This window comes from Ambystoma mexicanum, chromosome 7q, assembly GCF_040938575.1.
Source record: "Ambystoma mexicanum isolate Mex_15411 chromosome 7q, UKY_AmexF1_1, whole genome shotgun sequence".
In the NCBI taxonomy this organism is placed as follows: domain Eukaryota; kingdom Metazoa; phylum Chordata; class Amphibia; order Caudata; family Ambystomatidae; genus Ambystoma; species Ambystoma mexicanum.
In genome coordinates, this window is record NC_090941.1 from 37825204 (window position 1) to 38401919 (window position 576716).

At 47.0% G+C, this 576716-nt stretch overlaps 1 protein-coding gene across 2 annotated transcripts; it reads right to left on the reverse strand.

The window, feature by feature from the left end:
- Nucleotides 1-11225: 11225 nt before the first annotated feature.
- On the reverse strand, nt 11226-482943 carry MBTPS2 (membrane bound transcription factor peptidase, site 2). Of its 2 annotated transcripts, none has more exons than XM_069640675.1 (11): nt 482791-482943; nt 427003-427151; nt 392631-392769; nt 383413-383516; nt 339697-339824; nt 270242-270360; nt 161834-162014; nt 98284-98378; nt 66078-66273; nt 48780-48855; nt 11226-14523 (listed from the first exon to the last, which is right to left on the reverse strand). In XM_069640675.1, the coding sequence occupies exons 1-11, from the start codon at nt 482863-482865 to the stop codon at nt 14301-14303; spliced, it is 1485 nt and encodes a 494-aa protein (XP_069496776.1). In that variant the 5' UTR covers nt 482866-482943; the 3' UTR covers nt 11226-14300. The 2 variants fall into 2 exon arrangements, with proteins under 2 accessions (XP_069496776.1, XP_069496777.1); XM_069640676.1 differs by lacking the exon at nt 11226-14523 and adding an exon at nt 22177-22311 and having other exon boundaries at nt 48762-48855.
- Nucleotides 482944-576716: the final 93773 nt, after the last annotated feature.

Below are 576716 nucleotides of genomic sequence, written 5' to 3' on the forward strand. Positions count from 1 at the left end.
TGAGATCAGGGGTGGGGGCAAGGGGAGCAGTAGAAGGAGGGGCAGGAGTGTGGATAAAGAAAGGGATGGCAAAGTGGTCGCTCCTGATCAGCGGTTTAGGACAGGATACATAAACCTAGTCATGGGAGCTGGAAATTGCATCAAGGGTGTGCCCACCCGAGTGGGTAGGACAGTGGTGAGTTGGGAGAGGTTGAGAGCCTCAAGAATTGTCTCAGGAGGATAGATCAGCGGCAACGTGCTCGCCTTGGAAGCAAGACAATACGGAGCAGCACAGGTTTGATCCCTGGGTCCGCGCTTAGAAACCTCTGGGTATTAAGCGCGTTATAAATAACCTATCATATAATATCAATCTTTTTTTGATAAAACATTTTTTTATTGTTTTACATCCTCATCAACACAACAACAACATGTGTGGACTAGCATGTCCTTTCAAAATTCGATCATTAGCAGAGTAATTATCAATCACGCATAACATTACCCCGATTCATTAGTGCGGTTAAACCGTATCCCCCTCACTGCATTCATCAGGATCCAACAGGATCTAAGGTCCATCCTCTTCCCATCTCCCCCATATCTTGTCCGCCTTGGCAGGACAGCCTCTGGCGGTATATACTCTGTGTTCTATACTTGCACATATGTTCATGTCCGTTGCCCATTGCTCCATCGTTGGGGGTTCCGGGGCTCCCCATTTTTGCGCTATGTTGCGCTTCATCAGTCCCACTGCCGTGTTCAAGAGCAGTCTGTCCCATTTATTAAGTGCAATCTCATACGGAACACCCAAAATGAGAATCTTTGGGTCCAGTGGTATACGGCATGCCAAGACATTACTAAGTTCATATACAGCATTCGTTCCAGAAGGTACGGATTCGGGGGCATGCCCAAAGGATGTGAAAGAAGGTCCCCTCTTCATCGGAGACAGTTTGGGTTCGAGGCTCTCCCCCATCTATATAGTATCGTCCTGGGGTAATAGACCCTATGCAGGATCTTTAATTGGACCAGCCGAAGCCTGGAAGAGATGGCTACTTCCCTTGGGTGCATTAGTACTTGGATCCAGTCTTCTGGATCTATTACCCCTGCATCCACCTCCCATTTGGCTTTCAGGGTCATGAGTTCGGGCGTAGCAAAGGATGTGATAGCATTATACAGGATGGAGGTGCATTTGGTGGGGATGAAAGCTGGCAGCATATTGCGCTCTATCGGTGTGTAGTCCCGGACGTTGGTGCCTGCAGGTATGTGGTTTCTTAGGGCGTGGGCCAGTTGTACATAGTGGTATCGCTCGGTGCCCGGGAGTTGGAATTTTTGCTGGATGATTTCAAACGAGGCTATATCCCCCTCCTCAAGAATATCCCCGACTCTCAGAATCCCGGCCCTTACCCATCGGGGCCATGGTTGAAGTTTCTTTATCTCGGGCAGGTTGCTATTTCTCCACAGGGGTTGTGCCGTGGTTACGTTATGTTCCCACCCTACGAATCTATGCGCCTGCTTCCAAACAGCAATAATATGAGTCATGGTCGTTGGTGGGAGGGGTCTCGGGAGAGTTTGGTATAGCAGTTGCCATGGGTCGGTACCGTGCATGGCCGCGACCTCGGCCTTGATGTGGGGGAGTTCCCTATCTCTGTAAAGCAGGTCGTTGACCACTGCCAATTGTGCAGCCCAATAATAAGTTTGGAGGCGAGGAGCCCCTATCCCACCCTCCCAGATCGATCTTTGAAGCGTGGTTAGTGCTATCCTCGGCTGGCCTCCCCCCCATATTAGTTCCCGAAAAAGGGTTTCAACCCGTTTAAAGTCGGAGTCTGGGATCTTTAATGGGCGTTCTGTAAGACAGAGAAACCTTGGGAGAGTCATCATCTTAAAGAGTGCGGCTCTTCCCATGGGCGTAAGAGGGAGAAGCCTCCAGTGGTGGACGTCATTGACAAAGCGATCAAGGACCGGTTGAAAATTGTGTATTGAATATTCAGTCAGGTTTGTAGTCAACCAGATCCCTAAGTATCGAAAACCTTGCGGTTCCATTCGGTACGGGCATTCCTGGGGGTCAACCTGCACATTGCCTTTCACCGGGAAGAGAACTGATTTCCCCCAGTTAATTTTAAGCCCACTAAATTCCCCGAAACGGGTAAGCATCTGTGTCACCCTGGGGCAGGATCGAGCTGGGTCCCCCAGGTAGATCAGGAGGTCATCTGCGTACAAGGAGATGCGGTCCTCATGTCCTTCAGGCCATCTGAATCCTGTCCACACAGCATTTTGGCAGAGCCAAAGGGCGAGAGGATCAATTGCCAGGGCAAAGAGAAGGGGAGAAAGGGGACAACCCTGTCTTGTGCCCTTTCCCAGTGGGAAGGTCCGGGACGGCCAACCATTCACCCTGACCTCCGCTTGAATGTTAGTGTAGAGTAATTTCACCCATCCCAAGAAGCTGTCTCCAAACCCCATACGCCTCATGATCTCCCAGAGGCAGTCCCACCTGACCGAGTCGAAGGCCTTTTCGAAATCTATTGCCAATAGAGCGAGAGGGGTATCAATGACCGGGGCCCGCTCTAGCGCCAAGTGGAGCCGACGCAGGTTCATTCGAGTTGATTTGTGTGGCATAAAGCCACATTAATCCGGGTGGATCAGGGTGTGGGCTACTTACTGCAGTCGGTTGGCAAGGAGCTTGGCAAGAACCTTGGCTTCACTATTAATTAATGAGATAGGCCGGTAAGAGGCGCACAATTCCGGGGGTTTATCAAGTTTGGGAATGACCACAATGGTGGCTTTACATAGGTCAGGTGGGAGGGTGCCTTGGTTGCGGGCGCCGAGGAGCATCTTGTAGAGGGGGGTTGCTATTTTATTCCCTCCAAGCTTTTGCCAGGTCTCGGCCGGGAATCCATTAGGGGCCGGTGTTTTCCCTGTTTGAAGTTGCGCTAGGGCTTCGGCTATTTCAGATTCAGAGAGATCTGAGTCCAGTGCCTCACATTGTTGTGCTGACAATGCTGGAAGTGTTACTTCGTCTAGTAGGATCGGGTCGAATGGTGTTATCGGGGCTCGGTAGAGTTCTGCATAGAACTGGGCAAAGGCCTCTGCTATTTCGGCATCCGTCTGGTACCCGACACCATTCGGGGCAACAATTTTCTGGACATGACGTCTCCCCTCCTCCCTCCTCTCAAGCCAGGCCAGCATTTTGCCTGCTTTGTCCCCCAGTTCGTATATCCTCGCTCTGGTGTCCCAATGGGCTTGCTTGGCATTATCCAGCAAAATATTTCTGAGGGTCTCGTGGCTAATTTGAGGGACCTTTGAGTCTGCGGGGTAGGGTCAAGAACATGCGTGTTTTCGGCCTGGATCATTTCACCCTCCGCCTCTACTATTTTTTGGAGTCTCTCCTTCTTTTTATTCGCTACCCAGGAGATTATTTCCCCACGCAGCACCGTTTTATAAGCCTCCCACTCCACTACCGGGTCGTCCACTGCCAGTTAATTTATGTCGAAGTATTCATCGGACACCTCTGTGAGGTGGTCCACCAATTTGGGGAATCCGAGGTGGTGGTAGTTTAGTCTCCATGTTCTAGGGGGGGCTGTGGCATGCGTTCGTATTTCTATTATAAGGAGGGAATGGTCCGAGATTCCACGAGGGAGGAATTCTGCGAATATCGCCCTATGTAGGTCTGTATCGGGACCAGGAGGTAGTCGTGTTTAGAGAGGGAGCCATGGACCCCGGAGTGGAACGAATAACCTCAGCTTTGGGGATGTAATTCCCGCCACACATCTCGGATGCCTAGGGCGGACACAAAGTTAGAGAGTTTCGTGGGAGCATCCGGGTTACGCCCTCTAAGGTGGGTACGATCTAAGGTGTTGCACAGAACGTCATTAAAGTCTCCCCCCAGGATCCATCGATCTGGGTGGTGTTTCCCTAGGAGAGTGGTTATATTATCCAATAAACCCTGGCCCAGTCCGGGCGGGGAGTATATCGAGACAATGGCCAGTGTTTCTCCCCAGAGCGAACCCAGGATGAGTACATATCGACCCAGTGGGTCCAATTCCACGACTTGTGGGGAGAACGGGAGTCTCTTGTGTATAAGGATAAGGGTGCCTCTGGATCCCATTGTGTACCCCGCATGGAATGCGCCCGGTAGTTTGTTCTCTGGAAGAGGGTGCAGTGTGTTCCCGCTCGGTGCGTCTCCGACAAGAGGGCCAGATCGGGAGAGTGTCTATTCAACAATTGCTTAATCAGACGTCTCTTAATCCCAGAGCCCATTCTGTTCACATTCCAGGTGAGCAGCTTGAGGGACCTGGGGCGGTCAGGCGGTGGTGTGCTTGTGATTGTGTCATCTAAAACTTCTTGTTAGAGAGTGTGAAGGATGTTCTGGTCGGGAGAGCTGCCTCCCCCCTTGGTGAGTCTGTCGGGAATAAGGTCCCGATACGTGGTGCAGCAGGGTATAATGTGTAGAGGGTTGCTTTTGGCTCGGTGTTTGGACACGCTATAGATCCGAACTAACAAAACTACATGAAAACTTTCCTCTCCTTCCCCCTCCCTATACTCCACCCCAACTTGAAGTACCTGTCGCCGTGAACATTGCTGATCCTCCAAACCTTGGGGGGTCAGTTCTAACTTTAACTAATGTCACACACAAACAATGGGGAGGAGAAACGGTCTGCCCCATTACCTGCGTCATGTGGTTGGGTTTCTCATGTTGGAGTACTCCAGGTAGCAATGAGCCATTCCGAAGACGGCGTGTCGCTGCATAGGTGTGAACTTTGATGCGTCTTTAGCGTAGGATCACCGTCTGCTCATCCATCATTCTGGTTCGCCTCCTGCTCCGGGGCCTCCTGTTCCACCCTCCCAGGATCCCTTACGGGGGGGGGGGGGGGTGGTCCCGTCCGGGCCGGGGTCTCCCCCTGTGTCTTGCCGGGCTAGCATTCCAGTCGCCTTCGATGTGCGTTTCCGCCCATTTCCATGCCTCCTGCGGATCGGTAAAATGAACTGTGGATCCTTTATAATAAATTTTAATCTGTGCTGGGAAAAGCAGTCCATATTTGACGCTCATGAGGGCTAGCTGTCTCTTTAGTGGTTCAAAGGATTGCCGCGCCCGTTGGACTTCTCAGGTGTAGCCAGGAAAGAATGTGATTCGGGATCCGTTGTGGGTAATTGACTCATTCGAGCGTGACATCTGGAGGAGGGCGTCTCTGTCCCGATAATTCAGTAATTTGGCAATCACTTTACGGGGTGGCGCGCCCGGGATGGGCTTCCCCGAGGGCATTCTATGGGCTCTCTCAACCGAGAAGAATTTAGAGAAAGAGTGGAGTGCATAGATATCTGAAAGCCATTGTTCTAGGAATAGCTCCATGCTGTGCCCTTCCTCTCCTTCCAGTAATCCAAGAATATGCACATTGTTGCAGCGAGACCGTCCCTCTCCTTCGTCAACTCTGGATTCCAGAGTTTTCAGGCGGGTCATGGCTTGTGACAATTGCTGGCTGACTCCCCTAATGCTGTCCTCCGCTTCAGAGATGCGATGTTCCGCTTCCCCCGTCCGGGAGGTGAGTTTTTGGAGGTCGTGACGTAAGAAGGAGGCGTCTGCCACTATACTGTCCATTTTAATATTCATGGAGGAGCGCGAGCTAGCAATAGCGGCCATCACGTCCCTCAGTGAAAGATTATCCTCTCCCGTGGGGGATGTCGGGCGCGTCGCCTGGCCCGTCGGTGCCAGAGCGGTGGCCACCGCATACTGGTCCATACTGCTCTGCGTGGTCGTTTTCCTCTGTCTATCTTTGCCCATAACACCGGCGGCGTGTGCTCCGCGCCCTACTATTGGAAGGGCGTCCCTTGTCGTGGTTGCAGAGGTGGATACAGCAGCGGTTGTATTTTCGGGCCCCGGAGTACTCCCTCACTTCCTGATTCCACTCTTATTTTGCACCTTAATGCCAATGTTCTCATGTGAGTCGTCCCTTGCCACGATTAGGTCGCCCCGGGCTGGTGAAAACGTCCCCCCCGGTGCAGGGCGGATCCCCCGCTTAGTAACAGTCACTGTGGGTCGATAACAGTGGATCCCGCGGGAATCCTCCACATCGGTGGTATCTCAATGCGTTTCCCGGGGGGGGGGGGAGGGAATCACGTGGGAAGAGTCTCTGGTAGGCAGCCGGTTGGTTCTTCCCTGGGCGTATTGAGGTGGGTCCCCGATCGAGGATTGTTTTTTTCTTTTGACCAGGAAAGTTTTTTATCTGCGTGATGCTGCCCTTGGTTGTCGCGGTTCACTGTCCCCTCACCCAACGCAGCCGTGGGCTGGGGGTCGCTGCATCCGTGGGGTGGGATCCCACTCCCTTCCCGTTCCCCTCTGGTGTCTATGGGGGGGGGGGTTTGTGTGTTGTTGCCTCTCCTGCGGGCTTACTTGATGCCGGTGCCTGTCACGGCGTGCGCCCCCCGCCGCCAACCAGATGGATGGCGCTCCAAGACAAAGGGGGGGGGGTCCCCTCCGGGTGTCCCCGCTGTTTCCTCCGCTTGCTTGTGCAGTGCCGCGGCGCTGCAGATCAATGCCCGGGTCCTCCCAAGCAGAGATCCCAGGCAGTCCGACCCAGGAGTCACCCGCCGCAGAGAGGCAGTTCCACCTTGTTTTCCTCTCGTTCGCGCACTGCGCGGCTTCTCGGCCCTTGCGTTCACCTCCTCTCAGGGAGCGGGCGGATGGTCGCTTGGGATGCCCCTCCTCGGCCGGGTCTGTCAGTGTGGCACCACGGAGCCTCCCAGTCAGATCTCCCTGTTGCTCGAGCTCCGAAGCCGCACATGGCGGAGTGGAACGGCTTGTAGCCGGGGCCGTGGGTCTAGTCACGGCGCATCAAGGGAATCACTCTCCCGACCGGGCACCCTGCGGCGGTTCGTTGCGTGGTCTCACCGCAGTTCAGGCTGGTGATCGGTTTGTTTCTGTTTGCTCCGCTGGCTTCCCCAGCCGCACAGCAGCCGTCCCCAGGCTGCGGGTTAATGCGGATGGGGCAGGGTCCCTCCCTGTCCTCGGGTGCCGCCGGCCATCTTGAATCCTTCCACTGGCGGCCACCACCGGGTCTGCCTCGCCGCAGGAGATTTCTCGGGAATTCCGTCGAATTGGTACGCCCAGTTCGGCTTACAGGGGGACCAGGTGATCAGGAGTCGAGTCGGGTCATTTGCGACTTATTTCCATAAGAAAAACCCAGGATAATGCACAGGATCTATTTGGCGCTCGCAGGAGCTTCTCGGGCTCACGTCTCCATTGCTCGCCGGCTGGCCACGCCCCCATATCATATCAATCTTAACCAGCTAATGGGTCATGGAGGTTGTTGGGGATATCGAACCAGATATTGAAGTCTCCCAGGAGTGTAAGAGAAGGGTGATTTAACTGAATGGTAGCTATTGAGTCACAGAGGTTGTTGGCGAAGTGTCTGTCGTATCCAGGGGGTATGTAGATGAGTAGGAAGCTGTGGGTTAAAGTCCATGCTAGTCAGAGTTTTACCAGACGGGATTCACAGGAGGCATTGCATGTCTGGGATTCAATGAGTGAGACAGAAAAAAGGGGTTTGAAGAGGATTGCCACTCTGCCACCTCTGGAGGGTCTATTGTGGGTGATAAGCGAGTAGCCGGGGGCAAGGCTTCGTGTGCTACTGGGGCAAAGTCGTCGGAGAACCAGGTTCCGGTGATAAAAATGAGGTTGGGATTGAGGATAGGAGGTCAAAGATGCTGCGTCTGTTACTTGCTATGGAGCGGGCGTTAAAAAGAATGCATGTGACTTTGTGAGGGGAGGTGGTTTTCATGATGCTCATCGCAGTGGGAGTGTGGTGGACATGGGTTCCCTATGGGCTAGTGGGGGTGGTAGAATCATTCAGGGTGGTTGGGACCGGTTGAGGTGTGGGGGTGGCTTGATGTGTGTGGACTTTGAGTGTCGGTTGAGAGGGTTACTTCGATGGGGGGGCGGGAAGAGTAGGGGGGCGGAGGTAGGTAAGTGAGAGACAAGGGGTGGGTCAAGGGGGGTAGGGAGGCTGGAACAATTGGGGTGTCATTTTTGGATTGCGTATGGAGGGCGCTGGGGGTTTTGGTGTCCTGGGTGAGAAGTTAAGAACAAGGGGGAGGAAACTGGAAGAGGGGAGTTTCTGGGGTTAAGGAAAGGGAGAGGTAGGGGGGTTGGACTGAAGCAGAAGTGGTGAGGTGTGGTGGGTGGAAGTAGACGACTAGTCACTTTTCTGGCATTTTGTGGGTTTTGGTTCCATAGGGGTGTGGGAGATAGTGGGGGGTAAGAGGGTGTGGGAGATAAGGCTACCATTCTAGCAAGGGCGAGTCAAGCTACTTTCAGAGAAGGGAAGTGATATGAAGGGGTGTGGGTCTGTTGGTGGGGGTAGAGTAGAGGTTAAGGGGGAGGGAGAGGGCAGCATGGGAGGTAGGTTGAGAGGGTGGGGAGTTCCTCAATGGGCACCAGGATGGTGTGGTAGTCGAGGTGGATTTGCGCTGTTTGGAGCGCCAGAGGGCTCCTCTGGCTTCGGAATTCGATAAAGGACGTGGTGTGTGGGCAGGGGGTATCGGGATGTTCTCAATAGATGTCAGAGGGAGAGTGGATGATGATGTGTTTGGGTAGAGGAGTGAGGGATGAGCGTTTGAGGTGGCAGGTGTTTTTAGCGCGCCAGAGTGCTCCTCTGATCTTAGAGTTGGATGAGGGATGGTGATAGGAGAGTGAGTGGGTGACGTCCGGGTGTACTGTTGTACGGAGAGGGGTCGTGGTTTGCGGATAGGAGGATAGAGGGGGGTTGTGAAGTTGGGTTCTAGAGTGCGGTTTATGTGTCGTGAGGGGCGAGTTAAGGGGGCGTTGGGTGTCCAGGGATCAGGAAGGGTTGGAGAGGGGTGAAGTTGGGTGCTAGAGTGCGGGTTAAGTGCCTCCAGGGGTGAGCTAAGGGGGGCTTGGTGCAGGGAGGCCAGGGATCAGGCCAGGTTGGAGAGGAGGTCTTTGTTATTGATGCACCCGTAACAATGGATGCAGTGGCCCTAGATGTAGAATCTGCGTCTAGACTCTAGACACCGGGACAGTGGGAGAGGGCCAAAGAGGGCAACAGTAGAATGGAAGTCTAGATGCAGTAGCAGTGCCTAGGTTAGTGACACTTGGATAGAGTGAGAGCGGGCCAAACACATGGGGAATTCCAAAGCGGCACTCTATAGATGGGCTGAATGCAGAATTAACAAAACGTCAAGGCATGCGACACAGGTCTAAAAACACAGTTCTCTTATAGGAGGACGCAGACCAGTATTCAGAGTAGTATCACAAGGTGTGATTTTCTAGGTGTGAGACAGTGCACCACTAACAGATTCTAAGTGTGCGGCGTAGGCTAACAGACCACAGCACTATCACAGCTGGCACCCTCTAGATGTGAATCAATCCAACAGGAACAAACTAAGTGTGTGGCATAGTTAAATAAATCACAGTACCATCTCAGTGGGCACCTTCAAGATGTGAATGAATGTAACAAGAACAATTGCTAAATGTGCGCTTTCTAGATCTTAATGTAACAAGAACAATTTCTAAGTGTGCGATTTCTAGCTCTGAATCAATCTAACAAGAACAGTTCTAAGAGTGCAGGGTAGGCAAATAACTTACAGTACTATCACAGTGGGCACTTTCTAGATGTGAATCGGTGTAACAAGAGCAAATTCTAGATGAGCGACACAGGCAAGTGAATCACAGTAATATCACAGCGTGCACTTTCTAGATGTGAATGGAATCAGCAAGAGCCGTTTCTAAGTGTGTGGCGCTGGTTAATAAATCAGAGTAATATGTCAGTGTGTGGCGCAGGTAAGTGAAACACATTAATAGCTCAGTTTGCGCTTTCTGGATGTGAAACAAACTAACAAGAACAATTTCTAATTGAGTCGCACAGGAAAACACAGTGTGTGGCGCAGGTAAGTGAAACACAGTACAATCTCAGTGGGCACTTTCTTGATGTGAATCAATGTAACAAGAACAAATTCCAAGTGAGCGGCACAGCCAAGTAAATCAATCTCAGTGGGCACTTTCTAGATGTAAATCAATGTAATAAGAACAAATTTGTGAGCGACACAGGCAAGTAAATCACAGTAATATCACACAGATTCCCCTTTCTAGATGTGAATCAACTTAGCAATCTAGGTGTGAATCAAGCTAATCGGAACAATGCTGAGGGTGCAGCACAGGTAAATAAATCACAATACTAAGTGGGCACATCCTAGATGTGAATCAAAGTAACTTTCTAGGTGTGAACCAAGTTAGCAGGAACAATTCTAAGTGTGAAGCACAGGTTAAGTAATTCACAGTAATTTCTCAGTGTGCACTTTCAAGATGTGATTCAATGTTGCAAGAACAGTTTCTAAGTGTGCGGCGAAGGCAGATAAGTTACAGTACTACCTCAGTAAGGACTTTCTAGATGAGCATCAATGTAACTTTCTAGGTGTGAACCAAGTTTAAATAGGAAGAATTTCTACGTCTGTGAGACAGGCAAATAACTTACAGTAGCGTCTATGTCATGGCCTCTGAATGAAATGTAGAGAAGTTCTTCCAAAACCTACAATTCTTGGGTAGGGAGGTTGCAGTCAATGCTGTCATTGGGCCGGATCTTCCCACATATGGGATCCGTCAGAAAATGTCTCCCCCGATCCGGCTCCCCAATCCTGGACACTTTACACGTATTTGTCAATTCTGCAGTGCGTTCCGTGCATTCGTGTTGGGCCAGGATTTGAACTGTGGACGCTAGGGTCAGATGCAAGACACTTCCCCACAAGACCCCTTGACGGTCTGAGCAGAAGTACTCTGAAATCCCATGTTACGTTGCACTGTACAGGAAATCTTGATATGCATTTTTTTGGGGGTATAAAAAGTGTGTGCATTTTGTACTTTACTGACATTATAAGAAATTCAGCTATTTTCAAGGTGTTCCTGATTTATCTTCCGAGGGGCTGAGATGCAAATGTTTATGGGGATGACTAAAATAACCCCCCCGCCCCCCCGACTCCTGCACTAGGGGGGATCCCCCAGCAAAACAAAATAAAAGTCAATTTCCACTTGCAGCCTATGACAAAGCGGAGTGGGATCCATGAGACGCAAACAGTACTTGTTTGAAGAGGTTTTATGTGTACGTAAAAAAAGAAAAGGATGACAGACAAATAACAGGATATATTTTCCTTGAGATTGAAAAATATGGAAAACTAATAACAGAATGGCCTCTCCTCGGATTTGAAACAAGTGAGCAATGTGGTAAGTCAGACAGAGGAGGCAGACACAGAGGCATAATTGAACACTGCTTTATTAAGTAAAGTTAGGAACAAATCTGTTCTAGTCCCTATTTCTAAGAGGAGTTCCATATCCTGTCAAATAAAAAAAAAAGTGCTTTTCAGGATGTCTCAACTAAAATCAGTCCTCCACCCCAAACTAACCTAATCCTAAACTATGGCTTAGTTAAGGGTTACTTCAGGTCCCCTTGCCAGGTAATCCAGGGATGATAAAAATAGCTCAGAGTAAAGTATTTTAAGTGGCCATCACACTTTTTTCACCAGTCCTGTAGTTATTGCCCATTTTATTCTTTACTATGTGGTATTTGTCCAGGGGTAACTGGCTGATGCAGTCCAAATATGCACCACGACTGACAGTATGACGAGGCTAACCATGTACAATCACCACAATTTATGACCGGTCCTTTACAAGTGGGATGGGGTCTTGAGGGCAGGGACTTTGACCTTAGCTCAGGGGCTCGCTGACTACTCCCCAATTCCCAACTCTGGCTGGACCTCTCTCATTCCTTGAGCCCCTTTCTTGTTTCTCTCCTGGTCTTCCCCATCTCCTCCTTCCTTTCTCCGTACTCCTACCGCCTCCTCTAAGCTCTGACATAATTGTACCTCCTTTTGGTCTCACTAGTCTGGAAGATGCAGTGCCCACATGTAGCCCTTTCCCTATATGGTCTTCTCAAACTTTAGTCTGTCTTATGCCTTCCTCTCTTTGAGATCCTCTTTCACTCCTTCCTGTTTATAATCACAAACTCCTTCTGCCCTTTGAATTCTCAGGTGTTGCAGCAGCAAAACTAACTGTAACTAACCACCAACAGGGTAATAATGAACAGGTGCACGTATACTCCAAGGGGAAGAACCATAGACTGAGACGAAAGTTACAAGACACCTGCAAACTAGGTCTCAGATACTGTTACAGACTAGAGATGGGGAGTGAGTTGAAGGGCGAACTGCGGCTGGTGAATAACAATATCACAGCCCGACAGAAATCTTGCATCAGTTTCAAGAAGCAAACAGTGCAAAAAAGTAGACTACTTGGAGACTGGGCCCTCAGAAGAGTTGGAGTGAAGGAAGTGTGGAGATGGGTAACTCAGGTATCCTTGATCCAGACATCAACACAGTGTACACACTTACTCAAAACCCATTTGAATATACCCATAAAGGAAGGAGAATTAATGTTGTTGTCCACATTTCATAAATCACATGAATACCAACAGAGATTTTTTTCCCCCACAGATTACATTACTAAACTTCAAAACTATTAAAACAATGTATAATATTTTGTTTTTACTGCACCTAGAAAAGAACATAAAACAAAACACCTGGGACAGCCCATACGGGACTTCATTCATGAGTATACCTTGTAATTTACAGTCACAAACCACAAAGGGTTTACTCATTAGATCCGAGGGCTCAAGGGTTTTAATTTATAAATGCATGGTTCTGTTAGAAGGTTTTTACTGATAAAATATACGGCACAATTTATTCAATATCACTTAATAAAGACCTATGTCTTTACAGCTACATATGTTGTATATTTCGGATTGATAAAATCAAAGGCTGTTGACTTTTATTCCCCAAAATGTTATTGCTTTCATTATAAATCAGTTGTCCTAACAAACAACTCTTTATGTTAAATGGACAATCCACAGAGAAACCGAATCCAATTGACATATATTTGTTGGCCTCTGCCTGTGCTGCATCACCCCCAATCTCTTGCATCGATGAGAGAATAATTTGAAAGTGACAGCATGACTTTCACTGTTATTCTAGAGACTTCGTTATTCCATTAACACAAAAGGTTTTTTGTTGAAGTGTCTGTATTTTACTTTCAGTTTTGAACTAAATAGTAAATGAGCCTGCACAAGTTTTGTGCTAAGAAGGCGCTTCTTCAGATCATTTGATTACACTGTAGATAATGAATACAAGATGGATGCAAGAGATCTGTGTGAAAATTCTCTGTATGCCAAACGTTTACAAAGGTGCTTAAAAGTTTTCCCGGTTACCTTTGTGCAAAGCTGTATTTCAAGCTTGGTTCACAAAGTGCCACTCTCTTGGAAATTGCCTGATGGGAGACATACCTAACTTCCGTAGTTAGCCTAGATAACTAAAAACAAGGACATACCTTAATTTATACTTTCTGTAAAGTACACAGCACGTAAAAGGCTCCATTAATTCATTTTGAGCGGTCTGTTGCTCAATTTACATTGTTGATTTTTCAAAAATCCCTTGCGTGTCCGTAGATTGCATTGAATGTTAAGTAGCTTTGTTAACTCCCTATAGTCAATAGTTTAAGGTACAGACACACATTATTTGAGAAACTACTACATATCAAATGTCTAGAGTTTCCATCGGGGTGCTTTCGTGAAACACATGTAGACATCTGGTCTACTACAGTCCTACACAATTGGACATAAAATACAGACAATTGTACCAAATGCCTTTCTGTTATGTAATAACTGTTTGAAAAATAACAAAAGACTAGATAATCGTAGTACAGGTCACAAATGCAGTTTCAATAATACTTTACAATGTCTCAAAAAAACAATTTCTCCAAGAGAATGAAGATGATATTTGCCATCAAAATCTACAGCCTACCAATGTCACTTCAGAGTTTCGATTTTCTTATGGCAGTTAGATAAGAAGGCAACATCTGAGCTGACAGTCCATAATTGCACATCCGTAGACAGACTTAATTGAGGAGCTTAAAACAGCCACCTTAAATGGATGTGTAACTTAAATTGCGGTAATTGCTAAATTGACAGGAATCCCTACGTACAGAGATGGACTTAAACTATTATCAAACTTGATTTCCAGGGTCATCCTGTTGATTTATTTTCCAAAAAGGATATGTCCTTAAAACATTTATATCTGGAAGAGCATTAACTGAGCACAAGTGTTTCTTCTCAGTTGTTCTAGTTAGAAACATAACTTGTTCTGCCACTTCCAGACAGAATTTATCCTATTTCCTTTCTCCAATCTCTTCATGCAAAGCCATTCTATAAAGGTGGCGATCGCCAATTCCTGTTGTGGGATTCAACAAAAAATGATGTTCTGTAGGGCAGCCACAAGCTGCTCATCTATCGTGCTGTCACCATCCAAAGGCCCAGGGCCACATTTGCAGCCAGTAGTGAGCTGCCTGCAAGCAGGATAAAGAACCCGATGAGCTCTCTGTTCTGTTTCTCCACAATATGTGTTCTTATGGTGGCTTCCAGAAAAGAACTCAGAATCCATTGTCCATCTAGGGCAAAGCAAGGTACAGCATTGATGACTGCCAGCGCTCCAGAAAGTGAAATGAGGTATCTGTTGAGGTTAGTTAAGGGAGGTAATGAAATAAATATTGAAGTACTTCTCGGGTAAACACATTTGTGAATTGGGGCTAAAACGTTCAATAATATTTAGCATTTATTAGGTACATGAATAAGCAGAACCATGATGCCGAATTTACAACGTAGGTATTCGAAACCTGTTTGAAAAGGAACAGAATTACCAGTCATGTTTTTTAATAGGATTGATGCATATTATGTCTGAGGTATTCACAGTGTTTGTCGGATGATTGGAGTTACAATGTGGATGGATGTTTGATATAATGGTTTTGGTAGGCGGTTTGGCCGTAGAACATCAATTTACCCCGAAGATTTTGTAATTATTGTTTATACCAAATTCTTGTGTTGGTTTGTCTTTATGGGAAATGTATACGTTGAATACATTTTGTATTGATAACTTTCCTTTGCATGTTCTTGCTCTTCTTGATTCTTGTCTAATAGCTTAGGCACGCAAGCCATTACATCACCAGACAATACAGGAAGGTGTGGGACACTTTTGCACTCCGGAAATCTCTTGCAAACGTGGTCTGGTAGGAAAAAGGAGAAGTGTGTGCTGCACGGCTCCACCAGTCAGTTGGGAAATAATTGGAAAAACCCTCAGAGAGCTGTATCTCTGGTTACCCCTATCTTGTTTATATCCACTGAAAAATATAGACCATAAAGTTTGAAAATATGCATTTTTAACAACTTAATACTTTTGTAGACATATATATCGAACAATGGATGACTCCCTTCTTTGTGATATCAATTGAACAGCTAAAACCCTCCAGCTACGAGTTTACTATACATTTGAAAAAAAGAGGAACAAGATTAACACATGATAAAAATTCCATTTACAAAAGAGCTCTGCCTAATTCTCCTCTTCAACTTCACACAGCTCCTTTTTAGGTGTACTTGCTTCAAGCCGTCACATATGACAGAGTTGCATAATGTATTTTTTTGCATTTTTAAATTCAATATTAAATGCACAGATTCGAAAAAAGCTCAAAATCAATGTATGCCATTCACCCTTATTGAGATCATTAAAAAAATCATGATGTGTCAGTAAAACGTTAATACAAAAGATGGAGTAATTATTAGCACTCAAAAGCTCTTGAAACATAGTTCCAACAACCCACTATATCAAGTGAGAGAAAATGAACTAGTTTACTTGACACAGCCTCAGATGAACAGTAAATATTTTTGTTACACTGACCTAAGAAACTATGGGGCTCATTACGAGTTTGGCAGTGCGGGAAAAAAGTGCAGGTAATACTGTTTACCTCAATTTTTCCTGCACCGCCAAACAACCAGCCATTTTTGGAGGTAAACGACAAACACATAATGAGCCCTTATGTTCTCACCTTGGCTTTTGGCTGCACTTAAGTGCAGACATAACATTGTCGGTCCATAATTGGCAAATCTAAAATGCCACAAATTTCTATTAAGAATCTTTTCAATAATCTAGGTTCCCAAGATCTTGCAAGTGATTCCAGCGTCAAATATTATAAACATATTACATGGATTGAAATAAAGATTTGAGGGGGAGGAGATTTAATTGTTATGGCCGAAGGCGTGTCAGAAAACCCAAAGCACAATATATACATTTTCCCTTTTCTTTACTCAGCAAACAAATGAATGAGGTTTTAAACTGAGCTCATTTGTGGGCTCTAAGACATGAACATGTACATCTTTGTTAGGGTTTCCCTTAAACCGTGGCCCTTCCTTATTTGTCCACAACTGCCACCCCACCGCCCAAAACAAATCTGTCTTCTTGGTGGCAAAGTGTCATACACAGACTCTGAAATGTATAGTGTCCTGCACTTCTTTCTTTGCTCTTGTTGGGTCATTCTTGACAGGTGACTTGTCAGTATATTGCGTTGCTCCTCCTGCACTTGTAGTATACCTGGTACCACTACTGCTGCTGCCTTGGGTAATATGGGCTGGATCAGGTATCAGACTCTTTCAGGGCAGTTGGACCCGGAGATGATCAGAGTTCCCCTCTTTCTGCAGTGACAGGCAAATCTGAGTGGTTCCCTTCCTGGCCCCTCAGGTATAATATGAGGCCTTTCAACTACTGTTTAACCTCTGCAAGATGTAGGTATGCTCCTCTAGGCGGTCTCCCCAATGTTACGTGTTATCCTCTCTTTTTCTCCTCTCCAGCTCATCACTGCTCTAACACTCACTCACTCACTCTTCCACCTACTCGTTGATCTGCAAAGTTCTTCCCATCTCTCTTTCGCTTCTCCACTCCACTCCTTTCTCTTTCTCCTACTAATTCTTTTTCTACCACTATTTCAGTTCTCTCTACCCATCTCCCCCATCTTCTTCCCTCTCGACTGATCCTTTTTCCTCTATACCACCCCTTTTTCTTTCTACTTCCATCTCTTGCACTCTTCTCCATCATAAACGCTCTCTCTCCTTCAACCTTCTCAGCTCATTTCTCTCCTACTGCCTTGTTTGCGTTTCTTTCTCGTCTGCCTCTGCTCAGTCCTTCCCACCTCCTCTGTTCTCTCTTCTCTGATCTCTCGCTTTCTCTCTCCTTCCCAGACTCTCAGCTTTCGCTCTACTTCCCACCTTCTCGCCACCAGTCACTCTCCTCCCCACTTCATCTACACTTCTCTCTCATGTCCACCTCCTCTGTTCCTCTCTTTCTTCTCTCCTCCTCCGACCATCCAAACTATCACACCACTAGGCTCGTCACCTCCACCTTTATAGTCCACTGCTGTTGGTAAATGTGATCCTCACTCAAGCATTTGCTTCACCTGTGGGCTTTTTGGTATGAGACTTGATTGGCAGCTGGGTGACTGAACTATCATTTTAATATCTGCAATAGTGCAGGGCAACAGTATGCAGCACCTGCACCAAGACTTTAAATACATGGTTGACTATCTTGGAATTACCATGTGTGCAGCTGGCATTCCTGCAGCACTTGCTTTGAGCTGCTTCTGTTTAATGATCTGCACAAATCGATACTCTTGGTCTCTTTCTGAGACCCATCAATGGCTGTGAGCAGGGACCATGAAGGTGCTTGCGAGCGGTGCTCATGAACTTTGGCATTCTAACCTCTCTGCTTCATTGACTTTGTTGTATGGGTCAAGGAAGCCTGAAATGGCAGCTACACAAGAGGTTTGCCTTCCATCCAAATCGCTGGGTTTATGTTTTTTTAAAAAATGTATTTTATTGTTTAAAGAGCAGACCCAGCTCCAGAGCAGAGGTAATCTATACGGAGTGCAGGTTGCCAGCGTTTGGGCTGGTCTAGTAACAGTAGCACAGAATTGCGATTTGTACCAGAAAATACAGCTGAGTTCCGAGCTTCCTGATTGTCCAGCGCCCCCTTCCAGGGTGCTAAAGTGCTGAAATGATTCATTAAAAATAATAAAGGTGCTTAAATAGACACTCCTACCCAAACCCATCTCAAGTAAAGGCAAAGGAAAGAAAAAAACAAAAAAACATTAAAGAAGCTTTTAACTTGTAAAGGTAATCTAGAAGTGGCTGAAATATGAGGTACCCATCTCTACTTCCTGTGTATTCTGAACATGTGCCGTCTAAGTCACATAACTGAAGGTGCCAATGTTTAACTCATAACTTTATAAAGGCCGTATTGGCTTGAAGATCATGGGTCAAGTCACATTACATGAATGCCTATAAAGAAAACAGTCACTGTCTTAGATAAATACATTCTTCTTACTTGACTATCCCGCAGTTGGATGCTGCAATGATGTATTTAAATGAAACATTTCCTTGGTCGACGATTGTTGAATTATGGCTGCAGATACCAAAAGTGAAGTGTCCAAGCACTAGGTCAAATAGAAGTGCCACGAGTGTTCGCTCAAACTAGAAGACATTAAATCTAAATCATAATCTTACTATTGTGATTACAAGGAGTTATGATACTCAAACCCACGTTCCAGAATACAGATTTACCTATGGTTTAACCCCAGCAGTGTATAGGCACAAAGTTACCTTCAACAAATGCTGTAACTCAGTAAGAGTTCCTGAAACGAAAACGTATTAACAAATCTGTATGTTAAAAGAATGGCATGTCATTGATTAGATAGTCGGCCTAGGTTTACAAATGTTCCAGATAGATGAGCAGCATCATGTGCTGCAGGGTCAAAAGAAAATTCTCTGTAGGTATTGCCATGTTTGGAACAGTAAGGGGATATGAATGAATAATGAGTGGTACAGAGGGTACTACCAGGCAAAACATGAAGAACTGCCCACATCAAAACAAAATAGTACATTCAAAAGGGGCTCATACTTGTGCTAGGCCCTGAAGACCCTTGCGCATGGAAACAAGGCACAATCACCATACACAAACTGATACGACAGACACGAGGTTCAATTCCCAAAATCTAGGGTTTATTGCAAAGCAAATATACTCAGACGGCCGACTGGATCTTAAGTCTTGCAACGTGCGTCACCCAGACCTCGTGAGACGCAAGAGAGTGAGCATTCTACAACAGTATCATACATAGAAAAAGACAATCGTACAATCTATTTGTGACACATCAAAACCGCCCATAATGTATCTTCTTGAGCTAGGGTTCGGTGATTGACAATTATGACGAATATGACACATTATGAAATGTTTCTTAATCCATATTACTTGGTTTAGCAACAGTTGCAATTTGCAGTAAGCAGACATGATTCTTTATTATGGAAAACATAAAGCACTTGTTTAGTGAGCAGACTATGTTCGTAGGAGAGACACATATCAAAGCATGCTATCTTCCAGTTTCTATTCGTGAACTAGATGTCAGCCTGATCTAAGAGGGCCCGAAAGGGGGGCTGTTAGTAAAGTATAATTCATGCCTTTAACGGCCTGTTTCTACAGTTTCAGCGAGACCAGCTGGCACCTGGCTTGGTGATTAAATGCCTCTCTGCTTGCCTTCAAGGACTTATGAGTGAGGAAAACAATGTATTTCTGTACTGCTTTGCATTTCTGTCTGGGTCGGTCTCTCAACATGTAACTTGTGGCCTTGCTTCGTGTAAGAGCAGAACGAAATGAAATACATTTTGCAAAGCGTTTGAACAGAAAGGCAAGGAAAAGCAAATGGCGGATCTTGCGGGTACAAAATGGACGCTCTATGGTCATGCTGACGAGTCTGTATTTGGCGATGTAGGGCATATGGTGCGATTGGTTTTCGGCCAACATAATATACCATCTATGCTTTAGTAGGGTAATTTCTAGACTCCCAAATCCTCCTTTTGGCCGTATGCCAAGAGCATCAACCATACATCGCATCTTCCTCTGACCATTTATCTAGTTCTGAACTATGCATACTACTGTAATTGTCATCAATATTAATCGACATGAACTCTTTCATAGTTTCTGTTTCGTGGTTTGCATTCGTATCTACTTTGGGAGTTCTTTTCACTGTTACCATGTGTATGCATTCATCAGTTATTTCAGAGCCAATAATTGGCAGGCAGTGTATGCAACAACATGTCATGAATCTTCTGAGTACCGTTACTAAAATTGCAATTAGTTTCCATCCCCATGAGCGCAGTAACTCCCAAAACCAGGATCTTATATTCAGTTCCCAACCACCTGTCGGGGCACAAAGGTCAGAGCTCAGAATGTGTAATTTCTTTATTGCCTCAAAAATCGTAGGGGAGGAGTCACTTACAAATACGCAGCATGCTGACACCACAATTTTGAAAACACCTCCACGGTCGGCCAAAATTATATCAAGAGCCATTCTATTTTGAAGTGTCATTAATCTGACTGTCTTTTCTTCTAGTGTCATATTATATAATATATCAGTCGTTCCATTTATCGTTTTTTCTAAAATTCTGGACAATCTCCGTATATTCCATGAGTTTATTGCTTGGCCCCAAAATGGTATAAATGATTTTGCTATGTCTTCTGCATTTAATCCTGCTTCATCATCCCGCCGGGCACTCGATCTAGATAATTTTGATATATCTGATGTTCGGGAAAGGAATACCCCGGGGAAAAGGATCCCTAAATAACACGTTCCACCCCAATTTCTAGGCAACCAGGGAGCTTTTTCTCCACATACAAAATAAACGGGATCACCTACATATATTGGTTATTCTTCTCTCTCAAGTACTGCAATATTCATGCATCTATTGAATGTCCCTACTGAATAGGAACCTTTTTTCCGTAGAAAAATGGGACAGTGCGAGGATTGTAATTTATTGTATACGAGGGGGGCACTACGCCCTTATTCCCTACTGGGTTCATGTGAAACGTGATTACAGATGACTTATAAGGCACAGTCTGTCTACTGGCCTTATCACTCTTGCTCTGTTAAATATGGAACAACCTACAGGTTCCATTACCACTTTCTCAAATTCATCTATGTTTGTCCTATCTAATTGACCTGTGTCACTCTTATTCCACTTTCCATAAAATAGTGCGCTTAGTGATGCATAGCATGCTGTATTAAGGGGTAATGGCTGTACATACCAACCCATTCCTGTCCCGCCATGCTGGGATAAATGGGTGCAGACCCATCAGTTTGTTCTGTTCAGGATGGAGTGAGTCATATTCATAATTAAAAGCAACATGTTATTACCATAACCTTCCCTGTGTCTTTCTTATATTGGAGGGAGAGTATAAGAGTACATGGACTTGGCTATCTGTGACAGGTACTTTGGTGGCAGGCAAAAGAGAACTCAATGGATGCACGCTCTCCAAATACCACAATACTGGGATACATACTACTGGGATAATTGTACACAGAATACACACAAGTGTTGTAATCATAAGCATTGATTTCTTATAGCAACTCCTTCTAGATTTTTTCATGGTCTGTATATCTATTACATCATCAGTATTGGTGCAGGAGGGAACAGAAGCAAGTATGGGCATTGTGTGCAATTCTTTTTCTCCATCAAAGTTCAGCGTGAATAGTTCTTACAGCAGCACCCGTTAAAACACTAAAATGTTTGAAGAGGTCAGCAAAGTGTCTAGGCCAGTTCTCGGCAGCCTGGATTGCTAAACATGTGGCAAGATTATTGTGCCTCTGCACAGTGCTCAAAAGACTCCAGAGCAGACATCAATTGCATTTGTACCATATGCGCCCCTCTTGTTCGCACGAGGTGATCAACAAATGGATTTCTTTTTTCAAAGATTGCACCGGGAAGCCGCGTTCCAGAGCTACCAAATTGATGCAGATTGGTACAGCCCCCACGCACCACTTCCCTAGGCCTCCAATTCCCAATTCATCCGTGATGAGAATAGAGGCGAAAACAAAACACGTAGATCAGATCACTTTTCGATTTTGAGAACGTAGGTTGTACCTTATCGCTCCAGGTACTGTGTGATCAATGAACAGTTCAGATGCACTTCCAGATCAGGCTCAGTGTCAGCCTGTGATGCATTTAGTGATGAAGCAGGCTTTATATCAGCCTGTGATGATGCAGGTTCAGCTGGGCAAAGTTGGGGCACATTCAGCCCCTTCTCCTCTTTGCCAATATTTTCAGGCTTTTTCTCAGGCTCAGGCAGTATTTGTGGCAGAGAACTGGCGATGGAGTCTTTCGAATCAAGGGCAGCTGTTTCTTTCTTATTGTACGGATTAGGCAGTTCTTTCAATGGGAATGGATTTCTTTTCGTGTGGGTGGCATAAATCCACGCCTTACAACCATCCACACGGACTGCAGTCTGCATTGCCAGGAGAATTTGATTGGGGCCCCTCCACCTGGGTGCGAGTGAAGACTTCCTCTCAAAGTTTTTGATCAGCACCCAGTCTCCCGGCTGCAGACAATTCCCCGGGCCTGTGTATCTGACAGGAAGAGCCTCCTGCACCTACTGATAAATCAAACAGAGTTTCTGCGTTAACAGGTTACAATAAGTGCTGAGAAAAGGGTATTCTACTTCACTTATACGCCTAGGCTGTGGTGCACACCAAACATTCGCAGGTCTCCCCATAACAATCTCTTATGGGTAGAGTCCAGTCCTAGCTTGCACAGACGTGCGCATGCACAACAAAGCTAAGGGCAGCGCGTCTGGCCATTTTAATTGACTCCCTGAACAGATCTTACTTATTTTATTTTTTAAGATGCCGTTTTGGCTCTCAACAAGACCGGCACTCATTGGGTGCCTGGCGGAATGGAACCGTTTATCAATCTGATGGCCTGCACAAATCTGTAATATCACAGCGGCAACAAAATGAAGGCCGTTGTCTGACCATATGACCCGTGGCAGGCCACATCTAGAGAAATATTCCTTTAGCATCACTTTTGCTGTGCTCATTGCTGTACAGTCCTTAAGCGGGTATGCTTCCACCCATTTACTGAATGCACAGACTACCACCAGGATGTATTTTAGGTTCTGACATCCTTCCATTTCTATGAAATCAAAATGGATGACTTCAAAGGGCATAGAGGGGGGGCAAAACTACCTATTGGAGGAGTAGTTCCTTTTCCAATATTATGTTGCAAACAAGTCATACAATTCTGGACTAGTCTTTCAGCTGTTTTTCCAATATTTGGGTTCTGCCATACTGTGGCCAGATGCTGAATCATTTTTTTTTTTTAGCACATATGTGTGTGGGGCTGTGGGCCATGATGACCATTGTGGTTACATAGGAGTTGGGCAGCATCCACTTTCTACTTTCTTTGTCCATCCAGCAACCTTCTACGTCTAACTCTGCGGAGCCCTCAGCCCACCCTTTTATTTCATCTGCGGTTGCTTCTGTTTGCATTTCCTTGACTGTGGCAATCCCATTTTCTATCATCCAGGGCACTTCTTCTGACTGTGCTATAAACATTTTTGTACGTGGATCAGTGGCAGTTTGTTTTGCAATTTTGTCTGCAAATGCATTTCCTTTTCCAACGTTACATGTTACTTTCTTATGAGCCTCGCATTTCATTATTGCTAGTCGCTTTGGACGCGTGAGTGCAGACAACAATCTTGCTATCAAAGCACCATGTTGGATCTTGGTTCCATGTGACGTTAGAAAACCCCTCTCAGCCCAGAGTCGACCAAAATTGTGTACCACCCCAAATGCGTACTGACTGTAAGTATATATGTTTACATTCATATTTAAAGAAATTTCACATGCTCTTGTCAATGCTATTATCTCTGCAGCCTGTGCTGAATTGTATGGAATTCTTTTGCTCTCTAAAATACTCTTCAGTGTCGTGATGGCATATGCAGCAGTTGATGTGCCATCGGGCAATTTAAAACAGGAAACGTCACAAAACAGTTCTCCGTCTGGCTCTTTCTGTCAGGTGTCTGTTAGGTCAATTCTCCTTTTCGTTTCTTGTTCAGTAACCATTATACAATCATGGGGTGGTGATTCATTCTCACCCGTTCTTTCATTGGGAGGGGGCATTAACTATGCAGGATTCAAAGCGCAACATCTCTGAATTTGAATATGTGATGCAAAAAGGACAATTTCGTAACTAGTCAGTCTAGCTGATGTAAGATGTTGCGTCTGTGTTCTATTTAAAAGAATGTCTACTGTGTGGGGCACCATCAGAGTTAAGGCGTGACCCAAAACCATTCCCTCGGTCTGTTTTACTGACGCGGCAGCCGCAGCAACACCTTGCAAACAGCGCGGCAAAGCGCATGCAACAGGATCCAGCGCGGAAGAAAAATAACCGCATGGTCCATTTCTTCCTCCTTGTTCCCGAGTCAAAACAGCCAGCGCACAGCCATCATTTTCATGCACAAATAACTTAAAATCCTTTTCATAATTTGGTGTACCCAAAACTAGAGCTGAGCACAACGCAACTTTGAGCAGATCAAATGCATTCTGACATTCCTCACTCCATGGTAAAGGCAAAGCAACATCCTTCTTTGTCAATGCCAGCATAGGTTTCACAATCATAGCGAAATCGGAAATCCACTGCCTGCAATATGAAGCCATGCCTATTATGGCTCTGACTTCTTTCTGTGTCTTTGGAATAGGCATACCAGAGATGCTTTCTATTATTTCTGGTGTCAGTCTCCTTCCCTCTTTCGAAAGGAGGTAGCCCAAATAGGCCACTTCCTTTCAACAATACTGGAATTTTTGTTTTAATGACGCTTTATGTCCATGTGCAGCCAAATGTGTCAACAATTCAACAGTACTCTCCGTGCAAATGTCTTCTGTGTCGGCAGCAATCAACAGGTCATCAATGTACTGCAATAGTACACAACCTGTTGGCAATTCTAACATGTCTAACTGTTCTTTTAATGCTCTGCTATAAATACTCGGGCTCTCAGTGTAACCTTGTGGAATTTGTGTGAATGTGAAAGAACGTGCCCCTAACGTGAAAGCAAATAAATACCTGCTATCTGGATGTACAGAGATGCTAAAAAAATGCATTCTTAAGGTCTACTACACTAAAATATGAAGCAAAGCGGGAATCATTGTCAAAATGGTAGTGACATCTGGGAACAATGGGAATTGGGCATCAACTACTTTATTCAATGCGCGCAAATCAATTATAAAACAAAATGGTATCTCATTTCCTCCTTTTTTATGTACTGGGAGAATCAGACTATTTCAAGTGCTACCAGTAATTTCTTCAATTACGTTTCGTTTTACCAAATCAGAAACAATGCATTTCAATGCTTTCTCACCTTCCACCGAAGTTTTCTACTGTGGGATACGTGGCAATGTGACTCCCTCTTTCAAAACAATTCTCACTGGCTCTATTTTCAAACAACCAACATCGTTGTCATTCATCGCCCAGATTCAAGTCAGTACCTTGCTTAATTCAGTTGGTAATGGTTTAGACAAAAATTGTGATACTGCCATTTTTTGTGGTGCAATTGTCAAAAACACTCCATCAGGAGAACAATGAATAACCGCACTTAATTTTTTCAACAAATTTAAACCGAATAAATTCTCGCCACAATTGTGTCTCAAAAGAAACGGGCAAGACTCAGTGAATGGACCTAATGTTATGGGTACTGGCTGTGACACTGGACTAATTACTGGGGTGCCTGCAAACCCTACTGAAACATTCTTTTGCCCAGATAGTGGTATCTCTGGAACCAAGTGATGGTCTATTGAGCACTTCTGTGCACCTGTGTCCACTAGAAAAGTGTGCTCCTTATTCCCAATTCTCATTTCTACGTAGGGTCCTTTCTGATCAACGGGAATAGACACCGGTTCCAACCCCTGTCTTGGGCTGTCCTATCTGAACAATATTCATCCGATGTGAAGTCACCAGAATAGTATGTATTTGATTGAATATCAAAAACATTCCCTTCTCCTGCACCATTCTGCTGATGTTGGTTTTGGTTCTGATTCGGGTTGTTATTTCCTTGGTTATTCTGATTTTGTGGCATTCTAGTGTTTCTATTTTGTCCTTGTGTTCCCGGGTGATCTCTATTTTGTCTTCTCGGGGCATTCCCATTCCTATTCTGTAAATGTGGGCATTGTGCTCGCCAATGACCTTCTTCCCTGCAATATGCACATTGATTCAGTCCAATTGGACCTCTGTTCATGTTGGAGTAATTCTCTCTCATTTGTGCATTACCTCTGCCCCTATTATTATTCGCTACCTGTTGCAGTAACATGCTTGTTTTTAGATTCACTCTATCTCTCACCTCTTTCTCTGTATTTACTCTATTCTCATAGTACTGTGCCACGTGTAATACTTCACTTTGTGATTTTGCTGCCACGGACTTTCAGACGTCATTATAAAATTTTGAATTTTCGGTAGCAACCCTCTCACATATTTGTCAACAAAGAGTCTCTTTCCAGGTTCAGTGCTCAGATCTTGACCACTAAAATCTGCAAATACTTCTTCAAATCTATTAAAATAGTCAGTAGCCAATTCATCTTTACCTTGCATGCATGCCTTTAATTTGTCCCCGATAATTCTTCTCTCGGGCACCAAAATCTTGAATTTCTGTACTATTCGCGCCGGTAATGCTAACAGAGTTGGCGATGTCTTCTCGCCAGCCTTTCTGTCTGTATCTTCTTTTATCATATTTTCCGAGGTACCACCCAATATTTCATTATCATCTACATTCCTAATTTGCTTCCATATATCTACTGGGAGAATCACAGGAAATAATAGGTCAATATCACTCATTGTAAACATGGACAATTTCAAATAGGACTCAATCCCTTTATAAAATTTTGCCTGATTCTTTCTCAAATCAGGGATTGTTTGTTTTATATTATTCACCTCTTGTCTAGAGAAAGGGACATGTACATACTGTCATGTATAATGCGCTTCTGTTACTAGCGCTAGAGCTCCATCAACACCAGGAGTTTCTACTTTTGGCACAAAAGTGGGAGGGACTTCTCTCATGGGAAATATCGAACTGGCCGTTTCCTCTTTTGTTCTCTTATTAAGCACTATACCTAAATCGAGGGATAGGACAGTCTTTCCATATTCAGGTGAAAGCGCTCTCTTGTATACGGTCATTAATTCAGAGGGACAGCATTCATTTTTCTCAACACATGTATCTTGCAAATACTCAACCATCACTTGCAACACCTTCCTTTGCATTTCTATTGTATATTGTTCAAACGTATCATACACCTCCATTGCAGAAATGCTACCATCGTAATCCATCTAAGCGCCTCGCGTGTGCATATTTTCATTTCTTCACTAACAGGTTTTGACGGCCGAAAGAATCGCTACACAACATATGGGGCCGGCTGTTTCCCTTTTCTTATTTCTTGGTGCCGAAACCCAGGAACAGAAAACATCTCTGCATGCAATTCATCAAGTTCATCTTTAAACTCAAATAGCCTGTCTATGTGCTCTTTTATTTCTGCCTCACTTTCCCTCGTACGTGAAAAGGCATTCAGATCCCGCAACTTCTGCGGTGCTACCCTACCGATTAACTGCCTCCATCTATCCATAAGATACCCTCCTATGCATTCTAACATTACCTGTTTTTCACCGAGCTTCTTATAGTCATACATTGCACTCAGCATGGATCCCTTGTCATTTCCTTCAATATACGTTTCTGCCCATTCCTTCTCTCCTCTTCCTGCTAACCGTACTACAGGTTACTCTGGTGCTTCCTCCCTGTGCAGGCCCCGCCTCTGGAGAGCTGCCTTCTCTGATAGCTGCTAATTCATGCTCTGTCGGTGGAGCGGGAAATGGGATCACATGTTCAGGGGGAGATGGTGCAGTTGGAACAACAGGAAGCGGGGGTGGCAACTGAAGTGGAGCAATGGGTGCTGGTGCAATTATGTCAATCTTGCTTTGAGGGCGTTCTTGTCTTTTTTCATTCAAAATCTTATTTATTAATTCATCTGAGGCATGCAACTCTTGTTGTGGATATATCATTTGTATGCCTAATTGGATGCTCCTATCCCCGCTTCTAATATCCTCATCCCATTTTAGCTCTTCTAGTTCCACTGCTTTCTCTGCTTTTGATTTGTGCCTTCGTGCATGTTTCTCTCTACTTTTTAAACAGAGGTTAGCTTCTTTCCTCCAGTCTCTAATGATGTCAAATGTCGCGGGCGTGCTTTCTTGCGGAGCAGAACTGATTCCAAAGGCTCTATTCGGGGCATCTCAAAAGTACCGTCTTTCGGCCATTGAAAATCTTCTACATGTCTGGTCTGCTTATGTCAAAGTTCATTAAACATTGTTGCTCCTATTCCATATTTCACATAAATCTCGAACGCTGGCGACCCTACGGGTGGCGCAGCCAGGCCTGTTCCAAAGATTGTCTACCGCAGTGGAAAAATCCCACTAGACAGGAAGAAAATTTCCCAGGCATGTTTGATCTTATTTGTACCTTACCCTGGGCGTTTGATCTTGCAAGAGCAACTCTCAACCAATACCAGGGCTGAATCAGGGCATGACTCACCTGATCAATCAGCTCGTCTCTCAAGACGCAATTCGTCTGTATACAGACGCAACCAAGGATCGTCGTGACTGCGTACCTGGCTCAATCTGCCTCGTTTCGGGACCCTCGCCTCGATGCTCCCTCGGCCGGACGCATCGATCAGGGACCGCTTGTTTACAGATCTGCAAAGGAGTCTCATCACTTTCACAGGGGCGCCCCGAACACCTCTTGATCCAGGCTCGACGGCCTTGTCCTCGATTTGTTTTCACCTTCTTCAAATTCAATGTACACGATGGAGCAAATGGGGGAGGGTCCCTATTCGGGCACCATTTTTTGCTAGGCCCTGAAGAACCTTGCGCATGGAAACAAGGCACAATCACCATACACAAACTGATACGACAGACACGAGGTTCAATTTCCAAAATCTAGGGTTTATTGCAAAGCAAATATTGTCAAGGCTGTCTGAGTCCTTTAAGGCTTCCCTCCCTTCCTCCTCACCTGAATTATCCGTAGGGTTATCCTGTGACTCCGACTTCCTTCCTGGACGTCTTCGGGGCTGTTCTTTGCCGGTCTTCTTGGCTTCCTTCTTTTGGCTTAAGTAGGGGTGAGCTCCCTGGGATGCCACACTGTCGGGTGATTGGGGAACCGAACAGCGGGGACTCCCGGGAGCCGGCTCCTGAGCAGGGAAAAAGCCCCAATGGCAGAAAAAACCCTGCGGTGGAAGTACTGGCAATATGGTCTCAGATGATGAAGTGGGCGGAATACAATCCTCGTAAGCTGAGTAGATCCGACAGATGCAGAGGTAGGAACAGTGGAAGCCTACCAGTTGAATGGAGGATAGCCGGAGCAGGCGAGATAGGGGAGCACAAACACCGAGAATGTCAGCAAGAGACTCCCAAGTAAGAAAAAGGCGCGGATGGCTCCAGAGGTAAGGAAACTGAGGCGCCTATGAGGGAAAGAGAGAAGAGAGCAGGGAAGAAGAGAGCAGAGCGGAAGGGCCGGTAAGAGAAATACCGGAAGGTTAGACAAAACAGCAAGGTAACTGGAGAGAAAGAACACAGTGTCCAACGGAGGAAAAACGGACAGGGAAACACAGCGTTACCTTCGGGCCGGGAGAAGCAGTGAAGGTGCAACGCGAGGAACGCTGCACTGAGCCGGCACTAAAGGACGTCGGCGGTCATCTTGGAAAACACTAGAACGGTGATTCCAGACGGCCGTCGAACGTAGTGGAACCTGTCAATGGCTTCTCCACACATCAAAGAAGCGCCGTCTGAAAGGAATCATGACAGTATGTCCCCTTCTACTTGGGGGGCCTCCTGGTTTGCCCGGATACAATCTGTGAAACTTCCTAATGAGTCGAGGAGCATGAATGTGACTCACGGGCTCCCATGTGCGTTCTCCGATGGGATAACCCTTCCAATGAACCAAGTATTGTAGAATTCCATGATGATAACAGGAATCAACTAGACGTGAAACCTTGTATTCTGCTGGTTCAGACTGAAAGTCACTAAGTGGTCTTTCAGATCTTCTTTGGTAAGGATCCGGTAGGTCTGGTTTCAAAAGAGAGGAATGGAACACGGGATGTACATGTTTAAGAGAGGATGGTAACTGGAGGCGAAAAGCAATAGGGTTAATCTTCTTGGTGATCCGAAAGGGTCCGATATATCTAGGTGCGAACTTCCCTATGTGTGTTCAGCGGGGTAAGAATTTTGTGGCCAACCAGACCTTATCACCTTTCGTCCAAGAGGGTGCTGCTTTCCTCTTCTTGTCGGCCCATGTCTTATAGGAATGTCGACTAGCGCTTAAGGTCTCATTGGCTAACACATGGGTGTCCTTGAGTTCTTTCAGATGTTCAATAACGGCAAATGTTTCGGATGGTAGCCAAATGTGCAAAAAAAGGGAGACACATTGATGGCTGTATGTCTGGTGTTATTATAAGTGAACTCAGCCATAGGGAGAAAGGCATTCCAGTCATCTTGCTTATTGCTACAGAAACAACAGAGATATTGTTCTAGCGTGTGATTGAGCCTTTCCGTCTGCCCATTGCTTTGTGGGTGGCACCCAGACGAAAGGGCTCGCTGAATCCCTAATTGTTTGCAAAGAGATCCCCAAAACTGGGAAGTGAATTGAGGGCCTCGATCAGACACCACGGTTTCCGGTAGACCATGAAGTCGCACTTTTTCTTTCAAGAATATTTTGGCCATCTCGGGGGCTTTAGGTAACCCCCTCAGAGGTGTGAAGTGGGCCAATTTGCTTAAAGAATCCACAGTTACCATGATGACTGTGTTCCCTTCAGAGTTAGGCAATTCCACAATAAAATCTGTAGAGACGTGGGTCCACGGTTGTTTGGGAGCTGGTTCCTGCTGCAGTAAGCCTACGGGCTTGGAGAAAGAATACTTATTGGCTGCACAGATGGAACAGGTAGATACATAAGAATGCACATCTTGATTCCAACCCGCCCACCAGAACATTCTGGACAAAAGATCCTTAGTGGCTCGTATGCCCTTATGTCCGGCCATAGGTGAATCATGACACCATGAGAGGGCCAGTCTTTGATGCTTCTTGTCGGGTAGATATAAAGCTCAACCTTTAAAGAGGATCCCCTCTCTTTCTTCTAATTCAGCTCCTAAATCTGTCCCAATCGCCTATGAGGGAAAGAGAGCAGAGAGCAGGGAAGAAGAGAGCAGAGCGGAAGGGCTGGTAACAGCAATACCAGAAGGCTAGACAAAACAGCAAGGTAACTGGAGAGAAAGAACACAGTGTCCAACGGAGGAAAAACGGACAGGGAAACACAGCGTTACCTTCGGGCCGGGAGAAGCAGTGAAGGTGCAACGCGAGGAACGCTGCACTGAGCCGGCACTAAAGGACGCCGGCGGCCATCTTGGAAAACACTAGAATGGTGATTCCAGACGGCCGTCGAACGTAGTGGAACCTGTCAATGGCGTCTCCACACATCAAAGAAGCGCCGTCCGACAGGAATCATGACAAATATACTCAGTCGGCCGACTGGTTCTCACATCTCGCAACGTGCGTCACCCAGACCTCGTGAGACGCAAGAGAGTGAGCATTCTACAACAGTATCATATATAGAAAAAGACAATCGTACAATCTGTTTGTGACACATCAAAACCGCCCATAATGCATCTTCTTGAGCTAGGGTTCGGTGATTGACAATTATGACGAATAGGACACATTATGAAATGTTTCTTTCTTAATCTATATTACTTGGTTTAGCAACAGTTGCAATTTGCAGTAACCAGACATGATTCTTTATTATGGAAAACAAAGCACTTGTTTAGTGAGCAGACTGTGTTCGTAGGAGAGACACATTCCAAAGCATGCCATCTTCCAGTTTCTATTCGTGAACTAGGGGTCAGCCTGATCTAAGAGGGCCCGAAAGCGTGGGCCATTAGGAAAGTATAATTCATGCCTTTAACGGCCTGTTTCTACACTTTCAGCGAGACCAGCTGGCACCTGGCTTGGTGATAAAATGCCTCTCTGCTCGCCTTCAAGGACTTGTGAGTGAGGAAAACAATGAATTTCTGTACTGCTTGGCATTTCTGTCTGGGCCGGCCTCTCAACATGTAACTTGTGGCCTTGCTTCGTGTAAGAGCAGAACGAAATGTAATACATTTTGCAAAGTGTTTGAACAGAAAGGCAAGGAAAAGCAAATGGTGGATCTTGCGGGCACTAAATGGACGCTCTATGGTCATGCTGACGAGTCTGTATTTGGCGATGTAGGGCATATGATGCGATTGGTTTTCGGCCAACATAATATACCATCTGTGCTTTGGTAGGGTAATTTCTAGACTCACACTTGAGTCAGCACATAAAACCATATATGAGCAAAATGTATGAATGCCCCAAACGAAATGGGGGTAAAGTAATGGCTTATGCAATGGTGATAGAATATATCCCATGGGATTAGGGGTTCCCTAATGTGTATCTGCTCTGCCAGAGAGATGGACACCACCCAAGGTGGTTGGAAATATTTTAGGAGGGCCATTCATTTCAGAGGTGGAGACAGCACGGCAACTAAGTTGGCATGGCAACCAAGATGGCATGGAAACCAAGATGGCGCTGACCCACTAACAGCGACGGCTATGAGCAAGGATAAAGATAGAATAGCGACCGCGGCTTCGCAGGAGATCTAGTGGAACATCGATTGGAAGATGTGCAATATAAGGGCAGCTTGACTACCCACGGGGATTGCTGCATTGGTACAGTCTTGACTGTGAAGAGAGATCCTGCGCTGTGCTCAGGATCACCTCAGCAGACCCACCAGTGGTGCAATTATGAAGGCGGGGTAGTGAGGATGGTGCCATCCCACTGACACCGTCGAAGTAGAGAGTGTGGGAGAGGAGCATAGCAAATGCATTAGCAAATAAATGATGCAATTGCCTGATACTTACATTAAGGCTGGTGTCTATAGTTTGCAGTGAGAGTGCTTCTGTGGAACTGCAGCCTGGATTGAAGAAGCAACGACAGACGTATGGGGATGGAATGGGCGACATATATGGATGAAACGGGTGACGTATGTGAATGGAATGTGTGAAAATTATAGATGGCACGAATGAAGTATGTAGATGGTACGGGTGAAATATGTGGATGAAGTGCATAAAACAACCTAGAATACACGTAAAGGATCAGAGTAAATAGAACAGATTTGAATGCATGAAACGGATTGGAGTGCGTGGGGAGGACTGGAGTGCGTGGGGAGGACTGGAGTGCGTGGGGAGGACTGGAGTGCGTGGGGAGGACTGGAGTGCGTGGGGAGGACTGGAGTGCATGGAGCAGACTGGAGTGCATGGAGCAGACTGGAGTGCATAGAATTGCGTGACTTACATGGAAAGTTTTGGAGTGCATGGAACGTTTGAAAGAGCATGTAACACATCAAATCACATCACCACGATTACTCTCTTCTTTACACCACCATTCAACTAGAACACAGAGATACTGTGACACCATTTGGAATAACTGTTATCATACTAACATCTGCCGCATACTCCCTATCACTCTAAGTAGTGTAAACACTGCTGGTTACACCCCTTACACCCCCCCCCCCCGAGCCAGGCATTCTCCTCATTCTCCTCAGGCCTAACGCAGCCACATTCGGTTTGGATAAATCCTGCCAGAATGAACACATACTCCTGATCTCTCAAACACCACACCTACCGCTAAGAAGCAGCTATTCCCACCAGCTGCACACATATCCGGTGCTCACACGCACCTTTGACTCTCTCTACTGACCTGAACTCCGGTTCCCAAGGGCGTTCAACCTACCAGCGCCTTCAGACCATACCAATGGTACATAAGGCGCTATATAAATGCAAAGTAACATAACATAACGTATTCCAGAGGGGATAGAAGAGCAACTTTACAATCACCTCAGTAATTTGACCACTGTCCTGGAAGACTGGAGGGAGGCATAATGTTTCAACCACTTTGCGAGACTCATTCTTGGCCTGCTTCGGGAAAGGAGATGGGAGGTTTATCATGACCATTTGGTCGAATGCAGGGAAATCTTCAAGGACAAGGAATCTGATAACTTGAATACTCCATGCATTCTTGTGGTTAATTATATATGGGTAACTGCTTCTCTGATAATTGCTAGCTACTATGGGAAGCTGTGCCTGCTGATCTTTTTGTTTCACAGTGTACCTGAATTTCTGACCTGACCCGATGCCCCAATAACAGAATCCTACAAGCAAAGTTCCATTGTATCACATGGCAAAAACAGGGAATGAACAGAGAAATGCAATACAATCAGACATTGAAGCAGATACAAGATATTCTTAAGAATGAAACTGCCACTAAAAATATTTGCTTTTGATGCTGCAAGAGCTGAAACACGATAACAAGGAAATCAGAGGGGGCGTGGCTTGGCGGCCATGCATTGAGGAGGAGAATTCTGAGGCTACCACATGATCCGTCTGCAGATATAAGCAGCTGGTGGAACGAGTGAGATTGGCCGTGGGAAAATAACAGGAGAGGTGACGGAACGTGCAGGGAATGACTGGCCGCAGTCCCAAAGAAAATCGGACCGGGACTGGCCGAGGAAGAGGTTTCAAGACAAGACGCCGGCATACAAAATGGCAGGCGCGATCACCTGAGCCAGTGGAGGGGCACCACCGCAGAGATACAGCTAACAGTGACGGAGAGCAAAGGAGGGGGTGAACCTGCTGGCTTCACCCGGCGACCAGGCACGGCACCCAGCAGTAACGGAGGATGGCGGAGAGGAGCAGGCCGGCAATGTATGCAGGATGGCGGACTGCACAGCCAAGTGCGCGTACACACGGAGGGTGACAACAACGAGGAAGGAGGCTGGGGAACAGACCCCCCCCCCAGCGGGAGTGTGCAGAGACCCCCGGTGAGGCGCCAGCGATCCGGAAGGACATTGCAGAGATTGCTGTGGGGCTTCCCCACCCCGCGAGGCGGCGCATTCTGCAGGCAGACAACAGGGGCTAAGAAAGTGCTGGCTCCAGATGACCTGGGCCCCGGGGCCGGACGAGGCGGATCGGGTGGCGGAGCAGCACACCAGGGATAACTGGTGAGGAGAGGCAGTGAGCCCCAGGTGGAAGGAGAGTGGTGCCCACCGCGGCCGGAGAGGACAGTAGCTGTAGTAGGCAATTGAGCACCCCCCACGGGAGCAGAGAGGAGGCGGCAGCGGAGGGGGAGCATGAGTGTTGGACTGGGCCCTGAACAGTTACATTTGCACAAGTAATTGCGCAGGTGGCAGTGAGCCCCCGGGACCCAATAGCACACCCATACCTCACGGGGGAAGAAAGCTGATGAGGACACGAGACATCCAAGAGACCAACGCCTAGGACAGCAGCCAAGACTGCTGCCGGGCGCACCTGTGAACTAGCAAGGATCACTGGGGAGGAGGAGGAGCACCCTGAGCCGAAGCACAACCATGAACTGTAGAGAGACAGTAGGAAGAAGGATGAATGTGGCAGGACAATGCCACGATACGTGGGAGGCCACAGTCCACAGGCCCCCACCTCATAGATAAGAGGCAAGCTCTACATAAGGGAAGAACACGAAGGAGGACAAATGGCTGGGCATTGCCAGCGCGGCTCGTGCAGCCACAGAGAGACACAGCAGAGGCATTCTGGATGCAGCCAGGGGGGCCTTACTAGTGGGAAGGCTCAAGGAGCGCAGTGCACTCACCAACAGGTGGGGTAGGCTACTGCCGCAGGTCTGGCAAACCCAAAGTCCAACAAACCCACAGAGGGGGCCAGGGCCCACCGGCGCACGGTAGCGCTCGGGCAGAGTGGCCACGGCCCATGAAAGCAGACTAACCCAGGCCACTGGGACAACAGCAGCAACGCCAGAAACGGAGCAGAGAGCCTCATGGACAGTGGTACAAAGCATAACAGGCCTAAACAGAGGAACACTGCCTCTGTGCGATGGAGGCTGCAACAGAAACTCGCACTGGCTGAGGGACGGCACCGGGAGGTGAGTCTCTGCCGCACTAGCTTGGAGGTTAGTGGAAAAGCCAGCCAGAGGGGACAACAGAGTGCATACCCTGCTGGGACATAGTACCGCTGGGCGCACGCCGGCGGCTGAGTAGGAAGAGAGGGGCAGAGCTGCAGCAGTGCGGGGGTTCACCCGGCAATCCCAGAGGGGCAAGAACAGCACAACCACCGGTGACACAAGCTGGAGACAGCAGGGGGCGGCACCAAGCTGACATTACGGAGAAGGCCACAGAATGGGCACCCAAGACTAACTACCCACATATAGGGGGTTGGGAACCCTGCAACAGAGGCACGGACAAACATGCAGACGCAAGGTGGCAAGTGGCCCAGTGGTGGCAGGAAGGCGGTGAGACTGGGCCCCCGAAGGCAAGAGAAGAGGCACCTCAAACACAGACATGTCGGAAAAGCAGAAAGGGAGAACAAACAAGCATGGAGGCGTTTGCCCGGAAAACAAACGCCCCAGGCGGAGGCCCTGGGAGCCGGCACCAGCATAACGGAAACAGCACAGACAGAGAAGGGAAAAGAAGAGGGACAGGTCTTAGAGGCCATAGCGGCACTAAAAACGTCATTGGAATTTAAGATGGATGCAGTGACAGTTGACGTGGGCCTCCTGCGGCAGGACGTGCGGAACCTGTCGGAAAGGGTCGGCACGGCAGAACATTGGGACAGACGAATACGGCAAACATAACTGCCACCCAGAGCCAAATGACGGAGATGCTGGACCGAATACGAACTCTAGAACAAAGGGCCGAGGACGCAGAAGGAAGGGCCAGACGTAACAATGTGCGCATAGTGGGACTGCCGGAGGGAGAAGAAGGTAGGGATCCCACAGGATACATAGAGAACCTACTGCTTCATGAGGTGGGCGTGGGGAACCTGTTCCAGGGATTCGTGGTGGAGAGAGCGGACAGAGCCCTGACCTGGAAACCTCACCCAGGGGCGCCCCCAAGACCCATGATAGCAAAGATCATGAACTTTAAGGACAGAGAAAAGATTTTGGCATTCGAGAGAGGGAGGGGTCATAACTAGGAATGATGCCAGAATAACTATGTACCCAGACTATATGGTGCAGGTGCAAAAGTGCAGAGCACAGTTCTGGCCAACAAAGGATCGCCTCAGGGCTGCCAGGATTCGATTTATGTTGCTATACCCAGCCAAATTGAAAGTGCTACATAACGGCAGGACATACTTTTTTGAGACCACGACGGAGGCCCAAGAATGGATGGACCAGCAGGGGATCCCACAGCTGAGAGACAGAGAAGAGCAGGACAACAGGAACCCCCCTGATGATCTGGGGGTATGCGCACCGGACGGCAGAATAACAGTTCAGGGAATTAAACCAGCAGTCAGTTAGATGTGGGGGCCCAAAGCCCCAGGAGCAGGCCGCCAAGTCCTACAGAAGAGACCCTGCAGAAGAACAGAATTTTGGATGCCAGTTGGCAGGGGAGCCAAGGGACAGACTTGAAAGCACCGGACACTGCACGGATAACAGCCCACAAGTGCATGGGAACAGAGGGGGCTACGAATAAAATTAGCACAAGGGCTAGGACACACTAAATAATAATAATAATAATAATAATAATAAATATACTCACATGGAATGTCAGGGGACTAAATGCATACGTAAAAAGATTAAGGGTTTACGCCTGGCTGAATAAGGCAAAAGTTCATATAGCGATGCTGCAGGAGACGCACCTGACAGCAGAGAAACAATCAAAAGTAGCTAAGAAGTGGGGAGGCCAGGTGTACAGTTCAACGTACTCTTATTATGCAAGAGGAGTGTTGACATGGATCACCCAAGGGACCCTGTTCTAGCTTCTAAAACAGGAGAGGGACACAGAGGGCAGAGTCCTGATCATACAGGGAATGCTGGAGAACCGGGAGGTGTGTCTGGTGAACACATATGCCCCTAACCACGATGTAACAGAGTTCTTTAGAACACTCACGCCCCGGATAGCTCCATACAGAGATATCGCGATCATCTGGGCGTGGACTTCAACTGTATGCTGGACCCTCGGCGGCTGGACAGGTCTGACACCAAGCATAAGAAGCTAGCATCGCCAGCCAAAGCGTTCCGAAGGATGTTGGAGCAGCTCGAGCAAGAGGACGTCTGGAGGAAGGTACATGCGGGTAGCCTGGCATATACGCACTACAGCGCCCCACACGGGACATTCACCCTAATAGATTAACTGTTCACAGGCAAGGAGACACTGGGGGAATTTACAGGGGCACATATACACGCACGAACGCTGTCTGACCACGCGCCCCTAGGTGTGACATGGGCACACATATACAGGAGAGCCCCCATACCCACATGGAGACTGAGGGCGGAAGCACTGTTGGATGGGGAGTTTCAGGAGCATATCCAGAACACGATAGATGATTATTTCGTGCCTAACGAGAGGAGCGTGGATAGTACAGGGACTGTCTGGGAGGCATTCAAGGTGGTGGTAAGGGGGGAGGCTATAGGGAAGGCGGGGGGCCTCAAGGGGGAGATTCTGGCCGACCTAGAGGGAACATAAAGGGAGCTAGTGACAGCGGAAACACGCACATGGGAGACGGGAACAGAACCAGGCAATCTCGCTGCCATGAGGTAGAAGTCTATGGTGAGTTGGGAGAGGCTGGGGAAACTGGACTATGGGAAATACATTGAGGCTACATGTTGAGGGGGACAAACCCAGCAGGCTCCTGGCTTGGCTCACTAAGCAGGAGGATAGGCGAGAACCGATTAACGCTATTAAAGACAAGCGGGGAGAGGTGATTAGGACCCTGGAAGGTATTCATATGGTTTTCTCAAGATTCTATGAGAAACAGTATTCCCTGGTCCAGGAGGTAGAAGAGGGAGATATAGCGGACGCCCTAGCAGAAATTGCACTCCCCTAATTAATGGAGGAACAAGCCTGGCTGCTGGACGCGCCCCTCATGGTGGAGGAGCTGTCAGCGGTCATAGCACAGCTCCCGACGGGTTTCCAGGCGAATTTTTTAAGAAATATAAGGACACTCTGGCCCTGAGATTGCTAGAGACACTGGAGGAGGCGAACGAGAGAGCGGGGCTACTGGGTAGTATGTCGGAATCAGTGATGGTACTGATACTAAAACCAGGGAAACCACCTCTGGAGTGTGGGTCCTACAGACCAATCTCCCTGATAAACCAGGACTCCAAGATCCTAACCGAGGCCCTGGCCAACAGGCTTAAACGGGTTATATCCATGCTGGTGCACCCAGACTTAACAAGGTACGTACTGGCAAGGAACACAACGTGGAATCTTCGTAGACTTTACCATGTGATAGACAAGACAAATCAGATTTTGTTTGAAAAACACAGATGTCCCACACTCCCATACCAAAATGGGTTGATATTGAACAGTCCAGACTCCCACTTCCTCTTCGTTTTCTGCTTTTTGTCCCCCATACGACACAAAAATAATGGCAAAACCTGCTCTGCTCTTCAAAAGTCACTTTAAATTTGTGGGATGGGGCACTGAGAGGGAAAAAAAGATTCCTAGAGGCATTGGCCCACTCTCCCCAATCTTTTATAACCCTGCCTTTTCTCCTGACATGCAGCCAGAAGTCTTTAGGAATTGGAGGCGAGGTGGCCTTCAAACTTTGGCTCAGCTGTTTGAAGGGGACCAGCCACGCACATTCAATGACTTATGGGTTGATGTTAACTTGGGCTGGACGGTGGAGAACCAGAAATTGGGCACAGTAACCTGTTGGATATGTTCAATGTCTACAATAGGCCATCGCCCCAAACAGGAATGGAAACCCTTTTTTGCCTGAGAGATGCACTGAGCACCATCCAAGCAGGTAAAAGGGCAAAGTGTATGGTATTTGTAGCAGGTGATTTTAACCTCCAATTAGAACCAGTAGGTGTACTGGGCAGTCTTTGGTTCTGCCGCAGTCCTACATAAACTTCAGCAGTTCATTGTTCCTAAACTTTTAACACTCTCAGCATTCTAGACCACATTAGCAGCACTCATTTTTGAAGTCATGTGGGTGACACAACAGTGCTTTTGTAGTAATGTGGGTGACGAGAAACGGCACATGTCTCTTCAATAGTGTCTGCAATGACGTTGTCCAGCACATTGTGGCAAATCTCTCATGAGAATTACAGAAACTTAATTTCCCATGAAAGTTGATGAATGCATGCCATCTCAACAGTACGAAGCTTACACGCTTCAGCCCTACACGTACAGCATTTATGTTGACGTTGCTGCTGCCGTGGCTGTAGTTCGGGACACCAATAATATCACTGCGCATTCTCAACACTCCAACTCAAAGTAGCTGGAATTGATTTACGGGATTCATGCTTTTCTCATGTTTAGCTTTATGTCGCTTGCTTCAGAGATAGAAACAAAGACAATTGTTCACACTAACTCCTACAAGAAAGACTAGCAATATTGTCTACAAAGAAGCATTGGTTCAGGGATAATAGTATATCAATGACTGCCGTAGGCAAAGGGGGCCGTCCGGCACAAATGAAACTCCCCATAGTTCTGATGAGAACTGGCTGATGAGAAGCATTATGGTCATAGAATTAGGTGTTGCTTAGCACTGGCCGTGTATTATTTAAGTTGAGAACGGCTAGAAATAATTGGAATAGTCCTGTTGTGTTCGGAATGCGTGTATTACATTTACCCGAGATTGTCACAGGCAGGCCAAGTTTAATTGGGTAAATAAGCATGTGTAATGTAAGATATCACCTTGACTTTATTTCATTTATATAAATTCGAATTTTGATTACAAAAAGACTGTGTAGCCTGTGTATTGTCGCAGAATTGTGGAGAGGGGCTGTATACTAGGGATTGGTAATTAGTGATGGCCACTTAGTGAAAAGATGAACATATATCAAAATGATCTCTACAAGATCCACAGCAGGTGCTAATAGTTTTAATGAAGACTATGAACACATGTCAGTGAAGGGGGTAGAAAGTAGTCACTAAAAAAATCTGGCTGAAATTTTGGACACCATGTTTATGTTGCCACTAAAGTTAAATCAGAGTTGAAATATGGGATACATGACTCAACGTAATCGTATTTCTGATGCTTGTATCTGCTTAGATTCACATGCTGTGCATAGGCCGACATCTAGTGGAAGCTGCGGAGTATTACAGTTTGTTTTTCGAAACTCGAAAATGGGCGTCGACACAGGGCGTGCCAGTAATACTATCCCTAGTGTGACACCCACTGTACCCAAGATCCCTCACGCGTCTAGGATCCTCAGATTGTATTTTTTCTGACATGAGGTAGCATGAGGAGTAGCATGAATACAGATAATCCAAGCAGATAGACAGAAAGGTAAGACTACAAGCAATCATGCGCCTTCTCTCAGAGGGGAGGAAGGGTGGGTCGCATGTGAATTTAAGCAGATACAAGCATCAGAAATACGATTACGGTGAGTAATGTATCCCTTCTGAGGCTTGTGGAATCTGCTTAGATCACATGCTGTGCATAGATTAGCGAGCAGTACCTGAAGAAGGAGATGGGATGTGAGAAGGGTCATGAGCAAATAAGTGTCTTAGAACCGCTTGTCCCACTTGTGTATCTGCCTTGGAATGGGTGTCAATGCAGTAATGCTGAGTAAAAGTGTGTAACGCTCACCTGACTCCCACGGGGGCGCTGGCCTGGTTCGCGCTGCTGTGACCTCGTCTAAGGTGATGCGCAGGGTTCGGAAGGCGGACTGGACCGGGCCCCAGATCTGGCTTGTCTGACTCGCAGAAGTATCCTTCTGTAGGTGAGAATAGGGGGTTAACTGTCTGCGGGGTAATGCAATCGGCCTCCCCCTTACCCCTCTCACCCTCCTCAAAACCCTTCTGTGCTTCCCCGTAGCGTCTCACCTTAGGGTCTGGAAGGACGAGCTCTCCATCCTGCTTCTGATGCAGGGGCGCGTTGGTATCCAGTTACGTCACTGGATTTTCGGATGGGTGAGAACCAAACTTGCTTGGCTTCCAGGTAAGTTTTTCTATAAGTGGTTCCCCTTGTGTCCATGCATTAATGTTCTAATGCTAGTGTCTTTTTCCCCATAGGGGCCGGGGTACGGAATGCCGGGGAACAGGCACCGACCCGAGGTGAGCGGTGAAATCCTTGTGGAAATCAGGTAAGTCTTTAATGAGTGTTTTGGTAATGTCTTTTCATTCACTCATTAACGCTGATGTCTTTTTCCCCTTAGGGGCCGGGGTCCGAAAATGCCTGGATGCGGCGCGGACCCGAAATGAAAAGGGAATGACCCAACAGGTAAGTCTTGACATGGAGTTTTAGCTTCCCTTTTCTCTTCTTTCTCTCACCTTTGTTCTTGTCTTTTTCTCCCTAGGCGCGGGGGCGCGACTGCGAATCTGGATGGTCGCTGCTGAACATGGAGGCGCCCTGTAAAGGTGAGTAGAATGCGGCGCTGAAGCGATCGATGCGATGTGCTTTTAAAAATAAATGTCTTCCTTTTCACGATTGTCGGCGAAATGTCTCTGGGATGCAGATTTAGCAGATGAGGCCTTTTCCTTCTTCTGTTCTCTTGTTCCCTTCCTTTGCAGGTGATTCAGGATGCTGGCAGGTGTAGCAGAAGTCAAGATGCAGGAGCAGACCCGGTGAGCGTCCAGCTGCTAGATGCAGAACAACGCAAAGCACGTGTGGCTGATCGGGTGTGGTTTAAATAGCCTTGGAAGAAGTTCCTAGAATGTGTCCTTCCTCCAATCAGGTATGTATCCTTCCCCGACCACGCCTGGGTGGTAAATGAGTCCCACAGGTAAAGTAGTTCCTTTCAGGCCTCAAGGAGGCCAGGGTTCTGCAGCATGGTCTGCATCAGGTAAGTGCACCCAAACACTTTCATAATGAGCCTGGCGCCAGGACTGACGTTTTCTATGAGCCTGGCGCCATAGGCGCCAGGACGCTGTCCAAAGGGCCCCTATAAGGGGTTGCTGGGACCTTCCCCGGGGACTTGATGTCCGCTTTTGGGGACGCAGGGCCTGAGCCGGCTCCCCGGGAGCGGGCATCGTGACAAAGTGTGAATAGAGCTCCAAGTAGTTGCTTTGCAAATGGTGTCAAGGGGTACATTTGCAATCAAAGCCAGAGTGGCCCCAATGCCTCTAGTAGAGTGGGCTCTTGGCGTGAAAGGAAGAGTTCTTTCAGAGAGTGAGTAACACAGCTGGATACAGTTAATAATCCACTTCGAGATGGCACCTTTAGAGACGCGATCCCCCTCTCTGCCTGTAGCTACGAAGACAAACAGTTGATCTGTTTTTCTTAGCGGTCTGGTTTTATTTACATAGTAGAGGACCGCCCTACGCACATCTAGGGTGTGTAGTTTCACCTCAGCCGAGCTTTGCGGGTCCTGGAAGAAAGCCGGAAGCTCGATAGACTGGTTTACATGGAATTTTGATATAAATTTAGGTGCGAACCTAGGGTGTGTGCATAAAACCAGTTTGTCTTTATGGACAGTAAAGAAGGGATCCTGCACCGACAGAGCCTGAATTTCACTGACCCTTCTTATAGAAGTAATAGCTACTAAGAAGGCCGTTTTATAAGTCAGGTGTTTGAGACTGCTTTTATGCATGGGTTCGAGCTTGGCTAGCACCACATTAAGGTCCCACCCTGGAGGTGGGTTTGAAATAGGAGGGTGAAGTCTCTTTACTCCTTCCATGAAGGCTTTAACTACTGGTACTTTCCACCACGAAACCTTGCTATGGGAAGTGGTGTAAGCCGACAGGGCTGCCAGGTGTACTTTTAGTGAGTTAAAAACCAATCCTGCATCTAGCAGGTGGAGCATGTATGTAACAATAGTGGAAGGAGTGCAATCAACCGGGTTGATTTGTTTACTCTGGCACCAGATAACAAACCTCTTCCACTTGTCAAAGTAACAGTGCCTTGTGTTTGGTTTCCTAGATTCCTTTAGGATGTCCATATACCTCTGTGGCAAATTGAGATGTGCAAACTCTATGACCTCAGGAGCCATGCTGCCAGGTTCATTGAGTTGGGTTGCTGGTGCACTGTTTGACCTTTGTGCTGGGACAGTAGGTTGTACCAGGCTGGAAGTTTGATGAGCTCGCACACCGCCATCCTGCGTAGGTGTGGGAACCACGGTTGTCTTGCCCACATGGGAGCAACTAGGACGAGCGTCATCGATTCCCTGTTCATCTTGTTCACCACTTTCCTGATGAGGAGTTGGTGGAAACATCCCTAACCAGTTCATCCACAGGGCGTTCCCCTGGGAGTCTGGTTGGGGGAACCTGGATGCAAATCCTGGGCATTGTCTGTTTTTGCTTGTGGCGAATAAGTCTATAGTGGGGAAACCCCACTAAGAGAAGATATCTTCTACGACCTCTCTGTGTAGAACCCATTCGTGTTCCTCTGGGAGGGAGTCTCTGCTCAGAGCATCCGCTAGGGAATTGAGCTCCCCTGGAACATGTTGTGATGACAGGAAGATGTTCCGTCTGAGTGCCCATATCCAGATTTTCTGGGCAAGCTTGGACAGATTTGGCGAGCGAGTCCCTCCTTGCTTGTTCAGGTAGAACATGTCCGTCCGGATTTGCACTGACAGGTTTAGTAGGTGGGGCTCGAACGCCTGGAGCGCTCTGAATATTGCCAGAAGCTCTAGCAGGTTGATGTGGTTCTTGGCCACTGAGTGAGACCAGAGACCCTGAGCTGTGTGGTGGAGACGGTGAGCTCCCCACCCCGTCAGACATGCATCTGTAGTGACTACTGCCTGTACTTCGGGATCGTAAAAGGGTTTCCCCTGTGCGAGATTCTCTCTTGTCCACCAGTGAAGGCTTTGTACCAGTGTTGGCGAAAAGACCACTGTTTCGCCAACCATTCCTGCATGGGACACATGCGCAGGCGCGCGTGGGGGACCAGGTAAATACATGACGCCATCATGCCCAGTAAACGCATTGCTTTGCGTACCGTTATTTGTTGACCGGACAGATAATGCGGAATTTGCAGTAGTATATTCCGAATTCTTTCTTCTGAAGGAAAGGTCAACCCCTCTTGAGTATCTAGGATTGCTCCTAGGAATTGTTTGGAAGTGCTTGGCACCAGGCTTGACTTTTTCTCGTTGATTGAGAAGCCTAACTCGTAGAGGAGGTCGATCGTCCTTTGAATGTTTGTCCTGCAAATTCCTGGGGTTTCCCCCATTATGAGCCAGTCGTCCAGATAAGGGTACACTGGAATTGCCTCCCTGCGTAGGTGTGCAGCCACCACCGCCAGTACCTTGGTGAATACCCTTGGTGCCGAAGCTATCCTGAAGGGCAGTACCTTGAATTGGTAGTGTCGACTGTCCACCTTGAAGCGCAAAAACTTTCTGTGCGCTGGGAACATGGAAATATGAAAATAAGCATCTTTCATATCCAAGGTTGCCATGTAATCCCCCTTTTTTTTTTTTTTAGGAGGGGGATTACTTCTTGTAGCGTGGTCATACGAAACTTTTGGGGCTTGACATACTTGTTGGCAGGCCGTAAGTCCAATACTGGGCGCATTGTCAAATCTTTCTTTGGCACAAGGGAGTAAGTTGAATAAATACCCTTGTTTACCTGGTGTCCCGGGACGAGTTCTATCGCGTCCTTTTCTAGCAGAATGGCGATCTCCTCGAGGAGAATCTTCTGATGTTCTAAAGAGTGTACTCTTTGTCGTGGAGGATGGTTCCGGGGACGCTGCAGGAGCTCTATACAATATCCCGTGGATACTGTTGACAGCACCCATCTGTCTGATGTGATCCCTTCCCAAGCCTGGGTGAAGCTGGAAATGTGTCCCCCTACTGGGGTTGCGTGAGAAGGGACCCTGAACTGAGCGTCACTGCTTTGGTGGAGGCGTGCCGCCTCCCTTGTTGGGGCTGCCTCTGCCTTTACCACGACCTCTCTTATTACCCCTGCCGTCCCCCTGGGTAGACTGTTGGTTGTTGTTCCACTGTGTACCCTGCCCCTGGGAATAGTTAGATCCTCTCTGGGAATTTTGGCCGCGTGGGCGACGAAAATTACTATTCCCTCTCTGGTTAGGGGGTTTATTGGTTAACTGGCCAAGGGACTTGAGTGTTTCGTATTCGTCCTTGGCATTCTTCAGTGCGTCTTCGACCGCCTTACCAAACAACAGATCGGTTTCCACCGGTTTGTCCAACAATGATGCCTGGGTTTCTGCCTTAAAACCAGACTGCCGTAACCACGCATGTCTTTTGATAACAGTGCCTTCCGCTATCAATCTGCCTGCATTGTCTGCGGCGTCGAAGGTTGCTTTCAAAATGCAACCAGACACGGCTCTACCCTCTGCGGAAATCCGAGCTAACTGGCCCTTTAAAGGTTCAGGAGCAGAGGCTATGAGTGCCGGGACTTCTTCCCACTGATGGCAGTTGTAGCTGGCCAACAGGGTGGTGGAGTTTGCAATCCTTGCTTGATAGGCGGACGTTGAGGCTACTTTCCTGCCGAAACCGTATAGTTTTTTGCTCTCCTTGTCGGGAGGAGCTTCGGAAGATGACAAGGGTGTTCCAGCACTCTTACGAGTGTTGGTGACAACTAGGGAGTCTGACTTCAGATGTCCTCCTATATAGAGGGTCAGACTGGGCCGCCCTGAAAAGTTTTTCAATCCTGGGATTGACTGCTCTGGTGAGGTTCGGGTTCACCAGGGACGGATCTATTCTCCGCTGAATGGACTTAAGGATAGGGATGGTCTGGGCAACAGGCCTCCTTTCTCCCACTAACTCTTCTGCGAAGTCCCTCTCCTCCTGGACACCGTGGGTGTCAATGTGGAAGTGTTCTGCTGCGCGTGCGAGAACCTCGTTTAGGAGGGGTTGGTTATCGACCGGGGAGTCGGTAACCGGGGCTTCGTTCTCTACCGGGGAGTCTACCCTGTATGTTTCCGGGTCCTCCTCTTCCTCTTCCTGGTCCTCATCATCCCCATAGTAGCCCGTCCCGGTTTGCTCTTCTACCATGCCAAATTCTTGGTCGTCACCAAAGGAAGCCTCTCCTTGATACAGTGAGTATGGTCTTGAGTATGGTTGTACCTCGAAGGGGTCTGACCTCATCTGAGGGTGTCGCCCCTTGTGGATCATACGAGAGGAAATGTTCTGGATTTTTATTTTTTTGGATTTTTATCATAAAAGTCAGCTAAAGAAGACATTCTTGACGTGACCCTATCTATGTCTTCACTGGACCATTTTTTGGAACTGGGAATGACTCTCTCAGCAAGTCTATGGGATTTATCTTGCGTAGCTTTGCTGGTTTTAGACATATCAGCAGACCTGGTTTTGTCTGTCTGTTTAGGGGGAGTGGTGTGTTTCACAGGTGTGGAAGAGTGCAAAGGTTGTTTCTTCTGCTGTTCTCCCCCCCCCCACCGTGAGTGGAAAAATGTTTTCCCTGTCCTTTCGTGGCTCCGGAGGTTTTCGACGCCTGGCGTCGAGGATCGGGGGTAGTGTCCTTCGAGCGTGGGGCCTCGCTGATTTTAACTGCGGGCTCCGACTCCTGGAGCGCGGCCTGGGGGTGGAAGTCGTCTTCGTCTTCCGACGATCGAACTTCTGTTAGCCTAGGGAGCGGGGCACTCTTGGCAAGAGTGGATGATTGCCTGGAGTCATGCGGCGATCTTGATCGAGAGCGCCCAGAGGACACCGAATCGGACCGCTCTGTTTGTGCCTCTTTCCGAGAACTCGACGTCGTCGAGTCTCGGTTGGACTTAGTGTGTTTAGTGTGTGTAGTATGTGAAGCGCTTGTGTCGCCGGGGGTCTTCCCCATAGCCGCCCTGCCGGACGACCTTCCGAGGTCGGGGACCTGTGCTCGGCTGTCTTCGACGCCGTAATGCTCTCGCCGTCCGAAAGTACGGCGTCGCTGCCGTCGCCCTCCGCTGCCATGGCCGCCTGCCTGGCGTGGTGGGCCCAACGCTTCGTCGAACGGTCCTTAAGTGTCTTAGGTTTAAACCTACTACACGCTCTGCAGTTCGCTTCGGGGTGGTCCCTCGGCAAGCAGAGATTGCACGTGGCGTGCCTGTCGACCCAAGGGTATTTGCGATTGCACTTGGGGCAGAATTGAAAAGGGGTACCCTCCATACGCACCTTGAGGCAGTGGGCTGTTAAGTGTAGGAAATGTATAAGGTGTACCTATATACCAAGAGTGTAGAGTATGTACCACCCCCCACTCTCCCTACTTGCAGGGCCGAGGCCAGAGGCCTTCCAAGGCCCGGGCCGAGGCCAGAGGCCTTCCGAGGCCCAAATCCGTCGTGCAGCAGCCGACGGTCGATTTCTTCTCCAGCCGGCGTCGAGTGTTGAAGTTCGACGTTGGGGTGGGGAAGGATGTCAATAGATTATTCTTTTAAATTTTTAGCAAAAGTATGGCTAAGGCCAGGGGACTCCGCAAAATGCTTCCGACCAGTATGGCGGAAAAAAACAATCTGAGGATCCTAGACGCGTGAGGGATCTTGGGTACAGTGGACGTCACACTAGGGATATTATTACTGGCACGCCCTGTGTCGACGCCCATTTTCAAGTTTCGAAAAACAAGCTGTAATACTCCGCAGCTTCCACTAGATGTCGGCCTATGCACAGCATGTGATCTAAGCAGATTCCACAAGCCTCAGAAATATATATTTAATGAATCAATTGAGGAAAAATATTTTGCATAATGCAGGGAAAGAGCAAAGGGAAAAATGCACATTCTTATCATACATGGGAAAAAAAACCAAAAAGAACAGAACTGGAGACACCCAGCTCAGAAGGAGGTAAATGAGGGCTATGCATCCGTTAAGTACACTACTGACCTGCAATTGTACCTAATACAAAGTGTTGATATAAATACATGTTTTAATTTACAATAATGGGGATTACCATATTAGGAAGCAAATTCAAGTGAGGGAGCTTGCATACCGTGATAGGATGAAATAAAACATGCTGCAAATTTAAATGAAAACATACAATCTTAGAAAACAGAACCAAAAGACCTGTAAAATGAATTGCAATGAGGCTCACCTTATGTATGTTCAAAACCGCTGAATGGTCTCAAAGCTATGCATTGTTTGTAACATAGATGAAGGCTTCAAGTTTTTTTTTTACCCAATACTCACTTTATTTGTTAAGGATACTTGCAGAATGTCTCGATCATCACTGGCAGATCTATGCTGAGAAATTTGTATCGTGGAATGAAACTGCTAAGACCAACTAGAAGAAAAACAAAATACAAATATGAGCTATGAGCCCTTTGATGAAACAAAGGTCTAACATTTTAGAAGAACAATGATACAATTACAGCTCATCCCAACATGTATTTATGTGTAAAGCAGCATTTTTAAATACCCTCTGGGCCCAAGGAGAATCTGTATCTAGGCCTTTTCACGAAAATCACTTTACATGTTTGCACTTACATTTTCCCCTAGCGTGGGCCTTCGAGTTCCAGAATGCTTAGTGCTGGAGGCTAAAAAAGCCAGTACTAGATATTGGCACTCCTAATGACATTGGGTCACTTAGAAAAAAAAACCTTTTTTTTAGTACCTTTCAAGCATGCTTTCAATTATGGTAGTGCTAAGCGAAAAACTAGATTTTATCCATGCACTGTCTCTGATAACACCAGCTTTTGGAATTTCTGCTAAGTGAAAGGATGAACATTGTTTGCGCCACATTACCTTTAATGGCACACACAGCCACAAGATCTTCATTAAGATTTCTCATATTAAAACAAATGGTCATAAATCTAACCCCATATATTTTTCAACATGGTTTTCAATATTACTGGGTCTGTGAGTCTGCATGAAATGGCGTGCGGATAGTGCACTATTCACAATATAAATTGAGTCTTATATGAATTAGATCTTTGTGCTTGCTTGAGGTTTGCTTACACATCTTGCTGGAATGATGAGTGGGTCCCGATACTATCTGGAAAGTTGTTTGATGGAGTAGGTTTACTGTATGTAAATGTGAAAACGCCAAAAGTACCTTACTCCTAAATTATTTTTAAATCCACTGCCCTACAGAATGATCGAGGAGCTGATTCAAATGGGTGGCCAAGCAAAGGAGCACCAAAGCTATTATTCTTTGGAATCTTCGGGCTGGCAGAATCTGTACTACCACTGGGAGCAAAGGTAACATACTGTTGAAACCAGGAATATGGATTGTTGGGGTGTCGATGGCCTGTTTGGTGGTTTGTGGTGCTGTGGGTGAAATTCATGGGCGATGCCGTCAATGGGATTTGCGTTGTGAAGCTGACCGTAAGGCGTATCATGGGGGTGCAAGAGTCATGTCGGGTGGGCAGGGTGTCAATGAGAGAATTGGGGGTACTGTGTTGACTGGTAATGTAGTGAAGGGCGGCTGGTACTCTACAGATATCAGGTAGCGGATTAAGGGGTGCTTAGCTGCTGGGTGCAAGTCATGTAATGTCTGGGTTGTGGCTGCAAGGTCTTCAGGCTGGGGCTTTTCCTTGTCTATATATTTCAAGTCTATTAATGCCACATGTTAATTTCGCAGTGTACTCAGCAGGCACACTGCCTCTTAAACAGCTACAAATGCTGCTTGATGGTGCACAGAGTAAATGGTCTGTATGCAGGAGTAGAGTGTGTACTCGGTGCTCTGCAGGGGACAGGATTCTTTTTTCAACAGATAACCCAAAAGCCCTTTCAGATATGCTTTGTTAGGGTTTCGTCTCAAAGAGCCCCTGGAACCTCTTTCAGGTATCCAGACTTACCAAAGGCCTTACCTCCATCCCTGGAAGCTTGTAATTGGACCCCAGACTTCATCCGTGCTGTCCGCTATGGGCAGAAGTGCCGCAGAGCGTAACAACGCTAGATGGTCCTTTCTTCTAAACTGCCTATCCTCTACCCACAGCCGATTGCCGGTAATTAAGTGCACGGCATATCCGAGACGGGTGTTCTCACAGTGAAAATGTTTTTGTTTGGACCCCGATTCCCTGAATCATTTCCTAGGTAATTAGGCTATCCATGTGCCAGGCATTTCCTTTTTGTCCTCCATTTTCTAAAGCAATCCACAGAACCCAAGAGGGATCATGTTGAGCCAGGAGCAGCTTGATTCTAGTAAGACGGCGCTGTTTTGTTCTACTGTTTATTACTGTGTCTGCTTCAGTTCCTCACCACCCCTATTTTCTGTCTCCTACTCCTACTCCAGCTCCTGTCTTGTCTCAAGCTCCAGAGAAGGTGTGTTCCATAGCACTCCTACCCCAGGAGATCTACTTTGCTGTGTTGTCATTTCAACCGGCAGGATCTATACTTTTGGGTTAGTGGATACAGCGACCAAAGCTTCCTGAGAGAGTTTCCGTCAACCAAGAAAGCCTGACAGATTGCGAGAACCTATATACTCTCTTGAACCATGGACGGTGTACTAAAAGATCTAGCCTCCATTCAGTGTAGGAACTAAAGTATAGGTAGCCACATCTAGACAAGAAAATGCTGTTCTGTTTCAGTCAATGTCGGCACTGCAATTGTCAGTAGAACACTTAGCCAAGAAACCTGTCCTTCGGGGAAATCACTGGGGAGCAGGGACCGGTTCCAGTACAGGAGTTGGAACGTCCTCATTCGGACACCATACCTATCCTTACACTGGCTATCTTACAGGTGCCAGGTGTCAATCTTAGTGTATCTGCTACTCCCATGCCTCCTAAATGTGGGGGGCTCCTAAAGATTTTAAATCATTCCTGACCCAATGCCGGAAACATTATTTAAACGGGCCCAGACTGTGTGCTTCAGACCAAGCCAAAGTATCCTGAATGCTGTTCAACCTAGAGAAAACCACATTAACCTGGGCCACCCCATATGTTGATGGCAACAGCCCTTTATTGGATGACTTTGAAGGCTTTTCAAAATATTTTTGATAGGCAGTATACTGTCCTGTGCGTAACAAATTGCTTGACCGAGATTTATTAAATTATATTTCCCATTTCATGGGATTAGTCACCTAGACAGTTTGGCCGGAAGACACGCAAGTAACAATCTTTTGTAAAGAAGTCAAACAAGATTTTAAGGATGCCCTTAGTCAAGTGGTTGACCCTCCCCAGACTCTACCAGACTTCATATCCTTGATAATACGAATAGACCAAAGAGTTAGCGAAAGGAGGGATGAACGATGAAGGTCTGAGTTCCGACATACTGTTTTCCCCAGGTGGGAAAAAGATTCATCCTCTTCTCATGAACAAGAACCCATGCACTTAGGGAGTACTACAGGACCTTTTTCATCTGAAGAAGGAGAAAGACAAAGACACCTTAAGTAAAGACTGGAGGGGGGGATCTGTACTTCTGCCCGCTGTAGAGTTGGGGTAGAGGTAAGATTCATCAATAGATTCATCAATAGTTTTTAGGCCATATACATTATCAAGAAAGGAGCGATACCCTCTAGTATTCCAAGAAGACATAACAATACCAGAGTAACTAGGAGGTCGGGGCAGAACAACTGAGGTAGTACTTCAATTTATATTCCCCTTAGTTCTGGTTTGCTCAATACAAGACTTCATCATCTGAAGCAATCTATATTCAAGACCCCTCTGCTCAGCTCAATGATTCAAATTCTTAACTGCTAGCTCGTCAACATCAATGGAAACCCCCTCATTAAACTATTCACACTCAAAACCCATCTTCAGGAAATCTTGCACATGGTTGTCGACAGCTTCCGCAATAAACGAGGAAGTGAAGTACACCAACAACCAATAAGAAGATTCCATCCCATCAGGTATTTCTACTAGCTCAATGTCCTTTGGGGATGCAGAAGTAAGTTGTGGAATACAGTGAATTAATTTCAAAATATTTTTCATATTGAGAAATTGGCTTTGGTCAAAAGGTAAATAATTCAGTAAACAATAGATTTTTGCAAAGCTGGTTATGGTTACAACAATTTGTTCCATTCTCTGTAGATTTAAAGTCACTAAGAGAGCGAGTGTACCATTAAAATTTCCTGTAGTGTCTTCGCCTAAGCCCGTTTTTTTCCCCTTATCAAAGGACAATCACAATCCTTATTTGACTTTATATCAAGGAATGAGACTTGTATAGTTTTAGCTGTTGTATCTAAAATTGTCTCACCCCGTCTCCAAGCTCCATTCCATTATGCCCGAGTCAGAATCCAATGTAAAACTAATGCAATTTACCACAACCTTCTTGGCATTTGTTGCAGGAGCTTTTATCCATTTATCTAGAGGACCACATTTTACATGTGATTTAATAATCTGAATGTAACCATTAATCTTGGTCAGCATAATCAAATTATAACAAGTTGAAGTGGACGCACAATCTATGTCCTTAGTCTTAGCCACTTTACCAGCTTTAACCAATCATTTTAAAACAGGTTTGTTTCCCTGTTGGAGTGTCTTATTTCTTTTATTTTTCCTGTAATTTCTATTTTTAACTGGACTAAAACTCATTAACATTCCCCCATTATGGAATCAAGTAAATGAACAGATTCAGAGACTGAAGGTACAATAGCATCTTTGGCACCATCTGAAACCAGAGGTGCAGCTATTAAAACAGAATAGCCAGGAGAAGACATATTTATACCATTCCTATTATCTGCAATTTCTTGGATGAAGTCCAATACAGATACATCCACAGGAACACTGTTCTCCAAGATGATGTGAACAATTTTTGCCACCGTACTACTCTAGTCCTTTTATTTCTGTGACATCGTCATAGACAATGTAAAACAATGCTTTCACAATCATAAGTGTCTCCCTAATGTCTCCACCAACAGCTGCTGCATCAGATTGGTCAGATAAGTCACCCTCCTCATTCTCATCTTCCAGATCACCAACAATCTTTATTAAGTCAGGTGACTTTGATACATTAGTTCCAATCAAGTTTTTGTCCCTCTCTTCCGAGTAAGCTATATGATTAGAAGTTAAATGTCCAACCAAACATCTTTGCAAACTATAACATAGTTCTAATAAGTTCTTGTCAATTAGATTGGATGGCAAGCAATCAGCTTGTGGTTCATTCAATGAATAGTTCGACTCAGGTATGGATAAAGAAATGAAATCAACAGCCACTTGACAAGTTCCCAAATCGGGCCTATCACCTGAAATTCGATTTTCCACCATTAGGCAGTCTCCAGCTCAAGCACTGAAAGAAAAATCAGAAGGCATGTGTCTGCTGTCATTTGCAGCAGAAATACAAACATCTCCATGTGATGTGGCAAAATAATCTGTAATTTTGCCTCCATTTAGACTTGGTGGTGTTTGCGTAGTAACACACAAAAGTCTACTGACGGGGAAGCTTATTTGAATAATAGAACTGGTTTTCCTGTTATTACCATCTCCTTTCTGGAGCATTTTGATCATTTGGTTGGGATAAGAGTCCGCCTTTACTTCTTAGCGTGTAACCTTTATTTTTTCCAGTCAGCCGAAAAAAATAGGAATGGATAACTCTTACCGCTCAGAGCTCACTGCTTGTCTGCCTGTCTGCACTTGATGAGGCACTTGCTAGATGCGCACGGTGGCCTCCTTAAGTACTGCATTGATTGTGATCAGCTGCAAAGCCGAAAAGAAACTTCCAACGGCAGTGTTGACACACGTCCAACCAGTCTGCCGGTCTGCACTTGAGGAGGCACTTGCTAGGTTTCCAATGTTATCATATGGAGAACAGGGGGAGACAAATGCTTTCAGTTTACTTACGCCCGTACGATTGTCCCAGATGACTTGATGGATCAACTGGGGGTCACTGGAGGATGTATTTCCCACTGTTGATTCTGGTGAGAGGTGCCCAGGAGCTGGGGGTGCAAGGATTCTTTCCGTCAGGTCCAGATGGAAGATGCAACCAGTGACAATGGAGAAATGCAAGATGTACCGATGCATGCCTCTTCACAAAACTTCACAGCATGGGGAAACGCGAGTTCCAGCGATGGCCACCACACACAGACGATGGCAGGCATCCGTCCAGTCACGTTTGAAGAAGCTTCTCCAGGACAGATTCCTTGAAGACATTCACAGGGAAGGCGACTTGTGCCACAAGCTGGCGACCACCAAAGTGCCGGGTGGAACTGCGGACGGTGACACTTCTGGCGAGGTAGCCCATTAGAGAGATGGTCAGGCCACTGGGTGGTCCAGGGACACATATGAAGGCCCAGGACGGCTGGATCCTCAAGAAGGTATCAAGACTAGTTGGTACCACTAGTCCAAGGGCTGAAGCGCCACTCATATCAGGGGCTTCAGCGATCAGGTAGCCCAACAAGGCTTCACCGGGACAAATGCAAGAAGGGATGCCAGGCCTCTTCTTCAGATTTTCAGTCGGCTGCTTGTCTATGAGGGATTCTTGGCTCCAAAGCGATCTGGACTATTCAAATAGCCAATAGTTTTCCAATCAGGAACAACCATTGGTTTCACTCATGCACCATTGATGTGGAATGGGACCAGACAGTCCTTCCCCCTTCCTGACACAGACAGACAGACAGACACGTTTCATAATTGGAGGATGGCTGCCTCCTTACCGAGTAGAACAAGGGGTGGATCCTCTGAATGTGACTTTACTAAAGAAGCTAACCTTGTACTAACGACTGCCATGGCTCACAATCATTCATTGCCTTTCGCAACGCTGTGCGAGCATAAAGCCAAGCCAGTAAAGCAGGCAAAGACTGTTAATTTGAGTGAATTACTGGTGTTCGCGCTTGAACTTCGAGTGCCGAGGGATGAACGGCTTGCTGCAGATGTCATGCCGGCCCCTTTTGGGCCATTACCAGTCTGCTCATTAACACAAAGTTCAACAATAAATCAGCTCTCATCTACATCTAAAGCTGTTAATAACACCACAACGGGGCCAAGACCGGGGCTTCGGTAGATCAAGAACTGCCAGTCATTGGTAACCACAATATTGCTAGTGACTCAACAGTCCTGGATGCTTCTTTTCTAAGACTTTGCAAAGACATGGACAAGCTTATTGACAACAACCTGAATCCACCTCCTTTGTCAGCCCTGGTTTCTGGCTTTACTGTTCCACTGGCCAATTTCTATTGAGAGTGTCTGCGCCCCAGGGGGGTCCCCGCTGAGGGGACAAGTAATGTAAAATATATATATATATATGCATACATACATACATACACACACACAAACACACAACAACCAATATTTTACATAATGTCGAGTCTTTGGGGCCAGCTTCAATTTCAGCATTGCATTTGGTCATGGAATCTATGTTGTGGCTATACAACAATATCAAAGACCTAGCACAAGAAAAACAAAAATATCCAGAGTAGAGAGGAACACTCAAATTATCCTTGGATGGGCGAGAAAAGGGTCTGATAAGCGGGTGTCCCTTCGTGAGCATTTTTCTTCAACATTTCCTTGTTAGTTTGAGATACAAACGTGTGATCCTATTACTATTAGTCAGATTCCTAACAGTCTGACCCCGCTGCTTCAACATGTAGAGTCCGAGTGTTTCCCCTATTCTGTTTGACTGGCCGGGCAAGTTTAGCCCTCAACAAGAGTCGGTAGCTTTAATTACAACTCCACCTACACCTATACGGGAGGTTTTGAGCATTCAAGCAATAACCTCCCAATCTCTCATGACAACTAACAAAGCAATTGTGGAGACCATCATTACTAAAAGGTAAAAAAGCAGAAAAGCTAAGAAGAAAACAAAACATCTTATAGCTTCAAACTTAAACAAATGCAAATCCTCATTGAAGTTCTTGCGCTCTTAACCCGAGATCGGCCAAATCATATACCTGAACACCCAGCTAGTTGAACCTACCAGGTTTCCACTAAGCAGCCACAATGATGTTGACACATATGGTGTACAACAACTTGTTCCAGCTATCAAAACATCCAAGGCTAATCAAACCAAGATCACTGAGTTGTTGTCTTCTGTTAAAGATGTGGTTTGTGATCCATTATGCCTGGAAGAGCAAGAGGAGCCAACCTGTATACCGGGGGGATGTCCAACTGCCTCAATCATGACTACATTTACCACTGACATTTTGCAACCTAAAACTTTGGCACCAGTTACGAATGACATCATCAAAGCAACAATGGCCTCAAACAGTAGCCTCAACATCCACATCTACAACCATCTTACAGGTTACAGCATCAACATCCACATATCAAGTAGCGGTGGAAACTTAAAGCCCGTTATTTGCTGCAACCTCAGCTTTGACTTCTGGAGTTTTATTACCAAAGGTTGTCTCAACTAAGCAGTCATATTTTTGTACGAATACACTACCAGCAGAGGTTAGCTGACCCTTTGGAGGCCACCATTCCAGTTGCTCTTTTGTTATCATTGGACTAGAAAACATTAGTTATGTTAATGGTCCTTTGCGGTTCAACCGAGGCAAACTACTAGATATTTTCTGGCAAATCCCAGCCTTGCATGCTATTCGTTCTGGTGACATAGATCGAGTGGCTCTATTTAAGCATAAGAACGAGTGCTTGGTCTGTCATTTTTCAGTTGAACTCCGACTTCCTCAAGAACACACACTTTATCTTATTCCAGGAGACAATGATTGAATCACACTTTGATCTGGAGGGGTTCACCACGTTCACAAAACCAGCAACTAGAGGAGACAAGAGTCATTCTAGTGGTGGATTGGCAACTGTGTTTGATTTAAACTTAGCAATCAGCCCCGACCTATTGAAACGACCCATGAAGATATATTGGCGGTAGAGTTAACCTTCAGAAAACCTTAATTGAAAATATTAATCAATTTATATTGGAACCCCTCCCGTTCTTCTTTTGATTCAATACATTCAGCAATTTCCAACTTGATGGATGCCTGGATGGTCCATTCATCAACTCATGCAATTATCTTGACCGGTGACTTTAATTCAAACTGTCTGGCAGGCGCTAAAGCCAACATATTGCAGCCTGCGAAGACTAGAGAAAATGTTTCCAGTCGTAGGGCTTGGGACCTCTTTCTGACAAAATAGGACACTTCCCTTGTAATGCCATCTGCAGATGTCGAGGTTTCAACCTGTTTTACCAGGCATTGTGCGCTTGTACAGTCATGGATAGACCATTTTTATGTTTCTAACGAAATAAGAAAGCAGTGTAGTCCGGTTTCTTTTTACGACTTGTTGGTTGTTTATCATATAATTCTCTGTATTACATTGCAAAATGACATCCAACTGTGCGAAAACCAACCCCTTACCTCTTTTGTTGTTAACTGATGGTAATGGTTTGACTCTGAAATGGAACCGGAATTGATCTATTTACTCAGATCTCAAACAGGAAATTTAATGATCTAATCTTTGGTGACAAAGAACTTACTGTCCTGCCTACTCACTTATTTAATGAAATCATTTCCTCTGGTTTCAAAGATATGGCCACCAAGGGGAAATTAATACAAACTAATCCATTCCTGCATATATGTGATCCTAGGATAGCTGCCTCCAAAAAAGTCAAACGAACCAGATTAATGGCCATCACGATCTTGGGTCCTTGTACTGAAGAATATATAAAGGCCAACAAGTATATTAACCAAGTTCACAGGAACTACGTGAAATTTCTTAGACAGGAAATGTTCATTAAAGATATCCAGTCCATTCTGAACCAACTTCTAAGTCACAATACAGCTTGTTTTTGGCCTACCATCAACAAAAAACTAAATACCAGAATTGTACGGACTGATTGTCCAATTGCAGAACAAGTTTGGTTTGATTATTACGAGCTGAAAGTATTCCAAACCAATTTGTTTTGAAAGTGTCTTTGGAGGAATTGCAGGGTCAGATTTTACTGGACCTTCACCTTGGGCTGTGGAGGATATCTTGTGGGCAATCAGTAATGCAAAGGTATCACAAGCACCGGGCCCAATGGTTTCGCTCCAATAGTGATCACAAGTGCTCCTGAGGTATGGTTCTTAATCTTTAAAAACCTCTGATTCCATCTACGAGACTCATAACGTTTCTCCAACATGGAGAGAGTCCGTTATAATTCCCATTTATAAAAAGGGGGACTTCAACAGTCCGGATAACTATAGGCCCATAGCCTTGCTGGATACCTCTAGCAAGATCTTTGCCTCATTACTTTTTAGAGAGCTCAGCCTTTGTCTTGATCGGACGGGTTCTATCATCACACATCAGGTTGGTTTCAGACCACAGATGGGGACTTCACTAAACGCATCGATAATGCCACATTTAAAGGATGTATGTGATTTCCTCGAATATATTTCACCTAATGGAGATTTCACTGAATCCATTTCATCGAAAAATGAAATCTACTTTTCACTTTTTCTACTTTTTTTTATAATGTGGGGGAGACCCCCTGCAGCACCCCTCACCCCTCTCTACCTTAATTTATAACCTTAGCCAACACCCCACCTAATATGCATTACACATATACCATTTCCCCTACCATTTTCGGTGAAATAAATTCAGTGAAATGGTATTAGGTAAAAGAGTATTCGAAGAAATCTACAGTAACACAACCACCTCTATCCTCAATCTCCCTGTACTCCATTACCCCATCTTCCTCTTCCTTGTACCAGTAGACCAAATAGTAATGTTTCATCACCCCGCATCCTTCTTCCTTGTTCCAATACCCCATTTGTGATGTGTTACATTACTGCCACCTCCCTTTTCTTCATCCCAATAACCATTAGTAGTCTGTTGCGTTTCGCGGCCTCCCTCTTCCTTATCCAAGTACCCCATTAAAAATCACAACATTACTGCCACCCCCCATCTTCCTTGTCAACTTACCCTGTTACCTCATCTCTCTCTTCCTCGTCTCACAACTTCATTATCAGCCTCATTTTTCTGCTTCCCAGTACCCCATTAACAATCCATTGTGTTAGTCCACCTCACTCTTCCTTTTCCCAGTGCCTGATTAGTAATCAGTTACATTAACCAGTCTCCTCTTCATTCAAGTATGCCATTAATCTCACCTCCCTCTTCCTGGTCCCAGAATCCCATTCATAATCCAATGCATTATCCCAACCTCCCTCTTCCTAATACTAGTATCCCCACAAGTGGGGTAATGGGGCAAGGAAGAGGAATGTACCCCATTAGTGATCGGTTTCATTCATACCAGTATTCCATTATGCCCGCCTCCCTCCTCGTCCCAGTACCCCATCAGTTATCCCTTACATTACTGCCACCTCATGTCCCAGTAGCCCAATAGTAACCCATTGCCTTAACCCAACCGCCCTCTTCCTTGTCCCTGTAATACAACAGTAAGCGGATGCATTACCCCAACCTCTGTCTTCCTCATCCCAGTAATCCATTACATTACTGCCACCTCCCCCTTACTTGTCCCAGAATCCCATTAGTAATCCGGTACATAACCCCCACCTATCATTTCACATAACACATATGACATTTATCGCATCATCATTGACATCACTGCTAGAGCGGATCACCCATTTAAGAAAGTGAGATGCAACATTTAAATGGCATTTAAGTGTGGATCCGGCAATTGAACGTCAATTAACATAAATATTTTTTTTAAATAAATTTCAAGGGTTTTGTTGCACTGAACTGATTCACCTTAACTGTCTTTATACAAACACATACATACTTGGGTAAAACATTTTTTAGTTAAAATGAACTAACCAATTGCAACAAAACACATGAAAATTCAGCAGGTGTTAAAATTGACTGCAATCTTTACTCAGGTTCACCCCCGTAGATGTGGCCCATGATTTAGTTTTTTATCTCATTGTTGGACCCTGCTGTCATCTCGTGTATTTTCCCATGAGCTGAGCAACGGTGGAGACTCAGATTTAACATTGTCTTCACCTTCCAAACCTGCTGAATTTCCTGTGTTTGTTGCGATAAACTGGTTTATCTTAACTCTCTCTTAGTTAAAGGTTTTCAAAGAATTAGTGGCCCACCCGCACAAGTAAATAGCCTGATCCAATACACCACAGCCTTTGCCGATATCCACTCTCCATGTTGCAACAGTCAACCAGATCCCACCGACCACTGCCCTTGGCAGTGGCCACTCTGCCATTAAAACAATATGGCTAAAGGCCAGTCTATGGCCATGGCCCATATGCCCTTCACTTCTAACTAATTAACGTAGCGGTATACCGTACACACTTGTTTGTAACTTTGTAGAAAAATTCAAATTCAATTATTGGGGCTACACTAGAGGACTCTGAGATAGGGGTCGCCAGAATATGCAAAGGAACAAAAGTTCTACAAAAATCTCTATCGGAACACTGTAGCACTCTCCTTCGGAACCATGTTCCTAATGGCATTAATACAATATTCCTCAAAGTCTCAAAACATACATTTCTTAAGTTGAATTATAATACAGATGTAATGAAATGTATATTTTGTGAAATTTATAAAAAACGAATATTAGACAACTGCCAGTAACTGAAATTAAATACACCTTACATACAAAATGGAACACGTTACTTACCTTTAACTCCTGTTCTCCAGCATGTGTCTTGCATGGATTCACATGTGCATGCATAGTCCTTGTCGTCAGGCTGGGAATCTTCAGTAAAAAGAAAGCAGTTTTGCTCTGCTGGCCACCTCTATAACCAATCACTGTCCTTTGGGTCATACCGTCCCTAGCCAATGACACTCTTCCTCCTAAGCTCCACCCCTTGTGGCCATCTTCAGATTTGGTAGAGCATGTGAAGTGGCAGTATGAACCAAGAATAGCCACAGAGGGGAGGGTTTGCATGTGAATCCATGCAAGACCCATGCTGGAGAACAGGAGTTACAGGTAACTTGTTTCCTCTCCAGCATGGGGTCATGCATGGATTCACATGCTCATGAATACAATTACACAGCAGTACATATACATAACCATGGGAGGTGGCAACGCTCATCAGAAGCAATACACTAACCACTGGAACAGCCTCACCTCAATTAAACATGTTGCATAGCACTGCTTGGCCGACACAGGACTCTTCCCTGGAATCCCTGCTGATGCAGTAGAATCTCTTGAAGGTGTGTGTGGTCCTCCACGTAGCAGCCCTGCAGATGTCGAGCAGGGGAACACCAGAGAGAAACTCTGTTGTCACATCGATTGCTCTGGTAGAGTGAGCTCTCTGCCTTCCTGGAAGAAGTCTGTTGGCCAAACGATGACAGTGCATGATGCAGCCAGAGAGCCAAATGGATATGGTAGCCTTAGACAGAGCCTTCCCATGCCCCACTTGTCCAAAATTGACGAACAGTCGTGATTTGTCTTCGGAAAATCTTTTGTGCGTGCCACACAAAACTTCAAGGCACGAGCAACATCCCGCGAATGCAATGCCCTGCCAGCAAGCGTAGAAGGTTTGGAAAGAAAACCGGCAGAACCAAAGGCTTGTTGAGATGGAATTCCGAAGGACCCTTCCGCATGAAGGTGGGATGGGTCTGCAGCACCACCTTCGTAGCATGGAAAGTCAAGTACGGCTGCTTGCAGGAGAGGGCCTGGATCGCGCCGACCCGCCTGGCCGAGGATTTGGCCACCAGGAAAGCAGTCTTCCACAAAAGAAATTTCAGAGGGGAACGATGCATCAGTTCAAATGGAGCCGCATGAGCTTAGTTAAAACCACATTGAATTCCCAAGCTGAGGCAGGAACCTACACCAGTGGAAAAGCCCTGAATAGGGAACTCATTGATAAGTCTGTGACATATGTTAGAAACCTGAAGGTGTCCCAACCGCCAGTCCCATCTGTCATCCAGGAGGCCTGGACACAGTCGTCACATTTGGATCCAGTTCCTGGGGGTGGACCAGTGCGGGAGGATCACCTGGATGAGGGGTCCTCGGGGAGTGGAAGTGGGACACTGAAGGGTGAGATGCGGCATCCCTTTCCTTGTAACAACTTTTCCTCAGCCTACCAGGTAGGATATCTAGGAACTCAACCTCCCCCCTTTCCCGACACGAACGTTTTCCCACGGACAGCTCACTGTGAAAGAAAGTGGACAAACACCCGAGCCATATACCTGACATGTTGCAACACAAGGGTAAGGCAATTACTGATAATTACACACACCCGACTTCCATCACTCTTCCCCACACGGATAAAAGGAGGCACGAAAGCACACTCTGAGCAAGGCAAAACATACGAGGAAGCAGCAGTTTGGAGATGGCAGTTTAATACGAGGAGAAAGACGTCAAGACCAGAAAGAGCTGCAAGAAGGAAATTGCCCCTGGCCTTTCGGAGGAAATCCGCTACTTTCACGAGCCCTCGAGAACAAGAAACATAAGACCAGGAATTGAATCTAAAGAAAGGTGCATTGTGTGTCGAAGGTACTAGGGGCTCTAACGCATTAATAGTCGAGGTGGGGAGGAGCGATTGCTGCCGTTTTACTGTCCTTGGCTCCCACAACAAAGCAGCGCAAGTAAAGTCAGCACAGCCGTTGAGTGCGAGAGACTGATAGTAGAACAGGCTGTGTTAAGACCAAGGTTGCAAGCAGCAACTTTGTATAAAGAGATCTGTGTGTGAGGTGTTGAGCGAAGCAAGCATAATTGGAACCAAAGAAGTAATTAAACTGTGGGAGACAACCCAAGATACCATATGCACAGTAGTTTGGCACCACGTGGGGGCTCATTCGAAGGTCTCTGTTAGGTATCCAACTGAGAGTGGAAAATTGTGAACTGTAAATTCGAAGTGGTCCTGAAACGGGTCACGCCAAACCGTCTGCACATTCGAAAGATTTTGATAGATATCTGAACTGTAATTGGTCAGAGCCCGGCTGAGGGAGACTAATGGTGAAAAGGGGATCTGAGCCCGACTGAGGGAGATCCGGGGTGAACCGTGAGCCACCCGAGAAAAGATTGTGGTACAAAAGGGATCCGAACTCAGCCGAGGGGATCCAGGGTGAAGAGTGAATCGCTCTACTTGGAAAGGAACATTTTTGTTGGTTTGATACATCAGGCCCTTTGGATCAAGAGACTTGATAACTTAAGAGACTTTGGCAGGGGCGTGGCTGGCAGCCATGAAGTAGGTGAACTCCTGTGACCGCTCCCGCCTGATCTTTCGAGATCTGCATAAGAAAGATGGGCCGCTGCATACATTTTGCCTGCAAACGCAGGGGATCCGAAGTATACCCCTTGCGAGTGTTCTGGGAGAATTGGAGGCAAGTAGCCCTCAGAAAATGCCAGCAAAACAGCTTAGAAAAATCGCGAGTTGCCAGCCAATCCCGAAACAAGATGGCGACTGGGACACTTGGAAGCCATTAGCAGGCATTAGCAGGGCTGGCGCGGCTGGGAGGACTGAAGCAGACAACGGATTTCGAACGGCGCAGCTGGCAGATTGTGGTGGAGGCCGCAACCAAGTCGAGAGGCAGAGAAATGCACACACAGGTAGGAGGGGAGCGCCGGCATTGCCAGATTGAGACAGGAAGGGACGGCTGGGGAAATGCACCTGCAGACTCACGTCTAACAGGCGGTGGAAGCACCCAGGTCCCGGCAAACACTGCAAACAGGAGGCATGTAGGGCGCACAGTCCTTCTTGAGCGCCTGAAACCCCAGCGAAGACCCTCTGGGAAAGCGGCATGGGACAAGGCAGGGATACTTGCGAGTTGGAACCCCCCCTGTGGCAAAGACAAAATGAAGGCTAGCAAAGGATCTGCAACTTGCCTGCCACCATTTGGAGTAACGTCCTGGTGACATAAGAGGGCAGATTCCTGTAAAGGGCCCGATCGGGTGCACAATAAAGGGCTAACGGAACAAATATCTGCTGGAGGGTCCGTTAAGGTAAGAAGCCAATCCTGGGAGGGTGATTTAAGTAAGGCTGTGTGAATGCTTTCGTGTGGGTTAGTTGGGTGAGGAAAGGAGCCGATCGAAGACGTCCAAGAGACCAGAGAAGATGAGAGAAAAAGGAGTGCAGAGGCTATTATAAGGAGTGTTGGAGTGTTTGTGTGTGAGAGTGGAGAGTGTGAGTAGTAAAGGTAGAGTAGAAGTAGTAAAGTGGTAGTAGAGGCAGCGTTAGAAGTGGTAGTTGGGAGTAAAAACAGTAGGCAATGTGAGTAGCGAAGTAGCAAGTAAGACAAATAGGTAGCAGAGGGTGGTAGTACGCACTAGTTGAGTAGAGAGATAACCAGACTGATGGTGGTAGTAGTGGGAGGTGAAGGTATGGCAGAGGCAACAATAATAGACGGAGTGGGAAAAGCGACAGTGAGTGGGAGAATAAGAGTAACTATAAGTGCAGAGTGCAATAGAGATTATAACCAGAAGAACAGCAAGAGGTGAGGAAGGAGGGAAGAGGAGGTAACAGAGGTAGAGCGGTATTTGGAGGTATGAGCACCAGTAAGAACTGGAGTAAGAAAGGAGGTAAGATCAAGGGGTGGTGGTGGAAAGTGGAGGGATAGTGACGGGGGGAGGAGAACATCTTGAGGGACCAGTATAGTGAAGGGTCAGGAAACAGCAGGTGTGAAAGAAGTGAGCATGACACTGGGCGGAAGAAGGTGCCATCCCCAACACCCTGAGACTACTAAGCGGGGTACGAGAGGAAAAGTAGGTAGCTAACAATTTAGGGAAAACACGTGCAGCCAGAAAGTGAAATACATATAGGGGTTACCGATCACAGCGCTACTAACATTCCCATTAGGGACTGCTTGGTTAGAGAGGTGGAGACAAGGGTGGGAGAGACCAGCGAGAGAGGGCCGGCTCTACCCCAAACTTCAAAACCCGCTAAGCCCAGTTACCTTTACCCAGAGAAGACGGCAATCCGATCTGTTATTTTAAATAAACACCCTTGTAACTACTCTGAGAATCAGCATGATTCTTTGAGGCGGGCCGCCCCGTCACAACATATAGAGTCCAGCTGTCTCCGGCTCGGTGTAGCCAAAATAAAGAGTTCCTCCTTTCTGCAATTAAGGGGAGTGTTGTCTGTACTTCACTGAGGTCCCACCCTTCTTTTGATGAAATGCCTGTGATCCTGACTAACTCGTCAGATCAGTGCCGTTCTCATGCAAAGACTTTTTCAAATGCATGAACTCAAATGTCTTATGACCCTTCCAACACCTCAGCACAGAGACAGTAGCAGTCGTCAACGCATTCCGGAATAAAGCAAATGGCATTTATGAAAGCTCTTCTGTCCAGAGCCCACAACCTGAGGCTGTGAGGTCTGAAAAGGTGGGATCTCAGTGGGAGGAACCCTCTGTGGTTGCTTTCCATTGTTGACTAAATGAGATTTAATCTTGAATAAGTCACAAACATATCTTAAGCAAAGTAAGAGCACTCTTAAAAGCCAAAACGTATTAGGACCCATGGTTAGGATTCTGTGAAAAATAAGCACAAGCCATCATTATTATACTTGCTAAAATGCTCTTAAGACCATCATCTCCGGCCGTGTGAAAAGAAAGGCTGGCGCCAAATCTGTCCAGTTCGGCAATGGAGATAGTTACCTACAGTTATGTTGATTGGGCAAGGAAGTGCTCCCGGTTACTCTTGTATTCCTGTCAGAGAACCAGGGGATACTTCAAAATAATGACACATTTTTAGGGAGCCGTCTTTTAGAAATGCGATTTAGCCTTTTTGCACACATAGCATTGAACAAGCGAACCTCTCATATAAGCCACCAACCTGAGTATTGAAGGTGCACAGGGTATCCAATGAAGAGCATGTCCATTTGTGGTGGGTGCTTCACTCGGATAAGGCGAGTTTGGTTTTCTATGGAAGGTATCACGCACAGACTTGGAACAATTTCCTTTTGACAATCTGCAGCGGTGTGGCACACTTGACTGTTCTTGATGGCCTTCCTTGCTGGCAAGCAAGCATACTGAAAATCAAGTTTTGCATTACTCATGGAAAGTTGCAACATCAAAGTGAAAATGTGTACTATTTAAAAGCGTTCTAATAACACCTCTATTTTTTAATCTACAATTAACAAGACACCCTAAATGTATTCTTATAGCTACTTTTCTTAGCTCAGCCCAACAGTGTCAAATGTATTCTTAGTGTGGGAATGTTACATTTAGTTTGTGGAACTTCAGATTGTGATTAGACAATCCTTTCCCATCAAATGTAATCTGATGCGCTGATCCAGGTTTGGAAACTACTCCTAGTATCCTGGATTTGGCATTTTCATCTGAAATGATGGAACTGGTTCATCCAGAACCACAAAGCCTTGCTGACATGCTCAAAGCCCTAGCTTCTGAAGATAATTAATTCTCTGATGTGAAACTTGCCTTTCTAGGCTAGATTCCAAAACATCTCCAGAGCATAGTAAAATGGTACAATTAGTTGTTGGTGGGCTACACGAATAGTGAGTTTCTGAATACATAAATCCCTTGAGTTAGCTTTTGTGGAAAATAATCTCTTCAAATACATAATAGCAATATTTACATGCAGAAATCCCACAATAATTGTACAATAATCCACAATGTTGAAAATGAGCACAACTTTTCCAAACGTAGAAAAACTGTGCCAGAATTTGGGGAATCTCTGGAACAGAAATCATCAAGATCACAGTCAATAATAAGGTGAGTTGGCAGAATTCCCCAACCTTTTATGTATATATGCCAGGAGGAGCAAAGAGTTTAAAAAAAGGTGTTTTGGAACTTCATGATTTCAACCAAGCAAGGTGTAGAACACCAGTTGTGGAAACCCCCACATTACATTAGTCCATCTTAGACACCATTTTCTTAGAAGATCCCTTATTGTCTATAGAGAACCCGGTAGTTCCTAGAGACGTTCAACCCAACCCATTTCTTGTTTACTAACAATGAAGCAACATTTGTGACAATTATACTGTACCTGAACGTGCATAGCGTGCCATTGTTCAGCGTTTGCACAAAGGTATGAATGATTAACAGTCTACTAAGTAAGGAGAATATGCAGGAAAAAACATACTCTGTTGCAGCTTTAGTGAGGAAAAGGTGGGCAGGTTTTGTGTCATCAAGACTGAGATAATTCCAATTGGGATTCCTGCTCCCTCTTTCTTACCCTCACTATGGCCATCCTCTGTGGGCTCTTCCCCCATCACCTTCATCCGAAGCCAGAAACCTTGGAGTCATCTTCGATTCCTCTCTTTCCTTCTTCCCTCACATTCAGGACCTTGCCAAGAAGTCCCACTTTCAACTATTTCTTCTCAAAGGCATTCTCCCCTTTCTCACCTTCCCCCAGAAGCTCAATGTCTCCAGAGCTCTGATTCTATCTAGGCTAGGAAAGGCTACTGCAATGGCCATTTCCAGATTCTACCCTCTTCCTCTCTGCGACCCTCCAGCTAATCCAGAATAGGGCAGCATGACTTATCCTTGGTCTCAAGCCCAGGGACCGCATCTCTCCAGCCCTAAAAACTCTCCACTGGCTCCTGGTTGCTGCAAAGATCAATCCATAAGGCTGTCTGGGGCCGGGGGCCATGCTATCTACAACTTGCTCTTACTAAATACTCTCCTTCTCGATTTTTATGTTCCTCTGTTACCAACTTCCTGTGCGTCAAGCACTTTGCTAAAAAGAGGGCTGGTGGCTGATCTCTCTCCTCAGCTGGCTCCCTCTTATGGAACAGCCTCCCACTTCCTCTTGAGCCAGATCGCCTCAAATTCTGCAAGCACCTCGAGACTTTCATTTTCACCTCCTCCTTCCCTTCCTCCCTCCTCTGCTAATCCCACAGTTGCTGAGATTGATGACCAGGGCCCTTGTGTGTCCTTCTGGGCCCTGCCCTCCCACACCCAATCACCTTCAGCCTATGACAGCTCCAAGCACTTGCCCACCAGTCACCCACTGGCATATGCCACTGTAGGCCTGCACTTACCTATTTATTGGCAGCGGACTTCTCCCTAGTACTTCCTCCACTGGGCACTTACATCTGCTGCTCACTCACAACACTTACCCCCCCCCCCCCACTCCCTCTTCCTCTGCACTTGCACGTTATGAATGCTCACAAGGACTACTAGGTCGGTCTTTATCCTTCAGTGTTTTAATTTGTCTCAATCCCATGTTCCCTCCCTGGTTCCCTGTGGGAGCATTGAAACACAATTTACGCACAGAGTCAAACAGAGTGAAATGTGAAAGATTAACCATGCGCCAGACCTAGCGTAAAATCCATAGATTATGCATGCATCACACTTAGACAGAATTATGAAGTTTAGCCATGCGTCAGGCTTAGATAGAATTGTGAATTTCAACCATGCATCACTTCTATATAGAGCTGTGAAGATTAACCATGCATCACACTTAAGAGAGAATTAGGAAGTTTAGCCATGCATCAGACTTAGATATAATTGTGAAGAATCACCACAAGTCCCATTCCACGACAAGTGCAGAAGGTGGAGAGACTTCAGAGTGGGAGGGAGACCCGGGTTCCCATGGAGGGCACTGCCAGAGGCTAACGAGAGAGATGGGAGCGTCTTAGGTTGAACCACAGACAGAGGGTATAAAAGTTGAAGGGGAAAGAGTGGCGATGGAACAGATAAACCAGAGGGCTTAGGGGGCCCAGGAAGGTGATGGCGTCTGCACACCAGGTTATGCCAGGGGTCAAAGCGGTGCAGACATCCATCAGTCTGAACACGAGGGCATGGTGGGTGGACGAGGTATCACCACTAAATAGCCCTTCACACAACTCACACCCCTGCACAGAATATAGAAGGGAGACCCCCCCAGCACACCACAATACGCAACACTGGCAGGGACGCATACCAGAGGTGGCCAAAACAGAGGAGGTATGATAGAGCGCCACCACTCATCTCTATGCTTACACCTCTCAATTCTAAATAAAACACAAACATACCTATATTGCACAACAAACCGCATGCACTTCACTACACCGCAACAACAAAACAAACCACACATAGCCTTGCATAACAGCACATGACCACGGCCAAACGAAAGAAATCACACAGACGCCAGCGAATGGTGTAAACCAAACTGAAGCTGCCAACAGCACATCACACATCTCTTGCACTTTTTCCTGCTCAGTCCTACTAACTTTCCCTACCCTACCAGTCCGGTGGTGATAGTGTGCGGTATAAATATCCTTTAACATAACATAACACACAGCTCCATGGATATGTTTGGACCAGTAATCAACTAGTACCACAGGAAGAAAATACTATTCTTACTGCCTGTTGTAAGCATGTAACTTTTAATGTGCATGAATAACTAAGTTCAAAGAAATATTATTAATTGCTTATAAAATACTCCTGTTATAAATGGGATTTTCTTTTCGACTCCCTAAAAAATCATTTTACTCCCAACTTTAAAAAATAGGTAGTAAAATACTCCCACTTCAAAATCTTATCTGGAACACTGGTAACAGGTGATCACCTGGTATTTAATAAAGAATTGGTTGACTTCTAATTGACACAATATACTTCGAAACGGGAGGAAAATTATGCAGTGTTTGGTGCGTTACTGGGAGATGTGATGTTGCAGAGGAAATGGATGTGTTCATTTAGAAATCAAACTGACTCGGAAGTCCATAGACGCTAGGCCTCCTCCTCCATACTTGCTTCTCTGTTTTTCTCCTCTAAATCTATTCTTACTTGTATCAGGTTCAACCTTTGTATTGAAGACTCAACTAAACCCAGCAGTGGATAGCTCATCGACATCTGTGAATCTTTAGACTAGCAAAAAACTTTCTAGCCATACTTTTCTGCCCTGATCTGGCCGAATCATTTTCACATTCATTTGAAATACACTAACATCTTTTACATCCAAGGACCATGGACAATCCCTCATAGCTGTCCATTTGAATAGAACATTATTCTCAGTTACTTCTACCAGTGAGGACTGTTGCAAGGTACAAAATGCTTTTGCAAATAAAATTAAGATCGTCTACGCCAAAATAACAAGCTACTTGTAGAGTGAAACCCTAACTGTGAGACAGGGGCGGGGAAAGAGGGAAAGTCCTGGCTTCCTCTTTAAACAGATAACAGAGTATGAGATTAAGAACTTTTTAAAGAGCATGCTTCCCACCTCCTGTCCCAGCAATGTTATCCCCTCTAAATGTATACTGAGTAATCCGAAGATCTTGGCTCCTTTCCTGGCTGGATTTGTTAATGCATCATTTAGTCACAGCATTGTACCAGACTATAGTTACACCACTAGTGAAAAAACCTAGCCTGAACCCAAGGGATCCTGACAACTTGTGACCCATTACGAACACCTTATTCCTCTTAGGGATTGTGGACAACGTGGTGACTTTTCAAATCCAATGACATCTGCAAAGTTCAGGTCTTTTTCATCTTAAACAATGATTTTAGAGCAAATCATGGAATGGAGAGCGCCTTGCTGGACTTGCAGTCTCATATGCTAGACATACTTTTGGATTTATCGGCTGCCTTCGACCTGCTGGATCATAAGCCTGTTGGATGTGTTTGGTACTATCGAAAAATGCTCACTAGAGACGATTGGCTGGATTAGATCCTTCTTGAGCAACAGGCTTGCCCGAGTGTGCCGGGGCGACGCTAATTCAGATGTCGAGCCAATTTGCTGTGGTGTACCTCAGTGAGCCTGCCTGTCTCCAACATGGTTTAATTTATATATTAAACCTCTTTCCGACCTTTAACCAACATGGGAATTCACTTCTCTAATTATGTAGACGACACCCAACTACTGATGGAGTTGAACGAAAGGTATAGTAAGGACTCAGGAAGGTTAGATGACATCTACGGCTGGGTAAAAAATTGGATGTTGTGCAACTCAATGTGTTTAAACAGCACTAAGACCGAAGTGATAATTTTGAGCTCCTCACAGGCCAGAACGAAGCTTCGTCCGGAATACAACTGTCTGAACATTGAGGGGTCCACTTAGAGCTTAGGGCCCACTTGGGGTCCACTTTGAGGCTTCTGTCAGATCTGAGGCACAGGTTGATGGGGTATTTCGCAACGGCAAATACCATCCGAGGGTATTAAAACAAGTCCAACCATTCTTGTCGCCTAAGAAATGGAGAGACCTTGTTCAGGGCAGTTATAATGCTGCTTATTCACTATTGTACTGCCCTCTTAATTGGAGCCAGTAAGAGCTGCCTAGCTGCAAGTCCTTCAGAACGAGGCAGTTAGAATTATCTGTGACATTCCAAAGAGGGAATGTATCACTTGTGCTAGGAAGAAGCAGCACTGGTTACCTGTGCCAGCCAGAATGAGTTTTAAGGCTCTCTCCATGGCTCACAAGTGTATCTATGCGGATGCCCCAATCTACCTTAAAGAAAGAACACAACTGTAGGTCTCTCCTAGGTGCCTTCGTTCTACTGCAAAAGGAGAGATGGATGTCCCAAAATTAAAAAAATCAAGAGGACACAGACGTTCTTTTCGTGTTCTGGCAGCACAGGTTTGGAACAAACTTCCTAAAGAGCTGCAACTGGCAAAGCACTATTCGTACCTCCGAAAACGCTTGAAAACATGTTTTTATTAATACATTGTTCTTTCACCATACCCCCCCCCCCCAGATTGATCTGTTTCATGCCTTAGTTTAAAGGAACAGGGTTTCTCGCTTTTTTCTAGTCCCGTCCTTCTTAGTCCCTCATGTTTTTGTACACCCCGATACTAAAACCGAACCTTTATCACTCTTCAAAGCCCCCTTTGCTTCCTCGCTCCTTTTCACTCTAAAATCCAAAGCAATTTCCATCATTGACTCCCGGGCACCTACACATACTACAGCAAGAGATTTACAGTTCAGCTGATTCCCCCAAGACCTAGCAGCCACAAAAGCTCTTTTTAGGAAGCTAGACAACAGATGGTGTAAAGTATTTCCATCAAAACACCACTATTTACAAGTGAACTATGCCAAAACAAGATTTGCTCCTTAGAGGGATGAGGGATTCACAGTAGACAACACAAAAATCCAGAGCATGAAAAACGTTGGTAACGGTTGCAAGAAAGACGCCTACGCAGTTAATGTATAGATGTTTTTTGACTCATCAATTTTCACTCAGTAGAGGTCTAAATTAATTCATGTGGATGCATGCATGTAATTAAATGGCTATAAGTGGAATGTTTGGGTAGAGGGTGTTCACTGTGTAGCTGAAGCTTTTAAGAAAAAGGAAAGGACAGGGAAGACTAATCCAAATTATTAACATGAAGAGTTCCCCAATATTACAAGGTCTCACACACAGTCATCCATAAAATTAGGCAAATGCGTCCCATTAAAACATGGAGTAACATATGGAGGTCTATGCCCTTTGAGGCCTGCACTGTTTTGTTGGTGTGTTCAGACCGCAGGGATCAGCAGCTTATGCCGCAAAAAGGAGCTCCACTATTGTGTCTATCGCTCTCTTCCCGCTCCACTTTGCTTCCCATTCTCGCTCTCCTTCACCCTAGGTTTTCCTTCCTGCTCTCTAATGCAGCCTTGCATGTAGCGCAATAATTAGCCCCCAATACATGTATACATTTTGTGAGGGTCATAAGATGCACAAACAAAATATTATTTTATTTATTAAATTTACTGGGCACAACAAAAGGGATGTGTTACTAAATATTAACATTGCAAAAAACTAAAATGCCTCTAAAAATAGCTAAGTGTATAATGAGAAATACTTTTTTTAACCCGCTTAAATATACATCTACTCCCAATTTCTAAAAGGAGTAAAAAATAATAAAATATCAAAACCCTTTCAGGGGCCTTATCAATACATTTGAAGTCGTGCATTTAGCATATCCGAACACACACTTCGAAATCAAACAATGAATGATGGAACTAGGAGAGCTAGAGGTCGGTAGGCTAAAACATAGAATGTGTCATTTCTGAAGGTGACACACTTTCATGGTTAATGTAAAAATGCAGGTACAAATGATGCCATTACATACATTATTCAGTGAAAAAACATTATTTTTAACAGTCGCCTAAAGAATCGCTCCTTTATCAACATCTTAGTGAGCATTAGCATAGTAGTAAAAGAAATACTGCGTCATACAAATTTTGTGGTAATAAGATACATTGCTGTTTGACTTCACACGGTTGCATGCTATATTGTTTTTAAAACATCGTCTTGTGGAAATGTCATTTAAAAAAGAAAGAGTGCTTAAATGTGTGCTGATAAAAATAATGGCACATTTAAAAATATCGCTCCTAAAACATCTTCAGGAATCGTTGATGTGCTGGAGATGGGGAAATTTTTTTAAGCCCTTAAATTAAAAGAGAAAAGAAATTCCATACAGTGTTTAACCAAGCAATGCAGCTGAAAACCACGTGGAAATGTGCAACTGCGTGCCCAAGCGAGATAAGAATCACACCATTCAGACTGAGGCAAGTCTTCTCTAGGAAGAGAGCTTTGTGATCACAGAAGCCTGCTGCTTTACAGTCACATTTCATTTCATTTACATTTTAAGAAGTGGTCAGCTTACATGAAATGCAGGTTTTCAGGCCAGTGAAATAAAGTGTGCAGCATCGCGCTTTAAACTGTGAAGTAATTCTTTAACATCGTTTATTGATTTCATGGCATAAGAAACAGAATGTAATACATACACTCACAGAAAGGAAGGAATGCAGTAGGTCTACTAACCCTTTCAGTGAGGCACCCCCTGGAGCCCTGCCCTCCTCACTTAGTCCTTAGCTTAGCCACGATATTCATGTTAACAGAATGTAGAATTACATTATGTGTCGTAGAACAACTTGATGTGCCACTGTTATTAAATTCCTGCATTCTTTTTTTCTCAGTTTCTGTCAACAACGTTTTGGGGAAAGAATATATCACTGGCTCCCCAACATACCAGCACACATTTTTTATAAACAATCGGAAGATGAGCAGTGGGGAAAAACTAATCAGAACCAACATAGTAAAGCATGGGAATCAAACCACACGTGTGGAATTTGAAATGTCCACATCAGTACTATGATAGCAGCAATGCCACAAAAAATAAATGTCACCTTGATTGCCCATGAGGAAAATTGGAAAAGGCATTCATAAACTATAATGTATTGCCAATAACGAGACGAGTTTAAGAAAGCAACTTCCGCAGAAAATAAACCCTAGCTGTGTATAGAGGTTTCAAGATTCCTTTGACATAGTGCACTCTACATCCAAACCTCTACAGCGAGAAAAGAGTGCTGCATACATGGTCAAGAAGTCACGTTGAGAAAAGAATGGATGTAACTGATGAAACAAATGGTGCCAAGGCATAGTCTCAATGGCCACCACTCAAGCCCATATAGAAGGACAATAGGGCACTGTGGCTCAGATTAGGATCTTGGCTTTAAGAGTACAATACTCACTTTTTTACTGTCTGCCCTTTCATGGGCCGGAAAGAATTGACAGAGTCCGGATATTTCGATCAATACTGCATGCTGTAAATAACTCCCGATTAGGCGGTCAAATATGTCATGAAAAGGCCTCAAAAGTTTGGGTTGGAAGTACAAATTTGAAAAACAAGCAGATGTCAAAACTGTGTTCCTGAAGTAAAGGGATCCTTTCAACAACTTGGAAAAAAAAATCTGTATGTTTCCCAGCCCACCCAAAAGGAGTTAAAAAGTGAGCATTTCACATGTACATTTTATCACCCTTTCTACAACGTAGTGCATAGAAGGAGCACTAGAGACCCTTTGCTGCTTAATATTGCATTGTACATAGTAGTGGTGCGAAACATTACCATACACAATGCATTTCATCCTCAAAACGGGGACAGAATTAGATCATAAATAAAAACACTGGATGCAGATTTCTGAGAATCCGCAAGTGGCATTTCAGAAAATGAGCATTCCATTAGCACATAGCTGGCAGGACACTTACGATGATGTAAATTACTGTAAACTGTTACGTTAGTTACCACATGCAATAATTAAGCCAAAAGGTACAACAACAAAAATCAGCCCAACCCAAGGGCTTATGTGTAAGTGTACTTTGCTGACTTAGGCTCATAACGCTCCTTAGGCTCATAAAATAATGGACTTTGGCAACAATACTGACCCGTGGCTGAGAGGAGGTTTTCACACAACCTGCTCCTAAAAAAATGGAGGGATATTTTAACTAATTTTTATGTATGGGGTTGACCATTAGGTGTAATAAGACTATGCAATATATCATAATGTCCATATGTTAAAGCAATAGCCTTCTTTCATCAGTCTCTTACTGATTCTTTCAATTACAAACTATGCAATATAGACTAACAATTACATCGAAGTTACTGAGCAGCATATATGAAAAATTTACAAATACACGTATTTAATTTACCTCGAACAGTGGACCACAAGGAAAATCTCACAAATGGCTTCAGAATAGTGGGCAAAAATGTTATGTGCAAATGTACAGCCAAAATAAATACTGCATTTCTCTCACTTGTGTGAGGCGGATGAAAAAAATCAAAATCGAAAAACTTCCATATACTGCATTATGTTTTGTTAAAGAAATACTTCTGCAAATGTAGTTTTCATTTAGGGCCACCACAATGGGCCTAGCATACATTAATGTGTAAAACTCGATAAAATAATAACTCAATGGCATATTTTATTTTTATTTTATTTTTTAAAGCACTGACCTAGCTTGAGAGCAGCAGAGCGCTTTAGAGAGTGTGGGTAGCCAGCATTGTACTGGCATCTTTTAACAGTTGCGCAGTACTGAGTTGGTATGTGCGTCCACTTGAATTAGTCCTTGAGCAGGTGTGGTTGAAAAAGCCATGTTTTGAGAGATTTGCGAAATTGAAGAATTGTGGGGGCATTCAGAGCAACACTGGGACAAGAGAAGCATTGTTGGAAGGCCTCCTCTTTGCAGATGAGTTGTGATTAAAGCCAGTTGGTAGATTTGCTTGAGAGGACCGTGTGCCACCAGATATGCTGACCTTTACCGCCAGGTACACTGGTGTGCTGCCCGTGACTGTTTTGTGGAGGATACATGCAGTCTTGAACAGTATCCTGGCCTGGAAAGGAAGTCAATGTAGTTTGCGTAGGACTGGTGTTGATTCGGTCAAATTTCTCTGAACCAGTAATAAGATGTGCTGCTGTATGGTGGACTGCGTTTAGGGGAGCCAAGTGAGCAGCTAGGAGCCCCATTGATGTCCATGACCACAAGGGCATGCACTAGGGTCCGAAAGTCCGGCTGCAGAATTAAGGATTTGATTTGCAAAGGATGGAGATACAGAGCTAGGCTGTTTCGGCCTTCTTGGTTATGTGGTTCTGGAAGGACAGGCTGCTGTCAATGGTGAAGCCTAAGAATATTGCCAAGTCAGAGGTGTGGATCAAATCCTTCTATGTGCATATCATTGAACCATTGTTGGACAAGTTGTTGTTTAGTGGGAGGACCAATGAGGACAAATTTAGTCTTAGATGGGTTTAGATTGAGGTAGGCATTCGAGATCCAGGATTAGATGATGGCTAGGTAACCACAGAGACAAATGATGTCCTGTGCGCTATTTACTCTTGTACAACTGAGTATCCTCCACGTATTGGTGGATGGCTATACTGGGATCTTTAAGGAGAGTTCACAAAGGCTCCATGTAAAGGATAAAAAGGATTGGTGCGAGGATGGAGCCTTGGAGACGGTTATAAAGCAACACATTCATCTGGGCAGCCTGGTATCTGCCTAAGAGGTCAAAGGTAAATCAATTCAGGTCAGTGCTAGAGAATCTCATCCTGTCAGCAAGGAGGGAGAAGAGTATGCAGCCGAGAGGTTGAGGAGGCATGAGACCGCTTATCCATGATTTGGACGGCATCACCCATCACCTGGATGGTGGCTGTCTCAATGCTACACTTGGTGCAGAATCCTGACTGATAGTCATTTAGAAGGTGAAGCTGTTCGATTCTGGCGAGTAGTTGTGTGGCAACTACTTTTTCCAAGATTTTTCCAATAAACGGGAGGTACGTAATGGGCCGGTAGTTGGGCAGGTCGTCAGGATCTAGGGTTGGCATTTTCAGAAAAGGCCATATGAGACCTGTCTTTAGGGTATCCGGGAATGACCCTTCTGTGAAGGAGGCATTAATGATGCTGAGGAGCACTTTCAGCACCAGGCCGACAATTGTTTAATGATGGGGGCTGGGATGATATTGTCCGAGTAAAAAGTAGGTTTGAGGGAGCTAATCTTTTTTAGGAGATCCGTGGGGGAGAGAGTTGAGAATTCAGTCAAGAGGGGCAGTGTGCATGCCTGAGTGCGCTAATGCTGTGGGAGGTTGATTTGATTGTCTCTCGGATTGTATCTATTTTTTTTTTTTAATAAAAAAAAATGTATTTATTCTGTTGCATTTTTCCCGAGTTGCTGGTACTTCAGAGTTGGATGAGGGTTTGGTACAATGTTTACTATTTCAAAGAGGGCAATTGTGGCAGGATAGTGAAGAGCTTTGGGCTCTGTAATCAGACTCTGTTAGGTAGGAATTGGTGCAGTCACACTGTGTGAGACTACACAACACGTATCTGTTTGGTATTAGGTAACCCACCTTTTGGTATAGGTCTGTACTACACAAGTTGGTAGTGTGACTGAGCATCCAGGCCTATCTCAAGAGGTGTAAATGTGAGCTGTAGAGCTGTACAAATGAAATCTGTAAATACAAGTATCCAAGTAACACTTACACATAAGGTTTCTGTTATAAATGAACAAGTTACTCTCTTACCTGGTAACGTTCTTTCGATGGGATGGTCCAACGACGTATTCCATATCTATGACATGACAGTAATCACCACAGCTGTGCTGCTTCGGAAAATCTTCGGCGTCTGCGTCCTGCGTCGATGATGTCGATACGCCGCCCTTGAGGACCTCCTCCGACGGCACTGGATGTTATAAGTAGGACGCACAACGCCAGTAGCCTCAGTTGTAGTTTTTTCCCCAGAACGTGTGGCACCAGTCTTCTGCCAGTCTAAAGCCTTGCGGAAACGGAAGCTGCAATCGCATAAGAAATTCTGTAGCGGGGAAGGCAGGAAGGGAGCGATATGGAGAACATTCTTCCCTCGCACAGTCGGCAGAAAAGCCTTCAGGGCTAGCCTGACGGCCCTCAGCTCCAACAGATTGACATGGAGTCTGGACTCCGACGGAGACCAACGACCACTGACTGTCAACTCTTTGGCATGAGCTCCCCATCCCGTGAGGGATGCGTCCGTCACGATCGTCACCTCCAGCCAGGGTAGCCAAAATGGAGCCCCTTCATCAGATTGTCTTCGACGGCCCACCACAGAAGGTTCTGGGCGACTGAGGACGGCACCTGAACAGGGACCGACATCCTGCCGGAGGACTGAGACCACTGGAGCTTGAGTGCCCATTGCAAAGATCTCACGCGCAACCTGGCCTCTTGCACCAGAAGAATGCAGGATGCCATGAGGCCGAGCAATCTCAAGAACTCTAACGCTGGGAGACTCTGGGCAAGCTGAAACTTGTGCACCATCTGCTGAATGTGATGAGCCCTCACCTGGGGAGGAAAACACTGCCCCAGGGACGTGTCAAGCACTGCTCCGCTGTACTGGAGCCTTTGAGTCGGTGTCAAATGGGACTTCTTTAAGTTGAGGGAGAAGCCCAGCTTGTGGAGGGAGTGGCAGGTAACAGACAGATGATCCAGGACTTGCTCGGGAGAGCGCGCCCTGATCAACCAATCGTCCAGGTAGGGGTAGACGTGAATCCCCCCTTTCCTGAGGTGCGCTGCCACCACTACCATGAGCTTGGTGAAGACCCTCGGGGCGGAGGTCAATCTGAACGGCAGGACCCGAAACGGAAAGTGCGAGTCGCCAACCGCGAACATCAGGTACTTCTTGTGCTTTGGATGTATCAGCACATGAAAATAAACGTCCTTGAGTTCGAGAGACATCAACCAGTTCTGAAGTTGAAGGGCCTGGAGGACTTGAGAGAGAGTAACCATCTTGAACTTGTCCTTCCTGAGGAGTTTGTTCAAATCGTGCAAGTCCATGATGGGTCTCAATCCCCCATCTTTCTTGGAAATCAAATAATAAGGGGAATACCATCCCTTGTTCCTCTCCGCTACAGGCATAATTTCTATGGCGCCTTTTTCCAGCAGGGATTGAATTTCTTGCGCAAGGAGCGGATCCGGACTCTTCAAAGAGAGATTCCCCGGAGGATTGTCGTGAGGCCTCTGCCGGAAAGAAGAAAGTAGCCGTGGGTTATGATCTCCAGAACCCACATATCTGAAGTAATGGCGAACCACTCTGCAAGATGCTGCGCCAGCCTTCCCCCAACCGGCGAACCATGGGACATGGCCTCATGACTGAGCTGAAGCGGCTGCGGCATTGCCTGAGGGCAAAGAGGCAACAGCCCGAGCGGCCTTGGCACCTCAAGTACCTTGTTTTCCACCTCTGGCATTCCTACGGTTGGCCCCTTAGACTGGCAGCTCCTCTCGCTTTACCAAAGGATGAGTAATAACGAAAGGAACCTCCCCTCCATTGCTGTCCCTAGTACGAAAACACAGAGGTTGGCGAACTGCAGCGCCCAACGACTTTGGAGGTCTGCAACCTCTCAAGGCTCTCGTCAGCCTTGCTGCCAAAAAGATGTTCCCCGTCAAAGGGCATGTTGAGGAGCCGGGCCTGCACATCAAGAGCAAACCCCGACTTCCGCAACCACGCAAATTTGTATATCACGGTGCTCGCTGCCATGAACCGGCTGAGGCAATCTGCCATGTCCAAACCCGACTGAACGGCCTCACACATGGCATCATTGCCATCCAAAACCATGGCAAGGAAACCATCCAGTTCGTTCCCTTCGGGAATATGTTCACCCGCTAAGGAAACACAGTTCCACAGAGTGTGCGTGAAATGTGACAAGGCACAAACGGCGTTGGCCGCCTGAAGCGTCATACCCCCTGAAGAAAACACTTTCTTCACCCAGCCGTCAAAACGCTTGTCGTCCCTATCAGGAGGGATGGTAGGAAACGACGCCTGCTTTGCCGGGGCCGTAGCCGCCTGCACCACCAAACTCTCCGGAGTGGGGTGCTTGGTCAAGTAGCAGGGGTCGCTACCGGCTGGGCGGTATTTTCGCGGCAAAGACTTGCCCACTGCCGGGAGACTCTCCAGAGCGTTCCAAGCCGCCGTCACCCGCCTCTGTGGAGCCATATGGAACGGCAGTACCGGGTCAGTTGGTGGACCTTCGTCGAGGATATCCGTAAAGTCATCCTGAAGAAAATCCCCTGGGGGAGCAGACCATCCCAAGTACTCGGTGACCCTGGACATAAGGCGCCGGTACGAGGAGTCGGCATGAGTGCCAGGCTCAGGCCTACAAAACTCCACCTCCGGAGAGGTGTCCAGCCCACTGGCATTGTGCAGGGACTGCCGCAGGTCCTCAATTTGGCTATGGTCCGAAAGAATCTCGTTCGGCACCGTTTCCGGAACCATGTCATCATCAGGGCCCTCATCCACCTCTGAAATAAACTCAAGCTGGCGGTAAGAAGGCACAGAATGTGGAACAAAGCCATGCTTGACCTTTGCCAGAACCCCCGTCGAAGCAGCTTCGAGGGCGTCGAGTGAATCAGCGTCGACAGCATTGATGGCGTCGACACAGTCCTCAAGGCCGGAGCCCCGAGCGTGTCCCTCGACAGCCTGGGCGCCGATGGCGTCGACTTCATCGGAGGCGGGGCCTCGAAAGAGTCAGTCGACGAACTCGGCGCCACCGGCGTCGACGTCTTCCTCGAAGACACCACAGGTGCACACGGTCTTGAGCACGTCGAGGAGCGGGACCTGTAACGGGCATGATGAGAACGATTCCCCTTGTCCGAGCGGGACCTCTCCCACGAATCGTGCCGACCACCCGAGCCCGAAGGCGCGAGAGCGGTGTCTCTCGACCGATCGCGACTGACCCCACTCGGAGGCGCTGACGGACCAGTGCCCTGCGATTCGAGAATCACCAACATTTTCTTCCCGAAAGAAGCCCATTCCTCCGACGTCGCATGCTTGGTGGGGTAAGCGACCCACCAACGGGCAAAGTCCTCGGATGAGGACGGGGAAGGCGACCGATGATGGCGCTTACGGGCGTGCCTCGAAGAGGCAGTGGAGTGGCGGGACCGACTCCGGGACAGAGACCCACCGGACTTCCGATGATGACGCGGAGAGTCGCCCCTCGAATCGTCCGTTGAAAGCCCCGCAGACCTCGACTTCCGTGGCTTGGACACCTTACCTACCGATAACAACTTCTTGCACTCCCGCAAAGCTTTGGACGTGAGCGACTGCCAGTCGACACAGTCATCCATGTCATGGGCCTCCCTGAGGCACCAGAGGCACCAGAGTCAGGCGTCGTGCGAGTCCATTACCGACATCTTGGACCCACAGTCCCCGCACTTCTTAAAGCCCGGACGCGGTGTGGAAGACGAGGTAGACATCCTCACGAAGAAAGACTTCACAATACGAACAGGTTCGAAGAACCGAGAAAGAACAGAAACTCCAAAGAGTCGAGGCGCGCCGAGATCTCCGAAGCGAACACGTTTGCGGAAAAAACTGAACTGAGGCTACGGGCGTCGTGCGTCCTACTTATAACATCCAGTGTGTCGGCCGTCGGAGGAGGTCCTCGAGGGCGGCGTATCGACGTCATCGACGCAGGAGCCGAAGATTTTCCAAAGCAGCACAGCTGTGCTGATTACCGTCATAGATATGGAATTGGAGGACTCAATCCCCTCGAAAGTTATTTAATTAACATCAATTTTTAAATAAGCGTTTTTTTAAAAGACAATTCATGTAACAATGTAAATATACTTTAAAAGTACTTTTCAGAATCAGAACAAGTTAGTGGATAATCTTTGTATATGCTTCTTACACAATTACTACTCCCTGAGGTGAATCTAACACAAGGACAGTGATGGCATTTATATATCACACTGGTTATACTTTGCAGATTCTGAGGTTGCAGAAAGGAAAGGTTAGGGAAGGAGAAAGGTTACACAGTTTCTCAGTATATGTGAGGGCATCTAAATATGATGCCTTTCCCAGCAGTAACAGTATACACTAAGCTACCACCCATGAGGGACAAACAGTATCAAAGTCAATGGACCAGAAGAGACTTCAGGGAGCCAGGACAGTCAAAGTCAGTTGGGACACAGTCTATGGATCTGATGCACTCCTAAAATCAAAGTCTTGCACAATGTTAGAGAGTTTGTAGAAAAATCACTTGTAGGGTCACAAGCTGTTAAGCCTGTGAAAAGACACTTTGAATCAAGGTAAGCCACTGCAATTCCCAATTTGAGAAAAGCAGAGCTAAACAGCAATACGGTAAGTACCCCAAGCCTAAACAGTACCTCTGGTTTGATGAAGAGTGGTCCAGCTGGATTCTGTCTTGCTACAGCGGTGCAGACCCTTGTTCCTGAGCCTCTGTCGTGGGGACAAGAGGTTGGACGTCTGGAGGGCTCCTGCGGCAGTACTTGGGAGGTCGTAGGCAGCTACAGGCTCTTTTCGGTTCAGCATCACTTTGCGGTTTCAGCTCTTAGAAAATAGCACCGTTGTGGATCTCAGATACCTGTTGTGCTTCCTTCACTCCTTGGGTCCTGCACTGTGGTGAGGGGGACTCAGGGTATGGTCGTCCTGCTTCTGGGGGGTCTTTAGGAGACTCCTGGAGCTTCTAGCAGGATTTGTTACCGCTTCAGACATTTCACTCCGCTACGGATACTCGAGCCCTGGCACTGGGCTTCCGAAGCAACGGAGAGGCACAGCAAGTCGGGGGTGATGGTCCAGTGGAGTTTGTCTCGGGGTTAGTTGGTCCCACTAACCTGAGGGGAGAAGTTGTTTCGTCCGGAGCTTCTCTGTGGAGGTGAAAAAGGAGTTCAGCACAGCAGCAGGGCTTCCCTGGGCAATTCAAAGGTCCAGGAGGATGCAGCAAGCTTCGTTCACGGTTTCTTCTCTGGATGTTTCTCCCAGTGGTCGATTCTGCCTCTAGTCCCAAAACCCTTGCCTTTTAAGCGGGTTTCTTCCATTCATGCACAGCCTAGTCTGTCAATGACACAGCAGGGTGGCTATCCTGAAAGCACAGCCAGCCAATCAGGATTGGTTGCATTTAGACATTCCTAGAGACAAAGGACAGGGGAGTTTCGGAACCCTCCCTCACATGCTGTCTTTCCAGACACTCTGGAGCCAGAGGCGTGCTCCAGGGCTAAAGCCCACCAAAAGCAAGACAAACAAAGGGCTCAAACCTGTCTCAACGCGCAGAGTAAAACCCAAGAAAGACCTCACAAACAGAAAATGTCGAAAAAAGACGGGCCATTTTTTCAAAATGGTCACACATGGGTGCTTTACTACAGCTGAGGGTTCAGCCTGCAGTAGAAAAGCACAATGGTAGGAAACATTAAACCACTACCACCAGCCCTTTAAAGTAGTGAGGGTAAAGTAAAAATATTACATGAGAGAGTAGGATAAGGGTCTACTAGGTAACCCTGAGCACTCCACATAAGATGGTGTGTGCTGTACCTACAAAGAGAAAAGGTAAGTGTAAGAACACGCTGGACAGGATGTGGCTTTAAAAAGAAAATAGTCTGAGACTTATGAAGAGAAAAATAAACTGGATCAAATCTTCTCCTTCAAAGTAGTCCAATGTAGCTTGTGTCTGGGGCTGTTTAGAGGATAAGGTTGAAATCTGGCTCTACTCCTCGTAAACCCAGCAAACTTCTGCACCTCCCTCCTCGCCTCAGTCTGTTCTGAAACAGAAGGGAGAAGAATCCATTAGTCCCTTCTTGCTGTCTCCTTTATATAGGGGCTGGAGTACTATTGTTCAATCAGTAATCACCATACTGTGAAGCCTTGATAAGCCCTCCCAAGCCTTGCCCCTTTCTCTCCGGAATGAAGGCCACCATAACATTTCCTGAATTGGAGACTCGCGGGGACTGCCAGTTGGATTTTCCTGTCCCTGTGCATCGGGTAAGTCAGCATAAACATTGTCTATTTGTGAGTCGGAGTCTAATGGCCGTAACTCCTCAAATGAAGGGACAGGGTATTCTGAGGATTCACTGTCAATTACAGCATTTGTTGAGCCGCTTTCCACAGTGTTCATGTGTTTGGGTAGACACGTGGCTTTTGCGCATCCGTTCTCGCTCAACCGCTTGTGGTGTGTTTTTTGTTCTCTCCCCCCTGCAGTGGTTGATCTGGGAACAGCCCCATTCCTCACTGCGTATAACTCAGCCTTCGTGTCCGCACACTCTGCCCAACACGTTATTGTGCCGCCTGCATTACTGTCCTCCTCGCTGTTCATTACACCGATAGCGTCTTTGTTTTTAAAGGGTGTCCATGTTACATTGTTTCCCCACAATGTGTTTTCCGAGACGTCTTCCATTTCACTCTCGGTTGTTGTCGGCGGGCCACATTCACTGGGTAGTACTTGCCCTCCTTCAAACGTGAGCCCCTCGGCAAGTCGTTAATGGCTATGAGCTTTACATACACCCCCTGAGGAATCGAGCCAGTCGGCCTGATCCATACTCCTGGATAAATAATCAGGAACAACCTGAAATGATGCCTGTTTATGGACGGTCTTGAAGCAGAACGCCTGTAGGGTGAGAAACCACCTCAACACCCTCTGATTGGAATCCTTGTGAACCGCCAACCATTGTAGTGGAGCGTGGTCGGTGAAAACCGTGAAGGCCCACCCCAATAAATAGTACCTGAGGGTTTCAATGGCATATGTTATGGTTAAACACTTTTTCCAGGGTTGAGTAGGACATCTCGTGTGGTAGGAGTTTTCGACTTATGAACGCCACTGGATACAGATCTTCACCTGCACCTTGCGACAAGACTGCTCCCAAACCTGTGCCAGATGCGTCCGCCTGTACAAAAAATAACTTCTCGAAGTTGGGGCACTGTAGTACTGGAAGAGCTGAGAAGTTGTTTTTAAGCATTTGAAAGGCGGCCAGGCCAGAGGTGTCTTGTAGGATGTCCCCTTTATAAGAAGTTTTGAGGGCTTCGGTGAGAGGACTGGCAATAGTAGAAAACAGAGGTATAAACCTCCTGTACTACTCTATAAACCCTAAAAAGGCTTGTATCGGTTTTTAGTTGCTTGGCATGGGTAAACACATAATCGCCTCCACTTTCTCCAATTGAGGTTTTATGACTCCTCCCCCAACCATGTAACCCAGATATCGAGTCTCCCTTGCGGCCTATATGGTTTTCTTAGGGTTGATGTGTAGGCCGGCTTTTTCAAGAGCGAAAACCACTTGCAGTAGATGTTCTAAGTGTTCCTCCCACGATCGGCGGAAGACAATTATGTCATCTAGATATGCTGAACTGTATTGTTCATGTGGGGCTAGAACTTTGTTCATCAACGCCTGGAAAGTAGCTGGTGCGCCATGTAAACCAAAGGATAGAACGGCAAACTGGTATAGACCTGATGGCGTGGAGAAGGCCGTCTTAACCTTATCCTCCTGGCATAGGGGTATCTGCCAATACCCTTTAGTGAGATCAAACAAACTTAATACGTGGAGATTGCGTTTAACTTCCTGTAGTCCATACAGAACTCGGTTGAGCCGTCTGGTTTAGGTACTAGTGTGATCGGTGACGACCAGTGACTAGTTGAGGGCTCTATAACCACTAGCCGTAACAGCTCTTCCACCTCTGTTTGAATGACGGCCCTTTTAGATTCCGGTCGGTAGTCTATATGGCCATACTGTTACTGTTTGTTTCGGGCACGTGTTGATCTCGTGTTCCACCAAAGTTGTTCTTCGGGGTAAAATGAAAATACATGTCTCATCGGGTGTAGATGGGACTCCAGTTCCTTTCGTTCTCTTGGGCTGAGCTGGGCCCCCCACTGTACTGCACTGAAAGCAGACTCCGGACTGCTCACCTGTACGTGATTTATACTTTTGGAATCTGTCTCGGATTCCTTCCATTCCTTCAAGAGGTTACTATAATAGTTCTGGGTTTTTTCCTTTCAATCTGGTTGTTCCACTAGATAGTTTACTGGACCTAATACGGCTGCAATTTTGTAGGGGCCTCTCCATTGGGCCAGCATCTTATTTTTAGACCTTGGCAATAAGACCAGAACTTTGTCGCCCACCTGAAACATGCGTACTCTCGTGTTCTTGTTGTAATGTTTCTCCTGAGATGTTCGGGCTCTACGCAGGTTTTCCCGTGCCAATTCTCTCAGTCCGGTAAGATGAGTTCTTAGTTCTATTGCGTAGTCTGTGAAGTGGGTTTCTTCTTCTTGATCCTCCCATTTGGTTTTGGCTATGTCAAGGATAGTTTTGGGCCTATGGCCGAACAGCAACTCAAATGGGGAGAACCCAGTGGAGGGCTGTGGGGTGTCCCTCAATACCATTAGCACCCAAGGCAACACTCGGTCCCAGTAGTCCTTACTGGCTGGTACTGTGACCTTCTTCAGCATCAGTTTGATTGTTTTATTTTATCGCTCCACCAACCCATCGGTCTGAGGGTGATAAATGGACGTACGTATTTGTTTGATGCGTAGTTGTTGGCACACCTTGCGCATCACCCCTGAAACAAAATTCCTTCCCATGTCAGTTACGATCTCTGTCGGCAATCCTACACTAGAAAAAAATTGAACCAGTTGGTTACATACTTGGGTGGAGCTTATACCCCTCATGGAAAAGCCTCGGGGTATCTATTGGCAAAGTCCACTATGACCAGTATGTACTGGTGCCCGTGACTGTCAGACTCCAGTGGACCGACGAGGTCCATTCCGATCCTAGGGAAAGGTTCCTTTGTAAGCGGCATAGGATGCAGGGGTGCACTTTGAGGTTTGTTGGGATTGGTCTTCTGACACGTCGGGCACTCTTCACAGTATTTGGCCACTTCACGATATACCCCTGGCCAAAAGAATCGTTTTATCAGTTTGTATTGGGTTTTTTCTTTACCGTGATGCCCCCCTACAACATCATCATGTGCCAATCTGCACACTGTGGGTCTGAAGCTTACTGGGACCAATAATTGTTCAGTTTCCCCTTTGTTTTGGTCTATTGTTATGCGGTATATAAGGCCCCGCTCTGCCTTGAACCATGGGTGTCCGGCTCCCTTACTAGGGCTGGGAATGGCTTGCTCCCTTGCGCTTCTCAATGTGGGATCCGTTAACAGTTCATTTCGGAAAGTTTTCTTCCGGTCTTCTGGTAACCAGTCTACTAGTCCCACATACCGGTTGGCCTCAGCCCTTTTTCTTTTGGCTTCCCGCATCTCTCTCCTGGTTTTCTTCGGGGTGCTGTTATCCCAGGGGTCAATATCGGATTGAAAATATGGGGCGGCTCGAAGCCAATCTGTTTCGTTAACACATTCCTGAAAGAAAGGTAGATCAGTTCCCACTAACATAGGTGCTGGCAAGTGTGGCATCATGGCGACCTTCATTCTGGAATGTACCCCATTGATTTCTAAGTCAACTTCTTTTGACGGGTATGTTTTGGTGTCCCCATGCACGCACTTAATAGGTATGAGATGTTCCCCAACCATTTCATCCCCACTTACTTCTGGTCTTATGGCAGACTGTTCGCTTCCACTGTCGAGAAGACCTGGTCTTAGTGTTCCGTCCACCCAGACTTCCACTAGATATGGCTCCCTCCTTCTTCGGAACTCCCTTGCTTGTGCGTAACCGATTTCCATTGTTTCAGGTTTTGGTTTCCTTGAACAGAATCAGGCTATATGCCCCCACTCCCCACAATTTAAGCAATGTTGTCGTCGATTGAGGGCTGGCCACCCCGCTCCCTTTGGCTCTGGTCGTATGCTTTTGGTCTCCGCCGGGCCTGGTCCTCTAGGTACCACCTTGGTTGAGTCCATAGGGGTTGTACGGGAGGGCCCCGCTTTCTGAAAGGAAGATACTAATTCAATGGCTTCAGCCAACGAAGGTCTGTGGTGTTGGCAGACTGGTAGAGCCTCTACAAACTGTTCTAGTTTGATCTTGTCCATTATTTCCTGCACGGATCCAGAGGCTGGCTTAAGCCACTTGTCACTTAGGTCGGGAATTCTGTAATAAAGTAGTCTTGGCATTTCTCCATTACGGAGTCTGGTTTCTCTAGCTCGATAAGCCTCCTCGTCTACACCCATTCTTTCCAAGGTGGTTTTTTTAATGTCCGCATACGTGGAATCACCTGCTGGATTGGCAGCCTGGTAGGCCCCCTACATGGGACCCGTCAATAAAGGAGCAATGAAGTGCCCCCATTTTTCCACCAGCCATTGGGAATTCCTGGCCACTCTTTCAGAATTAGTGAAGAAGTATCCCGGTTCTTCCCCTTGTTGAAATTTCTGTAATACGTTAGTAGGGGCGATGCTTGCTCCTCTCGAAGTCGTTATAGCTTCGGTAGCCTGTTTTAGGGCGTCTTGGTTGTCCACATGTAGCTGTATGGACTGCTGCAGTGCCGGTCTGTCTGCCTGGGCTTGATGGCTTTGGACCTTCATCAATTGTTGCAGCTGTTGTTGGCCATCATATAGGGCATTGATTATAGCCTCCATGACGTGCTCCTCAATCCCACCGCTGCCACCAAAATATATAAGAACACGCTGGACAGGATGTGGCTTTAAAAAGAAAATAGTCTTTATTGACTCAGAGAAAAATAAACTGGATCAAATCTCCTTCAAAGTAATCCATTGTAGCTTGTGTCTGGGGCTCTTTAGAGGATAAGGTTGAAATCTGGTTCTAATCCTCGTAAGCCCAGCGAAATTCTGCACCTCCCTCCTCGCCTCAGAGTCTGTTCTGAAACAGAAGGGAGAAAAATGTGTTAGTCCCTTCTTGCTGTCTCCTTCATATAGGGGCTGGGGTACTATTGTACAATCAGTAATCACCATACTGTGAAGCCTTGACAAGCCCTCCCAAGCCCCGCACCCTTCTTTCCAGAATGAAGGCCACCATAACATTTCCTGAACTGGAGACTCGCGGGGACTGCCGGTTGGATTTTCCTGTCACTGTGTATCGGGTAAGTCAGCATAAACACTGTCTATTTGTGAGTCGGAGTCTAATGGCTGTAACTCCTCAAATGAAGGGAAAGGGTATTCTAAGGATTCACTGTCAGTTACAGTGTTTGTTGAGCCGATTTCCACTGTGTCTATGTGTTTGGGTAGACACGTGGCTTTTGCACGTCCGTTCTCGCTCAACCGCTTGTGTCGTGTTTTTCGTTCTCTCCCCCCTGCAGTGGTTGATCTGGGAACGGCCCCACTCCTCACTGCGTATAACTCAGCCTTTGTGTCCATGCACTCTGCCCAACGCGTTATCATGCCGCCTGCATTACTGTCCTCCCTGCTGTTGATTACACCGGTAGCGTCTTCGTTTTTCTAAGGGTGTCCATGTTACATTGTTTCCCCACCATGTGTTTTCCGAGGCGTCTTCCATTTCACTCTCGGTTGCTGTTGGTGGGCCACATTCGCTGGGTAGTACTTGCCCTCCTTCATGCGTGAGCCCCTCAGCAAGTCGTTCATGGCTATGAGGTTTACAGTAAGTAAAGTCAATTTACTATTCTTGGGAACTGTAGTTCACACAAGAAAAGGTACTTAAACCATGTGAGAAATCTAAAGGGATTTCTCTGTGACACTGCACTGAAGGTGCTGTGTGTCACCATACAAAAAGTAAATGCCTATTGAGTTTGTCAGACTCCAAAAACAGTGAAAACACAGAATCCAAATCAGGTAAAAACACACGAGTGTCAGAAAAAGGTCTCACTCACTCCAGGGTTAAAATTAAAAGTACTAAGTCCAGCAAAAGAGCTGGGGGTCTCTAAGGATGAAGAGAATTAGCACAGAAATGAGAATTCTTCCTAACAGAATCCTATGGTTGGTGTAGAGAGCTGAGGTTGGTGACGTCTCCAGGGTTACAGTTTTTGTGCCACCATTTCTCCGGTGCTCTGAGTGTTTATCGGAGGCGAGCTCGGGGTGTACCAAGGGGCGAATGGTGTGGTTTTACCCTGACTGGTTCTTAGGGGGGCATGAGTGTCTACCAGTTTCATAGAAGAGTGTTGAATAATTCTAGGAGGCTCAAGGCATTCCCTGTGGTGGGGACATCTGCAATGATTGGTTCTAGCTCTGGGGAGGATTTGAATGAGCGGTGTTGCGTTAGGGGACGTTTCGCCTGACCTTTGTGGGCCATAGTCGAGTGGGTGACCGATAGCGAGATGGCAGTGGGGTCAGACCAGTCGAGCGGGTGATTGGGGGGGGGGTATGATGGAAAGACTAAGTCTAGGGTGTTGCCTTTGTTGTGCGTGGAGGAGAGCACAATTTGCTTAAGGTCCATGGAACTGGCGAGTGTGAAAAGCATGCTCTGAATGTGGTTGTCGGCCTGAACTCAAGAGGACGTTAAAATCTCCAGAGAAAGACATTATCAGAGTTTGCTAATTTTGTAGAGGAGAGTAATTAGGAGATCCAGGCAATAAATGAGTCACTTGTGCGAGGTGGTCTCTAAGTGGAAGGTGATGGATTCCTTGTGCGATAAAGGGAACCGGCAGGCGAGTGATTCAAAAGAGTTTGTTCTGGCAAAGGAGGTGATGGAGCATGGCTAATCACTACTGTAGATGATTGCCATTCTGCATCCCGCACTTCCTGGATGTTTGGCATGTTGAATGCAGTAGGCTTGTGGAGAAGGACGTTGAAAACATGGGGGGAGGGGAGGATGGGGTAAACCATTTTCAGTGATGAACAGGGCATCAAGGTTGTTGTGCCAGATGAGGTCAGGGAACTCTGCAACGTGAGTGACTGCTGAGCGAGCACTGATCAACATGAGAGGGCGTGTATGGTCTGTCGGTGTTGGAAGGGGGCAAGGGCAAGATTGACAAGCTTAACTAGGATAGCTTGCTGGGGCTGCCCAGGGTGCTTGGCCATTCAAACCATAGTGAGCGTGAGAATGGGTAGTGGAGGGAGGAGACACATGGTAATGTCTTTTGGCGAGTAGAAGTAGTAGCGACTGCTTCGTAGTTGAAATGCAGGATAGCGTATCTATCCCTTTGCCACATCGGGCCCAAGCAGGCACCAACATGTGAGGTCCTTGTGTCGTAAATCTCCCCCCATCTCACCTGGGATCGCTTCTTGCTCTGTTCCGCGGGAGGATTCCTCTTGTGGACGGACCGGGTCTTGTATAGGCTTGCTCGAGTTTCGTCCGGCTGCAGAGAGCGTTCAGAGTTCCGGGAAGGTCGCTGTTCCAGTATGTCCAGGAAAATAGGTAGCGGTCGCTAAGAATGGGGATTCCAGGAGCAGATTAGAGGGAAGGGGTGAAGAAAGGAAGAAGGAACCAGGATCTAGGAATAGTGGATTCGCCGAACAGCACACACAAGTCAAGTCACTACCTAATGATAGCGTTGAGACGCGTGGGGCCGCGGGGGCGTGGCCAATTTATAGAACGTGCCGTATGCGACGTGGAAGCTGGTGCGAGGCAAGTCGCTTGTTGCGGCCATGTTGGGAGTAACAAAGAATACAAGCCCCGGCGCGATAAGGACCAGGAGGTCCAGAAGGGGCAAGTTCTATGGGTCATGACAGCATGCCTCCTCCGAAAACCTGTTCCACCAGGTTTGCCCGGGTGTCCGAGATGGAATCTTCTAAGCAGTCGAGGGGTATTTAAGTTAGAAACTGGTTCCCAGGTTCTCTCGCTAGGAGGGTATCCTTTCCATTCAACCAGGTATTGAAGTCGACGCCGTTTATACCTGGAATCGCATATTCTGGACACTTCGTATTCCAGCTGATCGTCCACAACAACAGGACTGCGTCTGCAGGATTTTCGGGTGGATTGGATGTAGGGTTTCAATAGGGAAGTGTGAAAGACTGCGTGTATTTTCTTCCAGGAATCGGGTAGCTTGAGTCGGAATGAGACAGGATTGATGACTTCCTTTATGGAAAATGGTCCATAGTACCGAGGGGCCAATTTGTTTGCCCGTAGATGTCGCGGTAATAGTTTCGAGGACAACCAGACTTGATCACCAACAGAATAAGAGGGCACTGATCTTCTCTTGGAATCCGCATAGAGCTTAGTGCGTGTTTGAGCCTCTTTCAATTGTTCCTTGGCTTCCTTGTGTATGTTGATGAGAGTCTTTACCCATGAGTCGAGAGTAGGTACTGGAGTGGGACGTGGAAGAACAGAAGGTAAAACGGACGGTTGAAAACCTTGACTGCAATAGAAAGGGCTGACCTTGAGTGCTGAGTGATCGGAATTGTAGGCAAACTCAGCCAGGGGTATCAGGAGAGACCAGTCATCCTGAACCTTGGTGGCAAAACAATGAAGATATTGCTCCAGAGTTTGATTTACACGTTCCGTGGCTCCGTTGGTTTGTGGGTGATAACCTGATGAGAGAGCGCGTTGGATCCCTAGAATACGACACAGATGTTTCCAGAATTGTGAGACATATTGAGGTCCTCGGTCCAATATGATCTTGGAAGGAAGTCCATGAAGACGGAAAATATGTTCCAGGGAAATTCCAGCAAGTTCTGAGGAGGATGGTAGTTTATACAAAGGTGTAAAATGAGCTATGTGGGTGAACAAGTCTGTGGTTACCATGATGGTCGTGTACCCTTGGGAAGGTGGTAATTCCACAATGACGTCTGTAGCAATAAACTCCCATGGTCTTGTTGGCAGCGACAGTTGCAGTAGAAGACCCGCCGGTCTCTTGTTATCATGTTTGTTTTGACTGCAGACAGTACAAGCCTTGACGTACTGTTGTACGTCGGTCTTCATTCAAGGCCACCAAAACTGTCTTTGTATAAGACGCAGGGTGTTAGTTATACCACGATGACCGGAGTGCAGGGTATCATGGCAGAGGTTTATTACCCTGTGTTGTAATTTCTGCGTAGGAATGACTAGTGCATTGTCCTTGAATAGATATTCTTCCTTGACTCTTAGATTCCATGGATTCTTCCTTGAAATATCCTTCCAGAGGTCAGAGGACTGGGTTTGCACTCCGATTTCTTCCAGGAGGTTGACTGCTTGAGCTACAAAGATAGTTTGGGGAAACATCTTAGGATAGGCCTTGTCCTCAGTGGCTGCGTAGTTAGGACGTCGAGATAAGGCGTCAGCAATCATGTTTTGTGATCCGGGAACATGAGTGATTTGAAACTGGTACTGGGCAAAGAAGTAGGCCCAACAGGCCTGACGACTGTTCCTGTACTCCAACGACTGTAGGATTTGGAGATTCAGATGATCTGTGCGGACCTGAACTGGATATCTAGCACCCAGAAGTAGGTGTTGCCATTCAGTGAAGGCTTGACGGATGGCCAAGAGTTCCTTCTCCAGGACGGAATAGTGTGTCTCGCTGGGGGTTAGGGTTCCTGAAAGGTAAGCAATGCGGTGTTCCAGTCCATCCTCAAGTTCCTGTTTCAAGACCGCCCCTATGGCGTAGTTAGAGGCATCCGTTTCCACCAGGAATGGGCGAACGGATCAGGATGGGGGCTTGCGTGAACTCTGTCTTCAATCGTTGGAATGCTTTATCTTGCGGTGTAGACCAGATAAAGGGGGTGTCTTTCTTCAATAGAGCAACGATCGGCTGAACGATCTCAGAAAAGGTAGGAATAAACTTCCAGTAGAAGTTGGCGAGCCCCAGGAAGGATTGCACTTGTTTCACAGATGTGGGAGCGGGCCAAGCCAGCATGGCCTTTACCTTTGAAGGGTCCATATCAATTCCTTCTGGGCTAAGGATGAATCCTAGGTAGTGAACAGAAGTAACGTGGAACAAGCATTTTTCGGGTTTGCTAACAGTTTGTGTTCACGAAGTCGTTGTAGTAATGCCTTTACATGTTCTTCATGTTTTAGAGGATCCTTGGAAAAAATCAATATGTCATCCAGATAGACAATGACGAAGAGGAACAACATATCAGAGAACACCCTGTCCATAAAACGCTGAAAGACTGCGGCAGCATTGGCTAGTCCAAAGGCATACCTAGGTATTCATAGTGACCAAAGGGTGTTCTAAAGGCTGTTTTCCATTCGTCCCCTTCCTGGACACGGATTAAATGGTAGGCACCCCGGAGATCCAACTTCGTGAATGTTACGGCTCCTCTTACAGCTTCCAGGTATCCGAGATCAGGGGCAGTGGGTACCGATCCTTGAGGGTGCATTGGTTTAAGCTTTGATAGTCGAGGCAAGGTCTGAGTTCCTTGGTATCCTTCTTGGGAACGAAGAACAACGAAGCACCCGCTGGAGATTTCGAGGGTCTTATGGTGCCGTTTTCAAGATTGGTGTCTAGGTATTCCCGAAGGGCCTTTTTCTCAGGCTCGGAAAGAATGAACACACAGCTGAGGGATCTGCATCTATGGCACAGTCTTCGGGCCTGTGAGGGGGTAAGGCTTGGACTATGGCAGTAGAAAATACATCAGCATATCCCTGATAAGCCTCTGGAACTTGTATGATATTGGAAACCATGAGTGGTGTTTCTTGGTCTCTTGGTGGTTCTTTAGGAGTTATCGAGGAGGGGTCCAGGGATAGACAGTGGGACATACAGAACTCTGAGCCCAGGAATAATGATCCTGCTGTCCAATTGATATACGGATTGTGCTTTTGTAACCAGGGCATACCCAAAACCATGGGGTAATGGGCTGACTTAATGATGTCGAAAGTAATCAGCTCTTGATGATGGTTTATGGAAAGTTGGATCTCTTTAGTCTGCAGGCTTATGGGTCCTGAAGAGAGGGGTCTTCCGTCAATTTCTTCCACCGGCTGCATGGTGTTTCGTGTCTCGTACAGCATATGACTAACAACCCAGTCTTGATCAATGAAAATTCTCATAGCTCTGCAGTCCACCAAGGCCAGAAGGGGGTAGGTCTTGTCTTTGGAGGGCAGAGGAAGGCCTGTAGTATCACCAAACTGTTTTGTCCAGGAGAGTTCAAGGATGGAATTGATGTGGAGCAAACATCTTTCTCCCGACACCTCGCTCCATCTAGGATCGGGAGCTGGCGTTTCCCGAACGCCGTGGAGGGGCTAGAGGGCATTCTCTAATAAGGGGTTTATCCGAGGCACAATACATGCACAGGCCTGTGTGGATCCTTATCCTTTCTTGCGGGGAAATAGGGCCACGGAAGGCTCCGATTTGCATGGGTCCCGGATCTATGTCAGGGGTTGGGGCAGAATCGGTTTTAACAGAGGTCTCAAGGGAATTCTTTTGAAAGGGTGTCTTGGTCTTTCTTCTTTCAGCCTTTCTTTCCTGGATTCGGAAATCTATTTGTATGGCTAGATCCATAAGAGCCTGGAATGAACTAGGACGAGCCACCCGGGCTAATTCATCCTTAATGTCCTTGTTTAGACCCCTGCGAAATCGAGTGAAACTTGCTTCTGAGGACCAATCCGCTTCCTTGGCCAGTTGTTTGAATCTAGTAACGTACGTTAGCATATCCGGAGTATCCTGTTGGAAATCAAGTAAGCGTTCCTGAGCACTAAAAACCTGTTCTGGGCGGTCGAACATAGTCTTGAGTGCCTGAATGAATCCATCATAATCATCCAGGAGGGCATCCCCTGAGTTGACTAAGGGAATGGCCCAGGTCAACGCGTTCCCTGTGAGGTGCGAGATTATGAAGCCCACCTTTGCCCTAGAAGTTGAAAAATAATAGGGCTTAATAGTAAAATGCACCTAGCAGGAATCCAGGAATCCAAGTAAGGATTTTGCCGATCCATCATATTTGTCTACCACTCCACCCAGTAACACACTGTCCTTGTTAGCGGGGTCGCGAGACAAAACAAGCTGCTTTAACGCAGCATTCTCAGCCTTTAAGTTCTGTACTTCAGTTGAAAGCTCTTGCATGCCACGCATAAGGTCCTGGACTGTTTCCTCCATAGCAGTATCAGTGTCGGTCGTTGGGCGTCTCAAACGGTCGTAAATCTCCCCCCGTCTCACCTGGGATCGCTTCTTGCTCTGTTCCGCGGGAGGATTCCTCTTGTGGACGGACCGGGTCTTGTATAGGCTCGCTCGAGTCTCGTCCGGCTGCAGAGCGCGTTCAGAGTTCCGGGAAGGTTGCTGTTCCAGTATGTCCAGGAAAATGGGTAGCGGTCGCTAAGAATGGGGATTCCAGGAGCAGATTAGAGGGAAGGGGTGAAGGAAGGAAGAAGGAACCAGGATCTAGGAATAGTGGATTTGCCGAACAGCACACACACGTCAAGTCACTACCTAATGATAGCGTTGAGACTTGCGGGGCCGTGGCCAATTTATAGAACGTGCCGTGTGCGACGTGGAAGCTGGTGCGAGGCAAGTCGCTTGTTGCGGCCATGATGGGAGTAACAAAGAATACAAGCCCCGGCGCGATAAGGACCAGGAAGTCCAGAAGGGGCAAGTTCTATGGGTCATGACACCTTGTCTTTGTCCGCCCTTTCCTGAGGACGCCGGCAATGAGGATGCCTATGGAGGACTTGTGAAATAGGTGGTGGGCGGCGCAACTCAGTGACAGAGACTGGTCACTTGACCAGCAGCCTATTCAAGGCTGTATACCTAGTGCTGGCCTAGAGTACTTAAGTAGAGGCCTGGAAAGCGGGACAACTGCTGGTGGGCGGAGCAACCAAGTGGCAGGGCCTAGCCACGTGACCAGCAGCCTACTCATGCTAACTCAATTGCGTTAGCATGAACTTTTCCTTCCCCGAGGTCACAGTCTTTTAGAGTATAGAAATGGTCCATAAAATGACATGATTGGAAGGAGCAGCGGGTCCAGCTAAATAAATATTCAAATGACCTATTACTTAATTGCCAACTCGGAAGTATGTGGGTCTTTGAACAGCCAATTTACACCAGGATGCCATTCTGTATACCAGCAATTCGTTAGGATGCCAGTTTCAGGGTCTGACTTCACTTACCAATGCACCTATTCCCTCTGATAAGATTTAGATCTGGGCCCATTGATACTTTTGTGGATGGGGAAGTGGGCAGAGGCCAGCAGACACACTAATTCTGTTTTCCAAGGGATTTATAAAAGTAGGTTTTATATCTGCCATTGCGGCCTTTGGAGTATAGAAGTGGGAATTTGGACAAAGCCCTTTATTCCTGTTCCCAGTGCACTGCAGATGGAAAGTGGGCCAACTGGTAATGTAGAGTAGGTCTCTCTGGCCATGGAACCTGATGGAAACAGATTAGTGAAAATGGCACTGAGATGTGTTAACTCGCGCAACACTGACTCGACATGGGAACTCTGTTGTGTGGTGGGGCAAGCAGAGCCTAGCAACATTTAGTTTGATGTGTTTTGGCAAGCTCTACTAGCCAGAGGAAACATTGCTCCCCCTCTACAAAAGTTAATCAGAACTCTACAGTGGTGGCCTGCCTCAAATGCATGCCACAACCAGTTTAGGTCCTATGGAGGTCCAGTAGGTGTGCATCACTAATGCAAGGCTTTTTTTAAAGGCAGGGTTACAAGATAATCCAGTATTTTTCATGTCATTTTGCGGCCCTCATGATTGCTATCGACACCAAAGCATGTTGCCATGATGGACTGTGGCATTCCTTAGCCAGATAGTAAGTGGTATACACCCTCTGATTCACCATTTTTGTGCTTCATCAAAATAAACAATGAGCGCAAAAGTGTTGCATTGAATGCCAACTTACTTTCTCAGCATATCATACTCCGCTAACCTGGCTCCTCTGTTGCTAATCAACGTCACAACCACAAACTGATAGAAGAACAAGAGAGGAATTCACTGATTTTATATTTTTGTACAGACAACTTTTTATATGGGTAGAAAAGCACGTTTTTAGATCTCATGAGGCTTATTTCACAGAATTTACAATGCTCAAAAGAGGAAGGGCGTTTCCCCTGATCCGGCACCCCACTGTATAAGCGCATGCCATCATTCACCTTCATTATTGCCTTCAACAACCCATCTATAAGCTATCCAAAGGCCTATTGCACCGGAGCAGTTCCTTAAAAAAGGCATCACAATCTTAGCCAAAGCAACCAGCCCTTGGGCACTGTGTCACAATGGTTAGTCTACTACACAATTCTGAATTGATCTTTCAGGAATCTTGTTTGGATCTGGTGTATTCAAAAGTCGTTATATCTGCGTTTTTGAATGCTTTATTCTTGAGTATAAACTTAAATAATACACAGACTTTGTGCCCACAGATATACTCCCCATTCGATTCAAGAATAGGGTGATTAACTTACCATCTGACCATGTGCATTACTGCTGTATGAGAAGCAAACATCTGTTAAGCTGTTGTTACTGCAACATTCAATAGAGCCATCTAGTCTTCTATACACTAAAAAGGAAGACAAACAAATAGCATCATAGTTGGAAGACATATAGATGCATTGTAATACCACACAGTAGGATGTAAAATCAGCGACAGGTTCTGCATTCAATAATACACAAGAAAATAATATCAATGAAAAAACGGATCCATTTTACAACGTGTGCTTGTTCTGATGATTTGGTTTTCTCATCTTTATTGGCTCATCCCTTCCCCGGTTCCATGTTAGCCGCCAGTCACCTCCAGGGACATAGAAGAAGGTGAGGTCACTGCACCAACTGGCCCCTCCCTTATTATTTGGTTCCATCCCTTTCCTTGCTTCACTTCCACCTGCAAGCAATACCCTGGTAGTGGATTCTGCAATCTGTATCCATATTCAAATTAAATCTGAAATACCAAACACTGGTTTGGCAGTTGCTTGACAGCAGGTTCGGGCAACGAGCTGGGAGAGACCTATCGCCTATTGGCCTGCAGGATGGCATTCTCACCACTACAGCCATCTGCCTGCCCTCATAAACCATTGCCCTAACCATGGTGCATGAACTCTCCCCATTAGAAGTATGCACCTTCAAAAACAACTTCTGGCACAGTAGTGCATTTAAAAATGTCCATCTACTGACCCAACACATATCACTGCATCCAAACTGAAAGATAACCGATCTGCCATTGCTCACACACCAACTCCTGTGATGGTTCAGCACCAGACATCCACTGTATGTGTGACGCAATCATGAAGAAGGACACAGACAACAGATTCCAAATTCAAAACAATCAGTTTTATTAACTTAAATGTCAGGTATGAAAAAGGCCTTGCTTGCCCTATGCTAAGGTGGGATTTCACTATCTAAATTAAATTAAGGGATGTCTGAGTCAAAGAGTTCAACTTAGGAATCTGTCTGTGTCCAAACCCTATACTTTCCCTCACAACTATAACTATACAATGTGTAAGGATGTCAGCAACCAAGAAGAAAACAGTGTTTAACACAAAGCCTTGAGCTTCTTCCAGCTCACAGCTTCCTTTCATTCCCCTTTCCCAAGTATAAAACCGTTCCAAAAAGCAAAGTCTCATAAATCCCTTTCTTAGAGTTAAGATGAAATAGTTCTATTCGGGTCTCGGTGTTACTCCCGGCCGTCCCCCCCATGACCCAAAGTAAGGACTTGGGGTGTCCTTCCCCAAGTTTTAAGTGGCACAGTTCAAAATAAAACACAAAATATATTTGTCTCCAAGTAATGTTGATGTGAATATTTGTTCAGATAATTTGCAGCTTGCATAGGAGTTGAAAACTCCACTGCAAATCAGGCTTCAGTATCTCTTGTTTGTATCATCTGTAAAGTCACATTAGATTTCAGCATACTGTGGTTTGTTTAATATAATGGTTAATATAATGGTTGGCTTGTAATATTCATTCAACAGTTCAGCATATAATGGTGTGCTTGTATTTAAAGTGTCTTTTTCCCTCTTTGGGTTCCAAAGGTGTTAATTTTGTAATGGTTACAAAGTTTTACTTCAGTTTGGCATTCAGTAATTATATCTCTTGCTTAGGGTTCATTTTCCCTCCATTTACAATTCAAGAGCTATTCGTCTTGCTTTAATTAAATGGTTAATTGGTCATAGACTTTCCAGCACGTGCTTCTTGCCACATGCAACCAGTCTGATACAAGATATTCCCCTTTGTTTGATAATTGACAAATAGTTGTTAGTTTCACTTTAATTGAATAGCACGTTGTTCAGATACCTTTGAAAATGTGTTTCTCGCCACATGCAAACCACTCTGATACAAAGTATTCAGGTCAGGTAAATTCTCAAGTACACACACACGCACACGCACCAGGTTTCTCAATCCCCAGAAATTCACTTGTTGCTTTAAAAATGTGTGCTGCAGTGCAGTGCTTAATTTAAGACGTGCCGTCTTCATGACATTATTTAATACAATACAGCAATTTGACTTTCACATCTGATGGCATACTTTCTGGGGCAAGTCAGAGATCTGTCATATCCAACTCTTCAAAGCCTCCGCGTACAAATCTCAACCAAGGCAAGGAACTTGAGCCAGGGACATTTAGCAGAAGCTCCCTGTCTCCAGAGTGCTGGTTCTCACTAGGCTGGACTATTACAACAGCCTCTTTCTAAATCTGCCTGCTTATACTCTCCACCCTATGCAACTTATCCAGAACAGGACTGCAAGACTTGTCTTTGGCCTCAAGCCAAGGTATCGTATCTCTCCAGCACTGAAATCTCTGAACTGGCTCCCAGTGGCTGCAAGGATTAAGTTCAAAACCCTCTGCATCGTCCAAAGGGCCTTCTGGGGCCTCAATACCTTCAACTCTCTCTTCCTAAATATCTTCCTTCTCGAGCTCTTCGCTCATCCGCCTCCAACTCCCTCAGGGTCAGTCGCTTCTCCAAGCAACGAGTTGGTGGTAGATCTCTTTCTTCGGCTGGTGCCTCCCTCTGGAACAGCCTCCCTGCCTCCCTTAAACTTGAGGAGAACCATCTTCGGTTCCAGAAGCACCTCAAAACCTTTCTCTTTGCTTCTGCTTTTTCTCCTCCTCTCCTCTGCTGACTTCCTGGCTGTTTGCAGAACTGGACTGGCTACCTGGACACCCTCTGATCTTGGACCCAGTTCCCTCCCCCACCAGCATCACACACCTGCACTGCCCACCTGGCAACCCCCGCACCTGGGGACTGTTTCTGTATCCCTACAGTCCCCCTACCATCCCTGACACCTGATGTCTGCACTTACCCATGCACTTACCACATGCTGGCCATTACTTATTGTTATGATCTATTCCCATGTACTGCACTGTCCCTGCCCCCTTCCCACGCACTTGCGCGATCTGAATGATACCTGGCCTAGTAGGATCGTTGTCTGTCCTCCCTTTGTTTCCCTCCCTTGCCTCGTTGCGCCTTGAAACACTTGTGTATAGGCGTGTTATAAATGCCATATCATATGATATCGGACCTCTAAGTGCATTTCTATAATACTCAAGTTCCGGTGTACTCCTAATCTACACCAATACAATAATGGTTTTAATCGCCAGCACTTAAGATACAGATTTTAGATCACACTCCAAGCGAAGGCTGGCCATGGATGCACTTTTGGGTTGCTGCAAGAGTGCTCTAAGAAAATTGTCATCAGCCTTTTTTAGTGCTGGGGCTTTGGTTACTGCCCACAGCTCAGCGCCATACATTGTGGCTGTTAGTCCTTGGGTTTTATAAATTTGAATTGCCGGGGAAATAGATCCTCCACCCTGGCTGTGATGGAAACGGCAGAGCCCCCCACTGTATTTTTCAAGTGTAGCCACTGCCTTTGTGACTTGGGCCCCCAACCCAGATATTATGAGAACCTTCTCCCCAGATAGTTATATGAGCTTACTTGCTCCAGCACACCCGCCATACTTCTATTACCAAAGCACAAGGGTGAATCGAGGTGTGCCGGGTATTGGGAGCGCTTGAGCAAATGAAAGGTCTACTGAGTAGCGCATGATTAGATTGAGTATACTAGCTGCTGCGCCCTTGTGGAACTAGTAGGAACCTCAACCCTACTAAAACATGCAATGAGGAAAAAGTGAAAGTTTTTTGGTTATTGCTTATACAGTTTTGCCTTGAGAAAGACCCGGCGAGGGTCGAAACACATGTCGGCAGATCTGATACAATATATTAAAATCTCCTTTTTTTCTACCTCTTGCTTGGTTGCTACTCATCTATTTTGGTCTTTGTTCACACATGGTTCCATTCTTTTTTTCATCTCAATTCTTTGCACTAGCACCGCTTCTCCTATGTGGATTCACTTTTTACTTCTATTACCAGTTTGCACTTTTTAGAGGATTTATGGGCAAACACCATAACTTTGGTCTTCTCAGTATTGAGCTTCAGAGAGAGTTCTTTGTACTTCTCCAAGAAGAGCTTCAAATTACGTTTCAAGCCCATTGGGGAGGTTGATAGGATCACTGCATCATCAGCATAAAATAATGCCTGGAACCTATCAGAGCCTAATTTGGGGACATCAAGGCAGTTAGCCACAAGCCCCTCAATAATCTCATTTATATACAGAGAGAATAAGAGGGGGGCCAGCACACAGCCCTGGCGGACCCCCGCTCAACCTCAAACAGTTCAGTGGTCTCCCCACCAAGACCCCATCTAACAGCAGCCTGGTTATCACAATATAAAGCCTACATGTTATCCAATAGATGCCCCAGGACCCCCTTGTTCTTTAGGAGCGACCAAAGCTTTGGTCGGGATATGCAATCAAACGCAGTGCATAAGTCGACAAAAATTGCATACATATTTTGATGTTTAACTAACATATTTGGCCAGGATTGCGCCTAACCTTAAGCACTGATCCACATTGCTTACACCTGTCCGGACCCCAGCCTGGAGATTTACCAGCCTGGAGAGTTACCCAGTGTTGAAGACGTGTTTCCAATACTTTTGTGTATACCCGGCCCACAGCATCGTGTAAAGAAATGGGCCTATAGTTCCCCGGTTGTTTGTCACCTGTGTTATGGATAGGTAAAATTATAGCCTCACGCCAGGTTGGGGGGGGACACTCTTAAACCTGGCGACAAAGTTGAATACTTTCGTTAGCAAAGGAGTCCAGATTCCCAATACATCTTTGAGAAAATCGATGGGGATTCCATCCGGGGCCAGGGCGTTCTCTGCACACAGATTGTAAAGGGCCTCCCCCACCTCAGCTAGTTGGAAAGGCAGAAAGACTTCCCCCACTTGCGCAGCTCCAGTGCAGGGTATGTTCTCATGCATGGCCCCAGGCCCTGTTTGGTATAGGAGACTAAAATGCTAATGCTACACACTCAGGGGACTATGGCACAAACCCAGCCCCACCTTATCCGAGCCTATGCCTTCCTTTAGTGTCGGGGCTCCAGTTCCTGCCCCTCAGACACTCCTAGGGTGGTCCTCCACCACAGGGAAACAAGCACATTGAGTAGAAAGGGAATGGGCAGCCTTCCAGCATGGCTCCCTTCGCAGGTGCCAGTCTGCTCCAGGGAGTCCCAGCTCCCTCACCACGCCGTAAGGTTCTCTGCTGCATGCACCGTCCTCCTGGTCCTTCTCCTGTTGTTCCCCTTTGCCACTGGGTTGGGTTACATGTATACACCTGAGCCCTTTAACAGGCTGCAGGTGTGGATGATCAATCAGCCTTGCCTGACCACCATTAAGAGGACATGCCTGACCTTCATTGCTCTTTGCAGGCATATTTCACGTCCCAGTAATAGCGTTAGTGGTTAAAGAGCATAGTCTTCATTGCGCTTAGTGGCCTCTTCTTTGTCCCAGTACTATCAAGTGTCAATGGTGGGAAAATCAGAGTGACTGGCTTACAATAGCCCATAAAAGTTGGGGAAGGGTTTGGTTGGTCGTTAGCAGGCAAAGGGGCACCCCACTCTCAGTCCCCAAGGACCCTCCACCCAGGTGATCCTCTCTCACTTCATCGCCCCCAGGGTCGGGATCCAACAGCGATGGCCTTTTCCTAGCCACATGCGCAGAGGATCGAAGGGGTTGAGGAGTGAGAATACCCTCAGGTGTCTCACAATGGATGCACTTGAAGTTATAAAACATTATGAAGAGACCCTATGCAAATGCCAAACTATCAAGGAATGTCTACAGCAACGGGACCATCAAAGTAAAAGCCAATATCTACAACCTACTCTTTCTTTGTGAGTCAGTTCCATAACCTCAAAAGAAGCAGAATCATCCCACAAGAAGTCAATAAGTAATGTTTTCCAACCCATTTAGCCGTGTGGCAGGCCGAGCAAAGGACACTTGATATCAAATTAGGCTTGTTACAAAGATGTTCTTGTTAAGTTTCACACAAGGAATGGGTTGGTTGAACGGTTGTAGAATCCATCAAGGGTTCTCTAGAAATGATAAAAGGGTTTCTGTGTAAGGCTGCTACGCTAAATCATAAAATGCAAACACTAATCTTAACATCGTTGCCCCTCCTGCGAAATCCTAGTGTACAAATAATGTCCAAGCAAATTGACCAACAGAAAAGTAAAATATACTCTTATCTTCCTGGCTACCCAATGCTAACACAAACATCCATTGTTTTTTCTTTAAATCTGTTCATTAATGTTTGCACAGAGAAATTAAGCACAATAGGATAAATGCAGCTATTATGACAGTAAAATCTCAGAGTATAAACTATATTAATATTAAGTGTATATAATACAGCTGGTTCTTTCTGAAAATTCTCAGAGGGAAATGCAGTCATGTGTAAATATAACCAGCAAAAAGTCATTTAAAAAAATGTAGTAATTGAGATTTGAAAATGGCGGCTGGCAGAGGAAGACGTGCATGAGTGTGTCTCCCCAACAGGCCGCATTAATGAGCTAATAAATAAAGCAACGTGGTAAACTGCAACAAACTCCCCTCAGTATCGGAACAAAGAGGTGGACAGGGGCTAAACTAGGTACTCGGCACGAGCAAGTGCAGCAGGCCTGCAGGGCAGGAGCGCAAGACTGGGGGGCCAGCGGACACAGAGCGGATCCCCGCCCCACAACAGCAGAGGCTCGGCATGCAAGAAAAGGCCCACTGACTAGAGGAAAGGACAAGGAGTGTGTGGCCCCAGAGCAAGGAACGAGGCCACAAGGGAAATCCTGGCCCTTACTATTTTAATAGTATTAATTGCCACATGCCAAGCTTGTTACCATGTCCCACCATCCATTAGTAGCTCCTCCATTGGTACATTCAAAGTACTTTGCTCACAGAGGTGTTATCTATAGAAACAGCCACTATGCTGCAAACTGGAGTTGTGCCATGAACCATTACAAATCCAGATCTGCGAGTCCCAGTCCTCCCTCATCTAGCAGTAGTTTCATCCACTGAAGGCGAGGTCTGTGCCTACCTCGACTCCAATCCTGTGATGATGATAATTCCCCAATTCCCTAAATAAATGCTGAGGTGTTGGAATGGTCAAGATTTGAAATGTATGCAGTGACCTGGGCCAAATTATCAATGACCACATTACCTCGCGGGTCCGATAGCACAGCGAGTAGAGCGCTTGCTTTGACATCTGTGCAGAGCCTGCCGACGCAGGTTCAAATCCCGGCAGGGCCAAACTCAGCCTTTCATCCTTCCGAGGTTGATAAATGAGCACCACACACCGTGGGTAATAATAAGCAGCGCTCAGATGCCCGAGGGTTCGTAGCGCTATATAAATGCTAAATTATTATTATTATTATTATTCCCATTGTCACTATCCGTAATCTGTCCCAGGACATCACTGATCTTCTAATCCTATCAACAGTACATCGGATATTCATCTCCAATAATATTCCCCTATCCTTTGAAATCTGAATACCAGTGTGGAGAAAACAACCCTCACGGCCACCTAACATGCCCCCCTCAGGAACAATTCCATGCTTATGCAGGCCACCCAGTGCAACGATACACATTTTTGCCAAATTAATGCAGAGACTTGATAAAAGGCCAAAATTCTACACCTCTTCCCTATATTGGGGATAAGATTATATGGGTCTCACATAAACAACAATACGTCATCTGCATACAACAATACTACATATGAGGTAGCATCAACCACAATGTTCCTACCTATGAATTGGCACCTCAGGTGGCAGGCCAAAGGGTCCATCACCAACAAAAATGTAGTGGTGATGGGGAACATCCTTGCTGCGTGTCCCCAACTATCCAATATTTTCCCCTAGTTCTGATCCTATCTGTGGGTTTAGTAACCGTTTCCACCTCCGGATGTTTGTGCTAACATTAATTTGCTGTAGAACAGCCTGCAAATACCTCCACTTTGCCAAATTAAAGGGCTTCTTTGCACCCAGGGGGGCCACTGAATCTTCACCTGTCCCACTATTTAAATTAACTTTACCAATGATAGCTGGCTATACAATGTGCAGTAAACGTGATCTTGGCTTGGCTTTAGTAGTCTGGCCTTGGACCAATTGTGATGTACATTAAACTATCGATTTAGTTTAGCTTGGCCCATTGCAAGACCACTTCGATCTCAATATTTCTTTCTCTCACACTCAGCATCAGTTGGCTACCTAACAGAGACTTTCGAATGAGCTCCCACGTGGCGCTGGACCACTCTGTGTAAGGTATCTTTTCTTGGCTACCAATTGTATTTGCGTCGCTCATCACAAACACTTCACACATTGTTCTCTTTATACAATGTTGTCACTTGCAACCTTGGTTAAAAACAGAAGCTCGTTTGGTATTAGTCTCTCTGACTCACCGGCAGAGCTGTCTTTTCTGACACTGCTTGGTTGTAGGAGCCAAGGACAGTACCTCAGCGGCAATCGCTCCTCCCCTCCTTGGTTATCGACACAAGAGAGCCCCGGGTACCTCCGATACAATGTGCAGGTTTGATCAGCCTTAGTTACTGGTTTTTGGTTTCTTACTTTCCAAGGCTCACAAAAGTAAGTCTTTACAGGTCAAGGTTACTTCACTCTGTGTAACCCTCTCTGGTCTGGACATCTTTCTCCTTCTATTAAACTGCCATCTTGGAACTGCTGTTCCCTCATGTGTTTTGCCTCGGCCAGAGTGTGCTTTTGTGCTCCGCCTTTTATCCGTGTGGGGAAGTGTGATGGAAGTCAGGTGTGTTTAATGATCCGTAATTACCTGACCTCTGTGGTGGGACATGTCAGGTATATAGCTCTGGGGTTAGTCCATTGTCACTCACGGTGAGCTGTCCGTGAGAAAGTGTTTGTGTCGGGAAATGGGGGGATGGGGGAGTGAGTTCCTAGGTATCCTACCTGTTAGGATGGGGAAAAGGTGTTACAAAGAAGGGGATGCTGCGTCTCATCCTCTGGTGTCTCACTTCCACTCCCCAAAGAGCCCTCATCCAGGTGATCCTCCCGCACTGGTCCACCCCCAGGGACTGGATCCAAAAGCAATGGCTGTGTCCTGGCCACCTGGATGAGATCCCCGGGGACTAGCGTGTGAGACACCTTCAGATTTCTCACAGAACATACCCCTGGAAAGCCATTGAGGCAGCCTTTGCATGCACAAAAATCGACATGGAGACTTTTTTGAAGGGTTTAACTTAAATATATAACATTCAACCATGCAGGAAACAACTCTGGCAGCTTGAAAAAACATGCGACAGGATAAATTGTTCAACAATGTATTTCTTTTTAGGTTCAATATGGGAAAAAAAAACCTATGGGAATTCAGGTTTATCTACAGCAACAACAACAAAAACATTTTTATTAGCGCAATATTCAGTCAATTAAAACTTTACACACCGATTAACATTATTTACATCTCCTTTACAAGAGACGTACAAAGAATATACATATTTAATAACCCAATTCATATATATTACAACCTAAAATACACCTTTCGAATACAACTCATTGCCTAAAAAAAAAGAAAACTCAATCGCTATTAATATTACATAATTAAAACTATAGCGTTGCTTACTATGATCTATATCCTATAACTATATGCCCAGGGATGGGGATGACAATCTTGCTTCTGTTGCTAAAGAAATGTATATATATTTTGCAACTATCTAAGCAAAAGGTTTCAGGAAGGATGACTTTATAGGATGCAATGTTTTTCTCTCAAATAGGGATACAGGTCTTGCTTTGGATACCCACCAAATACACAGTTTCTTGGATATAGCACCAAGCTTGCTTCTTTGCCCAACTCACAAGGCTATAGCACCCAGCGTGCTTTTTTGCTCAAATCACTGTCACAGTCACAGGGATATAGAGTCAAGCTTGTTCCTGGGCCCAAATCACAGTTACAGGCATATAGTACACAACTGACCCTTTGTAATACAAGCAGGATCATAGTTCTGTGTTCCATTCCTGAAGTTCCAAGGAATATGGGGCCCCATTCATCTTTCAAGGGTATGTTGCTAGCTCATTCAGGGATATAGTTCTCCGCTCACTCTCCGGCAGTCCCAGCTCTCCTTCAGGAACCCTAGACTTTCCACCAGTGCAAGCTGCTCAGTGGGTTTAAGGTCACAGTTTGTTCAAGGTTCCAACATTCCTTACGCCTTTCTGCTCCTTCAGTGCTCTCAAAGCTCTCGCAGGACAAGGCCGCAGTGTTGTGTGACGCAGGACCGCAGGAGATACAGACGGTTGTTACGTAGCATGCTGCAGTACGTCGACGCTTCTGAACCTTTAAGATCTGAGGATCGTACCCTCCGCGGGACAGCCCTCGCAGGACAAGGCTGCAGTGTTGTGCTACGCAGGTGCTTGGAGACGAATGGGTCGGAACGAGTGCGAGCATACAGCTTTGCTGTCGTCCAGCAGCAACGGCAAGGTAAGAGAGGTGCAGGTGGGGGGCGCAGCCATTACTGGGTCCCACTAAACTGCCCTACCTTGGGCTTACTTCCATTTCAATGTGAATCTCACCCTGCACTGTCTCTACGTATCTATTAGGCTGCCCCTCTCCCGGGTAGCCGTACCTTGCTTTCTATGTCTCTGCAACTGTTCTTCAGCATTTCTCTTACATCTTCCACTTTGTTCCCTCTAGGCAAGTGCTTTTGGCCTTCATCACTGTTTCCTGTTAGGGGAATCTATTGGCCTCTATCACTGTTCTTTCATTTCTCCTGCATTCTCTGCATTTCTCCTCTAGGCAAGTGTTCCTGGGTGTGCTTTCACATGGCTTGTTGTGTCCAATAGGCCTTTCTCCTCTTCTCTAGGTTCCCTCTTCTCTAGGTTCCCTCTTACTCAGTGATCATTACTTTTGCCCTCCAGGCCTTTTACTCTCTAGGTTGAGCTGAGCCTGGTCGGCTCCCATCGTTGTCTCCACTCACTGCCTGTTGATGCCATTGTCACTTGTCTCTGCCTGCGCTCTGTTGTTGCCCGCTGTTCCCTCTGTTTAGGACCCCCCCCCTCCTTTTTTCCCATATCCCCTCCTTGCGCACCCTGTGTGGCGTAGCTCTGTGCAGTGTTTCCTTCTCTTGTCCTCCTCTCGCTTGCCCTTTTTCTTTCCTCCATCACACCCACTATGGTGCTCTCAATTTCCCCCATCTTCTCTAACTGCTTTTCTATCTCTTATCCTACTCTTCTCAATAAGACTGGAAGGAAGAAACTCAAGAAGGACACCCTCTCCAATCCAGGCCTTCCCATTGCAGACACCCATGTCAGTGCTTCCTCCAGACGTGATTCTCACCGAAATCCTTTTTGTCGTTCCTTCTCCCGACATGGATCCTTCATATGGTCGCACTTCTCTCTACTTCCTCCTCTTCTCCCATTAATGGTGGCACCCTGTGGGAGGTCATCTTGGCCTCCTTGCAGTCCTCCAGCGTCCTCATTAAACGGCACTGTCATGGTCCAGGGCCCTCAGCCCAATCCCCTACTATTTCATAGGCACCTCCCTCGCCTCATCAACATTCCTTCCTTCTCCTGTGATTCCTGCTACCACTTCTCTGCCTCCTCTGACACCTTCTTCTACTGCTCTGGCTCCCATGCCATATACTACCTCTCTGGCTCCTCGGCCACCTCCATCCTCCACCTCTCTAGCTCCTCTGCCGCCTCTTCCTTCGACCTCTCTTGCTCCTCAACCACTTCTGTAACCCTCCCCGGAAGTCTTTCAAAAGTGGCAACCTGCTCCACGTGGCTACTCTCAACTCTCGCTGTGCTGTCAAACACGCCTTTGACATCTACCACCTCCTTGAACTCCTGGACGTGGATCTTCTCGCTCTTACCGAGACATGGGTCAAGGCCAACTCTGTCACAAGTTTTGACATACTCCTCCCTGAGAGCTACAAGATCCTCTCCAAGCCCTGGCCCAATAGGCCCTGAGGTGGAGTGGCCCTGATCATTCCTGAGTGGATTCCTGCTTACATCATCCCCACTCAGACCTATTCCTCTTTTGAATGCCTGGTCTGCAGGCTCTCTATTTCTCCTGGCCTCTCTCTGACCTTGGCCACCATCTACAGGCCACCTGGCCAGGTCACCCTCTTCTCTGAATGGGTTGACCTCACTTCCTCTCTCCTTTCCTCTACCTCCCAGTTTCTCCTCCTTGGCGATCCCAACATCCACCTTAACTCCCCAGACTCCTCTGGGCTTTTCCGTAGCCTATGCAACTCTCTTTCCCTCTCCATTCTAGCCTCAGGTCTAACTCACTCTGCCGGACAAACCTTGGATGCTCTCATCTCTTCAGACATCCCCCTCTCTAATACTCTAACTACTCCTCTCTCCTGGACTAACGACTTTCTTCTTGAAGCTTCCTCTCCCCTTGGCAAAGGCCCACCCAGCACTGCCACATTCTGCCTCCACTTTCTCTCCCCCACCTACTCCTGCAGCTGACTCCATCCTGACACAGCCCTTCCCAACCTTCACCTTTCCATTTCTAAGACTCTGAATATCCTTGCCCCAGTCATGGGGACCCGCCTAAAGCCTGGCACCAAGTGCAACTCTTGGTATGACTCTGCTCTGGCCGCTCTGAAAGGCAAGTGCAGAGTAGCTGAAAGGAAGTGGGGAGCTTCGGGTACACCCTCTGACAAACTGGCCTGCTGCCGGCTCCAAAGCAATACAGGCTCTGCATCTTGCCAAAGAAGAGTGTCTATATACAAGCCTGCATCTCTGCGGCCTCCGACAACATGGCCAAACTTTTCAAAATCTGCTGGCCAATCCTACTGCAGTATCTAGCTCCTATACACCTACCCAGGCCCTCTGCACGGCTCTGGCTTCTCATTTCACCACTAAATCCCAGGACATCCTGTCTGCACTCTCATCCTCTCCTCATCTCTCTCCTTTACCCCTCTCAGGCCCTCCTTGGCCATTCCCCCTCCTCTCCTTCTCTCCTCCCTCTCGCCTGTAACACCTGATGATGTTTCCAGTCCGTCTTTGAAAGTCTCATCCAAACAGGTGACCCCCTGCTCCTCCAGAGCCCTTAAGGACCACATTGGTTCTCTCGCTCCAGTCTTGGCCGATTTCTGTAATCACTCCTTTGCCACTGGATCTTTCCCCTCTCTTCTCAAGTAGTCCCTTGTGCACCCCCTACTAAAAAACACCTTCTGCCCTCCCCTCCATTCTGGCAAAGTATCGCCCAATCTCCATCACTCCTTTCCTGGGCAAACTCCTGTAGAAGATTGCATCTCCCAGCTAACCCTCCACACTGAATCTGTTGGTTGTCTCCATGACCAATCAGTCTGGCTTCAGAGCAGCCAGAGGCAAGGAAACTGCACTCCTGAACACCGGTGAAGATCTGCTCTCTAATCTTGGCTCTAGCTCTCCCTCTGTCCTCATTCTCCTCGACCTTTCCTCTGCATTTGACATGGTCAACCATCAAATACTGATTACTCGTATGCGCGAGACCCTGGGCATCACGGATCTGGCGTAGCCGACCTCCTTTCTCCTGGACCGACCTTCCCAGGTTCAGCTTGGGTCGTTTCTCTCCACCACCTCTCTCTCTCTCCACATGTGGTGATCCCGAGGACTCTATCCTCTTCCCCTGGCACTTCAGTTCAGTGTCTATCTGGCCACCTTGGCCCTCCTGATCTCTCACTTTTCCTCTAACTTTCAGTGTTATGCGGATGACACACAGCTCTCTTTCAGCCTCCTCCTCCTCTTCGCTCATCCCGGACTATCTATCTGCTATCCAGGCATGGTACTGCCTTAACGCCAGTAAGACTGAGATCCTTCTCATTGGGACCCCAGCTCCCGCCTTTCCTCTCTCACTCCGACCACCCTCCTTGGGACCTCTGCCCTCACCCTCTTGTGAGGCAAAAAACCTTGGGGTCATCTTTGACTCCACACTCTCCTTGTCTCTGCACATACCAGACCTTGCCAAGAAGGCCACTTTCCAGCTGTACCTCCTCAGAAGTATTCCCCCTTGTCTCACCTTCCCCCAGAAGCTTACTGTCTCCACAGCCCTGGTTCACTCTAGGCTGGACTACTGCAACAACCTTTTTCTCAATATGCCTAACTCTACCCTTCGCCCTCTTCAACTCATCCAGAACAGGACCACAAGACTTATCCCTAGCCTCAAGCCCAGGGACTGCATCTCTCCGGGCCTGAAATCCCTCCACTGGCTCACGGTGGCTTTAAGTATCAAGCTTAAGACCCTCTGCATCGTCTACAAGGCTTTCTGGGGCGATGGCCCTCACTACCTTCAACTCTCTCTCTTCCGAAGTACCTTCTTTCTAGAGCCCTCCGCTTGTCTACTTGAATACTCTGCAGGTGAGTCGCTTCTCCAAGCAGAGAATGGGGGATAGATCTCTCTCCTCTGCAGGTGCCTCCCCCTGGAATGGCCTACCTGCCTCTTTGCGCCTTGAGCTGGATCTCCTTAAGTTCTGGAAGCTCCTCAAGGCCTTCAGTTTCTCCTCCTCTTTCTCACTCCCTCTCCCCTGATAACCTTCCATTGCTCCTGCTCTGTATGCAGACTGGCTGCTCAGTGTCCTCTGAGTCTTAAAGGACACCATGTTCCCCCTGACCAGCCCCCTGCAATTGCTACCTGGCCCACCTTGCGCTGCCTCCTGGCTAACCTTGCACTACCAGGCTGGGATTACCCCCTGTAGTCCCACCCTTCCTTGCACTTAACTCAGGGTCCTGCTGCTCTGGGTGCACTTTGCACTGTACCCTCGCCCCTGCACTTCTTGTTGCACACTTGCACGAATAAAACACTAGGCCTAGTAAGATGGTCTGTCTTGTCCTTCCTTTGTTGCCCATCCGTTGCCTGGTTGCGCCTAGAAACACTTGTGTATAGGCGCATAATAAATAATAAATCAATCAATCAATACCTTTAAGCTTGGTCAGGCCTCGCAGCTCGCTTAAACTTCTCAGCTTGCCTGGAGCAGTTTGGTGTTCACCATCCTTTGTGCTTTCTTGCTCCATTCTAACTGCTTTTCTATCCCTACTAATCTGCCGTGCTTTAAAAAGGCTGCACTCCTCGTAGCCAAATCTACCAAGGCCTCTGACTGGATGGGCTCGTGGTCGGTATCTCTTGAGCCTCTGTTTCATGGTTGTTCTATTTGACCCAGCTTTTGTGGGTCTGTGGTGTCTGGAGGCTTCAAAAAACCATATGAACATCTTTTCTCATAGCTGTGAGACCTGCCTACTGGGTGCAGCTTTTCTCCATCAGACTGTGGTCCTTCACAGCTCGGGTCTGGCCACTCTGCTGCCTTCCCTTCATGTCTTGTGTTCACATCCTGCTGCATGGTGTCCTGCAAAGTGGCTCTGCATGTGGCATCAGCTCTCATTCTCTACTTTCAGTTTGCTGGTCAGGTCTTCCTTTTCCCCACAAGGGACTCCCCGTGGGTCCCCACAGCATGCTAGCATGCAACACATGGTCTCTAACTCACTTTCCAAATTGATGGGAAAGCTGCATCTGCAGGAGGGGTCCCGAATGACAAATGGGATCCCACAGGGAGGGGATCACATATACTGGACACTGATCCCCCCCTAGAGCTTCTCAGAGAGCCACCGACAATGGTCCATTAGAACGGAGGCTCCTTCAGAGGAAGGGGCCTCATCTATAAGTAGGGTAACTATATGTCCCTCAAGTCTGAAACTGGCTGATCAGGTAAGGTGCAGGTATTCAGAGGGGCATCTTCAGCTATCGCCCTGTACCGTACTGAGATAACTCATTGCTCTGACCCCGGTAGCCCAGAACCCCTGGGCTGCAGAGTACACTTTCTGTTTTGCACTGGGCCAGGAACCTATGACTTAGTGACCTTATGATTTTCATCAAACTCACCTGGGCTTGACATCCCCAAGCCCTCAAAGTCATCATTCAAGGAACAAATATACCAGAATACCCCTCAGTATCAGTAAGAAAACCTGGACTGAATCCATGAGAGTCATCTGTTGATCCAGGAGGAAGATGACTAGGAAGCACCTGCTCTGCTCCAGAAGGTCAGGGAGGATACTGGAGAACATGATCTGACCCCAAGGTGTCCCAACCAGGCTTACAAACGGCTCTGAGAAGAACTACAACTCCCACAGACCCACTCTTTTGACAAACAGAAAACAAGGACCAGATTAGGAAAAAGCACTTACAGGTTTTGGGGCAGGTAAATAATGGGGAGGACCTGAGAAAACCAGATCGTACTTCTCACCCCCTAAAGAAGAGACACTGGGGGAACTTGCACCTTTGACCACCAGTATAGCAAAAGGGGGTGCAGCTCGTCCCCACTCTAAAATAAACGAAGAACACACAGCCATCAAACTTCATTTGAAGGAAACAGTGTGGTTAAATAGAGTCAGTACAGAAGAACACCTAAAGAATCTGGGATTAAAGCTCAAAATAATAACGGACAGCTCACAAAAACTGCAAGGGTCAGGATAACATTAACCGTGGGCTTTGGTGGGTGTTGTCCACACACACACAGGTCCATGGTTTTAACACAAACAAAACTCAAAGACTTCAAGATTGTAATGCAACACACAAGTCAAAAGGTAAACAACCAAAAGAGTTAACCTAAACTTGGCAAGTGTTTTAGCTACCAAGTTAACTATTATAAACCAACACAATGTCCATAATCCTTGGTCAATCGAAATATTCTGAACCTACTCTCTAAAGTCCAGCTCTATTCTAGAACCCACATACAAAATATGGTCCTTCAAATATCCAGGTAACTTAGAATTCCAGAAAATGTCTCTTCTTTTGCCAATGGGTTCTCACCCCCTTGTTTTAGTTTCTTGCACCTCCCTTAATCTCTTATGTGGGTTCCACACGAGGAATCAGAGACTGTTCAAGTTTTTTTTCATCAACCCACACAAGGCGTGATAGCATATACTGCTGTTCTCGCATCAGCAGTTGTACACAGCCTAGCCCATTTATTCTCATCACAGTGTTCTGTCTTCTCCTTTTTCTCTTGAAGTCACGTGACTGAGTTTTACGAGACTGCTTACCTTTGATGTTACACAAACCCTGGACCCCTGTTGCCCCGAGGAGATTTATCAAGCTTTGAGTACCATTATATACCATTACCTAGAATCTAGAGAAATTATGTGACTAACACTATGTTTACTTTGGTTTATAGTGAAAAGAGCGAAAAAAAATATGGAAAAAAAAAGGTCGACCCAAAAAATCTCGAAAAAAAAAAATACGTTTTTTTTTTCGAAATGGGGGGGGGTTCCCCTCAACCCCCCTTTTTAAATGTTTTTATTTTACCCCTTTTTTTACTTACCTGACCCCAAAAATACATATAAATAAATAAAAAATTTGATATTTTTTTTCCGGCCTTTTGACTGACCACCGTTTACTTTTTGTGGTATTGCAGTTATACATTATTAATTTGTACCCCCGATGAAGAGCTTATTTGCTCGAAACGTGTTGGGCATCCAATTAAAAGAACTTGAGAAAACCACAGCACCCCGTGGATACACACTTTTTTCAACATACGTTGTGATATGACTTAACATGTTCTATTTCGTTATAACAGTGATGGAACTGCTGCTTCTTATACTTATTTCTACTCTCATGTACTACTATTGAATTAGTTCATACTTGTTCCCACAATACTTGGCTGTCCTCAGCCATTGATAATGTGCAGGGGGTGGGAGTTCCCCTATTGTGGGAACTTTTCCTCCTTGCTTTGCATATCTTGACGATCCATGTGCCAGGATCTTTTTTCCCCCCTGCACCTCAAGACTTTTTACTTTTTGACTTTTAGATTGAAACCTCCCTTAATCCTTGAGTTTAACTACCATCCACAAATGTGTGCGGTGTACACCATCTACTTCCTTGTCTCTGGATCTCCCAACTTCTTCTGCAGTTTCTTTCTCTTTTGTCAGGGTCCCATACCCTTAATATAAGCTTGGGATATTCCAGACTTACTCTGGGTCCCAGCTCCTCGATTGTATGCTTTGTTATACTTGGGTGGGTCATTGACCCATGTTTTGCTTTCGTGGAAATCTTTCTGCTTCATCTGGGCCCCACACCCTTGTGTGCTGCTTTTGTGGGCCCTCTGCCCCTGCTTCATTCAAAGTCTGATTGAACAGACTTGGTGTACTCTCCTGCTAGGTACTGTTCCACATAGGATACTTCGTAAAGTTCATTTCAGCTTTTACAGTTCTTTTACTACCCCTTTCTGCTTCTCAGGATATTGCTACGTGTCTCTTTAATCTATTTGATGCCTTCCAGGTCCCAATCAGGCTGCCTGACCCTTTCCCTACCTTCGGGAAATGTTGTTGCGGTCTCCGTTCTGTCCTGCGAGTGGGGCTTCTGCACTGTTTCTGTGTTCGGGGTCCTGTTTTCAGCAGCTCTGCAGCAGTAGGCTCTCTCGCGTCCTCGACGGTGCGCCTTTTCCTTGCTTTGGTTTCACCGGTCTGGTTTCCTCTTTCCCAGTCACCGGAGAGGCCCCTGCTCCATGGCACTACTGGAGATACTTGTCCCTCCTCGACAGCGTCTTGTTGTCCTTCTCTCCTCAGGTCTCTCGTCACAGAACCAGCATTGGGTCCTCACCGCGTATGTTGGTTCCGCTGTGGGCTTTTGCCTCCTTGCCTGATATTCTTCGTCCCAGTTATTGTACGCACTCCACCTAGGTAAGCCTTACTCTTCCTCCTCCCAGTATGACCTGAATGAAGGAACTTCTCTACTGTACAGATACATAGAGCTATGGGGGACCACAGAGGACCGAATGGGGGGACATGAATGGAGGGGACAGGAATGGAGGGGGTGAATGCCACTTTCTCCCAAGGCTATCGTCACTGGTTCCATGCAGGGTTTCACTCCCAATGAGATCCCCCCACTGAGTACCACCCCCAGGAGAACTATCGGTTAGCACCCTAACCTCCCCGGCCTCATGGGAAGGGGATTCCCTTATGAGCGCAGTGACAATACCCTGGGATTCGTCACAGAAGTTTGCACCTTTTCAGGACCCTTTAAACAGCCAATCTAATCTCTTTCCATGGAATGCTGGTGAAGAGCCTTGGCCTCGGCTCTCAAATTCCATTTAGATTTTGGTTGGCTTGTTTTCAAACAGGCAATTTTATCTACTCTTCTGATGGAGACTAAATGTCTCTCCCACCCTCTGAAAAATCTCTTCCAGTAGGGTCTGCAGACATCCATTACTTTCTCCAGATCTTTCCTTCTTCATGGAGCTCAAAGGGGCCTTTTTGACTCTTCATGTCTGTGACACTAAGTGATTTTCCGCAGCCCCGTTTATACACCAGGATCCGTGGTGTTAGTTGTACTTTACTTGTGATTGTTTTTTTCTGAGAGCGACCCGTGCCCAGAATGGCCAGGACAACTGGGAATTTCACAACAACCATCCCCGGGGGGGCTTTTAGAGTAATGGCCGGGCTGTCCAAGTACCCTGTAGCCTCACCGCTCACACAAATGGATAACACAACTCACCACAATACGGTGACAATGTTCCCTGGTTGACCTTTGGGGTTTGTGTGAGGGTGACTTCGGTGTCCATTATCAGCTACATGATGTGGGGTCGGGAGCCAATATGCGGAGGATACCCTGATGCCAAGAAAGCAATGGAGAGTAGGGTTTCCAGACTGTCACATTATTCATGCTACCACTTCTGCCCCTTTAACAGATCATATACAGAACACGATGTGGAGATCTGCAGGCCCTTATACATCAGTCCCATGGTGTTTGTACTGTTTTAACGACATTAGAAGGTTTACCAACCTCAATGTAGAACAGACTCACCCCTGCAGCAATGTGGTGCCAGTCCTGCTAGCTCCATTGACAGGGATCAGTGAATGCGTTCCAAATAACATGCATGGAATTAACAAATGGAAGATGGACAGCCAGCCTTTTAGAGGCTTCCAACACCTTTTATAACATGTGGACACTACTGAGTTGAACACAGCTGAACCCACACGACCCATGGGGACCATGCCAACCCACGTTGAAAGAAAAATATAAAGCCCAGTTGCAGGTTTGCCCCAGAGGGAGGGAATGAACCACTACAAATGCCCTGGCAGGGAGATGGGCAGGGAAGGCGTTTGGAGTAGTGAGGTGATGTGGAGTAATCAGAGGTGCAGAAGGAGGTAAAGAAGTAATAGAGGTTGTGAAGGAGCTGGATGAGGTTCTGAAGCAGGAGAGGCTGGAGGAGAAAGTGATAGTGGAGAAGAAGCAGGAGAGGCTGGAGAAGACAAAAGGCAGGAAGAAGAGGGGGAGCACTGGAGAAGTAAGAAAAACCAACATAAGAGGAGGAGATTGCATTGACTAGAACGTTTACTATCTAATCATATATTGGCCTTTTTAAAACATTGTGTCATTCTTCTCCATTCCTGTCCCTGGAATATATTCCTCCTGTTACCAGTTCACCACCCGGTATAGGCCATAAAATCCAATAATAACATTAGGTAAAGGCATTTTACTATAGGAATGCCTGTGCGCTCAGTCTTGCCTAAATTGCAAGTAATTTCTGTTTGAAAGAACACCCTGTTATAAATAACACAAATAGTAGGCCTAGTAGGAAGGAGAAGGAGGTGGGGGGTGGGGGGGGAGGGGAAGGAAGACGAGAGCAGCTTACAAATGTCTTACAGGCGTAGGGAGAGAGAGTCAGCGAGTAAGAAACACAGACCTGCAATTTTTCGCGAAACATGGGGTGAAGAATTGAGCAAACGGTAGAACAGGGAGATATTTCGCGGGGCAGGATTAGTGACAGACCCAAAGGTTTTGAGTGAGTTTTGTCTGATCGAGGAAGAGGCCAGAGTGAAAGGGCCCTGCAGTAGGTCGAGGTAACTCAAAGATGAGAGGCAGAGCGGACCTCCAAGCCCACTTCCTTTGTGCTCGAGGCACATCCGCTTGGTTACCCACCACTGTTCTAACAAACGTCAGACTCCCCTTCGGTACTTGGTCAGTGGGCAAACCAATTGCCAAAGACTGAGTGACGCCAGTGAGAGCCCTGCAATGATTGGTTGAACAAGAGTCGTCAATGTTCTTAATTACCAAGAACCAATGAACCTGGAAAGTTGACTTAACACACACAATGAAAAGAGATCCTAGGGAGAGTCCCCGAGAGAGAGAGCAAGAGACATTGGCCTTCATAAAGGTGTGGCTGTGTGGTAAAGAAGTGGCAGTAACTCCATTACCGCCACTATTTTTGGCAGTAACGGAATTAATGTTAATTTTAGCACACTGCTAAATTCTGAGTTTGACCTTGGAGTGTAGGATATAACTCAAGCATCATGCTGGAGATAAATCCTCCACATTAAGGTCAGAATTGGTATAATTGCCACGATAGAATTACTGCTTGTGGTAATTCTGCCAAAATCCCCATAGAGTTTTATAGACTCCAAAAATGGGGATTAACACCGCCCTACATCCACTTGTAATCACATGGTAAACCCTGGGACTTAGTGGTGGTAACTGTAAACTAGTTTGGTGGATTTACCAATCTATTGCCACCAAACTTTTAATGATACCCACTGACCAAGAAAAGTCAGGGGGAGGGGAGATGTACTACAACACTGGCATATGTACTAGGGTGTCGTGGCATTGTTCATTTAGATACACATTGGGGAATAACTTGCAAGGGCAAGTACCCCTCTGACCTTCATAGTTTTATTTGGGATTTCAATGTCTTGTAAATTCCTAATGAAGACTCTATCCTTCAACCTTATTACAGCGGTTAAACTTCAAACAAGCCCTATTCCAATTATTCTGAAAAATGTTACTGGCCACAAAATTAAGGAACATATAAGATTGTGCTCTGGTAACTTCCGAAAAGTAAACATTCAAGCGAAGGGAGGTTATAGACCCTTTTAGCAGGCTAGAGGTCTCCCTACCCTTAGGATTATGGATTGGTAGTATATTTGGTCTTATTCAGTCTATGGGAAATCTAAATAGTATTTGACATCTGCCCAAAAACATAAGGACTCCAGCTATTACATTGCTTGCATCTCTAGAAAAATGTGCAATAGTTGCCAGATCCTTTTTAAATATGATGCACAGGCTCCATTCCTGCTATTGACTGCTCAATGTCAAAATCCTCCATCAGTTCTGTGTTCTGGAAACCATTTACTAAAGATCATAGGCGCCACATCTTTCCAACTGCATTGAATTTGCATCCCAACCAAAATGAGAACCCAGAGCAGGGGGAGCAAACAATCAGGTTGCTCAGATCACAGGCTGAATCTACTGATCCAAACCCGTGTTCCGTGCAACCTGATGGCTGCTTTGTCCTGCCCTGCCATCTTACCCCACCCTCCCTTCCCTTCTTATTTTTCACCCCCCCCCAGACCCACTTACCCAATTAGTGTGGGGGCCTTTAACCTGGGCCCCGGGCCGTTACCATCTGTTCCAGCCCATGGAACGGGAGATTATTACTATATTCATGCATTAGAAATAAATACTCGATATGGAATTGCTATAGGGCTTTTGTGTCATAGTCTGAGTGAGTTCACCTTTTAAAAGAAGCTTGCCTCTGCATAGTTCTGCCCCTGGATGGGTGGCTGGCGCAACTTTCTCACCACAGGAGGGGGCAACACCTTCACAGAGAAATAATAAAAGATGCCTGTGCCTTATCTGTGATACGTTTGTGAGACGCCTTTAGACCATTTGCATTCCTCCGGCTTATGTGTGTGTTGCAGAGGCTATATATGACAAATATTACATACCTGAAATCGTCTTTCTGATGCCGTTACGCTCACCTGGTCTCTGCGGGGATGTTGGGGCACGGTTGGAGCCCTCCCTGGACTTGCCACCATTGTTTACATTCAGGAACACTGACAGAACGGCCCCCAGCAGTGGACCACGATGTCTGCTTCCTCCTTATCCTCTCAATCCCTCACTCTTGGAATCTGGAACCTTTCTGAATCATTACAGCAAGGATTCCTTTGTAGCTAGGTTACAATACAGGGAATGACTATTATGATATAACTAGACACCTCCTAACACTGCACCACTTTGAAGGTAAGTGTTCTTAACAATGATTATTGTCCGTATCCGTTTGCAATGTCTTTTTCCTTTGATTATTGTTTCTCTCCCCAATAGGTGTGAAGATGGCCACGCGGAGTCGCAGTGTTGGAAGCGAGTCCAAATGGTGCCAGAGGGGGTTGCGATGTTCCCAATTAGAAGGCAAGTTTGTTTCCAAGGTCGAACGCAAGGCTTATGTGTTGCGCGACCAAGCCTAAGATATTTATGCAGTCTCTAAACTTGTGTCCTTTTCTCTTGCAGAGATGGCCTGGCGGCATCAGACGGAGAGCGGCTATCCGAAGGCCTGCCAGCAATTACTGGATGGATGGATCCGTGAGGATGCTGGACGAGGAGAAGACCTCCCGCGTATCTAGATGCCTGGAACAGGTGAGGATGCGCCCTACTCCAATGACAATGGGAATCAGGCAAGATGCAATGAGCTGCAGGCGATGGGATTGCAGGAGACAGGCAAGATGCGCGTCTAGCGATGGTGTTGCTGGAGTCAGGTAAACTGCGCGTCGAGCGATGGTATTAATGGAAGCAGGTAAGGTGAGCGCTGAAGATGAAGTGTTGGAGTCAGGTAAGCTGCGCGCTGAAGATGATGTACTGTAACATGGCGAGATGCGCGCTGTGATGATGAGCTGGAAACAGGTAAGAGCGCTTCATGTGGCGGTAAGCGTTACTCTGCAGAAAGCAGACTAACGCAAAGCGCTTGCATGCGGGTGGGACTGGCTTAAATAGCCTGGTCCCAGCCACTCCCTTTAGCCCTGCCTTGTGGCCCCACCTTGCCACTCCCAGAGACTGCTGCACGTGCTCCCCAATGTTTCCTAATGGCCACGCCAGACCTAGACGCACGTGCCCCAGACACAAAGGCGCCAGGACTGGGTCCATTTGGACCCAGTAGATGATAAAGATAGTGGCCTTTGTCCTGTGGCCATAACAGATGATTGTATCTGCTTACATTCACATACTTTGCATAGGCCAACATCTAGTGGTTAGTGCAGGTGATTACATGATTTATTTTCAAATTCAACAAGGGACGTCAAGTGGGCGTGTTTGTAATACTATCTCAACTGTGACATGTGCAGCACCCATGATCCTTCACCCGTCGAGGTCCGCAGATTGTTTTATTTCTGACCTGAGGTTGCATGACGTGTTTACAGAGTTTTAGCCAATGGCGTGTTTGGTGAAAAGTGTACATTGTCTATGCACCTTATACTCTGAAGGAGGGGAGGACGGGTGGGCACATCTGAATCAAAGCAGATACAAGCATCAGAAAGACAATTACAGGTATGCAATATTTGTCTTCTGAGGATTGTGGATCTTCTTAGAATGACATGCTTTGCATAGATTAGCAAGCAGTACCAGGAGAAGGAAGTGGGTAGTTGGGAGGAACAGAGGCAAACATATTTCGTAACATCACCTGTCCAACTTGAGAGCCTTGTCTTGCGAGTTTGGTAACACAGTAAAGCTGAGTGAATGTTTGAAGTGAACTCCATGTTGCTGTTCTACAGATTGCCTCAAAACGTACATTTGCAATGAAGGCCAATGTAGCACCTGTACCCCGTGTAGAATGTGCTATAGGTGTAAATGGTAGTTCCTTGTTGGATAACTTGTAACATTGCTGTATAAAATGTACTATCCATTTAGAAATGGCCACCTTTCAGACAGTGTCTCCTTCCCTTCTGGTAGCTATGGAAACAAAAAATTGTTCCGTTTTTCTGATTAGCTTTATTTTATTGAGGTAGTACATACCAGCTCTTTCCACATATAATGTATGAAGAGCCGTTTTCTCAGAGTTTTGCAGGTTTTGGAAAAAGCTGGAATTTCAATGGATGGAATTTTGAAATTAACTTTGGTGTGAAACGTGGACAAGTCCTTAAGACCACCTTGTTCTTATGAATGGTGCCAAAAGGTTCCATATAGCTATCACTTAGCCTTTTAATGGAAGTGATAGCTATATGGAAAACGGCGTTGTAAGTGAGATCTTTGAGGTTGCCTTATGCATAAGCTCAAAGGGTGGACCCATGAGCGTGCTTAGGACGACGTTCAAATACCATCCAGGTGATGGGTTTGTAATAAGAGGATAGTTACAACTTTGCGTGTGCAACATTAAGGTGCCGATATTACCGTATCCCGACACATTTCTGCACCAGCAAAATACAAGAGGTAATTATGACACCCTACTGGCAAAAAATAGCCGGTATCCCTTTGGAATGGGGATTGACCACCCTTACCGGCACTCACAATCTAGCAGGCATTCCGCCAGACTGAGTGCCGGTAATGGTATTACCATTTGCCGGTATCCTGGCAGCTTTACCGCCAGGATACCAGCAAAGTTGTAATGACTCTCATAGTCTTTTAACAAGGCTTTTGACCACTGGAATCTTCCACCATGAAACCTTGCTTTGTGATGTTGTGTATGCAGTCAGTGCTGCTAAAATGCACTTAACGAATTAAAGACTAGTCCTGAGTCTAACAAGTGAAGTAGATAGTGTACTATATGAGACGGTGAACAGTCAATTGGGATTACATTTGACTTTGAACATCATACAACAAATCTTTTCCATTTGTTAAAAGTAGCAGCGTCCAGTGTAAGGTTTAGGAGTATCTTTTAATATTCCAATTCACCTGCTAGGTAAATTAAGATGGCCCAACTCTATGACCTCGGGAGCCAAGCTGTTAAATTGGTTGTCTGAGGAAGTGGATGAAGAATTGCCCCTTGATTCTGTGACAGCATGTGTGTACGTGTTAACCTCATTGGAGGGCAAATGGACATCCTGTGGTGGGAATAATATGTTTGATGTGCTAACATTGGAGCAACTAGGATCATTGTTAGATGTTACTGATGCATCTTGTGGATTAACTTTTTCAAGAGCGGTGTTGGGGGAGAAGTTTATGCAAATGTCCCTGACCAGCTGATCCACAGTGCGTTGCCTTTGGATCCCCCCTGTGGGAACTGGGAGCCGGACGTGTGGCATTTTGCATTTTCTCTTGTTACAAAGAGATCTTTGTCTGGATGCATCCAGGGTGAAACGATGTTCTGTACCCATGTCTGAATGTAACTCCCATTCATGATCCTAGGATTTGTTGCGTCTCTGCTTATCATATCTGCTAGGCAGTTGTGTTGTTCCCCTGGAAAGTTTTTGAGACTACAGGAAAATTCCCCTCTGGATGCTTCATTTCCAAAGCTTCTGTGCTAGTGTGGACAGAATTAAGGAGTGTCTCCTGCCCTGTTTGTTGATGTAGAACATGGTGGTTGTGCTGTCTGTGATAACTAATCGATTCCTTCCGGCTAGATGATGCTAGAAAGTCCGTAGGGCCTTGAACACTGCTAGAAATACAAGAACATTGATATGCCTATTTGCTAGTGTTTGTGTCCACCTCCTGTGCATGGTTTGGTGGATGGAATGCATTCCCCACTTTGAGAGTGATGTGTCTGTTGCGATTGTGAGGTGTGTTGAGAAAGGGCTTTCTGTGATGAATCTAGTGGAGTCATCACTGATACCCCAGCAGTGACCTCATCCCATGTGAACAGGGGGCGGCAGCCGCTACCTGATCCTGACACAAGGACAGTTTTGATTTTGGCATCCTGACACTGACAGATCTTTAGTTTTGGTTTAGGTAGGGAAAGTCCTCTTAGAACAGGATCAGAGAGGCCTTTTCCCAACCCTTTTATTTCCAATAAAAGTCTTTAACCAAAAACATGTCTAACTTGTGTTGGAGTTGCATTCCTGACTTCACATTTCCCTTTGTCAAGTTCTCCTTTGTCCACCATTGAAGCGCTGATACTACTGTTTGCAAATCCTAAAACCTCCACTACATCGTCCCAATTGCCCTTCAACCATTGTTTCACTAATCATTCCTGTACTGGACACATGTGTAGCCTTGCATGTAGCACAGTGAAGATGCACAATGCCATCATTGCAAGAAGGTGCATGACCCTTCCGACTGTTATCTAGCGACTGACTACATAACACAGAATTTGATGCAGAATGTTTTGGACCCCCTCGTTGGAGGACCCCCTCGTTGGAGTCTTCTGTTTGAATGACTGTTCATAGAAACTGTTTTACTTGGCTGGGAACTAAGCTTGACTTTTTCTTGGAATGCTGTCATTCTGAACTTTTGAGGCTTGACATATGTGTTTGCGGTCTTAAATCGTGTACCAGGGCGCCTTGTTATGTCTTTCTTTGGAACAAGGAAGTGCACATAATAAATACCCTTGTTTAACTCAGACCGAAGGACAAGCTCTATGGCTCCCTTTTGCAGCAGAGCTTCTATTTCTGCCTGGTTGGTGTTCCAGAGACATCTTTCTGTATGTTGGAAGACAATTGTGCAGTAGTTCTACAAATTGAACACAGTATCCTTCTTTGACAGTTGACAGTAGACACTTATCCAATGTGATCCCCTCCCATGTGTGGGTAAATAGTGAAATGGGACCCCCTTGACCGGGGTGACATCGCAGGGGAGGTCAAGCAGAGAGTCGTTGTTTGGAGGGGGTATGCAAACCTCTAATGGTTTGACCTCTACCCTGGCTTCACCCCCGTCTGAACTGCCTCTGAAAGGATGCCTGTGAAATTGGTGATTGCCCCTGCTTGTTGTACAAGAGCTGGAGCCTGCTCCTGATGTATAGGTTGACTTTCCAGAGAATCTTGCATATCCTTGGCCACAAGAAGACCACATGTTTCCATATGACCCCCTTTGTACTTGTACTGTAGTTTACTTGCATTTAGCGTCTTCGGTTTGAAGAGATTACGCACTCAACATTTGGTCTTCGGGTGGTATCTTGGAAGACAATGATTACACATGTTGTGTGTGTCCTTCCATGGACATTTCCTATTGTAAGATGGCCAGAATTTAAAAAGGAGCTTTCTCCATTGTAAGCGATGGGGGACAGGGAGGCAAAGTGTATTATGGGGGAAAACTGTGGAGACATTCTCTAAACATGTGTTAAGTGTTTTCCCCCACTCTCCCTACTATGTAGGCCAAAGCCTGAAGAGTTGTAGGCCGTTGGCGAGGCTTCAAAATCCTGGACGTTGTGAAGACACTGTCGAGGTTGGCCGGATACGTCTGGCGGGAATATCGATCGTGGTTGCTGAAAACGTTAATGTAAATACTACTAATATATATATATATAAATATATATATAATGTATATAAATATTTATCTACGTGAAAGGCCATTTCTAAATGGATAGTAAAGTGTATACTGTGAGAAACCTGAAGGTGTCCCACCCACTGGTCCCGGAGATCTGTCATCCAGGTGGCCAGGACACGGCCATCGCTATTGGATCCAATTCCTGGGGGTGGACCAGTGGGGGAGGATCACCTGGGTGAGGGGTTTTCGGCGAGTGGAAGTGTGACACCATTTCCCCCATCCTACCATGTAGCATATTTAAATTGCAAATAGCAAAATGTTGAACGCAAGGAATTTGCAAGAGGAAGAACTTGTGTGTGTGTGTTTGAACTTTAAAGAAAGCCCAGTTGAGGTCCATGTGCAGAGGGGTCCGGCGCCACGTGGGCACTCATGCGAAAGACTCTGACCAGGACCTGCTTTTAAACTAGAAGAACCAGAAGGCCCTAGGAAAGGGTGGCGCAAGGCGTCAGAGTGGTCCTACAAGGGTTACGTCAAATCCCTTGTACAATCGAAAGTCTCTGAACCATTGCCAGATGAAAGCTAGAGGAAGAGAACCCTGCTTTCCGATAAGATTGTGAACTGTGAAATAAGGCAGGTGTGAACCCGACAGAGGGATGCAAAAAGAAACCCTGCTTTCTGATGAGAATGAGCAATACATGAACTGTATTAGAAATACATGAACTGTGTTAAAGAAAGGCCATAGTGAACCTGACAGTGGGAGGCCTAACTGTGAGGAGGATCCGAGCCCTGCGGAGGGAAATCCTGGGGGGCGAAGAACAATCGCCCAAGGTGCTAGATCACAGAGAGAACATTTGTTTGCTTGTCATTGTGAAACAGCAGGCCTTCTAAGGCAAGAGACTTTTGCAGGAAAGAGACTTGGCCTCTGTAGGTTTCTGATATTGTTGAATTGGAACTGTGAACCTCATGCTGTTGAGGCCCAGGAGTGTGTTGTGCTCAGAAGTCCCGCCTTGTCCGGTGCTAAACACGTGGGGAAAGGGAGACCCAGCCTTACCATCCTGGCTTATTTTGTGAACACTTCTTTCTTTTCTGGTGAACATTTTCACACACTCTTTTTGTAATTTAGTAGTAAGGATTGGCAATAGGTTTTTTAGCATATGCCCTTTTTATTTGACAAGATGCCACTAGGACTGCCTTATTATTATTTGATGGTCGTAGCTTGCTCTCATCTTAGATTGAGGTTTAGATTAGGTGTTTACCTCACCCATTATAAAGTTCAATAAACATCCTTGAACTGTGATCACTTGTGTCTGTCATTACTGTTGCCACTGAGTTCCTTGCAATACAGCAATGTCTACATGGGGTTCAGGTTCTACATTGGCCTTCATTGCACATGTACCTTTGGAGGCAGTCTGTAGAGCAGCTATATGGAGTTCAGTTCACACCTTCACTCAGCATTACTGTATTGCCACACAGGCAACCCAAGACTCTCCGTATCACGTCATTATTGCGAACTGAAAATTGCTGAAAATGTTGAATTCACACTTCAATTAAATGCGGGCGGGGGTAGGGTTATAAGGGGCGTATGGGGGAAGGGGGCTGCAGTGTGTCTCCCCCCACATATTATTGCAGGGAAAAGTTCAGGAAAATTAATAGACATTTTAAAAGATTTGCCATTAAAACTTTGCAGTGATCACATAGATCCAGAGTTGGACAGGCAGTGTTAAGAAACTTGTTCACCTCTGTTCCTTCTAACAACCCAGCTTCTCCTGGTACTGCTCGCTAGTCTATGAAAAGCATGAGATTCTAAGCAGATCCACAAGCCTCAGAAGACAAACATCACATACCTGTAATAGTCTTTCTGATGCTCGTATCTTCTTAGATTCACATGCGCCTGTCACGATCCATGCCCCTGACCCCAGCCCCCTGGCAGCAGTGGGGCTAAAGCCCTTCACACTGGCCCCAAGGGCCTTAAAACACCATCAGAAACATTCATGGAGTCAGTCCTGGCGCCTTTGGCACCAGGCACATTATCAGGAATAAAGCAATACCAGTTTTGGACCTTAATCCAACATGGAGGCCTATTACACAGCTCCGTTCTTTAGAACCAAGCCATGTGGTCTAGTGTTTTAGGTGTGGCTGGGCCTGGAACTACTTGGCCTGGAACTACTTTACCTGGGCTATGTAAACTACACCCAAATAGCAGAACACTCTTTGCGTTATTCTGCACTCCTGCAGCGCAACGCTCACCGTGTCCCGCTCCTGCTCATCTGCTTCTCCGGCGGCCCGATCCTGAAGCCCTAGATCTGGATTCCATTAATAACCTGGAAGAAGAAGAACAGCATTAGCGAGCAAGAACACTTACATGTGAAGTAACTGGTCTGAATCCATCCTGCGCTTCGCTTACCTCGCCCATCTCCGGAGTTCGCCGCAACCTGCAAAGGTAAATAAACAAGGACGGCATTAATAATAATTCTTACCTGGGCAAGCAGCGAGTCCTGGCAGCACCCTGCGCTTCGCCTACCTTGCCCATTTCTGGGTTTCACCGCAACATGCAAGGGAGAAGGAACAAGGTCTGTCTGTTAGGACTTGGACTGACTGGTTTGTTATGTGTTCTTCGAAAGTCTTGAAGACTGCTAATAGTTCCAGTAGGTTGATATGGTTCTGTGCTGTGTCTTATGTCCACAGACCGTGTGCTGTGTGGTGAAGATAATGGGCCCCCCCCCATCCGGAAAGTGACGCGTCTGTTGTGAGGATCGCTAGCGCTTCTGGTTCGTGGAAGGGCTTCCCCTTCATTCAATTTTCTCTTGATCACCAGCATAGGTTCTGGATTAGAGTAGGCTAAACGACCACTAGATCGTCCCACTGACCACCTGCCTGAGACCATTGTTTCACAACCACTCCTGCATTGGTCGCAGGCGTGCGTGTAGGACCAGATAAATGCACAATGCCATCATGCCTAGTAAGCAGATAGCTTTGTGTACGCTTATCTGGAGACTGGCTTGATATTGGGATATTTGCTGAAGCATGTTTTGTACCGTCTCCATGGATGGGAAGGCTAAGCCGGTCTTTGTATCTAGAACAGCTCTTAGGAACTGTTTTGATGTATTTGGTACCAGACTTGACTTTTTCTCGTTTATCGAAATGCCCAATTGGAAAAGAAGGTTTATGGCTTTTTGCGTGTTTACCTTGCAGAGCTGTTAAGTTTCTCCCGTGATCAGCCAGTCGTCCAGGTAGGGGTACACTGGAATCGCCTCCCTGCGTAGGTGCGCTGCCACCACCGCCAGTACCTTGGTGAATACCCTTGGAGCTTGAACTGGTAGTGCTGGTCTACTATCTTGAAACGCAAGAACCTTCTGTGCGTTGGGAATACTGAAATATGAAAATCGGCATATTTCATGTCCAATGTTGCTGTGTAATCCCCGTTTTAAGAGGGGGGGATTACCTCTTGTAGTGTTGTCATACGGAATTTTTGTGGCTTGACATATTTGTTTGCAGGGCGCAAATCTAATACTGGGCGCATGGTTAGATCTTTTTCTTTGGAACAAGGAAGTACGTTGAATAGATATCCTTGTTTACCTCGTAGATCGGCACGACCTCAATGGCGCCTTTCAGGAGTAGTGCTGCAATTTCTTCCATCAAGATGAGCTGTTCTTCTCTTGATGACCTTTTCTGGCGCAGGGGTAGATTTGATGGAATCCCCACGAGGGACTTGAGCGTCTCGTAGTCTTCCTTGGCTGACTTTAGTGCATCTTCTACCGCTTTGCCAAAGAAAACATTGGGCTCTATAGGCATATTGAGCAGGGTAGCCTGTGTTTCTAACTTAAAACCAGACTGACGCAGCAAGGCATGGCACTTTAGGATGGTGCCTTCTGCGATAATGTGTCTGGCGTCAAATTATTCTTAGGTAGATTACTTGCAGTAGCTCTGCCTTCAGCCGCTACCAAGGCGAGTTTTGATTTAAGGGGTTCTGGCGCTGAATCCACCAGGGCTGTAACCTCGTTCCATTTTGTGCAATCGTAACTTGCTAACAGAGTGGAATTGTTAGCGATTCTGGCTTGATAGGCTGCAGAAGAAGCTATCTTCCTCCCCATTGTGTAGAGCTTTTTGCTCTCTTTGTCTGGGTAAGCTTCAAAAGAGGCCAATTGAGTGCCCGCTCTCTTTCGGGTGGTAGTGACTACCAGTAAATCGGGCTTGAGTTGCCCCCTTATGTATAGGGGGTCAGAGAGTTCCGGCCGGAAAAGCTTTTCTATTCTCGGATTCACTGCCCTAGTTTGGTTGGGCAACTCTAAGTAAGGTTGAATCCTTCTTTGCACAGATTTTAGCATGGGTATAAACTGTGTGGCCGCTTTCTTGTCACCCAGGATGTTCTCTACAAAATCCTTGTCCTGTTGGGATTCTTGAGTGTCAATGCCAAAATGTTGAGCAGCCTTGAGTAGGATATCGTTAAACAAGGGCTGGTTTTCCACTAAGGAATCAGGTAAGGGAGGGTCTTGCGGGACTGGAGAGTCCATAGCAAAGACCACTGATTCGTTGTCATCGTCATTATTATAGTCCTGATCCCTGTCCTCATCCCAAACGTCATCCTCATCATAATATGCATCATGGTCTAGATACCCTTCCTCCTTTGCGTGTATGTCATAAAGACCAGTGGAGATGCATGTCCTTTTAGTGGATGGTGCACAAGATCTTTTCCCTGACGGTTGGGAAGACGTGCTGGGTTGAGAAGTTACAGGCATGGCCTTGGAACTGGATGCCTGAGTGGTAGGAGGTGTATCCAATAAACTTTGAAGAGACTGGGGGTGTGCGTCGAAGGTATTCGCAAAGAAAGACATCCTGCTCATAACTCTGTCTATGTCTTTGGCTGACCAGCTGCCAGAGGTTGGGATGATCCCAGGAGAAGAGATGGCAGGAGTGGAGGATGTAGGTAAACTACTGTCTCCTTCCTCTTCTTCCATCTGGATTTGATCCAGAGCCGCCGGCCTGTCTACTAGGGTCGGTGGCTAGCACTGGGGAACGAGGATGTTCCCCGTCACTCTCGCTGTCCGAACGGACGGCGTTGCTGCCGGTGTTGTACTCTTCCTCCACCTCCATGGCGGCCTCGGCCTGCATGGCGTGGTGGGCCCAACGCTTTGTCCTGTGGTCTTTTAGAGTCTCTGGTCGAAGCAATTTACATGCTCGTCAGTGAGTTTCGTCGTGGTCTCTATTGAGGCATAGATTGCACACTCTGTGCTTATCTACCCACGTGCATTTCTTATTACAGGACGGGCAGAACTTAAACAGAGTTCTCTCCATGTTTGGGGTAGGAAGCAGGGCGACCACGGAAAGGGGTGGAAATATACATTTTGTAAGGACCGCCCTCCACTCACCCTACTGTAGGGCCTACGCCCGGTGGGCCTTCCAAGGCCGATTGAAATCCGTTGAAGATCTTCGTCTTTGTCCGACGGTCTGCCCTCTCTTTGTCGAGTTCTTCATTGCGTCGAGACGCATCGGTCGAGAAAGGACAGAAAGAGTAACTACTAATATCACTTTATAAAGTCAATGGCGTACGCTGAAATTGCACTCTGCGATAAGCGACTGCTAACGATGGCGGAAAAAAGCAATCTGAGGGACCTCAATGCGTGAGGGATCATGGGTACATTGGACGTCACCCTAGGGATAGTATTACCAGCACTCCCTGTCGACGTCCCTTTTCGAATTTCGAAAACAACAACTGCAATACTCGCAGCTTCCACTAGATGTCGGCCTATGCATAGAATGTGATCTAAGCAGATTACAAAAGCCTCAGAAATATATATATGTATAAATATTTTACACAGCCCACGGTAGCGGCCGTTTAGTTATGGTTAAGTTGCTAAACCCATAGGAAGACCGCTTTTTCGCAAGCTTATAACTTTGCTCCCCGTGGACAAATTCGGATAAAACTTTGCCAAAAAAGTAGAAAAAGTATATGGGGCCCGCTGAATTTTTTTGGAAAGTTGGGTGAGGTTTCGTGGAGGGGGGGGCAAAGTTATAGGGGGGTTCCCAAAAAATAATATTTTCTCCATAGACTGAATGGGAAAAAGCATTGCGCACGGCTACAGCCCAAATGGCTGGATGGATTTTAACCAAATTTGCAGCATGAGGGGGGGCTTCGTTGCGAAAGCATGCTTTTGTGTGTTTGGTGGAAATCCGACCAGTACTTTTGTTGCAAAGAAGTGAAATGTACGTCACAAAAAATGAGTGATATCAGGCTCCGTTCCGCTGACCCATTTCCCTGTTCGCTCCACGGACAAAAGTCTCATTGGCTTGCAGTACGCCGTGATGTCAGCGAACATTGGACGCCGTCGGTGGTTGGCTGGAGGGAAGCGTGCTGTGCGTAAAAAAAAAAAGGGAAACGCCGCCATGGTGCATCGGAGGAGAGTGCTGTGCCGAAAGGGCCTGGCAAACATACTTTACGCCTTGTGGTGGTGGGAAGAAAGGATGGAAAGGGTGGGGGAGTGAGAAGTGGTACATCCGAGATATGTTAATAGGTGGAAGAAGACTGGTGTGCCTGCAGTATCCGTACATACTGCGCCAATTCGCAGGTCACTGCACAGGTGACTACCATGTGTGGGGAATGCAGACAGCCTTCATTATGGCACAATAGCACGTGCTGCAACCTATTAGCGTGGTGACTGGTGGCAGCTCAATTGCAGAAGGGGGGTGCATTGCACATGACAAACATTGTAAAATAGCGTGTGCTATGTTGTGTTGCGTGTGGTAAGCCCACAGCCCCTTCCATGCATGGCTGGAGACCTTGCACTGACAACTATGGGCCCTGGTTCCAAGTAGGTTTGACATTGTTGCCTTGTGTGTGTGGTTTGTCACCAGTGCATACATTGTTGGTTCGATGGGAGCACCAGAAGTGAGCGGACATGCGTAAATGTTGGTTCCATGGGTGTGTTCATTGTTAGAACATCCTACAGTTTTCGGTGTATGGCTGGAGATGGTGCAGTGAGAAGTCCTGCAGTGTGGCCACTTGGTGCAGTGTTGGAATACTGTCAGTACAGAAGAGGGTAGGGTTGAAGTGGATCTCCTATGTGCTTGGATACTCTGCTTTGTGCAGATTGGTGAGAGTAGGGCCAATTTTGTGATGATTTAGTGGTTTGGTTGGCAGTGACAATACTTTGTGAATGGAAGTGGGTAGGGGTGCCGGAGGCTGTGGTTTGTTTGTGGATTCTGCGAACTGTTACATGTTTCCATGCATCGCTGTGTTGTGGTGCGGGGGTTGGGTAGAAGTGCCACTCGAAACAATTGTGTATAGGCACGTTACAAATGCCATATCATATCATATCACTGGGTATGTTATGTTTGTGGATTGTGGTACCTGGCCACATGTGCGCATGCATGGCTCCATTATGTTGTGCTCGGTGTGGGCAAGGCCTAGACTCTTGTGTGCATGGGCAAAGTCGTGATGGGTGCCGCTCTGGATGATTTTGGATGCTGAAATCGTGGATTATTTTGCAGAACTTTTTACTGGAGGTGGTTTGGAAGCACACGCGATGGGCACTCATGGAGTGCTGTACAGAAATGATAGTGTTGGATGTAGAGGTCTTGGATGTCATTGGTGCATGCGTGTGTGAAGTTTTCACAGTACCCAATGAGTGGGTGCTGGAAAAAGAGTACTGTCCTTGCTTTATTGGGGTGCGGCCCTCGCTGTAGCTGGGAAAGCGCACATGCCACATCCTGCCATTCTGAGCATGGTGGGCATGGAAATGGAACTGTGGGGATTATCCAATCAGGTGTTCAGGGTGTGGTTGACAGGAAGGGAAGGTACTATTTTTTTTCCAATACTCTGTGTAGTGAGGTTGGTAGAGATAGAGAGACGCACAGTGCTGATCGTGGGTGATACCTTTGTGCAACATCTGCACAGGTGTGTCGTGCAAAGAGGCGTTGCTGCTAATTTCGGGTTGGAAGGTGTCGACGCTTTGTGGGGCAGTCTCTATGAGTGCAGTTTCCACAGGAGGGTTTGCCTTTACAGATATTGGGCTTCTGTGGCTACCGTTAATGTTGTTGTGGTGCATTATGGAAGTCTATATTTGGGTTACATGTCATGTGGACGTTTGCTCCGTCACTTGGAGAAGTTGTTGAATGCAGTGATGCAGATCTTTCCCACCGAAAAAGGTTGTTTTCTCATGCATAACACCAAGAGGAGTATTGGACCATGCCGGTGTAATTTGTCCCCAGGCAGAGCTCGGAAGGGGTCTTATAAACAGAAGCATGTGTGAATGTATGCGCACTGCTGTGATGTTCTCCACCCACCATGAGATCATGAGGTCGCAAAATATACAGTGGTTCCATAGAAATGTCATTTATTTGACCGCCATTGGCAATGCTATTTTACACTGTGCAAGAAGCGTTGACCAGAATTTGGTAAAAATGTAAGGAGCAGAAGCAAACAGAAACTTATATAAAGAGAGAAAAAACAGGTTATTTGCAAGCACGTAAAAAACAAAAACGAAAAAAACGAAAGTTCTTTTCAGAGCCTCCACTACAGACCCAATCCCGTAGCCCGTTTCACATTTCTTTGCCTCCCTCCCCTTCCTAGCACGATAACTCAGCGGATTCAGCGGTAGTTTCAGGATTACACGTGCCACATCTGGGCCTTTTCAGGATGGCAGGCATGGAAATGGGACTGTGGAGGCTACCCCATTGCTCAATAAGTTTTCTGGTTGTGGAGTGAATGCAAAAACTGTGGCAGAAGGTCGATTTGTACAGAGAACTGCAGAAGGCTATGGTTGAAGTGTGCAAGGTAAGGGGAAGGCATCCTGTTTGTATGCATGCACTGCGTGTACTTGTTTAAACTTGCTAAAATACATTCAGTGCTGCTTTTGTGTGATATTTTAGCGAATTTTGTAGGAAATGGGTTACTGTGGAAAAATATTCTGTGAATGCGCTTCTTTAGTAAGGAGATCCACCACAACTAAAATAGTTGTACAACCCTTATTCAGGGGAAGATCAACAATGAAATCCATGGAAATCGTGTGCCAAGGACGAGGAGGAACAGGTAATGGCTCCAATAAACCATGCGGCTTCCCAACTTTACTTTTTGTTTGTGCACAAATTGCACATGTCTTGACAAAATTTAATGTGTCTTGACAAATTCTTTCCCACCAAAAGTTCCGTCAAAACTAACTCTAGAGTTTTTCTAAAGCCAGGATGTCCTGATAAGATGGATTCATGACAGTTCCTCAAAACCTCTTCTCTCAACTCCTCAGTAGGCAAATAAAGTCTGTTATCAAAAAACGGTAGACCACTCTTTAAACTCCTTGCTGGATCCAACTTCACCCACTCCTCCATCTTCTGCAAGGACATAGACTGGCGAACTTCATTCATTACATCCATACCTTTGATAACACCAGCTAACATAAAACGCTCGGGAGCGATAAGAGGTTGTGGCTCCTGAACTTCACTCGCCTCACATCCTGGGAATTGACGGGATAAGGCATCTGCCTTTTTGTTACAACTTCCAGATTTGAAGGTTACTAAGAAATCATAGTCCGCAAAGAATAAGGACCAACGAAGTTGTCGTGGAGACAATGTTTTTGCAGATTTTAAAAACAATAAATTTCGATGATCAGTAAGTACTGTAACCGTGTGCCTGGCCCCTTTAAGAAAATGCCTCCATTCTTCAAAAGCGGTCTTGATAGCTAGCAGCTCACGATCTGAAATTGTATAATTCACTTCTGCCGCAGAAAACTTTCTAGAAAAGAATGCTATCGGATGTAACTGACCAGTAGATTCATGTCGTTGTGAAAGTACCGCCCCCCCATTGCTAAGTTTGAAGCGTCCGCTTCCACAAAAAATGGTTTAGAAAGATCTGGATGAATTAAAATCGGACTGGTGGTAAACCTTTCCTTCAACTCACAAAAAGCTTTTTCTGCTTCAAGGTCCCAATCGAACTTCACTCCTTTTTTCAGCAGTCTAGTTATAGGAGCAACCAGCCGAGAAAATCCTTTGATAAATCTCCTATAAAAATTTGCAAACCCTAAAAAACTCTGTATTTCCTTAACCTTAGAAGGAATAGGCCATTCTCGAACTGCTTGAACCTTCTTGGGATTCATTTCTAAACCCTTGGGTGAAATAATAAAACCTAAAAATTCCACTGAATTTGTATGAAATTGGCTTTTTTCCAATTTGACGAACAAATGGTTTTCACGCAATTTTTGCAATACCAGACGAACACGTTTCTGATGTTGTTCTAAGTCTGAAGAGAAAATCAAAATGTCATCTATATACACAACAGCAAAAATATCAAAAAATTCTCTAAAAACGTTGTCAATAAAAAATTGGAAAGCCGCCAGAGCATTACATAAACCGAATGACATCACTTGATATTCGTACAGTCCAAACCTGGTTTTAAAAGCTGTCTTCCATTCATCTCCTTCCTGCACATGCACTAGATGATAAGCTCCCCTCAAATCTAATTTAGAAAAAATGGTGGCTCCTTGTATTTGATTAAGCATTTATGAGATGAGAGGAAGAGGTTACCGGTTCTTAACTGTGACTCTGTTGACTGTTCGATAATCAATGCAAGTTTGGAGGGTTCCATCCGGTTTATGTACAAAAAATAGAGGAGAGGCCGCCAGTGACTTAGAGTGGCGAATAAAACCTTTGGCCAAGTTCTCATTTAAATATTCTTTTAAGTAGTAATTTTCTTTCTCTGTAAGAGCATATACTCTACTACTAGGCAAAATTGCTCCAGGTTCTAATTCAATCTTACTATCAAAGGGCTGATGAGGCGGTAATTCACCCGCCACTTTCTCATCAAAAACATCTCCAAAGTCTTGAGAACACTGAGGTAGTTGTCCAACAACAGCTCCCACATCATGACCTCCAATTCCAAACTCAGCCAGATAACTAGACACTGAATTACTCTGTTTGAAATCTTCCTCACAAACTCCTCCAGAAAAACAATTCCCTTGACAGAAATCAGACTGCATGTTAATTGTCCTAGTACTCCAATCGATCAATGGATTATGAAGAGTAAGCCAAGGAATTTCTAAAATTATCTTTAACAAAGGGGCATCTATCAATTCAAAAGATATTTTCTCACTATGACCCCCCTGTTAACTTCAAAATCAAGAAACCAGTCTGGTGTGTGATAGGACCTGAAGAAAGGGAAGTTCCATCCACTGCCCTAAGTTGCTCTACAGCCTCCTTCCGAATTATAGGGATCCCCAACGATTTTTCAAGACCCCAATCCATGAAGTTCCCAGTATCTCCCGAATCAACCATAGCTGGGCCATTACCCTTACACTCCATCTCAAAAAACAAGGATACATTCACTGTAATATGAGGAACGACAGCCTGCACGGTGTTGGCGATCTGCTGTATCTTGGTCGTAGAAAAGGGAGTCTTTCTAGGAGTGTAAGGACAATTCTCTGAAAAGTGTCCTCCTCTCCCACAATATAAACATAAGTGATTTTCTCTCCTTCTAGCTCTCTCTTCCTTAGTTAAAGGACCCCAGACCCTGGGAGATGGATCATTCCCTTTAGTCTTAATCTCTACTTTAGGGCTTTCAACTTTAACTAAGGACTTAAAATCATTCTGGCTATGTCGCTTCTCTGCTTTTCTTTCACTCAAACGAAAATCTAATTGGATAACCAAATCAATTAAAGCATCACAAGAAGAGGGGCGTTCAACTACACCTGATAAGGCATCCTTTAAATCATCCCTAAGGCCCCTATAGAACAAAGGGGCCTGTTTATCCTCGGGCCACCTGCTTTCTAAAACTAGGGACTTAAATTGCGTAATATAAGCAACTAAATCTCGACTTGTTTCAGTTCTAGAAGCTCCCCATCTACCTCCAGAGATATCTGCCTTCTGTCAAACATCTTTCCAAAATCCTCTAAAAAACTGGTATAATTTCCCAGAACTGCACTCCTTTGGCTCACCAACAACCCGGCCCAAGCAGAAGCCTCCCCCGATAGATACGATAACATAAAAGTTACTTTGGATGCATCTGTGGGAAAGATCTCTGGTCCGCTCATAAAATGTAACTCACATTGAGTCAAAAACACCCTAAACCTCTTTGAGTCCCCTTGATAACGTTCAGGTGGCGCCAAAGGAACCGGCATAACTAAACTTCTAACTCCTTCAATAGCTTGTGAAGTCTGTTGCATTTGAGACAACCGGTCACCTCCCACCCTTTCTAACTTAGTTGGAGAACCAGTTCCCCTAGAAACCTCATCCTCACTCCTTTCTCCCATCTGTTGAATTTGAGTCACTTTGACACTCAAGTAAAGTAAAGCGTTCTCATCCTGGGATATTCTCAACTCCTCCCGTAAATCCCTGATCAAAGTTCCTAAAGTCTCCATGGCAATCTCACAGGGGTTCATGACAGCTCAGGCGGACAAGGTTATAGGCCTTTAATTCTGTCAGGCTGAGAGAATTCCTGTGTCCGCGGAAGCTGCTGAGCCCCCAACAATCCCCCTGAAATGTAATTCTCACAGCTAAATTAAACTCAGATCTGCTAACTACACCCCTAAGGGAAAGGGGGAAGTGGATAACATAAAAACACCAGGCAGATGGCGTCAGGACTAGCCGGTACTGAACCTGCAGTAAATACATAAACAACACAAGGCCTCACATTACTTACTAGTCATGTGGTGAAATAAGACTTTAAAGCCATAACTAAAGTGTTAAGAATCATACCTGGTTCTTCTCTTATAATTTCCTAGAGAAGACTGTTGAAGTGACTGAAAATCTTTCTACCTCCTTACTTGAGTCTCTTGAAATTCAGCAGCTACTTCTTAACTTGGGCAACTAGAAGGCCTTGAACTTAAACTGAATATTGTTCCATTTAAAATTGTCTTTAATGAATTCTGTTCTTCCTTCTTTTCTTAAAAGTTCAGTCAGAGACAGATTGCGTTGAAAATTGAAGATCGCGCGCATAAAGTACACACGTGCATGGAAAAAACTCAAGTGCAGAAAATTCACGCGCGTAAAAAAACCACACGTGCTAAAGACTTCATGCGCTGAAAAGCCATGCACTAACTTACACGCACGCTGAAAAAGGCACACGCGCTGTAAATTTAACGTGCCAAAGAATTCATGCGCAAACGAACACTCGCGTTGCAAAAACCACGCACTAACGAACTCACGCTTGGAAGAACCCGCGCGTTAAAAACTCACACGCTGAAATTCTCCCGTGCTGACGTATACGCGTGCTGAGGAAAACACGCGCTATAAAATTTCACGCGCTAATGAATTCACGCGCAACCAAACACTCGCGTAGGAAACTCTCGCGCTGACGAACACACTTGCATAAAACTCACGCGCTGATGAATACACGCGCTGAAGATTCCACACGCTGAAAACCCATGCGCTGATGAACACACGCGCCACACGCTACGAACGAAACATTCCCAAGCTGGTCTCGCGCATACGTTAATAACGAATGTCCAACATTCGTGCTCACAAACGTACAGATTAAAGTTACTTTTCAAATTATAAACTTTACGTTCTCTCACTTGAAATGTCTCTGAGCAAAAACCAAGCAACAGTTTTTAAAATCCAAACGAAAGTCACTTATCTCATGAACAAATCTTCAAAGAACTTCAAGTTTTCCAGTCTCAATCCTATTCCAGACAAACAAGATTCTTCTCCTGAAACCCCATATGAGTAGCCGCTCGACTGCTAGGGCCAGAAAGCTAGAATTCAAAAAGGCCCAAGTCCAAAGCAGGAGCAGCTACAACACACAACCTCTCAGCTGGGGCATCGACGATGAAAGGCAGAGAGTGACAGTTTAGAATGTTCTTTGTTGTCCTGTTTCGCTTTCTAGCCAATCAGAGCAGTTATTGAGAAACTCCATCTTGCCTTGGGCTAGAACCTGTATTCTGTAATAAGTAGTTAAGGCCAAACCAACACAATAGAAAACTTCCTGCCCACCCAAACTAACCTACCTAATAAAGGAATAAAGGAAACCTGACTTTAGAGTTAGTGTAGAGAAAGAGACCAATGAAGGAAGAGGAGACCTGACAAGTGTGCAAGGTAAGTGGCAGGCATCCTGTTATGCATGCAATGTGTGTATGATATGGCATTTATAACGCACCTACACACAAGTGTTTCAAGGCGCGACGAGGCAAGGGAGGGGGAACAAAGGGGAGACAGAGACAACTATCCTACTAGGTCAGGTGTCACTCAAATCGCGCAAGTGCATGTGTAGGGGGAGTGGAAGTGTACTACATTGGAAGAAGAATAAATAAAAATAAGTAAAAATACGGCCCGCTTGTGGCAAATGCAAGGGTAAGTGCAGACATTAGGTCGTGGTGGGACTGCTAGGGATACAGAAAACAGTCCCCAGGTGCGGGGGTTGCCAGAAAGGCAGTGCAGGGGTGCGACTGGTGGGGGGAGGTGGCCTGTGCCCGAGATTAGAGGGTGGCCAGGTAACCAGTGCAGAACCAGTGTGTTAGCACAGAGCTCAATATTCTTTGCCAAAAAGCGTAGTTCCATCTTGGCAGTTGAACCCGTCGTGTAGTAGACGAGTTCTTTCTGCCAATATACCTGTCAGAAGAGTCAAGAAATACCCCCTGACAGATCTATTAACCAAAAGATGGATGGATGCCACAGGAACCGCCAGCCTGCAAAGGAAGTCACAATTAATACCAGCAAAACGTCAATAACAACCAATTTAGGAAGCAAGAGTAGAAGGCAATACCTGAATGACTAGCAGTAAGTTGCTACATGAATACAGGTACTTGAGACGTCTAACCATATGCAGTATTACTTGAAGGTCCGTGAAGAAAGGTGAAGCCAGGAGACCACAGGTAAGTCCAGGAGACCACCTATCAACCATGGGCACAAGGACGCCTAATTAGGCCCAATTCACAGTTCCCATTGATGAAAAAGAGTTCAGGGATCCACCTACCAACCGCCGGCACGAGGACGCCCAAGTAGCAACACAAAGCGTCTCTAGTTCATACGCTGGGTGGGATGGCCGTACTTTAGTCCGCAAAAGGAAAAAACTCAGAGCTCTGTCAGTGATTGAATCACAGATCCAAGGCGATTCGAGGAAGCGGTCTGGGTCAGCAACGATGCAGGTAAGACAGAGACGAGGGGCTTGAGCAGTAGCAGGTCAGGGACAATTCCAAGGGTCAAAAACAGCGTGAGCAAACAGGTGCCAAATCGCAAAGCAGGGAAAGGTAGAGTAACTTTCAGAAGTCGTAGGAATCCGGAAAACAAGTAGACAAAGAATGGCAAACCAAGAGTTCCAAGAAAACTGGCCGGGGTCAAGATATCCAAGGGGTCAGGAACGTCACAATCAGCACTAGGCTGTAGAATACAAATTCAGAAGCAAAGTGCCAAGTTCAAACGGGGCATAACTACAAAGAACGCCGGTCATGTGATCCGAAAAACTGAGCTCAGCGTGAGAAGACAGGTGACCTTAGAAACACAGAGCATCCGCGTTTCCAGGGAAACCCCCAGCGCTGTCAGAAGGAATAGCAGCGTACCGAATGATTACGGGTACGATCGCTGTGGGAATGTGACGGTATTCCATGAGGTAAACAAAGGCTTTGTGTGGGAATAGAGGGTGGAATAGGCGCCGTTTCTGGACACTGAACTCTGGATCTAACAGAATATCTGAGACCCCTTCGCTTCCTGACACAGTGTTAGTCAGGAAGTCAGCAGGGGAGAGGAGGAGAAAACGCAGAAGCAAAGAAAGGTTTTGAGGTGCTTCCAGAACCGGAGAAAGTTCTCATCAAGTTTCAGGGAGGTAGGGAGGCTGTTCCAGAGGGAGGCTTCACCCGGAGAAAGAGATCTACCACCAACTGGTTGCTTGGTGAACAGACTGACCCTGGGGTATGTAGGAGATGGGTTAGTGCGGATAAGAAATTTGTAGCATTGTCGGAAGGAAAGAAGAGAGTTCCTGTTTCGATATTACAATGGGTGATATGGGTAAATGAAAACATTGAAAGCATATACCAGCGAAGTGCCACTTGATGGTAGGTGATGGGAGAAAAAAAACGTATGTTTTTGTAAGTATGTAATGTACGTTCAGTGGCAGATACCGTGCTCAAAAGCACTTATAACAGAGTTGTAAACATATTGCAGAAATATTATTCATACCTCTACTTTGTGGTGATGGGTGGCCATGTGGATGTATGTAGATGTAGAAATCTTGCACAGTTTGAATACACTTTCTACTGGACGTGCTTTCGAATGACACGACACTTGCAGTCTGAATGTGCAAACGGTACATATGAAGTGTTGTACAAAACTGACAGTGTTAGATGCTGACGTCTTGGATGAGATTGGTGGATGCGTGTGTGACTATTTAACAGTACCCAATGAGGTAGTGGTGGACGAAAAATAGTGGACATGGAAGAAGGACTGCTCCTGCTTTACTGGGGCGCGCCCCTCACGGTACTTGGGGAAGCGCACGCTCCACATTCTGCGCTTCTCACCTTGCTTGCGTATGGAAATGGGACTGTGGGGATTGTCCAATCAGATACTACGAGAGTGGTTCACAGGAAGGGGCGGTAACACTGTTTTTCATTACTCTGTGGAGTGAGGTGGGTCGACATGGAGAAACTCATTGTGTCGGTTTGGGTGATGCCTTTGTGATAGATCTGCACAAGTATGCCCAGGAAAGATACTTTGATGGCGATTTCGGTTTGGAAGGAGTGGACGCATTGTGGTGCCCTGTCCATGTCCGCAGTTTCGGCAATATGATTGCACTTTGCAGAGAAGTGGCCAGTTTCGCTAACGTTCATGTAGTCGTTGTGCATTACGGGGGCATGCATTTGGGGTACATGGCTTGTTCACGTTTGTTCCATCAACTGAAGAGGTTGATGGATGCAGTGAAGAGGCTTTTTCCTACTGCCCAGGTGGTTTTCTCAGCCATACCACCAAGAAGAGTATGGGACTATCCTAATGTATGTTGTTCCCAGCCAGAGGCGGGAAGGGGTCTCATCAACAGAAGCATGTGTGATTTTTTTCTCCGCTCGTGGGGTGTTCTTCTGCAACAATGACATCAATAATTCTCGAAATGCTGAGTTTTTCCATGCAAATGTCATTTCTTTGTCCAGCACTGGTGATGCTCTTTTGTTTGCTCATCTACAGGAGGCGTTGAAAAGTTTAATGTAACAATGTGAGAAGGAGGAGAAGAAAACAGAAAACTTTAAAAATAAAGGTGTTTCTCTAGAAGCACCTAAAAAGAAAACCCAAAATAAGGCTCTTTTCAGAGCCACCACTAAAGACGAAATCCCCTACCCTGGTTGCTCTGTATTCCCCACGCCCGCACTCAGCACGAAAGCCTCATCCAGGGCTTTTGAGGATGGCGGGCAAGGAAATGGCTCTGTGGAGGCTAAGAGATTGCACAATAACGTTTCTGGGTGTGGTGTGTACGCAGAGGACTGTTGTACAGAACTGATAGTGTTACATGGACAGCACTTCAATGTCATTGGTGGATGCGTGTGTGACAATTTAACCAATGAGGGCGTGCTGGAAAGAATATCATGCAAAGGGAACAAGGACTAATTCTGCTTTAGTGGGGCACGGCCCTTGCAGTACTTGGGGAATCGCACGTGCCATATACTACCGTTTTCAGCATGCTGCCCATGGGAATGGGACATTGGGATTATCGGTACTGAAGGTGTGGGTCAGAGGGAGGGTCATTAATACTTTTCTCCATTACTGTGCGTAGTGAGCTGGGCTGACATGGTTGCCATTACTTGCAAAGGTAATGTAGCACAGCAGATTTGGCCCAACATGAAATACAGCGCAAAGCTAATGTGGCCAGCTACTCTGTTCTGAAAAGCTTCAAACAGATTGGGGTGCAGCTCTGGGCTGTGGCCTTTTGTAGGGCTGCTGTGGAGACTTTGCTCCCGCAAAACAGGCCTACATCGTTCAAACAAATACATACATGTGCTGTAAGCGACTTCAATTCAACACTACAGCTAAGTCAATGCCTAGTCTGGGATGCTGATGGAAGCCCTTATTGATGTATTTTTATGTCCTGTTCGTTTACTCTGGATGACAACCCTTATATAACACCCCTCTCTCAGAATCCCCCTGACCCCGCTGAGCCAAGAAGTAGGTTTGTTTTGCAAATTTAAAAGGTTTATTTGAAATTAAACAATATATATCTATCACACTTTTATAGTAAATTAATATTTGATAGCACACTTGTGAGGATAGTGATCAACAATGGATAATGTTACAGTGGTACACTCTTTTTGATAGCATAGAAGTGATAGAGAGGATAAAGTAGCTAAGAATGCTTTTATGGCTTCAAGGACAATGCAATGATGAATGAAAATGCGGTACAGAAAATAAACTTGATATGACTTCAACAAAAGACAATGTAATCACTTTTCTTTGACAATTCCCCCCCACCCCCCTTTATGCAAGGTAAAGAGATGGAAGGAAAGCACACAGTTCTCAGGAATGCAATCAAATATAATTCAGTTCCCCCCTAGCAAGTTTAGATGAAAACCGGTAGGAGTTTGAAACACAGGCAATATACTTTGATGTGGTAGGCAAAGAAGTGAAAAATATACTCAAATTGCTTTTAATTCCCTATAGGAGGTTCAGGATGAGTGAGAGATACTTAAATTAATTCAGAATCACTTTAGCAATGCTCTATGAATGATTGTCAGGTTGCAAACGAATTTCAGCAAGGACAAATATTTTTACACGTGGCTGAAATTAAGCAAAATGTCAAATCGCGGCAAATTTAGTCGCGTGCGTCGAGCGCAATTACGGAGGACAGTGCTTTGTTTAGTTTCCTGTAGTCCCCAGGTGCCACTCCCCTAATCCAATCAGAGGTATCATCTCCTTTTGGCAGGGGCAGCAGGATGCAGCCAGGCCTGGGAAGAGTTGTTGAGCCAGTTCAACTCCTGTCGGGGGTAGTTGTCAGGCAGAATCCACTCTCTTTAAGCCAAGCTTCAGCGAATTGTCATGTTAGTTCCCAGTTTTCTACATTCAAATCAAACAGACAATTTTTGCACATGCAGCTAGAATGCTGATTCTAAGTTCAAAACTATGACATTTAACAGTTGCAACCTATGTTACACTCAAAAGTAGGTCACTCATTTATTTTAAACATTTCGATTTTAGTGGCTTTCTGTCCATTTAACTTAAGCTGCTGACATCCACAGCTCAGCCAGTTTTGTTATAAACATTGTTTTGGGCTCTTCATCTTTGCAGATTTTGTATGCACACAAGAAAACATTCTGCCAAATGTCTGCTGGTGTTCATTGAGATTTTTGAATATCTTGTGATGTTTAAAATAGGCATTTTTAGCTTGCATTCAGGGAAACAAAGGTGATTTTAAAGTGCTTTTAAGCTATCAGGCACTGCTGTTTTTCCTTGGGCACACATTCCACTCATGGCACCCCTGGCCCATCATGCTTGCACTGGTGGGTGGCAGGTCAGGGGACCATTTTGGTACGCGCACAACTGCACGGTTCTCTAGGATTCTGGCGCACATGTGGGCTTTTCCACCCTCTTGGATTTCCTGAGCCCACAGCACCAAATATTGCAGCATAATAACTTGAACGTGGGCCAAGACACCCAACAAGCCCCCCCGCCCGCCTGCACTTTGATTTCTAGTCGAGGGGGAGTCGGGTGCAAAGGATGTTTTGATCCACGCGCTGGGATGTCCGCATCATCTTCTTCCAATTCCGTAGATGGCACAGTTCAGCATCTTTTCCTCCATCCGGTTGAATCGATCGGTTCTCCTCGCCTGTCCTGATGGGAATATTGGGCGGTACCCCGGGCCCCTCGGATCTTTGCTACCGGTCTCCGGGTCGTTCTCCTTGGTAAGTCTCCATGGTTTCATCTCTCCTAGGATGATAAAGCAAAAGCGGCAATACCTATTCGTAGACATTTCTCCACCACTATTAATGGTGTGGCGAACACATACATTTTATACATCTGGTTACATTTTTCAGTCTTGTTTTAAAAACAAGATATAAAAGGAAACATTTTCCTACCCAGAATCATCATATTTTAGCGACTATATGTGGGATATTTTAGGGTTGGAACTGAATTACTCTGGAGCGGCCCCCTCTGGGATTCCAGAGGATTCTTCCAGTTGTTGCAGAGTGTGCCGGGGATGGCAACACTTTAGCTGATTAATATGGACCCACTTGTCTTCCCCTTCCGCCAGACTACCTTTGGGGATGCGGATTTTATAGGCTATAGGGGAGATTTTGTCTATAATTTCAAACGGTCCCTTCCACGTAGGCAAACATTTTCGCTGTTTGGCCTGGTTTCTTTGGAAATTGTATAGATAGACCCGGTCCCCCACCTCATATACTTCCCTGGTGGTTTTCAGGTCGTAGTGGGTCTTCATACTATCAGCTGATCTTTCTAGATTCCGCTGAGCATAGGCAAAAGCATGCTGAAGGTGTTTCCTTAAATTCTTCACATACTCATGAGTTGTGGAGGCATTTATCAGTGTGTGCTCTTGAGTCCTGTAGAGCAAATGCTGGGGAAGCACCATCTTGCGTCCGGTCATCAACTCAAATGGTGACATTTTAGTTGCAGATGAAGGGGTAGATCTGATGGCCATTAGGACCAGAGGTAATCGGATATCCCAACTTGGCCCAGAATCTGCCACAAACTTTTTTAAGAAGCTAACTATGGTTCGGTTGCATCTCTCTACTGCTCCAGAAGAAGCTGGCCTGTAAGCAATGTGTAGCTTCCTTTTAACCCAGTATCTCCCACATCTTTGTCATTACCTCGCTGGTGAAATGGCTACCTCTGTCTGACTCAATCCTTTGAGGTACACCAAAACGGGAAAAGATGTGGTTAATTATCAGAGCAGCTGCTGTTTCTGCCTTGCAATTTGGGGCCGGGAGACATTCCACCCACTTGGTAAACAAGCATGTGACGGTCAACATGTATTTGTTTCCTCTAGACGAGCGAATTACAGGGCCTACGGGGCCTACGAAGTCGATTTGTAAATCTGACAATGGCAGTGTCATTTCCCTCTTTTGGAGAGGCGCCCGTTGTGTGAGGGATGATGGCTGAAAATGTGCACACACAAGACACCCCTTCCAGTATTGGTTGAGGTCCTGGCCCATATGTGGCCAGTATGCAATCTCTCTTAAGATCTCACTGATCATGGCCAGCTTGGGATTTCCTTACCAACAAACTGTCTTGGATTCAGAACCTTTTTGGAAATTTCATCAACACTCTTAGGTCCTCTTTCCCGATGTAATTGGTATCCGTCAGGGGAAAGTTCTCAGGGTCCTCAATGTGTTGGTAAAACTTACCAATTATTGGATCCCCCTTCTGAGCTGTAATCAAATCAGCATCAGGTGTCTCCTTACTCCATTGTGCAGTTGAAAGATCATTGTGAGCATTTGTCTGGGACCTAGTGATAGCAGTGACCTGGATTTCCCCCAACAGGGACTCAATCTCTATTAGATCCCCTTGGATGGCCCCGGTTTTGTCCAGCTGATCAGCTAAGTCATTTCCAGTTTTGTCTGGTCCCTCTACTTTGGAATGACCCTTGATCTTTTTCCAGTAGATGGTCATCCCATTCGATGTGACCAGATCATCAATATTTTGGATTAACTTCCCATGTTTCTGGGGTTTGTTATTAGCACATAACATGCCTCTGGTTTTCCAATTAACCAGGTGTTAGGGAGAATTCTCCGTTTAGGCTGAATTTCCTAACCTAGTGAGTCCCCCAGCAGCCTTGCTGGATTTCTGGAGTTTGTTTTTTTCCATCCTGCCAAGAGTGGGGCTCTTTTCTCCCGCTCTTGGACATGTATGTGTGTAATTCCTTTGAAATGTCAATGTGTTCTATGGGCTATGGGGTCTTTTACTCCATAGGGTCTCATATGTTTTTCTATGTGTGTTACACCGCACCCTACGTGCCGTAACACGGGGATGTCCTAGCGGACCTCCACCATAGACTCCATACCCGGGGACTGACTACTGTCTCCCCGGGCATGTAAAGTCACCATTGGCTTTACTAGACCTAAATTTACTAACAGAACTAGTACAAACCATCTTATTGTGGACGTGCTAGTAGGGGTAATTCGATTACTCCTGGATATGTTACTCGAGGGGGCACTGTCCCGTCCCCCCTCGTCGAGTTTTGGCTGGTGGCAGTGGAAACTACTTGTTATGTTCGACCCCGAACCTAACCCTATGGGATTCGTCCCATTGTTGGAGATTGATACTTTTTCTCGTTAATCTCTAACGTACCACCGATCTACTTATCTTAAATAAGTTTATCGGATGGTATTTTCTGACAGAACTCGGTTTGTAAAATGGCATCTGTGTTTGTCTCTGTAACTCCTAAACCAAAGGTCGAGCCCTTTGCTCCACTTTTGGCGGGCTCTGTACAGAGACCCTCCAAAGTGGTGCCATTCTGTCTGGGTTACCACAGGGGTGTCGGAGGGGGTTTAGGCACCCTGGACCGAGTTGCCTTACCAACTCCGGTCACACTCTGGAGTGATTGGCCCAAGTGGTGAGCCTCCCCGCTCACCACTTAGCATGTGTTGATTGACAGCTAGGCTGAATGAATGGGGGTTGTCTGCATAAAAGCAGGGCTTTTGGGACTGGATCTTCAGAAGTCGCCACAGGACCTAAGAATCCGACGAGGGTAACGCTGAGCCGACCTGCAACGACCACACCTCCGGTGGAGCCCTGGTGAGCCGACTCACTACTTCCCGACGACACAGGAGATCTCCCTGTCCCCTTTGCTTTTTATTCACCTCAGGACGCAGTGGTCGAATTGCCCGTGCAGCGCACCTCGGCAACCGGATAGCCACCACCCCTGTACCGCGACCAAAAGGTGGTGCCTTGTGACAGAGCACTCCGCGGCTGGTCTCTTCCCTGGCGGTGCACCGGACTTCATTTTTCTTCGACGACGAGATCATCTCTACTCTTGGCAAAGACTCGACGTGCATCCACCACCAGGAACAACTGCCCCCGCCGGAGCTGCCCTCCACAACAAGGTACCGTGTCCGCCTGGCTTCCCTTTCGATCGGTTCGAGTGAGGTGTCTTAATCCTCTCCTTTCCGTTGGGTCGCCTCCAAGCGTGTCTCATTTATGGTTCTGAAACTGGTTCAATCTGCCGATAACAATTTGCTACAAAGACTGGAATGTATCTTCACTAGAGACTTTTTGGGACATATCGCCTTGCCTCTCTCCGAGTGGGCCTGGCCGCTGAACTTTATGATCTATTGTGGTTCTTGCCTTCCTGCCTTGCATTTTACCCGTGAAGTATTGAACTGTGTTGATTTCGTAACCTGCCTATCTTTTTCTCTCCTGTCCTAACTAATATTAGAGTGCCATCTAGGTTGAGGTATACACTTCTGTCTGTAAATAAGTGGTGCCGTTAGAACCTAGACTTGTCGAAATATTGCTAGGGGGATTGATCGTTTCTTCTTCGTAGAGTAATTGTGTTTGATTTGTTTGCTGTGAAAAGGCCATCGTGTTTTTGATAGATGTTTCGTTATAAATAAATACCTTAATATCTTTACACTAAGCCTTGTTGCGTGTCTGCTTGTCTTGCTGTGAAGAATTGCCGTATTTTGTATACTCCACATACTGCTCAACTCTTCCTGAGGGAAGTCTGACTGCTCAGCCACAGCTACCAAGTGAATCTGTGTGGTACAGACTGCTACCAAGTGGATTCACCGCCAAACACCTGTAGTCCTAAATCTTTTGCAGTGGTCCCAGAGGGAAATGCACAGGTTTCCGCCTAACACCAGGTGCTCCACGAACCCGTTCCGTACATAATCTGAATCTGTGATTATGACCAGTTCGTGGAGTTGATGTTGGACAGCAGTGAGGATGGCTTGATGCACAGCCATCAATTCTGCCACCTGACTACTTCGGGGACCAATTTTGTATCCAGTGGAGGGTTCTGGGGACTCATTCACCGATGTGTTCCCTACGCCGGCCACGAGTTCTTTTTCCTCGTTGTTGTCAACATGGTAAGAGCATCCATCCACATAGACAGTGGGCATTCCCTCACACTTGTCTTCTTCAAAGACTTTGTATGGGGAATTAAGGTACGCCTCCATGTTGTCCTTGATTTTTAGACTTTCGTCCTCGAGACAGTATTCTCTGGCACAATCATGCAAGTCAGCCAAACCTTGCGCGAGGGGACTCTTCTTGTTTTGGCCATATCTGACCTCCACAGGAAAGCCTTGCATTGACAGAATCCAGGAAGTAATTCAGGAATTACTCACATTTCCGGCCCAGATTATGTCACTTTGGAGATATTGCAGAGGCTGGTGTGGAGTCTCCACTATGATGTGTTCCCCCTGGATAATCGGGCGGTAATTCTTCAATGCCCACACCATTGACAGGAGTGCCTTCTCACAATCGTTGAATTTTTCCTCCACAGAGGATAAAGTTTTGCTCGCATAGGAGATTACTTTATTGACCTTGTCATGCTTTTGGTGTAATACTGCCATCAAGCACGTATTAGAAAACCCTGTCTCCAGGAAGAACTCCTTGTTTCTAACAGGGTAAGCTAGGCAAGGCGCGTGAGAGGCTTCTCTTGAGTTGTCTTACTGCCTCGGATTGTTCTGGACCCCATTTCCACTTGACCCCCCCCTTCAAGAGATGAATCAGGGGTCTGGTGATCTCTGCGTAGCCCTCAATGAACTTTCTGCTGTAATTAGTCAGTCCAAGGAGGCTCCTTAGTTCCCACAGAGTTGTGGGATCCTTCAGTTTCTGGAGTGCTTCCACTTTCTTTTCTTGGGGACAGAGACCCTGAAGAGTAATCTCATGCCCCAAGAAATTAACACGGGTTCTACAGCACTGTGCCTTCTGAAAGGAAAGTTTTGCTCTGGCGGCCCTCAACTGCGTCAGAACATAACGGATCTCCGCTATGTGTTCCTCCACAGATGAACTTTTGATGAGGACATCATCTACATAAGCCAGGTTACCCCCTCACACCCAGGTCGGGCATGGCCTTATGTAGGAAAATGTTGAATTCATTGCCGGAGTTGAGGTATCCGAAGGGAGTTCGGGTCCATGTGTACTGCTGGCCCCAAAAGGTAAAAGCCAGTTTGTATTGGTCCTCCCTACTGACAGGCATGGTCCAGTATCCATTGGTCAGGTCTATTGCTATGGATACCTGTGACCCCTGAATCTGGGCCAGCCCTTGGTCAATGTAGGGCAGAGGCCATCGGGAAGTATGGACCCGTTTGTTGAGCTCCCTAAGGTCGGCACAGAGTCTCCACTGGCCGTTTGGCTTCAATATTCCCAGCACCGGATTATTGAAGGTGCTGTGTACTGGACGGATTATTCCGCGGGACTCAAGGTTCTTAATTATTTCAGTCAGGGACTCCATGGATTCGAGAGGCAAACGATATTGCTTCACAAACACTGGAGTCATTCCAAGGTCTGTGGGAATTGTTGTTGTGTGGATGTCGGTGCGACCACAGTCGTATGAGTCTACCGCAAAGAGATCTTGGAAATCCAAGAAAACTTGTTTCAACTTTTGCTTCTGTTCCAGAGTCACACAGGCATCAGCTAGGTTGACTCTCTCTTCCACCATCTGCCTGAAGCCTGGAAAGACTTCTGGTTTGGCTATCTCAGAGGCCTCCTCCAGCTGAGTGGAGAAGTCCCTGGTCAGAGTGCTGATTTGGACTGGAGGCTTCAGGTGGGAAAGGCAGCCCTCATGGACCTGGAAAATCACCTCATCCCTTCTAATGTCACAAGTCACGTCTTCCTTACCATAAGGGCAAGATGTGTACACCAGGAAGTACCCCCCATGCCGGGTAAAGATCCTGTCTTGTGTTGTATTGTCATCACTGTCACTGTCAAAACTGTCCTTGGGGATTGGTCCTAACAGTTCATTTCCTAAATCAATGGAGAAATGTCGGTCATCAACCGCCATTCCAATAATGGTGCCTGCGGCTAGAGTAATACTCTTTAAGTCGCTGTTATCCACCTCTATTGGAATGGTGTCATGTTCTATGTTGACTAATGGTGTTGGGTTTACCCCTAACCCTTGCTGTTGGAGAGAAGCATTTAGATGAATATAAGCATCAGGGTTTTTCAATTTTTGTCCTCTTTTAACTTTCACTTCCAGGGAGAATTGTCGGGTCCTTTCTGGGATGGTGACTTCCTCTTTAACCTGAATTTCAACTGCATAAGGTAGCAATTGAGCTGACCTAAATGCTTTCTCTTGATCATCAAAGCCCATGGGATTATCCGCTAATCGGGACCAAGCTTTGAAGTTTATTAGGTCCAAACTAATGGCAAAGCGATTGAGAATGTCACTGCCTAAGTAAAAGGCGGCAGTGACGTCTCGCACGACCCAACAATTATGGACTATTATTGTTGCCAATGGAGATTTTGAGCATACACCTGCTTGGCAGGAGATGTTTGGAATTGGGTGCTTCCAGGTCCACTTCCCATTTGTCTATCAGTTTGAATGTTTGAATGGCTGGATCTTTTGGGAGTTGGCGGAACATGGCTTCGCTGATGAAGCTCTTACCGTTGTTCACACACACTCGAGCGAGAACAGAGTCCTTCCCATCATTTAACTGAACAGGGATGAACAACTGCTCTCCAATTTGCTGAATATCAGCCAGGCTCTGAGCTGATTTCACATCTTTCTGGACTATAGGAGTGGGAGTGTCTGATTGTGGATTGGTAAAGAATTTCAGGGTGTTTCCTTCCAGTGTGGAATACCACCTTAAACTGGAAGGAAGGTTGATTTTCAGAAATAGAGAGGACCCCGCCATCACCAGTCTGTTGTCCTACTGATATTACTGTCACGTCTGGAATCTGGTTGTTCTGGAAGTGAAATTGTACTTGGTCAGATTTTTGTTCAACCATGTGGCACGTGCCGTTTAAACTAACATGGTTGACACTCTGTTTTAATTTTATTGGTCGGCTAGTCTGGGTCCAGAAGACCTTGTTTACGAAATCTATTAAGGGTGACAACCTTCTCAGGAGGTCATTCCCTAGTAAACAAGGGGTGCCCTCTGGAGTCACTACTATGACCGGGTGTTTCACCTTGTGTCGCCCAATTTTAATGTCCAAGTCTGCAGTTCCCTCGACAGGAATTTCCTTCCCGTCAAAGTTCTGCAGTTGTCCAGGAAGAGAGGTGAGAGGAATACAGTAATTCTCCCCCCTTCCTGCATTTAGTTCATCAAAGGCCCTTTTGGACAGAAGGGCAGCTTGGGATCCAGTGTACACCAGTGCCAAAATTGTACCCTGCCCCTGTACTTGTACCGGGGCATAGTATCTTCCCTCCTTCTCCTCAAGGGGCCACAGATAATGCACATTTTTGGACATCTGGTGGGCTAATTTTCTGGTTTTGGACATGGCGAGAGAAGAGATTTGGGCAGAATTCTGTGGAGAGCCTGGGGAATCTGAAAGAAAAAGTTGGCAACTGGAAATGGTTTCGGGTTCTGGACTGCCCCCCCCCCTTTTTGGAGGCAGTCATCAGGATAGGTTTGACCCAAGGGATTTTGGTATTGTTGGTTCTGGGATAGAATGATGGGCGGCGACAGCTCAATCCCCACATCTACTCACTCTGGATTGGAATCTCTTGGGACCCATTTTTCCTTGGGAGGAGTTCCCCCATCTCTGATGGAGAAGATCCTATTCCCAGTATCTTCCGAGGATCCCTCTCCCTCAAATTGGAAGACCTTTACCTCCTCCACAAAGTGGGTCTGTTTGGGTCCTTTGTTTCTCCTACCTCCTCTCTGCTCCTTGGGGGGCAGACTTTCAGGGGTAGGAGATTTTGTTTCCGGTTCCTGGTTTTCCAGGGGCTGTTTACAAGTTGGGAAGGAAGCTTCCTCCAAGGCTTTAGACCCCTCTTCCCCTTGTGCCTCCTCCCTGGGAACCGGTAGGTTATCGGGGTGCTGCCGCCGTCATTGTTCTGGAGCACCAGGTCCAGAGTTTGGGGCATTCTGCGGTGGCATGCTCATCTGAGGGTTCAGTTGAGCCCTCAGTATGTGACCCAGATCCCGTGCCATATTTTGGACCTGGCGCTCAAGTTGGGAAACCCGCTCAGGTTGATACGGGGTTCTATTTTCTCCCCTTGGCTGACCCTGGGAAGGGTAGCTATCCCTTCTCTGGTAATAACCCGGGTTGGGAAGATTTGGGTACCCCACCACCCTTGGCCTCCTCTCTCCCGGATTAAGTGGTCTGGGCCCAGGGAATTGGGGAAAGAAGGATGGATGAGTTTGGGGCTGGAAACCTTGTGGATACCTGGGGAAAAAGTTCGGCCCAGGGTTTGGTGAATTTCTGCCCTCCTGTGGGAAGTTTGGAGGGAAGTTCTCTGGGTTAGGTTCTTGATGGGACCCCCCCCCTTAGGCTGGAGGAGTCCACACATAACCCAGGATGGGTCGGTTTCCCTTGTAGCGGGGACTTACATAATCAGGGGAGCGAGGGACCCCATTTGTGGGACTACCTCCTTGACTCCCTGTCTGTGACTGGCCCGAGGGCCTTCTGGTGTTAGAGTTATTCTGCGCAGGCAGGTTTTTAGGCCCCCCCATCTCCAAATCTAAAACGGGGGCAACCTTTACCCCTGCCACCTTGGCAGCAGCAAGGGTGCTGTTGGTTTTGGTGTTTTTCTGCGCATTACTTTTATTTTCTATGGGCTTCTGCACCTCATAGATCCGGGTGGCTTGCTCAATGACCCAGTCTAAAGATCTTTTCTCGTGAAAATCTCTCACGAGCTGGGTCATTATGTACTTGGGAAGAGCATGGAAAAATGTGTTGATGAATTCTCTGCTGTCCGTGCGCACCCTTCTGGTGGTCTGCGCAAAGGCACGCTTCAATTCTTGCACGAACTCTTGTGGGGCCTGATCCTCCCCACATTGCAAATTGTAGGCTGCCTTGCGAGCCTCTTGGGGAGTTCTATGTACAGAAAAATGTTTCAAGATGGCCGCCCTATATGTGTAACATCTTGAATGGTTTTGGTCCTCCAGCCCCGCAAAGAAACTGGAGTATTCAGGGGAGAATGTCCATTTGACGTACTGGATGCAGCTACTGCTGTCCTTCAAACGGAAAGTCTCCATCATTTGCTCATAGAGCTCCAAGTGTTCCCAAACAGAATACTTGGCGTTCTTATGATAAGGCGTGATGACACTCCTGATTGCCTTAATGTGTTTTAAGGGGTCCTTAAGCAAGGCCCTTTTCACCTTATTGGCCTTTTTGGTTTGGGTAACCCTGGTCCATTCATCCTCTGATTCAGAAGCACTGCTCCCAGAGGTGCCCGTCTGATCTTCCAGGTTTTCCCGGATTCTGCGAGCCTGGGAATAGCTGGCAGAATGGGGGGACCTGGTCTCCTGTGACGCTCAGAGGAGTCTTCAGATCCCTCCTTGCTACCAGGATTTGATGGGTACCCCCCCACTGACCTAACTGGGCAGAGGTTTTCAGGATGCCCTTAGCGGGCCTACTCTCCTGGGGCTCCCCACTAAATTGCACTGTACTTAGGTGCCCATACCCGGGTGCCCGCCCATCCATTCCTGGGTGGTACTGGCCTATGAGCCCCATACTTTTGGCTGGATAGTAATCTGCCATTCCTGTGGCCCTGTGCTCATGCGCGCCAGGGGACATGGGGGTGGCAGAGAGAGATTAAGGCCTCTGGTACTAGGGCTTCTGAGGTTATGCTCAGGTGTTTCCCTTTCCCAGCGAACTTCATCTCTGTCAGCCCCTGCTCCCTGTTGCAATGCAAGAGCCTGCGCTTTCAGTTCCTCAGTTAAGGCCTTACTAGACTATCAGTCTCTCCTGCATGGCTACCTGTTGCTGGAGCCTATCATTGTGCTGACAGAGAGCCTAATTTTCTCTCTGTGCCTCCTGATTGGTCCTGGAGTACTGGGCCAGTCTCTGCTGCAGGAGGGTTACCTCCTGGGTCCCATCCCTACTGGCCTGCTCCTTTCTTGCCAGAGCCTCCTCCACCCTCCTGGTGTGACCTAACAAGCCCTGATGCTCTTTTTGGAGGTCACCCAGCCCCTGGAAGGCCAAGTGATTTTCTTCAATTTTTCTTTTTAAATGGCAGACTTCCTGGCCTAAGGTATCCCTTTCCTGACAAGAGCCTGCATTTGTGATGCCAGGTCGTCCCTCTGCCTTTGAAAGACACCAGCTTTCTGGCGTTCTTCATCAAACTCTGCCTGGGTATCCAGGTCTTTCAAAATCAATGTATTGCTTTCCTCTTTCTCTCTGTCTAGTTGGATTTGCAGGGTGGCTACCTGCTCTGTGCATGCCCTGTTGAAATTGATCAGTTGCTCCAGCTTTTTCTGGCTCTCCAGTAAGGAGTCCAAACTGTCTTGGTGATCCTTCTGCAAAGCCAGAATTCTGGTATCCTGTTGTGTCTTTTCCTGTTGCAGTATACTGCCTACTATCATTTTCTGACTCCTGGCTCCTCTGCAGCCTCTGCTCAGAAGAGACCAGGTCAGATTGGGCCTTCTCTAATGCCAACAGTTCCCTATTTGCCAGATCTTGGCCTTCAGCACATTTGTCCTGCATGGCTCCCATATATAGATACAAATATGCCGCTATCCTAACCATCTTGTTGTGTTCATCTTTAGCTTTAGGAGCTATGTATAGTTCGCTCAGGGCCACTTGCAAGGGACCCTGATCTCTCCAGATATCTAACCCAGTTGCCGTGACCTGTTGTGTGATTGCCTGCAACCACGCATCCTGGCCCTGCTCAGTCCATTCACCTCTCACAAATAGCTTATGTAAGAAGTGCTCTCTGGCTATTTTGATGTCTACCAGTGTCGTCATTCTGGAATTTGAGTTCCTTCCTGACTTACAGAAGTTTGTATTTTATTTTGCAAAACAGACCGTTTCCTTAGAGCGTTCCTTTGAGTAGTGCTTTCACAGTGTAAAACAGCGTGGTGATCTAACCGGATATGTGTACCCGGTCAGTTGGCACACTGTATTAAGCTGCACAAGTGGTAAACCTAATCCAGAATCTCCGGCTACGAGCCCCCACTTTGTAAGCGACTTCAATTCAACACTACAGCTAAGTCAAAGCCTAGTCTGGGATGCTGATGGAAGCCCTTATTGATGTATTTTTATGTCCTTTTCGTTTACTCTGGATGACAACCCTTATATAACACCACTCTCTCAGAATGCCCCTGATCCCGCTGAGCCAAGAAGTAGGTTTGTTTTGCAAATTTAAAAGGTTTATTTGAAATTAAACAATATATATCTATCACACTTTTATAGTAAATTAATATTTGATAGCACACTTGTGAGGATGATAGTGATCAACAATGGATAATGTTACAGTGGTACACTCTTTTTGATGTCTTAGAAGTGATATAGAGAGAGGATAAAGTAGCTGAGAATGCTTTTATGGCTTCAAGGACAATGCAATGATGAATGAAAATGCGGTACAGAAAATAAACTTGATATGACTTCAACAAAAGACAATGTAATCACTTTTCTTTGACAATTCACCCACCCCCCCCCCTTTATGCAAGGTAAAGAGATGGAAGGAAAGCACACAGTTCTCAGGAATGCAATCAAATATAATTCAGTTCCCCCCTAGCAAGCTTAGATGAAAACCGGTAGGAGTTTGAAACACAGGCAATATACTTTGATGTGGTAGGCAAAGAAGTGAAAAATATACTCAAATTGCTTTTAATTCCCTATAGGAGGTTCAGGGTGAGTGAGAGATACTTAAATTAATTCAGGATCACTTTAGCAATAATGAATGATTGTCAGGTTGCACACGAATTTCAGCAAGGACAAATATTTTTACACGTGGCTGAAATTAAGCAAAATGTCAAATCGCGGCAAATTTAGTCACGTGCGTCGAGCGCAATTACGGAGGCACTATAAGGAGTAGGAAGTCGGTTCTAGGCTCGTTGGAAAGCTTAGAATCTTAGCTTTAAGATGACAGTTAAAACTCGCTCCTAGCGGAGATACGGCCGATTTAGTAAAGGTAGTTTTTCGGATTTGAAATTTTAAAGCTTGAGGGATTTAAAGTCTGGATCTCTGGATGTGAAGTCTGAAGTCTCCCGGCAAAGCGTCCCACAAGAAAGTGGAAAGTGAATGTCTCTACCTGGGTTTCAATGTTCCTTTTATGTGTTTTGAAAATGGGTGTGTGCCTGGGCCTAGCTAAACCTGCCCCTCTCACTTATCGTTGGCCAAGCTTTCCTCTCTCCCTTGATTGGGGGAAAGAAATGGAGTGTCAGAGTGATGCTGTAGATTTTATGGTCAGAGGAACCTCCCCTTGTCAAATTGCACACAAATCTATTTCTGACCCAAATACATATTTATCTATGCACCATTTTTCTAATATTATAGGTCCAGTTAACATATTTTCTGTAGCACCAAACCATCCGATCCCTGTCTTTGTTCGATGTCGTGTCCACTTATGACAGAATTCTCCCCTTTTCATCCAGATGCCGACCTCTAAACCTTTCCAGATTTTACACAAATGTGCACCAGGGATATGGGTTTCAGATGATAAAGTGTCAGATTTTTAACATGCATGCATTTGGAGTAACAACCCTTTTTCCCGCTAATATCCCCAAGAACATACCACAGGGTCCTAACACCTCTTAAAATGTGCGCAGAAAAATCCCAAGAATTATGTTATTTATATAATTTTTACAAGTCCGCACTATGAATTATCCATCTTTTTAAAATCATGCTCTGGCCCCAAAGGGGTGTGGTTTTCCAAAGCACATGGTGGAATTTCTGGTTTATCCACTTCCCCCAAGCTCAGTTTGCTCTCACAGGCACTGCCCCTCCCCGTTTCTCCCAAGAGGAAGCCATTTTACGACCCCCCCCCCAATATAACATTTGCCTGAGCCAGGGACATTGCTTTGTTTAGTTTCCTGTAGTCCCCAGGTGTAACTCCCCTAATCCAATCAGAGAGGTGTCATCTCCTTTTGGCAGGGGCAGCAGGATGCAGCCAGGCCTCCGAAGAGTTGTTGAGCCAGTTCAACTCCTGTCGGGGGTAGTTGTCAGGCAGAATCCACTCTTTAAGCCAAGCTTCAGCTAATTGTCATGTTAGTTCCCAGTTTTCTACATTCAAATCAAACAGACAATGTTTGCACATGCAGCTAGAATGCTGATTCTAAGTTCAAAACTATGACATTTAACAGTTGCAACCTATGTTACACTCAGAAGTAGGTCACTCATTTATTTTAAACATTTCGATTTTAGTGGCTTTCTGTCCATTTAACTTAAGCTGCTGAAATCCACAGCTCAGCCAGTTTTGTTATAAACATTGTTTTGGGCTCTTCATCTTTCCAGATTTTGTATGCACACAAGAATGCATTCTGCCAAATGTCTGCTGGTGTTCATTGAGATTTTTGAATATCTTGTGATGTTTAAAATAGGCATTTTTAGCTTGCATTCAGGGAAACAAAGGTGATTTTAAAGTGCTTTTAAGCTAACAGGCACTGCTGTTTTTCCTTGGGCACACATTCCACTCATGGCACCCCTGGCCCATCATGCTTGCACTGGTGGGTGGAAGGTCAGGGGCCATTTTGGTGTGCGCACAACTGCACAGTTCTCTAGGATTCTGGCACACATGTGGGCTTTTCCGCTCTGGATTTCCTGAGCCCACAGCACCAAATGTTGCAGCATAATAACTTGAACGTGGGCCAAGACACCCAACAGTGCAATGGCACATTGTGTGGTGTTTATAAGTGTGTACTTTTCAAATAACACTCCATCGATTGCAGAACACTGTACTTTTCCACTGTTCGAGGGTTCGGATCGTGTCTGTGAAATAAGGGCCCACGCGGAGCGTGGGTACGGTCACATGGTGACATTGCAAATGTTCTCGATTGGCACGGCTGTCCGCAGGATGCGTTTTGGGCAGAATAGTTTGTGTGCATGTGCACAGGTGTCCTATGCACACCGTTGGGATCTCCGGACTTATTTGTAGTGCGACACACGTGCGCCGACCATTTTGATACAAGCTGGTGGTTTATACGGTATATCCGGTGGGATGTTTATGTGTAGAGCTACGTGTAGGACGTGTGTGGGTGGCTTGAACTAATTAAACTTCGTCACAAGTTTGTTCGCATTTGCTGGACAGGGGCGGTGTCAGCAGGAGACAGAGGAAGAGATAAGCATGCGCGTACTTGTGCAACAGCAAACGTCTGCTCCCACAACTAATTATAGGTAGTTCACAAGATGCAGACATGCGGGTCATAATGGCGTCGTATGGATGCCTCCATTGTGATTGCGGATAGGCCGGGCAGGTGCGGTGTCCGTAGGACACCTCCCTTTTGCTTAATTGCAGTCATTCCCACCAGTATTGTGCGCCTCTGAGTCATAACAGCATTTTACAAACAAAGGAAAAGCCACATGTACACGCAACAACAATTTAAATATCAATGTATACTTGCACACATTCATACATACTATTAGGAAAGGGAAGGGGTAGCAGAAGTGGATATTTATTGTGGGGAAATGGGGATTTATACAAGTTGGTGGTTAGGGGAGGAAGGGATTGAGGTATGATCGTAACGGCTCCGATAAAACTGATTTTGAGGGTATGGCGGGCTGTGAAATAGGGTAGGGGGTACACTTGCAGGTCAGGCAGTGCTTTTTTATTTTCTCCACAATATGTCCTTGTACGTAATCTTTTAAGGCAGCAACATTTTTCACCCATTCTTCCATTTTGGCTTCCAGGCTATCCAGTTTGCTATTTACAGTTTCTTTCCTTTCCTGTGCCCGTATGCTGTTGTGGAAGGGGTGCTGCTTGTGCTGCCTTGCTTTCCTTTCCAATATGTTCTCTTACAGGAAAAATAATCTGTGAGGTGTATATGAAGCAATAGATATTAAATATTTCACGTTTCAGACTGAGGTGCGTACGAATGGGGTTACTATCGTAAGTCGTTGCGTTATGAGGGAAATTCTCTTTTAGCCACTCTAAGGTGCTTGCCATTGCTGCATAAAAAAAGAAATGTTATGCTCATCTACAATTGTATACTGCACCACCTGTGCAATTATAAGACAAACTCAGTTTATTACGTTGTAGTGACGTTCTGGTCTTAGTACTTTGCAGTCCTTACTCTGGCCGTTCGTTCTTTGTTCCCATGTAAAGTAGCTGTGCAGTATGATTGTTGAAGGCAGACGTGACTTCTCTTGTTGGTGCATTATGTTATGCATTTGTGCCGTTTGTTTCATAAGTGAACAGTTTGCAGACCTACTCTATTTTCCCTTGCAATTTATGTACATGGTGATGTTTGTATATGTTACTTGTGTTTGCTGAATGGTACCACTATGTAAGGGAGTCCCTGCCTTTCTGAGCAGGTTGGATGCCACCCGATGTCCGTGACCAGACGCATAGTCCGCGACTGCTGTGCGCATTAACATAGTGCCAGCGGGTTCAGTATGTTATACAGTACATCTTTACAAACTAAGGGTATCCTGGTAAAAAGCTATGAAATTCAGTGAAAAAACGTTCTGGTTCAGTGAAAAGGGACGTTCTGGTTAAGTTGCACTAGTAAAAACCTACGAAATTCAAGGGAAAAACGTTGTTACAGGGACGTTATGGTTACAGGTAAAACCGAAAAAAACACAGAAATTCGACAGTTATGGTGCCCTAAGCAACCATAGCTCGCGCTTCCACTGTGCACTGCAAGGACTAACACCCATGCCACTTATCTTTACAAACACACTATCAATATTTTACCTCTGCTTGGGAAGCTGAGCTGTAGAAGTGTTGCTGAATTTACACAATAACCGGTCTGCGGCCTCTGCGAAATCTCTACTATACAGGAATGCCAGTCTTCCACATTATGCACTGGGCAGTCCTGTGCATGAGTGACAATGTCCCCAACAAACAGACCACGGGTTCCACTGGCAGGTGAATCCTAAAAGGTAAAACTAAAATGTTATTAAAAAATCCACCCATTTAGTGGAAAAAAATCTCTATTTATTCACACCTTCTGTATTTTATTCATACCTATTTCTTACATAGTGCTAATTTCACAGAACAAAATATTTCAATAACGAAGCAAAAACTAATGATTATATTACATCTGCATGATTTTTGAAACAAGAGGGAACACAGCTTTGAATACAAAATGTTACCAACTTGTAGAAATAGCTTTGCGGCTACCCCTCATGGCTTTATACATAGATGAATACAACTTAACATCAGCAGAGGAGCCTGCAACACGTCCCAAACATAGTAGCGCTAGCATATTCTCAAATTCATTATGGCTTGAACTTTCCAATGCCTTGTTGACTACACAGATGCAAAAGATATCCAAATCTGTCTCCCTATCCACTCATGTAACCATCTGAGATTCCTAGCAAGCTGATTTGGAAGACTGAACACTTGTAAACTATTTAAGACAGATATAATGTATAGCCACCTTAACTTGCAGTAACCTTTTCTTATTCAGAACTAGATCTTGCCATCGATTGAAATGTACCATGGCTACATTACCAATGGGCGAGAGGTTTAGGAGAAGGTTATCATGGAATGAAGAATTAAAGAGTTGTTAAGAATTACTGTATCTAGTTCGGATCCAGCCCAAAAACATCTGATTCAAGGCAGAAAACACTGTACAATATATGAAATGACAGTGCAAACACTCAGACCTCTACAATTTGGATGTTTCCCAAGAGTGGCCCTGTGATAGCTTTCCCTTTTTCTGAATGTGTGGCTAGTGATAGCATGAACAGCTTTCTGAAAATGGCACCCAATTTAATTAAAAAAATGATTTTGCTCTGGCTTGCATCGCAACAGCATTCATACTTGCACCAGGGCCAAAAGCTACCGTTGCCTGTTTTTCTAAAGTAGTTTTTCATGTTAATATAAGATGCAAGTCCTAGAGCCAGGAGTATGCAGACACTAATCTGCTAAAACAGAAGGGTTTAAGATGTGAACTGTTTTATTGTGATCAACTAAAACTCTCATAAGAAGGAATCCTCGATGAACCCAGAGCGCAACCGTGCCCCCACACAAAACCATGTATGTTACTCAGGCAGAGCCTGAAAGTCATTTGTTTTCCCAGGAGATATGACGGCTCCTAAATGCAGAATTACAAGAAAACTATTATAACTCAGAATAGTGCCTGGCGACAAAGTAATGTCTATGAATTTATTTCGCTAAAAAAGAGGGGGACATTTACATCCAAGTCTATTCCAGGTAAGATTGTCATTTACAATCAGTCGACCCTGACAAAATTAATATAAAAACGTGTTGGTCCAATTTGGGAAATAACTAATTGCAATGAGAACAGGCATATTTTGAAGATGAAAATACTAACACAGATGCAGAAGTGCCTTTATGGTTTCTCTTACACTTCTCCATTTAAGGCTCACGCAATCATATTGAAGACAAAAATGGATACATGATAAGATCTTAGGAACCAAACCAGTACGCTCCATTATGTGGGTGTTAAGATGGATTTCTGAACTCTGACCTGGTGGGCAGAGGTTCAGACCAATCAAGGTAGCATTGGTGGCGGTCAATACTAGGTCTCAGGAGGGGTGAGGGTGACTGAAAGACCTCAATGAGCACACAGAGTAAAGGACACTAACAACTCACTACCAGTCAGGTGTATATATATTAAAAATACAAATACATGTATTCAAGGCCTTTGAAGTTCAACACACAGTAGTTATCAACAGCAATACTTTTAAACTAGCACAATCCTACGAAAATACATATATACAAGACCAAGTGGCCTAAAGGGTTAATGCACGAAATGGGCCCCCAACCTAAGGGGGAAGGAAGCAGGCAGAGCAAAGAGTCTTTAGGCAATCATGCAGTAATCACAATCCTAACTTAAAGGCAGTTCAATCCCTAAGAAGAGGGGAGCCTATTGCTCAAATACACTTGCGTGCGGTAGTGTAGATGGGCGAAACGGGGTCTCTTGTAGGGTCTGTAGCAGCTCAAGAAGGTGGGTGAGGTGATGCAGAATAAGTTCCCACGATTCGTGGGGGGTCACCCCAAGAGGGCAGAACAGGTTCCAGGAGTTGTGAATAGTTCAATAGCTCAGGCTATCTGAACAAAGGAGAGGAGCCCTCAGGAGTCACTCATGAGTAAAACCGGCTGATGTGCTAGGGGCCACCGGTAAAGGTCACAAGTACTCACTGACCCCTGGCACACTCCGGACCAAACTTCGGCAGTTGAGTCCAATCCGGTTGCAGGTTCAAATCCAGCAATTTCTATGGCTCTGCGGCTTCCAGCAACTAAGTTACAGTTCTGATCCCCAAACGGGACAGTGGCGATTTCTCCGCTCCTGCTGGATGGGTCAGGCCAGTTTCACTGTAGTATGCTTCAGGGCAGAGGGCCACAGCAGCAAGACCTCTGCAAATTTTGTCACCACGGCTGGGCGACACGGTAACTGTGTTCACTCCGGATCAGACTGTGTCTCTTTTCTCCAGAACTGGGAATGCCAATTGTACGAAATTCGGTGTGAGAGTGCTGTGAACACAGAGCTGGCAATGTACCAAGTTTCAAGGGTCTCCTCGAAACGGCAGCGGTATCAGGGCAAAGGTCCTGCGCAAGCTGGTCAGCCCACTGGTTAGCCTTGGGACACCTCCGAGAAGGCTTACTTGCAGGGTTTGATGAAGGTGCCGACAATAGTTGATCCCACTATTCCAATGGGTCGAAGCGTCTTTGCAGACCTTCTAGTTCGATCAGATGCAGAGGGGTCCAGAGAGACAACAGCGGGCTCAGGGTGCCAAACCTTCCAGCGGGTCACCAGCGGTTCCTCGACTCAGCTTCTTAGTTTCAGGATACTTGGATCCTATCCTTTGTTCAGTGAGAACTCAAGAGATCAACATGGCATGGGTGTTTGGAGCCTTCTCTTATCCAGAATCTCCTTCGCGCCAAAACGAAGAGGACCCAATGGGAGATCTGGTCACATACAGGCACACCATACGTGGACCAATCATGGACCACGGTGGTCCCAGGCATTCACAGCACACCAGAATCTCTGGCACCCGGGATGTGTATTAGAACCAGACAGTCCAGACCACATCCTGGAAGCACACACACAAGGCATGCAGAAGCCTGCGAAAGCTTGGCGTTTTGCGGGAGTATTCATGCCCAAATTAGGACGGACCCGGGTCGGCTCGACCTGGGAAGGCAAAGGAGCAAGATGGCCAAAGGACAGGACAAAGAACCTTGTGACATGGCCATTTTGGAGCCAGGCCACCTATTCGTGCCAAATGTGGTAAACGCGGTTTACCTGGCAGGAAAGGGTTAAAAATACATGAAAGGCATCTAGGGTCTTTGGAACTTGCAACAGGTTGCAGAAAAGTTGCAACATTAACAAGGACTAAGGGAAACAAAGTCTCCCAATACTGACTGTCTTTAAGGGCATGTCAGTTTCCCGAAGACAAAGTGAGCAAAAAGCCCATGGCAGTGCAGCAGAAGGCTGTGCTCCTATGGCAAAGTCAGACTAAGGTGTTAACAAGCAGCAAAAAGTTGGGGGGTTACACAACTGGAGGCAAAATTTCCCATAAATGGGAATCTTTCCTAACAGTGGGTCATGATACAACATTCTGCTTCTGATCTGAGAAAGAAATATCAGTCTTGATGGGTTAATGTTTGAACCTCAGGTAAATGGATTGTTTCATAGCACCAAAATGGTCTTTCATAAATTGATGCTAGGAGTAATAAGGTTGAGATGGATTCCTTCCATTTTTGGAACCCCATGAGAATAATGGAAGTCATTTTGTAAAAGAGATCAACCTATCCTATACTGATAGTATCTAGTAATAATGGTTACACATTCACCTCTCCGAGTTGGGCAGAAGCTAGATTACTACCGTGACAAGGTCAGCAATCTAACCTTGTCACAAGGGGATAGGAACCTGCTCTCTGCCTGGGGTGGGAGGTCTAGCAGAGTAGAAGCCACAGCCAGTCCTACCCTAGAGAAAGGGGGTTTCAGTTAACAGAGCCCAAATTACTGTCCCTTCTCCCAAGTGCAGTACCAACTTGAATTACCCAATACCTCTTGAAGAAATTGCTGGCTAAGCTTCCTCTTTCTCTTGTAGAAGCAGACGTGAGGCGGCTGTTTTTTGTCTTGATAGAAGCAATCTCCTTATGTACCAGAGATAATTCAGTTTCCAATCATCCAGTGTCAGTTTCACTTTCATTAAACCATTGCTCTGCTTCACCCCCTCACACAGTTGATAAAGCTTGTTAGAGACATCCATTTCTGCAGTCAATGCATCCAATTTTTTATCAATTCTGTCTGTGCTTAGTTGTAGCTGTACCATAATAGTTGTTAGAGGTTCAGGTGAATCCTCCTTCACTACTTCTAACATTACCTCTATTGTTGCAAAATTTTGGACCGCTTTGTTTTTTGTTTTGTTTTTAGGAAGCCCTCTAATTTAGCTTGCTTCTTGGAGAGGTGTTGCTTTTCCACCACGGCACACACTACAGCTCAAGCAATTAGAAGATTAGCCTGCAAGATAAGAGCACCAATTAGAGGCACATTCAATATCAGGTCCTGACCACAATAGTCAGATTGCGTAAGGTAGTAATGAACAGCTTGTCGCCCAATTGCATATATATGCTAAGGACAGTTGCAAACCATCTCACAACCATGTATGGAGAGATTGTGAGCTCTTACCACACTGTTGTATCAATGTATATCTGTATCTCAACTGCCACAGTTCTTCCTAAATTGAACAGTTGTGCATGCTATCGCTGCTTCCCTGCAGGATGAGGGTCTTAGACCCCTCACTGGGTAAAATAGATTAATGGAGGAGTGTGCGTAGTCAAGGTTAGAGTGGGAGAGTAGGTTCAACTGGTCGGTCATGAGAAAGACCGGCATCCACCTTTCCGCAGGTGATCGTCAAGCCTGCATTGGCAATCCGATAAGCTTACAGGGGTTCTGGAGCGGAATACTTGGCAGATGATTATTTTTATTTATTTATTCTTTTATATGCAGGAGGAACAATGCTCTTTTGATCACAAAAGAACATACAATAGGTAAGAAATAAGATTTGACGTGAAGCAGTGAGCTTCTTATAATGGGGTGAATTTTAGGGACATTCTGACCAGGTTGTGGAGGGGAGTAAATGGAACAGTCACCGGGAACAATATATAACTGGACACACATATATGAAGGACAACCAACATTGGACATTAATTAAAAAAAAGTCTGCTTTATAAAATTTTCAAGTAAAACACAGTTTACTTCACATACAAAGGATCCACTAAACACGGATAAGCACCATTTCCACAAAAACAAGGCAAAATGTGTCATTCTACCTAGCCCCCCAATCCTGCCACCCTAAAGTCGACCCTCCCTGAGCCCCACCTTGCTGTCATAACAACATTGGGATGGAACTCACGTGTTCATTCTCACTTGTCTAGCTTTTTGTGGGTTCATTGTTCTCTAAAACAAGTCCCGTCTTAAGTTTGAGTATCGTAACATCGTTTCATAACAAAGTACTCAGATCGTCGTGGCTCCCCCATCTGCCAAAAGTCGGATTGGGTTCTCTTCATCCCTGGTGAATATATTTACAACAAAAGTCTGTCCATTCCATTTCAACAGATCTGGGGTCTCTGTGGATTGCCACTGTTAAGCATTCCATTAGATATGCATTTTGAGGTGTGTTAATCCATTCTTTCTTCCCGGGCGGCAACTCTCTTTTCCAGTGTGCCTCCAAGCATGCCCTTCCCGCCACTACCATTTTCGGTAGTCTAATATATTCTCCCTCAAGTTCTTGTAAACCAACAAAACCAAAATCAGAGTTTTCCCTTGTGATCCTGTCCAGGTCCCTAATACAATTTAAGACCTCATTCCAGTAGGATTTAACCAGAACACAGCCCCACCACATATGCCAATAGTCGGCCCTTGGTCCGCACTCACGGCAGCACATTGGACTCACACTTTCATACATTCTGGAGACATATTGTCATCTGTGCAACCATTTAATATCATGTAGTTTGTACTGGCTGGATATTGATGTCTGGAAGGCCCCCACGACACATTCTTTGCCACGTTTGAGGGTCAAGCTCCATCCTCAAGTTTTCCCTCCCAGCGCTGCCTTAGCCTATCAGAGGAACCCCTTCTCGTCTCCCATAGGGCCCTGTATAATGCACCAAGCAATCCCTTGGAATCAGACGCGGTATCTAAGATCCTCTTGAAGGGTGGGAGCTCCCTTTGTATTTTTTCTCTCCAAGCCTCAATCGTTAGTACCCCTTCAACTGCAAGTACAAAAAGACGGAAAACATACCTATTCAAAAGGCCTCTTCTAGCCCAGTTATTGTGATGAACCTACCTTCTCTCCACATTTGTCCAACCCTTTCTAGCCCTGCTTCAAACCATGTTTGGAACCTATCTGGATTCGGAATAGCATCCCTAACTCCCAGTACCCAGAGATGTCCAAATGGTGAAGGCCACGATGTAATGCCACCCAACCCTGCTGCTTGTCGCCAGATACTCCAGATGGTTCCCAGAATGCGGGGGGGGGGGGTTTCCATATCCTACGCGGTAACTTTGCTCGAGGAACCCACAACCATTCTCCTACTGTAGCAGGCCGTAGATGATAGTTGTCCAATCCCATCCATTGTATGTCTCCCTGCAATCTAAGGTGTGGAATCAGAATCCTAAACTGAGAGGCCTTATAATACAAATGTATTTCTGGCAATCCCACTTCAATTGGGAAGACTCAGGACCTCACTAGAAACCGTGGCTTTCTTCCCCTGCCACAGAAATCGTAGAAGAGTTGCCTTAGTTTCTTTGAAGCAGAGGTCGGGAATCTGAATGGGCAGCATCTGGAACAAGTAAAAAATCTTAGGGAGAAGCACCATTTTAAGCACATTCAAGTGCCCCAACCAAGAGATCGTCAGCTTGTTCCATTTTTCTAGTTCTTTCTCCAATTCGGACATCAGGGGGTGGGGGGAACTTGCTTTATACAGTCCCTTAGGTTCTCTTGAGACGTTAAAACCCAAGTAATGTAGTGTTCCCAAGTAAACTTTCATACCTAGAGCTGAGAAGCGCCCTATAACGTCATCTCTATTTCTGTCCAAGGGGAAAAGGACTGATTTGCCTGTGTTAATTTTAAACCCTGCCATGTGACCATATTGTTCAATCAAACTAACCACAACTGGTATAGAGGTCAGCGGTTTTACCACGTGCAGGAGCATGGCGTCCGCATACAGTCCAATTTTGTACATCGTCCCTCCCACCGCAAATCCTTCAACTCGACGATCCTCTCTCAACCTTTGGGCCAGGGGTTCCAAGGAGAGCACAAAGAGAGCCGGAGAAAGCGGGCAACATTGCCTTGTGTTACGCTCACCTGGTCTCTGCAGGGATGTTGGGGCACGGTTGGAGCCCTCCCTGGCCTTGGCTCCCCTGGATCAGCCTTTGCCCCCAACTGCTATAGTGTGGACTGCTCTGGATACTGGCAATGCCTTTGGGAGAAAGTAAGAGGCAGTGAGAATGCTGCGGTTGAATTGCGATCCCCCTCGAACCCTTCGTTCCAGAGTGAGATGAGCATGCGTTTTCGCATATGGTCTCATTTGTTGTTTTGTAAGGATGAGCTCTCCGTCCTGCTCATCATCAACAGGGGCACCGTGGAGGACCTAGTTGCTTCACTGGTCCGTGTGTGTGGCGGCCCAGTCCGGCTGTGACCAATCCGCTTTGTAGATAAGCGTTCGTAACTATGATTATTGTCCGTATCCTTTGCAATGTCTTTTCCCAATGATTATTGTCCGTAATTCTTATAATGTCTTTCTCTCCCGCAACAGGTGTTAAGATGGCCACGCAGTATCGGAGTGTTGGAAGCGGGTCCAAACGGTGCCAAAGGGGAATCGAGCGGACCCCACTCGAAGTTAAGTAGGGTTTTATGGTTGCACACAAGGCTTATGTGTTGCGCGGCCAAGCGTAAGATGTTTATGCAGTTTCTAACCTGAACTTTCCTCTTCTCTTGCAGGGATGAACTGGCGGCGACTGATGGAGAGCGGCGATCCGAGGACCTGTTAGCGGGTGTCAGATGGATGGATCCGTGAGGATGCTGGAACAGGTGAGGATGCGGCCCGACTCCGATGGTTCTGGGAATCGGGTTAGAAGCTACACGCTTCAGGCAATGGGTTTGCAGAGTCAGGTAAGATGCGCGCTGAAGATGCAGAGTTTGAGTCAGGTAAGCTGCGCTTCGAGCGATGGTATGGCTGGAGCCAGGTAAGATGTGCGCTGAAGATTATGTTCCAGAACCTGATGAGGAGCGTTCTGAGCTGGAAACAGGTAAGAGCTTCAGACGGCGGTAAGCGTTACGCTGCACACAGCAGACTAACGCGAAGTGCCTGCATGCGGGTGGGGCTGGCTTAAATAGCCTGGTACCAGCCACTCCCCTTTAGCCCCGCCTTGTGGCTCCACCTTGCCACTCCCATAGACTTCTTTACGTGCCTTCCAATGCTTTCCAATGGCCACGCCCGGCCTGGAAGCACGTGCCTGAACCATAAAATGTGCAGAACACTCTTTCTTATGAGCCTGGCGCCATAGGCGCCAGGACTGGGTCCATTTGGACCCTTTGGAGTATATTGGTAGTGGCCCTTGACCAGTGGCCAGGACACCTTGTCCCTCTGCCCAGATCAAACCAATGCGAGTATCCTCGGTTCACTGCCACGCCGGCCCTCGGGGAGGAATAGATCACCATTATACCACATGAGTCTCTTGCCCATCCCAAATTTGGTAAGCACTGCCTCTAGAAAGTCCCACTCTACTCTATCAAAGGCCTTCTCAGTATCAACGGAGAGGAGATTGGGATCGCCCAGCCAACCTTGAGCCTAATTTATCACATGCAATGCCTTCCTCATAGTGTCTGCTCCCTGTCGCCCTCTGACAAATCCCACCTGGTCAGAGTGAACCAGTCTCGATAAGTATCCCTCCAACCTGACATATATCTTAGCATCTATATTTATGAGAGAAATTGGGTGGTAAGAACCACAGGACTGAAGGTCCCTGCCCTCCTTTGGTATTACTGTAATGAGGGTCTGGACAAATTACTCTGGAGCTCTACCTGTCTCCATAATATCATTGAACAATATTGTCAATTGTCAGGAAGGGGAGCAGGACAGACTAGAAGGATTTATAAAATCCAAAGGTGAAACCATCTTCCCCTGTTGCTTTCCCCAGCTGGAGATGGCCTATAGCATTCTTAATTTCTTCTCCAGTGATTGGAGCATCCAAGGCAGCAGATTCCTCTTTGGTTAGCAATGGGAGGCGTAACTCTTCTAAGTAATTCTTAATCTCTTCCATATCGGCAGTCCCTTCGCTCCTATATAAAATCTCATTAAACGAGTTGAATGCCTCCTGGATCCCTTCTAATGAAATCTCTGTTGTCTCCTCCCTTACCTCCATCTCCGAGACCCATCTCTCTGCACGTTGTCCCCTTAACCTTGCGGCAAGAAGAGTGCCTGCCTTATTCCCCTTTTCATAAAATGTCTGTTTCAGAAACTGCAAGTTGCAAACTATCTTCCCTTCTTGCAACAGTCTCAATTCCTCTCTCGCGCCCCTAGCTTCCATAATGTGGTCTTCCCTGACACTAGTGGGTGACTGTGCAAGCCTTTCCAGAGCTCCTATGCTATTCTGCAGTACATTCTCTCTTTTTACGGGCCCCCTGTCTGATCAACATGCCTCTCTACGTGGCTTTCACAGCATCCCATACAATTCCCTTTTGCACATCCCCTGTGTCCTTAATTAATTATTTGATTCCATTCTCCATTTCTTCTTTGAACACAAGGTCTTTCCACAGGGACTAATTGCACCACCATTTAGAGTTCCTAGGGCACAGACCACTCCATCCAATGTCAACTGACACCTTGTCATGGTCCTACCAACTAACTGGGTGAATCCCTGAACCCAGTGCCAAGTCCCACAGGTCCCTTGGAATTTAAAGATGGCAATGCATTACTTACCGTAAAAGCATTTATGATGGTTGCATCTGCTTAGATTCACATGCTGTGCATAGGTCCGACATCCAGTGGTCACTGCGGAGTATTGCATTTTGTTTTTCGTAGTCGAAAAAGGGGACGTCGACAAGGCATGTCTGTAACACTATCCCTATAGTGACGTGCGTTGTACCCACAATCCCTCACGCGTCGAGGTCCCTCTGTATTTTTTCTGCCCTGAGGGAGCCTTCTATATGTGAGTGAGTACAGAAAAGAGAGAGATGTAGAAGATGTCTATGTTCCTTCCATCCGAGCGGGGAGGGAGGGTGGGCGCATGTGAATCTAAGCAGATACAACCATCAGAAATGCATTGTCTTCTGATGTTTGTTAATCTGCTTAGAATCACATGCTGTGCATAGACTAGCGAGCAGTACCCGGAGTTGGCGGTGGGTTATGAGAAGGAACAGTAGAGAAAAGATGTCTTAATACTGCCTGTCCCACCTAGGAGTCAGATCTAGAGTGTGCATCTAGACAGTAGTGTTTTGTAAAGGTGTACACAGAACTCCAGGTAGCCACTTTGCAGATGGACTCAAGGGGAACATTTGCAATGAACGCTATGGAAGCCCCAGTGCCTCGAGTGGAATGTGCTCTTGGCTTGAAGGGTAGTTCTCTATTAGCAAGTGTAACAGAGAGTGATGCATTGAACAATCCATCTAGATATAGTGGACTTTGAGACTGCATCTCCTTCTCTTCCTGCTGCCACCGAGACAAAGAACTGATTAGTCTTTCTCAGTGGTCTGGTTCTTTCCATGTAGAACATGACAGCTCTGCGTACATCTAGTGTATGCAGACTTTTTTCTCCCAAGCTGGAAGGGATTTGAAAGAACGTTGGTAGTTCTATTGCCTGGTTTACATGAAATTTCGAGATGAATTTTGGTGCAAACTTTGGGTGTGTGCGTAGAACCACCTTATCCTTGTGAACTGTTACGAAGGGGTCTAGAACAGAAAGAGCCTGTAGTTCACTTACTCTCCTAATGGAGGTGATAGCTAGTAGGAAAGCAGTCTTAAGAGTGAGGTCCTTAAGGGTTGCTTTGTGCATGGGTTCAAAGGGAGGGCCCATGAGTCTAGAAAGTACCACATTTAAGTCCCATCCGGGAGCTGGGTTAGCTATCGGAGGGTGTATTCTCTTTACCCCCTCCATGAATGCTTTGATAACTGGTATCTTCCACCACGACACTTTAAGTTGGGAAGTGGTGTATGCAGAAAGTGCCGCTAGGTGGACTTTAATGGAATTGAACACTAGACCTGAATCCAGTAAATGGGTCAGGTACAGAACAATGTTCGTGGGAGAGCAGTCAACCGGGTTGATGCTCTTACCTCTACACCAGATGACAAATCTTTTCCACTTGCTAGAATAGCAGTGGCGAGTATTAGGTTTTCTGGCTTCCCTGAGGATGTCCATACATCTCTGCGGGAGTTGTAGATGTCCGAATTCTATGATCTCAGGAGCCAGGCTGCTAAGTTCATGGTCTGAGGGCATGGATGCAGTGTCCTGCCCTTGTCCTGTGACAGCATGTTGTACGGGCAGGGAAGTCTCACTGGGGGAGATAGGGACATCTCCATCAAGTGAGCGAACCATGGCTGCCGGGCCCACATTGGGGCCACTAGTATCATGGTACCCTGTTCCTGGTGCATCTTGTGCACCACCTTGTTGAGGAGGGGAGTCGGGGGAAAGGCGTAAACAAATTTCCCTGACCATTGAATCGACAGACCGTTCCCCTTGGACTGGTTTTGGGGGTACCTGGAGGCGTAACTTTGGCATTGTGAGTTCTCCAGTGTTGCGAACAGGTCTATTTCCGGGAATCCCCATTGCGTGAAGACGTCTAAGACGATGTCTTCGTGCAATTGCCATTCGTACTCTTCGGGCAGGGGGAAGTCTCTGCTGAATTTGTCTGCTAGCAGATTGAGTTCCCCTGGTACGTGTTGTGACAGTAGGAACATGTTGTGTTTGAGAGCCCACTTCCATATATTCTGGGACAGCTTGGACAGTTCTGGAGAGTGAGTTCCCCCCTGCTTGTTGATGTAGTACATGGCTGTGGTGCTGTCTGTAAGGACCAACACTGTCTTCCCTTGAAGGTGTTCCTGGAAGGCTTTTAGTGCTTTGAACACCGCTAGTAGCTCCAGAAGGTTTATATGCTTGGATGCTACGTTCGGAGTTCAGACTCCGTGAGCAGTCTGATGGGATAGGTGAGCCCCCCATCCTGTGAGGGATGCGTCCGTGGTTAAAGTGGCCTCCACCGTGGGTGTGGCAAAGGGTTTCCCTATTATCAGGTTTTCCTTTGTCCACCACCGTAGCGAGAGAACCAAGGCCTGCGAGACCACCACTAGATCGTCCCATTATCCGCTGGCCTGACACCACTGGCTGTTGAGCCACTCTTGCATTGGGCGCATGCGCAGGCGCGTGTGAGGTACCAAATAAATACACAACGCCATCATACCTAGCAAACGCATCGGTTTGCGCACCGTCACCTCTCGACCTGCCACATATTGGGGGATCTGAAACAGCATGTTTTGGACCCTCTCGTTGGAAGGGAAGACGAGGCCGTCCTTTGTTCGAATTAGAGCCCCTAGGAATTGTTTGACTTGGCTGGGGTCTAAGCTGGACTTCTTCTCGTTGATGGAGAAGCCCAGTTGGAACAAAAGGTCTACAGTATTTTGGGTGTTTGAGAAGCATGTCTCGTAAGAATCCCCTTTTATGAGCCAGTCGTCGAGGTAAGGGTATACTGGGATGGATAACCTGCGCAGGTGGGCCGCTGCCACTGCCAGTACTTTCGTGAATACCCTTGGTGCAGATGCTATGCCGAAGGGTAGCACTCTGAACTGGTAGTGTTTGTCCTCTATCATGAACCTGAGGTATTTTCTGTGCGCTGGCAACATTAAAATATGAAAGTATGCATCTTTCATGTCTAGTGTTGTCATGTAATCTCCCTGTGATAGCAGTGGGATTACTTCCTGTAAGGTCACCATACGAAACTTCTGGGGTTTGACAAACTTGTTCGCTGGGCGCAGATCTAATACAGGGCGCATAGTTAGATCCTTTTTGGGTACAAGGAAGTACACTGAATAAATACCTTCCATTACCTGAGATAGAGGCACAACCTATATGGCTCCTTTTTCCAGCAGTTGATCCACTTCTTGGAGAAGGATGGCGAGGTGTTCTGGTGTCATGCGGCGTCCCCTCGGGGGTCTGTATGTTGGGGAACTGTTGAACTCTATACAGTAGCCGCGGGCTACGGTGGAAAGTACCCAGCGGTCTGATGTTATTCCCTCCCATGCTGGAAGAAAGGATGTTAACCGGCCCCCGACCGGCGTTGCATGGGAGGGGACGCGAATCTTCGCGTCACTTGGTGGTGTTGTTGGCTTGGGAGCCTCTGGGGGTGGAACCCCGGCCTCTTCCCTTGCCACGACGTTGACCCCTCTGTTTGTACTGGCCGCTATTACTCTGGTAGTTGCTGGCAGAGTACTGTTGTTGTTGATTTTATTGCTGGCGTTGTCCACGAAAAAAACGCTTATTACCAAATCCCCACCTATTAGGGGGTTTAGAAATTTGGTCTAAGGTCTTTATAGTATAAAATTCTTTCTTTGCGTTCTCCAGCGCGTCATCCACTGCTCTCCCAAAGAGGTTGGATTCCTCTATGGGTTTATTAATAAGGGATGCTTGTGTTTCTACCTTAAATCCGGAATTGCGAAGCCAGACGTGACGCTTCAGTAAAATTCCTTGTACCAAAGTGCAGCCAGCCGTCTCTGCTGCATCGAGGGTATTCTTGACGATGCTTTGATTGACCAGAGAACCCTCGTTAACTGTAGCCAGTAAACGAGTCCTTAGGGGTTCGGGAGCTTCTTCGATTTCCTGTCTGAGCTTAGCCCATTGAGCATCGGCGTAGCTTGCCAATAGGATATTATTATTGGCGATTCTGGTAGAGAATGCTGCAGAGGTGGTGATTCTCTTGGCTAGGGCATACAGCTTCTTCCCCTCTTTATCTGGGGGTGCCTCGCTAGTAGATAGTGGGACTCCTGCCCTTTTTCTGGTGTTGGTCACTACCAGGGAGTCCGGGATTGAGTGACCCTTAATATATGATGGGTCTGATTGAGAGGGAGAGAACAGTTTCTCAATCCTCGGATTGACCCCTCTCACCAATGCAGCAGTGGAAAGAGAAGGTGTAATACGTCTCTTAACTGAGGCGAGGATAGGTATAACCTGGCTAGTGGGGGGGTTTTCTTTGATAATCCTCTCCACAAAATCGGTGTCTGGGGTAACGTCTCCAGTTTCGATTTCGAAATGCGCTGCTGCCTTCTTCAGCAGTGCATTGAAGGTGGGTTGATCATCGACAGGCGAAGGGTTCCTGACTGGTGTAGTTTCAGTAGACCTGATGACTATACTGCTACTGCCTGTGTCAGTTGACCTAGCCGGTGACTGCCAGGGATTTTGGTCGCCCTCGTCTGTGTCTTCCTGGAATCCTTCCTCACATAGGTTAGTTTCCTCGTGAAAACCTTCCTCTTCTTGTTGGTCCTCAACATAGGTGAACTCATCTTCCTCTTGGAAGAAGGTATCTTCCTCAGTGGGATTGTAAGAGTTTATGTCCTCCTGTATGGGGTTATAAAACTTCTGGTATTTAGCCCTTGGACTCTCAAGGGGTGCCTCCCTTGGTCTCTTGGGCGCCCTGTCTTCTGGGATGGACATGAACCCATCTAGTTTGTCCATACAGGTCTCGAACCTTTCAAAGGTCCACTGAGGTCGGCCAGGACGGTCTGGGAAAGAAAAGGGGGTTTCTTCCTCCTGTAATTGTCTGGTTCTGTCCCTTAACGTCGAAGAAAGAGAGCCTTTGCCTTCTGAGTACCCTTCTTGCTGGCTAGGGCCTTCCGACGGCGTCGGGAACTGACCTGATCTGTTTTCCGGGCCTTCGGCGTCTCTTTAGCCTTGTGCGCGGTTTTCGGCGTTTCGCCCGCCGTACGTCTTTGGCCGTCCTTAGATGCTATGCGCGCGAGGCTTTCGGCGATCATTCTCTCTTCCGAGGGATCGGTCGCCATCGCGCTATGGAGCATCGAGTCTTTGCTCGTCGAGTCATTGGTCGTCGAGTCCTTGTTGGCAACGTGAGCGCTCTTGAGATGCGTGTCGCCGGAAATTTTGGTGTTAGCGCCCTTATTTTTAGAGTGCCCAGTCGCCTGTCGCGGAAGCGGTGGCGGGGAGGGCTGACGACCCTTGCCGTCGTTGGAAGACGTCGGTGGGCCCGGCGTCCCCGTTGGCGCTATGGCTGTCTTCATCTTCGACGAATGTGTGCCTGGGGGTATGTGCTTTGGTGTTCTTCTGTGTGCGTCCTTGTCGCCGGAGTGTTCATCCCCATAAACTGGGCGTGAGCCGGGCTTGTCGGGCCGGGGACGGACGACGAGGAGCGTGAACGCTCCTTTGAGAGGTCTAAAGCCTCCGTTACGGGGGCCGTGTAGTCACTATCCTCATCACACTCGGCGGCGGCAGCGGGTGAGGAGTCAGGCCTAGACATAGCGTAGGCCGTCCACCTTTTGACCCTGCGGTCCTTTAGAGTTTTGGGCAATAGTAATTTGCAGGCTGCATAGCCGTCCTCCTGGTGATCGAGGGGTAAGCAACGGGTGCACCGTTTATGCTTATCCTTCCAGGTATATTTACCCTTGCAAAGCGGGCAAAACCTAAATGGCGTCCTCTCCATAGCTGATGGTAATAGGTGTGACTACGACCTCGAAAGAGAGGGAGGGGAAAGAGAAAGGCATTCTTAAAGAAAAGAAAGAAAGACCACAAAGCCCCACTCTCCCTACTGTGTATGGCCGGCGAGGCCAGGCCACGTGTTCGGCAGCGCCGAAGGATCTCCTCCGCTCGTCCTTCCGTCGAAGATCTTGCTCGGCGGAGAAACGGCTCTGCGTCGAGGGAGGGATCTATTGTTATTGGTATTAATAACAAACGACCAAAGGTCGAAGAAACTATTTGGCAATGTCTCTCGAGGAGCTCTGCATAAAGGCGACCAGTAGCTGGGCGGAAAAAAACAATCTGAGAGAACTCGACGCGCGAGGGATTGTGGGTACAACGCACGTCACTATAGGGATAGTGTTACAGACACATCTTGTCGACGTCCCCTTTTTCGACTACGAAAAACAAAATGCAATACTCCGCAGTGACCACTGGATGTCGGACCTATGCACAGCATGTGATTCTAAGCAGATTAACAAACATCAGAAAGTCTATTCTCGTTGAGGTTCCATGTTGGGCAGAATAGAAGGTAAACCCCCTTTCTTGTGGGTGGAAGTAAACACCATATGTCCCTCAGCCCATATAGCTCAATAGCTGTACTAAACTCCATGCCACCCTGTTTCTGCCATTCCTGTTGCCGGGAATGCTTAGTCTGCCTGTTCAAACGGACATTCATCCACACATTAAGATCTCTACCCACTAAAAGATGTCCCAGTCCCTCATTCATTATTTTCTCTAGGGTCCTCTTTAGGAATCTCTTTCGACCCCAATTCAGGGCGTAAATTGTGGCAAATGTGAACCTTATTTTTTTGTAATCGAACCTGAGATCAACACAGCCCTTCCCTCCGAGTCTGACCGCACATTAGTAACTTCCATCCTGAGGCCTCTCCGGACCGAAATCCTGACTCCTGCCTTTCTCGTTATCCCGGATCCCCAAAATTCCCAACCAATAAGGCCACAGCCAATATTACGTTCCTCGCCCCTCAGATACTTGGTCTCCTGAAGAAATAAAACACCAATCTCAGACCTTCTGAATTCCCTTGTGACCAAAGACCTCTTTGTATGGGAGTTGAGCCCCTTTACATTCAATGTACATACCCGCAAATCGTCTCCCCTCGTCCCCTCTCCCGAGTCAGCCATAACAAAATCTTTTACCCAAACCAAATCTCTGAATCAAAGTAAACACCCACACAATGTGTTGAATAAGTCCACCAGTGAACATTGCAAGAGCCATATCATAGGTTCTAAGTCCCCTTCTCCCCCCTCCCTCCGCTACCCTCTCCCCAAGGTACCCAGCCCCTCCCAGTTACCATCACTAGGCGAGTACCGAACCACCAGAAAAGCCTGAGACCCAGGTCCCAGCTCCTATAACCTCAATCTCTGATGTCCCCACACGAGCCCCCACAAATTCAACCAATACAATAGCGCAGAACGCTTTCGGACATCTCAAAACCCACCTGAATCAACCCTAGTAATCAATTCTACCCCCTCAACCAAAGGCACAGCCCACCTCCCATACCAATCCTGCTAGTGATCTCAACCATACAGAAAACTTGCATTGTCATCTTCATGTCCTCCTCTGGGAGTGTGTTCAGGATGTGTTGGCCGGGGACATGTTCAGCTTCCTAAATTTCCTTGAGCCTGGGATTCTTCTCCTATTCAGGCCCTTAATACGCCATTTTATATCTCCTTCGCTGTCCCCTTGTAGACCCGAGGTCGATTCCTCACCCCAAAGTAGCTCTCCTGTGACTGTTAATTTCTTCTTCTGAAACCAGCCTGTACTTATGTCCTTCCAGCTCAAAGGAGATAGAGAATGGTAAAACCCATCTATATTGTACACAACTGCCTCTTTGGGAGGGTGATGGAGGACAGGTTCTGGAAGACTAATTCTCGCAGTACCCAGCATCACCGGTCCATTAGCCTTTGCCTTCTCCAAAATCTTGAGCCTGTCTGGGCAGTTGTGGAAACGCGCAAAAACCGGCCTCAGGCCCCTGGCCGGACCTTCGGCCCTGTGGACTCTCAATTTTTGTTTCATCAATCGAGTCGTCATCAAAGAGGAGTTTTGTGACTTCATGTATGATTCTCCTCAGATCCTGTTCCATCTCCCCATCCTTCTCTGGTATCCCAAAGAATCAGAAGTTGTTCCTCCTTTCGCAATGTTCAAAGTCATCCATTTTCAGCACAATCTCTGCTTCTATCCTCTCCATTTTGCCCATCCTCACAACTATTCGGGGGTCTCCAAAGTGTCCAGGCAGCATTGGTTCTATTCCACCTCCTGTTGTCTCTCCTCCATTTTATCAAGCCTAGTATTGATCTCATCAACTTTACCACCAATATCAGCCCTCATGCCCCGGATTTCTTCAAGTAATGAGGAAACATCCTTCTTAGTTGCCATCAAGTCCTCCCCAACTGCCCAATTGTCCTCCCTGTGTTATTGTCTGCAACTTCAGGCCTGCCCGGTTATGCAAATTCAGCCAGCCTAGATCTAGGGCCAAAGTGGAACATCCAAGTGGAACAGTTCACATCAAGCACCACCTTCCCTCTTGGGGGGGAAGCCAGGTATGGCTCTCGTGGCTCGGCTGAAAGATCCCAGGAGTAACCACAAGGCAGTTTTCCCCCTTTACCACTTGTATGGCGAAGACAACCCTCACGACTTGTGCTTGGGGAGGGTAAGCCCCAGCTTTACTCAAACTCGGGCTTCCGTGGGTTACTTCTGGTTTACAGGGGTGAGCTATTCTCCCCAACTGTGTCTTCTTTTGGGCGCTCTTCAAGTCTCCCTCTGTGCTACTCCCTTCACATGAACATCAAGATAATTCGATTGAGATATAGGTGAGGCGGGCACACGCCCGGGTTCGGCGGCCCACACATCCACTCCAGCCCCTCCGTATAGCGGGCCTAGCGTGGCGTCACCTGCATATTTACGAGGGTTCCTGGAGACCCACTTTCCACCACACCCCTACTAATCCCCAATTTGTAGCTCCAGGACCCTCTGGAATTAAAAGGTCGGCCAGCGTAGTGTTCCAAAGGCCCAATCCTTCACCTCCTTCTCTCCAACTTGGGTCCTACCAGCTCACACAGCTAGCCAAGTCTCCTGAGCTCAAACAACGGTGAGGCGGTCACGTGCCCCAATTCTGGGAGACCACACCTCCCGGTTAGTTCCTCTTTGGTGCCTTCAATTCAGCCTTCCCACATAGAGCGAGGCCATCTCCACCCTTTTCGACCTGGGCTCTCAGATCAGGGAAACACTGTACTCTGCAACTATAACCCCTCACCACTTAGAGAGTCCGGCGTGCCTGCCTGTGGATTTCCTCCAGCAGGGGCCGTGCTCAGACTGGGGATTCTCCCTGGAGCCTCTTCGCTTTAACCCCCACAGCAGGGGCTGGGCCTCACCAGTGCCGAATGCGCCGCAGGGGACAGATCTCCGCTCCGTAGCCAGTGTGTGGAAAGAACACGGGCCTCCCTGGCAGCCTCTCCAAACCTCATTCGGAAGGGGGATCTGATCTTCTGTGCATCATGAAGTCACTCCAATGCTTCCCCTGTAGCCATTACACCGATGACCATTGAGTCATTCTGTGGGTCCGCACAGAGTGAGAATTACTTTTGTTTTCTTGCGTAGTGTTCAGTGGGCTGGTTCTCTGCTTATATGGGTCCACATTTTTTGGGATTTTCGAGCCAGATGCACTCTGTTGGGTCCTAACTCCACCTGTATCAGAGGTGAGGATTTTTTTTAGCTAGCAGGCAGATGAGACGTAGGTTACGAGGGTAACTCAGAGACGAGTCAAAAGCCTGCAATGTGATTTATAGCATCTAGAGACAAATGATGCACTCGTGCCCCAACTCAGGCCACATGAACTTTTCTCTCAGTTGAGGTCGAGGGATTACTGTTAAACAAAGAGCAGTGTGTGCATTCAGGCCAGATGGGCTGTGTGCATGTGCTTCAGAAAATAAGAAAATTGAAATTCGGCTGTAGCCGATGTCTCATAGGCCCTGGACTACTGGTAGCCTCCAGTCTCCTGCAGATTGGGGGAAATAATGTGTGCTTAGTATTCTAATTTTTATTTTGTCATTCATGCCAGATTCCTCTTGATTCTAAGTGCTGGAATAACAGGCATTATTACCTGGTGTTGTGTCGTACTTAATTTGACATTGAAAGTATGAATGGCTGGGCTATTACTGCTGGATTCCAACTCTTGTACTCATTCATACTCCAGGAGTCGAAACATCGTCATCCTCGTAAAACTAACATATGCACACAGAGCACCATAACACTTAAGTGACCTCTTTGGATGGGCCAACTTTACTTTTTACCTTTACCTAGCAAATAAATGACGTTGCTTTTACTGTTTGACTCTAAAATATTCTCCTATTTCCATACATACCTGACAAGCAGGTACATGTTAGAGGACCTTGTTGCAGCTTTAAACATATATATATCCCATGCCTTATTTTCCTTCACACGTGCCACTGTGAATACCTTTGCACTCCGAAGAGTTGAGTGGGTTTGTTTAAATAATTCTAAACCCATTATTAAAATAAAAAAGTACCAGATTGATGTTAATTCTTAAATATGCCTGCAAATTCACTTCTCTGCATGTGCCACACTAAAACGATGTTACAAACGCAAGTGTGTTTTCTAAGTGTAATATTGGTCCAAATTAGGCACTGCCAGCATGTAAGTGTTCTTCAGTGGCATGCTGTCATATATTGGGAACAAACAGAACAAAAGTGGGTTCTTATGGTGGCATTTATTAATTTTTTTACATTTATAAAGCGCCTAAACCCGGGGGCATCAGGGCGCTGGTAGGCCAGTTACACAAAGCTTACAACAGAGACATTTCTGTTTGAGAGTGTTTAGTTGAAGAGGTGCGTTTTTTGTGCTTTGAAGAATGGCCAGTAAGACACTTTCGCTCATAGGGAGGGGGGCAGCTCATTCCAAAGTTTTGCTGCCACAGCTGGGAAGCAGGAGCCTCCTGCTCTGAGTTTCTTTGTGGTAGGTGGAACGAGGCGTTGGGTGTGGTAGGACCTCGTAGGTCTGGTGGATTTGCATCTCACAATAGTTTGTGCAAGGTATTCCGGGGCAGCGTTGGTGAGGCATCTGTGAGTGATGGAGTGTTTTGACAATCGATGATTCCATGTTCGATAGGGAGCCAATGTGCTTCCTTTCTTGCTGCAGATGTGTTCTTTCTTTGGAATGTTGATGGATTCGTGCAAGGCATTCGTTTGAATTTTCTTGCATTCTGCTGATGTTCTGTTTGGAGGTTCCTGTGAATAGAGCGTTGCAGTAGTCTAGTCATGCTCCTATGATTGCTCTGGCGATGGTGAGGCAAATGGCTGGTGCTAGGAATTGTCTGGCAGCAGTAATGAGTTTAGCTGTGTATGTGGCAGAGGATGCAATAGCACTCACTTGTCTGGTGAGGGTGAGGAAGGCATCCAGGTAGACGCCCAAGATTTTCACTGATGCAGGTAGAGCGATGCAAATGCCATTTATGGTGATGGCTGAGTATTGTGGGTCGAGTTTCTTGAATGTAGCAGGTTATCCTATCAGTAAGATCTCAGTTTTGTCATTGTAAAGACAAAGGTGATTCGTTGCCATCCAGGATGGTGGCATATGTTTTGTTGATGATGCGTGTGGTCTGTGTTATAGATGCCTGATAGGGGGAGGAGGATTTGGGTGTCATCAGCATAATTTGTGTAGGCTATGTCAAGGGGATCTAGGAGGTTGAAGAGGGGTTTGGTAAAAATGTTGTACAGTGAAGAGGAGATGCAGGAGCCTTGTAGGACACCACATGGTATGGGGGCGCAGGCTGAGAAGACTATCATGGTCCTTTCTTCTAGGAAGGAGGCTATACACGTTATTTATTTACTACATTTGTATAGCGCACAGCAGCCCATGGGCATCGAGGCGCTGTTACTTGCAGGGAGCTTAGTTACATGGTAGGTACAGCAGGAAAATGCATTTATACATACGTTTGTATATTGATGCATTAAAGTACATAATCGATTTATAAGTACATTTGATCTTATCCGGCTGAGCAGGTGCTTATGGTGTGCATCAGGCAAAGAGAGCCGTTTTTATGGATTTTCGGAAATCCACGAAATCCACGTTGTGGCCTCCTGGGGTAGGGGCTTGTAGCGAGGGGCTTGGCAGGCAGTGTAGAGTGACATACGAAGGGCGTGGGGCACCGTAGCCATTTGTATGCGCATACATAATGGTCTGACCTTAGCATTTATTGAGCAAACCCAGCATGAAAATGTTGCGCCGTGGCTATACTGACATTTACTGGGCACGGCCAGCATGGGAAAGTTATACAGCGGTTATATTGGTATTTATCAGGTACAACAGCATGAAAATCTTTAACAGTAGGTAGACTGTCATATTTGGGAGCGTGTTCTTACCGTGGCATGTTGGTATCTTGAGTTTATCGCCTCATAAAAAAAATGCTTACTCTGGTAACGCTAGCATGTTATGTGATCACAGCCATCAATGTGTTGTACAATGTTACTGCATATTGTTGCTGGCAGGCCTCTACTGGATTTTTATAACGTGTTATCCTATAGAACAATTGGAAATCGCATGGCTTTTAACCCATTTGTCTACAATTGTTCCCTAAAATGCACTATCTTGAAACATTTAAAAACCATTTCTCAGGGTTGGGGCGGGTTAGGTCTTTCGCATGAATTCGGTGGATCTATTAATGCACGTGCATGGCGAGAGAAAACAAATCACAAGCCACTGCTAACCTTTATGCACATGGGGGTGCCTCTTCAGGAGCCACTCGTCCCCTTGGCACCCCAAATGCTGCCCCTGCCACTGATCACATCTATAGCATTTGGGCCTGTTGATGGGTCCGGAACTATCAATAGCTGCCTGAGAATTAGCCAGGAATATGTTCAGTTGACCTCTATGCCCCACAAAGTTATTAGGCAAAAATACGTTTCCATCACTGTATACGGAGGGTCGCGTTTGCTTGTTTACTTTACAACAACACTAAAATAATCAACCTGGAGAACATTGCCTGTGTTGATAAAATTAATGGGAGGGTGTCACTTCTTCCATAAGGGGAGCACAACGCTGTTTGTGGACAAAACAAAAGGCCAGTTATGGCCAAACCTCTGCGTTGCTTAGTTCTTCAAATTTAGTATTGTTTTGTATCAATACAGAAAGCAGTGTGTGCTGACGGGGCCAGAAAAGCTGTCAAGTGGCTGAACGCAGCAAGTTTATTTAGCACCAAAAACATGTCAGCAGTTTGACTGAAAAGCTTATTAGTTGGGGATGGGCCTAACACTCTGAATGGGAGACAGGTGTAGGCGGGCACATCCATATACTTTTCGGACACTTTATCGCTTACCCATCTCCAGCAACCCCAGCTTGGCCGAGTTCGAGATCACCTTGGTGCACCTCTGTGGGAAGTGGACGTTGGATGAAAAGGCAAAGGTTAGGATTCCCCAAACTCCCCCCCCCCCCAAGAAGGAAACAGTCGTTTATTAACTTCAACACACTAAAGTCAGTCAAGAAACTGTACACCAGCATTTCTTTTAGTTGATAGACATTCCTTTCACCCAGTACACCACCAGTTTTTAACTTGTGTTCTAAAACAGGGGAAGCACAAGACACTATATACCCAAGCAGCTGTGCAACAATAAAAAGCTAAATAAAAACAAATTTAAGAAAGTCCTTATGCAGTGACTAACTATTTTATAAAAACCTTACTTTGGAGACAACCTGGACAGGGCTGTCTGTCTCAAAGTCCTTTCTTTCTGGCTACTGGTCTTCACTTTTCGTCCACTAAATGACAGATGGCAGGAAGGGCAGCAGCAGTGTCTGTGTGGGCCAAAGTCGTTGTAGGCTGGGCTTAGTATACAAGACGTAGCAAAGCAACTCCGCAGCAGTGTCGGGGGTTCACTTTATCTTGGTATGGCTGAATTGCACCCAATGTTGATTGCAGCGTGCCGCCCCCCTGCCCCTCCTCCCCAACCCCGCAAGACATTTGCTCCACTCGGGCTACCTAGGCCAGCAGAGGGCCGCAGAGTCCATGAGGCCCGCCTTGGCAGGAGGCAGTGCTCAACTAATCAGTGCTATGCTGTCTGAGAGGAGACTACAGCTAGAGAAGGAGCAGTCCTGGTGGGGCCGCAGTGAATGTTGGCTGCTCCACACTCAGGGAGTGCCGGTGAGCCAGGCCATGGCAGTGAAGGAAGGCACCGGCAGGCAACTGTGTCCCCCTCCCTCTCATGGGGAGCACCACACTTCATTCCCGGGCAGTAGCACTGATAGGAGCAGCAGGTGAATCCTCTGAGGTGAGGGTTGAGCTCAAGGGTCCTAATGGTGCACTGCTTGTGTGATTACAAGCATTATTTTGTTTTGTTATGAAGGGACCCCCGCTCGGCTTCACACCCAGGGCTCCTTCCTTTTCTGGTTTATTTTCCTTTTTTCCCTTCCCTGCAGGGTGTTTCATGTTCTCCATCCGTTCTGAACTATCAGGACAGCCCTGGCCTGATCTATGGCTCTGCCCAGCAATGATTTTGATTCAAAGGCCACCAGTTGCATCCAGTACCCTGAATCTCAGGCATCTCCCACAGTACCACTGACCTCCCAAAAGCCTGCTCTAGAGTAAGAGGAACTGAAAACTGAGGACCAGGCAATGTTAACCTCACACTGGACCACTGCTAAATTTGATGTCATTTCATCACAGACCTGCTGTCCCTAGTGGAATGACAGAGCAGCCAGAGCCTCTTCTAGGGTTTCCCTCTCACCAGGCACTGCGCACTGTACAGAGCCCTGGTCCCCATCTTCCAATGAAGGAAAGGGCAAGTGTTCCTCTGCCATGTGCAGCGTAGCAGGGCGATGGGATCAGGATTAGTCTCAGAAGGAACACTTTCAGGTTGTAGGTGGATCAGGTTCTACAGCAATGGGATCTGGACCCGTGGTGTAGGAACCCACACTAGTGTCTAATCTAACAAAGGGTCCTGGTAGATGCCAAACTAATCTCCTTCTGTGTCATCACTGGATTCTGGTGTTTTACAGTCTTGGTGAGAAGGTTCTGGGGGATTGAACGATTGACCCCTATTTGGGCTGGTCAGCGAGGAGTTGCTGCTGTCTAGTCATCGGCCCCCTCGATAGTGCCTTTTCTGTCTCTGCCAGTATCCACCTCAACCTCATCCAAGACTGGAAGCAGATGATTCTGGTGCAAGGTCCTGATGTTATTGTTATTGTTATTTTGCATTTATATAGCGCCTTATATACCATTGGTATGGTCTGAAGGCGCTGGTAGGTTGAACGCCCTTGGGAACCGAAGTTCATATCAGTAGAGGGAGTAGAGATAGTCAAAAAAGGGTGCATGTGACCACCGGGTATGTGTGCAGCTCGTGCGGGATCCGTGTGATAGCTGCTTTCTAGCGATAGGTGTGCCGGTGGAGAGGTCAGGAATATGTGTTCCTTCTGGCAGGATTTATCCAGATCAGATGTTGCTGCGTTAGGCCTGAGGAGAACGCCTGGCTGGGGGGTGTGTAACCAGCAGTGATTACTTAGAATGATGTGGAGTGAGCGGCGAGTGTTGGTATGAGAACAGTTATACCGAATGCTGTCATAGTATCTCTGTGTTCTAGTTGAGTGGTGATGTAAGGAGAGAGTAAGCGTGGTGGTGAGATAAGATGAGTTATATGCCCTTTCAGACATTCTCTGCAATCTCTGCAGTCATACTATATTCGTCACATGCTCCTCTGCGCACTCTCCTCCTCTAAGCAATAATTAGTTTTATGCACTCGCCCCCTCTACGTACTCACCCCCTCTACGCACTCACCCCACGACGCACTCACCCCACGACGCACTCAGCCCCACGACGCACGATGTTCCTTGGCCATCCTTCCTCTCGCAGTCGGTAGACACCAAGATCTCCCACCACCCAGGAAGAAGAGAAAGGTCTGTGGGAGCGGCAGCGAGTGAGTGTGGCAGGCCCCCACTCAGGCATTGGGTCCGCCTAATGACCGTTTACTGTCGCAGGGCAGGTTTGAGTGGCCCCAGGTGGCAGATGGGGCCACCCAGAAGGAAACACTGATCATCATGAGCCAGATGATCCCCAGCACCAAGAGGATGCGGGTTGGGAGGATTTCTCTTCAGGGCATGCCTCGTCTGGCCACGGACCAACAGGGAGCACAGCCAATTTGAAGTGCCTTCTCTGTCCCGGCCACCTCACTCACATGGCCTGGGGTTTATTGAGAATTGTGCCTGCCCAGTTTGTTGTGGTGCCTGGGCTGCCCCAGCTTCCATTCCGGGCCTACGGATGAAGCTGTGTCCCCCAGCACATGAGGCCCAGCGTTTTTAAAGTTGTTTACAAACCTCGGGGACGCCCACAGCGAGCTCCCAATAGCTGCTGCTTCCTTCTTCCTCCTCTTCAACCATTTTATTTTTCATGTCAATGGTTCTCTTTCAGAATGTTCACTCTCCCATGCCCAGCCCACTTCTGAGCCGGGTAGGCTTTCTTTTTTCTCTTCTTCCACATTCCATTCAGACCCATAGTGGATCGGATGGTTCAGTCCAGTTAGGTAAACACACTACACAAACACTAAACAAAGTATTTTATTTATGCACGCTGGTGCCTGTGTCTTTATTTCAATAATTCCTCTTAGGGGACAAGTATGTAGCCCTGCCTAGCAGGGCCCAATTTGGGCCACGGGCTAGACTTAAAACGCCCAATACATACATTTGTATCAAGTTTGATCTTTTACTCAAAAGACATGTTAACTTTTTAACTCTGATCAATGGCTCATCTTTTGACAACAGGGAACAAATATTGGATCGACAATAGGCCAAAGGGAAAGAGTAACTGATTATTTTGTTCTTTTAAAAGTATCCTGAAAAGGAGTGGTTGGAGGTTTAATTCCAAAGAAAGCTGTGAAGCCATTAGATATTTTAATATCGAATTAACGTTTGCAGTGATCAACATCTGATATTGTTGGATCTATAAAACCCAAAAATAAGCAACAGATTATAATATTTACATAGAGAATTCTAACCATTCGCACTGGTGACCTAACCAATGTTGTCTAAATAGCAAGTGCTTTAATCTGGTTTTCAAAAGTCATAACCAATGCTGTTGTAAAAGATCCACGTTTTATCACAAAAGACCCCACAATGTCAGAGAAAAAAATATTAGAACTTTAATTTCGCTGATGGATAGATTAGATCATCCAGGTAGGTAAATATTAGACAGAAAGAACTAAAGACTAGCATTTCAGGAGGACACCGGCAATCCTAAAATTGTGAACTGCAACTGCTCTACAAAAGCTGTCCCTTTAGACATTGGCTGGTCAATTTTGCTGACCGCTTCCGTTTGCACTGAAGTGCAAAATGTCCCCTCTGTGCAATTTTCCACTATTCCCCAACAAAGTAGAAAAGTAAAGAGTAAAGGTATGATTAAGAGTTTAGCGGTAAAGGTAAAAGATGCACCATTTAGAAATACTGCATGTTTTACTGCCCAACCAATTTCTGAGTTTCAAAGCATAAACTCTTGCATTCTTTGACTCCTGTGCCGAAATAGCAATAAACATTGCTAATCAAAAGAGCAAGAGGCCCACGTGGTATGAGCAATATGCAATTGCGGGATGGGGTGATGACCAGAGAGCGTAGCCTTGCAGAACAACATGCAATGATTTACCAACATTCATGAATGTTGAAAATAAGTACATCTATTGAGTGTAATTTGATTTAGCTTTCTGCACGATTTTTAACATTCAATTGGTGAAAAAAAAAACAAAGTAGCATTTTCATTGTGATTTTCAAAGATTTTGTAGACCTCCCTCGCAGATATTGTTTATGCAGACATATGAAAAATATTTGTTAATTTTCAATTACTTTTCAGCATATTTGGAGTGCCTCTAGCCTTGTACGATCGATGTTGGTGAAGCAGTGCTAAAGCATGAGGGAGGTGTGCTGAACTCTCTATAAATTGGGTTAGAAGCAGTGAAACAACACGTGGGGAGGTCCCCAAGAAGCAAACAATCCAAGCTGAAGTGCGCAAAATACATTTTGTAGAAAGGGTGCTGAGAAGTAATAAAAAGCAATCTGTGAAATGGGGTAACTAAATGGAACAATCTTTTAGGAAATGTTAAGAAACCTGTGAGGAGAATTGACAAGCTATTTATAAAACAAAACAACCCATGGGGCTGTAAGGAAGGCATGGTATCAACCAGTAAGACAGACACAAGTGATAACAGTTCAAGGGTGTTTATTGAACTTATTGGAAAAACGCCTGTCTAAACCTAAATATAAGGATGGGAGCAAGCTACGACCATCAAAATAAAGATAACGCAGTCCTAGTAGTGTCTTCGACAAAATAAAAGGGCCGCAAGAAAACGATGCCAATCCCAACTTCTAAACACTAAACAGTGTGGGAAATGATGTAGATAACAAAAAGTGTGTCATGAAACAATATGTCAGGAAGACTGGATAGTTGGTTCCCCTGCCCCAGGGGACAAGGCAGCACACTTGGGCTTTTCACCCCTCAGTAAAACTAACACAATCATCTCTCTCTGCTCTCCCTTCTTCTACACACTCACATTTATCACTCTTAACAATACAACACCAGCAACCAAAACCACCAACACACCTAGGAGCTCATAAGAGAGGAAAACATCCACTTTTCTTAATTACCATAAACATTTGGCTTTTAGGTGACGTAGCCCCAGTATCATATGAGGCAAATCCAGCTGAAAATAAAGATCCCATAAGGTCCACAAACCAGAGGCCCTTCTATCTCCTTCGATACTCCGCAAAATCAAACCCTTTTAGCAGGGCTCGCAGTTGCTCTGCTCTCCTCAGAGTGCCAACAATACTCAAGCCTGCCTCGTCATCGGCTCTAGAAAATTAGACTACTTCATCCCTAATCTTGCACAAATTAAACTGGCTCCTCATCCTGACACCTACAATGCAACCACTGACCGAATGCTGGCCTACCTCATGACCATACTGGAAACCATATGAGTGAGGGGTCCGGTACTCAGCCCTGACTTCTCAGGATCCAGAAGACAAATAAACTATGTTTATCATAGGCTGGGAAATTTCAAGACACCGCAATGGACTTTAAAACAGTTATGGTGAGTAAATCCCAAGCTATGTCATTGATTGGCTTATTCATTAGGGCATGCACATGTTCATCCTACCACCAATGTTCATTCATGTACAGAAATTATAAAAATACCTTTTATGACAATAATACAGACATTGGGATAGAATACAGCACAAGATCTGGTTAGCAAAGTACTCTTTTCATAATAGTTATGCAATTTGTTCATCACAGTTATACCACAATCATTCCTGTGATCTAATCATCATCACTAATTTTTCTGTACAATCATTAATGTGATCAATGGGAGCATCCGATTACCAGGATGCACTATCATCACCTGACTGCTTCTGTAGCCCCAGCAAGTGTTGCCACCAGCCCATTCGAGATGGCACTGTATCCAAGGTCCCTGGACTTTGGAGACTCCCCAATCTCGGAAAGGGACAAGGAACACCTGAGTAACAGCTCGCCAAGGCTTTCTCCACCAGCTTCATGGACATCAGCAAGGCCCTCCGAGTGGGACACCAGATCTGTGTGAGTGATGACACATCATTCAGGGAGCAATCAGGATGCCTGGCCCCAGGAGAAGTGAAGGATGTATGCCACTACCTGTAAGCAGGGATCATCCAGGAGTCCGTGCAATACACCCATAGTTGTCACCCGGAAGAAGAACGGGGATGTTCGATGTGCATCGATTATCATTGACTTAACACCCGTACTATTCCGGACCAATACACCATGCCCTGAGTGGACAAGGGATTGGACTGTCTGATAAGGAGTATGTGGTTTTCGGTCTTGGACTTGCATAGTGGGTACTACCAGTTTCCAGTGCTTTTGGTGGATTTTGAGAAGATGACTTTCATCTGCCACTGGGCTTCCATGAGTTAGTCAGGATGCCACAGGGGAGTTCCAGTGCGCCAGCGACTTTCCAGTGCCTCACGGAAAATATCATTGAGACATGAACCTCCTGGAGGGACTGAGGTACCTCTTCATTGTGTTTGGGAGGACCCTGGATGAACACAACAGGAGGCTGATGAAGGTGCTGGATCACCTATGTGAGCAAGGGCTAAAGATCAGAGGGGACAAGTGCCAGTTTTGCTGGAAGAGCATCAAATACATCCGACACATCGTCTCTGCAGATGGCATCGACGTGGATCCAGCAAAGATGGACACCATCCTCCCCTAGCCAAGATGTCAGACCCTGGAGGAGTTTGAGTTCCGTGGGATTCTGTAACTACTACCAGATGTTTGTCACAGTATAGCTAACATCACTCGACCACTTGTGGACCTCACCAAAGGATAACCGACTATCCAGAGAACTACCGCCAGCTCTGCAAACCATTTATACCATCCACAGCAGGTAGACTGATCGATGCCAGCAGGTCTTCGAGGTGCTCAAAAGGACCTCACCATAGCACCAGTCCTGCATTACATGGATCCTCGCTTGCCTTACAAATTGCATGTGGACATGAATCTGTAGGGATTGGGAGCTGTATTTTACCAGGAGGGCAATGATGAGACCAGTTGCCTTCACCAACCAAGGCCTGCACATGGCAGAGAAGTACCCAGTCCACAAACAGACATTTTTGGTATTGGAGTGGGCCATTACAAAGAAGTTCAAGGATTACCTCTATGGTGCCACTTTCAGGGTGAAGATGGATAACAACTCCCCAACGTATAAACTGAAGTCAGTGAAGCTGGATACCGTACACCGATGGGTGACTGCATTGTTGACATACAATTTCCATTTACAATACCGACCTCGACACACTTACATTGATGTTGATGGCCTATCTCGTTGGCCTCATGCCCCACCAGATGATACAGCTGGATCTACCTTGTGGAAGGAGTTTTCTTCAGCAGTCATTGGCGCTATCTGCCAGGCCGCAAGTCAGCAGGAGCCAGACAGAGCCAGGGGCATGGATTGCTTAGGATACCCAGCTGAGGCTGTACTGGCCTTTTACTACAATACCGCTAGCCTGGAGCTTTGTGGGCTAGTGTTTGACCATAGATGAAATCTGTTTGCCCCAACTAGCAGAGACTGACATTTCTCCATTCCTTAAAGCCACGACATGATGTCCCCAGAGATGTCTCTCGTGAACCAGAAAAGGCTGCAATGCAGAAGGAATGTAAGACGCTCGAGCAGGAGGATGAAATCCTGTATAAGGATGGCAAAGTTGGAGACTGGCTATTACAATGTAAGGTGTTACCACAGAGATTCTACCAAGCTGTATTATTATGCTGTATTATTATGCACTCCACAGCCAACATGGACATTTTGGCAGCGACAGAACCTTTGGGTCGGTCCGCTCAAGGTTTCTCTGGCCTAGACTAGCAGCAGACCTGGAGTATTATTGCCATCACTGCGCCAAATGCGTCGCCAGGAAGATTGAGGCTCGTCCTGTAGCATATCACCTGCAAAGTCCCGGCCAATGGACCTTGTCTGCATAGACTTCCGCAAGATGGAGATAAACAGGCGAGGTGTACAGAACATCTTGATGACGGACTACTTTATTATGTACGCACACAGTTGTTACCCACCAAAGGTCAGCATGCCACCAACAATGACTGCGTGCTGTGGGAGAAATACTTCGTGCATTACGGATGGCTGGCCAGGATTCATTCCCATCAGGGATACTCATGAAGGAGATGCTGGAGTTGGTTGGCATCATAAGACCCATCCAACTACATGTCACCCTCCAGGGGATGCCCAAGTGGAGAGGTTCAACTGCACCCTGTTGGTGATGCTGGGCACCGTGAGGCCGGAGAAGAAAAGGTGGAGTCAACATGTGGTTACCGTGACCCATGCTTACAATTTTACCAAGAAATATGCCACTGGGTTTACCACTTACTACTTGATGTACGGGAAGTCCAGCTGCTTGAAAACTTGTGTTTTGGAGTGTCTGTGTTTTGAACCTGGCAGTGAGAATTATGCCAGTTATGTGAAGTAGCTCAAGCGTCAAATAAAGCAAGTCCATCAGCTGGCCCAGGCTGCTGTGGAGACGACAGTGGAGGGAAACAAATACTGCTATAATTCCATGGTCACATTTCATGCTGAGCCTGGAAAAGAGAGGACAGAACAAGTTGGGCGACAAGTGGGAGTCTCAAGCATTCCTCATTGAGCATCAGTTAGGCGAGCTCTCATTCTACCGACTGCAAGAGGAAAGATGGCAAAGGAATTTCAAGACCTTGCATCAGTGCCACCTGCTCCCAGTTGGGGATGAGGTTGAGCTGAGCCAGCAGTGACAGAAGAGGAATTGGCCAAGGGGACGACGACTAGATAGCAGCGACTGACAGGCCAGAAGAGAAAGACCCTTTTGATGGCTCAATCTCTGGAAGCTTGTTAAGCTTCCCAGACTCAAGAGGCCAGCGGAAGCCCAGTTGGAAGCCAGTGATGATGCAGACACTGAGGGCGATCAGTTTAGCCTCTATCAAGAACCTTTTCCAGATCAGACACTAGTGTGAATACCTACACCCAAGGGTACAGATTCCACTCCTAGGGAACCTGATCCACAACCTAAGAGTGTTCCTTCGGAGTCTAATCCTGATCCTGCTCCCACCACCTATGGTATGGTGGACGTGCAGAAGAGCCCTTAACTGTTTCTCCAAAGTTAGACAGGGACCCTGACTCAGTACAGGGTGGAACTCTACTTGAGGAGGTAATCCTAGACGAGGCACTTTCTGCTCTCTTTCATTCCACCGGGGGGAGCAGGCCTTTAATTTAATCGGCATCGGCCGAAATGACCAAATCCAATTTACCTACCCCACCAAAAGACCTAAAATACATACCACCAAAAGTTCAAACTACAAATGTTTTAACCTTTTGTGGTATGTATATTTTGGTGGGGTAGGTAAAAAAAAAAAGAAGAAAAACAAAGGCTGCAGGGGTGTCATCTGCAACACCCCGCTCACTATAGTATACAGTATAGTGAGCGGGAGTTGCAGGGCACACCCCCACAGCTGCCGGACAACAAAAACAAGGAAAGAAGAAAAGGACCCTGCAGCGCCAATTCCCGAACACGGAAGAGATAGGGAAACAGCGTCGCAGGGACACAGCGCATCGAGGTGAAAGGTAAGTAGAAATTTGGGTGGGGTGGGGGTGTGGGCAGGGGTTAGGTTTTGGGGTTGTTTTACAAGGAATGTCCGCATGAGAAATGTACGAACATTTATGCATAAAGTACATTTCTCATGCGGTCATTTCCTTCGCGACCTTTCGCCACGGTAAAACAACCCCAATTCATGATAATTACAAATAATTCACAGGGTCCAATTTGAAGTTCACATTGCCTGGTACTCACAATTATGTGTTCCTCCTTCTTTAGATCAGATTCCTAGGACTTATAGGGTACTGTGGGAGGTGCCTGAGATTCAGGGTACTGGGTGGCAACAGGTGGCCTGTAGATCGAAATCATGGCTCGACAGATTTTTAGATCAGGCCAAACCTATCCTCAAAGAAGATGATTATTTAATGGAAAGTGGGAGAGGGAGTAAGGGAAAACCTGTAACCCCCTGCAGGAGAAAAAATAAACAAAAGAAAAAAAATGAAGGACCAGAGCGCACTAAGCCACGTGGGGGAACCTTCACAACAAAAGAACAGAATGTTTGAAGTGGCATGAGTGCAGCACCATTATTTCAGTTGATCCCAGCAATTGCGTCAGAGGGTGGCGAACAGGCGCTCCACTCAGCATTGGGAGGAAAGCAAACACTGCTTATGTTGCAGGGCCAATGTCTCTTTAAGAGAGACAGAGTCACATGGGCCTGACCACGTGACTCGTGACGTGAGGGAGAAAGGAAAAGAAAGTTCACTTCCTTCCTGTATATTGAATAAAGCAGACATATTGATTGAGTATTGCAGATACGAAAGCGCTTGGAGGAGTACAACAGAACAAGAAGGGAATCAACCCTGTAAACTATTGGGCAGCAAATTGGGATTTAACCCTAGGAATTTTTTGGACACTTGGAGGAGCACAACAGTCCAAAAAGGGAATCAACCCTGTGATTGGGATTTAACCCTGTGATTGTTTTTGGACACGTGATCAGGTAATATATTGGCCAGGAATTGGAGTGCGCGTTTCGCCCCTGCTTTTTTGAAAATTTAACTTGTGGAGATCCGGACTCCGGAGGCTGCAGCACCAGGGTTATTTTGCCCTACACTGGAGAGCCATAATCTTGGCTTTCCCCCCTCCCCCTGCTAAGGCTATGATGTGTGTGTTGGAGGGGAGTCGTTCACTGGTCACCTGAATTGTTTAAATGGGTTCACTACATTGATCATAATTCCTAGAGATTGCATCTGCATTTATATTGGTTTCACCTGAATTGAATGGCAACTCAGCCACCCTGTGATTGGGATTTAGCCCTGTGATTGTTTTTGGACACATGTTCAGGTAATATATTGGCCAGGAATTGGAGTGCGCGCCTCGCCCCTGCTTTTTTGAACATCAGACTTATTGATTTACACTCGCTGTGTCCCTCTTTATTGTATGAGGCCTAACAACTGGCGACGAGGATCCTCCTGGGCCGCCGAGTTCCTCCTCCTTTCGCACGAGCGATCCCGCTCCAGTGCGTCCTGCCAGTCAATCCTGGCCGGCTACGACAAGAGCTCGATCCAGGCCCTGCCTTCCTCCTCCTCCTTCTGCTGCGTAGCATCCACGCGTGCCGGCAGGACTCTCAGGTGGGTGGTGCCCCTTTCCCCCACTGCTGCTCAGCAACTGCAACCAAAGGGAATAAACCAACAAAGACCCCACAAGAGTGTGCAACAGCACTACCGCATACTATCCTACCCTGACCACCTCATGTGACAAGCCAGAGAAAACCACAAAGTGACCTGTCCAGCGCCACAGGACACAGGCACTAGCAAGACCATCCTACCACAGCCTGCAGAAGTGACAACAGCTGTCCTCAGCACCAGGGCGACCACCACCTCCACCACCATGAGCTCTCCGCCAGTGCAACAAGCCCCAACTCCTCCGGGCCCCACCGGGAACACAGCTGCCACTGTTTGGCGCATGCATGCCACCCCCCTTCTCCATGACGACAAAGGCCGACAAAGGTCTGAGGTGGGTGGAATGGCTAGAAGACTTCAACACCTTCATTGCAGCTGCAGGTGAAGCGAACTCACCGAGATTACACAGCATGTTCCTCAATCTAGCTGGGAATCAAGTCAAAATAGTTATTAAGACCATCCCAACTGCTGAACAAAATGACTTTTCAGCGCTAATCACAGCCCTGAACAAGAGGCTGGTGATTGAGCCCAACAGGGATTACGAAAGGTACATGTTTAACCAATGTACCCAAAGAATTGATGAAACAGTCGATGAATTCATCACTCGCCTATGAATAAAAGGTGCACACTGTCAATACCATGTCTTCTCGCTAGACGAGGCCATCCGCCTACGAGTTATTGAGGGCTGCGTGCCTCAAACCCTGAATAGGTCAGTGCGATGGCCAGAATCCTAGAAAGGGTCGACAAGCAGGTAACGCAGAAAGCGGGCAGCACCTCAGCTAAACAGGACACGAATGAGACAAAAGCAGCAATACAACCAAGCAACACAAGAACAGAGAGACCCTCCAACACCAGCTACATGACTACTCCAAGAACACAACAACAGTGTTACCGTTGTGGGATGGCTTTTCCACATGCAGGAACCTGTCCCGCACTCTCCCAAAGATGTGGAAACTGCAGCAGGGAAGGCCATTTTCAGTCAGTCTGCAGAGAAGGCAGACCTTTTCCAACACCACGAATGCCTATGACCCCACAATACAAGACATTCAACAGAAACCCACAGGCGCAGTCCTATCAAATGCGCCCATACCAGCAAAGCCCAAGAAGATACGTCAGAGTGTTCAAAGACATCTACCAGGATGCTCAAACACATGACAACGAGACACACGACCAGGTCTCACGCATAAGAGACAAATATGACGGACCCCCATCACACCAGAACTACTACAGCATAGAGCAACAGGGATTCGACTACGAAGTTGAGCAATATACTCAGGACGAATACGTCAATCTCATCATGGATGAAAGAGAAGCATGAGAAGCACCCAAGATACCCGTGGAAATAGGTGGCAAACAAAACATTTCTGCTTCCTAGTCGACTCTGGAGCGACCGTAAACATAATGGGTGAAAAGGAGTTCCGCCGAAAACACTCAGGGAAAAATTTAGTTATACTTAATAGTTTGACCTGAAGTGTTATTATGGACATATTTTTAACACACATGAACACTTCGTGGGGTCCACTTTTTTCAGCGTGGAGACTGTTACCGTTATTCAGGTACCATATAATGTGTGGCATCAAATATTATTTCTTCTGGGGTAGCCCTCGTAACATATGCAGGCTTGTGTCCTTAGGAGTGGGGTGCTCGGATCTTCTTCCCATTTAAGCGTAAGGCTGGAAGTTAGTGTCTCAGAGGCTCTTGGGGCCACATTTTAGAGAGGAACTGTTTCACAGTGTCATGCGACAGAGCAAGTGGCATATCTGGGACTGCTGGAAGAATGACCGCCATTAGATGTTCGCAACGCGCCTTGCCGGTCTAGTCGTTGTAGACGCGTCAACCCCCGGAAGTATTTACCCTTGCACTTCCGTCCTTCTGACGCGTTGCAACGTTGGGCTTTCCTGTGTTGGTAACGCTCCCTTGTGATTTCCCTTGCGGTTACGACCGCCATTCTTTCCGCTACCTTCTAGTTTTCTCTCTCTCTCTTCATTCTACCGTTTCGCTGGCTTTCCCTCGCTCTTCTAGTCTTTTCGCCTTTCTACTGTGTTTTCGCTGTTGCCCTTTTCATTGTTTACACTTACGTCCAGTTCGCCCTTCTACTTACCGTGGAACTCTGTTCGCTCTCTGTCTTCTTGCTGAGCGGTCCACTTCTGGATTTCCTCCATCGGACGTATTCCTGATTTCGGAGTCTACATTCAACTGCATCTCATTGGAACGGTCTACGATTACATCCGATCCTGTGTAGGGTTTTTTTATGCCTCCGGCTTTTCCCCCTTAACAGACGTGCACGGGGATCTGTCCACAGCCCACTATTCTTGTGGCACTGTGGCATCCTTCCGTGCCCGTCCTTATCTTCTATAAAAAAAAGAGAAGCCATCCTTTTTTTTTTTTTACAAAATATTTTTTATTGCTTTGTAGGTACAAACAAACACAACAACGTAAGGTAGTTGACATTCGGTCACTACACTTAAATATTCAAACATTCAAACATCTAAACACACAGGTATACACTTCTTCCTGGCATCTGATTTATGTTTGCATATATTGTGAGGTTGTAACATCTGATATTTCTTGAGTTCGTTTCGATGGCTTGTATCAGTTCACTGCTTGGCGCTCAGTGTCCCCATGGCTCATCCTTGTTTGCCTTCAGTTGTCCTCCCTTCTTTGCTATATCTTGGCTTCTTTCTCTGGGCATCCCCTTGTAGTGTACACTCTCGCTTCCTTTGGGACACATATGTCCACGTCCTTTACCCATTTGGCATATTGCGGCTGTGTGGCTGAGCCCCATAATTGAGCTATATTTCTTTTTGCGAGACTAGTGGTCGTTGCAAACATGAGTTTTTCAAATCTGGATAGCTCTATATCCGCATCTATTCCCAGTATCAGGAGTTTTGGGTCCATCGGTATTTTGCGGCCAAGTACTGTTGACAGTCTATCGCAGCATTGTTGCCAAAAGTCCTGTATCCGCGGGCAATCCCATAAAATGTGGAAGAAGGTTCCTCTCAGGTGGTGACATCTTAGGCAGTTGGGGTGCGTCGCCCTTCCCCATTGGTACAAGGCCTCTCTGGGATAGTAAATCATGAGTAGGATTTTAAGCTGGACCAGCCTGATTCTGGCTGAGATTGCTGATTCCCGGGGGTACATAAGTGCCACTGTCCAATCCTCTGCTTGTATTTGACCCATGTCTCTTTCCCATTTCTCTTTAAGTTCTATGAGCTCCTTTGTGGCAAATGAATTGATGGCATTGTACATTGTGGATGTTACTTTGTGCTCAATTCGTTCCATCACTATGTTCCTCTCAATCGGGGTGCATTCTGGTACATTCGGTAGGTCTATTTCGCTTGCAGTGAGTGCATGTCTTCTGTATGTAGTGGAAGTGCTCCGTGATGGGAAGATTGAATTCGTCTTTCAGGACTTGGAATGTCTTGATTTCTCCATCCTGTACCAAATCTTCTAGTGTCTGTATCCCCGCCTCCTCCCAGGCTACCCATTTGGGAATTTCTTTTAGTTCCGGGAGGTGTTTATTACACCACAGGGGTTGTTTCAATGTGATCTTCCCCTCCCATCCCAGGTATTTATGCGCATCTATCCAAATCTGCGTTCTCTGAGCCACCATTGTGGGTGTGGCTTGTCGGGTTTTCTTTTGATAGAGGCTTTCTAGCGGGGCGATTCCATGGTCCGTCTGGGTGCCTGCTCTGTTGAGTGGTATCATTGGATCGGCATGCAGGATATCATTCACCACTGACATTTGGGCTGCCCAGTAATACGTCTGTAGGTGTGGAAGTCCGATTCCTCCCTCCCATATTGAGCGCTGTAGGGTTTTAAGAGCAATTCGTGGATGCCCCCCTCCCCATAGCAGTTTCCTGAGTGATTCATCTATTTTTTGGAATTCTATTTTGGGTATGTATAGCGGCGCATTCTGGAGAACGTATAGAAATCGGGGGAGGGCCAACATCTTGAATAGGGCGGCTCTTCCCAGTAGGGTGAGCGGAAGGGTCATCCAGTGCTTCATGTCATTTACGAATCTATCCCTTACTGGGTGCAGGTTTTCCCCTATATACTGTGTTAGGTCTGTTGAGATTTGTATCCCTAGATATCGGAACTGTTCTTTCTCGGTCTTAAATGGGCTGTTATCTAGAGTTGCTGCATCGAGACCCTTTATTGGAAAAATCAGGGATTTATCATAGTTTACCCTTAACCCGCTAAAGGTTCCATATGTGTTTAGTATATTTGTTACAATGGGACAGGAGACTGCTGGGTCACTGAGGTAGATTAGGAGATCATCTGCATATAAGGACACCTTGTCCTCCCAGTTCTGTGCCCATTGGAACCCTTTCCAGTCCAGGGACTCTCTTAGCATTATCGCTAGTGGTTCAATTGCGAGTGCAGATAGCATTGCGGAGAGGGGACATCCCTGTCTGGTGCCCTTCCCAAGTTCTATGGTTCGTGAGGACCAACCGTTGACTCTAATTTCAGCTATCGGGGCATTGTATAGGAGTTTGACCCAGTTTGTGAATTGCTCCCCAAATCCCATTCTGCCCATGAGCCACAGGGCCTCCCAATGGACTGAATCGAAGGCCTTCTCGAAGTCGATATTTAGCAGGGCTAATGGGTCCTGTAGAGTGGGTGATCTTTCAATGGCAGAGTGTAGTCTGTGGATATTCATTTGCGTGGCTCTTTGTGGCATGAAGCCGCATTGGTCCGGGTGGACCAGGGAGGGTATCACTGTTTGCAATCTGTTGGCCAGTATTTTTGCCAGTATTTTGGCTTCGGTGTTAATAAGAGAGATTGGGCGGTATGAGCTGCACGAGTCTGGAGGTTTGCCTTCTTTGTGTATCACTACTATGTTGGCTTTCCTTAGGTCCAGTGGTAAGATGCCCTTTTCCTTTGCCTGTAAGAACATTTTAAGCATATGTGGCGCCACTTCTCCGGTGCCAATTTTCTTCCATATTTCTACTGGAAGGCCATTGGGCCCTGGGGTTTTCCCATTCTGAAGCTGGGAGATGGCCGTCGTCCATTCCTCCTCCGTTATTGCGGCTTCAAGATTCAGCCTCTGGGTTTCGTTCAGTGCTGGGATGGTCACTGTGTCCATGGTGGGATCCAACGGAATCGTCGGTGGGGCGTATAGACTTTCATAGTAGGACGCAAAGGCCTCCGCTATGCCGGAGTCCGTTGAGACCCATTCAGTGTTTGTGATGCCTATCCGACGCACCTGGAGGTGGCTTTCCCCTCTCCTTTCCAGCCATGCCAGCATTTTGCTGGCTTTGTCTCCTGTTTCATATATCCTTGCACGTGTAGTTCTGTGCGCCTGTTTGGCACATGTCAGCGCCACGTTGTATAGTTTTTTTTGTGCCACTTCTAGAGATGTATTGTCATCTGCCGCTCTTGAGCGTATGAGGTTTTCCTCAGCACGTCTCACGTCTGCTTCTTCCACTTCTCGCCGGTGTGCTTTTTGTGTGCTGAAGTCCAGCTCAGGATTTCACCCCTTCGAGTTGCCTTATATGCTTCCCATACTATTCCAGCATCGTCCACAGAGTCCTGATTTAGTTCAAAGTACGTTGCGGTTGCTTCTTGGATTTTCTCCGTCAGTTCTGGAAATCCTAGGTAGTATGCATTCAATCGCCACCTCAGTGGGGGTTGTGGTCTTTCTGTCTCGAGCAGCATCGTGAGTGGGGAGTGGTCCGATATCCCTCGGGGTTGCAGAGTTGCCTCAACTACTTTGTGCACATTTACACCAGGGAGGAAGAAATAGTCTATCCTGGACATCGACCCGTGTGCACCCGAGTGGAAATAAAATGGTTTCTCGTCTGGCTGAAGGTCCCTCCATGCGTCTTTCAGGCCCAGTGCTGATGCAAAGCTGGCCAGCTTGGTCGGTCTTGACGGATTCCTTCCTCTTTGATGTGTGCGAAACTCAGTGTTGCTCATCACCTCATTGAAGTCCCCGCCCACCACCAATGTATCCGCTGGGTTGTTCACTATTATCGGCGTGATTTCTTCAATTAGGGGGGCCATTAGTGTTGGGGGTGAATAGATCGCCATTGTAGCTATGGTTTGGTTCCATAATGTGCCGTGCATAAACACAAATCTGCCTCCGGGTCTTGAATTACCTTTGTTATGTCTTCAGGGTTCTTTTGTTTATCAGTATCAACACACTTCTCGAGCCCATGGAGAAGCCTGCATGGATTGCTGTTCTGTACTTGGTTCTCTTGAAGAATTGGCAGTTTGTGCCCGCTAGGTGTGTTTCGGTAAGCATCACTATATCCGGATCATGTCGATTGATGTATTGTGTTACTAGTCTTCTCTTTATGCTATTTCCCAGGCCATTCACGTTCCATGTCAGGAAGGCAAGCATTTTTTCCCTATGTCCAGCTGTAGCCATTGCTCACTGCGTTCCTTGCCATATGGAGGTGATTGAGTCTTGCCATCTTCAAGTATGTCATGTTCGAAGTGGTCCTGATGGACGAGGTGTCATCTGGATACCTGTGTAACTCCCGGTTCCCCCTCCCCATACTCCTTCCCCAACTGAAGCATCTGTCGCCCATTAAACAAAACATTTGTCTAGTCTCACTAATTTTGAGTGCTTAGGTCTCTTTGGTCTGAGTTTACTTCCGTATGCACTTGCTGCTGTGGTGGATCGTGTCGTCCTGGTCCGTGGGCCGCCAGCATTTAATTTCCGGATACTGTTTTTGCTGGGCAAGTTACGTTTCATCTATTGTTGTAGTTATTCATCTTTTCTCTGGGGTATCCCTCCCTGTTCTTGGTGGTCTGGTCCATCTAGTGGTTCATTTCGGCGCGACCTGTTCCTTCTTCTTTCATGCCGTCTGTGTGGATTCCATTCCCCCTTCAGATTTCTTTCAGTCCAGGTCCATGCCTCTCTGGGATCAGTAAAGTGTATTGTGGTGCCGTTGTGGTATATCTTCAATTGCGCTGGGAATAGGAGGCCATATTTTACGTTTAGTCTCTGTAGATGCTTTTTTAGGGGGTCAAAGGACTGCCTCATCTTCTGCACTTCCCTGGTGAAGTCTGGAAAGAAACCAATCCTGGAGCCGTTGTATGTTATCTCTCCTTTTGATCTGGCCATCTGCAGCACTGCATCCCAATCTCTGTAGTTAAGAATCTTTGCTACTATAGTTCTTGGTTGTTTTCCAGGTATTGGGATGCCTGTTGGAACTCGGTGTGCTCTTTCTATTGAGAATAGTGATGACAGGGTCTTGGGGGCAAACAAGTCGACAATCCATTGTTCCAGGAAGAGTTCCATGCTGTCTCCTTCAGCTTTTTCCAGCAGCCCAAGAATGCAGATGTTATTTCTTCTTGACCTGCCTTCTCCTTCCTCCACCCTGCTTTCCAGTACTTTAATACGTTCTAGAGCTCTGTTCATTTGCTGGCCCATACCTCTCAACTCGTCTTCCGCGACCGATATGGGGGTCTCAGCCTCTCCGGTGCGGGATGAGAGCTTCTGAAGGTTATGCCTCAATAGGGAAACTTCTGTCGATATGCTGTCCATTTTGAGGTCCGTGAATTGGCAATGGCGGTCATCACGTCTCTCAGGGAGAGAGTTTCTTCAGGGTTTTGTATGTCTTCCGGTATATCTGGTTCCGTTGGCGGAGGCAGGGTGGCAGTTGTGAATTGCTCCATAGTGCTCTGGTTGCCCACTTTCTTTGTTGTTGTCTTGTCTTTGCCCATTTTGAGAGCTGTTATTGTGTGGGAATCAGACTTTGATGTTCCGTTTCGTCTTATGTGGTGGTCCATTCGGTATTAATTGTATTTGCAGGGAGGTTGCTATCTCAGACGCGTGTTGTACTGTGTGGCTCCCTGTTCAGTATGTATCACACTGCAGTGGGTGTCTTTGCTTGCTGGGCTGGTTATGGGATCTCAGCTTCCTTCTCCCCCCGTGTTGGAGTCACACGTGTTGCCTGGGGGGTATCTCAGTCGATCACTCTGGGTGTGGGGCCCATCTCTTCCGCATTTGGTCAGTTCCAGAGTCTATTCAACCTCTCTCATCTCACCCTGGAGTCAGGGTCCGCCCTTTCACCCACTTCACTGTTTTGGGGGTCCCAGTGTGTTCACTGTGCCTTCAGTGTTAAGTCGCGCCCCCCTCCTTCCCTTCTCCTTACCTACGTGAGCTGTAGGATGTGAGCGGGCGCTCAACGATAAACGGAGCACCCGCAATTGATCGTTTCAGTTCGGGAGGCGGTGGTGCCGTGACACCGCTAGTCTGCGCTCGAGGCTGCGATCTCCCGGTTCCGCTCCGCTCCCCATGTCTTGGTGCAGTCGCTGAGCAGGGAGACGAGGGCTCATCCGCTCGTATCCGTGGCGGGGCTGCTGGATCTGCGGGCATGGACCCGCTATTCTCGTGTGGCCTCGACCGCCTCTGCTGCCGTCTTCTTGGATGTTGACGAGGCAAGCGGCTGGCAGGGGCTCACGCACGTCTCGTTGGGCTCCGATGCCCCGCTTTATCCACCTCTGGGGTAATCAGTCCGTGTTGAGCGTTTGTTTCACTTATCACGCGGCGGCCATCTTGGGTTCTTGTCGGCGCTGGCGCCCATATTTTTGCTCGTAGATTTTCTCCGGATCTGATTCATGCACTGTTTTGAAACTACAGGAGGTCGTAGCTGCAGTTGTCAGCTCTCATTTAATGCGTCTGGATGGCGTTTCTGTTTCAGCTATCCGCAGGATTTTGAAGGATTCTGCTGGCGGCCCGGGAGCTCAAAAGGATTACGACTCCATTTCGAGCCCGTTGGCCACGCCCCCCCGAAAAGCCATCCTTGAGGAGCAAGAAGAAGAGGGATTCCAAACCAAAGTTTAAAGGTTAGGAGGAAGGGTAAGGAGGGGAGACGGAGCTTACTTCAGAGGAAGAGGATATTACTGAACAGTGTGATAGATCCGATCCTGTGTAGGGTTTTTTTATGCCTCCGGCTTTTTCCCCTTAACAGACGTCACAGGGATCCGTCCACAGCCCACTATTCTAGTGGCACTGTGGCGTCCTTCCGTGCCCGTTCTTATCTTCTAAAAACAAGAGAGAAGCCATCCTTGAGTAGCAAGAAGAAGAGGGATTCCAAACCGAAGTTTAAAGGTGAAGAGGAAGGGGAAGGAGGGGAGACGGAGCTTACTTCAGAGGAAGAGGACATTACTGAACAGTGTGATAGTACTATTCTCTGAACAGCATACTGCCTTGATGGTTTCAGAATTAGGCTCAGGAAGACATGTCTCTTTGCAATAAGTGGATTGAAAGCTTAGAAAGTTTTTGGTCCAATTGATAGTTGGGTTATGTCTACGTAAACAGCCGATGCCTAGCATATGAGGGAAATGGGCTGCGCAAATTATGTCGAACACAATCTTTTCAGAATGTTGGTGGACATTCATGATGAGTTCTTCAGTAGTATGAGTGATTAGACCGGAACTAAGGGGTTCGCCATCAACCCCTTCGAACTTTTGATCTTCTGGCTTGGCTACACGGGGTAATTGCATCTTCTCAGCCCACTGTGTGTCCATGAAATTCCGAGCGGCTCGACAATCCAATAAAGCTTGGGTCTGGATGTCGGAGTCGCCTATTCTCAGGGACACAATTACCATGAGACGGGAGTCTTCAGATGTTAGGGAAGACGTCACTGAAAGAGTGGCATAAGGACTTGATTGTGCCCCTCGGAAGTTAGTCCCGACACTTACCGAGGGTGATCGTTTCCCGATCGCCTAAGAGGAACTTCTGGACAGTCTCTTAGCAAATGAGTGGAGGACCCACAGTACATGCACAAACTGCCTTTGCTTCGTCTCTTCCGTTCTTCTGGGGTAAAAAAGGGGCTTGAGTTGTGACACCAGAAGAACGCCACTTTCCTTCGAGATGGCGTGGGTAAGTACAGTTTACCGTCTACGGTGTAGAGACCACTCTTGACATCGTAATTCAGGTTCTTGGGGTGTCTTTCGATTTCAAAAGCTCCTCCTGAGGCATCTCTGACTTGTTGCAAAAAGGTGGAGACTATACAAATCCTCTTAGATCGGGGAAACATGAGTTCCTTTGTGGATTTGGTGCCCATCATGTAGTCGCTGCGTCTAGAAAGAGCGTCGGCCAAAAGATTCTGAGGACCTGGTATGTAAGAGATATTGAATTCAAACTGCAGAATAAAATGGGCCCACCTGGCCTGATGGGCGTTGCAAACTATCACATTGTTCAGTAATATCCTCTTCCTCGGAAGTAAGCTCCGTCTCCCCTCCTTCCCCTTCACCTTTAAACTTAGATTTGGAATCCCTCTTCGTCTTGCTCCTCAAGGATGGCTTCTCTCTTTTTTTTTAGAAGATAAGGACGGGCACGGAAGGATGCCACAGTGCCACTAGAATAGTGGGCTGTGGACAGAGCCCCGTGCACATCTGTTAAGGGGAAAAAGCCGGAGGCATAAAAAAACCCCTACACAGGATCGGATGTAATCGTAGACAGTTCCAATGAGATGCAGTTGAATGTAGACTCCGAAATCAGGAAGGGTACGTCTGATGGAGGAAATCCGGAAGTGGACCGCTCAGCAAGAAGACAGAGAGCGAACAGAATTCCACGGTAAGTAGAAGGGCGAACTGGACGTAAGTGTAAACAATGAAAAGGCCAACAGCGAAAACACAGTAGAAAGGCGAAAAGACAAGAAGAGCAAGGGAAAGCCAGCGAAACGGTAGAATGAAGAGAGAGAGAGAAAACTAGAAGGTAGCAGAAAGAATGGCGGTAGTAACCGCAAGGGCAATCACAAGGGAGCGTTACCAACACAGGAAAGCCTAACGTTGCAACGCGTCAGAAGGACGGAAGTACAAGGCTAAATACTTCCGGGGGTTGATGCGACTACAACGACTAGACCAGCAAGGCGCATTGCGAAAACAACGTGCCGGAACATCTAATGGCGGCCATTCTTCCAGCGGTTCCAGATACGCCACTTGCTCCGTCGCATGACACATAGGTCATGGGACCTTTGTTCTTTTATTGACCTTCACAAGAAGTGTGTGGTCCCCAAGTCATGGATCACTCTGCGATTAAAAAGGATTTCATAAAACCAGTCCGTTGTTCTGGTCTCCCTTTAGGTGATATTTTTTGGATGGATCTGGCTTATTTCCAGTATTATCTTTGTGGTCCATTTTACTTAATGCTTTACAACTCCAAATAAATTCTGGTATGGGAGTCCATAAAACAGCGGTTTTTGGGAGGATCCTTCCTCCACAACTAGATGTCGTTTGGTCTTTTTTATGAGGGGTATCCCAACTGGTTTCTTGGGATATCCTTGGTTAAAAAGAGGTCGACCGGTTTCGATGATTGTAATTCATCATCTTCTTCAGGACTGCGATTTTTCGCCTGTCTTGGTGAGATCAGGAAATGGATGGGGTTGGGGAAGCCGTCATCCCATCTACCTGAGGAGAGAAAAACAATGTGGGTCTTATATTTGTGAGGTAATGCTTCTTTAGTGTGGGTAATTGCATTATTAGTATACTAGTGGTTTAACTATAATTAAATTACATTAAAAATAAGTGTAGACAGTCTTGTCAAAATTGGTGAATGAGGACTCTTTTCTATTTTGCACCCAATTCAGGATATTACCTTCCGTGCAGCTCTGCTGGTCAGATGCTGTCAGCCTTTATCCTTTGTATGTGGCTGGAAGGGTACATCTGTGGTATCCTGTAAGATACAATGCAAGGGTGTGTCAGGACATACGCTCAAAAGCTGCCAACTGAATTCACATTTGTATTGGGTTATTGTCAGGGCGCTGGGTTGCAAGCGCTCGTGGCCAGGAGGTACCTCTAATTCATGCGTGACTGTGGCCGTGTAACGGTTGGGAATGGCCCATAGTCTGCATATGTGCCCCAGTGGTGGTTCTGCAAAAGGGGAGGGGGTGCCTTATAACGCAGCATGGGCCATGCAGCGTATGAGAGCACCCCGGCTATAAATGCATAGTTTGGTGGCTTTTCACTTCATTTAGACATGGAGCAATGACATGCTTTATTGTGAGCGCGGTTCTGTCTAAAGCCGGCCGCTGTTCACGATCGCGGGTGTTTGTTATGCAGGTTTGGAGCGGGTTGGGCTACTGGGAATTGCTGCCCATGCAGTTGAAAGTGGCTGCTGAGTGGAGTCACAAAATCTCTCGATCGTGAGCGCAGTGGCTTTCAATGCTGGTCCGCAGCTCACGATCGTGAGTGTTATTGCGTGAGGTGTTTTCTTTCACATACAGGTTTGCTTAGGGATGCGCTGTATGTCAGAATGCTAGGAATGTGGGACCCTGCAACTTACCAGATTTCTCGGATGGCCTCCGCTCTCGTCGGACCTTAGGATGCCAGGGCTCTCGCTCTGTGTGTCAACCAATGGTTGCCCAGCAACAAGGACAAAAATAAATAGTCCGTCTTCGCTGCTGGTGTCCCTGGTCTTATGGGGCAGCCATCTTGGAGTGTACAATCTTCTGTGTGATGCTGTATATGCCAGGCCCTGTACTTGGTGGGGTCGATCATTCTAGTGCTTCCACATTTACTATTTTACACATAAATTCGTGCTCTTTTTGTAACATTTTAACGACCTTTTGAAATCGTGCCATGAGGCCACCTCAAATCATTCATTCCAGTGTGTGATCGTTCTCCCCTCGCAATTGGTGCTGTGCAGGTGTCAGTTTGGTGGGGGTGCCGAATTATTTAGAATATACATAAGGAACAAGTTACTTACCTGTAACTGTTGTTCTCCAGCATGGGTCTGGCATGGATTCACATGCTCATGAATATTCCCCGTCGTCAGGCTGGGAATCCTCGGTAAAGAAAAAACCAGTATCAGTTTCGTTTCTGATCTGTCTTTCGTAGTAATAACCAATCACTGGTCTCTGCGTCATACTGACCACAGCCAATGACTGCCCTCTACCTAAGCACCGCCTCTGGCAGCCATCTTCAGATTTGGAAGCACGTGAAGTGGCAGTATGACCAAGTGAAGAGCCGCAGAGGGGTAGGCGGGAGGGTTCGCATGTGAATCCATGCCAGACCCATGCTGGAGAACAACAGTTACAGGTAAGTAACTTGTTCCTTCTCCAGCATGGGGTCTGGCATGGATTCACATGCTCATGAATAAAGAATACATAGCAGTATACACATGCACAACCACGGGAGGTGGCAAAGGCTCAACATTAAGCATAGCATCAAACTCAACATTAAGCATCTTACCTCCTCACCAGGCTCACCTCAGGCGAACAGGTTGCGCAGCACTGCTTGGCCGACCCTGGACTCCTCCCTGGAATCCCGATCGACGCAGTAGAACTTCGTGAAGGTGTGCGTCGACCTCCACGTAGCAGCCCTGCATATGTCCAGCAGGGGCACACCAGAAAGGAACGCCGTGGTAGCTGCGATCGCTCTGGTGGAATGGGCTCTCGGACGGCCGGGCAGAGGTCGGTTTGCCAACCAATGACAGTACATGATACAGCCGGAGAGCCATCTGGAAATGGAAGCCTTCGAGAGAGCCTTCCCCTGATTGACAGGTCCAAAGTTCACAAAGAGTTGTGACGTCTTCCGAAAACACTTCGTGCGGTCCACGTAGAACTTCAGCGCTCTAGCTACATCCAGCGAGTGCAAAGTCCTCTCAGCCGGCGACGAAGGCGACGGAAAGAATACAGGCAACACCAAGGGTTCGTTGAGATGGAAGTCCGACGGTACCTTGGGCATGAAGGAGGGGTGCGTCCTGAGCACTACCCTCGTGTCGTGGAAAGTCAAGTACGGGGCCTTGCAGGAAAGGGCCTGGATCTCTCCCACTCGTCGTGCGGAGGTGATGGCCACAAGAAAAGCAGTTTTCCACGATAGAAACTTCAACGGAGCCGAGTGCAGAGGCTCGAACGGAGGTCCCATGAGCTTGGTCAGCACTACGTTGAGCTCCCACGCCGGGGCCGGAGCCTTCACCGGCGGGAACGATCTGAACAGTCCCTTCATGAACTCTTTCACCAGGCGATGAGACCACAAGGACGTCCGTCCCGTGGTTCTGGTGTATCGGGAGATCGCAGCAAGATGAATCTTGATGGACGCGTGTGCCAGGCCAGCTTTGGCCAGCGTCAGCAGGTACGGCAGTACTTGGGGAGCCGTAATCCGTAAAGGGTTAATCTTCTGTGCGTGGCACCAGACAGAGAACCTCTTCCATTTGTGTCCGTAGCATTTAAGAGTCGAGGACGCCCTGGCCTTTGCAAGAATCTCTCTGCAGTCGGCCGGTATGTCGTATCCTCCAAACTCTAGCGCTGCAGGAGCCAGGCCTGCAAGTTCAGCGACTTCGGGTCGTGGTGGAGAATGGCGCCTCCTTCCCTGGAGAGTAGATCCGCGTCCGCCGGCAGTTTGATCGGCGGGGACGCTGACAAGTCCAGAAGGTCCGGGAACCATATCTGCCTCGGCCACGAGGGTGCGACGAGGATCATCCTGCACCGTGACCTCTTGAGCAGGTTGACTAGCTGGATTAGCAGAGGCAAGGGAGGGAACGCGTAGAGGAACAGGCCCTCCCAGGGGAACGAGAAAGCATCGCCCATGCTCCTCGTCTGGGGAAACCTGCTGGCGAACCTCCGGCACTTGGTGTTCGTCGCCGTCGCGAACAAGTCGATCTGGGGTGTGCCCCACCGTCGGAAGAGACGATCCACCAGATCCTGCCGTAGTTCCCACTCGTGGCACGAGCGCAGCTCCCTGCTGAGTGAGTCGGCGATGGTGTTTTTTATCCCTGCCAGATGAAACGGCACCAGAAAAATCCTTTGGGCGACGGCCCAATGCCACAGGTCCTGCGCCTCCTTGGACAGCGCTGGGGACCTGGTTCCGCCCTGTTTCCTGATGTAAAACATGGTGGTGGTGTTGTCGGTGAAGATCCTCACCACCTTGCCCTTGAGGGACGGAAGGAAAGACCTGAGAGCCCAAAACACTGCACGGAGCTCCAGGACGTTGATATGCAGGGACTTCTCCGTCGGGAGCCAGAGTCCCTTTGCGTGCAGATTTTCGGTGTGCGCTCCCCACCCTTCCAGGGAGGCATCCGTAGTCACCGTCTCCTGGTGGGCTGGGGTCTGGAAGTCCATGCCCGCCGTCAGATGCGCGCGGGTGCCCCACCACCGTATCGCTCGTCGGAAGTTCTCGTCGAGCTTGATCCTTTCCTCGAAGCTGCCCGTCGTCTGGATCCAGCGCGCATCCAGGAATTCTTGCAACGGGCGCATCCGGAGCCTGCACATGGGAATGAGGTAAATGCAGGAAGACATCATCCTGAGGAGGGACTTGATGGACCTCACTTTGGCCGCGTCGGCCACCAACATCCGTTGCACCTTGCCCAAGATGGTCCTGGTCCTCTCCTCCGACGGGGAGGCCAGAAGGGACACTGTGTCGAGCCTCGCTCCGAGAAACAGTGCGACTTGCGCGGGCACCAGGTGGGATTTGGCGTAGTTCACGAAGAATCCCAGGTCCGTGAGGAGTTGGACAGTCCTTGCCGTGTGAACCACGGCGAGTTCCCTCGTCTTGGCGCGGATGAGCCAGTCGTCCAGGTAGGGGTAGACGTGGATCCCCTCGCGGCGCAGCTGCGCCGCCACCGGTGCGAGGCACTTGGTGAATACCCTGGGTGCCGACCGTAGTCCGAAGGGGAGGGCTCTGAACTGGTAATGACGCCCTTGGACCACAAACCTGAGGAATTTTCGGTGCCCCTTTAGGATGGGAATGTGGAAGTAGGCATCCTCCAAATCCAACGACGATAGGAAATCCCCTTCCTCCAGCTGGCCCAGGACGTGCTGGAGGGTGACCATCCGGAACTTCTGCGCCTTGATGAACTTGTTCAGACGTCGGAGGTCTAGGATGGGGCGCCATCCTCCCGTCTTCTTCTTCACGAGGAAGTATCTCGAGTAAACTCCGGAGCCCCGAAGCCTCTTTGGGACGATTTCGATGGCGCCCTTTCTGAGCATCGCCTTTACCTCCAGGAGAAGTTGAGGGACGTGAAGTTCTTTCCTGCTTGGACGCGGCCTTGCCGCCTTGACCTCCTGGGCGACGACGGCGGGGTCCGCTAGACTTGCCTCGTCCTCTGTAGGCCTCTTGCGACGACGAGCGGGCCGCTTGACGGTAGGAAGCGAAACCGCCGCCGGAACCTCTGGAGGCGCCCTTGCCTCCGCTGCTCCGAAAGGGCGTCCGACGTTGCTGCAGAACTCCGAGGGCCCGGGCCGTCTCAGTATCCGCCTTGATGGCCTGAAGGGAATCGTCCACTGTCTTCCCAAACAGGTTGTTCCCGTCGAAGGGCATGTCCAGGACTCTGGTCTGGACGTCCTGCCGGAAATCCGTAGCTTTGAGCCATCCACGACGTCGAAGGCAAACGCCGTTGCCCAGCTGGCGGAACCCAGTGTCGGCGATGTCCGTCGCCACGGTGATGGCGTGGTCAGAGGCCACCTCACCTTCCTGCAGGATCTCCAGGGCCTCCGCCCTCCTGTCGTCCGGCAGAAAATCCAGCAGGGGAGCTATCTTGTACCAGAGCTCCCTGTCGTAGCGAGCCACGATAGCCAAGGCATTGGCCGCTTTAATCGTCGTCGCTGCCGACGAGATGACTCTACGTCCCATAGCATCCAATTTCTTTCCCTCGCCGTCCGGCGGGGAAGTCGATGTGGAGGCCGCACCCCCCCCCGCTTTCTTCCTGGCTGCCGCGGAGACGACGGAATCCGGGGTAGGCTGTGCCCGGAGGCACAGGGGGGCCGTGTCCGGGACCCGGTACTTCTTCTCGTACCGGTCTCTTCTAGCTGGCGTCGTGGAAGGGTTCTTGAGGAGGGAAAGGCCCTCATCCCAAATGTCGTCCAACAGAGGCACTGCGAGGACCGTCTTCCTCTTGGCCTCGCGCCGCTGATAAAGGAAGCCTTCCTTTTTCTTCTCCTCAGGGCAGAGTTGGAAAAGCTCGGAAGCCCTGGAGATCATGGAGTGGAAAGATCCGATCTCGTCGGGCGGAGAAGCCCTGGCGGGAGGCGACGACGGAATATCCTCGTCGTATGCCTCGTCGTCCGTACCCGTCGCTGCCGAGTCAGTCCCCGTATCATCCCCTCGGGTGGACGGGGGAGAGGGCTGGACGGGGCGCGACGGTTGAAAAGGAGGTGGTGGATGGATCCTTCTTTTCTTGGTAGGGGGAACACCAGAAGGTCCCGGTTCTGGGTCCCCCGACGGGAAAGGTTCTTCCGTCGGTAACGGTAGTCTCGTCCTTATCTCGGAGCATAAGGACTGTATGGCCAACAAAATGGCCGCCGAGTTGTCTTGCGGCGCTGGCAGAGGGGAATCCGACGGGCGAGCAGGGGCCCCGTCGGTATCCTCGACGTCACCTGCGTCAGGGTCCATTCCGACGGGCTGGCCTTCTTCCACGCCTAGGCCGTGGCTTAAGACCTCGATCAGCTCCTCTTCTGAGGTTGAGGCCGAATCTACGACGACGCCCTGCCCCCCCTTCTTCTTCCCCACGGGGGGTTTCACGGGGGTCCTATCGATGGGCACAAAAGAAGACTCCCTCCGAGGAGGCAGGGAGATTCTGGGCCCCGAGGTCGCCACCACTGGCGCAGCCTCCACAGGCTGAGCCAGGGCCGCCGCGACCGTTTCGATAGAGGGCTTGGTCGGATGGATCAAGGCCTTCACCACCTTAGGTGCGCTCACCGCCTTATCCTTGAGGGAGGGGGCACTGCCACGCTCCTCCTCTGCCTTAGAGCTCGACCGGGGCCTCTCCAGGAGTTTCGCCGGGTGCTCGGCCTTCCTCTTACCCGACCCAGAGCGTTGGCTCGTGGTTGATGGTGCCGGGGAGGGATCGCCCTGCCTGGCGCCCGTAGAGCCCGACCGTTCGGCGCTCCCGGTGCCAGCGGACTCGCGGTGCTTAGCCTTATGTTGGGCCCCCGTCGCCGGGGCGCCCTCAAAGGTCTTAGAAGACCGCTCGGGTTTCTTCTTCTTCTCGCCAGACGGGCTCTTACCCTCCAGCCAGTTGGCGAGACGTTGATGGCGGTCCTTCATGGTCCGTTCCGACATGTTGCCGCAAAACGCACAGTCCTTCTCCACGTGCGTCTTGTCCTCATGAAGGCAGTAAAGGCAGAAAGAGTGATCGTCCTCCTTAAAGACGTTCTGCAGCTGGCATCCAGGGCAGACCCTGAACAGCTTTCCGGGCGTCGAGCTTCCCTTCTCGTGGGCCATCTCCGAGACCGGGCCTGAGAAGCTTCTGGAGTCCTCCGAAGTGTAGCTCGACGAAATCTTCACCCTTGAGGGGCGCAGACGAATCCGACACGGGTCCCCGTTGATCCGATGTAGGAGAGGTGGAGCTTGAGGCTCTTTTGACCGAAAGAAATCGAGTGCAATAGCACGAGGATCCCAACACATGAACGTGCGGTAAAAATCTGAAGATGGCTGCCAGAGGCGGTGCTTAGGTAGAGGGCAGTCATTGGCTGTGGTCAGTATGACGCAGAGACCAGTGATTGGTTATTACTACGAAAGACAGATCAGAAACGAAACTGATACTGGTTTTTTCTTTACCGAGGATTCCCAGCCTGACGACGGGGAATATTCATGAGCATGTGAATCCATGCCAGACCCCATGCTGGAGAATCTATATAATCAAGGAGCTTAATTTTTTGCAATGCTGTATGGCCACTATAGCACTGGCACTGCTCGGCGGGGGGGGACAAAGGTTCCAAAAAAATACAGGTACATTATTCATATTGGGATGTCATATTCCTCCAGACTTCGTTGTTTCGACGTTTTTGTTGCTCTCTGTGCTGTGGTATGTTCCTCATATGGTATCTTTTGTCATCTGCTATGGATGCTTATTTCATTAAAGCAAGATTGTTCCACTGCATTTCTTTGTTTAGCCCGTTTCTTACTGTGTCGAGTCTGAAAATCCAGAGTTGTTCTCGTTTGAGGAGCTTTTCTCCAAAATCCCTGCCCCTTCTTGGCGGTGTTAATTTTTCAGAGATTGTCCAGATGAAATCATCCTGTGTATGCCCTTTTTGGACAAAGTGACTGACAAGGGGAGTCGTTAGTTCTTTTGTGCGAATGCATGATTTGTGCTCAATAAGTCTCTTCTTCACCTCCCTCATTGTCATACCCACATACCGGAGGGTACAGGGGCATGCAATGAGATAGATCACACCTTTGGATTTGCAGTTGGGTAGGTGTCTTTGTTGCCATGGTGTGTGCCATCCTATTTCGATGGTCTTGCTCCTTGAGGTTTGTGCACTCATGGAGCAGCCCCCACATGGTGTATGTCCCATTGTTTTTTTAGCTCCCCAGATTGTGTTCTCTTTGTGGTTGTCTCGTGCCTTTAGGGTACATACCTTTAGGGTATGTACAAGGCCATCTCTTAAGTTTCTGCGTCTTTTGATGGCAAATGATGGTTGGGCCAAGAAGCTTGAGACTGTGTTCAGGATTGGCCAGAGTTTCTTAATTTCTGGGCAGAAGATCCGAGCACCCCACTCCTAAGGACAGAAGCCTGCATATGTTACGAGGGCTACCCCAGAAGAAATGATACTTGAGGCCACACATTAAATGGTACCTGAATAACCAACAGTCTCCAAACTGAAAAAAGTGGACCCCACGAAGTGTTCATGTGTGAAAAGGAGTTCCACCAGATCCCTGAGAAACCAGCTTTAACACCATCAGCCTCCAAGATATTCCAGTGGGGTGCAGCTGTCCCCCTACAAGCTATTGGCTCGTTTAGATGTCGACTCATCCATGGTGATCACTCCACGACGACCATCTTCCATGTCATTCGAAGTCCGACCAAAGGGAGATGTCTGCTGACCTATCTGACTGCCTCCTGCCTAGGACTCATAGACACACATGTCCAGGAAGGTGACACTATCCGCTCAACGGCACCAGCATCCGACACAAGGGACCACATATACAGCATTCAGAACTGGTTTTCGCATGTAAGTGCCATGACAAAGGAGAACATAATGAGCGAATTTCCACTCATATGCAAGGATCTAGGAAAGATGAAGGGCATGCCCATGAAACTACATATTGATCCAGAAGTCCGAACCGTTCCACAACATCCAAGAAGGGTTGGATTTCATCTGCAAGCAGCGGTGTCGGGACGCATTCAACATCATCAAACAGTCCCTAGCCGAAGCCAGGAAACTCGCCTACTTCGACCCAGAATGGCATATCAAAATTGTAGTGGATGCAAGTCCAGTGGGACTAGGAGCCATACTAGCTCAAACCAATGGGGTTGACGACCACCCGAGACATGTGGTGGCATACGCTAGCAGGGCGCTGGCACCCCCCGAGTCTGCATATTCCCAAGCCGAAAAAAAGAGTTTGGCAGCTGTATTGGCGTGTGAACATTTCCATAACTTTGTAATAGGCCAAAAGTTCACCCTCATCACCGATCACCAGGCCCTACTTGTCATGATCTCTGCTTCCAAAAGGTCAGGGTTTTCCCAACTCCCTTGGAAGCAGATCCATAACCCAGGTTCCGAGTGCCAACCAGTCCCAATTGGGACCTTTTGGACCCAGTCCTGGCGCCAGTAGCACCAGGCTCATAAATATGCCCAGTCCCAGCGCTGGAAGCGCCGGGCTCATAATGCTTGGGTGGACTTACCTGCAGCAGACCATGCTGCTTACTTGCCTGCCAGTTGAGCCTCTGATCCTCTTCTGTTTGGAACTACTTTTCCTGTTGGGTGGGGCTGGAGCCACTCCCTAGATTTAGAACACTGGAACTCTTCTGGAAGGCAGGAACTCTTTTCTTACCAGGAACTCTTTTCTTACTTAGGCGTGGCTGTGGAAGGAGACACCTAAGCACTACAGGAGGCTATTTAAACCACACCCGGTGGATGAATCTTGCTTTGCGTTATTCTGCACCCTCTGCAGCAGGACGCTCATCGTGTCTTCTGCATCCAGTCCTGGGCCTAAGGAAAAAGGCTTACCATCCTGAATCCAGTCTTCAGCAACACCTATAAAGACAAGAAAGAACAGGTTAGCATTCCGGCATCTGAAAGGCAAAGGCTTACCATCCTGAATCCAGTCTTCAGCAACACCTATAAAGACAAGAAAGAACAGGTTAGCATTCCGGCATCTGAAAGACAAAGGCTTACCTACTCTTCGTGCGCTCCGGAGGTCTTCATACTGCATTCCGGCATCTGAAAGACAAAAGCTTACCAACTCTTCGCACGCTCCGGAGGCCTTCGGCACTGCATCCGCATCTGAAAGACAAAACAAGGTGCGTTTAAAGACATTGGGGAACTTTAATACTCACGTGCCATTACTCCTTTCCACATCTAATCCAGTGGGTATTCCGGCACCCTGCAGCCGCTCCGAACTCGTACCTGCAAAATAAAAAGACAGTTAGAGCGCATCGTGAAGCAGGCAACAAGCGCTTACTCACGTGCTTCCAGGCGCTTCTATTCATCTATTCATCACACGGGCTCCATCTTCAACTCACTTCAGCCCGTCATCCGCCATCGCCGGAACCCTGCAAAACAAGAGACATCATTACTAAAGACTTTAAAAAGACATTTGAATGACTCGAAACTTACCGTTCGTGCAGTAAACGACGGACAGCAGTCCTCTGAAGTCAAGAGGCCTGCGCTACCTATCCAGTGAAGAAACTGGCTACAGCACCCTGCCCCGAGGCAGATGGAGAGCTCGGCATTCACTTACCTAAGGTGAGAGCGTTAACCTTTGGGGTCTACAGGAGAGGAGAAGAGGAAAGAGATAGGGACACCCCAATAACCCCAGTTCATTAACCCCATATTTTCTATCTGCAGACATCTTACTCTACACGTCAGGCATACAGTGCACAGAGGTCCAGCCCAAAGAGCCAACCGGGTGCTACACATCACCTTTGAAGATACAGTAGTCGCCCAGTCAAGACCGGCGCCTCTGCGAGAATCAGGTGAGCGTTACACTACTATCACTATTTGGGAACCCCAGAACAAAGATGCCCCACAGAATAGAACGATGGGGCATTCGACTACAAGAATATGACTACCAGATCATCCATCGTCCAGGGGGTGAAAACAACCCAGCTCACTTTTTATCCAGACACCCTGAAGGCAAGCCAGTGCCACGACCTGGAGATGTTGAGTACATCAGCTACATCACCATGAATGCGCTTCCCCCAGCAATCTCACTGGAAGCCATTGCTTCAGCCTCTGCTGCAGACCCGTCCATGGCTCTGGCGATCAGTCTCACTGAAAACAACAGGTGGAAAGACTATCGGCGGGCACTACTAACACATCCAGGAGTATGCAGAGACGAACTAGAGAGGTTGGCAAAAGTGCATGCAGAATTGGCCGTAATAGATAAATCCATACTCCTATGGGGATACAGATTGGTGGTCCCAGCCACCTTATGTTCAGAAGTCATCAAGACAGCTCACGAGGGGCACCGCGGCGCAGACAACACCAAACGACAGCTACAGTGCCACAATGGTTCCCCTTCCTGGATGCCATGGTGGTCCGGTGGGTACAAAACTGTGTAGCGTGCCAATGTTCGGCCAGAGCAGAAGCCCCCATACCACTGCAGCCAACACAAATTCCGGAACATCCGTGGGAAAAGGTTGCAGTAGACTTTTATGGACCACTCCAATCAGGTGAATACCTACTGTTATTCATCGATGAACACTCCAGGTTCCCAATCGTAAAGCGGTCCACTTCTATGGCATTCGCTCAAGTAGCAGCCGTCTTTGATGAGGTAGTGAGCGAATGGGGAATACCAGAAGTCATCAAATCAGACAACAGGCTGCCGTTCTGCGGGCATGAATTTGCAACATTTGCCAAACACCTAGGGTTCAGACACCAAAAAGTCACACCTCGCTGGCCCCAGGCCAACGGGATGGCCGAAAGGTTCATGGCCTCCATTAAGAAGACCCTGCAGAGAGCTTGAATTGAGAATCTTGATCCCCATCAAGCACTATGCTGCATGCTTCGAGACTACCGCAACACGCCACAAGAAGCCACAAACAAGACCCCAGCAGAACTCATGGTGAAATACCAAGTTCGCACAAGAATCATACGACATTCAGTAAGCTAGCCAGAAGTAGATCCTGAGATCTTAAGAAGAGATGCAGATCGAAAGGAACAAGCTCGTATAGAGAGAGATAAAAGAAAAGGGGCACTGTCATGATGCCTACCCCGGGCATCAGGATCAAGCCCATCAGCTCCGGGAGCAGGCATCCAGATACTTATTAAAACCCCAACAGCCCTGGCTGGGGGCTGTTTGGGTTCAGTCCTGGCGCCTTAGGCGCCAGGCTCATTATAGAAACCAGTCCTGGCGCCATAGGCGCCAGGCTCCTAGACTTCACTTACCTGATGCAGACCATGCTGCTAGTGAGTCCAAGCCAACGTGAGGCCTGGATGGGACTATTTTATTACAGGGACTATTTTTTACTCAGGCGTGGTTCTAGGGACTTCTTACCTGGGACTACTTTGGGGGCTATTTAAACCACGCCCGAACAACAGCACACGCTTCGCGTTATTCTGCATCCAGCAGCGTAACGGTCACCGTGCCTGCAGTCTGCATCCAGTCTTCTGCCACGCCCGCCTCAAATTTGGAGCTCCTAAAACAAAGAGGAAAGAAAAGGACAAGATTAGAAAACAAACTCTCTCAAATTCCTCACCTGATTTCGGATCCATCTCGCCTCCGGACCTGGAAAGAACATAATTTCTGTACACGTTGCATCTCCAGCTGCAGCGCCGCGCCATACTCACCAGTCCTCGCAGCATCTTTCGATTCGGCGCTGCTTCCATCATTTCTTCGCCGAACTCTGGCACCTGAGGGACAAAAGAAAACAACAAGGTGAGCCGAGAAAACCAACAAATAAAACACTTTTCACCATAGACTTACCTGATTACCACCGGAGGCATTATTCTATAACTCTCCACATCTTCATGTGCCGCAACTGCAAAGGGAGAGAAAACAACACGCAAACACCTGCAACATTTACCGGACGGCGTCGGGTAATACAGACTCTTACCTGAGCGCCACCAACTGCCACAAGGGTATCTTCTCACGATCTTAGCTGCAAGACAAGGAAGGAATGGGGGACAAGAGTGAATCATCGGACATATTGAACTCTATGAACTTGATACTTACTGAACCTTGCCAGGAACCTCAGAGTCAATACTCTCCGGAACTCTCCCACGCCTTAAAACCAGTGAAGTAAGTGGCATCTACGCGCCCCTGCAATCCACGCAGGATGGAGAGCTCATCATTTAAAAACATAAGGTGAGGTTCCTAAAAGGGGATATCGGAGGTGACAAGAAGGGAGAACGAGAACAGTGGGAGGGTGCTATAACTCAAATCCATGGGTGGCTAAATCCCTTTCTCCACTTGCAGGAGAATACTTCTAGGGATCAAGCAGACGAGATTAGGCGGGCCAGTCCAGACAGTCATCTCGGCACTATGCATCACGTTGGTAGAGACCGCAGCTGTCCAGGTCCGATCGACGCCCCTGTGGGAACCAGGTGAGCGTAACAGGCACGACCAAAAGAATTTCAGATCGGAGATGAAGTGCTAGTACAACAAACAATGGTCAGGAAAACCGACTCTCTGTTCGCCCCAAACCCCCTTCAAGTTACTGCAGTAAAAGGAACCATGGTGACAGCTGTGAATGAAGAGAAGGAAATAACTCGAAACAGCTTGTTATTCAAACACACAGCGACAATTGAAAGTGAGAAAATCCCAGATCCGGATCCAGAACCAAATGATGTTAGAGACAGACTATTGACTCCCCCAAGGTTCTCACCCCTGACACGGAGGGGAGCGCTCAAAGACACTGCTGCACCGCACGCTGCCTTTGTCTGGCCTACCGCTGCCTTTCGGACTGTAGCTGGCATGCGCATGCGCAAAGCTCCACTTGAGAGGGAGGGGATTGCTGCACCAATTGTAAAAGGCCGGCCCCCTGCCAGGTGGCCAACATGGACTCCCCAGGCTGCTGCTAGCAGATGTGGTCCAGGTTGAGTGATAACTTTGGGCTCAAAATGCTGCAATTAATGCCAGGCTGCAACTGACAAGCACAGTCCAGTCATACAGAACAGGAACCCACACTGCGCTTCTGCCTACTGCCAGGCTGCACCTAGAATACGCAGGCCAGCCTATATGGACTTTGGAGGTCCCCACACACTGCTGCTGCCCTGCCTGCCAAAAAAATACCCCGAAGCAGAAGAAAGCAAGAACAGCAGCAATGAAGGATCGTTTTTTTGTATGTATAGTTTACATTTCACTGTATAAAGACTATCTTGTATATCTCTTTAAGGGCTACATTTTATGTTTTTAAAGAACTTTTAAACATTTTTAAAATTACTTATTCTATCTCTTCTTGTTTTTGTAATGCAGCTGCTTGGTTATAGTAATAGTATATTGTGTCTTGTGATTCTTATTTTTTGTAATAAAACATTGAAAAAATGCTGGTGTACTGAAAGAAAATAACTAATCTACCCGCTAATAACACCATACAACAGCACATCATTGGCTGCCTTTCCTTTTGTATATTAACAGTTTTTATAATCCCTACGGGATTGGGGAACCTAGACCTTTGCTTTTCATCCCATGACCCCTTCCCACAGAGGTGCGCAAAGGTGATCCAGAACTCAGGTAAGTGGGGGTTGGAGACAGATTAAGAGACGGGTCAAGAATTTATAAAAAAAAGTGTATTAGAGTGTGATAAAAAGTATACTGCTGTCCCTGCCTACACCGGTCTCCCAATAAGCGTGTTGGAACAATCCTCTGCTACATGTAGGCACAGGATACACATTTCATAGGGACTCCGACTGCTATAATGGTACTATGTGGTCATAGGCAGCTGGGGAGCAGGTGTCGGTGAATCTAGGTCCCCTGGCCTAAGCCCCACCCACCTTGTGCCTTCCTAGTTGCCTCTCCTTTTCACCACTTAGCAAGCCCCACCCAGCTGGTGCCTTCCTGCTTGCCGCTCCTTTTCACCACTTAGCAAGCCCCGCCCACCTGGTGCCTTCTTGCTTGCCGCTCTTTTCCCTACTTAAGGAGCCCTCAAGCCTCTTTTCCTTTGCACCTGGGGAGCCGGTGTAAGTGGATCTAGGTCACCTGGCCTAAGCCCCGGCCACCTGGTGCCTTCCTGGTTGCCGCTCCTTTTCACCACTTAGCAAGCCCTGCCGACCTGGTACCTTCCTGCTTGCTGCTCTTTTCCCTACTTAAGGAGCCCTCCAGCCTCTTTTCCTTTGCACCTGGGGAGCAGGTGTAAGTGGATCTAGTTCACCTGACCTAAGCCCCGCCCACCTGGTGCCTTCCTAGTTGCCTCTCCTTTTCATCACTTAGCAAGCCCCACCCACCTGGTACCTTCCTGCTTGCTGCTCCTTTTCACCACGTAGCAAGCCCCGCCGACCTGGTACCTTCCTGCTTGCTGCTCTTTTCCCTACTTAAGGAGCCCTCCAGCCTCTCTTCCTTTGCAGCTGGGGAGCAGGTGTAAGTGGATCTAGGTCACCTGACCTAAGCCCCGCCCACCTGGTGCCTTGCTGGTTGCCTCTCCTTTTCACCACTTAGCAAGCCCCGCCCTCCTGGTGCCTTCCTGCTTGCTGCTCTTTTCCCTACTGAAGGAGCCCTCCAACCGCTTTTCCTTTGCAGCTGGGGAGCAGTGTAAGTGGATCAAGGCCACCTGGCCTAAACCCCGCCCACCTGGTTTATTTATTTTATTTATTTATTTATTTATATAGCGCTAAAGGCCCGCGGGCATCAGAGCGCTTACGAGAAGACAAGACAACAGAGATTTAAGACGGGACAAGATGTGTGAAGGTCAGTGTTACATTATAATTCAGTAAGGAATGCTTCCAGGATTCATTTAAAAAGTAGTGTTTTCAGTTTTTTCCTGAAGAGGAGGTAGTTAGGTTCAAGTTTCAGTGAAGTGGGAAGTTCAATCCATTTTTCAATACTCAGGGTCGGGAAGGCTTTGCCAAGGCTGTGCTGCTTTTGCGTTTTGGTGGTTTGCAGTTTACCTGTGTTAGAAGATCTAAGCTGTCTGGGTGGCTCGTACCACTTGAATTGTTTTTTGAGGTAGACCGGAGCTTTGCCATATAAACAACAATGAACCATGGTGAGAGACTTGAAGGAGATTCTCTCCTTCATAGCCAACCAATGGAGAGCCTTCCTTTCTCCGGTGATGTGTTCTCTCCAAGTTCTTCCTGTGATCGTTCTGACGCATTGTTTTGGATTGTTTGGCATCTTTTCAAACATTTACTGTTGGCTCCTAAAAGAAGGGAGTTACCATAATCCAGTCTAGACAGTATAGCGGCTCTAGCGATGATCGTGCTGTTTTTTTGATCTAGTAATGGTCTGATTTTATTTTAGAAGAATTTGGTGGTACTGACAGTTTTTCTTAAGGTAGGCTGTGTGAGCTTCAGCACCTAGTGAAGCTTGAATATACACTCCTAGGGTCTTCACCTTTACTGATATAGGAATTTGGATGTTCTTGATAGAGAACGAGGAGTAAGATGGACTCAATTTATTTCTGGCCTGTGTAGAGCCGAATATCATAAGCTCGGTTTTGGAGCCGTTTAAGCACATCCAGTTTTCTTTCATCCAGCACTCAATGGTGTTGTATAGGGACGAGAGTCTGTCGTTGTCCAATTTGTAGTCCCCCCTGAGTTCAAACACCAGTTGGGTATCATCGGCAAAATTGGTAAGGAAAATACCCATCTGAGATAACATGGTGCAAAGGCAGCGCATGTAGAGATGAAAGAGCAAAGGGGAAAAACTGGCCCCTTGAGGGACACCGCAGTCAACCAGTTTAGTGTTTGATGCTTTGTCTCCCCAGACAATCCTGGATTGCCTGTTTTGCAAGAATGAAGCAATCCATTCAATTGCCCCTGATGAACAATTGCCTGAGTTTTCAAGGGCCTCTCGGAGCTTTGTGTGGTCTAGCAGATCAAATGCTGCCGAGAGGTCCAATAATATTAATAGTCCTGATTTGCCTTTGTCCAAGATAGACAGCATTTCAGTCTGGAGGTCTAATAGCGCGGACTCTGTACTATGGCCGGATATAAATCCGGACTTCTGTTGGTGTAGTAAGTTGTTTTCATCTACATAGCTTTGGAGTTGTTCAGTAGCTTTTTTATCCATAATCTTTAATAGAAAGTTGCAGTTCGTGATAGGTCTGAGATTGGCTGGGTCCTGTTGGTTTAGGTCAGGTTTTTTTGGTAAAGGAGTGACCGTGACCGTTTTAATGATGTTAGGTACAGTTCGATCCCTGAATGATACATTTACCATTCTTGTGAAGAAAGGGGCAAAGATGTCAGGGTTTTCTAGAATAAATTTAGGTGGTAAGACATTTTCCGAACATGAAGTGCACCTCATAGAAGAGAGTGTTTTCTTCATTACATCAAATGTGATGGACCTGAATTGAAATTCTGGGATTTCTGTCTCGTTTTTGTTTTCTTTAAGGTGGGTTTTAAATGAAGTGTTTGTGGTCAGGCAGTTAATGATGGTTTCTCTGGCTTTAGCAATTTTGTTTTGGAATGCAGTCTGAACATTCTCGCAATCTATTTCAGTTGGTTGGAAGGGTGGGGTGAGTGTTATGGGTTTGTCTATGGATTTGAGGATCTGGAAAAGCTTTCCGGTGGAGTTTGCCGCAGTGCTAATGATGTCGTTATAGTAGTTTTTCTTCAAATCTATGAGCTTAGATTTGTATGTGTGGTCTGCCGTCTTCCAATTTGTTTTATTAATTTCGGTGGGATCTTTTAGCCATTTCCTTTCAAGGTTCCTTTTATCCTTTTTAAGCTTAATCGCTTCAGCGGTAAACCATTTTTGGTGATTGGAATTGGGCCTGACTTTCTTTTCTTTTAGAGGGGCATGGAGTTCTAATAGTTTTAACATGCCTTGGTTGCAAGTTGATATTATTTGTTCACTATGGTCTTCGTCGTTAGTGGTGGTCATGATTCTCTGCATTTCCTCTGCAAACATACTGCTCGTGATTTTTTTCAGATTCCTAGCAAGAACTGGTTTTGGTAGGTTAGCTGGTTTTTCCTTTTTAAAGTTCAACGATAGTGAGATTTCAATTTTGAAATGGTCCGACCATATGCAAGGGTAAGAGACAAGCATGGTAATTTTATTGCTATTTGTGACAATCCAATCAAGCTGGTTTCCTGTGGTTGCCGTAGGGCCATTGTTAATGATAGAGAAGTCGCTTTCTGGTTGCTGCTGCTTTTCACCACTTAACAAGCCCCACCCACCTGGTGCCTTCCTGCTTGTCGCTCTTTTCCCTACTTAAGGAGCCCTCCAGCCTCTTTTCCTTTGCAGCTGGGGAGCAGGTGTAAGTGGATCTAGGTCACCTGGCCTAAGCACCACCCACGTTCTTAGCCCTGCCTCTTCCTTCCTGCTCTTAACTCTTAGATGAAGGGCGTCTCTCGCTCGGGCGTCTGAAGTGAAGGGCAGTAAAAGAAAAGGGCTATTGCTATTTGGACCTGTGTGGACCAGGAGGGTCCGACCCCCTGCTAAGACAGCAGGTAAGCATGTACTAACATGTGTTTACACCCTCTGTCCCCACAGGCCATCCCCACCCTCTCTGGTCCCCTCGTGCTGTTCCCTTGTGCACCCCCCCCTTCCTGCACACAGGAGTCTGTCCGGATACATTCTGGTTTCACCATCCCCGTCTTGTGGCCAATGCTGGATTTTACTTTTATGGACTTCATTGATTCACGGTGCTTCACCATTTCTCAACTCTCATGCTGGACTTCCTTTGCATTTTGTACTCATGGTGGCCCTGAATCATGATGTTCCATCTTCATCTTGTATCCTGGCTTGCAACATTATGTGTTACTGACTTCTGCAATTGTATTCACTCTCCTCTCTTGCTTCTCCACTCTTTTTGACTGCTTACTCTCTGTTCTCTCCTCCCAACCCCTCTCCCAGGTCCAAGGTTGCATAAATGTTGTTTATTTAATGTGCATTGGTGCTTAACTGTACTTTACTTACCAGTTGACTGTACCAATGAGCTCCTCCTAGGGGATCCCTATTGTGTTGCAGAGCAAGAAACAATGGACAGTCACCCCCAGGTGACAGGACAATGGACTGGCCTGTGTGGGCGCTTGAATATAGGACTATGAAAATATAACATAATGGTTAAAAGGCGTTTGGAGGGGTGAGAAGAAAGTGGCAGCAACGATTAAACAGTACGGGGGGCCGCAGCCTCAAACATCTTCCTGCAGCAAATAGGAACCTCCAAGCACTGGGTCGCATCCTTCAGGTGCAGTTTGAGGAGAGCAGCGGCCAGGGCTGTATCAGCAATGCGGTCTGGTGAAAATATGGAAATGCAGGCAGTGTTAGCAGTGTGGCCCTGTTGGAGAGAAAGCACCGGGATGCGTGTTCGGAGTAGCTGGGCAGGGCCATGGCCTACGGGAGAAGCCAGCCTGCCCTAGGCCAAACGGCTTATGCAATGAAGACCGATAAGCTCCTTGCTGTGTCAGTGGTGTGGGCGGATGAAGTCCAGACACGTTCTGGGTAGGGAGGTGGAAGTGGCCTGTGTGGCATGTCGGTCTGCCCCGGGGTAAAATGGGACAGTCAAGATTTAAGTACCAGGCGGTGCTGCCTGGGTGAAGAGGTAGCAGCTGGAGGAGGTGTCTGCCCACATTGGGACCAGCAGGGGCCGACTTGCTGCTGTGCCTCAATCCTCCTGCCCAGGTATGTCTGGGGCTGGGTGGGATGACAGAGGGCACCAGAGTGGAAGCCTTGGACTAAGCCAGCGGTGCGGCCCAAGCAAAGGGAAGACAGCACTGGGAATCCTGGCAGATACAGGGAGTGCACCTGAAGATGGGGTGGTTATAGCCACCCTAGAAAAGCTTCCATGATGGTCCATGGGACTTCTGCGTTGTGGGCTGACATTGGTCTGCAGCAATCATGAAAGGAGGACTGCTAAAGGCCATCTTGGTAGTGGGGTCACCCGAGAAGCTATCTCCTTGTTCTATATATATATATGGGTGGCAATTGCAAACGGAGAAGGAAGGGGGACTGCTCAAAATGCCATCACCCGGGGTCCTCCCGTGAACCCTTTGAGAGTGGGCTGGGTGGGCTGAGCAGGACCCCAAGATGCGGATTATGCCTGGATTAAGGATTTTAAAAAACATGTTCAGGTGTCACTTGTCTCATTAGCATGGCGTGGTAATATTAAAGAATCTCAGGTGGGTGCCCATCTCCTGATCTACATGTTCTAATAATGCAGGTTGCTCAATGCCCTTCTTCCATCTGGACTGATGGCAAGAAAAGGTCCCTCTCTGGCCTGTGGTTAGCTGTGCATAGTCCTCCAGGCCAAGTCGAAAATACGAAGGCTAAATATCCACAATGCAAAAATGTTTCCTTTCTAACTGGTTGTTTCGTCACTTGTGAGAAGTCTCAAGAGCTTGCATGGGCATTGCAAGAAATTAGAGATTATGTAGATCCTGTCACATCGAGATTGGAGAATTTGTTAGAAGTAGTAGTAGTATGTGAAAATCTGTCATCGCTAAGAAATCAACTGTTTATTAGGTTTTTTTTAATATGATGTGCTGCTATCTCAAGATCATGTATGGAATCGAATGATGAACTCAAATGAAATATCCTTATGTATACATGTTTTAAATTGTATTGATTTAATTTTAAATTAAGTGTAATTGTATGTTCTGTATTCATTATTGTATGGTGTTTCCAACGTATGTGTTAAACTAATTGTGATACGATGTACTGAGGTATTTTGCCAAAGGTTTATCTGTTAACCTTAAGGCAAATAAAATAAAAAGAAGTTGTCAGACGTTCAGTACGAGGAAGATATGGGTGGACACATGCTGCTTGTACATCAAGTGGCTGTGGGTAGACTTGTTCAAGACATTATTATACCAATAGCACTTTTGCAGCTGCAATTAAGCCATTACATCTCAGAAGACTGCTTTAAAAAACACTGGACGGCCCGATGCATAAAGGCTGATGTTACTGCTTGAGGAAGCTGTCTCAAAGAGATCTCTGAACGATGCGTTTTGGGCAGGAGTGAAGGTAAAGGGTGGAAATGGCCATAGGGATTAGCATGGCATTGCAATGTGAGGGTAAATAACAAAATACCCAGCTGGGACCCTATCTTTCTTAAATCTATATTTCAATGCTTAAGTGCCACCTAATAGCCAAAACTAAAAAAGCATAATTTATAGCCCACCCACTAGCAAACAATACAAACAGTTAGAGGATTAGCTGTGCTTTCCCTATTACTTCACTATATTGGCTGTGGGAGAAGTGAGGAAAGGGGCATGAGGTTTAAGCCTGGGAACGTAAGTGTGCCACGAGGGATAAAACGGAAGAAGGGATTTATTGTCACGCATCTGAAGAGAGCAGAAGCAGGGTCTCTACCTGGAAGAAGTGAGCATCAAGTGGTATTTTGCAGTTAGTGATCACTGGTTTAAGGTTAAGGAGCGTGTTTTGCTTGTATCTACAAAGACTGGGTAAGAACACTAGAATATCCTAGTGTTACCCAGGGTTCCCTTTGAATTTTTGAAGTGCATTATGGTCACCACCTGAACTGGTCTGGTAACTTCCACCAAGATGTTACATTTTAATCAGTCAGTTTCAAAACATGAAACGGCCCTTTTATATTTCTGTTCATGCTCCAACACTTGCTTTCAATTGCAAGACCAATGTATCTTAAAACGTGGTTAAAGCGTATGGAGTGAATTATTAGTTTTTAATAAATAAATAAAATAAATGAGTTTTATAAAAATGAAAAAAGAAAAAACATTAATTTAGAAATACCACTTGGAGACCGCTCTGAGACTGGTTGATAGCCCAGCATTAACAAGTAGGAAGGAGGATGTTTAAGGGCAAGGAAGGAATTGGAAGAGGTTCAGCGGGGATCCTGGAGGAGGTTGAAGAAGCGGCGTGTGAGAACAGAGCAGTTGAAGGGGCAGGAAGGTGTGGCAGGAGGGCAAGATCAAGAGAGAAGAGGAACGGGACAGTGAAGGGGCAGGAATGCATTGGAGAAGGGAAAGAAGAGAACAATGAGGAAAAATATGGAGGAGAGCGAAGGACGAATTTGCCAGAAGCAAAGAAGAAAACAGAATCAAGACATGTGGTGTCAGCGGACAAGTTGATCAGAGACTGGTTACAGCAAAAACTACAGAACTAAAGAAAGCTGATAACTAGGAACAGGGCAAAGTTGAAGGGGCTCTCAGGGAAGCCTAGTCGAAAGAGTCTAGTGAACCCCTGGCACCATCACCCTTGCTAGAGGTATCACTAGGACTGCAGCGTGAAAATCCACCCAGGACAGATGGGTAAGAAACCAACTGTCAAAGAGCCAAGCAACTAATACTCAGGGGGCTCAACACTCTTTATTAACAACTAAGAGAGGTCTCCAGGAGGCATAACTAAAGGGAACTGTCAGTGATTTTGTGCAATCTCTTCTACAGAGATCAATCCTGACCAGGAACTGTTGGAAAGGGGAATTTTCAGACTTATGACCAAACTACTCTAGTAGGTACAATTGTGTGCTTCCCTTTCACCTTTTTTGAGTTGCCTTTACACCACTGTTTAAACTAGTATTTAAAATATTGTTTATGAATATTGTTTGCGTTTTAGGCTCCACTCCCTTCCCTAGTATTGTGCACAATAAAAGCCCCCACAAACACTTATACCATGCAAGAACTTTGTTTTGCCGCGTGATCTATCACACCTCTCATCACTCCATCCTTGCCTTTCGCCAAACTCCGTAACTCAACCACCCTCTACTCTCACCCCCTCATTTATTAAACCAACTGGCATCACCACTGACCTTTCTACACTCTTCAACCCCGCTGGCCTTTGGGATCCAACAAGCCTTCTGTAAGCTTAACAAAAACTAAAAACCTATGGCGGATACCAACAACCCTTCTAAATACCAACCTGTTTTCCGTGCTCCATCACTATCCAAGAGAAGGTGGAGATGAACCAAATTACTACCTACCTGGGAGCACACGGACTCAATGAGCTCATCCATTCTGGGTAATGCAGCCATTCCATGCAAACAACAAAGGCCCGGTCTATACATTCTGCACTACTACTCATCACCCCTATTTATTCTCCCATCTGTAGCCCCCAGTTTCCCGGCCCTGGTCCGTGCAAGCATGTACTCTTCCCTTCCCCGGAGCAGAGACAGTTCCCATGAATACCACCCCCATCCTGCTGGATATGGAAGAGTGCTCCACATGCTAAATAAAATTGCTGTAAACAGGAGATGGGCTACACCCGGAGTTCTTTGATGATTAACAGGCACAGACACCAGAGTTAACTTTTATAGGGATCCCAATGAGGACCTCTCTTTATTAAACATACCAATTCTTAAACTCTAGACCCTAGGATTTCCCTGGTGTGAGCTCCATTTAAGCGGCAACCAGCTACATCAGCTCACCCTTCCTTGGAGGGGTCTCAGGGACCCTAAGGATGAGTCTGCCGTAACCAATCCCCTTCCTAAACTCAGATACCACCCACATGAGGATTGAGGCCAGAGGATGGCCTCTGTTGGTGGTCCCATTGCAAGGCGGCCTTTGGCAGGGCGCCAACCTATTCAACCACCTCACGCCAGGGTGCCTCCCCTCTGCATCGAATTAAACTAATGGCCATCTCATCTATTCCGACTTAACTATTACCGGTTCCATGTAATAATGTCGCCCACAAAAATATCGCCATACAAAAATATCACAGAAAAATGGTCATTTTTGTGGCGACATTATTGCATGGAACATGCGGGGGACACCCCCGCAACCCCCAATTTTTTTTATTTTTTAAAAAAAAAACATTTTTTTTGCCCCTGTTGCCATATATATGGTCACCCAAATAATATCGCCACAACATTTTCACAGGGATATTATTTACGGCGACCATATATGTGGCGATATTATTACCTGATACCCAATTACCCTACTTAACATTCCCTCTAATTATTACCCCAACTCCCTAACCTCCCCTACTTAACATTTACCCTACTTAACGGTACAGAATTATGCACATAACATACATATATATCTATGGGATACATTACTTACCGTAATTGTATTTCTGATCCTTGTATCTGCTTAGATTCACATGCTGTGCATAGGCTGTGCATAGGCTGACATCTAATGGAATCTATGCACAGCATGTGAATCTAAGCAGATACAAGCATCAGAAATACGATTACGGTGAGTAATGTATCCCTTCTGAGGCTTGTGGAATCTGCTTAGACCACATGCTGTGCATAGATTAGCGAGCCGTGTTAGAAGAAGGAGGTGGGATGTGAGAAGGTTCATGAGCGAATAAATGTCTAAGAACCGCTTGTCCCACTTGTGTATCGGTCTTGGAATGAGTGTCAATGCAGTAGTGCTGAGTGAAAGTATGTATTGAGCTCCATGTAGCTGCTTTGCAAATAATTTCTAAAGGGACATTTGCAGTGAAAGCCAGGGTGGCTCCTGTGCCTCTTGAGGAATAAGCCCTGGGTGTAAAAGGCAGTGTCATATTTGACAGGAAATAGCACAGTTGTATACATCGGACTATCCACCTAGAGATGGCATTTTTTGAAATGCGGTCACCTTCTCTGCCTGGTGCTATGGAGTCAAATAGTTGATCTGTTTTTCTAAGCGGTCTGGTCTGGTCTACATAGTAGAGGACCGCCCTCCTCACATCCAGTGTGTGGAGTTTAACCTCAGCTGAGCTGTTGGGTTCCTGAATGAAAGCCGGTAGCTCAATTGAGTTGTTTACATGAAATTTGGAGATTCATTTAGGGGAGAAACTAGGGCGAGTACTTAAAACCAGCTTTATCTTTTTGTACAACAAAGAAAGGATCTTGCACTGACAATGCTTGTATTTCACTAACTCTTCTTATGGAAGTTAAAGCCACTAAGAAGGCTGTCTTGTAAGTCAGGTGTTTGAGACTAGACTTGTGCATAGGCTCGAAAGGGGGTCCCATGAGCTTTGTGAGTACAACATTGAGATCCCATCCTGGCGACGGGTTTGGAATTGGAGGGTGGAGTCTCTTTACTCCTTCCATGAATGCTTTGATGACAGGTACTTTCCACCATGAGACCTTATTATGGAAAGTGGTGTAGGCTGACAAAGCCGCCAGGTATACCTGTACATTTAGGGAGTTGAATACTAACCCTGCATCTAGCAAATGGAGCATATAAATTAGAATGTGGGAAGGAGTACATTCTATTGGGTTAATTTGTTTAAACTGGCACCAAATTACGAATCTCCTCCATTTGTCAAAGTAACAGTGCCTAGTGTTTGGTTTTCTTGATTCTTTTAAGATATCCATGCATCTCTGTGGCAGGTTAAGATGTCCGAACTCTATGACCTCAGGAGCCAGGCTGCCCAGTTCATTGTGTGAGGCTGCGGGTGCACGGTTAGTCCCTCGTGCTGAGTGAGTAGATTGTACGGGCACGGGAGTTAGTTTGATGGGATCGCACATTGCCAGTTTGCGCAGATGTGGATACCATGGTTGTCTTGCCCACATAGGAGCAACTAAGATGAGCGTCCTTGGTTCCTTGTGGATCTTGTTCACTACTTTCCTCATGAGAGGTGCTGGGGGGAAAAGCGTAAGCAATTTTCCCTGACCAGTTCATCCATAGGGCGTTCCCCTTGGAGCATGGCTGGGGGAACCTAGACGCAAAGTCTGGGCATTGGTTGTTTTTGCTTGTAGCAAACAAGTCTATTGTGGGGAAACCCCAGTGAGAGAAGAGGTGTTCTACAACTTTTTCGTTTAGACACCACTCGTGTTCTTCTGGTAGGGGATCTCTGCTTAATGAGTCTGCTAGAGAGTGGAGTTCCCCTAGAACATTCTGCGACGATAGGAACATCTTCCATCTGAGTGCCCATTTCCAAATTTGCTGCGCAAGTCTAGACAGATTTGGAGAACGTGTGCCCCCTGTTTGTTGATATAAAACATGCTGTAGTGCTGTCTGTCAGGATTTGCACAGATTGGTTTGTTAAATGTGATTCAAATGCCCGAAGGGCTTTGAATACTGCCAGACGTTCTAGTAGATTGATGTGGTTCTGAACTGCTGTGCAAGACCACAGACACTGAGCTGTGTGGATGAAGTTAGTGAGCCCCCTACCCCAACAGAGAGGCGTCCGTCGTGACAATTGCCTGTATCTCTGGATCGTAGAAGGGTTTCCCCTTCAGTAGATTTTCCCTTGTCCACCAGCGAAGAGTTTGTACAAGTGTTGGCGAAACGACCACTAGATTGTCCCACTGACGACTTGTCTGAGACCACTGTTTTGTCAACCACTCCTGCATGGGTCGCATGCGCAGGCACGCGTGAGGCACCAGGTAAATGCAGGATGCCATCATGCCAAGCAAACGCATAGCTTTGCGCACCCTTATCTGGCGGCCGGCCTGATAATGCACTATTTGCAGTAGTAACATATTTTGGACTCTTTCCTCTGACAGAAAGACCAACCCCTCCTGTGTGTTTAAGAAAGCTCCTAGGAACTGTTTGGAAGTGAATACCCTTGGAGCAGAAGCTATTCCGAAGGGTACCCTCTGAATTGGTAGTGCTGGTTCGCTATCTTGAAACGCAAGAATCTTCTGTGTGCTGGGAACATTGAAATATGAAAATAGGCATCTTTCATAACCAGTGTTGCCATGTAATCCCCCTTTTTTAGTAGAGGGATTACCTCTTGTAGCGTAGTCATGTGGATCTTTTGTGGCTTGACATACTTGTTTGCGTGGCGCAAATCTAATACTGGGCGCATTGTTAGATCTTTCTTTGGCACAAGGAAGTAAGTTGAATAAATACCCTTGTTTACCTGTTTGGCTGGGACGATTTCGATGGCATCCTTTTGTAGAAGCGTGCCCATCTCCTCGAGGAGGATGCGCTGGTTTTCCTTTGAATGTATCTTTTGTCGAGGGGGTGGTCGTGGGGTCGTTGGGGGAGCTCTATACAGTATCCACCTGCTACTGTGGACAGCATCCATCTGTCTCAGGTGATTCCCTCCCAATGCGTGGGTAAAGCTGGAAATGCGGCCTCCTGCTGGAGAGGCATGGGAGGGCACCTGAAGCGGAATGTCACTGTTTCTGAGGTGGGTTGCCCCTCCCACGACCACAACCTCTGCGCTATCCTCTAGGATATCCCTGGGAGGACTGACTCAGATTATTTCCCCAAGAAGAGCCTTGATTTTGACTGTTATTGGACCCCCGTTGAGAACCTTGGCCGCGAAAACGGCGAAAATTGCTATTTCCCCTTTGGCCGGGTGGCTTGTTGGTGAGTTGCCCCAAAGATTTAAGTGCGTCATACTCGTCTTTGGATTTCTTGAGGGCGTCTTCGGCCGAAGAGCACATTGGGTTCAATAGGCATGTTAATTAGGGTGGCCTGCGTTTCTGGTCTGAAACCTGATTACAGCAGCCACCCATGATGTTTAAGACCTCTTAGAAGGCGGTTGAGAAGGTTGAGCAGAGACCTGAGACCCAGATGGAGCTGTGGTGGGGGAGTGGAAACTTTGGAAGTATGAACCGTCCTTTTCGTAGAAATTGGCCATAAAGGACATTCTCCTCATGACACTGTCTATGTCATGTGACTATTCTGCTGAATTTGGGATTACCAAGGGTTAGGAAGGAAGTCCTAAATCTTCATCTGTGGGAGAAATTACCCCAGATTTTTTTAGGGATGGGTCTAGTTTCTTTCGGTTTTTCTTCATGAGGGTTTTTTTTTCCCTATGAGGGGTCTTAGAGGACTTCTTCCTGTGCTCTCCCCTCCCACCCCCTTGGCACCCAGAGATGTGTTTATCTGACTTTTTGGGGCCTACTGTTACGCTCACCTGGTATCCACAGGGACGCCACCCAGCCGGGTTACTCGCTGGTATGCTTCTCAGCTTTGCCCGGATATGGTCTGCGGGGAAGGTTCTGCCTGAAAATACAGGAGGACTGTGTTCAAGACTGACCGATTGGGGTAAGTATCCTCCCTCCACCCCTGTATAATTTCAGTCCCTCTGGCGCCCTCTCCTCACCTTGTGGTAGAATTAGTCGTGCTCTCCGTCCTGCCTTCTTTGCAGGGGCGCATTGTCTTTCATCGGCGAGTGCTGTCCAGTTACTTCACCGACGCCGGCCCGTTTGATATTGTTCAGATAGGTCTTATTGCTGTTCTTTAGTTTTGTTGCTATCCTGCAGGCCTTTCTTTGTTTAAAATGTCTCTTTTTTCTCCCTTAGGTATGCAGAGCTTCACCGCGGCGAACTGGCTTGGTTGAGCCCCGCTGGTAAATGATGGTGCATTAAGAGCGCTATGATGCGGTAAGTAAGCGCTATGCGCAGCGCTGTCAAGTCTTGGCTTTGCAAACCTGTGTTTTCCTCCCTTGTAGGTTACGGTGTTCTTCAGTGCGAGTGGAATGTCCAGAGTGGTGCCAGCCGAGAGGCGACCAGCCAGGTAAGCCTTTTGAGCAGTTCGTAATTTGTAAATGTCTCTATTGCTTTCTTTAATGTTGCCTCTATCTTCCTCTTTCAGGTCGTTCTGTCCGGGAGGCGTGCAGATTTGAGGAAGCTGTTCTCAGTAGCTGCGAGTGTTTAAAGATGAAGACTGCAGGTAAGATGCTGCTGCTAATGATGTTTCTTTTGTCTCCTTGCAGGTTCTGCTTCTCCGAGGTTCGAGGGAATAGCTGGACACGGTGAACGTCACGTTGCAAGCTGCAAAGTAACGCAAAGCGCGTTGTCTTGCTCGGGTGAGGTTTAAATAGCCCCAACAAAATAGTCCAGGTAAAGTAGTCCCTAGGCTACCACACCCAAAACACTAGACTGCATAGCTTGGTTCTTGGGAACCAAGCTATGTGGATGCCTCCATGTTGGCTGACAATACAATAAAGTAGTTCCCAAGCACATTGTTTTTCATGGTGTATGAGCCTGGCGCCATAGGCGCCAGGACTGGTCCCATGAGGGCTTTTGAAGAGGATGCCAGGCTCTAGAGGGCCGAGTCCTGACTCCACCTGGCCAATGGGTTTGCCAGAGGGGGTTTTGGGTGAGGGTCGTGACAGCACTTCCCTCTAAGGCCCCTCCCATGGTGTTCCTTCGGTCTGCCCCAGGTTTGGTGGTAGTTCCGTTGGAATTTCCTGATTAGACATGGTGTGTGGATATTCTCACTGGGCTCCCAGGATCTATCTTGTGGTCCAAATCCTTTCCAATCGACGATATAATATAGCTTGGTCCTAGAGTATTTAGAGTCCAAGATATCTTTGACTTCGAATTCTGGTTCTCCGTCAACAAGTATGGGTTTAGGTGGTGTCCCAATCCGTGTGCCGGGTTGCATTGGTTTCAGAAGGAACACATGGAATAACGGGTGGATGTGTAGATTAGGTGGTAAATCCAGTTTCACGGCTGCTCGGTTGATAATTGCCTTAATGGTATAGGGTCCTAAGAATCTACGATGAAAGGTCCGGGTTCCCTTGATGGGTATGAATTTAGCAGCTAACCAAACTTTGTCTCCTACTCGATAATCAGGGGCCTTTTTCCGGTGTTGGTCGGCGAATCTCTTTTGTTTTTCTTTGGCATGAATAAGGTGTTCTTTTGCCCTTTTGAAAGCCTGAGTAATGGTTGTGTGTAGAGTCTTTACTGCTGGCATTTCCAAGCTGGCTGGAAGGTCTAGTTCAGAGGTACGTGGATGTCTGCCATAAAGGGGATAGAAGGGCATTTGTCCTGTGCTTGAATGCAAAGAATTGTTATATGCATGTTCGGCTATCCGTAGTAGGTCTTTCCAATTCCTTTGTTCGTGGTGCAGCATGCACCATAAATATTGCTCGAGTGTCTGATTGGTTCTCTCGGTTTGGCCGTCCGTCTGGGGATGGTGACTGGCAGATAGCCGAACGTCGATCTGCACCATTGCACAACATTTTTTCCAGAGGTTTGAAACAAACTGGCTGCCTCGATCAGAGACCAGAACCGAAGGGAAGCCATGTAGCTTAACCACGCCCTCCAGGAACACTTTTGCTAAAGTGGCTGGCTGCGTCTGGGAGGCCTTTGAGAGGAATAAAATGGGCCATCTTCGAGAATAAGTCCCCACTACAAGGATGGTGTTGAGCCCTTGGCTTGGAGGTAGATTAGTGATGAAGTCAAGGGAAAGAGTGTGCCATGGAACTGGAGGAATGTCCAATGGTTGTAGGAGACCAGATGGTTTTTGTTTCTGTGATTTATTTTATGCGCAGGCACCGCAGGACTGAATATACTGAATGATGTCCTTACGCCAGGTAGGCCACCAAATGTTTGCTTTCACCTTAGCTAGGGTTTTGGCGATCCGAGGATGCCCTTCGATCAGTGAATCGTGATAGTTTGAAATAACATGGTGTTGTAATTCCTTCTAGGGTACATATAGGCGATCCCTAAAAAAGGGTAGATGGTCCTTGATGGTATATGTTCTCCTTAAGTTTGCCATGCGAGGTAGGCATCAGGATTCATTGTCCGTTGGATTTCTGTTCGTAGTTCTGCTTGTGTTAAGGCTGTCGTGATACCCAAGAGTTTGTCTTCAGGTATAATAGGTACTGGGTCTAGAGTTGTATATACTATTTCATCTATGCCCATGCGAGATAAGGCATCCGCCTTTCAGTTTCTGACTCCTGGTCAAAATGTGATTACATAATCATATTCGGCGAAGAAAAGGGCCCACCGTAATTGGCGCGAGGACTGGGCCTTGGCTGTTTTGAGATATTGCAGGTTTCGGTGATCTGTGATGACTGTAATGGTGTGTCTGGCCCCCAGAAGGTAGTGCCTCCAGGCTTTAAAGGTGGATTTGATAGCCAGGAGTTCCTTGTCCGTGATGGCATAATTAATCTCTGGAGGTGAGAACCTTTTCGACCAGAAGGCCACAGGATGTAGCTGGCCGATTTCCGGGTCTCTCTGTGAAAGGACAGCCCCCATTGCGAGACTGGACGCATCAGTTTCAACAACATAAGGGAGATCTGGACGAGGATGTCGCAGGATTGGAGCGGAGGTAAGTTCCTGAAAGGCTTCTTCTGCTTCTTCGGTCCAAGCAAACTTTTTATTGTTTTTTTTATAATAGTACTGTGATTGGGTTCACAACCTGAGAGAAGTCTGGGATGAACCGGCGGTAGAAGTTCGCAAAGCCCAGCATGCTTTGTACCCCTTTCAGAGACGTCGGTGAAGGCCATTTCAGAATGGCATCTACCTTGTGCACGTCCATTCTGATGCCTCCTGGAGTAAGGATAAAACCAATAAATTCTACTTTGGTGACGTGAAAAAAGCATTTTTCAAGCTTTACAAACAAGCAATGTTGACGGAGCTTGGTGAGGACTGAATGAACGTGCCTGACATGATCTTGTTCCGAGGTTGAGTATACCAAGATGTCGTCTATGTACACTAAGGCGCACACATCAATTAACTCCCTTAAGACGTCATTCATGAAATACTGGAATGCCGCAGGAGCGTTGCATAACCCGAAGGGCATGACTTGATATTCAAACAAGCCGTACTTAGTACGGAAGGCGGTTTTCCATTCATCTCCTTTTCTGACTCGGACCTGGTGGTACGCTCCTCGAAGGTCCAATTTGGTATAAATCTGGGCATCTTTAACTTGGTCTAGCATCTCAGGGATAAGTGGCAAGGGGTAGCGGTTCTTCACAGTGATCTGGTTCAATGCGCGGTAGTCAATACAGGTTCTCAAGTCTCCTTACTTTTTCGGTACGAAGAACAAAGGACTGGCTGCGGGGGACTTCGAAGTACGGATAAATCTGCAAGGTACTGGTCTAAATAGGATTTCAAATGAAGGTTTTCTGGTTCTGTGAGAGCGTAGATCCTGCCGCAAGGGATTTGTGCACCAGGAACAAGGTCGATCTGGCAGTCATAGGGCCTGTGCGGCGGCAATGTATTGGCTTGGTCCTTTCGGAAAACATCCTGGAAATCATGGTATTCACTTGGCAAGGTATTAGTTGCTCCCAGGGTTGATACTGTCGCTCCGGGAGTCTTGGGGATACAGACGTTGGGTTTCTCCTCTTGGTAATAGCAGGCAGGGGAGCAGTCACCAGGGAAGGTTAATTTTCGTGCCTGCCAGTCTATCAAAGGGTTGTGAGCAACTAACCATGGCATCCCTAGTATTAGCCTGAACTGAGGTACCTTGATAAGATCGAATGAAATAGACTCCCAATGTCCGTCCTGGCACACCAAGGTTACCCTGGCTGTGCACTGGGTTACTGGTCCGGAAGCGATTTCTGTCCCATCCACGGTGGTTACCTTGTCCATAGTTTGGCTTAGAACACAAAGGAAGCCCCACCTCTGCTGCCAGTTCTTGATCAATATAATTTCCAACTGCACCGCTATCGATGTATGCTTCAACGGCATGCATTCTTGATGACTGTTGGTGGTTAATTAATATCACTGATAATTAATATCACTGATATTGCAAAGTGCGAGGTCAGCAACTCTTTCTTCTCACTCGACAAGCTGACCTCTACGTTTGTGAGCTTGGTAGTTTTCCGATTCCTTCGCTTCATCCTTCTCTGTGGCCCCGACTGTTCTTCTTGGGGGCTTTACTGGACAGTCCTTCAGGAAATGTCCTGGTTTCCCACAATACAAACAAAGCTGTTGTTGTCTTCTTTTGTCCCGCTCTTGTTTTGTTAATGGAGGCAGTATCCCTCCAATCTGCATGGGTTCTACAGCATTTTCAGGTGCACGGGGTGTGTTTTCCCTTGGTTGAACATACAAGGTCCGAGGGTCCGTTTTAGACCGGTCTGACTTTCGGTCCTGCAACCAGTGGTCTAGCTGCACGACCAGATTTATGAATTCTGCACAGTCTCTGGGTGGATCAAACACCTGGGCTAAGACGTCCTTTAATTTGCCTCGTAAGCCTTGATGGAATAACGTGGTTCTTTTGTTTTCTGGCCACCTAGCTTCAGCAACCAGTCTGTTGAAGGTAGCAATGTACGTTAACAAGTCCTGATTCCCCTGTCGGAGGGACAAGAGTTCATTGTCTACTGCTTGTTCCTGGGTATGGCGAGCAAAAAGTTTTTCCATTTCTCTCTGGAACCCCCCCAAAGTCATGTAATAGAGGATCGTCATGGGTCACCAACGGCACCGACCAATCTGCTGCACTACCACTCAGGCATGATAAGACAAAAGCTACCCGAGCTTGGTCATTGGAAATGCTCCAGGCCTACAAAGAAAATGAAGGTGGCACCGATTGATGAATGCCGCATACTTCCGTGGGTCGCCTGAGAACCTTTCTCGTGGTGCCAGGGGCGCTGTTCCAGGTAATGTGATCTATACCGCAGTGGGTGGTATGGTGGGGTTTTGCATCGTTGGATTGCTTCCAGGTAGCGGCGTCTGTCCTGCCTGTGATTGCAAGTATTGCCTGCTAATCTCTTCAGTGCGTTCTTTGGTCACTATTAGGTCTCTCCGGAGGGCATTAGTCTCTTGTCGGGCAGAATGAACCTCAGCACGAAGCTCTCCTAGTAATTGGGCCAATTGGTCCATTTCTGATGTCTCCATGGCGCCCAGGTGGATTTGTTATGGTAGGCTTTATGTTCTGTTACGCTCACCTGGTATCCACAGGGACGCCACCCATCCGGGTTACTCGCTGGTATGCTTCTCAGCTTTGCCCCGATATGGTATGCGGGGAAGGTTCTGCCTGAAAATACAGGAGGACTGTGTTCAAGACTGACCGACCGACTGGGGTAAGTATCCTCCCTCCACCCCCGTATGATTTCAGTCCCTCTGGCGCCCTCTCCTCACCTTGTGGTAGAATTAGGCATGCTCTCGTCCTGCTTCTTTGCAGGGGCGCGTTGTCTTTCATGGGCGAGTGCGGTCCAGTTACTTCACTGACGCCGGCCCGTTTGATATTGTTCAGGTAGGTCTTATTGCTGTTCTTTAGTTTTGTTGCTATCTTGCATGCCTTTCTTTGTTTAACATGTCCCTTTTTTCTCCCTTAGGTATGCAGTGCTTCAGCACTGCGAACTGGCTTGGTTGAGCCCCGCTGGTAAATGATGGCGCATTAAGAGCGCTATGCGCAGCGCTGCAAAGTCTTTATTTTTTTTTAAAAAATGTTTTACCTGGACTTGTAAAGCGCACGGTCGCCCAAGGGCATCATGGCGCTGGTGAGGAAGCTACCGAGCAGGAAGAACAGTGGTAGCCAGCAAGCTAAAATAGAGTTGTTTTCAGGGCTTTCCTGAAAGCCAAATGGTTAGAGGTAGACTTGAGTAGCAGTGGGAGGGTGTTCCACAGCCTGGCCGCAGCAATGGAAAAAGCTCTGCCACCGAGTCTTTCCCGGTTGTACCTAGGGACCACCAAGAGGTTGGTGGTCGAGGAGTGAAGATTGCGTTCCGTGATATATCGGACAAATTTGGTTTGAAGAAACTCAGCTCCTAGGCCCTGGATTGCCCGGTGTACAATACACAGTGACTTGAACTTAACTCGCTGAGCCACTGGAAGCCAGTGAAGTTGGCGAAGCACTGACGAGATATGTGCTCCATAAGGAGAGCCTGTGGCCAGTCTAGCTGCCAGGTTCTGGAGACGCTGGAGAAGGCCCACCGGCTGAGAGAGGTACAGGGAGTTGCAATAGTCCAACCGTGAGAGGACTAATGCAGCCACCACAGGAGGGCGCATAGCTTCTGGAATCATAGGGAGGACCCTCTTAAGTACCCTAATCTGGTGGTGGGCGGATTGGCAGACCGCTGAAACCTGATTTGACATGGACCGAGAGGTGGAAAGAATAACCCCTAAGTTCTTTACTTTGTCCACTGGACAGGGCAGGGGGCCCAATGAAGTAGGCCAAAAAGCGGGGGTCCATAGTGATGGGCTGGGAGGACAACCCACCAACATCACCTCCGTTTTATCGCCATTGAGCTTGAGCCAATTTTGGTCCATCCAGACACCGATTGCTTTTAGACAGTCATGAAGACAAGCTGAGACCTCGGTATGATCCTGATGCAAACGGATCAGGATTTGAGTATCATCCGCGTAGGAATAACAATTGAGTCCATACGAGCGGATAAGGCAGACGAGAGCCCAGATATAAATATTGAATAGGATAGGGGAAAGAGACGATCCCTGGGGGACACCACAAGTGAGGACACAAGGGGAAGAGAGGAAAGGGGGCATAGTAAGGGTCTGAGTGCGGTCTGTAAGAAAAGAGGTGAACCAGGCCAGGACTGAGCCAGAGATCCTGATTTGTGCTAAACGTGAGAGGAGGATAGGATGGTCCACCGTATCAAATGCGGCGGACAGATCCAGCAGAATCAGAGCTCCAACTCCACCTGCGTCAGCAAGTCTGGACATATCGTCTTGCACTGAGACAAGCACACTCTCCGTCCCTCTTCCTGGCCTAAAGCCTGCCTGGGCAGGATTAAAGATCTTAGAGGATTCCAGAAAGGAGGACAGAAGGGGCGTGACCAGAGATTCCAAGAGTTTAAACAGGAACGGGAGCAGGGATATGGGGCGAAAATTAGAAGGGATAGTACGATCAAGTGACGGCTTCTTAAGCAGGTCTTGCCTTTGCTAACCTGTGTTTTCCTCCCTTGTAGGTCGCAGTGTTCTTCAGTGCGAGTGGAATGTCCGGAGTGGTGCCAGCCGAGAGGCGACCAGCCAGGTAAGCCTTTTGAGCAGTTCGTAATTTGTAAATGTCTCTACTGCTTTCTTTAATGTTGTCTCTATCTTCATCTTTCAGGTCGTTCTGTCTGGGAGGTGTGCAGATTCAAGGAAGCTGTTCTCAGTAGCTGCGAGTGTTTAAAGATGAAGACTGCAGGTAAGATGCTGCTGCTAATGATGTTTCTTTTGTCTCCTTGCAGGTTCTGCTTCTCCGAGGTTCGAGGGAATAGCGGGACACGGTGAGCGTCACGTTGCAAGCTACAAAGTAACACAAAGTGTGTTGTCTTGCTTGGGTGTGGTTTAAATAGCCCCAACAAAATAGTCCAGGTAAAGTAGTCCCTAGACTACCACACCCAAAACACTAGACTGCATAGCTTGGTGTAACGCTCACCTCGTTTCCACAGGGACGTCTCACGACAAGCCGGTGAGCTCTTCGGGACCTCTCCACCCTTCTTGGAGTTCAGGCTGTCAAGGATTGGCTCTGGAAGATAGGAGGTGAAGTTTAACTGCTGTTCTCTACGTGGCAACCCATCTCCTAAGTTCCCTTGCAGTTTCCCCAGGAGACGTTTCTCACCTTGAGATCTATAAGGGTGCGCTCTCCCTCGTGCCGCGCTGGGCAGGGGCGCGTCGTTAATGGCTCTGTACCGCCGAGTTTCTTCACTGGCGAGGGCCGGAGACCAGACCGGCTGCGACTCTTCCTTTTCAGGTAAGTCTTATTTGGAGAAAACAATGTCTTAGTTTGGCTTTGCACTAGTAACCTTCTCGCTTCTTCTTGCAGGTGCTCAGAGATGCGATGGAAGCCGGAGCCGCGTTCGAGAAGGTAAGATGGAACGCCAAGCGGCACTGATAGCGTCCTTGCAAATGACTAACCTGTACTATTGTTCTCCTACAGCTCGAGAAGATCCGAAGGTGAATGGTTCCCAGGAATCCTGAGACGAAAGATGTCTTGAAGATGATGGAAAAGGACAACGAGCGTTGGGCGACTCAATCGCCGAAGGATGCTGCAGAGCAGGTAAGGATGGCAATGGTTCTTGCCTGGGGCGACTTCGAGTGCCAGAGATGCTGCAGAGCAGGTAAGGATGGCGATGGTTCTTGCCTTGGACAACTTCGATTCCCTGAGGATGCTGCCGAGCAGGTAAGGTTGGCGATGATGCTTGCCTTGGGCGACTTCGAGTGCCAGAGATGCTGCAGAGCAGGTAAGGATGGCGATGGTTCTTGCCTTGGACAACTTCGATTCCCTGAGGATGCTGCCGAGCAGGTAAGGATGGCAATGGCACTTGAGGTCTGGATGCAGAGCAGGACCCAGTGACCGTCACGCTGCAAAAGCAGAATAAAGCGAAGCGCGTGCTCCTGATCGGGCGTGGTTTAAATAGCCAGGTGGTATCCCAGGTGCCTTTGGGCGGGCCCCGCCCTGGATGCTAGACCGCTGAATGCAGTTCCCCAGTATTCCACATGGGGGCGGCCATACTTGCCCATTGCCCATTGAAACCCCATCCCAGCATGTGTCTCCGATGCCAACAGCGCCAGGACTGACTCGAAGGACTCAGAGGAGGGCCGAATAAGGTCCTCAGGGCCCCGTGATCCCTTGGTGGGAATGAGATTGTGACAGCACTCCCCCCTAAGGCCCCTCTCAAAGTGGTTCTCCGGCCTGGTCCTGGTTTGGAGGGAAACATTCTGTGGAAACGCTGGAGTAAACGCAGAGCATGGACGTATTCACTGGGTTCCCACGTTCTATCCTGGGGTCCGTAACCTTTCCAGTCTACTAGGTAGTAGAGTCTAGACTTCACATACTTAGAATCCAGGATATCTTTCACCTCGTATTCCGGTTCCCCCTGGATGATGATCGGTTCAGGTGGAGTAGTTACAAGGGTACCTGGCTTGACTGGTTTCAGGAGAGATACATGGAATACTGGATGTATTTGCATGTGGGCTGGCAACGTCAGCTTCACAGCTGCTGGGTTAATGACGGTTTCCACTGGCTATGGTCCCAGGAACCGTGGGCGAAACGTTCGCGTTCCTTTAATTGGTACATGTTTGGAGGCCAGCCACACCAAATCTCCCACCTGGTAGACCGGGGCTTCGGAGCGAAGCTGATCCGCGCATCTTTTCTGGCGTGTCTTAGCTTGTTGTAGGTGTTCTTGAGCTTTAGTAAAGGCCTGGGTGATGGTTGTGTGCAAGGTCTCGACTGCCGCCATTTCCAGGGTCGTCTAAGTTAGAAGTACAAGGGTGTCTTCCATACACCGTAAAGAATGGGGTTTGTCCCGTGCTGCTATGTAGTGAATTATTATAGGCATACTCGGCGATCCATAAGAGTTCTTTCCAATCCCCTTCACCCTGGTGCAGAATGCAGCGTAGATATTGCTCGAGAGTCTGATTCGTTCTCTCCGTTTGGCCGTCGGTCTGGGGGTGGTGACTAGTGGACAGACGGATGTCAATCTGGGCCAATGAGCAGCATTTCCTCCAGAAACTAGATACAAACTGTGTCCCACGGTCAGATATTCGAACCGAAGGGAATCCATGCAGGCGCACTACATGTTCCAGGAAGAGTTTGGCGAGGGCGGATGCAGATGGTAGACCCTTAAAAGGGAAGAAATGAGCCATTTTTGAGAATAGGTCCACGATCACCAGGATGGTATTGTAGCCCTGACATGGAGGAAGATCGGTGATGAAATCTAGTGACAGGGTGTGCCATGGAGCTGGAGGAATGTACAACGGTTGTAAGAGCCCGGCGAGTCTCTGCTTGACAGACTTATTTTGGGCACAGATACCACAAGATGACACGAACTCGACTACATCCTTGCGCCAAGTTGGCCACCAGTAGTTTCTTTTTATTTTGGCCAGGGTCTTAGCGATTCCTGGATGGCCTTCCATGAGGGAGTCAGGGTACTCGGAGATGACTTGTCCTTGTAATTCCTTCACCGGTACGAACAGCCGGTTTCGGTAATACGGCAGTTGATCCTTGACACAGTACTTCTCCCCCCTAGACCCACATTCTTGTAGCTGCTCCTGTGTGAACACCTGTCGAATTTCATATAGGAGTTTGATGTTGGTCATGGTAGATGTGATACCTAGAATTCTATTCTCTGGAATAATGGCCACCGGATTCGGCAGCGTGTGAGCCATCTCGTCTGTGCCCATGCGAGAGAGTGCGTCAGTTTTGCCGTTCCTCACTCCGGGTCAGTACATAATTACAAAGTCATATTCTGTGAAAAAAAGGGCCCAGCACAGCTGCCGTGACGATTGAGCCTTCGCTCCCTTCAGATATTGGAGATTTCTGTGATCCGTTATCACGATGACGGTGTGCCTGGCCCCCAGCAAGTAGTGTCGCCAGGCCTTGCAGGCAGCTATAATGGCCAGTAACTCTTTGTCAGTGATGGCGTAATTGAGTTCTGCTGGCGTGAACTTTCGTGACAAAAAGGCCACCGGGTGCAATTGGCCTGTTAGTGGGTCCTTTTGGGACAAAACCACCCCCATTGCCAGACTGGACGCATCAGTTTCTACAATGTAAGTTAGGTCTGGCCGTGGGTGTCGCAAAATATGGGCGGAGGTGAACCTTGTCTTGAGTTCCTGAAACGCCTTTTCTGCTTCCTCAGTCCATTTAAAAGTCCTGTTGCATTTTCTGAGCAGTGAGGTAATCGGTTGTACAACTTGGGAAAATCCAGGGAAGAAGCAACGGTAGAAATTCGCAAATCCCAACATGCTCTGGACTCCTTTGATTGAAGTGGGGGCTGGCCAATTGAGGACTGCGTCCACCTTATGAGCGTCCATTCGTATGCCTTTGGGAGAAAGGATGAAGCCCAGAAACTCCACTTCTCTAACGTGGAACAAGCACTTTTCCAGTTTCGCGTAAAGGTGGTGTTCACGAAGTTTGGTCAGGACTGCCCGTACGTGCCCAATGTGCTCCTGCTCAGATGTTGAATACACCAGGATATCGTCGATGTATACAAGAGCGCAGACATCGCTGAGTTCTCGGAGGACGTCATTCATAAAATACTGGAACGCAGCGGGGGCGTTGCATAGGCCGAACTGCATTACTTGGTACTCGAACAGGCCGTACTTGGTGGGGAATACCGTCTTCCACTCATCCCCTTCCTTGATGCGCACCAGATGATAGGCCCCGCTCAGATCCAGTTTTGTATAGACCTGGGCTTCTTTAACCTGGTCCAGCAACTCCGGGATCAAAGGAAGTGGATAGCGGTTGTTGATGGTAATTTGGTTTAATGCACGATAGTCTATGCACGTTCTCAAATCACCTTCCATTTTTGGTACGAAGAATAACGGCGCCGCGGCCGATGACTTCGACGGGCGAATGAAACCATTGGCCAGGTACTGCTTCAGATAAGTTTTCAGGTGCCGATTCTCGGCTTCAGTGAGTGCATAGATTTGCCCACATTGAATCTGGGCTCCGGGCTGCAGATCGATTTGGCAATTGTAAGGTCTGTGGGGGGGGGGGGGTGGACAAGGTGTTCGCTTGCTCCTTCTGGAAAACATCTTGGAAATCCTGGTACTGGACCGGCAGGGTCACGATTCCTCAGAGGGCATGCGCTCTTCCCTCCTGGACCGGGGAACTCGCAAATTTTGCTTTTCGCCCCTTCGGGTAACAGGTGTGCGTACAGCTCTGGGCGAAGACCAACTTGCATGCTCGCCAATTAATTCGTGGGTTATGAGCGACCAGCCACGGCATTCCCAGGATGAGCCGAAACTGAGGGGCTTTAATCAGGTCAAAGGCTATGATTTCACGGTGCCCATCTTCGCACAGGAGGGTGAGTTTGGTGGTGCACTCCGATACAGGGCCCGAAGCAATTTCAGTACCATCAACAGTGGTTACTGTCTCTGCGGTTGGCTTGGGACAAAGGTCTAGCCCCATCTTTGCTGCAAGATCTTGATCGATGTAATTCCCCACTGCTCCGCTGTTGATGTAAGCTTCCAATGAATGCATGTTGGACGGCTGTTGATGGGGAATTAAGATCACCGGTAGCGCAAAATGGGAGGGCTGAAGCTGGATTTCTTCACTCGACAATTGGACCCCTACAATTGTCGACGTTGGTCGTTTCCCCCGATTCCTCTTCAGGGGTTTCTTTATCCGTGGCTCCGACGGTCCGTCTGAGTGGTTTAACCGGGCATTCCTTTAGGAAATGGCCAGCTTTTCCACAATATAGGCACAAGTGTAACTCCCTCCTTTTATCTCGTTCAGCTTTGGTTAGAGGGGGCCTGACTCCTCCAATCTGCATGGGTTCGTTGGACCCGTCAGAGACCCGCAGAGTTTGATCTTTGGGTCGTACGAATAAGGGGCGTGAATCCGATTTCCCTCAGTCGTTCTTCCTATCTTGCAGTCGGCGATCCAACTGGACCACCAAGTTAATGAACTCGGCGCAATCCCGGGGTGGGTCCACGACTTGGGCCAGAACGTCCTTTAGCTCCCCACGAAGACCCCGGTGAAACAATGTAGTCCGTTTGTCCTCCGGCCAGTCTGCCTCGACCACCAGTCTATTGAAGGTTGCAATATAAGTCAGCAGATCCTGGCTCCCCTGGAGAAGGGACAAAAGTTTGTTGTCTAGAGCCTGCCCGTGATGGCATTGGGCGAGGAGTTTTTCCAGCTCTCTAACCCATCAAAATCTTGTAACAGAGGATGATTTCGACTAATGAATGGTATCGACCAGTCTGCAGCACTCCCACTAAGGTAGGATAACATGAAGGCTACACGTGATTGGCCTGTGGGAAACGCCCCGGGCCTACACAAAAAGTGGAGGCGACACTGATTCATGAAGGTAGCGTATCGCCGGGGGTCTCCCGCAAACTGTTCTGGAGGAGCCAGTGGCACTCCCCCAGGGAGGTTGATCTCAACCGGATTGCTTGCGGTGGCTGAGGTGGGCTGACTAATTCCGGGTAACAGGGCTTGTCCTGCTTGTGACTGGGGAAGTTGTCTCCCCAAGGTCATCCGTCCTCTCCTTGGCCACTATTAGCTCCCTTCGCAACGCATTAGTTTCCTGCCGCACAGAATGGACCTCCGTGCGCAACTGCCCCAACAGCTGGGCTAACTGGTCTGTTTCCGAAGTTTCCATACTAGGCGCCCAGGTGAATATTTTAGTTATGGGCTTTGCGTTCTGTAACGCTCACCTCGTTTTCACGGGGACGCCTCACGACAAGCCGGTGAGCTCCTCGGGACCTCTCCACCCTTCTTGGAGTTCAGGCTGTCGAGGATTGGCTCTGGAAGATAGGAGGTGAAGATTAACTGCTGTTCTCTCCGTAGCAACCCACCTCCCGAGTTCCCTTGCAGTTTCCCCAGGAGACGTTTCTCACTGTGCGTTCTATAAGGGTGCGCTCTCCGTCCTGCCGTGCTGGGCAGGGGCGCGTCGTTAATGGCTCCATACCGCCGAGTTTCTTCACTGGCGAGGGCCGGAGACCAGACCGGCTGCGACTCCTTTTCAGGTAAGTCTTATTTGGAGAAAACAATGTCTTAGTTTGGCCCTGCACTAGTAACCTTCTCGCTTCTTCTTGCAGGTGCTCAGAGATTCGATGGAAGCCGGAGCCGAGTTCGAGAAGGTAAGATGGAACGCCAAGCGGCGATGATAGCATCCTTGCAAATGGCTAACCTGTACTATTGTTTGTCCTAAAGGTCGAGAAGATATGAAGGTGAATGCTTCCCAGGAATCCTGAGACGAAAGATGTCTTGAAGATGGTGGAAAAGGACAACGAGCGTTGGGCGACTCAATCGCCGAAGGATGCTGAAGAGCAGGTAAGGATGCGATGGTTCTTTCCTTGGGCGACTTCGATTCCCAGAGGATGCCGCCGAGCAGGTAAGGATGGCGATGGCACTTGAGGTCTGGATGTAGAGCAGGACCCGGTGAACGTCACGATGCAAAAGCAGAATAACACGAAGCGCGTGCTCCTGATCGGGCGTGGTTTAAATAGCCAGGTGGTATCCCAGGTGTCTTTGGGGCGGGCCCCGCCCTGGATGCTAGACCGCTGAATGCAGTTCCCCTGTATTCCACATGGGGGCGGCCATATTTGCCCATTGCCCATTGAAACCCCGTCCTAGCATGTGTCTCCGATGCCAACAGCGCCAGGGCTGACTCCAAGGAATCGGAGGAGGGCCGAATAAGGTCCTCAGGGCCCCGTGAGCCCTCGGTGGGGATGAGATTGTGACACTTGGTTCTTAGGAACCGAGCTATGTGGATGCCTCCATGTTGGCTGACAATACAATAAAGTAGTTCCCAAGCACATTGTTTTTCATGGTGTATGAGCCTGGCGCCATAGGCGCCAGGACTGGCCCCATGAGGGCTTTTGAAGAGGATTCCAGGCTCTAGAGGCCCGAGTCCTGACTCCACCTGGCCAATGGGTCTGCTAGAGGGGGTTTTGGGCGAGGGTCGTGACACCTACTACCTGATCTGAAGCAGAGCGTCAACTTTTGGATGCGGGTAGGGCCGAGGCCTCGTCTGTGGATGATCGGCCCTCAGAGGGAGTTTTACGGGTATCTAGACTTTTCATCGAAAATGTATTCATGTATTCATCTAATGCATTTCCATCAAATTTTATTCATTGAAAATACTTTCCATCGAAATGCATTTTCATTTAAATAAATCTGATGGATTTCAATGGATTTTAGGCTTAGGGTTAAGGTTAGGGCAAATACTTAAGTTTTCAGCACTGGCCAGCTCCATGTAAGGTTTTAAAGTGTGAAATAAATGCATGGGAATGCTATGTTTTACATTTAAAAGTAAATATCCATCGAAACTTGTCCATTCATATATTCGATGGACAAGTTTCGGTGGATATGTACTTTTACATGTAAAACATAGCAATTTGTTGCATTTAAATTCGATGCATTTCATTCGATGCGTTTTCGATACAATGTTTTCGTTGCAAAGACCATAAACCGTTTTATGCGTGACACCCTCGCCGTCTTTCAATGGTTGGGTCCTGCCTTGCGGCCATCTCGAGCGAGAATGCCCAGAGGACAGGGGCTCAACAACCCTTTCCCTGGGTGCCGTGTGCTGTAGACCGGCAACCCATGTGTCGAGTCTCGACTTGGGATTATGTGTTTAGTGGTGGATGGTTTTGTTGCGCTTCCGCCGCCGGGTGTAGTCCCCACAACAGGGCCGCCGGCCTGTCCTCCAGGGGCCTGCTGGGGTACCCGAAGCTACCCTGTCGCCCTCGCCGTCCTAAACGGCGGCGTCGCAGCCATCGCTGAAAGTACCCTCTACCTCCATGGCCTCGAGTTGCCTGGCATAGTGGGCCCAGTGTTTTGTGGATCAGTCTTTAAAAGTCTTCGGCTTGAAGAGCCTACACGCTCGACAAGAAGCCTCGACGTGGACTCTTGGGAGACACAAGTTACAGACTAAATGCTCATCAACCCACGGACATTTTCTATTGCACTTGGGGCAGAATTTAAAGGGGGTCTCGTCCATAACTACAAACTATGGCAGCTGGGCGAAAGTAGTGTAAGAAAATGGGAATATACATCCTAATATGACCGCCACCCTCTCTCCCTACTGTCTGGGCCGAGGCCTGGGGCAGCCTTCCAAGGCCGAACGGTCTGTCGCAGTAGTCTTTCGACGGGCAGTCTTTGTCTTCAACAGCGTGATGTTTTGATGGTTGGTGAAGTAAAGGATAGAAAGAGTCAACTATCGGTAATTGAAATAAGTAAATGGTTTTACGCCGAAAGAGGAGCTCCACTATACGCGTCTTTCTAGAATGGCGGAAAAAAACAATCTGAGGTACCTCGACGCGTGAGGGATCATGGGTACAGTGGACGTCACACTTAGGATAGTATTCGAGTTTCGAAAACAACAACTGTAATACACTACAGCTTCCACTAGATGTCGGCCTGTGCACAGCATATGATCTAAGCAGATTCCACAAACCTCAGAAATATATATATATATATATATATATATACTACACAAACACAAAGCCCAATGTCACAATGAGGCGACTGCTGCAGACAGCAACCCCTTCACAGTACCTTTAGGTCTGTCCAAGGTTCAGGGATGCTCCTGATGGCACTGGCTGATAAACTGGGCTCTGCCTCACAGATGACGGGTGAGGCCTAGTCCCCTTCTCTTCTTCCAGGGTGGCACGTCCACCATTTGTGCGCCACCGCAAAACCTGCATCCTTTATACTTTCCTGGGTGGCCCCCCTATGCACCTGGGGGACGCCCACACTCACCACCGCAACCCACAGTATATGTATATTATCTTAGGGTGGGCCCCATTGGCAGGGGGGCCCACCCGACATCACTGCCGCGTTGGCTGGAGGGCACAACCAACATCACCGCCACGACCCGCGGCATCCATGGGTGGGCCCTGTTGGCTGAGGGGACCACCTAAAGTCACTGCACGGCCCGTGCACAATTTTTGCTATGGGAACCACTGCTGTGTGCCAAGGGCCTCCTCCAGGCCCGTTCCCTCAGCAATGCGTTGTTGCAACGTAGGGAGCGGGCCACGTCTTCACCCGGACTGCTCTGCTGGGCAGCCCGGGGCTTCCTTCACCCGGGCTGCTCAACGGAGCGACCCAGGACTTCCTCACTGTGTCCTCTTCGCCCAGATGGAGCGGACTTCTCTGTATTCTCGCCCGGGCTGCTCCCGACATACGCAGCCCAGGAGACTTTTCTTCTGATGACAGGCCCGCCTCGCTGGCCAAAAGGTGGCCTGGCCCGTTGGGGACATGGCGGGCAGCCCGGTTGGGCCCGCCCCCACAATTCCACCCCACATGCGGTCCTAGCCGAGCTGTTCTTAACGGGCCCGGGCTGCCACTGCCACGCTGTCCGAGCCTTAAATGTCTCTGGGGCCCATCTGGTCTGGCCACCGGGAGGGCCGACAGGCACCACAGCCAGGGGCGGCTGAGCTGCCCATTGCATAGCAGCCTTTCTGCCCCTGCACAGTTCTGTGGGGGCTCCCTGTAGCGCCGCCTGGAGCTTTTCAAAGGATTGCAACCCTGGGGGGGCTTCTCGAGGCAGCGAACCCACAGGTAAGTGTCTCTCTTTCCTCTCTCCTTTTTTCAACTGTCTTTCCTTTTTAAATACCTCTGATTTGTTTTTCTTTTTCTATTGTTCTTTATTGCAACCATGGGGCTGGATGGATTCTTCGGACGGACACCCCCCCCCCCCACATTTAATGAAATCTTTATTACTACACTGGTGTCTGTTTCTTTTGTTTCCTTGTGTGTTCCCTGAGAAGGCCAGCATGTAGCCCAACTAGTCGGGCCCCTAGTCCCCTCCTAATCACTCACTGCTCGTCATCTCTTGTCAAACTATCTCCAGCTTTGGCTTATCTTATCTTGCTGGTGACACATTCTTTTTCTCCATCCTCTACTTCACCATATAGCTATCTTTTAGCATCACAAACAGCCTTGCTGCATACTTCACTGAGTGGAATTAGGGTTCCTGAATCTTAACACCTCCACAACTGAGGCGATCTACCTCTCACTTCTAGCGCCCCAACCTCCTTTGCTCACCTTTATCCTTACTCTCCGTCACCTACAATATTATTTATGGCTTGCAGACTGGGTTTCAGTTTTAGAGTGATTTGGAACTTCAACAGGATATAACTACAACTCTACAGCTCGCAGGTTAAACCTCCTGAACAACTACAAAATCTGCCCCATCTCTCCTTCCACTCAACTAAAACATTGTCTACCTTTGTTCTCAGCAAGCTGAACTACTACTCTAGTCTTCTTAAGGGACACACTCTCTACTTCCTAACAAGATACTTCAGCACCCTTTTACCCTCCTGAGATCCCAGGTTCTCCTCAACCTTCTTCCCTATGCTACCTCTCGATCAGCTCCTATACCGAAAGTTCTACCCCTCTGACATTCAGTCTATCACAGCGTATAAGGCTTCAGGACTGCTGTGAATAAATACCTCAGTTTTCTTGAACAATTACCACCACAATATGCTGAAAACTCCCCACTCCCCCTCCCTGTGATCTGCCATTCAACCCCTACCATTGTACAATGATGTAAATACCACAAATGGATAATCTGCAATGTGTGCAAATACACCAAATGTTCATTTTGTAATGTGTGTTTGTTTTCATGGTTTGTCGGTGCCGTCCTTCTTGCTGTCTTATCACCTCCCCACTACACCTGGATAGTGTGTCAAAGGTCACACCTCATTTATCATTAGACGGCACCAGATCTTGGCAATGCCCAGCCAGCCATATGTGTACAAGATTTATTTTCTCCTTATCCTAATAAATACAACATACCTATCTGAAAACCAAAACTTAGCTGGCCAGTAAGAAATTAGCAGGAATGTCCTGAGTATCAGGAAAATTACAATGAGTTACAGAAAACTGATGCCTTCCTTGAAGTCTCGAGCATCCCAAAGGCTGTGAATGGAACAATCAGGTTTAGGGTGATTTGCTCGAATACATTTCATCAAAGGAGAATTAATATATATATATATATATATATATATATATATATATAGGGAGACCCCACGCAGCCCCCCCCCTTGAATCCCTTTTATTAATTACTTCCCTAATCCCACCACATATATGCAGCAAAATCTGTTGTAAAAAATGCAACAAATTCTCCTTTGACAAAATGTATTGCAGCAAAACCTCCCATTGCCGAACAATCATAGGTGAATCCACAGTACAGTCAGTCAAACAAAGGAGTGTGTGGTCATTTTTTCTATGGGAAGGTGATCGTAAAAGGAGTCTGCTGAACGAAGGTGAAATTACTGAGACAGTCAAAGGTCTGTCCCATACCTTTCTTGATGAACCAGAGCCTGTAGAGGGCATAGGACCCTTGCTTGGGGGCTTGGCCACCATTATTGCAACCTGACCATCTAACTAACCTATGGATGAGCCCGAGGCATAAGCAGTTGTGGTGTCGAGTGTGGGTCACTGTTCTTCAAGCCTAGGAATTATTGCAACCTGACCATCTAACTAACCTATGGATGAGCCCGAGGCATAAGCAGTTGTGGTGCCTAGTGTGGGTCACTGTTCCTCAAGCCTAGGAGGGCTGACCCTTATCTAAGGCTATAGAAAAATAATGGTTGGCCATCTGACCCTTTGCCCCAGCTCCCTTTAATGAGTGGCTGGCTGCTCTTTGGCAAGCCTAATTTCTGCAGTGGCCCTGCTTCTTCTGGAATTTGTGAGGTGCGAAGCCTGCCAACCTGCTTGAAGACGGTTTCCTCTGCTTTTTGCCATTTTTAAAACCGTCATTTAGCAAAACCTGTGGAGTGCCGTGGCTTGAGCATATCGCGGTTTGGGTTTTTCACCCATCGAAGTCCAGCCCGGGCTTCCTGAAGGCTCTGTCTGGCTCCCAACATGTACTGGATCTATCCCTCCTTGCCTGAACACTTTTCTGGGCAATTTACAGCTGCATCCTGCCATTTCCCACCAGGACCTACCACTTGACTGTGGATCACTGCAGATATCCAAAAGGGCCATGAGACTTCACTACCCCACCAATTCTTTAGCTTGCACATTCTCAGGGTGCCTCCATTTGTTGACCCCATCCTGAGAACATTTGCTGCTGTGCTGCTTCTTCATTTGTCCACCGAGCTGCTGGGAGCTGGTTTCCATTCTTCTTGGCAGAGTTTAACACTTCAGGCTTGAAGACAGAAGACCCTTTGCTTCTTTCCTTGGTCATCTGAATCATCACTGGCTCAAGGTGCAAGGGCCAGGGAACCAAATCCTGGAAACTGCACCCAGGGAATTAAACCCTATACTAGTTTTGTGTTGCTGGAGCGGTTTTCACTGAGACTGCCGACTTGAGCACATTCCGTTGGGGCGTGGGGTGGGAGATTATTCATTAACTGAATTACCTCCACTAAAGCGGATAGCCTACTGACTCTCTTCCCATTATCTCCTAAGGCACTTTGTACCTGCTCTGGAAATTTTTAAAAGTGACTCTGGGGTAGTTACCTACACCATGACATGATTCCTGGATCCACATGGAGTTCAGTGTGCTCTGGACCAAGCAGTATGATTTTGTTGCTCACCTTTGACTGGAAATTCATTTTTAAAATCATGCTCTGCATTTCTCCAGTGGGAATTTCTTTTTTTTACATTATAGTGAATGTAGGTGACACTGTAAATATTTTTGCACTGAAATGCATGACTAAAGCAAATGTTTCAAAAACGTTATGCCCATTTGTGTAATTCTTTGGTTTGAAATGGTTTCCTACACTTTATCAGCCTGATTCACAGAACATTTTTCTATGGGATTGAGCCATAAAAAAACACTTCCATGAATCAGGCCCTTTGTCTTTGATGTATTATCATGTGTGCATCTGTGTATTGTATATGTGTATTCACTCCTAAGGGGACCAACTTAATGAGGAGTACTGTTGTAGGCCATAGGATTTTTTTTACAACTTTTCTGGTGGGTAATGTGACGAAGTGCAAGCTAACGTCACCCAGTTCAAGAAAGGAGAATCCCCCACCCCCTGTGTTGAAGAAAAAATATATACTTTGAGATTAGCAAAGGCTGCCCGGATTACCGCAATACACCACCTCCCCTAACAGATTGCACCAACGTTTGCTCCTCCCGTTTACCTCTCTCCTCTTGCCAACTTTAAGAAATATTATGAAGTTGAGACCACTGGCACCAAGAAGATCATCAAGAGTACCAGACTTGCAGGTACTGGAACAAGGAAGCTCTTCAGAGGAAGAGATGATCACACTGAGTCAGGAACAGTGAAGAGGGACTCAGTGTGAACGGCTAGCCACGGCTTGCCATCCACAACCAAAAGAGAGAAAGGACTACAAAAGAGAAGTGAAGACAGAGAAAGAGAGAGAGTCGCTTCGGGCTGCTGGGACGGTCGAAGGGGACACGACTGAAATGCGTCCTGAGAAAACAGGAGCAGAAATCATGGGAGGTTGGCCAGAAACTAAAGGCAGTGAGGAACGTTACGCCAACAGGCGGGCCGAAAGAAACATTGGACACAGAGCACAGGGACAAGCCGGTGCGAGTCCAGAATATGAGGCCTTCATTGCCCGCTACCCGGGCAACATCTGGACATCCTGGGGAATGAAGGAAGATCCCTGGGAGAACACAAGGGATTGTCAACTGCCAGACAAGAGGAGCCGGCAGAAGGCAACTGCAAGAACCACAGAAAAGCATCCCTGAGCTCGGGATCCACATACCGCAAGAAGAAGAATTTCTTTTGACTGGATGTTCCTCCCACGTATTCCTCATCTTTGACACTTGTCCAGCTACGGCAGCTTCAGGAAAAAAAATGGTCCGAGGGCGCTGTGTGTCGATGGCGTCAAGTCGATGTCCCTCAAAGGCCTACGTCGAGGAAGATGTCATCAAAGGCATATTTATCACACGCAGCGCCCGTAGGCCTCAGTTCTGTTTTTCTAACTTTAACAGCAGAGATACCAGCAAACACGGTAGAGACCGTACTCAGCCTTGATGGAACGGAAGCTGTAATAGCACAGGAAATTCTACTGACGGGTAGGATGGGAGGGTGATGAGGAATACGTGGGAGGAACATCCAGTCGGAAGAACGTTACCTGGGGTAAGTAACTTTGTTCTTCGAATTAATTGTCTTCCCACGTATTCCTCATCTTTGACAGACTCCCACAGCAGTATTTGGTTTGGAGGAGGAAGTAGAATTAGAATTCATATATTTTCATGGACGTAGTGAAGGACTGCCTTGCCAAAAGAAACATCCTGACCCAGGGAAGATTCTAGGCAATAATGCTTAGTGAATGTGTGGATGGAAGACCACGTTTCCGCTTCACAAATGTTTTTGATTGGAACACCCCTTTGCAGGGCTGCAGAAGTAACCATGCCCCTGGTGGAATGGGCCCTTAAACCTTCAGGAGAGTCTTTTCCTGCCAGCCTGTAACATTCTGAGATTGCCAGAATTATCCACCTGGATAAGGTCTGGTTAACAAAAGCCTGACACAGTTTATGCTCTGTGTATCCAATGAAAAGTTGGTCAGCAATACGTATCTTACACATTCTTGATATATAAAAGCTTAACGCTCTCCAGGGGTCTAACCGCTAAGCAATCTTCAATTCTCATCCTCCTTGATCTTTCTGCAGCTTTTGATACCGTAGATCACCCCTTACTTCTTAGCACTCTGTCCTCCTTCGGCTTCAAAGACTCTGTTCTCTCCTAGCTCACCTCTTACCTCTCCAATCAATCCTTCACTGTCTCCTGGGGTGGCCGCACCTCCTCCAGCCTCCCCCTCAACTATGGAATCCCTCAGGGTTCCGTGTTGGGACCCTTTCTTTTCTCTCTCTATACCTCCCTTCTCTCTCCAGTCATTTCTTCTTTCAGCATTTCCCCCCACTTCTAAGCTGACGATACCCAACTCTTTCTTTCCTTCTCTTCCTTCACATCTGACCTCCACCTCACTCTTTCTTCCTGCCTCACGGCCATAAAAGATTGGATGTCATCCCACTTTCTTTCCCTCAACACTGACAAGACTGAGGTGCTTTTCCTCCCTCCTAATACTCTCTCCCCTTCTCCCCCTCCCTTCATCCACTTTCCACCTTCCAACATCCTCATATCTTGCGATGCCTGCAATCTCGGCCTAACCTCTCGAGCTTGTCGGTACCACCTGTATAACATCCGCAAGATCCGTACCTCTCTCACATTCCATGCTTCCAAACTCCTAATCTCCTCCCTCATTTTCTCCCGCATCTTCTACTGCTCCGCTCTCCTCTTTGCACTCCCCGTCTCTCACCCAACTCCACTAAAATCCATCTACCACTCCTCTATCCGTACTCTATGCCTCCTCGGCCCTCGAGTCTCTATTTCCTCCTCTCTCTCTCAACTTGGCTGGCTTCCCCCTTCCTCTCACAACTGAAATTTCAATTCCTCTGTCTTGTCTTTAAATCTCTCCATGACCTGGCGCCCCCCTACCTTTCCTCCCTCCTCCCATTTTACTCCGCCTCCCGCTCTCTCCGCTCAGCAAACCTCTACCTCCTCACTGTACCCCCAGGTCCCATGTGCCTCCTCACGCTTCCGCTCCTTCCAACTCTTGCCCCCCCCTACACTGGAACTCCCTCCCGCTCTCCATCCGCTCCACCCCTACCTACTCATCCTTCCGCCACTCCCTGAAAGCTCATCTTCTACACCCCCCCCCCGACTACCCTTCCCTACCCCTCCTCTCCTACCCTTGTCCCCCTCTTCCCCTCAAACCTTAAATTAGTAACAAATACTACTTAAAGGCAACAAGGACACCAGATCACTCCCACCTCCCTTCCCCTCCACTCCTCACTCCCCCCCACTCTATCTCAAATCCTACACCGTTCACTCCCTTCACCTACCCCCCTCCTCTACCCTATCCCCCCCTTGTAAATAGTTCTACTTATTGTTCTATGACCTGTTCATGTTTGTAAATATGCTCTCTCACTTTGTATCTGTTATATTGTAAAGCGCTTTGGCTTAAAGCGCTACATAAATTCAATAAACATAAACATAACCTATGTAGTCTTTCCTCCTCCTTGCCAGGATGAGCTGCGGGGATAGAAAAATGGTAGAACAATTTTCTGACCTATATGAAAATGCAAAATGATTATGGGCAAAAATGAAGGTTTGAACCTTAAAACAACCCTATCCTTGTGGCAGATAGTAAAGGGTGGCTTGGACGAAAGTGCCTGCAACTCGCTCAAGTTAGAGCAACCAATAGAATGGTTTTAAAGGTTAACAACCTTAAAAGGACATGAGTGTAGAGGTTCAAAGGACACACACATCAGGAATTTTAGAACCAGATTAAGGTCCTAAACTGGAACCTGGAAAGGAGATGGAGGGAACACATTAGTGAGCCTGTCACCAGTGGAATTTTGAAATAGGAACATTTCTCTGACGAGCGCTTGAAGATGGAGAGCGCTGCCAAGTAGCCTTTATTTTTATTTTGTTATCGATTCAGCTGAAATGAATCAACTTTTTAATACTTTTTAAATAAAATGACATCATACAAAAGAAAGAATAGAAAACAGAGCATATAGCATTCCCAGAAGAAGAATCACATATATCTAATACATACATACAAAAGTCTTCTTTAGCTGACAGTTTTCAAATGACAAACTTATCAAATTAATATAATCTTAATGCATTTAAAAAATGGATATTAGCAATTTGAATAGAAACAGATGATGCGCCTAATATGGTTGACCATCGCTTCTGTGGACTCAAAGAACCAAGGTATGAGCAATGTCTTGTGAAATGAACGGCTCATAACGCAATGAGAGCAGGGCAAAGCAAAATCAAACGTTCAAGCGTTTCATTACATGTAGAACCTTGACAAAATTGACAAAAGTTCTGCTCCACTGGAATTAACTTTTGTATAGTTGCTAGATCTCTGGTAGGCCACAAATTAAGACACATACGTAATACAGAAGAGTGAAGACGGTGACTTACAAAGATATTTTTCCAATGTTCGTATTTTCTTGTCTCAATATACATGACTTGGAAAATTTTTATATTTCAAACATCTGTTTCTGGTCTCTAACCAGTCAGTTTGATAAATATGTCTCTTAGCTCTATCAGGATTCGAGACCAACATTTCGATAGTCACATCTGCTTCTGCAAGAATACGATAGGTACCTGCAATTCATTTCTGAATGAAAATTTGCTGAGTTGAAAACAGATAGGTCGCAAGGACCTTTAAGATAACATTCAAGTCAGTGGATACCAGACACTTTCTAAAGAGCGCACAGATTCGCCAGTGATAAAGAGCGTTCAGCAAAACAAGACCCAGCTCATAACGCAACCAAGATCCAGGGATGCACTGTGGAAGATTTAGAATGGTTCACCAATATTTAGCTTCCAATTTATCAAAAAAACTGATCCGGCAGAATTGCTCGCGTTTCCATTCCATATAAAAGACAAGGTGTCGCTTTCATTTGCCATTTCTATGTAAAATTATTTTTGTTTGAGAGATAGCTGTGTCTAATTTCGGTTCAACTTTCTCCATCGGACGTTTCGCTTGTACTGAGTCTTCAAACACCATACCAAGATACATGTAGCTAGGGACCACTTCTAGCTTAACCTTGTTGATCGACCAAAACATGTGTCCTCTATATGATTTTTTTGGTGACTAAGCTACAATTTGAGTCTTAGTGATGTTGATCTTTAGTTCATTTTGTTTTATATACAAGTCGAAAGCCGATAGCAATTTTTGGAGGCCAATGGGGGTTTTAGAACTAAGTACCAGATCGTCTGTGACTCCGGGCACTTATCTCGGCTAAGCTTTGACAAAAGTAATACTCTAGAAATTGAGTCAAAAGCCGAGTTCAAATCTACGAATGCAAAGAAGATAGGTTGTTTCTTGGATTGGCGTTGTGCTTTTAATCCATTTAAACAAAATACATTTTCTGTAGTGGCCATACCAGCAACAAAGCCAGACTTATTCGGCTCACGTCTATAATGCAAGAGCGTCCAGGCATTAAAATCTCGCAAGATTAACCGGGGAAAGATTTTGCCAGGCGCGTCCAACAACACAATCGGATATAATTTTGCGGCAGTGTCCGATCCCCCTTTCCAAATATGGGGACAATCAATGATGATGTTCGCCATGAGTGGGGATGACACCGAGTTGACAATATTTGTGTAAAGATCTTGCACAAAATTATTGTCTATGGACGAGAATAGGCTTTTAGCATGGCGTTGTGAAGCCCATCAGGGCCCACCGCTCGAGATGAGCTAGATTTCTTGATCAGGTCCTCAATGATGGTTACTGAGCATTCTACTGACCAAGAGGGGCTTGCTTGCTGGACATAGAAGAAATTGTCAAAATGCTCATCTGTGTAAAGTTCAGCTTAATGCTTTACCCAGTGATTTTCTTTTACCGCATTTGATTGTGCCCCTGCTTGGGCTTCATGACTACGATTGTTAATAAGAGCCCAAATTTCACAGGAGTTTTTATTAGTCATGGCTTTTAGCAAGGCCTCATTATCATTCTGGAATAGAAGTGCTTTCCTCCCCTGGATCCAATTACAGTATTTACATTTCACTGTTCTCAGTGCTTCAGGTTGAGCAGATTTAGGAAGAATACGAATACATTTTCTCTCCCTTCGATAGTTCGCTCGTCTATTCCTGACTTCATGATGATAAAGATGGTTGTGTTTGAAGGCTCTCGGGCCTGTCACTGTAATGAAGTCTTTATATGGTGTCAATACATGTGTGTATTGCACCAACGAAGGCGGCTTCAAATTAACATCAATTGAATGACTTAAGGCAATTAACTTCGGTTTTGACCATCAAAATCGAGTATTGGCGTTGTTCGCTACCAGATGTTGTTTGGTCCACTGCCTCTCAATCTTATACACAGTAGATAGCCAGGCCCATGTAAGTGATAACAAGTTATGATCGCTAGATTGTTGGTTGATAACCTCGAATCGTTGCAGCCACGTGAAAAGTTTTGGGTCTACATATACGTAGTCAATGATACTGGAGGACGAATCTCTCTTCCATGTAGCATTTGCAAGAAGGTCTCCTGCTACAGCACCATTGACCATCCAAAAATTCCTTTCAGAGATAAATGAGGACCATCTCAGAATCTCCTGTAGTTTATATCTCGTTTTCTTATTTATACAATCTAAATGTAGGTCTCCCACTAAAATACTTACCGCGATATCAGATGTCATGAGTATCATGTCGAAAAGTTTGGTTAGCCCTTCATAGAAGGCATCATCTGCTAATCCAAATGGGTTGCGATAGATGTTTACTAATGCAATAATTTGCTGCTGATAGGAAATTCTAACTAGCTGTATATAGGAGCTATATGTGGCCCACGATTTAACTGAAAGACCAGCACTTATTTTTACCGCCACCAACAGACCAGAAGATGGTCTTCCTCTGCCTGTTGCCAGTGCACGCAACATGCATATTTCATGATTATCCCAAATAGGTGTGGTGGTAAGCCACATTTCCTGTAATTGCAGGATATCAAATGCATTAATTGGATTACCTACAGAAGATTGAAGATGAGTGTCCTCGTGCATTCCAACTGCCTAAAGAGAGAGTTGTCAAAATATCTATTTTTGATGGTTATGCTCTCATGGGATGAGGAATAGTAGATGAAGATATAGCTTCGTTATCAGGATGCACCCAAGGGGTGCTGACAGAGGTAAAACTTACCGGGCAAGTTCTACCCGAGACTCGTTCTGGATCTTGTGCTATCAAAAACCCCCCTATTAAACAAAGTCATTTTGGCTTTCCAGATTGTATTTAGCACCACACCAGAGGGAATCCATAGTCTTACTATTCACCAATAAAAATCGGAAATGAATTCCACCTGATTTATGTCGCAAGAAGCAATATCCTCTAGCTCTGCCACATCAGAAAATTTGTTTAACACGCTTCTATTAAGGTCATAGGTCTTAAAAGGGCCTTGACGGCACTTCATGATCAAAGTGTGACGGGCGAGAATTTGGTGCAATGAGCTCCGAGGATCTTTTGGTTTTGTTGAAACTTGGTCAGCATAATGAACTTGATGTTTCGAGGAATCAATAGCTTGAGTACATACAGGTATATGACCCACTGGTGTGTTAAACTGGCAACATGGATGGACATTGTTCCCGACACCAGATCAGACTTGTTTGTGTCGGTATGTCAGATTGAGATGTGGGTTTCCTAGCTTGAGACAGTGTATTAGGTATAAGAGTCTAAAGACGGCTTTCCAAATATACATCCACAGCTTTTTTTATGCTTTCAAATGAATATGCAGTGGCAACATCTATAGTTGTCATCGGCTTTGTATTAGGAAATTACACTAGGTTCAGTAAGCATGGCTAAAGCTTCATGACTGACTCTTTCATCTAATTGTTCAATCACCTCCACTAAATCATTCAATGGTGAGTAAGAAAGCGAATACTTTATAACAGAGATATGATTCACTGACACTTGTGAAGTTGCTTTAGTTGGGCAAGCATCTTCTAAGCCTGTCACAACTTTCATGTTGGTATTCGTAGTTAATTTGTTGGTTACGGGCTTGGCAAGTGGATCTGACCGACTTGTCGTTTTAGTAGAGGTAATTGCCTGAAAAAAAGTGCTCATGGTGTTCTTAGCATTTTTAGGGATAACTTTGATATTTTTTGTTTTCTTAGTACGTGCAACCTGGTGTTTTGGCCTATTCTTCTTGTGAGTAATGTCCTGTAACGTAGATGAAACCCGAAGAGGTATCTCATCTCTAGAGGTTCCTCGCCGAGTACGGATCTCAGCCTGTTCCATACTAGTCCAGGACTAATTTGCAACATCATTCATCAAACCGTCCACAGGAGTGCCTACAGGCCGGATAATTTGATTGAATGTGGCAATGCTGGCAGAGGATCAGCCAAAACAACAACACTCGATTCCATAGTTAAGATGTTATTATTTGCAGTTACATCTAATTTTAATGTTGGGTTTATGGTCATGGGTGCATTTTTAAGTCCAGTAGCTATCCATTGCGAAATGTGTTCAATTTGCTTGGATTGTAGCGACGCCTTTGCGTCAAGAGATTCAAATAATTTATATAAGCTCAAAATGGTGGTGTTGATCGCTGTTAGCGTGAGCTCAATCATTGAAGAGTTAGATGTAAGGTTATCCCTAATTACAGACCTGGATCGTTGGTGCAGGACTGGTTGCGGATATGATAAGGAGACTGAATGTATAAAAGAGTCCGTAGAACATCTTTCGTGATAATTAGTTTGTTCACTATAGATCGATATTGGCGATTAGCATTGACTTGCGAAAACCGATATGTCAGAGCCGTCTCTACTAGTATTCAAATGTGACAGAGGGGGAAAAGTATACATATCAGTTTGCAGAGGTTGTTTTGACATACCAACTCCTAATGAATGAGGAGTGGTGTGGTCTGATAGTATGTGGGAGTTGCTCAATGACAAATCGGATGTCAATGTTTTCCCCGCTCTATTAATCAACCTATATGTGATACCTGAGGCAGTGTATGACATTATTTGTCGTATGGCAACAGGCCGTGTGCCCTTGTGCGAGATAATTGGTGTCAAAGTAATTGTTTTATGCAACATGCGAGTAACACTTGTGGCGCCACTGGAGGCCATTTTCGTAAGATTACGTGAATAAAAGGGTATACACGATTTCAATGAGTAAAAACTGTTAGACATGTAGTTGTTCACTTAAAATAAAGGCAGTAGTCGTTGGAAAGTAAACTACACAACTCACCACCCCCCTCGATGGATACGCCCTCAGTTAACTATGTAATAAGTTCCAATTGAAAAATGTAGAGAAAGTAAGACCCCGCTGTACAGCGTCTCTGCGGCTAAACAGTACTTCTGCAAGGTACTTAGCCCGCAGGTGCACGAGCATTCTAATTTTGTAGGCGGTGCAATGGGCGGCACAAGCATAGGCGTGACTTCAATTACATGAAAACCTACTTCTAAAACACTTTGAAAAACGTAATATCCAAATCCAGGAGTCAGCACGCCACAGCAGCCAAGCGGTACTTCTCCAAGGTACTTAGCCCACAGGTAGCCTTTAATGGTACCAATCTGGAGCCCCAGATTTGCTAAAGATCAAAGAAAGGATCAAACATCCAGTGTTTTACATAGGAAAAGGATCTACATTTTTCTCCCTGCACCAGTTGCAGAATGTATTCTAATGGCAACGGTACAAAGACTTTGTTGCTGGCTTTCTGGCCAAAAGCAAAACCTCCATTTCGTTATACGGGAAGTCCCAATCCTTATACCTCAGCCTTTCAGAAACCAAGCGTGAAGGCTGAGTGTCTTCACCTCTGGATGGAGAACCCGACCCTCCTCTCGCGAGAGAAGGTCCTCTCTTTGTGGAAGACGCATCGGAGGACAGATGGAAATGTCCAGAAGGTCTGGGTACCATGCCCTCCTGGCACAATCCGGGGCAATTAGGATCATGTGTTTCCCGAACCTTCTCAACCTCCTGATCACATGAGAAATGACGGGGACGGGAGGAAACGCGTGCAGGAGTGGAAACTCCCAGTTCACTTCGAAAGCATCTCCTAGAGCTCCTCTTGGGGGAAATTCCCTGGAGCAATACCGTTCGCACTTCTGGTTGACCTCAATCGTGAACAGATCGACTTGAGGGGTTCCCCAAACGGAAGGACTTCCTGAGCTAGTTCCCAATCGTGTGAGACTGTTCTCTGCCTGCTCAGAGCGTCTTCTGCCGTGTTCTCTTCTCCAGCTAGGTAACTGCCGATTGAGAGATTCCTTCTTGAATTGCCCAGTACCAGAGCTGCATTGCCTCTCTGCACAGTGGTAGTGACCCTACACCTCCTCTCTTGTTGAGGTAGTACATGGCTACTGTGTTGTCCATCATTATCAGGACATTATTAACCCACACAGAGTGCAGGAAGGCCTTCAGCGCTAGTCTTACTGCCCTCAGCTCCAAAAGGTTGATATGTAGTTTGGACTCCGATGGAGACCAACGACCCCTGACTGTCAGATCGTTGGCATGGGCTCCCCACCCCGTGAGTGAGGTGTCCGTCACTACTGTTATCTCCGGCCATAGTTGCCAAAAAGGTTCTCCCTTCAGAATACTGTCCTTGCAGGCCCACCACAGCAGATTCTGTGAGAACCCGGTTGGAATCGGAAGTAGGTCCGACATTTTTCCTGAGAACTGGGACCATTGAGTTCTGAGAGCCCACTGAAGGGACCTCATTGTCAGGCGGGCCTCAGGCACCAGAAAAATGCAGATGCCATGAGGCATTTTCAGATGACTGCAGCAACGTGAGGGTAGCAGAGTCCCCCAAGGCTCCCGAGTGCCCCATGCAGTGCAATGCCACCTTGGACTGGAGGTAAGCTCCCTTCTGGGCTGCAATCTCACCGCGCTCGCTGGTGCACCTTTACTCTGGTTTTCCTTTAAACTACCTGTGTTATTGCTGCGCATGCCGCCTGACTGAAAATGAGGTTTCTGGTCAGCTGTTTGTACGTGCTTATCTCCCGATCGATAGCAGCAACATGTAACTTCAATTTCTTCACCTACGCGAGCCGGCCATTCTAAGATGGCGGCCTGCATCCACTGTTTGAGGAGTGCCCGCGCTGGTGGCCCGTGATCGGTTGCTACCACTCACACAATCAGCCATCCACAAGCCGGCAGGCTTGGCCGGCCCTCCTCCAAAGGCCCGATCCTAAGGCCCCTGTCTACTCCCTGTCCACTACCGGACCATGGACGAAACAGCTTGATTCTTGTACTTGCCTGTGCCACCTCCCTGCAACATGGGGCAGGTGCCATGCTCGTAAACCACCTATTTTGACTCTTGTACTTGTCTGTGCCGCCTCCCTGCAACATGGGGCAGGCGCCATGCTGGTAAACCACCCATTTTGACTTAATATGCATTTGTTATAGCTTTCCTACAAGAGGTAAAGTTTCCATATTGCATACGTCAAATACCCTGATATCAACTTAATTTGCACTTATTCTCATGTGTTGGATGTACCTTACCTAGGTCCCAGTTCTCTGGTACCTGCTTTGTATGTATTGCCCATGTATGTATTCTTCTACACCCTCTTTTCTCATCTATGCCACTGTATGTAACCTTTCGTTTGCACCTATTGTAACTATGTTCTTAAGCCAAGTGTCAAGATGGCAGAGGGCAGTGCGCGCTATACAAATAATAATAAACTAAACTAAGCCAAGAAACCTAAAAAAAAAAACAAAAAAAACAAAGAATAATAAATAAAACAAAACAAAAAAAGAATAATCGAAGGCCGGGAGATGCTGGGCACTTGGAAATCTGGTGACCATCTGCAGAATGTCTTGAGCCCTCACCTCGGGTGGCGAGCTCTTTCCCAAGGATGTTGTGGGTGTCAGACACAGGGCAAAGGTTCATCAGTAGATTTGGGTCAGCCCCTTGTTTTTTTAGGAGAGGGATGACTGTGGCCGTTTTTAAGGTTATATGTGATTTTACAGAAAACAATGAGTGGTAAATGTAATCGCGGACAAAATACTGATGGGGGTGGTCCCCTTCCCAAGCCCACCGGTTTGTTACCCTTATAATGCCACCCCAACCCGACCTATTTTAACCCCTTTACCCTACTACCCTTTATTTATTTAATTATTGTTTGGGGTGGGGTTTTTTCTCTGTATTATGGTCCACTCTATAATGTTTTAGATACATTGACTGGGTACCGTTTTGAAAATAAGAGGGAAAGCAAGATCAAAGACAGGTTGAATAGCCGTGGAGCAAGAGGGTCTGATAGGGCACAAGAGGGGTTAGCCTTCATCAGTAGTGATAATACTTCTTCAGTATTAGTGTGACATAAGTGGGAGATAAGAGGCAGAGGATGATGGTTGAGTAGGCTGAGTGTAGAGTGTAGGAGTTGTGAGTGTGAGGAAGGTCAGGTGAGAGTCTCTAATTTTGTAAATGTTTACAGCAAAGTATTCAGCTAAGTCATTAGCTGAGAGTGTGGACCTGATAGTCATAGGTTTAGGGGGAGTGAGTGAATAATTTATGTTGGCTGCTAGCCTGTGGTAGTGTGTCAACATATAGACAGTGGGGTCAAGAGAGTCATGTTTAGGCACTTAACTTCTTTTGACCAGATAGATTTCTATGTGTGACCTGATAAAGTATGTTTTTGGTATATCACTACACTGCATTTTCTAGATGTGTGTGGACGAATTGTACCTTTGGGTCTGCCTGCTACCTCTACCTGAGTGTTAAGCCTTGCTGCCCTGTCCACCTTAAGTGACGCTTGGCTTCCCTTTTTTGCCAAGTGTGTTAGCTTCCCAATATGGTTAGCCGTCGTAGTGCCTGCTAAAAGGGTGTTACAAAGAACTGCCTGAACACTAGTTCTAAAAGGACCCTCTGGCAGAAATGTAAGGTACCGAGTACCCTGTGTTTGAGAAGGGAGTTGTGACACCATCATTTGTGGAGCAACCTTTGGTTGGCAAGGGATCAAAGGTTCTGTGGTAATCAGTAGCAGTTGTCCGTTAGAAGAGGCTTTTCCAGATGGTTTATCTGGAAGCCCAGCAGCAGCATTTACTTTGTTGATCAGGTCAGAAAGTAGCACTTTCATTGCCGGGGAGCTCATAAACTTTGCAAGTGTTTCAAATACATAATCCTCCACCCCAGGTTGCGAAGGAGGGAGCCTGACTTAGTGCCATGAAAAAGGGACTGCCGAGAATGACTGGTTGCTGCTATGGGGCCGATTATGTAAAGGCATGAGATACAATATAAAGATCTCAACAATCCTCGTTGTGGCCAAAGATGATCCTTCTACCCTAAGGGAAAAAAGATTCCAAGCCCGCTCCATGAAAGGAAGTTGTACAAACCCTAAATCTGGCCATTAGAAAATGTTCCTCCCAAAACCTGAGGTAGGGACGGTGCAATTGACAAATCCCCCAGCCTCATATGGGGCTTTACGTTTAGCTGCATAACGTGTTGCAGTATCATCTCTAAGAGCATCCAAAATGATGTCAGAACCATTGTCCCAGCATTAGTCACTATTTTGTGTATGGATGACAAGAGTTGCAAGCTTTCTTTAATGCGGCTTTGAAGATGTGTTGTGGCAAAAAAACATGTCTTTTTAGGCTCAGTAGAACCATTAGGAACTGCACAGTAGACACTGAGTGGGCCCCTGATGCCACAACCTGTTTTTAGAAGAATCAGCCTCAGGAGGAACAGCCCCGGTAGTAGCATGTTTGGATAAGAGCGAGTCAGCAGGTGTCTGTCTGGTACTAGGCCCTGAAAGGCCCCCATTAGTGCGGCTGTTAGTCCTCCTTGAGGAAATCTTCAGAGCTGCTTTTGGTGGCCTTTGAACGTCCTCGGACAGATGACTCAGAAAAGCATTACTGGGATGGAGTGCTACGGAGGAAAGAAGATTTAATCTCCCTTACACTATTTCTTCTTCTGACAAAGAAATTCTCTGATGGGCGTAGGAAGACAATGTTTGAGGATTTTCTACCAGCGAGTGAGTTTAAAGTCTGTAAAAATGTTGGCGGGAGTGGAAGGAGAAGGTAAGTAAGTGGACTTATGTCAACTTGCATTGTTCAGGAAGGAGGTGAGGGATCTTATGAACTGCATTTAGCTGGGAAGGAGGAGATGGAAGGCTAAGCAGCATTTCTTAAGAAGAGTGCATCCTGCCTTTGAAAGTCAGAACAGCCAGACGGAGCCATACCATTGCATGGGGTGGGCAAGGAGATGGAGTAGAGTGGATGGGAGGTGATGAAGACACCTTTGAATATTGCATTGGACCAGAATAAATTAGTGCTCAACATTTTAGAATATTAATAATTATTTCTGCTGTTTGTATGAAGAACGCAATGTACTGCCAGCAGAAAATGGTTCACATAAGATCACAATTTGTTCTTTAAAACAATAGTATAATTTTACCTCTATAACTTCAGTGATAAGGGCACCAACTCCAGTGTAGTAGAGCGGGAAAAGAAGGGCAGGAAGTGGAAACAGAACCAGAAGACCTGCCAGTCCAAGAACAAAATTGTGCCAGACTCCTGCGAAATAGAGGGAACATTTATTACTTGATAGTATTCAATGAACGTCAGCTGTAAAAGTTGATGTGCTCTATAAAAAAAGACGTAGTGCTATTGAATATTAAAAAGATATTATAGTCTGCCATGGAGTTACACAATCACATAAAGCTACAGGTGCAAATGCAGAATTCCTTTACAAAGTTACTGAACTTTGAGGTGATTTGCAATATTCTTTTGACAGAAGGTAGTTTGTTATTATTGTCCCTACAATACATAATAATATGTTCTTACTAGCATTAACTACCCGGCGTTGCCCGGGTCTGTAGCTGACATGCATGTGGGGGTCTGCTATAGCCTTGTGTATGTTATATTGTGTCTTAACTTCCCATTTTTGAAAAATTACAAAAACGTCAAACTCCTGAAATCGCCTATACTGATCGCACAGGGGCCAACCCCACTCCACCGCTGTGCAGGGCGCATGGGTGAGGTTGGTCAAATTTCACCATCGCCAGTACACCCCAGAGTAGTATCCTGAACTCGGGCCAAAACTTCAGCCCACCAATTGTTATGGGGCTGGACCCAACAATTGCAAAATCGGCAATCTCCCGAAACCGCCCATACTAATAGCAAAGGGCTGACCCCACCCTATGGAGAGCGAATGGGTGAGGTTGGTCACAATTTCACTATTGCCAGTAGACCCCAGACTGGTATGCCGGCCTTTGGCCAAGATGTCAACTCACCAATTGTTATGGGGCTGGAGCCAACCCAGAACATACAAACAAACCTTTAATTGCTGAACCGGACTCAAGGTTCTTAATTATTTCAGTAAGGGACTCCATTGATGCGAGAGGCAAGCGATATTGCTTCACAAACACTGGAGTCATGCCAGGGTCTGTGGGAATTGTTGTTGTGTGGATATCGGTGCGACCACAGTCATATGAGTCCACCGCAAAGAGATCTTGAAAATCCAACAAAACTTGTTTCAACTTTTGCTTCTGCTCCACGGTCTCACAGGCATCAGCTAGGTTGCCTTTCTCTTCAACCATCTGCCTAAAGCCTGGAAAGACTTCTCGTTTCGCTATCTCAGCGGCCTCCTCCAGCTGGGTGGAGAAGTCCCTGGTCAGAGACTGATTTGGACTGGTGGCTTCAGGTGGGGAAGGCAGCCCTCATGGACCTGGAAAATCACCTCATCCCTCCTCACAAGCCACATCTTTCTTACCATAAGGGCAGGAAGTGTAGACCAGGAAGTCCCCCCCCCATGCCGGGTAAAGGTCCCGTCTGGTGTTGTGTTGTCATCACTGTCACTGTCAAAACAGTCCTTGCGGATTGGTCCTAACAGTTCATTTCCTAAATCAATGGAAAAATGACGGTCATCAACCGCCATTCCAATAATGGTGCCTGCGGCTACAGTGATACTCTTTAAGTCGCTGTTATCCACCTCTATAGGAATGGTGTCATGTTCTATGTTGACTAATGGTGTTGGGTTTAGCCCCAACCCTTGCTGTTGAAGAGAAGCATTTAGATGAATATAGGCATCAGGGTTTTTCAATTTCTGTCCTCTTTTAACTTTCACTTCGAGGGAGAATTGTCGGGTCCTTTCTGGGATGGCGACTTCCTCTCCAATCTGAAATTCAACTGCATAAGGCAGCAATTGAGCTGACCTAAATGCTTTCTCTGGGTCATCAACACCCCTGGGATTATCCGCTAATCAGGACCAAGCTTTGAAGTTTATTAGGTCCAAACTAATGGCAAAGCGATTGAGAATGTCACTGCCTAAGTAAAAGGCGGCAGCGACGTCTCGCACGACCCAACAATTATGGACTATGCTCTTGCTGCCTATGGAGATTTTGAGCATACACCTGCTTGGCAGGAGATGTTTCGAGTTGGGTGTTTCCAGATCCATTTCCCATTTGTTTATCAGTCTAAATGTGAGAATGGCTAGATCTTTTGGGAGTTGGCGGAACAAGGCTTCGCTGATGAAGCTCTTACTGTTGTTCACACACACTCGGGCGAGAACAGAGTCCTTCCCTTCATTTAACTGAACAGAGATGAACAACTGCTCTCCAATTTGCTGAATATCAGCCAGGCTCTGAGCCATGCTCGTCTCCGAGCCACCCACAGGTTCAGGCTCTGAGCCACCCACAGGAGTGGGAATGTCCGATTGTGGATTGGTAAAGAATTTCAGCGTGTTTCCTTCCAGTGTGGAATGCCACCTTAGACTGGAAGAAAGGTTAATTTTCAGAAATAGAGAGGACCCCCCATCACCAGTCTGTTGTCCTACTGCTATTATGGTCACGTCTGGAATTTGGTTGTTCTGGAAGTGAAATTCTACTTGGTCAGATTTTTGTTCAACCACGTGGCATGTGCCGTTTAAACTAAGATGGTTGACGCTCTGTTTCAATTTTATTGGTCGGCTAGTCTGGGTCCAGAGGACCTTGTTTACACAATCTATTAGGTGTGACAACCTTCTCAGGAGATCATTCCCTAGTAAACAAGGGTGCCCTCTGGAGTCACAACTATGACCGGGTGCCTCACCTTGTGTCGCCCAATTTTAATGTCCAAATCCGCAGTCCCCTCGACGGGAATTTCCTTCCCGTCAAAGTTCTGAAGTTGTCCAGGAAGAGAGGTGAGAGGAATTTGATAATTCTCCCCCCTTCCTGAATTCAGTCAATCAAAGGCCTTTTTGGACAGAAGGGTAGTTTGGGATCCAGTGTCCACCAGTGCCAAAATTGTACCCTGCCCCTGTATTTGTACCGGGGCATAGTATCTTCCCTCCTTCTCCGCAAGGGGGCAGAGATAATGTACATTTTTGGACAACTGGTGGGTTACTTTTTTAGTTTTGGACACTGAAAGAGAAGAGATTCGGACAGAATTCTGTGGGGAGCCTAGAGAATCTGAAAGAAAAAGGTGGCAACTAGAGATGGGAGAGGTTTTGAGTTCCCCTGGTTCTAGGCCGCCCCCCACTTTTTGGAGGCAGTCACCAGGATGGGTTTGAACCAGAGGATTTTCATGTTGTTGGTTCTGGGATTGGATGATGGGCGGCGCTAGCTCAGTCCCCACATCTACCCAGTCTGGATTTGAATCCTTTGAGAACCATTTCTCTTTGGGAGGAGTTCCCCCATCTCTGAAGGAAAAGATCCTTTTCCCAGGATCCTCTGAGGACCCCTCTCCTTCAAATTGGAAGATCTGTACCTCCTCCACCAAATGGGTCCATTTGGATCCTTTGTTTCTCCTACCCCCCTCTGCTCCTGGGGTGGCAGGCTTTCAGGGGCAGGAGATTTTGTTTCCAGTTCCTGGGTTTCCAGGGGCTTTTTACAAGTGGGGAAGGAAGCTTCCTCCAAGGCTTTACACCCCTCTTCCCCTTGTGCCACCTCCCTGGGAACCAGTGGGTTGTCGGGGTGCTGCCCCCGTCATTGTTCTGGAGCACCAGGTCCAGAGTTGGAGGCATTCTGTGCCGGTATGCCCATCTGAGGGTTCTGTTGAGCCCTCAGCATGCGACCCAGCTCCTGTGCCATGTTTTGGACCTGGCGCTCTAGCTTTGAAACCCGCTAAGGCTGATACAGGGTTCTCATTTCTCCCCTGGGCTGATCCCGGGAAGGGTAGCTATCCCTTCTTTGGTAATACCCCGGATTGGGAAGATTTGGGTACCCCTCCACCCTTGGCCTCCCCTCTCCTGGATTAGGTGGTCTGGATTCAGGGAATTGGGAAAGAGGGATGGATGATTTTGGGGTTGAAAGTTTTGTGGATACCTGGGGAAGAAGTTCTGTCCAGGATTTGGGGAGTTTCTGCCCTCCTGGGGGAAATTAGGAGGGAAGTTCCTTGGGTTAGGTGCCTGGTTGGATTCCCCCCCCTTGGGCTGGAGGAGTCCACACATAACCCAGGATGGGTCTGTTCCCCTTGTAGCGGGGACTTACATAGTCAAGGGAGTGAGGGATCCCATTTGTGGGACTACCTCCTTGGCTCCCTTACTGTGACTGGCCCGAGGGCCTTCTGGGCTTGGGATTATTCTGTTGTGCAGGCAAGTTTTTAGGCCTCCCCCATCTAAAATGGGGGCAACCTTAACCTCTGCCACCTTAGCAGCAGCAGGGGGGTTGGTTGTTTTGGGGCTTTTTTGAGTATTCTTGTTGTCTATGGGCTTTTGCACCTCATAGATCCGGGTGGCCTGTTCAATGACCCAGTCTACTGATATTTTCTCATGAAAATCTCTCACTATCTGGATCATGATGTACTTTGGTAGAGCGTGGAAAAAAGTATTAACAAATTCTCTGCTGTCCATGCGCACCCTTATGGTAGTCTGCGCAAAGGCACGCTTTAGCTCCTGCACAAATTCTTGTGGGGCCTGATCCTCCCCACATTGCAAGTTGTAGGCTGCCTTGCGAGCCTCTTGGGGATTTCTATGAACAGAAAAATGCTTCAAGATGGCCGCCCTATAGGTGGACCATCTGGAATGATTTTGGTCCTCCAGCCCCGCAAAGAAACTGGAGTATTCTGGGGAGAATGTCCATTTCACATACTGAATGCAGCTACTACTGTCTTTCAAATGGAAAGTTTCCATCATCTGCTCAAAGAGCTCTAAGTGCTCCCAAACAGAACACTAAGAGTTCTTATGATAAGGCGTGATGACACTCCTTATTGCCTTGATCTGTTTAAGGGGTCCTTAAGCAAGGCCCTTTTTGCCTTATTGGCCTTCTTGGTTCAGGTAACCCTGGTCCATTCATCATCTGACTCAGAGGCACTGCTCCCAGAGGTGCCTTTCTGGTCTTCTAGGTTCTCCCGGACTCTGCGAGCCTGGGAATGGCTGGCAGAATGTGGGGACCTAGTCTCCTGTGTCTTGGGGCGCTCAGAGGAGTCTTCTGATTCCTCCTTGCTCCCAGGATTTGATGGGTTCCCCCCCCCCCACTGTCCTAGCTGGGCAGAGGTTTTTAGGATGCCCTTAGTGGGCCTACTCTCCTGGAGTTCCGCACTAAACTTCACAGTACTTGAGTACCCATACCCAGGTGCCCGCCCATTCATTCCTGGGAGGTACTGTCCTATGAGCCCCATACTTCTGACTGGATAGTAATCTGGGCTCATGTGCGCCAGTGGACATGGGGGTGGCAGAGTCCAGGGACTGGAAGAGATGAAGGCCTCTGGTACTAGGGTTCCTGAGGTTATGCTCCGGTGTTTCCCTTTCCCAGCGAACCTCATCTCTATCAGCCTCTGCTCCCTGTTACCATGCAAGAGCCTGTGCTTTCAGTTCCTCAATCAAGGCCTTTTAAGTGACAGACTTCCTGGCCTAAGGTGTCCCCTTCCTGAGCAAGAGCCTGCCTCTGAGCCGCCAGGTCGTCCCTCTGTCTTTGTAGGGCACCAGCTTTCTGGTATTAAACTGCACAAGTGGTAGATCTAATCCAGAAACCCTGGCCACGAGCCCCCAATCTGTAAGTGATTTCAATCCAGCAAACATATTATTAATTCCAGTCTTTTTCAACATGAAAATCAAATGTGTGGCACTGTATTTGGCATTTTGATGGAAATCCCTTCTTTGACATGTTTAGCTTTGAAAAGTTTCTCCTGTCAGATTTAGAGATCGCCAGCGCCTGTCGGAGGCGAGTAACGGTACTGCACCCATTTTTGACAGATTTCTTTCCATCAAGTACCTTTAAAAGTGGATTTTGTAAGTTTCCAAGATGGCCGTGGTGCTTTGAACACCACAGCTGCCGAGCTCTGGTCCCTGAGACCCTGTCTGTAGCCTGTCTTCTTGGCGCTGCCCCCCCCGGGTGATGGATTACGGCTGTGGAGACCCCCGGCAGTGGAGGAGCTGCACTCTGACCTCCCTTGGAGCTGGTTCCTGTGGTGCTTCGGAGGGCGGACACCGGTCACTTGTCTGCGGCCGTGAAGTGGCCCCACCAGGATTTGGCGATCTCTGACGGCGGCGGCGGCACTGGAGCCGAGAACAGCCTGCACCCCGCGGGCACTCGAGGACGCGAAGTGAATCGCACCTCGGGAGTTTGGTGGATGCGGTCCGCGAGCCTTCTCCCTTGGCTTGTGGCGACCTGCAGCGCTGGCGGGAGGCTCACCAGCTGGCACGGGAGGGGGCGCTCAGAGGAGGCCTCGGAGGAGAGAGGCTGGCCCTGCAGTGAGCTGTCCCCTTCCGTGTCAATTTCAGCGGCGGCGTCTGCCTGGACCTGCACCGGCCTGCAGCGTAGGAGCTGGGGACACAGCCGGACCTCCCCCTGGATCTGTCCAGCAGGTACGAGCGCTGCCTTGGTGGGGGTCAGAGGAGGGCAGGCCCTCCATCCCTCGGGTAGCATTATCACCCATATCCACGGAGGTCTTTGCTGTGGCATTTGGCAGCTCGCCCTTCACTCTCTTAATAACTGGTCCGCAGACTTCTGTGCCCCTCTCTTAGGGCCCTCACCATCCCCCGGCGTTGAACTGGTTGGCACAGGTGGGCCTGTGGTCTCTTTTCAGCCTCTGGGCACTTTGGGACGCCCCATTAGCTCTCTCCATACTAGCTTACTCAGCGGATCCCCCTCCCAGTTGGCTCTCGCCGGCACCTGTGGGGGGGCGGAGGGGGCGCTGGGGACTGTGGTGACCTTCGGACCCCTGCTCCCTCAGACCCGCACCCAGTCATATCTACCTGGTCCTGCAGAACCTCCGGTCTTCAGGTTTTGCACTGCGCCATCCTGGGCACCCGACACAATGTCTAAGAATAAACCCAAGGATTCCCAGGCCCCTCAAAGAGCCCCGAGGAGGCCACAGGAGACGGTTCTCACCAAGCTGTGGGCCAAAGACTTGGAGGACTCCCAATCAGCATGCTCTAGGGGAGTGCCCCTCCGGGGACTCTCCGGCAGACACGAACGCGCCGCAACTACCGGTCAACCAATCTGCGCTTAAACTCCTGTTGGCCGACATAGTGGAGAAGATCACCACGGCGGGGAAAAAGCAAATGGATGCCCTCAAGGAAGATTTGGTGGAAGGTCTTCAGGAGATTAAAAGGGACATTAGCAAGATAGAGGAAAGGGTTGACACAAACGAAAGGGCGGTTCAGGACATCGCCGAAGATGCAAGGAAAACCGAGACTCTCCTGGATACGCTGGCTACCGCCACTCACAATCTGGAGCTCCAGGTCGAGGACCTGGAAAACAGGTCTAGGCGCTCGAACATTCGAATAAAGGCCCTTCCAGAGGCCATCACAGATCAAGACCTCCCCCAAGCAGTGAAGGGAATTTTTGCGAATATCCTGGAGGAGCCGGAGTATATTGTTTTCGACAGGATTCACAGAGTAGGCCCCAAACGGTCCGACCCGGGTGCCAGGCCCTGGGACGTCCTGGTGGCGATGCATAGCTTTACTGTGAAGGAGCGGACCCTAGCAGCTGCACGGAAGGCTGGTTGTATCACTTACAATGGCACAGAGATTGCGCTATACCAGGACTTGGCACAAACAACTTTAAACAAACGTCGGAAGATGGGCCCAGTCCTTTTTCATCTAAGAGCACAAGGTGTGCGCTACAGGTGGCTATACCCCTTCGGGTTGGCCTTTGAGTGGCAAGGATCTGCGCAGAAGATCACCACATGTGACCAGGGCTTAGCCTTGCTGGGCCTTGAAGACGAAGCACCATCAACATCAGCTTCGCCGTCATCTAGGAGGGCTCCCTGGAGGGAACGGGAGTGGTCGACGGCCCGCTCCAAGATGTCGAAGAAAGGTGTCAACCAACCATCCCAGAAGAGTCCATAAATGGGGAGTGGTCTGGGGTGCGGAATTGATTCTTTAGTATGTCCTAGTGCCAGAGAGGCAGAATTATGATGCCTGGGGGGGGCATGACAGCGGAGGAAGGTGAAGTGTCTAGCGCAGCTTTAGGCGCCTACGTTAGCTAGGGTCTTGGGGGTAGGGAGGGACGGGGTTTCACTTCTTGGATTGGGATATCCCGCGTTGTAACTCTTGGGGGGCACACGATGGGTCGACTCTCGAGGTTTTGATTCGAGGGGGGCTGAGGCCAGTGTCCCAGTCTGCTTAGGGGAAAGTGGGGAAGAGGTGAGGGGGGGGGGGGTCTGGGAGAAGCATGGTTCAGAATGCATGTTGGGGTTCTGCTGTGCATTAGTTTACGGAAGCCCATCTTGGGAGTGCAGTGGGGGGGGGAATAGCCCTTCTTTCTATTGAACAGCTATGTCTGCCCACTGTGTATTGAGGATCCTCTCTCTTAATGTCAACGGCCTAAACTTGCTGATGAAGCGTAACAAAGTGGAGTGTTTCATCAGGCGAGAAAGGCCGGACATTGTTACGCTTCAAGAGACCCATATCAGATCGGTGGACAGGGGAAGAGTCAAGTTTTGGGGCTACATTAGGACGCTACAGGCGACGCAATCGGTAAAGAAAGCAGGAGTCTTATTGGCCCACAGGGACGGGTTGGACCTACGAATAACTGGAAAAGCGGCAGATGAGCACGGGAGGTTCCTAGCGGTTTCTCTTGAGGACAATGAATCCCCTATTACGGTGGCAACCTTATACGCTCCCAATTCCGCACAGGACAGCTTCCTACAGGAAGCCATGGTGAAGCTCAAGAGGTTTGCCAGGTCCCCTGTCATTTTAACGGGTGACTTCAATATCGCATGGGATCCAGCGCGGGATCGCACTCCGGCAGGGTTGGGACCACAGGGGAGACCATCGCTGGCCCTGAAGGAGAAATTCACCAATCTGGCTCTAGTCAATGCGTGGCGGGAGGTTCGGGGAGAAACGGCGGGGCACACCTTTTACTCGCACGTCTATCGGTCCGATTCAAGAATTGATTATATCTGGCTATCAGCCAATCTCCTTGGGAGGGTGTTGGACATCTCGTTGGGTTCTTCAACATTGTCAGACCACAATCCCCTGTCCATATCTTTGAAGACAGGGGTCAGACCGGCAGGGTTGTGAAGGTGGTGGTACCCTATCTCCCTCATCAAAGACCCCGTACTGGTCCGTGAAATTGAGGAGGAAATAGCACGCTTCTTTCTTGAGAATCCCAAAGGGGACACAACGCCACAACTTAGGTGGGACACTTTTAAGGCTACCCTGATGGGTTCTATTATAGCAATCAAGGCGAGACGCGACAGGGAACTGAGGCTGGAGGAGGCGCGGCTAGAGGAAGTACACAGGGGGATAATGGCCAAAATGGGACCAAATCAGACTACCAAAAGGGAGTATAGAGCGGTACAGGGCCAACTAGACTTGATCCAGACTCGGGCAGTGGAGCGGAGCCTACTGTACCTCTGCCAGAAATATTACATCAAAGCCAATAAGGCCGACCGTCTGCTCTCGAGAATGCTTCGGAAGGAGCAGGCAGGGAAGATAACTAAGATCAGGGTGGGCAGGGAGGCTATTACTACCAATACGGAAGCCATCTTGAGCAAATGTTCACGTTTCTACTCAGCCCTGTACTCGTCCAAGGACCCGGCGCTGACGGAGCAACTAAAGTACCTGGACAGGGTGCATTTACCCTCCTTAACGCAGGAGGAGACTGAGTCTCCGGAAAGGGACATCTCAGAGGACGAGGTAAGGGAGGCAATAGGAGATCTGCCCACTCTTAAGTCCCCGGGCCCGGATGGTTACGTGGCGGAATTTTATAAGCGCCATAGGGAAGTTCTGGCCCCTATACTAACTAACCTATTGTGGGATGTTTCAACCCACGCATCAAGTCCTGCAACATCATTGTGGATTACTGATAGCGGAAACATCATAATGGCCGCCGGAAAGCATGCTGCTGGCCAGAAATCACCAGAAAGTGCACAGCGAAAACCTGACAGATAGGCCACCATCCACTTTTGCCTCTGTCAATGTTAATACAGGAGACCATTGCCAGCCCCATCCTTTGGCTGCCCACAGAGCAAAAGCAGACAAAGGAATATAGTGCTGTTCAAAATCTGTTTTAATTGATGTCAAAAATTGCTAAAATCATGGCTCACAGAACCACTAAAAAGTTCCCACCTCCTTGTTGGGGGTTCAACATCATTCTCCCGCAAGAATCTACACGAATCTGAGGTCCACAGAAGTGCATCTATATTTGAACAAAGTATATTTTGAGGATTGCTTACTGGTAAGGCAGCTGTCAAAAAGGTGCAGTACCGTGACTCACCACTACCAGAAAGCCGGCGTTTTAAAACCACCAGTGTCTCTGTAAAGTTGAACATGCAGCCCAAACTATGCCAAAGTAAGACTTGCTAAGAGGTGGATACAATTTAAAACTATATTCTGAAATGACTTGAAGGAAGCAATTGTTTAATGTATGTATTGAAAATGTGGGTTATATTGCAAGAAAAGACAATTTGTAGATATTGGTTGCAGAGTTAAAAAAGTGTTCCCACACTGAGATCAAACAAATTCAACACCTCATCTCTAGACAAAGAAGCTTCCTTCTGCCCTTGGCCAAGAGATTAACGGATTAGTGTGAACAGGAATTGACCAAGGCACCCTGGTCTGCTGACCTCAGTCAAGACAATAGACTCTTTCAATTGAACAGAATATGCAGATTTGGGTGTGCCTGAACAACTGCTCTTGGGGAAGGCAAGACATCTGATCTCTCTGAGTCCGAGCCAAGTTTCTAGGGGCAGGGACAAACCAATGGTTGTACTGCAGTGGAGGCAAATGTATGTTTTATTAAATTGCTTATAAAATATTGTATCAAGCTGACAGAAATGTACAATTTGGGGATTCTTAATATGAAAAATGCACCGACAATTTGAGACTAAGCTGGATGTTGTGGGATGTTCTGAGACCAAGCCCCATAATTATTAATATTGTGGATGCATTGTTTATGCTAGAAACCTAAGAACTTCCAGTAATATGCTCAGAGAGGGTGTGCACCTCCGTGTAAGATTTAGTGAAAAACCAATATGGCAAAACCCATCAAAAGCGCAAAATGTTGTCATTTCTGAACACAAGCTCGTAGAAACATGTGACTTGAACCGAACTGTACCTTAAGCAATCTGTCATACAATTTAGGTAATATTAACAAGTGGTGTATATTGTAATTATGTGTTTTATGAAAAAGAAGATATGCTGGACGGAAACAAAGGAGAGTGTCCTTTTCTTGAGCCATAAACATGACCCCTGATGACTCATTCTGACTCACAACTCTGTTCTCCAGTCAGAGGACAGAAAATCCTTTAACCTATCAGGATCCTCAGTGGGTTGGGCATAGAAAGTCAGCCTTCCCACCCACTTTCAAAAGACATAAAAAGAACCACTGAGACCCAGATACGAACATTCATTTTCCACTCTTCAATCGATTTCTGCGCAGCACATTGCCGGACGACTTCAAACCCAGATAGATCCAGAGACCAGACTCTAGAACCCAACTCTAGAACCTTAAGCAGGGGCCAAACCCAAAAGCTGAACTCTTTTCAGGGGCCCCAGAATCCATCAACCTAACCAAACTATTCAACAGCCGGGCGAGCTGTTTGATTCTGGCTAGAACCCGGTGCCAGAACCATATCCAGAACCAGAAAGCAGAGCTGTATCCAGAACCAGACCGCTGTGCAGTGCCGATAGCAGACCCAGACAAGACCGCTGTGAGCAGAACTAGTGCCAGAGACCGTCCCATGGCGAGAGAACCACAGCCCAAACCTGACCAGATCTGTGACGAGGTCCATTCCCTTCCAAAACTAGGAGTGAGTATCTAGAACTGTCCAGAACCCATCTCTTAGTTTAAAGTAATCTTATTCAAAGCATTTCAACCTGTCCAGAACTGCATAGAAATCGTGTGTCCATTCTGTGATTTCAAAGCTGCAAAAGTGTCATCTGTCATTCTGAAATCTTGACATCATTTCTGAAAATCTACCTCCACAAAAACATCTATCTTTTGAACCGTATGTCCTAAAAAGCGAGATTTAACTGCCATTTTAAAGCTAAGATCCTCAGCTTTCCAACAACCCTAAAATGACCTTCCTTATAGTTTTTCCGTAATCGCGCTTTACGCACTCGGAAAAAGTGCCACGAATTGCAAGTTGGCTCAATTTCACCACTTGTAAAATTAGCTGCTACTTGCTTTCCCCTGCTGAAATTTGTTTTCAACCTGATACTCACTCCTGAATCATTGCTTGTGTTGACCTGAACTAATTCCAAGTAGCTATCACCTACCCTGAATCTCCAATAGGGAATTAAAATCATTTTTAGCATATTTTTCACTTCATTGCAATCACATTTAAAAGTATTTGGCCTGTGTTTTAAAATCATCACTGATTCTCTAAGCTTGCTGGGGGGAACGGGAACTGAACTGCTTTTGATTGTATTCCTGAAAACCTGTGTGCCCTCATTTCCATCTCTTAATATTGCATAGGGGGGGAGTGAGTAGTCACAGGGGAAAAAGTGATCATATTATCTCTTGTTGAAACCACATCAAGTTTATTTCTGAGTTGCATTCTTCCCATCATTGCTTTTCCTTGAAACCAAAGTATTCTCTGCTACCTTATCCTTTCTATACCAACCCCTAAGTAATTAAAGAATTGTGCTACTGTAATATTATCCATTGTTGATCACTGTCATATTCATAGGCGTGCTATCAAATATTAATTTATTCATAAAAGTGTGATATATATATATTGTTTAATTTTTCCAATAAACCTTTTAATTTGCAAAACAAACCTACTTCTTGGCTCAGTGAGGTCAGGGGGATTCAAAGAGAGGGGCCTTATATAAGGGTTTATCATCCAGATTTAAGAACTGGACATAAAACTATATGAATAAGGGCTTCCATTGGGCATCCAGACTAGGCATTGACTTAGTTGGAGTGCTTGATTGAAGTCATTTACACTATTCAACCAAAAGGGTAGGGACTGTACAATTGCGCGTTCTATGGAAGAGGCAAAGGTGGTCTTGATCCACAAAAAGGGCAAGGACACAACTGAATGTGCGTCCTATCGTCCCATTGCCTTGATTAATGTTGACTCCAAAATGTATGCCAAAATCTTAGCTAAGAGGCTAGATCATCTCATTCCGAAGCTGGTCCACCCGGAGACGACAAACCAGTGACAACGTTAGGAGGCTGGCCCATCTGGTAGAGAAGGGTCATAAACGAGGAATCCCTGCTCTCCTCATGGCAATAGATGCAGAGAAAGCATTTGATCGGGTGGAGTGGGGATTCCTTTTCACGGCCATGCTGAAGATGGGCTTCGGCCCTAAATTCATGGACAGGATAAGAGCCAATTATAGAAGTCCGACCCTCCGACTGGTGATGAATGGACAACTTTTGGCCCGATACGTGTTGAAAGGGGTACTACACAGGGATGCCCGCTTTCCCCAATCTTGTACGCTCTCCACTTGGAACCGTTCCTTGAAGCGGTCCGCTCTAACCCTCTAATAACAGGAATCCCCTTTGCGGGGGAATCACATAAGATCGCAGCCTTCGCTGATGATTTGATACTCTCTCTGACTTCACCAGCCACGGCCATACCGGCACTTGAAGCGGAACTGACTCATTTTGGTACAGTGGCGGAGCCGAGAGTCAATCCCTCCAAAACTGAAATCCTTAATCTTACTGTATCGACCTCAGCACTCGCCGACTTGAAGGCCATCTCCCCCTATAGATGGGTGGACCACTCCATTACCTACTTGGGGATAAAACTGACTTCAAAATTGGAACATCTCTACCATGCATATTATCCGCCCTTACTGGAGAAACTCAAGAATAAGTTAATAGACTGGGGCCCCCTGGCGGTTTCATGGTTAGGACGTATTAACGTCTTAAAAATGGCAGTCCTCCCAAAGCTCTTGTATAATTTTGCTGTCCTGCCGGTTAATGTTCCCCCATCGTTCTTTAGGTCTCTGAACAAAATCGCGACTAGGTTTGTCTGGGCTAACAAACCCCCAAGGATAGCGCTCAAAGTGATGCGAATGCCTACTGACAAGGGGGGTTTGGGCCTACCTGACTTCAGGGTATATTGCAGGGTGGCCCAGCTGAAGGTACTCAGGGACTGGCAGAAGGACAATCGGGGTAAAATATGGAGGGCTATGGATAGGGCAGTTTTGGGGGAGGATTTGGAGGAGGTCCTGTGGAAGCCGAGGCAAGACAGGCCGATCCGGATGTACTGCAGCGCAGTCCTGGCCCTGGTGGGTCGTGCTTGGGACGAGGGGGTCCAGCAGGCCCATCTAACGACGCACCCATCTCCCTTCACACCTCTTTTCTCCAACCCACAGTTTACCCCGGCCCACAACACAACAGTGTTTCAGGCCTGGCACCAGGGTGGATGTAGAATGGTAAGGGATATGTTTGGGGACGGCCAGGTTAAGCCCTTCGATCAGTGTAAATTAGACTTCACCTTGGGGGAGGGGGAAAGATTCCGTTACTGCCAACTAAGGCACTGGCTTAGTCATCCCTCGATGAAGCATGCAGTGACCCGACAACTTACACCTTTTGAAAAGTTTCTCAGTTGGGACTCGGGGCACAAGCACCTGATCACAGCTTTATATAGGCTTATGAAGGCCGGTGAGGATTCACTAGTACGTGCCTACATGAAGGCATGGGAGTCCACGACCGGAACCGCCCTAGAGGACGAGGACTGGGCTTGGTTGTGGAGACAGATCCCTAGGCTTACTAGGCATCTCCAAATAAGGGAGATGTGGCTGAAGCTCCTCACTCAGTGGCATTTGACTCCTTCGAAACTTCATAGAATCTACCCCGGGGTTTCTCCCCTATGCTGGAGAGAATGTGGTGGAGAGCGCTCTTGTGAGGATATATGGTGGGAGTGCCCGATTATTGAAAGGTACTGGACTGGGATTCGAGCAGCGCTTACCCAGGTCTTGGGGCTTGAACTTGGGGGCAACAGAGGTTTGGCGATGCTGGGGTTGAGGGGTCGTTAGCAGCGATTAAGAGTAAGCTCTACGGAATAATGATGATGGCTGCAGCAACGGTATTGGCCCGCAGATGGGAAACGAAGGACCCTCCCTACGATCATGAATGGGTGGCAAAGCTTTGGAACTTAGTGGCTCTGGAGTGGCTAACGTATTCAATTCAAGGCCAGCATCACAGGTTCAGGGCGACTGGGCAGCCTTGTTGGAATACCTGCTGGATGGACCAAGGCAGCGCTGGTGCCCTCGGAGCATGAGACTCTTGGGTATAGTAGTGGACACACTTGGAGAACTGGACTTGTGAGGGGGATTACCTATTAGTCCTACTCTGCAATACTGTTTCTCGCTGGGCTGGGGCGGGCGGAACCGCATTGCAGAACTAATGCAGAGACTTTGGACTACTCTCAGACCCGGAGTTGGGCGGGTTAGGGGGGGCTGTTGGGGTTCATTGTTATATGTTTGCTTGTTTAATATCAAAATGCCAATAAAAACTAAAGTAAAAAAAAAAAATTGTGGATTTTGTCCTGATAACATATGATTCCTGCTGACATTGTATTTATGTGGATTCTTGCAGTAGAATGATGTGGAACACCCAACAAGGAGGTTGGATCTTTTAGGTGGTTTGTGAGCCATGATTTTTGCAATTTTGATAACCAGGGAAAAACGGATTTTTAAAATAGCTCTGTGTTTCTTTTGCAATGATTTTGGTCTGTGGACAGCCAAATAATGGGTTTTGGCAGTGGTCTCCGGTGTTACCACCGACATAGGCAAAAGTGGATGGCGGCCTATTGTTCAGATTTTTACTGCGCACTTTCTGGTGATTTTTAGCGAGCAGCATGCTTTCCGGCAGCCATTCTGATGTTTCTGCTGCAAGCAATGCACAGTAATGTTGCAGGGCTTGGACTAGTGGGTTGAAACATTCCACAACCCAGCCCCCTTATCCATGTTTGCCTAAACATATCCATATATGTAAACGCAGAACAGGCTTCCCAAACAGTGGGCTTTTGTCAAGGTTTGCTTAAAATAGGCGCAAACCAGCAGAAAGACGTCTGCTCTCTTGTCCCATTGCTAGCTGTGCACTAAAGAGGTCGACAAACGGTTCATCATTAGCAAACGTCTGACAAAAGAAAGAACATAAACAGGCCCATTCTGAACACTGAGGAAGCAATCTGTTTAAATTGTGGTTGCCATTAAATGGGCCGACTTTTAAACACGCCGAGCAGGCTCGGACGTCAGAACTCAAATGGAATATTCTGCAACAGTAGAATAGCAACATAAATGTCTTCTTAAAGGTGACTAGAAGTAGTGATGGCAGCTAATTTGTTAAATGTTATACACAGTACTCCCATCTGTATGAGTAAGAATGCTGAAAGTCATGATAGAATTTTTATAAAGTCACAGAACACTGAGGCGACTGCTCTTTTTTCGTAGCTCGGTTGTTACGCGGGCATTTACCCATTTATTAACTCTCATCCTCGTACCTTTTTTCTTTCCACCTTCTGTTGATCTATTAAGTCCCTTACCCATTCCCTGCCTGAAGCGTGGACCCAATTTTATGGAAAGAGGTCTCAGGCTTTACAAACAAATACTTTTGAGGGGTACTCAGAGTTTCACCCTTTTCCCTTTATTGTTTGATAGTTACCCGGTAAGACACCATCCTCATTAATTGTTATCCCTTTGACGACATCTGTTACAACTCCGTCCCATTATTTTATTTGAATTTCTGTTCACCGCCGGCCGTGCTCAAAGGGCCTCTGAGTGACTTACTAGGTTCAAAAGTTGAAAAGGGGGAGGTTAAACTGAAGTTACAAAATGCTTTCAGGATAGAATAGGAAGATTAGGATAGACAAGTGGTTGCAGGGTAAGAGGATGGGCAGGCTTATGTGTGGGTAAACAGCTGAGTTTGAGGATGCAGTGTGGATGTGAAGAGGTAAGGTGTTCCATGCTCTGGCTGCCCACTGGGCAAATGCTTGTTTTTGATGGCAAGTTAGTTTGCAGAGTGAAATGTCTAGAAGATGCTGGCTCGCTTGTCTGGTGTTTGTGGGAGTGATGGGTTTTAGTTTGGTGTAAGGTAGGATGGGCTTTTGTGGTGGATGGCTTTGAAAACAATGCAGATTCCTTTGAAAGCAATCCTCTATGGAACAAGGAATCAGTGGAGCTGGACCCATCCTCGTCGCCAGTGTTAAAAGGATACTGTGTGACATTTCAGGGTAAGTTACTTCAAGGTAAGTTACTTCATAAATTCCTTTATTGTCATTACATCAAGTGTCCTTAAGTTGCTGAAGAGGAACCCACTGGCTCCCACCACACAGGCTACATCTTCCAACTGCCTGGGTTGGAACCTCCAGCACACCAGCATCCACTCAATCTCTCCACTGACAACAAAATCCAGCTAAAAAGGATTTGCCTGACCCACAAAGCTCATAATAATGCTGCCCCTAGCTACCTGACGGATAAAATAAAGAGAAAGATATCCATCAGACAGACAAGAACGGCCAATTCCAATTGCCTGGTAGTACCAAGATTCAAACTCACCAAGATTGGTGGCAATAGCTTTCCTGTGAAAGCTGCTAAACTCTGAAACTCTTTGCCACACAACCCGAGAGTAGGCCAACCCTACCTACACTCCAGAAGGAACTTCATCAAACACATTAACTCCAATAACCTGTAGACACCCTCCATTTAGATACTTTGCACCTTAGCCCCAACCGTATTGTATATAACCTTGTATTCTCAGAACTTTGCCAACAAGTGTATACGACATTTAACACTATATGTAAATTATATTGCACCTATGTACATTAATCCGACCTCTATTACCTGCATACATTTGTAATCATGTAAACTGTATATTTCTGTAACATTGTGAGCTTTGCATATTCTTATTGCTGTGCCCTGCTACCTCTGGGCTTGGCACCATTATAAATTAATAAACAAACAAACATCAACGCTCTCACCTCACAACATTCTTCCTGACCTCGTGCATGCCAGGCTTCCATCAAAGCACTTCACAACATACCTACCTTCCTAAGCACTTCACAACAAAGAGTTCGGGTGCTATGTGAATTTTTGAGTAGGTGTAGGATGAGTCTTGCTGATGATTTTTGTATGGCTTGCAAGGGGGCAGCGAGGTGGAATCCAGTGAGGAAAGCAGTACCGTAGTCCAGCTTGGACAGATCTATTGCTTGGACTGCAGTGTGGACGTTGACAAGGATGCATCTGATCTTTTGTAGAAGGTGTAGTAGTAGGTTGTAAATTTTGATGACAGAAGCTATGTGGTGTGTGAAGAAAGGGTGGGGGTTGATGATCGATTTGACAGGCGTCCATGCTTAATTTGTGTTGGTGTTTGCCAGTGCTGAACACTGGCACTCTTTATGGCACTGGCACTCTTTGGAGTCTGCGGTTGCAGAGTACTTGGTCACACTGGTCCGCACGTACCTCGTTGTTGGCATTTTTTGGGGGGGGGAGATCTGACTGCTCTGCTGTGGAGCAGAGAGTCAGATCTTCAAAATAAAAACGCTACCAACAGGGCGGGCGCACAGCGCACCAAGGTGTCTGCAGATGGACTGCTATTAGCACTCCACAGCGTTTAATAGCAGGCCAGCGACAGAGGCCTTAGTGTGCGCCTCATTGGCATTTTAGTTTTTTGGGGAGCCCAGAGATCAGATGATCACAGTGACCTGGAGCACTGCTGCACTATGGTAGTGGCAGTGCACTTCACTGCGCGCACAAGCACCGCATGGGCATGGCCCAGCAATTAAATACCAATTTAGCCAGCAATGTAATGCAGCATAAACTGCATAACCTGCTGTCCGGGCTCAGGGACGCTGCGGCAGCGCCGGGTACTCCAGGCCAGTTGACTAAGTTGTGAGTTAGTCAACTGGCCTGGAGGACCCGTCTGTTGCAGTTTGGTCCTTCCTTGTCCTTGGAGCAGTCGGGAACGCCGGATCCCAGTACTAGTAGTGCACCACCACCAGTCCAGCTCCCAGCAAGCTCAAGGTGAATCCAACCGGTCTCTTTCCAAGGCACATTTCAACCACATACAAGGGGTCTTGCCATGCCAGGGCCCTAACTCGACCACTTCGGATCGCTGTTACCATAGAGTTCAGTGCAAAGAGGCCACATTACTGGCATTCAGGCACTGTATAAACATAGCATCTGCCATCCACCAAGAAGCACCCTTTGATTGTGAGTGTATTAATGCAAACTTGATCCTATGGATTTATAAGCATGTTCATCGGACCAGCTTTATGCAACCTGCTTTGGCACGGTTTCACTGGTATGATGCTATCTGACCACTTGTGATTGGTCGTGCCATCCATACGGTGGACACCAGTGGACTCACACAACCATCCTGTCAAATACTATGACTGTGGTCTCTTTGTTGCCGAACAGTCACAACAGTTGGTGCATTGATCTTCTGAGCTATCTGCTAGTCACTGTGTTTGCCGTAGTGCCAATATGCCCGCCTTTCCACTTGAGAAAACTTTGAAAAAATACAGTTTCAAACTAGTACACAGATAGAAAAAATGTGTAGTTTAAAGAAATCTATAGATTTTGGTGTGCCAAAAACAGGTCCAGTGTGCTCCCAGACAGGCAGTCCACTATGCTAGGCTGCCCTTCAAAAAATGCTGAGACCCGGAAAGAGTCATGTTCCATCATTGTTGGAAATATCCCTGCCTACTCCTAGCACAGGCCGTTCTTGGTCTTCAGCTTTACACTTACTTTGACACTGCGCTTGTCCTGTGCCTGCACCCATTTTCAGTTATCCATTTTGTTTGTTCACCCTCGTGTTGGAGCATTTGGACCGGCCAATAGTCATGGGGTGGCCTGGGCCAGAGAATACCATGGAGTGAAACAGTGCCACTTCTGGGAGATTTTAGAAGTTGTGTTCGGAGTAATTTCATTGTTGGCTCCTACCAGGGTATTCCTTAGGTTTGTCCTTGTGCCACAGTACTGCACTTCATAGGAGTGTTCTATAAACGTGAGAGCTTTGGTAGCTCTGTGTGTTGAGTGCCTGCTGCACATCAGAGGTTTGGATTCCATTGGGGCTGACTCTGCCTTTCATCCTCCCAAGGTCAAATAATTGCGTGCAATGACAATTGGTAATAATAATTTTAATCATTTAAAATTCAGTCGCTGAATATGACATGGAGCAGCAGCAGTGTGATGGGCTGGTGGTGGCCCAATCTAGCACTGAGTCGGACCACCAGTGCCACCCAGGCTGGCATTAGTGAGCCAAGATTATTTCGCCCATGGCACTTCTTTTTTTTACAAATTAAGCACTGACAGGTGTGGAAGGGCATATGTGTGGGTTGTCGGTGAGGAGTTCTTTGATCCAGGCGGATGAGGTCAGGGTTGTGGCTGGGGTCTGGGCGAGAGGGCAGAGAAGGGAGTAGTTTCTTACCTGTAACTCCATTTCTCCAGCATTGGTATCTTTCATGGATTCACATGCTTAGAATATTCCCCGTCGTCAGACTGGGAACCCTCGGTACACATATATATAGTCATTTCCAATAGGAAAAACTTCTGCCCTATCCCCGTCTGCGTCCTCTACGGGGCCGCCCACGTACGCCCCGTTGGACGTGATGGTATATAAGCCCCGCCCCCGCGGGTCCCTTCAGATTTCGACCCCTCCAAGATAACGGGGGGAAAACTTGCTTACATACCAATCTTCCACATTGCAGTCCGGGGAGGCCGGAGGGCGCATGTGAATCCATGAAAGATACCAATGCTGGAGAAATGGAGTTACAGGTAAGAAACTACTCCCTTCTCCAGCATTGGATCTTTCATGGATTCACATGCTTAGAATAGATTGTAAAGCAGTAACATCAAGAAGGAGGTGAGAGTGCAATGTAACTTACATTCGTAGAGACACCCCCAAACACTACCGTTTACACCATGTATGTAAGCAACAACTTATTATACTGATACGAAACGGATTTCCGCCATACAATGCTATGTCATATGACTCAGTATGCACCCCTTGCGCACATATCTACCCAACCACTTATGTTTAGGTCAATAAACTATGCACATTCATGTATACACTCTGAAAAACCAGCTGAGGCCAAATAATAATAATAATAGGCAGCATTCTTCTTGAAACTTTGGCTTACCTCATTGAAAAAGGTGGCGAAGCACTGCCCTTCCCATTTGTACCTCATCCGCGTGCTGCTTTTCCAGGCAGTAGTGGCGCGTAAACGTGTGCGGAACAGACCATGCCGCCGCCTGGCAGATGTCCGTCAGCGGAATTCCTGCCCATAGAGCCACGGAGGAAGATGTCGATCTCGTGGAATGGGCTCTGGGACGATGTAGTAGAGGTCTCCCGGCCTTGGAATGACACAGGGTAATCGCCGAGGAGACCCAGCGAGCCAGACCTTGTTTGGAGATAGCCTTACCCCTAGCCGAGGGGCCGTAGGCGACGAATAGCTGTCTGGTGGCTCTGATATCTTGCGTTTTTTGCAGGTAAAATTTTAGCGCCCTTTTGACGTCCAGAGTGTGAAGAGCCTTCTCCGCCGTCGACGAAGGAGATGCAAAGAAAGTAGGGAGTACCAGGGTCGAGTGCTTATGATAGACCGACGGTACTTTTGGGATGAATGAAGGGTTAGTTGATAAAATAACTTTGTCCTTAAAGAACCTCAGATATGGAGGGTCTATGACCAGTGCCTGTAGTTCCGACATTCTTCTAGCCGAAGTGATGGCAACTAGGAACGCGAGTTTCCAAGATAGAAATTGTAGAGATGAAGAGGACATTGGCTCAAAGGGAGGCTTCATTAAGGCAGCTAGAACCGTGTTCAGACTCCACGACGGTGGGAACCGCTTTTCCGGAGGGAAGGTTCTAAACAGACCCTTCATGAAATGCTTCACTAGCCTGTCACTGAATAGTGGAGGGGACTGTCTTCTTCTGGTAAATCTCGAAACAGCCGCCAGGTGTACTTTGATTGACGATGATGACAGTCCGCTCTCCGCAAGATGAAGAAGATACGGGAGGATTTGCTCCGGAGTTACTTCCAAAGGTTGTATATTTTGTTGTGTTTGACACCATATGCAGAACCTTTTCCATTTGCTTACATATGATTTGTTAGTGGACGGGGCTCTGGCCGCCTGCAGAATCCTTCGGCAATCAGTCGAGACTTTTAGGTTCCCGAACTCCGAGAAGTCAGGAGCCATGCAGTTAAGTTCAGGCTGTCCGGATTGTGGTGCCACACGGTCCCCTCGTCCCTGGACAGGAGGTTCGGTACTTTCCTGAATGGTATCGGCTGATCCAGCGACAGATGAAGGAGGTCTGAGAACCATGGTTGCCTCGGCCAGCGCGGGGCCACTAGGATGACCCGGCAATTGTACCTGTGGATCCCCTGGATCGTCCTCCGTATGAGGGGAAATGGAGGGAAGGCGTAGAGGAACTTGCCTGTCCACGGAAACGAGAACGCTTCCCCCAGGGAGCCTGTTTGGGGCCATCTGCTCGCGAACTGAGCACATTTTCGGTTTCTTTCCGTGGCGAAGAGATCGATCGACGGGGTCCCCCATCTTTCGAAGATTTCCCCGAGTTGAGTGGAGTCCAGCTCCCACTCGTGTATTTGTGACATAGTCCTGCTCAGGGAATCCGCCTGTAAGTTCTTCGCTCCCGGTAGGTGGTATGCCACTAGGGAGATGTGGTGTTTTAAAGCCCAATGCCAGATCTTTTGAGCTTCCTTCGAGAGGGTCCTGGATCTGGTGCCACCCTGTTTTATCAGGTAGAACATAGCTGTCGTATTGTCCGTGAGCACTCTTACTTTTGACCCCTTGATGTGTGGGAGGAAAGATTTCAGGGCCCATCTCACCGCCCTTAGCTCCAGGACGTTGATATGTAGGCGAGATTCGGTCGACGACCACCTGCCTTGGGTTTGGTGACGTGACATGTGTGCTCCCCAGCCCGACAGAGAGGCGTCTGTAATGATGGTGTTCTGAAATTCCGGCTCCTGCAGGGGGACCCCTCTGTCCAGGTTGCGCGCCACTTTCCACCATCGGATGGCTTTGATAACTCGTTCGTCGTCGACTATTATCTTGTCCGACCAGCGGCCTGTGGCCTGCTTCCATCTGTCTGATAGGAACTCCTGTAGAGGTCTCATGAACAACCGGCAGTTCGCGACTAGGTGGATGCACGATGCCATGGAGCCGAGGAGAGCCGCATATTTTCTTACTGACAACCTTCTCTGTAAACGAAGTTGGCTTGTCAGGTGTTTGATCTTCAACAACCTTTCCAGGGATGGTTTCACTAGTCCCGTGTGGGTGTCGAATTGAGCACCTAGGAACTTCAAGCTCTTCGAGGGCTTTAGTGAAGACTTTTCGTAGTTCACTGCAAATCCCAGACGCTGTAGCAGTCGCAAGGTGGTCAATAGGCTGTCGTTGGTCGACGCTGGGGAGGATCCCCTCACGAGCCAGTCGTCGAGGTACGGGTAAACGTGATGCCCTTCCTTCCGCAGCCAGGCTGCTACGGGTGCTAGGCACTTTGTAAAGGTTCTTGGGGAGGACTTCAGGCCGAAAGGGAGCACAGTAAATTGGTAGTGTGTTTGGCCGACTAGGAACCTCAGGAACCTCCTGTGGTGAGTGCGTACCGGAATGTGAAAATACGCATCTCGGAGGTCCAGAGACGCCAGGAAATCGTTCTTTTGGACCGATCTGATTACCTCCTGTAGAGTAAGCATCTTGAACTTTTGACTCAGCAGGGTTTTGTTGAGGTCCCGTAGGTCGAGGATGGGGCGCCACTTCCCGTTTGGTTTCTTTACTACGAAGCAGCGTGAGTAAACCCCTAAGCCTCTCTGTGAAGCAGGGACTAACTCGATGGCGCCTTTTTTTTAGCATGAGCGCAACCTCTCGACGCAAGACGCTTAGGTGTGGTTGAGACAGGCGTATCGGTGGACGTCTTGGAGGTCTGGATTTGAATCTTAGGGAATGTCCCAGTCTCACCGTGTCCAGAACCCACCGATCTGTCGTAATTGACTCCCATTCCTCGACGCAACTTGACACTCTCCCTCCTAGAACGTCATTGTTGATCTTTTTGTTTTCCCGTCGACGACGAGTAAGTGGGACGTCTCTTAGAGGCCTGGAAATTTCTGCGTCGGGTCGAGGACTGTGAGGCGCGTCTATAGCCTTGGGACGGATATGAAGACCTCCCGAATGCTCTATCCCTGGATCCCGCAAATCGTGCGTTTCCCGTAGCTCCTCTAAAGGGGCGAAAGGAACGAAAGGGCTTACCGCTTTGGAGAGAGCCCAGCGAGCGCGCCGTCTCAGAGTCCTCCTTCATTCCTTTCAAGGCCTCATCCACCTTTTCGCCAAACAGGTGGTCACCTTCGAACGGCATGTCGACGACCTTATATTGCACCTCGGGTCTAAAGTTGGTGCACTTGAGCCAGGCCTGGCGTCGTAGAACCACTCCGTTGTTAATTTGTTTGAACCCCGAGTCTGCCAGGTCCACCGCTATATTGATAGCATGGTTCGAGGCTTCTTCTCCTTCACGAACCAGGGACATAGCTGATTTTCTGTGTTCTTCTGGGAGGTGGTCCAAAATGGGTGCCAGTCTGTGCCACATCTCCCTGTCATACCTGGCCATGATTGCCAGGGAGTTCGCTGCTTTCACTGTTGACGCTCCCACTGACAGGATCTTCTTACCGAAAGCGTCTTGGCGTCTAGCTTCGGAGTCCGGCGGGGTAGAGCACTTATGCTGGGCCTTTGCCTTTCTCGTCGCCGCCGCCGATACCACCGAGTCAGGCGTGGGTTGCGCAGAGAGGCATTTTGGCGTCGAATCTGGAACTTTAAATTTTTTCTCTACGCGGCCTTTGACCGCAGGTTCCGAGAATGGATGCCGCATGGTTTGGACGCCCTCTTTCCATACGTGGTCCAGTATCGGTATCGAAAAAACGGAACGCCTGTTCTTGCCCATGTGGTCAAAGAGGAAGCAGTCCTTCTTTTCTTCTTGTTGGGTCAAACCGAACTCCTTGCAGGCCTTTTCCATCATGGAATGGAAGGCCCCTATGTCATCCGGTGGAGATGGGTGAATGGGACTTTTCGGAGGATCCACCTCCACATCCGAAACCCATGACGGGTCTCTCGACGGCGAGAGGGAGATATCAGAAGCTGACCCCTGTTCAGAGAGGGAGTCCGAGAGCTCACCTTCTTCCTGGACTGTTGGAGCAGTTGGGCCCACGACCGATCTAGTCGGGCGGTGTGAAGGTCCGGGCTCGTCGACGAGGGGAGTCGTCGGAACAGGTGGGAGCCTTTCGTCCAGGGACTTCAAGAGCGAGTGTAAGGAGGAAAGTACCTCCATGGAGAGAGTAGCCTGGGCGTTTGGAGGCTGGGTGAAAACTTGAGAGCAGGTTGCACCAGAAGGAAATCTGGGCCGTAGCCCCAGGTCTTCCGGGCTCACTATTCTGAAGCCGTCGTCTTCTTTGGAGGCGATCGAAACTGCCTGTTCTTGTAGCAGTGTGTCGGGTAGCCCCATGTCGAACGCTTCTGGCCTCCAGGCCTGGAACTCCGTCGACGAGGGAATCGTCGTCGACGATGAGCCCGTTTGAAAGGGGGGGGACTGTGACGGAGTGGGCACTTGGATCGTCGCCGTCGTCGTCGTCGACGGAGGGCCTGCAGGTGGCTTAGGCGGTCCCGCCTTCGCGGAGCTCTCCCTGCGTTTATCCGCCTCTCTACTCGTAGCTGATCTTTTCTGATCGCTCGAGGAGGATTTTGGCCTGTCCTTATCTTTCTTCGACGAAGAAGAAGAGGAAGATGATTTCTTCGTCGATTCTTTCGATGAGGCCTTAGAGGAATGACTTCGAGGCACGTCCTTCTCCGTAGGTCGTGATTTTTTGGCCGGAGGTTCCGACGGATGTGAGCGTCGGGAGGCTTCTGATGTTTTCGCTGAGGCGATACTGCGCACCGATCCTACCTCCGACTGCGGGTACGCCCCAGCGCCGTCGTTCAGCCACGAGACCAGTCGCCGATTCCGGTCCTTCAGGGTTTTTTGGGAAAACCCCTTGCAGATGTCACATTGGTCCGCCGAGTGGTGGGGGTGAAGGCAGTAGATGCAGTCAAGATGGCCATCCCCTTCATAAACCTTCTTTAGACCGCACGTGGCACACGGGCGGAAAAGAGGCTTACCCGACATTATTGCCAGACCAACTAACAAAACTCGTAGGAGTTAGAAGCGGACCGAACAGACAAACTCGCAGGAGTTAGAAACAATCGATAAGTATTTGAAGAAAATACACGAGGAGATCCCACTATCTTTGGAGACGGTTGAAATCTGAAGGGACCCGCGGGGGCGGGGCTTATATACCATCACGTCCAACGGGGCGTACGTGGGCGGCCCCGTAGAGGACACAGACGGGGATAGGGCAGAAGTTTTTCCTATTGGAAATGACTATATATATGTGTACCGAGGGTTCCCAGTCTGACGACTGGGAATATTCTAAGCATGTGAATCCATGAAAGATCCAATGCTGGAGAAGTATCCGGTTTTGGAAGGGTTGAGCTTGAGGAATTGGGTGGGCCATCCACGTGGTGATGGTGGAGAGATAGCTTTTGAAGGTGTGGAGCTGTGAAGAGGATGACATTTGGAAGTATATTTGTGTCATCTCGTCTTTGTATTGGTGGAAATGGACGTAGTGTTTGCTAATGGTCCCTCCAAGGGATTCAACGTATAGGTTGAAGAGGGGAGGAAGGGGACTTGTGGGACCCTGTACTTGACTGGGGTGAGGTCTGATCAATAAGGGGCAATGTGGGAAAGTGTGTTCTGTCAGTGAGGAAGGAGTTAAACTAGTCGAGGGCAGTGCCTGAGAGCTGTGATCCTGTGGAATAGGATGTTGCATAGAATGGCAGTGTGTAGGTTTTATTTTGGCAGCAAGGGTGTCTCGTCAATGAGGTAGAAGGTGTCCCATGTGTTGGAATGTTTGGGAGTGAGGGTTAGGAGTGGGAGACCAGAGGGGAGGGCTTGCCTGATGTGAATTTTAGAATTGAAGTAGTCCATGAGGGAGATGTATACTGAAGTGAATCGGGGAAATGGGGGTGAAAGGTGTGGATGGTGGTTTGGAGAGGGATTTGCTGATGTCGAATACTCTTGGTGTGCCATTGGTGGTGGATTGGAGTTCTTGGAGGTAGTGGGTTGCGTATGGCTGTTTTACATTTGATGTGGCAGTGTTTCAGGGTACTGGTGTTCTGGGTGCCAGGCATCGGTCCTTTAGCCAGGCTTTCCAGGTGTCTTGCTCCCTGCTTGATAGAGAGGAGGGAAATGTTAAACCATGGTTTATGGTGGTAGTTGCAGGATTGTTGGGTTTTGAGGGTGCAATTTTGTCTGGTGTCTGTGTGACTATGTAGTTGTAGTGGTTGAGGAGAATGGAGGGGGGTGAGTGTGTGTGTGTGAGGGGGGGTGGCATGAGTGGTGCTAAGGCTGTGTCTGTAATGTGTTTAGTTTGTCTAGCTGGGAGAGAGGGGGATGCTTGGCAGGTGGGGGGCTCTTGTGTGGTAAAGTAAGCGTGAAAGGGATTGCAAAGTGGTCAGACCAGGACACCTCCAATCAATTTTCCAGGGAAACACGAGTTTTGTGCAAAAAGTGCAGGGTGTTGCCAGCTACATCTGTGGTCTAGGTGATTAGTTGTATAGGTCATCTGGGGCGAGAGGCGGGAGGATACTCTTTAGTATGGGATTGCTGTCTGAATGGGAACTAGTAGAGTGAAAGTTGATGCAGGGGGGGCTATGGTTGTTAATTATGAAGTCAGTCCAGTAAGTGTGGATGTCGGGCTTGGATGTTTGGGGGCAGCAGATGAGGTAGATAAAGGTGGGGTGTGAGTGTGATTAATAACAATTATGCCAACAATAATCTGCTTCTAGTTATACAGGATCCTCCATCGCCTGTCTCTTGGGTCAAGTTTTCCTGCTGTTTCCTAGTTGAAACCACTTGTATAGCAAACAGCGTGCTTATAATAAATGCCCCAAACACAGAGATGGTAGTGGTGTGACACATAATTAAAACTGGATCTCCAGAGAACGCTGCAGGCTATGGGTCATTGCCCTGGCAGTGTCCTCATTATGAAATATCTTTGAAACGTATCTTTGCCATGACAGATATACAGATACAAGTGAGCGGTGGAGTCGTTTAGGTGCTTTAACCGTCTGCATTGACAGCAATGGATACAGAAGTCCTTCCCATCAAGGCAAGTCTCCATGCACTGCCTTTCACTGTGCATCAAGCCTACTCAAGTGACAAAGAAAGAAAGGTCAAACAACCCCCACCCAATCTGCCGAAAATGCTAACAAAAGGGTGTATGTACCAAGTGTCATGATGGAAACTGGACTGGGATCGCAAGCGCAACAGGCACAGGCTAAAACATCGCGAGATTACAGTGAGACTCCACCCGCACACTGCAGGTTAAAAACTCTACAGTATGGGTCTGAAACCTGCAGTTCCCCACATATTTTGAACTTTAACTATGCTGATAGGGAGAGTGGGAGCTGTAGTCCAAAACATCTGGAGTGTCCAGGCATGCAGACCCGTGCTCTAGAGCATTGTGCTTTGAGCACCAATGCCCTGGAAGCATCCAAGGAGCTGTGGGTAGAGAGCGAATAGGCAAGAGTGCTTTCAGATTAGCATGGAAAGGAGCAAAGCAATTTCAGACCATTTTTTATTATGCATTTGTAAGGCGCTTATACATCGCAGCAGGGATGGAACATGGGAATGAAAGCAGGTGGGGGGAGAGAGAGAGAAAGAGAGAGAAGAAAAAAAAAGCTGGTAAGTGGTATGTGATGGATGGGCAGGAAGCTGCACACTGACAAGGCTGACGCTTGATGCACGTGCACAGATTAATGTAATTATGCAGTACAGCAACGAAAGGCTTGCAATAGGGCAGGTTTGAGGCGCAGTTAGGTAACCACTATATCCAAAAAGGAATGTAGCAAATCCAGCCTTGACGCTGGAGGAGGAAACGCACAGAAACCGGCCCTGAATAATTGCAGATTACACGAGCGTTTAGTAGCACTTTAAAACTGTAGAGGGCAGCACAAATATTCTGTGCCGTTGCTGCAGGGTCATAACATGCAAGAGTGAACAAAACTATGAGCAAACATTCATGGAAGGTGGTTAAAAGCATTTAAAAGCCCACAGGCCCAAATTAGAACAATTATTATGATGGACTATGTAATTTTAATATTGGTCATTTCCACTTCCGAAAAAACGTCCGCATCGGGGAGTTCCCAATGCACTCGTTAATGTTTCCGTTTCTATAGGGCTTTTCAGCCACTCATGGGGCTCGATCAATGGTTTCTACTACTAAACTAGCATTTTTTTTACAGTTGGCTGTTGGCAAAATCAAGTGCTGAATACTTTCAAGAGGTCTGGGTGCTGGATGAAGGAAGGTCCTTTGGCATAAAATGCTCGATGTGCTGTACAGTGTGCCTTGAATTCAATTAAGGAGGATACCAAGTGCCAGTACACATGGAGTAGGGTTGGCATTATGAGGTATCTTCATTTGAGGTGCAGAATCCATCTAGATGCAGCATTCTGGAGATGTTGGAAGAGATACACAGGGAGTACAAAGGTATTGGCTGTTTGAGTAATTGGTTCTCGAAAGAGCTTGCTGTGACAGCATGCCACCTGTGAAGGTTAAAGGCATGGTCTAGTAAAACATTTTATTTAAAAAATAGGCAACATAAAGGCAACATAAAAAAAAATACTAGCATTCTCTTTTTCAAAACTTCCTATGTAAAATTCTGAGCTATTCAAGCTCAAAATTCGCAAAAGCAAGCACATGGGCGCATCCATTTTGTGAAATGGATGCCCTCCTGTGCTGGCTTTTGCTTTTACAGCACTAATGAAGGAAAAGCCAGCCAGCTGTAGTAAACAAAAGCTACCGCTGGGTGGCTTTCCCTTCATTAGTGCTGTACGCGGAGGAAGGGGACCGGAGACCAGCGCAGGAAAGCTGCAGCTGAATCTCAGTAAGTGCTATTTATTTAAAGAAAATAAAATAAGCACTAGCTGGGGGTTTTTTTCTAAGTTTTCCGGGCTGGAGGAGCCCGGAAAACTTAGAAATAAAACCGCAGCTTTAAAAAAGTTGCATTTATGTTTGCGGTCGCCTCGGAGGAGCCTGAGAAACTCGGAAAGAAAAACCGCAGCGTTTTCCAACACAACCGCGTTGTGTTTCTGCCTGCCTTGGCTTTCACTTTGGGTCTCTGGTGCTCCCCCAGGAGAGCACCGGAGACCCAAAGTGAAAGCCACAGCAGGCAGAAACACAACGCGGTTGTGTTTACATGCGGCGTAGTGTTTCTGCCTACAGCTGATTTCCCATTTGGGGCTCTCGGGCTCCCCGTGGGGAGCCCGAGAGCCCCAAATGGGAAAGCAGATTCAGGCAGAAACAACGTGGTTGTTTTCCGCAATGCCGCGTTGTTTCTGCCTGAATCTGCTTTCCCATTTGGGGTAGCCCGAGAGCCCCAAATGGAAAAAACCGCAGCATTTTCCAACACAATAACGTTGTATTTATGTTTCGGTCGCTTCAAAAGCGACCGCAAACATAAATACAACGTTTTTAAAGCTGCGGTTTTATTTCTCCAGCCCGGAAAACATAGAAAAAAAACCACAGCTAGTGCTTATTTTTTTTTTATAAATAAATAGCACTTACCAAGATTCAGCTGCAGCTTTCCTGCTCTGGTCTCCGGTCCCCGTTCTCCGCGTACAGCACTAATGAAGGGAAAGCCACCCAGCGGTAGCTTTTGTTTACTACAGCTGGCTGGCTTTTCCTTCATTAGTGCCGCAAAAGCAAAAGCCAGCACAGGAGGGCATCCATTTCACAAAATGGATGCGCCCATGTGCTTGCTTTTGCGAATTTTGAGCTTGAATAGCTCAAAAGTTTACATAGGAAGTTTTAAAAAAGAGAATGCTAGTATTTTTTTTTATGTTGCCTATCTATTTTTTAAATAAAATGTTTTACTAGACCATGCCTTTAAATAGCCTGAGCAGTTTTGATTTTTAATGCAGAAATTATGCTGGTAATTCTACTTCTGAAAGTGGGACCTGCTAATTAGCCCCCACTTTCATAATGCAGCATGCCAAAAGACATAATGCACACATATACCTTGATATGACAGACATCCAACATCCTCAGCAGCTGCCCTGCAGTGGCAGCAGATCAGGTTCCTCAACACACATGATGGAACACAAAGTTCCAACAGACCGACATAGTGTTTTAACTGTCTCCACACCTCTGGTTCAAAACATCACAATTGTGTAACCCAGACATCCTAGTGGCATTAATGTCTAAATATAGGCAATGTGTGTTATGACATGGTGGCTACTGAGATCACACAATTTTACAGCCACAAGCATTGGATGCCATAGTACTCTCAGCTTGGTGAGCAGTGGCTCATGCATGACAGGACCTGTCGTGCATTTGCAGTCTGGCCTAGGTATACACACAACAACCATGCTGAGTCTAGCCCAACAATCTTCTCTTTGATCATCCCACCCGCCCCCTGAGGAGGGTCAACACCTTCCTCCAGGAAACACGAACCATACCCTGCAGGTCCCCTAGGTACCATTGCTACAAAGACATATCTATCATAACAACCATCTCAAAACATGGTGCCGATTACTGGAGAACCTTTGATGAGGCAGACAGAGGAAGTGGGCATTGTAGGAGTAGAACATGGGAGATATTCAAACCACAGAGAGGTATCACCATCTTTGTTATTGCTAACTCCAAAGTCCTCCTCCCAATCTTTGTAGACAAGATACTCTGGGTTTCACATCAGCAGGCAAAGAACACAAGGTGCAGCAGCCTGGATTTGATGCATGACAAAAAGCTTACTCTGGCCTAATTCGCTGCAGCATTTTGCATACATAAGATAGTATTTTGCCTATATAAAAGGTAGTTAGTGGATTCATCTTTGGAAAACTTGTGAAGGAGGATTCACTAGAACCTGATTGGGGGTACAGTCTACTCCAAACTCCTCTGCCAGAAAGGTAAGCTAGGGAGCTCCACAGTAGAGGAAAGCTCCTCTCCCACCCATGCCAAGAGCACTTTTGGGGTGAAACTCCTGAGAGGACAAGACATACTGCAACTGAGGCACTGATAACAAGTCCCTGCCATTTGTATAGGACACTGTATGTGTCCTATAGAAATCTTACTGGATGGGAAGGGCAGGAGAAAGAACGGACCTTATCCCGGAAATCCTGTACTGGATCTCTTAGCAACTACAAAGCACAGAAAGCAGCCCAAAGCTTACCTACTGCATTGAGATGATGTTCAACCCAACTCGATGATCTTCGACTCACTTCAAGTCGCTATAGGACCTGCGATGCTGCCTTTGGCACTGCAAGTACATTTCGATCAGCTTACCTGCTCTTCAAGCTATCCAGACGCTAACTCGACACACTGAAGGTGGTTGCCTCATCTCGATTGCAAGTTCAACTCTGTGGAAGCAAAGGCATCACCGACGACTCGATCCAACAGGTGCATCATCTCGACCCAGCTTGACCTGCTGGAAGCCATCGAATTTCCCATCTCAAATGCTGACTCGACCCAGAAGAACCATTGTCTTGGCGCTGACTTGACAGCGGAAACTACCCGCTGAGAGACACCGACTCGACCTGTCTCAAGCGCCGACTTGATCCACTAGCAGCCCTTTCCTTGAACCGGCACAGACACCGACTCGATACGACTCAACCATCTCGTATGCAGTAAAGTGCTTAGAAGTCTAGCTTGACACTGTTGTGCCCCAAACACAATAACCAAAGGTATTTGAATTGGCCCTGTTGCCCTGGCGCGGCATAAAGAACGCTAGTGACTGCTACAGTCTACACATTGACATTTTGTTGCTAAAATATTTGCCTGAGCACCCTTGTCTATGCACCCAGAATGCCCACATAATCTACCACAGGTGGGCCAATAGTGTTTGTATTATTTGTGTGCATTTTTTTTGTTTAGTTAAGGATCATAGTTTCATAGTCCCTTGATTGGACATTTATTTTTTTAGTATGCCCTTATTATTATTGGGTTGCTTCTGTACAAGTTGACACCCCTCCCTCGGCCCAATTAATTAATGTGAGGCTCCTGTTTATGTGAACTCAGTATTAACACTGTTCAAAGCAATTGATTCGTGCCCTGATTGCGACCTAGGCGTCTTCGATTTGAAAAAGGTATTTGAGCAGAAAGTGGTGCAATAGGATTGGATAAACAACAGCACATAAAACAAGACAAGGACGGGGAGTCAGGAATCGTGGGGGGAGTTGGGGGGGGGGGCAAAAAGCAGCCTATGTTCAGCCTGGAATGAGGTTGAACAAGTGGGTTTTTATTTCCTTTTTAAAATGTATCAGTCACTCATGTCAAAACTCACCCTAGGCCGTGTCTCAGTGCTAAAAGACAGGTATGCCTAGGTTCATGTGCTCATCAACATGATTAAACATAGACAGTCAGATATTGTGAAGTTCTTAGACTCAGAGATACCATTCTGACGGGTTGCTCCGAATGATACACTTGACACAGGAGTGATCATGTTAATGCATTTAACATGACCCCCTATCTTCTGAGGGTTCTTATTCTCATTAAACAAGCTATAGTGAAAGCAGATATAACATAACATCACATCACATCACACCTATGAAAAAGATTGCCATGTCGGTAAAGAGTATGTTGAATGTGTAGTAATAGAACAAGTGTAGTAATAGAAAAAGTGGAGGTTTAGTTTATACGCATGGGTAACGTTTATCTCTTATTAAGCTACGCTACACTATCCGCCATCAGTCTCCATGCACACACAGCAAGAGTCCACCTGTCACTCACATTTAGAGCAGAGTGTGCTTCAAATGAAACAGCTCCTTCTGGGGTTGACGAGTTCTGCTGAGATGGCACTGGCTGTCTCACTTGTAGGCTGCTGCTGCTCTGCACTCCTCACAAGCTCCTCCGGCTTGAAAATGGACTAGCAAGTCTGCTGCTCTCCCTTCTCCTCTTCTTGTGCCGGGCTATATATCTAACAAGAAACATGGCGGTCCTGCACATGTGGGTTCATCGTATCTGCGGTTTCGAACAGTGAGAGTGCTAGAGCTAGCATGTCACTTTGTTAGTTCGAGGTAGAACTCCTATGTGAAACAACGTTAGATCTATTTTGCATCTCAAAGTAAGATCTCTTTACCCAAAAATGCCATCACTGTACTCTATGGCATTTGTGAAGTTCTGCAACATCACAGCATCGTATGCTTCTGCAGGCTATCTTAACTGGCTGTCTGTTAGGTTAAAAGGCTGCTAGCAGATAACACCTAAGGGTGTGAAGTCAAACAAGCTGCTAGCTGACAGCGTTGTGGTCGGCCGACCTGCCAGAGCAGGAAATGCACCATTTCCTGGTCATTGGCTGATCTACAGGACTTACAAACACTTGTCCCTCAAGTGTCGCACACTTTGTATGCATCATTCAATTTTATGTTAAAGTGTCGTGTCTGTGTAAAGAACACCTTTAATGGCTACAGTCCTATGAGATATGAAAAATAGTCTCAAATTAGTCTGAGTTCATGTCAAGCACAAAGTACCTTCCAAGCTGTACCCACCGGTTCCATTGGTAAAACTGGCTGTAAGTGCTGCAAATTGGGCCAACTTACTTTTGCACAAGGCAATACATTCTATGAATCCCTGTCAAGGCTCAAACGCCCAAATACCTGTAACAATCTGCATATTCTATCTTGGTTCCCCTGATTAGTAGGCTAGGTCTCATTACTTTCCCATGCTTAAAGAGAACGATCTGCGTTTTCTTTCTATTTATGATTACTACATTTTCAACAGCATAGTTCCAAAGTTCATTAGCCAAATTCATCAGGCCAGTAAAGGTATGACCTAGGATCACTAGATCGTTCCGCATAAGCGAGACACCAAATGTGGACTTTTAGCACGATATTAACTTAATTATCTGATGCTCAAGGTAATATGTAAGGGATAGGAGTTGGGGGTAGTCAAAAATGTTAACCTACATGTGGCAATTTAGAGGGTGGGAGCACTACAGTGTGTTTGTTGCGTGTTCTGTGGATATAGTGGATTGAATAGGGTTATGGAGGAGCGAAAGTATCTGCTTGGATTGGAGTGATGGTAGTTTATATTGGAAAATCAGAGAGGTTGGAATGGAGCATATGGAAATGTGAAACACAATAGCACTTTGTGTTGTTCGTTGTGTGCGCCATGCATGGTGTGGACAGAATGTGATTATAGAGTATTGGAGTAATGGTAGTGTGTAGTAGACATTGCAGTATGTGTGCGAAATGCATGGATAGGGTGGAAATTGTTTATTGAGCAACGCAGGTGTGTCTCATATGGTGTGGAGTCGATGGTGTTACAAAGGTACTGTCGTCGCAGATGTTATGGTGCGTGAGGTTTCTAGTATTAGTGATGACTACACATGGAGGTGGGTGAAATGTATTGATTGTTGTATGTGTTGTGAAGGAGGAGCAAGGGAGAGTAAGGAGTTATGCAACACGGGTAGGTGGGGCTGAAGGCATTTTAGCCACGGCAGTTGTTAATTTCGTGAAACGGATTATAATGGTGGCTACATGTGGAGGTGGGTCCATCGTAGGTTTTACTTATTGAACATTTGTAAGGTGCCTATACATCAGAAAGTGTTTGCAAGCGCCACACATCAAGGGGGGGGGCAGAGGAGGATAAACAACAATAAAACAGTCCTACTAGGCCTTGTGATATTCGGATCGTGCATGTGCAGCAAACAGGAAGTGCATGGTGGTGGGTAATGGGTTAGGGAGAGGGAGGTAGGGATGGGGCATAAAGGAGGGGGTTGCAGGGGCTGGATAAGTGCAGGAGAGAAGCCTGGGGGCAAGTGTGCAGGGGACGGGTAACTAGTGCGAGGAAAGGGGGGTGGACTAGACTCAGTAGTCCAGTCAGGGAGGGTGCCCGAAGGCAAGTGCTGGATGGGGCAGACTGGTCGTGGGAGGGCTTGGGCATATATGACTCAAAAGGGACCAGGCAGTCAGTCGCAGCAGCAGGGGGGGCATTAGCAAGGAAGGGGAGAGGGAAGGAGGAGGAGAAAAGGTAGGTCTTGAGAAGCTTCTGGAACTTAAGGAGATCCGGCTCAAGTCTGAAAGGGGTAGGGAGGCCATTCCAGAGGGAAGGTCCTGCCGAAAAAAGATCTACCCCCCATTCTGTGCATGGAGAAATGTCTGACCTGCAGAAGAGCTAGATGGCCGAAGGACTCTAGCGCTGGGGTATTTAGGGAGAGAAAGTTGGATGTAGCGAGGTCCCAGGCCCCGTAAAGCTTTGTGCTATTCTGTATTAGTTGAAGAGGGCAGAGGCAAGTGGTGAATGAGGATGAGCAGCAGTGTATGTGTGTGTGTTTTGAAGTTGTGCGTTATGGGTTTTCCTTGTGGGGGTGTGTGTTGTAGTTTGTGTTTTGAGTTCTTTTCTAGTGTAGGGCATTGGAGGCGTGTCTGGATGCGTGTGTGGCATCTTCAGACCAGTGTGTGTGGTTGAGAGCATATGGCTTCCACTTGTCCTTGATTTCTGTAGTGGTGTTAGTTCTGGACAACTCTTATTCACTAATCAAATTGCTCTATCTAATAGGTAGTTTGAAGTGGTAAGTTTGAATGTGTGCATATGGATGATTTATTTATTTATATTTATTTTAATTCTTGTAACGCGCCAACATGCCCGTAGGCCTCAGGGCATGATGGTGTGTTTAGCAAGGAAGGGAGGTGTGTAATGATATGCTTTGCTTCAGGGATGTATGCATGCTTGTCTGGAATGTATGAGGTCAGAGTGAATGATGGAATGTTAGAATGTGTATAGATAAGTGTGAAAATGTGCTGGCGTTCCTCCAGAGGCAGTTGGAAGGATGAAGCCTGGGTGGTGGAAGCCAGGGGATTACTGTTTTACATCTTAAAGGATTTACGTACTGTATAGGGGATGCCAACCCCTCCCCCCTCAACTGAGTATAGATAACATGATAGGCAGATCAAATGGTTTAATTATTGCAGAAATTAAGATTTTTCATTGTGCTGCTTCCCCTCCATCACCATCAACAGGACACCCGACCTTTTGCTACTGTGTGGAATCTTTCCTGACTTTTAGAGATAGTGAAGCCTTTTTGCTCCACTTACCTTGCTTAGCGCATCTGTTTTGGGGGCATTGATCAGTCTCTATGGCTATCCGTGCACGAGAGTATACATAGTAAAATTATCTGCTTACTTTTCCTGCGCACATCACCTTATGTGAAGTGTGGTAGGTACACTCGGTGTTCCTATAACTTAGTTTTTGGTAACTTTGTGGTTGCTTGCATGATGTGTCTAGGATGGTTTGCCAGCTTGATACATTTGTAGTATTTTCTTTTTTATAGTCTTGTGCACTTTTGTATTTTACAGCTCAATGCCAATTAGAGTATCAATGGCCTGTGGTAAATCCACCGGAATACCGTCAAATGGATTTACTGTTACGGCCACTTGGTCTGGCAGAATTGCTGCTGGATCATATGTGGTGGTATGGTGGTGGTGTTAGACGCCATTTAAGGGGTACATAGGACTCCATGGGGATTTTCGGCAATTTCACGAATTTGGCCCATTTTTAGCGGTAAGGCAGCGGAATTATCTTCAGCATTTTTCTGGAGGTTTTTCATCCACCTCAGCGCCAAACCTATAGTACGGCAGTTCGGCAATGCAGCAGTAACTGAGTTGCCTCCATTTTACTGCCGTTTTTACTGCACCGTCGTACTTGTAATGAAGCCCGATATCCTCAACAATGGCCGTGCCATGAGATATTTACCACGCCTTTCCCATTTTATAGTCTGGCATTCTTCCTGCCCTGGAGTAGACAGATTTTCCACATATGGTAATTCCTTTCCAGGGGAAAGCTCGGCTTTCGCAGGCAAAGTAGGGGTCTGTGTATGTGGCCTGATGTTGGATGGTGGGTCTGTCTGGACCCAGCCCACATCCAAGTCAGGTGTGTCTTTTGCTGAGCAGATTCAGGGGCCAAAGGATGTCTAGGATTAGACAGCCCCTGCCATATTGAATGGTGCATATGCTTGCCATTGGTGGGCAGGGGGCAACTCCAGCCTGGAACCCAAATAAAAGGGGGACTCCAGCAGACATCATTGTGGAAGCCAAGACCCCTACGAAGGAGCGCAAGCCCGCTAAAGACCTGAAACTCATTATTAGAAGTTTGCCAGCAGTCTTTTCTTCCCATGCCTGTGCAAAGCCCTGCCGCTCTGAAGGGCACCTGAAGACCTACATCTGTGCATTGACCCTTGGTCCATTTGGAACAACCAGTCCTGACCCCTGCACAAAGAAGGAAAGGCTCGGAACAGTCCCAGAAACATCCTGTGGGCTAGTCAGACGTCCCCATGGGCTACTTTGCTGCAACAGTCGCAGCCCCGAGTTAAGCCCTGGGCCTCAGCTTATGGAACAAGAAGAATGTCCCTGACGTTGCAGCTCTACACCTTGAAGAGTGGCCTTTGAGGAACAATTTCTTTATTTCTGCCATGAGGGTTGCTGTAGCATCTTATATGCAAGCATTGCAGAGGGCTAGGTATGGAATACAGAATGTGTAGGGAGAATGTGGAATCTGGAAGGTTGAGAGTTATGTTATGAGCAGTTGGAAGGAGGAAGTGTAGCAGACTGGTGGGGCATGAATAGATCTGGAGATATATGTAATAAAATATTTTACAACTACAATCAACGTGTTGGAGAATCTTTCAATGGCGACGAGGATAAAAGAATTCAGTAGATACCACAGCAGCCCCCACCGAGTAGCTGTGGTGCCAGAGCCCTCAGTTCACTGCAGAACACAGAGGGCTCATCAGAAAACAAAAGGTAACCGGCACTTATCTTCTGCAACTGTGTCAATTTAAGAAAGGAGCACTGTACAATACGGACCACAAGGTGCTGAGAAATCCGCAGGCTGAGCTCAACTGTAAGAAGGTGAGAGTGGTAGCAGTAATTGACTGCACTACCAGGTTAAAGGCATTGCTATTTTAAATGCTCATTGGGACAGAGAGCACATTTAGCATTAAAGCGGCACTCAAAAGTAAAGAAAGCGGCTTTGATAATTTAAATGTGAATTGGGACAGAAAAGACATTTAGCATTAAGGCTGCACTCAAAAGTAAAAGCCCAGCTTTGATCAAGTAGCATACGCATGTTTAAATAATTCAAATAGCACTGCATGTTCAGACAAGGCACTCTTCAGCAATAACAAGTGTACTGCAGCAAGTACTGTGAGAGGTCCAACTGAACTGTTATTTAGCAGCAAGTGACAGTGTGTATACTTCAAAAACAAACAGAACAGCCTCTAGTAATGGCAAGTGTTTTTGTTTGAACGGTTTCCTGGTAAAGACACAATCAAAGCGATAGAATGTGTTCCAAGTCAAAGTAGAACTTGCTTTCATCACAAAGGCTAATGTCAAGCTATTTCATGAAAGGAAGTGTTGATTTATCTGCCAACACACGTAGCTTTAAACAATATTGTTTATTCAGAATACACGACGGCGGCAGGCTCCGCCACGGAGAACCAAAACAAAACCAACCGCCTGTCAGAACCTTTCCTCCCCACACTCCATGCTGGAATGTCATGAAATCACAATGGTGACTTGCATATGCACTTCGCCTGAACTAATGAATGAATAACTTGAACTATGTACATACAGCATATGAGAACTGGTTGCATTACTATAGTGAAACAAATACATTGTCTTCATCATTACACTATTATAGCTTAACATCTTAACACATCTCCCTCCTTCAAACACAAAGTTTTATTCAACATAATCTCTTAACCATGAAGGTTTGCTCCTTGTTCTCCTCGTACCTTCATCACTATTCTCTGGCTCAACACTGCTGTTCCCAGAATCCTGTGTTCTGTTTACGATACAATCTTGACTCTCACACTCTGGAAAATCTTCACTGAAATTACCCTTTACTAAACTTGACATTGACCAACATTCTCCTCCTTCTAATATCACCACATTGTTTCTTACCTTAGCTATTCTCTTTGGCCCTAAGAACTTGCTAACAGTGCACTTAGGTGACAATCTGGGATTCCTTACATACACCCACTCACCTTCCTTCACGTCCAACCTCTTACATTTCTTGTCAGAATTGAACCAGTTTTCATAACCATTTTGAGCCTCCTTGATTAATGTCACAATCTTACTTCTATCAATGTTGACTGACTTATCCAAATTCAACCACCCTGGACACAATTGAGAGCCAGGTTGCCTCCCTTTAAGAGACATAAAGGGAGAAATCTTGGTTACAGTATGCGGCGTGATACAATAACCCCAAATCATTTCTCTTAGAATTTTCTTCCAATCTAACCTCGCAGCCATGGCCAATTGTAACCCTCCCTTTATAAACCTGTTCGCTCTTTCCACAAGACCATTAGCCCTAGGGTGATAAAGGGCCGTTCTATAATGTCTTATACCATACTTCCTGAAAAACTCCATCATTTTACATGAAGTGAATTGGACACCATTGTCCGATATCAATTCTGTCGGAAAGCCCTCCTTGTAAAAGATGTCTTCAAAGAATGCAATCATCTGTTCAGTTGTAGCTTCTCTAATGGCCCTGTACTCAATCCACTTGGTGTGATAATCTACCATAACTATTAGGTATTTGAGGTCCTCCCCCAAGTCTTGCAAAGGGCCTATTAAGTCTACCGCCACCTTCTTCCAAGGCTCAGTGGGAACACTTACTGGTTTCAAGGGTGCTACTCTTACAACCTTGGTTTTATCACTCCTTATACAATCATAACAATCTCTCACACACCTGTCAACTTCCCCATCCATTCCCGGCCACCAATAGGACTCTCTAATCTGTCTCTTTGTGCCAGCCATACCTAAATGTCCTTGATGAGCTAAATTTACCAGTGTAGGCCTGATACTACCAGGTGGTATGACTTTCAAACCTTTTCTAAGATGAATCCCATCTTCTGATATGCTGAGTTCATCCTTTATATTATAATAGCATTCAAAACTTTTTTCCACCTCTGTCTTGCTAGGCCACCCTGCCTTAGTCCAACACTTGACTTGTTGCAATACCTTGTCTTCTTTGCTAGCAGACTCCCACTCTTCCTTGCTTATGGCATTATTTTCCACTTCAGCAATTACCACCCTTTGCTCATAATGCACACCCTCAACCTCTTTCTCCTCAGCTGGTAGTCTAGATAAGCAATCCGCAACTACATTGTTTTTGCCTGCCACATGCACAATCTTAAAGTCATAGCCTAACAAGTCCACCATCCACCTTGACACTCTGGGCGAGCTTTTAGACCATTCAACACCACCTAGTAATTGAACTAAGGGCTTATGATCAGTTTTGACCAAAAATGTTTGCCCCCACAAGAAGAATTTAAAATGAGCCACAGCCCAAAACACCGCCAATGCCTCCCTCTCAATCACTGAGTAATTGATCTCTGCTCCCCTCAGTGGTCTTGATGCAAATGCTATTATGTGTTCTACTTTATCAGAGTCATATTGTGTCAACACCGCCCCCAAACCTTGGTTGCTTGCATCCACTTCTAATATTGTCTTCCTTCCCACTACAAATCCTCCTAGAGAAGGAGCTCCAATGATACTCTCCTTGATTTTCTCAAAAGCTGCCTTACAATCACTTGACCATTCAAATCTTACATTCTTCTTAAGTAAGTCTCTCAACGGTGTGGAAATTGTGGCAAAGTTGTTAACAAACTTATGATAGTATTCTGCTAATCCCATAAACGACCTTAGCTGATCTTTGTCACAAGGTTGGGGCGCTTTACTTATACTATCTACCAGCGATTTCTTAGGAGAAATACCATCTTTTGATATTCTATGACCCAAGTAGTCTACTTCCTGAACAGCAATCCTACATTTACTCCTCTGTACAGTTAGGCCAGCTCTCTTGAGTCTATTCAACACAGCTCTGAGATGATCATCATGTTCTGCCTCCGTGTCCGCAAACACCAAGATATCATCCTGGAAAACTGTCACACTTTTTAAACCCCTAAGTACCTCTTCCATAATCCTTTGAAACACAGAAGCCGCAGAAGCTAATCCAAATGGCATTCTTTTGAATTGGAAAATGCCATCTGGTGTGATGAATGCCGTAAGATGCTGCGAACTCTCTGATAGCGGAACTTGATGATACGCTGCTGATAGGTCTATAATGGAAAAAAACTTTGGTTCACCTAATGTGGACAATGTCTCAGGAATGTTAGGAAGAGGATGCTTTTCAACTACAATGTTTTGGTTGAGACTGCGCAGGTCGACACACAGCCTTAAATTTCCATTCGACTTGGCCACTAACACAATAGGTGATAACCACTCCGTGGCAACTACTGGTTCTATCACTCCTTTTCTCATCAAGTCCTTGAGTTCTCCAGTTAACTGACTCTTCATTCTCAATGGGACTTGCCTCACCTTGTGTTGAATGGGTTGTGCCCCTTTTTTGAGTTTGATGTGGTGTTCAAAGTTTTTTAATTTCCCAAGTTCCTCCGAAAATACTTCAGGAAAATTCCTTGACCAAATGTCTCCTACTTCCGCTATGGATATAGGATTTGATGCACTAGCTTGAATCCTCACACCAAGATTCTTTTGCTCCTCCCATCCTAATAAGGACGAACCTCTTCTGGACACAATTATGTTGGCTTGACAAACTTTTCCTTTGTAGGCGATTTTGGCTGGAAACTCCCCCATGATGTCAATGGCCGATTCTGCATATCCACATGCTTTGACATTCGTGGATCTAATCAATTTTTCTTCTTTCTTTAATACGTTTACTAGAGTGTCTCTAGATACTATTGTCCAAGGAGAACATGTGTCAACCTTCATCTCTACGTCACATCCATCCACTTGGAATATATCACTTGGACCATTTCCATCACCTTGAATGGTGGAAATCTCAAATACAAACTTTGTTTTTGGTTCCTGATTAGCCGAGACCTCCTGAATATTATAATTTCTCTTGACTTCCTCTTCATGGTTGGATCTTGCGTCCACCGTTGACTCTATCAGGTTTACTGAGCCAGCTTTGCAAAAATTGGCGAAATGTCCTTTTCCTTTGCACCTGAAACATTCTGCATATCTAGCCGGACATGATGGAAAGTTTGCACTATGTCTAAAATTTCCACATCTAAAACAGGAACCCTTCGCACTCCAGTTCCCTCTTCTTGGATTAAGGGAGTTACTTCTCTTCCTCTGGTCAACTGAGCAAACTGACATGGCCGTGGTAATTTGTTTATCATCTTTAAGTTCTTTCACGTAATGAGATGTTCGCTCTATACTTCTTGCCATATCCAGTGCCTCCTCCAACTTCATGTCCCTTGCTAGGAGTTTTTCTTGAATTTTCGGGTTATTGGTGCATCTAAGTAGTTGATCCCTTATTAAAGAATCTGCCAACTGTTCGAATTCGCACGAATAACTCAATGACCTGAGACACGCTACATATGACTCCACTGACTCATTCTGTTCTTGCGTTCTTTGGAAAAACTTGTGCCTTTCAAAGCTTATGTTTTTTCGCGGTTCAAAATGATCCCGTAACTTCTTCACTGTTTGGTCATAAATGTCAGCATCATTATCATCCAATGTTTGACTGCCAGCTAATCCATCCAGAATTCTGCGTCCCTCAACACCCAGGTTGTGTATTAACAGAGCTTTCTTACGTGCTGGGGAAAACCTGTCACCTCCTATAGCCACTAAATAATTTTCAAAAGCGTCTTTCCATTTGTCCCATGTGAGGAAGGGCCTACCAGGCTCCTCCAAAAATGATCTGGGAGGTGGAATTGATGTGGTCATGATGGTCTTACTGCTAGCTGTCCGAAATAGCAGTCAAATGCAAGTTGCAACAAGTCAATATTTGCTTAGAATCCCAAGTTGCTGCAGGCGATCTGTTAACTGAGCTGCCGTGGCTTTAATTGCCTGTATAGATGTATCTTGAGCAGCCGCAACAATGTAATGTATTGAACACACTAACAATGGCCAGTACTTCTCTTCAGAGATGCAGCGCGATGAGTTCTGTTAGTTTACTTTATTTTCCTGAGGCAGCCGAGTGCTGGTTGCTAGGAAAAACACGTCACAATGGCCTGTTTACTTTAGGATTAGGCCTTGCTGACGCTCCCAGCTCATCTTTCATGAATGCACGATAATTAAACAAACATTTTAAAGGCCTGCAGGGATCGCTGTATAATTCACTTGCCTTTGTTCTGCTGTGTGCGCACCAGAGATCGCTGCGTGAATCACTTGCCTTTGCTCTGAATTTTCCTTCCACTTTACATCCAAGCCTGCCACCGCCGCGGAAAGAAAAGCCCATAAATTCACAGATTTACAGCTTAGTCCACAGCAATCGACGTGCGCGGGGCCCATGAATCATCCTCATCGCCAATGTTGATTTATCTGCCAACACACGTAGCTTTAAACAATATTGTTTATTCAGAATACACGACGGCGGCAGGCTCCGCCACGGAGAACCAAAACAAAACCAACCGCCTGTCAGAACCTTTCCTCCCCACACTCCATGCTGGAATGTCATGAAATCACAATGGTGACTTGCATATGCACTTCGCCTGAACTAATGAATGAATAACTTGAACTATGTACATACAGCATATGAGAACTGGTTGCATTACTATAGTGAAACAAATACATTGTCTTCATCATTACACTATTATAGCTTAACATCTTAACAGGAAGGACTGATGACAAGTCAATCTTTATGATGCAGGCTGCAGGGGAAGTTAAAATATTGCCTATGTCAGTAGGCTGCAGAGGAAGTTAGAATCTTGCCTATGTCACAAAGTGTTGTGTATACATCAAGTCAATCTTCAGACTGCAGAAGGAATTAGAATATTGGCATGTCACAAAGGCTTGTGCAAAGAACATCTCAACAATCCAAATGAGATGAAGCAGCCTTAAAAAGAATTTGAATTTTGCTGACCAAGGAAAAGAAATATATCTGTAACATGGAAAAGGGAACAGGCACAAATAGTTAGTCTTGGTAACTGAAGAATTAAAGCAATTAAAACAATAAAGTGTAACAAGAACATCTAAGACAATCCAAACATTACTATGGCTGCACAAGGAGTACCTCATCCCAACTATTTTTTGGAAACACAAGGCAAACCTAATATACCATGGAGAGGATGGAATAAGAGTTTTGACCATTATGTGTTCGCAGTGCATGGTGTGAACATCTCTGGTGAAAGGAAAAATGGCCAAGAACAATTCGAAAATCTACCTCCATTGTCTGATGAGGAGTCCACAAATCTATCAGATTACGAAAAATGCATAAAAATGTTAGATAAACATTATGAAAAATGTGTAAGCATTGTCTTGGAAAGGTACCATTTTGGAAAGAGAAGGCAAAGAAAAGAAGAGTCTGTAGAACAATTTATCACAGCAGGCCTATCATCATCTTGTGACTTTGGAAATACATTAAAGGAAAGGCTAAGAGACAAATTCATGTTCGAATGCAGTAAAGAGAAAGTAAGAAGCGCTTTGGACTAAAGGTAATCCCACAATTGATGAAGTAATAAGAGTAGCGAAGGAAGTTGAACACACACAAAAGTGTGTCAAGGAATTGGAAAAAGGAGATGTACTTAATGAAAAGAAGATAGAAGAAACACAGATAATGGAAATATCAGCAGTACAAGGTAGGAAAGTTGGAAAAAACAAACTTTCAGAAGAGAAAGCGGAAAAAAAGAATTTCAAGTACAAGGAGAAAAAGGAAGAAAGTGAAAGAAAAAAAAAAGTTATTTCGATGTGGCAGTCCCACTCATTTAGCGAGCAGCGACAATTGTCCTGCTCTCAAAGCAAAATGCAAAAGATGCAATAGAAAAGGACATTTCATATCATATTATAGAACAAGAAGTGAAAACATTGTGTGTTTCGTGGAACTATGTGAAGGAATGGAGGACTGCACGTGTCCCATTGACAAATTCAGATGATATTCTGGCGGTTCAAGATGAAGATGCAGACACAGAAAAGCCTACAGCTGTTATTGAAATGGAAGGGCTAGAAACTGGGATGGTAATTGATTCAGGAGCCAAATATACCTTGTTGCAAAAACATATTTTTGTGACCAAAATAAGAATGTGTTTCTCAATCCTGTAGACATCAGACCAGTAGCTTATGGGGGAAAGAAAACGGATATCGAAGGTTGGTTTTGGTCGAATTTAAAGTTTAAGGATAAATCAGCCAGAGGGAAAGTATATGTGTCAAAGAAGTGTAGCAATCCCCTTTTGAGCTGGTCACACCAAAAAAGGATTTAGATAAATATTGACCCCAATGCAGAAGAAAGTGTGTATGCAATAGGAGATGGCAATGATTTATCACAGCAAGAAGTTTTTCATGAGGAACTGGGAACCCTTAAAGGTTTTATGCATAAGATCAGAATTAAATATGGTTCAGAGGGGTGCTGTTGAGCAGCCGACTAGAATGGCTGCTTAGCCTGAGTGTGCCGTACCTCGGCCGCAAATCTACCAAGTTGGTGGCGGCATTATCGGCTGAAGTTGGCTATAATTACTGAAAGGACAGTAGGAAGCCCTGGTGCAGCCAGCGTCCCACACACGGGAGCCGTGGAGCCCTGGGAGCTGTGATCAGCGACCCGATCGTATCAGCGCTGAGCAGGAGGGCCAAAGCCGCAGAGAAGATACGTACTGACGGGACCTGGCTGTGTGAAGCTGAGCGGGAAATCCTGCATTCATCACTGCCCCTAACTCTGTTGTCCGACACCCGTGGAGGCACCCTCTACGGTCATTACGACAAATAACGGAGTGTGACAGCCAAGTATTAAAGGCTCTTTGTGGGCTCTGCTGGAGAACCCCCCACCGCACGGACTGACTCGCAGCCAGCCCACCGTCTTCGTAGGCAGCACCTTTGCCTCATATGCTGCACCAAACGGAATCCGGTTCGTCAACGACCACCGAGAGACGGATGCTGCGCTACACCCTGGAGTTGTGCGGCACCCGTAAGAGGGTAGAATTCCAGCCAGTCAAGTCCAATCAGCTGCATACATGGGCGCGAGATGGGGAGCACGAGGCCCCCTGTGCACACTCACTTCAACCCTCTATGCGGCGGGGTGTCGCTGAGCTGCTTGCGGGGTGGTGGACTCTGCATTGCGCCCAACCGGGGTAGCCGATTGACCTCATATCGCATCCCATGACTGGAAGGCCCCAGCCCAGGATTGCCTGGGGCCTGCTGGAGCTTTCTGACTCTGGCATAAAGAGTGGGAATCAGCGTGGGCCCGGGGAAGTCTGCAACCCCTCTCCATAGCCCGCTGAGATCACTAACGGGCACCACTAGTCCCGAATATTTCTCCTGGTCGAAGCCTGCCCTTTGCACCAGCACAATGATGCCCTCGGCTGGGTGCATTCACTGGGGTCTCTACGCCTGTGACGCCGGGCCGGGAGGTGGTAGGTCCACAGGTGTTACTGATGCAAATCAATCTCATAAGCATAATCCTGCCTACGAACTGGTAGCAAATTGATCCCCAACCCCGCGATATTCGTTCTCCTCTACCACCTGACCGAGTGTGCTGGCCTCTCCCTAATAATTAAACGGTGTGTGCACGCATATGTAATAGAGTGCCAGACCACCCAGAGACCAGATACAAACACGCTCCAACACACAAGGAGGAGGCTGATCCAGCGCTCTAGATGTGGTAGACGCAGAGGGATTGGGCAACTTTCAATCAAATCCCTCGGAGGGGATTGAGAAGCAACTATCGATCTACGTCACAAGCCAAATCTCCACGCCCAAAGCCTTGTCTGACGGCAGCCCTGTGGCCCAGTCTGACACTCCTGACTAAGCTGAATATTCTGGTCTACACCAGACAGCGCATGCATTATTCTTTCTCTAGCGGCAGATTCACTGGACAGATCCATACTAATTGAGTCCTCCGGGTCAAGTCTATCCGCGTACTGCCTCCTTGTGTGCGCTCCACCAATAACAGCTATGACCAAGAGCTCTGGCAGCGGAAAGAGAACCATCGGAATGGATACATTTGCGAAGACTATTCTGCGCAACTAGCAAAACCAATCCCTACCAGGACCATCCATCGGCATCCCCGAGCCCCCCCCCCCTCGCCAAACTTGTCGGGCATCATGGAGGCTATGGCAAAGGGTTTTGTAGCCGTCCATGAGAAACTGGACGACACCAATGCGACGGTTGCCTCGATCAAAACCCAGCTAGCCCACGAAGGTGCCCGCATAACGGAAGCAGAAAATAGAATAAGCACCAATATGAGGATAATATCCGTACGCTTGAAGACACAGTAGCTTCACTCTCCAAAGAAATGAAGCTAGCAAATAACAAATGTGATGATCCGCGGCAAACTTTACTTTTTTACCGTCCCGAGAGAGGCCATCAAATCCGTTGAGGCACAAATCGCAGAAGCCAACCCAGCGGAAGATCCATTGGATGGGGACGACTGACTCTTTGCTAAACGAACTTCGTGCTGATCCAGTGATATAATTTGTGACATGTGCAGATGGTATTTTCAGACGGCCACCCACCTTGATTCTAGTTTCAGAAAAGGGGCGCACACCCCTCTTATCGGCAAAAGCCATACGGTAACAGCGCTCCCCACTAGCAATTGTTTACTATGTTCAAGTTATGGTGCCCTATGCCGGTGGGCGCAATGAGGTAGTTATGGAAGGGAATGGAGTGGGTTTTACACTGCTGGGTTGAGGGTGGCAGTGGAGGAGGGCAGACGGTTATCAGATCTCCTTCTGCTCTGGGATGCAACAGGAGCACCAGTTGCGCTATACAGAGGAGAAGTTGGGCACAATCTATCAAAACACTGACAGGCATAGGCAGGTACGTAATTCACAAAACTGAGAAATTGGCAGACATTGCAGGATACTACCCCACACTTAAGGGATGCCACACCAGGTGAAAGTTCTAAGCTGCAACATCCGAGTATTAGGGAACTTCACTAAATCCCAGAAAATAATTGACTATGTGCAAAGACGAAAGCCAACATCCTATTACTACAGAAGACACATGCAAGGGAGAACACATGTCGTAACATAGCACCCATGTGGGGGGCAAACAGATACTCCACATCTTACTCCACTCAATCAAGAGGCATAGTTGTACTTATACATAAATCCCTGAAACTAAAAGTGAAACGTTCCCATATCGACCCCGAAGGGTGTTATATAATAATACACAGTGTCCTCGAAGGTTTAGAGACCATACAATAAACACATACTGCCCGAACACAGATACCCCCGAATTTTTCATGAACCTAAAAAATATCTTGGCAGGATATTACGGGATACCCCAAATCTGGGGAGAGGATATGATCCTAATACTGGATCGTACTCTAGATGGGACCAATAAAGCCCCCGTCCCCAAACCTGTGTGGCCCGCCAACTACTCTCCGTCATGCAGACGTTTGATGTAAACAACATGGCTTCCCGAATAGACCTCTTCTTAGGCTCCAGCTCACTAATGGGTAAAGTACTGAAAGTGGAACTAAAACCCTGCACACTATCTGATCGCTCCCTGATACTATTAACCCTGAAATACAAGGCTGGTCCTGAAAGGCACACGTGGAGATTTAAATCTGAAGCGCTACGCGACAAAGTGTTCCGGACGGACATCAAAAACAATATAGACACTTTCTTCGCTGTTAATATGCCAGAGGCCACGTCCCAGGAAACTAGATGGCAGGCCTTCAAGGTGTATATCCGTGGAATGTCAATATCAAGGGAGGCTGGGGTGTTAAGGGTATCAGGAGAGATCTCGACCAGTCGGAAAGTAAACATAAAAACCTACAACAGGAGCACTCCCGGAACCCAGATCCAACATTATTGGCCCAGATCCACACTGAGCTAGAGAGATTTGAAGCCCACGCCGCTAGAGAAACCCAATACTTTGCCCGTCCCACAGCCGCTAGGCGATACAGTGAAGGAGATAGGCCAGAAAGAACCTGGTCAAGAGTAGTTCGATCTGAACAGGACACTGACCAGGTAGACTGTATACTCAACACACAGGGCAACAACAGATGGGCGTACTCAGAGGTGGTGGCAGTGTTCATGGACTTCTACCACAAGCTGTGTACAGCCCTGCTGCCCAAAGGTGACACAGCCATATGAGCCCTACTCCAGAAAGTCACATTGCCATCCTTGAACGCTCGTGCCAGGGAAGAGCTTGAACTTCCCTTCACATTGGAGGAGATATTGGATGAAATCTCCGCACTTCCTAAAAGTAAGGCACCAGGCCCTGACGGCCTAACAGCTGTTTTTTACCAGGAGTATGCCACTGTGCTATCTCCGATTCTCCTACAAGTGTGGGAAGAGTCCCTGCAGCACCACATCCTTCCAGGATTCTTAAGAGAAGCCCTAATCACTGTACTGCTGAAGCCAGATAAACCTAATAATGAATGCGGCTCATATAGGCCCCACTACCTCATAAATTGTGATACTAAAATTTATGAAAAGATCCTGGCCAATATACTCCTCCCATTAATTCCCCATCTGGTTCACCCAGATCAGGCGGGTTTCATACCCGGTAGATCCACCGCAGTGAACATTAGATGATTAACATAATTGCCCGACTAGACCCGGACGCTCTTGCAGTTGCAGTCACGATTGATGCCCAAAAGGCCTTTGATATGGTTGCCTGGGACTACAGGTTCCTAACACTGGATGCGATGGGTATAAGACCCAACATGCGACATTACATCAAATTATTATGCACACAACCACTAGCCAGGGTCCGGTCCAACTCGCATACTTTCTCCCAATTCCAGTTAGAAAGAGAAACCCGACAGGGCTGCCCCTTCTCCCCTATCCTCTTCGCCCTGGCCATAGAGCCTATTGCGGAGTACATTAGGGAACATCATGGCCACTGTGGTATCCGCCTATCGGGAGACCCTGAAATCATCTCTTTACATGCTGACAACGTTATGCTCTTCGTCAGCGACCCTCTGACCAACCTTACCTCGATAATACAGGACATCACCCGCATCGGGGAACGGTCAGGCTTCATGATCAACGCCTCGAAATCAGAGATATTCCCCCTTACCAATAGCACACCCAACTCCTACTACTGCTGGATCTCTCCGCTGCATTCGACCTAGTGGATCACAAGGTCCTCTGTAATCACCTGGGCTCAGCAGCGTACTTTTCTACAGAGGCCATCAGATGGATAGAACCATTCTTGAGTGACAGAACTACGAGGGTCTTCTCCCCATCGGCTGCTGCGGACCCCGTCCCGATCACATGTGTTGTACCTCAGGGCTCCTGTGTCTCCGCCACATTATACAATATATTCACTAAGACTTTGTTCGATGATCTGGACCATCTGGATATCACCTACACTAACTATGCAGATGATACTCAGATTCTCCTCCCACTTTCGGGAGATTATGGCAAGGATTTAGCATTGGTGAATAGAGCGCATCTCATTATCCAGGCATGAATGGCCACCCATGGTCTATGCCTAAATGATGATAAAACAGAACTCATCATTCTGGGTACTCACCATAACCTCAAGAAATTAGGCCAGGAATACTCAGCATTCACAATCGATGGAAACACCATCAGGGTAGCCAAGGAGGTGAAAACCCTCTGCTTTCATCTTGACGCTACTATGAACCCTTGCTAAACAGATGAAATCCCTGGCCTCTACCACTTCTTACACCTGTAAGCTCATCAGGGTAGGCAGACCTTTCCTCTCTAATGACAGCTGTATGATCCTGGCCAGAGCACTAATACTCTCCAGGTTAGATTACTGTAATGCTCTTTACAGTGGCGCCAATAAGGCCATTATCCAGAGGCTACAAACACTCCAAAACAACGCCTTAAGAGCTGCACTAGGCGTGAATAAAAGAACATAACTCTGCAACTAGATGCCAATACAAGTAGCTCTCCACCCACAATAAAATTCTAAAAATGGTCTCCCTTACCCACAAAGCATTAAACAATGCTGCCCCTAGTTATCTTGCAGACAGACTACACAGAAAAACGCCCATCAGACCCACTAGAGCCAGTAACACAAACTGCCTTATTGTACCAAGATACCGACTCACTAAGATTGGCGGCAATAGCTTTCCGGTGAAATCATCCAAACTATGGAACTCCTTGCCTCACCAGCTCAGAGTAGATCAACCGTACTTACTTCTTAGAAGTAATTACATTAACATGCTCAATTCAACTGACTACTAATATGTGCCATTGTACTAGCCCTACTCAGAATGTCCTACTTGTGACTTCCATCACACTGTAACTAGGATTTTGTACCTACCTACCCTTCCTGCCCATAACCTGTTCTAACCTTTATATCTGTATATATGTCTTACTGTGAATATAGCTGTTATTATATATGCCACAATGTAACCATACCTGTAGCTATGTAAGCTTTGCATCTCCTTACTGCTGCGCCCTGTTACCTTTGGGTTTGGTGCGCATTAGAAATCAATAAACAAAATAACAAACATACTGTCAAGGGTTGTTCTCCCTTCGCTGGTCACCCGACCGTATCAAATATCTGGGGGTAACAGTCTCGAGGTCTCATGACTCGCTACAGCGGGACAATTACAACACTCTTAGGACATACGCAGAGACCAAAATTAATGTATGGAAAGCACGCCCATTGTCCCCAGCTGCCAAATTATCACTAACCACAACGATACTGCTCCCCATGATGCTATACGTATACGCCAACGTCGCGATCTGGCCCAGGAAAAACTATTTTACACAAATGCACGGACAGTTCGCCCAATTCCTCTGGCATTCAGGTGCGGTCTGCAAGAAATGGTTGGACATGACAGTCATATGAGAAAGGGGGAATCACAGCGCCTAATCTGGAATTATACTGGGTAGCAGCCCAAGCCCAGTTCGCAACATACTGGTACTCCAGGACTCCCCCCGTTCCCCCACGCACATCAAACTCGAAGCACTAGCTGCAGGTGAATCAGACCTTAAAACCTTAATATTAAACCAACACTATCGAGATAACCGTCCATTCAACCCAATCATGCCCATGCTACGAGCATGGAAGATGGTATTCTCTCTCACGGGTACTGTAAAACCTTACTATCGATGGCTCACACTTTGGAAATTCCCTGAGCTTAAACCGATAGGGGACAAGACAATACAGATAAAATGGGAACACCTAGAGTACAGGAACCTCACAGATATCTTCCTGGAGGCAAATTCATCACTCCTTGGAAACCGGGATACAGTAGCACAAGTGAGGACGGCCTGCAGTGCTATAGACTGCGCGCGTCCGTCTCTACTAGATGCTCATCCTATCCAAACGAACCTCCAGAACCCCACACCTTAGCATACATCACCAATTCTGGAGACTGCAGGCACACCCATTCTGTACTTTACAAGATGGTGCAGACCTCCTCCCAGACACCCAACACAAGACTAGGCTGGGCCCAAGAACTCGGTTTTGAACTATCAGATGAGCAAGGGACCCAAATGTGTACCCAAATCAGGCATGTCTCCATTCAGTTCAGATTTAAGTTTATGCAATTCAAAATCTTAAACAGGCTCTACTACTAACCAGCCAGACTTGCCAAAATGGCCGATTCACAGGCCCGTGTTTGCCCTAAATGGATGCTGACTTGGCAGGACACCTGCACATGCTCTGGAGATTCCCCATACTGGGGAACTACTGGTCCCGAGTCAGATACAATAGCGGAAATTATAGAGCAAAGGGTACACTTTGGCCCAGTCCACACCCGACTGAAATCCTGGGAGCGGCGGACTAAAACTCACAGAGATATTGGCTTTGGCGGGGTGAGCGGGGCGGGGTGAGCGGGAGAAGGACCGGGAGTGTGCCCCGAGGGACGTCCGGCTGACCTGGGCCCCACGCCGCTGACGCTCTGGCCAGAGAGGCATAGAGAGGAGGAGCTGCTGTGCTGAGGTCGCGGAGCTGGACCCGTGGGCACTGCGGATCGGCTGAGGTGGCCCCCTTGGTCCCGTGCGCGTGGGCTGAGCGGGCTAGTGCTGCTGGCTCGTGGGCCCTGCTGCGGACCGGCGGCGAGGTGTGACCGGGGGAGCCCGGTGGGGCCCTGCCTTCGCAGTTATAGAGGCGATCCTGTTGGGCGAGAGCTGGCGCTCCCTGCTGCGACGCAGCGGGTGCTGAGAAGCGGGCCGTCGTCGGACGGCGTGATATCCTTCCCCCCGACCCAGAACGTGACCGAAGGAGCTGCGCTGTAAGGGGAAGGGAAGACTCCATTTCCTGGCCTGTAGCCGGGGCACGCCGTGCGTGCTATATTTCCTGCAAGTTGGCGGTGGAGACGGTGAGTTGTATGGCATTCAGCGGTTGGGGGCGAAGTACCCGAGGCCTTCCCCCGTGCCCACTGTGCGCCATAGGGCCGGACTGGATCTGGGAGTGCCACGCCAGGGCCCGGATTCGGATTTGAATTCGAATATTACCTGGGATAATCAGCTCCTTTCTATGTGGGAGGACACAGTCCATTGCAAGTGGGCGAATTAACAAGTATACCAGCTCAACTGTGGCCACGGGCGCCTGGACACTGATGGCCCCATAAAACTTTTGTGGTGGCCAGGCCTGAACAAGCCCACTCGACAGATAGTATCCTACACGGCACGGGCGGCCTACCCCTACGGATATCTAGTATAGTCCCACAGGATCCATAACCCCCGTCGGGTCGTGGTGGTGGGCCGGCTGGTGTGGCGGACAAGGGTAACACGAGGAAACGGGAAAGAGCGGCAGAGGGGGCGACCGGGAAAAAGAAGTGCCTGATGGACTCATTCACCAGCAGCCAGGCAGTCGGCCATGAACCAGATCCGCCGACATCATCAACAGCTGAACCTGGCGTGCACAGCGGCGACAGGGTTGATCTCCTTACCACGATAGTACAGAATGGCTTCCTATCCCTTAATGTGAAGCTAGATGACATTGTCAACACTATTGGAGCACTGAAAACTACAGTCGACAAGGAGAGCCTCAGAATCACTGAAGCTGAAGACAGAATTGGCACAAATGAAGACACCATTGCGCGGCACGATCGTGACATAGCGCAGCTTAAGGCAGGCATGAACGTGTTGCAAAGTAAATGCGAGGACCTAGAATCCAGATCCCAAAGAAACAACATTCGGATTGTGGGGGTTTCTGAAAAGTTCGGGAAAGGCGCAATGGAACAACAAGTGGAAAACCTTCTAAAGACTCTTTTTGGGACAGAATCCTTTTCGAGCCAGTTCCTGGTTGAGCGAGCGTATCATACTCTGGCCCCCGTGCCGAAACTCGGAGCCCCGGCGCACACTATCATTGCTAGACTGTTGAACTACAGAGACAGAGATACAATACTTAGAAAGGCAAGAGAAATTGGGACACTACAATATGAGGAGAACCACATACATGTTTATCCGGACTTTGCTGCGGGTGTACAGGCTAGCAGGCGATCATATGAGCCGGTCAAGCAGCTTGAGGGCACGCCAGGTCCTATATGCGCTGATATTCCCGGCCAAGATGCAAATTCAGTATGGAGGAACGGCGCACTTTTTCGAGACCCCGGCCGCTGCTCTGGCGTATGTGGAAGCAACTATACCCCTATCATCTGGAGGCCGTGGGCCGGACCAGAACGGAAGATCACCTCCGGGGGGGGGTAGGGAGACCGGGGCCCTGTTGACTGAACCTGGTTGTGCACATGTCCTCTGTTGCTGCTTTGTTGATGTGTAACGGAATTCTGCTCCCGCTGGGGGGCTCTAAGTAACGTCCGAAGCGGGTCGTGAGCCCGCTCTGGTGGCCTCGTGACGACAACGTGGCACCCACAGGAAGTTTTAAGGTTACATCGTCAAGTTGGGGCGGATGATGTGGGTAGAGGGTGGGGTTGGAGAAACCGGGAAGTTACAGAATGTTACTGCTACCAGGGCATGTTAGGGACCTGGGGGGTGGATTGGTTTAATTTAAGTTCCAGGTTGGTTGAAACCAGGTCTGGCGGGTGCACAATGCGCCCACATCAGGTAACCTTAAGTTATGGTGGAAACAATGGCACGGCACGGATTCTATGTATGGGGGAACGGGTGACGGGGTGAAAATAACCTTATTGTCCTGGAATGTCCGGGGGCTAAACAACCCGATGAAAGCCAGGAAGGTAGGGAGCTATGTCGCCATGCACGGTCCTCAGATCCCAATGCTCCGGGAGACGCACGCTCAGGGAGCGGTTAACAAAAGTATAATGGCTAAATGGGGTAAGCTATGTTGTTATACAGAATATTCCTCACAATCCAGGGGGGTCATAACACTCATACATCCTGCATTGGGATTCCGTACCAAGGGACACGAGGCAGATCCAATGGGAAGATTTGTGTTGGTGTGGGGGGAAATGGCCGGTAGACAAATAACCCTGGTTAACACCTAAGGCCCTAATATAGACGACCCAGATTTCTATCTGAAAATACTCAACATTCTTAACAAGCACGACACAACAACTATTATATGAGGCGGCGATTTTAATGTTGCACTCAACCCCATGCTGGATATGTCAACTAATGTGGTGAGGGCACCCACGAAAACGGCGGTAACCCTAAACCAACTCCTTCCGCAGTTGTCACTGATAGACGCTTGGCGGGTGTTGCACCCGGATTATAGGCAATAGACATGTTATTCATCCGTGCATGACGGTGAATCGCATATAGACTACTGGTTTATATACTCGGACATCTCGAGCACGCTGCAGCTCTGCACGATCCTCCCCCGCACGCTGTCCGATCACTTCCCGGTGTTACTGAGCCTCGTGTTCCAGGATGTTCCCAGACCGGCGAGAAGGTGGAGAATGCCGGGAGGATTGCTGGGAGATACAAACGTGGCCGAGACACTACATGAGGAGATAACCAACTTCTTTGTAGACAACCTGGGGACGGTAGATCGGGTATCCACGGTTTGGGAAATATTCAAGGTTTGGGTTAGAGGGATCCTTATGTCCAAACCAACGGGACTCTTGAAGGGGGAGCAACGGGAACTTGAGGTGGTGGAGCGGGAACTGAAAGAACTGGAAGAGGTATATAGCCGCACTCATGATAGGGACACCCTCGCTGAAATTCATAAACTCCTTAGAAACTTCGACACTTTACCCACGAGGGAGGTACGATACATCGCGGCCCTAATGCGGGCACATCGTTACGGAGAGGGGAATAAGGCGGGAAAGATGCTGGCCAACTTGGTCAGGAATGAAAGAAATAACACCCCGATAGCCGCCATTTAAACAGCTCCAAATGTAATGGTCACAAGCGACAAGGGTATTAATGATGAATTTGTCGAATTCTATAAATCACTGTATGCGAATAGAGACCGGAAAACCCCCACTGAGATAAAAGAATACTTGGCCTCACTGGAAAACCCCCACTGAGATAAAAGAATACTTGGCCTCACTGGGTCTTCCGACGCTCCCAGACGAAAATAAATTGGCTTTGGAGCTGCCTGTCACGATAGAAGAAATCGCTGAAGCGATCAAGGATCTCACGTCGGTAAAGCCCCGGGTTCGGATGGGCTGGAGGCTGAATTCTATAAGGAGTTCCATGAGGAACTAGCCCCTATTCTACTCAGAACATGGGAGGAGGCCCTCGAACAGCATATATTTCCCATGACAATGAGGGAAGCTATTATTACAGTGCTCCCCAAGCCCAGACGCCCACCCCAGGACATGTTCTCTTACAGACCCCTCTCGCTCATAAATACCGACGCAAACATTTTTGCGAAGGTCATGGCCAATCGTATGCTACCCATAGTTCCAGCACCGGACCAAAACGGGTTTATTCCTCAGAGGTCTACTGCGTGGAACCTCCGCAGACTGTTTGGGATCATGGCACAAATTGACCCGGGCAGACAGGCGGTCGCTGTCTCCCTCGACACCAAGAAGGCATTTGACTCGGCCCCATGGGAGTACCTCTTTTCGGTGTTGGAGGCGTTCGGGGTGGGACCCAATTTTATTGGATATGTCTGTCTACTCTATACAAAACCCGGGGCTAGAATCTGTACCAACAGAACCATGTCCGACATGTTCGAACTGGGAAGGGGCACTAGACAGGGGTGCCCGTTCTCACCAATTCCATTTGCCCTAACGATAGAGCCCATGGCTGCTGCAGTTAGATTACGACACAAAGATAAGGGTATAGTTATGAAAGGCTCTAATCAGCTGATCTCACTTTATGCGGATGACACGCTGTTATATATCCGTGAACCCGACAAAAACATCGCACCCATAATGGCAGATATACGCAAATTTGCTGATTACTCCGGTTACACTGTGAACAATACTAAATCAGAAATTTTCCCACTCACCCCTTGCACTAAATGCCTGGAAATAACAGATGGCCTTAAATGGTCGGAGGGATATATTAGATATTTAGGTGTGCTGGTCTCCAGGAGCAGACAATCTTTGTTCACTGACAACTACGAAGGGGCGCTACAGTCAATTAATGCGAAACAAGTGATATGGATACACCTCCCCATCTCATTGCATGGCAGGATAGCAGTACTAAAAATGACCGTCCTTCCTAAGATACTATATCTGTTTGTGAATATCCCGATATGGCCAGGCAGGAAATTCTTCTCCAGGCTGCGATCAATGGTGACCACATTCCTCTGGAATGGGAAGACTGCTAGAATGGGGTGGGAGAAAATGGTGGAACCATATAGCTCCGGAGGCATAGCTGCCCCGGAATTTGAGCTTTATTATCTAGTTGCACAAGCGCAATTCGCGAGATATTGGTATGAGAAGGTAGAAGATGCACCTCACGCATGGAAAGAAAGACACACAGTTGCACCCTCTGATGTAAGATCAATTATTTCCGACCCACGGCATAGAGACATGTGTGAATATGATCCGGCGAGCTGCACTGTCCGGGCTTGGGGGGCAATATGTCGGAGACTTAAAATTGAAAAACCTTATAACCCGCAAATTCCCTTGTGGAATTTTCCCGGCATTCCTCCCACGTTTGATACGGACATGCAGGAAGCATGGGACCCTAATGGGGAAATGGTGGTGGGGGACATGTTCATAGAGGGGAAATTCATAAGCTTAACAGATATTTTAAGGGCCTTGGGGAGAGGACCGCTTCGGACACTCCAATATTACCGAATGAGATCAGCCCCTCTTTCCTGATGAGCCACTGTCACACCCGTGTTTACAACTGATCACAACTCAAGGGGGTCTGGGAGTCTCCAAATTATATGCATCGGTGCAGGCCCACACCCCCACAATCAACAATGTCAAAGAAAAATGGGAAACAGATTTGCAGATGCCCATTCCTGACGAGAAATGGGTGAGGTACTGTTCACTCACTAAAAAAGTCTTGCTCAATGCAGGACTACGCCAGATACAATTTAAAATTCTTAATAAACTGCCCTATACGCCGGCCACAGTGGCGAGGTTTTTACCGGACTCCTCGAGCGAATGCCCTAAATGCGGCACCCCACAAGCAGGGTCCTTCCACATGTATTGGGACTGCCCTGAGCTGCAGCGGTTCTGGGGGAGGGTAGCTGAATTGCTGGCGGAAATCACAGAAATATCCCCATTCCTGTCTCCACAAAAATATCTGTTTGGCGGTATAGGGAAGTGCTCTGAGAAGACTAGAAGACTCTTTAATGTTTCTTGCGCAGTTGCTAAAAAGTGTATCCTCCAGGCTTGGAAAAGCCCTAGACTTCCGAGCATGAACACCTTTCTACGAGAATTGACATATGTAAACGAGAATGAGGAACAATATGTACTGACTCAGTTGAGAATGAGCCGACCGAAGGACATCTGGGGCCCGTTCCGGTCATACTTATGTGAACTGCCGTCAGACAATGAAAATTCTATGTGAATATGTATCGCTGTGAAAATGCAAAATGTGCCACTGTATGATATTCTTGTTGTGTTGTTGGAGCGAGTCATGTACCTGCCACGACCTTAATAAAAAGATGTTTAAAAAAAAAAAAAGATGAACTACTGTCTATGGAAAAACAAGGTGTCGTTGAGAGGATAGAGGCTTCTTAGTGGGTGTCTCCATTAGTGGTAGTTCACAAACCGAAAGGCAAATTCAGATTATGCATAGATCGTAGATCAGCCACCAGATGTGTAATAAGTGATAGACACCCATTGCCTAATATTAATCAGATGTTAAGTACCAATAAGAATGCCAGGGTTATGAGATCATTAGATTTAAAATCTGCATATCATCAAATTGAGCTTCACCCTTTCTCTAGGACTGTAACCACATTTATCACTCCAGAAGGTACATTTCCATGTAAAAGAATGCCATTTGGACTGATATCGGCAGCTGCTGTATTCCGAAGGATTATGTATCAACTGTTTCAAGACATCGATGGAGTTTTGTATTTTCAGCAAAGAGCATGATGAGAGATTGAGGAAAACATTTTTATGAAAGCAGGTCTGACATTGAGCAGAGATAAATGCAAAATCAATTAAATGAGCATCCAGTATTTAGGACACATAATTTCTGAGGCAGGCATTCAACCAAAATCAACAATATTATTAATTTTCCAAGTCTGTCGGATAAAGAGAAAGGAATAGCTTTTTTGGGAATGGCAGAGTATTATGCTAAGTTTGTGCTTAGGTTAGCAGAGAATCATTCCACGTGAAAAGTCTGGTATAAAAGTGAGCAATGTGAGAGGGAATTCCAAAAAATCAAAAATGCGTTAACAAAGGCCCCCACATGGAGTAATTTGAATCCCAGCAAAGACAGTGTTTTAACTACGGATGCCAGTAACCATGGATTAGGAGCTGTTTTTTCTCAAAAGGATGGTAGTAAAGAAGTTACCATAGTGTTTGAGTCTAGAGTGTTAGAAACGGCTGAAAGGAATTACTCTACCATAGAAAAAGAATTGCTGGCAATAAAGTGGTCGATAGAAAAATGTCAGCCTTTCTTATGGGGTGTTAAGTTCACCATCAGATCTGATCACAAACCTTTGAGGGAGGTTCTAAACACAAAGTGTCTAGACAAAGCCTCATCAAGGATTAGGAAATGGGTAGCCAATTTACAGGACGACTATAATTGGAATGTTGAGTATTTGACAGGCATTAAAAATAAGGCAGCAGATTGATTTTTGTCCAGACTGACCAATGTTGTAGAGAATGAGGATGATGGAGATAAAGATGAAAAAGTCCTCAATGTTAGTCAGGAGGTTGTGTCTGAAAAAAAGAGTGGTGTGATGCAATATTAGTTGACCATGACTTGAGCGATGTAAAAGAAAGGTGAGAGGCAGTTATGAAGAGTTCTGAAATCAGGAGAGGAACCATACCTGATCCATTTAAGAATGTAATAGATGAGCTCCTCACGAGGGATGGGATGATTTTAAGAGGAGGCAAAATTCCTCCTCCAGCAGGAGTAAGACAGAACATTTTAGAAGTGGCGCATAAAGGTCATCACGGGATGACCAAGACCAAACTGTTAATTAGACAAGATTACTGGTGGTCAGCAATGGATATACAAGTGGAGCGGCTGATCAGGGAGTGTGCTTTTTGTGAGGATGCAGCTAAAGGATGCGTAGCTAGAGTTGAGCCGATGAATCATGTCCATCCCTTGGGAGAGAGTGGGATTGGATAGTCTAGGCCCCGTCACATGTCAAGGAGTTTGTCGGTATGGCATAGTTCTAGTCAACATGTTATCCCATTGGGTAGAACTTACTTGGGTGAAAAATGTGTATGCAAAGATGTGATTGAATTTCTTGATAACATTTTTAGAAGAGAGGGATATCCCACTTCCATTTTAACGGACAATGGTGTGCAATTTGTGGCTGAGGAGATGAAAGATGTTCTAAAAGCCAATGGTATTGAGCACAAAACCAGTTCTACCATCCAGAGACAAACAGAATAGTGGAGAGATTTAACCGAGTTATCATAAATAGCATTAAGGTAGCTTTGTCAGAAAGATCTGATTGGAGAAAGGCTGCAGCGGATACTGTGGTTGCCTATAGATTTACCCCTCATGGTACCACAGGCGTTTCTCCTTTTGAGATGTTATGTGGGAGAAAGCCCAATCCTAGAGTGTGCCCAGGTTGGCTGGGCAGAGCTTGTCAGAAAAAATTGACATGAACCTTGTGAAGGAAAAGATTCAAGATAAACACATTCTCAACAAAGAAATCTTTGACATTAGGAAGGCAGCAAAACAAATACCTATTAAAGAAGGAGAGCGGGTATGTATTAAGTGGACAATAAATAAAAGCAGTGGAGGTTCTAGGTGGTCAAAACCTATTAGAGTAGTGGAATAAATGCATGCTGGAAGACTTACAGATGGGAACATTTGGAATGCAAATCGGATATGTAGATATGCTGAAATGAATGAGGATCTTCAAGAAAGAAAGAGAGAGAAGGTTCAGAGGAAGGGAGATAGCAAATTAATTACTCATAAAGAAAATTGTAGACTAAAGAGTCGTAGAGTGTGTGGAGAGGATCAAAACGGTGTTCAAAATAAAGTGTTACCTATCAGGAAATGTGGAAGGCCTTCATTTCTAAGAGACTGTGAATTAGTAATATACCTTCTCAAAAAGCAAACAGATAGTTATCCCCACATACAACTCTTACCTGAATTGTGTTATGTATGTAAAATATTAATTAGTTAAACATATGTCCAAAATTTGACCTACTATTTTATTATATATTGTTGTTTATAAATGTGCCATTAGTTAACAAAACATGTCAACTAGTAAACCCATCATGTTGTCTACTTTATATTGTAATATTCATTTCTCGTGCATATGTCTGGTTGAATTTCTTAGTTCAATAGATACAGTGTTAGAATTAATATAGTTGCAAATGTCATTGTTCAAATAGTAAAGAAGGGAGATGTGTACCATCTTATATGCAAGCATTGCAGAGGATTAAGTATGGAATACAGAATGTGTAGGGAGAATGAGGAATCTGGAAGGATGAGGTTGAGAGTTATGTTATGAGCAGTTGGAAGGAGGAAGTGTAGCAGACCGGTGGGGCATGAATAGATCTGGAGATATGTGTAATCAAATATACTACAACTACAATCAACGTGTTGGAGAATCTTTCAGTTGCCTTCCGCCACTTTCTTCAAGTGGCCATTGATGTTTGCTGCCTCCATCGTGGCTTCTAGTCTTCTGACGTCATTGCCAGAGTGGTGGTCCACAAGTCAGTGTTTCCTGGGTATCCAGCTGTCTAGAATCCAGATCTGAAGTGACCCCTGGGTTTCCTCCAACTGAATCAAGGTAAGCATCCAGAAGGCCCAGCAATTTCAGGAACTCCTACAGTGGTCTGAGTGAATCGGAGTACAGGGGGTTAATAAACATACCCGTTTTGTCACACCCCCACCCATTAGGCATAAAGTCCTAGTGCTATCCCTCCCTTGCCTAGCCCTCAACAGTGGTGTTCTAGGCTGGTATTGTCCCCTTGGTCTCCCCTGAGGTGGTCAGATTGGAAGAGGGTCTTCTAAAGACTTTCCTCTTGTTTTTACTAAACTTAACAACACTTACAACTACTTGTTAGTTTGTTTGAGCTAACAATTGTTCAACTAAAGAGATGCCTAGCCTCCTGAAAAGGCTTTTATTGGGACTTGTAATACTAAGGGCACTAGGCCTCTTTTTCTCATAACTAAGGAGTACTTCTTAAGTTTAGAACCTTAATTATAAGCTTTTATACAGTGTTTGCTAACGCCTTTATTTTCAATCTATTTGTTCTCAAAGTGTTTAATACGTATCTGGTTTTATTATTTATACACCTGCTTTGTTATAGTTACAGTTTATTGAAAAGTGATTCTAACTGTATTCACAAGTGAAGTGTTAGTGCTCTTAGCAGAGCACACAAAGGTGAATGTGAATATATTAGTAGTAAATGTTTTAGTGTGTTATTTACCTGTAGATTTCATGATAAGCGTTTGTCTAAGGCCTAAATAACTATTTCATATACATTCTTCCTAACTTTTATTATTAAGAGTGGTCTGTGTGTGCATAACTGAACCCTTCACCACTTTCACACTCTTCTAAGTCTAAGCCTTGCTGTTCTGTCACACTACTGTGATAGAGTTCGGCTAGACATAAGTGTTTGTCTCTGTTCATCAGAATACGATGGCCTTTCAGAATTTGTAGAAGGAGTTGGGTGGTCAGATCTTTATGTCCGCCCCACTCTCAGGTAATATCATTGTATGATCAAATAAATGTAAAGAGCAGCTACGCTCCAGAAGCCCCAGCACACAACCCCATGCAGTATAAAAAGTTGTAGGGAGTGTATGTGGGTTCTAGTGCAAGCACTCCTTAATAAAGTTTTGTGAGCTCATAATTAGGTGTAAAAACACTGAACGAGTATATGTTGTTGTTTCACAAATAATCTCTGTTACAGACATACAATGACTTGATCATCACTATACTGTAATACCCTTATTGTAAGCAATGATATAATAAGGTGCATATACATCCAATTGCGAACCAGGTACGCATTCCACGTAAAATACACTGTTGGGTGTGTTCTAAAGACCAAGTTCCTGTTACACAAATATGGTAAATAACTACATTGTTGTGTGCGTTTTAGAAGGCCCTACCATTTATCTGCTAGATCAATATCTGGTGTGTTGTCAAAATCTGGTAGTATACATATTCTTAGGCCTCTAACACTGTCAGAGAGCTGTTCCAGCTCCAAAGAAAGACCCAAATATCTAGTGTATGAAATGAAGCCTCCCCCTTTGATTTGATAGGTTATTTATAGCACACTTAATACCCAGAGGTTTCTAAACGTGGACCCGGGGATCGAACCTGTGTTGCTCTGTGTCGTCTTGCTTCCAAGGCGAGCATGTTGCAGCAGACTATCCTCCTGAGAGAAAGGAAGAATGTTGCAACAAGTTACTGATGAGTGGAGAAATCAATTTCTTCTCTCTGCAACTATGCCACAGGAAACACTTATGACTCACCTGAGCGCAGCCCACAAGGTCTCACAGATTAAGTCATGCTGAAACTCTAGGGAAGTGATTGGCACAGACAGTTCAGAGATGTACACAAACAAGCAATAGTCTCCTGGCCTCGACAGTGCTTTAGGGATGACAAAGTTGCACATTTTCAGTGACAATGGTAGTGTTAATTTAACCCATTCTTACCAGAGGATTTTCTAACTGCAGATTCACACGTTGAAGGATCCAAGTGTCCCAGACTAAGGAGAGGAGGGGCAGCACGGAGGGCGAGAATCAGTATCTGGTCTTTCCATCTAATACCCATCCATCGAATTCCTATCCATCGAAATGTATTAATTGAATTGCTTTTCAATCGAAAAACATATTCATTGAATGAATTTCGATGGATAATTTCAATGGATAATTAGGGTAAGGTTTAGATTAGGGGTTAGAGTTAGAGTTGGGGTTAGAGTTGGGGTTAGGCTTAGAGTTGGGGTTAGGGTTAGGCTTACAGTTGGAGTTAAGGTTAGAGTTAGGGTTAAGGGGAGGTGGGTGTGGGAGTTGGGGCAGGGCGGACCCCTCTTCCCCCAATATACAATAAACATTAAAATGTTACAATTAGCTGGCCAGTGCCGAAATTTCAGCACTGGACAGCACCATGTAATGTTTTAACATAGAAAATAAAAGCATCGAAATGCTATCTTTTACATTTAAAAGTACATATCCATTCGATGGAAAAGTTTCGATGGATATGTACTTTTAATGTAAAACAGACTTTTGATGCATTTATTTTTGTTGGATATTTTACGATGCATTGTCTTTTCGATGCATTTTTTTCGATGCAAAGACCATAAACCATGAGAAAACACACACCTCAATGGTCTTTCTAAAATCAAGATGGTGGCAGGCTCCATTGTAACCATAGGTCACCCCCTTCCAAACCAAAATTAACACCAACACATGGCACAATCAAAAAGCAGCCCAGTCCTCAGTACGCAGGTGTTCCCCATATCATTATGGACCACCTGTTAAGATGGATTTCTGAACTCTGTCCTGGAGGGGCAGAGGTTCAGAAGGCCAGCCTAGTTTCTTGGAACAGGGTAACCTCTGGACAAGCCAGACCAATCAAGGTAGCGATCGCTGCGGTCAAGACTAGGTCTCAAGAAGGGTGAGGGTGACTGAAAGCCTGCAATGAGCACACAAAGCAAGGACATTTACAAATTACTCCAAGCAGGTGTTCTATTAAAAATATAGACACATTTATTACAAGGCCTCTGTAACATCGACCATACTAAAGAATCACGGTAAAACTCAAGTAAACCAACACATCACAATCAAATACAATATATATACAATTACCAAAGGGTCTAAAGAGTTAGAAGCACGAAATATGCAGACCACCTAGATGGGGAGGAAAACAGGCAGTGCAAGTAATCGTTTAGACCCAGTTCGCCTTCAGAGGCCACCTAACTAGAAGGAAGTCCAAGCCCTACGAAGAGTAGAGCCTTGTGCTCAAAAGTACCTGCACACGCTGGTGCCAACGGGCCAAGGGGAGTCTCTTCAAGGAAATCAGGCAGTTCAGAGCGGTGAAAAAACGAGGACGAACAGATCTCCGCTACTCAAGCACAGCTTCCACTTGTGGGCAGAAGCAGAGCGCAAGTGCGAAAAAGGCGTGCTGTTTAACACAGCGAGGAAAAGCTACAGGCTACTGCAGGAGAGCGACCAGTTCCTAGCCTTGCTAGTCACCGGTCCCCGATGCAGGCAGACCCAGGCTTCTACGCGCCAGTTTCAGGGCTGGCAGGTTCGGGTATGAGCAGGGGACGTCTCAGCGTTGTGTAGATTCCGCGGCGGCAGAAGTTAGAGTTGAGGATGTCCCAAACACAGTGAACCCGCACAGATTGTTACCACAGCAGGGCAACGAAGCGGCTGTGTATATTTTAGCCCAATGTACACTTCTCACTTCAGACCTGGGAATGCCAAGTGTACGAATCGTGTGAGTGTGTCAAGGACTCGGAATACAGCAGCAACCGGACGGCGATGACATAGCAAGACTCCTGGGTAGGCTGGTCAGCCCACTGGATGGCCCAGAGACGCTTCCGAAGGCTTACGTGCAGGAGATGATGAAGATGCCGAGAATAGTTGTTCCCACTATTCCAAAGGGTCGAAGTACCAGTACAGGCCTTCTCGTTCGATCAGAGGCAGAATGGTTTCGCAGAGCGACAGCAGTGCAGAGGAGCAGTCCTTCAGCGGGTCACCAGCGATTCCTCGGTTCAGCCCTTTGGTTGCAGGATACTTGGCTCCTGTATCCGTTGTTCGTGAGAACTCAGGAGATCGACATGGTAGCAGTGTTTCCAGCCTCCTCTTATCCAGAGTACCCTTTGCGCCAAAACGGAGAGGACCCAATGGGAGATCTGCTCACAAAACACTCACACCATACGTGGACCTATCATGGACCACTGTGGTCCCAGGCATTCAAGACACACTAGACTCTCTGGCACCCAGGATGTGTATTGGGAACAGACATCCCAGCCCACATCCTGGAGGCGCACAAAAGGCCTGTAGAAGCCCGCAAAAACATCTGTGTTTTGTGGGAAAGTACATGCCCAAATAAGGAAGGCCCTCGGTCGGCTCGACCTGGGGAAGGTGAAGGGGGCAATACGGTCAGCGGGCAGGACAAAGAGCCTCGTGCCCTGGCCATTTTGGGAGCCAGGCCACCATTTTGGGCTAAGCGCGAGAAACGCGCTTAAACAGACAAAAGGAACTCAAAACACAAAGAAACGATCGCTGCCACCAGTCCCGTCCGTGATTCACTTGCACCGTTCGTTAACAATCCAAAGAGAGTGTCTAGGGCCTGTAGAGTGACTAGAGACCCAAGAGAGCAGTAGCTTAGCTTACAGTGCCCTCTTGTGCCATGTTGCGCCATGTTGCGCGAAAGCTGAAACATGATAAAAGAACTACGGAAAACAACGTTTCCCGGTACGGACTGTCTTAAGGGCATGTCAGTTTCCCCTTAAGAATGGAGCGAAAGCCCAGAGGAGTGTGGCGGAAGGCTGCGCTTCTCTGGCAAAATCTAGATCAGGGTGAAAGCAACAGCAAAAAGTTTAGGGGTTGCCACATGGAAGGAAAATTACCTACAATTAAGAAATCTTTCCTAACACCACCAAATGATAAAAAGCTGCCAGTTCAGTCTGGCAGGGTGTGTAGTTCGAGTAAAAGTTGAAGGAAGGAGGTGGCAGAGTGGCAGGAGAGAGAGGAGTACTGAGGGGCATGCATGAGGACAGAATTGGGGGTTCAGAGAGAGTGGGTGGAGATTGGTGGAAGAGGGAGTGTCATCTAGGAGAGATTTGGAGATTCGAGGGGAGAGTCTGTAGGAGATTGGAGGAACATTGGTGCGCATCTGGAAAGAAAGTGGGGAGGTTGTCAGAGAGACACCATCAAGAGTAATGTACAAAGAAGAGGAAAGGAGATGTTTGTCCTTAACAAGGGCAGTGAAGAGAAATAGCAGGAGGGGAAGATACAGCCGATACACCAGAGTAAGGGGGAGAAGAACATGCCCCCTTCTAGAGAGAAACCGCAGGGAGGTTCTAGTAGACCAGGTTGATCCCAGGAGGAACATGGAGGTGGTGAGAGGAGATCCAAGACAGCGCAATCTCCCTCGGGAGATTATAAGTGTTGTCATCCTACAATTCCTTTGTGGCCAATGTCAGAACAAAACTCTTTTCTTTTTCCTGTCACAATTCAATAATGTCACTAATTGTGAATGTTTCTCCAAGCACACTACATGTAGGCCATTGATCTTAAGTCACATGAAAGCAACCCTTATACCTAATTTAACCTTGTTCACGTAAAGGTGAAATGGTATGAATCAACATCACACTCACACAAACTCTGTGTACTCATTTAATCTTGATTAAAAGCCCACTTAATCATACGTGTCTAGTTAAGAAGTACACACAAATTTTGAAGCAGCACAATTAGTTATTTTAATTCCTTGTTTTTGTAAGATTTCTTGCATTTGGCTCCACTAATGCTACTATCCAACAATATTTAGTTAGGGACGGGCTGCAACTGAAGAGATGCCAAGTTTCTGCAGTGAATCCATTCATCATTAAACTGTCAATGCTCCGTTTGTAGATTCAGTCATTCCTTAATTATTTCCATTTTATTTCAAGCAATTGCTTCTGACATTTCCCACATTTCCCAATGAATCCCTGATGCAAATATTATGCCCATTAACTCCATCTGACATATATCCTATGATCCCATTCTTCACTTTCGGTCTTAAAAGCAACCCTGCCACTGCTTTCGAGCAGTATGCTTTACATCGCCTGCAACACATTGGCCCCATAAATGCTGTTCACAAAACCTCCACGACACAGCCCACAAAATATGATAAAGGCCACATTCAGGGAGACTGGTTTAAATGCTTACAGCATGTTAGCAGCTCTTAAGACTTAGTACAGGAACATTAAGGAAGGTCGCTGTTCAGTTCTTTCCAGAAAACTGTCTCTAAAGTAGCATTGTTTAAAAAAACAAAAAACAATTTGTACTGTTTTCTTGAACACACAACATACACAACTGATGACCTTCCAGTTCACTGTCTTTTCACTGTTACAATCGCAAATACTACACACAAATTGTTCCAGACAATAAGAACGGAAATCAGTAGTAGCATTGTACTTTATTTACAACCCTGGATCAGTACAAAGTATTTTAGATTTACAGTACCCAACACCCCTCTTTTTTACTTCACAGTTCCATACCTGCACAGAATATGCGTAGCTGCTGAACTGGAGAAACAAGTTGCAAGTGTGTTGTGAAGAGATCCACAAACGCTCCAGGGTAGACTACAAAGATAAAAATCCCAAAGCCATTGAGACGAACTTGTTCTCTAAAAAAAAAAAAGTAAACAAGGTAACATTTGAGAAAATCTTTCATCAGGAATTAGATACATACAGTAAATAGTCTGTGCGTGTATTCAGCTGCAAAGAGATGGCTATTTTAGAATGAGTCCACTGGCCACTCCTCCAACAGAAAACAGAAGCAGTGTTCAGAGAAACTCTTCTCATTGTATGGCTTAAATGTTATTGATGTTTTTAGTAAATTATATGTATTTATTAACGGGACAGGCATGTACTTTAATCATAGCATAAAAAATCTAGTGCATCCATAAAGCGCATGTTGGTAAAAAGGTTAAAGCAGTTTAAAATAAAAATGAATACCGATTCATCCCAGAACTAACTAATTTTCATAGTACGTATTCATCACTAGTGGAATTAGTGTGTATACTATAACATGCAGATTTCCTTCATTAGTGCCGCAAAAGCAAAAGCCAGCACAGGCGGGCATCCATTTCACAAAATGGATGCGGCGCACATGTGCTTGCTTTTGCGAATTTTGAGCTTGGAATAGCTCAGAATTTTACATAGGAAGTTTAAAAGAAAAAGTGCTAGTATTTTAAGTCGGATGGATTGTCCACAACAACTTAGAGTCCAACACTGAGGAAAATCTCCATCTGAACAATTTACCTTGGTATTGTCGAACTCATTATACACAAGGGAGAACAAGGCTCTTTTGATCACAAAAGAACATACAATAGATATCAGATTTGACAGGAAGTACTGAGCTACTTACAATGGGGTGAGTTTGGGTGACATTCTGGCCAGGTTGCGGAGGGTGAGGGGGGTTGGGGTAAATGGCACAGTCACCAGGGACAATACATGGGTGGACATACATAAATTAAGGGCAATCGACATTTGACATTTTTAAATGCAGGTAGGCTGTATGGCCAGCTGTGTTAGGGATGCAACCATGACGGATGAAGGACTAGAGTGGAGTCAGAGAAAGTGAGGGACAGAGGCAGGTTAGAGGAGAGAAGCAAAATATAGCTTGAAGGCAGATGATAGGTTAAGAGGGTAACTCAGGCGAGGAGGTAAGCTTTCAGTTTGGTTTTTAACAAATCGGTGTGGACTGTTTCTCCGATGTCTGGGGGAAGAGAATTCCATGCAAGTGGAGCAGGAAGAGAGAAAGAGCAGAAGCAAGAGGAAGCACAGGGTGAGCGAGGTGCCACAAGGGTAGTCAAAGAGGCAGAGTGGTGTCTATGAGAAGGCTTGTAGAGTTGGACAGAGGAGGATAGATACGGTGGTGCCTTAACGTGGATAGTTTTGTGTATCAGGAGAAGGAATTTAATCTGGCCCTGTTTTGCACTGCCAGTCCTCCAGTCTAATGATGGTAAGAGGCAGTGAGGGATTTAAAGAGAGTCTTGGTTGTGAAGTTAATGATCTTGGCGAGAGGACAGAAAGCATAGTTGGGGAGGTCAAAGAGGATGCTGGCACAGTAGTCCAGTTTGAGAAAACAAGAGTGGTTAAGAGATGCTAGGCAGTGTTGAAAAGGAAGGAGGTGCCCGATTTTCCTAATATTTAGGTGGTTGCGGCGAACAGCCATTGCAGTTTTGGAGGTGAAAGTAGAGTAGGTGTGAGAAGGGTCATAGATGACGCCAAGGTTTCTAACTGAAGAGTAACAGGGGAAGAGTGTGAGGTGGGAACTGGATAGGAAGGGGAAGAGATGAGAGAGAGTATTTGGCAGGGAAGAAGAGCACCTTGTTCTCTGCAGTCACCCATGTGGTCTTAATGCCCATGGCTGGCGCCCTTCTATTCTTTAATTCCATAAAGATCACCCTTTTTATCAATAAAAGACACAGCAATATTAATTTTGTGAGGATGCCCTTGTGTTTTGTTCTGGAGGTACTTCACTGAACAAACACAACTAGGGAAAGGCACAAGACGCCAATAAGTAACGTCCACTAGATACTCAACGGCCTTTGCCCACATTGCAAACACTAGAGCACAATTCCAAAACATATGAAACAAAACAGCTGGAAATGCACGACACCTGGATATTCAGAACTTATATCAATAGTACATTGTTTGAAGCACGTGTTTCTATCACTTTAGGAAGGCTCAGGGAAAACTGCCCACTCCATGATGCTGGCCTTGGAGGTGGAATAAGGGGGGGGATCTCCACATCCTCACCTCATCCCTAGCTCCATAGTCATATGCAACATTCCTGTGGTCCCCGAGCATAAGCTGTAGTATGCTGGTAGAAGAGGGTGCAAAGTCTGGTCTAGTAAGCTCGGAGTTCAAGTCACATATTGCATCAAACAGAAAATAAAGGCCCTCAAAAGACAGGTGCTGTAACATAGTTTGCCGAGCACACTGAAAAGCCTGCCACACTGGCAAAGGGGAGCATAAGATTTGAAAAGTGAAAGGGGCAGCATATCCAACGAGAGGTCCATAGCTGTTCACAGTGGCTGTGCCACCATTTGATCTGGCGACCATAGAGCAGAAGAAGGGCTGCCTGACCCCTACTTATTAAGAATTTTGTTCAGCGCCTTGTAAGGTGGGTGGTGGAAGACTTGCATTACTTACCGTAATAGCATTTCTGATGTTTGTATCTGCTTAGATTCACATAATGTGCATGTAGTCCGACATCTAGTGGTAATCGCAGAGTATTGCATCTTTCTTTTGAAGAACGAAAGGGGACATCGACATGGGTGCGACTGTAACACTATCCCTAACGTGACGTATAGTATACCCAAAATCCCTCACGCGTCGAGATTCCTCTGGTTGTGTTTTTTTCTGTCGTGAGGGAGCTTTGTAGTCAGCGTGAGCGAATACCGAAGAGAATAGGTGTAAGATGTCTATGTTCTTTCTACTCCACGAGGGGAGGAAGGGTGGGCGCATGTGAATCTAAGCAGATACAATCATCAGAAATGCGATTACAGTAAGAAATGCATGTCTTCTGATGCTTGTGAATCTGCTTAGAATCACATGCTGTGCATAGACTACCGAGCAGTACCCAGAGATGGTGTTGGAATGTGTGAAGGAACAGTAGCAAAGAGCCTTAGCCCTGCTTGTCCCACCTGAGAATCAGACCGAGAATGTGTATCTAGGCAGTAGTGTTGTGTAAAGGTGTGTACAGAACTCCAGGTTGCTGCTTTGCAAATGGACTCAAGAGGAACATTTGCAATGAATGCTAGTGTAGCCCCATAGCCCGAAGTAGAGTGTGCTTGAGGCGTGAAGGGCAGATCTCTCTTGGCAAGAGTGTCACAGTGTGATGCAGTTCACGGTTCACTTTGAGACAGCTGATTTAGAGGCATGGCCCCCTTCTCTACCAGCTGCCACTGACACGAGGAACTGGTTTGTTTTTCTTAGTGGCTTTGTCTTTTCCAGATAATAGATACCCGCTCTCCTCACATCTAATGCATGCAGTCTTCTTTCTGCCATGTTAGTGGGGTTTTGGAAAACGGTGTGTAGTTCTATGGACTGGTTTACATGGAACGTTGATATAAATTTAGGCGCAAATCTTTGTTGAGTGCGCAGGACCACCTTATTTATGTGAATTGTGACGAATGGGTCCTGAACTGAAAGGGCCTGCAGTTCACTAACTCTCCTTATTGAGGTGATCGCCACCAGGAAGGCAGACTTGTGGGCGAGTGCTTTAAGGCTAGCCTTGTGCATTGGTTCAACGGGAGGCCCCATTAATCTGGTAAGTACAAAGTTCAGGTCCCATCCGGGAGCTGGGTTTGAAATAGGGGGATGGATTCTCTTTACCCCCTCCATAAATGCTTTAATCAGTGGAATTTTCCACAACAAAACCTTGTTTTGGGATGTGGTGTACGCTGAAAGTGCAGCTAAGTGGACCTTTAGGGAATTGAAAACCAGACCTGAATCTGACAGGTAGGTCAGGTACAGGATAATATGTTTTGGTGTGCAATCAACAGGATTGACACCAGATGACAAAGCGTCTCCATTTACTGGAGTAGCGGTGTCTGTGTTAGGTTTCCGTGCTTCCCCGAGTATGTCCATACATGTTTGAGGGAGTTGGAGGTGCCCAAACTCTATGACCTCAGGAGCCAGGCTGCTAAATTGAGAGTTTGAGGGCATGGATGTAGCGTCCCTCCCTTGTCTTGAGATAGCATGTTGTAAGGGCATGGCAGCTTCCTGGGAGGGGTGACTGACATTGCCATGAGATGGGAGACCCAAGGTTGGCAGGCCCACATTGGGGCCACCAGAATCATCCTGACTGGCTCTTGGTGCATCTTGTGTACTATTCTGTTGAGCAGGGGAATCGAAGGGGAAAAGCGTAGACAAATTTCCCTGACCTTGTTATCCAGGGACCGTTCCCCTTGGAGCGGTTCTGATGGTACCTGGAGGCGTAATCTGGGCATTGCGAGTTCTCCAGCGTTGCGATTGTCGATCTCTTTGAAACCCCAGTCTGCGAAGACATTGAGTACAATGTCTTTGTGTAGTTGCCATTTGTACTCTACGGGTCTCTGCGGAGTACATCCGCCAGAAGATTAAGTTCCCCTGGAACGTGTTGCGACAGGATCATCATCTTGTGTCTGAGAGCCTATTTCCATATGATCTGTGACAGTTTGGACAGCCCTAGAGAGCGAGTGCCCCCCTGTTTGTTCAGGTAATATATGGACGTAGTACTGTCCGTGAGGACTAGGACTATCTTTGCCTGGAGGCGTGTTTGAAAAGCCTTCAGGGCCTTGAACACTGCTAGTAATTCCAACAAGCTTATTAAATTGGATGCTACCGCTGGGGACCACACGCTGTACGCCATCTGTTGAAGAAGGGTGAGCCCCCCACCCCTTCAGAGATGTGTCTGTGGCAAGTGTGGCTTCTACTGCAGAGGTGGTGAAGGTTTTCCCCTGCAGAAGGTTTTCCCTTGACCACCACTGCAGAGACTGAACAAAGGCTACTGAGACAACCACTAGATTGTCCCATTATCCGCTGGCCTGACACCATTGGCTCGAGAACAACTCTTGCATGGGGTGCATGTGCAAGCGAGTGTGTGGAACTATGTAGATGCAGGAGGCCATCATTCCTAACAGTCGCATGGCTTTGCGTACAGTCACCTTGTGAATGGCTGCATAGTGAGGGATTTGGAAGAGCATGTTTTGAACCCTCTTGTTGGAAGGAAAGACAAGGTCGTCTTTGGTCCGAATTAGAGCACCCAAACACTGTTTTACTTGGCTGGGGTCTAAACTGGTCTTTTTCTCATTGACCGAGAAGCCTAGGCTGAAGAGGAGATCTACCGTCTTCTGGGTATTTGTTAGGCCTGTTCCGTATGAATTCCCTGTTATGAGCCAGTCGTCGAGGTAAGGATAGACTGGAATGGACTGCCTGCGCAGGTGAGCAGCTACTACCGCCAGGGCCTTCGTGAACACCCTTGGAGCTGAGGCGATGCCGAAGGAAAGAACCTTGAACTGATAGTGTGTGTCCTCTATCATGAATCTTAAGTACTTTCTGCGTGCTGCCAACATTGAAATATGAAAGTATGCATCTTTCATATCCAATGTGGCCATGTAATCCCCCTGCACCAGTACCAGCAGTGGGATTACCTCCTGCAATTTTGTCATTCGGAATTTTCGCGGTTTGAGGGCGCATGGTGAGATCCTTTTTGGGTACAAGGAAGTATACTGAATAAATACCCTGGTTTACCTGGTGAATGGGGACGACTTCTATAGCGCCCTTTTACAGCAGGATCTGCACCTCTTCCAGCAGGATTTGCAGGTGTCTGCTCTTTGGTGGGTGGTATTGAGGTGGCCGATAGAACCCGATGCAATAACCGTGGTTGACGGGCTTCAGTACCCACTGGTCTGAAATGATCCCCCTCCCATGCGTGAATGAATGATGGCAAACGTCCCCCGACCAGGGAGGCATTGGAGGGGACCCTGACTGGCGAGTCACTTTGACACAGAGGCCGGGGAGACCCTTGGGGTAGAGTTCCTGCCTCCGCGCTGTCCTCTCTGCTGATATTGGTTGTGTCAGATGAGCCTTGCCCGGAAGACCATGGGGTGCCTCCAGCGCCATATTGACAATGGGGAGATCGGGAGAAGTACTGGCCTCGAAATTAACGACTAGAGTTTGAACCTCCTCGCTGTTGGAAAGGCTTGGCCTTAATTTGGTTGAGCAATTTCAGCGTCTCATGTACTTTTTTAGCCGCTTCCAAGGTGTCATCGACCACCTTACCAAATAGGTTTGACTCCTCTACAGGTTTATTTATCAGGAAGGCCTGAGTCTCCAGCTTGTAGCCTGAATTTTTCAGCCAGGTGTGTCTCTTGAGAAGAGTCCCTTGTGCCAGAGTGCGTTCCGCAGTTTCAGCAGCATCTAGTGTGGGCTTTAAAATATTACGGGTCACCCGTCTACCCTCAGTGACGACCACCAGCAAGCGTGATCGTGTGGGTTCAGGGACCTCTTGGAGGCCTTCTTGGAGCAGGCCCCATTGTACGTCGCTGTAACTAGCAAGAAGGGTCGTATTATTCGCGATCCTGGTTGAATAGGTTGCAGATGTGGTAATACGTTTGCCAAGAGTATAGAGTTTTTTGCAGTCCTTATCCGGAGAAGCCTCCGCCTTGGACAGTGGCACCCCTGTCCTTTTTCAGGTGGTTGTAACAACCAGAGGCCGGTGTGGCATGACCTTGAATATATATAGGGTCAGATGGAGAGGAGCAAAACAGTTTCTCAACCCGAGGGTCGACAGCCCTTGTGATGGAAGGAGCAAGGTGTTTCTTTATGGAGTTGAGCAGAGGAATAGCATGACTAGTGGGAGGTTTTTCTTTGTGAATGTCAACAAAGTCAAAGTCCTGGACAGCATCCTGTCTAGGATTCTGAAAATGATCTGCAACTCTCTTTAGGATGGCATTAAATACCATTTGGTCATTTATTGGTGATGACTGACTTTGTTGAGGTGAAGAAGGCGGGTCTAGACAAATAATGTCAGGTGTATGAGTGGGTGACAGCCAAAGACCCTGATCTGTTGGCTGATCTTGCTCCCAGTATGGGTCCTGGTCAGCTGTGTCCTGTTCAAAAGGATTGTCCTCATATGTTTCTTCTTGTTCTGAATACTCAAATACCTCCTCTTGATGGATCTGTGACTGAAGTGGAAGCTTGTACAGCTTTGGTGGAACGGAGCAGGAGTACTCCTCCCTAGGTCTCTTGAGAGTAATATATTTCTCTGAGAAGTCTATGAATTTGGGGTTTATAGTCATTCCATCGACAGCCAAAGTATCTAATGCCATATCATCTAAAAAAAGCATCTAAAAAAAAAAAAAAGATGAATTTGTTTCAATTTTTTTTTTTTAATGGGGGGGTCCCACCCCAGCCCCCCTTTTTTAAACCTTAAAAAACTATTTTTACTAAACTAAATCCTTTACCATCTAAATAAAATGCATTAGATGCTTTTTTTTTTTAGATGGTTTGGCTGTCGATACTTTGGCTGTCAATAATAACCGGATACCTGAATTGGGACATCTTATCCATATAATTCTCAAATCTCTGCCTAGTCCACAGGGGTGAAGCAGAGGGGTCTTGAGGAGGAAATGGCTGTTCAGAATAGAGAGATTTACCTGATAAAGCCCTTGAGAGATGCTGGGGGGATTCAGAGTACTCCTCTCGATAAGAGGGGGTGCCCCTGTGCTCTTCCGCTGCCGAAATAATAGCTGCAAGACTCACGCAATTTCGGCGGCTGAATGCTGGTTTTCGACATACCTGTAGGCGTTGTTGCGGTTGGCAACTCTGCCGGAGCCTTAGGTGCTGTCGTGCCCTTGGACGATGTGTTGGCACTCGTGTGCTTTTTTGTGGGAACGCCCTAATGGGAAGAAAGCCCAGAGAAGACGGTTGCGGGGAGGGTGCCGGACCGCGAGGTTCGGCAGAGGTGAGAGAGAGAGAGAAATCTCTGGGGCATGGCGAGTCAGTAGAGCTGGGCGATGCCGAGGTAACGTGTGAATGTTTGACTAGGTGGAGGATGAGATGCACTGCTGTGTTTTGTATGGCTTGCAGGGGGGCAATGTGCTGTTGGGGAGTCCAGTAAGGAGAGCATTGCTGCAGACCAGCTCAGTTAGAACCAGTGCTTGGACTGCAGTGCTGAAGTCGCCAAGGGAGAAAGACGAGTCATCTCAAGTAGGAGGTGTAGCTGTAGATTGCATATTTAACTAACAGCAGCAATGTGGTGTGTTAAGGAATGGTGGGGTTGGGGGGTTGATGATGAAGCCAAGAGATGTGATAGGCGTGGAAAGGGATATGTGTTAGTTGTTCGTGGAGAGTTTTTTGATCCAGGCAGTCAGGTGGGGTTTGTACCTGGGGTGCAGATGAGGAGGTATTCTGTATAGAAGGGTTGAACTTGAGGAAGTAGGTCGCCATCAATGTGGTAATGGTAGGAGAGACAGCTTTTGATGGTGTGGAGTTGTAATAGGGATGGGATTTGGAATTATTTTTGTGTGCGTTTCTGCATATTGGTGGAAATGGACATTGTGTTTGCTAAGGATCTGTCCAAGGTATTGTGCATATAGGATGAAAAGGAACAGACACACAGAGGAACAGTGAGAAACCAGAAGATGTCTCACCCACTTTTTCCTGGGGACCTGTCATCCAGGTGGACAGGACACCTCCATCGCTTTTGGATCCAGTTCCTGGGGGTGTACCAGTGCGGGAGGATCACCTGGGCGAGGGATCGCAGGAGAGTGGGAGGCTGGATGGTGAGACGTGGTATCCCCCTCCCTATAACACATTTACCCCATATTTAGGAACTCTACCCCCACACCCCCTTTTAAAACACCAACACTTTCTCACGGACACTCTGCAATGGGAGAAAACAGACTAACACCCGAGCTGTATACCTGACGTGTCCCAATAAATGGTCCGGCAAGGTCAGGCAATTAATGACACTGACACACTGACACACACACACACTTCCATCAAGCTTCGCCACACAGTTAAAAGGGGGAGCACAAGAGCACACAGCAGTTCCAAGATGGCAGTTTAACGAGAGAAAATAAATGGCAAAACAGAAGGTGTTCGCAAGGAGGGAAGTTTCCTTGACCTTTTCGACAAGGAACCGTTACTTTCATGAACACTCGAGATTGGAAAGCAGAAGACCAGGAAAATTGGCTGAAGAATCCTGCATTGTGTGTCGGAGATACTCGGGGCATTCCTGCATCAATAATCAAGGCGGGGAGAATCACCAGCCGCTGTGGTACTGTCCTCGCTCCACAAACAAAGCAGCATCAGTGAAATCAACATAGCCGGTGAGTTGGGCAGACCGATACCAGACCGGTCTGTGTTGAAGCCAAGGTTGCAAGATGCAACATTGTATGGCGAGCGGTGGAATTAACATGGTTTGAAATACGTATAATAAAAGACGCAACTAAAGTTGAACTGCTGATCAGTGAGTGAACTTTGAAACCAAGATACAATACCTTTGACAGAGTGGTCCAGCACCACGTGTGTGCTCAATCGAAAGGTCTCTAAGGTATCCAGCTGAAAAGTCAAAGAGTTGTACAGAATTGTGAATCGAAGTAGTCCTGCGATGGGTCAAGCTAAATCCTGCGCACGGTCGAAAGTCTTTGATATTGATAAAGTAAAGAAAGTTTGTGGCAAAGTAGATAAAGTTGGTCCGAGCCAGGCAGAGGGAGATCAATTGAAAGTTTTGTGTTAAAGTGGGTCTGAGCCCGGCAGAGGGGGTCCCTGGTTGAACAGAACATGACCCGAGAATTTGTACATGTGAAATCCTAAGAAGAAAGGAACTTTGATGTTTGTTTTGTTGCATCAGGCCCTCTGAAAAAGAGACTTTGAATGGCAAAGAGACTTTGGCACAGAAGGCCATAATGATGACATTTTGAACTGCACCCTCGTACTAGGGAAGCCAGAGACTGTTCTAAGCTTGAGTGTGCCACCTCGTCCCATGCTAAAAACGTGCGTAAGGGAAGCCAACGGTTTGAATATCCTGACCCATCATTTCTTGAACAATTTTCTTTTGCTTAACATGGTTTCCCACACTATTTGTATTTAGAAGTAAGGATTGCCGGTGGGCGCTGCTGAGCAGCCACAAAATGGCTGCAGCTTGCTGATCCTCAGCGCAGACCGCCGGATGATATTTCACTGAACCTGCTTTCCCAGATCACGGACACGCTGTGAGTCCATCTGTGGACAGGGGAACGGCTTCCCTACCAGTTGTTAAAGATTGGGTACAAAACACCCAAAACGCCAGAGGCCCTGCGACGTGGAGACAGCAGATGTAAGTCTGAACACCAGGGGGTAAAAACCTTGCGGGAGCTGTGTGACCCGCCAACTCTATCCTGGGAATCCTACGGCTGTAACCAGTGGGCAGGAATTGCATGGTAGCAAGGAGAGCCGACTGGGGCGACCAACGGCTAGAAAATATGCGGCAGCAGGGAGAGTCGACTGGGACTGTGGCGGATCGGTGCGCATGCCACAGTAAGGTATGCTGGGTCTGAATCATCCGGAGGCGCAGCTACCCCTGGTAACCACGAGTACACTGCATCAGGTTGTGAGCCCCGTGGTGAGGAGGAAAGACTGGGTGCATCGGCCTCTCCAACTGCGGTGCGGAATGATGGAGGGAGCGCTGCAGCAAGCAGAAACCCGCGCTGCAGCGTATCTGCCGAGCCCCTGATCTAGAGGCAGGCTCCAACACACTGTAGCCGCGCTGCAATATCAGGTTCCCAGGGAGGCCAGCTCATATTGATACCATGATGCTGAAAAATTGTACCTTACCTCTGTCTCGTGGTAACCTGCCTACGTTACCTTGTGCACCATTGGGGTCACCAGAATCTGCTGGAGGAACAGGCAAACATATCTGCGCCACCGGGCTGCATACTATGGGGTAAATGCTGCATCCTCAACGAAAACGTGGCATGCCAAACCCAACAAGAAACCCTCAAATTGGTTCTTGGTGGAGATGTGTTAATATGTGCTTGTTGGCCCAGCTGCACACTCTAGTGAACACTGCCCCCACAAGCCTCTGTGCCACTGTTAGGCCGAATAACAAATTGGTGAGGGCAGGAAGCGGGCACAGTATCGGCGAGCTGGAGATGCCAGGCTGGACCAACTAGGGTGTCATTCATACTCCTTTGCTGGGACACCGGTGACAACATACTATACGAAAAACCACTGGCGTACCGGGACACACTGGCGAACACTTGTTACTCTTTTGGGCTGTAATAGGAGGACTGCAGGGATTGGGAGGCAGCTCCATCAATTCGATAATAATAAAACCTGTGGTTGCTCACACTATATGTCCCTTGCTCACACCAATACCCTGTGCCCCCCACGCCCCTGGAGTGAGCGCGGCGGTGGGAGGCAGCTGGCTACCCCACCAATACTACAGCCAACAATGCCCAAGGGAGGAGGTCAACAAAGGAAGCAGAATCCCTTGGATGCCTTCACTAGGCAATCTAACCCCCCTCACGTCAACAAAGCTAACATGCCGCAGACAGAAATGGCCATCAGTGAGGCATCCGCTGAGCAGATGAGCCTTAAACAAGTACTGGACAGCATGCAAGCCGTCTTTACCTCTATGAATGACAAGCTGGACGGAATCACGTCCAACATCAGCACCTTAAATGGCAAAATGGAAAGTGTGTGTACCAGAACGACGGAGGCAGATGCACAGATTGGAACAGCAGAAAATGATATAAATACTTTAAAGATTCAAATGTTGAGAGTCACCACTGACTTGAAAAAGGCGTTGACAAAATGTGATGATCTCGAGTCAAGGTCATGGAGGAGTAATATCCGTATAATACGGCAACCAGAGGACTTTGGCAGAGGACCAATGGAGGTGAACAATGAAAATGTGTTGACCGATTTACTTGGCAAACACAACTTTTCCACAATGTTTATGGTGGAGAGGGCCCATAGAACACCGCCGGCTCGCCTCGCCCAAACCTGGTTCCCCCCCACAGTGCAATAATAGCCAAACTGCTCAATTACAGGGACAGCGACACAGCATTGCATTTTGCCAGTGAGAAGGGCACACTGCGCTTCGATAATACCACTGTTCATCTTTACTGGGATTTCTCCTTGGCAGTACAACAGGACTGCAGAACCTTTGTTGCTGTGAAATGTGAGGAATGTGCGGTATCCTATGCCATGCTATACCCAGCACACCTGTGGATTATACACCAGGGGAAAGCTATTTTCTTTACTCTTCCGGAAGAAGCAGTGAATTTTATTGAAGCCAATATACTGAAGGCCCCCAACAATGAAGAGACGGGAGAGTGAGGGGCGGCGATCTCCAACAAGATTTTGGCTGGAGAACACTGATCTTACTCATTGTGGTGGGAACGGTCCTATTGTCTACTCTGATTTAATGGCCCGACTTAGGTTTAAAGATTACTTGTTACTAGCTACATGTTGAAGTGATACGGGTGACGGGTTACTATTATTTATGGTTTTTAGATGTATTGTTCTGGATACCAGCACAACAGACCACCGGCGGCTGCCCGGTGGGGCTATGAGTTAAACAGAAGCCCCCACGCAAGGTATTGGTTATATTAGTGGGATGATACACAAGTTGGGGATGTGTGCAGAAGTTAAGGGGGTAGGGACAGTGGGTGGGGGGATTCATGGCCATGACTGGGAGAGCAGTGTGGTTTGAGGGTTGACGGTTTGTGGGAGAAAAAGGGGAAAACTGTTCAGCGACATATATACAAAAACCTGCAGATACACTTGCGATAACGGATACAGGAAAATTCATGCACAGATGCATGTTGTACATTAATGTTCTGAATCAACCTGGAGACGGTGAAGATCAAGAGCTTGATTGCAGCCTATGTGAGTCGACACAAGTTAGAGATCCTGTGTCTTCATGAGACACATGCTGCGGGCACATGGAATACTAGATTAGCAATTAACTGGGGCCCAAATAGGAATTACACCATGTATTCTACACAGTCCAGAGGGGTACTGATTCTGGTTCATAACAAAACGGCCTTTACCCAGTTACACACACATACTGACCCGGAAGGGAAATATGTCATTGTACACAGCAAACTTCTCAACAGCGAGAAAAAAATACAATAACGGTCCTACTAGGCCTAGTGACATTCCAATTGTGCAAGTGCAGTAAAGAGAAGTGCCAAAGAGGAGGGGGGAGAGGAGGGGCGGTGGAACGGCATACTGTGCAGAGGTGGGAGTCAGGGGGCACCCGGGGGCAAAGAAGTGCTGAGGGGGAGAAGGTGGGTAAGTGCCAGGGAGTGCCGGAGGTGTGGCTCTCTGACTAAGTGCACAGACGGGGAGGACCATATTCAGGAGGGATGCTGGTCATGGAGGGAGTCCTGGGATGGCTGTGCTGAAGAGGGAATGCTGGTAAAGACTGGGCAAGGAGGGCCTGGTAGCTTGTAAGACTCATAAGGGACCAGGTCGCCAGTCGTAACGGCAGAAGTTGAATTAGCAGGGGTGGGGTGAAAGAGGTAGAGAAAAGCAGGGTCTTGAGAAGTTTCTGGAACGTGAGGCAGTCCGGCTCAAGTCTGAGAGGGACAGGGAGGCTATTCAAAGAGAGGCTCCTGCCGAAGAGAGAGATTAAACCCCCACTCTCTGCTTAGAAAAACATCTGACCTGCAGAGAATTGGAGCTAGAGGACAAAAGGGAGGTATTTAGGGAGAGACAGTTGGATATAGCAGGGTCCCAGACCCCAGAAGGTCTTGTGGATGATGCAGAGGGTCTTGAATTTAATCCTTGCAGCCACTGGAGAGATTTTAGGGCTTGAGAGATGCGGTCCCTGGGCTTCAGGCCAAGGATAAGTCTTGCAGTCTGATCCTGGATTAGTTGAAGGGGGCGAAGAGAGGAAAGAGGCTTGTTGAGGAAGAGGCTGTTTCAGTAGTCCAGCCTAGAGAGGACCAGAGCTCTAGAGACAGTGAGTTTCTGGGGAAGGTGAGGAAGGGAAGAATGCCTCTAAGGAGGTGAAGCTGAAAGTGGGCCTTCTTGCCGAGGTCCATGATGTGAGGGGAGAAGGAGAGGAGTCGAAGACGACCCCAAGGTTTTTGGTCTCACAGGATGGTGAGGGGAGAGGAGCCAGGGAGGGCGGCCAAACAGTAGGAAGGAAGCAGGGTGCAGGGGTCCCAATGAGAAGGATCTCAGTATTACAAGTATCATTAGCAGTGCACCATGCCTGAACAAAACGTGCAGTCAGACAATCAGGAATGAGAAAGGGAGAAGCGGTGGAAGTGGAGGGAGGCTTGAAGGAAAGCAGTGTGTCATCAGCATAACAATGGAAGTGAGGAGAGAAGGAGGAGTTGGGAGAGGAGCAAGATGGATGTTGAAGAGACACAAGGATAGGATAGAGCCCCGAAGAACGCTGCAGGTTGAGAGTGAGGTTGAGCAGAGGAAAGGGCCATGTTGCAACTGGGAAGGACGATTTGATAGGAAGGAAGTCAGCCAGTCCAGTAAAGATGGAAGATGGAATTATTCTATTCATCTTAGAAAGCCCGGAACACTTAAAAATGGTAACTGTGGCGTTCAAAAACTGAGAATGGGAGAGTACAGCAGAGGAGAAGACGGGCACCTGGCTGCAGCCGTTCGCAAACATGAGCTTCAGACACAGGCTTGGCAGGAGAGAAGGAGAGGTGCCACCAGCTTACCTGAAGGACCACAGGAGCACCGAGAAGCATAGTGGAGCTCCTGGTGGTGCAGTCGAATCGGGAATCAGCTCTCTCCGGTCCTGGATACAGGGGGAGGCCGGCGAGTAGACACGGAGCCGCAGGGAACGCCAAAGAGATGCCCAGAGTGCATGGGAAGCCAATCTAGGAGGGAAGCTTAACAGCAGAGGCATGCTGTGAACTGGGGACGCCCGCCACACACCACTGGTGAGTCGACCCAGAGCCATTGAGGACCCCAGGGCGTACCAACAAACCAAAAACCAATTGAACGAAATAGATTGGCAATTTGGACAATATTCAAAACTGATTCAAAACACTGGCAACACCTAACATTAGATTAAAGTTTAAGAACAAGAAGATTTGAATACAGACAAGAAAAAGTTCAACAACGAAATCTGAATAATTACATATGTGGAAAATGTCTAGGTGGGGGAGAGCTGAAGCAAGTGTTATCCCAAGCAAATATATCGGACAACACAAGCAGACGCTAATGTAACATATTGAAAGTAATAGTAAATATAACATAGAAGTCCTGGTAAAGAGAAGATGACAGACAATTGACATTTGGGGTCATGATACCTGGCAGGGGAGTATACCAGGGGATCTGTAATACCTCCTGTAAAAAGACTTGGATGTTGTGGCAAGGATTCCTGGCAGGACAGTATACCAAGCAATCTATTGGAAGTTGTAAAAGACTGATATTGTGGTAAGGATTCCTGGTAGGGGAATACACCCAGCAATCCATCAAAGTGGTACCAAGTTCACAGAACTTTGTGAATTTAATATAAAGACGTTTATTTTGTTCAAGAAAGACACTTTCTGCTACAAAAGTGTTAATGGATGTTTGAAAGATATTGTGTGAACAAGATCTTTCTGAATCCAGGATAAAAAGCCTTAAGGAATTATTGTTTACAGAGAGAGACTTTTGGTGACCTTAAGGAACTGCTGTGTAGGAGACACTTTGGCCATCCTACTACAAATCCATGGGAAGGGAACTATCCTCTGGTTTTCAAGGATTTGTCTTTGAAAAATACTTTTGGATTGATTCTTTGTTTTGATTATGAATACTTTTCCGCTAATTTTTAGTTTCATATGTAGAGAACCTCATTTCTTAGGATAGGGCTAGAGAGGCGTTTTTCCAACCCATTTTCTTTAAATACAAATATCTGACAATGAGAATACTACCTCTTTGTGTCCGCCTCTCATTTCTGATCCCTCACAGGGGGTTCTCAGGGATGCCAAATAAGCGAACATTATTCCGGTGTGATCTGGACTCCAGATCATCACATTTTTGTGGAATGCACCTGTTTCGTAAGGGAAGATCGGTCAGATGGGAGCACAGACACATCTTCTTCCACTAAATCCACATCCATTTCGGATTCTGTGAGTCTCTTGTCCGCTTTCTCAAGTTTGGTCATAAGGGAATTAATATTAATCATTAGGTCATCCAGTTCCATGTTAACAGCGGTGAATCCGTCCTGCATGCATGACATACATTTTGTATCTCTGAGCTGTCCTCTAGAGGGGAGGATTGAGCAATGCTCGTCAAAGCTGCAGCCCATGTCATTGGGTATCTTTACCCTGGTAAAATTATCTATGCAGCCTTTTTTCTTAGTCGCTCCTTTCGTCATCCTGATGTTGTGCTGTATACAAACAGGATAGAGCGGGTCAAAACTTGTCAACGGCGTGAGAGGAGCTCCAAAATATGAATGGGGACCCCAGCTCTCCTGGGCAGTATATAAAACAGCACAACAATGGAGGATCAAAAGAACCTCCAGATGGCTACCACTCCAAGCATGCCCAGGACATGAGCAGCTAGCAAGGAACCACCCAGCAAGTAAACTTAGGAGAGGCAGATCAGTGGTCCAGCAGCACAAGCAAGGGTTGGATTAGCAAAAAGTATAATGTATCCGAGGAGGGTCGGATCAGCCGAATGCTGCAGCTTCTCCTTGTTTCTCCGCTCCCATCAACAATGGTGAGGGGAGTGGCAATATATCTGGTGGGCGCTCAACACAGCACTGGCACCTTGCTGGCTTACTGCGTATTTGGTGCACTGTGGCTCGCTGTAAAAGGTTGCGATCTTCTGGTGCTGCATTAGGCGGCCGCTCATCCGCCTGTATCTCGCAACACTCCCGAATGAACTCCAGAGGCTCGGAATCCAGGGCTGCGACATCAGTTATGGGCAGGCTGACACAGCCATGGGATGCACTCCACTCTTTAGCACCAAGCAATCCTAATGGGCAGACAATAAAAGTCACCAGCAAAGGCATATGGTAGTAAACAAGGGACCTGGGTCACAGATCTCTAGACAGAGGCGGCCATCTTAGTCGCTGCTCTACAGCACCCCATGGTATTGTAATTTCAACTGGTAGAGCGAGTGTGAAGTGGATCGCAAAGTGGTCAGACCACAACACCCAGATTTCATTTTCCAGAGACATGGTTTTTGGTTAAAAACAAAAGGTCATGGGTGTTGTCAGCTACGTTTGTGGGGTAGGTGATGAGTTCTGTCAAGTCATAGGGTCTGAGTGGAGTGAGGATAGGGATATTGTTTAGTATGGGGTTGCTGTCTGAATAGGAACAACCAGAGTTGAAATCACCAAGGTAGGTATTGGTGCAGGGGGATCTGTGGTTGTTTGTTTTGAAGTCAGTCCAATCAGTGTGAAATTTGGGATTATGTTTTGGGGAGCGGTAAAAGTGGTGGTTAACGGTGGGGTGTAAATGTAGTGCAGTGGAGCAATTGAGAGAGAGCATCAAAAGTAGAGCATGGGAACTGTGGAGATTGGACATTAATCAGTGTACCGTTGGCCAAAAATGTTTTTGGTAGTTCTATGGAGTACAATGTTGGCTGCTGCATGCGTCTGGGAAACTGTAGTTGCAACGCACTGCCAACACACTTCAACACCAAATCTCAGAACATCCCAATCACCCTTGCTACACACCCTCACAACCCATCACCCCCTCTTACCTCCCTTGGGCCCCCCCCCCCCATCTTCCTCCTTCCTCCTTCCTCCTCCTCCTCCCCTGTCACACCTGATGTTACCAGAGTTGTCCCATCCATGAAGCTCTCTTCTAAACAGGTTTCCCCCTTGCTCATCCAGGAATATCAAGGATACCATTGTCTGTCTTGCCCCTGCAATCACTCTTTTGATACTGGATCTTTCCCCTCCTCCCTTAAGCACTCCCTTGTGCACCCACTCCTGAAAAAATATTCAGCAGACCCTACCTGCCCTGCCAACTACCGCCCTATTTCCATCACCCCCTTCCGGGGGAACCTGCTGGAGAGCTGGCATCGCCCCAACTCAACTCACACACCAAACTTGTTGCTGGTCTCCGCGACCATCAATCTGGATTCGAGCATCCAGAGGCATGGAAACTGCTCTTCTGAACATCCGTGAAGAACTGCTTGAATCTCTGGACTCCAACTCCACAGCTGTCCTCATCCTTCTCAATCTCTCCTCTGCCTTTGACAGTGAACCATTCCATCCTTGTACAAAGGCTCCACAATACCCTTGGTATCTCAGAACGGGCAATGGACTGGATGACATCCTTCCTTACTGACCGCTCTTCCCAAGTCATCCTGGGCATCTTTTCTTCTCCTACTTCCATCTCCACCTGTGGTGTCCCCCAGGGTTCTATCCTCTCCCCATGGCTCTTTAACATCTACCTTGCTCTGTTTGCATGCCTCATTTCCTCCTTCTCCACCAACTTCAAGTGTTACGCAGACGACACACAGCTCTTTTTCAAACTTCCTGCTGACCCTCTTGCACCCTCTATCATCCCCGACTGCTTATCTGCCATCCAATCCTGGTGCACCTCCAACGATCTCTACCTCAACGCCTATAAAACTGAGATCCTTCCCAACGGGACCCCTGCTCCCTCCTTCTTCCCTTCACTCTGACCCTCCTCCTTGGGCTCTCGCCCTGCTCCTTATTCTGAAGCCAAAAACCTTCGAGTCATCTTCGACTCCTCTCTCTCCTTCCTCCCTCACACTCAGGACATTGCCAAGAGGGCCCACTTTCATCTCTTCCTCAAAGGAATTCTCCCTTTTCTCACTTTCCCCCAGAGGATCAATGTTACCCGAGCCCTCGTTCTCTCTAGGCTTGACTATTGCAATAGCCTCCTCTTGAATCTACCATCTTCCACTCTGCGACCCCTCCTGCTAACCCAGAAAAGAGCACCAAGACTTATCCTTGGCCTTAAGCCCAGAGACTATATCTCTCCTACCCTAAAAAGTCTTCACTGGCTCCCGGTTGCAGCACGGATTAAATTCAAATCCCTCTGCATCATCCAAAAGGCTGTCTGGGCCCGGGGACCACACCATCCTCAACTTTATCTTACTAAATACTCTCCATCTAGACCACTACGTTCTTCTGCCACCAACTCTGTATGTAAAGCGTTTTGATAAACAGAGGGTAGGTGATTGTTTGCTTTGCTCAGCTGGCTCCCTCCTATGGAACAGCCTCCCCCTCCCTCTGCACCTTGAGCAGGACTTTCTTAAATTCCGGAAGCTCCTTAAGACTTTCCTCTTTACTTCCACTTTCCTTTCCTCTCTCCTCTGCTAATGCCACAGTTGCTGTGATTGGTGTCCGGGGCCCTTATGCATCCTCGGGGCCCTTGACTTCCCACGCCCAATCGGGCCAGCTCCTGTCTATCCTCTGCACTTGTACTTACCCCCTCTGCTCTGGAGGCTCGCACTGACACCCCTCGCGGCTCCAGGCCGTGTAGCACTCAACATTCCTTGCACTTCATCTGTGGCTCACCCATGAGCTAGGACTCCCCAGCACGAACCCCCTCTGCCCTCTTCCTTGCTGCACTTGCATGTTCTGATTACTCACAAAGCATAGAAGGTTCGTACTTTTTCTCTTTTCCCTCCCACTGCTCTTAAATATTGTGTTTTGTAACGTGTTTCACTCCCTTGTTCCCTCCCATCAACCTGTGGGCACTTTGAAAAAGTATTTTATTTGCTGTATAAGCACCTAACAAGCAAACTATTAATAAATAAATGTACTAAACCAAATGAAGTCAATAATTTGGTTAGTTCCAGTGAATCATGCGCAGCTCAGTTATCCTTATTTGTTGTGCATTTAAATAAACGCGTTGACTCTCATGACCGCTTATATAAAGATTTTTCTGTAGTCCGAAAAAAACAATTATTCCCAATGGTCTTTGTTACTCAGTACTCATAATGAAGTTGGTTATTATGTATATTCCATAGTTTTATTGAGCATGGTCCATAGCCAACCTGTGTTTCGACCCTGAAGGTCTTTATCAAGGCTATCACAGATTTTAAATTGTTGTTGAGACGTTATTCAGTTCACAAATGATATGATATGATATAGCATTTATAAGGCGCCTATACACAAGTGTTTCAAGGCCCAGAATAATCAAGTACCAGCAAATATGAAAAATAAACAGGTATATATGTTATACAGATATTGAAGACAAATCATCAATGCATGTCAGAATGGAGGAAAGAGGAGAAAGAAGAAAATCATTCCGTATTAGTAGTTGCCACTGAGAAATGATTAGTTTGTATGTTTTTCTAATAAAGGAAATTCTAATCTTACCACTTGATTGTTCATGTAGGTCCAGATCACTTGTCATATAAACGTTGGTAAGTCTGATCAATTTAATCAAATGTTGTTTCTCGCAACGAATAAGGAGAGTGTTCATTTTGTTGTAAGTCCAACATTGATATTATTAGGCTATAAAGCATTTTTGTTCATTTGCATATAATTGGGTTAGCTTACCCTTTCAAACTGCTTGACTGTACATACGGTTTGCAGTGTGTGTTTCCCATAAGTCTGAATTATTTAATGAAGACCTTTGTTGGGGATCGCCACCTTCAAAACTATTACATAATAGAACATCAAAATAATTATTTTGTCACTATTCGTATACTTATTGCTCTACTTCAAGATAATGTCAAATCCGTTTGTGAAGAGAACTTACCTAAAATCTATAATGGTGATATCCATTAACGCTGTACTTTGGCGTGAGCATATCGTGTTAACGGCCGCAATTGAGTTACTGTATTTATATAATGACGTCACACAAGTGCATGTGATGTCATACGTTACATTTATATGCATATTTGGCATAATTCTCATATGTCGTTTCCTGTTGGATCCATGTTATTGCTATCATCATCTCTGCACATAAGATTCATACATCCCTCCTATATTCAACATTATGCCTTGGAAGAGTCCAAATTAAATATTAGGTAAGTCGGACCTGCATTCCCAAAACCAGCCACTGTTTCAGTACCAAATCTTTTTTTTTTTAAACATGTTTATTTTAAACCAAGACAGGACGATTAACATACAGCATAGCAAAACATATAACACCTTTTTCAACAATCCCCTTCAACTTGCACCCTCTCGCCCCCTCAACCCTGGTCCAAGACCCCTTCTCCCCAGGCCCCTCGCTATGTGGGCCCGCCCACCGTGCTCCCTTCCTCAGGATTCCTCTCGATCCCTCAGGGCCCACCGGGTACTAATGGGCTTATAGGTCAGGGCGGGGAATCGCTGATCATACTCCAGTACTGGATCCCAGATATTCTGAAAGCGGTGAAGGACTACTGCCCTTGCTGCGGTTACCTTTTCCGCGATCAGTAAGTCCCACAACTTCCCCCACCATTGGGACATAAAAAGGCCGTCCGGGGATTTCTAGAAGCGGGCGAGAACAGTTTTACCTGCCAGGAGACATTGGGTCAGCAGTTTCGCTTTGTTCCCGGAGCGTGGGTAGACCCCGGGGATCGGGACCCCCAATAGGATGGGTTCGGGCTCCAGCGGGAGCGCCGTCCCGGTGATCTGTCCGATAGTTGACAAGCACAGTTTCCAAAATTGCTGGATCTTTGGGCATGTCCACCACATATGGAAGAAGGAGCCCAGTTGGGCACACCCTCTCCAGCAAGCATAGTCCACCCGGGGGTTCATATGGTGAAGCCTAAAAGGGGGGGGGGGGTTAGTAAAAACGCAACATGATCTTGTATGCACATTCCTCGTTAGTGACACAGGTGGACAAGGAGTGGGCTCGAGCAAAAATATCCACCCAGGTCTGGTCTTCAACCGGGTGTCCCAGGTCAGCCTCCCATTGGGCCATGCATCGGGTTTTTGAAGCTGGAAAGTCTCCCAAGAAGCGTCTATATAGGGTAGAAATCCTGCCTCTGGATGGAAGGTCCTTAAGTGTTAGTTCGAGGGGGGTAAGAGGGCGCGTGGCCACCTGGAGGGTTTGGGGGTGCAAGCACCAATGACGCAGCTGGATATATGTAAATCTGTCTCTTTCCTGGCGTTGGAACATTTCCTTGCATTGTTCGACCGTGCGGGGTAGGTTCCCGGCATATAGCTGTTCAAGGGTCTCAAGGCCTCCTTTTATCCAGTTCTGGAAGTTACGAGGGTTCGCCCTGGGCGAAATGGTTGGGTTGTGCAAAATTGGTGATGGGGGGGCTCAATCCTCTCGGGATTCCCTTTTGTTTCAGTGCACAGTCCCAGGAATTCAGAGTGTGTTTGGTCGTCAGCAGAAGTCCCTTCCAGCGCTCTCTGAGGGGTGGTGGAATATGTGGGAGAAACCGCAGGGGGAGCGGGAGTTGTGCTTGCTCCAGTTCCACCCATCTGGGGCGGTCCGTGATTATCTGCCAAGCGTGGGTTTGTGCCAGTTGCGCTGCCGTCCTATAAGCTTGTAGATTGGGGACCCCCAAACCACCCAGCTTGGAGCTGCCTACCAATGTCTTATATGGGAATCTGGCCTTTTTGCCCCTCCAGATAAACTTTAGCATTTTCCTCTGCAAGTCTTGAAGGGCTAGTGCTGGAATAGCTACTGAGAGGGAGGAGCAGGCATAGAGGAATCGCGGGAGCAAGTTCATTTTGCAGGCTGTTATGCGTCCCATCAATGAGATTTACTGGGTTGTCCAGCGCTTCAGATCCCCTTCCAGTTCCCTAAACAGTCTAGAGAAGTTGGCCTGGTATGTGTCTTTCGGGTTCGCAGGAATGTGAACTCCCAGGTAAGGGATGGTTTGTCTCTTCAATGTGATTGGGCACATCCTGGTTAGCGCCTCCTGTTCGTCCCGAGGGAGGCCGATGCCCAAGGCTACCGATTTGGAGAAGTTGACTGAGAAGCCGGTGACCTTCCCATAGCTGGCTATTTCCGCCAGGGCATGTTTTAGTGAGGAGCGGGCCTCCGAGAGCATAAGCAGAACATCGTCAGCGTATAGAGCAATTTTGTGCTGGGATGGGCCGACCTGGGGGCCCTTGATGTGATTGTTCAGCCTGACTATCTGTGCAAAGGGTTCCATAGTAAGTGCGAAGAGTAAGGGCGACAGTGGGCAGCCTTGTCTAGTTCTACAGGTCAAGGGGATCGGGGCTGAAAGGGACCCGTTAATCCTCAGGAAAGTCTTAGGGGTTCCGTAGTTAGCCAGTACCATTGTCTGGAACGTTGGGCAAAATCCGAAGGCCTCCAAGGTGAGTCTCAAACGACCAATCCACCCTGTCAAATGCTTTAATGGCGTCTAGGGCCATTAGTGTGAGTCCTTGGGATTTTCGGGAGGCGAGGTTCACTAAGTTCAGTGTTCTACGGATATTGTCTCCTGCTGCTCTGTTCAAAACGAAGCCTGTTTGATCGGGGTGAATTATGTCAGGGAGTATGCGAGATAGACAGTTAGCAAGGATCTTGGAATATAGGTTAGCGTCTATATTCAACAGGGCTATTGGCCTGTATGAGGCTGGGTCTCTCGGGTCTTTCCCTGGCTTGGGTAAAAGGATCGTAATGGACTCCTGCATTGAAGGGGTCACTGACCCTGTTTCTCTAAAGGAGTTGAAGAGTGCCACCAAAGGGGGGGGGGGGGTCAGCTGGGGTTTGAATGTTTTATAGAATCTTGAGGAGAACCCGTCCGGGCCCGGGGCCCGAGCTTTAAGAGATTTAATGGCTTCCCCAACCTCATCAACAGTGATCGGCGCCTCCAGGCTCTCTCTCGCCGTGTCAGGCAGGCGCGGCAAAGCTGCTGCCCGCAGGTATTCCTCCTGTTTGTATTGATCCCGTGATGGTGCGGTCATAAATTGGGTTAGGTGGTGCACAGCCAGCTGTTTCTTCTACTCTGCATATTGGATCACTCCCTGTGGATCGCGCAGCCCAGTGATAGTATTGGTACGTCTTGCTTTGGCCAGCTTAGCTACAAGTAGCTTGCTTGCCTTGTTGTTCTTTGCATAGTAGAATTGCTTGGCCTGGGCCATCAGTTGTGCGGGTTGTTCGGCGTAGTGGGCCTCTAGCTTCTTTCTGGCGGTGCGGATGGCTCGTTGTGTCCTAGGGGACCAGCCTTTTTTCTTATGAGTTTCCTCCGCTATTCGTAGCTCCTCCTCAAGGGCCAGCCGGGACTGTTACCTGTTACGGTGAAAAACCACCCCTTGTGCAATCAGCGCTCCCCCGATTACCCCCTTCATGGCGTCCCAATTATTTGCGGGGGAAGTGTCTATAACTGTATTTTCGTTGAGAAAGTTCTTAATCGCGGTTGCGATCTTGTCCCTTATTGAGAATTGGGTCGTAAAGAGACCATCTACGTGGGGAGTTGGCTTTAGGGTTGTGGGTTCGGAGCTCCATGATTATTGGGGCGTGATGGATAGGATCCTTGAGCCAATGGTTACCTCATTGGCATAGGCGAGAGTTTGAGGGGATGTTAAGAGGAGGTCAATCCTTGAGACGGTTCGATGAACATAGGAGTAAAAGGAATAATCTTTCTCGGAAGGGTGAAGCACCCGCCATGAGTCCACTACCTCCAGGGCTCTGAATAGGTGTAAGAGGCTGAGTGCCTGAGTAAAATCTCCAGTGGGGGGGGGGGGGGCGGTGGGATTTGTCTCTGCTGGGGTCTGGTACACCATTGAAATCACCCCCAATTATCGTCTGGCCTTCTATAAAGCCTGAGAGGGAGGAGCTCAGCGAGTCGTAAAAAGATTGCTTGCCCCGAATTGGGGGCGTATACTGAGACAAAGGTGTAGAGGTCTCCCAGCAAAAGGCATTTAATTGCTACAAACCGGCCCTCCGGGCATGTTTTCGAGTCTAGGACATGGGGATTTAGGTCTTTCCTAAAGAGGATCGCAGTGCCCCCTTTCTTAGAGCCTCCCGAGGCGAAGAACTGAAGTGGGTATAGTCGGGAGCGGAGTCGCCCAAAGTCCGCCGGTAGTAAGTGAGTTTCTTGGAGCATAGCCATCCCCGCCTCTTCATCATGGAGTTTTTGCAGAATCGACATGCGTTTGGCGGGGGAATTCAGCCCACTGATGTTGAGCGAGAGAAGTTGTAGGTTCTGATGTTCCTGGGCTAAAGTTCCTCCTGCCCTAGTGTATGCGTGGGGGGGGGGGGGTCGAAGGGGAGAAGGCTAGCCGCCATCTTGAGTGAGGGTTAAATATCTGTCATCCTGCTCTTGGGGTTTTAACACGGGTCCCCAACGGGAGGCCGTGACTTTAACTAGCAGGGTGGTCGACATTGTGATTGCAGCCAAACCCCTGGCCAACCGGGCCAATCAAGTCAATAGAAGTAGTATGGAATTCCAAGGACACAGTGATGGAACGTACCTTGGAATGGGCATGGCCCGTGGGTGTAGCCCGCCGCCGTGATCAGTGATGTTCGTGGGCTGAGTCGGAGATGACGGTTCCCTGCAGGGAAGAACTGAGCGGCAAGTTGGAATATGAGGCGGAGGTCCATATAGCGCGGCCCTGTCCCCGACTATCTCCTCCTGTTGTTCCGCGGTGCCTTAGACCACGAGGAAGGCCTGGGTTTCGGTGGGGGAGCATCCTCCAAGTCTCCCGCAGCCTCCGGGCTTAGCGAAACGGTCTCTTTGGGTGAGGATGGATGCATGATTTTACTGGCATCTTCAAGGTGGCTAATTCTCTGTAGCGTGCCATTATATGAGAATTGTAGGACCGTTGGAAACAGCCATCTGTACTGCACCTGGTGTTCTTGGAGGAAGAGGGCCAGGGGCCAGGGTGCTTTTCTCCTCTGGAGAGTAAGAAGTGAGAGGTCTTAATATATCTGGAGAGGCGAGCCCTAAAAGGAGAGTTCATCTCAAGAGCGGCTAATTGCTGAAATGGCCTCTTTTGTGGTAAAGAAATGGATCCTGGTGATGACATCTGGGGGGGAGGTCCGAGTCCACTTCCGACGTGGGCGCAGCCTGTGGGTGCGATCCAGCAGCAGTTGGGATTTGTCCAGTGTGGGAGCAGGGACTGGAAAAATCCCCCACATATTATGGCAGGGTTTTGTCTAGGACAGAGGACGGGATCCCTCGGATCTGGAGGTTAATGTGGCGGGCCCAATTTTCGAGATCTTCTTCCTTAAATTCAAGAATTTCGCACTGATCTTGAAGGGCTCTGATTGAGTGTTGGATTTCCACCAGTGTGGTCGTATGGTCTTGAGAGCGGTCCTCGATCTCCCCCAGCCTCTGCTCCACCTCCGTCACCCTTTGATTGGTATGTTCTAGTTTGGTGGCGAGTTCTGTCAAGCAGGATCTAAATTCGGACTTAATATCTGCCATGAAGGCTAGTATGTCTCCCTTGGTAGCGAGGGCTTCTCCCTCCTCCTGTGGCTTCTGTTGGGTAAGCTTGGCGGGTCGGGTTTCCTTCCTCTGTCCGTCGCCGTGAACATGGTGGCAATGTCCGAATCCTTGCCAGCTTTTGCTTGTTTGGCCATAATGCCGGTTCGGGGGGAAGGGGAGGTGCTGAAGATTTCTATTTGGGTCCAGTCCAGGGAGCGCTAGCCGAAGCCGGGGTGCAGCGATCCTGTGATTTGTTGGAGTGGAGACCCCGAAGATAGAGGTCCAGACCTGACAGTACCAATGTTTAAGTAGATTGTGGCCTCCCAATGTCGGGTGAGGAAGAGAGGGAGGTTATAGTTCCTTCAGCGAAGAGAAGGGTGTAGTAGTATCCCTTGTTCCTTGGGTTGGGGGGGGAGGAGTTAAGCGAGGACGTGGGCCGGGGCGATCCAGGAAGTGAGCGGGGGGTATTTGCACTGCCTTAGGAGTATGCGGGTTCAATGCCACCTCTCCGGGGGAGGGGGCGAGGGCCCAGGTTGCGTCCGGTGCAGGCCTTGATGATCACACCGCCGCTGTAGAGACCTTACGGTAGCCTGGATGGTCTGCCACGAGCAGGGGGGCTGAGTGGTACGTTTCGCTGCCTGCCAAGTCTACTTGCCTCTATTACGGAGATGTTGCAGGTTCCAGTCACTGTGGGGGCCCAGGCCAGGTGCAGCTGCACCCCGTCTCCACCATCAGGATATCGCTGCCCTTGTAGAGCCTCTCCCCCAGGGAGTGCGGCACCTCATGAGGGCCCCCGTGCCACCCCGGGGCCCAATCAAAGCACCCCCCCAAGGGCCTGTCACGCTCGGGTGCCGTGGTCCCCCCCTCAGAGAACCTGCAAGAGTGTTGTTCCTCCAAGTGGAGGAAAGGCTGAGACTTCCGTTGCGGCCTCTCGCCTCCTCCCCACCGGCACAAGCGCTGTCACTCAGCAGCGGGGCGCGAGGCCTCACGGAGCCACCGCGCTACTCAGGGAGCCGATCCAGGCAACGTGCTCAGTCCTCGAGGGGGGGGGGCTGCGAGCCCCAACCACCTGTCATGCAGGTTACTGAGGTCTGTTCATGCCGTGCTGAGGGAGCGTGGGCGCCTGCCATCTGGTCCACTGCTCCCGTTAGGTTGTGCTCCCCACAAGCGGCCCCATCCGCTGACTGCGCCCGATGCCAGGGTCCTCTCGTAAAGACCCGCAGAGCGGAGGGAGGCCGCCACCCAGCCCACCGCTCCTAGTGGTCTGCCGTCACAAGGGTCCAGGCCGTCCTCCAAGCCTCGGAGTTCGCCGCCAGTGTTCTGAGCACAGCGCGCCTGCGCTCTCACTCGTAGTACGTGACCGCCATTTTGGACTGTCGGGCTCTGTCGGGTGCGAAAGAGCCCCGTCTGGATTCGGGCATAACGAAGCTGGAATAAAAGTTCATCACTGAGCTAGCGATGCTGCAACAGTTCCAATTACCGTGGGTCAAATCAGCAGCTCAGTAGACACCCAGGAACTGCATAATTTTCGGCTTGACGGCGAGCTTCCCACGGATGGCTTCAAGGGAGCAGCCACATCGATGGTGCTCCAAGCCACTCCCCCCAGTAACAACTCTTAGTTTCTCTCATAAGCAAACTCCTCCAAGCGCTCATTCCTCATCCTTAACCATTGTGATACAAAGAATAAAAGAATCAAGAGAACTCCGAATTAGTGGAGAGTGGTCTGTTGATTCCTCGGCTGCTATATTAAGTATCCTGCCTTTTATGTGGTATCTTCCTGAGTCATGTCTATATTCGCCTCCCACTCCCCGGCTAGCCACCTTTGAGCCAAAACTTAAAAATGGAGCCCTCGAACGTATTCTGATCACGACCAAGGATATATTATTGTAGCCTAATTGAAAACGGTGAAGTACTAATGCAGCTCTATAGAGATGGCAGGAGAAGTGAAAAGCACCAGTGTGAAAGAAAAAATGAATATTATTTTGCACAAAGGGGAACGGAGGAGGGCACACAGATGTTCTACGTGTGGGTCGGCAGTAAGAGATCCAGAACCCAGCAGTGGGAGTGAAGTGGACGTCATCTTGGCTAATTAGGGAAAACCGCAGCACGAAGCTCCCAATTGTACGTGATACACTGCAAAACGACAACATGTAATGCAATGAAATATAATGTAATGGGCATTTGTATTGCACCACCTACCATTGTAGTTTTCCTCCATTATCGAGGCATGCCCGAACGAAAAGTATGCATTAGTCCCACGCCTAGATTTCCACACCTGTCAGGAAGATGAGGGAGTTGCAGCCTGTGTTTTTCAGTTGCCAATGCCAACTATCTCGTTGTGCACTAAATTACCCTTGCACAATGAGATTGGGAGGTAACAGAAAAAGTGTTGTACTATAGCGCATGCATGGCGCCATTTAAAAAAAAAAAGTCCGTGCAGATATTTGCCTTATCTAAGCAGCCCAAAGGGCAGAACATTGGAGGTTTATGTATTGCTTCATACAGATTCGGCTACTGCAACAGAAACACATGAATCATAGGAAAACACTACAGAACACCCAAGTGTTTGCCACATCACAAAGAGAATGCGGCCCACAACCTGCACTGCTAATTAAAAGGTACTAGGAATTATATGCAGGTTTCAGATGGTTATCACCTAGTTTTACAATCTCCAGTCTACCTTGATATTCCAGAACAACAAGACTTCCAAAGGCTGGTTTTAACTTTTTGTGCAGTATTTTTCGTTGCCCTACGGCCAATGTCACATAAACACAGCAAGTTAGTATCTGAACTAGTTTTTCAACATTCACCAAATTATGCATAGGTTTTTTTTTCCCGTAAAGAGTCTTAAATATGGGAGGAACGCTTATGTGGCATGTGAATATCTATGGTAAATGTAAAAGGGAGAGAGAAAGAGAGAAAGAGAAAGAGGGAGAGAGAGAGAGAGAGAGAGAGAAAGAGAGAGAGAGAGATTTAGCTTGGACACGTGACTGAATTGGCTCCAAATAAACTGCATGGTGTCGGTATGTTAGAAACGGAACAAACGATTGCCCCATCAAGTGCACAGTAGGGATGCAAGAAGTTCCAAGTACTGTTTTACATTAGATACTGGCATTACAGTGACTCCCAATGCTATTCTAGGGTGCTGAAATGTACTCAAAAATGATCACCAGTTTGGAACTTATGTTAGGCGAGACATTTGGGAAACAGGAGCCAGTACTCCTTTAATGTTGATTTTTGTGGTTTATTTGTTATTTCATTCATAAAAGTGAAACAATGTACAGATAATGAAAGGGTTAACAAAGTCACTCCATTGCCACACTTACCGCAAAAAAATAAACTCTAATACAACCTGTTTCTCCTGCCTGTAAGAGAAATATGATGTGTGGAAGGTTTTCAATTAATCTTAACCACTGTCCGTGCTGTGGGCATCCTTCTACACCACCAATTCATTTGGTAGCCTAAGAGGGACAGACATGCCCAGACCTGGTACCCGAGCCAGCAGTGTCTAGAGACCCAAGCTGCACCTCACGGACTATGCCCAATGAGGCTGACGCATGCCTGTGCTTGCTTGTTGTCTTGGACATAAGGGATGTGACTAAGCCGGATTTGCATATGGTCTTTCCCCTTCTGTAACGGCATGGCAAGCCGAAAAGGAATGGTGTGGAAGGCTGTCCACAGCAATGCCTGTGGTTGTGTTTTATTCAAAGTCTTACAGTCAACACTCTTCAGAGTTGCCCCTGCCTGTAACCCTCTGCAATCACTCTTTTCATGCCCCTTGTGATGCTGGAAATGCATCTGGGGGACAGGGCCTCTGAATCCTTGTCCTTTTTCTGTTTCTACCGTGTGTTCTGTCATGTTTTCTGCCCAGGAGTCCATGTGGGACTCCTGGCAGTGCAGCTCTCTCTTTTGGTTTGGGGAACAGACCCATGGGATACCCTTATGGCACCCATGGGTAGGGGTACAACCCTGTGCCCCTAGTGTATGTTTTTGGGCACCTGTGGGTGGCCCACAGAGCAGGGTATGGGCTGGTGGCAGCTCCATGCTGAATCTGCCAGGTGCCCTGAGTGTCCTCCATTTTGGGACACCCAGGCCCTGCCATTGGGATCAGTTGATTCCTGATAGAAACAAGATGGCCCCTGTGGCCTCTTGCTTTCTATTGCCTGTTGTCTTGTTTTTCCCAAAGTCCTGGGAAGCCCTGACTCTGTCCCTTCCCCCTGACTGGCTGTTGGGTGGAAGTTCCATGTATGGTATTGTTGTGAAGGCCCAGCTAGACAGACTGGAGCCTTCCCATTGACTGTATGTTGTGGGTACCTCCTGTGGGTGGGACCTGGGTGAATGGAGTGTGTGACCAATATACACTCCTTGTTGTGGTTGTCTGGTTTCTGGCATGTGAGACAAAGACTGAGACAGCCCTGCCCGAAACTGGCCTGAATGCAGTGTGTAGTGTTGAATGGCTGGGTACTTGTCCCAATCCACATTCCTTGTTGTGAGTGTCTGGAAGGGAGGAGTGTGGCCTGAATGCACGGTGTTCCTGATTGGCTGACTGACTGCATGAATGCCCTGCAGTACGATTGGCTGCTGAGTGTGTGCCAGCAGCGTGGATGAGAGAGAGGATAGTATATCTGGGGACCTCTCACCACTGGAAAAGTGTTCAGAAGCGTTCAGAAGCTGAGTCTCCACTCAAGAGTAACTGGAACTGCTGATCCTCGGCGTCCAGCTGGAAGAAGAAGACTTGCTGTGGCATTTGCTTCGACCGATCCGAAGGCTGTCGAATTCGTCGAGGACTGACCCGAGAGAGGACCTGGTAAGGCGCCCTCTTCCCGTGCTCCGAGGGACCATCGAGCACCGCTCCATCTTCGCCGAAGCGCCCTGGAAGACAGATCCTCGAAAGGCTGTCGACCCGAGACGGGACCGCCGAGGAGATCGAAGTGAAGCACCCGGACATCAACGCCGTCGAAGTCCATTGCCGTCGACCAGGGTTCGCAGGTTTGTGGAACCGCTGGAGGCCCGTCGAAGTTGTGTTGCCCAGCCGTGGGAACCACTTGACGCCGTGCCGCCGACGACCGGAGCCGTCCGCTCCTTTCCCTAAGAACATTCAATCGAAGGACTCTCTCGACCGCATCGTCGACCGCTTATCCTGCCGGAGAAAGTCGAGGCCGACCAACGCGCCGAGGAGAAACCTGCCGGTGGGTTTCCCGCCACCCGACGACCTCAAAGACTCGGACGACTCGACGCCCACACTGGGCTTCCGTCTCTACAATCTTTGCGGTCCAGAACTATTGTCATCGAGGTGCCCCGCACACCTCCGCCTTGCAGGACGCCGACGCCGACGAGCACCGCTCGGACGAAGCTGCTGCCTCCTCGACATCGTTCTGCCTCGTTTGTCGACGGATGTTCGACGCCCCGTGCCTCCCGCTTGAAAGGGAAGGCATTCAAGAAGGGCCGTCGATTCCCCGTCGCCGAACAGCGAGTCCCTCGACGTTTGTCGACGCCTTTTCGAGGAACTCGACTCCACCAGGTACATTGGGGGGGTAAAAACATTATAGGGGAAAATAAGACTTGCAGAGCAATATATGGACTGGGCTTGTGCTATATCTTTCTTTACAGGTTGCCCAGGTGGGGGGATCTCCACACAGAACTGTGCCTAGTGGTAGGGGTCAGTATTCTGCCTATTGCTCAACCATCTTATTTTCTCTCCTCCCTCTATTGCTGGTTTCACTCTATTGGTCTGTGTGACATTGTACAGTATTGTTCATGCACTTCAATGAGATCTAGGGTGGTACCACTTTAGGATTGTAAATATTTGTCATTGTAGATTTTGCCAGAGTACAAAGTGAGTTATCATGATGAATGTACATAACCTTAACTATTGATTATATAAAGACTGTGTTCTAACCAATACAGAGTGTGGATATTCCTTTGTGGGGGCTTGGGGATACACTGTACTTAAGAACCAGCCTGCATCACCTCCTGAGAAGCTAGGCCTTGATTGCTCGACCATTGCTACCGAATAGAGAATCTTGGCTGGGGTCTCCTGTGCCTCTCCTCCACCATATAGGGAGTGGGAGTACAGACACCCCCCACCGGTCGTTGAGATCCGTTCTCTCACACCCCTCCAAAAGTATTCAATGTCTATCCTTAGAAGTGTATCCAATATTACCACACAGAGAGCGTTAATGACTTATCAGCCAATCAGAATGTTCAGAGTGCAGTCAATTACTGGTATTGACTGGATTCGGAACATACTGGGCCTCATTATGAGTGTGCCGGTGCGGTAAGAACAGGTTGGTATTACCGCATACCGGCACGTTGCCACACCAGCACACTCCAAGTTTGGTGGTGGGGTGGCCGGATTTACCTGCAGTTTCGAGCTGCCGGTAATTCTGGCACCCCACCACCAAAATAAATGGCTGTATTACCGGCACCAGTACTTACCACCACTTGTAATCTGCCGGTATTTCCAGCAGACAAAGTGGCAGTAACAGTATTATAGTTTGGTGGTATCCGTCAGATTTATCAGTGGGATACCACCAAACCTGCAATAAGGCCCACTGTCTTTAAAGCAAACAAGGAACCAACAATGCAATTAAGATTTCTTTCATCAAGACACTTAATCTCTGGCAGGAGCATTTTCTTTGCTGCAACATTCCTATTTGACAAAACAAAGGCAAACCCAAAACATTGGAAAAGGCGTTCATTTTTGTGTAGAGAAAATCATCGAATGCTTGCTCACGTTGAACCCGTTCCATTATAACCAAGTTTGCAATTTATATCCCTAATTTATGAAGAAAACCTTATTTAAATACGACAAAATAAAAACACATTTAATTTACTAACTGAATTTGACAATTTGCTTTAATCACTATTAAAGTAAGGTTTTTACTTCACCACAAAAACTCCAAAACATGTATTTCTATCACCGCTATGTGCTAATAGCCATATGACCTCGGGAATTGGCATTATCGCTTGGGATGAGGAACATTCCCCAATTTATGGCCCTCAGGGAGGATATATTATTGTAGCCCAATGCTATATCCCTTGTTGTACATCACTCTGTTGCTTTACAGCTAGGTTTGTGTTATAGAAAAAAACAGCACATAAAGCACATACAGACATTGCAATGCACAAAATACATAAAATGCTGCTATAGATTATCCAAAGCCCAAATACACAATAGTGATAGATTGGGGTGGCCCAATATTCATTACATATATAACAGAAGCGCATAGATTCACAAAATACACAATACGTCTGGTACAAAACTACAGTATAATATGCAAATTAATGAACACCAAAAATTAGCTTGCTCAACCTTTGCGTAACCACGTAACTTGTAAGCACTCGAAATAGCCCAAAACATAAGTCAATTGTAGAAGTGTATTCTACACTGCTCAGGGCAAACATTAGGTGAGATGGGAAAGAGGAAAAGGGGCAGTGAGGGCAAAGGAGATTAAGAACAATAATGAGCTAACACCTCATCAAACCTCATCAAAAGCAAATTTAGGATCACCACAGGTCCAGCCCACCTCACGGTTTGCATACTTTGTATGCCTTATGCATCCCACGTTTCACATACTAAGTTTTAATAGAAGATGAGTTGCAGAATTAAGGCCCTCATGTGTTTCCACATGTTACAACTGCTTAGCTACTCCCCAGCCTAAAGCAAATTTCAGTTACACCACTTTGAATGCCTCGCTTGACTATGTTAACTGTTATAGTGCCTCAAATTCTCCCAGTAGTGTCGTGCGTCACTTATTTATACCAATATATGCCTCCATGGTTACACTGACAACTAAACAAACAACTCTACACCGGAACTATCTTAAACATCGGTATTGCCTAAAGTCTCCAATATTACTGTCCTAGTCTTTATTAACATTACATTCATCAGTCATCACAAAAGGGAGACCTGCCAATACAATTTGACCTATGGAGTCATTGCCAAGTTATTTAGGGTACGTCTCTGTGGCAGATATATTTATTGCGTCACTTAGAACTACCATATAGCCATAACCTTTTGCTGGTGTTGCAAGCCAAATGTTTTACTCTGGCCACACATACTTGTAACAGGGGTTTCCAGCGTTCATGGCCACTTCCTATCTCCTTACAAGGCATCACCACTACTATTGTGGAAGGAAACATCCGTTGCCATACAGACCTCTTGAGAAACAATGGTATACTGGCATATATATCTGGGGTGTGTTTTGCTGTACTTCTACCTCATTTGTGGAATCGGTGGGTAGCCTCAGCCAAAGACTCAGCAGAAACGGACACCACCACATGTGTATCTCGAAAAGACATCTATAGAAAATATAAAAGGAAATGGGCGACACTGCCGCCTCCTAACTCCCGATTTTAGGAATCAGTAGCGCACTGGTCAGGAGAGTAAACACACCTGAGAAACAAATGTCTCCACCCAGTAACATCATCGTCTAATCTGCCAAGTGTCAGAGCAGCTTTAACTCTCCAGGGCGTGTATTTTTAGGTTGCGCCATCTCTTTCCCTCAGGGGCCATTTCGAGACAATCCAGATCCATCCTTTCCAGCATCGAATGCATGTCTAGGGTCCCATCTCTGTGCTGGCAAAGAGGGGCGCTTGAGCCATCGCCAATGGTAAGCGCTTTGGCTTAGAGCGCTATATAAATTCAATAAACATAACATAAACATAACATAACAATGGTCAGGCCCCAGCCACAGGCTAATCACGGGTTGCTTACCTACTTCCGCTATTCAGAAACTCTTCCTTTTTCTCAACTACAACCGATGCTCTGGGTCTCATCTCCACTCTCCCAAGCGGCCTCCACAGGGGGGATCAGATACACTCCCAGTTTCCCAGTTACAGCAGCCCTTGTATGTACTAATCTGCCTGGTTATTGACAGAAAATAATTATCTAGTCTTACAACTGAAAGCAGGAAAACACAAGGGACGCAGGCTACATTTCTGCCTAGCAATCTGCTCTGACCCTCACTTCTTTCCCTGGGCTTGACAGAAAAACAAATGTTCACCTTATATTTGTAATGTTCTGCCCACCATGCTAGTAACTCACAATTGGGATGATGGGGCTTAGAGGAAATCCACAAATGACATCATATCTGATCACACACATTGGGGTACACCAGGGATGCCTAAAATCGATCTCAAAAACCTATTTATTTGTATGCTTGTAGAGCGTCGGTAGCCCGCAGGCATCAGGCCGCTTCAATGTGAAAAAAATACACCATTGACAAAACAGTAGCAGCAGGTATTAGAAAGTTATTATTGGCCTTATAGTAGACTCATTTAAACAAGTAATTTTTCAAATGTTTCCTGAATTTCAAGAGGTTGTCCTCAAGGCGAAGGGAGAGGGGAAGCCTGTTCCAATGGTGTGCTGCCTGCACTGGGAAGGCTCGACCCGAGCGCGTTGCTCTGCTAAAAGGGGGCACTTTAAGCCTGCCTTGTGTTTCTGATCTCAACAACCAAGTTGGAATGTATCTCACAAACTGTTTCTTCAAATACATCAGTGCAACGCCATGTAGGCACCTGTGCACTAGGGTCATGGATTTGAAAAAAGATCCCGTCTTCAATCCTTAAACAATGCAGAGCTTTTCTTCCCTCAAATACAGGCTCTTTTTTCTTGATCCCTTTAACAATGCGCACAGCATTGTTCTCCATGACCTGGAATCGCTCTATCACCTTCTTAATGGCCCCAAGCAACAGAGCATTGCCATAATCCAGACGAGATAGGATAATGGCCCTGGCAATGGTGGCCGTATTTTCCTCATTTAGAAATTGACAAATAGCTCGCAACAGGCGTATGTAGTAGGCATTATTTTTAGGCAGATAATTCACCTGTGCCTCTACCCCTACAGAAGCCTGGATCATCATCCCGAGGGTTTTAACCTGATCCATAACTGGGATCAGAGTATCTTTGATGGCAAAGGCTTCATAATCAGTCCCCAACTTTTCTCGTGCTTGTCGAGTGCCAGAAATCAGCAGCTCCGTTTTTTGCTATTTAGGCACATCCAATTGTGCTCTATCCATTTATTTATGATGCAATAAACTCCTGTGATTTTGGCACTGTCGGTAGAGTAGTCTCCAACCAGCTCAAGCACCAGCTGGGTGTAACCGAATGCCCCCAGATTTCAAATCCATAGCTAGCTTCCGTGGCCATCTTTGCCTTTAAAAGGTCAATACATTTTAGAAGCACCTGTGCTCTATATCTAAAATAAAATCTAAGAAGTCTGCCAATTGTTAAGTTTAGTAATTGTTTAGTTCTTAGCTTATGTGACGACCAAGAGCCCTTTCTGCACATATAGTCCCTAAAAATTATAATGACTCACTTTGTCGACCTGAGAGTCCTCCAAGTTAGAATTGGAATTTTGTCAAACAAAGAAAAACACACATTTTCCCCAGCTTCCTTTCCATCATATAGGTGTTACATACCACATTCCACTTGAATCTTTTAGTGGAGATTAGTATTTTCCATTGCAATAGAAATCACGTTCAATCCCTGAGGAGATGTCACACTATACAGGGCTATAGACATGGAATAATCTCAATGCCACTCCTTCAGAACGTAGGGGGAGATTGAAAAGAAAGAATCTTGCAGTTTGTGCTAGAACCCATCAGACTCAGGAAATAGAGCAGCTCGCTGTCAGAGGTGGCAGTGCTCCTTTCAAGCCTGTGGGCCCAGCAAAGAAATCTGGGCCCCCACCAGACAAACTGCATAATCCTCGGGCAGGACACATATGTGACTGGGTTGTGCACTGAGACTTGTGCGAAGTATAGGTATCAGGACAACCAGAAAGATTCCCGAGGAGTGCCCTAGAGATAACCGTGATGTCGGGTTAGGTTTGGGAGTGGATTGGAAAAATCAACCACAGAACAAAGTCAGCAAACACAGGACAAACAGCAACGACGACAGAACGAGACTTGGTGCAGCAACCTCCCTCAGTGCTGAAATCGGAGGGTGTTTTCACTGGTAGACCACGAGGATCCTTTGTTCAGGAGGCCAGGTGAGGGCCATCGTGCTTATATCCAAAACCTGGGGGCAGACAAGCGAGAGAAGATCACCTGGGCAAGGGTCCCTTGGGGCCCGCGGAAGAAACGGCCTTGGGGCGAGATGCAGTATCTTCTTTTTACGATAAACCCCTACCCGACGTCCCCTCAATCTGTATGGGATGTTACCACCACAGTCCCATCCTACCCCGGTACTTTCCTTTAAGAAGAGGCAGGAGAAAACACATTAGTCCCCAACGATGCACCTGTTCTCACCTTTCTGACAATAACCTGCCTTCCTCTTAGGTGAAGCACTACAAGCCCCATAATCCCTGTTTTTTTATGACAAACCTTTTCATAATTATTCAACCGACTTTCTCCCAAGATCTACAACTCACTAGATTCAATCTGTCCTCCAAATACTGTGAAGAAGAAGAAGCAACAAGGAGGAATGAGAATTACCCATGGGATTGACTCCTATGGACGACCTCCATTTTGTTACACGAACAAGGCCGGGCAGAGTCAGGCAAGCCCAACCCTAACCACACACCTGCAGCCTGTTAATATCACATAGGTGCTTAAATGGGGCCTGCAAAGAGAGACAAGGAAGATTATCTTGGGAGCAGAGGAGGGAGGCTGCAAGGCTGAGTCCGGCATAGGATCCCTACCACAGATCCAAGCACATCAAGAAGCAGAAGGGGACAGAGGAAGCCGTGGGGAGTGCCCAGTGGAGGAGGAAGGGAGAGGTGCTGAGCCAGTACCTGTGTGGGGCGATAGCACAGCTAAGGAGCCTTACCTCGCTAGGGTGAAAGAAGGCTGCAGCCTGCTGGTCGTACTTACTGCAAAGCTTGCTTCCCCTGGGCATGTGAAAGGAAGTCTAGGTGCGGGAGGGGCAGGTGGCGAAACCATAACCTCCTACCAGAAATCTTCCCCTCACCATCCCCACCTCCAGGGAGCTACCCACCAGCGCCATGCTAGCCAATTAAGTCTCACAACAGATGAAGAGAGAGGAACCAGGTAAACATATGGGTGGCTGGACCGGGGGAGTGAAGCAGAGAAAAGGAAATCCTGAGAAAATATAAAGCAACTACAAGTCCCAAGAAGCATTGGGGCGAACGTGAAAACCAGTAAAGTTCGAGCCCAGGTGAGGGACGCGTACAAAAGGAATGATGAGAGTAGAATAACGGTCAGAGTGGTCAGGCTGCGGTTCCTGTAAAAGTCCTCACCCATGCAAAAGTCTCCGACCCAACAAATAGTGGAAGGCCAAGCGGCTCGAGCCCGACAGAGGCACGCCAAGGCGTAAGAGCCACTGAGAAAGGTTTGAGCCTGACAGAGGGGAACCTTATGTGATAATAGAACTGTGTGAAGCATGACTGGGAGCTTAAGAGAAAGCCTACCTGACGGTTTAAGGGAAAGCCTGACTGAGGGTTTAAGGGAAAGCCTGACTGGGGCCGAGACCCGGACTTGGGCAAGGGAAGAACCTAAGGGGTCTAGAACGACTTTCTTTTTGAACTGTGTTAAAATGACAATGTGAACCCGATTGAGGGATGTCGGGGGGGGGAAAGCTATGGGAAGTGAATCCCGCCTTGTGAGAAAACTAAGTGAACAGTGTTATTTTGGCAAATGTGAAACCAGGTGAGGGATGCCTGCGAATTAAGGTGAAGAGTAATACACCTGTGAACATCTTGACGACAAACGTGAACCTGACTGAGGGATGTCCACAGCGAGTGGTAGGTCTGAGCTCGACTGAGGGAGGCTAACATTAAGAGAAGGATCGGAACCCGGCTGAGGGTAATCCAAGGGTGAACAGTAATCACCCGACTTGACGATTAGCAGAAGGAAATTTTGTTTTGTTGTTAATGGCATATCAGGCACACTGAAGCAAGAGACTTTGCATGAAAGAGACTTGGGCACAGAAGATCCTGATATTGAGAATAAGGAACTGTAACCTCGTGCCGGAGAAACCCAGGAGTGCGCTGTGCTGAAAAGTCCCACCTGCTAAAAACGTGGGGAAGGGAGACCCTGGCCATAACATCATGACTTATTTTGTGAACACTTGTTTCTTTTCTTGTGAACATTACCACACACTATTTTATAACATAGCGGTAAAGATTGGCAGTAGTCTTTTTTAGGATAGGGACTTTTTATTTGACTAGACTCCACTTGGATATTATAATTATGATTTGATGGACGTAGCTTCCTCCCATTTAGATTTAGGATTAGATTAGGCGTTCATCTCACCCATTTTACAGTTTAATAAACACCCTTGAACCGTGATCACTTGTGTCTGTCTTGCGTTGATACCATGCCTTCCTTACAGTGCACAACCCCACAGAAGAGCACACATGCATTTCAATGGAAGGGGTGGCTCAGACATTGCATGATAGCAATGGGCAACAAGGTTTCTGCATGATGTTCAAGGTTCTCAGCATTGAGTCTGCATTAACCACGTTCTTACGCCTCAGAGACTACAATCATGATAATAGCAAAAGAGATGATGTGATATTTTTGTACAGTTTCTGCTGTGCATGCTACTTCCACAGTTCAGAGTGAGAAGGTCTGCCTAATGTTGCTACTTCTACCTACTGAAGCCGCTTTGCCTTGTAAGGCGGTTCTCCAAAACACGCTTCAATATGCCAAACGGGAAATACGTCAGAGGAGTGTAGAAGCAGGAAATCCTATGCATTGAGAATGCGAAGTGTATCTGCAGTGAAGACATGCACACTACAACATAGGACAAGTGTGGTTATAATATGGCACTATTAAACATGGCAGTCAGTGAGTGAGTGACTAAACCTAGTTAGCAGAGTAACTGGGGGTTACACGAAGAGTTTGCCAAATTTTACATTTCTCATTTTCCCCCACAACCCCCGGCTGCAACGTATCAGAAAATTAGAACCTAGTCAGTTAGATATGGCAGGGAGGAAGACACGTTAAGAGAAGTAGGCCCATGGTTTCTCGTAAAAGGATCAGAGTGGTTTACCATGAATTATAGTTGTATTTGGCTCAACACTACCTCCTCTCGATTGTATACAGTTTATTAAGACCCGTGCAAGGTCACGCAATGTTCTGGCATGCATAGAGGGGGTGAGGGGTTAGGAGGGAGCATTCTCAAAAATGAAATGCCATTTAATTGGTCTCCTTTGTTACACCATAGCTTCTTGACTTTTAAAGATTCTTCCCCAAGTTCGGCAAGTAACTGATGTGGGGATTAAACACATCTTGGAAGCCATATCTGAGGAGAAGCAATGTATGAGGTTAATGAAGCTCTGGCATTCGCCCGATCCCCAGGAAAACTATGGAAACGTAACAGGGTGAGGGATGTGGGATTATAAAGTGCAAAAGGGGAGACTGGCGTGGCAGGTTTTCTGTCATTCGTTGCAATGTCTTATGTTATGGAATAGGTTTTTCTGCAATTTCTCTCAGAGCAAACCTGTGAGCAATAGAGACAAATAACACATTATCAATTCATTTAGAAAACAGGTCTAGTTGAAATAATAGTAGGGCACATGAGAGCTTGGTTTTAGACCCAGCAGTATATTATTCTAGTGGTCAGCACAGCATTACGCTGATTGGCATTCAAATTGCTGACATTGCTTCCTTTTCGTGACCTAGGTACCTAGCAGTGTCACTTAATCAGGACAAACGAAAAATGAGGGGTCATGGGTATGTCTGAGCTGATGGAAAAGAACCAGCATGTGTAGAAGGGGACGGATGACCACTTGTGACTGGTATTACACTGGAATTTATGGAAGGTTCCAGATAAGGTGATGGGTGACAGGAATACACCTACTTTGGTAGGGAATCGTGATGGAAATCAAAGAGAGACAGGTCTGACCGAACAATACCCCCTACTGACTTGTCTTTCTAAGTATCAGTTTTAATTTGTCACAGCCTGGTTGGTCTATAAATGTGAGGGTCTCTGGGACGAAAGTTAGATTGCTGCCTGAGGGTTTAAGGGAAAATTCTGAATGATTGGATTGTATAGCAATGCAATAAAACAGTCTCTTTCTATGGAACTTGTCCAATTAGATCATGGGAGACTGGTTTCTTCGACACCACATTCATGTTGGGTTACAGCCGTGGTGTGTAGGTTGAAGTATTAGAATAGCAATGGGCTCCACAGGACATGAATGGTTTGCATTGTTAACCTGTACCTAGTTGCTTACTATTAGAAAACTGAGGTGTATGGACAAGGTCCTTTTTTGAGATCATACAGTTTATTCAAATTTGAAAGCCAGGATTAGCAAAAGTCTTCGGGGTTCACGTTCAACAGATGACATGCATGACAGCATCAGGGGTTGAAAGGGTAGGAAGGCCACTCACTCCAGCACGTCCAGAAAGAGGCGGTGTCCGTTGTTAATATGGTGCTTACCACATGCATTTAACCCATTTACAAGGGACATGAATTATAGCTGAAAAGGGAAGCGAGACCACAGGGATACACATTTTGTTTAGAAGCAACATATAATCTGTTCAAGTTTAAAAGGGGCACGACAACTGTATCACATATGATGGGTTGGACAGGCAGATTGGAGATGAGGTTTTCGTGTTATTAAGCATGTACTACTAGCATTATACTGGTTTCAAAGCGTATCCACTCTTTTCAGATAAGGCATATTGCAGAAAAGGAAATAGAGGTTCAGCGAGATAAGGATTTTCACAAGACCACAAACTTTTTCCAACCACGAATCGAAGATTAGAAGTATGGGCATCGGACTACGAAATCTGCACATAGTACACAAGGCTGACTTCGCATGGGAATCACCATTGGGCAGAGACAGATGTCAACTGGAATATATCCCTCTGGCATAAACCCGCATAGTTTTGCCCATGCTTATTTCACATGTGCTCTCTATATTGTTACGAGTACAAGGGGTGGTGCTCTCCACGATCTGTATGCAAACTGCTCACGTTATCTGTACTCACGCTTTGGCGGAAAAAAAGCCAAAGTGTCTAATACTGACCTCGTAGACACACTTCCCACTGTTTCACTTTTCCTAACAGCTGTCTCAAATTCCTCACTCCGTGACGCTCACGTTATTAATGTTCACATAGTTTCATGCCCTATGGGATACATGTACACTGAAAACAGGTCTGCCGATTCTCCACGTCATGCATGACACGAGCAACAAAAAAAACCAATGTCTGCATTCTTGCACAGTTTGGCATTTGTCACATGATGGTGTGTGATGTGACCATGAGAACTGATAGAGCCATGCCAACAGTGCAGTGCCCGTGAGAGCAGGTGGAGTCTTGGGCATGTGGACCTCCTCGGGAGGGGTTTATATCACCCACCATCCAATTAAGACGACTGTAGCAGGCAGCACCGATCCTGGCCCATGCTCTGGACGTGGTAGTGAAGCCCGCATAGTCAGGACTGGGTGCAGGCAGGTCAGGTGTTTTTCTAGAACAACTCGTGCCATGTCTCATGTACAGAGTCTTAAACAGAAGCGTGCAGTGTCTGTCCAGTTAACGTTTTTAGTTTGAGATATTAGGTGGCACACCTATAAGCTGAAACTATTGCATTAGAGTAAACATCGGGAGAAATGGCATATGAGGAGAGAGACACAGCTTCTAGTTGTTGTTTGGTTATTTGCCTACCCATGGCCCTGCCATTCCCACCCATTTCCCGCCAGTGCCCGCCCAAAACACCTTCCTCATGGGAACTCCTTGAGCTCGCTTTATTCAAGCCTTACCATCAAACGTTGCACTCAAAGTGCCTGCCAGTGTTTTTCAAAGGAGTCTTAGGAGATTTAATGGCTTAATTGCTATTGTAAACGCGCTACTGGTGTAATAAAAAATGTCTTAACAAGATCTGCCTTCAGCTACTCGATTTCTAAGCACTATGCTTATGCTTCAGTGAAGTCCTCCCAAAAACAAGCTATGGCAAAGCCAACAGTGTTGGCATTATGCACACGTATTTACCAGATGCCCTGATACTCGCACCATTTTGCACCTGCGCCAGTTAATACCACTAAGGCAGTGCCTGGCAAGTGCCTTTCCCATGCCTACACCAAAGCCCAAACAGTTAGCATTGCCAAAACTTGCTTTTTATTGGGATTGGAGCCCAGGAGCAGTATGTCATAGGCTAGCCCTGACAATCCTAAGATACTACTGACAATTTGTTCGTGTCTTTTAGAAAATGGCCTACTGCTGAGCCATGCCCAAAGGTAAATTGGAACTCCGGGCCAGCACGACCCAGTGACAGGGCATGGTTGTGGTGTCCCGAGCCTACCTCTGGCTCAGCCAGGGAAGCCGCTGCAACATAAACCGAAAAGGTTGGGGGGTGGGGTGGAAGGAATTCCATCTGCTGCAGTCCATAGAGGGTCCGATACAGAAATGCCAACAACTGGACCAATAAAAACATATGTGGTGTACTGCTATCAAATGCAAAATCTTTTAAAAACAAAACCGGCGCGGTTATAGAAGAGGAAAACATCCACAACGCATTTTTAAAAAAGCAAATTCGACAGACATACAACTACTTCAAAACAAAAGATGAGAGATTTCTGGTACCTTATCGCTGCCACCCCGTGGCCAATTTCATGTATGACACCACTGATGAGAATTGCAGAAAAGAAATAAGTCAACTGGCTGATGGGCAGATTGACACCAGGCACCTGTTCACAAGGTTTAGCAAGAAGAAAAAAACAATAAGATAACAGGGGTAAGTAAAGAGGCAGACTTCATAAGCGGACGTATGCTACTCTACAAGAACCAAAGCAAACATCCCGATTGGTGTAAGAGTATTCATGCAGACATCAGATTAACATTTTGGAACTACCAAGATCTAAGCAGTCTATAACCATCACACACCTATTAGACTTTTCACAGATATGCATCAATGTGCGGTTTTATGAACAACAATTCGAATGAGTTTACATTTGTTTACTGCGTTATGAGATGGAATTTGTAGCAATCATAAGTAAGACATGATGGGATCAAGTCAAAATTACGTCACGAGGGTCGGGCATAGCCCCGTAAGCAGGAGCTACATCTGTGGAACGAACGAGGAGCTAGTTAGACAGCGTGGACCTGCAGTTATATACAACAGTTTAAAGTGGACTGCTTGGTCGTGGTAATTTGATAGCCACAGCCAAACAGATATATAGACAGGAGGAATGGAGAGGCAAGAGAAAGGGGATGAGGGGTCTGGGCGAGGGGGAAGGGTGATATGGGAGGGATCTCTCATTAAATGAAAGGGTAAAGATTTACTGACCAAGATCAAAACGCCACAATCAAACCGTCCCCTTTGCAAAGGCTTTTACTACAAATACAACTTGCACATGAGATGTGAACTAGAGCTTTTGTCCAAATATAAACGCCACATCATGCTTTAAATGTCTTCTAGAAGTGTCCTTACACTTATGACAGTCACCTGGTTGTTGCTTTCAGACGGAGGCTAACAAGCTCCGGGGCCCGTGGGGGCCACCTGCTATGTGATGCAACCCCTAGAGGTGGTGTGTGGGAAGCCAACAGAGCTTTCTTAATCCCCACAATAAGCAAAGAGACCCAACATTGTTCATGGCAACATGTATCTTTTGAGGGCTCAGTGCCAGGAAGAGGGCCTGAGAGAAGGCAATTCCTGATTGACCAATAACAGAAGGGTGGAACAATATCGACTGCCTGAAAAGTACCCTAATTAGGGGGCTGGGAGGGATGGAAGAACACCTTTTCAACCCAAGGTCTGGGAGAGTCCCATTGAACTTCATGTTGAAGAAACCCACAGTATGAGAGAGATCTGCTGTGTACACTGAAGAAATCCAAAGTGTAAGAGACCTACTTTGAACGTTCAGAAATCCACGGTCTGGGAGTGACTGGCTGGGAATTCTATGCCACCCTAACGTCCTGAAAGAGAGACCTGCTGACTTAATCACGGTCTTGGAACGACCGAGTTTGAAGGCGGTGTGGGCCAATGTCTAGGAGAGAGCGGTTGGGTATACTGAAGAAACCCAAAGTCTGGATAGACCTGTTTCAAATATCGAGAATCCTAGGATCTGGGAGAGACCTACTGTCCATAGGGGAATAACAGGGCTGCAAGAGAGCTTACGAATAGAAAACCCGATAAAAGGAACTTCAGAACCCAACCGCTGAGAGACTACTTCAGAGCAATGGCGAAAGCAGGAAAACTACAACGTCCAGACTGTGCAGGAACCCTGGAAGAGCATTCCCAGATCTAGATGGAATGGTTTGTTTTCTTAGACAGGGCTTGGCAGTTAAGGCTAGATGTTGAAGTCTTTCTGTTGGCCAAAAGTGGGACATTTTGTATTGAAGCTTAGGATAGTCTGGAGGCTTAAGACTCATTAAGGTTAGGTATGAAGACTGGGTTGGCCACATCATTTGAACATTGTGGTGAGTTGAAGGAACGCCCCACCCTTCCTTATTGTGGGTGCAGGGGGGCAGAGAGTTAAAAGGGACAGAGTTGGTCCAGCTGCTATCGATATGCCTCCTTGACCATGGTTAGAATGTATGTGTATATATTGAAACTTGTATAGCACTTTTACCGAAGTACTTTGGCATACAAAAGACTAAAGAAGGTACAAAACAATGATGTGGTAATGGAATACAATGCAGTTCAGTTATTGGGAGTCAGAGAGAAGAGACAGAAGCTGGGCTTTAAGGCAAGTTGGAAGATATGGTAAAATGCAGAGGATCAAATGGCAACAGGCAGAGATTTCCAGTGGTAGGGAGCAAATAGGGAAAAGGAACGAAAGCGAGAAGGAACGTCGGGTGTTTAGGAATGAAAAGGCAGAACGCAGATTGGGAACTAAGAGACTGAGTGGGGGAATAGAAAGAAATTAGAGAAGAAAGATAGGAGGCAGCAAGATCGAGAAGACATTCAAAGATAATACACAAAGTGAAAGAGGAGCCGAGACTCAAATAGCAAAATAGAAGGTGATAAGGGAGACATCGACACACGTGGAGAGAGAGGGAAGACGAAAAGCAGAATTGTAGATAAATTGTAAGACGAGAAGCAGGGAGCCCAATCAAGAGGTCAGAACAGTAGTCAATCCTAGAGAAAATTAAAGCAAAAACAGAAAGGTACGAGCCCGACAAAGGTTGAAAAGGAGGAAGCGAAAGTTGCGCACAGTGAGTGATATGTGGGAGGAAAAGAAGAGGGAATAGTCAAAGAGTACACCGAGATTACGAGCGAAAGAAGAGAAAGAAAGCTGGGAAGGAGGAAAAGAAGGGGGAAAGAAAAGAACCTCCATTTACAGGGGTTGAAGTAAAAATAGTGGGCAGGCATCCAGGATTGGATGGCTGGAAGACACAGGGGGGGGAGGGTGAAGCGTTTTTAAGGGTCCTAAACAGGGGGTTGAGGGTGAACCCCCCCCCCAGAGAAATAAAAATGCATTCGATGAAACAGTTTTCATTAGAAAATATTCGATGGAAAAATACGTAGATGAAACTTTTTCGATGGAAAGACATGTAACCGAGAGAGGAATGGTATAAATGGAGGGCCAACAACTAACACTTGGGGGATGCCATAGAGAAGGGACGAAGACTGATTGTCAGCCCAAGACACTGAGTAAGAACGACCGGAGAGACAGGATTTAAACGAGGTGAGAACAGATCCAGAAATACTAAGAGACGAGAGAGAAGAGAAGGGTGGTCAACAGTGTCAAAGGCAGCTGAGAGACCTAGAAGAATTAGGATAGAGGAAAGTTTGATGTGTCCTGTGCAGTGAAAAGAGTTTAAATACATGTAGGACAGTTTCAATGGAATGTGCAGGCCAGAGGCCAGACTGGAGCGGTGGGGAAGAGAGTGAAAATGCAGCAAGGAAGATACTTGGGCATAGACAATACATTCTAAGAGTTTGCATAGAAAAAGGTAGAAGAGAGATAGGACTGAAATTAAAGGAAAGGGATAAAGAGAAGGACTTCTCGGCATAGGAGAATAATAGCATGATTAAATGTAGAAGGGAATACAGGGGAGGGGAGGGGAGGTGGAGGGAGAGGGAGAGAGAGAGAGAGAGCGCGCAATTGTGGTGAGAGAAGGGAGGATTTGAGGGTAGAAAAATAAATGAGTAGAAGGAATGGGATCAGTAGAAGAGGCAGTAGGATGGGCACGAGAAAGAAAATGTGAAGTATCATGATCAGTGAAAGGAGAAAAGGCTAGGGTAAAGGGGGAAGAACAGGTAGGGAGTGGGATGCAAAGGAAGAGAAGGAAGGGGTTGCGAAGGACAAACTGAGAGTAGCAACCTTAGTTGTGAAGTAGTTTGCGAAATCAGAGGCTGATAGGGAAGAGGAGAGGGATGGGTTGGGGGGCATGGTGAGATGATGTTAAAGGAACTGGAAGAGATGAGGCGGATAATGAGATGCAAAAAGACTAAGAGGAGAAATATTGTTTTCTGGCAGCGAGAAGAAGCAAGTTGTACGAAGAGTGAAGAGAAGAGAGTAGCCTGCCAGCAATACTGCTACCCTTACCTGCACTCTGCGCCACCTCCTAAACAGACTGCATAACCTGTTAGCTCGTACGTGCTCCCAGGCTAAACCCAAGCCAGTGCCCCCACAAATGGGCTACAAACACCAACCTCAGGCGTAGTAGCACCTACCACTATTCGTCTAGCGGCAAAATTAGACCACATACTCAAGGCAACACTGACACTACCAAAGTCAACAGCGTACCAGCACCAACCCTCAAGTGCCTCAGCTTTAATGACGCAGCTGACACAAAAAGCCTTATCCCCGACCAGATCCACTGCTGCCTAGGATGTGCCCGGTGTATCTTCCACCCAAATCATGCCCTTGGTCGTATTCTCTACTGGCTGTTGGACCACGGCAGTAACACAACCATCCACTCCATTGTCACCTGCCCATGGTCTGACCACCACATAATCACATACTTTCTCTCTATCCCAAACAAACTGCTGACAACGACATGAACACTGCCTTACCTAGCATCTCTACCCTTGCAAGAAGCACCCGTAACCATACCAGTGCTCACCTCTTCCCTTTGCTTAACTAAGGGAGGAGACTTAACCGCTGCCCACTGTACAGAACATCACAGCCCTCATTGATCACTCGAATACCGTTTTAGTCAATGCTGTAGATGCCCTCGCCCAGCTCATGACCTGAAAAGCCAAAAAGGCGAGACACTACAACACATGGTTCACCCTCTACCTCTGCGTCTTACGCACACAAAAAAGGGTAGCTGAAGCTGCCTGGCAGAAGGACCAGACCACGTCAAATAAAACTGCATTCGCAGTCACCGGCAGGAATTACAAACAAAACCTACACCTAGCTAAAGCCACTACTACTTCTGCGCGTGAATTATTCTCCATCTTTCGTGAGCTAGAGCGCTGATTGCACCTCCTTCCTTAGTGGTAAAAGATAACACCTGGTATGGCACCGTCCATGACGCGTTCAAGGAGGAAATCATGCAATTCCAAGCTAGAATCGCCACCAAACGCTCTTTAACAGCTTCTCTGCCACCGCCCCCCTCGTCCCAACATGCCCCCTAACATCCCTCCTTTCCAATTCCACCTATTTCAGTCACTGACCTAGCCATTATCATCAAAGGCCTTAAACCTTCCAGTTGCATGGGGGACATCTGCCCAGCATCACTTGTCAAAGACTGCGGTGAACCATTGCTTCCCCTCATCGCTGCCATCACCAATTAGTCCTTTGCATCCTGTCCTGTCCCCACCACCCTCAAGAAGTCTGGGATCTACCCACTGCTCAAAAATCCCATCTCTAGACCCTATTACCCCACCAACTACCGTCCCATAACTCCAGTCCTTTTCCTCCTGAAAGTTATAGACAGTGGCACACCTCCAAATTTGAGACTACCTAGAATCCTACCACATACTAGGCACCAGGCAAACAGGCTTCCACCCCAGACATGGAACCGACACAGCCCTTTTGGATCTGAAAAACCAATTTGACGAAGCAATCGACACTGGTAAACTCTCCCTCCTTCTCGACCTCTTGGTGGACTTTGACCTGGTCAACCACAATTGTGCCACCACTATGACCTCTGCGCAATGCTCTCCCGACACAGCTAAAAACTTTGCTGGTCTTTGCAGGCAACCCCATGGCTGACCCCACACCCATCTCCTGCGGTATCCCCCAAGGTTCTTGTGTCTCGCGTACCCTTTATGACATTTACACAAAGCCACTTTTCGACCTCCTTGACTCCCTCGGCACATCATACACAAACTATGCTGCTGACAAGCAAATTCTCATCCTATTGTCCGGGGACTACCCCCAAGACACCATCAGGTTAAACTCCATGTATGAGAACATTCAAACATGGATGGCCGCACACAGCTTATGCCTAAACGATGAAAAAACAGAGCTACCGCTTATCAGCTCCCCTGCTCACCTAGCTAAACTAGACACCACTTTCAAATCTTTCACCACTCACGGTCAGAAAATTCCAGTGGCCTCCTCAGTGAAAGCTTTGGGCGTCTACCTGGATGCCAGCCTGAACATTACATGGCAGAGTAACCACATCACCTCCACCTCAGCCTATGCCACCAAGCAGATCTACGCGAGCAAACCGTTCCTCTCTACAGAAAACCACCTCATTGTCGCCCGGACACTTATTGGCTCAAAATTGGACTATTGAAACGCACTACTCTCTGGTACCTCCGAAAAAAACTTGAACAAATTACAAATCACACAGAACAATGCCCTTCGTGCGGCAATGGACTTGGGTAAACATGCGCTCATCTCAGAAGCTAGATCTGCTCACTGGCTCCCTATGAGAGAAAATTATGTTTGAAACTCTCTCCATCACCCACCGCTGTTTATCCATTCATGCACCGTCCTACCTCTCCGAGAAACTCAAGAGACAAGCGCCTACTAGGCCACAGCGTGCGGCTTACACACATTGCTTATCCATACCCAGATACAACCACAAAATAGCAAGAGAATCCAGCTTCCCCGTGCAGGCCACCAGCCTCTGGAACACTACTCCCCCAACCCCCATGCGGAGATCTGAGCCATCATAACGGTCATTCAGAAAGAAGCTGAAAACTCACCTCTTCAATGAACAATCTACCGGCTTTCTCTGCCTGTACTTTGTACCTGTGTCTAACTAGCGCCTAGGTGCCCCCGGGCTCTGCCCCTGCAATGAATGAATAAATAAATGCAAATAAAATAAATGAATAAGTCAAGATAGTGCTCCATTTTCCAAGAACAAAGAGATAAGAGAGATGGGGTGAGCCATGGTTGAGGAGGTTTGCGCGAGGGATAAAGCGGCAAGCAGGGTAACGGGAGTCAAGAGTGGAGGTAAGAGAAGACTGCAAAGTAGTGGATGCCGTGTTGGCAGAGAGATGTGAAAATGACTGAAGAGAGGGGAGAGAGAGAATACAAGAAGAAAGGTAGAGATGTCAAAAGACAGAACATCACGACGCAGAAAAGAGTGTGGGGAGGAGTCAAGGGGGCGATGAGATGAAAAAGGAGAAAGCTAAAAGACAATTATCAGAAGAGTAGATAAGGTGTAACTAGGGTGTCACAAGGAACAGGAAGAGAAGATAAGATCTAAAGAGGATCCAGGTACATGGGAATGGGCATTTTAGAGGGCAAAGGTAATAAGAGGAAGGAATACGGGGAACATTGTCCCACGGGCAGCCAAGAACTTGTAAGACTATGTCTTGAACCTTTTATGTTGGGACTATTGATACCTCAAGGTGTTGGACACCTGGAGCAAACAATGATTGCATTGTCACAATCAAATACACCCTTTTCATTTGTTGTGTATATCATGGTACCTTTGGCATTTCAACCAACCCATTCCTTAAAAGAACCAGAATAAGATTTGTTGAAACATACTATTAAAACAGGATTTCATCTTCAGGAATTCCTTAGCTTTTGTTTAGGGTCCTAATCATTTATTTTTTTCCCTTTCTCTTTTGGGATCGCTGACCTATTTTGGTGGTCAGTGACTTTCCTACTGAAGTCCTCCTACCACAGCGTCCCTTTTTTTGAATCATTGAGAGTACACCGTCCTCGGTTGCCCCCAAGGATCTTAAGCACCCTATTTGCGCACTAGGGTGATTTCACCCGACATTGGTTTCAGTGGTTAGGCTGGAGGCATCTACAATTTAGTTTTGGCTTCACCAGAGGTGCTACCTGATTTACTGCATCTATAGCCAAATGTACCTTTTTGATATTCATTGGGGTACCCATGTATTTTTATTTAAGTCCTACTCTCAGTCATTTAGTGTTCAGGGCTTCCTTTGTTCAGAGGAACTACAAGGTAGGCCTAGTATGGTCAGTGTATACATGTGGGCTCTTTGTGAGCACAGCCATGCATCCTCTACTGTGCTTTGAAATGATGTATATAAGTTCCTGGCCCTGGGCAGGCCACATCACAACCTGTTGGGGTGGTCTGGGTTGGGTGGCAGATTTAAGGGCCAACCGGAATGCATGGCAGGTTAGTATTTTTCCATTGACCCCAGACAATGTAGACATAAGAATGGAAGTTATAAAAACACTACATTCCTTATATTTATAAGACCTGCCCTGGTGACTGAAAAAGTCTCTGCGACACCGATCACAGAGTTGAAAACCTAAAAGCCTGTTTTCTTTCTCCACTAATCCACTCTGTGACCGAAACCAATGGCAGAACAATCGTTCTGAGGAGAGCGTCAACTCAAAGCATTGTGGGTAGCAGGAACACATCATAAATGGATCCTATCACTGATCTGCCCCTGCCAACAACCAGATACAACTTCAGAAAACAACCCTTAGAGGAATGATTATGCAGTTTGAAGGAGCTCATTTGTTGAATTGGCAGCCAGTGAAGTTGTCTATGGTACATAGATTGTCTGTGGTACATAGACACAGAAGGACATTTAGAAAGATTCAACCGCACAGCAGCATTTTGCATCAGTTGAAGTTTAAACAACAACATTTCAGAAATGCAAGCATAATCTGCATTGGCACAGTCCAAATGGGAGTTTAATAATGTGCCCACTACAAAAGAGTGTATTTCATTACGAACAAAATTGGAGAGTCTTTCTAAGCAGCCGAAGCCAGAAGAAAGAGGCTCTGGAAAGTTCATTGACTTGGTCTGTCTGAGACAAGCCGAGGTCCAAATGACCCCAAAATTCTTCACTTTGCTGGTTAAAGAGGTGGGAAACCCAAAGACAATTGGCAAACCATATTAAGGCAATCTTCTAGGTCGAAAGCATTCTGAGGGGACAAGCTTCTTTAACTTAGATTTGCGTATCATCAGCATAATAATGGAATTTGACCTGAAAAGTATGACGGGTGATCACAAGCGTTGAAGATAAATGTTATACAACAGAGGGCATAAGGGATATCCCTGCGGGACACCACAATTGACATATGCTGGGTCAGATGTGTATGGTCCCATCTCAGTGAGCAAAGTTTTGAACCAGTCCAACGAGAAGCCAGTCACCCGTGTTAACGTCTTGAAGCGATACAGTAAAATGGTATGATCCACAGTGTGCAAAGCTGCAGATTGTTCTTGCTGGTCCTTCTTGATCTAATGTCCAGCATCAGCCGTAGCTAAAATGTAATCCAATACCACGCCTAACGCAGACTCAGTACTATGTTTAGAGTTAAAACCGGACTGACACAAAGATGTTGTGTTGAGCTTCCTTTACAAGGAATGTTATTTTGTGGCCCCTTAACATCGACTATTCCCTTTGCAGCTCCTTTCATTTTAAAATGCATATCCTTTTCGACTGGAGACTTTGCTGGTTGAGAACAGTTGCAGGTATTTTTCAAAAGTATCAACAGGAGGTAAATACCTACCACAACTTGCAGCATGCGATCGTTCTGGTCAATTGGGATTTCAGTCATCATTTGCTTCAGGGTCTGCATCAATGTCTTCCCAAGAAGAATCATGGAGCCAAACATGGCAAGTATTCCAAACACCATCCCCAAATTGAACCTGGTGTAACAGGAGCACAATTAGTGTGAAATCTTTCTAATGTCATGATTGATCAGCAGAAATGTGCAATGCTTATTTGCGTGATAAACATCACAGAGTTCCATTATCTCAGACGTCTATGTGGCCCTAGACCATATTACTGAAAAACACATTCAGATGCATTAATTGGAGCTCATGTTCCAAGGCTTTTCCATATGACATATTTCTAGCTTTTTTCTACAAGATGACACCAAGCAGAGCCTTGGCTCTGCTTTCCCACTGGTTACATATTACCTACCTAGCAACGTATTGCCTTCTTAGCCATGACAAATGTAAGGAACACATGGTGGCAATAGTAAGACAGACACAAGTGACCTCAGTTCAAGGTTGTTTATTGAATGTTTGCAAGGGTGTGATCAGTTTCTTGCACCATGGACACCGAACCAAACCTTAAGCTTTCTCAATTAAAATGAATGCATCTGAACTTGAAGGAAAGGTTACTTAACTCTAACAAGAAAGTTATACAATTGATTATCTCCCCATTAGTACATTCTAGAATGTTCTCGCCTCATTCCAGAACACAAAGGGAACATTGCATTCATGAGTACTAAACATTTCTTTAAATTTAAAAACTGATGTACAGGGGCTCTCAGAATGCTCACCACCAGTTTATTCATTTCAGCTCACATGTACAATTCTATCCTCCCATATTAGGTGAAGAAGGAACAGATGCTTATGAATCTGGGAAAGATACTGGTGTACTTGAGCTAGAGAACTAAAACTTCATGTTATTAGCTTTTCCTCCTCTAGCAAAGGTTCCTTCAAAAACCAGCAAAACATTTGAATAATGCCTATCCCTCTTGCCCATCAGCCCATGCAAATAAGTCAAACAAGGGTTTATAAAAAAAAGTTGCAAATGGGTGTTCATTTTTCTGCCCTTCAGATCTGTATCAAGGCAACTATAAAAGCAAATCTGGTGTATCCACCTTACAACACGTGAAGAGAGCCTTAGGGCATGCCAGCAAGTCTCAGTTTGCTATCTGGTACTATACGCAATGCAAGGCACAATCCTTCATGACTAGTTTTAGAAATGGTTATTCTTCACCTTTGAACAACAGTTTGGGGGAACAAGGAAACTCTCTGGGCTATGGGGAAGATACCTTCTCCATAAAGTTACCCCCTCAAGGTAGTACAGGGCACATGCCGTGCAGGCTCTCTACCTTACCCAGCTGTTTGTGTAGAGGGACCTCAGTTTATATGATGATTCAGTTGTGGAGACACACGAAGGGTGTTCCTGGGGAAATACAGTATTTTGGAAACCACAGCAGCATAGAAACATTTGACAATATAAGTTTGTTCCCGAGTGAGCAGGCAACTCAGAATCTGGCGTGCATGGATAGTGCAGTGCAAAGCTGACAAGTGTCTCAAGAACCAGCTTACACTTCACCCCCTATGCTGACTGAATCCTGGAGAGAAGCAGGCCTACGGTCCTCACCGGCACAGTAACATGGAAAGACAATCGACAATAGAGGTGCAGAGAAGCAGACCGGGGAGCTGCAGAGCCAGGATGTTTTTTCAGCCCGACCCATAAATGGTGGTTGCAGGCAGCGCGTCCCCTTACCATCAGACAATTAGTGAAAACAGGAGCAATGGAAAAAAGTGTTCCCATGATTAGGAAAGGTGAAACATACAGGAGGAGGTGAAACCAGGGAGCCCTGACCAATCCTGTACCCAGGGACTAACGAGAGGATGACTAACCCAGTTTCAGGCATAACTAGGGTGACTAAATATGCTGAGACAATATGAAAAAAGAGCCAGAAGGGGGGAGAGGAGGAGGGAGTTAGGACAAAGAGCTGGAGACATGTGGCAGCAGGAAGATAGAGAAAGATATAGCTAAAGGGGCAGTCTTCTTGACTGTACAGCTGAGTCCGAGTCGAGACTTTGATAGGAAGAAAATCACACTGCCAAAAGCCTGCTGGGGACATAGCCTAGATTCTCGAAAGAGCTAGAGAAAGCTGAATGTGAAGGGAATTGCGTGCAGGCCTTCCGAGGGCTATAGCCCAGAGTCTGTCTGGAGCCAGAGGGCTACAAGGAGAATAGCATATTCAGAGTCTGTTACAGGTTCAAGCCAAGGAGGGTGACTCTTGGCTGTTGGATGAGAATAGCTCTGAAAAGTACTCGGGTATGGGGTTTGAATTACTACCAGTAATCATTGTGGATAGCCCACATGGAATAGGGGAGTCATAAGTACTTGTTGGTAGATATACGCCTGGTCAACAATACAGCAGCCTAGAAAGGAGACACGTAGCCAGAGGGTCATAGGTAGGTGGGTGCAATGGTTTTTTCCACCGTTGTAATTGTGGGAAGTTAAAGGCTTGGGCGCATTGAGCTGTTGTATTCCCTCACCAGCTCCTGGGACCCTCATCAATTTGGAGGCAAACAACCCACTAATCGTTATAAAGCAGGTTGCCCACAAAATGTCACTGTCTCAGAAGAAGCTTAAGAGGTCGTGGAACCAACTCCGGGAACATGGAAAGGTCGACCCCAGCTCATGGAAAAAGGCAGCCCAGAAGACGTAGGCTGAAATAGACGGCCTCACAATGGATGGACAGAGGCTTAGCCCTGCAGCACTGATCTCTGTAGGGTTGCAGAGGCAGTTCTGACATCACAGGGATTTCTGCCTGCTATGGAGAAGTGAGAAGAGAAGGGTTACCTGCATTGGGAACCCAACAGTGATGTTGTTGGAAGCGAGGGAATGCAGAGTGTACAGTGGCATGAGAGCAACGCAGGGCACTGGAGTGTTGGACTGGAGGTGCCACGTACAGGCGTGCAAGCAGTGCTAAGAAACGGCTGCATAGCCCTTTTTAAGGACGCTGCAACCAGGTGCCTGGAAGTTGGCATGGCAACGCTGGCGCCCTCTCAGCGTTTCCTACGGCCGGCGCCGGAATCCGCGGAACGCTGTCATTTGACCTTTCCTTTTTAGGCACCGCCTTCACTTCGTATCGGTGCTTCTGATTGAGAATTGGTGGCGCTTCGTACCTTGTGCTTTGTATCCTGTTCCCTTGAACCCCTATTGCAGTGCCCTTCCTCCTCCCCATTCCCTCCTGTGTTCCCGATTGCCTAGTTTCCTCGACCCAGACCGTTACCTGGCTTTGATTCTGGACTGCCTTGTTCTTGTATGCTGCCTGTATCGTGCTTCGACCTCGGACTGCTCACGGACCTCTTTGCCTTCGCCCCATTTGTTTTGGTTGCTCTTCGTTTGTCTTCTGGATCCTCACTCACCTGGATTGCGTCTGGGTAAATTTTGGGATTGTTGAACTTTGGAACTTTTGGATTGTTGAAACTTGGGAACTTTTCGAACTTTTGGATTGTTCAAACTTGAAACTTGGATTTCCTTGCTACGTACACTAACTCAAAACTGCCAAGTGTGTATTAGGCGTCCTCGTGCCGGCAGGATAGGTGGTTGGGCTTTTCTTGGATTCTGGATTGTGGATTTCGGAGTTGGATTGGCTTCTCTGCCTTTTTCCACCTGACTCTCCCCGGCGTTGATCAGGACTAAAACACGGTAAGCCATAGTCTCGCATTGGGAAGGGGGGTTGTTATTGGAATTTGACAAACACGTATTGCATTCTTAATCTGTTGTGTTCTAGAAGGGCGGTTGATTATACATTCTGTGTTGTGTTAACCCCTCACCTACAGAACCAACGCTTGTCCTCGGCCACTCGTACCACTCTGGCTTCACCGATAACAACTCCTGCAGCACGTGTCTTCATCTGGGTCGTCTGGGTCTCATCTGGCATCCTTTCTTTCCTCCGATTGATCGCTCTGGCTGTCTATTTCTGGAGCCAGAGGGTTCCATCAGGAGGAAGAACTCATCGGCTACACGACGTGGGCAACTTGCATCTGACATAATCAGAAGACCTAATATGGATGCCAATGAGACGTTGACCAATATTTTACAATTGGTGGCCGACTTACGCAATGACATGACTGCGGCTCATTCAGCCACGCAGCGACGCATTGATGAGTTGCAAGCAGGGTTTCAACCTCTTGCGGCAGTTGCCCCTCCTTTGGCTAGTGTCTCTGGGGCAGGTGCTGGTCCTCCCCAACAGGGTTCTGGACCAGTTTATATGACTGCCCAGTTCCCTTTGGCTCCGCCGGAACGGTTCAATGGAGACCACAAGACCTATAGGACCTTTTTGAACCAATGTAGACTGCATTTTCTGTGCCGTCCTGACTCTTTTCCGGATTCCACTACCAAGGCGGCGTCTCTGTTCTCCCATTTAGGGGGTACTGCGGCTGCTTGGGCCAATCCGTTGTTGGAAGATGGCAGCCATCTTCTTTAAAATAGTGATGCCCTAATTGAGGCTATGAGTCGTGTGTTCGACACACGTTACGCCACACAAGCTACTGATTTGGAACTGCTCGGTCTCCAACAAAGCAGTTCGCCTCTCTTGTCTTATCTAGCCAAGTTCAATCAGCTGGTGGCGGAAACCGGTTGGCCCGAAGAAAAGAAGCCCTCTCTCTTCTATAAGGGGCTTTCCGACTCCCTAAAGGATACACTGGCCACTGTCCCGGTAATCCCTACAGCTTTTTCGGAATTATTGGATTTGGTTCTCCAAATCGATTCCCGACAAGCAGCACGGAGAGGTGAAAAGAGAACGCCTCCTCCTGTTTCTCTCTCCGTTCCCTTACCTGCCGCTGGGTCCACGGAACCCATGAAGATCGGGGCACTTAGAACTCCGTTGTCGGCAGAAGTTAGGGAACACCGGAAGAAGAACGGCTTATGTTTCTACTGCGGAGGATCAGACCACTTACTATGAGAATGTACCAAGAAACCCACTAAGAAACAGGGAAACGCCAAAACCCGGTGACTGAAGGGGTCCAGATGCCGGGTGGTTCTTCGATAGATCCCACAGTTTACAGCCCTTATTGTCTGTCTGTTTCCCTGTCGTTCCCCGGTTCTGAGAAATGGGCCGTGATGATGGTCTTGGACTCAGGAGCCACGGGGAACTACGTGGATGCCGCTTATGCCCGGGATTTGGGTCTGCCGGTTGTGCATAAGACATGTCCTGAAGTGGTGAATTCAGTGGATGGCTCTTCCTTGGTCTCTGGGTTAGTGACGGTGCGGACCAGTGATCTCACCATGATCACAGACTGCGGTCAACAGGAGAGCATATATTTTGACCTCATTGCGGCACCGCAGTTCAAATTCATTCTTGGCTTACCATGGTTAAAATTGCATAATCCCTCTGTGGATTGGTATTCTGGGGAGGTATGTTTTCTCTCGGAATACTGTGAAAATAAGTGCCTAACTATCAGTTCAGAGACCACCAGTCCAAGTCATGCTCTCGCGGAAACTACCCATACTGTGGGTGCAGTAGTCAACACTGTCCTTCCTATGGTGTACAGGGAATATCAGGACGTATTCGACGCACGTGGGGCAGAGGTACTGCCGCCACACAGGCCCTATGACTGCCCCATTGAACTGATTCCTGGAGCCAAGATCCCGTCTGGGCGTATATATTCACTGACCCCTAAGGAGGACGTGATTTTGAAGGAATATATTGAGAAATCCTTGAGTACTGGCTTTATTCGTCCTTCCCGTTCACCTGCTGCCTCCCCCATGTTCTTTGTCCCTAAGAAGGAGGGGGACCTGCGTCCCTGCATCAATTACCGTGCATTGAATGCCGTCACGATCAGGAATCAATATCCGATACCTCTGATTTCAGTCTTATTGGACCAATTGGGTGCAGCTAAGGTGTTCACTAAACTGGATTTGAGGGGGGCCTACAATCTTGTACGGATTCGCGAAGGTGACGAGTGGAAGACTGCCTTCAAAACCAAATATGGCCTCTTCGAATACTGCGTTATCCCCTTTGGCCTGTGTAACGCTCCAGCGACCTTCCAATACTTTATCAATGACGTATTTCATGACATGCTAGACCAATATGTAGTCGTTTATCTAGACGACATCTTGATCTACTCTCCTTCAGTTGACACTCATATCGTCCATGTCTCTAACGTTTTGCAACGTTTAAGGGAGAACCACTTGTATGCCAAGTTGGACAAATGCAGGTTCCATGAAACTGAGGTGGAGTTCCTAGGCTATGATATTACTAGCCGGGGAGTGCAGATGAGCCAGTCTAAGGTTACCGCGATATTGGAGTGGCCTTGTCCCAGTACCTTGAAGGCCCTGCAATCCTTTCTAGGCTTTGCAAATTTCTACAGGCGCTTTATCCAAGACTTCTCGGCCATTGCCTCTCCACTTACCAAACTAACCAGCATCAAATGCTTGTTTAAATGGAACGAGTAGCTCACCGGGCTTTTGATTGAGACCATAAAGTCTGCTTTTACCACTGCTCCCGTCCTTCAACATCCGGATCCGTCTTTGCCTTTCATTGTAGAAGCAGATGCATCAGATGTTGCACTGGGAGCCATCTTGTCCCAACATTGCCCAGAGTCCACTGGATTACATCCTGTTGCGTATCACTCCAGAAAACTCACCTCTTATGAGAGGAACTATACGATCACAGAACGGGAATTGTTAGCAGTGAAGGACGCCTTTATGGTATGGAGACATCATCTTTTGAGGTCCTCCGAACCGGTTCAAGTGTTCACTGATCACCGAAATCTCTTGGCGTTGCAATCAGTGAAGTGTACCACGGCACGCCATGCCAGGTGGCATGAATTCTTTGCCATGTTCAACTTCACCATTACCTATCGCCCTGGATCTCTGAACTCGAAGGCGGATGCTCTCTCCCGTATCCATGGGGTTCCTGAACCATCTGAGCTCAAGGGCGCCATTCTATTACCTAATCAAGTGGTGTGTGGGTGTACCTTGCGCCCCTCTCTGAAGACAAGGATCCAAGAGTGGGTGAGAACCACTCCCTTCGAGATTGATAGCCTGGGATTGGAGATCATCCATTCATTGCCTTATAAAAAGGGTAAAATATATGTACATGACTCCGACACAAGACACATAGCCATACAATGGTGTCACGATTCAGCAGTAGCTGCCCATCCAGGTACTGGGAAAACTATCGACCTTTTGAGAAGGTGGTGCTGGTGGCCCTCCATGTCACACGACGTTAGGGAATACATAGTCTCTTGTGCCACTTGTGCGCAGTGCAAACATCAACCGGGCAAACCGGTGGGCCTACTACAACCCATGCCTATACCAGATAGACCTTGGCTTATGGTTTCTATGGACTTCGTAGTAGAGCTTCCAGTAGTCGACGGCTACGACACTATATGAGTGGTCGTGGACTACTTCACAAAATCAGCCTTGTTTGTATCCTGCCAGGGGATTCCTTCTGCTCCTGTTAGAAGAAGAGTTGTTCTTGACAAACGTCTACCGAAGATTTGGTCTGCCCTCCATTCTCGTTACTGACCGGGGACCACAGTTCGCTTCTCGCTTTTGGAGAGCGTTGACAATGACGCTGGATATAGACGGCAGGTACTCCAGTGCATACCATCCACAAACCGATGGGCAAACTGAGAGGCTAAATGCCACTATGGAGCAGTATCTACGATGTCTTACCCTCCAACGCCAAAATACATGGGTTTCCGTTCTACCACTAGCGGAGTTCGCCTACAACAACTCTATGCACACGGCGACAGGTGTATCTCCATTCTTTGCCTTGTATGGCCAACACCCCCGTTCTTTGCCCAGTATTGCTGATTGGCCGTTACACAATCCGGCTGCTTCTGGTTGTCTTAGGAATCTATCAGATACCCACGCTATGGTCAAGAACCAGTTACTACAGGCCCAGACACGCACTAAGTCTTCTGCAGATGTACATCGCTCCCCGGCTCATAACTACCGACCGGGGTTGAAGGTCTGGCTGTCCACAAAGAACCTACACTTGCCTGGTCGACGAGCCTTGTTACCTCGCTTTGTGGGTCCCTCCAGCATTCTGCAGGTAATTAACCCTGCTGCCGTTCGATTGGCCCTTCCTACTAAATGGAAGGTACATCCGGTATTCCATGTCTCTCTAGTGAAACCATGCCACCCATCTACCAGGCTACCTGTTCGTCCTCCGCCGATTAAGGTGCACGGGTTTGATGAATTCGAGGTGGGTGCAATCTTGGATACCAAAGTTCAAAGGGGCAGGCGTCTCTATCTGGTCGATTGGAAGGGCTATGGACCCAAAGACCGTACGCGGGAACCTGTGGTGAACATCCATGCTCCGGTCCTTTTGTTTCGTTTCTGGTCTGCTCGGGGGGTGAGACCCCCTTTGAGGGAGGATACTGTCATGTACAGGTGTGCAAGCAGTGCTAAGAAACGGCTGCATAGCCCTTTAAGGACGCTGCAACCAGGTGCCTGGAAGTTGGCATGGCAACGCTGGCGTCCTCTCAGCGTTTCCTACGGCCGGCGCCGGAATCCGCGGAACGCTGTCATGTGACCTTTCCTTTTTAGGCACCGCCTTCACTTCGTATCGGTGCTTCTGATTGAGAATTGGTGGCGCTTCGTACCTTGTGCTTTGTATCCTGTTCCCTTGAACCCCTATTGCAGTGCCCTTCCTCCTCCCCATTCCCTCCTGTGTTCCTGATTGCCCCGTTTCCTCGACCCGGACCGTTACCTGGCTTTGATTCTGGACTGCCTTGTTCTTGTATGCTGCCTGTATCGTGCTTCGACCTCGGTCTGCTCACGGACCTCTTTGCCTTCGCCCCATTTGTTTTGGTTGCTCTTCGTTTGTCTTCTGGATCCTCACTCACCTGGATTGCGTCTGGGTAAATTTTGGGATTGTTGAACTTTGGAACTTTTCAATCTTTTGGATTGTTCAAACTTGAAACTTGGATTTCCTTGCTACGTACACTAACTCAAAACTGCCAAGTGTGTATTAGGCGTCCTCGTGCCGGCGGCATAGGTGGTTGGGCTTTTCTTGGATTCTGGATTTCAGAGTTGGATTGGATTCCCTGCCTTTTTCCACCTGACTCTCAGGATCAGGACTAAAACACGGTAAGCCATAGTCTCGCATGGGAATGGGGGTGTTATTGGAATTTGACAAGCACGTATTGCATTCTTAATCTGTTGTGTTCGGGTTTGGTCAGAAGGGCGGTTGGTTATACATTCTGTGTTGTGTTAACCCCTCACCTACAGATCCAACGCTTGTCCTCGGCCACTCGTACCACTCTGGCTTCACCGATAACTCCTGCGGCATGTGTCTTCATCTGGGTCGTCTGGGTCTCATCTGGCATCCTTTCTTTCCTCCGATTGATCGCTCTGGCTGTCTATTTCTGGAGCCAGAGGGTTCCATCAGGAGGAAGAACTCATCGGCTACACGACGTGGGCAACTTGCATCTGACAGGAGGGACTGCAGAGCAGCAATGTGAGAGGAGTGGAGTTTCCTTTGTGGAAAAGCATTCAAGGGATGCCCTGATCTCCTCTGTTCCATTTTTGGGGTTCTGCAGTCTCATTTTATGGGACTTCCTACACTTTTTTGCCTTTTTCCTCTTTATCTGTTAGGGTATTTAAATTATTTTGTTGGTCAGAGGGACTACTGCTGAAGTCACCTTGCCAACACATCCCTTTTTACTTAAGGTATAGAATATTTGGCTGCTCATAAGCTGCTCAGTCACAGGGGTGTCTCGCAGGGCCCATTCCTGCCATGGGGTGATTTTATCACACTACATTGGTTTAAGGGGGTGCGCTGGTGGCAGCTAATATTTAGTTCTGGCTTCACTAGTGGTGCAAGCAAATTTACTGCATTAGTATCCCAATGTACCTTTATGGTAGCCACTGGGGTACCAATACGTTTTTTAAAGTCCCTCTTCTGGCCATTCTGTTTTAGGGGCATCCTTTGTTCAGGGAGACTATGAGATAGGCCTTAAAATTGTCATTTTGCCAACGTGGGCTCTGTGAGCCCAAGATGGCAGCCTCGATAGTGGTTTAGATCAATTCCAGGCCCTTGGCAGGCTACTACCGTTTCTGTCTGGGTGGGCCTGCGTGTTTGGCGATTTTTACTGTCAACTTTATTGGATGGCCGGAAAAACCTTTGTTTTAAATCTGCCAAAGGGATTGGTGGGCTAGCAGAAGCCAGCCCTTGTGAGTGAAGTGATACAGAGGGGGAACCCTGTTGATGAGCTTAGTGCTGCTGGATTTACGGAAGATGGGCTGGTCTCCTTAACTGGTCAAGGATTTGTGGCAGTTGATGCATTTTTAGGCTCTCTTCTGGCCATAATGCTGCATGCAGTGGTTTGGGTATAGCTCCGGTTTGGATTTTTGGCTGTTGGGTGTCCTTCCTGAGACTCCCTCATCCTGCTACTGGTGCTCCTCATCTGCGGGAGACAGGCCTTCCATCATGCTGCTGTTTTCTGAGTCACTTAACCACTGTTTGCCAAAAGGATGTTCAGTATTGATTTTGGAAGCCTCGGCCACCTGGAAGCTTGCTAAGAGCCAAACAACCTGCCAAATCAGCCTTCCTGGGCTGCCTTTGTCCGCGTACCATGTTTTCGTGCAGAGCGCTGGCGTCTGCTATGTGCATGTTCCTCCGTCCTCCTAGATCCATCTCAAATGTTGATTTCACTTTTGGATGGTGGGTCTAACTCCTCTGAAGGGCGAATGTTCTTCTTTTCAGCCATTGGCTTGGGTAACTCGAACAATCATCCGGCCCTTGAAAAAGAAACCGCTACTTAATGGGTTGTTTTCCTTCTGGGACCCGACTTTCTGGAAGACAAAGTATTTACCTCTGGGCCTTGGGTTAGCTGGTTACTCTTGATACTCTCAGGGGCCTCAGGCCTGGCCTGCGGGTTCTACAGGTCGCTTTAAAAAAAAAAAGTGATATGGATTACTTTTTCATAACTCGTCATCTGTTCCTTTTCCATAGTGTTTGTTTTCTCAAAATGTATTTAAATGCCTTTGTTGCTTACAGAATTCACTGAATTAATTCTTAAATAAGGAACTATGAACAGTTTGAGCTAACTTTAAGTAACTTTCCAATACACCCACCCTTGCCCTCTGACCTAGAAAAGAACAGCCCTACAAATCCTTTTCTCTGTGTATGTCATTCGTTCCCTTTGCATCATCACCTGGGGTATTTTCTGAATTTGCTTTACCCGTGTACATGTCCCTGTTGCCCTCCTTGATCATCTTTGCAGAGGTCTTTTGTTATAAATGAGAGCCACTCTTCCTCTATGTTGTGTCTAGATTCTTTAAGCAAGTATGTGAAGCATTCCATAGCCTTTTCACAAGCTTTGATCAGATTTACTCTCGCCGCTAACAATGAAGTGTGTACCATATGGCTGAGTATCTGATATTCACAATCTATTTCCTGTATACCGAAAAGAATCAATAGTGGGTACATTTTCCTAGCTTGACTATCTTGTTCGTGAATCCATAATCTTCCTTCAATAGGTCTGGGCATGTTCACAGGACCACCGAATAAGTCAACAAGTTCCAGCTTTTCTACAGCCCCTCGAACAACTAGTGCTTAATATTTGTGTAAGTCTGGGAGAGTCTATGCGGTAGGGCCACCTGTGGAGCCATTTTCAAGCATGCAACTTATATTGGGAAGCAATGGGACTCTGAACACTGAGCAACACATCCTATTCAATATCTTATTGTCCCCTTCATTTTCCAAGTCCTCTTCCCGCTATCTTCTAACCCTCAATATCTCTTGTGTTTCCGCTACCAAAACGGCTTTATACAACTTCACTATTACTCCCTTTCCCTTGCATCGAGACATCAATATACTTTCAAAGGATGTAATTTCTCTTCGTACGTTTTCTCCTAATCTATTTTTTGTAAGGAACCCCTTAATTTGTAGCTATAGAAATGGTGAAAGCCTTCTCACACCAAGCAGCTCCTGTAACTTGTGGTGTGCTATGTATATATTCCATTACTCCACATCTGACCTGCTTTTTCCAACCCGGCTTCATACCAATGTTGGAACCGGTTTGGTTCTGTTATCAAATATCTGATCGGAGGAGGCCCATATACAGCTGTACCGTGAAAACGTATTGAAAGACATCTTGTATCGCTTTTTTGTTCCAAATATCTCAAATGACTTGGTGAACTCAGTGTCGAAGGACTTTTTTAGGTATTTTGTATCTAGGAACCCAGAGCCAATCTCCTACAGATACTGGCACCAACATCACTTTTTCTAATGCTATACATTGCTTACTAGTAAGATGAATGTCCAAGTTATCTATCAATCCTCTAAGCTTGGATGCCCATGGATAAGTGTCCAAGTCTGGGTATCCTACCCATGCCCTTTCTTTTGGCAAGATTAACACTTTAAAAATCCTAGGTATTGCTTCACCGCACACAGAAAGGCATCAAATGTGTCTTCATCTGCACCAAAAAACTAGAGGGTAAAGAGATTGGAAGCATGTAAAATAATAAGAGGGGTCTGGGCAGAATATTCATTTTAAAATCACATTGAGCAGTGCTATCCACAAAATGTTTTCTCTAGACCATCTTCCGATGTCCTTGCTTATGGTGGTAAGTAGTCCAGGTCATTTGCAGCATTTAGCTCAGTCAGCAATCGTGTATGGTGAATTGCCCGGTACTTAATCACCCTCTCTGCTTTGATAAAGGGGAGTCCATCAAGGAATTCCTCCATTTGCGGGTTGGTGGGGGGGTTAGCCAATCAGTAAGATTACGGTCTTTGTTAGGTTGATTTGATTTTAAATCCCAAATTATATCCATATAGTTTAATTATTTCCACAATCATTGGTATTGTATTTACAGGATCTTTCACATACATTACAATATCTGCAAAAAGCTCTAGTTTGTATTCAGTACCTTGGACCTTTAACCCTCTTGCACTGGTATTGTAACTACTTTTTTCTGCCATTAGCTTCATTCCTATGGCATATAGTATTGGGGAGTGTGGGCATCCCTGTTGGCCCCCCTGTGCAGCATTAGATCTTCTGATTGCACACCATTCACTACCACCCTAGCCGAAGGATACTTGCAAATTGATTAATGAGGTCACCCATTTTTGGCAGAAGTAGACTTTGGTCAATACCTCCTTAAAAAATGTCCCACTTACTCTAACAAACTTTTGTTCTGCGTCTAAACTCAAAATCAACGAATCCTCCAGATCAACTAATGACAAAGAAATTAAATTCAGAGTTTTTCTCGGGTTATCTGCCTCCTGTAGATGCGAGGCAAAGCCGACCTGATCTGTATGTGTTAGGGACGGTAGATGTTCGAGGACAAAATCTTCACAAATAACTTAACATAAGCAGTGATATTAATCTGCACGATGAACACAACTCAAAATCTTTTCCCTCCTTTGGTATGACTGTGATTAGTGCTTTATTAAAAGAATCAGAACATTTTCCTATGTTAGCATGTCATTAAAGACCTTCACTAGGACAGGACCTGTGTACTTCCAATAGGTTTTATAGAAAGTCACAGTATACCCATCCTCACCTGGCACTTTCCCTACTCTGAACTGGTGCTCGATTCGGGTAAATTCACAAGTTCAAGGTATGTGGAGTGTTAGGGAGAATTTTCATTTCTGTGCTAAATGCCTCCCAATTTAGAGACCCCCAGCTATTTTGCTGGACGTAGGACTTTTTAATTTTTTTTTGTTTTTTACTTTTATTTATTTAGCTTGGCAGTACAAGAAACAAGCGAACAACATTCAAAGTAAGTACAGATCCAGAGCAATGCAGGCTTAACAGGTACATAGAGCTAGTGTACAACTTAATTGAGAACAGAGTGGGGCACATGAAGAGTGGGTGCGGGGCTGAAGATACACCGGTTCAGGAGGTAGGGCAGGGGGGGCGGTGCCAGAGATTCAGAGTCTGAAGCTGCATCTGTGGAGGCCATATAGAACCAAAACTTTGACCAAATGTCTCTGGGCCTAGAGTGGGTTGGCTGTTGTACAGCCCAGGATTCTTCAGTATTGGAGGCCCATGTGACCGCCTTGAGCCACTGCGCATGGGTGGGTGGTGTATGCCGAAGCCAGCAGAGTAGGATGGAGCGTACTGCGAGTAGCATGCAAAGGCCAGCTAGTTTTTTGGAGTCCTGGCGAAGCTCGGGAAAGTCATGGAAGAGACACGTCAGTGGAGATGGAGTGATGGGGTGTTCAAGGATAGATGACATGGTGGAACATACCGCACTCCAAAACTGGGCGAGGCGGGGGCAGGACCAGATCATGTGGATAAAGACAGCGTTATCGTGGCCACATCTGGGGCATCTCGGGGAGGGGTCAGTCGACATATGATATAGTCTGTTCGGCGTATAGTGATATCTGTAGAGCACCTTAAGCTGAATCATCTTAAAGCGGGAATTGAAGGATACCCCATGAATGCGTCCGCACATATGGGCCCAACGCTTATCAGTCACTTCCACCCCGAGAACCTCCTTCCATGTGTGTCTCAATTTAGTGAATGCAGTGCAGATCCGGCTTGGACCAGGGCATAGAGTCTGGATACTTTACCCCTCGAGGGAGTGGGAGCTGCCAGTTCCGCAACTACCGGATCATCTGGCGGTATCGCAGGGAAAGTAGGGTATTTGCGTTTCAGGATTTTTCAGAGAGATGAGTGTTGGAGCCATACGGATGGTTTCCGTGTCAGGGACGGCGGGAGGTCTGGCCATTCTACAAAGTTACCCTGTTCAAAGATATCCCGAATCAGTTCATATCCTGCCTCAGCCCATCGCCGATTGGTGTGTGGTGGTACGTGCAGGACCTCCGGGAAGAAGTTCCAAAGTGGTAGGTTACTATGAAAGGGGTGGGCAACACCTAGTAAATTCCAAGTCTTAGATAGAGCCAGGGACGTGCAAGCTACCGGGTCCAGTGAGTCAAGGACAATTGGCATGGGTGTAGTGACTAGGGAGCGGATATCACGGTCGCTAACCGCCAGCCCCTGGAGCCTGACATGGAGGGTCCGATGTGTTGTATCAATGCAAAGCGAATTGGGTTTGCACCATGAGCCAGTAACTGAGAAAATCAGGAGCGCCAAAGCCACCACGTTCCATTGGGGTGGCCAAGGTTCCGAGTTTAAGTCCGACCGCGCCCGAGTGCCACAGGAAAGTGTTAAGGGTGCGTTTTAACGCTTGGAAAAAACCCTCACCGGGCCACAGGGGGATGTTAGTAAACCTATACAGAAGCTGGGGCAATACCACCATCTTTAGAATCCCTATCTTGCTCGCAAGGGAGACCGGAGCCTACTCCAGCCCAGTGCTTTCATTGCAAGGGTCCTGAGGTATTTTTAATAATTTTCTTCGAAAACCAGTTGGAACTGACGAGCCACTTCCTTACCAAGATAGGTAAACTTTGACTGGGCCCAATTGAATCCAATGGTGTCGGGGGGGGGGGGGGGGAGGGCGTGTACAGTCAGTAAGCAGGAAGAGGGTGGATTTGGAACAGTTCACCTTGAGACCAGAAATGCGCCCGAAATGGACCACATCCTCCAGTATCGGAGCTAGGTTGGTGGCGGGGGAGCGAATGAAGGAGGGCATTGTCAGCATATAGGGACACTATATCCGACTGGCCGGCAGTACACAAGCCTCTATGTGCATGAGATTGGCGCAACATGTTGGTAAATGGTTCTATCGCTATTGCGAAAACCAGAGGGGAGAAGGGGCAGCCCTGTCTCGTCCCTCTAGAAATTCGGAACAGGGGAGAGCATCTGTCCTCAAAGCGGACCCTGGCAACAGGGTCAGCGTATAACAGCCTGACCCAAGAGAGGAAACGGGGGCCGAACTTGCATTTTTCCAGGACCCGCCAGAGATTTTTCCATGATACAGAGTCGAATGCTTTATGCATATCAAGTGTGGCAGCTACTGTGTGAACATTTGGGCTGATCCTGCTTATTATTTTGAATAGCCGCCTCAGTCAGCGCAACAGCGCCCCCGACTTTTTAATTTTGACTTTTGAGTGAGTGGGACCTTTTTCACACTCTCTCATGTGTTTTTCCCTGATTAGGATTTAATTTTTTCACTGTTTTTGGAGTCTGACAAACTCCATAGGCATCTGCTTTTTGTATAGGGACACAGAGCACTCTTGGTGTAGTGTCACTGGGAAATCCTTTGGATTTCTCTTAAGGTTTAAATACCTTTTCCTGGGTGAAGTACTGTTCCCAAGCATGCTAAGGTGAAATTGATCTTCCTTGCCTTTATACTTTGTAGGTCCAGCACACACCATTTTATGTGGAGTGCTGGGGGATTACCTAGTAGCCCCTTATTCTTCTTTCTCATGTAACATTTGTTGTTACCCTCACTATTTTAAATGGCTGGTGGCAGAGGTTTACTTTTTATTACCAGTGTGCCTTTCTACCAGAAAAGTACAGCACCCGTGGGTGTCTATTTTTTCAAAATGGCCCCCCCGTCTTCTTTTTTCGCCATTTTCTGTTTGTGAGGTCTCTCTTGGCTTTTACTCTGTGCGTTGAGACAGATTTGAGCCCTTGGTGTGTTTTGTCTTAGGCAGGTTTCACTCAGGAAGCTTGCCCCTGTCTCCAGTGTGTCTGACAGGGCAGGAAGTGAGGGAGGATCCCGAAGCACCCCGGTCCTTTGTCTCTAGGTATGCATGAAGGAAACCAGTCCCGATTGGCCGGCCGGCTGGCTGTCCGGGAAGGACAGCCACCCTGCTCTGTGATTGACATCTTAGGCTGTGAATGAATGGGAAACTTGCTCAAAAGGTGGGGGTTTTGGGACTAGAGGCAGAGTCGACCACTGGTAGAAACATTTGTAGAAGAAATAGTGAAGAGAAGCGAGCTGCAACCTCCTGGACCTCGATTTTCCTGGTGAAGCCCTGCTGCTGTGCTGACCTCCTTTTTCGCATTGACAGAGAAGCTCCGGACGGGACGACTTCTTCCCTTGGGTTAGTGGGACCAACTAACCCCGAGACGAACTCCACTCTAGCCTAATCCATAACCGAGTGCAACGTCTGCCGCAAAACAAATCCCGCCAAAAGCTCCAGGAGCCTCCTCAGGACACTGCAGAAGCAGGAAATCCCGATACAGAGTCCCCTCACCAGAGCGCAGGACTGAGGGAGCAACGAAAGTCCACCCGGAGTTGACTATTCTGCATCAGTGCTGTTTGCGAAGCACTGAAGTCACAAAATGCTGCTGAATCGAAGGCCCGTAGCTGCCGAAGACTTTCTAGAGTACTGCCGCAGGAGCCCACCAGACGTCCTTGCTCTTGTCCCCAGGACTGAGACTCAGGAACCAGGGTCTGCTTGGCTGTAGCAAGGCGGAATCCAGCTGGACCACTTTCTTATAACCAAAGGTACTTTTTGGGTTTGGGGGTACTTACCTTCTTGCCTTGAGTCATGCTTTCTCACTTGAGAATTGGATTTGCTTAATTTTCTGAGTTGATTTCAACTCCCCATTTGCTTGTGTTCCTACGGTGGTTTTCTGAACTGTGAAAGATTTTTATCCAAGAAGTGCATCAGAACTTTAGCCGTTGTCCAAATGACGTTGGCTGTCCTGGCTCCCTGAAGGCACTCTTCTAAACCCATTGACTTTGGCATTGCTCGTCCTTCTATAGGTTGTAATTTGTTGAACATTTTTACTGCTGGGAAAAGCTTACCTAGATTTCATTGGAGGATTCCAACTGTCCTCATGACAAGGAAGTATGTTCTAACCTTTCTATTTTTCCTCAAGCCTTCCTTTCGGAAACTGAAGAGTCTGAGAAGTATATTAGTGTTATATATAAATGCAATATTATCCTTGTTATTGAAGTCACTTCAGGGTGTAAGAGAAATGTATTAGCATATCCAAAGAGTATTCACAAACTTTATCAATTCTGAAAAGTGATTCCAAAGTTTACTTCAACTGTTACAAACAATTGCCTTTTTAAAGAATGCTTTACTAAAACGTATGTGTAAATAAATGAATAATTATTTATAACTGAAACCTTGAGTGCATGCGTTACTTGGTTACTTGTATTGACTGATTTCATCTGTACAGCTCTACAACTCGCATCTAGCCCTCTTGAGATAGGCCTGGCTGCTCAGTCACACTACCAACTTGTGTAATATAGACCTATACCAAAAGTGGGTTACCTAATACCAAGCAGATAAGTCTTGTGTAGCCTCACACAGTGTGACTACAACAATTCTTACCTAACATGGAGACACTTTCTATTGTCTCTTCTCCATCTAACTGGTATATTTTTTGGTATTATTGGGCAAAGCTACATCTTTAAGGCGATCCCAAATGATACCCTGAATGATCCGAATACTTCCAACTCTTCTGTCAACCCCTTTCGTTTTCAGTCTGTTTGCATTTTCAGTCTGTTTGCGAGAGAGGTTCCTGCATTACACAGTGTCTTGTAGTACTTTTGATTAGTCATTGTCGATTGTTGATATTTATTTGCCATGTTTAAGTCCCGGAGTGCTGATCGCTCGTCTCGGATGTCTTTCATCAGCTCTGCATCACTACCTTCCTTCTCTTTTAGTTAGTTAGCTTAGTGAAATTTGCAATGTTTTTGTGATAAACTTCAAGAAGTGTGCAAAGGCTCTATCCCACACATTCACACAACCCTAATAAATGAACCAGAACAAATCAAGTAGAAGACGAGAAACCATGAAGAGGACGTATCCCTGGAGCTGTGTTTTTGTTGATTACAGCTTGGAATTGGAGTAAGTCATTATGTCTTCTTAAACTGGGATTGGCACCCATTTTGCTGAACCTCCATTCTTACACTTGTAGATACTATTTTACTCTTGAGTTTAGTTCCACGCTACACCCTTCGGGTATTCTTTCAAACCTTCTGCAAGAACAATAAATGTGTTGAACCATATTTTTTGTATCAATTGCTCTACTGTTTCCCAAACACAAGACTTGTTACGGGCATAGGGGACAAAAACAGTCTCAAAAGCCTGTATCATTAAGTATTTTACTTCTGTGCAGTCTTATGATATGTGCCTACACCATAATGAGTGCAGGGCTTACTCGCCAGAAGATGAAGGATTTTCACCAAAACAGGGATAAGATAATAGTCAGCTTTGAGTGGACTTCAGACACTTCCTTATAAAGGATGAGATCTCAAAATTACATGTCTCATTGGAACACTCTTTAAGGCTTGTGAATCTATAAAGCACAAATCCAACTAATAATTCTGGAGAAACTAATGACTAAGACAAAAACACCCTTAAGGCTTAAAAACTTGCCACTGCCCATTTGCACGCTTTCCAAAGGGATTTCCAAAGTCGCAAAAAACAATCATAATTTATCAAATTGGGGTAAAGGTCTTTTTTGAAAACTTCCAAGAATCTATGAGTAACAGGCCCACCAAGAAACACTTATGATGAAGATTTTCTGTAAACTATGATGGTCGACAATCTTAACAGACAAATCATTCTTGAAAAGGTGAAAAAGAGGGGTACTTTAATCTCTTCCCATCAGCTAAGTGGCAATCCTCTTTTCTAGCACATCAACCATTGAAACAGCACTGGTATTTACTACAAAGTGGATCCTGCAGTGTCCACCACTCGGAATCAGTTTAACTATGTAAACAGCTGGTTTTACAGTCCTAACAGCCCTTTCAGAAGTAAATATTTTATCCAGCCAAAATACTATTTTGTTTTCTGGTTGGAGCCTTTAATCTCAATCTCTCATCAACCACTTGTCTTCTGACCATACATCACCGTGACCTTGCAGAGAAGTTTCTTCTGTAAACACCTTTTTTCTCCCACTTACTGCAAAGCCACAAATCACACTCAAGAACCATTTGCCAAATTTGAAAAAATGTAATTGAAAATAAACAATATATAACCAGCTATCCACCTCAAGCCAAGGTGCTCCATTGGGCTACACAACACCCACCTAATTATAGATTCAGATTAGCTGCAAAGAGCTCATGGGACGGTTAGCCATGCTAATGTGACATCAGGGAAGCATCAGTGTTAGGAAAGATTTCATAATTGTAGGTAATTTTCCTTCCATGTGGCAACCCCTAAACTTTTTGCTGTTGTTTTTCACCTTGTTCTTGACTTTGCCAGAGAAGTGCAGCCTTCTGCTGCACTCCTCTGGGCTTTCGCTCCTTTTCTTATGGGGAAACTGACATGCCCTTAAGACAGTCAGTACCGGGGAACGCTGTTTCCCGTAGTTTCTTTTATCATGTTGCGGCTTTAGTGCAACATGACACAAGAGGGCACTGTAAGCTAAGTTACAGCTCTCTTGGGTCTCTAGCCTTCTACAGGCCTTAGATACTCGTTTAGGATTGTATTTGATCGGTGCAAGTCATTCAGGGACTGGAATGGTGGCAGCGATCGATTTGTGTATTTTGAGCTCCTTTTGGCGTTCTGATCGCGTTTTTCGCACTGAACCCAAAATGGTGGCCTGGCTCCCAAAATGGCCAGACCACGAGGCTCCTTTGTCTTGTCCACTGACCGTCTTGCTCCCTTCACCTTCCCCAGGTCAAGCGACCCGGGGCCTTCCTTATTTGGGCATGTACTTTCCCGTGAAACGTGGTTGCTTTCGCGGGCTTCTACATGTCCTTTGTGTGCCTCCAGGGTGTGGGCTGGGATGTCTGGTCCCAATACACATCCTGGGTGCCAGAGAGTCTAGGGTGGTGTGAATGCCTGGGACCACCGTGGTCCGTGATTGGTCCACGTATGGTATGTGTGTTGATGAGCGGATCTCCCATTGGCTCCCCTCCGTTTTGGCGCGAAGGGAACCGTGGATAAGAGGGGGCTGGAAACACCACTACCATGTCGATCTCCTGAGTTCTCACGAACGAAGGAATACAGGAGCCAAGTATCCTGCAACCAAGAGGCTGGACCGAGGAATCGCTGGTGACTCGCTGAAGGAATCCTCCTTTGCACTGCTGTCGTCCTGTGAAACCCTTTCCTCCTTTGATCGAACCAGAAGGCCTGTACTGGTGCTTCGACCTTTGGAATAGCAGGAACAGCTATTCCCGGCGACTTCATCATCTCCTGCCAAGTAAGCCTTCGGAAGTGTCTCTGGGCCATCCAGTTGACTGACCAGCTTACAAGGGAGTCCTGCTCTGTAACCCCCGCCAGGTTGTGTTGTATTTTGAGTCCTTGTCACTCTCCCACGCTTCGTACACTTGGCGTTCCCAAGTCTGAAGGGAGGAGTGTACATTTGGCTCGGATACACACGGCCGCTCCGTTGCCCTGCGGTGGTGACAAAACTGTGCAGGTTTCTTCGATTGGGACGTCTTTTTGCTCTACACAACGACGAGGCATTTCCCGACTCTTCTGAACCTGCCAGCTGCTGAAACTAACGTGGAGAAGCCTGGGTCTGCTTGCATCGGGGACCGGTGAGTAGTATAGCTAGGATCTGGTCGCCCTCCTGCAGTAGCCCATTGCTTTTCCCCGCTGTGTAAAAACAGCACCCTTTTGTCCGTACTCGCGCTCTGCTTCTGCTCGCTGTGGAGGCTGCGCTTGAGTCGCGGAACCTGTTCTTCTTCTGTTGTGCACTAACCCGAACTGCCTGACTTCCTCCGAAGAGCTTCTCCTTTTGCCCGTTGGCACCAGCGTGTGCAGGTACTTTGAGCACAAGGCTCCACTCTTCGCAGGGCTCGGACTTCCATCTAGTTAGGTGCCTCTGAAGGCGAACTGAGTCTAAAGCATTATCGCACTGCCTGTTTTCCTTCCCTTGCAGGTGGACTACACATTTCGTGCCTCTAATGCTTGAGACTGTCGTATTTGTATATATATTGTGTTGATATGGTATGTGTTGGCTTAATATTGTGATATTGTGATTTTCTCGCTACGGTCATTATTTTAAAGGCCTTAAAATAAATGTGTATATATTTTTGATATAACAACTGTTTGGAGTAGTTTGTAAGCGCTCTTGCTTTGTGTGCTCATTGCGGGCTTTCAGTCACCCTCACCCCTCTTGAGACCTAGGCTTGACCGCCGCGATCGCTACCTTGATTGGTCTGGCTCGTCCAGAGGTTACCCTGTTCCAAGTAATTAGGTTGGCCTTCTGAACTTCTGCGCCACCAGGACAGAGTTCAGAAATCCGTCTTAACAAATTGGTGTACAGCGGTGGGATACGACTGAAGGTATCCAGTGTTGCGCTCGAACTAAGGCATTTCAGGTTATTCCAACCAGTACACGTAGTGAATTGTTGTAGTATAACTTTAAAAAGGCCATAGTCCTATCTAGCAGTATGGAAACAAATACCTTGTTAACTTTAAATGCTTCCAAATCAGAAACATTGAAGAAGATGTGTGCGGAGAGAGGTGTTTCCTCTCAAGGCACGAAATTGGAAATGATCCAAAGAATCGTGGCGTGGCAAGAAGCGCAGCTTGACGCTATAACTTCTGAGGACAGTGCAGAAGGTGGTGGGGCTGCTCTCACTGGTAGAACCGACGGTTCTGCCGCTGCACTGATCCATCGCGACCACGAGGACAGGGAGGACGAGATGTCTAATGTTTCCTCTGCCAGTGTTGATGGGGATGCTATGCTTGAATTCAAGAAGCAAGAGCTGCGGTTTAGGCAGCAGGAGCTTGAATTCAGCATAGCCAAACTAAAAATCGAACAGGCAGAAAAACAGAAAGACAGGGATCACCAGTTGGAACTGGCCAAGCTTCAGGTTGCAAATGGGTCCAAGGGTCCTGGACATGGGTCTGGGGCTTCCTCTCATCCACGGTTTCCGAAAGATCTGCTCAGTGTGTATGAAGAAAGGAATGACATTATGGACTGGCTGAATGCGTTTGAGTATGCATGCGAAGTTCAAGAAGTTGACAATGCTGATAAGATTGCGTGGTTGCTCAGTAGACTGCCCCATTCTGGCTGTAGTGCCATTATGGAAATGTCGAAGGCTGAGCGAGCTGATTTCGCAATGTTAAAGCAAACTCTCATTTTAAAGTTTGGGAAGACTCCGGCCCAATATTTAAAGCGTTTTCGAGAGTATAAGAAAAAGGAAGGTGGTACTTGGGTATCTTATGTCGCTGAATCTTTGGGTCGAAGGTTATAAGGTTTCTGCCTTCGAAGGCATGTTAAATCTTGTCATGCTGGAACACATTTTTGCTTCTTCTTCCCAGGAGCTTAAGCAGCATTTGGCCGATTCAAAGGAGATAGATCCTAAGAAGCTGGCCATTGCAGCAGACTTATGGGTGTCACATCGAGTGTCCCATAAGGACAAAACTCATCCTGGTAAGCAGGAGGAAGGGAAAAAGTCCAAAGATATGGAGGGTGGGGAATCTGCTAAATCTTCTTCCCATAAGGGCCACAAAAAGAAAAACAAGGGTAAGACACAAGAGAACTCACAGGGTAGTGGAGGTCAGCCTCCGAAACAGAACTCGGGTTACAATAAGCCTCCCTACGTAAACAGACCCACTGGGGCTTGTTTTTCTTGTGGAGCAACTGACCACATGAAGGGGGATCCCCGTTGTAAGGTTAGACCTTTGGGGGTCCACTCCGCTAATCTGGCCTTCTCCTCCTACGAGGAAGAAGAGATTACAGGAGCATCCTTCTCCTCAGACTCATTTCCCAGCGGGATAGAGGCTGAGGTAGTTTTAGTGTCCCTGGGTTCCTGGGAGCCTAAAGTCGCAGAGGCTTACGCTAGGATTCCGGATAATACCAAGCACTACTTTAAAGACAGTGTGCTGATCAATGGAGTGGATACTCCAGCTCTTAGGGATAGTGGGTGCAGTCGCACTGTAGTGGATTCTACCTTGGTAGACTCAGAGGAAGTTGCCAGAGCTACTCTGATGCCCACTAAGTTGGCTGACGGCCCCCTCCGTATGTTTCCCGTAATATCTGTAAATCTTACTTTAAATGGTACAGCAGTCAGGATTCCAGTGAGCATTCAGAGAAACGTCCCGGGAAAGGTCTTGTTGGGTAATGATCTCAGAGCTTTAGGGCTCGTAGGAGACACTGCCGAAAGACCCTACACACGGTCTCAAGCACGGGCAGCATTGGCCAAGTCCAATACGCCGCCCCAGCCAAAGGGGAAACCCAAGGCGAAAGGAGTCTACAAGTCAAAACGAGGGAAAGAGAATATTCCCCCGAGCTCGCCTACCACTGCGGTGGAGGAAGTTGGTCAATCGCCCGGGCCTGACGAGGAGGTGGCGATGCCTGAAGTATTTGACCCCAACGATCATCCTGAACTAAAAGACTTGTTAGTTGAAGGAGGTCCTGATAGGGACGAATTCAGTAAAGGCCAACGTGAGTGCCCATCACTGGAAGGCCTAAGGAGACAGGCCTGCTCCCAGCTTGAGGGTGAACCTCCTGGGATGCATAGGATTTACCAGGAAGGTGGACTCCTGTATAGTGAGCCCACAGAGTCTACAGAAGGAGACCATAGGAGGTTGGTGGTTCCCCTTGCTGTTAGGCCCTTCCTCCTGCAGTCGGCGCATGAAGTTCCCCTAGCTGGTCACCTCGGTATGAGGAAGACCAAGCAAAGTTTATCCATGCACTTCTACTGGCCCAAGATGGGGGAGCAAGTAGAAAGTCACTGCAGGAGTTGTGCCGCCTGCCAGTTGTCTGGTAAGGTTGGGGCGACAATCCAAGCTCCGTTGGTACCGCTCCCAGTTGTGGGGGTACCATTTGAAAGGGTAGGGATCGACATCGTTGGTCCCCTTGACCCACAAACATCCTCAGGCAATAGGTTTATCCTGGTGCTGGTCGACCATGCAACCCGGTATCCTGAGGCCGTCCCATTTACAACTGTAACTGCCAAGCCAGTTGCAGAAGCTTTACTCGGCATGTTTACTAGGGTTGGCTTCCCTAAAGAAGTTGTGCCGGATGATGGCAGCAACTTTATGTCGAAGTATAGGCAGGCTATGTGGATAGAATGTAGGGTCACCTACAGGTTCTCTTCTGCATACCACCCCCAGACCAATGGTCTGGGGGGGCGTTTTAACAGGACGTTAAAGAGCATGATTGCGCTCTGGAGGAGCCTCAGAGAAGAAAATGGGATCTTCTTGTTTCATGCTTACTGTTTGCCTACCGAGAGGTACCACAGGAGGGTGTTGGCTTCAGCCCCTTCGAACTTCTGTTTGGTCATCTCGTACGGGGACCCTTAGCCATCGTCAAAGAGGGATGGGAGATGCCCACTCCCCCTGTTACTACCAACGTAGTTGATTATGTGCTAGGGCTCAGAAAACGGATGGTACTCCTGATGGGCTTGGCTAGTGATATATTGAAGGCAGGGCAAGCGCTGGTGAAACATTGGTACGACCAGAAAGCTTCCCTCATCAACTTTACACTTGGTCAGCAAGTCCTGATCATGAATCCCTTAAGGCCTCGAGCTTTACAGGACAACTGGTCAGGCCCTTACCCAGTGGTGGAGCCCCTGGGTGAGGTTAACTATTCAGTGGACCTTGGAAGGCCTGGACAGGCTCTAAAAGTGTTTCACGTGAATAGGCTTAAGGCTTTCGGCCCAAGCGTCGAAATCGCAGCACTGCTACTGGCTTCAGACGTTGCGGGAGAGGAGTCTGAACCTCTCCCTGACCTGTTCCCAAGCAGTCCTTCAGATAGCTCTTTTGAGGGTGTCCGAGTGGCCCCTCACCAAAATGGACAAGGCTCAGTGGTTTACCTTGGACATGAAGTAGGTGGAGGGAGGAGACAGCCTCTACTCAGTCAGGTACAAGCAGTACAAGACTGGCCTACCCCCACTACGCAAACCCAAGTGAGAGCCTTCTTAGGACTCACGGGGTATTACCGCAATTTTGTGGCAGACTATGGCACCATAGCTGCCCCTCTGACTGCCCTCACAACTCCGAAGAAACCCAAGAAGGTAACTTGGACCGACGAGTGTGAGAAGGCCTTCAATGGCTTAAAAGACTCCTTGTGCCAGGCCCCTGTCCTTAGGGCCCCTGATTATCAAAAGACCTTTTATCGTGCAGACGGACGCCTCTGACACTGGGATAGGAGCTGTACTATCACAAGTAGATGAGAAGGGTAAGGAACACCCTATCGGTTTTATTAGTCGCCAGCTTAAGGACAGAGAGCTCAGATGGTCCACGGTAGAGAAAGAATGTTTCTCTGTTGTGTGGGCCCTAAGGAAGCTGAGGCCCTACCTCTATGGGACCCACTTCACTGTGCAAACTGACCATAAGCCGTTAAAGTGGCTAATGAACATGAAGGGGGAGAATCCAAAGTTGCTTAGGTGGTCCATAAGTCTACAAGGCTTCGACTTCACTATTGAGCATAGGCCAGGTGTCCAACATAGCAATGCTGATGGGTTGTCCAGAATGTTTAACCGACCTGAACAAGAGACTCATCCAGGGGTGGATTAGTTCCCCCTGTCCATAGTTTGGGAGGGGCGAGTGTTAGGAAAGATTTCATAATTGTAGGTAATTTTCCTTCCATGTGGCAACCCCTAAACTTTTTGCTGTTGTTTTTCACCTTGTTCTTGACTTTGCCAGAGAAGTGCAGCCTTCTGCTGCACTCCTCTGGGCTTTCGCTCCTTTTCTTATGGGGAAACTGACATGCCCTTAAGACAGTCAGTACTGGGGAACGCTGTTTCCCGTAGTTTCTTTTATCATGTTGCGGCTTTAGTGCAACATGACACAAGAGGGCACTGTAAGCTAAGTTACAGCTCTCTTGGGTCTCTAGCCTTCTACAGGCCCTAGATACTTGTTTAGGATTGTATTTGATCGGTGCAAGTCATTCAGGGACTGGAATGGTGGCAGCGATCGATTTGTGTATTTTGAGCTCCTTTTGGCGTTCTGAGCGCGTTTTTCGCACTGAACCCAAAATGGTGGCCTGGCTCCCAAAATGGCCAGACCACGAGGCTCCTTTGTCTTGTCCACTGACCGTCTTGCTCCCTTCACCTTCCCCAGGTCAAGCGACCCGGGGCCTTCCTTATTTGGGCATGTACTTTCCCGCGAAACGTGGTTGCTTTCGCGGGCTTCTACATGTCCTTTGTGTGCCTCCAGGGTGTGGGCTGGGATGTCTGGTCCCAATACACATCCTGGGTGCCAGAGAGTCTAGGGTGGTGTGAATGCCTGGGACCACCGTGGTCCGTGATTGGTCCACGTATGGTATGTGTGTTGATGAGCGGATCTCCCATTGGCTCCCCTCCGTTTTGGCGCGAAGGGAACCGTGGATAAGAGGGGGCTGGAAACACCACTACCATGTCGATCTCCTGAGTTCTCACGAACGAAGGAATACAGGAGCCAAGTATCCTGCAACCAAGAGGCTGGACCGAGGAATCGCTGGTGACTCGCTGAAGGAATCCTCCTTTGCACTGCTGTCATCCTGTGAAACCCTTTCCTCCTTTGATCGAACCAGAAGGCCTGTACTGGTGCTTCGACCTTTGGAATAGCAGGAACAGCTATTCCCGGCGACTTCATCATCTCCTGCCAAGTAAGCCTTCGGAAGTGTCTCTGGGCCATCCAGTTGACTGACCAGCTTACAAGGGAGTCCTGCTCTGTAACCGCCACCAGGTTGTGTTGTATTTTGAGTCCTTGTCACTCTCCCACGCTTCGTACACTTGGCGTTCCCAAGTCTGAAGGGAGGAGTGTACATTTGGCTCGGATACACACGGCCGCTCCGTTGCCCTGCGGTGGTGACAAAACTGTGCAGGTTTCTTCGATTGGGACATCTTTTTGCTCTACACGACGACGAGGCATTTCCCGACTCTTCTGAACCTGCCAGCTGCTGAAACTAACGTGGAGAAGCCTGGGTCTGCTTGCATCGGGGACCGGTGAGTAGTATAGCTAGGATCTGGTCGCCCTCCTGCAGTAGCCCATTGCTTTTCCTCGCTGTGTAAAAACAGCACCCTTTTGTCCGTACTCGCGCTCTGCTTCTGCTCGCTGTGGAGGCTGCGCTTGAGTCGCGGAACCTGTTCTTCTGTTGTGCACTAACCCGAACTGCCTGACTTCCTCCGAAGAGCTTCTCCTTTTGCCCGTTGGCACCAGCGTGTGCAGGTACTTTGAGCACAAGGCTCCACTCTTCGCAGGGCTCGGACTTCCATCTAGTTAGGTGCCTCTGAAGGCGAACTGAGTCTAAAGCATTATCGCACTGCCTGTTTTCCTTCCCTTGCAGGTGGACTACACATTTCGTGCCTCTAATGCTTGAGACTGTCGTATTTGTATATATATTGTGTTGATATGGTATGTGTTGGCTTAATATTGTGATATTGTGATTTTCTCGCTACGGTCATTATTTTAAAGGCCTTAAAATAAATGTGTATATATTTTTGATATAACAACTGTTTGGAGTAGTTTGTAAGCGCTCTTGCTTTGTGTGCTCATTGCGGGCTTTCAGTCACCCTCACCCCTCTTGAGACCTAGTCTTGACCGCCGCGATCGCTACCTTGATTGGTCTGGCTCGTCCAGAGGTTACCCTGTACCAAGTAATTAGGTTGGCCTTCTGAACTTCTGCGCCACCAGGACAGAGTTCAGAAATCCGTCTTAACAATCAGCCCCTGCTGCTCAACTCTCCTGCACACCATCTGAATAGAGCTTTGGTGACTGAGGCCCGTGCCACTCTAATCGGGGGACTATGTGAGGCTGTCCTTGAAAGCCAATTCATACTTCAAATTTCTGAGATTACACCAGTGTACAGTGCGGATACTCTGAAATCACTGTCATCATTTCCAGCCTCACCAGCATCAAAGAGCTACAGGATGAACATCTACTCTTTTGACTGACCCCACCTAAACATACACCAGTCATTCACAAACAAAAAGAAAAACTGATACTCGCACCTCCTCAGTTGCCAACCAATACACGAACATAAGAGCTAAAACCAACCAAAACAAGGTGAGCCCAACAAAAGCCTGATCATACACCATCATGGGAAATGGACTTGTGCTTGTTAAAATGCCTCATCAACTGCAGGTTCATAACCAACAAATCACACTTAGTCTCAGACCTTGTCAAGGACCTATCCCTTAACATTGCCTGCACCACTGAAATGAAGTTCTAAAATTGCAATCTAGTATCCCTCGATGATCACACCAGAGTTGAATCAAACATCTTCTGCAACAAGTAACACAAACACAGATTAAATCCCATAAATGTATGTCTTGACCAAATCACTGCCAAATGAACTTTAGAGCATTCCATCGCCTTTATCAACAACCTGGTTTATAGAATTCTCAAAAAAGTATTCAACTACACTTTTTCACTAACTTTTCTGCTCAATTTGACAAAATATCTCGCATCAAAACTCCTCAATCTAGGAGACTCATTTGAGATGGAAACTCTAGCAACACCTTTGCAGGGGACATATTATCCATACTCGACAACCACCACATATGCCAACATGCACTATGCCCAACTGAAGAGCTACACCTTCTACCTCAATTGCGCACATTGTTCCAAAATGCTGTCTCCTATCCCATCTCATGCCCGTTCACAAGCCCGTTCCACCACCAAAAAATTAAATCCCTCAAACTATATCATTAGAAATCCAGTGCAACATCTCCCGTTTAACTTTCACGAACGGGTTCAAAACTGCTACCTCCCTCGTAAAAAACCTCACATCCACCCAAATACTCAAGGACCTCAAGGACGTATGCCCCAAAGAGTTCAAAATCCTTGCACCCACTCTTAAACCAAAAGATAGCAAGGCCCAAAGGTCATCGACTTTTCACTTATTTTTGTGATTTACCTCACTAGGTTTCCCCAGCGAGTTCCATTCAAACATCAAGGGAGCATGAATCTTAATGCATGTGGCCTTTTGGGAACCCTAAAGTTTGAAGTGCCTCCAAAGTTTCTCTCAGTCTCTACGGGGTAGTAACCTGGTTCTGCTTAGTGGCAGTGTACCTCTGCACTAGTTGTAACCAAAAAAGAATGGTGCACAAGTGTGAATGGATTTCATCCTGAAGCATCGAGAGACAACTGACCAAAGGACAGATTTCCTCCAGCATCTTCTGCAGTCCAGGAAACCAGTCATTGAATGTCTGTCTCTCTGTTTGTTTACTTGTTTTTTTCTGACCCCAAGGACATGCACTAAAGTCTCCCCCCATCAGTGCAACCCTTGTTCTGAGGTGCTGTCTTACTAATCCGTACAGCTAGAGGGGTTGGCACGTTTTCTGGGTGCTGCACCTGATATTGCACCCTATTTTAGTGGGCTATGGCTTCCACTGTGTCCCCGTGGCTCTAAGAGCTTATCTCTGCTCGTGCCGGGGGGGGGGATTGCACCTTGGTGAGTGTGGGGCGTCGTTATATGCCCACAGGTGTTGTCTGTGTGCTGGGCTCATCCATGTTCCATTAGTTAGCCCACCCTTGTAGTGCTGTGCCGGCTGATGCCTTAGGCCTCTGGGGTGGTTGGAGGGGAGGAGGTGGAGTGGGGTCTATTTTGGGGCCTGCACTATGTTCGCGGGTCGGGGTTCTCTGGCTCTCTGCTGGCGTTGCCTTAGGCTGCTAATCCTCCCCAACCTGGTTGCTGGTCGCCCCCCGCTGCCTCGCATTTACTTGAGTTACTTCCCTTCTGGACGTCTTTTTACTTCTTGTGCTCCGACGTGAAGGATGTCTCACCCGCGGAGACTGGGCGTCCCGGTTGGTGCCCTGTGTAAATGCGCTCACCTCTGCAGGGCACCGTTCTTGAGGTGCAGTGTCTCCCTCCTGTCCTGCGGAGCTTGGCTGGCTGTTGCGGGTAGCTGCCACGCTGCCGGATTTGCTGCCGGCGTGCCGTCCGGGCTGGTGCCAGCTGGGGTGCTGGTACTCTTCTCCGCTCCTGCCCCGACTTGGTGCAATGGGGTGGTCCCTGATCTGCTTCTTCCCATGCCGTTTCTGTGTTTGGGTGGTGGTTTCTCTCCCTCGGCTAAGGTCAAGTGCTCTGGTGTCGGCAGCTCATGCAGAGATCTTGCTGTCCACCCCATGGTGACTGCGGATTTGGCGGGCTTCATTCTATTTCTGGCTGGGGATCTGCGGTGGGCCGCCTACAGATATCTTCGGCTCCTGTGTGTGGTTTTCGGCATGCCTTATATCTTTTTTATCCTAGTCATTGCGGGCTACATATGTCTCCATATACAAGCGTTTAGTTCATTTTTGCAGTTTTTCTTTCATTTCTCTTCACCATAGTTGGCAGGAGCTCCGTCAGCCCACAACCATCTTGTTCGGGCTCTCTAGCGCCCCCCTGGGGTTGGCACGTTTTGATCCCAAGGGGATCCCATCATCCAGAGTCTATTGCTGAGTAGGCTGGTGCCAACTGTAATGGCTACACCATACTTTCATTTTTCCTGAATCAGTATCCACATGCACCTACATGATTGGGTACCAATACACTGTTCTAGGGCCTACCGCCAGACATTTTCTTTTGTAGCCTACCAATAAACTGCTCTAAGACCTGCCACCTGCCATTTTATTTTGTGGCCCTTATGTGGACCACAGGAGTGGCCTAAAATATCAGTTTGTCTGGTGTAGGTTCATCCTCAACCAATACAAGCACCCTCTGTTTTGGTTTAAGCTGGTGTACACTGGTTTAATGTCCTACAGTCGTCCCAATTTACATCCTGTGTGAGTGCCAGTATGTTCGGTGGTTTTTTAGGGCAGCCTAATTGGCTGGCCTCTAAACCCTGGTGTGCTACCTCGATTGTCATTGGTGGACTTGCTTTGCTTTGATTGTTGAGGAGATCAGCAGCTGCAAAGAGGCTGGTGTGGATTTAGTTGATGTGCCTGCGGTCCATTATTGTTGCATCCCTGCATCTACCTGTTGGTTGTATTCCTCGCTGGGCTATTGCTTGGCTTCATCTAGCCATTCTTGCTGGGCTGTCTCTGCTGTACTTCTCCTTGCCTGCAGCTGCTAATCTCCTGTGAAATCCGTTTGGCCAAGTGCCTAAAGGTAGCAGTCCTCTCTGCTGTGCCTGGCATAGAAAACAAGTGGCTTGGGGGACAGCAGGGAAGCCTCCAGCCTATGTCTCCTTTGTTGGACCATCCCACTGACTGGCTTGACCCAGATTCACCTTGGGCAAACCTGGCCATTTTTGCATGCTCCTCCGGCTGTCATTGCTTCTGCAGTGTCCTGGACTGGTGGGCTACCGCTCAATTCTTCACTGTTGGGATTGCCTCTTCTGTGCACTGACTGCAACATGCGTTCAAATCTTAGTTACATGAGACCCCAATCAAACACAAACAAGGTCTAATCCCAATATAGAAACTCAACTATGAACCCACCACTCCCTGGTCATTTTCGTCGGAACCAGTACTGTAGGTACTGGTTCCAAAGTCCCTAGATACGGAAGGTGGCTGCCTCCTGTAGGCTCTACTAGCCAGAGGGGCAGTGGTGTTTTTCGGCTGCCCACCCGCGTCTCCCAACCGCTACAAGACAGCACAATTACAAGCCTGTGCTCAATCTGTATCCCACTTTTTCTGGCCTGCTGGTTCTCAGTTCATAGGCTGGATCTCTTCTGGGGGCGGGGTGATCCCCTCAGCATCTGGTTTCTCCCTCTGCTGCACCTAGATGCTGAAAGTTATTCTAGCTTGGTTTAGTCCAGAACCATAGCATGCCTATTTGGTTTGTCCGGAGAGAAAACGTTCTGAAAATGTAAAAAGTCCCTATATAGAACATTGTGGTTAGTGCACAGTTAACAATGTCAAGCTAGCTACAAGCCAGGAATTAAAAGTCACTCAACCCCGCAATTCCCCACATCACAACCCGGAACGCCATTTTATACTTGACAAGAGTCAATTATAATTAGCCAGGCTAGTGGTAGTGCACCTTTTGAGGCCTGGTTTACTACACTATGAAATTCTCCATTTGATGACTGTTTCCCCCCCCCCCCGGGTATGTTGGAATTCTGAAAACTTCTAAAATTTCAAAGTACTCCAGTGATTTACTGTGCATATTTAAGTGTGCATCTCGGAATTTCACAGTTTGAATTTTGCAATGTGGCTAGAGAGCTATGCAACAGTATCCTTTTAGCTGTGCAGGTATTTAGGTGGTTGAGTTGGTCCTGATCAGACTCATTGTTGCATTGTGAAGTCTTTGAAACTTGCTTGCAATTCTCAGGTCTGTTGGTTTAGTAATTCACCTGTACTTACACCTTGGGACATTCAAGTGTGTTGATACTACTGTTGAGTACCTGGCAATCACTTATTTCAGGAGTGAGTAAAGTCTCTTAAAGGGCACGGTTGTGTAATTACTTAACTGTTAATTCTTCTTCTCCCATTAACTTAAAGCATTACATTGTGTATGTAAGTGTTACTTTTGGATTACTAGTGATTGCACTGGCTTTAGGGGTGGGCAGGGGCTCTTTTGAGACAATTTACAATTGCCACTTATGCAGTCTTTGTACAATCAATTCATAATAAAAATGTATACAATTTTCAGTATACCAGTGATACATCTTCAGAGGAGGAGAGTGAGGATGACTGGCCAGGGGTTGACGAGGAATGGAAGAGGAAAAAGAAAGCACTATTGAAAAAGAATTGAGACTTTATCAAGGTATTGAAAACAGAGGCAGAGGGCCGGAAGGAGGTTACTCAACTAGAGGTAGGAGGTACCAGAGGGCCAGGTCAGGGTGAAAGGCAGACTAACACATGGGGGAAGGATCCAGGGGCTGGGGGTCAGGCTTGGCGATAGCTTAGAGAGGAGGTGGGGAAAACCGAGTCAGCAAGGAAGAGTACTAGGGATTGGTCTTCTGCCTCTCTCCTGGCTGAACCCCAACAACATATGTAAGAGAACCCAGAGGGTCCTGCAGAAAATCAAGGACTGGCTTCGTCTGGTGGTTTTGGATCTCGGAAAGCTCACACGTAGTCTCAAAGTAGCAGAAGAAAGCCTCAGGACATTCTGGAGCCTGTATCAATAGAGAGTCAATAGTCTCCTCTGGTACTTTGGAATGTGATGGCTGGGACTCGAAAGCCTGGGCACTCACCCGAGAACGAGACTGACTGCATAAGAGACACTTGTGAAAGAAGGCCATTTATGTGTTCTCTCTTTGGCAATATTCTGCTTATAGATAAGGTGGCCCAACCCTGCTAACAGTCCATAATAAAAATCTTGAACTTTGAGCACCAGCCTTGGCATACTTCTTGGTTCCAAATGTTCAATCCGTGACATAGGCTAGCTCAGCCCACAACATGCGGACACGATGAAGAACTGGTGTTTGTGCCAAGGGGCAGGGGACTTCTATCCCTGGTTGCTACTTGAGATTTTTCCTCTCTGAGGAGGTCATGTGCTGGTGACACAAGACTAGTAGTTGCGCAATAGACGTGTGCTTGGCTAATTTGCAATAAAATGGGCATTTGCGTATGGAAGACGTTGAACATCATTGTATTGGTTCAGGGATGCAAAACACTTACAAGGCTCAGAGGCATCTTGTACTGTAAATACCCAAAATTGCAGGACTTCCACAGACATATTGCTTTCACTTACCGGATGTCAAGTCATACCCAGAGAGTGCTTTGCTTTTAAGAATATATAGTTATTAGATTATATTCACTGTCAAAAATAAATTATGAATTCATACCATAGGTAAAGTAATTGTGGTTTCCATCGTCCCCACTTGTACAACAAGCGGTTGAACAGAGTTGTCTGCCATCGAATATGAAAAGGACAGATGCTCAACCCACGCAACACCAGCCAGTCTTCATAGGATACCTTCAGGGATGTGGAAGACTAAAAAACATGAAACATACAAAAGGCAATGAGTGCATGACATTAGTCACAGATTTGCAGCAGCACAAAGGAAAAGACAAAAGCTTCTTGTTGGTAACCTACCATAACTGGAAGATTAGTACCACTCACACATGAAACAAGGCAATGCTGAAAATATTTCTTGACAAAGCCAAAAGATCTGCGTTTTTAACTTTTATGTGGATCATGATGTGTAGATGCTTCTATTGGTGGAAAGTGGATGGGTGCATTGTTTGGGGTGCGTTGTGTGTTTCATTGAATGTTTGAGGTTTTGGATGGTATATATGTTTATGAATGGCTGCTGGGGAAGATGCATTTAGTGAACTTCTACGGCCAAATATTATGCTGAGCATAATATTTGGCCGTAGAATTTCACTAAATGCATTTGTAAGACATGTAGATAATAAACCCATGCCCTCCAGGCACTCCCAAATGTCTTGAATCGCCATTGTGTGTCCATGCACTCTCATCATGTGCCAAGCATTGCCATCGTGGCTACAGAGATTTCATTCATATACCTGGTTTTGGTAATGGCATCGTATGCCTAGGTGGTGCTATACTATGTCAAGTACTCCTATCATATTTAGTACTGGCATGATATGTTCAATTACTCGCAATATACTCCATATGCCCCTATTAAATGACCAGGTGTAAAATGCCTATGACAGGTGCTAACATCATATCGCCAAGTACTCTAACCATATACCTATGCACTTTCGTATGCCATGACCTTCTGCTCATGTGTCCGATATTGCCATTTTGCCAGCCAGTCACATCATATGCCCAATTATTCTCCTCTTTTGTATTATGGTGCATAATATGCACATTTCTTTTTAGCTCTTTTTGTTAGGAAGCATGGGCATGGGCCATTTGCATTGGCACGTGTGACATTGGTAGCCGAGTTATGCTTGCTTTACCAACCAACCATAAGTGGCCAAACTGTTTTTGATATTTTGTGCTCCAACCGTAATGCCCCTTTGGCCATGCCACAGACACCTGCTCAGCAGTGGTCGAAGTGAGCGGGAGCGGTGCTCCTATACTTTTTTAAATTATCTTGTACAGCTCCTATACTTTTATTTTAAAAAGAAACCGTTCCGAAATTGTTTGGTTTTAAAATAAAAGTGTAGGAAGAAGTTGAAACCTTCACTTTCAGTGCACTGCACTGACGTTCCCTTAAACAGCAGGTGCAAGTGTTTGGGGGTTGTATTGTGTGTGGGAGAGGTTGTGGCAATGAGGTTTGTGGGGAACAGGGGCAGGCCAGCAGGGAACATAGTTCCACAACTTCTTTTCGTACACTTCGACCACTGCTGCTCAGCTAGACACACACTGTGCCCAGCCACCACTTCGCCAGAACAAGTCCTTCCGACTTCGCAACACCACCTGCCTCTAGGCAAGTGCCCATGAGAAGGTCCACAGCCCCCCTGGCAGCTCCCAGGCATGGTCCGCAGGTTCGAGATGGGCGCAAGAGAGGTCAGAGAAAGGGTGAACAAGGGAGTGGAGCACAGAGAAAAGGAGCAGGGGTGGGAAGGCGACTGGTAGGGAAGAACATAGGAGGAGCACAGAAACAAAGGGCGTGCATTAAACTAGCAATTATTTAACTTATAAAACATAAAAATGAAGAAAAAAAACATGAATTAAAGTATGCCCTAATAAAGGAAAACGGAAAGATGGAAACAATTGTTAGAACAGAACAGTCGTTTGCCAAAGAAACCGGTAAAAGAAACTTTCTAGGAAATGCCATTCTAAAGAAGTAGGTTTTGTGGACATTATTAAAAGTGTAATAGATCGAAGAATGGACGTATAAAAAACATGAGTTTCAGAAATGTGGCTTGATTAGAAGATTTGGATAATCTGCGATTGGCAAGCGAAAAACGGAAGCACTAGGGTTGACACAAGAACCACTTGAAATGTGCAGTTTCTCGACCAGTGACCCGTTTCGTTTCATGGCAAGCATCTCAGGGCTCAAAATGTGCACTCGCCACTAGTCATTGGCTAGTTATAATGGACTCCTGGTGAATAAAAAAAGGTGTCCTGTTTCTAGGTTTAAAATTGAGGTGGCGAGTGAATATTTATGGCTGCTTAGTAACTTGCCATTTTACAGGTTGACTTTATCTTACACATTATGTAGCATAATGTAAAATCAATGTAAAAGAAAATAGTGTTGCTTTATTAAAATGGGTAACGTGCACAAGTTTAAGTACCTGAAAAAACATGCTCCAGAGAAAACACTAGCTTTCAGAGCTGAGAGGGAGGAAGCAGGAAAGTCACATAGAACCGTGTTGATTCGGTCCTGTCTAGGTAAAGCCCTGGTTTTGGCTGCAGCACAGAATATAGCACAATGAAGATTGCCCACAGCGCAGGAAGTCTTGATTCTATTAAAGACGCAGAGGTGAGCATTATGCTTATTCTCATTTATTACTGCTTAACAACAGTTTTTTAAATCTTAACTTATCTTTCTTTTTTTTTTTTTTAAACAGTTGAAAGTGCCCAACTGGCATCAAAAACTAAACTTCAAAAAAACACATGATGAAACAAGGGGAGTGCACACTACAGCTCCCATGAGTCCCGGCAGGCCAGTAGTCCCTAGCCTCAATCCGGTCATTCAATGAGGGCTCCTCAGCTGGTATAAGTTTCTGTTGCCCTAGGTGCCTTCCTCTTCTTTTTTATCAAGCCGCTTTAACTCCTGCAACAGTCTAAGTAACGGTCTTAGAAAACTTGCTCTGCCTCTGCTATTCTGTGCGGTCCCGCATTCTCTCAGCTGAACTGCTAGAAATCACTCTTGAGAGCTCTTCTGCTCGTCTCCTAGGTAAAAAGAGAGACTGAGATTGTCGGGGAAGGGAATTCGCTGCGATCCACTTTAATACATCATATACAAACTACACCTTGTTCAAACAGCAGAATTCCCAATGGAAGGGATAATGCTCACCTCCGTGTCTTTAATAGAATCAATACTTCCTGGGCTGTGCGTTTGGGCAATCTTCATTCTATGACAAGTCCGTAGGCGAGCATTATGCTTGTTCAAAGCTTTGCACTACTGATGATGCAATGTTAGAAACTGGCTTGAAACAGAAGGTTCTGAAAACCGAGTCACTGCACCAGTCTGCTGCCTTCATGATCTCCTGCAGCGGAACTCCTGCTGCAAAAGCTCCGGAAGCCATAGCTCCTCTGGCAAAGTGGGCTCTAAAGACAGAAATGTCTATTCCCGCTAGCTCCATCACCTCTTTCACCCATCTTGCTATAATAGCCGAGGCCACTGCTTTATATGGCTTTCTGCGTGCTATTAAATAGCTGAGTCACGTCTTGTGGCCTTATCACTGCGGTCGCTGCCTCGTAGCATTTTATGCACTGTGCTATGCAGAGCTTGCTGTTATCAGGGAAACAAGAGTATGTAATGACTTTAGAGTTGGTCTTAGTATGCTGCGCAATGTTAAACGCCACGCCCTCTCGATAAAAGATTTTCCTGTCAATCTCTAGGGCTTTAACGTCCGACACTCTTCTACACGACACTAAACAGAGTAAAGAGGCTAACTTCCCAGACAGCCGTCTCCCTGACAAAAGGTTGTTTCTTGGCCACTGCTCGATCAACTGCAGGATCTTGTTAACATCCCAAAGGACCGAGTACCTAGGTAGCGGGGGCTTGCTCACTTTAATTCCTTTCAGGAGCCTTGCTACTGCAGGGTGTTCTCCTACCGGTACTCCGTCGACTAGTTCGTGTCCGGCAGAGATGGCCGATCTGTATACCCCCGCCATCCTGAAGGCTTTTCCTCCAGTAGTAAGGGACGCTATAACATTTTATAACGTGCAAAATGGGAGAAATACTCCTCTCTCTGCACCATAGCTCCCAGGCCTGCCAAGCGGAATTATAGCTCTGAATTGTGGACGGCGCCCACAATACTTTTAGGAGTTCTGTAACTTCCTCTGAAAGTCCTAGCAAGCACCATCTGCGCCTGAAATTCTAAAGGCTAAGAGGATCAGCGTCTGGTCTTGAATGTTGTGTAGCCACCAGCGGAGCTCTGTCTTGCTGTCCTCGTCTAGAGGTACTTGGTGGTGGTATCTCCACCCCTTCTGCAAGTATCTGATCTTGAGCCTCTGAAGGGCTCGATAATGCAACGGCCCGGGAAAAGAATATCGCCTGGTTAGAGGCTGCAAGGAGTCCAACTATCCTGGCTAGATTCCAAAGCGATATATCCGGTCTCTTCAAAGCTGTCCTCAGATCCCTCTTTATGGATCTTATCTTGGGCGCCCGGAATTTGAGCACGGCTTTCTTCGTATCTATGGTGTAGCCTAGAAACTATATCCTTTTGCATGGCGTCAGTACCAATTTCTCTGCGCTGTTCAGACATCCTAGTCCAGAGATCAAGGATGTTGCGGGCAACCTCTCCTTGTCTTCTGCCATAAACAGGATGTCATCCAAATAGATGGTCATCTGAATTCCCTGGTCTAGCAGAGTGGTTGCTAGGGGCCTCAAAAGCCTATGGTGCTGAGGCTAGGCCTAATGGCAGGGTCTTCAATTGCCATATCCCCCCCTTCCACAGAAATTGGAGGAAGCGACATTACTGCGGTGCTATGGGTACCGTCAGATATGCATCTTTTAGATCTAGGCGCACTAGCCAATCGTCCTTGCTGAGAAGATCTGCTAGCAGATGGATTCCTTCCATCTTGAAATGTCTGTATACTAACCAGCCGTTTAGCTCTTTTAAATTGATGACTGGTCGTATCTTGCCTTTGCGATGGACCAGAAACATGTTGCTCAAGAACCCCGCTGTGGGTTTGCGCTTTCTCTATGGCTTGCTTGCGTGCTCGCATCTCTGCGTCTAGTAACATAGTCTCTGCTTGGGAGCTGTGCATGCGCGGCGGTGTCTTTGCTGCCCTGGAGTCTGTAAGAAGTCTAGAGGGAAACCCTGCGCTGTCTGTAACACCCACACGTCTACTGATAGCTCGCGCCAATTGTGCATGAAAAGCAAGGTTCTCCCTCCTACTGGGGGGTACAACGCTGTGCGCTCTCTCACCTGTGGTGTTGTTCTGGTGTCGGAAGTATCCTCTGCGGTCTACTTCTATTCGGGAAGAAGGTGTACTGCTGATGCGATTCCCAGTATTGGGCCCTCAGGCCTTGGGGCCTCCCGTTTGAATTGAATCGGCCAGTTGAGCGGCCTCTATATCGACCGGCCCCTGCAAAAACACGTCTGGGGAAAAATGTCCTTATCAAAGCCTGTGCTTTTTTGAGTGCTGTATAAGTTCCCACAAACTTGTTAATTTCCTTAACAAACGTGACCAGCTTCGTAGGAGGCCAGATCTCCAAGTTTATTGTCTATCTTTAACAGCATTGACCTCCTTCTCTCAGCTGAGATTGCGGTGTTCGCGTTCCCAAGCAAGCACACAGCTCGCTGGGCCCAGCCTGCCAAAATAAACGGATCTACCGGTTCCCCCGTGTCCTTAGACCTCTCCACCAGGTCCATGATTTTTGCAATGTGTCCTGTGAGGTCCAGGATCTTGTCCTGGCAAGACAGCCATGCGTGGTCCATACCCTTCCTGGCGTCTTTACCGGCCTTAGTGACAAAGTTGAGCATTTTAGGGTCCAGCTCCGGGGTACCTATTACTTTACAAGTAAGCTCTGGTCTGGGGCATTCGGCTCCGAGATGAAATCTGGTTTCCTTTTCTAATGGCTTTCAAATTTTCTGGGACATATAAATAGCTACTCTTGGGGATGGGGTCCACTCTGTGGACCTAGGGTGCCTATAGTATCAGGCTCAAACATATTGGATATGTCCTCCTCCTCCTCCTCAGGGTACTCTCCACTATGCTGGCTTTATTGTCACAGGTTATCCTCTTCTCCTGAGCTCTTATGCTCTCTTTACTCTGAGTTATGTCATCCTCCTCCTGCTCCTCTTCCTGGTCGAACTCCTCAGAGGATGAAAGCTTCCCCAATGTTTATTGCCCCTGGGGTAGACGGTACGAGGCTGGGCACTGCTGATTTTGCTAGGAAAGCATCCTTAAGCCTGTTAAAGGCATCAGCTGCCGCCTGGGGAGTTTCTCCATATCTGACCACGGGGGGGGCCAGGGTATAGGGGTAGAAGAGTGTTTTCTCTTCCGGCGACCTTACTCCCCTATAGGTGTCTTTCAGAGGCTTAATAGTGGAAGTCCCCTCACCCGGGTCATCTTGTAAGCCAGCTCTGGTGCCAATATGTTCTCCAGGACCTGCAGCCTGTCCTGAATTGGTTGCACTCCCTGGTCCACAGCTCTCACCAGGGAATCTCCCCAAACTCTTTTGAAGCTCTGAAAGAGGTCCATCTCCTCCTCATGACGCTCATGCTCCTGGTCGCTGTATTCCTCCCAATATTCTTTCCCTGTCACAGGCCATAACTGTGATCTATATATGCAGGGAAGTGCGACTGTAGACTCAAAAGGTCTGTAAAAACTGACCTGGTTGACGTATCAACAGTTTGGTCGAGTGTTTCAGAAATCTGTACATTTTTGGGTTTTTTTTGTTTTTTTGTTTTGTTAGCTGTTTAATATACCTCTGTTTGTTTGCTGAAACGCTGTATTGCCGTGTTAATTGAGGGCCTGTGGGCTGCGGAGCGCTGCTAATGGTCTCCCATTCGACACTGGAACACTGTAGGAGGAAAAAGGCCTACCGCGCATGCGCAGACTGTCGTCACAATTCGTCACTGTTCCAGTCAGGTGAGCGAGTGGCCAAGGCCAAACGGAATACCTAAGCCTCTATGCCACACGGAATATGACCGGGCCCTAATGCGAGAGAGGTCGCTTGCGGGCCGTCCATATCCGTAACCTTGTAAAATAAATCCGAAATCGATTCCGGACGAACGATCGGTCGGAATAATCACTATCACAACGACACAGCTTTGCTAGATACACTGCGCGCTTGAAACAAACAGAAGCAGAAACAATTAATGGCTTGAATTATGTTGTTCTTTGCGGCCCCCCTTCCCTGAGCCCTGTAGAGCCCTAGAGAGCGAGTTGACCCCTAGTACACAAATAGAAACTAGAAGATAGCTAGGCCTGGATAGTGTCTCTCCCCTGCATGCAGCTTGCTTGCAAGAACAGGAGCAATGTGTTCTCTAAAACAAAGAATTGTGTCTGCACGCACGCGAAATTGCAAACTGTTGCTAAATAAACGCCTAAAGGTGTCATATTCGTCACAATTGTCAATCATCGAACCCAATTCAAAGCAAATAGATTAATGTGCGGTATTGAATATGTCACCACTGATTGTAAAATGCCCGTTTTGTACATATGTATCTGTTGTACAACGCTCGCTCTCTTGCGTCCCTCGTGGTCTGGAGACACACGTCGCAGGGCGTGAGACCCAGTTGGCCAACTGAGACTATTTGCTTTGCAATAAACCCTAGCTTTTGGGAATACAACCTTGTGTCTGGCGTATCAGTTCGTGTGTGGTGATTGTGCCTCATTTCCATACGCGAGGGTCCTCTAGGGGCCACATCAAAATGGTGCCCGAATAGGGACCCTCCCCCACTTGTTCCATCGTGTACATTGTAATAGAAGGAAGGCGAGTGAAACGGCGAGGACGAGATGGTCGAGCCGGGATCAAGAGGTGATCGGGGCGCCCCTGTGAAAGTGATGAGACTCCTTTGCAGATCTGTATACAGCTGATCCCTGATCGACGTGTCTGGCCAGAGAACAAGGAGGTGAGGGTCCCGTAACGAGGCAGAGTGAGCCAAGATATGCAGACACGACAATTATTGGTTGCGTCAGTATACGGACGATTTGCGTCTTGAAAAGGCGAATTGATTGATCAGGTGAGTCGTGCCCGATTCGAAGTAACCCTGATATTGGTTGAGAGTTGATTTTGCAAAATCAAACGCCCAGCGTAAGGTTGATTAGCCAAGGGTAAGGTTACCTGGAGTATTGTCCACCTTAGTGGGATTTTTCCACTGCGGTAGACAATCTTTGGATACTGGCCAGGTCGGGCCACCCGTGGGGTCGCCGGCGTATAAGATGTATGTGAAGTATGGTGTGGGGGGCGATAATGTTTTGTGAAATTTGGCATAGGTAAACCAGAAAAGAAGAGATTTACAATGGCCGAATCACGGGAGTTTTGAGATTTTGAGGACAGATTACTTAGAAAAAATGCTGTTGAAAAAGAACGTCCTGCAGCATTTGATGTCCTTTGAGAATGGAGGAAGGAAGCTATGCTTCGCTGGAAAAGCAGAGAGAAAAATGCACGCAAGCATAAGTCTAAAACAGAAAGAGTGAAAGAAAGGCAGGAGGAGGAGTGGGATGAGAATTTGAGAAAAACAGACAGATGTGGTCAGTTGAGTATAGACAAGATATATCCACAACAAGAGCTGCATTCATCAGATGAGTTAATAAGCAAAATATTAACTGAAACAAGGCAAGAGCGCCCAACAAAAGAGATTAAAAAGACTGCACCAGTGTCTATTGCACAGCCCCCTTCAGTAGCTCAGCCCCTCCCTATTGTTCAGATCCCAGCACAGCCACAGATCATACCACCAGCACCTCCCACTAGCCAGCCAGCAGCCATTGAACTTGAACTCACTGAAAGAAGAGAAGATAATGTGAGGGCAGAAGGGACGGGACAAAGAGAAAACGGGAGTTGCAAGAACAGGCAGCGATGTATCTAGACGGGAATGATGAAACATAGACGCTGGCTTCAAAGTATGATTTCAGGAGGAGCAATGAAAGACCGGTATTGTTAGAATGCATGGGGGAATATTTAATAGGGAGATGGAAGCAGTTAATTGGGATGGTACCGCCGCAGCCGTTGTTGGATTTGAATGCTTTGGCACGATGTAGAGAGAGAGGTGAAGAAATAAAGGAACATGTAGACAAATGAACTTGATGATGCATATGCTGAAATGTTTACCATGCAAGGGTATAGGTATAGAGATGTAAGGAGGGATAGAAAGGAGGCAGTACCATATGTGCAGTGGCAATTTCTTCTGCCGTCAAGACAGGCGAGTGAAAAACTAAAAATATGTATACGAGAGGCGTTAACATGGATTACAAATCCTAGTATTCCCACAATGGAAATACATGAAATATTTGATGAATACCCCTGCCAATGAAAAGAAAAGCACTGCAGTCAATGGTTGAGTATTTACAGGACAAGGATATAGATGATAAGAAAGCTAGCCCCCCAGAATTGATGGCGATATACAAAAGAACATTAGAACGTGGAACAGTAGAAACAGCCTTATCACTTGATTTGGGAATAGTACTGCATATGAGAGTGGGGGGAGGAAAAGTAAGTGTGGCATTTCCCATGAGAGAAGTCCCACCTACTTTTGTACCAAAAGTAGAGATTTCTGCCGCAGATGGGCAACCAGCGCAGGTAACGGAAGTACATTATACAGCACAATATGTGCACGTCCCCTTCTCCAGACAGCAGGTGAATAATATAAAACAGACGGTTCCTGATTTAAGGAAGAATCCGGCGGGATTCTAAAAGGAAATAGAGTCCTATTTGAGATCGTCCATGTTCACTATGAATGATATTGACTTAATATTCCCAGTAGTTGTGCCAGCAAATATATGGAAGCAAATAAGGAAAGTAGATGATGAGGCGGATTATGGTGCCACTTGGGAAGAGTTAGTAGCAGAGGATAAGAATAGACAAGCAGGAGAAAATCCATTGCCAAATATGGCAGCGTTACCAGCACGGATAATACAAAAATTGAAGGAAATAGTTCCAGAAAAAAGAATTGTATGGGACAAATTAACTGCATGTGTTCAGGGCAAGGATGAGTTATCCACAGATTATTTTAATAGATTTGAGGAAGTATTTAGGGATTTTAGTGGACAGGATGTAAGCACAGAAGCAGGTAAAAGACTATTTGTTGATAAGTATGTGAGAGGGTTAATACCTCCAATTCAAAACTTAATAATGACATCAGAAAGTGCATGGCAAGCAAAAACGTTGAGCGAAGTATTGCATATGGCCCAATATTATGAGAATAGAGTGAATACAGAGAAAGGGAAAGAGGTACAGGATAGGGTGAATTTGAAAACAAGGGTGCTACTTCAGCAAGTGATGGGACACAATAGAGGGAGAAGAAACGCGCAAGGAAGAAGTAATTCGAACATGCATCAAAAGTTTGCGTATTGTAGAGAACAGGGTCATTGGAGAGCGCAATGTCCACATTTACAAAATAGGAATGGGTATGGTCAGAGAAGACATCATAGGGGACACCCTTGAGGAAATGGACAGAATAGAAACCATATGCAGCAGCAGCACCAGAATAATCAAGGAAATGGTACTCAGAATCAAAACCAAGTTCAAAATCGGACTGCTTTTAGCCAAAGTCAAAATGAGCGAAACAAAGGAAAAGGTGGGAATATTTTCGATACGCAATCAAATGCATATTATAGTAATGACTAGACATCGGATGATGTATTGTATCCTCAATAGGACAGCCCAAGACAGGGATCAGAACTAGTGTCTATTCCCGTGAATCAAAAAGGACCCTACGTAGAAATGAAAGTCGGGAATAGTGAGCACAGCTTTCTTGTAGACACCGGGGCGCAAAAGTGCTCGATAGACTATCACTTGGTTCCGGAAATACCACTGTCAGGGCAAAGAAATATCTCAGTAGGGTTTGCAGGTACCCCAGTAATCAATCCAGTGTCCCAATCAGTACCAGTAACTTTAGGTCCATTCACTGAATAGTGTCCATTTCTCTTAACAGAAAATTGTGGGGAAAATATTTTGGGATTAAATTTATTGAAAAAAACTGAGACCCGTTATCCATTGCAGTCCTATGGAGTGTTCTTCACAATTTCGCCACAGAATATACCAGTGTCAGAATTTTTGTCCAAACCTTTGACGGGAGAATTGAGCAAAGTGCCAACTTGTATATGGGCGATGAATGACAATGATGGGGGATGCTTGAAAATAGAGCCAGTAAAAATTGTTCTAAAAGAGGGAGTAACATTGCCACGTATTCCACAGTATAAAATTTCAGCGGAGGGAGAAAAAGGATTGAAAAGTATTGTTTCAGATTTGGTAAAACTAGAGGTGATTGAAGAAATTACAGGCAGCATATGCAACAGCCCAATTCTCCCAGTATATAAGAAAGGAGGTAATGATGTACCATATCATTTCATAATTGATCTGCGCGCATTAAACAAAGTGGTTGACCCACAATTCCCATTGGTCCCAGACGTCAGCACGATTTTGACAATGATTCCCGCCTTGGCAGAATATTTTAGTGTTATAGACTTGAAGAATGCATTCTTCAGCATTCCAGTACACAAGGAAAGTAGATACTTCTTTGCCTTTACATTAGGAGGACGATCATTCACATTCACGCGCATTCCACACGGCTACACAGAGAGTCCGAGTATTTACAGCAGGGCATTGAAAGAACAGCTAGATATGCTAGAATTACCGGCAGGTTGTGTATTGTTACAATATATAGACGATCTATTGATTGCTGCTGATACAGAGGAGATTTGTAAAAAAAAAGTACTGTTTTATTGTTGTCACACTTAGCAGCACATGGCCATAAGGCAAGCTTAAAGAAATTTCAATATTGTCGAAAGGAGGTGGCTTATTTGGGCTACCTACTTTCGTGAGAAGGGAGAAGACTGACGCCAGAAAGGATGGAGAGTATCTCTGGTATGCCTATTCCAAAAACACAGAAAGGAGTCAGAGCTATAATGGACATGGCTTCCTATTGTAGGCAGTGGATTGTGAATTTTGCGTCGATTGTGAAGCCGATGGTGGCATTGACAAAAAAGGATGCTGTGATGCCTTTGCAATGGAATGAAGAATGCCAGAGAGCATTTGATCTGCTCAAAACTGCATTGTGTTCCGCTCCAGTTTTGGGCACACCAATCTATAAAAACATTTTCAGATTGTTTGTACATGAGAGTGAAGGTTGCGCGTTGGCTGTCTTGACACAGGAACAAGGTTGAAGAAATAGGCCATGCAGCTATTTTTCTTCCGCGCTGGACCCTGTAGCGCGTGCACTACCACGTCGTTAGCGAGCTGTTGCAGCGGCTGCTGCATCGGTGAAACAAACCGAAGGAATGGTGTTGGGGCACACCTTCATTCTGATGGTGCCATATGCCATAGACGTTCTATTAAATAGAACGCAGACGCAACACCTCACATCTGCTAGATTGACTACATAGGAAATTGTCCTATTTGCGCCACACATCCAAATTATGTGATGTAGCACTTTGAATCCTGCAGAATTAATGCCACTGCCCATGGAAGAATTAGGTGAGAATGAATCACCTCCCCATGATTGTTTAATGGTCACGGAGGAAGAAACGAAAGGAAGAATTGATTTAACAGATACCCCACATAAAGAGCCAGATAGAGAATTGTTTTGTGACGGCTCCTGTTTTAAATTACCTGATGGCACATCAACTGCTGCCTATGCTATTACCACACTGAAAACTATTGTAGAAAGCAAAAGAATCCCTTACAACTCCGCACAAGCCGCAGAGATAATAGCATTAACCAGAGCTTGCGAAATATCTGAAAATCTGAGTGTAAACATATATACTGACAGCAAATACGCCTTTGGCGTGGTACATAACTTTGGCCGACTCTGGGCTGAGAGGGGTTTCTTGACATCGCATGGAGCCAGAATTCAACATGGCCCTTTGATTGTGCGATTACTGTCTGCACTCACGTGTCCAAAGCACCTAGCGATAGTGAAATGCGAAGCGCATAAAAAAGTAACAAGTAAAGTAGGAGAGGGAAACGCATTTGCAGACAGGATTGAAAAGCTAACTGCCACTGATTTGAATACCAAGATGTTAACAGTATAGTCAGAGGAAGTGCCTTGCATGATAGAAAATGGAATTGCTACTGTCAAAGAGATGCAGGCAGAAGCCCAACTCCTTTGTAACCGCAATGGTCACAATGGCCCACAGTCCTACACACATTTTTGCTAAAAAGATAGTCCAGCATTTAGCCACAGTATGGCAGAACACACACAAAGAAAAATGCAGAAAGGCTGGTACAAAATTGTATTACGTGCTTGCAACACAATGTGGGGAAGGGAACGGTGACTCCAACAGGCAGTTTCGGCCCTCCCTTTATGCCATTTGAGGTAATCCATTTTGATTTCATAGAGATGGAGAGGTGCTAAAACTTGAAGTACGTTTTAGTGGTTGTGTGTGCATTCAGTAAGTGGGTGGAAGCATATCCATTGAAAGACTGCACCGCCATGAGCGCTGCAAAAGTAATGTTGAAGGAATATTTTTCACGGTTCGGTCTGTCCCGGGTCATATGGCATTTTGTCGGCGCAGTAGTATTACAGATTTGCACAGGTCTCCAGATTGATAAGAGATTCCATTGCGCCAGACACCCCATGAGTGACGGTCATATTGAACGTCAGAACGACATATTAAAGGCCAAAATAAGTAAAATTTGTGCAGGAAACAAGTTGCGTTGGGTAGACGCATTACCGCTACTGTGCATGCGCACATCTGTACAGGCAAGAACTGGGCTCTCCCCGTAAGAAATCGTAATGGGGAGGCCGGCGAATGTTTGGTGTGCACCACAGCCAGAGCGGCTAAAAGAGGTAGAATATCCTGTGCTTGGTACTTATTGTAACCTTTTAATGCAGAAATTGCGTTTGATTCATCAGCAGGTGCAGGAGGCTCTACCCGTCAGATACACTGATCCGGGGCATTCACTGGAACCCGGAGAGTGGGTTCTAGTGAAGAATTTCAAAAGAAAGTCATCACTTGCACCTAGATGGCGTGGACCCTACCAGATACTTTTGGCAACACAGACTGCAATCCGTGTGGATGGGAGGAAGGTGTGGATACATGCAACGCATGCTAAGAAGGTCCCATCGCCATTGGAAAAACTGCCTGATCGAGACGACCAAAAAGAGACAGCGGCCCCAGAAACGAAAAATTGTTGGCAGTTCTTTGTCACAAAATCTGTCTGATCCTGAAGTAAAGCCTGAAATGAAGCCTGGAAGACTTGCTATAAAGAAGACAGGGCAAAGAGTGCCCCAACGTTGTCCAGCAGAGCCTGCATCACTGCTGGCTGACACGAAGCCTGCATCATCACTCTGGCGCCCATCATCTGTCATTGCGCCGTAGGCTGACTCTGAGCCTGAGTCTGGAAGTGCACCCGCACTATTCATCAATCACACGACACCAGGAGCGAGGCAATATAATTTACGGCCTCGGAAGAAGGAGTGATCAAATCTGCATTTCTTTTGCTCTTTGTTGCCTTCGTTTCCCATCACGGATGAAGTGGGAACTGGAGGCCGAGGGGAGAGCGGCGTGAGGGTTGTGCAAATTGGACAGCTCAAGAACGCGGCTCCCCAGTGCTAAAAAAATCCATGTGTAGATCACCCCTCACAGACAAGAGGGGCTCATATGGTATGAAGGCAATTGATAACTGCTCTGGAGTTCTTTGAGCAATGTGCAGATGCACAGAAATCTTGCCCAACGTATAGCAATTCAGGCTGCTGAGAACTGGCAGAACAAACTGTTGACATTTCCGAACTTATTGACATTCGAACGAGTGCAACGATAAGAGATATTCACGACGAACATTGTTGGAGAAGAAGGACCGTGAGAAAAATGCCGGAACCAGCTTTTGCCCCCTCCTGCACCACAGCTGATAATGAGTTAAATATAGAGACTGGAAGGTTACAAAAAAAGATTGCCGAAAAAATTGTATGCTGATCTTAACAATAGTCATGTGTGTGATGAGTATATTAGCCCCAATAACAACAGTACTGGTATTATGGTATTTAGAAGAAATACACCCATTAGAAGTGCTCTTGCCTATTAGAAACATCTCCACTACTGAAAGCCCGGTTCATGTGATTACATACACTTTGTCCCCAATGGAAGAAAGACACAGGGAAAGATATGGAAATAACACATTATTGTTAATCATGAATATGACTCCCTCAATATTGAGAAAAAACAATTGTTGGGTGTGTGCCCATTTGCCACAGCATGGTGGTAAGGGAATAGGTTGGTATGTGCAGCCACTGCCATTGAGTTCTGCATGCTACTCGTCCTTGAGTGCACTATATTATGGGAAATGGAACAAAAGTGAAACGGGTCAATTAGACAGAACAAACATGAATGAATTTGAGGAGATTATGATGAAATCTGTAGGTTGTTCTATATTTCATAAAGCACGGCTGATCACACCAGTAGTGATGCCACAAGATTATTTGTGCTATATAAATCATCTGTAATCACGTTTCATATGAACCCAGAGGGGAATAAAGATACAGTGCTCCCCTCCTATACAGTAAAGTACAGTCCACGCTCTGTCCCCTTTTGCCTGAGGAAAAAGGGCTCCTATTCAGTGGGGACATTCACTAGATGTATGAATATAGCATCCCTTGATAGAGAGGTAGAACCAGTTTATGTAGGTGACCCTGTATATTTCATATGTGGAGAAAAAGCATATCCCTGGTTACCTAGAAATTGGGGAGGTACTTGTTACTTGGGACTTCTGTTCCCGGGAGTATTCCTTTCAAGAACAGCAGATATAGCCAAATTGTCCAGGTCAAGACCACGGCGAAATGAGGAAGGAGGTTTGATCGAAGAAGACATTGCAAAATAATTTATACCATTTTGGGGCCAAGCAATAAACTCTTACAATATAAAATGGTTGTATACAAATTGTTCGTTTTACAACTGTTCGAATTACAATTGACCTTTTCACAATTGACCGAATTGTGAAGGTAGATTGTAACGTATATGTGGGGGGAAACCCCCCACAACCCCACACCAACGCCAAACCCCCCAAAACCCTTAATATATATATGGTCAATTGTGAAAAGGTCAATTGTGACCCTTTAAATTCGGTCAATTGTTCATTCGAACAATTGTAAACGAACAATTTGGGTAATACCTATAAGACAACTGTCCAGAATATTAAATAAAACAATAAATGGTACGACGGATATATTATATAACATGACATTAGAGGAAAAAGGAATTAGATTAATGACACTCCAAAATAGGATGGCTCTTGATGTAATTGTGGTTGATCGTGGGGGAGTTTGTAAAATGGTGGGGTCAGCATGTTGCATATTTGTAAGCGACTCCTCCCCTACGATTTTCGAAGAGATAAGAAAGTTGCACGATCTGAGCTCGGACCTCCACCCCCCAGAAGGAAGTTGGGAATTGAACAGAAGCTACTGGTTCTGGGAACTATTACGCTCATGGGGATGGAAATTAGTTGCGATCCTAGTAGCAGTGCTAGGAATATTTATGACATGTTGTTGTTGTTGTAGTATACACTGCATACCTGTAATTTGCACTAAAATAAGTGAGGAGTGTGCACAAATAGTAACAAAAAAGAACACCACTAAATTAGAAACTCAAATGAATCATGAAATGAAGACAGTAAAGGAATTCATGTCAATCAATATTGATGATAACGAGGAGGAAACTAGTAGTATGCAAGATTCAGAATCAGACACTTGGTCGGAAGAGGATGCAGTGTATGGATGAGGCGTTTGGCATACAGCCAAAAGGAGGGTTTGTCAGTCCAGAAAAAGTAGATACCCCTCAACAACGGAGGCAATGTATTTTGTTGGCCGAAGACCAACCGCCTCATGTGTTTGGTATTAGAAATACAGATCCATAAACTTAAATAAAGTGCAGCCATTTTGATGTAATTGAAATCGCCATTTTGTTTTTAACTTTCGCCTCTTGCCTTCTATTGAGACTGCTTTTCTGAAAGCTTATTCTGCTCCACTATTACATTATTGTTCATGCATAGAGCAAGGCCACGAGATACTTGTTTGAAACATAATGCTGGCGACCCAGACAGCAATGCCCGGTCTCCTCTCTCACAAGTCTTTGGAAGTAAGCAACAAGGCATTTAATCATTACACAGGTGCCAGCTAGTCTCGCTCATGTGGTAGAAATGGTAGAAACAAACAATTAATGGCTTGAATTATGTTCTTCTTTGTGGCCCCCCCTTCCCTGAGCCCTGTAGAGTCCTGGAGAGCGAGTTGACCCCTAGCACACAAATAGAAACTAGAAGGTAGCGAGGCCTGGTTGTGTCTCTCCCCTGCACGCAGCTTGCTTGCAAGAACAGGAGCAATGTGTTCTCTAAAACAAAGAATTGTGTCTGCAGGCTTGCAAAATTGCAAACTGTTGCTAAATAAATGTCTGAAGGTGTCATATTCATCAGATTAATGGGCGATATTGAATATGTCACCACTGATTGTAAAATGCCTGTTTTGTATATATGTAACTGTTGTACAATGCTCGCTCTCTTGCGTTCCTCGGGGTCTGGAGACACACGTTGCGGGGCGTGAGACCCAGTTGGCCAACTGAGACTATTTGCTTTACAATAAACCCTAGCTTTTGGGAATACAACCTCGTGTCTGGCGTATCAGTTTGTGTGTGGTGATTTGCCTTGTTTCCATACGCGAGGGTGCCCTAGGGGCCACATCACCCCTTTCAAACTCCATGCATAACTCAAGGAGACCAAGCGGGAATGCTTTGCAACTTTCGTAAACTACATAGCTTTTAATGTCATCGCTGGTTGGACCATAGGCAAAAAGTGTTCCTTAGTAACAACTAATGCTTTTACCAAAAGTAAAAATCAAACATTCCTACTTTTACAGGATGAAAGGATCCCACCTTGATCTCCACGTGCCTATTCTATGGTCCCTGAAAATGCTGCTCCCTTTCCCACTAATTGACTAACAACCGGCCAACTCGATCCCCGGAATCCAGCAAATCGTGACCATTCCATGCTTCTCTTGATGTGTAAACATTGGGAAGGTTCATAAAAATTGGTTGCCACCAATTACCTTGTGCCACTCCATGTAACCAGCCATGGGTAACTGACTATGCAGCCACACTCCTCCTCCCTCATCTTGTATCTATGCGTTTGTTGACCGAGATATTTTTTTCCACAGGCTCTGTCACACGATTTGTTTCCCATTCGCCAGTCGATAATTAGAGATATTTATTGAATCCTTTAAGATTCCACTGCTGCAACCACAAACACCAAGCCCCGTGGCCACCTCGCAGCCTAGAGTGCCCTGAAACAAAAACTCATTACATAAAGATATTTTTACAGTGTCGTTATAATTTTGTGCTTTATTTTTTCTTTTTTAACTCTCACCAGTCGCAAAATCACTTGCTCTTTCACCCGGTACATATCAGTTTGGGGCTCTTCACCGCTATGCGTTTTCCCATCTTCCATCCGATTCAAACTACAGGACACAACACACACCCACGCCTTTATAGTTTTATTTTTTTCACCATTATAGTGATTCTTTATTGTGCAGTTGGCTGCAGATGCGCTACTCTTGTTTTTGTTGTCCGCTCCTCACTGAACAGCATGCATGTGCCTTCGATTGAAAATAAAGTCCTTGCAGTTATGATTGAAACAAAAATCCTAATCCTAATTTTGCATCTCAAAGGGTTTTATATAGATTTCGTTACAAGGGCAGTCACTGGGTGTTTTTCATGAATGCTGCCTTTTCATCATGATAGGTAGTTTAACAAGCATCGGCAAAGCCAATAATTTTGGATTTTGCATTTATTGGTTACCTTTTACATTTACAAGCATACATTTATTTAGCCTCAAAGAACGGACCCTGCTCAAAAAACGTGCAAGCTGAAGTGTTGGTCATCACAGTACTATTATTAGGTGATGGATGTTTAAATACTTCTAAAATGTTAAAACAGCGGAGGACCATAATATTCTTTATACCCATGTACCATCCAGCATGGCAGTGTCAATGTTACAACACATGTTTAAGTCCAAATTACATGGGTAATATACAAGACCATGCGCAGGAAGGAATGTACTGCTTGAAATGTATTGTTTGCAGCAAGATTGGAGTGTTGTGCTGTACCAAGACCCGACACCAGTTCACCAGTCATACTCATGCAAGGAGGGCATCAATTCTTGTAAAAACTCTATTTATAACTGATGTAGGAAGGCCTGAAAGCATGAAGGCCATAGTCCCATCTCCACCTGCGAAACGTAGGAGCAGCATTTATGCCTTACCACAAATGAAGCAGCTGCTTTGCTATGCTCATACCTTGCCTTCAAGTTTCACACTTTATAACCAAATTCAACATTTGTGCATATGTCAAAGAGGGCACAGAATACTTTCAAGGGTTTTTATTGAGCGATTTGTGGGGCCTATGGCAATCTTTCACTCAACTTGCCACAACCCTTGTCTTCTTGTCCCAGTTGTCCTTAACCCAGTTAGTGCTACAAATTGTTGTCCCCCCGACTGTCTAATCTCTGACTTCGAATAGTGATGGCTACCTAAATGTAGTCTCACTGAATCCCTTCGGGACTTCCCAACTTAACCTACTCTCACCAATTGTTAGTATTCCGATAGGAATGGGGTAGTGCTTTGTAATTGCTTTGTAGGATTCAACACTTTCCATTCATGCCCACTTCACCGTACCCTTCTACTCCACCTACTTCATCTTCCTAAACTCCTACCCACGAGCCTAGTTCCTCAAAGGATGCTTAGCTCCTTTTAACGCCTGCATCCACTCTATGATCTGAACTCTCCTCCAAATTCCATTCCTTCTCCATTATTACTATTCCTCCCCTGCTCCTACTTCTCATCCCCCACTACACCCCTACCACACTACTAGTCCACACCCTCGCACACTGCTGCTCTGCACCCTCCTATGCAGCCCACCATATTGCTGCTCCGCAGCCTCCCATACTGCCACTCCGCACCCTCCCAACACGGCTATGCACCCTTCCACACTACTACTCCTCCACACTACCACTGTTGCTCCTCTCACACTACTCCTCCTCCTACACCACTACTTAGTCACCCTCCTTTCATCCTGCATCAGCCTTTAACACTCACACCTTACACTGCCCTTTCTACATACTTGTCTCGCACGCACAATCACACTGTAGAACTACTATAACTCGTAAGCCTTGCCTTACCTGCTCCTACACTCATCTCCACAAGCCACTGATCCCTCCTTTGTAATTGTACATTTGCAAAGCACTCAAGAAGGAGAGTATTTAGGGAGAGAAAGCTGTAGATAGTGTGATGCCCAGCCCCAGAAAGCCTTGTAGTCTCTGCAGAAGGTCTTGAATTTGATCCTTGCAGCCACGGAGAGCCAGTGGAGGGATTTCAGTACCAGAGAGATGCAGTCCCTGGGCTTGAGGCCAAGGATACGTTTTGCGGTTCTGTTTTGTATGAGTTGTAGAGGTCGGAGAGTAGAAGTAGGCAGCTTGAGAAAGAGACTGTTGCAGTAGTCCAGTCTAAAGAAGACCAGGGCTCTGGAGACGGTAAGCCTCTGGGGGAAGAGTGAGAAAAGGTAGTATACCTCTGAGGAGGTCAGCTGGTAGTGGTACTTTTTAGAGATGTGAGAGGAGAAGGAGAGAGTGGAGACGAAGATGACCCCCAGATTTCATGCCTCACTAGTGGGTGAGGGCAGCAGGGCAAAGGGAGGTCGACCAGAGTGGGAAGGAGGGAGTAGGGGTCCCAATCAGTACGTTCTGTGTCTCGGGTCTGCTCTGGACGATCCTTCCTCCTGCTGATGCATTGGTCCCCATCCACCTCTGACCTCACCCGATACGCCTATACTTCCTGTTTCCTGTCTGCTGCTTTAGTAGCCCTCCCTATGTACTGGTTGCCCATTCACCCCAAACTGACCTGCTTCTTTCTTTTTCTTCTCAGGCCATGTATGCACAGAGAAAAGCTTTAAAATGGTACTTAGATCCACCCACTTTCTTTGTACCGGCTTGCCGCTTGGTAGATATGGCAACTTTGGAAACTCCTTTGCACAGTTTGTGGTTTCGACCCCGCTAGTGGGACTTCCTCGGTAAATTCGGGGAACTTTCCCCATTTAAGACTGTGGCGGTCTAGTGGGTTGTCTCTTTCAACTGCCAGTTACCGTACAGCTTTGCTGGTGGCACTCTGTGGTTTTCTGCTCTGTAGTTTGTTTGTTTGTTTATTTATAGCGCGCGCCAGGCCCAAGGGTATCCGGGCACGTGTTCAAGGATACTTTAAGCTTACATGTTACAGTTAAACATTTCAGGAAGGTTACAGGGTGCATTAACAGTAAATGATGACAGTATACGTGTTACAGTTACACATTTCAGGAAGTTTACAGGGTGTATCAACAGTGAGTGATGTTAGTATTCGTGGTTACATGCGCAGGCGAGTGTGCACAGGGGTGTGTGCACAGTATGCATTAAGTTTCGGGAGCAAGGTGGATTAAACGGGTGATGAGCGAGGTATGCGTTCGGCTGCAGATTAACAGGTGGGTCAGACGTGAGTAGTCCTAGTCTAGTCGGTTATAGGTAATTTTCTTTGAGCCATTTAATGCAATTAAGTCTGAAGCGTGGATAAGATTGGTCAGACCTTAAGGATGATGGGAGGGAGTTCCATAGCTGGGCCGCTTTGACGGGGAAGCTGGTGCCTCCGGCTGTGCTCAGCTTAAATGGGGGCACGGCTAGTTGGTTGGTGTATGCTTCTCTGGTAGGTCTGTTAGAAGTTCTCCTTTTGAATCTTTCTGTTATGTATTTGGGGGCTAGGTCATTAATACTTTTGAAAGTCAGTGATGCCGTTTTGAGTTTAATTTTGTCAGCTGTGGATAGCCAGTTAGATTGTCTTCTGACGTCTGAGATGTGCTCTCTTCTTGGGATTCCTAGGGCGGCTAGAAGGGCATTGTTCTGCAGGGTTTGGATTTTTTGCAGTATGTGTTTATTGGACCCTATGTATAGTGCATTGCAGTAGTCCAATTTGGTAGTGAAAATAACTGCTGACCTCTTTCTCTCTTTAGCTCTGATGCATCAGCGATCAGGTCTCTGCAGCTCTGAAGCAGAGTTTGGAGTTTCATTCATGCATTCTTGGGTTCTTCCTTTCTCACATCTGGGGTAGTATCTTCAATTGAGTGAAAACTATGGTGCGTATATGTACCCATAGTTCTGCGTTCACAAGAAGCTGGTCATTAACGAGAACAAAACAAAAGCAATGGTGTTGGACTAAATGCACCAGTAGAGGTTTTTGGGTTAATTGTAAATGTTTACCTATTTTATTTATTTAAATCAGTTTTTTAAGGCACCGTCTGTGAACAGATCACTTTGTAGTGACCCAAGTGCAAAGAGGGGTGAGGGAAATATTCTCTTCAACCCATTGTAGCAGTCAGACAAAGTTAAAGCAGGGATAGGCATTACAAGTAAACACTGAATAGCAAGTGCACACATTACAGACAGAACCAGCGCGTTCTGGGTCAAATAAACACAGAAGAAACCAGTACAAATGTTCAGAGTTGAATGAGGGGATCCATAGCCAGGGCTCTATGTACTGTGAATGCAGAGTATTTGTATTTTGTATTTGTATTTATTGAGTTTTATATAGTGCTTTTAACCAAAGCGCTTTACAGAGAACAATATGCAATACATAACATAAGCAATGTGAGTTAATTTTTAAAAACATGTGGCAGAGAACAATATGTAGAACAATTTACAAAGAAACAGTTAGCAATACAAATTAAATCAAATGGTAGACGAGGAAGGGCCCGAGTCACCACACTAGGCCAATCCTGGAAAGACTTGGCACAGGATCTATAGTTCAAAGGCATTTCTAAAGAGGAAAGTCTTGGGGGAGTTTCTAAAATGGAGGATAGTTCTCTTCCAATCGGAGATAGGTAGGGTGCTCGTTACAGAGGCTGCCCCACATACCACCCAGAGTCCTGCCACCGACCTTCCTCCTTTTTAGCTGTGAGACAATCAGAGATCTAGAGGAAGCATATCTTGAAAGTAGGCACCATGAATAAAGCGGAGGATTTTGCATGTGATCCTAGCTTCTTCTGGGAACCAATGAAGACCTTCACAGCTGGAATTATGTGTTCTTTATGTTTTAGCACGAGCAGCACCAGCCACCTTACTCTGCAGGAGAAACATGGAGATACCTAAAGAAAAGCTGTTGCACTAATCGATCCGAGAGGACCCAATACCTAGTTACTTCAGCTTTCTGGGAACAATTTAGGAAAGGCAGTATTACTTTGAGTAGATGTAAACAGTAGTGGGGTTTCTTAGCCAGTTCTAGGACCTGTTGGGTGAAGGAACAATCTGTCATAAATGACCACAAGGTTCCTAGGCTGTGGGGACAATGGAGGGGTAGCCTGAATGGCAGAGAGGGCAGGACAATTGACCCCATGCAGGAGATGACGTTTTTTCCCACATTGAGACAAAGGTTGTTCGCAGACATCCAATTCTGGATGCAAGAGAGGCAAGATGGAGCAGGACTTCAGCTCAATTGCAGGCAATGTTTGTATCATCTGCTTAGGTCTGGAAGATGCAAGAAAAAGAAGCCATCAACATGGCCAAGAGTTGCAGGTAACTGTTGAAGAGCCAAAGAGGAGAGTATCAACCCTGGGGGACACTGCAATTATATCCTTGGATGTCGTCCCTTCTCCCCTAGGGGGAGGCCCTTGCCACGAGGCCAGGAAGGTAATCCCCCTACCCGAAATTGCTCCTGGGGGTGATACTCAGCGGGTGGATCTCATGGGAAGGGATCCCCTCTATGGGACTAGGGACGACTATCATGGCAGAACCAGGTATACCCAAAACATGTCCTCACCTTATTCCTCCTCCTCCTACCGTGTGCTGGCTTCCGTAATCCCACATACTTCCATGTACTACTGCAGGCAAGATAATTTGACCTACGTAAAAAGTACTGGGACAAGGAAAAGTATGGTCTTCCTATGTGAGTCAAATGCAGAAATTGGGATGAAGAAGAGCACATGTGGCACAATAGAGGATGAGAACATCCATATTGAAACAAGGAAGAGGCGCAGAACAATAGAGTGCGCCCCGCGGAGCCAACATGAACTGTCTAGTTACCTTAAACAAGGTATTCGACTACAGGAAATAAAAAGGGAAGAAGGATAATTCAAACGGTAAGTCCCTCCTTGGAAACACTGCAAGAGGAAGAATTTTCCCGCATCCTAAGAAGCCGAGTCTGCATCTGATGATCGGAATGTGACGGGAAAGTCACATCATCCCTACCTGCTCCTGAGAGGACCAAAGAGCCAAGGTCTGAAGAGGCTGAGGACCCGGCGTGGCAGAGCGCCACGACAAATGGCCAAGGAGGGACACACACACAGCCTGGCTCCAAGGAAGTGCTGGGAAGCGGCGTAAGGCAGCTTGCCAACAAGAAGCAACAGCGAGGAAACATCGGAAGATGCAGAGAAGCCCGAGGGGTGAAGCCGGGAGTCAACACAGAAGGTGCAGGATCTGCCCAGGGACCTCAAGGGAGCAAAGGAAAGCTTTGTAAAGGGGTCTGGGACCTGCATCAGAGAATGAGAACCAAAGGGGTCTGGAATCCAGTCAAAGGGTCTGGGACCCCAACAAGAGAAGCCAAATAAAAGGGGTCTGGGAACCGAGAAAGAATCCTAAGGGGTCTGGGAGCCCAACGAGAGTAACCAAGTAAAAGGGGTCTACGAACCAGATATAAGAGAAAACCTTCAAGGGGTCTGGGACCCAAGACAGTCCCTGGCAGGAGAATACACCAGGGCTGCCTATTGAACTGCCGCCAGAATAGCCAGGGGAAGACAGACATTCCCCCACCTTTATTTAACTAACAAGAAAGGCCCAAGAAGGGCCAGGGGAAGGGGTCCATTCCACCACCATTGTGTTTAGTACCATTGTGATAAAAGTCAAGGGAAGGGAGTCATTCCCTTGGCATTCTGAGAAACCTGAGAAAGACAATGGAAGGTGAACATTGCAAGAAGCCTGAGAAAGGTCAAGGCGAGGGAGTAGGGGGTGGAGTCATCCTCTTGGCATCAAGGTTTTGAGCAGGAACTTTGCTTTATTTGTGAACTAATAATTTTCAATCAGGAACTTTGTGTGGTGTTTTTTCAAGCGCACCGCAACCTGGGGAAGGGAATAATTCCCTCAGAAAATAGTCCCTCCAGACTACTGGCATGGTAGCCCGCTTTGAAGAAGAAGGTACAATATCCTTAGTATTAAGTTGAGGTAGGGAAACCCCTCTTAAGAGTTAGGGATAGCTAGGGTTTTTCCTCCTTTATTTTGCTGAACAAAAGTCTTTAGCAACAGCCATGCCACAGGTGTGTGTCAGTCTCCTCCTTCCACACCCTTACAGCTCTGAGAGGAAAGGGCCAGATTAGGTCCGACCTCTCTGTCATCGAGGAATTAGGTCTTCTTGATGCAAAAGAAGTTTAAGGGGGAATCGAGAAGAACAACATTGCCAACATTATCACAAACTAAAGACAGGTCCAAAAGAATGAGGCCAGCTGGGCAGTCACTGTCTAGAGACTGGAGGAGTTAATCCATTATGAAAACGAGGGCAGATTTGGTGCCTCTGGTTTCCGGAAACCGATTGATGGTCGTGGTGGGGGTAATTCGATTTAAAGAAGCTCTGGAGTGGAGTGTTGGACAGCAGTTCAAGAGGAGAAGAAAGACGGCACATACAGAGAAGGTGACAAGGAGAGAAAGGACCTTGCCCTTTTCCAACCAAGCCCTGGGAACACCCTGCAGAAAGAATCGTACAACCGTGAACAATAGCCAGCATGTGTTGCAGCAGATGTCAACGGTACTCAAGACTCTCCTCTGCTGATGACCAAGCTGGGGAGAGACGGTTGTCTCCGTGGTACCAACCTTGACTCCAACAGGGAAGAAAGCCGAGCGGTTCATCACAGCCTGTGAGTCGAGGGGAGAGTCGATAAGAAACTGAACTGTGCTGAATGAAAAGTAGCAAACGGCTAATTGAACTGTTCAAATAACTATTGATGAGAAAAGGGGGAAAACCAGCAACAGAGGAGTCCGGCACCACGTGGGTGCTCACTTAGGAAACTATGGGCAATTACAAAGAAAACATTCTCTGTGACCTTGCACCTTGGCCGATCGTTCTTCGCCCCACGATCTCCCTCCGTCGGTCTCGGATCCTCCTCACAGTTTAGGTCTCCCTCCATTAGGTTCACCACAGCCTTTCTTTAACACAGTTCATGTATTTCTAATACAGTTCATGTATTGCTCATGCTCATGAGAAAGCTGGTGTTCTTTCTCCTAGCTTTCTTTTGGCATACCTACGTCGGGTTCAAACTTGCCTTGTTTCACAGTTCACAATCTTATCGGAAAGCAGGGTTCCCTTTCCCAATCTTTCCTCTGGCAACGGGTCAAAAACTTTTGATTGTACAAGGGATTCAATTTAACTCTTGTAGGACAACTTGGACTCACGCCACTCTTTTCGATGGCCTTCTGGTTCTTGTAGTTTCAAAACAGGTCCAGCTCATAGTCTTTCAAATGAGCGCCCACATGGCGCTAGACCCCTCTACACCTGGACCTCAACTGGGCTTTTTTTAAAGTTCAAACACACACACAAGTTCTTTCTCTTGCAAATTATTATATCTTCACTTTTACTTGCGTCAAAATGTTGCTACTTACAACCTTGGGCTCAACAAAGTTAAGTTTTCTATCGGTTTCCTCCAACTAACTGGCTGTGCTGAACCCGTGGGCTTCTTTGTTCTCTGGAGTCAGGGATAGTACCAGGGTAGCCGGATTGCCTCTCCATCTGTGTAATTGATGCGGGAGGCCCCCATGTACCATTGACATCTGCTGCTCCGCATGCCAGCTTTAACTCCCGGTCTTATGAGTTCCATTTCGGAGGCTTTGCGGGTCTGAGTTGGCAAGGGCAATTCCCCCTTCGTCGTCCTTCCAGGTCTCATGCCTTTCTCCTGTTTGAACTGCCAGTTTGGTGTAGCTGTCTCCTCATGCGTTCGGCCTTGCTCGTAGTGTGCTTTCGTGCTCCGCCTTTTATCCCTGTGGTTAAGGTAAAGGGTTGTCAGGTGTGCGTGGTTATTGTCAATTGCCTGACTTTGCATGACCTGTGTATTGATACACGTCAGGTAAACAGCTCTGGTGTTAGTATGTTGGCTGTTACCGTGTAAGAAAGTATTTGTGCGGGAAAAGGGGGTTATGGGTAGAGCTTCTAAATATCCTACAGGGTAGGATGGGGGAAAAGGTGTTACAGGAAGGGTGCTATCTCGTCTCAACCCTCGGTGCCCCACTCACCAAAGATCCCTCGCCCAGGTGATCCTTCCCCACTGGTCCACCCCCAGGAACTGGATCCCATAGTGATGGCTATGTCCTGGCCACCTGGACAACAGATCTCCGGGGACCAGCGGGTGAGACACCTTCAGGTTTCTCACATACCCCTCCTCCATGTGATGTAGCCGCATCTACTACAGAGGAACCGGGACAGGAAATGTACATTCGCTGGTCTTTTCCTTTCCGGTGTTACACCATGAAGCAGTACGGCTGCAGGTCTAAAAACCATTGAATGACACGTGGGTTTGAGTCTTTGCATTGGCTAATCCAAACTAGGTGAGAATGATCGCTGACTCATTTAAACTTTCTTCCTAAGAGGTAGTATCTCAGGGTGGATAATGGCACACTTGATGGCCAGGGCCTCTAATTCCAGCATGGAGTCGTTTTATTCACGTGGGAAGAGTTTGCGCTCGTAAAGAGAATGGGATATTCTAATCCGTTGCAGACTTGACATAGGACTTCTCCTAACACAGTAAGGGAGGCGTCTGTCTCTGATATATAAAATCTTTGCAGAAGTCTACTACCGTCAGGATTCGGTTTAGGCACAGAGTTTTCTTTAATGTGTTATAACATATCATCCTCTTCAGACCAATGAAGTTTCTGTGGTTCAGCGTTCTTAAGTTTATTGGTCAGCCTTGGTATTTTGTCTAAAAAATTAGGGATGAACCTACGATAATATCCTATTAACCCTAGGAAGGCTCTCAAAACCCTTTTAGTTTTGGGTGCAGGTGTATCTAGGACAGCTCTCACGTTCTCATGTTGGGGCTGTACGCTCCCATTCCCTACAAAAACCTCCAGATATTTTACAGCCGATTGTGCCAATCTGCATTTAGTTGGATTAGCAGTTAGGCCGGATTGTCTGAGGACTCTCAGAATACTATGGAGGTGGAATATGTGGTCTTCCCAGCTTTTACTATAGATGACGATATCGTCAATGTAAGTTCCAAAGAAGTCGGAATAGGGGCTGTTGAGAAGGATTTCTGAACTCTGACCTAGAGGGACAGAGGTTCAGAAGGCCAACCTAGTTTCTTGGAACAGGGTAACCTCTGGATAAGCCAGACCAATCAAGGTAGCTATGGCAGGCGGTCAAAGCTAACTCTCAAGAGGGGTGAGGGTGACTGAAAGACCTCAATGAGCACACAAAGCAAGGACACTTACACATTACTCCAGACAGGTGTTATGTTAAAAATATAGACACATTTATTACAAGACCTTTGTAACAGACCATAGCAAAGAATCGCAGTAACACTAGATTAAACCAACACATCACAATCAATACAATATATATATATATACAAGACCAAGGGGGTCTAAAGGGTTAAAAGCACGAAATATGTAGCCCACCTAGATGGGGAGGAAAACAGGCAGTGCAAGTAATCCTTAGACCCAGTTCGACATCAAGAATACACCTAACTAAGAGGCAGTCCAAGCCCCACGAAGTGAGGAGCCTTATGCTCAATAGTACATGCACGCGCTTGTGCCAATGGAAAAAATAGGGTCTCTTCAAGGGTCTCAAGCAGCTCAGGAAGGTGGATGAGGCAATGAAGAACAAGTTACCACTATTCAAGCAGGACTTCCACTTGAGGGCAGAGATAGTTTGAGAGTGTGGGATGGAGTCGCTATTTTGCAATAGCTGCGGAAAGGAAAGGACCCCCGGGGGCCACTTCATGCGTAAAAATGGGCTCCTGCGTTAGTGGCCACCGGTTGGGGTAAGGACTACTCACTGGTCCCTGACGCAGGCAGACCCACACTTCGCCGGTACAGTCCACTTCGCTGGCAGGTTCAAATGCGACAATCGGGACGTCTCGACACTGTGTAGTTTCCGAGATACAGCAAGGAGTCCCAAACGGGACAGTGGCGATTTCTCCGCTCCAAGTGGAGGAATCAGCCCAATTCCACTGCAGCAGGCTTCAGGGTCAAGGGGGTCACAAATGGAGCGAACTTGCACAGGTTGTTGCCGTAGCAGGGCAACACGGTAACCACGTTTACTCCGGTCCGGGCGCACTCGTCTCACTTCAAACCTGAGAATGCCAAGTGTACGACATTCGGTGTGAGGGTGCCGTGGACACAGAGCAAGCAGTATACCAAGTTTCATGGGCTTCCTCGAAACAGCGGCGGTAACAGACCAAACGTCCCGTGTAAGCTGGTCAGCCCACTGGTTGGCCCATGGACACTTCCGAAGAGGCTTACTTGCAGTGTTTGATGAAGGTGCCGAGAATAGTTGATCCCACTATTCCAATGGCTCGAAGGGTCTTCGCAGACCTTGGACGATCAGAGGCAGAGGGGTCCCACAGGACAACAGCGGGCTGAACTCTGTCCTGCAGTGAGGTCAAACGTGCTGAGGTACTTGGAGGCACCCAAAGTATCCACCAGCTCATCTGTTCTAGGCAAGGGGTGTGCATCTGTCTTGGTGATAGCATTCAGAGCCCTGTAATCCACACAGAACTTCAATTCAGAAGTACCTGCTTTTGGAACCAAAACCACAGGGCTGGACCAAGGACTACTAGAGGGTTCAATCACCCCAAGCCTGTTGATCAGAAGGTCAGGTGAGGGGCCACTCGGACACCCTCAATGGAGCTATCTGAAGGACTGCTCAGGAATAGGTCAGGGAGAGGTTTAGACTCCTCTTCCTCAATATCTGAAGCCAATAACAGTGCTGCGATTTCAACTCTTAGGATGAAAGCCTTCAGCCTATTTACATGGAACACTTTTGGAGCCTGTCCAGGCCTTCCAAGGTCCACTAATAGTTGACCTCACCCAGTGACTCCACTACTGTGTAAGGGCCTGACCATTTATCCTGTAAAGCTCTAGGCCTTATGGGATTCATGATCAGGACTTTCTGACCAGGTGTGAAGTTGATGAGGCAAGCCTTCTGGCCATACCAATGTTTCACCAAAGCCTGTCCTGCCTTCAACTTGTCGCTAGCCAGACCCATCAGGAGTACCATCCTCTTTCTGAGCCCAAGCACATAGTCTACTACGTTGGTAGTGATGGGGGGAGTGGGCATCTCCCATCCCTCCTTGACTATGGTAAGGGTCCCCTGAAAGGGTGACCAAACAGAAGTTCAAAGGGGCTGAAGCCAACACCCTCTTGTGGTACCTCTCTGTAGGCAAACAGTAAGCATGGTAAAAGAAGATCCAATTTTCTTCTTTGACGTTCTTCCAGAGCCCCATTCATACTTTTCAAGGTCCTGTTAAACCTTTCCACCAGACCATTGGTCTGGGGGTGGTATGCGGAAGAACACTTATAGGTGACCCCACATTCATTCCACATAGCTTGCATATACTTTGACATAAAGTTGCTGCCTCTGTCATACACAACTTCTTTAGGGAAGCCAACCCTAGTAAAGATGCCAAGTAAGGCTTTTGCAACTGACTTAGCAGTCACAGTTTTTAATGGGATGGCCTCAGGTTACCTGGCGGCATGGTCGACCAGCACCAGGATAAACCTATTGCCTGAGGATGTTTGGGGGTCAAGGGGACCAACAATGTCGATCCCTACCCTCTCAAATGGTACCCCCACAACTGGGAGTGGTACCAATGGAGCCTGGATTGTTGAGCCACTCTTACCTAATAACTGGCGGAAGGCACAACTCCTGCAGTGACTTTCTACTTGCACTCCCATCTTGGGCGAGTAGAAGTGCATGGATAACCTTTGCTTGCAAGGGGCACTTCATGCGCCAGCTGCAGGAGGAAGGGTCATACAACAAGGGGAACCACCAACCTCCTATGGTCTCCTTCTGTAGACTCTGTAGGCTCACTGTACAGGAGCCCACCTTCCCAATAAATCCGATGCTTCCCAGGAGGTTCACCCTCAAGCTGGGAGCAGGCCTGTCTCCTTAGGCCTTGCAGAGATGAGCACTCACGTTGGCCTTTACTGAATTCTTCCCTGCCAGGAACACCTTCCACTAACAAATATTTTAGTTCAGGATGGTCATTGGGGTCCATTACTTCAGGCATCGCCGCCTCCTCATCAGGTCCTGGTGATTGACCAACTACCTCCACCTCATTGGTAGGCGAGTTAGGGGGAATATTTTCTTTCCCTCTTTTTGATTTTCTGACTCCTTTAGCCTTCGGTTTTCCCTTTGGCTGGGGCAGGGCATTGGTCTTGGCCAGTGCTGCCCTTGTTTGAGACCTTGTGCAGGGTCTGTCAGCAGTGTCTCCCACAAGCCCTAAAGCTCCGAGATCATTTCCCAACAAGACCTTTCCTGGGACACTCCTCTGTATGCTCACTGGAATCCTGACTACTGTACCATTGATAGTAAGATTTACAGGTATTACTGGGAACATGAGAGGTGGGCCATCAGCCAATTTAAGGGGCATCAGAGTAGCTCTGGCAACTTCCTCTGGGTCTACCAATGTAGAATCCACTACAGTTCGACTGCGCCCAATATCCCTAAGAGCTGGAGTATCTACTCCATTGATCAGCAAACTGTCTTTAAAGTAGTGCTTGGTGTTATCTGGAATCCTAGCATAAGCCTCTGAGACTTTAGGCTCCCGGGAACCCAGGGAACTAAAACTAACTCAGCTTCTATCCCACTGGGGAAGGAGTCTGAGGAGGAGGATGCTCCGGTAATCTCTTCTTCCTCATAGGAGGAGAAGGCCAGATTAGCAGAGTGGACCCCCAAGGTTTTGACCTTACATCTGGGATTCCCCCTTCACGTGGTCAGTTGCTCCACAAGCAAAACAAGATCCATTGGGTCCGTTTACATAGGGAGGCTTACTATAACCAGAGTTCTGTTTTGGAGGCTGACCTCCACTACCCTGCAAGTTCTCTTGTGCCTTCCCCTTATTTTTCTTTTTGTGGCCCTTTTGGGAGGAAGATTTAAAAGTTTCCCCACCCTCCTCATCTTTGAACTTCTTCCTTTCCTCCTGCTTACCAGGATGAGTCTTGTCCTTATAGGACACTCGAGGGGACAAGAACAAATCTGCTGCAATGGCTAGCTTCTTAGGATCTATCTCCTTTGAATCTGCCAAATGCTGCTTAAGCTCAGGGGAAGAAGATGCAAAAATATGTTCCAGCATAACAAGACTTATCATGCCTTCAAAAGGTAGAAACCTTATAACCTTCAACCCAGCCAGTCAAGTTTTTTAAGGATTCAGTTACATAAAATACCCAAGTACCACCTTCTTTCTTCTTGTACTCTCTGAATCTTTTTAAGTATTGGGCAGGAGTCTTTCCAAACTTTAAGATGAGAGTCTGCTTCAACATTGCAAAATCTGCTCCCTCAGCTTTTGACATTTCCATAATGGCACTGCAGCCAGAATGGGGCAGTCTTCTAAGTAACCAGGCAGTTTTATCAGCATTGTCAACTTGTTGAACTTCACATGCATACTCAAATGTACTCAGCCAATCCATAGTGTCATTCTTTTCCTCATACACACTGAGCAGATCTTTTGGAAACCTTGGATGGGGAGGAGGCCCCAGAACCAAGTCCAGAACCCATGGTTCCATTGGCAATTTGAAGCTTGGCCAGTTCCAACTGGTGATCCCTGTCTTTCCTTTTTTACTGCCTGCTCTATCTTTAGTTTGGCCATATTGAACTCAAGCTCCTTCTGCCTAAACAGCAGTTCTTGTTTCTTGAATTCAAGTGCTCCCCATCAGCACTGGCAGAGGAAACATTCGACATTACATCCTCCATGTCCTCATGGTTGCTGTGGATCAGTGCAGCAGCAGAACCATCAGTTGTACCAGTGAGAGCAGCCCCACCTCCTTCTGGACTGTCCTCGGAAGCTATAGCTATAAGCTGAGCTTCTTGCCAGTCCATGATTCTCTGGATCATTTCTACTTTTGTGCCTTGAGAGGAGACACTTCTCTCAGAACGCATCTTTCTTAATGTGTCGGATTTAGAAGCATTTAAAGTTAACAAGGTACTTGTTTCCATACTGTTAGATAGGATTATGGCCTTTTAAAAGTTATACTACAACAATTCACTGTGTGTCCTGGTAGAAATAACTTGAAATGCCTTCACTAGTGTGCAACACTGGATACCTTCAGCCCTATCCCACCGCTGCCACCAATTTGTTAAGAAGGATTTCTGAACTCTGACCTGGAGGGGCAGAGATTCAGAAGGCCAACCTAGTTTCTTGGAACAGGGTAAACTCTGGACAAGCCAGACCAATCAGGGTAGCTATGGCAGGCAGTCAAGACTAAGTCTCAAGAGGGGTCAGGGTGACTGAAAGACCTCAATGAGCACACAAAGCAAGGACACTTACAAATTACTCCAGACATTATATTAAAAATATAGACACATTTATTACAAGACCTTTGTAACATATACCATAGCAAAGGATCACAGTAACACTAGATTAAACCAACACATCACAATCAACACAACATATATATACAAGACCAAGAGGATCTAAAGGGTTAAAAGCACGAAATATGTAGACCATCTAAATGGGGAGGAAAACAGGCAGTGCAAATAATCTTTAGACCCAGTTCGACATCAAGAATACACCTAACTAAGAGGCAGTCCAAGCCTTACGAAGAGAGGGGCATTATGCTCAATAGTACATGCACACGCTTGTGCCAATGTACAAAATAGGGTCTCTTCAAGGGTCTCTAGCATCTCAAGAAGGTGGATGAGGCGATGAAGAACAAGTTCCCACTATTCAAGCAGGACCTCCACTTGAGGGCAGAGACAGTTTGAGAGTGCAGGAAGGAGTCGCTATTTTGCAATAGCTGTGGAAAGGAAAGGGGCCCTCAAGGGCCACTTCATGCGTAAAAATGGGCTCCTGCGCTAAGGCCACCGGTTGGGGTAAGGACTACTCACTGGTCCCCGACGCAGGCAGACCCACACTTCGCCAATACAGTCCACTTCGCTGGCAGGTTCGAAATGCGACAATCAGGACGTCTCAACACTGTGTAGTTTCTGAGATACAGCAAGGATTTCCAAACGGTACAGTGGCGATTTCTATGCTCCGAGTGGAGGAATCAGCCCAATTCCACTGCAGCAGGCTTCACGGTCAAGGGGGTCACAAATGCAGCAAACTTGCACAGGTCGTTTACCGTGTTTACTCCGGTCCGGGCGCACTCGTCTCACTTCAAACCTGGGAATGCCAAGTGTACGACATTCGGTGTGAGGGTGCCGTGGACACAGAGCAAGCAGAATACCAAGTTTCGAGGGCTTCCTCGAAACAGCGGCAGTAACAGAGCAAACGTCCCGTGTAAGCTGGTCAGCCCACTGGTTGGCCCAGGGACACTTCCGAAGAGGCTTACTTGCAGGGTTTGATGAAGGTGCCGAGAATAGTTGATCCCACTATTCCAATGGGTCGAAGCATCTTTGCAGACCTTCTAGGTCGATCAGAGGCAGAGGGGTGTCACAGGACAACAGCGGGGTCAGGGTGCCAAACCTTCCAGCGGGTCACCAGCGGTTCCTCAACTCAGCTTTTTGTTGCAGTATACTTGGCTGCTTAGCCTTTGTTCGTGTGAACTCAGGAGATCGACATGGTTGTGGTCTTTTCAGCCTCTTCTTATCCGAAATTCCCTTTGCGCTAAAACGGAGAGGACCCAATGGGATATCTGCTCACAAACACTCACTCCATACGTGGACCAATCACGGACCACAGTGGTCCCAGGCATTCAGGACACTCCAGACTCTCTGGCACCCAGGATGTGTATTGGAAACAGACATCCCAGCCCACATTCTGGAGGGACACACACACATGGCATGCAGAAGCCTGCAAAAGCATTGGGTTTCACGGGAAAGTGCATGACCAAATAAGGACTGACCTGGGTCGACTTGACCTGGGGAAGGTGAAGGGGCAAGATGGCCAAAGGACAGGACAAAACCTTGTGGCATGGCCATTTTGGAGCCAGGCCACCTATTCGTGCCAAACGCGGTAAGTGCGGTTAACATGGCAAGAAAGGGTTAAAAATATAAGAAAACGATAGCTGCCAGCAGTCCTGTCCCTGACACATCTGCACAGTTCATAAAAAGTCCAGCGAGAGTTTCTAGGGCCTTTGGAAAGACTAGAGACCCAAGTGTACTGTAAGGTAATTTACATTGTACACTTGTTACATGTTGCTCAAAAAGCTACAAAATGAGGAAAGGACTAAGGGAAACAAAGTCTCCCAGTACTGACTGTCTTAAGGGCATGCCAGTTTCCCCATCAAAAGTGAGCGAACGCCCAGAGGAGTGCAGCTGAGGGCTGTGTTTCTCTGGCAAAGTTGGGTTCAGGGTGTAAAACAGCAGCAAAAAGTTTGGGGGTTGACACATGGAGGGAAATACATTCAAATATGAAATCTTTCCTAACAGGGGCGTAGGATTTTATCCATTAGACGTTGGAAAGTGGCTGATGCGCTGTGTAAGCCAAAAGGGAGGACTTTAAATTGAAATAGTTCTAAGGGTGTTGAAAATGCTGTCTTTTCTTTATCTGGCCCATACACTGGTACCTGCCAGTACCCTTTTGTTAAGTCTAGGGTGGATAGAAAGGCGGCTGCTCCAAGTTTATCAATTAGGTGCATGGCATGTGATAGGCATCGAAATCTCATACTGCGTTCACTTGATGGAAATCTATACAGAACCTGCAGGTACGGTCAGGTTTATTGACCAACACAATAGGGGAGGACCATGGACTCGACAAGGGTTTGACGATATTAGCGTGTAGTATTTGGTTTACTTCTTCAACCACCTATCTTTGGATGTATTATGAATATACAAGCCTGACCTCCTTGTAGATATATGTAAGTAACAGTTGTAAATACCTGTAACTTATTGTAAATATTGGCCTTTGTTTTTTTGCTGTCTTCTCGCCATGTAACCTAGGTAACTATGTAATGCGCCCAGATACCTCTGGGTTCAGTGCGCTCGGTAAATAAAACAAACAAAATCTGTTTACGGGCCTCTGGGAGTATCTTCTGGAACCAAACAAAATAGTACTTTGGCATGGGTGGTTTAAGAAACCTGAGGGTATTCTCCCAAGCAGACCTCGAGAATCCCTTATTCAGTTGAGCAGGGAAGGGCTGGAGCTCTCAGATCCCAACCCTAGGGGTGGACGAGCGAGGGAGTATCACATGGGTAGGGGAGCCTGTGGTTATGTTCGGGGGAATGCCCCAGGTGAGACACAGTATTGCACTGGGGAGGAAGACGAAATATCGGAGTTATGGGCTACTCCAAATCAACCTCCCTTCCTCGTGAAATATCTCCTTTATCAAAATCTACCAACTCCTCCGCATCTGGTAAATCCGTAGGAGCACAACCCCCATTAGATTAGAAAACAACATCTCCCAGAATCCCGGTTTTCCCTTTTTTCACCTGAATACCCCTAAACATTCTTCTTCACATGCATCCGATTATTCTTTCCCGAAACCTCAGTATACTGTATTAACAACACACTACCATTCCCACAATCGCCCCTGTTCAAGTCACGCTAAAAACTCTGGTCATGTTTGTTCATTTCACAACCCAAACCAATCTCAGTCTTCCAAATTTACCCAAAGCCCTGGAATGAGGGCTAGAATTCCGTACAACACCTTTCCTCCATCCTACCCCGTAGCATACTCAGAAATTCTACCAGCCTTCTTTTCCAACACAAACACTTCCTTACGCTGTGAAAGACAACAGCCTTATAAAACTGTTTACCTGACACGTACCAAACCAAGGGTCAGGCAAAGTGAGGCAATTGACCAAAACTGCACACACCTGACGGCCCTTTTCCCTACCCCACAGGGATAAAAGGTGGAGCACAGGAGCACAAGATGAGCAAGGCAGACCGCACGTCCAGGAAGCTAACTCAGCACATCAGTTCAAGAGGAGATGAAAGATGGCACATACAGAGAGGGTGACGAGGACAGAAGTGACCTTGCCCTTTTCCGACCAAGGCCTTTGAAGCCCCCGCAGAAAGAATCGTACGACTGAACAATAGCCAGCATGAGTTGCAGCAGATGTCAATGGTACTTGAGACTCTCCTCCGCTGATAACCAAGCCGGGGAGAGACGCTCGTCTCTGTGGTACCAACCTTGACTTCAACAGGAAAGAAAGCCGAGCGGTTCATAACAGCCAGTGAGTCACGGGGAGAGTCGATAAGAAACCAAACTGTTTTAAAAGAAAAGTAGAAAACTGCTAATTGAACTGTTCAAAGAACTATTGATGAGGAAAGGGGGAAACCAGCAACAGAGGAGTCCAGCACCACATGGGTGCTCACTTAGGAAACTCTGGACAATTACAAACCAAACGTTCTCTGTGATCTTGCACCGTGGCCGATTGTTCTTCGCCTCAAGATCTACCTCCGTCGGTCTCCGATCCTCCTCACAGTTCAGCCCTCCCTCCGTCGGTTCACTACGGCCTTTCTTTAACACAGTTCATACATTTCTAATCCAGTTCATGTATTGCTCATGATCCTAAGAAAGCTGGGTTTTCTTTCTCTTAGCTTACTTTTGGCATCCCTATGTCGGGTTCACACTTGCCTTGTTTCACAATTCACAATCTTATCGGAAAGCGGGGTTCCCTTCCCCTAGATTTCCTCTGGCAACACGTCAGAGAATCGATTGTACAAGAGATTTGACGTAACCCTTGTAGGACCACTCGGACGCCCCATGCCACTCTTTCCTAGGGCCTTCTGGTTCTTGTAGTTTCTTTAAAGTTCAAACACACACACACACAATAATTTGCAAGAAAAATAATTTGTATCTTCACTTTTCCTTGGTTCAAAATGTTGCTACTTGTAACCTTGGCTCAGAGTTCAGTTCGCTATCAGTTTCCTCCGACCCACCGGATGTGCTGAACCGTTTGGTTTCTTTGAGCTCTGGAGTCAAGGATAGTACCACGGTAGCCAGCTTTCCTCTCTGCCTGTGTTATCGATGCGGGAGGCCCCCGTGTACCATTTACATCTGCTGCTCCGCACGCCAGCTGTAACTCCCGGTCTTATGAGTTCCCTTTCAGAGGCTTTGTGGGTCTGAGTTAAAAAGGGCAAAGGCAATTCACCCATCGTCGTCATTCCAGGTCTCACTGCCTTTCTCCTCAGTTTGAGCTGCAAGTTTGGTGAGTTGTCTCCTTGTGCATTTGGCCTTGCTCGTAGTGTGTTTTCGTGCTCTGCCTTTTATCCCTGTCGGGAAGGAAAAAGGGCGTCAGGTGTGCGTGGTTATTGTCAATTGCCTGGCTCTGCCTGACCCGTGTATTGTGACATGTCAGGTAAACAGCTCTGGTGTTAGTCCGTTGTCTGTTACCTTGTAAGAAAGTGTTTGTGCGGGAAAAGGGTGGGGGGGTAGAACTTCTAAATATCCTACCATGTAGGTTAGGGCAAAGCTATTACAGGAAAGGGGATACTGTGTCTCAAACCTCAGTGTCCCGCTTCCACTCTCTAAAGATCCCTTGCCCAGGTGATTCTTCCCCACTGGTCCACCCCCAGGAACTGGACCCAATTACGATGGCACTGTCCTGGCCACCTGGACGGCAGATGACCAGGGACCAGCGGATGAGACACCTTCAGGTTTCTCACAACATCATGAAGTTGCCCTGGCAAATGGGACAAGGCCATTGTGGCAATAGTAATATCAATGATATTGTACAATCAAACCAGAGTATTTTTTGCTGACAACACAATTAGGTCATCCGTAGGGGGAGGCATTCAAATGGTCATGGGGAAGTTACTGACCAATGGGTTTGTGTTTTGATTTTGTATAGCGGCTAGCCAATGGGGGATGTGGGATTAATATGTACTTGATATTTGTAACAAATGTTTTGTAGTTTTAGTCTATAGAAACTGTAAACTGAGAGGGGCTTGCCAAGGGCATTTTCAGTTCTATGGAGCAGACTGACTCTTCCCGGCTGTATTTGCATGTAATAAATCCGGTTTGTCTTGCACTCCTTATGGATTCCTTGACATCCTAAGAGTTTCTCTTGACTGCCTGGCTACAGTTACCACTCAGTGATCCAGAGAATCCTTGTGGGAAACCATGCTGCTGTGGGTCAGTTTCCCACATCCCCTGAACGTAAGAAAAATAGAAACCGGACAAACAGGGGGGCGCCCGGCCCGCCATATGACCTCCTGCATGTCTATTTTACTCCCTAAAATTATGTAAATAATACCGAACAACCAACAAGGACTAACAGAAAAGCTGTCTGAAACCTGTTGCCACCTGTACTGCTGTGCTGCTGTGGTCAGCCAAGAAGCATCAGCAGTAAATGCCCCAAAGAGAGGTTCCACTATTCTGCCATCGAATTTCATGACGGCCCATTTGATATAGAAGTCTGCTTATTTATACTAAATACTGGAATGGAAAATGTATTGCAACAATATCTATGTTTTACAAATTTTAAAAAAATATATGTTTACATGCCTGAACACGCCTTTGACTAAATAACTTCTGCTCTGCAGAAGCACAGGAATGGGAAGTGGCTAAATCTGCCTACTCAGTCCCACACTACTACTACAATATTCAGCAGTAATCCCAGTCATAATGTTGGAACAGGCACAGCCCCAAGATATACCTCCTTTGCCTTTTGTAATAGAGCAGGTCAAGGACAGGGCATGAGAGGTGGGAGCTGATAACCGTGGCAAACAGTAGCAATCCAAACAACTTAAATACAATTGTTCCAACAATGCCTAATCAAGGTTTTATAACATGTACACTTTTAATTGAATCATAAAACGCAACCAACTAACTGAAAAACACTAGAAATATAAAAAATATCACAGAAAATGCAGACTGCTGTAAAATTGTTCTCCAGGTGGGTGATAAGGGGTGTTTAGGCACTTAAAGGCACAATGTTAATGTTCAAGCATGTCTAAGCAAAACAAAAAGGCAGAGAAGGGGGCCTTAAAAGCCACTATGGTCCCAAAGTGGACTAGGGGGACAGGGCCTCTTCACAGTACCTTATTTATTTGTCTTTAGGGCTCAACAGCATCAAGCCAGTCTTCTATGTGCTTTCCTGTAATCGAGCCGGTGTCGAGACGCAGAACGTCACATTGATCCAGTGGTACGTTGTGGCTCTGTGTGGACAGAATCGCTTCGAGTCGATGGGTTCTAACAGGTTTGAGTTGACAGTCGGGTCAAAATGCTTCGCTCGTCAAGCCGACGTGTCACACAATGGCTTCCACATGGTCCAGTCAGGTCTGGGCATGGTTCTAATGGGTCAATGGGCTGCTGGGGAAGTGGCGAGTCGAATGCTCCTACAGTGGTGAGGCAGCCCCTGGAGTCGAGGCAGCAGTGAATTGCACTGTTGCGAGATGGCTTTAAGTTGCAGGTAAGCAGATCAAAGTTTGTGTAGAGCTAAAAGCAGCCAAAAGCAGCAACACAGGTCAGGTGTTGGCTTGAAAGGCATCAAGCACAATCAAAGTGATGAAAAGACGGCTCAAGGTGGTGAAACAGAACTCCAACTGTAAGGTTTGAAAACGGAGGGTTTGAGTCTTCACAACTGAACTGTATTTTCATTATCCATTTTAACAGTGATTTTATACATTTTATTAATTTTGTATCACATTTTATGGAATTGTATTTTGCTTCTTGCTTAGAACTCCAGCAGCTTTTGGACCTCCGTTTGCTGAGAGTTCCAATCCAAGGGATCTATTACAAGAGGAGTTCTTCTACTGCACGCCCACTCTGTAGAGCTTGGCTGGCACCTACAGGAGTTGCATCACCTTTAGCGACAGAGTTCTGGACCCAGTGCAGCAACAGTGAGACCTTGGTTCAACAGCAGTCACCTCCACTGTTCCCTAGGGAAGGTGGGGGGTGCGCAGAGCTCACCTCTGCCTTGGAGGCCTTCTGTCTTCACCTCTATGTCAGAGAAGTTTGGAATTGACTGCACTAAGCAGAGGTCAAAGTGTATTCTTATTCAGGTGGTCCAAAGACGAGTCAAACAGTAAGGGGCTGTTTCTCTCCTTTTAAAGGCAAACTGCCAAAGGGTATTGGTCCAGAGCAAGCGTGCTGTGAGGAATCAAATCCATGTGTTGTACAAGTACCCTTTGCGTTATGACATCACAGCCAGAGTACCTTGCTTGCAGCAAATGGAGGGAACAGGAAAGGGAAGAGAACCCTAACAGAAAGCAAGATGGTTGAACCCTTCTCCATTCCTTCCTTCTCGACTACTCTAACCCTGTTCCCTTCCTATGACTCATAACTTGAAAGGCGTTTCTGTGATCAGCACCCTCGTGTGATTCTGTTTTATTTGTATGCTAGTGCTGCCTCTCAAGCAAAGTTCCCAAAATAACTCATGGGGGGCGTTTCTATGCCCTGGGCAGGGATGTGACCCTTCTTGCTGAAGAAACACAGGGGCAGCATCCTGGATGTTGTTCCACAGGGAAGCTGTGGAGACAAACTAGACACCAATAAATATCAGTCTTGTCATAGTTCAAAGATTTCACACTGGTGTTTTATCACTTATGTGGCTTCACAGTTGTGTTTCCTTAACAGCCATCATGCAACAACCAAGCATGGCTTGTATTTAAATATGTTTGTGCCACCAGACTGTGTAAAGCAAGCAATAATCACAGGTGAAGAAAGTTAAAATGCCACCTCTGCATGGAGGGACTTTGGTGCCCCACCGCCATCATAGATGCGCAGGGGAGGTATGAATGTGCTGGGAGCCACTACATAGCTCGTGCTGTAAATTTCAGCAGATGTAGTTTGGGGCTTGAGGGAGACCGCAGGGGGAAAAATTATTAGGGCTTCGGGCACCAAACTACCAATACCTGACAAATTCCTTCTTGTCCTGCTCAAGACAGGCCTTGCAATGACGAGCAGAATTCCCAGTAGGCCATTGAGCACTGCACCAGAGCATAGTAGAATGAGCTTTGAGGCATCTCTCAACCTGACGACCAACATGCTAAGCAAGTCAAAATGGGTAACTGCGACCTCCAATTTCAAGTAGCTCTTTCTCTGAACCATATGCTCTTTGCTGTAGTCTGTGGAAATTGAAAGGAGTTTACAGAGTGCCCCTTATCTGCCAACTCGAACATGCTTATTTAGTTGCACATGGGATACAATGTATCAATAAGAGAGAGAAAAGAGAAAGAGAGAAGGGGAGAGAAAGAGAAAGGGACAGGGGCAGAGTGAGCTAATGTAATGGGACCTGTATGCAAGCGGACAGTGGTGGGAGTGCAGGGTTTCAGGTTGTTTTACCTTGTAAGACCTACTCCCCAGTTCCCCGGTCTAATCGCTTACACTCTAAGATCAACCAAAAGCTACACACACACAAACTCCAAACAGAAGGCCAGCACAGGCCTAGCTGTTAGCGCATCAACACTAACTGAGCCATGATTTAGCACTCCTCTTTTGCCCTGTTGGGACTCTCCTACATAAGAGACTATCAGATCGAAAGCCTTGTAGTCTTTAGATCTTGGACTCTTCCCTGTGGATAACATACTCCCATGTTTTCTCCGCCAAACACAAAGAAAGCAGATTGGTACCCAGGAACCGAATACTTCCAAGGCGCACCCATCAACACCACAGGCTTTGCATATACCTTTGCCACTGTCCCACTAATGATCCCCAATCCCCTATTTTCTTAAAGAGCCAAACGCGGCAATGCCAACAATAGTGGTAGACAGTGCTATAAAAGACCACTACAAGGGAGGGGCATGAATTGGGGCCATGTCTGCTTCCACCGCAGGGGTTTGACTAGTTCTGGATAGCTCCCTGGTAGGCCACCCACCCCCCAGCTGAGAGTGGTCCCCGCTGCCCCCCACCTTGACAAAGCAAGGCCAACTTATAAAGTTGTTTTGTCAGTGGACTGACCCATTCCAAGCATTCAATTCCAAGGGTTCAATTTGGCTGCTGTGACAAGATTCTTTGCCAGCTGGTGTCAGTCCCACAGTGCTTCATCTGCAGGAAGTGGGCACGGGCTACAGGAAGGTAAGGAAATGTACCTTCTGGAATACTACTTGTCTCTCTACCCGGTCTGCCTTACATCTAAGAGACTACTGTGATTATCACACTTTTTATCTCTATATTGTCCTGGCAAGAATTTCCATTGAAGCACTAGTGCCCTCCATAACCCACAGGGGTACATCCTGTCCTCTTGGGGAGTTGAAAAGCTTAAATCCTTCCCACAGAGAACAAAGGGTCTTGTAGGGCTGAACTCAAAGGATTTGTTTTTACTGAAACTCAGTCCGAGACATCAGTACACAAAACTCAGTACATTGAGGCATTAGAAGCCATGCTAAAAACGTGCAATCAAAAGCCACTGGCTCTTAGAACTTTGGGATCCAGCAGGCTTTTTAGAGGAATGTTACTCTGAAAGTGGCATGTTGTCAAACTACACGGACAGTTGCTGTGGGTGTCATTGACAGACCCGGCAGAGTTCCATGTTTGCACTATACTTTTCATCACTCGAGAGCAATCAAAATCATGCCAGACAACCCATTGCACAACATTGGATCACAGAACATTCACATGATGACATAGAAAAACTGATAATTACCCAAGAGGAGAAAAAACACCAACAACAAATTACCCAAGAGGAGAAAAAACACTGCAACAACAAGAAGTAAGTGATTTTTTCGAAGTACCATAATTGGATTAAACACAAGACCATGGGATAAATGCATTTCTGGGATGAATTTAACATACAATTCAATTGTATTATTAATTAGCTGCAACTAATTGAGATTGAAGTGAATGAAAATAGAGAATTCATTGGTTGGAACCAACAAATTCAAATGATAAATCACAAATATAAATCAAGATAAAGAATTTTTTAGCTATATATAAAAAGGGCAATAATGTCTAACAGCATACAAGAGGTGTTCAAATAGATAGTAAAGAGTAATAAGCGATATGGAACCTACACTGGCTCAACATAAGGAAGAAGATGGTTAAATAATATGGTAAACTTTATTGAATGAAGAACGAAAAACGAAAGCTTATGTCTATTATAAATTACAATTATGAATTTGGTATTGACAATGCCCTCATTTATACGCATTTCATAAGATAACAGACATTAAAAAATATGAAGTAATTTGTTCAGAATGGTGAACATTTCTGTTATTTTTGGACCTTTTTTGTAGTACTTATGGAGATGTATTGAAAACTAAACAAAACGGCAACTCATTGTGAACTGTTTGTATGAGTGATAATCAGTCTGATAACGGTACTGCACTGAGAAATATCAATAGGTCTATGCAACGTAAACCTGTGTAATGCTATTGTAATAACAGTACAAAACGGCACTGAACGTTCAACCTACGTAATATTCTAGCAACAAAAGCCTGTTTCATTCTATGAAAACAATAACCAGATCCAAAATGGCGCAATAAACGCTGGTACCATTCAGTTATCATGTAGCTTGGAACTTAAAGGGGGAGTTCACTCAAAAATGTTGTCTCAAAAAAATGCCATAATAAAAAGTGTATATACAAAAATTTTTTCAAGAAAGTTAGTGTAAAATTTTGAGGAAATGAGGCTCAAAGTCCAAAATGTCACGGACTAGGAGGAATCCATTTTGTGAAATGAATGAGACTCCTGTGCTTGTGTTAAGCTCTACTCTCGCAGCAATAATAAAGCAAAAGCGCCCTAGTGGGAGCTTTTGCTTTTTACAGCCAGAGAGCAGAGAATGCTGTTAGGCTCCTTGCTGCCCTTTCCTGCTGGTGAGTGCTGGTAGTGGGTGAGCTGGGGGAGCTCGGGAGACTTGAAACGAAAGCCACTTCAACCATAAATACAACAATGTTGCATTTATAATTGCGGGTACATTCTTTTTGAGTCTCTCGGGCTCCCGTGACTCGGGGGAGCCTGGGAGACTTGAAAAGAAAGGCACATAAATCATAAATACAACAGCGTTGTATTTATAATTGCTGCACCTTTTGTTTTAAGTCTCCCCGGCTCCCCCAAGATGGGGGAGGCCCGGCGACTTAAAAAGAAAGTCCAGGCAATTATGAATACTTTGCGGGGCTGAGTAGTCATAATTGCTGCGACTTTACTTTTCCCGTGCTCGGGAAACTAGAAAATAAAGTCCAAGCAATTATAAGATCTCCGCTGGAGGCCGGCGAAGTATTTATAATCGCTGTGGCTTTCATTTTACATTTTCTGTACTTCTCTGGGCTTGAGGAGCACAGAAAACGTAAAATGAAACTCAAGGCAATTACTGTGGTGACCTCCTCTCTTCATGTTAAGCTCTGCTCTCTGGCAGCAGTGAGCAAAAGCTCCCAGTAGGGGGCTTTTGCTTGATTATTCCCGCAAGAGCAGAGCTTAACATGAATAGAGGAGGCTGATTAATTTCATAGAATGGATGCCACCATGCCAAAACTTTGAGCCTCATTTCCCGAATATTTTACATAGGAACTTTCTCTAAAAATATGTTTTACATATATTTTTGATTATGGCCCACCTTTTGAAACAATAACATTTGAGAGTGAACTTCCCCTAAAAGGTAAGACAAATGTTGATATGTTGATGAATGTTTGAGGGTTGTAGCCTAGATGAGCCTGGTTAGCTTGACACCAACAGCTACCACAAGCTACTTTTGGCTTATCAGCCCACCACAAACACACCTAAGTAAATGTAACTCTGTGTATTTGGGATAATCTATAAATAAACATTAGGACACATTTGGATTCCGTTTATATCGCTCCCTGACAAAATCCTGGCTCAGCACTAAAAGTGCCCAGACTCCCGGTTCAAAACCGAAAAAACCTGCGAAGCAAGAAAAAGGCATGGATCTGTGCACATTCCTTCCTTAAAAAGGACCCTAGTGAAATGGACGTCCCCACAACTTAACTTTTTAAGTCAATGCCATCAACTAGAACACTTCTTCTGAAACTGTTTGCCTGACTGTGCTTGTCTTTCAACTTGGAGTGCCCCTTTACTCCGAAGTCTGCATTCTCTGTGTTTTCCCCCATGGGGTAGGTCAGTCGTGTTTTATTAGTGGTGTGTATTTTTAGTGTAAATATTATTATTTTTTAAGACCCTTAGTTGGACATTCTTTTATTACCACAATACCATTTTGGTATGGTTTGCTTTTGCGCTAGCTCACATTTCTTTTGAAGAGTATAGCCTGCCCAATCCCATGCTACTTCAACGAGGGAAAGGAGGTATGCCCGTCCGGCTGTGCCCGTTTCATCTTTACGATTGGCAACACTGTTGGTTTAGTAGTAGTGTGGGGCTCAGTAAGAGTTTAATTCACTACTCAGCACTGTGACCTGCAGAAAAGTAGTAATTTCATCACAATGGCGGCCAGTGGTTTGATTGGGTACAGATAGCATAGACAGACAAAATAAAAGACTGTACAGGCAACGTTACAAGCACTGCTCATTAATTTATATTGTTCAATGGAACTGAACATGGATTTCACAAATGGCTTAATATCCAGCACCCTTTACGATCTGTGTAAGGAAAGGACAGGGGACTCCTCTGTGGCAGTAAGGTAGGCACACCAGAAATGAAGAAAAAGCTTCCATGTTTTTGAGGAAGCAATGGTGGTCAAGGACACCCTGGGGGTGAGTAGTGGCTTTGAGCCCGCAAGCCAGATACCCATTCTAAGAGGGTCGGGGAGATGAGCACAGTATGTGGGCAGCACAACAGTAATGCTGGTTAATAAACAATGAGTATTTTAAGGTGTCTCCCATTACAACTGACAAAGCACTATCAGGACAAACCATAACACAACATAATCTGATGAAAGCAACATCGAACTATGAACACCAATTTGTAATGAAAACTACTACATAATCAAAACCCTCTTCTTCATAACATATGCAAAAATAATTATCCAAAAACATACATAAACAGCCTCTTCGTCTTGTGTGTCCTTTATTAGTGTGATTCTATTATTCTCATAGTTGAGGCAGCAGAAACCATAGCCAATGCATTTCGGACTCAAGGTCCATCATCAGGTCAGGTTCAGCGTTGTTGTGCTAATAGGAACACAATATAAATGATACAGAGTCTGATCAAAAACCTATAGATTCTGTATACTACAAGGAACACAATAAATGTGTTGTAGAGTCTGGTCAAAAAACGGATTCTGACAATTCTACAAAAAAGCCTCCTCTCATTGTACCTCAATAAGTAATTGGAACATGAATCTTAAAAAAAGGCTCAGAGATGTCCAAATATTGGTCTTCGGAACAAAAATAGAAGTGTTTGTGCCATTCTTCCCAAAGGGTCAGTAGAATGATGTGTCCAAAAAATCATAAGTGTCTGTTAGGTCGAAACTCTCAGCCTGCACCCAGGGTACAATAACTGGGAAGAGCTGGCTGCTGGAAAGCTCCTTCTAAAGACATGAGGGTGCCCTAGTTAAAGAGAAGCAAAGCAGTGGAAGGCAGAAACAGAAAGACTGAGTGATGTTGTTAAAGTTAGATCTTGAGAAACATAGAAAGACTTGTAAACATACCTCAAGTTGGGAGAGAATTGTTTCAGGTCAATGCACCAGAGACAAGCCTTGGTGACACATCCCCAATGACTTAGTCCAGCCTTATGAGGTGGGGAAAGACATCTTTGATTGGTTTGAAGCACTGGAACTAGCCTTCTAGCTCCAGGAGGTGGAAGCCACATAGTTCCAGAAAGAGGAAGAAAGATTGTGGGGTGTAACTCGGATGAGTCGCTTACGGACACAGGGCATGTATATCATCATTCAGTTGGCCTCTGAGGAGAGGCCCAGTTATTGAAAAAAATAAGTCTGCCATCCACAAGACACAAGAACAAAAAACACACCTTATGAGTTTTAGAGAACTCTCAAAAAGTGTCAGTCCCCCCTCCTTCTCCAAGGCCAATATAGCAGTTCCTGCCAGCTGTAAATCATATCGCCCAATATTGCTACTAAATACTGATGCCAAAATCTACATCAGAACGCTGGCGACACGCATGGAAGGGATTATGCCTTGTCTGATCCACCCGGGCCAGGTGGGTTTTCATAAGGTGGAGTGGGAGTACCTTTGGGCCACTTTGCCCAGCATGGAATTTGAGGAGAGGTTCATGAAAGGGGTTAAAGTGCTATACAAATCCCCCACAGGCAGAGTGGTAGTCATCAGCAAATTATCGAGGGAATTCAATCTTACTAGGGGCACCAGGCAGGGATGCCAACTCTCCCCCCTCCTTTACGCCCTTTCCATAGAACCCTGGGGAACAGGATCAGAAAGGTCCCTACCATTGAAGGGATTAAGGTAGGGGAGAAGGAATACAAGTTGGCAATGTTCGCTGATGACTTGCTCCTCTACTTCGCCAGCCACTCAGCCTCCATACCGAGAATTCTGCAAACCATAAAAGAATATGGCAAATGGGTGGGTTTGAAGGTTAACACTGACAAATCGATATTGTTCCCCTACAATAACCCAATAGATGCCTCTGAGTAGAGCCTGGCTACTTAAGGAGTCCCGGTGGCTCTTCAAACATTAAAATATCTGGGTATTAACATTAAGAGAAGCAAGGGACCGCTATGAAGCCAACCTCCCTCCCCTCATGGTAGAGCTAAAGGCAGACATAGATAGGTGGTCGAAGCTGACAATCTCCTGGTTGGGGCACCTTAACGCAATTAAGGTGACAATTCTCCCCAAGCTCCTCTACCAATATCAAATGCTCCCAATAGAAATCCCAGGCAACCACTTCTCCGATCTCAAGGCCAAGATAACCACATTTCTGTGGCAAGGGAAGATACAACAAATCTCCTACGGCACCCTTATACAAGACAAAGAGGACGGGGGAGTGGGTTTTCCGGACTGCTTTACCTACTACTATGCAGCCCAATTTAGGGCACCGGTCCCGCACCTGAGAGGAGTCAAAAACAAACAATGGGTCAAAATAGAAAACTACACAATGCAACCAGTAACACTCGGGGAATGGCTCTGGGCCCCAAAGTCGGCATTACCAAGGAAATTCATTAATCACAAAATGCTGGGAACACTCCTAAAACAATGGTGGAGTAAAAGTGAACGGCAAGAGCACACAACCTGGCCCTCAACTGAGCCACATCTGCCCTCCCCACCCCCAATCAGAAACGAGATCCAAGAACCATTGCACTTCCAGAAATGGTACGAAGCTGGCCTGGAAATAGGTCAGTTGCTAAGGAAAGACTCATACATCCCGCTCCAGGACCAGGAAGAAGGGCTACAAATAAAACCCATAGGTGCGTTCCAATTCCTCCTGCTGAAGGGAGTCTTAACAGCCCTGAAATGGAAAGACAAACTACAGAGACACTTAACACCACTAGAAAAGATTTTATGCGAAGTCACAACATCGAGAGGCCTCATCTCCAGAATATACAAAACCCTCTTCAGCAAGCAAGCTAACATGAACAAAGCCCATCGGGGAAAAGGTGGTAGAAAGACCTGGGCCAGCCAGTGGGCAAAGACCAATGGAAACGTCTATGAAGCTTTGCTCACAAAACCTCCATATCCAGGCTACATGGCCTGAAACTCTTACACAGGTGGCAATACGATCCCAAGCTCTTGTCCTGGATGTTCAGACAGTCTAGCCCAGCATGTTGGGAGAGGATGCAGCGAGCAAGCAGATTACTGACATGTGGTGGGCACAGGAATATTGAAAAGAGGTACTGGGGTGGATTAAACAGCTAGAACAGGGTGGATCGTGACTGCAACCCCAGACTTGTCCTATTAGGCCTCGAAGAACAGGAGGGCCGCTTGAGGTAGAAGAGGATGAGGATTAAGAGAAAATCTTCATATCCAATAGGAGTGCGATAAAGGCAAAGCAAGACAGCAGTGGAAGTGTGTTGTACAGGTCAATGGTTCAGAGACATTATGAAGCAATTACAGATCCCCCACCACCGAAGCACCCAAGAGCGTGCACCTTTACATTAGTCGGAGACCGACTGATCCCATAAATGGGTGTATTTGTCACACAAGTGGAGTACGGATCCAGCTCATGGACATTAGTGGCAACACCCAACTGAGTTGTACCGCCGCAGAGGCACTTGTGATAGTGAGCTTGCTTTGCATACAGTGTGTACGCCGAGGATGTCCAGGCGGTGATGCAGAGGTTTGCTGACGTGTTTATTGGCATTGGACAGCTGGTGGGGGAGCCCGTTAAACTGCACGTAGATGAATCCATTCATCCAGTTGCCCTGAAGCAACAGAGGGTCTTGTTTCACCTACGGGAACTCGTCGACAGAGAACGAGAGAATCTAACACAACTTGACATTATTGAGAAGGTGGAAGGGCCGACGCCCTGGGTGTCACTGATCGTCATAGCAAGAAAGCCTAAAGAACCGTATTCGATCAGGATTGTGTGGACATGAGACTGCCAAACAAGGCAATTAAGAAGGAAAGGCACCTTACACCACAAATTGATGATATTACCACTGAATAGGGCCAGATATCATCAGGTTGTACTCCACTCAGTCCAGATATATAACCACCTTTACAACTCACAAGAGTTGGTACCATTATAAGCGCCTCAGCTTCGGTGCATCATCGGATGCGGAAGTCTTTCAGAATATAATTCAAGGCGCCCTAGCTGACCTGGAGGGCGTCCTGAACATGTGATGACATTCAGGTTTTTGCAGGGTCGTAGGTCGAACACATGTCGAGACTGATCAAAACACTTGAACAGATCGAGTCACTAGGCCTCACCCTGCATAAGGAAAAATTTGAGTTTCTCAAGACCAGCATTGCGTTTGATCTCTCCAGCTCTGAAATCTCTCCACTGACTCCCAGTGGATGCAAGGATTACATTTAAAACCCTCTGCATTGTCCACAAGGCTTTCTGGGGCCTGGGCCCAAAATACCTTCAGCTATCCCTCTGCAAATACCTCCCCTCTCGAGCTCTTCGCTCCTCTACCTCCAACTCACTCAGGGTCAGTCGTTTTTCCAAGAAAAACGAGCTGGGGGTAGATCTCTATCTTCGGCTGGGGCCTCCCTCTGGAACAGCCTCCCTGCCACTCTAAAACTTGAGGAGAACCATCTCCGGAAGCACCTCAAGACCTTCCTCTTTTCTTCTGCCTTAGCTCCCCCTCTCCTCTGCTGATCTGTTCTCTCTTGGCACCGTGCACCTGGCCACTAGGGATGTAACGGTATAACGGTATACCGTTAAAGATACCGTGAACCACTTAAGTGAACAATAATAACCGACACATTGTTTATACCGGTATACCGTTTATACCGTTAACTGTGCTTTTCAATCTGATTTGGAAAGGCTGCAGTAAGCAATTGCTGCGTAGTCCAGGTCTTGCACTATTGGATGTGCCATCTGCCAAGTAGTTTCAGTTGGAGCAGTTTTTAATGCCATTCCATAAACCACACATGTCTTACCAGACACAAAATCAGTATGTTAGCAATAGGAAGAATAAATACAGTGCCAAGAAGGAAAAAGGGTTTACTTTGGGTTGGTGGCTTTGGGGTTTATATATTTATAATGGATAATGTTTGCTAAACATATGACAATGGGGGATTTCCCTGATTCCATCATTGAATTTACATAGAATAAGTCACACTGCGAAATTCACTCATCTCTGTGGTTATTCCCTGCTGCCATACCAAAGGGTAAGATGTCTGTGATTACTGAACACCTTTTGGCCCGCAAGTAAACTAAAGGATGTAACGTAAAGAGAGCGTGCGTGTGTATGCACACAAGCGTATACTACCATCAGCACCCATTAATCTGTGGCATGCAGGTTATAAAGATGGCAGTAGCCAGTGGGGAGCTAAAAGCCTAAATGACCACTTAAGAAAAGCTATCCAGTTGCTTTACCAGTCGCAGCAGGCTCCCCCCCTCCTCCTCCTCCTCCTCTCCACACGTGTGTTTGTGTTTGGTGGAAGCAAGAGGTGGCATTTCAGTGCAAAGTATGTTGAAAAGCCCACTTCTGGCCCTGGGTGCCTGGTTTTGTTTGTGATGATAAATCTGACAATGTATGACCTTTTAGAAAATATTTGCTAAGATTGGTTAACTCCACCTGCTATACCGCGATAACCATGATATACCGTCATTTGGCAAGAAGGTTATTGTACCGCCATAAAACTAATACTGTGACACCCCTACTGGCCACCCTCTGTCTTTTGGGCCCAGGTACCTGCTCATCCTGCCACCCTCCGGCACTGCCTCTGGGCCACCCCTTGCACTCAGGTCTGTATCTGTACCCATACAGCTCCCCCCATTTTTCTTCCTGCACTTATCAGACATACCCTGTCTGCTGCCTTAAACCTAGCACTTGCAAATTGCTGGCTGCATTACCACTGTTTGTTGCCTTTATTATTTATTTATTGTTATTTATCCGTTTCTCCTCTACTTCGCACTTTCCACCTCTCCCCCCTTCCATGCACTTTTCCCCTCCCACCTCTCCCATGCACTTGCGCGTTCTCAATGTCACTGGGCCTAGTAAGATCGCCGTTTTGTTCTCCCCTGTTCCCCTCCCTTGCCGCGCTCTGAAACACTTGTGTACGAGCGAGATAGAAATAAAATATCAATCAATTCAAGGAAGGAGGTATATCGCCTGGCACATGGAAAGTGAAGGCCATCAGGACGCCAGGCCCCCAAAGACGGCAACAGAAGTGAGAAGTTTCCTGGGGATGGTGATGCACTGTGGAAGGTTTATCAGGAACTTGGCTCTGCGGTCTGAGCCATTGAGAAACCTGACGAAGGACACCATCCGTCATTCGATGATGTAAAAATGGCTCTCACAGCGAATGACTATGGCGTTTTTTTTTTATACCTTAAACGCCTCCCAAACGGTTCCCAAGAAATAAAAAAAATAGAAGACTATGGCGTTTTTGACCCGTCCCTTCCGTCTAAAATAGTGGTGGATGCAAGTCCATTTCGTTTTGGGGTGGTTTTGACACAGCTGGAAGCCAGTGGCGAGGTGTGACCAATAACATTTGCCAGTCGTGCCCTCTCTGAAACAGAACAGGTGGTATTCGCAGATTGAGCTGGAGGCTTTGTCAGTGCTGTGGGGGTATCAGCATATCTGCCTGTACATTGAGGCAAGACCTGTAACAGTGGCAACAGACCACAAGCCCCTGATGCCATTCATGGCGGGATCATCTTCCAAGCCCCCGGCCAGGATAGAGAGTCGGATGTTAGCCCTCCTGGAGTATGGGGTCTGTCTGGTGCACAGACCCGGTGCCAACAATGCAACGGACTACTTGTTGAGGCATCCGCAGAGTGAGAGGGCAGACAGTGAGAAGACCACCGAGGAACCGGAGGAGCATATACATGTGATCGTGGAATCCACTACAGCGAACTCCATGCCCGTTCAAGAACTTGCAAAGGCCTCAGATGAAGACAAGTGGTTTGGCCTCCTCCGAGGGGCGCTGCAGATGGGAGAATGGAAGGCTATTTTGGAAGGCCTCAGTACAAGAGTCCAGGAAGCCTGCGTCACCCTGGAACAATTGTGGCGGGGATAAGAGCTGGCCTTCGCAGAGACGGGTCTACTGCTGAGGGGGGCCAAGATGGTGGTCCCGGCAAGCAAAATCCAACAAGTGATCTTGCTGGCTCACCAGTGCACGGCCAAAACCAAAGCTCAGGTGTGGTTTTCAGACCTAGAAAGGAGGGTGGATGAATTTGTAGCAGGCTGCGTATGGCGTCAGGCGGCTGCCCCAGCCCAACGAGAGCCAGCTATTGAGTCCATGTCCTGGAGCGGACAACCCTAGGAAGCTGTACATGTGGATTTTTGCACAGCTAGGAGAGAGACGCACTTTCTGGTGGCTGTCGATCAATGGACAAGGTATCCCAAGGTGGAGTTGCTGGAATCAGTGGCATTTGATGATGTGGCAGCAGCACTGGAAAGGATATTTGCCACTCACGGACTGCCGCAGGTGGTGTGTTCGGACAACGGACCACCGTTACAGGGAGAGAGCTTTTGCCAGCTCATGAGGGAATACAGGATTCATCACCGAAAGCGAATGCCTCTATAGCACAGGGCAAACGGCGAGGCGGACGCTTCATGAGGACCCTCAAAAAGGTGTTCCGCATTGCCCACGGCCCAGGACAGTGTCTCAAAAAGGGCCCCATACCAGTTCCTCAGGAAGTATTGTGCAACTCCCCATTGTTCAACCGGGGTAGCACCAGCGGAGGCCATGTTCAAAAGATGCGCCAGAGGGCTGCTGCCAAATACCGGCGACCGGGAACCGGCAGATTGATGATGACAGGGTGGCCATGGAGAGGCGACCAAGAAATGAGGGTTAGAACATTTGAAGAGGACTCAAACTGAATCAACTGGCATCGGGAGACGAGGTGCTAGTGATGAACAGGCATCTACAAGGGAAGTTGTCACTCCCATACAAATCCAACCCAATGACGTAGTGGAAGTGAACGGATCGATGGTGACAGAGTCCGATGGAAATGCCACCGTCATCAGAAATTCCAGTTTCTTCAGGAAGATCAAGGAGAACAGTCAACCAAGCGTGTCAACTGGAAGAGGGTTTTGAGGAAGAGCCTGATGAAGGTGGAGGGGATGACCATTCTAATGTCTCCTTGGACCATGGAGAAGCAGGTGACGAGAGTCTGAGCTGAGGAGGGGGGTACCCGCAACCTGCTGTGCAGGGGAGACCTGCTCACCTGTGAGACTATGTGCTGGACACTGAAGATGAGTCAGAACATTGCTCAGAGTTGAATATGAGTGCAGTTATTGATAAGACACGTTATGCTGTTGGATAGTTTATCACTGTTTGTTATTTTGAAAAAGGAGTGTGGTGTGTTGCATTAAGAACCCACGCAAGAGAGTGGCGCAACTCCATTCGGTAAAATAAAGGGGGCGTACCTGCGATGTGACTCAGGGCATGCGTGGAGCCCGGACGGTGAGCGTGTCCTTTGTTGTGTGTGGGGAAGGGGGCTTGCTGCGCAAAATGGGGGGGGCATACTAGACAGAGGACAACATGGCCATATAAATACATGTCAACTCTCCCGATTTAGGCAGAAGACTCCCAATTTTTTTATAGAAAAATCGTGCTGTTTTACTGTCTGCCCACCTAAAATAATGATAAACCCAATGCAATCCTATGTGAAAAATATATACACAACATACATGCCCGAACCCTCTGCAATGCGTTGGGTCATAGGGGTTGATGGTATGTATGTTTTCCCTAAAATTACATCATTCTACATAAACTAAAATCTGTATCAACTTAAATCTGTGTATTTGCTGGCCACAGACTGGTCTCACCAAAAGGTGTTCAGGAGTGCGTTCTAAGGACGTGTGGCTCGTGTTATACAACTTCAATGATATAAAACCAGAAATCACACTTAGTAACTTAAACTTGCGCAGGAAACTAAGGCAAATGGTCTATGTACCGCACAGCTACCATCCAAACGGAAGTCCTTTGTCCGTGTTGCACTGAAATTCTTCCCATTCCTTGATTTGAAAGGCTGCTTTTCCAGCATTTGACAATGGCCCTAATATCATTTTGATTCATTCCAAGAGCCCCTGCACCTCTTCAGCCTGCTCGCAAAGCTTTTAAATGCACTAAGACATTGGAGCATGTGTAAAATTCAGCGAGTTGCATGTCTACACGTGCTTTTAAGACAAGGAACGATGGTAAGAGATCCTGAAGATCGCAGTAAGAACCAAATCAATGCCCCGCCTCGTTCGTCAGTAGACTGGGGGCGTGGTCCGAGCAGGCTGGTGTTTCACTATATAACAACCTCTTCTTCCACCCGGTCCCCTTCGGATTGATACCCCAGAAAGCTCATTACTGTGTTCCGTGCTTACTTATTGCATTGTGCTCGCTCAGTATTAACATGTACGCTCCCCACCTTCAAAAATGTATCCGCCAGGTAGATGACGCACCAGACCCCCAAAACAAGCACCGCCAGTGGTATCGGGATCATGTTCCCTGGTGCAGCTGCGCGAGTGTTTCAACTATCTCTGCCGTCATTCTTGCCTGTCCCCCCGGAAGCACAGAAGAGGCTGACTCCAATAGCGCAATCCAGTACGTTTCTCCATATTTCTTAGTCTCCCCTCACCCGGAAGAAGAAGCTTTTGAAGTAGTGCCTGTAAGCAGCTTTATTCACTGAGATCAAGTTTCCTTTAACGAAAAGGAGGGTGATATGTGTATCGTATCGTTATGCGATCGCTCTTTTTTATACTGTGGGTTCTTGAGGGGAAATTGCTTTGTTATTTCAGTCCATATTTTTTGTTCAAATGTATTTTTTCAAAAGAAAGCATAGCAGCAGTTTATTATTAAAAAATGTCATAAACATATGTGAACACGTAATGTTCCCATAGATGCCAACATTCTGAAGCAAAAGGGAGATTTCATCAATTTCAAAAATTAAAATCAGCGAAATAGGTGGACGTACATTTTCCCACAGGAATGCATTGGGGCTAGAATTATTTTAGGCGGGAGAACATGAAAAATAGGACATTTTTATAGAAAAATCTGGATTCTCCAGCCTAATCTGGAGGGTTGGTATGTATGTGTTTGTCCTGCTCACGCATACTCTCCAGACTACCTTCAGTGCACATCCACTACGTGCATCACTCTGACACAGTGCACAACACCTCTGTCAGTAGAATGCATAGCTCTCAACTCACGCTTTTGGACGGTGTCACCCGCCTTGTAAAGGGCAGACTCACCCGCCAAGCCTCCTGCATGCCCATTCATTCCAATGGGCGTCTCACCCGCCAAAAACAAAATCGGGTGATTTCACCCGCCTTTAAAACAAAAATGGTTGAGAGCTACGAGAATGTACCCTATTGTTGGGGACGGGTTGCGACCCCCGGTGTCATCCGTAAGCCCCGGACCCCAAAGGACTCACGCGCCACGCCTCCTGCTGGTCCGGGCTTCCCGGTCGCTTTTCCGCGGCCGGGAACGCCCCGTTTATTTATGCTGCATGCAGCGGCGTGCAACGTCACGCCGCCGCGTGCGCGCCCCGTCATCGGGCAGCGCCACACTCCTCCTTTTTCGGGAGGACCACAACATACACTTAAAAACTACACACTGCAAACCAAATCACAATACACCTATAACATCTCGAATACCCAGTTCCACAACGCCCCTTTATTAACATCCACCCGGGTCCCCTTACTTAACAGTTCTCATCGTCAGGATGATCAGACAAATGTCCCAACACGTAGTCGCTGAGGTGAGCGGGTTTCCCTCGCCCAGCCCTCTGGGGGTACCTCCCACTCACCTCTGACACGGGTGATCTGTCCATAGGTTTCTCCCTCGTCCTCAGGGACCACCCCTAAGTCCGGATCAGGGGGCGGATCAGTTCTTGGAATCCCCTAGCTTCTTAAAGAAGCTCACATTTCGAGTTACCGCATACCGTCCGTCCGATGCAGTCACCATTGATCTCTTGATTGCAACGACGTCCAGTGGCTCCGGCTCATATGGTAGGGAGAGCTTTCCATGGGGATGTCTATTCCGAATGAGGACCTCATCACCCGGCTCCAGCCGTTGCGGGCGAAGCCCTCGCCGGATGTTCTCCTGCTCGATCCTTGTTCGCCGGTCTGTCTCGACCTGTTGGTTGTCGATCACCCCTGGTTCTTTCTCTCCTACCTCTGGTAACAGCCCCCAAGAGCACCGCTTGAATAACGTCTCTGCCGGGGCCACTCAGGTGGATGCATGCGGTGTGGTGCGGTACACCCTCAGGAACTGATAAAGGGCTCGCTGGAGGGACTGCCCCTGGGCGATTCTGAAGGTCTTGTTTAGAGTCCTCATCAGCCGTTCAGCTTCACTGTTTGCCCTTGGCCAGAGGGGTGTGATCTTCCTGTATAGCACCCCGCAGCTCTCCATCAGCTCCAAGAACCGCTTACTCTGGAACGGCGCCCTGTTGTCCGAGCATAGCGTGTGGGGGAAACCATGGGCCGCAAACACCTTTTCCACGGCCACCACCACGTGCTCAAACGCCACCGACTCCACAAATTACACTTCGGGGTACCTTGAATATTCGTCAACCAGCACCAGGAAGTGGGTGCCCATCGTGGTGGAGCCAAAGTCTGCATGAACGACTTCCCAAGGTCGCGTCCCCCGAGGCATCGCTTCTATGACAGGCTCACGCTGCAGGGGAGACGCTGCCTGACACCAGACACAGGCTGCCACGAAGTCCACCTTCCGCTCCAGTTCCGGGAACCACACTTTCAGTCTTAAGCAGGCCTTGGTCTTGGCGGCTCCCTGGTGACCACGGTGGGCAAGGGTGATCATGTCCCTCACCTTCGAATGGTGATCTCCCCTGAGCAGAAGGCCGGATGCTGAAAAAGATAGCTCCTCCCAGACCTCCCACAAATGCTCAAGTCCGGTTCTGGCCTCCTGAGTGCACCCCGGAAGGGCCTCCAGCACCAACTTCCAGGAGCCCTGTTGCAAGGAGTGCCGTAGGATTTTGAAACACTCATCGTCCGCTGCAGCTACCTCGAGCTCCTCTAGGGGCATGGCATTCGGCGTGGCTGCCTCCACCACCTCACGGACATGTTCCTCGGCCTCCTCCGCATAGGTGTCATGGTCTTCCACTCCAGGCGCACTCTGGTGTCTAGAGAGATAGTCTGCCGCGTTGTTCGCCCCTGGCCGGTACACCAGTGTGACTCCGTATTCCAGGAGAGCGAGCATCCACCGCTCAATCCTTGCTGGCGGCTTCGATGACGACCCCGCCAGGATGGGAAGCAGCGGCTTGTGATCCGTCACCACTGTCACCGGGCGTCCGAGGACGTAGAGCCGGAAGTGCCTGCAGCCCCAGAGCACTGAATCTGCGAATACCGTTGTTTCGCCTCCGACAGCCCCTTGCTGGCGTAAGCCACCGGGCGGACACCCCCATCACGGTCAATCTGCATCAGCACGACGCCCAGACCAAACGGGCTGGCATCGACAATGATCTCCAATGGTAATGCAGGATCAAAAAATGCCATGGTGTTATCTGCTGCCAGGGCACCCCTGATGTCGTCAAATGCCGCCTGCTCAAGCGGGCCCCAGTTCCAGGTGGAATCTTTCCTTGTCAGTGCTCTGAGCGGTTCCAACCTGGAGGCAAGATTCTGGATGAACCGTCCACAGTACGTAACCATGCCCAGAAAGCTCCACACATCAAACACGGATTCTGGAGGCTGCACCCTTTTAATGTCCTGGACCTTCTTGGGATTAGGTGACACCCCCCCTTCTTTAAAGACAAAACCAAAGAACTCTATCGATGGTCACAGAAACTCGCATTTCTCTTTGTGGAGGATGAGGCCCAGGGACTGCAGCCTCTCAAACGTTTTCGCCAGCCGCCTCAGGTGGTCCACCTCCGTTCTGGCAAACACCAGGATATCATCACTGATATTTAAGACACCTTCCAGATCTGCTAGGGCACCCCGGATGATGTTTTGGAAAACCTCTGCCGCCGAGAACACACCAAAGCTCAGTCTCTTGTAACGATATAGCTCTCGTTGTGTAGTGAAGGTGGTGATATACCTCGACTCGGGGTGGAGGACAACCTGGTGGTAGCCCGCTCGGAGGTCCAGCTTTGAAAAGAAGCGAGCGCCCTGTACCTCGGCAATAATATTGTCAATCGTCGGGGTGAGGTGTCTCTCTCTCTTGATTGCTTTGTTCGGCAGCCTCATGGCGACACAGATTCTGACAGCATCTGGTTGTTTGGGCTTCCGTGCCACTACAATTGGGGACACCCAGGGAGCCGGACCCTCCACCTTCTCTATTATGTCGAGATTGACCAAGATGTCCAGCTCCTTGTCGACGTGTTCACGAAGATGAAAGGGTACCCTGCGATCTTTCAGGGCGATGGGCTGCACAGATTCATCAATATGTAGCCTCACTGGGTCACCAGCCATCTGCCCAATCCCTTTGAACAGTGCGGCATACTTCTCAAGCAAGTCATTGATGTCTTCAAGATAGATGGAGTATGCAAAACTGACGATGCCGAGGGCCTCCGCCGCTGCACAACTCAGCAAGGTATTGGTGCTAACCGGTGTCACGTAGAATCGGGCAGTGATTTGGGAGCCATCGTGCTCCACCTTCGCCACAAAAGCACCGTCCAGTGGGATAGGGACCAGACCACCAAAAGCGAAGATGCAGGCTTTGGGTGCGACCAACTTGGGAGGCCGGTCCATAGCGTCATAGTGTCCCCGGGCCATCACATTGACGGACGCCCCCGTGTCCACCAGGACCGGGACTGGAGACTGATTTACCTCCACCACGCACCTTGGCTGTCTCCTGTTCTTTCCTTTCAGGACCCCAACACTGGAGATAAAGAAAATGTTCTCTTCCTCCTCTTCGTCTGCTTCTTCCACGTGGACATCCTCCTCACTCTGGTCCACCTGAGCGACGTTGGGCGTTCGACGCTGGCGAAGGAAACCGGACCGGGCCGGGCCCCGCGGTACCAACACAGGCATGGCCGCCTTGCACACCCTAGAGAAGTGATCTGGCAGCCCACACCTTCCACAAGTCTTTCCAGTCGCGGGGCATTCCGTTGGGTGGGGCAGGTCATACCCACACTTTTGGCAGGCCTCCCCTGCCCTCCCGGCTCTCTCTCGGGGTCCGCCGCCAGGTCTTCTGGTGCCCCTGCCACCGTGCCACATCGCGCACACACCTCCTCTGTCCTGATGGAGCGCGGCCCAGCCTCCATTCTAGCTGCCCTCGCCTCAGACACCTCATGGCACCTCCCCAGTTCAAGGATGCGTGGAAGCGTGATTCCAGGCTCCCTTAATACTTGCCGCCTAAGCTTGCCTGAGGAACACGCCTGGATGAGCATAGTCCTGATCATATCTTCTGCATGGCCCCAAGCACAGGCCAGCGACAGGCGCCTCAGGTGCCCATAGAAAGTGCCCAAAGTCTCGTCCTCTTTCTGTTTGGCGGACAGCATCACGAAACGTTCGTAGTCCGCGTTGGCAAGAGGCAGAAAATGAGCTTGAAGGGCGGCCTTCGCCTGACCATAGGATCCATCCCCTGGTGGAAGTGATTCAAAAATCTCCTGAAATGAGGGCCCTGCCGAGTATAACATGGTTGCCAACCTGCTGTCATCATCAACCACTTGAGCGGCCCGAAAGTACATGTCCAGGCGGTCCACCCACCTCTTCCATCTGGGCCCCAAGCTGGAAGGTGGGCCCGAGACATCAAACTCCGGGATGGGCTGCAGGGCCGCGTGTGCACGTGCCTGGGCCATGGCAGGAACAATTGGCTGGGCAACAGGTGCTACCGCAGGCTGCACCAGGGGCAAAGGGCCTGGAGGCCCTGCTTGAGCAAGTGGAGGCTGCTGCACCGGCTGCACTGGAGGCAATGGGCCCGGAGGCATTACTTGAGCATGTGGAGGCTGCTGCACCGCTGCTGGTTGTGCACCGTCCTGATCCTCAGTATCACTCATGAGTTCGAGCGCACAGGCACCCCCAGCGTGGAAAATGGGGGCCGCAAATCAAACTCTGAGCCACATCCAGGCAAAGGAAAGTTCACCCTCGGAGCGAAGGTGACCAGAGTCCACTGTCCCCCTCCACAGGCAATCATTAACAGCCTATATCCAGCCACCAGACCTGATGATTCCAGGATGCAAACTGAATAAAAATCACTGCAACACACCTCCGTGATGATGAAGAGGATGAAAAAAGCAGTAGGGCCACCAGTCTGATGATGAAGAGGATGAAAAGAAGGCCCTAGCCTTCAGCTGTTCCAAAAACTGAGACAAGAAAAGATTATGGGCTATGCAGGCCCAGCCATTGTAGCCCGCCTCCTTGCTTGCACTCGACGTAGGAGACCCAAGAAATGAAGAAATCACAAATTGATCATATATGTATGCAGGTATAGCTGCCTGCTGACAGGATGTCCAAAAATTAGGTCTGGATGCTCTTCACTGCTCGAACTGGAGCTCAGTGAACTTCCACGGCCTGGTAGTTAAAATGGCCGCCAGCCGCGTGGGTGACGCACGGCCTACGGCTCGAAACGAAGTCTTAGCACAACTTTGTTTCAGTAAAAAAAATTGCAGAAATATTCACCGCCAGGCCCAGGCATCGTCTCCCCCACTCGTCGCCACTGTTGGGGGTGGGTTGCAACCCCCCCGCGCCATCCGTAAGCCCCGGACCCCAAAGGACTCACACGCCACAGCTATCCCCCACAACACAATTTGGTCCAACTGCACACATAATATCTATCCTACCCTCCCACTTCCTTCAAACTTCCTCTCAGCACCCATCCACTTGCCTTCTCTATATGGGCGACAAGCAGGGACCTGGCATACATTCCAACATTCTCAAGCACCTGGGAGGGAGATTTTACGAGAGAAAGCTGGAGACAAGAATTTCCCTATACGATTGCATTGGGGATTTAATTGTTTTAGGCGGGCGCAAGTCAAAAATAGAAATATTTTAAATCAAAATATCGATAGTCTCCTCCCTAAATCGGGAGGGTTGGCATGTATGACCTGGCACCACCTACTTACCTTGTATTGGCTAAAATGCACACATGCATTCTACAACTCTCTGACAAATTTCCCTACTGGACTTCAGTCTCCCAAGGACGTTCAACCTACAGTGCGTTGAGACAATAAAACGGTGAAAGGCGCTATGTAAATACACATTACATTAAATAAAGAATTCTTCAATTACCGAAAGGCACTGCAACAGCCTGTATTCGCTATGAAATTGTTCTTACATCTATCAATGCTAAAGTCATGTGGAACACACTAACACTAATGCTGTACAGGAAAGTTATCGGCGCGGACAGTCTGCCACAATTTAAGATCTTGAATACTCCAGATGTGAACAAAAGCAACACAATATTGAACAAGTGGATGCAAAGTTGTGAAATAATTCTTCAACAATTAAACTCCAACCAAGAGGACCTGCTACAAAACCCTAATGCTGTAAAAAAAAAAAAAAACGATGGCAGCAGGACTGGATCAAAACAATTGATCAGAGAGCACAACATAGGTGCATCCAGAACAACGCCCCTGAGTCGAAAGCCTTAAACAAGCTGCCAAAATACATGGAAAAGTTCCCCTGCAAACGTTTAAGAACAATCTTCTTAAAGTTCAGATTTAATTAATAGTGCAAAATATGAGGGAAAAAAAGTGAGATTGAAGACCTCAAATGCAGATTTTGTAAAAACGTAGTGGAGACGTTGACGTATCCTGTCCTGTGCTGAAAATCGCACAGGCTCATTGGAGTTGATGTATGCACTGACTATGGAAGTCAGATGTGCAATTTATAAATACCAATCAACGTAACACAAAATAACATAATAGTTGTGTCTTGAAATGAGACACATGTTTAAGTGCTTCTTTAAACAGAAAATCATTGTTAACATTTTGATATGGTTCTTTTGGTGGTAAGTAGAACTTATTGACTGACTAACCACAGAAAACAGAGCAAGCATGCTTCCCTCCAATGATACATTGATGGACAAATGCAGGAAAAATCATTACTGTACAGATTAACTTTCCTGTCAAATACTGCAGAAATATCTTCTTGTGTACAGGCACTCCTCCTTTCTAATGGACCTTTCACTGGCATTGCCTCAGTTTTGGTGCTGCTGACTGTCCACTGTGGCAGTGCTTTTGGAGCTGCACCAAATACCATGCAGACTTACCTAAGCAGTGCGTGTGAATGACCAGCACAGGCTTTCAGCATTGTCACCTTCCAATTCATTGGGCCTCATTATAAGTTTGCCGGTCTGTTAGTAACAGCGCCGGTAAGCTACCAGCCCTGTTACTACCGGACCGGCAAACTACGAGTTCCGCTCAAGGGTGACTTTTTTCATGCAATGGTTTTTTAATATGTCCCAGTGTTTTTAAAAATAGAAAACTTTGCCCTAGTGCTAATACTGTGCAAACTTTGCACTTGCATCAGTGCAAACTTTCTGTAATCTGGCCCCTGATGTCTGCACTTACCCCTGTACTTGCCACCATCTCGCCACTTTTACTTACTGTCTTATTTATTTATTTACTTACTTTACTGTTATCCTATGTACTGCACTGCTCCCTCCCCGTTCCCCCCGCACTTCCCTCCTCCTGCACTTGCGCGATCTCAACATCACCTGGCCTAGTAGGATCGTTGTCTTTGTCTTCCCTTTGTTCCCCCTCCCTTGCCTCGTCACGCCTTAAAACACTTGCGTATAGGTGCGTTATAAATATCATACCATATCATAAGAAGATAACCCCTATACTTTAATCAAACATTGCCCTTCCCACTAATGTAAACAAGGTACTTGGGAAGTAAGGTGAGTCAAGACAACATTTTTATTAAAAGGTTGGGTTCACTTGCGTGTTTAATTCGATCAAGAGTAATGACACCCGCTTTCCACCTATATCGATGTATTTTAAATACATTTTGTTCGTGGTGCATTACTTACATTTCTAAAAATGAATGTCTGCCACCTGCCCGGTCCACATCCCATCTTATGATAATATAATCAGCTGCATGACCACCCTCTGGTCAAGTGCCCTGGCAGCAATAAATCATATCAATGTCCCTTTATGTGGCATCCGCTAGGCACAACGGAGCTAAACATCCTCTGTGCGCAATGTATTCATGTGTCTCATTGGAAAAGCGCAAGATGTTTCTGTATCTAATAAATATCAACAAACCCTTTCTCCCATGCCATTATTGTGGTGGTGAGTTCATTCCATTTATTTCTGGTTTAAAGTATACTGCTACTAACTCCACCGTTGCCTGCAACACAAGTAAGTTCACTTTTGTGTTTCTGCTACTGAAAACCCTCAGTTCAGGTAGCTTATTTGGAAATCAATCACCAAGCACAGACTGGTCTTCCTTCTGTGGGATACTCTCCTCTCTGCATGGGTCAATCCTCCCTTATGGTATCAGATCCCCAAGTTTCATAGTTGTGGCGCTGCCCCTTTCAGGGACGCGCATGCGGCGGCGTGACGTTGCACGCCGCTGCATGCATTATAAATAAAGGGGGCGTTCCCGGCCACGGCAGTGCGACCAGGAAGCCAGAGCAGAAGTGTCCGTGTCAGTCTGTTAGCACTTGGGGGTTTACGGGCATAGCGAATGGGGTTCACCACAGAGTCCCAACAGTGGCGACAAGGTCGGTGTAATGCCTGGGCCCGGCGGTGAAAGTTGCTTCAATTTTTCGTCCTGAAACAGAGATCTTTGAAGATTTTCGTTTCACACCGTAGGCCGTGCAGAAACCACGCGGCAGGCGGCCATCTTGGATTTTGGGCCGTGGACACTCACAGAGCTCCGGCTTGGCCAGTGAGAGGCATCCAGGCCCAATTTTTGGAAAAACTGACTGCAGGCAGTTATACCTGCACATCCATGCCCAGATTTTGGATTATTTATTTTTATTTCTGGGCCTCCTATGTCGAGTGAAGGCGAGGGGAAGGGGTGAGATGACTAGGCCTGCTTAGCCCAAAACCTTGCTGACTCAATTTTTGGCACATCAGTGCCTGAACACAGCACTGCTGCAGCTGAATACTTCCATCTTCATCGTCCTCTTCATCATCATACCTGTGGGTGTAGAGTTCTGCCACTCCTCATCTTCATCATCATCACCACTAGGTTTGGACTTGTGTTGCCTGTGTGTGCCTGGACTGGTGGCAAGTGGTTCCCAGGAGGGGACTGAACTGTGGTGGTGGGAGTGAGTTGCGGCCCCCAAAAACCACGCTGGGGGTGCCTGTGCGCTCTAACCCGTGAATGTGCCTGGTGACCAGGACGGTGGGCAGCCTTCAGACCTGCAGCAACCTCAAGTGCAGCCACAACTTCAAGCGCAGCCTCAAGCCCCGCAGTTGCCTTAAGCTCCACCAGGGGCGCAACCAGTTGTGCAACAGCCCCCTCCAGCCATGGCACAAATGCGGGCCCCGGCGGCACTGCAGCCCATCCCGGAGTTTGATGTCTCAGGCCCACCATCCAGCCTGGGGCCCAGATGGAAAAGGTGGGTGGACCGTCTAGCTATGTACTTTAGGGCAACAATGGAAACAGACGATGACAGCAAGCTTGCCACCATGCTGTATGCGTCTGGACCTGCAGTGCAGGACATTTTTTAATCACTCCACTCAGCTGACGACACCTATGCGGCTGCAAAGACTGCGCTTCAGGCTCATTTTCTGCCCCTCGCCAATGCTGACTATGAGAGGTTTGTGATGTTGTCGGCTCGGCAGAAGGAGGAGGAGACGTTAGACACCTTTTATGGCCGCCTCAAACGCCCATCTATTGCATGTGCATGGGGTGATGCGGAAGACATGATCTGGACTATGCTCATTCAGGCATGCTCATCTAGTAAACTGAGATAACAGGTGTTGAGAGAACCAGGTATCACGCTCGCTCGCATTCTCGAGCTAGGACGCAGCCATGAAGTGTCCGAAGCCCGGGCATCCAGGATGGAGGCTGGCTCACGCTCGGTGAAGACTGAGGAGGTATGTGCCATGTGGCGGGGTGGCAGAGGTGTCAGAAGACCTGGTTCTGGCCTCCGTGACAGGGGCGGAAGAGCCGGTGAGTCGTGCCAGAAGTGTGGATATGACTTACCCCACCCTGTTGAGTGTCCTGCGGCTGGAAGAACTTGCAGAAGGTGTGGTCTCGCGTATCACTATTCCCGGGTGTGTAAGGCAGCCCTGCCTGTGATGGTGCCCAGAGGCCCGGTTCGGTCCGGGTTCCTTTGTCAAAATCACCCCCCGAATGTGGCCCAGGTTGACCAGGGCGAGGAGGGTGACCCAGTGGAAGAGGAGGAAGAGGAGGAGGAAGAGAACAACTTCTTCGTGTCGAGTGTGGGTGTCCTCAAATCAAAGAACAGACGCCAGCCGAGGTGTGTGGTGGAGGTTAACAAGTCACTGGTCCCAGTACTCGTAGACATGGGTGCCTCCTTCAATGTGATGGCCCGTGGATATTATGATGCTATGGACACGCCACCCAGGTTGGTCAGCCCGAAGGCCCGTATCTTTGCTTTTGGGGGCTCGGAACCCATCCCGCTCGATGGTGCCTTTGTAGCGAAAGTGGAACATGATGGCTCGCAAATCACCGCCCGCTTCTACGTCACGCCAGTGAGCACGAATACTCTCCTGAGTTGCGCTGCAGCAGAGGCCCTCGGCATTGTCAGCTTTGCCTATTCCATATATCTCCAAGACATCAATGATCTCCTGGACAAATATTCCACTCTGTTCCACGGAATCGGACAAATGACTGGTGACCCAGTGAGGCTGCACATCAACGAATCAGTGCAGCCCATAGCCCTGAAACATCGGAGGGTGCCTTTTCATCTTCGGGAGCAGATGGACAAAGAGTTGGACAATCTCGTGAACTTAGACATCATCGAGTGGAAGAGGCAGAAGGAAGAGCGAGACGGAACAACATCCGCGTGGTCGGTCTGCCAGAGGGAGAAGAGGTCCAGGACCCCATGGACTATGTGGAGAACAGGATCCTGCAAGAGATCGGGGCAGACAAGCTCTCACAAGGGTTCACGGTTGAACATGCACATCAGGCCCTGATGAGGAAACCACAGCCTGTGGCCCCACCGCGGCCGATAATTGCAAAAATTCTGAACTATAAAGACAGGGAGAAGATCCTGGAGTATTTTCGTAAGGACGGAAAGATAGAAAGAGCATCTACCAACATCACTGCGTATCCTGACTATACTATGCTGGTGCAAAGACAGCGGTATAGCTATGTAGCTGTCAAGCGAAGACTGCGTACAGCAGGTATCAAGTACATGCTTCTGTACCCTGCGAAGCTAAAAGTTTGACACAAAAGCAGAGCGCTCTTTTTTGATACCCCTGAGGAGGTGGAGTCATGGCTGGATTTGCAGGGCTGTCCGGAACGAGGTGAGGAGCAAGATCACCAGGAACACGCTAAGTGCGGAGACTGTATCACCAACACTGCGGGGATAGGCGGGGGGGGGGGGAGTCCTAGTATTACACTTGGGGACATTTGTTGAGAATAATGTAGCTGCTGGACTCTATGACCCTGCTGGACTGGAATATAGTGAACTAAACGCATATGGGTGCTGGGTAGCATTGAGCGTAGCAAATCGGGAACAAACAGGAACAACTGGTGGTAAGCAACCTACCCCCGAGAATTAGTAGTAAGTCGGCCACTAGGGTGACTTTTCCCTGCTGAGCCACGAGTACAGGCTTTTGCCAGAAAGGGCTAGATGCGGGGGTACCTGAGATCCAGGGATGGAGCTGGGCAACAGTTGGGGAGGGTGTTGTTGGGGAAGAGCAGGGAGCTGGGAGGGAGGGAGGTGGGGGGGTTGTTGTGTTTATAGTTAGGGGGAGTTCAAGTTGGGGTACGAGCCTACATAGTAGAATTAAGCAACTGGAATTGGACTGCATAGACGGGGGTAAGAGGGACTTTGACGTTCCATGGGGGGATCTTAAAATAGTCACTTGGAACGTTAGGGGGCTCAATAGTTACCTGAAGAGAAATAAGGTTATGCTATATTTACGGAGACAGAGGATAGATATTGACTTGCTGCAGGAGACGCACCTGACATGAAACAAGATGGAGATGGTCAGGAGGAAATGGAAGGGAACGGTGGTGGGTTCGCCATATTCGCTTATGCCAGGGGAGTGATCATCTGGGTGGCGCTGCACATCCCATTCCAGCTGTTACAGACGCTGGTGGAGACGGACGGGAGGATGGTCGTGGTGAGGGAATTGGTGGAAAATAGGGAAGTAAGTATTGTAAACACGTATGCCCCGAACCAAAATACTGCAGCATATTTTAAAACGTTGTGTAACAATCTTAGCATGTGTGCGGGGAGTGCGGTGATCTGGGGAGGGGACTTTAATTGCGTATTGAACCCTAGGGTGGACAGGTCAGATGGAAAACTCGATAGGCCTGCCCCATCGGCCAAGGCGCTACAGACGCTGATGAATGATTTTGGATTAGAAGATGTATGGAGGGCGCGCCATCCTCATGAGAGGCAATACTCACATTATTCTGCCCCGCAGCAGCTACACACAAGGCTAGACTATGTCTTCGTCACTCCGGAGATATTGACAGAGATAATGTAAGTCGAATATAAAGCAAGGGTCCTCTCGCCCCACTCGCATCTGATCCTTAGATGGCAATGCTGTCCCCCGAGAGTGAGAATTCCGACGTGGCGCCTCCGGGCTGAGGCGTTCAGAGATCCCCTTTTTAGGGAGTACATGAGGGAAGAGATAGTTCGCTACTTTGAGACAAACACAGGTAGTGTGGATTCAGCGGGCACGTTGTGGGAGGCCTTCAAAGTGGTGATGAGAGGAGTGGCTATAGCAATATCTAAAATATTGCAGGGAGGGATACTGGCGGACCTGCAAGACGCCGAGGGTGAACTGGAAAGGGTACTTAAAGGAGAAAATAGCACTAACCAAGACGCTGATCTGATACCAAGATTGCAACAAAGGTGCGAAGGGCACTGGGAAATGTTGTGTAACCTTAACTATAAAAAGTATATAGAGAGGCAGCATGCAGGGGGAGATAAACCAGGAAGGATTTTGGCATGGCTATATAAGATTGAAACCCCTAGACCCCCGATTAGATCGACAACGAGGGAGGACGAAAGGGTGGTGGATACCCCAGAGGGAGTTAATAAGGAGTTTGCAAACTATTACGGGTTGCTATATGGGGATGGTGGGGAGGATGATAGTGCAATGATAGTGGAAACACTGGAAGACATAGGATTGCCGCAGATCAGTGCTGAGGAAAGAGAGGAGATGGACGCACCAATTACTTTAGAGGAGCTAGAAGATGTGGTGAGACAGTTGGCAACTAGTAAGACCCCAGGGGCTGACGGACTCCCAAGTGAGTTTTATAAAATATTTAAAGATGAGGTGCTCCCCCGATGCTAGACATGTTAAATGAAGCGTATAAGCTAGGTAGACTACCAGAGTCACTCAGAGAAGCGATTATAATACCACTTCCCAAACCTAATAAGCCAGGGCATAGCTGCAGCTCTTATAGACCCCTGTCGATGTTGAATCAAGACAGTAAAATTCTGACTGCCGTTTTGTGGAACAGATTAAGGAGAGTCATGGGCAAATTAATACACCCGGACCAGACGGGCTATGTTCCTAATAGGAACATATCCAATAATCTTAGAAGGCTCTATAGAGTCATTGAATATGGAAACGAAAGTGAGGACGAACTTACAATTGTGTCGCTGGACGCAATAAAAGCCTTCGACTCGGTCAAATGGCCATGGCTGTTGGCGTCCCTGGCTGGCTATGGGATGAGTCCAGGTTATCTACAATGGGCTAAAATGTTATACAGTGAACCGCTGGCCAGGGTTAAAACAGGGTTGGTGGTACCAGAAAGGTGGCAACTTTGTAGAGGAACCAGGCAGGGCTGTCCGTGGTCACCTATGCTCTACATATTGGCTCTGGAACCCTTAGCGATTTACTTAAGACAACAATATGACATGATAGGCATCCCTGTGGGTGGCGAACGACACCTGATATCTTTATATGCAGATGACATACTACTGTACTTGTGAATCCCAGAGGACAACCTCCAATATGTTTTGGAGGTGATGGGAAGATATGCGGGAATGTCCGGTATAGCGGTGAACCCTCAGAAGTCTAGCATGTTCCCACTGGGTGAATACAAAGGGATCCCCCTGAAACAATTGCCGGTGTTGCAGGTACCATGGGCAACTAGCACATTTCGCTATCTAGGAATAGATATATACCACGAAGTGGAGGAAGAGCATAAGCGCAATACAGAAGTAGCTATTACCAAAATTGAGAATTGCATGCGGTTCTGGGTAAAACTGCCCTTAGCAATGATGGGACGTTTTGCAATGTTAACGATGGTGGTCTTGCCTAGGCTCCTGCACTACGTCTGGAATATCCCGCATTTGATACCCAAGAGGTTTTTTAATAGACTGGCCAGCATGTGTAGGGACTTCCTGTGGGATGGTACACATAACAGAGTGGCCCTCTGGAAACTACAGAACACTTACAAGAAGGGGGGAATAAAATTGGCTAACTATGAAGTTTACTATGTTGCCAGTGAGCTACAATATGTGGCCAAATGACTCTCAGAGGACGCAACCTCTGAAACTAGGCTGTTCAGACAGGACTGTGTCCCTTTTTACCTGAAGGAAATGATGTGGTTGCCCCAGGATGTAATGGATGGTCACCCCAAGATGTTAGTATTAGGATGGAAGATGTGGCGCAAGGCATGTCAACTGATGAGGAACCCATGCCCGTGCTCCCCCCAGGTACCACTATTGCACTGGCGGGAGGAGAGGAGCAGCTAAGGATGATAATCAGGAATCATTGGGAGCCGGCTGGTGTAAAAACAATGGGGGATATCTGGCAGGAGGGGACCATAACAGATTTTGGGGAATTGGGGGTGGAAACCAGGCTACAAACTGGCCAGTATATCACGTACCATAGACTGGTGGAAAGAATCAGGAGAACGTGGTCCGAATTGGTGCTTGGGGAAGAGCCAGATGCTACTATAGACATAATATATGATATAGCAGAGGGGAGACACGAGATATCCAGAATATACGAGATGATGATTTCTAAAGTGGGAAAGGAGGTGGTGCAATTGAGACTAGAATGGGAGAAGGAAGTTGGGATCCCAATGGAGGATGGGATGTGGGAACGAGCCCAAGGGTATCACAAGAAGGTGTCAAGGAATGCAAGACTTAAGCAGATGCAATTCTATATCACGCATAGGGCGTACCTGACACCCCAGAGGATAACCAAGTTCAAAAACACAGGGCGGCAGGCATGCCCTAGTGTGACGAGGAGAACGCGGGCATGGTGCATATGTTTTGGTCATGCCCGGTTTTTGAGTGCTTCTGGGGTAAGGTCGCACATAAATGAGCAGAAAAGGATATTATGATCATGGTGGATACTGTGTGGGCCTGCCTGTTAGAGGGGTTCCCTAGGCCACGGAAACTTAGGCATGTGAGCATACTGAAATATCTGGCATATGTGCTTGCAAAGAGGAGAATTGCTACGGGGTGGAAGACATGCCACAAACCTCGATTGGAGGTATGGTGGAAAGATCTGCAGAAATGGGCGGAGGCAGAAACCATGGTATGGCAAGAAGCTAGCAATGTTGGGGGGAGGAGGAAACTGAGACCTTGATGGCCTGGAAACTGCTGATAGCAGAACTATTTGGGTCAGCGCATAACTCGTCGGATCCCACAGAAAGGAATACCCCATCACAAGATGTAGGAATAGAACATTAGTAGAAGTAGGCTCGTAACGGGGGGTGGGAAAATGGAAGCCATGGACGCGATTGACTGATGTATAATTGAAATGTTATTGTATACACTGCAAGTTTCGTTTGTATTGTTTGTTTAAATATTTAATAAAAATGATAAAATATCTGGAAAAAAAACTTAGACATCATCGAGAAGGTGGAGGGTCCGACTCTGTGAGTGTCCCCAATTGTTGTGGCAAGAAAGCCTAAGCAGCCTGACTCCGTCCCCATATATGTCGACATGAGGCTACCCAACAAGGCCATCAAGCGGGAGAGACATCTTACCCCAACCATCAACGACATCATTGCGGAGGTGCAGGGTGCTCGGTTTTTCTCCAACTGGACCTGCGGGCCAGCTACCATCAGGTCGTCCTACACCCGGAGTCGAGATATATAACCACGTTAACCACCCACCACGGACTCTACCGCTATAAGAGACTCCGTTTTGGCGTGTCATTGGCAGCAGAGGTGTTTCAGAACATCATCCGAGGCGCCCTCGCTGACCTGGAGGGCGTCTTAAACATTAGTGATGATATCCTAGTGTTTGACAGAACTGAGGTGGATCACCTGTGCAAGATGGCAAGGACTTTTCAAAGGCTACAATCGCTCGGCCTCACGCTCCACAGGGAGACATGTGAATTCCTGCGCCCAATCATTGAATTCTTTGGATTCGTCTTCAATGAGGGAGGGGTGTCGCCAGATCCAAGAAAGGTTCAGGACATTAAGAAGGCCCAGCCGCCTGAGTAAGTGTCGGATGTGAGGAGTTTTCTTGGCATGGTAACTTACTGTGGACGCTTCGGTATCCAGTTATAATATCGAGAAAAAAAAGTCGAATGCAAAAATGTCGAAAAAAATAATGTCGAAAAAAAAATCTGAATGTGTTATTTTTTTAATTTGTATAATTTTTTTGGGTTTAGGTAGTAAAAATAAACAGGGGTTGTGGGGACCCCCCATTAAAATAGAAAAAAAAAACACATTTGAAATTTTTTTTTCTACATTATTGTTTTCCACATTTTTGCAGTCGACATTTTCACTATAAACCGGACACTTCATTCAGAACCTAGCCTCAAGATCTGAGCCCCTGAGGGCCCTTACAAAGAAGGAAACCACCTGACAGTGGGGCCCTCTCGAGAAGGCGGCTTTTGACGACATCAAGAGCGCACTCACGGCTGAAGATACCATGGCGTTCTTCGACCCCACTCTGCCCTCAGAAATCATCGTGGATGCCAGCCCGTTTGGCCTGGGGGCCGTGTTGACAAGTCGATCGGGATGGCGGTGTCCGCCCGGTGGCTTATGACAGCCAAACACTGTCCGACATCGAACAGCGGTACTCACACATCAAACGTGAGGCTTTGGCAGTGCTATGGGGCTGCTGGCATTTCAGACTCTATGTCCTGGGCCGCCCAGTGACTGTCGTAACGGACCACAAGCCCCTGCTTCCCATTCTGGCGGGGTCCTCGTCCAAACCACTGGCGAGGATAGAGCGATGGATGCTTGCCCGCCTGGAATACGGGGTTACTCTCGTATATTGGCCAGGTGTGAACAATGCAGCGGACTATCTGTCCAGGCATCCAGGCATGACCGGGGCGGGGTGGAACAGGACACATGTGCCAAGGAGGCGGACGATCACAATAGCATTGGGGTGGAGGCGGCTACCCCCAATGCCATGCCACTCGAAGGACTGGAGGCAGCAGCAGCAGGTGATGAGTGCTTCCAAATCTTGAAACACGCCATGCAACAGGGTTCATGGAAGACGGTGCTGGAATCCCTGGCTGGGCGCACACAAGATGCCAAGATAGGGCTGGAGCAACTGTGGAAGGTGCGGGAGGAGTTATCATTCTCCATTTCCGGTCTTCTGCTGAGAGGCGACCGGATAGTCGTGCCCCAATCTAAGATCAAGGAAGTGATCACTTTGGCCCACCATGGAAACCAAGGCGCTGCGAAGACCAAGGCCCGGCTGTGACTGAAGGTGTGGTTCCCGGAGTTGGAGCAGAAGGTCGACGACTTTGTTGCTGCCTGTGTCTGGTGTCAGGTGCGTCCCCTCTGCAAAGAGAGTCAGCGATTGAGGCCATGCCCCGGGGCACGAGGCCCCGGGAAGGGGTACATGCGGACTTTGGATCCACCACGCTGGGCATCCACTTCCTGGTCATTGTGAATGAGTACTCTCGATATCCAGAGGTAGAGTTTGTGGACTCGGTGGCCTTTGAGCATGTGGTGGTGGCCATCAAGAAAGTGTTCGCTGCCCACGGATTCCCCCACACCCTGTGCTCCGACAACGGGCGCCATTCCAAAGCGAGCAGTTCTCGGAGCTGATGGATGGGTATGGGGTACAACACAGGAAGATCACCCCACTCTGGCCACGGACGAATGGCGAGGCAGAGAGACTGATGAGGACACTAAACAAGACCTTCAGTATAGCCCAGGGCCAGGGACAGTGCCTGCAGCGGGCCCTTTACCAGTTCTTGCATGTGTATCGCACTACCCCCCATGCGTCCACAGGAGTGGCGCGGCTGAAGCCCTGTTCAAATGGTGCCCCCAAGGGCTGCTGCCAGAGGTGGGGGAGAAGGAGCCCGGGGTAATTGATGATAGGCAGGTGGAGATGGATCGCCGGCTGCGGACCGAACAGGAGAATCCCAGGAGAGGATTCCGCCCGCAGCGACTGGAGCCGGGAGATGAGGTGCTTATCAGGAACAGACACCCTCATGGAAAGCTCTCTCTCCCCTACGAACCTGAGCCACTTGATATGGTAGCCGTCAAGGAGTCCATGGTGACGGACTCGGACCGGCAGTTGACGTTTATGTTGAAATGTTATGTTGAAATGTTATTTGGTGATTGTGTAGACTAGTAAAGTATTGTCGGTTGTCCTCATGGAAAAGGAGGAGTGTGGATCTGCCCCTTTAAGGGACGCGCACGCAGCGGCGTGACGTTGCATGCCGCCGCGTGCATTATAAATAAAGGGGGCGTTCCCAGCCGCGGCAGTGCGACCGGGAAGCCCGAGCAGAGCAGACGTGTGTGTGTCAGCCTGTTGGTGCTTGGGGGCTTACAGACATCACGAATGGGGGTCACCACAGACTCCCAACAATAGTCATCTCCTTCTTCTTCCTTCTTATTAAGTCCCCTATCTCTCTTATGTGTGCCATTCTTATAGCCGTTTCACTCTAGTATCTGAGCAACATGACTAGGAAAGGTGGGAGGGCAAAACAGCTGTTGACAAAGAGATGCTAATTTCCTTTTTAAGCATAACTGTTTACTAATGTGGCAAAATAATAAAACTTATATTTTCAGATTCTGAAAGTCAGTACGAACATTTAGGGCCTGATTCACAGAGCATTTTTCAATGGGATTACGCCATTATAAGAGGCTTCTGTGAATCAGGCTCCTAGAGAACAAGATGGACATTGCACAATGAAATGTGACAATTTTACATGCTTTACCATTGTTGTGAAATTCTAAACATGGTGACCACTATTTCTATTGAATCTGATAGAGGTTACTTCTATCTTCAAATTGCCCAGATTTGAAGTTAATCGCAGCTACCGTTTGGATACAGCAATCAAATTAGTGATTAAACCTTTTAATTGAGATTTCCACAAGTAAATTCAATACATTTTCTATCATTCAATTCTGGGCATTTTCCATCAGGTTGCAACAGCGGTACATCGCATATATGCTCTGTCTTGTATGCCATCGATTTATATTCCAATGCAAGTATTTCTGTCTGCCTACAGAAATTCTATACATTTTACCTTTAAGTTTTGTTCAGAGCAATGTCTGTGTGCCATGCATCTGTATTTCACACACCTTTTCCCTTGACCTTTTCAAGCCGATGCAGTTTAATGAGCCTATGTGAACTGAATTATGTTGCAGGTTTACATTGAAGCTAAAAACTCTTGTGATTTCTGGAATATGTTTATAGGGTTTATCGCCTTTTGAAACTATCCTTCAATACATTAGATCAGCAGTTTGGGGTAGACCCAAGACCATCTGGTCGGACTATTAAATCTTCTAAAAAGGTCCTAACTGCACATAAGTTGTTTGTGCTGTTCATGTGTTGTGAGTCTGAATTTCCTGAGCTAATGTATGTTGAAGGTCTAAACCTACAATTAGCTCTGATTTCCAGTCGAAAATACTAGACAAAACAGAAATGAAACTTATATGTGCTTCAGTTTGTTCTTGCATTTCAGATCCTCTTGGCTAATGTAAAACCTATGCACTTTTAATCAGAACATTCAATTATAAGGTTTCTATAATGCATTGGCCTATACATTTTTATAATTTTGTTTTAAACTCCAAATACAGACACTCACTTAAAACACATGCAGTTTTCGGTACTTAAAGCTGGAGTGGTCCTTGCATTTCTTTGTTGTTGAACACAAAATACATACAAAGACAGTCCTTTACAATTACAAAGACGCAAACATAATTATGGTAACTTCAATACATTCTGGCCTGCTGTATTCCCCTGGAAGTGAATAGACTCCAATAGATTTAGCATAGTTCTTACTAGACTCAAGTTTTATTCTTTTGGGCTGAAAAGAATGTATACACATAGGGGCATTCATGTGAGGTCTGGCTCCGAAAATAAAGGCAATCCAAAAGTTACCTTCACTGTATTTACAAAATTTAGGCACGCACAGATTTCTTAGTACTTTGTAATAGATTTCTATCTAAATATGGCAGCAAGCAAAATGCACAGTCTATCAGATGTCCTTTTAATAGTGACATCAAGCAAGAGGCAGACATCTGCAATACATCGCAGAATCTATACATGATGCTTCTCTTGCTCGGCCAGGAAGGCCTTTCTCATTTTATTTATTATAGGCCTCATTTTTTGCTATAAAACCTTCCACAAGGCTCACTAGTGCCCTGGCTAGCAAGTATGATTTCCTGGGCGAAGCACTCGCAAACTCCACCTCGGTAAGTCTTACTGCTCTTGGATTTGACATGAGAGGCACACTTCCCTCCAGCAGTGAGGCAAAGATCCACTGACTGCTTAGTAGTCAGTCTATCTATAGGGGATCCTCTTAAAGGGACAAAGATTGTTGGTGGTATTCAGTGGCAAGTCCCTGCCATGCAACACAGGAATAAGGTACTGTATTAGGTAGAGTGTGGCATACTTGGCCCACATGGTCACCCCATACCTAACCCTTAAAGTGTGCCAGCTCATTACGAAGGGTAAAAGAGAATACCCAAAATATACAACACAATAGAATCTCATCTATTGACAAGTGATATCCTCCAAGAACACACTTTAGACAACCTTTTTGATATTTTAATCTCAATTAATAACAACTTCCATTTTCTTTTTTGTGGAAGTCTATATAGATGCAAGCATAGATTGTCTTTCAGTAAGTTTATGGTATTTTCAGAGTTAATGCCTGTGTTAGCTTGTTCAATCATAAGTGGACTGATAGTTATCAGCTTTCTTCCAATTTGAGGTAATCGTTTTATAACTAAGGCACACCATTATAACACTTTGGAATGATACAAAAGGCAATTACAACATTAATAATTAAAGAGTATTTTTCTCTGAGTTTTAATATGGTTATTTGGGATCAAATGTCCTCCCAACTGTCTGGCAATGACTTAAAAGGAAATATCAGGTTCAGTGATTGAGTTTTCTTTTTACAACATTAAGCAGTATTTCATTGAAAAATTTTCCTTTTTGGTGCCCTTAATGTTGAATGGAGTATAATATAATTGGTTTATAGTTTACAGGCTGCGTCACATAAAATCAGATCTTTCTGTAAAGAAAATTACATCAAAATAGACATGCATAAATCCAAAGATAGAATATACAAGACTTTTCACCAAAGTTGTTGCAAGCGGGGGCTAAGAGGGCTATAGACCTGGGTCTCTTGGTTGTAGCCACAGATAAAAAATCAGGGGGTACAATCAAAAGGTCTGCTAGCCCCAGGTCCCAACATTAGTGTAGCCCAGATCTTTTCCAGGCGTAGCAACACCCCTGCTTTTCACCACTGTTGGCTCTCTATTGTTGTGGTGGGCTTTGTTCCAGGTTTGTTCCTGCTCTGCACAATTGGCTTGCTGTTTATGGTGTGTGATGTGGTTGTTCCTTTGCTTTCCTTCAGACGTATGAATGTCTACGGTTACCCCACAGTCCTATCAGCAGAGTGTAACTGTATAGTAATTGTGGGTGGCGGGGAGCTTTCCAAGCTTCCACATTTATGTAAAGGAGCATCTGAGTGCTTACTCCTCATCCTTTTGAGTGTTTCTGCAGTAACCTTCCCATCTTACAGAGCCCAGGTTTTTAGTCTGATATTTGGTCTTGATTTCACAGTTCCTGCTCTTGGTGAGTGCAGTCTGTCTATGTTATCTTGGATCGATTGCAAGCCGCTTCTGATACCCCTCATTTGATCTCCCTTTGACAGCTCTGCACGGTCATCTATCCATTTCAATAGTGGTTAGTAGCAGTTTTCTACTTACGCCTTTGGTTCCAAAAGCAGGCTTGATATCTACCTGCATAGCCTCTAGATTCGATATTTGTGGTTGCCATGATCTAAGCCTTTGCATTGATTAATTCTTCATCTCCACTTAGTGCAAAATGCTGTTACTCACTTGTAATTTCATGCAAGCCTTTCTTAAGTAGAAGACCAATATGTCGTTCATCAGGGCTCTAATGAACATGTTTAAATAAAAAAAAGTTCTTTATTTCTTTATTCAAGCAGATAGGCAGTGAAATTGGATGCAGGTTGCACTCCACAAACACACACTAAATATAACTGTAACAGCCAGACTGCATCAGAGGCCATGGGACACCATGCAAACACCAAATACCCGGAAACAACGCAGGGGCCCGCGGGAAGCACTGGAGAAGCAGAACTCAAACTTGAACGTACGGCCGGAAAGGAGGAGGAGGAGGACACTGAAGGAAGCAGTCATTTGTGGTCGGGGGCATACCTGCGCGCCATCTGCGAAATGTGTTGCCTGAGTGCGGATAGTGGAAACCCTAACGCACGGCCGGTAGCGGTACCTGGGTTGAGAAGTGGCGTGGGTCCTGCGGGTGAGGAACGCGGAAACCACGACACAGGCGACCAGACGGAGCAAGGGGCTGCCGGCGTGTGCCGCGTGTACCACAGCACGAACGACCAACGGGGGAGGTTGCTGGGCCAAGACGCACAAACGGGGAACGGAGCAAAGAGATGCAAAAGAACCGTATAACCTTACACTCGTAAAACAGAGAAAAGATACCAAAAAGAAGGATATTAGAGGGACTTTATCCTTACCAAAGCTGGGGACCTCTGACTGTATAAACCCCAATCTTCACCTCGTGGCACATGGCGGGGAGACATCATGGCGACTGGGAACACAGAAGGAAGGGGGCGGGGCTTGTGAGGGTTTTTCTATCCTCGGTCATAAGGAGAGACCTGATTGGGTCAAGAGTGGCCAGCCCCTATATAAAGCAAAGAGAGACGAAGGACTGATGGGGATTTCTCTTTCTTCTTTCAGAATCGGTTTGGAAGCGAGGAGACCACAAGTCCATACCAGTGGGCTAACGAAGATTAAACAGAGATTTCTGCCTTACACTCGCAGAAAACCCCATCAGAGTCATCTTGGCTGGAAAGAGAACTGATACTTGATTTAATATTACTTTTTATTTCTTAAAAAGTCAATAAAGACAGATCTTTGTTCAACTTACCTGCATAGTCCGAGTGGTCTGTCACAAAATCTGGTGGCAGCGGTGGGATCGTAAAACGCCATGGAGGCCCTCATCAAAGCTCTCACAGACGAACAGCAACAACTCCAGCAATCGTTACAGGTGCAGACCCACCAGGCTCAGGCAGACAGACAGGCTCTACAGCAAGCACTACAACTACAAGCGGCTAAACAAGATGTCATTAAACAGATCGCCGAGACGATGACAGCTACCAGAGGCGCTTCCATAGACCCTACCAACGTGCTACAGAAATTCCAGCCAGGTGAAGACCCAGGGTATTTTTTTACCAATTTTGAAAGAGTAGCAAGAAATTCCCAGTGGCCAGTGGAAAAGTGGGGCCACTTCATTGCTCCCCTCTTGACTGGATCCATGCAAGGAGCATACCAGGCTGCTAATCCTGCAGGGGATGCCACGTATGCGGACATTAAGAAAACCATACTAGAAAGGATGGGGGTGGACGAGGAAGCGAACAGGGCTAGGCTAGGAGAGACACATCTACGCAACAGAGAAACCCCCAGGCAATTGTATTATAGAATACATGACTTAAGTGATAAATGGTTAAAACCAACTGCTAGCACTGTTCACGAAATCATGGACAAAGTTAAACTAGAACAGTTTGTGGATGCTCTACCCACGGCTATGCAGCGGTGGGTACGTCAACAGCACCGGCCCACTTTGTCAGAAGCCATTGACATTGCTACGGCTTTCCAAAAGGCCGGCCCCATCAGGTTGGCTCCGTTGGATGTACATAAACCAGCACCTCGAGGAACTCCATTCCCGGAAGTCAAGAACAGTCGCCCGGAAACCCGCACAGCAGCCTGCCCACCCCCCCCAACAAGCAACCTCAGTGTTTTGACTGCGGTGAATGGGGACATATAGCCCGGTTCTTCCCCGAGAAGACCTAAGCCCGAGCCGATGGAAATTGGATGTGCCCAGTCCAGAGAATTCCGGAGAAAAAGGGAGCCTTATCTAGTGGAAGTCCGAGTGGATGGCGCTCCAAGACAAGGTCTTCTTGATTCCGGAAGTGAACAAACAGCCATAAGGCCGGAAGTAAGTGGGGTTGAAGAGGCGGGAAGACAACCAATTCAAATAAGATGTGTACATGGGGACACTAAAGAGTATCCTTCTAAGGAAGTAGACCTAGAAGTTAATGGGGTGAATTCCAGAATGAGAGTCGCCATAATGCCTCACTTGCCAGCCCAGGTGTTATTGGGTACTGACTTACCGACCTTTGGAGAGTGTGTAAACGAAGCCGAATGGTTAAAGTCAGCACCATATGCACATAGCGAGATTGAACCAGGCGTTCCCAAACATATAAAGAAAACCCGGTAAGAGGTTAGAGAAGCTAAACGGCAATGGGAAGAAGGGAACAAATACATTGGAATGATAGACTGGTTACCAGAGGACAGCGTAAAGTCATTTCGAAGTGAACTGTTAACGGATCCGACTCTGAAGAATGCGAGAGAACAAGCCGTACCTGTCCAGGATATTGGGGCAGGATATCCCTGGTTCAAAACAAAGAAAGGCTTGATATATCGCATAACTAACGATTCAAGTAGGGGGGATTTGGAACAACTACTGGTGCCTAAATGTTTTAGGTCAATTGTGCTAAGTTTAACCCACGATGATGTGGTAGGCGGACATCTGGGAAGGGAAAAAACTCAAGAGAAATTGTTAAAAAGGTTCTTTTGGCCAGGGGTGTACAGAGAAGTGACTAAATACTGCGAAGAGTGCCTGATTTGTCAGAAGACCAGTCCTCATAAACCACACAAAGCCCCTCTACAGCCAATGCCTCTTATAAAAGAACCGTTTACAAGAAAAGAAATGGACCTGATTGGTCCCTTGGAACCTAACAGCCATGGACACAAGTTCATATTAGTCATAGTGGACTATGCCACCAGATACCCGGAGGCCTTCCCAATGAGGGGTATTAGTGCTCAACAAGTATGCCAACAGTTGGTTCCATTCTTTTCGCGAGTTGGACTGCCTTACGAAATAGTAACTGATCAAGGACGCAACTTTGTGTCGGGAGTTATGGAAAAAGTGTGCAAGCAACTAGGTTTCAAGCAGCTACATACGTCCGTATATCACCCTCAAAAGGATGGACTAGTTCAGAGGTACAACAGAACTATTACGACCATGCTCAAAAGAGTAACAGCACCGTCGGGAAAAGATTGTGACATAGTGTTGCCTTGGGTCTTGATGATTCTTAGAGACACTCTACAGTCATCTACGGGGTTCTCACCATTCGAGCTATTGTTCAGACATAAGCCAAAAACAATCCTTGACATAGCCAAGAAAGATTGGGAAGAACAAGAGGAAGAAAAACCTCTTATGGACTATGTCATAGAAATGAAGGAACACCTGACTAAACTTAGAGAGTTGGCCAAAGAAAACCTGGGAAGAGCTCAAGTGTCACAAGCTACCTATTACAACCAGAACGCCAGGATGAGAACATTTCAAGTAGGGGATAAGGTCTTGGTATTGTTACCTAACTCCTCCAATAAAATTCTGGCTCAGTGAAGAGGACCATATAAGATTACAGCCGTTTTAGGCCCCGTGAATTACCTGGTTGAACAACCTGACAGGAGGGAAAAACACCAGAACTATCACATCAATCGCCTAAAAAGTTGGAGGGAACCAGGAAGAGAACTCCTAAGGGTAAACCAACTAGAGGTGACGAATACGGAAAAGGCTTTCCAGGCGGTGAAATGGGGGGCACAACTTGAGCACGAGAAAAAAAAGGAACTGGAAAGGCATTTACAATCATTGGAACAAGTGTTCTCTTTCTATCCTGGGAAGACGACCCTGGTAGAGCATGAGATTCACACTGACCCCTCCAAAACAGTAAGAATCCGCCCTTACAGACTGCCTGAATCAAAAAGAGCAGCAGTACAAGCTGAGGTAGAAGAAATGTTACGCCTGGGAGTAATAGAACCATCCACCAGCCACTGGTCCTCTCCAATCATGTTAGTTCCCAAACCCGATGGATCCATCAGGTTCTGTATGGATTACAGGAAACTAAACACCATATCCACCTTTCAAGCATACCCCATGCCCAGAATCGATGAGTTAATAGAGCAACTGAGTACAGCCCATTATATCAGCACGAATGACCTAACCAAAGGATATTGGCAGATTCCCCTACGAGAAGAAGACAAATTGAAGACAGCATTCTCTACTCCATGCAGGCTATATCAGTTCACCGAATTACCCTTTGGTTTACACGGTGCCCCAGCGACTTTTCAGGCCTTAATGAATAAAGTCTTGGCACCACACACAGCATACAGTTCAGCATATCTTGATGATATTATCGTGTTTAGAAAAACATGGAAGGACCACCTCGAACATTTGGTGAATGTAATAAGCTCCCTATGAAGGGCAGGACTACACATCAATCCTAAAAAAAACATCCGCGGTGCCAGAGAAACAAAGTATTTAGGTTACCTGGTGGGAGGAAGGGTTATTAAACCCCAGGTGGACAAAGCTGACCATGCCTAGTAACCGGAAAAAAATAAGAGCTTTCCTGGGATTCATAGGCTATTATAGAAGGTTCATACCCATGTTCTCAACCATTGCTGGTCCCTTGACGGATGCCCTTAAATCCACCTACAAGGGAAATGTGTTACAAGACGACGCAGCCAACGCTGCGTTTCAGTCTCTTAAAACTATCCTTTCTACTATGCCAGTCTTGAAATGTCCGGACTTCGGAAGACCGTTTTTTGTGCAGACTGATGCTTCTGGAACAGGATTGGGGCTGTGTTATCACAGGGAATGGAAGAGGACTTAACACCAGTCTCCTTTATCAGCAGGAAAACTCCTACCTCATGAGAGAACGTACTCCACATTAGAAAAAGAGTGTTTGGCCATCAAATGGACCATTGAGACCTTACGACCATTGCCGGTCCTGTTTGGAAGAACTTTTACAGTTTTCACAGACCATGCTCCCCTACAATGGTTGGCCATGAACAAGGATTCCAATCAAAGAGTTCTTAGGTGGTTTCTCACGCTGCAGGCATTCTCCTTCAAAACGGTACATAAACCAGCATCATTTCAGGTGGTTCCTGACTATCTGTCCCAGAGCATGGATCGGCCCGAGCGGCTTGATTCCTAGGATGGTGTGTGTAACAGCCAGACTGCATCAGAGGCCATGGGACGCCATGCGAACACCAAATACCCGGAAACAACGGAGGGGCCAGCGGGAAGCACTGAAGTGGACACTGGAGAAGCAGAACTCGAACCTGAACGTATGGCCCAAAAGGAGGAGGAGGAGGACACTGAAGGAAGCAGTCATTTGTGGTCGGGGGCAGACCTGGGTGCCATCCGTGAAATGTGTTGCCTGAGTGCGGATAGTGGAAACCCTAACGCACGGCCGGTAGCGGTATCTGGGTTGAGAAGTGGCGTGGGTCCTGTGGGCGAGGAACGCGGAAACCACGTCACAGGTGACCAGGCGGAGCAAGGGACAGCCGGCGTGTGCCACGTGTACCGCAGCACTAACGACCAACGGGGGGAGGTTGTTGGGCCAAGACGCCACAAACGGGGAACGGAGCAAAGAGATGCAAAAGAACCGTATAACCTTACACTCGTAAAACAGAGAAAAGATACCAAAAAGAAGGATATTAGAGGGACTTTATCCTTACCAAAGCTGGGGACCTCTGACTGTATAAACCCCAATCTTCACCTCGTGGCACATGGCGGGGAGACATCATGGCGACTGGGAACACAGAAATAAGGGGCGGGGCTTGTGAGGGTTTTTCTATCCTCGGTCATAAGGAGAGACCTGATTGGGTCAAGAGTGGCCAGCCCCTATATAAAGCAAAGAGAGACGAAGGACTGATGGGGATTTCTCTTTCTTCTTTCAGAATCGGTTTGGAAGCGAGGAGACCACAAGTCCATACCAGTGGGCTTACGAAGATTAAACAGAGATTTCTGCCTTATACTCGCAGAAAACCCCAACAGAGTCATCTCTGCTGGAAAGAGAACTGATACTTGATTTAATATTACTTTTTATTTCTTAAAAAGTCAATAAAGACTGATCTTTGTTCAACTTACATGCCTAGTCCGAGTGGTCTGTCACAATAACAATATATATTGTAATAGTTAATTTAATAGGTAGGTCCCCCACAGATAGTTAAACCAATCTATTTTTATACATTGTTAGACTGTACTTTACTCTACTCAGGTATTCATGCAGGAGGTACCATATATTTTTAGGTCTACTGGTTGCACTAACAGTTCAAATATATCCCTCCTCCTTCCCATTGACATAAGTGAGCTCCCTTAGCCATTCCGCACTTGATGGTGCCACCTTGGATTTCCATTTCAACAAGATAAATTTTGTTGACAATCATACAACGTATCTTAAACAGTCTACGCTTTTTGGTTGAAACTTTACCTATGTCTCTTAGTAGGTATTTGAGAGGGTGTAGTACTGGTGGTATTCGAGTATTGAGGTGCAATATTCCTGCTACGTCTTGCCAGAATTGTGATATTTTCAGACATGTCCAAAATACATGGATTGATTCTGTGCCCCCGCTCCTGCATTTTGTGCCTTTACCATCAGTGTCTGGGGAGAAGCGGGCCACCCTGACAGGGGTATAGTGTAATTTGTTAAGGACCTTGAATTGGATTAGGCGCATGTGTGCATTGAGAGCAACTTCTTTTGTTAGAAGACAGTGGGCCTCATTACGGGTCCTGCTGTAACCGTGCAGGTGCTACCGCCAGGTTGCCGCCGGACCCATAATGATTTACCGGCACCTGACTTCCGGGTAACACCAGGGGATTACAGCCCCATAGACTCCTATGGGAATGGGAGCCATGGAAGCACCGGCACTGTTAATAAAGGTGCCGGTGCTTCTCTGAAAACTCTGCAGGTGGGTGTCGTTCAGTCCGGTAGGTCTGACCTGCCAGGGGGGAAGGCACCCACCCACAGAGTTGTAATATGCCGGTCCGGAAACAACGGTGCCGGTTGGCTTACCAGCACCATCGTTTCCGGACAGGCATAGTTGTAATTAGGCCCAATATCTGTACAATTTGGTGTCGTCTATGTCAATAGCTAGAGCTTTTTTCCATTTGGACGTTGTAGTGTTTCTCAAAGGCTGACCAGTCTGTACCCCCTTATATAATTCTGATGCCAATCCCCTTTGTGGGTCTTTCTGTACCACTACCTCCATGCATTCACATGTTTCAGGCTCAAGAGGGAACAACAGCCATTTTCTACGTGCTGCAGCTCTCATACGGTAACATTGTGGCAATACAACAGGGTTGTCACCTCATTTTTCGGTAAACTCCTCCTGCATCATGAACCTCCCTTCGGGGAATGGGTCTCCTAGTGTCATTGTTTCAACAGGATCCCAGGACCTCTGTATATCGGGATCATATGTGGGGGGTGGGGGCAGCACCAGAGCCCGATCCTACCGCTGTATGGTATTGATATCGCTAGGTGCCTAAAAACTCGGGTCCATGCATTAACTGTTGCGTGCACTGGGTCAAATGTGCAAGTGTCAAAGTAGCAGGTGTCAAGTATAACTGATCTAAGGTCCGTCGGGGCTGCACTAATATCTTTCAAGTGCTAGGTGTACTGGGGCCTGGTCGGAAGCATACCAATGTCCAGCAAATTTGCGCCTGAGACACTAGATAATATAACTTGAAATCTGGCGCGGCCAAGCCCCCCTCTCGTATGACTCGGTCAGTCCCTCTCAACTCATGCAGGATGTACCACTTACCCATGCAAATTGCACCGCCAATGATCGGAGCTTCACAAAAAATGAGCGCCCTAGGCAGATTGGTATTGAAGAATAGTAATACAAAAGTTTGGGGACCACCACCATTTCCAACAGGGATAATCTGCCATATAGGGAGATCGGAATCTGGTCCACAGTGCAAGTGTAACTGCTAGAACATTCAAGTATGTTTCATGATTGTCAGCTGATGTTGCTGTGTTATCTGTTAATGGGAATGATTCGGACTTAAAATATTGATCTTGTATCCTGAATGATTAGTGAATCTGGCAACTTCTTCCATGAATGTACCCAGATTTTCATTCGGATTCCGTATATAATAAAGTGTCATCTACGTACAATGATATGATTTGTCGGGGTCCAGCAATATGTATTCCCCTATGTGCATGTCGATCCCTGATTAGTGGCTCTATCAGTAGTGTGAACCATAATGCGAAGAAGGGGCAGCATAGACCTATACCCCTCGCCAACGAGAACATTCTGGAAATTGTGCTGTTTGTGCAGACCCTGGCAACTGGGTTAGCGTACAGCAGTCTTACATACCAAATAAAGTTGTGGCCCATCCCCAAGTGTTTGAGCACTCCAAACAAATAGTTCCATGATATGGAGTCAAACTCCTTTTTGGCATCTTATGATGCTGCCACTGCTTGGGCCTGTGGATTTATTTGCGACATAATGGCAAAAAAGGTCGACATAAATTAAGGGCTGTTGATCTCATGGGAATAAAACCTTATTGGTCAGAGTGCACCAGGCAGGTCATATGTGGTAGGAGCCTGTTTGCAAGCACTTTAGCAAAAATCTCGGCATCAACGTTAATCAGTGATAATGGACGGTATGATGCAACCTCGTTTGGTGGTTTACCTGGCTTCAGGTGTACTGATATTACGGCCTCGGTGAGCGTGGGTGGGAATCGTCCGTCTCTCAATGATTCCTCCCAGATCTTGAGCAGACGTGGAGCAAGTGTCTTAGCGTGTGTCTTTTATAGTTCTATGACTAATCCATCAGGACTGGGCACCCTGCCCTAGGAGAGCGAAGCAATCGATTCCGCAACCTCATCAGTGGTGACCGGGGCATCTAATGCTTTTCATGTTTCTCGGGTGAGATTCAGCATTGCTACCCCATCCAGATAGAGGTCTACCTCCTCCTCGGTGCAGGTGTCTGCATTTGCATGTCTTATACTATTGCATAAATTCCTTGTTAATTGCCTCATTCAATGTGAGCAACCCTCCCGTCACCCCTTCGATCATGGTAATGGGTTGCACAACTCTCTCCCCCTTAATTAATCTGGCTAAGAAGATGTCCGGGGTGGTCTTCCTCCCCATATCGACACACTTGAACAGGTTTTGTCATGTATTATACTTCACGATCAGCCAGTGCCCAGAATTTCTTGGCGGTGGTGCCATACTCATTCTCTCCTCTACATAGCCTACGTTCCGTCTCTGCAAGCTCCAATCTATAGTGGCTTTGAGTGCTCCAGATGTAACTGAAATAAGCACGCCCGCAACCAGGCCTTAAAGGTTTGCCATACTGTGGTGTAACTTGAGACCGAGTTTTCGTTGATCTCAAAAACCCTTCTATTTTCCTGTATAGGTCTTCGACCAGTGTATTGTCCAAAAGAACATTCTGCTACATGGTTCAGAGTGGACGGGGCGGGGCGGATGAGCATGTTCTAGTGTTATCACGACAGGGGAGTGGTCTGAAAGTGTTTGAGGCAGGATATTGATCCCTCGTAGGCGTGGGGCCCACGTGGATGAAAGGAGCCAATAATCAATCTGCGATGCAGCATTGTGGATTGTAGAGAAGTATGTGTATTCAGTCATCCTAGGGTGTTCCTCCCTCCAGACGTTATAAGGCCCAGTGTACCGTTGCTTGTTAAATAATTTTAGCTGCGGCAGTAGGGGAGAATTGTGTGGTGGCAGACCTGTCCTTGTATAAATCCGGGATCATATAATGGGAGCCACTGCCTTCTTTGCCAATAACCCCGATATCTGTCCATAAAATCCCAGATCATCTGTGCTTGGTCCGTATGTGTTTACAAGTGTGGCCCTCTCACCTGTCATTTCCCCTCTTACTATGATGTACCGTCCCTCTGAATCCGTTATTGTCTCCTCCATTTGAAAACGTATGGAATGGTGTACTAAACTGAGTACCCCCCCCCCTGGCCTGCGAGGAGTAAGTTGGGTAAAACCTTTGTCGGCCCCATTTGGGTGCAAAACCCTCATGCACTGGTCCTTGCGCATGCGTCTCCTGTAGCATTACAATTTTGGGGGAATGGCGTTCAAGGTACGACACAGTCAATTAGATTATTCTGGCCCTGGATATTCCATGATAGAAAATCTATTGTTTCACCCAGCATTTATTTGTGAACCCCATCAAATGTTATGTTTCTGTCTTGGGTAACAGATTTGGGCATAGTACCTCCCACATCCAGCAATCCTCCCAACAGTGTCTACTTTGAACTTCCCATTTGTTTCCTGTCAACCCCAAAATTCTATGAACTCCCTTAATTGTAACCCTCGCTCAACAGCCCTCCTTCCTCCTCCTTCCTCCCTCCTCCCTCACCATCTACCCAACTTGATGATGTTTCCCCAAACCAACTGCGGAACATTCCCGGGGATCGCAGTGAGCAGTCATTGCTTGCAACTGCAAGTTTCACTGCTGTGTGCCCCGGCTTCGATCAACAATTTTACCTGTCAGAATCAAATATTGGTATCATGAAAACCTGTATAAGCTTCATGTTCAGTCTCCCACATTGTTGCAGACATCTTCCGTATCAGGGCTGCGATGTTGGTAATTCCCTTGGGTGTTTGGTGGAAGTGGGAACATTGCCTCAACATAAGCTATGGCCGTTGAAGGATTTTCAAAGAACTGTGCCGTGCCTACATGTTGTATATGCAATTTTGCAGAAAATATATGGGTGTATGGGATGCGTCTGGCCCTGAGTAGCTTCTTTACCCGGTCATAAGATCGCCTCGGCACCTGTTCTCCAGCTGAAAATTCTGGCTAGATGTGGACGTTACTAGATTCGTATCTAAGCATTCCTTGCTCCCTGGATAATTTCAGGATGAAGTCTCTGTCTCTGCAATTGAGTAGTCACACTATGATCATGCATGAAGTGGCCCCTTGGCCTAGGTAATGGTTTGGTGGGCACACTCGACCAAGAAGTGTGTGGTTGTCAACAAGATTTTGACAAACGGCTCCATGGGTCCCATGCATGGCGCCTCAGGTATTCCAACAGTACGTAGGTTGTTTCAACTTGAGCGCGACTCAAGGTCATCGCACTTGCCACGTATTTTAGTGAGTTCGGACCTTAGTTCTGCTATATCTTGGTTGTGTCATCCAGCCGCATCTTCCGCATCGCAGATTCTGATTTTAACCTCATTGATACGGGCAGTCTCCTTCTCGAGCTTGGACTTCAAAGATTCAATCGTTGCCACAATATTGTCAAGTTTGACATTAATGGACATAAAGCCACTCTGCATTGCCTGCATCAGTTGATCTTCACGTGCTTCACCAGGGATGCTGTTCCAGGAGGGGAGCATTAATGGTCTGGTAATGCCCCGGAGTGTCAGTTACAAGCCCAAGTGAAGTGAGTGTCATGTGGCACCGGTTCCACTGGACATTGGGGAAGTAGGTCAATTCTGCCCAGTGCTATACACCTAAGATGGCCCCTGCTGGTGGTTGCAGCATTGCATGCATTCAGTATCCACGTCATCCCGCGGCTCCGCCTCCCGCTCAGGAGAATGCTGTTCTAGCAGCGTAAATCGGAGCTTGCCACGTTGCTACTTTCCATAGGGAACGACTCGTAAGTTTGCATGTTTTCTGTCCTGCAAATTCACTCTGTATTGGCTGTTTGTTGCCTTTGTCCTTACTTATCTAACTCTCTTCCAGTCGCCTTCTGTCCTGATTGCAGCTGTTTTCCTTCTATCAAGATCTGCCGATCGTGCAAACGCTTCCATGTAGGAACGCGTACCTAGTTTCCTTGACAACAGTTGCTTTCTCTTTGCTACTGCGCTTATCGTATGGGTTTTTCTCTCTTACAGCCATCAGTCAGCCAACTGTGTTAGCTCTACTTATGCAAGTCCTTGTGAGCTTCATTCCTTCCTCTACACGAGAACCGCCACACGGCAGCATTCCTTTCTCTACATGAAAACCGCTATACGGCAGGAATCGTTGAAGCGCTGTGAATTCAACACTCCGGCATTACAATGCTCTTTAAAGGGGAGTCCAGGGTTTCAATCTCCCATTAGTCCTCTCTGTGTCTACAAACTCTATAGTACTCGTTCTCTCTCTGATTACAGACACACAGATCTTAATCCAACCTGATTGCTGCCTCTATTTACAAGATGCTCCCATGTGGATTCTAGCATAGGTATATTCCTGGTTGCTCTCTCTCCTTGTTAAGTCATTCTACATGTTTCTGGTCTCTTTGCTAACCTATCCCTTAAATCTCGCTCCCTTGTAGTTTCCACTTGTTACACATGCAATCATGAAGATGGCTCTTCAATCCATACACTGCGACTAATGATCCTTTAGTAGGGTCACTAGGGTGATTCTCACATCCTCTGTCTACATTGCTGACTCTGATCCAGGCCTTTGTGAAGGTGGGTCGAATCTCTTTTGCAAATATCAGGATTACGGGTTATTACAATGAGGACTTTAACATAAACCAGACCGGTAATGCCCCCCTTCCAAGGGGCCTATTGCTATTATTACCCCGGCACATTATACCAGTCACTAATAGTAGTTTTCCTGATTTGAGAAACGGCGTGTAAACCGTTTCTCAACGCGAGAAAAAAAAGCCAAAAAAAAGGCAGCCATGCATCGGGGAGAAGGGAATAGTCTCTTCTCCCTTTGCATGGCGACCATTCGCGAGGCGTAGATGCACCGGGAACACTACTGTTCCGGGCGTCAGGTTAGCCTGATTATCTTAAATGACTATATGTCTTGAAGCGAATAGAACAATACAAAGTTGTGAAATTCATCTGCATCAGCTGGGGGCCTTTGTGGTTAGAGTCAGCTCGGGGCCTTTGTGATTAGGGTCTGGTTTAGATGAACCTTTTGCTCCATGGTTAATCTGGTCCTGGGGAAGAAGAGCGTATATCTCGGGTGTTAATGAACCATTGGCTGGCTGCATGACAACTGATGCTTTGAGCCAGTTTGGTTTCTTCTGTCTTGAATACAGTTTGGGTCTGTGATCAGTAATATTTGATCTGTAGTCGCAAGCAAATCCCACCGTATTGCTATTATTTGTAAATGTCCTACTTCCTCACCAGGCCTGAAACACGCAGGCTAGCCAGGGAGACAGAACCAGCCCCCGAGAGAACGTTGGCAACCCAAAGACCCTTGCATTGTGTTCGTCACTGACTGTCAAATTAATTACATCTTTAGCAATATCACAGTACTCATTTGATCAAACTTAGGACAAAGGCCTTAATTGTTCCTGTCAAGATTTCGTAACTGCAGTTTAAACAAAATTGTTAGCAGCAACTGTGAAACTCACTGAGCTATCAGATTGGAATAGCCCAGTGTGTTAATTTGTCTGCTAAAGATATTCGTTTTTAACTTGAAGGTCACAGGTTCTAATCCTTGGGGGTCTGACATGAGCCTGATGAAATTTCTAGATCACTAAACGGAGTTTTATTTCCAAGAACTGGTCCCATTGCTATACCTTAATGCTTTTGTATGGAACCAATTGGACAAGATTACCAACACATACCCACGTACTCGTCCCATCATGAGAGATTGACATCAAGTGCCCAGATACACTTGTCATCACCGGAGATTAGCATGAAATGTCCAGGTACACCACCCTATCAAAACAGATTACCAACAAAAGCCCAGGGACACACCACATTGGCACACTGCCATCAAATATCCAGTTACACACCCATCACCAGGGACTGCCATGAAATACTAAGGTGCTCACTCCATTGCCAGAGATTACCAACAATTGTTAAGTACTCACCCCATTGCTATTAATACTGTATCTGCACATCAGGGCAAAGGGACAGTTACATTGGAGCGCATGCTCTAAATTCCTGTAAATTGCTCTATGATGACCACTTCCGTGCAAACTGGTCCCTTCTGTGCAATGTATGCCATTTACACAAGGGAAAAAAGGAGGTGTAAACTGCAGGTGAAAACACAGCTACACCACCCTTTTACCCCCTCTCTGCCATACAAATTAATACAGAAGTGGCGTGGCATGCTACGGGTGCATCACATTTTTACACATGCATTTTACGGATGATTTTTATACTACACCTGAATGCACCATCCCTCTCCTTTCTCCAATCGGATGCAGCTCATTTGTATCTATTCTGCTAAGCAAGGTGTGCTTCGGCCACCATTTTCTAGGCGGCCAGGTGTTCTGCATGTGCCTTGGTGGCAAATGCATGTTAAATTCTTCTTATACTTGTACTCGATATATCGGATTCATTTCACCAGACTGCAAAAAATAATTATTCATTTTTTCACTGGGCACAGAAGGACAGGCAACATCTTACTGACAACAGTAGTAAAGAAACAGAATCGTCCAGTTGTGATGATGATTTCCAAGACGTCCTCCTGCGAGTGAAACCCAAATGATGCATTAAAAGTAAAAATGGTGATGGAGTTGTAGACATTCTACGTAAACAGGTATCCGTTGAAAAAAACGAATCGGAAAAAAATAGAGGAAGAAATTACTGAATTGTTGTGGCCGATTTCTTTCAAAGTTCTGGTACAGTTTTATTAAAATCTACGTGTGTGGTTGTGTAAGGGTATTAGTTAAGGTAGGGGTTGAGGGGAGGGGTGTGGAGGTTCTACTCCTGGATTATTTTAAAAAAGTGCAAAAAGCAAGGAATTTTGTTTTTTTTGATAAAAAAAATGTGGTCATTTCTCCATTCTTTTTTTAAAAATTCGTTTTTGCACGTAAACATACAATCTTCAACCGGAAATCTCAAAGATTTCTCGTGAGCTAGGAGGGAATTAGCAGGCACATGGGTGTTTGACAATGTTAATGACCAATTGATCAGAGACCAACTCACTAATGACCAGAGACACCAAAGTTCAGGAAGCGTACTGGGTTAGAAGAGTTTCCATGCTAGACAAAGCCATTACAATCGCAAAAGGGGTTGAGCAATCCATGAAATGCATGGCAAAGCATCCAAGGCAAAACACTTGACCGTAAAAACATCTGTGGCGTAATCTCTTAGTCCGAACATACAAACTGACACAGATGGAGCCTGTAATAGAAGATTGGTCCTGCTGCTAGAAGTGCCACAGCAATCCATGAAAGGAAATTGTCAGGGAATGTTACAGGTGTGACAGTCACGCACAACTAGCAGACAACAAAGATAGACGGCACACCTAGCAGACAACAAAGATAGCCCCACAAAGATAAAGACTGCATGTTTTTCTAGCAATGTGGCCACTTTGTCAAAGTGTGTCACAGCAGGAAGGACAAGAGTGTCGCTCTTGTTGCCAGTGATGATGGATCAGGCGATTTTCAGGAAAACATTAACACATTTGCTCTTCTGATCTCTAATGGCTTCTGTTTTGAAATGCACAAGAAACTGTGCTGTGATATGCCACTTGATGGGGTTCTGGTACACCTCGTTTAATACTCCAGCTTGGACCACATTATGGTGTCTGTAAACATATACAAGACCTTGTGCCTACATAATCTTTACAACCTTTATTGCCCTGGCCGGTTCCTACAGAGGCAAGAAAATCGACTTGCTGAGGTACAGTAACTTCAACATTTCTTTCAAAAGCATGGATAACTGAGGAAACCTATGCATTACAAGTGAAGGGCACCCGATCATGAGGTCAAGATTCACTTAAAATGGAAGTGGACCGTTTCATTGATGACACGATTTTGGAGATTGAGCAGTTGTAATGTGCTATTGAAGCATCACAACTTATTCAATGACTTCACTGCAATATTGAAAGTGAATGTATCTGTACAAAAGGGCTAATCCTCTACAACAAAAAGTTGTACCCTTGTCCAACAGAGCCCGTAGGGAACTTAAGGACCTCCCTGACCACCTGTTCACAATAGCGCCTTGAAACACTTCTGTATAGACGCGTTATAAATGCCATATCATATCAAGCCACCACATGACTTTTCTTCCCACCTCTCTCTCTCTTCCCCGCAGGTCAAGCCGACTCAAGCACTGCCACCTACCTTCTTGGTCATCCGACTCATTAAGCGTGTGTCAGTTGAGGCTTTTTCTGCTACTTTCTCTCCTCCTCCTGCACCTTTGGCTGACTCATACCCTGCCTCTAACCTTCATCTCTCGATCTCTAACACTCTGGATGTCCTTGCCCCTGTCATGAGGATCCGCTTGAAGCCGAAATCCAAGTGCAACTCTTGGTATGATTCCGACCTTGCTGCCCTTAAACGCAAGTGTAAGGCGGCGAAGAGGAAGTGGAGGGCCTTGGGCGCACCCCCTGACAAACTGGCTTGCTGCCTGCCACAAAGGCAATACAGACTCTCTGTACTGTCTAAGAAGGGAGCCTACATCCAAGCCTACATCTCCTGTTCCTTCCCAGGCCCTCTGCACAGCCTTGGCCTCTCATTTCACTACTGAAACTGAGGACATCGTGTCCACCCTCTCTTCTTCTACCTCCTCTTCCTCCTCCTCTACCATCCTGGCCCGTCTCTCCTCCTCCTTGCTCTTCCTTTTCCCTGTTCACCCCTGACAATGTTTCTAGACAAGTCTGATCTATGAAAGGCTCATCAAATCAGGTTCTCCCCTGCTCACCAGAACTATCAAGGACCACATCGACACCCTTGCTCCAGCTTTGGCCGGTTTCTACAATCACTCCTTTGCTTAAGGGGAGGGGAAAGTTCCAGTGGCACACTCTTGTGCACCCCTTCTAAAAAAAAAGCCCTAGGCCGATCCTTCCTCTCCGGCTAACTATTGCCCGATCTCCATCACTCCTTTCCTTGGCAAACTCTTGGAAAATGCTGGCCATCTCCCTGCTTAATCTACATACTGAATCTGTTGGTTGCATCCATGACCACCAGTCTGGCTTCAGAGCTGCCAGAAGCACGGAAACTGCTCTCCTGAACACCCGTGAAGACTTGCTCTCCAATCATGACTCTAATCCCCCTTGTGTCCTCATTCTCCTTGATCTATCCTCTGTTTTTGACACTGTCAACCATGCCATCCTGCTCAATCGCCTCTGGGACAGCCTTGGTCATACTGATCAGACCCTGACCTGGTTGACCTCCTTTCTCACCAACTGGCCCTCTCAGGTGCATCTGGGGTCTTTCCTCTAGTCTCTCTCTCTCTCTGTACTTGTGGTGTTGCCCGGGGGGTCTAACCTCTCTCCCTGGCTCTTCAACCACTACCTGGCACCTCTTGCCCACTGCATCGCTACTTTCTGCTCCAATTTTCAATGTTATGCGGATGATACTCCGCTCTCTTTCAGGCTCCCCTCAGCCACCGCTGTTTCTTCTCTCATACCAGACTGTCTGGCTGCAATTCAGGAATGGTGTGCCGCCAATAATATCTGCCTTAATGCCAGTAAGACTGAGATTCTCCTCATTGGGACACCGGCTTCCTCCTTTCCTCTCTCTCTCTCTGGCCATCCTCTCTGGACCCTCTTTCTGCTCCTTATTGTGCAGCTAAGAACCTTGGTGTCATCTTCGACTCCACCCTCTCCTTCTCTCCTCACATTTCTGACATCTCTAAGAAGTCAAACAATCAGCTGCACCTCCTGAGAGGTATTCTTCTTTTTCTCACTTTCCCCCAGAAGCGTACTGTCTCCATAGCTCTGGTCCTTTCTAGGCTGGACTATTGCAACAGCCTCTTTCTAAATCTTCCTGCCTCTACTCTTCGACCTTTACAACTTAACCAGAACAGGACTGCAAGACTTGTCCTTGGCCTCAAACCCAGGGATCGTATCTCTCCAGCTCTGAAATCTCTTCACTGGCTCCCCGTGGCTGCAAGGATCAAGTTCAAGATGCTCTGCATCGTCCACAAGGCTTTCTGGGGCCTGGGACTGCTCTACCTCCAACCTTCTCTTCCAAAACATCTTCCTTCTGGAGCTCTATGCTCATCCACCTCCAACTCTCTGCTTGGAGAAGCGTCTGAACCTCCGAGAGTTGGGGGCAGATCTATCTCCTCCGCTGGGGGCTCCCCCTGGAACAGCCTCCCTGCCTCTCTCAAACTTGAACAGAACCACCTCTGGTTCTGGAAGCAACTCAAGACCTTCCTTTTCGCTTCAGATTTCCCTCTTCCTCTCCCCTATTGATGCACCTGACTGCTCCGCGCACTGGTCACCTAGTCACCCTCTGAACTCGGGCCCAGGCTTCTGTATGTCCAGTTGCTCTTGCACTGACTCCAGGCTCTCCAGTACTTAAGGGTCTGTATCTGCAACCCTAGAGTCCCTTCTCTCTGCACTGATGAGCCACCAGCTAGCTGCACCAGCGAGTTAACTGCACTTGCCCCTTCCCCTCCCCCTGGCACTTCTCCCCCTCCCCTCTTCCCTGCACTCGCGTGGTCTGAATAGCACAAGGCCTAGTAAGATTGTTATTTTGTCCTCCCTCTTTTCCCCATCCTTGTCTTGTCGCAGCTAGAAACACTTGTCTACAGGCACATTATAAATGCCCCATCATATCATGACTAAGCCGTGTTGCGCTTAAAAAGAAATGAGAACGCAAAGGCTTTCATCTGCTGTGTGCAGTCCTGCACAGTTTGAACTTGAGCATAGTGTCTGACCACTATCCACGGCTCAACATATACGACTTGATATTGCAGTCAGGCAAAGACTTATTCTTCCAGAAGGTGGACATGTACAGCACATACCACCAGATGATTCTCCATCATTCCTCAAAGTACCTCTGAATATTTGTCAGCCCAGATAAAACCTTCCAATATGCAATTTAGCCATTTGGCCATCCAGCTGTTGCTTGAGAATTTCACCATCGGGTGGCTCATCTTCTCAAAGATTTATCATATGTTGACTATAACCAGGGTGATATTTTTGATGTATGTCACTTAGCATGATGAACATTAAAAGAACTGTAGTTAGTCCTCCACAGACAGCAGTCACGTAGACTCACACTACAACACAGCAGCAGCCACTTCTCAGTGTCAGCTTGGGTTATTTGGGTACACCAGTTCTAACAAGATCAACCAGCCATTAAAAAGACTCTCTGTCCCACCAACACAGATCTGCCGTGATTATTTATGGGGATAGTAGTGTACTATATCAAATTTCTTCCTGATTTCTTTAACAAAGCCAATGCCATGCACTGCCTATTCTGGAAAGGTGCTACGTTCCCCTGGGATGATCAGCCTTACTTGTGTGTCAGACCAATAGGAATGACATTATTCAATCACTATGCGTGCATACTTACAACTCATACAGGAAATCGATAGTGAACCTACAGGCTCAGAGCTGTTACGTCGGGGATGGTCGCGTCCTGGTGCAGCCTCCCCGTTATACAATAAAGATACAGAGACCGTGTTTGTTTCTCGGGCTCGGACACTCACGATAAAGATTGTGGAATGGACTTCCCCTTTTTATTCTCTCAACACGATGACATCCTGCACCACCAGTTCCTTGAAGGGACATACATAGCAATCCTCCTTTCTCATAACCAAACAAAACAACACATCATATAACTAACACCATAATTTGTGGATATGACAACAGTGTCAGCTTGCATGTTATTCTGATCAGGGTAAACCTACTTCAAAGTCCTAAAGGTAGGTCGGCTGTCAGCGTTGCTTCCGCACGGGATTACGCCTTTCTCCTTCCTCTGCCAGACTTGGTTCACCCATCACGGCGCCTCCTCCTTGGGCCATCTTCATTACTGCTGATCACAGGGCCTCCCTGATCTGACTCCTCACTGTCAACTCTTGGCCATCGCAGTGGCTCCTCTGATTTTGCTTCTGTGTTCACACTCAGCGTAGGAGAATGTCAACTTCCAAGAAACTGGAGTTTGTTGTGACGTAGCCTGGCCATCGGAGGCAGTGACCATGGACCCTTTTGCCTCCACAATGCTGAACGGGCCTGGTTCATGTGGGAGGGACAGCTTCCCTCTCGGGCGTCTGGAATGGATCAAAACCTCATCTCCTACTTCCAGAGGTTGGTTTTGTAGACTTATCCTTTCGTTCTCTGTCTCATTCGCCCTCTTTCTCCTATTGAACACTTCATCGTCGTCGATCACCCCATGGCTGCGAGGTCTGTGGTCCAGTATCAACCATCTCGGACACCATTGGGACAACGCTTCTCCAGGCGGTATGCCGGTTGAGCAGTGAGGGGGCTGGTGCAGTATTCCGACAGAAACTGGTACAATGCTCTCCTCTCACATTCGCCTTGCCCATGCGCAATCCGAAATACCTTGTTGAGCGTGTGCATCAACCTCTCTGCTTCCCTGTTTGCCCTTAGCCAGACAGGTGAGACTTTCTGGTGTCGCACCCTGTGACAGGCAGGTACTGAGAGAACCCCCCACTTTGGAATGGTGGGTCGCTGTCGGTGCACAGTACAATGGGAGGCCCGTGGGTAGCAAAGATTGTCTCCAGCGTAGGGATCACGTCTTCCAAGGATGTAGGTTCCACAAACTCCACTTTCGGATAGCATCGCCATTGATCCACCAGTACTAAGAAATGTGTGTCACGGAAGGTGGACCCAAAGTCCATGTGCACACCTCCCACAGTATGCAGCTCCGGTCCATATTCTCAATGTGTGGTTCCTTCTGGTGGAGCATCGCTACTTGGCACCACATATAACTTTGCATGTATTCCTCTACCTTCTCCTCAAGTCCTGTAAACCAGACCTTTGGACTAGCTCCAGCACACGTGGTACTAAGCTTACAGGGATGACAATCTTCTATCCTCTTAAGACCAAACCATCTGCCATGAATGTAAGTTCATCTAATATGCGCCACATCTGTTCGATCTCTTGATGGGCCTTGCATGTGCGTCAGTCTAGTTTCTTGAGCACCCTTTTCCACTGGCCGATGTTTCTGCCCGTTTGAAGTATGCAAAAGCATTTGTCTCCTACCGATGCTTCTTTGAGGTCTTCAATGGACAAAGATACTGGCGGTGCTGCCGTTGTGAAATGGTGTAGAAAGAGAAACTCTTCTTTGCCACCCTCTTCTTGGCTGGGTTCATGCTGCCCCAATAGTGTAGGGTGTCGTGACAAATAGTCATCTTCCCTGGTCGAAACACTAGCTCGATATCATACTCTTGGAGAGCGAGCATCCATTTTTCGATGCAAGTCGGTGGTTTGGAGGAGGATCTGCCCATTATTGGTATCAGGGGTTTGTGATCTGTGACAACCATCACAGCCTTACCGTAAACATACAGATGTAAATGTTTGCAACCCCATAGTATGGCCAGGGCCTCTCTCTCTATCTTTGTGTACCTTTGTTCTGTTGCGGACAGGGCTCTGCTTGCAAAGGTCACTAGGTGATTCTCACCTCCGTTGTCAGACTGCATCAACACTGCCCTCAGGCCAAAAGGGATGGCATACACAACAATGTTTGCTCCCTTCTCCTGGTCAAGGAAAACCATGGTGTTCTCAGTGGTAAGGGCATTCTTGATGTCTTCAAATGTGCTCTGTTCAAGGGCGGTCCACCTGCATGCACAGTCCTCCTTGGTCAGGTTTCAGAGGGGCTTGGACAGGGTGGCCAGGTTCCTGATGAACCTGCCGCAGTATGTAGCCATCCCAAGGAAGCTGCGTACCTGCGAGCGCCTGCCTTCTGGATGTCTTTCACTTTTGCCGGGTCAGGAGACATGCCTCCCTCCTGGAATACAAAGCCGGAAACCTCTATTTTCTTCTGTAGGAAAGTGCATTTGTCCTTGTGCACCATCAACCCCAGCTGCAGGAGCTGTTTGAGTACATTCTCTAGTCTGTCCAGGTGCTCCTGTTCAGACTTGGCAAACACCAGTATATTGTCGCTGATGTTGATAGCGCCGCTAATTCCTGCAAGATGCCTCATCTGCCACAGACATGGCCTTTCACTAGGCAGTCATTAGAATGTGGGGGAGGTCATAGCTGCATTGGGAGTACAGGGTGGCATCTTTTCCATGGACCTCTTTCTTGTTCCAGAATGGTTTTCTGTCCGTCCTACGGGTCGGTTGCCTCCCAAGAGCACAGGCATCCTCTAGTTTGATCGACTTTAGCACAGCGCACATCTTGGTGGCCCTGACATCAGCCAGCTCTTGTGAGCATTCTAGCTCTAGTATGCGGGACAGGGTAATAATAGCGTTAAGCAGTATCTGTCTCCTCATTTTTGTTGATGAGCAACCTAGAATTAACTTTCATGCTCATTGGGCCAGGTGCATGTGAGCGCCATGCATCACAGTGTCATGCATTCCACATCACACACCTCTGACATTAACTCCAGGGTTCCCTTGGCCCGCCCTTGTCCCTCAACCCCCTCACATTCCCCTCATAAGGTACGGGACTCACGTTGGCAACATGTCGCCCCTCGTGTACGAGTGAGGATTGCTACCAGCATTGCGCAATCCCGATTGCGCCCGTTCCGTCACTGGCAACTCCCTTGGTGCTTGAGAGACGGGAGAAGCAGCCGTGCACTTCCGCGTTGCGTGACTGCCGACTCCCGCTCACATGATTCGGGACCCTGTCCACGTGATGCGGTTACACGTCACGTGACCAGGAAGTAGTGAGCATTTAAACGCTGCATTTCCGTATGGTCGCCGCTTCACAGCTGTTCCCCCTGACTCTGTTTGGCGTCACGTACCCGTTTTCGGATCTTTTGGTAACTCGACTTTGGCTTTGAACTCACAGACTTCTTTTTGTATTAACCTTATTGGCTGCTGGTAAACTTTGATACTCCATTGGTGAATGACCTTGGATTGCCGTCTGGACTTCTTTGGATTACCCTATTGTATGGCACCTTGTTCTTCTGGCTTCCTGTGAACTGCTCCACAGTTACCTGGCTCTTGGTCCTCCTGTCAGGTGGGCCTTATTACCACATGTTAAGCGACTTCAATTCAGCAATCCCACTAAGTCAGTGCCTCGTCTGGGACGTCCAAGGGAAGCCCTTATTTATATATTTTTATGACAAGTTATAATCTGGATGATAAACCCTTATATAACGCCCCTCTCTTAGAATCCCCCTGACCCCACTGAGCCAAGAAGTAGGTTTGTTTTGCAAATTAAAAAGGTTTATTAGAAAAATTAAACAATAGATATATATCACACTTTTATAATAAATTAATAATTGATAACACACTTGTGAATATGAGCAGTAATCAGCAATAGGTAATCCTACAGTGGCACAGTTCTTGGTTACTTATGAATAAGAACAGAGGACTAAGGTAGCAGAGAATGCTTTATATGGTTCAAGGAAATGCAAGGTGGGACAGAATGCAACACAGAAATAATTTGATATGACTTCAGCAAAAGATAATAGGATTACTTTTCTCTGACAATTCACTCCCCCCCTATGCAATGTAAGGAGATGGAAGTAACACACACAGTCTTCAGGAATACAATCACAGTACAATCCGAATTCAGTTCCCCCCTAGCAAGCTTATCACAAGGATGATTTTATACACAGGCAAAGTACTTTAAATGTGGTAAGCAAAGAAGGGAAAAATAGGCTAAACATGATTTTAATTCCCTCTAGAGGTTCAGGGTGAGTGAGAGATACTTTAAATCAGTTCAGGCCAGCCCTATCAATGATTCAGGGATGGTTACCAGGTTGAAAACGGAATTCCGTAATGGAAGCAAAAAACAAATATTTTTACAAGTGGCTGAAATGAAACAAAATGTCTAATCGCGGCAAATTTAGTCACGTGCGTCGAGCGCAATTACGAAGGAACTATAAAGAGTAGCAAGTCGGTTTAGAGCTTGTTGGAAAGCTTATAATCTCAGCTTAATCACAAACGGTTCAAGAGATACGGATGATTTTGTAAAGGTAGATTCTCAAAATAAAAGTAAAGCTCAGAATGACAGATGACAGTTTTGCAGCTTTGAATCAACAGGAGGGACACAATTTCTATGATGCAGTTCTCAATAGGTTAAAATCGTTTGAATTAGATTATTTTAAACTAAGAGATTGGTTTTGCACAGTTCTGGCTGAGTACTCACACTATATTTTGGACAGGAATGCGACTTCGTCACGGATCGGGTCAGGATTGGCTGCGGTTCTCTCGCCACTGGGTACTGGTTCTGCGCACAGCGATCTGGGTCAGCTCTCAGCACTGCACAGCGATCTGGTCTCTCTGGATCTCTGGCCTCTCTGGAGATTGATGGATTTGAAGTCTGGAGTCTCCCGGCAAAGCGTCCCGCAAAAAAGTGGAAAGTGAATGTCCTTACCAGGGTTCCAGTGGCTCTTTTTATGTCTTTAGAAAATGAGTGTGTCTGCTAACTTTCTTTGCCCAACCCACTCACGATTTGATAGGTCAAGGATTTCTCTTTGACCTGATTTGAGAAGGGAACAGTGAGTCAGAGTGACGAGGTAGGTTTATGGTCAGAGGATCCTCCCCTTGTCAAATTGCACACAAATCTATTTCTGATCCAAATACCCATTTATCTAGGTACTATTTTTGTAATATTATATGTCCAGTTAACATATTTTCTGTAGCACCAAACCATCTGATCCCTGTCTTTGTAAGATGTCGTGTCCACTTTTGACAGAATTCTGCCCTTTTCAATCAGATAACGACCTCTAAACATTTCCTGATTTTACACAAATGTGCACAAGGGATATGGGTTTCAGATGATAAAGTGTCAGATTTTTAACATGCATACATTGGGAGTAACAACCTTATTTTCCGCTACTACTCCCCAGAACATACCACAGAGTCCTGACACCTCTTAAAATGTGCACAGAAAAATCACAAGAATGATGATATTATTTATATAATTTTTACAAGTCTGCACTATGAATTATCCATCTTTTTAAAATTATGCTCTGGCCCCAAAGGGGTGTGGTTTTCCAAAGCACATGGTGGAATTTCTGGTTTGTCCACTTCCCCCAAGCTCAGCTTGCTCACAGAGGCACTTCTCCTCCCACTTCTCCCAAGACGAAGCTATTTTACGACCCCCCCAATATAACATTTGCCTGAGCCCAAGACAGTGCTTTGTTCCGTTTCCTGCAGTCCCCAGGTGCCACTCCCCTAATTCAATCAGAGAGGTGTCATCTCCTTTTGGCAGGGGCAGCAGAATGCAACCAGGCCTGGGAACACAGCTGCTGATCAAGTTTCAACTCCTGTCGGGGGTAGTTGTCAGGCAGAATTCAATCTCTTTAAGCCAGGCTTCAGCTAAATGTCACTTTGGTTCCCAGTTTTCTACATTCAAACCAAACTTGCAATTTTTACACATGCAGCTAGAACACTGATTCTAAGTTCAAAACTATGACATTTAAACAATTGCAAACTATGTGACACTCAAAAGTAGGCCACTCATTTATTCTAAACATTTCGATTTTATTGGCTTTAAACCCAAATTCACTTAAGCTGCTGACATCCCCAGCTATTTTCAATACATACATTAGACAATTACTTCCTTCAAGTCATTTCAGAATATAGTTTTACATTGTATCCACCTCTTAGTAAGTGTTTCTTTGGCCTGGTTTGGTTCATTTGTTCAGTTTTACACAAGTGTCTGGTGGTTTTAAAACGTCAGCTTTCTGGTAGTGGTGAGCACCAGTATTGCAACCATTTTTGACATTAATAACAACAGATTTTGAACAGCACCATATACCTTAGCACTGATTTCGCTCATGGCGCTTCTGGCCCCTCACGCTCACACTGGTGGGTGGCAGGTCAGGCGACCATTTTGTTGTGCGCAAAGACTGCGCGGTTCTCCAGGACTCTGGCGCAAATGTGGGCTTTTCCGCCCTCTTGGATTTCCTAAGCCCACAGCACCAAGTGTTGCAGCATAATAGTCCAAACGTGGGTCAGGACACCCAACACACACCACTCAGTGGGCCCTACCACCGCTTACATTAGAGTGGGGACCCCACCCACGTGAGTCCCGGAACCCCGACCCCAAAGGATTAGCAGCACCCTCACTGCCCTTGCCTGGTAAGCCATTTTCTGGTTCTTTTCTGCACTAGTGTCAACTGTTATTGCCTGGTACTTAATTGCTTTTTCCTTTGCAGCGGTTTTGGGGTTTCCAGAGGTTTGTGGTTCCGGAGTTCGCCATCTCCCACCTGTGGCCTCAAGGCCGCACAGAGAGTGGCTTTGGTTTCTTTCTGTGTGGCACTTGGGGACGGAGGTCTCTTCAATCTACATGACATTCAAGTCACAACAGACTGTGAAGCCTACTTGTTGTGTATATAATGGAGGGAACCACAGACGGCCCCATGGCCGCTATGGTCCAGGCTATCACAGTGCTACGTGCTGATATGGCCACTGCTAACACAGCTATCCATCAGCGCCTTGATACTATACAAAGTGTCCGACATCCCCTACCTGCGGATCCAGAATTTGGAGACACAACACCGGCCCCACAACCCCGTCTGCCTCTTGTTCCAGGCACCCAACACCCCGCCCCCGTGGTACTTCCATCTCCATTTCCTTTAGTGGCCCCCGAGAGGTATCATGGGGATCCTAGAAAATTTAGGACTTTTCTTAACAAATGCAAACTTAATTTCTTGTGCAGACCTCTGGCCTTTCCTGATTCGACTACTAAGGCGGCGTTTATGTTGTCACACTTAACTGGCACGGCCGCAGCATGGGCCAACCCCCTACTGGAGAACGACAGCCCTACTCTTTATGATTTAGACCTGCTGTAGCAGAAATGTCCTGGGTGTTTGACGCAAGACACAAAGTCCAGTCCCGGGATCTAGAACTCCTAGGCTTGAACCAGGGGAGGGGGGTCCCTTAACGAATTCATAACATGGTTCAATCAGCTATCAGCAGAAACGTCCTCACTCGAAAGTAAGAAGGCGGTGGTCTTCTATAGAGGTCTAAGCAATTCCATGAAGGATGCTCTCTCTGTTGTTCCCTCGTTACCAACACAGTTTCCGGACCTAGTGGATTTGGCCCTTCAGGTAGATGCCCGAAGGTCTGAACGCAGGGCAGAGGCTGGGTTTACCCAGTCAACGGCCTTGTCTGCCCCTCCGTCCTCCTCTGAAACCTCTGGCGAACCCATGCAGATTGGGGGTATAAGGAGCCCTATCACCTCTACTGAAAGAGAACGTAGGAGGGTAGACAACGCCTGCTTTTATTGCGGGTTAAGCGGCCATTTCGTTAAGGAGTGTCCTCATCGCCCCAAAACCCAAGACACAGGTTTTTCGGACTGCTCGATCATAGAACCGGGGACTGGATCGAGCACCTCTTGTTATTCTCTGAATCCCATTCCCGCTTTTGGTCGCATCAGGCCCATCCTACAACCCACACTAGGAACCACACACCCAGTCACCATCATAATTGATTCCGGGGCCACGGGCAATTACATTGACATTTCTTTGGCCCATTGTATGAACCTGCCCCTACTGACCAAGACACGGTCGGAACCCGTGCAAGCGGTTGACGGTACTGCCTTAGTATCAGGTCCCATTAAACAGCAAACTGCACCATTGCTCTTGACGATCCAAACTGTCCATAAAGAAACAATAAGCTTTGATCTCATATCCATGCCACAGTTCGGTCTTATTTTGGGGATACCCTGGCTGCAGGAACATAACCCGATTATGGATTGGAAGTCGGGTTGGGTACATTTCGATTCGGATGTGTGTCAGAATTTCTGCCTACCCACAATCACAGGGACAAAACACCAGCACAGGCTTTGGGGACTATCGCCCACCTGACCCTGGGAGACAGTGAAAACCCACAGACAGATTCTCACGTAGTAGGGATGTTTGCCGCGGGCGTTCCCGCTGAGTATCGAGGTTATGCAAAGGTGTTTGACCATGGTTCTTCTGAGGTTCTTCCACTGCACCGCCCCTATGACTGTCCTATTGACCTGATCCCCGAATCCATCGCTCCTACTGGCCGGATCTATTCCCTCTCTCCTTCAGAGGAACTATCCTTGAAGGAATATGTCAGAAATCCCTCTGATTAGGTCACATACGCCCTTCCACCTCACCGGCTGCTAGTCCCATTTTCTTCGTTCCTAAAAAAGAGGGTGACTTACGTCCATGTGTTGACTATCGCCGGCTCAATGCTATCACGAAAAAGAACTGATATCCCATACCCCTCATAACACCGCTACTCGAACGCTTGACACATGCATCCATATACACCAAGTTGGATCTACGCGGTGCGTATAATCTGGTCCGCGTCCGCAGTGGGGACGAATGGAAGACTGCCTTCTTTACTCAGTATGGTCTGTACGAGTATGCAGTCATGCCATTCGGCTTGTGCAATGCCCCGGCCACGTTCCAGAGATTCATGAATGACATCTTCAGCGACATCCTGGACGTGTTCATGGTCGTTTATCTGGATGATATCCTGGTCTTTTCTCAGAATCTGGACGAACACGTACGGCATGTTCGAGTAGTGCTTTCACGTTTACAGAAACACTCCTTGTTTGCAAAACCCGAAAAATGCCAGTTCCATATGGATAGTGTTGAATTCCTGGGGTTCCATATCACGCCTGGTGGGTTGGCCATGAACCATTTGAAAGTACGAGCAGTGTTGGAATGGCCCGCTGCTACTACTCTCAAGGCCCTGCAGTCCTTCCTGGGTTTCGCAAATTATTACAGGCGTTTCATCTCCGGTTTCTCCTCTATAGTGGCTTCCCTCACTGCTCTAACCAGTCCTCACGCACCCTATCAGTGGTTGGAGGAACATCAGAGAGCCTTTGATGCTTTAAAAACCACTTTCACCACAGCCCCTGTTCTCCAACACCCCGACCCGCAACTCCCCTTCATTGTTGAGGCGGATGCTCTTCCTTTGCATTAGGAGCAGTGCTTTCACAGGCCTGTCCAACCACGGGTCAGTTACATACTGTAGCCTTCCATTCTCACAAGTTTAATACCACCGAGGCACATTACACGGTAACAGAGAAAGAACTCTTGGCAGTAATGGACGCGTTCCGTGTTTGGCGACATCACCTCTTGGGTGCCAAGCATTGGATTACTGTATTCTCGGACCACCAAAACCTGCAAGACCTGGCTTCCCTCAAATGTGTCAACAGCAGACAGGTCAGGTGGCATCTGTTTTTTGCGACATTTGATTTCCAAATCAAGCACCGTTCTGGTTCTGCCCACGGAAAGGCCGACGCCTTATCACGCTCTCCTGGGGGGGTTGCCTTGCATGTTTTTCCTGACACCCTGTTGGATAAGGGTAGTGTTATCTGCCTGTGTACTCCATCCTTGCAATTGTTGGATGCTGTACGTAACTGGGTAACTTCATCCCGTTCAACTGTCAGACTGGGACCCAGTGTATCATGGCGGGTTACCTTTCGTGCAAAACCGATTGTTTCTGCCCACCACTGACACCCGCAATCTGGCCCTAGAATGGTCCCATGATGCCGCCATTAATGGTCACACTGGCCAGCACCGTACCCTGGCCTTGTTACAACATTGGTGCTGGTGGCCTTCCATGAAGCGGGATGTGGACTGTTACGTTAACACCTGTACCATTTGTGCTCAATGCAAACACCGCAGGGGACGCCTTGTAGGCCTATTGCAGCCACTACCCGTACCCCCAAGGCCTTGGCATACTCTGACCATGGATTTTGGGACGGACTTACCCTGGGTGCAGGGATTCGATACCATATGGGTGGTTGTGGACTCCTTCACAAAAATGGCTCGCTTCATTCCGTGTAAGGGAATCCCTTACGCTCTTGTACTGGCCAAGTTGTTTTTTGAGACCGTCTTTTGTCTATTTGGGTTGCCTTCCGTTCTCATCTCTGATAGGGGGTCTCAATTTACATTCCGTTTCTGGCGGGCATTGACCAGGTTGCTTGGTGTTGACGTCAGGTACTCCTCGGCCTACCATCCGGAGACGGATGGTCAGACTAAGAGAGTTAACCAAACAATGGAACAATACCTGCGTTGCTTAACGCTGCAGGAACAGGCAACCTGGCTGCACGTCTTGCACCTCGCTGAGTTCGCCTATAATAACGCTGTTCATGCTTCCACTGGGTTCTACCTTTTCTATGCTCTTTATGGTCAGCATCCTCGTGTCCTGCCCATCCCTGACCTCTCTCTTCCTGTCAATCCGGCTGCGGATGCTTGTGTTAGGGACCTGTCCTCTGTCCATGCTCAGACCGCTGCTCACCTTCGTGAGGCTCAGGTGTCCATGAAGTCCCTGGCGGATAGGAAACAGGTGGTGGCCCGGTTCATTCTGTGGGTTCCCGTGTATGGTTGTTCACCCGACGTCTGCGGTTGGTGGGTTGTCGCAAGCTCCTGTACTGTTTTATCGGTCCCTACGTGGTTTCCCAGGTGATCAATCCAGTGGCCTATCGCCTTGTGCTCCCGGGGTCTTGGCAGATTCATCCCGTTTTCCATACCTCCCTGCTCAAGCCATGTCCCGGTCCTTTGCGTTTCCGTGCCCCTGTCGCCCCGGTTTCCCTGGATGCTCCCGATGTGTTTGAGGTCTCTGCCATTTTGGGTTCCGTGTGTGTAGGGGTCGTTTGCAGTATCTGGTGGATTGATCTGGGTACGGGCCGCAGGAAAGGTCTTGGGTCCCTGCTGTCAATGTCCATGCTCCCCGGTTGGTGGCCCGCTTTCATCGGGACAATCCGTCCTGCCCACGGGGTCGTGGGCCTTTGGGGGGGGCTCTGTCACGCATTCCACATCACACACCTCTGACATTAACCCCAGGGTTCCCTTGCCCCGACCTTGTCCCTCGACCCCCTCACATTCCCCTCATAAGGTACGGGACTCACGTTGGCAACAAGTCACCCCTTGTGTACGAGCGCAGATTGCTACCAGCATTACGCAATCCCGACTGCGCCCGTTCCGTCACTGGCAACTCCCTTGGCGCTTGAGACGGGAGAAGCAGCCGTGCACTTCCGCGTCGCGTGACTACCGACACCCGCTCACATGATTCGGGACCCCGTCCACGTAATGCGGTGACGCATCACATGACCAGGAAGTAGCAAGCATTTAAACGCTGCATTTCTGTACGGTCGCTGCTTCACAGCTGTTCCCCGTAACTCTGTTTGGCGTCACGTACCTGTTTTCGGATCTTTTGGTAACTCAACTTTAGCTTTGAAATCATGGACTTCTTTTTGGATTAACCTTATTGGCTGCTGGTAAACTTTGATACTCCATTGGTGAATGACCTCGGATTGCCTTCTGGACTTCTTTGGATTACCCTATTGTTTGGCACCTTGTTCTTCTGGCTTCCTGTGAACTGCTCCACAGTTACCTGGCTCTTGGTCCTCCTATCAGGTGGGCCTTATCACCACACCACTCAGTGGGCCCTACCACCACTTACATCAGAGTGGGGACCACTGCCCACGTGAGTCCCGGAACCCCGACCCCAAAGGGTTAGCAGCACCCTCACTGCCCTTGCCTGGTAAGCCATTTTCTGGTTCTTTTCTGCACTTTTCTGGTACTTAATTGCTGTTTCCTTTGCAGTGGCTTTGGGGTCTCCAGAGGTTTGTGGTTACGGAGTTCGACATCTCCCACCTGTGGCCTCAAGAGCTGCACAGAGAGTGGCTTTGGTTTCTTTATGTGTGGTACTTGGGGACGGAGGTCTCTTCTATCTACACGACATTCAAGTTACAACACACAGTCTGCCAGGGAAGGCATTGAGGGATTCCCCTTACTTTTGCGTGGCCGATCTCATGAGAAATCTTTTATCGGCGTGAAATACTCTTGTAGTGCATTTTTTGCAACATCAAACGTGCCGTCAGTGGGTCGTAGGGTCTCAAAGATGTTGTGCACAGCTGGGCCAGATGTATGTAGCACGATAGGCTTTTTGGTGATGTCATCACCCTCGCCTGTGGCTGCCAGGAACATCTCGAAGATCCTCACCCACGCGCACCATCTTGGACCCAGAGTCAATGGGGCACCCATGACATCAAATTCCTGCAGCGGGGCAAGGGAACCTTGTTGGCGTGGTATCCTGCTAAAAACGGGTCCGCCTGTGGCATCATCTGCCATGTTGCATGTCCAATGTGGCTGCTATGCTGACAAATTTGTGGTGAAGGACAATGTTGTGGGATCGTGGAGCCTGGATCCTTGGTGCGACCCTGGGGTGGCCCAGCAGGACAGCACCTCCCCAACTTCCCAACTTAAGTCAGGTGATCCAAGTTGGGGCGCACAAGCACTCCTGTTAGGCGCTGCAACCCTCCTTTGTATTGAACATTTCGCATATAGATACTGTGCATAAACCCCATCACCATTTAAAGCCTGGGGGCAACAGAACCATAATATCCTCCCTTGCTCGCATTGCTGACAATCGGCAGCAGCTCACGATTGAGCATGTAGCAGGTTGGAGAAACCAGCAAGCCAATTGACTCCTAAGGCTGCCCTCCCAGTACACTGGCACTGTCACACTACCGACTCTGACATGCACAAATGTGCCTAGCCTTTGTACAAGACACTGCTCGTGACATCGATGGAGCCCTTGTAAAACCCAGTGGTGCAGCAACACTGTGGACAACTGCTCCTTTCAGGCGTATACACGAGATGGATGCTGCATAGAAAATAATCTCGAGCCTATGCGCCACCCATACAGGGAATATGAGGGTCATTTGGGCATGATTCTCACCAAAAGGCACCTGCATGAACACTTCTCGTGGCCTGCCATGGACCAGGAAGTAGAACATCACAATGGGCACATCATGGTCTCTCAGGAGAAGAGGGAATTGATCTAAAGCCAGGCTAGTCAACCCACAGTACAACTTTCAAAGGGGTAACTGGGTTACTTTGAAGATGTTTAGAAAACCCCTTGTTAAGATATCCAAATGCAGAGCATCCACGAAAGATCAGTCAGTAACCTGCAGAACATCCTTGAGGATGACAAACAGTGGAATGCATGTGGAGTTGCCTTACATACCAAAATGGATATGGATGCGCTATGAGAAAACAACATGTACAAGGGGACAGCCAATATCACATTATAGATTCAGCTTCACAACAACAGATTGTCCTGACCCACACACACTAATGGTCTGGAGTATTCATGGATGATATCAGGGAAGCAGAGAGAGCACAATGTAAATAGAACAGTTGATCTCCACAAACTAAGGCACACGACCGCTTGTACACCACACATTAAGTCAATGGGGCTCATTACGAGTTTGCCAGTAAAACACGGGTAATTATGTTGTGCAGATATTACCATCTCTGGCAGAGTGACCACTGGAAATACTGGCGCATTACAAGTCCTTGGGAGCGTGCATGCCCCCTGCCAGAAAAGGTAATACCAGCACGATGGAATTATCGGCAGCCCCCCCAACGGCTGCATCAGCCGTCCCACCATCAGCTGCATCAGCCGTCCCACCATCAGCTGCGTCAGCCGTCCCACCACCAGTCCCAAGAGCCACCCCCGGCAGGCCTGACCAGGTCACAGTCTGGGTACCCGTGCTGCTGTACCTCCTGTGCACTCAACACCACCACCAGCACTGCAGCCACCAGTCTCGGGTGTCATGGACATCACCACTAGCGAGGAGGAGGATGATGATGATGTGATGATGATGATGACACGGCCTACGCCTCCACCTGTTACAGCCCTGGCCCGCCACCACTACCACTGCACAGCATATATTTACTGGATGCACGCCTGCATGCCATTGAGGACAGGCAGTCAAACTCTTGGTCATACCATACCAGCAGCTTGACGAGATTTGCCTGATGTGGGAATGCATGCAAACATCGAGCCGCAAGACTGCCACTGCCACCCTCGTCTCCCCTGGCCAAAAGGTGCATGAGGTGGCTTCCGCCACAGCTGAGGCCATCACCCACAGCATAAACCTGGCCCTGCAGCACATGTGGAGCCAGAGATCTGACCCACCATCCTCCGTCACGACCGATGGCTCCTAGCCTGGAACCCCACAGTGACACTCCCACTGACTCCGGACATCTAAGGAGCAGGCAAAGAGCCCCATGGTGCAGAGGCGCCGCGTGTGACTGTAGAACACTGGCAGGGTGCATCACTGGAGGGTGGAGGAAGAGGTGTTATAGGAAGGGGGGTTGTTTGGGTAGGGTGGAGGAAGGGGGTGTTTGGGGAGGAGGGTGTTTGGGGGAAGGGGGTGTTTGGTGTTGCCACTGTTCACATTTGAATACGAAACATTTCACTTGAAGCAATGACTGGACATTCCTTTTTTCAAAGAAGGGACTACTGTGATGGTGCATGATATTTACAAAGGGGCAAGGGGCGTGCAAAATGGAGGGTAAACTTCCAAAAAGTTCTCAAGCAGTTCTTGCTGGGCCATTCGCCCATCCTAGGCCTCCATGCTTTCTATCCTCACAAGCATGAGTCCGGATGGTGCTGCATCATCATTCTCTTGGGAAGGCATGTCCAGATCTGAGGGCAGAAGTATGTTGTGGCTGACGCAGATGACATGCAACATTGTACAGGCCAGGACTTTCTGTCCAACCTTGTCTGGCCTGTACATCAGTGCACGCCCAGACCAGTGTAGGCATCTGAATTGGGCCTTCAAGAGACCAAAGGTATGCTCAATGGCCACCCTTGTCCTCACGTTGGCCCTGTTATATGTCATTTCCTGCAGCGTCAGGGGATTCCTTAGAGAGGTCATCAGCAACAGAAGCAGTTGGTATCTAGACACCTACAAAAGGGGCAAAACACAGGTGTGACTCGTGCATGATCCTAGTAAACAACCCCTAGCTGTGATTGGCTGTACTCTGAGTTACATCAAAAACTAAACTGCCTGATTCGTCTCTTGACCCAACAAATATGTTGTGAAATGTTTACACACAATTAATTACTAAAACGCTCATGCTACTGCAAAATAGGTTTAATAGTACAAAAGAATTCATATAAAATGGTTCAAAGTCTACATTTAAAATCAATTATTCCAATTAAATGCATTGAATAACTTTTTGATGATACCGTGGGCGTATGCTAATAACTAGACCATATTTCTATCCCTTTGTCCCGAAATGGGAAAACGGAACACAGCGTTCACTGAAACCTTCTAAATCCAAGTAAAATCTCCACCAAGTATATGAAATAGCAACTAGCACGGTTTCAAATATGTACACTTGACTTCTACTAGTCATGTGCAAGGCCGACATGTTTCAGCTCCAAAGTTGATGTGGAACTTTCTTCAGGGGAATACATCAAACTTAAATAAGCTTTGTTTTCTTTTTGCTGGGATAGACAATAATTTAACTAATTCTGAAATCAAGAGTATATGAACAAAAGATTAAGATGCAGCCCTGGATATCAACTTTCCACATCTAAAATTACTAATCATAATTCATTCAATGAAAAATGCAGATGTTTATTAATCTGATTGACTCCTGACCCATCTGTGTACTATTAAAAAACAAGCTGAGGGCACACATACTACGTTCCTGGAGCACATTCTATAATCACTTTTGTCCCATGTCCTTTGAACCCAGAGTGTTCCGAGTGTTGTTATCGATCACATATGAAACAAAAAAGCAACAGGTCCTCATTATGACAGAGAACATGTATTCTCGTCACACCCCAATACCTAGATGGCCAGAGCATGTGTATACGTACCTAAATTGTACAGGGAGCCTCTCTTTCTTTTAGAAACCTCCCAGTCTTTAGCCAAAAATCCCCAAATGTTGGTGAACACACAACACGGTGGTTTGAATCTCCACACTTGGCCAGTGTACTTATAGGTTTATCATCAGGTTTTGTGACAAAGTAGGAGACCCAAAAACGTCCAAAAATACAGACACTTCTACATAAACAACACGAAATAGACATGAACATTACATCTGGCCCTCTAACTAGTAAAACGGCCCTCGCCTTGTTTGATTTTGCATATTGCCTGGAACTCATACTGACTAATCCATATGTCCACGGTCACTGCACATAGCTAGGACGTGGAATCTGTAACGGCCAGGTTGCATGATGGGTTATCGACTCACCTTGCCTGTGGGTGTCCCTGTAGACTATGAAGTTGGCAGGCACTTTCCATCCAGCTTTCAGGGTCGCCGTTCACTGCACAGATGCTCTATACTGAGCCTGGGAATGAAATGAAGAATCAATTCCGGCGACTCAATGGTCCCTATTTACGCATTCAACGTGGGACGTAAAACTGCACCATTACTTGTTATAGAGCGTCCCTGAGTCTAGAAGCCCTCCGTTTAACTAGGATATGCTCATACTTAAGTATGTCACCAAGTACTTGCACACATACAAATGTATATGTTGAAAAAGGCGCAAACTTGGGGAAATAGAGCTCAATCAACCTTTTGATGGTTATGTTTGCCTACCATACTGCCTTTGCCTGTTGCTTTTACAAAATAAAGAAAAGACCAGAGAGGAAACTGCCATTATAAACCAACTCTAGGGTGCAACTAGAAACGTCCACATTCCCAGGGTATGCATACAAAATGAGCGAAAACACCCAACAATTATCCACGAGGAGTGTCTGAAATTCACTCTCCTCATTGAGACCACTTCTGTGACTGCCAGAAACAAAAACGAGTCTCTTTTCCCAGTATTCAAGAAATGGTGCCATTTGCTTGCAATAATACTGTCCATTCGATATGTTCCTGCGTGTGCTGCATTTGTTGGCAATGTTGCGTTCTGTTTACCTGTGCGAATACGGTGCTTATCTATTCTGATTTTAATGGAACGTGTGGTTTACACCAATATATAATTTGTTACATGGACACCTGATACAGTATATCACCATATTGTAATTACAGTTAGTGAAAACGTTTTGTTGCCATTTATCCCTGAGGCCTAAGTCCACTTCTACAGTGCAAGATGTAAATTTGCATACCCCACAAGTTACACACGGGGAGTGACCTCTGATTTTTAGAAGCCCCCATATTTCTGCTAACGTTCTTTCTTCCTTATGAGGCTGAGTACGCGCGTCAGTCTGTGCTAGCACATTTCAGATGCTTCTGCTTTTTTTTTTTTTTAAAAAAAAAGCAAACAATGTGCAGGGAAGATGCATATAACCTTTTGCCAAAAGGTGCTAATGCACGTTAATTGCTCCCTTTAATTTACAAGATAAGTGTGAATATGTCGATACGTATACCAATCTGTTGTTGAACTTTCTTGTGTTCTTCAAAGAACACCTCCGTAGGTATGTTGCTCACTCTTAGTGTTAAATTCTGAATGATTTTCTTGGAATAGAACTGGGCCTGCAGTTTCTTGGTTAAATTATCTGCTGCTTCATGAAAATGTCCTATTTTTGTACTGTTTCTTCGTAGGCTGACTGTAACGCTCACCTGATTCCCGCAGAGGCGCCGGTCTTGACTGGGTGAATGCCGTATCTTCAAAGGTGATGTGTAACACACGGTTGGCTCTTTGGGCTGGACCTCTGTGCACTGTATGTCTGACTCGAAGAGTAAGATGTCTGCAGATAGAAAATATGGGATTAATGAACTGGGGTTATTGGGTGCCTCTCTCCTCTTCCCTTTCTATTCTCCTGTAGAACCCCAAAGGTTAACGCCCTCACCTTAGGTAAGTGAACGCCGAGCTCTCCATCTGCCTCGGGGCATGGTGCCGTAACCAGTTTCTTCACTGGATAAGGGTGCAGGCCTCTTGACCTCAGAGGACTGCTGTCCGTCGTTAACTGCACGAACGGTAAGTTCTGGGCGCTTCAAATGTCTTAAAAGTCTTTTGTAATGATATCTCTTGTTTTGCAGGGTTCCGGCGATGGCGGATGGCGGGCTGATGAGAGTTGAGGATCGAACCCGCGTGAGGAATAGAAGCGCCTGGAAGCAAGTGAGTAAGCGCTTGTAGCCTGCTTCACGATGCGCACTAACTGTCCCTTTTATCTTGCAGGTACAAGTTCGGAGCTTTAGAGAAGCTGAAGGGTGCTGGAATACCCACTGGATTCGGCGTGGGAAGGAGTAATGGCACGTGAGTAATAAAGTTGCCCAATGTCTTTAAACGCACCTTCTTTTGTCTTTCAGATGCGGGATGCAGCGCCGAAGGCCTCCGGAGCGTGCGAAGAGCTGGTAAGCTTTTGTCTTTCAGATGCCGGAATGCAGTGCGAAGACCTCCGGAGCATGCGAAGAGTAGGTAAGCCTTTGTCTTTCAGATGCCGGAATGCAGCGCGAGGCGTTGGTGACAGCCGATGGACCAGGTAAGAGATGCGCTGCCACTGAAGACCGTAGTGCTAACCTGTTCTTTCTTTGTCTTTACAGGTGCTGCTGAAGACTGGATTCCAGGATGGTAAGCCTTTGTTCCCTTAGGCCCAGGATCAGAAGCAGAAGACACGATGAGCGTTCTGCTGCAGAGAATGCAGAATAACACAAAGCAAGATTCATCCATCGGGTGTGGTTTAAATAGCCTCCTGTAGTGCTTAGGTGTCTCCTTCCACAGCCACGCCTAGGTAAGAAAAGAGTTCCTGCTTTCCAGAAGAGTTCCAGTATTCTGAACCTAGGGAGTGGCTCCTGCCCCACCCAACAGGAAAAGTAGTCCCAAACAGAAGAGGATCAGGGGTTCAACTGGCAGGTAAGTAAGCAGCATGGTCTGCTGCAGGTAAGTCCACCCAAGCATTATGAGCCCGGCGCTTCCAGCGCTGGGACTGGGCATCTTTATGAGCCTGGTGCCACTGGCGCCAGGACAGGGTCCAAAAGGTCCCAATTGGGACTGGCTGGCACTCGGAACCGGGGTTATGGGTCTGCTTCCAAGGGAGTCGGGCAAGTCCTGATCTTTTGGAAGCAGAGATCATGACAGCACCCCCCCTCAAGGCCCCTCCCAAACCGGGCTTCTCCGGGGGTTTGGGCTTGTTAGGAAATGTTCGATGAAATCTTTTGATTAGACGAGGCGCGTGGACATATTCTGCAGGTTCCCAGGATCTTTCTTGGGGACCGTAGCCTTTCCAGTCAATCAGGTAAAATAGTTTAGATTTGGAGATCTTGGAATCCAGGATGCTTTTGACTTCAAACTTGAGTTCTCCATCAACTAGAATAGGTTTTGGAGATGTAGTTAGTCGGGTTTGAGGTTGCACGGGTTTTAATAGAGAGACGTGGAAGACCGGATGTATCTTCATGTGAGGGGGCAAGTCCAACTTGACCGCTACTGGATTTACTATGGCAGTGATGGAATAGGGACCAAGGTATCTTGGGTTGAATGTGCGTGGTCCTTTTAGAGGTAGATATTTGGTGGATAACCAGACTTGATCTCCTACTCCTACACCCACTCCCTCCTTCCCTGCAGCTCTCTGGCCGGCCTCCCTTGGCCCCCTTCCTGCCCCTACCTGCAAGGCTAAAAACCTCGGGGTCATCTTCGACTCCACACTCTCCTTCTCTCCTCATATATCTGACGTCTCTAAGAAGTCACACTACCAGCTGCACCTCCTCAGAGGTATTCTTCCCTTCCTCTCCTTCCCCCAGAAGCTCACTGTCTCCCGAGCCCTGGTTCTCTCAAGGCTGGACTACTGTAACAGCCTCTATCTTAATCTGCCTGCCTCCACTCTCCGCCCTCTGCAACTTATCCAGAACAGAACTGCGAGACTTGTCCTTGGCCTCAAGCCCAGGGACCGTATCTCTCCAGGACTGAAATCCCTTCACTGGCTCCCAGTGGCTGCGAGGATTAGTTCAAAACCCTCTGCATTGTCCACAAGGCCTTCTGGGGCCAGGGACCTAAATACCTTCAACTCTCTCTTCCTAAATATCTTCCTTCACGAGCCCTTCGCTCATCCGTCTCCAACTCCCTCATGGTCAGCCGCTTCTCGAAGCAACGAGCTGGGGGTAGATCCCTCTCCGCAGCAGGGGCCTCCCTCTGGAACAGCTTACCTCTGCACTTGCGCGATCTGAATGACACCTGGCCTAGTAGGATCGTTTGTCTGTCTTCCCCTTGTTTCCCTCCCTCCCTGCCTCGTCGCGCCTTGAAACACTTGTGTATAGGCGCGTTACAAATACCATATCATATCATATCATACTTGATATTGGGGGGCTTCCTTCCGATGTTGGTCTGCTCCTTTCTTGTATTGTTCTTTAGCCCTTTGAAGGTGAGAAACGGCTTCCTTAAAGGCTTGGGTGATTGTAGAATGCAGGTGGTCTACTGCTGGTGTTCCAAGATCTTGGAGTGGATCCAACTCCGATGTTCGCGGGTGACTACCGTATAAAAGAAAAAACGGGGTCTTCCCAGTTCCCGAGTGGACAGAGTTATTGTAGGCATATTCGGCTATCCAAAGGATATCTTTCCAAGTTTTTTCAGTTTGTTGTAGCATGCAGCGCAAATACTGTTCCAGAATTTGATTGGTCCTCTCGGTTTGTCCGTCGGTTTGAGGGTGGTGGCTGGTCGAAAGTCTCACATCAATTTGAGCCGACCGACAGCAACTTCGCCAAAAATGAGAAATAAATTGACTACCTCGATCCGAAATTAGAACTGAAGGAAAACCGTGCAGTCGGACGATGTTTTCGAGAAATTCTCGGGCCAGAGTTGCTGCTGTTGGTAAGCCTTTGAGTGGAATGAAATGCGCCATCTTGGAGAATAGGTCCACGATTACTAGGATCGTATTGTATCCGGAGCATGGAGGTAGATCGGTGATGAAGTCCATAGAAAGCGTATGCCAAGGGCGAGGCGGGATGTCAATAGGGCGTAAGAGGCCGGCTGGTTTTTCCTTTTGACTCTTGCTTTGGGCGCATACTCCACAGGACATTATAAAGTCTCTGATATCTTTTTTCCAAGACGGCCACCAGAAGTAGCGCTTGATCTTTTCCGAGGTCTTGGTCATACCGGGATGTCCTTCCATTAAAGAATCGTGATAACAAGAGATTACCTTTTTCTGTAAATCTGTGCTGGGCAGGTATAACCGTTCTTGGAAATATAATAGGTTGTCCTTCACCGTAAAGTCCTTTCCCTGCAGATGCCAATTCTGTATGTCTGCTGGAGTTACCAGTAGCCTGGCTTTATCCTTAACTTCCTCTATGGATTGTGTGGCGATTACACCTAGAATTCTTTGTTTGGGAATGATAGGTACAGGTTTAGGATTGATCAAATGTTCTTCCACTCCCATCCGAGAAAGGGCATCAGCTTTACCGTTTTTTGTACCAGGTCGATAGGTAATTATGAAGTCAAACTCGGCAAAGAATAGTGCCCAACGGAGTTGCCTAGAGGATTGAGCTTTTGATATTGCAGGTTTCGGTGAACTGTAATCACAGTAACAGTGTGTCGGGCCCCCAGAAGATAATGCCGCCAAGCCTTAAAGGCAGACTTGATAGCTAGAAGTTCCTTATCAGTAATAGTGTAATTGATTTCAGGAGGCGAGAATTTGCGGGACCAAAATGCCACGGGATGCAACTGATTGGTTACTGGGTCCTTTTGTGATAGAACTGCCCCCATGGCAAGGCTCGAAGCATCAGTTTCAACGATGTAGGGGAGTTCTGGGCGAGGATGTTTTAAGATCGGTGCAGAGATAAATCTAGTCTTCAAATTCTGGAAAGCTCGTTCCGCCTCGGTAGACCATTCAAAACGTTTGTTTTTCTTTAACAAGGCGGTGATGGGCTGGACTATTCGAGAGAATTCGGAGATAAACCTGCGGTAAAAGTTAGCGAAGCCTAACATGCTTTGAACACCTTTTACGGAGGATGGCGATGGCCATTTGAGAATTGCATCAACCTTCTTTGAATCCATACGCACTCCGCTAGGTGATAATATGAATCCCAAGAATTCAACTTCAGTCACGTTGAAAACACATTTTTCCAACTTAGCGAAAAGTTTGTGTTGACGCAATCTCTCGAGGACCATTTTCACGTGTTTCCGATGTTCAGTTTCCGATGAAGAATAAACGAGGATGTCGTCAATGTAAACAACAACACACACATCTATGAGCTCTCTGAGGACATCGTTCATAAAATATTGAAAGGCGGCCGGGGCATTGCAAAGTCCGAAGGGCATGACCTGATATTCAAATAGCCCATACTTGGTGCGGAAGGCCGTCTTCTATTCATCGCCCTCTTTTACTCGTACCAAGTGGTAGGCTCCTCTAAGATCCAGCTTTGTATATATGCATGCTTTTCTGACTTGGTCCAGGAGTTCAGGGATCAAAGGTAACGGATATCTATTCTTAACGGTGATCTGGTTCAGGGCGCGATAATCTATACAAGTTCTAAGGTCCCCTTCTTTTTTTGGAACGAAGAACAAAGCTGAGGAAGCAGGGGACTTGGAAGGACGAATAAACCCATTCGCTAGGTATTGATCCAGGTATTGTCGGAGGTGAAGATTCTCAGGCTCGGTGAGGGCATAAATTCTACTACAAGGAGGAGTAGATCCAGGTATCAGGTCTATCTGGCAGTCATAAGACCTATGAGGAGGTAGAGAGTTAGCCTGATCCTTCCGGAAAACATCTTGGAATTCTAGGTATTCAGGAGGTAACTGGGGAGCCTCCGAGGAAATTGCTGCCAGTGCAACACCAGATCGAGGGTGACAAGTAGAGACACATTCTGGAAACTGAACCGTTCTTGCTCGCCAATCGATCTGAGGATTGTGCTTCTCTAACCAAGGAATTCCTAGAATAATCTGGAACTGAGGGGCCTTGATCACATCGAACACGATCTTCTCATGGTGTCCATCTTGACTTACTAGCGTCACTTCTTGGGTGGTATGCGTTACTGGTCCGGAGGCTATCTCCGTACCATCCACCGTAGTAATGACGTCCTTTACAGCCTTTGGACAAAGAGTCAGATTCATCCTCAAAACCATTTCATGATCCACATAATTGCCGATGGCACCGCTGTCGACGTAAGCTTCAATCGCATGTAATCGATCCGGATGTTCAGGGCTAATGAGGACCATAGGTATCACGAAATGCGAGGTCACTGAACTGGTTTTAACGCTCGGCAAGAGGACCTCTATTCTTGTCAGGCGAGGTCGTTTCCCTGCTCAGAGTTTGTGACCCTGGTAACTGCAGCTCCTACTGCCTTCTTGGCTGGTTTCACCGGACAGTCTCGAAGAAAGTGCCCCGAGTTTCCGCAATAGAGGCATAATTGCAGCTGTTTTCTCCTTTCCCGCTCCTTTTGTGTTAGTGGTCCTTTCAGGCCCCCTATTTGCATGGGTTCCCCGGAGTCTACTCCTTTGGTAGGAGTTGGTGGTTTGGAAAATACTCGAGCATCAAACTTGGAACGATCGGCCTTCCTGTTCTGCAGTCTGTGGTCAATTTGAACGACTAAGTCAATATAGTCCGAACAGTCTTGCGGGGGATTCACTACTTGGGCTAACACATCTTTGAGCTCTCCACGTAGACCTCTATAAAACAGCGTAATCCTTTTGTCCTCAGGCCATCGAGTTTCCACTATCAGTCTGTTGAAAGGCGCAATATAAGCCAAAAGGTCTTGATTACCCTGTCGCAATGAAAGGAGCTCATTGTCCAAGGCCTGCCCCTGTGAATGTCTTGCAAACAGTTTTTCCATACTGAGCTGAAAAGCTTGAAAATCATGGAGAACCGGATCATCTTGATTAACTAGAGGGATCGACCAGTCTGCCGCATTGCCACTAAGGTACGAAAGCACGAAAGCTACCTTAGCTTGATCAGTTGGAAAGGCTGCTGGCCGGCATAAGAAGTGCAACCGGCACTGATTAATAAATACTGCAAACCTCTTTGGGTCACCAGAAAATCGTTCGGGCGGAGCCAGAGGTACATTCCCAGGTAGGTTGATCTGCACTGGGTTCGTAGAGGATGTTGAAGGAAGATTTGCCCCTGATGCGGGTAACGGAGTTTGTCCGGCTTGTGACTGTAGCAATTGTCTAGCGAGATCGTCTGTTCGCTCCTTGGAAATAATCAGTTCCCTTCTTAGAGCATTCATCTCCTGACGGGCTGCATGCACTTCTGCTCTTAGTTCCCTAAGTAACTGAGCTAGCTGGTCGGTATCCGAGGTTTCCATAGCGCCTGGGTGGGAGTTTTGCGGTAGGCTTTGTGTTCTGTAACGCTCACCTGATTCCCGCAGAGGCGCCGGTCTTGACTGGGTGAATGCCGTATCTTCAAAGGTGATGTGTAACACACGGTTGGCTCTTTGGGCTGGACCTCTGTGCACTGTATGTCTGACTCGAAGAGTAAGATGTCTGCAGATAGAAAATATGGGATTAATGAACTGGGGTTATTGGGTGCCTCTCTCCTCTTCCCTTTCTATTCTCCTGTAGAACCCCAAAGGTTAACGCCCTCACCTTAGGTAAGTGAACGCCGAGCTCTCCATCTGCCTCGGGGCAGGGTGCCGTAACCAGTTTCTTCACTGGATAAGGGTGCAGGCCTCTTGACCTCAGAGGACTGCTGTCCGTCGCTAACTGCACGAACGGTAAGTTCTGGGCACTTCAAATGTCTTAAAAGTCTTTTGTAATGATATCTCTTGTTTTGCAGGGTTCCGGCGATGGCGGATGGCGGGCTGATGAGAGTTGAGGATCGAACCCGCGTGAGGAATAGAAGCGCCTGGAAGCACGTAAGTAAGCGCTTGTAGCCTGCTTCACGATGCGCACTAACTGTCCCTTTTATCTTGCAGGTACAAGTTCGGAGCTTTAGAGAAGCTGAAGGGTGCTGGGATACCCACTGGATTCGGCGTGGGAAGGAGTAATGGCACGTGAGTAATAAAGTTGCCCAATGTCTTTAAACGCACCTTCTTTTGTCTTTCAGATGCAGGATGCAGCGCCGAAGGCCTCCGGAGCGTGCGAAGAGCTGGTAAGCTTTTGTCTTTCAGATGCCGGAATGCAGTGCGAAGACCTCCGGAGCATGCGAAGAGTAGGTAAGCCTTTGTCTTTCAGATGCCGGAATGCAGCGCGAGGCGTTGGTGGCAGCCGATGGACCAGGTAAGAGATGCGCTGCCACTGAAGACCGTAGTGCTAACCTGTTCTTTCTTTGTCTTTACAGGTGCTGCTGAAGACTGGATTGCAGGATGGTAAGCCTTTGTTCCCTTAGGCCCAGGATCAGAAGCAGAAGACACGATGAGCGTTCTGCTGCAGAGAATGCAGAATAACACAAAGCAAGATTCATCCATCGGGTGTGGTTTAAATAGCCTCCTGTAGTGCTTAGGGTCTCCTTCCACAGCCACGCCTAGGTAAGAAAAGAGTTCCTGCTTTCCAGAAGAGTTCCAGTATTCTGAACCTAGGGAGTGGCTCCTGCCCCACCCAACAGGAAAAGTAGTCCCAAACAGAAGAGGATCAGGGGTTCAACTGGCAGGTAAGTAAGCAGCATGGTCTGCTGCAGGTAAGTCCACCCAAGCATTATGAGCCCGGCGCTTGCAGCGCTGGGACTGGGCATCTTTATGAGCCTGGTGCCACTGGCGCCAGGACAGGGTCCAAAAGGTCCCAATTGGGACTGGCTGGCACTCGGAACCGGGGTTATGGGTCTGCTTCCAAGGGAGTCGGGCAAGTCCTGATCTTTTGGAAGCAGAGATCATGACACTGACAAATTGTCCGAAAGGAAATTTTGTCTCAGATTTCTGGGATGAAAACTCCCGTAGTTTAATAAGAAATTTGTATTAGTGGGTTTCACGTAGGGTTTAACCTTTAACACATTGTTTTCGTGAAACACAGTGACATCTAAAAACGGGATCTCTGTTTTACTGAATTTGTGAGTGAAATGTAGATGAGGGTCCACGGAATTCATCCAATGGATACATTCCTCCATTTGTGTCATATAGATCCTTCCCAAATCAGAAAGACATCATCTATGAACGTTTTCCGCTTTTTTATATGTCTATGGTCAGGGTGATCTATAGTGTAAAGATATGTCTCTGCAAACCAATTGACACAAACATTCGCTGAATTAGGGGTCACTGTGAACCCCATAGCAGCCCCTTCAATTTGATTAAATAGAGTAGGCTGAAACCTAAAGTAACTTTGAATTAGACACGTCTCTATACACCAGACTATAAAGTTTCAGATTTTGCGACAGCTGTTCTAACTCAGTGCTGAGATGTTGACTGATTAGGTCCAGGATTTGTTTCTGAGGTATATTTGTGCACAGGGACTCCATGTTCATACCCACCAAAAATTGAGAGTTTGCATCTCATGGGCAACCCTCAGTCAAACTGGAAAATTGTCCTGTATCTTTCACAAATGCTTGCATATCAGGCACTTTGTGTTTTCGAAAAAAATCTGCATATTTCCAGAGTGGTTCCAGATTGGAATCGTTACCCGAAATGATGGGTCATCCTGGGGAAGGGACGTGGGGGTGGGGGGAGGTGTCCCCCCTTTATGAATTTTGGGGACTGTATAGAAGATGGGTATTCTGATTTTGATGGGAGTCAAAAACTCTGCTTCTTGTCTAGAAAGGGTGTCTTCATCTTAAGCATCCGCTACCTTTACTTTGATGTCTCTCTGTAAATCAGTGGTGGGATCATATTCAAGTATTTTATATACACTACTATTGTTAACATGCCTCAGGTATTTGTTATGTATTCCTACATATCTAACACCACAATAGCCCCACCTTTATTGCCTGGCTTGATGGTTATCGTGTTATTCTGTTACAAGGATCTCAAAGCTTGTCTTTCTTTCTTATTCATGTTCTGAAAAGCCTCCGATTGACGTTTCTATTTTTTTTCCACATCCCTCAGCAAACATTTCTCAAAAACCTTGAGTTCATACGACACGCATGATCTGGGGGGGCGTAAACGTGGATGGTGCTCATAAGCCTGTAACAATATCCCTAGCTGAAGAAACTGTCAGCTAAGAATTTCTTAAGGCGTCTTTTGCATAGGAATTGTTGGAACTCTTTCCGATAGTCAACTCATGCATGATGCCCGGCGTTGGCATTGCCTGTCACGCGTCATCTTAATGGTCAATCTGTGCATCCATGTCCCATTTCACATTGTGCCACACTGTTTCATGTTCCAGTCCTTGAATGCGTATTGCAATACCATGGGGGTTGTCCAGTCTGACATGGTAATACTTGCACACAGCACACGGCCAACACACATTGCATTTTGGTATCTGGCTGTGAGGGTGCCACGCCTTGGGGGTGTATGCTGGGCCTGTGCATTGTACCTGATGGGAATCTATGTCACATGTGAAGGTGTTCTGTGTGGCATCAATGATGGTATGTGTCATTACTTGTGAACGCACTGCATGCCAGGTCTGATGGCAGGATAGTGACCCTCATTAGTTGTTTGGCAGTGTCTCATCCCATGCATTTGTATTTGTTTATTATTTATATCGCGCACTGAACCCTGAGGTAACTGGGTGCTAGAAAGATACGAACAATAAAGACACGGTTGTAGTTAGCAGGACCAAGGGTTACAGATAGGTCTGGAAACAAGAAGAATAAATAACATAACATACGCACAAATGCAATTGTGAGGAAGAAGTTAGAAATTAGGGGTGGTTTCAAGGTACCGATGATGGGGTCCTCGATGGGGAGGCATGTTGCTTAACCAGTTTTTATTTCCCGATTTGAATGTCAGGAAGGATGGTTCATGTCTGTAAATAATGGGCATTGAGTTCCAGCGTTTGGCTGCTTGGACTGGGAAGCTGGCTCCTCCCGCAGTTTTTAGGTTGAACCTAGGTACTGCAAGGCAGTGAGAAAGGGCAGATCTGGTGGTGCGGGAAGATTGGTGGTTACAGATTTTGTCGGACAAGTATTTGGGGGCTGTGTTCGCAAGGCACTTATGCGTGATTACTAAGGTACAGGGAGTGATTCTGGCACAAAGAGACAGCCAGTTGGCATTGCGTCTAGACGTTCAGATGTGGCTTGATCTGGTTAGGTTAAGTGCTGCTTTCAATTAGTTATTTTGCAGGACCTGAACCCTGTTTAGGGTAAATTCAGAGGAGCCTAGAAAGAGTGTGTTACAATAGTCAATTTTTGACAATGCTAATGCTCTGGCTAGCGTTAGGCAACTACTTGTGGACAGTTAGGATTTGCAACTATAAATTAATTTGTTAGTGAAGGCTGTGGAGGCCGCCACAGAGCTGACTTGTTTCATGAGGGACAGTGTTGAGTCGAGAAAGACCCCCAGTGTTTTTATTTCCTTGGAAACCTTGATCGTGTTACCGTCAATGCTGAAGGATGAGTACCTGTGGTCAAGCTTATTCAAGCGTGCCTGAGTGCCAACAATCAGGAGCTTGGTCTTATCGTTAAGGCATAAGCTGTTGGATGCCATCCAGGCCTGGATTTCTAGGTAGATATCATTGAGTAGTTTAGAGTCTTGATCATAGCGGCCAGTGAGAGGGGATGAGGACTTGGGTGTCATCTGCGTAGTTGCTATAGATGACACCCAAGTTGTCCAGGCGATTGAATAGGAGCTCCGTGAATATGTTGTATAACGTGGGTGACACGCACGAGCCTTGTGGGACTCCACAAGTTGTGGGGCTCGGGTCTACTGGGGCTGATGGAGAAAAAACTCTGGTGGTCCGATTGGAGAGAAAGGAGTTGACCCAATCGGATGCATTGGTGGAGAAGGCTGCAGCTGTGGTGAGGTGCCCAGTTAGAATTTGGTGTTCGACAAGTTGAAAGGCTGCTGACAAGTCTAGGAGCAGGAGGATCGCTAGCTTGCCTTTGTCCTTCGCCTCATCCATTTGGATCTTCAAGTCTAGGAGAGCTGTCTCCGTTCCATGCCTCGGCTGGAAGCTAGATTGTCTGAGGCCTAATAGGTTGTTTTCCTGTAAATGCTTTTGAATTTGCAGATATGTAACTCGGTCCAGAATTTTTAAGAGGAAGGGGACTGTAGTGATGGGCCTGTAATTTGTTGGAGTGTTAGGGTCTGGCATAACCCAGGCTTCCTTGAGGTTGTTAGGGACTTGGTTGGTGTTGAAGGATGAGTTTATCAGTGTGGTGATGAAAGGGGCCAGGTCTTTAGCTCCATCCTTAATGATGGAAGCTAGCCAGATGTCCCCTTGACAATGAGAAGGTTTCAGACTTTTAATTATGTTTTCCACTTCCTTTGGTGTTGTTTGGGAGAACGCGAAAGGTGTGCTTTGTGGAGGACTAGTCTTTGGCACGGGTTTAGGGTGAGGGCAGCTTGAGAGGCTAGACTTTTTATATTCAATCTTACTTTGTAATAAGGTGATTTTGTCAGCTAGTGCTTGCTGGATTTTTGTGTACCAGGCTGCATCCTTGGTGTAGTCCTGGGAGGGCGGTGCTGGGGACTCAAGCTCCTTTAGGATTCCAAAGAGCTCTTTAGTGCTTGATTTGGCGTTGTTGATTCTTGTGTTGTAAGCTTCTTTTTTAGTGGATAGGATAGCCGCTTTATAGGTTGCCGCTGCTGAGGTGAATAACATTTTGTTATGACTGGTGGGTGATTTACACCATAAGGTTTTCTGCCGTCCTTTTGGTGTTTCTTAAGATTTTTAGTTCAGGTGTGAACCACTTGTTGAGATGGGCGATTGGTTTGGCTTTTCTTAGTTTGAGAGGTGCAGCGGTGTCTAAAGCTGATTTAATTGTAGTGTTATATAGATCGAACAGCTTGTAAGAGTCAAGGTTCTTGAACTTGGAAGTGTCCAGGATATTGCTGATGAGCAGCCTGAGACCATCGATAGAGATGTTTCGGCAATTTCTGGATAGGGTGGGGGGGGTGGCAAGGTGGTGCTGGGGGGTTTCGTTCCCTGGATAGAGAATGAGATGAAGTGGTGGTCCGACCATGCCACTGGTTCGTTCTGTAGAATCGTGATGGAACAATTGAGATCTGACCCCCAGTCCAGTATTCGACCTTTGGAGGGTGTCGGTACTGTGATTCTGTGTTTGAAACCCAGATGGGTGATGGAGTTTTCCATGGTTAAGGCATGTTGGTTGTTGGGGGTCCTGCAAACCTAGGTTGAGGTCTCCCAGGAGGATTTGGGATCCCAGTTTGGTGTTGTCAGAGAGGAGGTTGGTAATATCTTCGTCAAAGGATGAAGATGGGCCTGGGGGCAGTAGATGAGGTGCATAAGTATAGTTTGGGTGGGTGAGAGTGCAAGCTTAACTGACATGAGTTCTGCAGATGGAAGGTTGTTAAGGGAGGTAGCTCCGAGGCCCAGGTGGGTTTTAGTGATGAAGGCCACTCCTCCTCCTTTGCTTGAGTTTCTATCAGCCCTGATAATCGTATATCCCTCTGGCAGGGCTAGTGAGAGTGCAGAGCCAGCTGCTTGGTGGAGTCAAGTTTCTATAATGGCCAGGAAGTCAATGCGTTTGGCTATGATAAGGTCAGCGATCTCAGTGGCGTGGGCTACTAGAGATCGAGCATTGATGAGTGCTCTTTTGTTGGTGGTAGGCAGAGGAACAGGTGTAGGTTCTCCTGTGTTCAGGTTAGTTGAGGGTGGTGTGATGGTAGTTGGGGAATTTTAGTGGAGGTCGAGGGGTTTGATATTTGAGGAGGCTTAGGAGCTGCTGCTGAGCCGACAGATTGGTTGCATTTATTAGGTATGAGCAAGGTGTGTTGGCTGCTCAGTTTTAGAGTGACTTTGTGGTTAGGGAAGCGGGAGCCTAATCTCGAGTTTCTAATGTGGGCAGGGCGTGGGAGGTGCTGCAAAACGCTGTATCCATTCAAGAGGGCTGAGCGGGGGACTGGCTGCAGTTAAGATGCTTTTATTAAAAGGTAGGAGAGGTGGTAGGAAATTGGTCAGGGTAATGGTATGGAATAGAGGAAGGAAGGAGGCCATGGCGAGTGTGACTTTATGGAATGTGGCCATAGTGGTGTGGAATAGGCACACTATGGAGGATAGGCACAATGACAGTGACTGTTGATAAACGTGCGAGGCGCAGTTAGAGACAGTGTGCAGGCTGGCTGTGAGCTGATGCTTTACCTTCGAGACATACAATAGACAGGCAGGCTACAGAGTAGCACTCAGCATTAAGACCAGTACTTGAAGGCAATTAGTATAACGTTCAAATGCAGTTTGGGCCATAAGGGGGCGGCTGGTAATGTCTGGCAAGGGCGGGGGATGACTACACCAGCAATGGTGCAGTAGTTGCTTATGTGCCGTGGAGAATTAATAATATATGCAGGGGTTGGGCTGTTCTAAAATGGAGGCCTAGGGACTAGTGTGGTGCAGCAGGGTACAGCAAAGTTAGGTAGAGAGAGTGGGCCTGCTACTAGTCACAGTGTGCAGATACTTCATGATACAGGGATACAGTAATGAGCACGATTGGGCGGGAACAGTATTGGACCCAGCGGGCTAGTTTAAGAGTGGGCATAATGTACAGGGTCAGAGGCGGACCACATGGGTAGATTGATCAATGGAGGATAAAATGGGGGGCAAAGTCAATGGAAATCACAGTGCAATAGGCTATTTTGAAATTGATCCCGCTGGGCAGGATTACCATGGGAGAGAGCGATAGCTATAATACAGTACAAGAAAACCTTAGGCTAGTTCAATAGGAAGCATGGTGGGCAAAATCAGCGGAAGTCGCAGTACAGTAGGCTAGATAGAGGGTGATCACAAAGGGCAGGATTACGATGGGCAAGATGGTAGTGGTCACAGAAAATTATTTTTAAGAACAAAGGGCACCAGTACATTGGGCAGTGGGTTGCACAGGAGTGTAGGCATTATGGAATGGCAGTGTAAGCAGTACAACAGCAGTAATACAGGTGATCGCAGGGTGTAAGCGGAGCAGGTTGAGCAGAGGGCAATAGTACTAAGGCACAGTGGGCTGCGCAATGCAGAATGGAAATGGGCTGGAACACAACGGCCTGCGCCTTACCGGGTGTATGTATGGGGTGTCATTGGGTGGCGCAACTCATGGCATCACCATGGGCAACATTGTTGTTTGAGTGTCCTGTGCCTAGTCTTGGCCTGTACCCCAGAGCTTATGCCAGGTGTGTGGGCCTGGACAACCTGTTCCTGTCATGGGCGTGTCACTGGATAGGCACAGGTAAATGTGCATCACTGTAATCTGTTGTTCCCTGTGACTGTACGTAGAGCTTGGTCTTAGCTGTTGTTGTTTTCAATAATATCCAGGCTTCACACACGGCTCTTGGGGGGTGCCCTTGGATGTACATTTGATTCCCCTAAGTGGCCATGTCAAGCCATTCACTGCCATTGCAGGGGGGTGTTGCATTCTGGTACCTGTAGTGCATTGCGTGTGGTTGTCCTGTTGGGGTTGGATAGGCCCAGTCAGTGACTGATGCATCCCGAGTCATGTGCTACTCCTGTGTGTTGTGACCTGTCATTTGAGGGGTACGCTGGTGCAGGGGTGTTGCTAGGTGATCAGCGGCTAAGCTAATGTCAGGACTGGCGGGATTCGTCTAGCTATAGCCTTTTGTTTGTAGTCCCTGAGTTTCTATCCGGGGCTACAACCAAAAGACCTGGGGCTATAGTCCCCTTAGCCCTCCTAGCAACGCCTCTGCGCCGGTGTGTCCTTCATGTACAGGTACCATTCTGGACATGCATTTGTGACATTGTTGCCCCTCCTTTGCTGGTCACTCATGCTGCAAGTTAGATGGGATTGTACATGTACTCACCCAACATCCAGGTGCTTTGTCCTCTGTGACTCTCCATGTAGGCCGGTAGCGTGCTGTTAGTATCCGTCAGTCAGTGAAGGCCCAGAGTGTGGCCCTTGTGTGAGAGATCACTGCACCTCTCCACCTTGCCACCTGCATCCCCGCCATCCTCATCCTCCCCCTCCTCGTCCTGGCCTCCAGTTGCCTCTGCTCGTACTACAGCCCCTGGAGCTGTGGAATGGCATGCAGCACCTCCAGCTCCATGTTTGCATCAATGGTTGTTGTGGAAAGTGTTTTTGTGGAAGGTGTGGCCTGGCCCTTTTGTACTCTTCCTGTGTGAATTGGGTGCACCATGGTGGATTCGGTGCACCTGTGGCCATATTTGCTTCACCTGTGTCCATTTACCGGCTACTCTTAGGTGTTAGCTCTGCCTTCGTTTTGCCGGTATCACTGGTAAATATGAGCTGCTATTAACAGCAAATCCAATCTCGTAATATGCCGGTGATACCATGGGCAGGTATTACTGCCACAGGTTTCCAGTCCATCCGGTATTTTAGTTGCCAGTATTACCGGCGCCGGTAGTTCCAGATGAGGTGATACCAGTGCTGGTAATTTTGGCAACTGTGTTCCGGCAAACTCGTACTTGGCTTACCAGTAAAAGTGCTGGTATACAGTATTACCATCACATTTGCCATATACGGGCCAACTCATAAGTAGCCCCAACATGTTTAAACCTCGACAAAAATAAATACCAGCACTAGGCATCTTGGGGTTTTGACTTTAGCATCACCAGGATGAAGCGGGCCACAAAGCAGATAGTGCTATAAAATGGGCATTCGTCGATGCAGTGAACCAGCTTTCATTAAGCGTAAAACATTAGAGCACTGTTGCAAACATTCAGTTTCTACCCAAAGCCCTCCAGTGACAATACACAAAGCCATTATTTTTAGTGGAAAGAACATCTTTGGACTGAGTTTATTTCCTATACACAGTCCTTTTGAAAACAGTCAAAACAAACCGATCAGCAGAATTCTTTCTTTGGGGTAGGGTGGCTCCTCAACGTCCCCACCCCTTTGCATATACCTCAATGGCAAATTGCCGCCTCCTTAAGGCAGACGTCCACAAAACCAGGTCCGACTTTAGAGCCTTCCCCAGGCCTTTATTACCACCTCTGTCAGTCATCTAAGGAAAGCTGTAGAGAGTGCTGTATCATGCATGTTTTGCCTCTTGCCCCTGCCGTGTAACATTCTTTGTACAGATTTCCCTTGTCTGGTTGCATAAATGCTTCAGAACTAGGTCATTTTTGCCCTAGTACTATGTAAAGTTTATGTAATACCGCCTCATAACGGCATTGCTTCTACGGCATCAAGGGTATCTTTACAGAAACTTTGTGCTCGGGCAAGTGCAATTTTGCAGGACAATAACACTAGGGCAAACATTGCTTTGATGCAAGTACATATTCTTTCAATGCATGGCGTGGCCGATTTGCCGATGTTTTTAATGTTATGCCGTGGTGCACACATGAATGGAGAGAGTACTATTGTTGCTCTGGAGCAGTTCTAGCTCAGTGCCAATTCTGTGTCAAATTGCACTTGTATGGATTCAACATTTCTGTAACGAGGCCTTACCCCCTCCCCCCACCCGCCCTCCTTCAGGGGCATTTTACAGCTTGTCCATGTAATACTCATTATCACAATGTCGTGACGAGTCCCCAAAATAAATTCTCAGAGCCAGATAATTCCATGGAAGCTATTAAAAGACGTTCTAACAAGGGGATTGATAATGAGGACACTTGACCTTATAAATTGAAGCCAGCTCATCTTTCTTTTCATCGCATACCCGCATACTCAATCGTTCTAGTTTTTCTCCAACAGCTACTTGCACGTTTTAACATTTGTTCTACACATTGCTCTCAGACTTTTCTGTTCCCAGAAGATTTGCAATTGATGCGGCAACATCAGTCAATCTATGGATATGAATACTTTTCACTGCTTCATCTTATGAATATTATAGTGCCGCGGCTGCCATTCCAAAGTTCAGATAAAACCAACTTTCATTGACTTTCCACCCAAATTCTATTGCAAATAAGATTTGACTCACTGGACAGACTTGGCTGGGATTTCCCCCAAGATTGTCTGAAACAGGTCCTCCAAAATGGACATTTTGGGGAAAATTCATTAAACTGCTCAGTAGTTATTTAGAAAGCAAAAAAGCTGTTTTCGGCCTACTCCCATTCATTTTCCCATAGAGAAAAAGGGGATTCCTTTGAACGCACATAGTGGGAAATCCACTGGACAGGCATGCGCCTAACAAGGAACAAGTTGAGCACAAAGCGCAACAGGTACTCCTTTTTTTGGTTTGGTTTAAAGCTGTCTAGTAGTTTTAAAAGATTAGGCAGAGAATCGGGCGCCCCTGGTCCCAGAAAGCTTCTAGATATCCCTCATAATGCATTGCTGCACCAAGGCTTTACAGAAATACAAAGGACGTAATTTATTTTGTGCTTGATACGGTTGTCCCACATCAAGATGTAAAAAAAAAGGGCTCAAATGGAGATTTGTGGGGAGGAAAAGAATGTTTTCAAACTCGTTTAGAGGTGGCGGGGGGGGGCAATTATATATGTGGTGTTTGTGGGGGCGGAAGATCCCGTTTGGTGGCAAATCCTTTTCATCTTACCTTGAGAATGCTGTGTGATTCCTTCAGAAACGTTGCAAGGTGCGCTTGGCAAAAAATATAGCACTGGAACCGGTAGCGAAAGCGGATAATCAGAGCGGGTAAGGAAGGATTTACAGAGGCCAGCAGCGGGGGGGACGTAGAAAGGAGGAGGGGGTGCACATGAAGAGTGGCAGTGGGCATGAAGAAGACTTAAATTGACAAGCGGTTTCTCATTTTCTTTATTGTATTTATTTATATACAGAAGGAACAATGCTTTTTGATCACAAAAGAATATACAATAGATACAAAAATCAGATTTAAGGGGAAGCAGTCAGCTTCTTACAAATGGGGTGAGATTGAGGGGGATTCTGGTTGTGTAGGGGAGTAAATGGAACAGTCACTGGGGATAATACATAAGTGTAGATACATAGATTGAGGACAATCAACATTGGACATTTTTAAGTGCAGGTAGGAGGTATGGCCAGCTGTGCTCGGGATGTGACCATGATGGGTGAAGTGTTAGATTGGAGGCAGAGGAAGTGAGGAGTAGAGGCAAGTTAGAGGCGAGGGAAAAATGTTAGCTAGCAGGCAGGTAAGAGGGTAACGTGGCACGAGGAGGCAGGCTTTTATTTTGGCTTTGAACACATCGCAATGGACTGTTTCTCGGATGTCCTGGGCTAGAGAATTCCTTGCAAGTGGAGCAAGAAGAGAGAAAGGGCAGATGTGAGATGAATCACAGGGAGGGCTAGGAGCCACAAGGGCAGCTGATGAGACAGAGCAGAGAACACGAGAAGGCTTGTAGAGTCGGATAGGTACAGTGGTGCCTTATCATGGATAGATGTGTGAACCAGGAGAAGAAATTTCAATCTGCCCGGTTTTGCATGGTCAGCCATTCGGCCTGGTGACAGTAAAAGGAAATAAGTGTGAAGAAAGGGAGTAAAAAGAGAGTCCTAGTAGCAAAGTTTTTTTTTAAAACAATTTTTATTGGTTTTTCCCAAACAAACAATACAAACCAAACATGCAGTGCATTTGTCAACAATCCAATTGTACATTACATAATTCTGAACACTGCACCCCTTATCCCACCCCCCATTCCGAGCCTATTACTTCCCACCTTCCGTTCCTGCATCTTGAGGTAGGGTCACCCCTTCCATGGGTTCTGCCGGGTCTTGTATTGACCCAAACAACTCCGCTATTAATTTCCAAGCCATCAGAGACTCTGTCTCCTCCTCCTCTCCTGCGCTGTTCGCTTCTTGCCATACCATGGTTTCTGCCTCTGCCCATTTCTGCAAGTCTTTCCACCACAACTCTACCCTTGGTCCGTGGAATGTCTTCCACCCCATCGCAATTCTCCTCTTTGCAAGCACATATGCCAGGTCTTTCAGCTTACTCACATGCTTGAGTTTCTGCGATCTAGGGAACTCCCCCCAACAAACAGGCCCATACTGTATCCACCACAATCTTAACCCCCTTCTCTGCTAGTTTTTCTGCCACTTCGCTCCAGAAGCGCTCAATAACCGGGCATGACCAAAACATGTGCACCATACCAGCCTTCTGCTCATCACATTTAGGGGATGCCTGTCGTTCTGCATTTGCAAACCTAGATATCCTCTGGGGTGTAATATACACTCTATGTGTAATATACAATTGTATCTCTTTTAATCTCGCATTCCTGGACACCTTCTTATGGTACCCCTGAACTTGTTCCCACATCCCCTCTTCCATCGGGGCTCCTACGTCCGCTTCCCAGTCCTGTCTCAATTGTGTTACCTCCTTCCCAACCTTAGACATCATCATCTCATAAATTCTGTATATCTCATGTCCCCCCTCCGTTATATTGTATATTATATCTATGGTGGCATCTGGTTCTTCGTCCAATACAATTTTGGGCCACATTTTCGTAATTCTCTGCACCATTCTATAATACGTAATATACTGGCCTGTGTGTAACCCAGTTTCCTCCCCCAGCACCTCAAAATCTACGATGGAGCCCTCCCGCCAGTTATCACCCATCGTTGCCAACCCAACCGGTTCCCAGTGATTTCTGATTATCATCCTTAGCTGCTTATCTCCCCCGGTTAGTGCAACTAATGGTATCTGCGGGGAACATTGGGATGGGCTCTCCATCATCTGGCATGCCCTACTCCACATCTTCCACCCAAGTACCATCATCATCTTGGGACACCCTTCCATTTCTGTCTTGGGCAACCACATCATCTCTTTCAAGTAGAATGGGGCACAGTCTTGTCCAAACAACCTGGATTTGGAGGTCGCCTCATCCGAAAGTCATTTGGCCACATATTGCAGTTGGCTGGCTACATAATAGACCTCGTAATTAGGCAATTTTATCCCCCCTTTCTCATAAAAGTTCTGTAGCTTCCATAGTGCCACTCTATTTTGCATGCCATGCCATAGGAAATCCCTACACATACTGTTCAGTTTAACGAAAAACTTCTTGGGTATCAAATGTGGTATATTCCCAAAAAAGTGCAGGAGCCTAGGTAGGACCACCATCTTTAGCATCGCCCCCGTCCCATCATCGCCAAGGGCAACTTCTCCCAGAATCTCATGCATTTTTCAATTTTTTTAATGGCCACCTCCGTGTTGTGCCTATGCTCCTCTTCCGTTGTGTGGTGTACGTCTACTCCTAAGTAACGAAATTTATTAATCGCCCATGGTACCTGTAACACCCGTAGCTGTTCCTTCAGGATCCCTCTATATCCTCCCAGTTGAAACATGCTGGACTTCTGGGGGTTCACCGCCATACCAGACAACCCCGCATATCTCTTCATTACTTCTAAAATATACTGGAGATTTTCTTCCAGGTGCCGCAAGTACAGCAGCATGTCATCTGCATATAAGGAGATCAGATGCCGTTCCCCCTCCCACCTCAATGCCTATTATGTCAAATTGTTGTCTCAAGTATATTGCTAGGGGTTCGAGAGCCAATATGTAGAGCATTGGAGACCACAGACATCCTTGTCTAGTGCCTCTCTGAAGCGGCCATCTTTCCGATATCACTGCTCCAGTTTTGACTCTGGCCAGAGGTTCACTATACAGCATTTTCGCCCAGCGTATACATCCAGGCCCCATCCCATAGCCTGCCAGAGACGCCAACAGCCATGGCCACCTGACCGAATTGAAGCATTTTATCGCATCCAAAGATACGATTGCCATTTCACCCTCGTTCTCGCCCCCGAACTCAATGACCCGTTGGAGCGCTTATGATTATGGGATATATTCCTATTCGGGATGTAACTGGTCTGATCGGGGTGTATTAATTTAACAATAACCCGTTTCAATCTATTTGCCAAAACCGCCATCAATATCTTGCTATCTTGGTTCAACATCGATAAGGGTCTGTAGGAACCACAGCTATGCCCTGGCTTGCCCGGCTTGGGAAGCAGTATTGTAAACACTTCCCTAAGTGACTCTGGCAATCTTCCTAGCTCAAATGCTTCATTCAGCATTTCTAGTAATGGGGGAAGCACCTCTTCTTTATAGACTTTATAAAATTCACTTGGGAGTCTGTCAGCTCCAGGGGTCTTACTAGTGGGCAACTGTCTCACCACCTCTTCCAATTCCTCCAGTGTAAGCGGTGCATCCAACTCCTCTCTTTCCTCCGCGCTTATCATTGGCAACCCTATATCCTCCAATGTTTCCAATATTGTCTCGCGGCTACTCTTCCCATCATCTCCATATAGTTGCCTATAATAGTCTGCAAACTCCTGATTCACTCCCTCCTGAGTGTCAGCTACACTACCGTTTTGCCTTGTTATTGTCCTAATCGTGGCTCTAGGGGTTTCACTCTTATATAACCAAGCCAAAAGTCTTCCTGGTTTATCCCCTCCCGCATGCTGTCTCTCAATATATTTCTTGTAGTTTAGGCTGCATAGTCTTTCCCAATGTACCGCGCATTTCTGCTGCCGCCCAAGTATCTGTTCCATTTCCTCCTCAGTGTTATTCCCTCCTCTCAATGCCTTCTCCAGTTCCCCTTCTATCTCCCGTAGGTCATCCAGGATCTCCTTTTGCAGACCCTTCGATTTTGCTATGGCCACCCCCCGCCTCACAACCTTAAAAGCTTCCCACAGTGTGCCCGCCGAGTCTACACTGCCGGTGTTCGTCTCAAAATAGGCCATAATCTCCTCCCTCATATCCTCCCTAAAAAGGGGATCTCTCAATGCTTCCGCTCGGAAACGCCACATCGGATCCTTGCTCTCGGGGGGCAGTATTGCCATCCGAGGATCAAGGGAGAGTGGTCCGACAGGACTCTCGCTTTACATTCTACTTGTGTAACTTCTGTTATCACCTCTGGTGTAGCAAAAACATAGTCCAGCCTCGTATGTAACTGCTGTGGGGCGGAATAATGCGAGTATTGCCTTTCCTGAGGGTGTCTCATCCTCCACACATCTCCTAAACCAAAGACATCTAGCAAAGTCTGCAACACTCTACCAGCTGGGGAGGGTCTATCCATTTTCCCGTCTGATCTATCTACCCTAGGGTTTAGTCCCCAGATCACTGTGCTCCCCATACACCTACTAAGATCAGTACACAGCGTTCTAAAGTAAGCTGCTGTATTCTGATTCGGGGTGTACGTGTTTACAATGCTGATTTCCCCATTTTCCACTAATCCCCTCAGTATGACCATCCTCCCATCCTTCTCAACTATCTCCTGCAACCCCTGAAAAGGGACACGCGGCTCCACCCATATAAGCACACCCCTAGCATAGGTAGAGTATGATGAGCCCACCACCACCCCTTCCATTTCTTAGCAATCGTCTCCATCTTATCCCGTGTTAGGTGGGTCTTCTGCAGCAGAGCAATGTCTATCTTCTGCCTACGCAGGTTCAACATGACCTTGTTCCTCTTTAAATAGGTATTAAATCCCCTAACATTCCAGGTAACTACTTTAAGGTCACCCATGGCTTGTTAAATTTCCCCTCCGCCCCTCTTCAGTGCAGGCCAGCTCCAGGTTCCAACTCAGACTTAATAGGCTTGTTTCCCACTTTAAACTCCCCTTAACTAAAAACACATCAAACTCATCAAACTCCCCAACCTCCCTCCCTTCTCCCTACCCATCCCCAACATCACCCCTCCACCCCCCCAACTGTTGCCCAGATCCATCCCTGGATCTCTGGCACCCCCACATCTAGCTCTTTCTGGCAATAGCCTGTACTCGCAGCTCAGCAGGGTGAGGTCACCCTAGTGGCTCTCCTACTACTACTACTACTACTGCTCGGGGGGCAGGGTGTCTTTGTCCTGCCGCTCCAATCCACTTCTATTCGACCACGCATTGCTACTCAATTTACTTACTTACTTACCTACATTCCATCTTTAGCCTATGTCACTTAAGCTTGTATTGTACTGTATTTCATGCACCTGTAACCTCAGTGCACTCGCTTGCAACTATGTAATATTACTTTGTACATATTGATGTGATTTTATGCTGTGATTTTATATTCCGGCCTGCTGGCCATGTAACTATTGGAAAAGTAGTTACTTAGTATCACTCATGCGCCAGTACGAAATAAAGCAGATTCCACTTAGTCAAGGTTTGTTTTTAAGCAATTTTAACTTTATAAATACAAAAAGTGCCCTTTATGATGACACGTGTTTCAACAAACTCAGTCGTCTTTCTCAAATCAGGGCTAGTTTAGCGAAACATCATCTATTTCAATCATAGACATTATCATTCATTGAGTAAATATATAAGAAATATAAAACGAAATGTGTCATGTGTAACACAGACATCAAAGGAAGGGTACAGGGGGAGGATTGAAATGGGTAAACAGTGTCATATTGGTACAATGTATAAATGTCAAAGGAAATAATAACAATGGGAGAAAAAGGAAAGGGGGGAAAAAAAAAGAAAAAACACAATTCTCATGAGTACATATGTTTTTAGGTATCGGTTTGCAAGTGTAAAAGCAAAATCTAAACATCTTCAACTGAACGGAAAAATTGCATCTTACCTAATTGTATTGATTGAATGTTCAGAAGGGTGCTTTTTAGCCACTCAAAAATAGTCATGAGCTCAATCCCAGCCTACCAAGTAAACTTTAGGAAATTAGTTGTCCATTTAACTAAATTATGTTCAAGTTATAAATGTTTTTTGTAAATCTTGGTTATTTTAGCTAAGTCTATATGTAGAATAGACCGTAAGTCTGTTTTGGTACCATTTAGATGATCAGAAAGCTGCGCGAAAAAGGTAATGTTACTGTCTTTTTCCAGCGTGCTAATAAATCCTAATTGCACTGTTAAGAGTTAAGTGGCAAGTTTAAACTCATTAAGTGTTCCGCGTGTTAAGGGGAGTAAGGGTGCAGGTTACTGCTGCTAACCTCTTACCTCTATAGTTCAAGCACAGTCTCCGTACAAATCTGTCCGCGTTCGGCAAGCAAGCCGAAAAAAAGGTGACCTTAACTGTTGTGATCTGGTTTCCATGACGACCGTAACAGTCCTTCAACTGTTTCTACTATGGGCGCCATGTTTTGGGTAACAATGCAAAAGAAATAATAAGGTTACCAGTTATAAGAGCCCATACTCCCCGTGTGGAACGAAATGGATTTGTTAATGAAGCGTGAAGAAACCAGATGTATATATTTATGTCGCATGTTGAAACAACGTAGTAAATCCATGAATTAAGCACATAATCTATTTATCGGCAGAAACTCTTTACTTAGAAGGGACGCATATAAAGTTGTCATGACAACTGATAAAAGTACTTGAAGAGAAACGGTTACAGGTCATGGCTAAGTGGTGTAGCCATGGTATGAGGACAAATGATGTATTGGCAATAATGTGATTCGAAAATATATTAAGTGGCCATTACTGAAATTGTTTCTAAAGAAAGATCGAAAACGGATGTCGGTTGTCGGCATGGCGGGTTGCCATGGCAACTGCTATTATTAATATCACAAAAAGTTTCACTGGTTAAGAGTAATCGGTGCTAAATGTTATACTTATGTGCCTAGGACAAATAAAGTGGAAATAATAGTGCCTTTAAACGACAACTGTATGTTGATTTTGAATAAATTCAAATAAGGAACATAAGGAAAATGCTAGCTAAAGTGCACAAAATCCAAATGGGCAAAGCTTTTTTATATATATTGTCAGTGGCCATGACAACAATTAGTTCTGAGTGAATACTCTAAATATAAATATTAATCCAAGAACATATGCCAGGGTTGTAGTGTTTACATTACTAGTCGCTTGGTGAGCTTGGAGGTAAGTATAGCAGGTAGTAAAAGCATGGTTGGTACATTTCCTATGGGTCATAAATCACCCATGGCTACATCATTCATAAGAAAGAGGCCATCTCATTGTCCGAGTTCAAACCTCTTTCAACTGTCCGAAAACGACATATTCATTTCGCCTCTTCTTGTCTTAATTTAAACTCTTGATCTCCACCTCTTGGGCCTAGGGTTACTTTTTTAAGTCCCAAAAAACTTATGTCTTTTTTGTTATTCATTATTTTTGTTATTCATTATGCCAGTGGGATGCCAGTGGCAAATTGGTATTTTGACTGCCAATGGAAGACATGTGCTCCCGAATTCTCGTTCTCATTTCTCGGATGGTACTCCAAATATAAAGTTTGTTACATTGACAAATGATTGCATAGATTACAAATTTTGTTTTGCAGTTGATAAAGTCAGTAATTTTGTACTGGATACCAAAAGAGTCTTAAAAAATTTCCGTGTTTCCCATATTGACACATGGAGCATGAGCCACACTTGCGAAAGCCCATGGTTAATGAGGGTAACCATGTTGCTGTTTCCATCTCCTTGTCTTCAGGTAGGAATGATGGACTGAGAGTATTCTTCAGCGTCCTTGATCTTTTGAAAGTTATTGAAGGACTATCATCTATGAAGTCTTTGACATGGGGATCTAATTTCAAAAGATCCCAATTTTTCCTTAATATCTTTCTCAGTACAGAATTGTTCGCACAATAAGTTGTAATAAATCTGATTCGTTCTGGTTGGTTATTTATTTGCTTGCTTGGAATAAGTGTATTTTCTCTCTTAAGTTTCCTCGCTTGAGCACGTGCTTTAATAATGTTCTTTCTGGCATACCCTCTGGTCAGAAAACGCGTTGATAGCAGATCGCATTCTTGATCAAAGGTTTCTTCTGCCGAACAGTTCCTGCGAGCTCGTATGAATTCTCCTTTAGGAATATTTTGGATTACAGGGTTAAAATGACAGCTCAATGCGAACAAAGTTGAGTTCGCCTCAGTAGGTTTTCTGTAGGTTTTAGTCAGCAATTCATTGTTGTTAATGTAAATCGTGAGATCCAAAAAATGTACTTCTGATGCACTTGAATTCCCAGTGAATTGTATTCCCAAAAGATTTAAATTTGCTCTTTGTTTGAAACATTGTAGTTGTTCACCATTCCCTTTCCAAATGAAAAAACCATCGTCAATATATTGAGTCCATAAGACCACTTTGTTTTCATAGTCTGTGTCTGCATATATGTATTGATCTTCATACATTACCAAATTAGCTAATTCTGGGGCATATTTAACACCCATAGCCACGCCACAGGTTTGTTTGTAATATTCTTTATTAAATAGAATAACCATGTAACTAAGTTGAACATATTCTTTTCTGCTGCGCCCTGCTGCCCCCGGGTTTGGTGCGCATTACAAATATTAAACTAAACTAAACTAAACTTATGTAGTCGGCATTCTATATTCCAGTCCATTAAGTTCAACAAACCCAAGGATATCACGGATCAATAACAGCATTGTCCGTCCACACCCCATCATCATTATCTTTATCTTAGTCTCTACCGGGGTGCCCTGCTATGTGTCACTTCAATATATATAATCTCTCCATCACTTATCGTGTTCCTCCTGAGCCTGGTCCGCACCTCGTTCCGGGCAGCCCTGTAGGTCCAGCCATGTCGCTGCTTCCTCTGGGGTTTCAAAAAAGAACATTCTGCCTTTATGCAACACTTTCACTTTCGCGGGATACAGGAGCATGTATTTGATTCCTGCTGTACGTAGCCTTCTTTGAACACCCACGTAGCTATACCGCTGCCTCTGGACCAACATTGTATAATACGGATACGCTGTGATGGTGGATGATGCTCTTTCAATCGTTCTCGCTTTACGGAGTCTGCAGTCTTTATAGTTTGCAGTCTTTATAGTTCAATATCTTCGCAATTATCGCGCGGGGAGGGGCCCCAGGCCTCGGCTTCCTCATGAGGGCTCTCTGTGCTCTCTCCACTGTGAATCCCTCCAAGAGTTTATCAGCCCCTATTTCTTGTAGAATCATGTTCTCCACATAGTCCGTAGGATCCTGGCCTTCTTCTCCCTCCGGCAATCAGACCACGCGGATGTTATTCCTTCTCGCCCTCCCTTCAGCTTCCTCTGCACGGTTCTCCAGGTTAGCCACCTGTTGCTTTAATATGTGGACCTCCTTTGCATTACTGGTGCTAGTGTCTGTGTTGGTTTTCACTGCACTCTCCAGGCTACTCGTTCTATCTGCCAACGCCCTGACATCCTGTCGCAGCAGGGCGACGTTTATGCCCACAGCTTCTATTTTAGCCTCTAAGGAGGATCGCAGGTCTGCCATTGCTATTCCCCAAGAGTCCCTCAATTCCGTTATGGCTGTCAGTATCTGGGGGTTTTCAGTCGCAGATGCGCTTTCCGCGGGTGCGGTCGCTCCCCTCGGCGTCAGCCCCGCTGGAGAATGCTGCGACCTGGAAAACCCCTCCATCGTGGGTTGTTTGCTTTTGCTTTTGGCTCCTCTCTTCGTCATCCCACAGTCTTAGTTATCCGTTTTAGGTCACTCGGTCCTTGGCATAGCAATTCTGCTTTGTTGCCCTGCTGTGCCACCCCTGCGCCACTCCCAGTTAAGCGGCGCCGTGAGTGCAGTTGTGTCTCAAATGGGTTGCATCCTCCCACGTATCTGGTATCCTCAGTGTCGGGGCCTACCTTGCTTCTATTAGTTGCACCACCGTGGCAATCAGTGGCTTAGGCTTCCATCCACTGGGTCATAGAGTCTACCATCCCCCACGGTGTGGGTTAATCTGCAGTGTCCGTGTCCCACCCAGCAGACCCCCTTATCCAGTATATGCCACAATCCTTCTGCTGCTCAAAATGGGCCAGGTGAAGTTATCCAGGCGCTGTTTTATGCGTGCAGTGCAGCGGTCTTGCGTGACCTCCTTATGTGCATGCGCCTTACTTTGCCCGAGGCCAGCGTCTCCACTTGTGCTTCTGTTTCCAGGGGAATCACCTGGGTGCTCCCTTCCCGTTAGTTTGTCACACCGGGGCAGTGCTGCGCCATCCGAACACAGGGCTCATAATATGCCTGGCCCCTCCATTATCAGCATGCAGCTTTAGATGTGCCGCACACCGCACTCTACTGTTATTGCCCTTTGTTCATAGGGGCTACAGTTTCCTTTCCCAGACCGGCTGCAGCGTTCTTTTCAGTTCGCAGGGTTCAGGCAATCCTCAATGATAGGTCCGTGCCGGCTCCCATGCACAGCGCGGATCCATTGTTACGTCTGCAACAATGTATATATCTTCTCGGCTCCCGCCTGTCAGATGTTCGCGTCCACAGCTGAGGCGCCTCACGCAGACTGCACCGGGTTGACCCGCACCCCGCGGAGTGCCGCTCAGCCCGGACACCTCCTCACAGCCATCGGCCAGAACCCTTCGGCCCCTCCGGATGCCGGTCTCAGGCACACCCGCTCCGCAAGCGTCTTGTCCACGGCGTCGAGCGCTCGCAATATCACAACTTGCCCTGCGGCGGGAGTACAGCCCAAAGAGCAGCCTCCTCCGGACGCTCCGGTCTGCTATGCCAGCCTCTGCAGCCTGCCGCTCAGGTCCAATTGGGAGCGTCCCCTCTGCTGGGCACAAGTCCTTTGTTGGCCGCCATTTTGTGTCCCAGCTACGAAGCACGGCCACCATCCGAAAAGCTCATTATTTCACGTTTGCTCGCTCCAACTGCTGTATAATTTCTAGCCCGTGCAGGGCTCCCATTCCGACGTCCTTGCTTCTATTTTTGAGTGCCATGGATCGTTTTTTTGCGTTTGATCGCCGGATCAACGTCGGATCTCTGGGAGCAGCTCCTCAGACACGACCTACTCCATGGCCAGTTAGCCACGCTCCCCTCCTAGTAGCAAAGTGAATGCTCTTGTCGAGAGAACAGAAAGCATTGTTGGGGAGACAAAAGAGGATGCTAGCACAGTAGTCAGCTTAGTGGTAATTGTCAAACAATGCTTTACCACAGAAATGATTACGGGTAACGATTACTGCAGTGACACAAGGCGGCATAGAGGTGACTGCAATATGTTTTATCAGAATTTCTTGCAGGACACTAGCACAGAAATGAAAGGAGGAAAAAAAGAGGGATGAGCAATAGTGTAGGAGGAAGGAGGGGAGCGGACGGTGACTATCGTGCTAGGCCTGGCAACATTTCTGATAGTGCAAGGGCACAATCGGAATTGTCGTCAGGCCTAGTACGATAGTCACTGTTTGTTCCTCTCTTGCCTCCCCCCGGATAACCTTCCCTCACCTATTGTTAATGCTCTGCACTATCTGAAATGTTGTCAGGCCTAGTACAATAGTAAATTACCCATTCTTGTTGTCTTAAGGCCTTGTAAGAATGTTATTGTATTTTTCTCTTGTTCCCTCCCTCGACTTGAAGCGCTTTGAAACATGTGTATAGCAGCTATACAAATAAACTATCATATAGTTAGTTACCCATGCACTTTTAGTTTGCATTGGTGAAAAGGCCATAGCTGGTGGGATCAGGTTAGTTGCTAGGCAGGAGAAGATATAGCCTAACAAAACCCTTGAAATTCAGTGAAAAAACCTACAGTTTAGGCAGAGTTAAGATACACCGATTCATCACAACAAAACACATACAATTTGACAGGGGTGGGAAGTGATAACCATGTTTTTAAAAAAAAAAGAAACAAATAAGCATCAGCAGGGTATAAATCATCACAGTACAACTACTCAAACATTATGCAGATTATAAAATGGCACCCTGAGGGGGAGTCCAGAGAAAAAGAAAAAAAACAGACAATGAAATGCAGATCAGATCTACTCGACCATAATGGCGACCATATCCAGGTTCCTGCAAAAATGTTTGGAAAACCTTCCCAGATGCTTTTTGGACAGTTAATGGAGAGGAGAGATGAGATGTATGTTGCTTCTCTATCGTTGGAGTATGCCAGCTCCATCAGCTAAGCTTTCTGGGTTAGAGCCACGTGTGACTTCCATTGTTTAAGGATACACTTCTTGGCAATTAAACAAGCCAGATCAAAAAACCTACGGTGCACAATTGTTGTCTTACCAATATCCTCAAGGAGATACTTCACAGGAGCCAAAGTGGCGGGGGTGGATGTTATATCGGCCAGCACCTCTGCCACCCAGACCCAAAATTTCAACACTGAGCAGCACATCCAAAACATGGGTATAAAATCAGCCGGAAATTCATGACACTTAGAGCAAATGTCAGAGGTGCATGGACAGAATTTAGTTAATTTGGCCGGAGTATAATGTAGCTGATTAAGGACTTTGAGCTGTATGAATCGGAGCCAGACATTTATAGAAACCTCTTTGGTAAGGAAACAATACAGTGCCCATATACCATCTGGTATCGCCTGGCCTACATCCATCTCCCACATCGACCGAACCTGTGTTATATATCCGGTGGCCTGTTTCACTTTGTAATTCAATTCAGACACCAGCCTTCGTCCGATCGTGCTCTGGGTGACTTTGTCAAGCATTGTGCGAGTTTCCAGTTCAGCCGGGAAAGAAGTCAATTTCCTACGAAAGGCTGCCCTCATTCTAATGTATTGGAACAGTAAAATCGGGGTACTTCCCAGTTAAGCTGTGAATTCAGATCTAGAAACAAAACTACCACCAAAAAACATATCTCCCATCTCAAATTGTTGCTCAACATACCACCCAAGCTGTACAGGTCTGTCTTGTGAGGGTAGAATATCAGGGAAGCCTCAGAGTGGCGCATTCCTGCAATACAGAGCATCTATACCCAAATGGTGGAACAATTTGGCCCATGCCCCCGATCGTTGTCCGCACTCGGTCAAACATGTAGACATCCCCATATTGCATTCTGAATATTACTGAGCATAGAACCAATGGTTTCGCTCCAAACACCTCAATATCTACATGGCCATGGGCGGGAGGTGACGCATACCAGTGTGCAGCAAATTGTGCTTGGGCTACCAAATGATACAACTCAAAGTTGGGAGGGCCAGGTTCCCCAGCGCATATGGTTTTTACCATGTCAGCCCATGCCAGTCTAGCAGCACCTGTTCCCCAGACCAATCCGGAGGCCATTGAGTGGATCTGATTAAGAAGTAGTGCCACATTGTGATATCACGTGAATTGATTTGTAGTTCTTTATAAATTTACCAATTTTTTTGCGTGCTGTTTCTCTTGCCCTTTTCCCCATGCGTGTGGACTGCTTTCCAAATGAAATATTTCAATTATATTAGGTTTCTATGGAACGCAGAGCTTAAAATAGTTATTGGCCAAAAAGAAAGAAATTTGCCAGAGAACTGTTGTGTGTTTTATTGGGACCACAGTTAAACAAACCAAGGTAAATTCTCCTGTACACTTGGAAAAAAGTTTTTTTAGCTCCATTCACAGTGCAGAGTATATCGTAGTCCTCTATCTTGGTTTACAAGAGGATCAAAATGTGGCCTGTCATCAAGTTCCTAATTTGTCACTTGCATTGCCAGGGCACAAAAAAACCTATCGGTTTCAGTGGGGAGTTCTCATTAAACCACTTTCATCAGGCCTATCTTGGAATTGATAGTGTGCTGTCTTCTTATTAGATTGTAGCATCTCCATTTGCTGTTTTTAGGAGGCCCCACCTAAAATTTGGAGAAAGAGCAGGGCATGGGGGTAGAGTGGGGGGGACAAAGATACATATTTGTTAAGGTTGGAGTGTTTAATCCCCTAGTTTCTAAATCAGCGGCGTACAGACAAAACAGTTCTGTCACGTGTATCTTACCCTCATGTTGCATTTTCCCACAAATAGCGGTCCATCTGAGTAGGAAGACTATCATTTTGCTTCCAATGGGGCTCTCTAAATAGTGCATTCCGGGAACCCTAGAGTGATGAACACAGTACATAAGTCTCTAGGTCACGGGCAAGGGGCGACATATTGTCATATTTATTTTTATATCAGTAGCAAGAGTCAACTTGTCTGGGTCAACTCAATTATCGAGTGGACCCTAGACACATCAAAAACCAGGTTCTGCAAACCACTATTCAAGGAAACATTATTTTGAAGAAGAGGTATTACACAAACAGAAAAGCTGCAATAAAGATTCTGAAAAGCCTCTAAAAAGCAGGGGCAATCACGGATAAAGCAGACAAAGATGTTGCTTGCTACAATATTGGCAAATTGTGTGTGTACTAACCTCACGTATCCCTGCAGTGCCTCCTGGTAACGTAGCGCCAGCTACAAACACGTATACAGCGCGAGCGGCGTTCCTGCTGAATTATTCGAGCAGAAACCGTGTAACCTGAAACACGTCAAAAACCACGTGTCATAGTCACGCGGAAGGTTTTAGGAACACTAAAAACGTGCCAAAGTCACGGCGAGATGTTGCAGCGCCATGTTAGAGCGGCTATGACAAATATGCTGCGTTAGTTTGGACTATACAGTATGCTCCTAGCCCATACTATTTTCATGTTGTATATCTGTTGTTTCTGCATACGTACGAAAACGTGCAGAAGAAATGGTGATAAATTCCCAGGACAGCAAATAGTGTAACATCACCAATTTGTAACATTCAAAGGTAACACACAAAAGTGTCACAACCAATATATGAATGTCAGCAAACAGGACTAGTGTTTAAAATGTCCATGCAACGAGAGTTAATGAGCACAAATACATCAATAGGGATCAATATTGTCAAAGTGCTCCGGAGGCTTGTTGGGTTTCTCAGTAGTTTTAGAACAGTTTTTTAAAGGAGAAAAAGTGGAGACGAAGTCCATACATTTCTATTTAGCTGGCTGTAGATTCACAGTGTTGCCAATGTTTGCCAGCATGTTGGTTCATTCAGGCCGATGGAATCAGATTTAAGCCTGAAGATCCATAATTGTTCCCGTCTGTAAAGTAGATTGTGGAGATTGCCTCCCCTTGTGGGGATGGTCAACTTCTCAATGATGCTCCAATGAAACTCAGTTGGGCCGTGTTGTTTGTCCACAAAGTTTTCGACCATCTGTCTTTTTTGTGTTCAGGCTTTAAAGTGCATAAATATCACATAGAACTGGATTGTTTACTAGTGCCCAAAGATGGTAGGAATCTCAAACAAAAAGCAGAAGGAGAGGAGGAAACAGACAAAAGAAATGCAAAAAACACGGAAATATGATGTCTCTTATTTGGACTTTGGGTTCACATGGATCGCAGTTGCTGGACGATATTTTTTCAGCAGTTTTTGTGTTGGTTTTAAAATGCGGAAATATCACACACTGCCTCCCTCTTTCCCCACCCGCTTATTAACTTGTTAATCGGGGGTTAACCCCTCTGACTCCCCAATTTCCCCACCTACCGCTCCCATCAACACCCCCATACAACCCACATACGCTCACACACACACAGTCCAAAACTCACCTCTGGCTCCTGCAATGACGCAGCTGGGGCTCACAACGCCTGTCAGGCCCTGCACGCACTTGTGAAAAGGCTGGGGAAAAATAATAATAATTAAAAAGTCCTCAAGAAACCATGTGAATAGCTTGGGGGGAATAACTCAGCAAAAATAGGTCCGAAATACTGGTTGGATTAAAAAAAACATCAAATTGATACAAGTCTCAGAAGACTCCCTGTTCAGATCGTGAAGTTCTAGCTAAAATTTAATTTTGAAGTGTGGTCCTGGACTCGGCCACAGATTGGCGGAGAAAACCACACCTGGATGCACATTGCACAGGGCTGATATAAACCTTCAGCACTTCTACTCAACCAGAGAAATGAAATCCTTACCTGCCTGCGTGACTGGGTCAAGTGCTTCACTGGATTTTTCTTGCTGGGACACAGGTGGTTAGGTTGACACACCAACACTTGGAGCGATGCGTCGGCAAGTCTTTCAAGCTTGCTAATGTAGTGCCAAAAACCGCACACTCTGTGTACTCTGTGGTAGGGTTTGCTCAACACTCTCCACCACATTAGAATCATCAATGGGGAGATTTGCACCTACCACTGCTTCTCTGGTCAGCCTTTTAACTTCTAACACAATTGTTTACATCTTCTT

Bases quoted from the DNA above. Each gene is read 5' to 3' on its own strand.
- MBTPS2 (XM_069640675.1), bottom strand. From the start codon at position 482,865: ATGATCCCGATACCACTGGCGGTGCTTGTTTTGGGGGTCTGGTGCGTC. The intron at 162,015-270,241 runs GTAAAATTATAC...TTTACCTTTTAG, and splicing joins TTATCACTGAAGTTATAGAG to GATTCACCTGCCAGTGGAAC. The intron at 14,524-48,779 runs GTATCCTTAACA...TAACCTCAACAG, and splicing joins ATGATCGAGACATTCTGCAA to ATACCTCATTTCACTTTCTG.